A 576,716-nucleotide genomic window follows, 5' to 3' on the forward strand; every position below is an offset into this window, starting at 1 on the left:
GCCCAGCTAAAGGACATCCAGTGGAAGAAGGAGGACCATAAAAATTGGCAGAGGAGGAATAACCTGCGTGTGCTTGGGGTCCCGGAAGGAAGCGAGGGGTCTGATACTCAGACCTATGTAGTGGAGATGTTAAAAACCGCTTTCCTGGAATTGTCTGAGTGGAACTGGTAGCACAAAATACAGCGGGTGCAACGTACCCCCTTTAAGCTAAGGCCCCCAATGAAAGAAGATTCAAAGCCCTTGGCAATTCTTGTCTATTTCAGAAACTTCTTGCTTCGCCAGGTGATCACAGAAAAAGCTAGACCTGAATCTAAGGGTCCTGTGGAGGGGTGTCATTGTTTGTGCACCCCGACTTTTATCATGCCACTGTGGAGAGACGGTGGAGACTGAGACAAATGATTAAGCCCTTCCAGGACAAAAGTATTCAAGTATATTTAATAAACGCGGCACAACTGAAACTTTTCTGGGAAGGACAGACACACCTCTTTTCCACTGAAAATAAGGCAAAAGAATTTCTGGACGGCTTGGATAAAACTAAATGAATCGACTGTAGAATATGATAAAGGCCATAACCGGGGGGGGGTAAATTTAACAGGGGCGAAGTAGATTTGACCATGAATGTATGGAATAAATAACACAGGGAATGGCAAAAGGACAAAATGTTAAAAATGACTAAATATATTTATATATGTGTACATATTACAAAGTGAGGAAGAAATAATGCATGCAATGCTTCCAAATGAAGGAAATAATGATTAATATATTAAGTTACAAGTAATGTATTTACAGTAGCAGGTACCAAAGGGTAGAATTAGATTGTTTATATATATATGCCTGGTCGGGTGTGCTGTAGTCCTCTCACGCACAGACTTAGGTCTGAGTGCTTCACAAGGGTGGTGTTGGGGAAGGGAAGATGGGAGTGGGGTGGGTTGTCTCAGGGAGGGTGGGAGTTAGGGTTAAGGTGGGAGGTGATGGCGATGGGAAGGGGGAAAGGAAAAACAATATATAACCAGAGTTGAATCTAAGGTTTTTGGTGAGACATTACGTTGTGAACTGAATATGGTAGTAAAAGACAAGGAAGGTGTAACAGATTGGTCTGAGAAAACAAATGTAAATGAGTAAGATAAGTATATGCACAATAAATGTGGGTGGTTTAAATGACCGGAATAAAAGATTACGGATGGCCAAGTTTGCTAGATGAAACACTCTGAATGTTGTGTGCATACAAGAAACCCATATCCCATGGGGAAAAAGGAACCTGATGAGTATGATAGGTTATAATATGCTGGCCTGTACATCCCAGACTTCAAGTATTCAGGGAGTAGCGATTTTTGCTAAGGTTGCTATGGGGGAGCTAAATGCAAAGCCACTGTACACATGGGCGTTGGGCGGTGGTTGAGCTTGAGAATTTATGGTTCAATCCAATATGACCTGGAGATCTTTGAGAATCTCGAGGTAGAACTAGCAACTTGGCCCTGTCCTTTAATTATTTGTGGGGATTTTAATATATCTGCCATGCTATGTAGCAACAACAAATACCTGGGGTGGAAGCCTAGAGTATATAGAGCACTGGCCTCCCTTATTAGTAGCCATGGTCTGGTTGACCTAAGGGGGAACATAAAATCTAATAATTCAGGTTACACGTACTATTCTTTTTCACATAAAAATATACTAGATCTCGGATTATAAACAAGCTGGGAAACTGCTGATGTTACGTATTAGGCAGGGAAATGTCAGGAATCAAATAGCTGCAATAAGGAAGGATGGCCAAATCTATATAGAAACCAGTTATATACTCAGGGTATTCCAGGAATACTATCAGCTTTTATATAATGAAGAGGGAGGGACTATTCTACTATAACTACTATAACTACTATAAAGGTCTGCTCCACAAGGATAACATTTCTGATTGAATACTCGGGCCACAGACACGATTCTCCTAATTGCTGGCTTCGATAGTATCAACGCCGTGAGGGGCCTCATATTACGAATGCTTTACCTCACCGCTGCTTACCTGACTGTGGGCCCATTCTCTCCATTGGATGTATATTCACACTACGTATTTCCAGAACATCTAGTAGTTTGGCTCCTATATTACAGCTTCAGAATACCCTTTGAGAAGCTTAGAAGCGCCTTCACACAATATTTACAACATTTTCAACTTAGTCTTGAAAAAGTCGTCCCAAGACGAAACACGTGTCGGCTGTTCTTGTTCTGTCTCTACGTGTCAACATTGGAGAAGACTTAAGAATACAACATTTCTGTTGCATATACAATTGGACTTGTGCTACTATTGTTCTCAGAGCTGAGGACCCACTTGAGTCCCTTTCATAACGTGTTTGGGTTGTGCTCTGTCATTCAGATTACTGTTTTGGCAATATGAAGGTTTTCTGCATATATATTTTAGCACTGTGGATGGCACAGTATGTGGCATTGAGCACGCTGGAGAATATCCTTTTCATCTTTTAAACATTGTGGCAAACTTTTACAGAGCTGCTGGCTGTAGTGTACCGGCAGGAGCGCCTCGTGGTGTGGGTAGGTTTCCGCCCTGGCAGTTCTTCGTTTCAGGTACTTTACCACTTGAACTGCCCCTCGGGAACAGACTGCGGGGCCCTTTAGGGTTGTTTCTAGGGTTCCCCTCCAGAGCAAGACCTGCTGGCTTGCTCCCTGATTGACCCAATGAGGTTGTATTTAGAAACTTTATTAATTTTCATTATTTCTTTTCACTGTGTAGTACCCAACACTTGAGGTCCTGAAGAATTGCCACATAGGCATGAAACATGTCGACCTTCTTAGAGGGTTGAGCAAGTTCACTGTAGCCTATACAGTCCCTTTCTCCCCTCCCACCCCTTTTAAACTAGGGAGCCAGCCACCCCAAATAAAGTTCATTGTGGACTGACTCACCTCCTTTTAACCTCACCTTCTCACTCACGACTACACTTACACCAGACCCCTCACACTCACGCAAAAACTGGCTGGAACAAAAGATCTCCAACAAAGAGCGCCTACGGCGCCCGTCAGACATTGCAGCGCCAGTCTGACGAGGAGCAGGAGACCAATGATGAAGCATGACACCTAGGCTCCCGTCTGGGTGTGTGAGGTCCCCTAGTTCCAACAAGGGAACACCTTGTTCCCTGACTGACTGACTCTCTCCCAGCTCCATACACCTCGTTCCTTCCCTTCCTTTTTCTAGTTTGGGGAACTAAGTATTTATTTGTTTATAAGTTGGTTGGACGCATACTTTGGACCCCGTTAAATATTGTCCACTCCTGGTTCCTATTTTGTAATTTATTTGTAGTGTATCACTGCCATCGGGTGTTTTTGTAAAAAATGACATAAAATATATTCATTTATATGTAGGTAATAATTGTTGATACCTAAGCTTATTTATGCATGTGCTATTTTACATATTATTTAAATTCTATAATGTATTATATTTATTGTGCCCCTCTTCACTTTAATATTTCTGATCAGTCTTTCTGTAAACATGAATGTAACACTTTTTCTCTACTGCATTGTATGCAGGATATTTGTTATCCTCTTTGGGTTACAATATGTATGATAGTTTTTACCCTACATTTTAATCAAAACATCCATGTTACGAGATAGCATATGTATATATTTAAGGACATTTCAATGCACTACCTTACTCTGTATTAATAACGAATTGATGCATCGTATCGCAATTGATTTTACAAATCTATAAAATAATATGTTTTTTTTAAAAGGAAAACACTAAATGCAATATTTAATGCTTTATCTTAACCATTCCTTTTGATGAGATTTCTGGAAACTCATGTGATTTATGGACTAATGGAAATAAAGAAGGAATAAAGAAAAGAACTTTAATAATCTCTTAGTGAGAATAAATGTTTTAAAAAACGAATCCAAACTCTTTTCATTGTCTGAACTTAAAACTGTTAATTTAATTTAAGTTTGAGATGTCTGATTTGCTCATTGACTCCTAATATCACATTTCAAGATCCATCACAAGAAAGAAGAGGAACCTAGCACAGCAAAGGTGGCTTTACCCTGTAGATGATGGAAAAATATGTCATAGTACTTTAATGAGTTACAGAAATAATAATATTGAGGGCCCAGTATGCACTATCACAGACATGGGTACATGTCTGAACAGACACAGAATAATGCAGACATGTATCCATGCAGACATGGATACATGTCTGCACAGAACAACGCAGCAACCCCTGAAATCCTTTTCTGTAAAATGCTATCTAGAAATTATAAATTGCGGCTGGCTACTGAATTGAAATAAACTAATCCGAGACACTTGACTGTTTGTTTGGGGATACTTTGAAAGCCAGCCCCAGACAGCTGCTTCAATCTGTAGAGAGGTAGTGAGCCGTGGTGGAATGCAGTGATGGGAGATCCTTGCATAAGACCTGCACTAGCTCTAGCACCAAGCATGGCAGCAAATGGTAGGCATGATGCAAGGTATGAAAACAACCTGTGCCACTTCACACAAACCATACCCACATCTGATGGCGAGAGCAGGCACTGGAGAGACGAGCTAAGGGGTCTTAACACAAGTAAGTGACCAACACATAATCAGAGCACATGTGTGCACTTATCCCTAGCTTTAAGCAGTGCATGTTGGCAGTGTGGAGGGTTTCACTTCCCGAGGTGTAAGCTTATGAGGAGATGAATTTCTCAGATATGATGATTTCACAACAACGAAGGAACCTTTCAGGCATCCCTTTTCGATAGAGGACTTTTGTACACGATGTGTCATGCAGTACTGCACGATGTTCCCTGCTTTTAAACTATACTGAATCCTCAAGAAGTAAATGACAAGAATCTTGTCTACTGGATGTTAAATATAGGTGCTGCTCCGATTCTCAACATGCCAATGCATGTTACAGCAAAGGGATTGAGGGCAGGGAAGAAGTGGGTGGAATTCAGTGGCCGGAGAGATGAGGAAAAAGTTTTTAAAAACAGTCCCAGGAGCCTGCAGTTGAAGGACAATGGCCACCAGAAGCAGTACTTGGTCCTGGCTCCAGCTCCACAGCCGGTCGAAGATTGGAACATGAAGCCCAGGAGGAAGATGGAGGCAAGGAGGTGCTGACCAATATTAAGAAAGGAAATGTGAGTGACGTGGGAGGCAGTCACTGGTAAGTAAAGGTAAGTTACGGGTGGGCTCTAAGACCCTTTTAAGATATTTGTTTTTAATTCAAGAGAACGGCAAGCAGGTGAAACCTAAAACCAAAATATTATTGAGTTAATTTGCAAGAGCATTTAGTTTGTGGGGAGTTCTGTGCTTAATATAAATGTATAATATTTGTATTAAACAATGGGTGGCCCAGCACTCAAATAGGTTAACTATGATTAAAGGTTGTTAATTAGCCATAATCACAATGCAAGAGAGAGCAGTCTGTCAAGATCTTCCCAATCAAAGATATGCACTGGTAGATTTCGATTGTAGGTACGAAAATTATGTTATTCTTTATTTGAATACAAATTCTTAAAATTCAAGATCACCAACGTCTTTTGTCCTCATACAGACTTCTTCATGGTTAGCTGTAGTCAAGAATCTTTTAGATGTATTATTTATAAAAATTCAATCAGGTGAAATTGCAGAATAAGTTAATATGAGATCATTCTTACAATTACGTACATCAGAATCGTGTCCCCAAATCTGAGGAGACCTGAATAACACGTGTAGTCATTTAACAACAGTGATGTGGAAAATGTATCTCCTGTGCATCTGCAAGGCCGTCTGGTTCAGAAAGAAGATAAATATTTGTATTAGTTATATAAGAAATCCAGCTCCATTGTTTCCAAGCTCCCCTTGCGGGGTGTTGGGAAATCGAGTCCTGAGACAGAGATATACCAGACCTCCGTCATTCTAAACCAAGGTACGGAGCTGATTAGACCCAAAGAGAAATCTTGGATAGATTCTTGGCAAAGAATACTAAACTTATGCTACACCATACTTACTTCTTCCCTCGTACTAGACTTAGGTTAGGTACAGCGGGGTAGGCGTATTTTAGAATCACCAGTTGAGTACTTTTAGTATTTATTTATTTATTTATGTATGTATTTTATGGCTTAGAAACCATACCATGCTTTAACAGTATTAATTTATAATACTCTTCTTGCTGTACGCATTATACTTTATAGCCAGTATTACGATTGTAGCAGTTCATTTCTTCTGCATGAGAAAGAAGACTGTTCAATAAATACTTTTATTGAAAACTCCCGTCTCTCTATTTTCTCTGCACCTCTGATGAAACGAAGCATGCACGATTGACTGAGTAAAATATCTATCTATTGTTGCCACGACTCTGAAGATACGTTTTATCTTGGGGAAACAAAGTTGTCATGTTTATGCGGTTGTCAGAAACTAATCCCTTCTTGTTTACTCGAGAAAGTTTCTAGTGACCTCTAAGCTAGCTGGCACTCACAATTAAGTCTAATATATTCGATAGAGACCTAGTTGACCTAATTCCTACGTCAAATCTATAGGATATATTATTCCAATGCGCAGAGCCTATTGGGAATTTAGGAACTACACTACATGACGCCCAACGTTTGGTAAGGCACTAATTTAACACTAGATACTAGAGTAACTCAGTTGTGCTTTTCCTAGAGACCCCTTTTTTCCCATAAAATACTCCAATGGACGTCTGGAGTGGGTGAAAGGATAAAATCCACCATAAACTGAGTAGGACGAAAATCCTATGTATTAGTTTTAGGTTTTGTTTAACGTTGAAGGATACAGTGTTCCAAAATATTGTGCACCTTATGTTTGTTTCCTTGAAACTTGCTCTGCAAACTTTCAGTCAACAAAATTACTGAAAACGAGAACAGTGGAGCTGCAGCAGCAGCCCGACCAGACGCAGATGCTATAATCATCCCGGAAAATCTAAGGAAAACCATCACTATAAAGCTTATAACAAATGGCCTATCATTGAGAGGTGGTAGGGTGATATTTGTCATAGAGGCACATGAATATCAGCAGACATAGGTATTCTATTCATGGATTATCGTCCCAGAAGCAAATCCAACAACACATGTGTTCCACTTCTACAAGATAGAGGAACCTCCAGTGGAATACACTCCTTTCAAGGATATTGAAATTCCATTAACCTACCAAGAGCATGCGCTCTGGTTTAAAGGCGCCCTACAACATCAAAATCACATTACCAGGCTCGGTCCACTAGGTAGACCAGGAGCAACATGGCCAGTACTAGCCAGCTATACACCACATCCTGACATTGAAAGAATGGCAGATGTAGAACTATTAGCTCAGCTAAAACAATTAATTAAAATACATAGACAATTTGTTCAATATGTCATGCGGACTCTAACAGTCCAACCTGCTATAAGGATTCCACAGCACACCCCTCATTAGGGAAACACAAACAAAATTACACCACAGACTATACAATCGGTTATTGGTAAATTACCCACAAAAAGGGAACAAATTCCAATCTGGTTAGCTCAAAAAATTACTCAAATCGAGGCAGTATTTCACCTCATGAGAAACACAGGATTCTAACAATCTGTTTTCCAATGGGGATTGCACCACACCTGGAGGACTGTGATACTTGGGGTGCAGTCTTCGCTGCAATCTACACAAAAACACATGGTGTTCCATGTATGGCGGTAATACCAGACATCCTGAAACAGATTCAAAATGAATATGGGGCAGAGCCTGCTTTAAATCTCGGTATGAAGTTACTGAAGGATTTCAAACAGGTCTCAGCTATAATATTAGCTAATATTAAAGGTGAAGCAGCATCCGTGGTAATCCACCAAAAACTAAAATAACTTGATGTAGCTGCGCAACAGTATGAACTGGCCAGAATAATAGAAAGATCCTATGAAGAACTAGGTAGAGATCATTTGGGTGGGAAACCAGTGAAACCCCAACTAACAGAAAATCCTGAAAAGGTTTTTATTAAAAACACTCTCACTACTCCTAAAAAGAAGTGGGGAAACACTAAAGAGAAGCGTTCTCAATCCAGAGGTAGGTCTCCTCAAAAGGAGCCCACTGAAAAGGCGTATAACCTCAGAAACAGAGATAATTTGAGAAAACCTGATAGATATAAAGATACTGATACACGTTCCTCTCGTACCTTTCAGACTTCCTCACAGAACTCAGAAAGAAGAGGACGATCAGAACACAAGGACGAACACGTGAAGTCCGAAGACGATCAACACGTTCCAAAAAATAAGAAAACCCAATTCACCAAAAAGAAGGTAGCAGGTCTAAAAATCAGACATGCTGAGGATCTTGAAGACACAACTCAAGAACGGGGAATGGGCTCAAACAAGGCTTGACAGCACAGCAGAAGATCCCATAGCTCGCAAGATCTTGAAGGATCTTCTGGTGACAGTGAACTTGAATGAATACATTCAAGTTGAAACTGCCGATAACAGGGTTAGTGTACCCCATAAGCTATATGAAGTAACGTTCAGGATAGAGGAGGACATAACTAGAAAAATAGGAGCACTCTTTTGGGAGAAACACTCTAAGGGTTATGACATTCTTCTGGCTGAACAAGACTGGCCACCTGAATTTGTCAGGGAGTGCCCACATGGCGAAGAAATCATTATCATAAACAAAACAAGAGTATTCCAAGGAAAAATAGGAGACCATCAATATGGAGCAAGTAACGACTTCACTTAAGGCGTTTTTTTTGGAAGAAAGCCCTCACTCACCACCTAGTGATGACATGCTTCATCATCGGGCCCCACAGAGGGGATCTAGCATCCCCTCTGTGTGCTGCAACGCCAGATCTACTGCGGAGCGGGTAGTGGGTAAGGACAGTGATGTGCAAAGAATATTAAGTGAGTGATGTGAGGTTTAAAAAAGTCTGTAGTGTATCAAAACAATTTTATTAGGATCACTAAGGACTTATCGATAAAATGATGTGTCGGAAATGCGTCCACAATTATTCAAGTGGTAGTTTCCTTAAGTCAGTCGACATGTTTCAGCCACGAAACGGTGTGAATTTACCTGGCATTCTTCAGGACTTAGTGTGAATAAACCCTGGCGGTATGGACTCGCTAAGGTCCACCCTTACCTAGGGACGTGAAAGTGAAAATAAAATAATGAAAAAGTGCAAAAAATTAGAAAGAAAACTGTCTTTCTAATAACTCCTGGTTTAGGAGGCTTCCGATTTTACGGTTTCTGCACTTTGATAGTGTGATAATTTCACACCATGGGTCACAGGAGGGGGGTGGAGGCGTAATCGGCACACCGCCCTCAACGCTCGGCACCCTCGGTATACCTAAGACGACCCTCTGCTGGACCCCGAAGAAATCATTATGCCAGCCTTCTCAAATCATACTCCCATTAAAAAAAAATACACCTATGCCAGAAACTGGGATGTAGCCCAGGCTCCAGCATTATATAAAAATCATGATGAGGATTCTCCTCACCATAAAATCCAGTTAAAAAAATTCACCAACTGCTCAGAGGCAGTATCCAGTTAAGAAAGAAGCTAAAAAACAGGCCAGGGAGATCTTAGATCACCTTGAATACCAAGGGGTGATTGAAACATGCACCTCGTCCATGAACAATCCTTTGTTTCCTGGCTCCAAACCAGTCAATACATATCGTCTAGTTTTGGAACCCAGACATTTAAACTCCTGTTGCAAAACCTTTGCAGTACAAAATGCACACAGCGCAGCACTGATGAATAACATAGTACGCAAACAATATAAAACCACATTAGATATTTTTAACGGTTTGTTCTATCAAAACAGTGCACCCAAAAGCAGGTATTTAACCGCTTTTTCAATTATGGGGACACAGCGTCAGTTCTGTCGTCTCCCCCAGAGATTCAAGAATAGTCCAGGGTTATTTTCAGCAAGAGTAACAGAGTTACTACAAACGTATGATGATGAGGCATTATCTTGTGTCGATGACATCTATTTTACAGTCGATGACTTGGATAGGCACTTGAACAGAGTGAACTCCATAATACTTGGTTTCGCATCTGAAGGGTACAAATTCAACTTTAAAAAATCAAGAATTGCCCACCTCAACGTCCTATTCTTAGGATACAAACTATCAAGTGAAGGCAAAAGCCTGGCAGCAAACTTTTTAGAAAAGTGTGCGCTGCTCCAACCTCCAAAAACGCTGAAAACTTACAGTCAATTCTAGGCTTCCTGAATTTCGGAAGAACTTACATTCCAAATTATGCAGAAAGAGGTAAACCTCTCTACAAACTAATCAAACCTGATTTCAAATCAACTAATTGGACTCAAAAACACACAGAAATGTTACGTTCAGTGCAAACATACATGTTAGCAACAACCCATTTACAGAAACGCGTAAAGGACGCAACCTTGTAATCCGAATCATCCCGGGAAGATGCGGATTCACGTACTTAACCTTTAATGAGGGTGAAAAGGTACCAATAGTTTATAAATCGCACTTGTACACACTTGTATTGTTTAATTTGTACTTACGTCCATTATTATATTCTTCAAAAAACTACAAAGTCACTATTTTTAATTACGCAGACGATCTTCAACTTGTTTTTCCTTTAAATTCCGCAGACTCTGTGACTGAATTTCAGAATACCACGATTCACATTCAGAGGTGGATGAACCTGAACCACCTCAAACTGAACCCGGGGAAGACAGAATTGATCTTGCCTTGGAAAAGTGAACTCAGCTGGGGCATCCACTTCTGGCCACCTGACATGGGGATTCCTCCCACCAAATCCCTCATGGTCAAGAGCCTAGGGGTGACGCTTAGTGAAGATCTGTCACTCAAAGGTCAGGTAGGGGCGGTGGTATCCTCAAGTTTCTTTCAACTTATAAAGATAAAAAAAATAGCTCACCTATCAACATACTCTGCACTCATTCAGGTAATTATTGCCCTGGTTCTGTCCCGACTGGATTTCTCAAACAGTCTTTACTTGGGACTTCCAGCGGGTCAGCTTAAAAGATTGCAACTTTTTCAGAACCAGGCGGCCAGACTTATTTGTAAACAACCTAAATGGCAGTCCATTAGACCTGGCCTACAAAAACTACACTGGCTACCTGTGGCTCAAAGGGTTGCGTTTAAGGCAGGTTGCATTATCTTCAAGGCCCTGCAGAGCAAGGGTCCCAAATTCATCAGGAAAATTGTACTCAAGTATGCCCCCTCACGTAACCTTTGTTCCGTTCACAAAGATCTGTTAGTTGTTCCTCTGTTTAAGAAGAAACGGCAGGGTGGCAACTGTTTCCATTTTCTAGCTGCTACCCTCTGGTACTCTCTACCACTGCCTATAAGACAGTGTGAAGACCTTCTTACTTTTAGACGCTCTCTCAAGACGTGGTTATTCAGACAGGCTTACCCATAGAGCAGTGTGTTGTGTGTCCTATAGAGCATTGTGTTGTGTTTTCCACCCCGATAGCGCCATGAAGCCCACGGGCGTACGAGCGCTTAAGAAATAACTATTAACATAACATAACATAACAAGCTGAAATGAAATTCACTTCAACAGAAAAAATTCTGACAGTGGTTCAAACTGCAGTAGCAAAAGAGAGAGCCCTTGCACAGGGAAAACGCCTAATGGTCGTTACGCCTGTACCTGCCTTAGAGGCAGTGACAAAAGCGAGCATTCCGAATACAAAAGCTTTACATCCAAGGTGGATACAATGGGTTAATTCTCTTGCTGCAACAGACGTTGAATACTTAAAAACTCAAGAATTTCTACAATACGAACAAGAATGTCCTCTTCCCACTGAGATTCTGCCTCTAGAACATTACGGATATATAATTTATACAGACGGATCAGCACAGCCCGCAATTGGGGGTAAACAAGCTTATAGTGCTGCGTGTGCGATTGTTAAAGGTCGCTGGCGCAATGATAAATTCTGACCTCTGGTCACAAACTCAATCTCTAGGAGATTGTACAGCTCAGCGAGCTGAACTACAGGCTTTCAAGATGGTGCTTGAAAATACCGATCGCGAATTCCCCACACTCATAGTGTGCGATTCGTATTACTGCATCCAATCTTACAATGAATACTTGCAGAACTGGGTTCAAAACGGTTTCAAAGATGCAAAAGGTGGCACAATCAAGCATAAATTACTTTGGGAACAAGTAGTACAATTACAGAAAGAACTACAAAAGACTCACGTGATTCTTTCACTGAGTCATCAGCGTGATGGCGTTCACGTTGCAGGCAATTCGTTGGCTGATGAAGCCCCGAAGGCAGCTATGCAAACGGCTTCCATAGCTGCAATCACTCGTTCAAAAACAAAAGGAGACAGAGAAATAATGCAAGCTGTCACTGCTTCAATAAAAGACAGAAGTAAAACACTTCCAAAAGGCTTTCCACTCAAGTACTCATGCATTACTGATGCAAATAATGTTCCTTTTGCTCGAATCCCTGGAGTGGGGTATACAGTAATCCCAAACATGGAACTTAGATTAGGACTAATTTTAGCAGCACATGAAGGACTTGCCTCTGCACAAGCAGGTGTTTCCGCCCCAGTGTCATTATTAAAGCAAAGATCCTAGTGGCTGCGCATGAGGAAACAGACCAGAAACTATGTTTTGGAATGTGAAATCTGCCAGAAAATGAAAGTTTTAACAGTGAAACGCCCAGCGCAGACGCCCCTTTTAATTTCAGATAAACCACTTGCATGTGTTTACCTGGCCCACTGTGGTCCCTTACAAAGGGATGGCAACTATAAATATATCATGGTCGCAGTGGATTCATGCTCAAGGTTCATTTGGATGTGGCCTCAGCGATCGGCTGACGCCCGAACTGTTATAAAAGATTTGCGAGTCTTTATCGGCACATATGCAATCGGCATGCTACATTCTGACCAGGGCCCTGCGTTTAGCTCTCAAGCTTACAAGGAGACCATGGCCAGTTTGGGCATTGCATTGCTGTACTCAAGTCTATTCCATCCTGAGGGAAATTCGGTAGTGGAAAGAAATAACCGGGACATAAAGCAATCTATAACAGCTAGAGTATTAGGCTCTGGTGACGGGTGGGTCAAACATCAAATAAGTGTCCAAAGTAGTTTAAATAATCTTCCCAAAAATTCTCTGGGTGGAATCACTCCATATGAAATCCTTTTTGGTACTAGAATGATTGTCGAAGACCTCGATCGTCATACTTCAGTGGTAGAATAAAAACCCTATGATATCAAAAACCGTTTGGCTGTTTTGCAGGACTTAAATGAAACACGAAGAAGTCTAAGCAACACATTACAGAAGCCAACGACCACTGAAGAAAAACCACCTGTCCAAAGATTCCAAAGATTGGGGAACTGGTCAGAGAAAAAATAGCGGATAAGAAGGAATTTGGGGCTTCTTACAGAAAACCAGTACCTGCGCTAGCAATCCACGGATCAAGAACAGTGTTACTGCCGCCCCTTGCTGGAAGAAAGGAGAACCAGTTTGTGTCCATCGATCTGGTAAAACCACATCATGTGGCCGATAATAAGTAGTAGGCCCAGTGGACTCCAAAGATGTAGCAGACGACCAAATCTTGTTACTCTCCAAGAGGTTCAAACTGAAAGACTTATCACCTTTGAAGAATCTGCAGTAAGAAAAGAAGGACAATGCAACAAAGCCATGGAACTTGTGCCTCTTGAAACCCAAATAACAGTTCATCAAGACACTCCTGTATACAATGATATAGCATCTGACTATACTAATATGACAAGGCTTCAAGTAATCCTGATGCAATACCAACAATTGCCTGAACTGCCTTTGGCTATTTGATCAACTTTGATACGTTTTCTGAGGATCCCAGTGAACCTGAAACAACACAAGCAAATAAAAATTTCAAGGAACAAGTAACAGAAGTCTTTCATCAGCTTGCAAATACTTCTCTGGTTTCGCCATGGGTTGAATTTTGGATTGTGTTAGGTGTACTTTTTTTTCTACTTTGGCTCATTCTTGTTTTAAGTTTGGGAAAGCTGATAGATGGAAAATATAGTAAAATGAACACAGCAAGTAAGAACATCAACTTGCTCCTGAAGCCACACAAATCATCCCATCGTGAACAGAGAGACCTGTCATCAGTGAACATCACAGGCATTCCTCAACCTGGTGGTATAGCATGGGACAGAACAGATTATGACATTTATGGTCCTGTAGAGCTGTTAAAGATTCCACACCAATTTGATGTTTCCTTGAGTGACTTTGTGTCACCCAGCACATTTTCTGATGATTGGGACTTTGAAACTGGTAATAACATGATGGCAGACTTAGAAATGTCAGCAAAATTTACAAAACATGAATACTTAGAAAGTTCTTCAGATTATGAACAAATGTATTGTTTTAATCATTATGGTCAACATTATTTGCACAAATCTGCAAACCCTAGAAATGTTTTAACTTATAATCAATGGAAACATTGTCCAACGCCACCAAAAGGTAGCTCAAAAACATTTTACGAAAAATGTCCATTCTTCTCAGGTTTTAATACCACTAATACAGAAACATTTTACTTTAAAAATGTTAATAAGATAGGAATGAAAAGTATGTTGACTAATACTAAGCAAATTTATTCTGCGGCCTTTTATGCTCAATTGTCCACATTAGGTTTTGACTTTTGGAAAGACAACATTGAGACAAAAACTGTCTGGGGCACAAAAGACTGGCAGGGGCAAGGTTTAGAAGCCTTATTCAGAGCCTGCATCATCCCTGAACAAATAATGTTCTTAAATGACACTTTTCAAAGGACATCTTGTCTTGGCCTGGCTAAGATAAAAGACTTAAACAAACCGTCCATACCTAAACCTACACCTAAAAGTAATGGAACTACAGATGAGGAGGTAGACGTAAAATATATTTTACAACAATACAGAACTAATTCTGATTGGAAAAAATGGTTAATCTGGCCCACAGACACGAATAACTGTCAAGATAGATTCCTGAACAGAGAAGTGTGACTCACTGGTTAGAGGCGGCAGACCCTGAAGCAGAGGTCAGACCCGGGACCAGGGTTCAATTCCCGACGCGGCAGGGTCTTGAGCCCAAATATCCACGGGCTCGATAATTCTCGTTTCGGTGCCTACTCGAATCACAGGTTCACACTCTGCAGCTCTGGGCATTAGCTTGCTTAATCTCCACTACGGCCCCCCCGCGGCGGGATGCCTGGCTTTCACCTTGGGGATGCCCAGTACGGGTAACTCACAGGGAAAAACCAGGACGGGTTGCCAAGGCAAGCGCCGAGATGCCTACGGGTAATCGAGCGCTATATAAGAACGCTTAATAATAATAATAATATTAACAAGACACAATGGTTTACAGTAACTATGCCAGATCCAAGATATGTCCAGAGACAACATCCAGGGATAATAACAACATACAGTGTAGGAAAACTGTGCCTTGAGTGGCTACAAAAATCCGCACTCCCAGATATAAAAAACACTTAACTTTACTTAAAGATGGTGTTGATTTGAGAGACTTCTTACAAGGACCTCGTAAACCACGTCATAAACATTTCATATACACCGGCATTTATGCTACTTACAATGAAGTATGGAAAGTCACACAAATGGAAAATGCAGAACGAATACGAGAAATTGATCTTATTAATTTAGAGAAAGCTCTCTCTGTAGTTGACAATGGGTTAACTACTCTGTCATCCAGAATTTATTCTTTGGACAACATTGTATCCTTTGCCATAGACATAATGGAACAGGACTTGCTCATGTTACAACATGGACAGTCTCAATTGGGTTCTATAATGCTGCTAGGCTGGACGTTACAAAATCTTCGTTCAGGCTATGTGCCTTGGCGTCTAATCAACACCATGTCATTGTTTACTGGATTTAACCTCTTTGGCACAGAGGGTAACAGACTATACAGTGCTGAGCATAGAAAAACCGGAACGATTACCATGAACTATTTCTGAGAAACCGGCCATAGAATGGATAATACATGGCACCATCACAATGCCAGTGACACATTTCCAGTTTCAGTATTGCTTGAAACATATACCAGCAGGCCTGTATGAAAGGTTGGGTAAAGAATACATCAAGATGACCTGGGATTTACCATACACACACAAATGATGGAGTTGGGAAAAGGAGGTATTTCTTAGTGGTAAAAATTGCAAAAGCACACTGAGCGGTACACTTGTGTGTCAGGGTATTAATTTGCATGGAGCCTGCAATGGTTCTTTGACCAACTTATCCTGCCACCTGCAAGGTTCTCCGGCAGCAGTGATAGATCCAATTTTTAGGCAGCTTTCCAATGGGAGCTACATAATGTTGAATGATCACAGCTGTTGTGGAATGATGCCAGGAATAGCCTATCTCATTAGTGTGTCAGCCGGGTCACTAGTTGTATGCAAATATTGTTTCCTTACACTATGACAGATGGGGAGTTGCCGCTATGGCCTTCACTGAACATCTCTTCTATACGAATTGATACTTTAAGCTGAATGAAAGCCATTCTTTTACAAAAAACTGTACCACCGACCTCGTCCAAAGAGACGTATGATCTGCAAGTTGCAAGGTCCTCTGCAGAGATACATGCCCTATTATCAACAAACTGCCCCATACATTTTGCAAAAATGTTAGGTCGTATCTTAAACATGTCTGATACCAGTGGTATTGTACATGTATTTAACACGATTTTTTTGGGACTGTTAGCAACTTTTGAAGCAGTCCTAGGCATTTTTCCAAACTTCCTGCACTCTGTGTTCGGCGGCCTGCCTCTCATTTTGGGACCCATAGCAGGAGTACGATTCTTGTTCCTTCTGCTCCGATATGGCAAGTCCATTCACCAGCGATACCCAGATTACCATGGAGAATACTCTTCTGGCAATGCAGTATCGTGAGCGCATAATACAGATTCTTGGCTTGGCTTGTTTGAGAGATCTGAATACCACGTGGTTCCTATCGTTCAGACCAATCTGGCAAGATTGCATCTTACCTGTTCTACGATGCCTGCTTTGTGGAGAGGAATGCATGTTGGATATTTGTCTGACACTTCCATCAGCACTGCCAACGGATGTTGACACTTTGCTTGGTTTGGTAACAGCTCATGCATTGTGTTGTCCCCAGCGGCTACCAATCCTGATGATGGCATTCATTGAGGTCTCACCAGCAATTCCAGCTGACGGTGAGATATGTGGACCAACAGGCACACAGGTACCATCTACTTCGAAAATTGCTAATGCGACTGAGGCTGGCGGCGATGCTTCTCATCTGTGTATGATTGATGTACTTAATGAAGCGGTTCAACTTTCGCCTATAGTGGTAGACGATTTCTTTGCCAGCTTAGAAGATTTAATGTTTTCTCCTGACACTGAGAATAACTCTTGAAATTAGCACACAGCGGTCTATCAACTTTGAATTCGACCTTCGTTTTTCAAAACAAAGAACTTCTAACTTTGGAATTCTATTTTTCTACGATTTGATTTGACTTTTTTCCAAAATTGAACTTTGGCACAAAGTAATCTGCTTAAAGTAGAACTATTCTTAGAGAACAAGAATGCTTTGAATACTTCCTAGAAACACATTTAATATTGACCTTAACCACAAACCAAACCAGTTTATATATTCTGCTATGGGATGGTCTCTACCTTTTTTTTCTGTATTTAAGAGCCATTTCATAAATGTAATTTTCATGATTCATTCAGATAGCACTGCCAATATCATACTATATGCTTAAAATGAAATCATTCCTTTCAAATGCGTACAGTACAAATGCTCATTTTCGTGTGCAACCATTTCAAATGCATTTTATGTATTTTTGGGTGGGATTGTAAACACATGCTTTAGATATGTTTTAGTGCATAAATTTAGTAATGTCGAACATAATAAAGTGGAGTGGGTGTTGTATAGCATTTTAGGACCCTAGTGTAATTTTCCAGATTCATGCCCTCGTATAGGTATAAATCACCTTGTCCTTATATAGGCATAGAAATCATAACCATATTTAGACATAGCCCATGCAGTCCAAATACAGGCAAGGATACTTCCACTAGTTTCAAAAAGCCACAACGATTTCTTGGAAAACTCGTCTTCAGCATTCAGGGACTTCCCCTTGCTTGAATATTGATTTGTTCAAGAACTCATGGGGTTTTCAAAGAGCTGCGATTCTTTGATGATGTTATTATGTCCAACTTTACGTCAAACTCGGCACCTTCAAGTTATAAATATGTCCACACCTGCCCTAGCAAATACACAGTGGTTTGGAGCAGTTCGACTATCTACTTGCCAGACAGCTCGCTACAGCAAGTGCCGAAGGAAGCCGACCCTCCAGCTGACGCACTGAGAGAGACGCTGTCTTTTCTCTTGCTGAGAAATCCAGCTCCAGTGTTTCCAAGCTCCCCTTGCGGGGTTTTGGGAAATTGAGTCCCGAGACAGGGAGCTACCAGATCTCCTTCATTCTAAACAAAAGGTATGGAGCTGATTAGACTCTAAGAGAAATCTTGGATAGATTCTTGGCAAAGAATACTAAACTTATGCTACACCATACTTACTTCATCCCTTGTACTAGACTTAGGTTAGGTACATCGGGGTAGGCGTATTTTAGAAGCACCAGTTGAGTACTTTTAGTATCTATTTATTTATGTTTGTATTTTATGGCTTAGAAATCATACCATGCTTTTACAGTATTATTTTTTAATAATCTTCTTGCTGTACGCATTATACTTTACAGCCAGTATTACGATTGTAGCAGTTCATTTCTTCTGCATGAGAAAGAAGACTGTTCAATAAATACTTTTCTTGAAAATGCCTGTCTCTCTATTTTCTTTGCACCTCTGATGAAACAAAGCATGCACGATTGACTGAGTAAAATATCTAGCTATTGTTTCCACGACTATGAAGATACGTTTTACCTTGGGGAAACAAATTTGTCAAGTTTATGCGGTTGTCAGAAACTAATCCCTTCCTATTTATTCGAAAAAGTGTCTAGTGACCTCTGAGCTAGCTGGCACTCACAATTAAGTCTAATATATTCAATAGAGACCTAGTTGACCTAAGTCCTACGTCACATCTATAGGATATATTATTCCAATGCGCAGAGCCTATTGGGAATATAGGAACTACACTACACTGGGAGACGTTTGGTGCCCCTAAAACAGAGTGAATGTGTGCACAAGTGGACTTAAAAAAACATCTAACAAAAAATCCTGTCCTTTTTTCCTCCCTACTCACTGCCCCAGACTCACTCCCCTACAGGTGCCCCACACAGTCCTCACCCCTCCATCCATTCATGCCCACATCCATCTTTCCACGCACACACATCCACGGATCATCTGTCCATGCACTCTTATTTATCCAAGCAGAGTCAATCTCATATCCATTTACTCAATCATCTATAAATCAATTAATAAAGCATTGCCTTCACTTATAAGCCAAACCTATTGTATTTGTCATTGCTTTGTTGTTAATGAAAACAAACTTTAGAGATTATTTGCTTGGTCTTTCTCTATAGTAATACTGGAATCTGTTTCAGTTTGGCAATTTCTTCATAATAAACCACACCTCTGCAGTGTTCATTGTAAAGCGTGTGCATTTAGCAATATAGCACTGCCGAAAGCTATTAAATAACTAAATATTAGGATGGCAGTGCACTATGATTAAAGTAATTACTTTTGCATACATCAAATTTAGGAGCACAACAATAGTGCTACGACTTAAATTCCACACTTCCCACAAATCTCAGTCCCTGTTTTCTCTTGGGTAGCGTTTTTCTGCACTTTTTAATTGTCACGGCATTCTGAGCTTCTTTTTTTAGGTCTCGCCTAGGCAGTGCTTGCGCTATCTCTTCAAGCCAAGCTGTATTCAGGATATTGGCACTAGGCTCCACCCATCTTTATAATTGGCTACTGTCACAGTCCTTTGTAAATGGTGGCTTTTCATTGGTCAATAGGCTTAGTAATCCTCCCTTAGTACTGCCTTTTCTCTTCTTGTAACCTTCCATGAGGACACCCCAGGTTACCTGTGTTGGTACTCGGAGCACTATTTTCTTAAATAGCTTTCTCCTGCCTGCTATTGCAGGCAGAACATGCTCTCCCCCAAGGCATGCCTTTTTTCTGTTTATTTTCTTTGGTTACTACGACGGCAGCTGCACTTTAGATTTAAACATCTTTGGTAGCGTAAACGTGTTGGGCCTCATAAATCGTTTTATTTGATTTAGTTTCTCTTACCACAGATTAACCTTAGCTACCATGTCACATCTCCAAAGTCCTCTGATGGATCTTGTTCTATGCTGAAAGGACTGGAATATTTAGGGGATGAGCGATTATCATATGAGGTCCTGGAATAGATAATTGCTAACGTTCAAAATTAGAAGCAGCCTCTCCTGAAAGCCCCACTCTTAATCAGTTGATCATTAAATCAAATTTGAATTTAGCCACAACCAAATAAATGAAGCAGAATTAGCCGAATATTTTATCATAATATATTTCTGTTTAAGTATCAAAGGATTAGCATACAGCCTTAATTTCAAATTATGTCAGATTTAATAAGCATTCACAAATTCTACGGGATTCAGAATTGAGAGAGCTATCTTCCTCAGCCAAGGGGGATTTTATTGACTCTAGAATAGTGAATCAGTCGAATCTCATACTAAGCTTCTAGGAAGGTTCAGCCAATATCAAGTGACCAGTTCCAGTTTATTGACAGAATCGTCTGCTTCTGTCTGCACTGCGGTGCCAATGACACAGCTGCTCTATTATGAATCCTTTCAGCTGAAAAGGTTCCACTATGATAGCATATGATAGCATACCAGCAGGCAGCAAACACAGTGATTCCAATTATTTCAGCAGGATTTATCCCTCTTCTTAAACAAGTGTGTATAAATTTGTTGGTTTCACTAGCTTGTCCCGCATGATACATTTTTGGAAATACTATTCCCATATAGAAGCATCCATACCAGATTCCTGGCGAGGAAGAATATTACACCCAATATTTAAATCAGGAGCTCGTTCAATCCCCTCAAATTATAGGCTAATAGCCCTCATTGATGTTGAGGCAAAAATCTACGCCACAAACTTGCTGAAAGATCTAGCGGATTGGGTCGACAGTACTAAACTGATCCCAACACACAAACAGGCTTCTGAGCTGGAATGGGGACCTTAACAAATAGTTCTGCCTTTACGCTTTTGGCTAACCAAGCCATCGCAAACTCTAAAGTTCTGTATGCATGCTTTGTGGACCTCAAGGTAGCCTTCGACAAGGTCCCCAGACGAGCCCTGTGGGCAAAAATGGAGTCTTGTGGAGTCCCCACCGACCTATTGAACGCAATAATTAACCTTTATTCAAGAACATGGGTTGAAATAAAAATGGGAGACGGTTGAACCTTAACAAACAAAATTACCACTACCAACGGCTTAAAACAGGGGTGCGTTTTAGCCCCCTGTCTATTCAATATATATATAGCTGATCCAGATGATAACTTACGTTCGACATTAGGTGACCCCCCAAAACTGGGGAACATGAGAATAGTAAGTCTGCGATACGCCGACGACATTGTGCTGCTATCTCAAACCCCACGCAGCCTCCAACGACTGATAAACCAACTAGCGGAATATACAGTTTCAAATCAATTAGATATAAACTTCAAAAAAACAAAGGTTATTTGTTTTTCGAGTCCATATAAAAAGATACCAAAATTCACTTGGATGATCAACAGCAACCGCTTGGACCAAGTGGGAACATACCTGTGAGTACCTTTGGATCACCACCTTAATTACAAGCAATACATAGAACAGCGGAAAACAAAAGCAAAACAGCTATTATTTGCATTCAAAATCTTCAAAAAAAAAACTCAGTGACAGTTCGACGACCCATTTACTAAAGGTTGTGGCAGCAAAATACCTACCTTCAATCACGTATGGTTCAGAAGTCTTAAACACAAAGGATGCCATAAGTCTGAACATCGCCCAAACTAATCTCTTCAAAAATGTATTTAAAATTCCGCGCCACATCTCTCAAGCCTGGATCAGATTAGAATTTGGGTTAAAAAAACAGATTCCGTCAAGGCAATGAAAAAGCTGAGCCTTTTGATGAAAACCAAATGTATTTGTGTCTGAGTGCCGTGTTTGACTGGTTTCGTGGCAACCAATTATCTTGTAATTCCGCTAAAACTGAAATTATTTTCTTTGGTCATACCCCAGGGGATGAATGGCGGAAATGGTGGCCATCAGATCAACCGGCTCCTGTCAGTCCTGTCACTACGGTTAAGAACCTGGGAGTGATGATGGACTCAGATCTCTCCATGAAGACACAGGTGCAGTCAGCGGCTGGAATGTGTTTTAGGATGCTAAAAATTATGAGGAATTTCTTACCATTACTGCCATTGGCCCATAGAAAGACAGTGCCTTGATTATGTCTAGGCTGGAATATGCCAATGGACTCTATTTGGGCATGCCTGAGTACTTACTGAACCATCTTCAGGTTGTTCAGAACTAAGCCGCCAGAGCAGTTTCCATGGTTGGGCCTAGAACCCACATGACGAATCATCTGAAAACACTCCACTGGCTATCAGTTAGGAACAGAGTCGCCTTTAAGTGACTTGTGTTGGCCTTTAAGGCTCTGCATAACAGTGGGGCTCAGTATACCAGGAAAAGAATCTTGCCCTATAATCCAGCCAGGGCTCTGAGGTCATCTACCCAACATCTGCTGCGGGTACCTAAATTCTGCTTGGCCAGGAAGGGCGGACGCTCCTTCCAGGTGGTAGTGAGCAGAATGTGGAATAGGCTCCCGCTGTCTTTAAGACAAGAAGCAGGACTCTTGAGCTTCCGACGCCAGTTGAAAACCTGGCTGTTCCATCAATAATTCGAGTTTAGTATGAGTAGGAGTAAACGTTGGTCTCTCTCTTCCGGAGCGTTTGTGTAATCTTTTTTAGCGCCGGGACACTCCTCGGAGTAGCCGTGCGCTTCTATAAATGCCCTATAACATTAACATATAACAAGGCAAGGAGCGCTGTTAAAAAACGACTGGAGAATGCGGGCAGCAGTGGAAGTGTCTCTGGCACATTGCTGCTGGCTAGAGGTTGAAAGGCAATCCAGAATGAGTAACTCAGTTCATACATTCTTAAAGCAATCAATGGAAGCTTTAAAGTTAGAGGAAGCTTGGCACACAACACTATCCTACTCGAAGTTCAAATGAATAGTTAATATAATGATCAATCAAATATCTCAAGAAAAGGATAAAGCCTCATTGACCACGAAAATCAATGCATGGATTGTGTTGCCAGCATACAAAATGTTAAAGCCTCAACCATACCTGTCAGAACATTTTGCAATCGGCATGAAGCAGCAACTGACATTATTGAGACTGGGAGTTTATTCAACCAAAGACCTAACCCCAAAATAGAAACAGACTTGGCCCTCAATAGACTGTCGCCTCTGTGAATAAGGAGACGAATCCTTGCTCCACCTGCTTTGTATTTGTCCGGCATTATTAACCATACGGAAAGAAGATTTTGCGGCTTATAATGAAAAGACAACGAATAAGGACCTGTAGTTCCGCCGTAATAAAATGTTTGGGAGGCTCGACAGTACAATTAACATGTAATGCAATAAAGTTTTTGAGTCTAGCTGCAAACCAACTAGAAAAGAGAGACAGAGAATATGAATCGGTTAAGAATGCAAAGTGATAAATTGTAGTTATTCACCGTGCAGGTCACACAATAACTACGTATCTTATAGCTTGACTCTCTATTACAAGACTGAAGGAACCAGTTTTAAGTGAAAAAAAAAATTCTTTTACATTTTTTAACGAGAATTCATCAATTAATCTGTATTTTGCTTATTAATTTTAGGTGTTTTAGTGGTAATGCCGCTCTTTTTTATGATTTAAACCAAATCAAAAATAAAGTAATTTTTATGTGGTAACCTACAATAGGTATTTTTTCACAGATATAATATACTCCTTCATCTAAGCCAACATCAGTTTTTCCTTCAACCTCTTAAACTTGGAATCCACTTCATCCCCACTATATTTTTCATACCGAAGAATCTTGTCTATGGGCTTACTTTGCCAACAAATCAAATGCTGTTGTATCATTGCACTTATTTCAGGTCTTAATCCATACACAAATCAATACACAAAATGTCCCATATCTTTCCCTGACACATTTTCCATACCACTATTCTGTTTAAATTCCTGGAGAACTCTCACATAATACACATGCACTGTGTCTTTCAGTTCTTTGCCGTCCTGTCAATCTTTACCCAATCAGTTTCCTTTGGAGACATTTTTCCCTTTAAATAAGTAATGACCTGATTGTATTTTTTTTATTACTTAAGGTGATGGTGCAACAGTTTTCGGATCTCTTGCAGGTTCTGTTTCTGGGCAATCTACTGCAATTTTACACTCAGCCCATAAATCACTCAGGACCACAATGTCAAACAATGTATCTAAATCCTTCAACAAAATCTTTGAAACTTCACGTCTCTCTCAACCTGTCCATACCATTCATCTGGTTTATCTCCTAACTTGGGAAATAATTTGTAATGGGCAATATGTCTGGTCTAGTCCAAGGAACATTAACATATCCTCCCCCTGGCACTTCCCTCATTGTAAATATCTTCGTCTGAAAATTTTCAGTTTCCTCTTTGAACATTGGATAAATTTGCATGGTTGCCTTTCAAGTTTCCTTCTTTTTAGCCCATCTGACTTCCCATCTTTTTAACTCACCCCATTTCCTAAGTGTTGACAGGACCTCCTTAATCTGTAATCTTTTTCCTGATGGGTTTAGACTCTCGAGATCTTTATCACTGAAATCCAATTGATATGTTTTTTGTAATGTTTTACATTTCTGAATGTCCAACCTAGCCTGGGCCAATTTGTCATGGGTATTTCTAGCTCTCCTGGAGATATCTTTACATATGAACGATAATTCATCATCTTGATAATTGACAATTGTTCCAGGACTGATAGTTCCCAAAATCATTTCTTCCAATTACACCTTGCGTTTAGCTACATCGAGTGACTTTTCACCTAAATTCCTTACACCTGGAGTTTCTTGCTCTTTTTCACCCTTGTCAAAAGTCGAAGGGGCGATATCCTTATTCCAATATTTGGGTTCTTGTGGGATACGCCCTAGTGTTTCACCCTATGTAATCCTCTACTTACTCCCTCCATCTGTGGTGTGACATGAATTTCAGGACCCTGAGCTCCCTTCGTAAAGTTTTTCCCGCCATAGCCTGTGATTGTCTATTAGGAGTTTCCGTAATCCCTTCTGCAGTATTAAATAATGGAATTAGTCTCACTTGATTATGTGATACAGTAGTTCGAATGGTCCCTGCACTGACTTCTGATTCATTCCCTTTTTGAGAGGTATTTACATTCAGAAATGTCAAATTGTCATTTATTAGATTCTACTCAATTCCAGTGAAATACTATCCATTCCCCCAATTCAGCGGCACAGTTAGTGCATGTATTTGCTGGCCTCCCATACTTGACTGATACAAAGGAACCACAGGTCCTATGGTTACTGGAACTGAAAGAATATCTGGAGCATTCAATATTATGGGGGTTATTAAACCCTACTACTCTAGGTGTCTGCTCTTCAGTTTGGAAAGGATTTATAGAATTTAAACTATTTGGCAATGCAGTTGTATCTTGTTGAATTCCCACCAAGGGATTGGATCCAGTCTGTGACTGTTCTTAATTATATGGTGGAGGTCGATTTATCAATAATTCACTCGGAAGCTCATGGTTGATCTCATCGCCACTCTCATCAATTAACGTGAGAGCTTGACGTTTTTTTTTGCGAAAGGAGTTATCATTCATAAATATAGCTCCTCCTGTCCTTGGTGTTGGACGCTCTGCTGCGTTGGTGGACTACTCTATGGACAGCGAAGGGGAGGAGGAGGGCCATAATGAGGTGGCAGATGGTTTGTTACTACATCATGCTAGGGGTGATATGCAGACGATGGGGGCCACACGTGGTGTGGCTAGTTTTGAGTCTGTATTGGCACCCCGGCCTAGAGCCCCCCCCCAGGTCAAAAGCTACTTTACAGCGTACTCCAGTGGCTTCTACTGTGGATATGGCCTTCTCAGATGCTTTTGTTGAGGGGGATGTTATGTTGGGGCAGGATGAAGAGGTGTGGCCTATAATGGAGCAGGTTCACGAACATGTAGAAGATCGTGGGATATTGGCAGAGATTGTCTCTATTTTTCCAGAATCTCGCCCCCCCCATCACCCTCATGTTGACTTTGATTCTTCGTTTGGGGCTAAATGTGGTCAATGGGTCTGGGTGGAACATTCGGAAATTCGGCGTCGGAGGTTGGAGGTTCCATCCGGGATCCTGGTCTTGGTAAGTTCACAGCGGCTTCTGGCAGGAGCGGTAAGAAGTTTACAGCGAATTCAGTCCCTAGGTCAACGTCTAGTGTCTCCAGTTCGGCGTATGCGAAGCAAAGTGCGGCTTCTGGTAGGTCTCTTTCGTCACGAGGCGGATCAAGTGTGGATTTTGAGTCATCGGCTGGGCTCTCTCTGCGGAGACCTGTGACCTCTTAGACAGATTATGATGGTGGGGTTGGGGATGGTGAGATGCCTAGCACAAGTAATGATGTTTGGGATTTATCCATGGTTCATTATGATCAAGGTTATGGGGATGATAATGCATATGAAGAGGTTTTTATGGAGGGTTTGGGTAATAATAATGCAACTCCTTTGGGTTCTAATCATGAGTTATCTAGAAGGGGTCGGGGTACAATCAATTCTTCTAGTCTGTTACAGAGATCAAGAGCAGATTTCTCGTCAGACCAAGATCGGCACGGCTGATATTGTGGTCGCGATGATTCTCAGGAATTTCAGAAGCGTCCTGCTCAGCTAACGTCAGGTAAGCCGTCAGGTAAGCCTAATTGGTGGGCTGCTTGGTCACGACCTTTGGCGGGCAGCAGTACTGTTGTCTCGGAGGACGTTGATGTTGGGATTACAAATCAACCTTTGGGTGGGGTGAAACAAATGGGTGTAGAGTCTGTTACCGATTTGACACCTTTTCCGCGTAATGTTACAAGGGTAGATAATAATTTGTGTGAAGACAGGCAAATGTCTGAGAAGAACATTTCCAGTAAGAGTCGGGTTTCAAGTCCTATTGTAGTGAACGATATTTCGGTGGATGGTGGTTGGATCTGCTTATGACTGTTGCCCACCACCATCTCAGCACATTGCAGCTCAGTATAGTGACCTCTAGATAGCACTGACTATTGCCTTTGACATGCTTTGCAGTTCACATCATCACACAGCATAGGGATGTGTAGGCCTGAAGTTTTCTTTATGTTTCTGACTTTATCTTGCTTAGTGCCTATTGGCTTTGGCATGATTTTATGCCTTCTTTCTATGGTCTTTGCTCTTTTTCGATCCTACAGGCCTATGCTTGAGAGATGCCATGTTCTTTTCTGACACCATTTTGCTGGGCCTCTGCAGGTGAAAGGCAATGTTTTAGTTTCATGTGTTGTTCGATAGCAGTGAACCAGACAGGGCCGGTTCTTATCGGAGGAATGTCCTTGCCCTGTGGTGTAGACTCAACAACAGACCAGCTGGCTGGGGGTGCGTCTTTGGCACAGGGAGTGGTGCAGGAATCTGATGGAGGGCTGGGCGCTTGCTGGAAGCTTCTCTGGAAAACCTGCATTCTATATTAGCAAGAGAGTTAGAGGGCAGGGTGTTATTTTGCCACTAGTCATTTTGCCACTAGTCATTTTTGCCATTAGTCCTTTGCCAGTTGCCGGTTACAAGTTGGAGAGGCCAGTTGTTGGAGGAGTGTCATGGAGTGAGTTCATTAAGATGGAAGGACCAGTTGCAGATGGGAGTTGCCAGTGGGAGCCAGTTTGTTCAGATGGAGAGGCCATGGGTAACATCAGATGCTGGTAATAACAGAGAATCCTGGTTGAACCTGAGAGATGGGCCCCTTGATAAATATGGTGAGTTGTTCTAAGAATGTTTTTATTATCTCTTTATGTGTTGGTGATTGCTCATTAGTTATTTCTTTCCTTGTCATTCTATCATTGTTTAATAAAGAGCATTAGTTATTTATTTCCTTGTCATTCTATCATTGTGTAATAAAGAGACTCCAATGTGCATTAGTTTCATTTGTCTTTTGTCTCTGAGAGGGAGTGTGGGTTCTTCTTAGCCAGGTGCTGTCGTACAGAAGGATAGTGAAATTCCCTTCTTACAGGTAACTGATGACAGGAAGGTGCGCTGCTTCTAATTAGGGATAACTACAAGTGTTATGTTATGTTATTTATTCTTTTGTATAGCGCAACGGTTACTCAAAAAGAGTGTCCCGGCGCTTTAGGTAAGGAGAACTACTTCACAATAACACAACACAGTAAAAGAAGAGAATACAAAATAGACAGATAAAAAGGGACTGCTGAGAGGCTTACTGGGTGAACAACCAGGTTTTAAGACCTCTCCTAAAGTCAAGAAGACTAGTGGCCCCCCGAAGTGGAAGTGGAAGCGAGTTCCACATCTGTGGAGCCAGCAGGCCGAAAGAGCGGCCACCCAGGCGCGCTCTCTTCACTCGTGGGACAACCGCCAAGAGTAAGGATTCTGACCTCAAAGAGCGAGCCGGATGGTAAAACGCCAGTCTCTTTTGGAGGTACTTTGCTCCCACCGCGTGGAGAGCCTTATAGGCCAAGGTCATGGCCTTAAAGGCGATCCGTTTGCGGATGGGAAGCCAGTGCAGTGTCAGTAAAAGACCTGAGGCGCTGGCGCGTCTATTTAGACCATAGATGGCCCTGGCCGCCGCGTTCTGTGCGACTTGGAGCCGCTGCAACAAGTACTCTGGTAGGCCCAGGTAAAGAATGTTGGCGTAATCTAACCTGGAGCCTATCAGAGCCTGCACAGTCAACTTCCTGTGTTCCTCCGACAACAGAGGTAGGAACCTCCGCAGCATCTTTAGCAGACCGAAACAAGTGCCGGTCACCCCAAGGATCTGGGCTTTCATCGTCAGCCCCTTGTCCATCTTGACCCCCAAGTTCTTAGCCAAAGGGGAAGAGCAGGACGGGGGGAACATATCGATGGGCCACCATGCCTGCCAGCTGGGCTCCGTGTCGCACCCGAAGAAGAGTACCTCGGACTTATCGGAATTGCACTTGAGGCTGTTCAGTTGGAACCATGTGAAAACAGCCCCAAGGCAATCCCGGATACTCTCCCCGTCAAAGTCTGCCCCTCTCTTGCAAGAAAAGAGGAGCTGGGTGTCGTCGGCATAGGATACGATCCGGGCACCAAACGACTCCGCCACCGCCGCCAAAGGGGTCATGAAGATGTTAAAGAGGGTCGGGCTCAATATAGAGCCCTGAGGGACCCCAACTCCCAAAGGCGGCATCACGGCGGTGTCAGGAGATGTCCAGACCGTTTGCCGGCGGCCAGCTAGAAAGGAAGAAAACCAGCTGAGCACCGTCCCCCGAAGACCAATCTCATAGAGTCTTGCGAGAAGGCCCTCATGGGGGACGGTGTCGAAAGCCGCCGACAAGTCCAACAACACCAGCATGAGTTTGCCCCCGGTATCCAACACCCCTTTGATGGTTTCAGAGACCTCCAGGAGCGCGGTCTCGGTGCTGAGATTTGAACGGAAGCCGGACTGGGTGTCATGCAGGATCTCGTGGGTCTCCAAGAAGTTGGAGAGCACCGACTGAACGTGTTTCTCCAGAATTTTTACGAGAGCCGGCAGCAAAGAAATCGGCCTGTAGTTGGCTGGGACCTTCGGGTCAAGACCCGGTTTTTTAAGCAGCGGGATGACCATTGCCTGCTTCCAGGCTGGCGGAACCACTCCCTGACTCAACGAGAGATTCAGAAGAGGGTTCGCCAGTGGATTGATCACTTCCGCAATCTTACCCAAAAGCTTGGCTGGGCAGGGGTCAAGTGGCGACCCCGATTTCAAATTGCCCATAAGCGCTAAGGAGGCAGGGGCTGGCAAGGATGGAAACACCGCCAACGTGGCGCCATGCGAGGCCAGAGGGAACATATCAACCTCAGACTTAAACGGCCTGGCAGATGCTCCAGATGGAAAAGAGTCCTGTATGAGTTTTATCTTGCTTGTGAAAAAACAAGCAAGATCCGCCGCCCAGGATTCTAAGGGCACCTCTTCCGAGGTAATGGTCCGAGGAGAAATAAATTCTCTGACTATGGTGAAAATCTCCTTGCAGGAGTTGGAAGCCGCTTCAATTCTCCCAGCAAGATAGGCTTTTTTTTCAAGGCGGATGTCCCGGTGGTAAGCCTTAACCACTGCCTTGTAGGCCAACCTATCCACGCCATCATAGTGTGCCCGCCAGGCCCTTTTGGCTACCTTACACTGCTGCCGCTTAGCCCACAGTGCAGTGGTAAACCAGGGGGCCGTGACCCGCTTTGATGTCAAGCGGGGGGGCAACACTGGGGCAAGGTCGTTAAGCCTATCAGAAAGCCATCCTTGCAGGGACTCCAAATCTCTCTCCAGCTCACCGGAGAGAAGGCAGGGATGATCCAAGGCAGCCTGAGCCAACATCTCCGGGGTCACTCTGTTGAATTGGTATATTATCCAAATTATAGGTGTTGCTTTGATGAAGCAAAGCTTCGCATATTTTGCGGCTTGCCCAAGTCAAGAACCTCGTTTATGTATAACAAGGTAATCAATGTACGTCTTACTAACATTTATATTAAGTTTGAGTAAAGTTTATGACGCTTGCCTATGTGTATTCCTAACTATTTTAATCCGTGTTTATAAAATGGCCGCTGCTTGTATTTAGTTACTGCGCATGCGTCAGCCACACTCACGTGTCCGGACGCGTCTGCAGAAGTGGAGGGAAAGTTATGCGCATGCGTAATTCATAGCTGTGCTCATCATGTGGTACTGCTCGTGCCACTGCTCTTGTGGTCGTATCAATGTAGCTAACATTTAAATGCATAAGTCTATTTCTTGATGATGAGTTAAAAGTACAAACCCTGTGATGTGTTCTCATGATGACATTATTATGTATTAATTTGTTTTCGCTTACTTTTCATGTATCGCGGGGAATGGGGGTCTGAGTGAGAGGAGAGCCATATTGGAGGTCCCTTCTGCGCCTGCGCCACTTTCGGCAGCACAGTGGACCTTGACTGATGGAACATAGCCAGTTGGCAGCGATGGGCGAGATGCTCCTGAGAAAGTCACCTCTGCCCTGCGAGAACGGCGAATGTTGCTCCTCATATGATACAATGTTAAATTGTCATTGTGTTTCTGCACAGTTTTCCTGGGAACCCCAAACTTACTAGGCGGTACCCTACTATGCAAATGTAGGCTTGAGTTACTATGTTGTGATTGGTGTGTTACCCAAATCCTACCTTAGGACCAATCGAAGTTGAGGGATTCTGACACTTTGCAACATTGGGGGGTGGTACACTGTTCCCAAACTGTATATCTACCCTGGGTTCCCCTAGGGAGCCGTCCGACTTGTCTGGTTTAGCTGACCTGTCACTGACCCAACGCACTCAATAGGTGACTGAAGATACAGAGAGCTGCGGAGCACTCTGTCCGAATTTGACCATAGACTAAGGTTCTACTGAACCTTAAAGTGCTGGCGAAGCACTTAACTGGGAGTTCGCTGACCCAATCGGGGTCTTGATCGATAGCTGCAGAGCGGGTGGAGCGCAGGCGTTGCTTCCGAACTGTGGGTTCCGGTCCTGTCCTGAAGAGGTCCTGTCCTGAGGGTTTGCTGTCCTGTCCTGAGGGTCCTGTCCTGATTCCTATTCCGAGGGTATCCTGTTCTGTCCTGGGTGTCCATTCTGCACCTGCTGTCCTTTGAGGGGTATCCTTCCTTGAGGGTTTCCTGTCCTTAACTGACCCGTGGCCAGGGTTTGGTTTCCACACCATTCTAGGTAAATATTGCTCTGAAACTCTTAAAATCTTGCACCTTCTGAATTTCTAACTTTTGCTTTAATAAAGTTCATCATTGCATATGTTATATTTTCCATGCCTTTCCGCAACTACTGAAAGTCAATTACATATTTTCATAAGTTTGTTCCTATGTCTTCTCACTTGTTAGAGATTATATTTTGCATTGCAGTTTGTAATTTTCTGATATGGTCTAGAACTTCATTACCTAGACTGTTCAAAGGCCCCTTTACTTTAAGTGAAGCGTGTTACTCATTATAGGCCCTCCTATAGTTACCCATACATAGTCTGCCCATGCTTAGATATTACTGAATTGCATAGTATTTTTTCTCTTGCATTTTATATCAGTATTTCAATGATTACTCTGTCATTATTTCTTTATAACTATATAATTTACGTTATCTTGGTTATTGATTGCCTTATTTTACTGTACCTCATGCAAGAAAATAATGAACTTTAGATAAACATTTTAAAACTTCCAGTTGTCCGTGGTCATTTCAACAGTATTTTGAATGTTATTGGTTTGGGTTTGTATTTTGCTGCCTTTCTTTACAGCTAGCTCCCTGATTCATTGTGGTCATTAGGTACCCGCATCGGTGGATGGTAAGTCGGGTGCACTGAAAATAATAGTAGGGAACACACACACACAAATTGGTAGAGCTCGTGAAGTCACCTGGTCAATGTGTATGGTAATTTGAAAATATATGGGCCCTGAAGCCGGAAAACGGCGAAAACTATTGGTCGGGTGGCCTCGCGCGCTCTATCAGTTTTCTGGTAGCTAGAGGATGGTTAGGGACTAGTTGAGAGTAAGGCAGGGATTAGTTGGACTAGTCGAGTCGGAAGCTGCTAGTATATTGATGCTGCTAGAAGAGCGGCTGTTCTAAGAGACCTGATCATTCTCTTGTGAATACGCTGCTGAAACTCATGAATTTTTGCATTGTTATTATTCTTGTTCTTATATTGTTATATGTACTAATCCATGCATTTGTAAACCGTATTGTTTCATGTTGTCCGAACTCCCCGGGGAATTGAAAGGGCAAGTGGTGAATAGAATCCATTGTCCTGAGGTCACAGGCTCGAGGAAAGTTAGGTGCAGGTTAGGATAACCGGGAAGCACTAACTAGGGTTTTCTGAATACATGTGTGAATAAATGTCAGTAACGGGGTTCATTGGCAAAATTCCCATAGTGGCGTAACCTGGTAAGGGTCACATCGGAAGAGTAGCAGGTTCCTCGGAGCTAGCGTGAAAGCAAAGGGGTCCGCTGGGAAACCTTAAACTCGGAATATATCCCGGAAAGAAGTGGATGAGTTTAGGGGAATAACAGGTTCACCGATGCTAAAGTGAAGGGTAGGCGGAAGAGATCTACTCGCAGCGAGTGAAAAGTAAATGGAAGTAGTTTACTTGCAGTAAAATAATTCTTTCTCTATCTAGACACTTGAGCACTGTGGCGAATGTGTATTTGTTGTAAAATAACCAAGCACTGAGCACTTTAAAAGAAAGAAAGTTTCCGTTACCTTGTGAAGGGAGGGAGTCAGTCGCGAAGCGCCTCTGACGTCACTCTGTGCCGCGCTGGGATTGGTAGAAGCAGCGGGCGGGTAACGGAGCTGGAATTGTAAAGGAGGGGTGAGCGCCAGAGCGTGGGAACTGTCTCACGAAGGGGCCGCGCACCCATTGGCGGAGCTTATTCAGAGCCGCGCACCCATTGGTCGCACGGATTTCTGAAGCGCGTTCTGATTGGAGGTAGTTTGTAAACAAAGTTTAGCGTAGAAGTCGTATGTGGCACTCGCAGACTACAGGAACTCGACCTGATCCAAGGCACCTAGGGTTTGAAAGGGATCAGTGGAAAACTAATAGATACGATATTATGTACGGAACCAAGAGAAAATTGTCCCTTGTAAGTAAGGTGAAAAATTATTTCAAAACGGACAAACCAATTAAATCTAGGGAAGGTGTTCTTGTCCCACCACCTAATACTCCTGCCTCATTCATGATGTTTGACCGAGGGTACAATACCTGTGTGTGGTTGGAGAATTGGGTGAAGTACACAAAAGATGACGGAGTATTGGCTTTTCCGTTAGATGGTACTTTCAATGGTAGGATCCTATTTAATTTAAGGACTCTGATGAACGAATTGCATCCCAGACCGAGACTAACGCAGTATGAGGCATTAGAGGAATGGGAGATTGAGGCTTTTGAAAGAGAGAGACCCCGAATGGACAAGGGTTTGACCAAGTGGTACCCCAGGCTGAAACAGGAGTCCAGGGATAAAAGGATGAAACAGTGGAGGCAGAGCATGATTGTTGAGGGTCTGTTTCCCATGATGCCGGCATGTCATAACCCTGCAGCGGGTGAGAAAAGTACTGAAAAGTGTAAGCATTGGGGGGCCCCGGGGGAATCAGATGATGAACTGATAGATGACATCTGTACCAGAAGTCCGCCACCTTATAATGAGGGAACCCGCCCTTCCAGTGTAGGAGATGCTCCCCGACGCCACTTCCTCAAGGAAGAAGACAGATTCTTAGGACTGGGAGGGGGTGGTCAAGTATTGCCCTATCCTGAGAAACCCGAACCGGCGGAAACAAGGGATATATATCCCAAAGTGCCCGCAAGCCAGGAAGAAAAATATTCAAGTACGAAAGTTTTTTTCCCCAGACCCTTGTATGAAAGCGAAGAGAAACCATCGAATTCAGGACTGCCTTTTGTTCAACCTCCATATGGGGAAGAGCGCAGGTCCTTTAACACTGGAACTTTATTTCCGAAACCAAATTATGGTGGGGGACCAAGTGAAACGCATCCTACTGCCCCGAGTTTTACTCCTCCCTTGACCCCACAGATATTACATGACACGACTTTAAGAAGGATACTAGTGGAAAAGGAGCAAGAGGCTCTAGCTAGACAAAGGACAGAAATAATTCAGAAAATCTCCCAGTTAAATACCAGCCCTGAGGCATTGACTATTCCAGTAACTATTGGACCAGTTGTCCCGTTATACGGAAATGGTCAGGGAAATCCGATTACTCCAGTTATGACCCCAGTCATGGCACCCCGGAGACAGGAACCGATAATCATAGATGATCAGTCCAGTGAGTGCGAGTCTGAAGTTGCGTTCTTGGACTTGCCAAACAAACCGACCGGAAAGGGAATGCAGCAGAGGCATAACCCTTTTAATGCGAAAGAGATTAAATTAGAATCCGCAACAGGCACTAGGAATGTCTCTCTGGTAACTCCAGATGAAATTGAAAGTTGGAGTCGTGAATTAGAGAAACAGACTCCGCAAACGAAACCTTTAGACCTTTACAAGCTGAGGGTGGAAATAGAAGAATTAATGGCAGGAAATGTGGGGTTGGATCGATTGAATACCTACTCTGAAGAAGAATTGTCGTTTATATGTAAAAGCTTTACAAGGAACACCAGAGTGCTCCACGAAAAACTGACCGAAACAGCAGTTAGTATGGGGGTAGATATCACAAAATCCAAGCCCTTACAGAAACCGTACAGAGCAGACTTCTCAGACAAAGATATAGAGCACTTGAATGTGGCAGGGAAAAAGCTGCAGATTAAAGAATTATTGGGAGTACTACAGAAATGGGGAGATGTGGAAAGATGGAGAAGCAGGTGGGCGAAAAAGAGGGAAGAGGCTCGCTCCCGACAAGTGACTCCTGAACTCCTGAATTTGCTTTAAGGGAGGTGGAGAAACCTGAACAGTTATGCCCCATGCGCGAAGTACCTGGAGGGAAATATGTGCATGTCCCCTGGTCTAGACAGGATATTGTGTCCTTTACGAACGATTTTCCAAAATTACGAGAGAAACCAGTGGACTGGTACAGGCAGGTGGAAAGGTTCGTGAAGGTACAGAAATGTCTGTGGAAAGACCTGGATGGGTTTTTCGACATTGTGGTTCCGGTGGATTTATGGACCCAGTGTAAAATAGCCATAGACTGGCCCAGTGAGGAGTACCCAAGAAATAAGAAAACAGGGGAGCCATCAAAAGATGTCATGCGAAAATATGAGCAGGTGATTCAGCATTTGAAAGAAAAGGTGCCCGCAAAGGAAACTGATTGGACAAAAATAGATAGAACAACACAGGAAAGGGACGAGACAGTGCACTCCTTCTATGAGAGGTTATTGCAGGTATTTAAAACATACAGTGGTATTGATAACATCGATTTGAAGGACATGACGCATTTTATTTACAGGTTTGTAAATGGTTTAAGACCTGAAATTTGTCAGTGGATAAAAGATAATAAAATCTGCTGGCATACAAAGAAAATGGATGAGGTCCTGCGGTACGCTAAGTACTGCGAGGACGAGATGGCAGAAAAGAAAAAGGCCCTTAAGGAAAAAGTGATGTGGGCTCAGGTGAAGCTCGCAGAACAGCAGGAAAAACAATTGAGTAACATGGTTAAAAATGCTGAGAACAAAAGTCCTGGGGGAGGGGGTGGAGGAAAGCCCCGGCCAAAATTTAGCAGGGAAGAGGCTATGAAGAAATTTCCCTGCCATCAGTGCGGCGAAATTGGACACTGGCGTAACGAGTGTCCTCAATTAATAGATGATAATGCAAACACTCCTGATTTAACTCCACAGACGCAGAAAGAAAGGCCAAGAAAGACTCAACCCCAGGTAAAAACAGTTCAGGTGCCTCGAGCACCCAAGCAGGTATACAGGGGAAAGCAAGCAGAGGGTGAGGAGATAGAAGTTTGGGAAAGCGGTGAGAACAGAAATACAGCAACTTCGCAGTATCTGCTAAATGATACCTTCCTTTGTAATGATCAGGACTGACGGGGTCTGAGAGGGGAGGACGAGGAGTGCGTACTTGGCGCTTCCTTGCCGGTAGACCAGTCTGGACCATACATTGAAGGAAAGGTTGACGGAAATGATGTCACCTTTCTGTTGGACACTGGAGCTACCCGTTCTACTGTAAGAACAGTGGACGTTCCAAACCTACCCCTCTCGGGAGAAAATATCCAAGTAGTGGGTGTATCTAATCAATTGATTAGTACTCCTGTTACCGAACCAATGGAGATTTCAATTGGAAATTTTAAACAAATGCATAGATTTGTCGTCTGTGACACCAGTCCAGTGAATCTACTGGGTCGTGATTTGCTGTGCAAAATGAACTGTACCATCTTTTGCACACCAAAAGGTGTTGAAATACAGACCCCGGATGAAGATGGCATTTATAAATTATTGTTACTTAGACCTGACTCAGAAATTAAAAGATTGACCCTGCAGGACCTGCCCCAAGAACTCCAGGAAGCGGTAAAGCCAGAGGTGTGGGATTTCACTGGAAAGGATGTGGGATTAATGAAAGATGTGGACCCCATTCAGATAGCCATCAAGGACAATGCAGTATATCCTAACACTAAGCCCTACCGAATGAATGCTGAAGTGAAAGCAGGTGTCACTCTGGAAATACAAAAATTATTAGAAGGAGACATCATACAGGAAGTGATGAGCAGCCCATGCAACTCACCGATTATGGGCATCAAGAAGCCTAGTGGCAAGTATAGGGTAGTGCAAGACCTGAGAAAGGTAAACAAAATTGTAGTTCCTTGCTGCCCTATTGTCCCGAACCCTGCAGTGATTCTGTACCAGATTCCTTGGGATGCTGAGTGGTTCACTGTGATTGATTTGTGTCATGCATTCTTTTCGATACCCCCCTGCACCCCGACAGCAAATTTCTTTTCTCATGTGCCTTCGAAGGTCACGTGTATTGCTGGAACAGGGTCCCTCAGGGGTATACAGAGAGCCCCTCTATCTTTAATCAGATCTTGAAAAAATGTCTAGAGACTTTGACCTTACCTGGGAACTCTGTCTTAGTGCAGTACATAGACGACCTTCTACTGGCGTCTAAAAGTCATAGGGACTGTGTAGTTGACACCATTGCCCTCCTAAATCATCTGTGTGAGAAAGGGCATAAAGTGGCCCCTGACAAACTACAGTTCTGTGCAAAATCAGTGAAATATCTAGGACACCAGATAGAAAAGGGTGTTAGAAAAGTCACATCAGAAAGAGTGAGAATAATTCAAAAGATGCAGTTGCCCCGTACTCAAAAAGACGTCAGAATGTTCCTGGGTGTACTAGGCTACTGCAGGCAATGGATTCTGGGATTTGCAGCCTTAGCCAGGCCTTTGATAAAAATGACCACGAGAGGAATGCCAGACATTGTAGAATGGGACGATGAAAGCCTAATGGCTTGCACAAGACTGAAGAACTGTCTGTGTACAGCCCCTGCGCTGGGAATGCCAGATTATTCCAAAGAGTTTGCCCTATTCTGTGACACTCGCGATAATTGCGCATTGTCAGTCCTGACTCAAGAACATGGCACGACCAGAAGGCCTGTGGCCTATTTCTCTGCTACCTTGGACCCAGTAGCTGCTGGGTTACCAGGCTGTCTGAAAGCAGTAGCTGCTACCTGTGCAAGTTTGGAACAGAGTGAGTCCATAGTCATGGGACATCCTGTGACTGTGTATGTTTCACATGGAGTGGTAATTCTATTGACCAGAACTAAAACGCAGTATCTCACCCCTAGTCGGCTGACTAAATACGAGAGGATTCTTGTGGGTGCAGCAAATGTAAGCATTGTCAGGTGCGGTATTCTGAATCCTGCCACCTTACTCCCCGACTCCCTGGAAATGGAAGGTGGGGATGATGATGAACATGATTGCATTGATCTGACAGAGTTCAGCACAAAACCCCGCCCAGACATAAAAGAAACGCCATTGCCTGAGCATGATAAAGAGCTGTTTGTAGATGGTTCCTGTCTAAGACATGAACTAGGAGGCCTGAGTGCTGCCTATGCTGTAGTCTCCTTAACCAAAATTGAAGAAGCAGGTTATCTATATAACATAAAGTCTGCACAAGTAGCCGAATTGATTGCTATGATAAAAGCTTGCAAAATTGGGAAAAACATACGCATAACAGTGTATACTGACAGTCAGTACTGTTATGGAGTTGTGCATGACTTTGGCCAATTGTGGCTACAGAGGGAATTCCTGACTTCCTCAGGTACTCCCATTCGGAATGCAAAGGTTGTGCATGACCTTTTAGAGGCCATCCAGTTACCCAAGGAACTGGCAGTGGTAAAATGTGGTGCTCATAAGAAGAGCATGGACAAAGTATCACTGGGATACGATTATGCTGACCGAGTGGCCCAATGGTGCGCCAAAGATCGGTATATCGTAAATCCAAAACGAGGGGGGCCAGGAACCAGCTGCCAACTTCAGGTGTTTGAAGAAGTGCCTACTTGGGATGAAGTGAGAGAGTGGCAGGAGTCGGCTCCTTGGCAAGAAAGAGAGAAATGGAAGGAGGATGGGTGTAGACCGAGACGTGTGGATGGTGTCATCTTGGGCCCAACTGGTATGCCTGTATTACCCCGACACTTGCTTGGCACAATGGCAAGATTAATACATGAAGGATCACACATTGGTAGGGATGCCATGATTCTGGTATTTCAACAGACTTGGTATAGTAAGAAGTTCAGGAAAGTAGCAGAGTCCCTCTGCCAGAGGTGCCTGTCATGTCAACAGATGAACCCAGGCAAGAGGACAATGGTTGAACTGAGCAAAATTGGGAGATCAGGGGGTCCCTTTGTAAGGATACAGATTGATTTCATCACCATGCCCCGTTGTGAAGGGAAGCGATATGTCCTTGTCATTGTTTGCGTATTTTCAAAATGGGTAGAAGCTTACCCTACTCCCCAAAGTGACGCACTGACAGTAGCGAAGTGTTTACTAAAAGAGCTGATACCTAGATTCGGGGTGCCATTCATTATTGAATCAGATAAGGGTGGACATTTCCAGAATGAAATACTGGCTGAACTCTGTAAGGCCTTTGGAATAAGGCAAAAACTCCATTGTGCATACCACCCAGAGGCTTCTGGAATAGTGGAACAAGTAAATGGAACTATCAAAAACAGACTAGCAAAGCTGACAGATGCTACTGGCATGACCTGGGTGAAGGCCCTGCCCCTGGTCCTGATGGGACTGAGAAGTGTTCCTGACCGCAAGACGGGCCTAAGTCCCCATGAAATCATTATGGGAAGAGTGATGAGACAAGCATGGGTGCCAGGAAGCAAACTGTTGAGTATTACTGATGATTTGGTGCTTGAATACTGCAGAAGATTGTGTGACCAAGTGCGTTCTATCTCTCGCCAGATTGGAGACGACGGCATCCTCAATCCAACGACTCCTCTCCACAGCTTGGTTCCAGGAGACTGGGTCAAAATAAAGAAGCACACTCGATCAAACTGTCTGGCACCAAGGTGGGGAAAGAAACGCCAAGTAATCCTGGTAACAACCACTGCAGTGAAGGTCGCAGGTGTTCCCCAGTGGATCCACGCTGGCCACACCCAGAAGGTATTACCAGACAAAGAATTTGCAGAAGAAGGGCAACCAGCAGAGGACTCTGCAGGAGACAGACCTGAAGTAGCTGACAACGAGCAGCCCAGCACCAGTCAGGCTACAGGAACAGCAGACGTTGGCCCAGGAGTAGTTGACTACGAACTGCCAAGAATCCAGCCTGCTGAAGAGGTCCAGGAAGCTGAGCCAGGAGTAGCTGATGACGAGCTGCCAAGCATATGGCCAGAAGAATGGATACCGATGATTGATCTGACCGAAGATCCTATCAGAACAAGAGAGCGACTTAGTGAAGGTAGAGAGTGGACTAGTCAGGAAAAGCAAGGCACAGGCGAAGAACCTCAGCCGCCTGAGATTCACATCAAAACTGAGGAAGGAGAAGGTCAGACAGGGACAGAACAGGTGTTCGATACACCTCCACTAACTCCTGATGAGGATAAGGGACAGCTTAGACATAGAGTGATAGTTCGAGCAGAAGAAAATCAAGAGATCGAAGTGCTTGAACAGGATCAGATAGGGTTAGAAGAACGGGTTCAGGAAACAGAAACAGAAACAGAGACAGAGACAATCGAAAGCCAAAAACAAAATATTCCTGAACTAGGCCAGATTAGTAACCAGGCAGAAGAAATTGATGATAGCCCTGGAATTAGCGAGATAAGGGAAGAAGAAGAAGACAGTGAAGCAGAATTGCCACAAGCTAAAGAAGATAAGAGGATAAGAGAAGAAGGTGAAGTCCAAGTACCCACTAAGAGACTAAAGAAAAGAAACAACCTTGAGCCTAGGTTCATAAAGAGACTAAGGCTAAGGATAAAGACGGTGGAAGAGAAACGTGCAGAAGCAAGGAGAAGTGCACGGATAGCAGAGCAAGAAGAAAACTCTTCCAAAAGAAGGAGTGAACGATTAAAAAGACAAAACAAGAAATACAAGTCTCCTGAATGGACACTCGTTTTGGAAGAACTTGAAGATCTTGATATAACTGACGTAAGCGACGGAGAGCCCGTCCCTGAGTACTCTGCTGAAGAAGAAGACGAACCACCGTGAATTTGCACAAAGTAAGCTAGCTGTGTAAAGACACAAAGAGGGGTCAAGAAACTTCTTCTGAACCGAAATGTCTGATTCAACTGTGAATGGTAGACCGAGTTGCAGTCGTTGCAAGACGTGCTGCAAGGTGTGTATATGTAGTATAGTAGTACTGATAGTAATTTGGATAGGACTAACAATCTTTATACCCTTCACTGTAAGTAAAGATACTAACATTGTCCCTACTGAAATTGTAAATACCGACAGTGAGGAGTTGACAACACAGAGTGTAGCAAGCCATGAGAGAGCACTGAGACAAACAAAACGAGACTTAGAAGCATCAGATGAGGGAGGACTACATTATCATGGAATTAAGAACAGGACACACTTAAATGTTTTTGCAAACTTGTTAATACACTATGTAGAGACTATGGAAATTGAAGATTGCTATGTCTGCATGAAGCTACCTACCTCTGTGGCTGAAGGCGTGACATACCATCACCTGCCATTGACATATGGAATTTCTTGTAGCATTTTAGCTAGTTTATTTTACAAAAGAGGACCGTTACAGTACTATTACTCTAATAATGACGTAATCTTTTCTGAACTTCCTATACGTGGGAACTTGAATCCTGTACATACCAAAAGTGACACCATAAGATATATGGGAGACTACTTTCTGACTATAGGTAACATGGACATAGCTGATGCACACAGAGATAACTTGACTTGTTCTTTGCGTGAACAGGAAAAGATGTTCCTGAACATGGCAGAGAAAAGAAGAATTAAAATACAAAAGAAGGCTAATGACGAAAGTCAGAAAAAGCCAAAGTGGGCAGAGAACATGGAAGGCACCTCAAATGGTGGGGCGGGACCTGCTCTGTTGCTGGATTTTGAAAAGAAAGGCAAGCTATGTCTTCACCGCGAGAAGACTAGCTATTATAATAATGTTTTCATTGGTTCCAGTGAATGCGAACATAATTACAAGGTAATTGGAGGTTGGGGTTTCAAAAATGGGTCAGAGCCTGTGTTTCCTGGAATTTATTATATTTGTGGGGACAAGGCTTATTTCAAATTGCCGGATCACTGGTATGGAAGCTGCTATTTTGGCATTGTTTTCCCGAAAATATACCATGTGAATGGAAAAGCTGGAAGCAATGAAGATACTAATGGCTTAGTGCGTAGTAAAAGAGAAAGTATAGGTGAAATTATGGGTAGTATTTTCAGTGCACTGATACCTGGAGTGGGAGTGGTTCTGAACACTCACAGAATTTGCAAATTGTCTACTATAGTAGATGTGCTGTCTACTGAAACAGCTCATGGATTTCTGCTGGTCAATACTGAAATGGTTGCGATCAGATCAATGGTTTTACAGAATCGACTTGCTCTTGACACCTTATTAGCGAAAGAGGGCGGAGTCTGCCGGATGTTGAAGGCGCAACATTGTTGCACTTATATTCCGGATAAAAGTGTACAGATCAAAAGATATGTGAAAAACATTACTAATTTGACAAAGGAACTCAAACCACTCGAGGTTGATAGTGCCTGGAAGAGACTGGTAGATGGTCTCTCAAATGTAGGTCATTGGCTTGCTAGTGTAGGTAAAAGCTTGTTGTTCAAGATACTGATGCCAATTGGTATTATAGGTCTTATTATATTTCTCATTTTTATCTGTTGTAAATGCCGCAAGCGCACCAAGAAGTACGAGGTAAATGCAAGAGGGTTGAAACGAAGTGTGGATGAGATTGAATTAGAGGAAGTGAATGACCAGATATACAAAAAGGTGAAGACTTCTCACCCTACTAGAACTGAAAGAGAAAAGTTAGAAAGATTGCTGGAAGAGATAGAGTTGTATAAAGTGTGAAAGAAAGTTGGCATCTGGTTCCATTATATTTTGTGATGATAGTAAATATCATCAAAGAGGGGATTGATGAAGCAAAGCTTCGCATATTTTGCGGCTTGCCGAAGTCAAGAACCTCGTTTATGTATAACAAGGTAATCAATGTACGTCTTACTAACATTTATATTAAGTTTGAGTAAAGTTTATGACGCTTGCCTATGTGTATTCCTAACTATTTTAATCCGTGTTTATAAAATGGCCGCTGCTTGTATTTAGTTACTGCGCATGCGTCAGCCACACTCACGTGTCCGGACGCGTCTGCAGAAGTGGAGGGAAAGTTATGCGCATGCGTAATTCATAGCTGTGCTCATCATGTGGTACTGCTCGTGCCACTGCTCTTGTGGTCATATCAATGTAGCTAACATTTAAATGCATAAGTCTATTTCTTGATGATGAGTTAAAAGTACAAACCCTGTGATGTGTTCTCATGATGACATTATTATGTATTAATTTGTTTTCGCTTACTTTTCATGTATCGCGGGGAATGGGGGTCTGAGTGAGAGGAGAGCCATATTGGAGGTCCCTTCTGCGCCTGCGCCACTTTCGGCAGCACAGTGGACCTTGACTGATGGAACATAGCCAGTTGGCAGCGATGGGCGAGATGCTCCTGAGAAAGTCACCTCTGCCCTGCGAGAACGGCGAATGTTGCTCCTCATATGATACAATGTTAAATTGTCATTGTGTTTCTGCACAGTTTTCCTGGGAACCCCAAACTTACTAGGCGGTACCCTACTATGCAAATGTAGGCTTGAGTTACTATGTTGTGATTGGTGTGTTACCCAAATCCTACCTTAGGACCAATCGAAGTTGAGGGATTCTGACACTTTGCAACATTGGGGGGTGGTACACTGTTCCCAAACTGTATATCTACCCTGGGTTCCCCTAGGGAGCCGTCCGACTTGTCTGGTTTAGCTGACCTGTCACTGACCCAACGCACTCAATAGGTGACTGAAGATACAGAGAGCTGCGGAGCACTCTGTCCGAATTTGACCATAGACTAAGGTTCTACTGAACCTTAAAGTGCTGGCGAAGCACTTAACTGGGAGTTCGCTGACCCAATCGGGGTCTTGATCGATAGCTGCAGAGCGGGTGGAGCGCAGGCGTTGCTTCCGAACTGTGGGTTCCGGTCCTGTCCTGAAGAGGTCCTGTCCTGAGGGTTTGCTGTCCTGTCCTGAGGGTCCTGTCCTGATTCCTATTCCGAGGGTATCCTGTTCTGTCCTGGGTGTCCATTCTGCACCTGCTGTCCTTTGAGGGGTATCCTTCCTTGAGGGTTTCCTGTCCTTAACTGACCCGTGGCCAGGGTTTGGTTTCCACACCATTCTAGGTAAATATTGCTCTGAAACTCTTAAAATCTTGCACCTTCTGAATTTCTAACTTTTGCTTTAATAAAGTTCATCATTGCATATGTTATATTTTCCATGCCTTTCCGCAACTACTGAAAGTCAATTACATATTTTCATAAGTTTGTTCCTATGTCTTCTCACTTGTTAGAGATTATATTTTGCATTGCAGTTTGTAATTTTCTGATATGGTCTAGAACTTCATTACCTAGACTGTTCAAAGGCCCCTTTACTTTAAGTGAAGCGTGTTACTCATTATAGGCCCTCCTATAGTTACCCATACATAGTCTGCCCATGCTTAGATATTACTGAATTGCATAGTATTTTTTCTCTTGCATTTTATATCAGTATTTCAATGATTACTCTGTCATTATTTCTTTATAACTATATAATTTACGTTATCTTGGTTATTGATTGCCTTATTTTACTGTACCTCATGCAAGAAAATAATGAACTTTAGATAAACATTTTAAAACTTCCAGTTGTCCGTGGTCATTTCAACAGTATTTTGAATGTTATTGGTTTGGGTTTGTATTTTGCTGCCTTTCTTTACAGCTAGCTCCCTGATTCATTGTGGTCATTAGGTACCCGCATCGGTGGATGGTAAGTCGGGTGCACTGAAAATAATAGTAGGGAACACACACACACAAATTGGTAGAGCTCGTGAAGTCACCTGGTCAATGTGTATGGTAATTTGAAAGTATATGGGCCCTGAAGCCGGAAAACGGCGAAAACTATTGGTCGGGTGGCCTCGCGCGCTCTATCAGCTTCATTGATCCTGTGCCAGGGCACAGGAAGATATCTACAGAGAGATATTGACCAACAAGGTTGAATAACTGCACCAGGGTGCAGTAGGGAGTCCCAAGGAGAGATTCTCGTCCGACAATGTTGACCCCACACCAGGGTGTGGGGAAGGTGTCTAGAGAGAGAGACATCGCCCGACAAGGTTGATTTGCTCGCAGGATTGCGTTGTTTCTGTCACCAGAAGGTGTTGCTGATCTGATTCACTGGAAGGTGTTGATTTGCTGTTTCTTGCCGTGCAGTGGCGAGTTGCTGTCTGTTTCTTACCCGTGGTAAGTTGTCACCGGAAGGTGTTGGTTCTTGTTGCATTGTTGTATATATCCCCCAAGACTATGACTCTGGATTTTCAGTACTTTTAGTTGTATGTGTGTGGTTATTTGTATTATTCCTTTCTCAGGTTGGTATTTTATATGTTTATGTGTGGTGTTTTTATGAGTCCTGGAAGGGCTGTGGTAAGTAAAGGCTGTGTGATTGGCAGAAGCTCCAAGTTGCGCCAAATCCACATTCATTACATCTATTAATGTCCAGGAAAAACGTCCTTATATGGGTTTAGCTATGCCTCTGGGTATGCATCTCTCTGAGAAAACTAAACAAAAGATTTGGCAACATGAATTTGTCGATGTGTTCAAATTGCTGCATAGAGATATTCAAGTCAGAGAGGGGTCCAAGGAGGAAGAATAGGAACTATCTAGATGCCCCAGAGTACCCAAGAATATTGAAAATTGGACAGCTACCTTTTTAATTTATGCCATCATGTACTGTGAGAGACATCAGGACAGGGCGGTAGCCATGTTTAAATATTTAGATATTATTCGTAGAGCACAGTTACAATTTGGTGGTTACGCTTGGCTCAATTATGATGAGGAATTTAGGGCCAGAGCCAGCATTTTCAAGGACAAACCTTGGGGGGAGGTGGATCAAGAACTTTGGTTACAGTGGATGTCCTCTACTCAGCCGCCTGCAACGATACACACTGCTAGTGGTTTGCCCATAACTTATCGGCCCTTTCTGCATCGTCCCGCCCAAATGGGGGCGGGTGTATTGGGTAGGGGACAATTGCTTGCAGCAGGTGCCTGCTGGAATTTCAACCGAGGCATCTGCACCAGGCAGTTTTGCAGATTTAAACATGAATGCTAGCAATGTGGAGGGAGGCATGCCCTTACCCAGTACTTCACAAACCAGAATGTTGGGGACCAAAGGAGGGGTCAGAGAGGCAGAGGGAACATTCACCAATTTATTCCAAAAGGCTCATTCCCCAGTTAATTTGCAGGCAATGTTAGCATGGTTTGAAAGGTATCCTGATGCGGACGCTGCCTTTAAATGATTTTGGGGTTTTACGGTTGGTTTGAAAATAGGTTATCAAGGGCCGCGCTACCATCATTGGGCTGATAACTTAAAGTCTGCCAAAGAGTTACCTCATATTGTGCAACAGAAACTTGACAAGAAGTTACAAGCTGGAAGGATAGCGGGCCCATTTAGACAGTGTCCTTTACAAAACTTGATAGTGTCTCCTTTGGGCATAGTTCCCAAGAAGGTGGCAGGCGAATTCAGGCTAATACATCATTTATCGTGGCCGGAGGGTCAGTCAGTTAATGATTTCATTTCCCCTACTGACGCTAACGTTTCTTATAATTCTGTGGATGACGCTTTACGTTTGGTGCATTTGGCTGGAACTGGTGCGGAGCTCGCGAAATGTGATGTGCAGTCTGCCTTTCGTTTGTTGCCTATTCACCCATCGGATTTTGAGCTCTTAGGCATGTTCTTTGATGGTGCATTTTATATTGATAGAGTGCTACCTATGGGATGTTCGATATCTTGTGCCTTGTTTGAAACCTTTAGCACTTTCTTACAATGGTGTTTGGTGCAGAAAAGTGGGCACACTTATGTTTGTCATTATCTTGACGATTTAATGTTCATAGGACAGGGAAAGTTGAATCAATGTCGCAGAGTTTTAGACAGTTTCCAGGATATGGCGAAAGAATTTGGTGTGCCATTAGCTCCTCAAAAGACAGAGGGTCCCTCTACCAAGCTTACCGTTTTGGGTATTGAGATTGACACTGAATTTATGATGGCTCGTTTACCAGCTGCTAAGGTGGATGAAATCAGGTCTTTTTTGTTGGAAGTCTAGGCAGAGAAAAAATGTAACTCAGACAGGTGCAACGTTTGCTGGGTTATTTGAATTTTGCCTGTAGGGTGGTTAGGGCTGGCAGAACTTTTTGCAGGAGACTGGGCATGGCAATGTCAGGAGCTTACCTTCCTCACCATAGGATAAGACTTACTAAAGCCATCAAGGATGGTCTTTTGATTTGGCTACAGTTTGTGGACGAATTTAATGGTGTTTCCCTCTTTTTTGTCGAAGATAATAGAATATGGCAGGTCCAAATATTTTCAGATGCGTCTGGGGCTCATGGTTTTGGCCTTTTTTGGGAAGGTCGATGGTGTGCGGAGAGATGGCCTCAGCAGTGGATTCAACAAGGGCGCAGCATTGCTTTTCTTGAATTCTTTCCTCTCATCGTACCCTTACAGGTTTGGGGTGTGGAGTTCAGAGACAGAAGTGTTCTATTTCATATCGATAATTTGTCAGTGGTGGATCTTGTCAATAAACAAAGATTTACGTGTTTTGCACCTTTTGAGATCTTTCATGTTGCAGAGTCTCAGACTAAATATTGTCTTTAGAGCGAGACACATTCCTGGTGTTAATAATACAATCGCAGACGCTTTATCTCGCTTTAATTGGCAGAAATTTCGCTCTTTGGTGCCAGGGGCGGACAGCTGCAAAACTGCGATTCCTCAAGACATCTGGGTACTGGGGGATTGAGGATCATCGAGCTGGTCGAACAATCTATTGCTCCTTCCACCAGGACAAGTTATCTCCAGGCTTGGTCTGAGTTTTTAAGTTATGCTACATCTCAGAATCTTTCAGGTTTATCGGTTGGTAACGAAGCTTTCATCTTACAGTTTATTTTGTCTTTGATGGACAAGGGTTTATCTCATACAACCATTGCTGGTAAACTTTCTGGGATTTCCTTCTATGGTCAATTGTTGTAGGGGCTAGACATAGGGGGTGGGGTTTTGTTACGTCGTATGTTAAACGGTTTCAGTAGGGAGAGGGCTCATTACTTGCCTTTGCGAGAGCCAATTACTTTTACTCTTTTGCAGCAGTTGTTGGTACATTTGCCAAGTTGTTGTTATAATGAGTGGCAGGTGATACGTTTTAGGTTTTGTATGATATGGTTGTTTTTTGGGGCGTTCAGAGTGTCTGAATTGCTGGGTTTGCGGGGTCAATTGGGCATACAGACTAGTGACATTCATTTTCAACAGAGGTCTTTGATGATTTTGTTGGGAAAATCGAAAACTGATGAACTGGGTAAGGGGGCATGGATTCATTTGAGTGGAAGTGGTGTTTTGGGTGGTTGTCCTCTGGGTGAATGGGAGTCTTTCTTGAATTCTCCTGATTTTCGTCATGGGGTGATATTTTGTCATATTAATGGGGACAGTGTTCCCTGTTTTCAGCTGTTAGCTGTGTTAAGGAAAGCTTTGACTCTGGTGGGAAAAAAACCCTTATTGTTTGGGACCCACTCTTTCAGAATTGGGTCTGCTACTGAGGCTTCTAGGTTGGGTTGGGGTTGGGAGAATATCAACAGAATCGGTAGATGGAAATCAGATTGTTGCTCTCGTTATGTCCGGAAATGCCTGAATATGGTATTTTTGTAAGTATGCATGCCTAATTTTGTTTTTTCTCACCTTAGGTCGAGTTAATTCTCTACCAAGGAAAATGCAGACCTGGATTATAGGACACCCGTTTGTAAAATGGTCAGCTACATTTGCAGAGCAGCAGATTTGCGTCAGAGCTCTAGGCCTTCACAGCAAGGGTCATGAAGTTTTGTGGAAGGGAGTTGGTGGGATGAAATGGGGGGATTTATTTCCGTTGCTTTCAAAGTTGTCACGGGAGAGAGGTTTTCCAGATTTATTGATAATTCATTTAGGCGAAAATGATCTTGTTCAGTTATCTGGTTTAACGCTTATAAAACGAATGAAATTGGATTTAGCGGTCATAAAGGACATCTGGGTGAGTACATCGTTGGTTTGAACAGAATTTATTTATCGTCATCACTGGAGGGGGGCTCGCAGCCATGTTGCTATGGAGAAAGCTCGCAGAAAACTAAATTGTGCAATGAAAACTTTTTGTCCTGCTATGTGTATCAAAGTATTGTCTCATGAAAACATCACAGGTGTTGAACAGCATCTCTTTCGGGAGGATGGGGTACATCTGTCCCAGATGGGTCAAGCATACTATCTGATGGATTTGAGAGATTTGCTGGTGGGTTATTGGGGCGAAAACCTATGGTGTGATAGCAATATTAAATAGCTTTATTTTTTCGCAGGTGTGGGTGGGGCCAGGAAAACGCTTTGGTTTTCCTGTGTGGCACTTTTTGTGGGGTCTGGATAGTCTCGAGCGGGCTTATCCTTTCCCTCTAGGGTTGGGGGAGGGTAGACAGAAAGATGGTTATGAAAATATAAAAGAGGAGAGAAAGAAAATGTTGGGATTGTATGGTTTGTGGGTGTTATTGATAAGTATTGTTGGGAATGTTTTGAATATATATTTATGATGAAAACATTTGGGAAATTTGTCAATGTGTTTCTTTCTCTCGTAACAAGTTTTTGCTTCAAGTAAAGGATTATCTGTTTTGCCTCTTAATAAAGTGACCTTTTTTGCTAAGTCTATTAAGGTGTGGATTGTTGTTATTGCGCGATATAATCCTGTACCAGAGGACGAAGCCTTTGCTGTGTCGTTAGCGGTATCTTCTTAGTAAAGTATAGTAATGACACGCTTCTCCTGTGCATGAAATCCAATGTTATTTTTATTGGCCAAAGCGGTGATCTAAATATAATGTCGTCTTTATTGCTTTAGAAACAGGCTTGTTTTTGCACTGCTGGCTGAAGTAGGTTGTTAATGTACAGCGGCTGTGCTAGTGTTTACATTCTTTAACAGGTGATGATTTGGATGATGCGTGGATGTTACTTTTTATGTAGTATGTAGCAACAGTTGGTTCTGTGAGGGAGGTTATATATCTTTTACAAAAACATAACTAATCACACACATTCTTTGTGGCATGGCAAATCAATTGCACCTTGATAAGGACAAAATAATACTTTAAGATACCAACGAGAGAGATTTTAAGAGCGGTATCTTATCAATAATTTATCCTAAGGTGAAGTAAATAATTACAGGTTACAGAATCACACAGGACTGTTAAGAGACATGTAGAATAATGAAAATGAAAAAACAGGAGTTAACAAAAATGAAGACTTAAACACAATCAACACATACAATGATACAAAAATTACATAAATGATTCTTTTTAAGGTGTCCCAAAAAAACAGATGACTGCGTAAGTAGATGTCCTTTTAAATTAGAAATGAAAATAGCTTGACAGGATTATGGAGCACCACCAATTATCATCGACGTTTCGACCCTTTATGTGTGTAATTCAAAAATATCACCCGGGTCTTCATTAGGCAAGAGCCAAGAAAGCAGCCTGTGTGTTAGAAAAATATGTATTTGTGTCAGTTGTCGAAAACCAATCAAAAAAGGAGTTGCTCAAACCGGTATATACCAAGGACTCCATGAGCATCTCACCTGTGATAATGGTGAGAAGTAGCCTCAACTGGAGGTATCTAGATCTGACAAATATTGTCGTTTCGAGAGGTAAAAAAGGGCCCATATTATTCTGACCTAAATGCAGAGAAACAAACGGGGGGGAGGAAAAGGGAATCGATCAATCCCGGTTGATTAAGCAAAATATAATTACAAGTGCCAGGTCTTACTCGGATCTTAACTTAGGCGCATGAGAAACATTCTACCAGGGATGTATAATAACTGAGGTCATGATTTAACTCTTAATATGCATAGATTACAGTGAGATCCGTGTCAGATTGTCTGTTGGAAAATGATTACATAATAATTGTAGTGGCCTTATTGCCCCAAAATTATAAGACGATAGCCAATATTTAAAAACCCACTAATTGTTAGAAAAGTGTGGGCGCACAAGATGCATATACAAGCGTATTTACTATTTAGTGCAACGTTGAAAGAGTATCTAAAATAAATCAAGAAAAGTCAAAATGATGCTCCTTTTGGATGACAGTCTCGCTTTACAAATGCACATTCAAATTCAAATTCAAAAAGAGCTCACCGAGTTGGGAGCGTGTGAATCGCCTCTAATGCACTGCCGGAAAAAATATAAGCCTCTGGGCGGAGGCTACGCATAGTCCCTTAAGGAATGGGCAAGCCTCCAGCATCAGTTATGAGGCAGTCATCTACAGGCAAAAGTTGCCATGGAGCCCACAGTCAAGCTTCAACCACGGAGAAATTTGACGTGTTTAGAGAAGGCGTGATTGTATTGCGCCTATGCCGGTAGAAAGACGTATGGTTTGTAAAAAACAGGGGGTTTTGAGGTAAAGTGTATCCCAAAGAATTTCATGCTCACTGTCAAGTAAAAGTGTGAATGTCAAGTGGATCAACATTGGATAAAAGACATTCAATATATACCCACACCAATTCTATGGTTACTCAATGTGCAAATCAAATGTTCGCAATTATGTAATTAGATAATTAAATATATGATAACACAGATTGTATCATTATGATACTACAGATTGTATCATTATGATACTACGGTTGCTCACAATTTTAACATATCTAAAGGTAAACATCCAGTTAGTATAACAATGTGTGACCTGTACTATCAAAGACATATGTCCTGAGTTGTTTTTAAATACATATTTTGTCCTAGGTCTACATCTATACTGTTATTAGGATAATGCAGTTAGTCACATGCTTAACAAGTTGGATTGTGAATGGTCATTGGTGCCTAATGTGTACCAGCATTTGCACTGCTTTAGTTTTCAACAAATATGTATACAAGCCATATACAGAAGTTAGATTTGGGCAAATGAAGACGCATGGCCAATAATCATCATGTGTATATAAGTTATTTCATCAACCATTTGGTTAGTTTCATTATTCATAGTCCATGGTTACTCTGTAATGCCATATCAAGAGTGTCCATATCAAAATAAGGGCCTGTAATGTGGCTGGTCGAATAGACAATATGCAGTTATGAGCAACAGTCAGAAGAGCAAATTAGTTCATAGAAAACCAACGCTACATCCAATCCACCATGTGTATTGGACCTAACATCTACTAGCTATTATAAAATCAACCCATATTCAGACGAGAAATTTGTCTGGATATTTCCTCAGATTTATTGAGCCCATGGTTCACTGTGTCAAGTAAGTGTATCCACTTACATTCTCTTTTGCTAAGGGTAGCTTACAGGTCGCCACCTCCTGGATTTCGTAGTAACCTCTCCACGACCCACCAACATATACTGTCTGCTGTGTGACTCATTCGGCCAAAATGATCCACCAAGGGTGTTCCCTGTGTATTGCAATGGACTCTGGAGCAATTTTGAAGGATCCTGGCTTTCACCTTCTGATGTGTTTGACCTACGTATAGTTTATCACATAGGTAAGTGATGGCGTAGATCACATCAACTGAATTACAATTAGTGTGGTGCTTCAGAGTATACTTGCGATTAGAGTGTGTAAAGTCTTTTCTCTCAATCGTAAGTGCACACTCTTTACTGACACCACACTTGAAATGACCAGTCAAAGGAGGTAATTTCAGTTGGGCTTTTAGATCAGTGGTAGGGGCTGTTTGAAGATATGACATAACTACAAAGTCCTTGATATTCCTGCCCCTTTTGAAAGCAAAGAGTGGTTTGCCTGACACATCTAACTCATCAGAGATAAGATCCTAGTGGTTGGTAATAATCTTTTTGATCTCATTGTTTCTAGTGTTGAAGGTAGTAACACACACTAATCTGCTATCTGAGGTATTATGGTTTGTTTGACCTCCAGCAAGGTTTCACGAGGACAGTACCAAGCCCTTTTCCTTGATCTTTTGAGTAGTCCTTTCAAGTAGCCGCTCTCCTTTAATAGTGATATTAGAAGGTCAGTTTCTTGGAAATAATCCGCCCTATGAATCATTTTTTATTTCTCCATAATACCCATTGTTCCAGTCTAAACTCATTGCCAAATAAATGTATTTCTTCCCCAACATCTCTTTTCCGATTGTTTGCAGATACTGCCATGTCTCAGCGTGATATGTACATCCGCTGTGTTCGCAGTGTTGGGTGCCTAGTGTGACGCCAGTTATTTTTTCAGGTGTGGCAAGAGAGATGGCAGTGTGGCTTATTTACCCAATGCTTGTATGTTTTTGTACACTTGACTTTTAAGATTCGCGGTTGTTGTTGGATGCAGTAAGCCTAAGGCTCACTGTAGAGAATGTACGGAATTGTGTCTCAATACTACCGATATTTTACACAAAGATGCACCCTTATCCTCACCGTTCAGAAAAAAGTTATTGCGTGACCCATGAAGAAAGAATATAGAATGATTAATGAGGTGTTCCTGTTCCTCCACTGGCCGTTGTTAATGGTGCTTTAGGTTGGGCAGTTTCTGGCTTGCACAAACCTAGCAAAGGAGCACATTATGGTGAGTGCTGGGAGATGATACAGGATCATGCACATCAAGTGATTATTTACATCTTACAGAGCAGCATTAGGATATTGCTGCACATGGCCTTGACCTGTACAAGCACTGAATTTGGGTTTGGCTTCCTAATATCTGTGACAGAGGGGCCCTGGTGAAGGAGCAATGCTCGGGCCTCGTCAAGGAGCTTCCCCTTCACTGCTATCCTACTAAACCTCTCAAAGATATGTAAAATTCTGTTTTGTTACAATCAGCTATCAGATGACACACCACTGGTAAATGCTCTACCAGCAAAGGCAGAAAACATAATCCCCCTCCCTCCACTGCCATTCCCAAACCCGCCACCCCAACTTTACTATTTGTACGGGTGTACCAGCGAGCTAGAGTACCCCTTTAACAGCAAGAAGGGGTTCAGGACCCCCATCAGCTGATTTTCAACCTCCTCCTATTACCACCACCTGAAATATGGCAGAAAAGCCAATCCATTCCGCCAAGTCATACATTCAGAACCTGTGACGAAGTAAAAATAAAGAACTAAAATAAGAAAAGTAGTCACCGTGTCATCATGAATGTAGAAAGAAATAAAGTACTCACGCAATTTCGTGCCATTTTAATATGGAAGATCACATTTACTAAGCAAAAAGCACGAAGAGTTGTTAAAGTGCTCCATAGTTTTTTAACCATATTGAATGTTCAAGAGCGATGGTGCTGGAAAACCACTAGGTGGCATCCTTGAATTAAAACTGCTCTTGAAGAAACTGCGGGGCAGATTTATGTTGGGAATGCGCCGCGTTTGCGTCGCGCTACTGCGGCGTAAACGTGGCGCATCCCAAAGACCCATTTACAACGTGACGCATCTAGGCAGATGCGTCACGTTGTAAAGCCCTGCCCCACTTGTGGGCGTTCCGGCGCAGGGTGGGCGTTCCGGGGCAGGTGCGCCTCACAAAAGTGGCTGAGTGAAATCTATAAGATTTCACTCAGTCACTTTCAGGCCAATGCTGCGTCAAAACCCTGCGCCTTCTTGAAGCAGGCGTAGGTCTTGACGCAGCATTGTAAAGATGGGGCACCCCCGAGCCTTGCTGGAGCTGCGTCGCGCTTATGACGCAACTCCAGCAATGCGCCACCTTTACAGCACAGATGCGTCACGCATCTGTGCCGTTTTTGCCCCATGGTGCGCCGCATTGTAAATGCGGCGCACCATGGGTGGCGGAGCAGCAGCGCAAAATAACTGGCGCATTCCTGGGCATGCGCCAGTTATCATAAATCTGCCCCTACATTTCTCGGACTTGGAAGAAAATACCGAACTAACAGGTAGATGCATCAAGCATTTTTGCGAGCGCAAACGGTGCGAATCGCAAAATTCAGCCGTTTGCGCCCGCAAAAATGGCATTTGAGATGCATCAAGGGTTCATGCACTCGCAATTTAAGAATTCTCAAATAATTGCGAGTTCTCAAATTGCGATTGCATTTAAGGAATCGCAATTTGCGATTCCTTAAATGCAATGCATGAACCATTCCAAGTGTGTTTGAATATATTTTATTAGTTTTCCAGCATTTATTTTCAGTGCACACTTAGGCATTGAGCAAGAGGAAATGATATACATAATCTGCACAACACCATAACGACTATACAACACAATGGTAATACATTTTTTAACACACATCACATTGCTTTGGCAGAATTGATGGAATATATGAAAAGAAATGGTGACTTTTTGTTTCTGCAAACGTGATGCTGCATGACGTTTTGCGCATTGTAGTCTGAGGTACGAGGATGAGATGTGATGTGAGGCGGCATGTTCTCTCGGTCGTGCGCCTTCCCCTGATCTCGTCTATTAGTTAGCTTGTGGTGTATCCCCCATCGTGAAGTCGCAATGTGAATGATCCGGATTAGACAGTCATCTATAACTAATGCTATATTCACAACTTTATAACAAACGTGTCAAAGGGAAACTGTTTTGACACCCGAACTTAACCGAGAGGGAAAGAATAAGGAGAAGAAGATAGCTTAAAGAGGAAGGATGAGGGTGAAGGGCTGGTGCAGTGGGAAGAGTGTCAATGTGTGTCTGCAGAGGTAAACTTTCAATTCTGGGGCAAAGGCGTGGGGTGATCGAGGTCATGTGAGGGGTAGGTCCCTCCCAGGTGAGGGGAGAGAGCGGTTCGGCAGTGCCTGATGGGCACCGGGGCGTCGGTGTCGGGCGGTGGGGGTTCTAAGCAGTTGTCATTTCACTACTCTGCAACAGCGCCTCGTCATACAGGTGCGGGTTGTGTCTTTCACCAAACTGAGCCGGTGGGTTGTCAGTGGGGGCATAATGTTTTCTGTCCCAGCCGTTGCCTAGGGCCGGCCTAGAGAGGGGTGCCACTTAAGTGATCCCCTGGTCCAGGCTCGCCTGCTGGAAGGATTTCAGGGTTTCGTCCCAAAGCTGAGCAATGGGGAATTTCCTCAGCCCCGCCGTCTCCTCCCTGTGCAGTACGACACCTTCTGCTCTTGCCCAGTTGTCAAAGGAAGCGTACCAGTGTTTGGCGTGTGGGGGTTCGGCCTTTTTCCACCGCTTGGTGAGCAAGCGCTTGGCTGTGACGAGTCCCAGGTCCCAAACCTAGCCTGCACCCTGTTGAGTTTGGTCCTCTTGTATAGTCCTAGAATACAAGCCTCCCAAGTGTGTGGCAGGTCTTCGCCAGTACTCTGCTTCAGCAGGGTGGCACTGTGTCCCAATATGGTGATATGATAGGACAGGTCCAGAGCATGTGTAGGAGGTCCGCACCAACCAGGGAGCATCTGGGGCACGCAGTGGTGGTTGCCGAGAAGATGAACCATTCCAAGATTGTGAATTCGCAATCTGGGGCCGCTATTTACCGCGAAGTCTAACTACGTGGTAAATAGCAAAAACTTAGAAATATGCACTTTAGTGCATTGTTCTAAGTTGTATGTAACACACACACATGCCCTTGGGACATGTGTGTGCGCACCACTAGTGAACATTACCATTTCAGGGGTGCAACAGGGTGTCCTTTGGACACCCTGGCACCATTGGAATTGCTTCCTTATTTGCGGTTCGCTAATTGCTAATCGCAAATAAGGAATGACTCCCCATTCATTCCTATGGGCCTAAAGGCCCATAGGAATGAATGGGAAAACCATTCCTTATCTGCGATTCGCAATTAGCGAATCGCAAATAAGGAATCAGTAGAAGTCGCAAAAAATATTGTGATTCCTACATGCATCCCGTTTTGCTAGTCTTTAATAGCGAATCTTTAAAATTCGCTATTAAGGACTCGCAAAACATGACTTTGATTAATCTGGGGGATAGAACGGAAAGATGAAACTTCATCTGAAAAGTGAAATGAATAATGTAGAGGTGAAATGGAGGTTGCACACAACTTCATAGAGGTAAAGCACACGACTTCATTGAGGCAATGCGAAGAAAGAAGGTGGCTGCCGGCAGAGGAATACTTCAAAGGAACAAGAACACAGATATCGAGTGCGCCCCGCCATTTTGGGACCCTCTCCTGTTGTCACTCTTGCCCTGGGTGCATCTTGCCATGTTGAGATGGTTTCCATCGATGCCTATGACCCGGGTCTGCCGTTTTGTTGATTCTTGTCCTTTCCTTTGGTCCCTTGGATTCAATCCTGCTGACCTTCAGACATTTCTCCCACGCTGGACTGCCTTATCTCTTTCTCCCCCTCAGGTCCCCCTCTCTCCTCTCACCAATCTCGGCCTCCAACTCTTCTCCCCCGCATACCGCTCTCTACCCCTTTTTAATTTAATTTAATTTAAAAAAAAATTTTTTATTTTTTTTTATTTCCCTTTTCACTCTGTAAATATGTGATATATACTTGTCCAAGCCGAATGGCTGGTAAAATGGAATTCTGAGAAGATCTACTATTTGTATATATATGTATATAGAGATAACTCTAACCACTAGTATATGTAGTGGACCTTTGTACTCACTACCATTCCTATGTGATTCTTAGAGTTTATCCATTTGTATCTCTTCCTTTAGTAACTTTACTACTTGTACATTTGCAATTTTTTCTATTTGTAGCTCTTCCCTGTGTGACTTTTCAACTTGTACATCTGCAAGTTTTTTTTTCCTGTTTGTATCTTTTATGTAACTCATATAATCCTAAATCCTTATGTATCGCAACTGGTTCTTTTGTAAAGCGCTCTGACACTTTCGGGTAATGTTCGCGCTATGGAAAATCACATTAAATAAATAAAAAAAATTAAAATTGCAATAGTTGACACTACGGTGCATTTCCTGACTGCGCCGCAGGAATACAGGAAATACTTTCAAGGTTAACATTTGCATTTAATTGTGCAAGCGCCTTCTGCTAAGCTGGCGCCTTCCCGCTAAAGTTATTTCACTTCTTCCCTCATATTTACAATTAAAGTGAGACGACAGAGGTGTTTTGAAACATCAAAAGTTCTGTTAAAAGTCCAGCTCGAGTTTTTACATGAGAAGTGGTCTCCAACAATAGCCAAACCATCAGTCCATATAAAAATGAATTCTTTCTTGGTCACGAGTTGTGCCACATTTGTAATTTCTGCCTGCCAAAAATGTGTGCTCCACTCCTAAAAACGGTTACTGCACACCTGCGGGTAATGGAATGTCACCCAACTGCTGTCTTGGCAGCGCACACTGCAATCCAGGGTAGGTGGCTTTCTTGTCACATTGCAGTGCATTCAAGGACCGAGATCAAATGTCTCGCTCTTTTTGGAGGGCGCTTGTTTGCTGTTGTGTCAAAGTGTTGTTTGTTATACATGGGCTCATCACTGCCACGTTGAAAAACACTGCCTAGTCACTTCTTAAACCAGGTTGTTTACGTTTTGTAAGGATATAAGAAATGGGCATTGAAACACGCCCTTCCAGCCAGGTGTACCATCGGTTTTTTGTGTTCTCCAGCGCTACAAGGTAAAATAAATGGCTACAGCGCTATGCATACAAAAAAACATAAGTCAAAAACATCCTCATTTTCAACACCAGGAGCTCTAGCTTTCACAAATTCGAGATCTATTGCATTGCCTATGCTTCATTTTATAGAGGGCGAACTGGACCCGAAGGTATCAAAGCGCTTTCCATGAGCACAGGTTGCATTACAGACGGACACGTTCATTTTTCAGGCACCGGAAGATTAAGTGATTGCCCAGGGTGACAGGATACTTGAGCTTCCGACAACACTAAAAACTGGTTCCCCATCTTCAAGGTGGTGGGCCGCTCTGGCCCTTAGCCACACCCTCTCCCCTCCACCCATCCATTTCTCCCGCCTGCACCCATTCGTTTGGCCTGTTTTTCTTTCAGAAAGAGATCGCCCATCCTGGATCTTTTTGTACCTCCCCAAATTTGAAGTACCAGCCAGGTCGATAACATGGACGCATGGAGCTTTATTTCCGGTCTGTTGCTCACTGTCCTGGCCGTGGCAGCCTTAGTCTTCCTGGTTTTCTGCTGTTATGTGAAATACTCGCACGTGAGGTTTGACCACATTCCAGGACCCCCGAGGGAGAGGTGAGCAAGCCACAGATTTTCTTATCTTTTCTTTCTAGCAAAGGACAGGGACGGGGTTCGAAAGACAAATGCGGAAAACTTACTGCTCAAACCTCCTACCTTCAAAAGGTGGCTCAATCCTTCTCTGGTAAAGTAGCCAGAATCTGGAACTTACTTCCTCCAACCCTCTGAACCACCACCAACTCTTTCGGACTTTCAAAACTGGTCTGAAAACTCTCCTCCTCCAAAGGCACTTCCTGGAACAATTCAACCCATTTCTTGTCCCTTACAGCCATCTAACACTCACATGAGGTCAACTTTATAAATATGTATTTTACTTTTTACTTTAACCTAACGCTGACACCTTTTATTTTTTACAATATAAATATGCAACTTGTTAGCTTCGTAACAGCGTATATGTAACTTGTTAGCATGTTCAACCTATCTTGTGTACCTTGGTAACTGTATATATGCAACTTGTTTGTGCGTTTAGCCTATCTTGTGTACCTTTTGTACCTTACCTGGTTCTTTTGAAAAGCACTCTCACACCTTTGTGTAAAGTGTGTGCTATATAAAACTGCATTAAATAAAAAAATACCAAATAAAAAAAAGTGTGGGGGGTCAGGGGCGGGGCATATTTTTATCATTTTAAAATAACAGACCTCTTACTTTGTGAGGAAAAGACAACCGTGCAGGGGAGTAAATTCCGAGGGTTTTGCTGAAGTGGACGGGAGTGAGTCTTTCTTGTGCTGTGACACCAAGGGAGACGCAGATAGTAAACAAGTCTTTTCAACATGGTGCCTGCTTCTCTGAAAGAATTGTAAATGTGCACAACTGGTCAATCTGCAAATATCAAGACGGCATGGAAGCTGGTATTAGCTTTAATTGATGGGATCACCCCTAATGACAGCATTTGTCCAGTTTGAGAGGTGTCAGGGAGCTACTAGCTAAGCTGTGAACTTTTAAAAGGCAGTTGTAAAAATCAATTGCACTACATATGGTCTGGGGTAGTACTAAAATCTATGGGGCTAATTTACAAGAAATTGACGCTTCTGTAGAGATGCGTTAGTTTCCCTGGCCGCCCTGCGATACCCTTGCGCCACCATGGATGGGCCTTATTTACAATACGGCGCACTACGGCGCAAGGATTAACAGCGGCATCAGAAATTCTGACGCACCTGTTCGCCCAAAAGTCACGCATTGCTGGAGTCGTATCGCAAGCACAAAGCAACTCCAGCAATGCATGTTGAGGCCTATACTCAGCCGCGGTGCGTCCATTGGGGCGTAGGGGCGTAGCCCCACTAAGCCCTGGACACACCGTGGCACTGCTAAGCTAAGCTTAATAAATATAGCTGCAAACGCAGAGCGGGAGTGACACGGATCATGATTCATGTTGTCATGACAATGCCTGGTAATGGTGCGGCCGGAGTGCGCAGGGGGTGGGCGGGGCTGCTTGCCTGCTGCAGCTGCTCGAGTGGCAGTCTGCAGCAGGCCAGCAACTGTGCGCATGAGACTACCGGGCTGATACTTGCCCGCGCATGCGCCGATGCCATCAAAACACTTGAGGCATACAGAAGGGGCCAGGGGTGCGGCTTCAGCCGGGCCGGGTTTGAAAGGCTGCCCAGGGCGAGGACACAGTGTGCCCCCCTAGCCAATCCTGGTGCTGCATGCAGCGCCAGGATTGGCTGCCACCGCGCAACATCCATTATTGGATGCCGCGCGTGGGTGGGCGGGGGCAGAGTGGTGCGACCCTGGGCAGGAGGAGAAGCCCCGGCGAGAGCCCCAAGTGCAAGCGTGAGGACTTTTGGGGCCAAAGGTGGCGCGAGCGCGACAGATGTCTCCGGGTCAACTCATTTACATTGCCAGCACGTGGGCCCGGGTATCGGTTTCCCCTCACTTCTCTATGGTCCTCCCGGCGGGGGAACAACAGGAGGCACTTTGCAGCCGACAATGAAACCTTGGCAGCTAATTGCAGCCGTGGGAGATGCCCTTCAGGTAAGTCAGTCAGGATAAGGAAGCTTTAAACATTGTAATGGAGGGCTGGGACTCGGGAGTAGGGAGGGGAGGGGGGCGCGAGTGATGCAAAGTACATGCAGTGACAGGGATGCTGGGATAGGGGACCGGAGGCAGGGAGGAAATGATATATTTGGCGCCTGTTATTGTGTGCCTGCCTCCAGAGCTGCCCAGCGTTAACGCAGACAGCTCCGTGTTTGTGAGGGGCTTCCGGCTGTGTGATTGGAATAGGGATTGAGCGACTGATGGAGTAATCACCAAAAAGAAACGTTGTTTGCCTCCTGCCGGCACCCTGCTTGAGAAAGGCGCATGGTATGTACGCATGAGGGGGCTCGCTGGGGGAGAAGTCTTTGGATATGATGCGAGACTGTGCACTTTGGGGACGACATTCTTGTGACATTCCGATGTGCCTTGGGACTTGTTTTGCTCTGAGTGTCCTGAATAAACTGTGTGTCCGCTTTAACAAGGTGCTGTAACTTCCGCGTAACATGTCCTTTATTCATTTATGTAAAATACTTCTACAATCTCACGCGCACAGATGCACCGCTCGGTTCCTAGAAGAAATGCTGATTTATATTCTTTCAGAGGTAACTGCTGAAACCCTGCAGTTGGGGTGACAGCCTTGTGTTTTTGAAGTACAAACACCCCCACCCACCCCACAGCCTTAGAGTATGTACTTTCAACTCTTCGGATGCGCATCCATACTGTGCAAACAGACATTTGATTTCTTGAGGAAGAATTAAATTAGAGGGCATTACACTGACGATGCCTGTTATCTGTAATACGGTAACCATAGCAATAATGTAGATACCCATGCATCTGCCTATATTCCTTCACTTGGTAAAACATGTATATACTTTGACATGATGTGGTACATTTGTTTTTGTCTGACTGCAAAACGCTGATACCGAAAATGGAAACTGCAGCTTGCACATTGTGTGGGAAAGCTCTAAAAAGGGTGTTCAACCAAAGTTTTGTGAGAACATAATTTCTATATGGTTTGAGCACATCTACTTATTTGGGTAAACACCAAAGCTAAAAAGAAGTGAAGCATTTTAATATGAGCTCTTACACGTAATATTGTTGTTGTAATTACACTTTGCCCGAATGTACCTATTTTATTGGCCAGTTTTATTTCACTGCCATACATATTGATGATGGGTGTATTTTTTCATGTTGCAGATCACTTGGTGGTTTGCAGTGTGATATTGCCGTGTCCAATAGATGTTTGCTTGGGTTCATTAAATGACTAACTTTTCAGAGTTGAATATCCCAGAGTATGCCCCCCAAATTTTTTCATTTAGTTGCCAAACTATTTCCATTGATGTGCTGAATTTCTTAGGCAGGACCCGCACAGCGCAGTGTTAATGTGTTCACAGTTTCTCCTTTGCTGTCTAGGCATTTCAAACAAATGTGAGTAGGCAGTGTGCACGTTAAGGAATTGAAACTGTTCTCCTTTACTGTTTGAATGAAGTAAGATCTTTCCCAAAATAAAGGTAGCCTACGTGGTTTCCCCCTTTCTCTGCTTTGTGTGATCAATTGCACCTTTTTCCATTAAAACAGCTACTTCTTAGTACCTCGTGCAAACAGGTTGTATTTTTGTAAGAATAATTATACAGGTTAAAATATCCTGGCTAGCTGGTGTGGGTGCTTGTGCAGGTGATCATGGGAAATTCCTTTTCTATTTTATGAACTTTAAAGTATTATTAGGGTTTGGTGTTCCATAAGGACGCACCAGATCGTGATGAAGAATCGTGGAAACTCCTCCAGTGTCATTGGAGTGTTTTTTTTACTTTTCCAAAGACAACTACGAGAGTCCCCCTCCTCATTGGAAGTTGATTGTTTACCGAAGGTTTAGCTTATCCAAATGCTCTGCCATCATACATGGGTTTGAACAAGTTCTGGAAGGTTCTGAGCAGCATTCCTGTTCATTTCAGGTACATCATGGAGCTGGTTATCAGTGTCCAATGGAGGTTTTTGGAGTTATCTAGCATTTCTAACTATTAGCTACATTTATATACAATTACACATAAAAATGTGTATACAGAAACATAACAGATGCAGTTGAAATTGTTATCATGGATTTCACCAGGGTTACAAATTGCCTTAATGTCTCTACTTTGGAGACCCGGAAATGGTTTGTCTCTTAAGTGTAAGAATGGTGTTTAATTCAGTGAACCAGGGCTTTCATTGAGATATGTACCAAATAATGTGCCATATGGACTGAATCATTGGTGGTATGAGGTGTGAGGAGGAATACTAATGCCCAAGCAGTCATTTCACACTTCTCTGAGGTGCACCAAGTCAACGAAAAACACATCACATAAAGGTGTGTCCAATAACCCACTGATTCAAACCTTTGCAACTAGAGGTACAAGGATCTTAATAGTGGCAACGTGTACTATCCAACTGCTGCCCTGTCTGATGTGCTGTTCCAAGCATCACTTTTAATCTGGTAATATCACCTTCGAAAGGAAGCGCTCTAACTAGATATAAAACATGACCTGCCACTATTGATCAGGAACCGGATGGGATCTACACTTTAAAAACAAGTCTGATTATTAAATACAGGAGCCTTCACTATTAATTCCACTGTTCGATTCAGCTTTAGGCATGTCCATGTCTATTTCTGGCAAAAAGACATGCAATATTATGCCGTTTTTTAATTGTACAAGGAAAAGGCATGAAAAATGGAGTCCGGATGCAGTTTGAGGTTGGCTTCCTTTGACAATACAGGAAGAGCAATTCTTTTAACGTTAACTTTTCTCGTCCTAACAACTAATATTATCGTGTAAAAGAGAAGGCGAAGAATACAACGGGGGCACTCAGTATAGGTGTGTAATGCAGAGTTGTTTTGCTTACAAGAACTGTAAATCAGATTAAACTTTGTTATTATCCACTTGCCTATTTTTACAAAGTGGGCAATAAATGATCACATTTAAAACAGCGCACATTCGGTGGTTACTGGGCACTATATGTGGTGGCCACTGCTAAGGACGGCAGGACGGCACTGTTCAGGACGGCATTTGTTTTAGCACTTTGTGAAAGCTGATAATCTAAATCATTGCGACTGACATGCCTTTATTTAATTGCCTCAAGCTGTGCATGGTGCGAGCGTGAGCCACACTGTTAAAACATGGTATTTCAAGCTGGTATTTATTTAAAGTCTTATAGTCTGAATTCAGCACCTGAGCATAATAGGACGGAATGTATGAAGCTCTGTGTTTATACTGAATAAGCAGCTACCTATGTTATGCCATCTATTAATGTAATAACTTCACTTTCACAATTGCTTTATTAACCTTCCTGCTTTCTCAAATTTGCTTGAAAATGCACGATTTTTCTTCTTTTTTTTCAAAATTTTCTTGGGGGGGGTTATCCCCCAAACCCCACTTTTGGGGTTCGGCCTCGCTCGCTGCACTCGCTCGCTATGGTGCTGTATGCAAATCACTTTGCGCCCCACCACTTTCAAATGTCACCCACCGCCCCTGCCTATACTTTTTGCATCGCGCACTCTTTACGCCTGCTGGAAGCAGGCATAAGGTTTTGAAGCAATGGTGTCTAAAAAGTGGCGCAGTGAAATCTTGTAGATTTCACTGTGTCACATTTATGAGGCTTTCTTGCAGGGGGAACGCCCACCCTGTATACATTGTACCTGAAGCAGGTATAATGTGACGCGGGGCTTTATAACGTGACACATCTCCCTAGATGTGTCATGTTGTAATTGGCTGCAATGTTTACACTGCTGCTGCGTCACAAAAGTGATGCAACGGCGGCGCAAAACTGTCACAAGGGGCTTGTAAATCTGCCCCTATATTTTGGAAGCACTTTATCCTAACCCTTTTTGCTAATTTTGTAGCAGCCTTCCTTGTACTTTGTGTAATGCAAATTAAAAAAAAGAAATTTCACAGTACTTTCTGTCACAGTAGGACCTGTAGCACTAAACGTACACAAGTCACTTTTCTCCACTGCACCATCCAGGATTAAATTATGTGCCTCTTTGGTGCAACGCATTAACTAATGGAGGTCTCATAGTGTACACTAGTGTATTTCCCACTGATTACCAACACTTGCATTTAATTTCCATTTAAGCTGTGCGTTGTTTTATATGTGGTTACCTGTAGGCGAAATTCTTCTCTAGATTAATTAGACGATTGTTTCTTTTTAAAGAAATGTAACCCTTAAGGTAACACACTTGGTTCTTCCACAAATTTCTTCTTGAGTCTGGTAACAGCTCCAGGGAATGGATCCCACCCAGCAAACTCAAAAGAAAGGTACCACAGCTTTGGGTAAATTATCACAAATCTGTTGGCCCTTATGGCCGAAGTGACTAAAAAGAGTAGCAGCTTTGCGCTTCAGATCAAACTCTTGAGCGCCAACAGCAATCAAATAATTTTCAAAAGATCTTAGCCACTTGTTCCTTTTGACTGGTGGTTTCTCATGGCTCTGCAGGAATGGGGCAATTTACGCAAAATTTGGTGCAAACACTGTAGCCATAGTTCTAATTAAACATCAGCAAAACTTGCAATTCAATATCAGTAAACCACTAAAAGCTATGTTGCAATAACCTGCAAATATGAATCAAGGTGGTGATACAATTATGAATCCAGGTGTTAACAAGTACAAACATAGGCTGATGCACTTGTAACAAAGCCTTAACAGTCAAATGCACATATTTTGCACTTCTCTCGTCATCCAAAAGTAGTTTCAAAATTGAAGAAGGCAGAATATCTGCCCAAACCAAGATGGTAGCATAGTTAGTAGCACCAATCAATTGAAGATTGCATCCGGGGTATAATGCTTGTAATCATGTGCCTTAATTGATCAAAAAAGTGTTTCAGGAGAAATTGCAAATAAATATGGCTTATGATTATGTTGCAAGAGGAATTCCTCACAAAATACAGGTAGGTTTTCCACTGTATGTTTATTGCAGCAACACGCAGTAATATGGACTGGGCCCACAGTCAGCTCACCCTTCACATCAGCCGCTCATTAGTAACTGCACTAACCAACACCAAGGGCAGCCTGTGCCTTGACATTCACATTAAAACATAGGCAAACTATTTAAATATACAACACATTGAGCATGCGAGGAGTCTTACGCCATAACAAAAGATGTACAACACATTCAAGGAATAACACTCCTTGAAAGAACACAGAGCACCATGAGAGAACACAGAGCGTAGAGAACTCTCTGATCAGAATGCTAAGCCTGAAGGACAGCTCACCCTGCACAGCGATACGTACCTACAGCACAGACCCATATCTGCTAAGACTGGCATGGTGCTGATATCATCCCCTGCACACAAACAGCTGCCTTGTGCCATGCACAGCCTCACACGTTGGCACAGAAGCGAACACACACTATCAAGCATAAGATTTTTACTAAAATTGTAAATTGTAAATGTATTTATTTGGCACTTGAAACCCCTGACAAGGCATTGTGCCCACCAAGCACACAGTCCTTATCATAGACAACTGCAGAAGCGTCAGATGCATTAGATGTGGGCTGTGCAGTACATCACACAAATTATGCGATGGTTTCTGTGGGAAATTGATGCATTCACTCTTGCTTGTGCCAAAGTGTTAGATATTTATGCAAAGTCTGGTCAGGTAACCTTAGTTGAGTGGTGTTTGTGTCCAGCCCCCCAAAACACCCATTATAAGCAATGTGGATCTGCCACTCTGAAAAGGCCACCTACCCAGCTCAAAACACATTTTATGCTGGAAAGTAAATCCTTGCTGCCGTTTTGCTTTGTACTAGCACAAAGCATTCATAAATTTGGCACAGAGAGTGGGCATTGGGTCTGCTCCTTCTGATTTTTAACTTTTGTTAGTCAGCCTCTTTTAGCCATTTTAGGAATTTTCAAAACTGGTGAAGCACTCCAGTCCGCTCCTATCTTGAAAGTCTTGGGGTGATTCGTGATGCGGGGGCTGAGAAAAAAGGGGGTCCCAAACCGTGTTTTCCCCATGCAATTTCCCATAGGTACCATTCATCGCGGCTACCGCCCGAACGGCTGAACGGAATTACACCAAATTTGGCAAAGTGGTAGTCCTTGGTTCAGACTCGTGCCTTTTGCTTATATGGTGTAAATCCATTCAGTAGTTCCTGAGAAAATTACAATTAAATGTACATATATCTATGGCCTCGGTGGATTCGCACGTCTTGCGTGGTTTATAAGCTCACTGTCCCGATCACGCGCTGAATGCTGATTGGCTGTCAAGTGGTTGTCAACATTCGAAACCAGGAAGTGTTGGCACCCATTTTGTGCCTTGGCAGAAGCGAGGATCTAGAAATTAGTGGAACAAGTGTTCAAAACGTTAAAGGGGGCAGGTAAGAAATATTTTGACCCTCTAGACCTGCATAGGGGGTCCTACAAGGACCCCTGGGGCCCATAAAAGAATGTTTTATTTATTTTTTTTAAACTGAGAAATGTGCACTGGGTGCATGGATCCGCCTTAAAAAATGTATAAACGAAGCGCGGGCTCCTGTGCGTGTTAAAAAATTAGCTACGTCTGAAGGAGAAATCTCGGGGTCAAAAAATTGCATGTGAAGCGGGGGCCAAGAAAAGAGGGGGGGTACCAAAATGTGTTTTCCCCATGCAATTTTCCATAGGAAATGTTCATCGCGGATACAGCCCGAATGGCTGAATGGAATGACACCAAATTTGGCAAAGTGGTAGTTCTTGGTTCAGCATCGTGCCTTTTGCTTAAATGGTGTAAATCCGTTCAGTAGTTCCTGAGAAAATTACAATTAAAAGTTCATGTATATCTATGCCTCGGTGGATCCGCGCATCTTGCTCTCATTATAAGTGCACCGTACCGATCACACGCAGAATGCTGATTGGCTGTCAAGTGGTTGTCAACATTCGAAACCAGGAAGTGTTGGCAGCCATTTTGTGCCTTGGTAGAAGCGAAGATCTAGAAATTAGTGGAACAAGTGTTCAAAACGTATAAAGGGGGCAGGTAAGGGGGGCATGGCTTGGCCGAGCAGTAGAATGGCCACCTTACTAAGCGGCTCCGCCAGCCGAGTATATTAATCCGGCAGAAATCCGATCTGAGACCACAAAGAAAAGAAGCTGGGGACCTTCCCGCGAACATTGTGCGAGCACGACGACCATGGGCGATCCTGCGGCGAGGCGAGGCCTTGAAGAGTTACCGCTGGAAGGAGCCTGGGATTAGAGTTAGGATGTATCTGGCGGACGGCACCGAAGGTCCCAGAGTTCACCTGGCTGGCGGCGAGCTGTGAGCTGAGTGAGGGAGGCGTGCTGAAGTGGAGCCTCGTCGGAACTGGATATCGCGTTCGAGGATCCGGTGAAGTAAATACGGCCCACTCCAGAAGAAAAACTGAAGCACGAGCCGCGGCGGGCACAGAGCCGGGACGTGGAAAGCAGCGACCGGGCTGCCTGTGGGGAGAGAGGCTGCCCGAGCGCACTTCAGCATACAAAGCGTGGCGGATTGGTGCGTGGTGCTACAGCGAGACGCTAAGGTGCATCGGAGCGCGGTGGCAGCTGTTTGTGCCCCATGCTGGAAGGAGGCTGCGGCGCATGAGTAAAGAGAGAAATACCCTAGGGAGGACAGAGCGGCCATATTGTGGAGACACCACCTCATTGTAATGGTCACGGGGTGCGCCCTGTACAGCAGGTGTGAGGATCACGGGGACGGCAGGAAAAGCCTGAAAAACTGCCCATTAGCACATTAAACTGCAGGAAGTGCCCTCCTCCACCCCCATTTGCGATAAACTGTAGAGAGTTCCAGTGAGACCCACATGCAGTGAACCCCGGGAAGATATCTATCACCTCAGGCGCTGGCAGAGCACAGTTGATAATTGGAAAGCAGTAAGATCACACATTGCATAACGCAGGGAGATCGCGATGGAGAAGCCGGACACACGGCAACACAAATTGAATTTTGACAAAAAATCAGCCAAAGGTGCTGAGACAGACGCGGGTCGTCAGGATCATGTGGAAGAATGTGATGTGCCACAGACACTGTCCGAAGAAATCAGAGAAAGGTTCAAAGATCTCAAGACAAGCCTACAGGGCCTAGACGCCAAGATGGACACATTGGCTGACAGGATGGACAGGATCACGCAGAGAATCGACAAGCAGGAGGGAAGAGTAAGAGTACTGGTGACAAGAGTGACGGAAACAGAAGAAGGGCAGATGGAAATGGACAAGAAGATATGCAAGATGGACGACGTCCTGTACGCGGTACAACAAAAGAACGAGGATTTGGAAGCTAGGTCGAGATGCAATAACGTATGTATAACGGGAGTTGTGGAATCGACTGATATCCAAAACATGGTGAAGTATATCGAAACCATGATGATGGACCTGTTCGGACAAGACTGGTCAACCATGTTTCTCATCGAACGAGCGCACCGCACATTAGGACCACGACCGAGGCCAGGAGCTCCTGCTAGGCCCAAACTGGCACAAGTGCCAAATTATAGAGATCGGGACACTATACTCCACAAAGCAAAGGAAAGAGGCGAAATACAATACAATCGGAACAACATTGAGATGTACCCGGACTTCACGGTCCCGGTTCAGGCTGCTAGAAGGGATTTAATTCCAGCAAAGAAAATATTCCAACAGATTGGAACACGATATTCTTTGATATATCCCGCCAAGCTGATAGTTCAAGGGCTGGGTAGACCCACTATCTTCACAGACGCAAAAGCGGCATTGACGTATGCCAAGCAATTAACCAAAGTGCACAAATAGCAAGCAGGGATGGATGAAGCACAATCTGAAGCCCGCCTGAGCGACAATGACTGAGCAGAGGCAGAATGGGCACAGGCTATCTAGATAAGTACCATGGTTTGAATGGTGTGTGCAATGTTTTTGCCACTGGAATGTTAGAAATGGGAACGATCATTGGACTATAAAGCTTTGCGGAATAGGACTCTTAATTGCCCTTCTTCATAGAGTTTACAGATAATATGTGGAACGATGTATCTTTATGGTTATCTAAACTCATGAGTAGCATTTGATACTCGGCCACCCTGTCTATAGTAAAGGGGAGTATTGCCAGTAAACCCATGTGCCCCACTGGGATGATTCCCGTGATATCACAACTGTGGGCTGATTGTTTGCAGATTGGGGACTAGAGGGAGGGATGGTTACAACCTGTTTGGGGGGCTGGGTGTGGGTGGAGGGGGGACAGGGCTAAGGTTTCAGTGTTGGACAATGCCTAGCCAAATGTTGTTAATCATAACACTTAATTGTGCATGGATGCTGACAGCCTGCTTTTATACTACTGATCCTTAAAGTGACTGAGTTGAAATGTTTATCTTGGAATGTGAGGGGTCTTAATGATCACAGAAAAGTCAGACTGGTGCACTCATACCTGATACGACATGGAATAGACATTTGCTTACTGCAGGAAACCCATTTAATGAATGCGACAGTTACTGCGCTTACACATTCAAGATGGGGGGAAGTATTAGAAGCATGGTTCTCCAACTATTCGAGGGGAGTGGCAATTTTAATCCGCAGAGGGCTACACTGGAAGACACACCACACTTACATCGACGAGGAGGGATGGTACATCTTGATTCAAGGCACCCTCTATAATAAATCAGTTGTTAACATTAATACATACGGACCTAACATTGACTACCCTAATTTCTTTCAGGGCCTAGGACAGAAAATTAGACTGCTAAGTGAGGCGTCATTCTTCTGGGGCAGGGACTTTAACGTCGTCCTTTCCACGGAGGCTGACAGACAGGGGGCGCCATGAGAATACCATCCACGAGCGACTGCAGTATTGTTAGACCTCATTGAAGAGCTAAATATAGTTGACTCATGAAGAGTACTTCACCCGATAGCCAGGGAAAGAACATGCATGACATATCACCGGAATGCCTAGTCAAGGCTAGATTACTGGCTCGTTTCCAGAGACATACAAGTCTGGGTGACCGGTGCTACACACTGCCCCCGCACCTTATCAGATCACTCACCAGCCCGGCTAACACTACAAATTCCACCTCCATATCGCCAGCCGTTCAGCTGGCGGTTCCCAAAGGGTGCATTACTAGACCAGGTCTTCCAAGAAGAATTGAGGAATAAGGTGACCGAATATTTTGAACTAAACACAGGGACGGTGGACTCCTGGGGGTCTTATGGGAGGCATTCAAAGTAGTCGTAAGATGGAATTGCATGGCTTTGAAGACTTGGGTACTAAGAGACTTACGCAACACATTATACCACCTGGAACAAGAAATAGGTGCATTGGAGAGATCGACACACCAGGCCCCATCCAATACAGTTACAGCCCAGCTACGGTCAAAGTTGACAGAATATCAGGAGGGGGCCGAGCGAGAGACGGCTTACATGTCTAAATACACACAAGAAAGGAGGTATCGGGAGAGGGGGAAAGAGCGGGGAAAACCTTGGCAGGATTGTTGAGATCTCCGAGAGGAACCAGTTATATTATCGAACTTCAGACTGGCAGCTGGGAGACGGTAAGAGCCCCCAAAGACAATCTAAACGAAATGACCCATTTCTATAAAGAACTATACACTTCCCAGGCAAACCCAGAACAGACTGACATCGAAGGCTATATTGATACGGTACCATTAGCATGGTTTAACAGGGGAGCTAGGGAATACATGGACCAGCCAATAACAGTCGAAGATGTAAAACAGGTGATAAACGGTATGCCGGCGGATAAATCCCCAGGGCCTGACGGACTAACAGCGGCCTTTTATAAGGAATATGCTGATATACTCACGCCATATCTGTTCAGGTCTACCAGGAGGCCATAGATACGGAAATATTGCCCCCTACACTCAGAGAAGCCGCCATTATAGCGCTGCTGGAGCCAGATAAAGATTTTACCAAACCAGACTCATATAGACCGCTGTCGCTAATAAATCTAGATGATAAAATATACGCCAAGCTACCGGCAGACAGGCTGCAGCCAATGCTGCCACAGATTGCGCTGCCAGATCAATCCGGATTCATCCCGGGCAGGTCGACAACCCATAACTTGCGGACTATATTGGGTACATTACATTATCTGGCCCCACATGTACAGGCAGCGGCAGCCCTATTGGATACTACTAAGGCATTCGACTCTTTGGAGTGGAAATACCTGTTCACTTTACTGCCCGACTGGGTTTAAGCCCCCTATTCATGCAACAGATACGAATAATCTATAACACCCCAACGGCGAGAGTGAGGATAAATGGGCTAGTATCAAACCCTTTTACTATAACAAAAGGAACGAGGCAGGGGTGTCCTCTATCCCGTTGCTATTTGCAATCGCCACTAAACCACTAGCAGTTAGACTCCGACAGCTTCATACTCAACGGAGCATAGGCTTTACATCACGCGGACTGCTCGTATCCATGTATGCCGATGATACAACAATATACCTGGCAAACCCAAGTGATAACTTTGATATACTGATGAGGGAAACGGTACGTTTTGTAGGAATGACAGGTATTCAAATTAACTGGGAGAAATCAAAATTGATACCACTTACTGATGGTACAACTCAGTGTGAGACGGAATTCCCAATAAAATGGGTGACCACTGCCACGCGATATCTAGGCATGTGGATAAGCAGGTCACTCAGGAACTCTTGTTAGAGAATTATGGAAGGGTAATGCACTGAATTGAGAACAAAGTTCAATGTTGGAAAAAGCTCTTGCTGTTGTTGACCGGCCGTACAGCAATCACTAAGATAATAATACTTCCTAAACTCCTTTATCTGTTTGTCAACATACCGATGCCGCTATATGCACAATTCTTTAAACCCCTACGTACCAATATAATTGAATTGGTTTGGGCTGGTAGGCAACCTTGGGCCTCTTGGAACCTGTTAACATTGCCCTTCACTCAGGGAGGTCTGGCTGCCCCGGATTTTGAGCTGTATGCATACAGTGCGCAGGCACAATTCCTGTACTACTGGCACCGTCCCACTCCTTACCAACCACACGTAGCGATTGCAATTGATAGGGTAGCGCCGACCCCGCTAAACACTGCAGTATATCAACCCTACAAGAGACCGCACATGGAAATTGATACGGTCGAAATGACAAGGCGGGCGTGGAGGAAAATAGCCCAAAGAGCAGGGCAAAGCAAACTCGATGCCACTGGGGAGCAACCCGCTTCTGACACCACTCACCGACCGGGCCACCACCCTTAGGGCTAAAGCACATGACCTGACAAGAGGCAGTGACTTCTATCCAGAAGACACATTTATTACATTACAACAAATGTATAAACAACAGACGCTATCGGCGGCATGAAGAACTTGGTAATTTTTGTTCTCAGGGAATACTTACTAATATAACAAGAACTTGGCACAGACTCTGAAAATATGAAAAGACATCTTTATTAAACTTAACATAGTGAGGCCACGTCAGCCAGAAGCCGTAGCAAGTGGATGAGGTAGTCTGCTGAATGGTCTCAGCACAGACCTTTTATACCATTTATTATGCCCTAGGTACACATTTTCTCTTTGAAGTACATTATTGTTGGTCACTCCCAGGACGTGCACACAAAGCACTGTATGATGACAAACCCACTTTCAAGAGAAGTCCAGGCCATAAACAATGTCCACATAATGCGTACATTCTCTAGCTGACAAGGCCGGATAAACCCAAAACAGTAAGATCACAGCCCATGTCATAAATAGCTCGTGGAGGCAGGAACAGGAACAAATGGAAGTAAGATAGGCAGTGTGTGTGTGCGATGAAAAGGTTTATGGCATGTTGTGCCTTGATGCTATCTCGCTCGGCCACTGGGAAAGGAACTGGTCGGGCAGGTTCGGCCTGCGGCAATAGTTTCAGCTTGCCCAGGTCACAGAGAAGTCAATTAAGGTGCACGTGTCCTTTGGAATCGAATTTGGCTGTAGTTATAAGCCTATGTGAGAGCAACTCACAAAATGGCTGCTGTACACAAAATGGAAGCCAAGGGTCAGGACGAAAATGACGATTTCGAGGTGAAATCGTTACTGGAATATGACGAAAATGCTTGTACATAGTGTACTAGCCATTCTCGGTCTTTTGATATAAAAATCGTCATGTTAGGACAAAGTTTATTACACGGGTCCAGAATTTTCAGTACCACAGGCAGATATGCTACTATGCTACCAAATCAGAGCTGCTAGTAAAGCCAGATACGACAGCTTCCCATGAGTGCCCCCCACTTTGCCAGCGCTGGAAAACATATTAGCATAACCATCACCAAGTAAACTTATCACCCGCATTTACGACATAACGCAAAACACAACACCCATTGTCACCAGTGTATCTAGAACACAATGGGAATGCAATACGGGCTCAGCAATAACTGACAAACAATGGCAATTTTGCTGTACGCAATTAGAACACCTATCGCCAAACTATAGGCTGAGGCTAATACATTTCAAATTCTTACATAAGGTATATCGCACTCCGCTCCAACTCCACCATATGGGACTCCAACCTGATGCGAGATGCTGGCGATGTGGGGCGCAAGATGCAACATTTATCCATCTGGCCTGGCATTGCAGAATTGTGGCACAATTTTGGATTGAAGTGGGCAGACACATAAGGGATATCACAGAGGCCCAGATAACTCTCACTTCATTGTTGGCACTAATGGGATTTGTACTAGAGGTGCCGAAATGTTTGCGCAAATTAACAGCTATGCTACTATTGATGGCAAAACGACAGGTAGCCATACACTGGAAATAACACAGCCCCCCCACAATTGCGGGTTGGTTACAGGCGGTGACATATTGTCGAGATCAACTGTCGAATTACTGGTAATTAATGCCAGAAAGAGCTAGGCCTGTAGACATATGGGAACCTCTGGTACGATGGCTGGGCACAGGTGGCGCTGATTTACAGGTCAGTGACTAAACTATGCCTGGGTGTGAAACGGGTCGATTAGACTTAGTGCGGAGTGTACTGGATGGGATAGAGATGCTGTCTCCTCTAATGGACTCTCTATAAGTTACAACAGGACGGACATGCTGGAAGCTGAAGGATCAAAATAAAAAATAAAAAAACGTAGGAATCAACAGTCATGCATCACGTCATTGATACCATAGGCTAGGCAAGGGTGGAGGGAGGGAAGGTTGTTCAGGTTACAATATATAGGTTTGTATTATTTAAGATATTAACACATTAAGAATGCTTAAATTACTCTGTTACTGTCGCACGGTTCACTGATCTGTGTAGATATATTGCCGCCGGGCCTAAGGGATGTCGGCACAAGGGCTGTGTTCATTAACTCGAAGTGTTATTAACCACTCGGCCGGCCTCTGTGGTTGTAGGCACAAAGCTGTGTAAGCGGTATGTGACTCAATAAACTAATTTTAACAACAAAAAAAAAGGGCAGGTAAGAAATATTTTGACCCTCTAGACCTGCTTAGGGGTCCTACAAGGACCCCTAGGGCAGAAAAAATGAATGTGCGCTGGGTGCTTAGATCCGCCATCATAAAAATAAAAACGAAGCGCGGGCTCCTGTGATTGTTTAAAAATTAGCTACCCGGGAGGGCCAAATCTCGGGGTCTAAAATATTACATTTGATTGCGGTCCAGAGGGGCCCTGTAGCCCAGGGACCACCATTCCTCGGTGCTACAAAATAAGTGGGTGAGGGAGCTCAAAGGTCTGTCTAAGCCCCGAGGATTACCACCCTCCGGGTCTTTTTATATTTTGGGAGGGGGCTGTGTGGTCCCCAGTCTGGAGCAGTCGAAAGCCTTGGGTAACACCACCCCCCAGGAGCGGCTCCTGCTGTGTCTCAGGGTGTATACCCCCGAGATATTGCTGTTTGCTATGGCAGGGCGGGAGTCGAGGTTCCCGCTGTGTCATAGCAACCTTGAGGGCATATTAAGAAGTGCCATTTCACCGCAATTTTAAAAAAAAGCAAAATATGCGGTGAAAATGATATCGCCCTATTTACTAGGCGACGCAAAGAAGCATTAATGCATGTTAGCAGCTGGTTTGCCTAGGGCTTGCCTCGTATCTCCAATGAGTTGCAATGTAGGCGTTCTCAGTGGCAACGTAGGTGTTCCTATGACAATATAAAAAGGTAGAGGGAGGAATGACTACAGCTTTGTATTTACAAGGCGGCCCTGAATTTGAGGACCGATAGCAAAACTCTTGCTAATTGCGGTTTATGTCTTATCCTAACATCTGCTCTGAAGTACACGTAAGCATGTTTAATATGTGAGGTGGATTGTTATGTTAACTCCACTGTCTTATATTAACAAGCTTTTCTCTTGCAAACATGAATAATCGCTGTATTTCTCGCGATATTTTGGGCATATTTACAAGGACATAGTTAAAATTATCATCGCTTTAGTGTTAGGAAACTGCTGTTAAAGTGGCCATATTGGGCTTAATAATATGCTTTTGAGAATTAGTGAGAATTTCAATAGAAGCCCAGGTTGACAGCAGAACATTTTAACGCTGTCCTTGTAAATATGCCCCTTACAGACTCCTAATTTTACCATAAAAAAAATAATATCACCTACTATTAATTTTTATTCTTCCTCGGGATGCCATCCCATGAGATACAACGTTGGGGACTGTGGGTGGAGGCCTAATGTCCCAATGGTCCCAGTCAGCTCCCTGCGTCCTTCGGAAGCCGCCATTACTTTTGTACACGGTGACCTGCTAATATGCAGCTCCCCGTGGGAAAAAGCATTCTGCTTTGCAGTTTAAAAGAGAGAATAGGTTTTCATGTTCTCTCTTTCAAAATGCAAACAAGGGGCATATTATCAAGGAACAGCGTTAAAATTATCACCGCTTTAGCGGCAGAAAACTGCAGCTAAAGCGGCGATAATGGGCTTGATAATATGTCCTTGAGAGTTCCAATAGAAGCCCATGTTCAGGTGTTAACATGGACTTCTATTGGAATTCTCTACAGCATATTATCAAGCCCATCATCGCTGCTTTAGCAGAAGTTTCGTGCCGCTACAGCAGCAATAATTTTAACGCCGTTACTTGATAATATGCCCCCAAGTTTGCTGTGGCAGGGGGCAGGGCCTTGCATAGCAAACAGCAATGTTGAAAAAATCTTCCGGTAAGATAACAAAGGATTTTGAAGTCCATTATTGCCATTTTAGTTGTAGTTTGCTGCCATTAAAGCGGCGATAATTTTAAGGCCCTCTATGTGAATATGCCCCTAGGTTTTGTGATATCTACAATCCCATTTAAATAGGCATGAAGTATTTAGTGAAGGGCATTGCCAATCATAACGCAACACTGTTTAATTAAACACTGTTTAATTGTGATTGATAAAGAATTCGAAGAGTTGTGTACTTCTTTTGCTCGTAATTTATTTAGGGGCAGATTTACAAGTCCCTTGGGCCAGTATTGCATCACTTTTAACATGGGAAAAGTGAGGCGAAAGTGACGCAAGGGGCTTGTAAATCTGCTACACAGTGTTCTGTCGTCTTAGTTTGGTTTCCTCTCTGTCATGTAGAGGTTCCTGGGTCAATATAATGGTTTCTGTACTACCATTACCTTTAATCCCTACCCCCAAAACTGCTTATTGCCTGTTACCATAGTAACAGTTCATGGAACACTTAAGTGAGCACACAGGTCACAAGTTCACCACACAATGTTGCTAATCCAAACAGTTACTGTGCTGGTGTTTTTAAAATTTTCCAAAGGAACCGGTAATTGCAGCTACAGACTCTGGTAAAGAGCTGGTAAAGAGTTAGCCTCAGTATTATGCTTCTAGTTATAAACATTCATTTGTACTTTAATTGTTAAATCTTCTGTAAGCATAATATTATCACACTAAATATTAGTGAAATGTTGTCATAAAAAGAAGACATACATTTTTTTCATTAACTTTTATTACAACAAAAATAAATAACTAGAAACGTAACTTTAAGATAACAATATAATAAATAACTAGAAACTTAACTTTAACATACCACAATATAATAAACAAAATGTGAGATGGACTCCAATGGAAGGAGGGTAGGTAATCGCAAAACAAAAATGAAAATAAGTGTTTAAAATTAGATCGATGTGACTGAATGAGGTCAAAGATCACAAATTAAGTTAACACTTTGCAATATTTGGTTATTTGCATGTCTGCAGTGTGCCTGATACATCCCACCCCTCTTATAGGCCCGTGTTGAAGAGGTGTCTGTAGGGAAGTGCCTACTGCGTCAGATTTACAGTATGGACCAGCAGGTCTTTAAAAATATTCAGAGATAAGACAGAATTAGGTGATAGATCACGTTATTATGCAGGACAATATAGTTTATTTCTAACGCATATATTTGGAGGCATTGTGTATCTAGGCCGCTCTGCTTACCTTGTGCAAACACTGTGGCAAACAGAGTTCACAACTTGAAGTCTGCTTTGTTTCTACACTGTAGACCAGAGGTCTTCAAACTGTGGGGCGCGCACCCCTGGGGGTCCGTGGATGGTTTCCAAGGGGGGTGCGAATGCCTCTACAATAACATGTAAATGAAGATGGCCTGGAACTGCAGCCTTATTTATCTGCTTCATTTCCCGGCTGTCTTCATTTACACGCATACTGAAGTGCTGTGAAGGAGGTCACTGAGTGTCAATAAGTTGCCTAAAGGATAAGAATTAACTAGTCTGAGTATTTAGTTTTTCGCTGTCAGCTAACTTTACATGAAATAATGAGCAAACCGATTTTCTGAAAAATAAAATCAAGTTGCATTACACACAGTCTATCATAGGCCGCTTCAAAATCTTGCAGTGTTTGAAATAAAAAAACAGTTTCCTACAAAATATAGCCTTTAGTCCTAAGTGATCAGACTGCCCCTAATGTAAGCATTTTCTGAAGTATAACACCCTTATCATACCTCTAAAAAAATAATTGTCACGTTGACGCATTAAGCAGGGCCATTGGAATTATGTGGCAAGAGAGGACCAAATTATGCAGGAAGAAAGGGTAAATTATGCAGCATAATCTGTCACATTTTGTGGTTAGCTTTATTTCATTTTTAGTCATGGTAACACTGAGGTGAAATATTATACCTCTTTAGTACCAATTTAAGACCCAAATAATCAATAAGCAACTGCAATCAACTTTTATGAATGGCATTCTACTGCTCTGGAACATGTCAATTGCCACGTTTTAAGTCATTGTTGATCCCTTTTTTTTTTCTTTTTTTTTATTGGGATTTTACAGTGCATTACAGAAAAACATTGAATTCATTTAATCCGGACATTGTTACAAAACTGGGGGATTGGGCACAGTGAATACATACAATCAATGGAAAGACATAAATAGAATTACATAAATAGAATTTATCCAATTCAAAATATCAGAAGATAAAAACCCCATTGTAAGCTAAAATAGCGGATAAAAGCAGATAGAAAAAGCAGATCGAAAAATAAAAGCAGCAAATAAAAGCAGATATTTACAACTTGGCCTCCCGCCATTTTGTAATCGGGGCCCAAATCCCTCTATCGAACTCCCGAGTTTTCACACCCTCTTGTTCGTAGAGGCAGGACTCAATATTGTGTATTCCAAGCAATCTGGAGAGCCACATTTGGAATGACGGGGCCATAGTATCTTTCCACCCTGCAGAAATTAAAATCCTAAGCACAGCCACGGAAATGAAGACCAGGGCTTCCTCTTCTTTTCCCAGCTTCAAGCTTGAATCTGTGCCCAGTATCATCAGGGTAGGGGATAGGACGATCTTATGACCTAGCAGCCCCTCCCATCATTTCTCCATCTCCTTCCTGACTGGGATCAAGTGGCCACAGTCAAAAAACATATGCAGAAGATCTGCTTGCCCAGCCCCACATCTGGGCATCTGTCATCTTCCCTGACCCCCCAGGCGAATAATTTAGCCGGCGTGTGATACAGATTAAACACCGTTTTATAATGCTGGGCCCGCAAGTTTGAGGCCCAGAAGATCTTTTTGTTCAAGAGCAGGGCCAGGTCAACATCCACATCAGGATTTCCCAATTTCCTAGCCCAGGCTACTTCTATCTTATCCAGATCATCTTGAATTCCCCCCAAAAAGATATTATATATTACCTTAATCTTCTTACAGCCCCTGGTCAAGACATCCAACAGAGGGAAGTATTCTGGAGGCGGTGGTTTAGGTCTTAATGCCTTCAGGGACCGTATAATTTGGCCATACACAAACCAGTGATTAGCTGGAATTTCAAACCTACTTTGCAAGACATCAAAACTTGCTACCCCTTCTCCCTCCATAATATCCCGAAATGTCTTGCTACCCATCCCCCTCCAAACCTTCAAAGTACTATCTACCCCCATCTGGGAGAAGAGGCTAGAATTACATATGTGTAGGTAAAAATTAACTTTGGGTATGTTAAAAGCCTTTACACTAGCTTTCCAGACCCACCAGGCCCCATCCAAGATCTTGAATTTGGCCTTCTTGTAAAATCTCCGGTCAACTTCGCACAGCATTAGACCCAAAGCTTTCCTTCCTAACAATAACTCAAAGATAGATGGCGGAGACTGGGGTTCACTGCTTGTTTCGCTTGGACTTGACTCTAACTGAAAGAGCACCGACATTTGTGCCAGAAGGCAGGTCCAATGATATAATCTTAAATTTAGTAAGGCCAGTCCACCGTTTTCCCTTGGAAGAGACATCATATTAGTGGAACGCCTGACCTTCCCAAATTGCCAGATAAATCTAATAAAAACAGATTCCACATTTTTAATTATTTTCTCCTCCAGAAATAAGGGTATGGCCCGAAAGAGGCACAACACCTTAGGAAACATTGACATTTTAACCACGTTCACCCTCCCTATCAGAGAAAGGTGTAGCACATCTATTCTTCTCAAGTCAGCCTCTATAGATCTGATAAGTGGGATATAATTTTCTTCTACTATTTTATAAACAGAAGCATTATTTTCACGCCTAAATAAGTGGCTGCATCCACAAATCTAGCGTCTGATTTAACTAAATTATTGGTGCATATTATCTGCGTCTTAGATTCATTTAATAGGTAACCAGATCGACCACCAAATCGCTTGGCAAGTTCAGACAATGCCAACATTGCCTGCTGAGGGTCGGTAGTAAAGACCGCAAGGTCATCCGCATAGGCCAGCATTTTATTTTCGTAACCATTCATAACCACTGGCCTAATCCTGGGACAGCTTAGTATTACCTTAATAAAAGGGTCTATATAAAGGGAGAATAGGTTCGGGAAGCAGGGGCACCCTTGGCGGGTTCCTCTCTTTAAAGCAAATAATTCTGACTTCTCACCCATAACCGTCACTCTCGCAACAGGATCCGAATACATTGCCTTGAGCGCTCTAATAGTTTTGTCCCCGAAACCTCTCCCTGCCAGGATACCCCAGAGAAAGCTCCAGGCCACACGATCAAAGGCCTTCTCTGCGTCGAGCAGGATCATGGCCATCCCCATCCCGTGGCAGCATGGGCGTCAAAGAGAGCTATAGCCCTGCTAGTATGATCCGTTGTACCACGCCCTGGGATGAACCCATGCTGCCAAGGGGAGATGAGACGCCAATGATCCTGCCCAACCTTATAGCCCAAATCTTTGAATACAGCTTGGTATCTGCATTTATCAGAGAGATTGGTCGATACGACCCTGGATTATCGCTTGGTTTCCCCTTTTTATGAAAAACTATAATATTTGATTCTTTCCATGAATCCGGGCTCAGCCCTGAGCAGAGTATCCTGTTGAAGAGATCCACAAGAAGCATAATAATCTCTGATTCAATACGTTTATACACCTCCAAAGGTAGACCATCGGGTCCGGCTGCCTTCCCCGAGGCTAGCTCCTGTAATGCAAATTTGACCTCAATCTCAGTAATATCCTTGTCCAATTCTCCTCTTGCTAAATTGTCCAAACATGGGCCTGTATCCCCACTGTCTTCCACCTGACCTCCATCACATTCTTCCTCTTCATACAATCTCTGGTAAAAGTTTCTAAAGACCTGTAAAATCTCCTTGGCCTCTGTGTGCACCTTACCACTCTCCACTATCTTTGTGATTGCATTTTTAGATTGTTCCTGCCTTATGCAAAGTGCTAGGGCTCTACCTGCGTGTTCTCCAGTTTCGTATTGTTTCGTATTGTTTTGCTCTGGTAGCTTGAAACTCACCAATTGCCTTCTGGGTAACCATTTTCTGCAATTCTGCCTTAATAGCCTGAAGCGTCGATTGACTATCGCTACCATCCCTTCCAAGGGCAATTACCTTAATGTGTTCTTCTTCCGCGGCAGTTAACTTCTCCGATAGCTGCTCTACCACTTTCCTATCTTCTTTTCTCAGCTTAGCTGAAAAACTAATTGATTCCCCCCTTAAAGATACTTTAAGTGTCTCCCAGACAATATTGCGGGATGAGCTATATCTATTTGCTGCAAAGAACTCTCCAGTCCACTTCGTAATATGAGCTACACATCTTTTATCCTCCAGTAATCTCCTTTCAAATGACCAGGATGTCCTTTGCCATTCAACCAGAACCCTTTCATAAGTGATTACCAACGGATTATGGTCCAAAATCATCCTCGGTAATTTAGATATACCTACTTTATTAATTTCTGATACGGAGATTAAAAAATAATCGAATTTAGTATGCTTCTGAAAGGGGTTAGAGAAGTAAGTTAAACCAGGGTTCTGGGGCTCCTTAGACCCAACATCGTCCTCACCGCAAATTTACTGCACGTTCATCACATGCATAGACTAGGTCTGTGCGCCTCACAGAGTGGAAAGGAGCACAGGAGGGGTCGGGTCAAAGGGGGGTGGGGTGGGGGCTCAGGCGTAGGGGGGGAGAGGGGAGGTGTTGGGCTTGGTTGGGTTAAACAAGAAAATGGGATGAAATGGTGCATTGTTGCTACTGATGGTCAATCCGGACCAAAGATGTGCTTATCAAAAGTCAGGGGAGAGAAGGCTCAGGATACTACTGTCGGTCAAGGCAATTGCCAGGATGGCAAACGTTAGAATATGTATTTGCATTAGGTCCCACTATACACTTGTTGTCAGTGTAGATTTGGGCCTCAGCGCAATAGCCCATAGGAGGGGAAAAATGAATGCAGTGGAGGCACCTTGGTTTGGCCTCAGAGAGATGGCAGAGAAGGGTGTGTGGCTAGATGGGAGTCCATGTTTTTAACAAACAGCAGAGGAGACTGCCCTATTTGCCAGGCAGTAGCTAACATTAGTGAAGCAGGTTCAGCCGCATTGGGGCCCAGGGGTCAGAGGGGCTCACTTAAACACAATTATGACTATTTCACTTTAAAAAAGGTGCATGGGAGTTTATTTTCTAACATTAGGACCAAGGGCACCATTGCAGTTAAAGGAAGACCACATGTGGGAGCTTTTTTTCTGAAAGGACCTGTTTTAAGAATAGAATGATGGTCCGGCATAGTGGCAAAGGGGTATAAGAGTCAGAGGAGATAGCCTGCTACTCAGGACTGAAGTCATCATTTGTGCAGCAAGTGTAGTTGCTTTGAGGTCCAGTAGTGCGAGGGGATCACAATACCTCAATTATAAGGGGCAGTATTTTGGGATCAATAACTGTTTTTGTTTGATTCATTTGCTGTTTTTGAAGTCTCATAATTAGTGTGGTTCATGAGCTATCGAAAATGTACTCCTGAAATGATTTCATAATCCATGGCCCCTACACTCAGCCCTTTCCCTCCCACTCACACAATACTTGCCGTAAAGTTTTGGAGGGGGGCTTGACAGTAAAACATTATGCTTAGGGGGGGCTCAGAGCAAAAAAGTTTGAAGACCTCTGCTGTAGACTGTATTAAATTTAGCCTTGATTTATATATCTGCAGAGTGGACAGCAGCGTCCATAACTTTAAAAGAGAAAGAGAAACAATGTGAGAGAGAGGGAAAGAGAGAAAGAGAGAAAAAATGACATTGAAAGTGTGAGAGTGAGAAAGTAATAGATGGAGCAGGAGAGGTAGTGTTAATACTGGAGAAAATCTTTGTAGCTCACCTTTTTGCCTCCGTTGTGTGTCCAAGCACTTGCCGGTGCATCAGTATATTTCGGCTATATGCCTTTGGACACTCAGGATATTGTATTACATCAACTTCCACTGTAAGGTGGTATCTGTGCGCTCTTTTTCTCCCAGAATACTATAGCCCGTGCACTCCCACTGCTTAGCGGTTAGTTCTCATTACTGCGTACCCATACTGTTGCATCCCATTGACTCCCAGAGCCTGGAGGTGAGTGCCTTTTCTTGTGCACTCAGACTGTTCCAACCTATCCATTCTCACTGCCCAGAGGTAATTCCTATGCAGTCAAGCTGCTGCACAGTACCCACTCTCTCCGCCCACAGTTGACTTTTCGTTGCTTCGGGAACAAGCTTGTTTGCTTACCTTGTGCCATTGCCGTGATTCAAAGAGTGTCCACCACGTCTCGAAGCAACCTTTTCAGGCGTTGTTACGATGGCCACGCATCATCGCAGAGTCCTCAAACATTGAGATTTGGAGTGTTTGGGGGGGATTGCCAACTTGTGAAACACAACCTGTTAGATAAAAAGGAAGATAAGATTGTGCGTCATTTCTTTATCAAAGGAGAGAGGAAGTGAGAGATTGACTGAAAAGAATATTCGCAGCTCACCTTTCTGTCACCGGTGTGTCTTCCACCACGTGCCGGGACATAGTGCACCCTGAAGCTCTATATCTAAAAGATAGTAAAAGAAAGATGTTATGATTGGTAATTGTCACTATCTTAATGTAGAGTAGAATAACACCGCTCTTTCACACACCTTCCCTCCCGCATTAAAAATATAACTATTTGTACAGTTCCAACTTGTTTAATGGGCTTCAATTTATGAAGAATTAGTAGAGTAGTAATGTTTTCCATCCGGTTGTGAAAGCAAGTGGTGTGTAGTGATACACGTGGTTTCAATCATCACGGGTGACGGACATTTGACCAACTATAAAAACGTTCCTGCTATTGGAAAAAAAATACAAATGCAATAATATACGGTACATGGGACTGCGTACGCCTAAATCGGTGTGTCGCCTTTTTGTATCCAGTCTGCTGCACCCCATCTACTCCCTCTGCTGTGCACCCAGGACTCTACTGCTCACCTATTCACGGACAGGGTACGTTCTACATCATGCAGTCCCGCAATGCCACCAAGAAGTCTCACATTTGGTGCTGAGTCTTGATATTGCTATGGCAAAGGACATACTTGTGCACCCATCTTCATCGCAGTTTCCTCAGCCGCTCAGTCGTTGCGGTCCCACTAACTCAGTGACCAAAGAGGCCACGCACGTCGTAGTGGGCCCCCTTGTTCGGTAGTTTAGGCCTACATGAGGCGTCCGAACCTCTAGGACAGGCCATCACAGCGCTTTCGATGGGAGGAACTCTAAAATGGTGTAGAGCATGTGCGCCCCGTCTTTTTTATTAGTAGGGTCACATGTGTAGTGACGCATGTTGTGGATGGGTGTGGTGTGGGTGTATACCAGCCATGAGGGAGTGTGTGTGTGTGTGCCGTTCTGACAACTAGACCTGGAAGTAAGAAATCATTGCAATGGAAATCTGGGCCGTTTAGCATTGTTGTGTTTTCCTGGTAGCGTAAGCGGAATGGGTTGGACTGACGTATGCCAGTGCTGCGCGAGGCTGTGAACGAGGACTCCGGAGCTATGGGCGTGGTTCCGTCATGAGTTATATGAGAAATCAACTGATTCGGGTGTCCGTGTTGTAGTGCTGCCGTCTCCGGGTTTTAAACGCAAATGTATCATTATGTCTGTAAAGTCCCACAACATGGCAACATGGAAGGTACGGGGTATCGTTGACGCTATATTCATCCATAGTTGCACACATAAAAGTTGGTGGACATGACGCATTTCTGCGAATGTAAATAATTGTTGTACATTCAGTGGAGTGTTGTAGCTGTAATAATACAGGGCTGTGAAAGCTTTAGGTTGCAGTTTTTGGCACATGAAGGTCAGTTTATATATATACGTATGTGGTCATTTAGGTATACTGTCGAACTTGGTGCTGGAAATCAGTGTTCGAGGCACGTCCACATCCTGTTATTGTAGAGAAATGACGTGATCTACATGGGCCTGAAAATGTACTGTAAATACAGTGTTCATGTAAATTGCTGATATAGTTTTGGGTCGACTTCGCGCTATATAAATATGCAAAAAAACGAGAAATAGCACACTCCTATAAATTTACTATACACTTTCTTTGCAGTATTGTAATGATCCAGTTTGTACGTTCATATTTGTAGAATGAGTGAGAGAAAGTTGTTTAATCGAAGTTTTTGTTACTGTCAGAGGTAAGATGGTTGCATACGCTGTTTACAGTACAATATAATGTGGTAGGGCACAGGAACAACATTTTACAAACATAAAAAATACTCAGACAGACATAGATAGTTGAAATGGGTACGGGCACGTGTGCTCAACTCCATTTTATTACGTTGCTGTTGGTAACAAGTAAAATAGTAATCATGATATCAAACACAGATATTCAATCCTAAACGGTTTATGACTTCTGATGTACAAAGTTAGGAGCACTATATGTGAAATAATACACAGAAGATTCTATCGTAAAGGGTTCATGAGTTGTGGTGCACTGAGGTAAGGGCAGTTTGTGTGAAGCCTGCGATGATGCGTGGTTCAGGCAGACCTCACTGGTAAGAATGTCTTATGACTACTGATTTTTGCCTCAATAGGGCCACGTGGTGATTATTTACGGTGTACTGAGTCAGTGGTATGTCTGGTGTTTAGTGTGTGCTCACCTGCGATGATGCGTGGTCAGAACAGGCTGCACTTAAAGCATTGACTGTTGCATACTGAACTGCATGAACCTTGAGAGAAAAAAAAAGCTACCATCGATGGTTATCAATTGCTCTGCAAACTAGGTCTACTGATTGCTCCCCATAACAAATTAAATGATTGCACTTCACGCAGTGCATTGCAATTTTCTCAAAATGAGGAGCAAAGTGTGGGGGAAATGTGGAAGGTGATGCCCCAGAGGTACTTGGGGACAGATTTACAAGTCCCTTGACCCACTATTGCATCACTTTTAACATGGGAAAAGTGACACAAAAGTGGCACAAGGGGCTTGTAAATCTGCACTTTGGTATTGCTGCTGGTGCAGGTACATTTTGGCACAGTGTTCTACATTCTTTGTAAGCATAGTTCACAGGATGCAGGGATTGAAGGTGCTTGCACATACTAGCAGTGCCACAGAAGTATTTTTTGTCTCTGCCTTAAATAAATCGAGGCTGAATTCAATGCTGTCTGTAGTATAGATGTAAAGCTAAATTCAAGTTGTGAATCCTAATGTCCACAGTGTACATGGAATGCAAAGGTTAACACAGTTATAGAAGAAAGCTTTTTTTCACTTATTTTAACAAAATCTGAATACATACAGTATAATTGTCTCTGCATTAAGTAAATCAAGGCTGAATTCCCTACTGTCTGTAGTGTAGATGCAAAGCTGAATTCAAGTTGTAAACCCTGCTGTCCGCAGTGTAGATCTTAGACTGCACTGCATCATGTGTAATCACGATGGAAATACCAGATGAAACATGTATGAAATACATTGTCGAAATATGTATGTTTCAGAGACATTATAGTTCAAACTGTGACCTGTGCTGTCCGCAGTGTAGACTGTCATTAAGTGTGCCTTTGCACTTGCAGAGTGAATATTATTATTCAACAAAATCTATAAGTGATATAAAAGAAGTTTTTGAAGGAAGCATACTAAAAGAATATTGTATAGAGTTTGATAGGTGTTATACTTAGTTTGCTTTGCACTGAGTTAGTGGCACCTGAAACAACAAGGTTCTGTGGAGCCTGCGATGATGCGTGGTCCAGGCAGGCCGTACTGATAGTGATGTTTTTTGTCTTCTGAATTCTGCCTTACTAAGGCCACGTGGCAATGATTTTTGGTGCAATGAGTTACTAGTACCTTTGGCGGTTAGCATGTACGTACCCTGGGATGACGCGTGGTCGGGGGGCACAGTCATTGGAGTAATGTCTGTTTTTTGAGTGAATTCTGCATGAATTCCATTTTAAAGTGACAGTATGCCTCACTGTGACATAGAACTCTTCAGTCTTCATTGCAATTATTTTTGGTGCATTGAGTTAGTAGCATCTTTGGCAGTGAGCTTGTACGTACCCTGCGAAAATACGTGGTGCAGGGGGACCGCATTCAGACCAATGTCTTTTGTCTGTTGATTTCTGCCTGTATACAGGCACGTGCCGATGAATTATGGTGCACTGAGTTAGTAGTACCTTTGGTACTGAGCGTGTATGTAACCTGCGATGATGAGGGGTCCAGGCAGGCCGCACTGGGAGCAATGTTTTTTGCCTAGTGAATTGTGCCTTAATAAGGCCACCTGGAGATGCCTTGTGATGCAGTGAGTTAGTGGTACCTGAAGAACTCAGTGTGTGTGCACCCTGCGATGATTTGTGGTTCGGGCGGGTTGCACTGGTACAATGTCTCTTGCCTACTGGAATGCTTCATGTGCAATCGCCATACCACCTGAATCGTGAGGTCTTACAATGTAGATCGAAGGCAGTAGTCAGCACAGACATAAAGAAATAATTTTTGTCATATCCTTTAAAAAAATCTGAGGACATAAAGTACAATTACCTCTACCTTAAAAAAATCAAGGCAACATTTCATGCTGTCTGTAGTATAGATCCAAAGCTAAATTCAAGTTGTAAACCCTGGTCACCGCACTGTAGATCGAAGGCAATAGTCAGCACAGATATCGATGGATGATTTTTGTCACTTATTTTAACAAAATCTGAATGTATGTAGTACAATTATCTATGCATTAAATAAATCAAGGCTGAATTCCCTACTGTCCGTAGTGTAGATGCAAAGCTTAATTCAAGTTGTGAACCCTGCTGTCCGCTGTGTAGATCGGAGGCAATAGTTGACAGACATCGAGGAATGCTTTTTTGTCACATACTTTAGCAAAAACTGAGGACACAGTACAAGTACAATTTTCTTTGCCTTAAATAATTCGAGACTGATTTCAATGTTGTCTGTAGTGCTGATGTGCTTCTGGTATCAAGTAGGGAACTCTGTTGATCGCAGTACACATTTGAAGACAGCACTCAATACAGACATTGAGGAATGTTTTTTGTCACATCATTTAACAAAATTGTCTGTGCCTTACATCAATCAAGGCTAACTTCAATGCTGTCCATAGTGTAGATACAAAGCTGAATTCAAGTTGTCAACCCTGCTATCCACAGTGTAGATGTAAAGCAGTAGTCGACACAAACATCGAGGAATGCTCTTTGTCACATAGTTTAAGAAAATCTGAGGACTGAGTACAATTGTCTCTGCCTTAAATAAATCAAGACTGAATTCAATGTTGTCTGTAGTGCTGATGCGAAACTGGTATCAAGTTGTGAACTCTACTGACTGCACTGTACATCGAAGGCAGTAGTCAGCACAGATATCGACAAAGAATTTTTGTCACTTATTTTAGCAAAGTCTGAGGCCATAGAGTACAATTGTCTTTGCCTTACATAAATCAAGGCTAACTTCAATGCTGTCCGTAGTGTAGATGCAAAGCTGAATTCAAGTTGTGAACCCTGCTGTCCGCAGTGTAGATCGAAGGCAGTAGTTGATACAGACATAAGTCTGCGGTGCTGTGGCACTGAGTTCGCAATGGGCCTGTATCGAGGAGGCACGTGGTCATAGCGGCAGCCACGTGGCAGGGTGAGGACGTTGGCTGTGGCAGAGTCTTTTCTCTTTTCAGAAGTGAACCACGCCCAAGGCGTAGCCTAATTATTTATACTCTTACACTGGAGTTGGGTACGTTGGACCAGTCCACTCCCCTTCTGCTTCAAGGGGGGGTAACAACACAGCTACATGACCTAGATATTCCCCAGAGTCTGAGACAATATGGTTGCGTCCACTGTGCAGTACACTACACGTATCAATAGTATCTCTACACACTGAAGAGTTTTTGGTTTGTATAGTGAGTTGTGTATAGCATATCACCGGTAGTGTTAGCATTGTGTACATTATTGTTGATGTGCAAGTTCCATCCCTTATACGTAGTTGATTGCCTCATCTCTGAACATTGAGCTAGTGTGCTGTTGAGGGGATGTATTATTTTGGGATGGTCCGTTGTCCTGTTTAGCGCTACCTCTGACGTAGTAGAGAGGGAAGGTTCAGGAGGGGTGGTTGTAGTTCTGGTGGCGGTAGGTGTTGTGATTTTGTTGGCTGTTGGAAGTGCATAATTAGTACCTCTATTACATATTTGTCTTTAGATATGGGTGTGAGTTAGATGTAATTCAGGCAGTATATAGTCCATGTCCTTACACTGCATAAATGTTGATATTAATTTGTTAGTGGTGAGTGAAACTATCACCTGTTTTTTTGGTAGCATTGCAGATTTGGCTTCTTGTTGAAAATATGGGGAAGTGGTGTTTTTCTTTTTTTTTTTTTTTTACAAACGGAACGCCTAGTTTGTATATCATTAAGGTTAGTTGTGGTTCTGGTTTGAGACAATTTTCTTGAAAGAAGGAATACATTGAAGAATGGTAATATTTGCAGTTTTTATGACGTTGAGAAAGGGATGATAATTAAATAAGATAGAAAAAACAGATATGCTTAATGAACATTATAATTAGGAATTATCATTTAAAAAACCTTAGAAATTCACTGAAAAAAACATAGGTTATAGTTAGCTGGACATTTCACTCATACAAAACCATTGAAATCCCTCCGTTATAGTTAGTTGTACTTACATGTAACTCTCACGCCGGCAATCCACTGGTGATGATGTCACATATTACATTATTCATGACATGGTCAGTGACATCACTGATGACATCACTGATGATATCTCAAATGACATCACTGATGACATCATCCACGTGACAATCACATACACCTCATAGTACACTAGTATAACCTTTCAACTCTCAGTGTAAAATACAGAGTACCATATTTGAATAAATTGACAAAGCAATACAAGTATCTAAAAATCTACTCAGTGATTCCTAGATCTACACACACATCTAATCAATTACCTATAGATTCACTCATACATGTTGTCAATGATCAATACAACACTATCAAATATATTTATACAGCTATATTGACATTACACACCAGCACACTTCCTGGTCACTTATGCAGTCTTCCTGCTCACTTTTGCAAACAATGTATCATATTTACATTTACTCAGCTACACACTTATACAAATACTACTTCATTTCTTCATATGGATAGTAACTCATACTTAGTGTGTTGTGAAACCACTATTACAAGTATACAGTTATCTAAACAGTCACTCATGCTATCGATGAGACTTATGTATACTTATTTGTATATAGCAACTGTCACATACACTGCCTTTTATTTTTTCAACTTTGTTGGACATGTACCATTGAGAAATATATTTGCTCATCACCACACCCATAAAGATATTCACTCACCCAAACAACTATTATAAGACGTAGTCTTATTGTCATGTATCTACTGAATTAACTAATCACAAATCTTTGGGCAGTCACAGATCCCCCACCAAACCGCACACACATTCACTGTCCCATACAAACAGTCAGTTAACTAATCAATAACTAATATAGACTTGCATATAGCTCGTAACTAACTGATGCAGCAGTTTACACAACAACTGACAAAGTAATACAGATATTCACACAGTTTAGTCACTATCCAATAAACTTAGTGAGACACTATAAATTAGTCAAGTAAACAGTCAATCACACTGCTACTAAATCTTCCATCCAGACACTTATACATCCACTCATTCTTCAATGCAGATTGCTATATATATAATACATATTTAAATATCGAACCAAACCACGTTCACTGGATGATGTCATCAGTGATGTCATTTGAGATGTCATCAGTGATGTCATCAGTGATGTCACTGACCATGTCATGAATGATGTGATATGTGACATCATAGCCAGTGGATTGCGGGTGCGAAAGTTACAGTTAGTACAACTAACTATAACGGAGGAATTTTAATTGTTTTGTATAAGTGAAATTTCCAGCTAACTATAACACCCCTGAAACCTTTGTTTTTTTCAGTAATATATAAATATATATATATTTATATCTATATTTATATATTACATATAATATGTGATATATAAATATAATGTATATATATAATAATAATATATAATGTATAATAATATATATATACATACATATGTAGAAAAACAGCTCCTCACGCTGGGACTCACCTATTGTCCCGAAAGCACTTTTAACTACAGCAATACCCAGATTGATGTTTTCAAGGTCACCCGTAAACTCAAGCTGATCAAATTATTCAAGCTCAAACAAAACAATGCAACTGAGCCTAACACTGCATATGTTGTCCCTATCGCTGAGCAACTTCTCACTCTGGCTGATATCCCTACACTTGGCACCAGGGGGAATTAGCATTGCCCTGCACTCCTACGCCTACACAGCAAGTCCTGGAGGATGAAGGCATCGTGAGTCCAAGCCGTACTCCCAGCCCTTTCAAACCGCACTCCACCTTTACCCCAATAATGCCGAGAGATGCTGTAGACATCTACAGTGATGTCATCACCAATGAACTAAGGGCATTGCACCTGAAAACTAAGAGGCAATCCAGAACAATTGGCAAACGCAATCTGAGCTGATGAAAAAGTTACAAAATAATAACAAAGTCATCATTGCTACAGTGTCTGAATGATGGAGGGATAACAGGAGCTGCACTTGCTTGGATCCAGTCTTTCCTGACTTGGAGAGGCTTTCAGGTTCGCCAGGGAGACTACTATTCAAGGGAGATTGGTTTGGGACAGGGCGTGCCCCAGGGTTCGTCCCTGAGCCCAACCTTATTTAATCTTTATGTCTCCCCGGTGGCACGTATCGCTGAAGGTCATGGCCTACGCATAGTGTCCTATGCCGATGACACGCAGTTGGTCATCTCCCTATCGCGTGTACCCGATCTTACAGTGGACAGGTTCAGGGCCTGCATGCAGGAACTGGCCTCTTGGATGTCCACCAATTGTCTTAAATTAAATGGCAGCAAGACCGAGGTGCTCGTGGTGGGGGGGAGTCCGACTGCCTGGTCATCGGCGTGGTGGCCACCCTGTCTGGGGAATGTCCCCACACCCTGCCAAGAAGCTAAAAACCTAGGAGTGTGGTTCGACGCAGAACTCTCCTTTGGACCTCAGATAGGCCGGGTGGTGGGGGTCTGCTTCGGCGTCCTGAAAAGCTTGCGGAAGGTTTTAGATCTCCTCCCTACGGCAGCTCGCAGGACGCTGGTGCATGCCCTCGTCACATCGCGCCTGGATTATGGCAATCTGCTTTATTTGGGAGCCACCGGGAAGGCCATCAACCGCCTTCAGGTGCTGCAGAATGCTTCGGCCACACCTGATCCTGAAATTCCCTAAGAGATCGGCGTCTAAAGCAGCCCTCCAGGCCCTTCATTGGCTCCCTGTAAGGAGAAGGGTCGAATTTAAGGCCCTCTGCACATGCCATCGCATTTTGGGAGGTAAAGCACCCGCTCCTCTGCAGGGCTTGATCACCCGGTATGTACCAACGCGCGCTCTGCGCTCTTCCTGCGCAAGGCTACTCCAGGTCCCAAGGATAAAGAAGGCACGCATGGGGGGCAGGTCCTTTAGGTATCTGGCCGCGAAAAGCTGGAATGCGTTGCCTGTGGACATTCGCCTGGAGCCATCTGAACTTGGTTTCAGGAAGAAACTAAAAACCCACCTTTACACGCAGTAGATCAGGATGTCCTTGCGGTTGGGATTCTGCTCACTCCACTCACCACAGCGCGGGGACACGCCTTTTGTGCGTAACCAGGCGCTATATAAACTTCCCTTATTATTATTATTATTATTAACAAAACGGATAAGGGAGGGAACATTGTGCTTTGGCCACGTCATCTCTGTCTGGAGGAGGCCAATAGGCACCTCAACGATATCACTTGCTACAAAATCTTCAGTCAAAAAGAAATAGCGAGCAGCAATAAGGACCTCAAGCGCCATCTTAATGACTTCAGAACACAATTAAGTAAGGAAGAGTGTGCTTTCCTCAACATTGAGTCACCGGTTCTACAAATTTTGTATTTTCTGCCAAAGGTGCACACAAATGTGACCCCTATCCCAGGTCGGCCTATCATCTCGGCCAGAAAAAGTATCTGTGAGAATATCTCCAAGTATGTGGACTACTGTCTGTAGAATTTGGTGACGAGAATCCTAAGGGACACCAGCGATTTCCTCCTCAAGGTCAAAGACGTCCCCTGGCATGAGAACTATCTGTTAATTTCAAAGGACATCACATCACTGTACACCAGCATTTAGCACTCAGATGGACTGGCGGCCTGCAAATATTTCCTCAGCAAAAGACCTATTTACTGCCATAGACACAATTAACTCATTCTGTTCCTCATTGATTGGTGCCTGACACATAATTTCTTTATGTTTAATAAAAAGACTTACCAGCAACTAAGAGGTGTGGCCATGGGAGCCTGCTTCTCACCCAGCTACGCATGTTTACATGGTGGCTGGTGGGAGGAGCGGGTTCTCACGGTCAAACACCAGGCAGTCTACATTGCCAACATAGTGTCGTGGCTGAGGTACATAGACAATGTCTTTGTGAATTGGCGAGGGGATGTGAGCAGTGCAGAGAGTGTCATTGAAGAGATCAATAATAACAATCTCAATCTGGAATTTAATGCCAGTATCAGCGCCAGCTCTACTGAATTCCTAGATGTCAGTTTGTATATCACCAATTTCACTCTCCAGAACAAACTCCACCACAAAACCACTGCAGGAAATTCCACTCTACATGCCTTTAGCTTCCACCCTAGACACCTAATCACGAGCATTCCATATGGGGAGATGTTGCGCATGGCCAGAATCTGCAGCACACGTGATGATTTCCTAGTTTGCCAGGTGGAAGCAACCAAAAGATTTAAGGTACGCGGTTTTCCACAGCAGTCCTACGCAAAGCCATCAACAGAGCTAATGTCATACCTAGAGACAAGCTGTTAGTGGGTCCAACAGCAGTTGAGGTTCCCAGTGCTACCACTATTCTCTTAGAGCCCAGTGGCCCGGTCACCCCCGGATTGATCATCACACATAACACCGAGGAGAGAACCATCAGATCAATGATCAATAAAGATTAGGGAATTATAAAATCTGACCCCACAATGGGGAGTTTGTTAGCACAAAAACCAGACATCCCATACATGAGAGCGTTCTCCATGAGAGATGCTCTGGTCAGAAACAGTCCGGAGGTTATCACCACGCAAAACTGGCTAGCTGACGTAAAGGATTTTGCCAAATGTCTGAGTTGCAGAGCGTGTAAGTTTGGCAAGAATTTGACCAGGGTTGAGTCGACCTTCAGGCACACTCCACTTACTATTAAATACAGATTGACATGCAGGACAGAATTTGGTGTCTATATGCTTGAGTGCAAATGTGGACTACGCTACAGTGGGAGCACTAAGATCCAGGTCCACCTCCACATACTCCAACACCTCAGGGCTATAGTGAATAATGACCCAGCTTACCCTGTAGCGAGGCACTTTAAGGGGGTGCACAACAATAACCTAGAGCACCTGCAATATTCTGTCATTGATTGTGTCCCGCCACTTAAGCGGGGTGGCAACAGGGAAAGGCTCTTGAGACAGTTGGAGAGTAGATATATTTTACAATTCAACACCATGGCACCTGCAGGTCTCAACACCACGGAGGATTTACATCACTTCCTATAACCCAGCGCAGGTGGCTGACACGAACATCGCGCACCACACAGCTGAGATTACACGTACACATGACTCTACAATTCATTGTTGCTTTCTCCTGCTGGTTTCTATTTGCATCAGTATTGTACATATTGTATAAATATATTTTCTACTGTAACTGTCGATATCTATGTTTGTACTTAGTTTCCTCACTGTATTTTATCCACATGGATATGTATTATGGTTTGCGTCATTTGAATTATGCCAGAGCTATGAGTCACCTCTGAGTATTTATACCGTTATCTTTGTTGCCATTTGTGGACTGCTAGCTACTCACTACTAGCACATTTGTGAATATTGTGATAAGACATACGTATCTTCGTATTCCTGTCAGGCATCGCGCATCCTCACACAGCCTCAATGCACTTGTTTAGTGTGGCATCAGAGTGGCTCACCAGCAATACTTTTGTTAGTATGGGTAGTCAGCTCATAATTAGGTTGCCATTTTTGTTTTGTTTTAGTTTACCCACTAGGCATTCATGATCTGCTCTAATGCCTGTGAGGTAGGCAGCACATCTATTACACTCACTGTATATTCGTGCATTGAACACCTTCACGCCTACCTCACCTTGTATATACATGCTCATATGGCTCACGTAACCACTGTTACCCCTTCCCTTATAATCACTACTTTCAAATTCAGTGGCAAGCAGCATTCATGCACTTAGTTTCTTTGGCTTGCAACGTTAGTAATGTGCTATTTTTTACTTTACATCATGCACCGAATTACACACACCAGGTGCCATCTGATACACCTAGATCACTTTCTTTATAACTGGAAGTCGCACCTCTACGTGAATTGCATACTTCTATTATATACCACGCCATTTCACAGAGATTGCCTCAGCAGCTGATAGACTCACACTTGTAAACATATGTCGCATTTAACATTTTCATTGGCATAACATGCCACCCTTTAATCATTTACCTTGCTTCTTTAATATGTTTAGCAAAGTCTCGGTGGAGACAGGCATTCACTCGTGGTCTCATGCTGTAACACAGGAAACTGGCAACATTCTTACTTATCTACTAATACTAATTGCTCCCCATCACAAATTAAACTATTCCACTTCATGCAGTGCATTGTAACTTTTAGAAATTGGGTACGTATGTCTGGAGGCGATGTTAAAGGTGATATCCCAGAGGTACTTGGTATTGCCGGTGGTGGAGGTACATTTTGGCTCAATTTTCTACATTCTTTGTTATCATAGTTCACAGAATGCAACAATTGAATGTGCTTGCGCATACTAGCAGTGCAACAGCACTATTTTTTTATCTTCTTTGAATAAATAGAGGCTGAATGTAATGCTGTCTGTGGTGTAGATGAAAAGGTATATTCAAGTTGTGAACTCTACTGTGCACAGAGTACATGGAAGCTAGTAGTCAGTACAGTTATAGAACAATGATTCTTTTCATTTTTTTAACAAAATCTGAATACATACAGTATAATTCTGTCTGCATTACATAAATCAAGGTTGAATTTCCTACTGTCTATAGTGTAGATGCAAAGATGAATTCAAGTTGTAAACCCTGCTGTCCGCGGTGTACATCTTAGGGTGGAGTGCATCATCTGCAATTATAGTGGAAGTGGAAGATCGAACATGTATGCAGCGTGCATTTTATTATTCAACTAAATCTATAAGTGATATAAAAAATTTTTTAAGGAAGCATACTAAAGGGATATTGTGTAGGGTGTTAAGGTGTTATTCTTAGTTTGGTTTCCACTGAGTTAGTGGTAACTGAAACAACAAGGCTCTGTGGAGCCTGCAATGATGTGTGGAGTGGGCAGGACGTACTGATAGTAATGTTTTTCGTCTTGTGAATTCTGTCTTAGTAAGGCCAAGTGGCGATTTTGTGTAGGTTTGAGAGACGTCACTTTATTTGGTACTGCACTTTATACATAATGAAAGAAGAATCGGTTAAATTCTGCCTGAATACGGCCATGTGATGATGAATTATGGTGCACTGAGTTAGTAGTACCTTTGGGACTGAGCGTGTACGAAACCTGCGATGATGCGTGGTCCGGATAGGCCGCACTGGGGATAATGTTTTTTTACTACAAAATGTTGCCTTAATAAATGCTTGTGGTGATTATTTATGGTGTACTGATTTAGTGGTACGTCTGGTGTTTAGCGTGTGCTCACCCTGTGATGATGCGTGCTCAAAAAATGTAATGTTGCATACTGGACTGTATGTACTTTGAGGGGTAAAAAAGTGCTATCGATGGTTATGAATTCTTCAGCAACAAAATTATCATCATCAGATGATTCTTCCAGTGGTGTAGCCATTTTTGTCTCCAAAAAAGAAATTCAGGTTTCCAATGAAGAAAAAGTGAGGTTCAAATTGTGACCTATGCTATCCACAGTGTAGACTATCATTAAGTGTACCTTTGCACTTGCAGCGTGAAATTTATTATTCAAGTAAATCTATAAGTGATATAAAAAAAAGTTGTTAAAGGAAGCATAATAGAGGGATATTGTATAGGTTTTAATAAATGTTATACTTAGTTTGGTATTGTAGTCTGCAAATAATAAATCAACAGTGTAATTAATTGTGAGCTCTGACGACCGCAGTGTAGGCAGGAGGCATCGGTTAGCAAGAGCCCACGACCACGTGGCATTGATTATAGCTGCATAGAATTGGTATTTAGTGTGTGTGCAGGCAGCGAAGATAAGTGGTCCAAAGAGTAAGTGGCACCTGAAGCAACAAAGTTCTGTGGAGCCTGCGATGATGTGTGCTCCGATCAGGACGCACTGGTAGCAAAGTCTTTAAAAACAAGTTTCTAATAAATATTGATTGTCCTTTCATGGGAGTAAGTTGCAGTAGATCTCCCAAAACTATGATATATTTTCTTCTGAATAAGACATCTGACTCAATATGGTCACATGGCGATGATTTTTGGTGCACTGAGTTATTAGTACCTTTGGCGCTGAGCTTGTACGTACCCTATGATAATGAGTGGTAAAGGGGGGGGCTGCATTCGTACCAATGTCTTTTCTCTATTGAATTCTGCTTGAATACGGCCACGTGACAATGAAATAGGGTGAAGGGAGTTACTGGTACCTTTGGCACTGAGCGTGTACGTAACCTGCAATGATGCGTAGTCCGGGTAGATCTAAGGCAGTTGTCAGCACAGATATCGACAAATGATTTTTGTGACTTTTGTAAAAAAAATCTGAACACATACAGTTGAATTGTCTCTGTATTACATAAATCAAGGCTGAATTCCCTACTGTCCGTAGTGTAGATGGAAAGCTGAATTCAAGTTGTGAACTCTGCTGTCCGCAGAGTACATTTATGTCAGTAGTCCACAGAAACATCAACAAATGCTTTTTTGTCACATACGTTAACAAAATCTGATGACACAATAGCATTGCCTCTGTCTTAAATAAATAGAGAATGAATTCAATGTTGTCTGTAGTGCTTCACTCCGGTATCAAGTGGTGAACTCTGTTGATCGCAGTGTACACTTGAAGGTAGTACAGACATTGATGAAAGTTTTTTTGTGGCATCCATTAACAAAATGTATTCTGCCTTACATAAATCAAGGCTATCTTGAATACTGTAATAAATAAATGAAGGCTAAATGTCCTACTGTTCAAACTTTATTAAAATCTGAGGACATAGTACAATTGTCTCTGGTTTAAATACATCGAGACTGAAATCAATGTTTTCTGTAGTGCTGATGCGCAACTGGTATCAAGTTGTCAATTCTATCGACCGCAGAGTAGATTGAAGGCAGTACTCAGCACAGATACCGACAACAAATTTAGATTCAAAGTTGAATTCAAGTTGTGAACCCTGCTGTCCGCAGTGTCGATGGAAAGCACTAGTCTATACAGACATAAGTCTGCGGTGGTGTGGTGCTGAGTTCGCAATGGAACTGTATCGAAGAGGCACGCAGTCATGGTGGCAGCCACGTGGCAGGGTGAGGACCTTCGCTGTGGCAGAGTCTCTTCTCTTTGCAGACGTGAACCACGCCCAAGGCGTAGGCTAATTATTTATAGTCTTACGCTGACGTTGCGTATGTTGGACCAGCCCACTCCACTTCTGCTTCAAGAGGGGGGACAACACAGCGACATGACCGAAATATTCCCAGGTGTCTGAGATAATATGGTTGCGTCCACTATTCGGTGCACTACACGTATCAATGGTATATATCTACACACTGAAACGTTTTTGATTTCTATAGTGAGTTGTGTATAGCATATCACCGGTAGTGTTAGCATTGTGTACATTATTGTTGATGTGCGAGTTCCTTCCCTTATTCGTAGTGACATTTGAGATGTCGTCAGTGATGTCACTGACCATGTCATGAATTATGTAATATGTGACATCATCACCAGGGGATTGCGGGCACGAGAGTTACAGTTAGTACAACTAAATATAATGGAGGAATTTCAATGGTTTTGTATGACTGAAATGTCCAGCTAACTATAACACCCCTAAAACCTATTATTTTTTCCGTAAATTTCTAAGGTTTATTAAAGATAATTCCTAACTATAACCTGCCTGAAACGCATGGTTTTTTCAGTGAATTTCAAAGGTTTTTTAAAGATAATTTCTAACTATAACCTGCCTGAAACCTATGGTTTTTTCAGTGAATTTCAAAGGTTTTTTAAAGATAATTCCTAACTATAACCTGCCTGAAACCCATGTTTTTTTCTGTGAATTTCAAAGGTTTTTTAAAGATAATTCCTAACTATAACCTGCCTGAAACCGATGGTTTTTTCAGGGAATATATATATATATATATTTTTTCGCTCCACTCCTCCAAATTTTCGAAGAATTTTACCTCACTCACGGGGGGAGGCTTTTGCACAGATTCTTTATTTTCTGGCAAACCAGGAAACAAATGTTTCGGCACAAAGCCTTCTTCTGTGTTCATGATTTCTTGCAAGTAGCATGTTTATAAAGCATTGTTCAAAAGGGGCATGGAGATCAAGAAGGGACACATTTCTCTTGTGCATATATACACGCCATTTTGAGAGTACAAACACCTATTGTTTTCAAATGTAAACATCTTTTAGGTGAGTTTTCGGCAGAGAATAAAAAACATTATCGAATTTCATTACCCATATTTTTCTCAAAAATAAGATACATTTCATTAATATTCCTCATGCCATGCATTTTCGATCTAGCCGTGGATTGGCCGGTGTCCCCTCTCATATTGGCTTGATACATAGCCCTCTTATTTATAGCTGAATGCTATAATATAAAAGTAAAGTAAGGCACACCCCAAGTATGACATCAATTCAACATTGATCATTACGTATCATAAGTTGTAGGAACAAATGGAATGCAATGTCATTATTTAAATAATTATAAAGATACTGTCCATTTTAGAATAACGTTCAAGATGCAAAAGTATGGATCCAGAAACAGATGTTGTTCTTCAAATTCTTTATTTCATACACGTTAAAAGTTATTCCAGCTCACACCGCCGACACGTGTTTCGTCTCAACATGAGACTTTCTCAAGGCTGGAAGTATATAAAAAACTACAATGAATATTCATACAAAAATAAGCTATAACCAGACATAAGAACAACATTATTATTTAAAAGACATACACAGTCAATTTCTAGAAAAACCACAAAAAAAAGAGCAGTGTACTGGACATATCATGAATAATACTACTAATACTACTAAGCCACAAATTAATATAATTATACTTTCATACATAATAATTCATCATAAATTCGAACAATGCTCCAAACTCGGTAGGTGATGTCTAGCACAACACAAAAACAGCTTAGTTATATTGCGCAATTATTTACTGCTAGTAAAGATCATGGGACCAGAGCTGTAAGGACCTGGTGTACTCCTATCGTGGATGGGTTGTAACCCTATTGTGGAGTTCCACATGAATAACCCAAACAGGAACCATGTCAAGTACGTACATCCATATTGCATATTGATCCTATATTTTGAGGCAAGATTTGGAATAGTAATATCCCCTCACTAACACCCTTTAGGTATGTTTTTATTGTATTCCTGTTTGGGTTATTGTTCGAATTTATGATGAATTATTATGTATGAAAGTATAATTATATTAATTTGTGGCTTAGTAGTATTAGTAGTATTATTCATGATATGTCCGGTACACTGTTTTTTTTTTTGTGGTTTTTCTAGAAATTGACTGCGTATGTCTTTTAAATAATAATGTTGTTCTTATGTCTGGTTATAGCTTATTTTTGTATGAATATTCATTGTAGTTTTTTATATACTTCCAGCCTTGAGAAAGTCTCATGTTGAGACGAAACACGTGTCGGCGGTGTGAGCTGGAATAACTTTTAAAGTGTATGAAATAAAGAATTTGAAGAACAACATCTGTTTCTGGATCCATACTTTTGCATCTTGAACGTTATTCTAAAATGGACAGTATCTTTATAATTATTTAAATAATGACATTGCATTCCATTTGTTCCTACAACTGATGATACGTAATGATCAATGTTGAATTGATGTCATACTTGGGGTGTGCCTGACTAACCTGTTTCTTTTTCTAAAATTAATTAAGGTTAGCAATTCTTTGCTCACTCAACACCCCTGGTGGTGGGTGTATAACAGGATTTACTGTGCACCTCCGTTCAAATTATTTATCTACAATTGACATTGCACACGCTAGGAATTGTACTTGCTTGACGTGCGGACGTTTTCTCTCAGGAGAAACAATACCACCCAATATTTTGCATAATAAAAGTAAAGTAAGACGAATTCCCAGGGAGACACTTCTTCTTGAGGGTGCGACAAAGAACAAACTGGCCAATAACATCAAAGGCAAATATAGAATGATCACTCCTTATTCTTCTGATGCAAACTATTTAAAGAAAATGCTCAAAAAAAATTGGCACATTTTGAAAACAGACAACATCATAAAGGATGATATTACTAATCGACCGCTGGTGACATTCAGCAAAGAAAGATCGCTGAAAAACATGGTGGTAAAGAGCCACCTAGACACCGGGCTGACACGAGTTAACACACTGAAAGAAATTAAGGGTTTTTTCCCTTGTAGCAAATGCAAGGCTTGTGCGAATAGTAGGAGGGTACTCGCATACACAATACCGGATACAGGTCAAATAAAGGAAATCACAAAGTTTTTGACATGTAGTACCTCATACGCAGTATACTGTCTAGTCTGCCCTTGTGGGCTTAAATATATTGGCAGTACTATTCACCAGCTCAAGATACGAATTTTGGAGCACCAAAGAGCCATAGACAAGGCAGATCCGGCTTATCTGGTGGCTCGCCACTTTGCGGAACATCATGGTAGAAACAGAAATAAACTACAATACTATGGCCTAGATTTTGTTCCAATAAATCCACGTGGAGGTGATAGACTACGTAGTTTGAGACGCTTAGAGTCAAGGTACATCATTGACCTCCTTACTAAATTTCCAAGAGGCATGAATTGTGGGGAAGAACTTGGGGTGCACCTGGGAAAATGAATAGAGAACAATGCTGAAATGATGATCTGGAGTTGGGGAGGGTATGTGTAGAAAGAAAAAAGAAGTAGAAAACACGAAAATATTGAAGTAACTAATTCTTTCCTAATTAATGTAATAGTAAGCTTTGGTTGTTTTAGCTGTTTTTTGACATGTCATTGGATCATGATTTTTTTAGGAGGTGTGAGGGTATATATATATATATATATATATATATATATATGTATGTATTGATAGTAAAATTATAACGTCTTGGCTAACACCAAACCTACAGAAGGGGTAAATCTTCTGGCTGCTTAGCAAAAGACAACTATAATCAGAATCAGCTAGCAGGTAATTTAATTTACGTAGGAGGTGTAGTGGGTTGCACACACGCCGGGTCCGGGTGCCACAGCACCTACTGCACCTGCAATTGCTGTGCGCCTATCTCCACATGACGTTAGGGAACTATAAGGATAGATCCTCTTGTATACAGGAGTCGATCAACTTGGCTTAATGAAGACTTTTGGCTGTCATAAATAAAGTATTCATGTACTCAGGTATTTGTTCATTTTTAACTGATCTGCAATTAATTTTTCTTTGTTGCAGCTTTTTATTTGGGCATATGCCCTTAATCATGCGTATGATGAAGAAAAACGAACTCTTTTATGACCAGGCACTGGAATGGTAAGTAGTGCTTCAGTTGTTTTTACATTGCTTTTTAAAGGTTGGCCGTCTGTTTCCATCCCAATGGCAGGGCAGGAGCAATAGCAGCTCATTGCTTAGACATTTATTCTAGAGACCATTCCCATTTAAAAGTTCAAATTAGTGCTGGAGTGTTGTTAAGAGAGTTACTCTATATGTAGCTTACCATGGAAAGATGCAAGCATCCCTGTTACAATTACATGTGGTTTCATTCCTTTTGTTTATACCTGTGTTAGGCGAATGTGAAAATGTAGGCAATTCTGCCCCTTTCTGTTAGTTTGCATCTGCTTGCCCCGTATAAAAAAGGCATAATGCAGGCAGAATCTCCTGCTGCACAAGTGTTCCTGGTTGCGCGCAGTGAGGAATGGATAGATGGATGAATTCTTGCACCTTTCTGCACTGTCAGAGACTGGACAATATATTTGCCTGAAGTTAACTACATTGCATGGTTCCTGTTAGTGCACAAAAGCAAGTTTCTAAGCACCTATCAACTGGAGCGCCTAGAATCCCAGTGAGGGAGGAACTGCTCACAGCCTTGGCTGCTGGAGAAGTTGTTCTCAAGAGCTGTCAGAATTCCGGGCATTGAATAATTAATCTTTATGAAATTATAATCTCCTGAAAGCATCTGTGTTGGGCTTATGATTTTTTTCTTGCAAACACGAAATGGGTGAATTTCACAGGTTCTGAAATTGGCCAAATATACCAATCACCCCTAGAATGTGTATATTGCAATGAAAACTGAAACCAATCATGTAAACTTCAGAGAGATGCCTGTGACCTGGTTGTGTGCTTTGATTGGAGGTGGTTCTTTTTACTCAGTAGTGCTTCCTTCTTCATTAAAATACTATAATGTATTTGTCTTAATTTACACTGTTTTTTCCTATTACCCCCATTGTAGGGTAGAGAAATATGGCCCCGTTGTACGTCTAAATTTTATTCACAAACCAGTGATCTTCCTTTCAAGTCAAGAAGCAGTCAAAGTAAGTACAACACGCCCAGATGTCACAGTCTTATATCACTGTTGGTTTTCAGCTGTAAAATATGTTTTTGGATATTAATACCCACCTAGACTCGTTGGACACCAGTTATGAGCAACGCAACCATACATTTGATTGTGACCCTATTTGTCATGTTAGATTAATCACTTTTGCATTGCATACTTTTATCAATTGTAGGGCGTTTCAGGGATTTTAGGGTCTGGGTGTCCAGTACCCATGTGGGATTCTCATTAGTCCAATTCACGGTAAAGCTGGTTATTAAAGATATGCCGTTGCAATGTATTGATGAATATTATTTCATAGTGAATGATCGTGCCCATAAGATGCCTTGGGGCCTTCAGGGATCTTTGCAGTGTCCTATATGCCTGGATGTGGCCCAAGGAAGCTGTTCTGTTGATAATTATAATTAGTTTGCTGCTTGGCTTCGATTTAAAGTTTGACATAACCTCGTGTGGCATATTTGAGCTAACTTGTTTATCTTACATATGACATCACAGATCATAATATTGATGTCATCACAGGTGACGTCACATGTGACTTCAACATAAACATCAGGCTGTGGGAGCTGTGACTAGGCTTCACAATCCTGGACTTGAGAGTCAAAAGTTGCCCAACTCAAAGCCTCCTTCGGCTGTGAATAGCATGTTGCAGGCATACAGAGCCTGGGAAGGTCGTGTGCTAAATACCCGCAGCCACAGAGATCAAAGGCATTGACTTTTGTCATGACAAAATGTACTCTAAGTCCTGCAATTTAGTCCTGAATTCAGCTCTTCAAATCCCAACATCAACTGGAGAGTTTGCTGGGTACTTCTCAAGGCAGCACACATTGATCTCTGGGCTCAAGCAAAAACTACATTCCCAGTGTTCCTGATATGTACCTCCACAGCTGATTGTTCTTGTCCTTGGTGATACCCAATGTATTACGGGCATAGAGTTTGGGTCTTCACCTGACCATTTTTTGTGTCCTTGCTACCAGAGCAGCATCATTTATGTTATTGATGATTGCATGTTTAATATTATCCATGATAAAAAATGGGAAGAAATGAGCAGTCAACAGGTGAGGTTATGGTTTTGTTGCTTATCATGATTGCCAAATTGAGTTGTTTTTTTAACATTGCACGTTGTGCAATTGGGTTGTAATGAAGGAACGCCACACACAAGACTGGGAGAAGACGTTAAGTTTATTCGAACACCTCAGCCACTGCAAAGCAATTGTCAAACACAATCAGTCACTGCAGGGAGGCTTCCATGGAACCTTGTGACCTAAAGGTTCTGATGGCAGGAGCCAATCCCCACTCCCTTGGTTTCTGGTCTCGGGCCCATACAGTGACCACAGATCAGCCATTGTGATGTCATCAAAGGCAGAATGCCACACATCTCGCTCCTTTATACAATGGCATGCATAACAATATTACATGTGAGCTAAAAGTAAAACCATACATAACATTTATACTGGGAGGGAAACCGAGCAGGGTGGCGTCAGGGAGGATTTGGCCAGGACTGGAGGAAAAGGGTAAAAGAACAGGTGGCATTGGAAGAAAGAAGAAGAAGAAGAATGGTTTAAGTTGATTACAAAGTCTTTGAGATTAGCTGGGATCCGGGTCGTCTGCCCTCTCATCCTGAAGGATATCTCTGATTTGTCCATGTTAGTCACACTTTATTCTGTCCCCTGTTCAGGTTCCACACAATGGACCACCCTTCCCAGATTCCAAATTCTTCCATTCTGCGTTTTTGCTGCATTGCAAAAGAGTTTGATAAGCTTCCTGGGTTCAGTGAATTTTGACCAATGGGAGCCCTCGCCTTTACCCACTCATCCAGCTTAAACCTGATTATTTTGGCATTGTGTGCCTGGCCATATCGGTCCTTCCTTGCCTTTTGCAATTCTACCTCCCTTCTTCTCCAAGGCTGGTTGGTGTCCACCTTTACCCATCCTTTGTACCACTTCATCCACCCTGGCACTAACCATGAGTTGAGTTTGCGACCTTTCAACAGTTCAAAAGGTATCCTGTCAGTGAACTGATACAGTGAGGCAATAGGCTACAAACCTTTTCATGGTTTCCTCCCTCCAACGTAAACCACTGCTCTTGGCTAGTTGAATACCTTCTTTAGGAGTTTTGTTGAATCTATCCACTACTCCATTTGTTTTTGGATGATATAGGGCACAGAGTTTGTATCTAATCCCATTGCCATCTAGAAACTCCATTTCTCTGGTGGAAAATCGTGTGTCCCATTACCTTCTCTCATGAACACTTCCATCAGAAATGTATTCAACGCACCAGAACTGGTATCGGTCACAATTTTACTTTCTGGCCAACGTGAGAAAAGATCAATCAAGCATTACCTTCACCTGACAAAGGACCTATTATATCCACCTCCACCCATGGCCCATAGGTGGGGTTTTAGTTTTGAGAACCTTGTCACTGGCCGAGCATGATAAACAGTCTCTCATCACACTACAGCATAAACAGCCGGCCACCAACAATCCTGGCACAGTCTCTGCTTAGTTTCAGTGATGCCCAAATGACCCTCATGTGCAATTTCTATTAACCTCTTTCTCAGGGTGCTTTGGGGTATCAACTGTGTGCCTCTGAATCGACTATTCCTCTCTGACAGCTCTACCTTGTCAATCCAATATGGTCTTAACTGTTCCTCCAATTTGTTTTCCATGCCCCACCCCTTTATCAATAACTTTGACACCTTCTCAAGGATGGGATTAGTGATAAATGTATGCTTCCACATGCCTTCTTCTATGGCCCCACTGGTCCTCATCCTGATCTTTGTCCATCACTTTGCCCCAACCACTGTCTGCCTCTCTTACTAAGTGTGACAAACAATCTGCTGTATAGCTCTTGACTCCTGGAAAATATTCCATCTCAAAACTAAATACCTGTAAACTTACCAACCATCTCTTGATCCGGCTGGAGATCTCTACTAAACCTTTTTTTGTGAAAACCACTGTTACCTAAATTTGGTGAGCGCCCATACAGCTAGTGCTTCACATTGAATTAGAGTAGTTAAATTCTGCCTGTCTTAATGGAAGGCAAAGCAATGGCATGTTCCCCAGTACTACCTTCTTGTGATAGCACTGGCCCCAGTTCTTTAGAGCTGGGATCAGTTGCTATGATGTTTTTTTCCCTGGGACTAAGGACTGGAGACTAATAATAATAGGGATACTTATAAAGCGCCTGGTTATGCTCACCGGCGTGTCCCCGCGCTGTGGTAAGTGGAAACGGCATGCCCTCAACTGTGCTCACTGCGCCTCAGCTACCGCGCAAACAGATGAGTCTTGAGTTTACCCCTGAACCTTGCCTCTGATGGTTCCAGGCGAAGCTCCAGCGGGAGTTTATTCCAGCTCCTTGCAGCCAGAAGCCGGAAAGACCTGCCCCCCCAAGGTGTGCTAGACAGTGCTTTCTTGGTATGTAAAAATTCACTTTTACACCCCTCATCCCATGAATAAAGGGTATTCTTTGTGAGCAATTTGCTCATCTGGAACGTGCGGCCAGCACAGTTGTTTACAAATTTGCTATAGAGCTAGACCATCCCCAAGAATGACTTGAGCTCATCCTTATTCTTGGGGGCAGTCAAATTCAAAATTGTGTTTAAAATATTCTCCTTTGGATGCATACCTTCAGCCGAAATTGATTGCCCTCAATAATTAATTTTTGCACACATAATCTTACATTTCACCCTTTTTACTGTGAGCTCAAATTCCATGAATTTTTTAAGCACTAAATGTAACCTTTCATCGTGATTGGTGTCCGCCTCCCCAAAGATTAAAACATTGTCTTGATAAAAGAAAGCCCCTGGGACATCAGCCAGTATAGTTGACATGGTCCTCTGGAAAACTGATGCCGCCGACAACAGGCAGAATGACATTCATTTGAATTTGTATGCACCCATAGGTGTTATAAATGCTGTGAGGTCTTGGGATTCTGCATGAAGGCAAACCTGGCAGTATGCCGATGTGAGATGAAGAGTGAAGAAGTTATTGCCATCCGCTAATATGGTAAAGATTTCCGTGATCTTGGGCAAAGGTAACTTGTCAACTATGACTTCCCTATTGAGGGCTCTCAAGTTGATGCATAGGCGGATTTTTCCATCAGATATTTTTGCAACAACTATTTGGGCCAACCACTGTGTCGCCTCTACATGCCTAATTTGAGCAGGGGGTTTCAGGTGCTCAGCTCCTGCACTTCTTTCACAATTTCTGAACCTGCAGGTGGTGGTCTCAATATTAATTGTTCAAATTCAAAATGAAAAGAATAACATACATTGCATGGTGACTGGCTGGTAAATGTTCATAGGCAGGCGGGCATACGCCTGTCCAGGAAGGCATGATTGTGTATCACCACGTTAGTGATGATGTCATCACGCTGATCACAAATCCAAGAAATCATCGACAAACTAAGGCTTGCATTCTATTCCCCTAGTCTGCTCCACTTTGCCAGTGCCTGAGCCTAAACCTCCCATTGGAGAATTGTAGCTGGTGGCCGTCTCATGACGGAGTTGAGGCAAGGAAGCTGCAAGAGCGCATTTGGAACTTGGGAGTGAGGGCTCTTGAGGAAGAATAAATCAAAGTAAGCATGCCCATTCCACTTGTTCCGTAGTCAGAGTAGCATATCCGGCAGCCCTGCATTGCTGCTATCCTCAATGTGCTCCATGCGGCTTTGGCCGCTGCACCTTAGCAAGGTAATTGCTGAGCGTGAGTGAGTCCAGTAGGCACCACAGCCATACTTACCGGCATTGGCAGCATTACTGCTGGAGACAATACCTGTGCTGTAGCAGGCAGGATCACAGCAAGCTGAGCAGTGGATGTCGATACCGTCGCCATCCCTGGACCTACTAATTGCAGGCAGCACTAGCAGTGACATGACCTGCTGTGCTCAAGCAGTCGCCTGTTCCGCAATAAACCCAGTCATACTACGCTGATTAATATATGCAAAAAATCATTTAAATTTGATGTACATTTTGTTTTTGCACTCGGTGTAGGTAAGAAAGTAAAACACGTCATCTTCTGCTTCTTTAGGAATGACAACAGGAAAACGCAGAGTACAACAGAGCAGGGACATGTACAGGCTGACGACAGGGGTCACAGGCAGCAGCAGTGTTATAGATGAGAGATAGCAAGAGTAAAGAGGAGAAGAAACAACAAGAGAGGAGAGGGATATAACGGGGCAAAGTAGGAGAAAAGGAGGAGAACAAATTCGATACAAAGAGAAAGCAGCGATAATGTGAAGAAAGCATTAAGAAGAGAGAAGATAGAATGAAAGGATGTGGAGGACAGTACAGAGGAAAAAAGCAGACAAATGATAAATTGGAGATACAGCTAATCCCTGTTAGAGAGTGATAGTAAAGAGGCAAGATCGAGGGGAGAGAGATCAGAGCATGGATAAAAGTGAAGAGAAAAAAGGGCAGGGCTAAAATGAATAGAGGGCAAATCAGAAATACAGGGTGTGACAAAGATGATAGAAAACAATTAGAGAGACGAGAGGATAGACTCCTAGAGCAAAGACTTAGGGGACAGACAACAGATCAAGGTTAGAAGATAGAGACTGAGGCAGTGAGAGTGTTGAAAGTGGGGCTCACCGGAGGAGGACGTGAGCGGTGACCTCCTTGGTATAATTTTCAGCACCTGCACTTCTTTTTTTTTTTACAAATTAAGCACTAATGACCCCTAATTTGCACACATTTGCCATCACAGCTTCTTGTACACTAATGTGCAGGCTTCGTACTTTGGCAGAGACTGGAGTGGCATTGTCTTTCATTTTTATTTTATGTACAAAGTTCTTTAGGTACCCAAACTTGTTAATGAAGACTTCAGGGAACTCCTCCTCAGTTTGGAGCCTATTCTTCCCCATTTGTGTAACACTCTGTACCAGGATATGAGGGCTGGAATTCAGATCAAGATATACTCCTAAATCCTTCTGTACCAGCCAACCCAGGATATTGTCCCCATGTTCTGATACATACATCTTACACACTGCTTATCTGTTTTTGTACTCTATTTTTCCCATGAAAAACCCTTTCATTTTTATTAGCTGCCCTCCATATCTCCCAGGAAATATGTCCATATTTCACAGTTTCACCTGACCATTATGAATTCGTTTGAACAATTATCTGACACAATTGTGAGCCTAGAGCAAGAGTCAAACATGACCTCAACCTCTTTGTCATTTATTTTTTACAAAATCTTTAGGATTGCCCAGGTTGAGTCCGATACTTGCAGCACTATTTCATCACAGATTTCTGTTACATTTCTTCTATCTGGTTTCTGAATAAACTTCCCACTCCTAAAATGCCACAGCATGCCTTGTAAAGCCCCCTTTTGCCACATTTGTTACATTGCACATTTATTGCTGGGCAAACTCTGCTGTTGGCCAAATGCCCTTCATGTCCACATCAGAAGCACCTCCCTTTAAAAACCACCCCTTTCTTCTTCTCACTTGGAATCCTTTTCTTCTTTTTTGAGTGTACACTGCAGTCTTCCATGTCCACTTGTTGCACCTCCTCTTTGCCTGTGCCTGTGTTGTCCCTCTTTATCTCGTGTGCACACTTCAACATGTGCTTCTCCGGTTTAGCAACTATTAGCACCTCACTCAACAGCAGATTGTCTTTTAGCCATAACTCTTCCCTAACTTTCTCTACATTGCAATTTAGTAGAAATTGGTCTTGAATGTGCTCATCTGCACTAGCCCCAAAGTTTCATGGGACAGCGAATTTCCTTAGTCCGGATACAGTCTTCCACGCTTTCTCCTTCCTTCTGCGACCTTTTGCCAAAATGGAAGCATTCTAGTATGGTGCTAATAAGGGGTAGAAAGTGATTGTCCAGCATTTTTATGCTTATCTGGTACTCATTCAAACCCCTGGCTGTATTCATCCCTAATTCTGACAGGAGCTCTAATATTTCCTGCCCTTCCGCACCTAAGCAATAGAGCAACAAAGTTGTTTTCCTTTCAAGCCCTAAATTTGGTCTGCAGACAACTGCATACTTGTGGAAGACCTTTTCCCACTTGCTCCACCTCAATGGAGGTTCTCCTGGGCATGATAAAAAAGAAAGGAGGGGGTGTAACACTCTGCATGTTAGCTCTTTGCACCCTTAGACTAGGTGATGTCACTATTCCTTGACTCCTCCAGGAACCCTACCAGATGGCGATTTGCAGAAAAGCTATTCTACACTTGGCAAACAGTGTGCCAATCACTGATGAGGTATGAGGCTGATGCACCAGAGAAGGAAGGCTAAAGATGTGGGCTTAAAAAGGCCAAATTCACAGTGTGCAGATCACTGAAGAGGCACCAACAGAGATCGCTTTGAAACTACTCCTATTTCTTTTTCCCTTTTTGCTTGTGTAAATTCTTTCATTACCAAAATTGTAGTGTGAGGATCACTGAAAAGTTACCAACAGAGACCGTAGAAAAATGTGGGCTTAAAGGGCCAAGTTCACAGAGTGCATATCACTGAAGAGGCACCAGCTGAGACTGTATAGTAATTGCCTTTAATTCTTTTTCCTTTTTTAAATATTCTGTAAAGGCTTAAATTACCGAAATTGCATTGTGCGGATCACTGAAAGGTTACCAGCAGAGACTGTGGAGTAAATGCATCTATTGGTTTTCTAACCAACAAATCTCCACTCTTCAAAAAAAATATGCTTTACCTTTGTAATCACTGGCAAAAGATACACATATTCAGTGTCCGCAATACGACCAACAGATCACTAGGTGGCACTATTAAAGGCAGAGTAGCCTTACAGAGAGGGAAGCCACTTCCTCAGTGACTCATGCTACTCTCACTCCGGTGACGGTCAGGAAACTTCTGCAGGGTTGCTGTGAACCTCGGTGGACAACAGACAGACGAGCATCAGCACCTCCGCCGCCTGCACCCTAGCTGCATTCCACATTTGGAAAAGCCTCCGACCCAGAGCACAATGGAGCACATTGTTTTACACATTTTATGTTAAACCTATGGTGATCTGTTGGAATTTATAACGGACTCAGAAAGTTTAGATTTTACATTTTTTGTTTTACCAATTGTATGACATTAAGTATTTAAAGTGTGTGTTTTATGTATTATGTTGGTATTTATAATGACAGTTGGTAAAATTAATAATTTAACAGACTACTTCGGAAGATAATTGTGTTTCTATATTGAGAGAAAATCAGGACATTTCCCCTTGATAACATAAACTGCGGGACACGTTCTAGTCTGTCAGAATTTGTAACCTACACTATACACCCACCCACCACCAGCGTCACGAGTCAGGTGACCCGGTCAATAAAGGGGGCCGAGCGCACGTGCTCGAGGCCCATTCACCAGCCCACTATCCTGGTGTCCGTGTCTCATTCATTTACATAATGCGGGCCTAGGGCCCAACATTACACACATGACTGCGTCTTGGGAAACAGAACAGTCATGCGTAGGGCACACCGCCTCTAATGTGCACCTCTCACAGAGCATGGACAGGCTGAAAAAACCACAGGCCACCCAGTTAGGTGCCTTCCTCATAAATTCACACCACAGTGAAAGAAGGGTGGGATAACTCATGGTTTGACAATCCCAGCAATTGAGTCAGTGGGTATAAGTGCTTCTGCAACGCAAGGCCAGTCTCTAAATGCGGGCAGGCTTGTAGTTTCAACCACGCTGGTCTTCAGCTTCTTTACAGCCGTAATAGTGCCTGCTGCAAAGTATTCCCTTCGGTGTGTTGAATGATTGATTGTGGGTTTCTAAAGAGGATGTATGACGTTACGACGCGTACTTTGACAACGTGTACCATTACAACGCTACTTTTACAACGCAAGCCGTTACAACGACTTGCGTTGGGGGGCGCTGGATAGTAAATAGTTTTATTTACTATTCCAACTCCAGTCCCCGTGGACTCTAGGGAAGGGGTTGGATAGTAAATTAAACTATTTACTATCCTGGAGCACCCCCCATCGCAAGTCGTTGTAACGACTTGCGTTGTAAAAGTAGCGTGGTAACAGTACCGCGTTGTTAAAGTTTCGTCGTAAAGGATGTTCCCCTTCTAAAGTGCTAGAATCGACTCCCGAAGGAGTATCTCTGCGCTGTAGACCGCTGGGGAACCCGTCCTGGCTTTCCCTGTGAGATGGTCCCTACTGGGTATCTCCAAGGTGAAACCAGGCATCCCCGGCGTATGTGGGGGGCCGTTGTGGAGATGAGGCAAGCTAATGCCCAGAGTTGCAGAGTGTGATCCCTAGTTAGAGTGGGCACTGAGGCGAGAATTATCGAGTCCGTTGACCCTGGTCCAAGACCCTACCGCGTCAGGAATTGAACCCTGGTCCCGGGCCGTCCTCTGCTCCCGGGTCTGCCGCCTCTAACCAGTGAGCCACACCACTCCACTCTGTTAGGGTGTGTTAGAGACAGTTCCTTAACCTGCCGTCTATCGTCGCCAGTGTGACATTGGGCTGTAATTAAGGAATGCCACACACAAGATTGTAAGAAGAAGTTAAGTTTATTCCAACACCTCAGCCACCGCTGAGCAACTGTCAAACACAATCAATCACCTCAGAGAGGCTGCCATGGAACCTTGGTGACCAAAAGTTTCCATTGGCAGGAGCCAATCCCCCACTCCCTTGGTTTCTAGTCTCGTGCCAATACAGTGACTACAGACCAGCTAATGATATGTCATCAAAGGCAGACTGCCACACTCGTCGATTCACCTTACGTAATTAGGAGTATGTTTGTTTTGTAGTAATTAGTGTTTTCTTTTCTGTTTTCTGAGAAAAGAACCATACATTACCTTATAAAAATGTTAGTCAGATTTTTGTCGGGGATTTTTGTAACATACTTGGGTTTCTGCCAAAAGCATGAAGACATGTTATTTGCCAAATGATTTACTCAGCGGTTGGTAGGCACAAGTTGTGACCTCAAGACCACATCTGTGAGCATCTCAAAGGCCTTCACAATCCAATGTGTATGGACTTTGGCCATGCTCTATGTCCTTTTCAACTACTGGACTTCCAATTTTATTTTCTTCTTTTAGACCCATCCTAGAGACTGCTTAGCTGTCTCTACAGCTTTTTGTAATTTTGTAAATTAATGCATCAGAATCTTAGCAATACTACATACAGGATCGGGCTTTGGGTCATCCTCCTTTAGCCATTGCTTTGTTGAAGTGTCAATCCCACTCTAGTATGGCCCCCTAGGGCAGCATAGCTGGAGTGGGAGACTGGGTCTGCTCCCTTCAGTCATTTGTGTGTAGGCAATGCTATCCTCATTATGTATCAGCCCAGAGGAGAAGCATTTGGTGTTTGGCTTGTCATATAGTGGCAGTGTGAATGATGGCATTTTACCTACTTAATGAGTTATTCTGCATCCACAGGGGAAAGCTTTGTACAGGAAAACTGTCAGTTTGTGAACTTCTACTCTACGCCCACCCTCATTCTGAGTACTTAACTGCTCCTCAATATGACCCTGGCTCCTGTTCATCAAATTCCTTCTTGCTACAATTTCTCACAACTGTTTCAGGTCTGCTCTGCCCCACCCGTGCCTCACAGCAACTCATTTCATTACTGTGGGCGTTTTGCATGATAATGTTTATCAATAGGTTATACAGTACCAATGCATAACATTGTGAGATCTTGACAGAGCAGTGCTGTATTACCACCTCCACCACCAATGCTGTTCGACATCATTAACACCACATCAATAATTGCCATAATCACCACCATCAACACTGCTGCTGCTCATGAAAGCAATGCTCTTCATGCATAGCAGTGGAGGCACACATCAGCCCCCAAAAGCCAGTAACTTTAGGGTGAGACAGAACTACTCACCTGGGCTGAGCCAACATGTGATTGACACTGGCTTAAAGAAAGGGCTGAAGGAGGCTAAGTCAGTGCCCCCTAGTGGCAGGAATGACCTTACTGAAAACACCCTACCTCTATATTCTTCATGTTAATAACAAAATACCTTAGCTATTACCAGAACTAACAATGACTTGGGGCCTGATTTAAATCTTGGTGGATGGTAATACTCTACCACAAATGTGACGGATATCCCATCCACCGTATTACAAGAGGCGTAGGATATAATACACTTGTAATATGGCAGACTGGATATCCGTCACGTTTGTGATGCAGTATCCCATCCACCAAGATCTAAATCAAGCCCTGAGACTGAGTAACCTCTGCGTTCATGTAAAATTAAATTCAGTGGTGCTGGACAGTTTTTCTGTAGAAAGAAGCAGCCATTGACATAGGACTTTAAGAGCTAAACACTACTTTTAGCTCACCACAAATAGCTTTGCCCCATACGCTCCTTGAAAAGGACTCGGCTCTGAAGTGACAAACCTGAACTATACATGCCAACTGTATGCAGATTAACATGCAGCTGCATCAAGATGTGCCAATTATATTGCAAACCTAGGGGCATATTAGCAAGGGCAATATCACCGCTTTAGCGGCACTTTTTGCCGCTAAAGCGGTGACATTTTTATCGCCCTATTAGTAGGCTGTCGCTAACAGCAGTTAGTGACAGCTTTTAGGCGATAGCAACCGGTTTGGGGCCCGGTTTGCATGTCAGCGATATTTATCGCTAATGACATGCAAAGTGGGTGTACCCAAGCTGTTAGCGACTGAAAGCAGTCGCTAACACAGCTATCGCCTATTAGCAAGGCAGGCTTAGCATTATAAAAAGTCACGCTAAGCGCGATTATCGCTATAATCTAACGCCTGCTAAAAACATGACTTACCTGTTTATCCAATGGGAGGTGGATTGTCAGGTTAAGTCCCCATTGGTGTTAATGCGTGAATATCGCTGGATTTCCAGCGATATTCATGCATTTCGCCGCTATCGCTGGATAGTTTAGCACAATGGAGAAAAACGTTGCTAATAGCATGTTTTCTCCGCTAACAAATCCAGCAATAAAAAACAATGCGCTAAGCGCATTTTACGATAAATATCGCTATTCCTTGCTAATATACCCCAGCATGTTTTCTCCGCTAACATATCCAGTGATAGGCAGCGATAAAAAAAATGCGCTTAGCACATTTCGCGATAAATATCGCTATTCCTTGCTAATATGCCCCTAAATTTTTTTACTATAGTAGTCTCCGCATAAACATAACTACATCAACACTATCACCGATTCAGTGTTATTAATGTAGTATACATGCTGGTATGCAATGTATAGTACTCTTTCCCACTGTTGTGTGTGGAGATGTGTCACGACTCATGAGAGGAGAATCCCTGAGTGGATCATGATCCATTTTCCCTCCCATAACAATTGCCATTAATAAATAGCTTGTTTCTCTGAGCAATGTGTTCGCATATTTGTATGTGTTTGTGTGAGTGTTTGTTGCCCCTGTGAATGTGTTTGTGTTTGTGTTCGCATGGGTGTAAGATTATGCCCTTCACCACAGTTTCAAAATGAAACAGATATAAAAGATGAAAATCACCTCATTATAATAATGCTTTAATGTGGGTTTTTTTACATTCCAGGAGTTTCTGATGTCACACAAGTACAAAAAAGATAAATTCTATGAAACAGTATTTTCGCTTTTTGGAGTAAGGTAAGGATCATGATATTAAAGAGTTGCCAAAAATGTATGAGATTAAACTGAATTGCATTGTTAGGTTTTACACCATGCAACCTAATTTTATCTCAAACAGTGTATTGCAGCTCAAAAACAGAGTCGGTTTCTTTCATGGCCTTTTTTTGCAGACTACATGCTAAGTACCACATTACAAACTTCAAATCCTACTTTTTACCTTAATGTGTTCTCAAGAAAATGAAAGAGGCTTTATTTTTTGGCGAAAGCTAAAATAATTCCTCAGAAGAAGCTCAAAAGGATATGGGACAGATGTCTGGGCATACCCGTCTCACTTAGTGCATCTACTGCAACAAACAACAAGGTGACGGAAAGAATGGTTGGATTAACCTCAGCCACTGCCGATTGCTCAGGCTGCGTTCCAGTCCATTTGTTTTCACCCACTATGCCACTCCAGACAGAGAGAAATGTGCATATAGCAGGTATACCTAGATGTAGGTCCCATTCTCACTGTGTCATAGGGCTCTAGCTGCACCCGACTAACAAGGCCCAAATTAGCTGACACCTGTCTGGGGTTGCTTGTGTTCCCATTCAAAGGAGAGCTGCCCTGAAAGCTTGGGCTGGGCTGTTCCTCTTAGAGCAAGGCTGATTTGGATAAGGCTAGTTACTATTGAAAGTGGCATGGGGCAAAACAGATTGGACTGGATTAATGCAGCCCAGATTAATTAACAGTGGCTGAGATTAATTCAAGCATTCTGCCCATCACTTTTTGTTTTATGCACAAGTAACTCCCAGGATGGTGGAGTAGAAACATTCAGGAGTGCACTTGATTACACCATTGGAACATTTGTATTGAGTCTCCCTCAACAAAATGGGAGGGACTCTTAGGCAAGCACTTTCAGATGGTTTACAGCAAGTACCCATTATTGATATAAGATGCTCGTCAGTGACCTGCACTGGATGCAGGCAACCACTTAAAGACAACGAAAAAACACTCAGTTCAGGCGCATTTCCAGTAGGTATACATGGGATAAGATAGACATAGTGGGAACTTGGTAGGATCTACCCCGGACTGGTAGATGGTAGTCTGTGAATATGTACTGGTTTTAGGCAGTGAGAGGTATTTTATTACAAATAAAGACTCTAGTCAAACAGTACAAACAAGACCAACAGAAATGGTAGAGCTCCGTGGGTATGGGGTCTGGCTGAAGGATTGAACTTAGACAGCGCATTGTTGGCTAGACTCTCTGGTGCACACACAATGCACACGAGTTGCTGGCAGAGAAGAACAAAGGATTGTGAACCTCTTGGACACAGCATAGGCCCTTAACTCACGGCCTGATGTGTATGCAGTTTGTTCAGTGACATGTTTGATTAGTATTACACTGCACCTGCACCCAGGGCCTGCTGCAAGTAGCTAGTGGTTATGTGAGGGTGGTTCAGTGCCACAAGAGGCTGGCATAGGGCTATAAGTGATAGCAGCTGGATTGGTGGTTTATGGGCTGACTGGCATGGAGCCTAGTGTAGGGTGGTAAACCAGGCAGGGTATATTCATTATTGCCACAGGCCATGCAGTTTACCTGGTGGTGTAGCCCTGCGCCCACAGCCAGCTTCCCCACCTGAAATGAAATTAATTTAAAAACCTAGGCACCTAAATAGGCTCTATGACTGCACATAGATTATGTGCAGCATGATTTGGCTGCATGGTGGGATAACCACTTGGGAGTTTGGGAGCAGGGATTGGCTTCTAAAATTAACACTTTCAAATTATTAATTCCCCAAAAATGCTTTGAAAACAGAGCATCTCCCAAAGTGTTTGTTCCCAAAATATATTGAAGTAAGGATAGTGTGAAAAGAGACAGTTTAATGGTTAGGGTTTAAGGGATTAGGGCATTAGGTATATGGATTAAGGTTAGGCGTTTAAATTGGTATGTTGTCATTAGAAACTGGGCGGACAATAACATGCACTCCTTGTATGCAGGGCTCATGATTTCATTGGTGAAGTTATATATGATCTCATCAATGATATCATCAGTGATGCTATGGATGCTCATGACTAGTCTATTAAATCTGACATATAGTTTGTATAGCTAACAGTAAGCAACACATGCCAGAGATTTTTCCACTGGAATTAATAAATAGAGCTTCACTTTTACTGAGGTGTGTTAGTGAATTTCCAAGGTTTTCATAATATATTTATACTTTTATGAGCAAATAGAATCCTAATCAGTTTCTTTCTCTGCATAGCCAAAGCCGTGCTGGCCTTTGTCCATGTGCAATGGAGATTGCCCACAGGGTCTGGCTACAAGCCAATCCTGTAACCCTGCACCCCACTGTACCTAACCTTCGTCCATTTGCCTAGAAGATTGGAAGCAGGTAGTGGCCCAGAAATTCATTTCTTTTGGCATTCTGCTCCACTCTGCTGGGTTTGCCAAATAGACAGGCCCTGCATCCATCTATGGTGCACGTGCAACACCTTCAGGTGTGCGTACACACAGACCCTGCACAAGCCCCTTTCCCACCCAAACAAGCCATGAATGGTCATATGCCATTCTCAGAAGGTTCTCAATTCAGGAACCGGCCTTCAGCCTGGCCGTCTCCTTAAGTTTTGAAATGATTTATAAATCCGAAGTTAGAAAAACAGTTTAAAAAGAATCATTAAATAATTGCAAATCCACTCATTAATATACAGAGCCATGAACTCTACCCTGCACCTTTTCCGGGGCAGGACCCACCTGACTTTTTGTTTTGGGGCATAGGCTTCAGTGCCTGGTATCCTGCAGTGGCATTCCTAATAAATATTTCATTTCTAACTGTTAGACCTGGCATCCTTGGTGTGATTTCCCCTGACTTTTTTGCCTCTACCTCTTGTATGTTTGATACTGTGCTGGATTTAATTTTTGCTGGCTTAGATGCTTTGGGCACTTTGCCACTGCTGATCAGTGTTAAAGTGCAAGTCCTCCTCTTACAAAATTGGTATAGTGATTGGTTCTCCCTGATTGGCATGTTGGATTCACCAATAAGTCTCTGGTCACATGCACTGAGTGTGCTAGGGTTGGTGATTCAGACGCTACTAGTGGGCCTGATTGTGCCACCCACCTGAGTAGCCTTAAAATGAAGTCTCAGGCCTGGCACCGCAGTGCCTGTGCGCTGTTTAACTGCCATGTTCTTGGCAAGTGCACCCACTTACCAGGCCCTACCCTTCCCTTTTGGTACACACAGGACACCCCTATGGCAGGCCCAAGGTACCCCCTGGGCAGGGTGCTGTGTATGTGAAAGGTAGGACATGAACTAATATGTGTAACATGTCCTGATAATGAAATACTACCAATTTAGGGGCATATTATCAAGAACGGAATTAAAAATATTGCAGCTTTAGCGGCAGGAAACTGCCGCTAAAGCAGCGATAATAGGCTTGATAATATGCCCTTGAGAATTCCAATAGAAGCCCATGTTCACACCACAACATGGGCTTTTATGGGAATTCATAAGGGCATATTATCAAGCCCATTTTCTCCGCTTTAGCGGCAGTTTTCTGCCGCTAAAGCGGCGATAATTTTAACTCCGTTTCTTGATAATATTCCCCTTAGTTTTTCTCTATGGAAAGGCTGCTTTGCCCATAGGACAAAATGGGGAATGCTTTGTAACATCTTACAAGCATATCTTCCCATAGGCACAAAATAGGAAAGTGGAGTTTGGTGTCCCTGAACTCAAAATTTAATAACACATCATTTAATAAGGATTGTTTTTAAATTGTGTGTTTGAAAATAGCACTTTTAGAAAGTGGCTATTTTCTTGTCCAACTATCCTCTGTGTCTCTGCCTGTTTGTGGATTAATTGGCTTCAGTGTGGGAGAGACAGATTATGTGCATTCCCTGTAGACAGCCCCTGGGGGAGGTTGAGGTGTGCCTGGCCCTTCCTGGGTGACGCAGCCCTGAGCTAAATAGACCCTGGCTGGATGTAGAGTGGTGGGAGGAGATTTACCTCACACCTGAATGGAGCCTGGCTCCCTTGCACAATGCTCTCTCCACCCCCTGGGGTCGTGCTAAACCAAGTGAATATAGTACTGGTTTGGACTCGGTTCAGAGAACCTGACTTCAAAGACATCAAAGACATTTTGGGGTATAAGTATGTGCCCCAAAACCCCAGTAATTTATACTACTTTGTGATCAAGAGAAACCTTTGCCTAAGAGAAGAGCTGGGGAGACTGGAGGAGGAACATTGCCCCTTTGCTGTGTGCTGTCTGGGGAGCCCTGCAGTAGCTGATTCTGCTTAGGAGAAGAAAATGGACTGTGCTGTGTGCTGTGTCCATCCCCTGCTTCTAAGAGGAGTCTCCAAGGGCCTGTGTGAGCTTGCCTCCTGTTGCATAAACTCAGGCACATCAAAGTTTCCAAATTTGATTCAACCGAGCTGTGTGCGAGTGTCCTCATACAGCCCTGCCTGCACTACAACCTTCGTGGAGGCAGCAGTGTTAGGGGACGAGGATGCGGAGGGTCTGCCTAGCAATCATTTGCCTCTGGCCTTGCTGTCCCCTGTGAAGCCGAGGGAGCTGTGACTCGCTACCCCAGAAGAGGAGGTCGCTAAAAAATTGTGTTGTGCCCAGTCACCGCCTCTGGCCAAAGTCCGCAACCAAAAATCGCTATCAGAGGAAGAAAAGGCAGCGCTGCAACATAATTAGCTGCGAGGCATTGTCTGGCGACCGGGAATCATCTGAGACGCTCAGCTGCTGCAGAGCAGCCGTCCAGCAGGACGTCAATCCTTGCCGCCGGGTCGCGAGGTCACGCCCCCCACCGGGAAGGAGCTGCCCCGCTCCCACCATGTAGCGTCATTGGGAATCGCCGACCCAGACCCAGAAGGAGGCTCGAGCCGGTGCCTGCCTATCTGTCCTGGAGCTCCCGCCGCTGTCAGTGGGACGCACCAGGCACAGGCGGTAGCGGGAAAGATGCAGTTGAAGTCTGGAGCAGCTCCCGCCAGTGGTGGGGGCATACGCCAGCCGGGATCGCACACTCGCCGAAGACGCAACACCCAGACTACGCAGGTAACGCTCAGACCTGAGTTTGAGCAACCGCATGCTGTGCTCCCTCGGGTGGGTTGCGGGTCTGAGGGGAACTGCTCTTAGCCTAGATCCCTATAACGGGCCCCCTCTCCTGGTGACATAAACAACCCATACCTGCATGCAAGGGAAGTTTGTTTTCCTCATTCTGTTCATATATTGGGGGTGCAGGACCTCTGTGGGCATAATCTCTTAGCAGCTCACTACCGGAGCAGGTATTGACATTTATGAAGGCGTTCAGTGATTACCTGATTACATACCAGAGACAGTATTTCCAAAGATTCAGTGACAGGGGCACTTTTCCCGCCTACTGCTAGAGGAGTTTCCGTTAACAGGGGCCAGGTTACGCCAGCACAAGGGACATGTGTTTACAACAAGGCAGCTACTGAAGTTTGGTGCAATGTTGGGAAATAATTTGCAACCACCCTATGACAAAGTTTATTGCAATTTTTTAAACAACTATCAACAACCCTATGACTTTTTGACCCAATTGCATTTATCTAAAAAATAAGGAATATATATATATATTTTTTACATACCTCAGTGTGGAGTGTCCTTTGTGGTGGGTCTAAGGTGACATTGGTGTGTGCGTGAGTGTGTGGTGCGCAAATGCTTTACACATTGCCTCTGGGATAAGCCTGACTGCTCTGCCAAGATACCAAGGTGGGTAAGCAAGGGTTATCCTTAGAGTGTGACGCCCGTGCCCTGACTAGAGTGGTGATTTCTGCCTGGCTTAGGTCCTTGCCCTTGCCAACCAGAAATCCTACTTCTAACACAAACCCATCAGTAAGATTGTCTGGTTTTGTGGATTCTCAGAGGATCCATGTATCTTGCATTAAACTAGTAGAAAAGCTTCCTCTTGTCTAATTACATGAATGTATTTTTGAAGTTTGGCTCCTTGAATCATCTGCCACTGGAAAGAGAGGAGGGTGTTTGGACTACTAGGCAAGTTTTGGAATGATTGTGTTCTGTACTTGTGGCAGAGAGCAAACATTCCTTGACTATATTAAGGAAACACGTATTTTTCTGACCCCTACCCTATACAAGTTTGGCTTCTCAACCCAGATCTTTCCAAAAATTGACACGCTGAAGCCTAGCCCTTTGTGCAGATTTGTTAAATTGCACCAAAAATGCCCTTTAACTGTACAGTGAGAATTAACTGTGAATATATGTTCATTGCATGTGTTGCTGTAGATACACCTGCCATCTAATGCAAAGCATTGAGTCACAAGATGATGTGTAGCTCCTTCTGTATTCCACAATGTGCATGATCTCTGATTCTACCTGACATTGTTTTTTGCTGCCATTGGGTTTGGATGTGTTCAGCTGTGGCTTCAAGATTGATGGGTTTTTCTTGCCTTTTTAAGGCCAAACTGTAGTACTCCTCGAGACTGACGATATGATCACAGTCACTGGATGTGGATCACTGCTCCTCTTCCTCGAACTCCTCGATGCCAGGTAGACAAAGCAACTGTCCCCAACTAGGTTAAGGCCTCTTTAATCCCTGTGGAGCTCACTGTTATTCCTGCTGCTCAGCCAGTGTGATTGGGTTGATGGAATGTTGGTGTGAGAGGTGGCAGTGGAATGTTGGATGAGTGAGGATGTCAGTTGGAGGATGGGCTGAGCAGCAGGAAGGCTGCTCCTGGTGGGGCTCTATGCTGTAACATATTACTTGGAATAAACTTACATGGAAACTACTTGGACCAGATCTACTTTTATTCACTACATTTTGGCGACTTTATTGGAAAGAACCTGCGTGTGCCACCTGTTTGGACTATAACTTTCGAGCTTGAAGTAACTGGAAATCAACTACGTAATTCTTGACGAAGCTGGTAGCCCTGAGCCCCTCCAGTGACGACTACACTGGTCGGCCCCAACTCGGGCGTGCCAGATCCTGCAATGTTTCCCCCGACTTGATTGGAATGGAGCTGCAGTATTTTAAGCTGACCCTCATTTGTCCATTTATTGGTCTGCTGTAACCTTGGGACATCCTGCTGGGACTGCTCCAGCTCTTTTACTGCCACATCTTATGTTGTGCCTCCAGCACTGTGTATTTGGGCTACTGCGGTGTGACCTGCGTGCTGCCTCTTGAGAGCTATTAGCCTCCATAGCCCCTGTGTGGATTTACTAATGGCAACTGCACGTAGTAACCATTTCATGGGCAGTGGAACCCCTTTGTGCCATCAAGAGGAACATCGCATGATTAGCTCATAGTGCGGGTCATGGAGTTACGTTTGGCTTCAAGTGTTTCTTGTGTCTATGTTAATTGGAGCAACAGCTGTGAGTAGCCCTGGAGTTCGTGTCATTGGCGGCTTCTGAAGAGGAATTTCCACCTGCCGATGACCTAGGCACAATCATAGGAGTTGGACTTGAAACCCAAATGAAGAGGAGACCATTTTTTAGTGTATGTCATTCTTTCTCATACAGCCTTTGTATATTCAAATATAATTCAAAGACACACATGCTATGGTCAAAAAATGTTGTCCTAAACCAGAGAAATCCCAGGGACATGTTAATAAAACAATTTCTGCATTTGTCCGTGACCATGGGATGGACTCTATTTATCTTACTAACATATTTTGTGATATGCCAGGTATCTACAGGCAAGATGGAGTGCACTTCACTACTGAAGGAAACAGGATCTACCTTAATAACATCAAGGAATGCATCCATCTGCACATATAAATGTCCACCACATACTATAAACACAGCTGCTCTTTTAGAGCTACCCTACATCATCATTATCTGATTGTTTTATGTTACAACTCCCTTTAAATTTTTTTTTAACATCTTTGAATTCCCATGAGAGCACCCTCCCCTCTATATTTTTCCAACTCCTTTGAGAGACTCACGCGCTCTTACATGTCCTCTACAATTACTGGCTGAAAACTATGCAGAATACGATGCAGGAAATGACTTGGCTTTCTGCAGAGTCCTCTCTCCAGTGTGAAAGAAATACATAGAAGGACATTGAGAGGGACTATACACATTGCTGAAACCTCTACCCAGGGCACCAAGTGAGCATAGTAGGCTGTTGGGAGGGTCTAGCCTCTTTGATGAGACTTCTCCCCTAAACAAGTGTGCATAGTAAATTGTAAGCACAGATTGGCCTCTCCCCTAACACCTTTGCCCATTGTAACAGGTGAACGTGTTACGATGTGAGAAGAAACTCACCTCTCCACTATAACCTCTTCCCAGGATGACAAGTGTGCATTGTAGGGTGTGAGCAGGGACTAGCCTCTCCTCTGACACTCTCCCCAGAATGATGTGCATGCATAGTTGGGTATGCAGAGGGACTATCCTCTCAACTGAGACTTCTCTCTTGAATGAGGGATGTGGTTAATAGGTTGTACAGAGAGTCTGGCATCTCCAGAGAGATCTCTCTCTTGGATTACAGGTCTGCATAGTAGAGTGTGGAAAGGGACCTAACTCTTGGATGAAAGGTGTGCAAAGTAGGATGTGGAGAGGCACTGGCATTTCTGCTGAGACCCCTCCCAGGATGGCAGGTGTGCATAGTATGGTGTGGGGAGGGACTAGTCTCTCTGCTGAGACCTCTCTTCTAGTCGACAAGTGTGAAGTAGGATGTGGGGAGGGACAGGCCTCTCCACTAAAACTCTTCCACAGGGTGTACTTGTAGGGTGTAATGAAGGACTGCTTCTCCGCTGAGACCTATTTCTTGGATGATAGGTGTGCATAGTGGTGTGTGTAGACAGACTGACCTCTCTGTTGAGATCTTTGTCTGAACGATGTGTATTCATAGTAGGATGGGGGAGGGACAGGCCTCTCAGCAGAGACTCCTCCCCAGGGTGACGGGTGTGCTTAGTAGGGTATAATGAAGGACTGGCCTCTCTGCTGAGACTCCTCCCATTGGTGACGGGTGTGAGGAGGGACTACCTTCTCTGCTTACACCCTTCCCCAAGATGACAAACATGCTTAGTAGGGTGTGGGGGGACTGAACTTCCAAATGACACCTCTTTCCTTGGTGACAGTTGTTCTGAGGAAGGTGTGGGAATAGACTGCTCAGATCCCTCCCGGGGTGGCACTCGAGCATAGTAGGTGCGAGAAAGCCAACATGAAAAAAGCCTTCTTGACCAAGCAGATGGCTCCATTTTTTTTATTTCTGCAAGATATATAGACATGCCTTTTACTGGTGAGCATTTTTGTTGCAGTGCAAGTAGATGATTCATTGAGGCAAATGAAAAAAAAACAATGACAGTGCAAGCGCAGGAGATAAGGGGTGTACAAATGAGAGTATCTTTTAAAAGAGGGACCTATCAGATTGAAAAGGCCTAGAAGGCTGCCTTGTTAAAGAACTTGTAAAGGCAAATCGGTTCATAGCAAAATACGCACACATCAAAAACAACGTTTTTGAGGTTGAGGCAATGGTATCATTAAAGCCCTAACAGGCTTAATATCACCAAAAAATGACACTTTAAGTCTGCCAAATGCAACACCAGTGGGGGACTAATTTTTTTCATCGAAAATGGCAAGCAACAGGCAAGTGGATATTGAATCTACCAAACTATGAAGTAATGCATAAAGAAACAATATACAGTAAAATTAAAAAAACAAATCAAAGGTACAGACCAACTACAAATCCTACAACAAGATGTATACAAGCTACTCCTGAAGGATACCATAGAAAGACTACCATTAAAGGAACAAGACACAGGAGTGGGCTTAGTATCCTTCTTAATTGATAAACAACTTTACTCCAAGACCTATACTAAACCTGTGCTTTTAAAAAAGGTTTATCAAGGCACAGATGTTCCAACTAATGATCCTTCAGGAGGTGACTCCCTTATAGAGAGAGAATGACTGTTTGGCAACAGCAGACCTCAATGATATATATTTTCACACTCCAGTGCATCCAGCGCACACCAGGGGGCATATGTACAAGCCCCTATCTCCACCACAATGTCAACAATAGTGATGTTGCAGTGGTGATAGGGGCTTCGCCATATGTACAAGGCAGCATTAAGCCACTTAATGTGGCTTAACGCTGCCTTGTAAATAAGGCCCCCTTTCATGCTATGGTTAGAGTAAAAGGTGTGGGCAGTGCAGTGGGCGTTCCTCCGCAACACCCATTCATTTTGACGCTTCCCTCTATGTACAAGAGTGGCGTACATAGGAGGCAGCGCCAAAATTAAGACCAGGTAAAAACTGGTCTTAAAATGGCGAAACGAGGAGAAATGCATTATTTCTCCTCGTTTTTGCTTTTTCATGTGTGCTGCCTTGTGCAGAACACATGGAAAAAGCAAAATGGCCTTGTTTGTTTATGTACAGGAAAGTGTTCCTTCCTGTACATGAGCAAACTTTTTTTTTTAAATCCTATTTTGTCACTCATGTGTGCTGCATGAAGCAGCATGCATGAAAGTGACAGAATGGCATTTCTATGATTGTTTATTTGCAGGAAGGGACACCTTCCTACACATAAACAATCCTCCCCTGCACGCAGACACGCTTGCCCTCTGGTGCAAGGGTGCCTGCGTTGGCACAAAGTTGCTAAACCTAGCGCCATCACAGGGGTAAACGCAGGGCTGCCCCACATTCTTGTAAATATGGTGCAGCCTTGTGTTTCAGAAGTGGAGGAGAAAGACATTAAGCCAGGAAGGCTAATGCCTCTCTCCACCACTTCATTGTACATATCCCCCAAAGTACTTAAGGTTAGTAAAGAAAGAGGGATCTTTTTGCCAATTCAAAGTTCCAGCTTTCGGAATCAAGTGTACTCCAGGAGTCTTACCAAAATCACTTTTGGTAGCAGCAGCACACCTGAAATGTCAAACGCTGGTTAGAATTATTTGAATCTCCTTTCCAGCATGCTGGTTAGAATTATTTGAATCTTCTTTCCAGCATTTGGTGGCAAAATATCCGGAAACAGTGATAATAATGGCTGGGGATGTTAATGCCTGTCTCTTCCCTGTGCAGTTAGATCAACACCTGGAAGAAGCATTGGATTCTTATAATATTTCCCCAGTATAGTTTCCCCCTGGTACCAGAAAAAAAGAGGCTAAAGTGTTGAGTCAAAGGCTGGTGAGCCAAGATTTGATTTATTTAAATGGACCATTCAAAAATGACTCACCAGAAGCAGCAACCTTCCAGCAGGGTCAGGCTTTGGTCCCTATTGACTATATATTCACGTTCCTGTGGCATTTTGACCTTTTTAAGAGTTTTGAGGTGGAAAAATATGAGGGTAGTGACAACTGGGCAACTATAGCAGCCTGTGACCTGTGTGAGCCGATAACCCCTGAGAAGGTGCTGCCTTTAGAGATCTCCTACCCCCGTAGGCTCACAACACGCTTAGATCCCATCTATCTTCAGCAACTAGCCTCCCTTCAGCTAGAGGAGATGATTGATATTCACCCTATTTATGTGGATGATGTTATTGTGTGGTACTATAGAATTGTGCAACTAGTTTTGGGCTGTATTTCAGTCAATTTATGTGAAAATGGCATGCAGGCAAAATCCTGTCCGAAGGAATCAGGTGGCTGGTTCGACTCGGATTGCCAAAAGTTGAAACGATTGATGAGACAGAGAGCAAAGAGTGGTAGGCGTCTTAACATCTCCCCAGCCACCCATGAGTTGGCTAAACTTAAACACCACTATAAATCCCTTGTGCAAGCAAAGAAGACAGCTTTTTACCATACTAAGTGAGATGAGATGCAGGAAATCATATCATAAATGACCAGCAAAAATTCTAGAAAAAGGACAATGAGTTTAATGGCCAAAATAGGGGCACACTTGTCTATATGATTCAGGATGCCGAGTGGGCCTCCTATCTGACAGACTTATATAGGGGACCTTCTAGCTCAGACAGACCTCAGAAAACTTATGGACAAACTCTTCCAGTTATATGGTTCTCAGTAAAGGAAGTAACAGCTATCATCGAGAGGTTAAAACTCCCTCGAGCCACTGGCCCCGATAACGTCCCAGCAGTAATAATCAAAAGAAATAGTGACTGGTGGGCTACGATGTATTCCTCTCTTTTCAGTTGGATTGTCATGTCTGGCATTTACCCTTTCTCCTGGAATGGATCCATAGTGAAACCAATTTTAAAAAAGGGAGTGGTACAGACCCTATGCTCTATAGGCTGATAAGCCTCATGGATATTTCATAAAAAATATTTTCCAAGATTATTTTAGCTAAACTCAAAGATTGGGCCACCGAAATTGAGAGAATCCCACTAGAGCAAGAGGGCTTTCGTGAGGGTAATTCCACCATAGATCACTGTTTTGCTCTGTGGGCCATTATTCGAAAAGCTTTGGAGGAAAATCAAAGGCTGTGCTGCTGCTTTGTAGATTTTCGGACAGCCTTTCAATTCTGTGGATAGGGATATTCTGTGAGGAAAACCTGCCTCCTGGAACCTACCACCAAATCTTCTTGGGGCACTCTCATCCATGCACTCTGGCAATTGGGTTCAGGTGGAGTTAGATAAGTCGGGTTGGTTATCTCAAAGAATTTCTATTGACAACAGTCTGCGCCAGGGGTGCGTTTTAGCACCCTTGCTTTTTAGTTTATTCTTGGCCGACCTTCCAAATTTTATTTCCCAATCTGAGTCCTTTTTGCCAAAAATCAGTAACCAGCAAATTGCTTGTCTGCTTTATGCAGACAACTTGGTATTATTGGATTATACTCCAATTGGTTTAAAGAGGAAATTCAACGCCCTGGCAACCTATAGCAAGCGGAACCAGCTCCGTATCAATTTGGAAAAGACCAAGACCATGATCTTTGGAAAAAAGGTACAGAGTTTTTCTTGGTATCTAGGTACGCAGGTGGTGGAGCAAGTTGATCAATACAAATATCTGGGCTTAATCATAATTAGGAGAAATCTGAATTGGGGTGCGCATTGGGATGCTACCAAACAGAAGGCCCTATTGCAGGCCAGCTGCCTGTCAAGATTCAATGGTAGGTTCGGGGGCTATCTCTTATCCCACTATTAAAGGCTTATGAAGGGAAGATACCTCTGCTAGGCCTGTATGGGGGAGAGGTTTTTTCCCTTGATCCAACCTATGATTGGGATAGATTGGAAGGGGTAGTTCTTAAAAGACTTTTATCACTCTCCCAAGGTTCCATGGTTCAGGCCATAAGGAGAGAGTGCAATCTGGTTTCTTGGAACATGGCGGCCTCTAAGATATTTTAACACTTTGTTGGAAGATGATGAGGTGGTTAAAGTTTCCAAGGGGCAGATCTACAAGCCCCTTGAGACACATTTACACCACTGCAGCGTCATAAACAATGCGCCATATTGCAACAAATTTACAACGTGACGCAACTAGGGAGATGCGTCATGTTGTAAAGCCCTGCACTACATTATACCTGCATCAGGTATAATGTATGCAGGGTGGGCGTTCCGTCGCAAGGAAGCCTCGTAAAAGTCACGCAGTGAAATCTGCACGATTTCACGTAGTCACTTTTACAACGACGCTGAGTCATAACCTTCCGCATGCTTGTAGCAGGCATAAGGAGTGACGCAGCACAGCAAGTATAGGCTGCCCTGAGCAGTGTTGGAGTTGCGCCGCATTTGTGGCACGACTATAACACTGCGTCACCTTTACTCATCTGTCTATCCTTGCACCATGATGCGCCACATTGTAAATGCGACGCATCCATGGTGGCGCTAGGATTTTTTGAGCATGTCACATTTTAACTGACACATCCCTGCTAATATGCAGGGATGCGCCAGTTCTCATAAATCTGCCCCCAAATTCTGTTGGGAAGAGATACAAAGCAGTGAAAGAATGTGGGCAAAGGCCGTAAGAACCAGAATGATTGAACATAGGATTATCCATTTGAATAGTGGTACAGTCACATCTTGGCTCCCCTTTACAGGCAAACAAGCACTGAGAGATTCTGCTGCTACGGCGTCTGAATTCATCGACCTAGTGTATCTAAAAAAGAGATCATCTATTAGCCTCTCAATTGCTACATTGGGCCAGGATAGTGTATTTTCTTATCTATCACGGTTACCAGACCTTGGAGCGAGAATGAAATATTATGGTGGTATGTAATCCAATTTACTCATCCCGCCCACATACGATCAGGGCGCAGAATAATAGTGGCCTCTGCCCCTGCCCCTTGAAAGTTAAATGTACCCTTATGCATATTCTTATGGATTGCGTCTTTTATTATGCAAATCGAATTAAGTTTTTTAAGACCCTTGTTTTTTTTAAATATGTTGCTCTCCATAGGAATAAAGCTGTGGAGTTATTGTCCGAAATGCAATATTTTTATGTGGCAGTTGGAATTGCTCGGTTTTTACGGTCTGTCAAACAGAATTTTAACTATGAAATGTAGGGGGGTGTGGAGTAGGGTAGCTAGGAGGGGTCTTTTTAATGATTTAACTGTAAAGTGTGCCTTGTTTTAGAATGTTTTATGGACAAATGTCTAAATAAACTTGTTTTTTAACCTGAACCTGAAATGTCAACCCCTTCACGTGTAGCCCTAACAGGACGACTGGTAAACGCAAGTTCATTTTAGCAATGCCAAACAAACGGACTGACATTTGAAGATACCCTTTTGAATCTGGAATTCGTAGGCAACATAAAGAAATACTCTCCAACTCCAGATAAAATAAATACCTTTCTGGGGGTAAGAGAGGCAACAATGTCTCTAGTAATACCTCTAAGGAGAAGTGTGAATTAATTGCAGGGATTAATTATCCTTTAACACACGTCTCATTATCTGACAGTAAGGAATGCATTGAAACTGTTGGTTCAAAGACTTGATTACATATGGGAGCAAATCAGGAATGATTAAGCAGCCAATGTTTGAAAATACAGGTCCACTGTGAAGATCTAGAGTTCTGAAAGTGATGCCGTGGAGGAGCCCAGACAATATGGCAAATAGGAGACACTCTCACATGCATGCCGTTCAAACCATCATAAGAATGGGGCGGGGTGAGGTACACATATGAACAAACTGAGAATCTTGGGTCAGTGATCAGAAACAGATAAGACACATATTATTTGGGATAAAAAACTGTTCTCCTACCCTTGAAAGCTTTTCCAAAGCAAGCAAAAACAAAGTTGTGCAAACCGTTTTGGAAAAATCAATAGAATTTTATCTCAACAAACAAAGCAGAACAGTATCCTTTCCCCTGTGACAGCTATCTCAAGAAATACAGAAATGAACAATGCAAAGTATATAACATTGATTGCATATTTGGCACCAGGTGTGGGTAGGGTTCAGGTGGGCATGAGAGGATCTGGATTTTTAAACAATCAGAATTGCGATTCTCCTATTTACATGACCAGAGAATCTGGATTTCATTAAAGACACGGAGGCTAACATTATGCATAAAAAAAAAAAAAAAAAAAAAAAAAAAAAACGACACCCCTTACACTAGATCAAGAAAAAATCATAGAAGAAGAAATTTCCTCTGCTAAAAAAAGGAGCAATTCTAGAGGTACCCATGGAATTTATGACATTCATAAGTACTCTCTTCCTTGTGGAAAAGAAAGACAAGGGTTGGAGACCGGTTATAAATCTCATGGAACTCAACAAATTCCTTGTCTACCGTCATTTCAAGATGGAGGGCATCCATCTTCTCAGAGACCTCTTACTAGAAGGAGACTGGCTAGTCAAATTAGATCTGACGGACGCCTACTTTACAATTCCCATGACAAAGGAACACCAACCCTTTCTTCAGTTCATTTGGAAAAACCATCTCTTTCAATTTCAGGCTCTCCCCTTCGGCCTCTCTTCTGCCCCATGGTGTTTCACCAAGGTAATGAGAGCAGTTGCCTCATGTCTAAGAGAAAAAGGGATTTGTCTCATCATTTACTTAGACGACATCCTGATTCTTTCTCAAGACTATGCTCAAATCATCAAAGATCTGAAGACAGTTATAGACCTCTTAGAAAGTCTGGGTTTTATCATAAACTGGGAAAAATCCCTTCTAGTCCCCTCAAAGAAGATGGAGTTCCTGGGCTTCACAGTAGACACAACAGAATGTCTTCTCCTTCTCCCTCCCAAGAAGATTGCCAAAATAATAAAGGAGATAAGACATGTATTGAAACAAGAAAATCTCTCCCTAAGAGAACTAGCAAGACTTCTAGGCCTTCTATCTTCCTCCATTCAGGCCATTTTTCCGGGACCACTGAATTATCGAGCCCTTCAGAGAATAAAAGCAAGAGCTCTCAGGTCAGGTCTTTGGTACGGAGATCGAATTTCCTTAAACCCAGATGCAATCTTAGAACTTAACATGGTGTTTAGACAATCTAGATGCATGGAATGGGAGAGCGATCTTTGGTTCAGCACCAGATTTTATTCTAGAATCGGATGCCAGCCTTCATGGCTGGGGTGCTTGTCTACAGAACCAGAACACTGGAGGAATTTGGTCCCAACAAGAGTCCCTGCACCACATCAATTATCTAGAATTAACTGCAGGACTTTATGCTCTAATAAGCTTCAAACGCTTTCTTCAAGGAAGATCAGTCATATTGAAAATGGACAATATGTCTGCCGTTGCTTACATAAACCGTCTAGGAGGGACCAAGTCAGAAGACCTCTCCATTCTAGCAAAGAAGCTTTGGTTTTTCTGCCTAGAACACAAAATCTCTGAGAGCAGAATACCTTCCAGGGAAATCCAATCTTTGCGCAGATTGGAATTCAAGATTCATCTTGGATTACAGCGACTGGAAGCTCAACACTTCTGTTTTCAACTCCCTCAATCATTTCTGGGGCCCATCCCAAATAGATTTATTTGCGAGCAGATTGACTACCCAATTGATATCTTATTTCAGCTGGATGCCCGATCCTGGTGCTCTAGCAGTGAATGCCTTTCTCCAACCTTGGGTAGGGATCAACGCTTATGCCTTCCCTCCATTTGCAATGATCCAGAGACTCCTTCAGAAAGTGAGACAAGAACGATCCTCAATTGTCCTAGTAACTCCTTTTTGGCCATCCCAAGTCTAACGATCTCGCTAGACTTTCGTCAACAGCTTCAACTCTCCTTGGAGAGTCATGGGCCCCTGGAACACATTACGGGTACAACAACATTTGGAAAGTCTGGTCACGTTGGTGCTTGGAAAGGGACTTGGATCCCGTGGAGGCACCTATTGTTGATATAGTTAATTTTCTTGGAGAACAATTCGATAGAGGTTCAAGTTACAGATCTCTCAATTGTTTAGATCTGCTATTTCTGCAGGACATTCTCTAATTAACAATAAAACGGTAGGTAAAAATCCTAATATTTGTAGAATACTTAAAAGTATCAGACTTAGAAGACCTCCTCAACCTAGCTATCAATCTCTTCGGGATGTTAATTTAATTCTTGACCTTTTTTGTTCTTGGCCAGTTAATTCTCTTCTCAGCAGGAAGAATCTTTCTATCAAATTAGCTACTCTTCTTTGCTTAATTTCATGCATTAGAGTCTCTGATGTTAAAGCTCTAGATATTTCTTTTAGATCTTACGATATGTTTGGAGTCAAATTTGAAATACATAGAAGAACTAAAACCATGTCAGATTCTATTTTCTATCCTCGTTTTGATACTTGCACTAAACTCTGTGTTGTTCAATGTATGAAAGAATATGATGTGAGAATGAACTCTCTTCGTCCTTTGAATGTATCTCAGTTACTCCTCTCTTTTGTTAAACCCCATAAAGGAATTTCTTCTAGCTCTATTGCTGGATGGGTTAAAACAGTCATGAAACTTCCTGGAATCAATCTGAATATTTTTAAACCACATTCTATTAGAGGCTCAATGGCCAGTAAGTCATTCTGCTCAGGTGGTAAGTTAGATGATATTCTAAAGGCTGCTGATTGGTCTAATTCTAGAACCTTTGCTCATCATTATTGCAAACCAGTTTCTCACATGTCTGATGTTGATTTACATGGCTACCAACATGCATAATGGTAGCCTCCGGTCTTGTAATGAAATTGCGATTCTCCTATTTACATGACCAGAGAATCTGGATTTCATTAAAGACACGGAGGCTAACATTATCCCTCCCACCCTTCCCTGGGTGGTTGATTAAATGATATAATATATATATAATATATGTTATGATATGCTTATTTGAATTGATCAGTGATCAGAAACAGATAAGACACATATTATTTGGGATAAAAAACTGTTCTCCTACCCTTGAAAGCTTTTCCAAAGCAAGCAAAAACAAAGTTGTGCAAACCGTTTTGGAAAAATCAATAGAATTTTATCTCAACAAACAAAGCAGAACAGTATCCTTTCCCCTGTGACAGCTATCTCAAGAAATACAGAAATGAACAATGCAAAGTATATAACATTGATTGCATATTTGGCACCAGGTGTGGGTAGGGTTCAGGTGGGCATGAGAGGATCTGGATTTTTAAACAATCAGAATTAGATCACATTTACAACACACAGGGAAACCAGACATAGCCCTATTTGCATCACATGAAAACACAAAATGGCAAAGCATCACAACCACGCATTACCACCAGCAGTCAGAGGGCAATGTGCTGTCAATAACTGGCCCCGGAAATTTGCATACTTATTTCCTCCGATTTTACAGCTACAAAATGTAATAAACTAGTTCAGTACATGAAAGGGTAACATTATTAGCAGTCATGCCCTCACATCCAATGGAGATGTCTCACCAAAACATCTTCAAGTTGCCAACACATAAAATAGACTTACAAAACAGGGCGGCATATTTCATTCTGAACCACAAACTGTGTGACTGGGGCCTTGGCTCCTCGGTTGTAGAGTTTGCACATACATCTACTTCGATATGGCTATCATTAAAGAGGCAAGGAAGCCATCACCAAAGAAGTGATGTGAAGTGAAGTGGCCCTGATACATTATTTGGTGTATGAAGGATGGAGATTTAGAGATATTATCTAGGGAACCAATAATTCCACCCTATTTAACACAGCTGTTCGATCCATTTACAAAAGGTGCACAAAAAACAATTCTGTTTGCCATTCCATTTATATAATGCTTTCTAGAATGGGCTATAGCAGTGTATACCCCACATGGGGTACCACCAACAAAATGCTCATCTAGTATAAGCATGTATAATAAAAGCATCCTTTGAACTTATAAACAGCAATTTTTAAATATCTTATGCTAAAAACAGCCTTCTTAGTAGCTAGTGCAACTATAAGACTGGTTAGTGAACTGCACAAACTAACAGTTTAATATCCCTACCTGAATGTTCATAAGCACAAGGTAATCATGGTAACATATTCAACGTTTTCATGTGAATTAGTACAGTTGAAATGAAAAGACCATTTATAGAGCGCAGTAGCTACCCTCAGGCGTCCTAGCGCTGCAGACATCACGCTTGTTGGTGAGCAGCTAAAGCTATTCTGGTTTGTTAAAAAGCAAAGTTTTTAGGAGTTTGCAAAAGGTGAGCAGTCTAGGCTCTGATCTGAGTTGGAGGGGATGGGAGTTCCAAAGCCTGGTCGAGTTGTGGGAGAACGAACGCCCCCCACATCTGGCTCTCTTGAACCTAGGTATTACGGCCAGGAAGGAAGATCCAGATCTTAGTTGTCTGTTTGGGTGGTAGGTGGTTATCAGAGGTTGGTTAATGATAGCGCCTGTTTCCCAAAAGGCTCGGTGCACGATGCACATTGCCTTAAATTTGACTCTTTCCCTCATTGGGAGCCAGTGGAGGTTCTTCAGTCTGGGTTTGACTGGGAGTCGGCAGGAAATCTGGAGGAGGGTTCTAGCTGCACAATTTTGAATAATCTGCAGCTTGTTTGTTTGTTCTTTCAGAATCCACCTATTGCAGCAGAAAAGTCGTTACTTTCTCTCGACAAGAAGAGCTAATTTGTATTATATTCAAGTTACCAACAACCTTTGCAAAGTTAAAGTTTTTTTGTGAAACATGCTCTATTAATATTAGGACCACCTGTACCATTCCACTATGGTTTGCACAAACAATTCAGTTATGATACTTAAAAAAAGCTATGTATTAAACAAAAGGCACATGCTATAAGAAAGACAGAGGCTACATTAGTATTCTTGGCAATGTATCATTAAAATACATTTTTAATGATGCAACATAGTCCATGAAAATTGGTAGACATGCATGCTCCTTGTAGGTCCAACAATTGTAAAATCGTTAATTGCCACTACACCCTCTTCACATCATCCTCCTTAGGGGGAAAATACAACAACATAATCTTTACACAGCATGTGAATCTATAAGAGATTTCACACCATGAAAGATACCATTTATCTGTAAATATGGTTCTGCAGAATGAAACTTGTCTAGATTTACATGTGGTTCCCCACCAAGCTGGTAAAGGAGAAGAGTTGGTGCAAACAAAATTAAAGTGGAAGTCACATTCAGAGGCATTGTGAGCTTATGGTCATCATTGCAATGAGCTTTAGTGACTCCACTCAAGCCATAGGTAAACAAAAAAGGACTACTAGAAACTGAATTTTAAGCTGCACCACTACAATTACAGATATTTTACCAGAAGTATCAATCAATCAAATGACTTGGAAAGTGCGACTACTCGCCCGTAAGAGTCTCAATTCGCTAGGTGAGGAGGGCTGCTGATCTGTCGAAGGCACTGTGGTTCAGTCGAAGAGTCAGGTCTTGAAGTCCTTCCTAAGTTGCAGCATTAACAGTGTTTGCCTGAGGTAGAAAGGCTAAGTGTTCCAGGTCATTCCTGCAAGGTAGGAGAAGGACCTACCTTCGGCCATGGTCTTGCTGATATGTGGGACGGTGCCAGGGCCAGTTGGGCCGAGCAGTAGATCCTATCATATCTTAAACTTGTTTTGAGGCATAATCAAACAAATACATTGTTCATGTCACAAAACTCTGTGAGCAGTGCAAGGCTGCTGGAGACATTCATTTTGAAAATGTACAGGAGCTGTGTTTTGTTGCTGGCACAACCTCCATTAGAGGGCAGGTGGGTATATTACTGCAAACCCAGATAAAAAAACATTTTACCTCCTGTAAGTTTACTGCCAACCTTGACATGAAACTATTAGCCATATAAGAGCTGAATGAATCAGACTGGTTTAAGTAAAATGAGAGTTTTGTTTAGGCAGCCATTACATTATTTGTAAATTTCATGTCACATATCACAATATGTTTTTGATGCCATTGGGACGAGGAGATGACAATAATTGCACATCAGTTTTTAACTCTGAATAGACCTTGGAAAATCTTGCATAAAGAAGTATGACAATCTTTAAAAAAATCTAACATTTTACACTCCAAGGATATCGGTGATGATGTCACTGGAGATACATTTTGGTGACGTATGTGAGGTGATGACAAGTGCTATAGTGAAATATTGGTGTAACTACATAGCTCACCATATTTTTGTATATTGCAGTTTTTCCATTTTAATGGTGTCCCTTCAACTAAAATTAACTAGGTGAAACTGAATCATCTTTTTTTGTGTAAAACAAGTTATTTTGCGATGTAATATAAAGAACTATAACTTGAAGTTTCTTCAGTTAACTCTTGTTTCTGCAATGCTTTGTCACTAAGATGTCACAACTCACACTTGAAACGCATGTAAGTTTCTTCAGTTGTCGACTTTATTTGTAATGGTGTCTATAACGAGCCACCGAGGACAACAGCCAAGCAGCAACTGACCCAACCGTCAACTTCACATTCTACTAGAGAACATGGAACTGCCACACGTCAAAGTTCCAAGTCCCTAACTATGTCACTAAGTACTACACTGAGTATCGATTGGGCATTCTGCAGATGGCTTGCCTTTGGTTGCACCCTGCAGGCCATGTCCATGCCCCAAATTCCCTTTTGCATTACTATCTTCCATGGCCGAAGGGCTTCTGGCACATGGCATTACTTTTAACAGTTGACTTGTCAATTTGCCATTTGACCACCCTAAATACATATGAGTGGGTTTGAATGTGGAAGAGGTTTGGCGCAGCGGCCAGGGCGTCTGACTCTGGAATCCGGGGGCTCACTCTGGGCACTAGCCTGCTTAATCTTCCCGAGGACCCCCAGTGCCTTGACACCTTCGGGTAATTGTTCGCGCTTTACAAATACTGGACATTTACATTTGAATTGTCATTGCTGTGTATATTTTGGCTGCAGACCTCTGTTCAGGTCTAAGGACATTATGACCAAATTTGTTTTGTAAAGGAAAAAGGCATTTTCACCCAGGGTGACCCCTGCTGTCTCCCTTTAAGCTCCCATGACACTAGTGCATTGTCTCTATGGTGGAATGTGCTTGCCTCTGTCCAGATCTGCAGAACTCGGACATTGCACATGGGGGGCAAAGTGAGTAGTTGTTTGGGGCCACACATTCTTACCTTACATCTGAACTATGCGGTTTGTTAACACATCCATCACTGTATCTCACTCAACACTTTTTTCTTTATTTTATACAATTCTTTCAGACTTCACAGAACAGATTTGCACAAAAATACAAGGTGTATTGTGACAGTTACTACTTTCATGGCAAGTTAGTTATTGGAATGTACAGAGCTTTAATCTAAGCTTGCTAAAATGTTTTCATTTAATTTGAGTGTGAAAAGCAACTTTTGGCATCCTTCTATCTTCAAGCTTTTGGTATCTATACATGAGAGCTGACGGGATTACGTTTGTTATATAAGTTTCCCTAACAGATTTGACCCCTCAAAATTGGGCCAAAATTATTAGCGAAACAAAAGCCACTCTGTTAATGGGAATTTGTCTCATACAACACTACAGAGTGCTGGTAGCTGAAAGTAACATTGTTATAAATAATCTATTTACCTTGGTGACCATGTTGGACCTTGCACTTTATTAGGTTCATTATAATGAATTATTTCAGTAGGATGGGTTTTGAAAGATTGGTCACTTTTTCTTTTACCTCTACACCCTCTTTTTGTAACAGGTTTTTGGGAAATGGTTTGTTGACTTCTCGAGATTATGATCATTGGCACATGCAGAGAAGAATCATGGACCCTGCATTCAATCGAACGTAAGTTACACTTACACGTTTACAGTTTGTGAGCTGTTTGTAGAATGCTCAAAAACTAAGTATGTGCAGATTTTTTTTTAAACGTTTTGTCTCTGAAAACTTTACAAATGATAAATTGTACTGGGAAACAATATCTGTCTTTTCCAATTTTAAATCACACTTTAGGTTATTAGCAAGGGTATGATATTGCCCACATTCTGTCATCTTTTATAATCAAATCTAGGACAATTTCAAAGAAAACGTTCTGTTCTCCTTCCATTTTTGTGCTGAAATTTGCATAAAAAATAAATATATCAGTAGAGATAGGGCACTGTTGGGTTTAAGTTCAGACAGGTACTTTTGAGGCGTGAAGTAGTACTATTAAAAAGTGCCTGTGAAAAAGCCTAAGTAAATTCATAATTATACCACAGAACCCTAAATCAATCCATAATTATAATAAACAAGCCTTTCTCAATGTCTAACTCTTACAGAGGGATAGTATATAACTATCTGAAAATGTTTTCAAATTTATAAAATAACATCTTACCTTTTAAAAACAAGTTTAAGTTGTGAGTGAAAATGATCTTGCAATGTAGATCAGGAAGTAGTAGTCAAAATGGCTGTGTTTCTCTCTCTTTCTTTATATATATTCAGGTACATAACCAATCAAATGTCAGGTAAAAAAAGTAGAAAATGAAAGTAACATTTTAATTGGTTTTCAATTCCAACACTTCAGATGTGTTTTGTGAAGTAATTTACCTCAGGGTATTTAGAGAGGTCTACAGCCTAAATGGCTAAATGGAATTCCAATAAAATTTGTGAAAATGGTAGGGATTGGTATGTAGTATGAGCTAATCTATATTTGGTGAAAGTGTCTCCAGTGGTTTTTCTGTGAATTACTTTCCCACCTTTTTTGAGCGAGCGCTTCCCGGTGCGCGCCCCGGTAGGCGAACCGGCAGCGTTACGGGAGTCCTCCATTTTGTGTTTCGGTAGAATTGAGATACAAGATGGAGGGCAAATAATGTTGAGAATGGGTAGAAGGGGGCACGGTAGACGTATCCTGACCCCCTAGGTTTTCTGAGGGTGGCTGAGGAGGCCCATATGTGCGAAAAAAACCCATTTTTTTTCAAATTTTTGCGCGGTTAGCGTCCGGTGCGCGTACCGGGTAGCGCTCCAGAAAGCGTAAATTGTGAAAATTAGTGAAAAAAGTTAGAGTAAAATAATAATTGTGAGTGATCAGATGTAGGGTAGCTCTGAAAAGAGCTTTTGGGTCCTGTGGCCGATGTAGGTACCTACAAGTAGGTACCAATGCACAGTCTTAAATTGAGGATGAAAATTCTGTTCCCCTCATCTGAGAAGTGAACTCCATCTGCTCTGTAGATATCTTGCATGTAGTAACGCAAGTTATTGTTGTAGATGGAGCCCATTCCATGGTCTCTCATGTAAGCTGAAACAGACTTATTTACATGCTTCCTCAATTTCTCAATTTGTGGACAAAATTGGTTGGACCACCTCCATTTCTGTCTTTGGCATGTATTTGAATATACCAAGGCAGTTTGAGGAAATAGTGCCATCAATTGCTCAAAGGTGTCCTTTAAAAGCATTTCCAGACCCACCCCAGTCAAAGTGCCCAAGTCATTTCCTCCACAGTGCACAATTAACAGGTCAGGTTTTGGCAAATTTCTGTTATCAGCATACCTTTGAGCCCAGTGGATATAACTATGTCCAACAATCCAGACAGAAAACATGGTGAGAGGAGGTTCTGCTGCAGTCAGATGAAGTGTGGTAATGAAATGACAGTTGAAACAGTAGGAGTATGTAATGAAAAAAACTGTGGAGTTTCTGTAGTAATTAATCAGTAGCAGTGATTGGTGGATTTTGATTGCTGAAAACAGAAAGTTAGGGTGCATGGATGAGTTCTTTGAAAGATGTAATTTGAATGGTCAAGAAAAAATCATTTTATGAAAGATTGCACTGGATACGCAGGTGTACTGAGAGTTCAGAGTTCAATTGAAACATTGTTGTGTGAACTTGCAAACATGAGAGGTCTTTCAGGAGGTGGTTGCTATGGAAAAAAGGCAGAAAGGGCAGAGGGGGGAAGGGTGTTGATTTGAAAAAAGTGAGGGAAGAGTTTTGATTGGGTGACATGAGAGATATGTGTGATGAATTACAGCATTTCTGTGCCATTGTTGGTTGCAGCCTCTGGAGTGCATACCTTTTGCTCTGCTGAAGACAAATTGGTGTGTGTCTGAGACTGTTTTGAAACTCAAAAAGTATTTGCTAAGGTGAGAAAAGATTCATTTAATTTAAATAGAGAATAGTATGCTTTAAGGAGAAAATTATGAAGAAAGTTGTGTATTTAAAATGTTGCTTTGTGTCAAGTGTTTTACAAATAGATTTTGTTTCTTTGAGTTACATAGCCATGTTACATAGGCATGTTAAAAGTGACGCAAAAATGGTGCAAGGGCCTTAAAAAAATGCTTTCATGTGTCTTAGGGCATTTTAAGTCACTTCCCCATGAATATAGGTATATAATTACTTTACATGATGTGTTTAAAAACGTTTTTTGAAATCAATTAGGTTTCTTGATATGTGCTGCTAGAGTTTCATAGGTTGCTTGGGGCATATTTAAAAGGCATTTGAGTCCCTTTGATGTTATTTTTCCCATTTTAATTTAAGACATTTCCCCGTGGTGGAAGGTCCTTGTAAATACGCCCCCATGTGTGCTTGGCAAATTTAGATTTGGATTCTTTGAGTTACATAGCCATGTTAAAAGTGACGCAAAAATGGTGCAAGGGCCTTAAAAAAACGCTTTCATGTGTCTTAGAGCATTTTAAGTCACTTCCCCATGAATGTAGGTATATAATTGCTTTACATGATGTGTTTAAAAACGTTTTTTGAAATCAATTAGGTTTCCTGATATGTACTGCTAGAGTTTCATAGGTTGCTTGGGGCATATTTACAAGGCCTTTGAGTTCCTTTGATGTTATTTTCCCATTTTAATTTAAGACATTTCCCCGTGGTGCAAGGTCCTTGTAAATACGCCCCCATGTGTGCTTGGCAAATTTAGATTTTGATTCTTTGAGTAACATAGCCATGTTCCATACAGTGCTCACCTTCTGCGTAGTCTTTGATATGCTAGACTCCATCTGCACAATGAGATATCTAAGCAAAGGAAACACAGGTGATGTGATTGTGAAATGAGCAAAAGAAATTCCACATTTTTCAATTACATCACCTTTGTTTTCTAACATTACGAATCACATTGTGCAGATGAGGTTTAGGCCTGTCCAGGGACACAGAAGAGGTCTGGCCTTTGTTCAAGAGTGCAGTGGACATGACTCACTTCATTGGTAGGCCTGCACATGTATTATCTCCTCTGTACTCTTCAATAAGCCTAAATTTCATCTGCAACCCTGAGTAGGCCTCACCTCAAACAAATCTCTGGATAGGCCTCACCTTATCGTCATCCTGAATCAATCATTTAAAATGTTAGGGGCAGATTTATGATGGCCGTGCGCCTCTTTTGCGCCGCTGTTGCGTCACTTTTGTGATGCAGCAGTGATGCAAAAGATGCACCATGTTGCAAGACAGGCCTCACTTCATCTCCAACAAGATACCTTCAGTTTAAACTGTAAACATTTAGGACTGTGTAGGGGGCATGGAGAAGCTGAATCTTCTGTAAATGTCAAAATTGTTGTATACAGTGCTCAACTTCTGTGTACTCTTTGATATGCTAGACTCCATCTGCACAATGAGATACCTAAGCAAAGGAAACACAGGTGATGTGATTGTGAAATGAGGAAAAGAAATTCCACATTTTTCAATTACATCACCTGTGTTTCCTAACTTTTCGAATCACATTGTGCAGATGAGGTTTAGGCCTGTCCACGGACACAGAAGAGGTCTGGCCTTTGTTCAAGAGTGAAGTGGACATGACTCACTTCATTGGTAGGCCTGCACATGTATTATCTCCTCTGTACTCTTCAACAAGCCTAAATTTCATCTGCAACCCTGAGTAGGCCTCACCTCAAACAAACCTCTGGATAGGCCACACCTTATCGTCATCCTGAATCAATCATTTAAAATGTTAGGGACAGATTTATGATAGCCGTGTGCCTCTTTTGCGCCGCTGTGCGTCACTTTTGTGACGCAGTGGTGGTGCAAAAGATTTGCTATGTTGCGACATATTTACAACTTGATGCATCTAGGCAGATGTCTCATGCTGTAAAGTCCTGTGCCGCATGAAACCAATGCAGCAGTGATGCAAAAGATGCACCATGTTGCAAGACAGGCCTCACTTGATCTCCAACAAGATACCGTCAGTTTAAAATATTAACATTTAGGACTGTGTAGGGGGCATGGAGAAGCTGAATCTTCTGTAAATGTCAAAATTGTTGTATACAGTGCTCAACTTCTGTGTACTCTTTGATATGCTAGACTCCATCTGCACTATGAGATACCTAAGCAAAGGAAACACAGGTGATGTGATTGTGAAATGAGGAAAAGAAATTCCACATTTTTCAATTACATCACCTGTGTTTCCTAACTTTACGAATGACATTGTGCAGATGAGGTTTAGGCCTGTCCACGGACACAGAAGAGGTCAACTTGATGCATCTAGGCAGATGTGTCATCCTGTAAAGTCCTGTGCCACATGAAACCTGCGTCAGATTTCATGTGAGCGTTTTGTTGTAGGGTGGCCAGTCATTTGCATGAAAGCCCTGTAAAACTAACACAGTAAAATTAAGAAGATTTCACTGAGTCACATTTATGGCATTGCTGAATCAAATCCTTACGCCTGATTGAAACAGCATCACTGGACATGGTTAAATAATATCTGCAAAATGTTACTCTTGTTAAACAATTTTACAATTATAGTCTCTGAGATTTGTCTCTTACTCTGCAACATCTCATTGTTGTTCTCTTTCTTTAAAGATAACGACAACATCAAGCATGAGTGATAATGAGCAATCTGTTGATCTCGATATTATCATTAAAATTGTGATTGAAATATCAGTGGAAGTAGATCCCTTGGATGATTTAAATCCTGAGGATGATGAAGAGCATGATGAGGATGCCGATTTGTCAGAATTGTATGACATAGGGTGGGAAGCTGACCTGCTTGAGCCTATGGAACTATAAACATTTATTTTTAAAAGTTACTGGAAATGAAAAGTAAACATGTAAACATGTAAACATGTAAACCGTTTCATTTAAAATTAAACACAACTTCAAAAACAGCTTGTGTGTAGTGTCTTTAATAAAATAGTTAAATATGCTCATAAAATGAGTTCAGATTCACATATAAAACAATACAGGTCAACTGTAGAAGCATTCCATTTCTTTGCTACTATTTGTGACTACTAAATTTGCCAATGCACTAAAAATTATTGTATGTAAAAATGACAAGTAGTGTGTTAAATTTTTGACGACTGTTATTGATTTACTGTTTGGTAATAGTGGTTAATAACATATTTAATTATATTTTACCACAGATTCAACTGCAGATCATTTCAAAAGTACATAATGCCATCTAAAGAACGAAACCGAAAGGCTACAAAACGTCAAAGACAGCAGCTTACTAAATGCTTGCAGCAGTCCTCTACAATAAAAACTCGTCAAGTCACCAAGAAAGCTCCGGGTAAGACAACGAAATCATTCCTAAGAAACATTTGTAGAAAAAAAAGTAGTACTACAGAAAAGGTTTTAGTCCAGAAAAAGAGAACCAATTTAAACGGAAAGGAAAGGCCAATCAAAAATGTTACTGCTAGAGCAGGAGATAACTCTGTGCATGGTAGTAGAAGGAAAAATCAGTTTAGGGACATTCGTAGACGAATGTTCCGCAACAGGATAATTGGCAATTTGTTAAAAAATATTAAGAAAGGTCAACAGAAAGTGGTTTTTTATAAGAGAAAAAATAAGTTGAGAAAATTATTGATCGGGCATTTGAAATTAAGCGAAAGTTATTTATTTTGATAATCAATAAAATTAGGAAGCTAAACAAGGCAATTTATGATTTCAAAAGAAATAGTAGATGGAAGAGAACAGTTAATCGTAGTAATTTTTGTGAAGTTTTTTCAGGAGAATGGATGCATAGTTCAAGTTGTGAGGCATTTTTTAATGAGGAGAGTTATTTCCAGGATAATGATTTGGTGCATGCAGTTGACACCAGTGGTCGAGCTTATGAGGTGAAAGATGGTTGTCCAGTTGAAAAAGAAAAACTTGTGACAACAGAGGCAGAAGAGGTGTTAGGTAATGAGGTTTTAGGAAGACGTCCTAAGGGACCAGTGTATATCTGGAAGTGTAGTAGTATTTGCAGTGTGCGACAGGATTCCATCAATTTGCTTTGTGATTTTGTACGGACATTTAATAAGAAAACTTTAAAACAGAAAATGAAGTTGTTGCAAGAATTAGATCCTTGCAGAGTGAGAGAAGTGACAGGTTTGCATGGTCATTCACTGGCTCGTCTTTCCAGGAGAGTATGCCAGAGTGTTTTTCATCATTTCAGGATGCTAGCAGTGCATCATAATAAAGTGAGGAAATTAGTTAGAATGTTGTATTATGCTAAGAGTCCAGCAATTATGCTTAAACAATTATGCACTGCTCTTTTGCATGATTCTGAAGTAGATGTGAAGAATATTTGTGAAGAAATTGAGTTTTGTTACTTTGCAAGTAAAGAGGAGAATGTTGAAATTGACCCAGAAGAAGAAGGTAATGTGGAAGATAGTGTACAGGTTTCCAGTACAGATAATTTTCAGAAAGAAATTGCCACGTTTCAGGTGAAATCAAGTGAGAGGCCTAATTTTACTTGTGTGTGTTGTCGACGCACTTATTATAAGAATCAGACTAAGTTAGTGGATTTATATGCGAAAAGTGAAAGTGAAAATAATAGTGAATGGAAGGATTTTGCAACATACTTGATGGTAGAAAATTGTTTTGATTTGGGATTGGATCAACGTGTGTGTACTTATTGTTGTAACAAATTAAATCAAAACCGGATGCCTGCTAGAGCGGTTCATAATAATCTGGAATTGGTTGAGATTCCTTCTGAATTGAAGGATTTAAATACTTATGAATCTATTTTGATTCAAAGTATCCACCCCTTTCAGGCTATTGTACGAATGGAGCCAAAGACAGGGAAATTGCCTCCATCAGATTTACAGAGAGGATTAAAGGGAAGAGTTGTTTATTTGCCTCTAGATTTGAAGAAAAACATTAATACAATTGGAGTAGAGAAAGTGGAAGAGGAACCTCTGGTTATCTTAGTTAATGGGGTTCCGACAAAGAGTAAGAAAATCTGGCAAGATTTAGTGGATGTTAGGAAAGTCAAAAAGGCAACATTGTATTTGAAGAAAAACAATAAGTACTACAAGAATGTATATGTTGCAGAAGAGGAAGTAAGTGAAGAAGAGGATAGCGATTTGTGTGCTGGTCAAATTGAGAAAGTAGAAGCCTCTAAAAATGAAGAAATATATGAACATTATAGTGTTCATCCTTTGCATTCCAAGGAAGTCATGGGGAATGCTATTGAGTTGTTTCAAATGAAACAAGCCAAAGGAAGTCCCATTAGTGTTTGGGAGGAAAGTTTGGAAGCTCGGTGTTTCCCACAGCTATTTCCAACAAGTCAAGGAGGAAGATATGATGAGCGACTTGATCAAATTCCTGCTTCTGAATACCGGACTTTACGATTGTATGCAGAAGATCCTAGGTTTCGTCAATGCATTCCCTATTTGTCTCATCTACTGTTTGAAAGCGATCTGTCTGGACTGTCCTATGCAGTGAACCACATCTTGAAAAGTGGTGTACAGATGCAAAATATCTCGGCAAGTGACTTTATGGATAAAGTCAATGTGCAAGACAGTATTTTGGATTCTCACCTGATTAATCTCATGGCGTGTCAGCGTGGTACTAATGAGTACTGGTACCGTCGTCATGGTGATTTAAAATGTATGCTGAGGAACTTAGGAACTCCCACATGGTTCCTCACTCTCAGTTGTGCCGAGTATGGCTGGGAAGATTTACTTGAATTTCTACGAGAGGCAAATGGAAACATTGAAAAAATAGAATTCAAGACACCCGGAGAACTGTGCTCCTTGGATCCAGTGAATGTATGCAGGTACTTCAATCATAGATTTGAAGCTATGATGTCTTTCATCATGAACAAGAAAAAGTACCAAGCAAGGGTGCTCCTCATATACATATGCTGCTGTGGATCAAAGATGCACCCAATTTTGGAACAGATCCGGATGACTTAGTGATGAGTTTCATAGAACAGTATTCTACATGTGCTGTTCCAAAGGCAAAGGAACACAAAAGCCTAAGAGAACAAGTTTTACGCTTCCAAAGCCATCGTTGTGGAAAGTACTGTCGTCGTAAATTCAGAAACAAGGACAAGTTCTACACAAAATGTCGTTTCGCCTTTCCACGACCGGTGATTTCTAAAGGAAGAGTGAACAGTTTGATGTCTTCACTGCGACATAATGTGATGAAGAAATCACCCAAAAATACGTACAATTTGAAAAGGAACGAAGAGTCCAAGTACATCAACGACTACAACTCAGTGATTTTGTCCATGTGGAATGCTAACATGGATATACAGTTTGTGGCTGATAACTGTATGGCTGTGGCTCGGTATGTGACATCTTACATCACCAAAAAAGAAAAGACAGAATTGAAGGATATGTGGGAGGACATTTCCCATGAAAAGAGCCTCAGTAAGAAGTTGTACAGTTTCAGTCTGAAGATGTTGTCGCATCGAGAAATCGGAGCTTATGAATGTTCTGACCGGTTGTCTTCAGCAAGTCTCTATGCCAAATCCAGGAGTATCATTTGGGCGAGTCTTGGTCTTGCTGCAACGCGTAATCGAGTTCTGAAACCTGTACGAGAAATTGAGTATTTGGCGGAAAAGGAGCCAAACAGTACAGATATTTTGAAGACCAACATGTTGGATACATATTATCCAAATAGAAGCAGTCACCTCGAGAATGTTTGTCTGTATGAGGTTCTACAAAATTACATATTCAAGAGGAACATCAAAGAAGATATTGATAAAGGAGTGTATGCTGTAATTGGAAGTGAGGGATGTCTGGTCAAGCAAAGAAAATGCCACTTGGTAAACCATCGAAAATTGAGTGGCGAATCTCCTGAAAGAAAAGAGTTTTTCTATTTAGCACTTTTGCAACTTTTCAAGCCTTGGCGTGCAGAAGAGGAACTGCTTGGAGATTTCCTCTGTTACGAAGACTCTTTCAATGCCGCCAAGGAGACCATAGAATGTTCTGTTTTTCCCAAATATCTAGAAATGTTGAATGCGGAAATCGAGCAGGAAGCAACGATTGCAGCCGAGATTGCTAGAGACAGTTCTCAGGACAGTCAGAGTTCTGTTTCATTGAGTCAGGATCCACTAGGAGGACCAGTTATCAAAAAGGAAGCTGCCACTGCCATGATTGAAGTGGAAAGAGCCATGGCACATGCTGAGGAGGATGCGGTTAACTTAGAAGACTTGGAAAGACAACTCAACGTTGAGCAGAGGAAAATATATGACGAAGTTACCAACCAAATAGATCATGGATTAAGTCATGAGAAGAAAGAGTGCTCATGTACGTCGTTGAAGCCTGTCCGACTGTACGTGAGTGGAGAAGCGGGAACTGGAAAAAGTTTCCTCATTAAAGCAATTTCATGTTATTTGCAGAAAAGGACTGAGTCATCGCTGTCTTGTGTTGTCACCGCTCCAACTGGACTGGCAGCACATAACATTAAAGGTATTACTTTGCATCGTCTGCTGATGCTGCCAGTGGAGCATGATAACAAATTACAATACCACAAGTTATCTGGAGATGCTTGTTGTGAAGTTTCAAGAGTCTTGAAGAAAATGAAACTTCTTATCATTGACGAAGTAAGCATGGTTTCCAATGTCATGCTTGCCTTTGTGCATTTGAGAATGCAAGAAGTTCTCAAAACAGAGTATGATGTGTTATTTGGTGGTGAACACATCATTGTTTTTGGTGATCTTCTGCAGCTGACACCAGTGAAAGGACAACCTGTGTTCAAAATGCTCACGCATGAAGATACCAGGAAGTGCCTAGGGAGTATTGGCAACGTCAATATATGGTTAAACTTCAATTATGCTGAACTGCATGAACATATGTGTCAAGCGAAGGATGAAGATTATAAGAATATTGTACAAGATGTTAGAATTGGAAAAGTGACCGAGCATGGGAAAGAAGCTTTACATGCATGATTACTGTCAAATTTGTATCCAGAAGAAGACGTTGTGCCTGAGAATATTTTTCAGAAAATTACTGAGAAGAAATCTGGAATATGTTTGATGCCAACTCTTGCAGAATGTGCCATCTTCAACAACAAAATGTTGCATTTAGAAAACCAAGAGATTGTGAAACTGGAAGCTATTGACAGAGTAGAGCATATGGGAGCAACAATTATTTTGTCTGAGAATTTGAAATCAAAATTGGATTCATTAGAGAAGACTATATCTAAAACTGCAGGTTTTGAAAAGACTCTGAATGTGTGCTTAAATTGCTGTATCATTTTAAGAAGGAATTTACATGTTGAAAGAGGTCTGGTAAATGGATCAATGGGTAATGTTGTTGATTTTGAGAAATACAGAAATAGAGATGGAATTGAATTTTTAAAAATTAAATTTGATGGCATTGAGGAAGTACAGCTAATTGGTCGTTGCTCTGCTAGGTTTTTGCTTGTAAAAGACTTATATGTTCGCCGTAAGCAGTTTCCTGTTTGCTTGGCATATGGGGTGACAATCCATAAATCGCAAGGTTTAAGTGTAGACAGTGCATTGGTGAATATTGGCAGTTCTGTGTTCAAGGAGGGTATGGCATATGTGGCATTGTCACGAGTCAGAACTTTATCGGGATTGTACTTGATTGAGTGTGATGTCACAAACATTTGTGCGGATCTAGATTGTGTTAAGGAATACAATAGGTTAAGAAGAGAGTATGCGCCACATTTGCCTCAATATCCTTTGTTTGAGAAACGTGTGGTAGGCCGGAAACGAAGAAATGTGACCAATAGTAGAGAGGTTGTAGCAAAAAGACGAAAGGTCGATGAACCAGAAATTATAAGCAGAAAGAAAAAGGATTTTGTTGAAGATGTTGTTCGTTTTCAATTTGAAAACAGTTCTGGTGTCAACTGCTATGCTAATGTAGTGGTTAATGTTTTGTTTTCTCTAGAAAATTTAAAAGAAGAGATTGTGGTCAATTCGGATCAAAGATTTTGCAGTTTGTTGAATTCTGTGTTAGAGAAATGTAGCACTGATAGAACAAAAATAGAAAGTGTGTCTGAAATTCGAAATCTGTTAGACAAATGTTCAGGTCAAACGCAATTCTCTCAAAATATTCAGCAAGATTGTCAGGAGTTTTTAATGTATATGCTTGATGTATTGCAAGATGAAGGTGTAGATGTAGATCACCTGTTTGGCCTTTCTTCTCAATGGCAGCATGACTGCGAGAACTGTAGGGTATCAAGTACTACTAGTGTAGACTCAGAAAAATGTATATATTTAACTTTGCCTGACAGTAAATCAGTGTCCTTTAATAAGCTAGTAAAAGCAGCCGATCACAACATGGAGTGTAGCCAATGTAAGTCTGAAATGTTGTCCACATTATTTATACGAACATATGGCCAGTATGTAATTTTAATGTTCCAACGATGTAGGCCTGATGGAACAAAATTGACAACTTTAATTAAAAATGTTGTGGCTTCGCAGTTGTCAATATCAGGAAGGACTTTTGTAACTGCAGCAATTATATATCATGACGGTCCTTCAACAACATCAGGACATTACACAGCTTATTTGAAGTCTAGAAATGGCTGGTCATTCTGCAATGATTCTGTTTTAACTTTCAAAAAAAAATTGACTTTTGACCTTAAAAATTCTTACCTGGTGTTTTTACAACCAAACTTTTAGGGAAAGAATCTCGGGATTTGCTCTGAGGAATTTCAAGAGGTTCTAATGGCTCCTACACTATTTGGCTTTGAGGATAAGTGTAGTACAGAGTCAAAAGTTATTTTTCAGTTTCAAGTAGTTCCTGAAAAAAAAGAAGGTTTTCTTACAGAAAGTGGTGGGCACGGATTAGTTAAAGGACAACAGAGTATTTCCCAAAGCAAACGGTGTTCTTACCATAACACTTGACGTCATGGAAAAATAACTGCACTTTGAATGAGTTCAGAAAAACTGTTTCTTTTAATAAGCTAATTCAAGCAGCCAATCAAAACATGGAGTAGAGGTAATGTAAGTCTGCAATGCTGTCGACATATTTTGAACAAACTTTTGGTTATAATGTCATTTAAAAATTCCAACTATATAAACCTGATGAAAATAAGTTTTCAACTTTAATTACAAATGTTATGGCTACACAGTCGTTGATTTTAGGAAGAACATTTCTAACTGCAGCTATTATATGACATGATGGTCCTTTGACAACATCCATTTATTACACATCTTATTCAAAATGTAAAAAAAATGATGTTCCGGAAATAATTCACATTGCACTATGAAACAATGTTGCCTTTTTATTTAAAAATATTCTTACTTTCTGTTTTCAGAAGAAAGAATTTAGGGTAGGTAACTGGCCTATAATGATTTTAGGAGTTGATATAATTTTATGTACTGTTTTAAATTGCTTTGTGATTAAAAGTGATGTAGAGAATTAAATAATTGTAGTAGTCATAGAGGTAGTGTAAATCTGCTTCATAGTAAGCAGTATCAGTGTCATAGGAAATGTGGGACATGAGTGAGCAAGAAGGGTGAGATATTACTAGTACAGGATTGTGAAAGTGATCTTGAACGTTTTCTTTCTGAAAGTTGCGGAAAAAGAAAATGACGGGATTTGCTTAGAAGAATTCCAAGAGTTATAAATGGCTCTTACACGATTTGGCCTTGAGGAGAAGTGCGGTAGAGAGCGAGAAGTCATTTATTGTATGTAACATATTTGCCAAAACGATTGAGCTTTTCTTTCAGAAAGTGGCGGGCTGAAAGTAGTAACAGCACAACAGAGTATAAGCTGTTCATAGGACATCCTTCGACGTCATGGAAAGTAAGTTACTTTTGAGGAGTTTTGATTTCTGATTGGTTATGTTATATGGGTTTTTTAAACACAATCATTTTGATTGTGGTTTTTTTTTCCCCGCTGTTATATGATGAATACCTTCAAGTCACTGTTTTTAGTGAAATTTGATATATTCTGAGAACAGCAAAAATAAACCATTTAACATGTATAATTAATTCTGTACTTTTTGTATTTATGATATACATTTAGAACTGTGTAGGAGGCATGGAGAAACTGAGGCTTCTGTAAGTGTCAAGGGAGGTGAGTAATGTACATTGCTCTGTTGCATACAGTCCTCACCTTCTGCGTACTCTTGGATATGCTAGACTACATCTGTACAATGAGATACCTAAGCTGAGGAAATACAGGTGATGTGATTGTTAAATAGCAAAAATATTTGCACGTTTTTCAATTATATCAGCTGTGTTTCCTAACATTACGAATCACATTGTGCAAATGAGGTTTAGGCCTGTCCAGGGAGACAGAGGAGGTCTGGCCTTTGTTCAAGAGTGCAGTGGACATGACTCACTTCGTTGGTAGGCTTGCACATGTATTATCTCCTCTGTACTCTTCAACCAGCCTAAATTTAATCTGTAACTCTGAGTAGACCTCACCTCAAACAAATCTCTGGATAGGCCACACCTTCTCGGCATCCTGAAACAATCATTTAAAATGTTAGGGGCAGTTTTATGATGACCGTGCACCTCTTTTGCGCTGCCGTTGTGTCACTTTTGTGACACAGCAGCAGTGCAAAAGATGCACCATGTTGCAAGATAGGCCTCATTTCATCTGCAACAAGATACTGTTAGTTTAAAATGTATATATTTAGGACTGTGTAGGGGGCATGGAGAAGCAGAGGCTTCTGTAAGTGTCAAAGTTGTTGCATACAGTGGTCACCTTCTGCGTAGTCTTTCATATGCTAGACTACATCTGCACAATGAGATACCTAAGCAAAGGAAACACAAGTGATGTGATTGTGGAATAAACAAAAAAATTGAACGTTTTTCAATTACATTACCTGTGTTTCCTAACATTATGAATCACATTGCATAGATGCCTCACTCAGTCTGTATCTGACACTCTTTCCTTCACTTCCTCTGTCTCCTCTCTCCCTCACTCTCTTTTCCTTATTCACCCTTTCCTTATATAGTTTACCTTACTCAGTTTCTTTTAGTAGCTTTCACAACTTCAATTTAGTTTTCTCTTCTATCCTTCTTTTCTGTCACTGAAAGTATCTTCTTTTTTTTTCTCTTAGTAATTTACTCTATTTCAATTTCTTTTTGTGTCTGACTGTCTATCACCGTTTCTTTCTCTTTTTTTCTGCATGTTTATCTCTAACTTTATTTCTTTGTAAAATTGGATGATTGTCAATCTTTTCCCTTGTCTTTTCTAATTTTTAAATACATGTTTTAATATTTTTCAAATTTTTGTTCTTTTTTTCACAGATTGAAAGTATAAAAATAACAAGTGACTAAGTTAACGACAATTATAAGGTAAATGTTTTGTACTCTTTTCGTTACATTTCTATCACATTTAACTTCAATTAGTTCCACTGCTTCATTTCTTTAACCCTCAGTTTCCTGCCTTTTCTATTTCCCTCATTCCTTTCTCTATTACTTACTTACTCTACTCCTTCTACTCCTTTTCTCAGTCCCTCTGTTCTCATAGTTCCTCACTCCTGTTCTATTACTCTCACTGTCTCTGACTGATCACTCTTTCACTACTTGTTCATTATGCTTTCTCCCTGTAGTTCAAGCACACTAAGGGGCATATTATCAACACAGGCAATAAAATGATCGCTGCTTTTATTGGCAGAAAACTGCCGCAAAAGCAGCTTTAGCGGCAGTTTTCTGCCGATAAAAGCAGCGAAAATGTTATCGTCTGTGTTGATAATATGCCCCTATGTTATTTACATTTCTTTGCTGTTTCAATCATTCCTTTTCTGTCACTTCTTCTTTTCTGCTTTGTTTTTTCTCTCTGTTATTCCACATGTTTTAACCTTAGTCACTATCATACATCTTGTTTTATTCCTATTTACTTTTGCTCACTGTTTTCTTAACACTTTCCCTCAGGATTGTTCTTTTAGTCCGGTTCTATCCCTACCTCTCATTCCACATCCTTTACTATTTTTCTTCTTATTTTGCTCTCCTTCTCTTTTTTTTTTTTTTTTTTTTATTGCGCTAACGGGGCGCTCTCCGGTGCGCGCACCGGGAAGCGCACCAATGAGAAAAATGAAGTCAAGAGTGCTTAAAATTTTAGTAATTTTCTAAAAATGGGAGGTAGTTCTGAAAAGAACTTTTTTAAATGTTTTTGTTGTTTTATATTTTTTTTAAATTTTTCTGAACATTTTTTGTTTTTTTTGTATTTTTTGAACAATTTTATGTTTTTTTTGTTTTTTTGGGGGGGAAACAACGAAAAACAGCCATTATAAAGGGCTCAACAAAAAACAAGAAACAAAAAACTGGGAATTAACAGTGGCTCGAGAGGAGAAAAAAACAAAAAACTACTGCTTTCTTCTCTTGCTGCAGTTGTGGTTGTCGATGGAAGCATTAATAAGGTGAATGCTTAGTTCCCCGTAGCAGAGGGTCTTTCTGCAAAAAATGCAGACCATTTTTATTACACCAAATTTTTCTTGTATATTTGGTACTGTTTCGCGCCCTTCTGGTGCTGCAAATGAAGATTCACCTGAGGAGGTGCTGGCCTGATGGTCTCTTTTTTTCTGAGCCAGATCCCGTACCTCAGCTTGTGCCAGATTGTTAGGGTGCCACCTCTGCATGTGACGTATCATTGTGTAGTTCCCAAATGAATATTTTTTATTTGGGTTGCCCCTGGACATAACCTCTTTGCAAATTAAGCATGTCACCTTCGGGGCATTCACTTTTTTTTGCCCAGCAGGAATGGAAAAATACTGCCATATATAATGAACGTTGACATGGCTTTGTCTTGGTTCTTCAGGCAAGTATGTTATGGTTTGTTGGTCCTCATCATCTTCTTCCTCCTCTTCTTCAACTCCTGGAAGGATCTGTGTTGGTGGACCTTCCTTTCTGGGTGGTGGTGGTGGTGGTGGGGGTGCACTAGCTGCAGCTACTACTGAAGCCATGTCTCACAGATAGCTCTTGCTTTCTCAAAGAAAAAAGTAAGAAGGAGGAAAAGAGGAGGGGGCTTTCATCATTTGTAGAAAAAAAAAGTTGAGAACCAATGAAAAGTGTTATTTTCAGGTCACATGTCCCGACGCGCTTACGCTACGCGCCCCGGCGCGCTTACGTTTCGCGCTCCGGGTCGCGCCACGGAGAGCTTCCGGGTACGTTTACGGAGCGTGCCGAAGAAACGCATCACGCGGTTACGCGATGCGTCACATTTACGCAGCGCATCACGCGACTACGCGAAACGTCATCATGTTGTTTTCGTTCGCGGGAGCAGCGCTCACGGAACGCTCCACGGTACGTTCACCGGTACGTGCCCCGGGAGCCCCCCGGGGCGCGTACCGGGGCACATAATAAAAAAAAAAAATATTTACACATTTTTAAATTTCTAATAAAAATTATTACTTTCATACATATAGATGTTTGCTATTAAAAAACCTATGAAATTCACTGAAAAAACCATAGGTTATAGACCATATATAGTTAGGAATTAGCATTTACAAAACCTTGTAAATTCACTGAAAAAACCATAGGTTATAGACCATATATAGTTAGGAATTAGCATTTACAAAACCATTGAAATTCACTGAAAAAACCATAGGTTATAGACCATATATAGTTAGGAATTAGCATTTACAAAACCTTGAAAATTCACGGAAAAAACCATAGGTTATAGACCATATATAGGGGCCGATTAGGATGGCGGACGGAAATGGGTACTGTCCGCCATGGTGGGGGAAATTTTACTCCCGGCAGCGCCGCGGAGAAACCGCGGTTGGGATTAGGATATTCATGTCACGAAACTCCGACCGCGGCGGACGGAACACAACCAACACCGTCCGCGGTGGACGGAACACAACCAAGTCCGTCCGCGGCGGACGGAGTCCAATGAACAACCACTGCCGCGGACGGAAATGACCGCGGAAAATAAAACATGTACCGCCATCCCTGAGAATACTCCGTGGCCGCAATTAGGATAAATCCGCCCGTACAACGGAACTCACAGCCATCCACGTCCGCGGCGGAAACAATGCAACGAGAACCACAGCATCAGGGCGGAAGGCCAACACGCACAACATCCCTAGCGCCTAACAAATGTATGAAAGTGCACCGCAAGTCCTAAGCAAACATACGAACATTGACAAGGCCCCCCCCCCCAGCACAAGCCACCATGACACGTCCCAATTATCCAATAATGCACACAAGTCAACACGCCCACCTACCACCTGACTGCCAACAACCATCGAGACACGACTATAAAAAGACACCCCCACACAACCACAATCCCTTGCACCACAGCATTGCTGCCAGCAAGAGGGCCATTCGAGACACTGCTAACTCACATAAAATCACATAGAAGACACCCACCCACCACCCTACCACACAAACACCCACCACACAAATCCTACACATCACACACCACACACCTGCACCTCCCAACTCACTCAACTCACACACTGAGCACCACACACCATGGCACCCAAAAAAACCCCCAAATTCACGGAGACAGAGTTGCGGGTAATGGTAGATGAAATTATCCGTGTGGAGCCCAACATCTTTGGGGCCCAAGTCCAGCAGACGACCGTGGCGCAAAAGAACCACATGTGGGACAGGATCGTCACTCGTGTGAATGCGTCGGGGACTGTGCCGAGGACCAAGCACGACATTCAGAGGCGGTGGCATGACCTTAAGACCAGGGTCAAGGGCATCCGAGCGAAAAACCACGCCAGAGCCAATCTTACTGGCGGTGGCACACCCCCGGAGCCCATACCCTACACCGATTGGGAGGAGAAGGTGCTGGTGATACTACACCCAGAGAGCCTAGACGGCCTTGACGAAGGAGAAGAGACTGGTGAGTACAAACCAAGCACCACGATCAGCACGACATGGTCAGGCTCACACAACTGAGAAGAAACATCCCCCACGCCCCAACCCATGCACGTCGGACACCAACACACTAACATGTCCATGGCTCCCAACAGGCCCCCATGTTCACGGGGAGGGTGGTGGTGGTGGTGGCGGTGGTGGAGGGTGGGGTGTGTGAGAGGCCCAAACTACAACTCCCAACAGGCCCCCATGTGCACGGGGAGGGTGGCGGTGGTGGAGGGTGGGGTGTGTGAGAGGCCCAAACTACAACTCCCAACAGGCCCCCATGTGCACGGGGAGGGTGGCGGTGGTGGTGGAGGGTGGGGTGTGTGAGAGGCCCAAACTACAACTCCCAACAGGCCCCCATGTGCACGGGGAGGGTGGCGGTGGTGGTGGAGGGTGGGGTGTGTGAGAGGCCCAAACTACAACTCCCAACAGGCCCCCATGTGCACGGGGAGGGTGGCGGTGGTGGTGGAGGGTGGGGTGTGTGAGAGGCCCAAACTACAACTCCCAACAGGCCCCCATGTGCACGGGGAGGGTGGCGGTGGTGGAGGGTGGGGTGTGTGAGAGGCCCAAACTACAACTCCCAACAGGCCCCCATGTGCACGGGGAGGGTGGCGGTGGTGGTGGAGGGTGGGGTGTGTGAGAGGCCCAAACTACAACTCCCAACAGGCCCCCATGTGCACGGGGAGGGTGGCGGTGGTGGTGGAGGGTGGGGTGTGTGCGACAGGAAACAGAAATGTCTACAAATCAATGTAACCATGTACTGTCCACATTACTGACCTGCTCGATCTTGTCCCTCAGGTGATCGTCAACTGACTGGGGAAAGCAGTACCCGGCCGCCAGCCTCGCCTCCCACACCTACAGGACTCTCTGCCGACGACGACACAGGCAGCTCCGGGGCGGAGGATGGAGCGGGACCAAGCACGCAGCCAGGGCCATCTGGCTCACAGGGACTCCCGGGACCGACCAACGTCGCATGTGTGACTCCCGCGGCACCCGTCTCTGTGATCTGCACAGTCCCCACCACCACCAGTACCACCAGTACCACCAGTACCACCACTACCACCACTACCACGAGCACCACGACTCCTGCCGGTGCCACCCAGCATGACCCAGCGCGCAACGCTGGTCCAACGGCCCCACACACAAGCAGGGTGAGTGGGCCACAAACACAGGCAACGGGACAACTGCCAATCAGGCGACCCACACACCGCCGGTCAGAGGAGGGACAGCTACCCGAGCCAGTGGCACAGTCCCTACAAGCTCTTGCCAGGTGCCAGGCCTCATACGACCGGTCCCAGGCAAACGCTGATCGTGTTCACGAGGACTCAGTGGACAACACCAACAGCCTGCGCGAGATCTCTGGCATCCTTGGCCAGATGTTGGTGATCATGGGCCAGCAGGCAACGATGTGGAGGGAATGGGTTGCCCGGAACAACCCCCCCCCTCCTCCACCATGTGTGTCAGCGCCACCGCCACCGTCACCTCCGCCTCCCCCGTCGCCTCCGCCTCCGCCTCCACCGCCGCCACCACCACCTGAGCCCCTGGCGACGGATGTGGCCCATCACCAACCTGCCCTCCCAGCTGCCTCTGTACCACCTCCGAGACGGAGGGGGCGGCCGAGGCAGGAAGTTGCTGAGAGCAGTGTTGGAGCGCCAGGCACACGCTCCAAGAGGGGACGACCTTGACAATGCCACTGCCTGTGCCAGACATTCACCCTGCAAACCATCCTGTCCCACATAGACAATCATTGCCACTGGTCTGCTGGACTAGCCTGACACCCCCCAATGTGGTGTCAGCACGGACATTTCATCTGCCATTACCTACAACTCCAACTCCCTCCCTCCCACTTACTTGTATATATTCACCAGCACAAAAGCACAACCTGTCAATAAATTGCATTTACTCACACAATGATGTTTTGCCTCCATGTTTATTCACATGATTGCCATCAGATACAGACGTAAACAGGTACAGGGATCATAGTCGCACATGATCATGGCGCTGCGGGAGTGACCTAGAGAAAACCAGAGACAGCAAACACACGTCAGTAAAGAGATTCACACACATCACAACACAATGCACAGCAACATTACACAAACGACAACCATCACACAAGCATGGGATGGGAGCACACACATCATGGACACTCCTATGTCCAAAGACATGAAGACACACATGTGCAACCATCACAAACCACACCCAGCTGAATAACCCCATATCCACACAACACCAGAAAACATACATGAGGCATTGTCAACCGCCACTAGAGGTAGATACTCACATTCAAGGGAAGTAGCGATCAATGAGCTGGCGCCTCTGGTCCACACCTTCCTCCTCACCACTATCCTCATCAGTCGACATGGGTGGGATGGGAGGCCGAGGAACTCCTTCGTCTTCAGGGTCCAACAGCAGTTCAATGTCATTGCGTACTGCCAGGTTGTGGAGCATGCAGCAGGCAATCACGATCTTGCATACTTTTCCTGGTGAGTAAGGCAGTGCCCCTCCGGTCTTATCGAGGCACCGAAACCTAGACTTCAGCAGTCCAAAGGTACGTTCGATGACTCTCCGTGTCCTTCCATGTGCCTCATTGTACCGCATTTCACCCGCCGTCCTCGGATTACGTAGGGGACTGAGGAGCCAGGGCCGGTTTGGGTAAGCCGAGTCGCCTATGTAGGGGGATGACAGAGACAAACATCAGAACAAGATATGGTGGGTACCCCATGCAACACAGAGATCACAAGAGTCCCCACTGCACACTCACCAACAAGCCACGCTTGACCGGGTGGCAGATTTGCCATGAGTCGTGGGACATTGCTGGTTCGCATGATGTGGGCGTCATGTGCGGATCCAGGAAATCTTGCACACACATGGGAGATGATGTTGCTCGCCAGGCACACCACCTGCACGTTCAGCGAATGAAAGTGTTTCCGATTCCTGAACACTTGTTCGCGTGCCCGTGGTGGAATGAGCGCGATGTGCGTGCCATCAATTGAGCCCACAACGTGAGGTATGTGGCCCAGTGCATAGAAACCAGCTTTGACAGCTGGCAACTCTTCCGGACGTGGGAAATGTATGTACTCATCCTTGTACAGCATCATAGCTGTTAACACATCCCGAAGAACCGTGCTGAACATTGCCTGTGACATACCCCCGGCACCTCCAACTGTATACTGAAATGTGCCAGTAGCGAAGAAATGTAGTACCGCCATGACCTTTGCAGTGGGTGTAAACGAGCCAGGATACGTTCTACGTGGCTGCAGATGAGGAGCCAATTGAGCCACAAGCTCCAGCAACCGACGTCGATCCAGCCTGAATTTCCGAATCACCTCCTCGTCTACCATATCCTCCAGCTGAGTGTATGGGCGATGCACATTTGGAGCCCTCCTGTGTGGGAGAGAGATGTAACTTAGGTCAACGTACAAACGACGCATACGTGTACAACTCCATCACATGTGTACCTTACTGACATAACTCCAGTCGTCACCCTAATGTATCGTAGACACATCACAGACACTCATGCAACTGCATGCACACAAACGATAAGTTTACACACGCCATGTCATCAAGCACAAATGCCACCACCAATGATGATGTGCATACGGTAATGACATGCATGGTGACAGAACGTATAAATCACATACACGGAATGCATGTGTACCACCACCACTGTAGTCACCTCGACACAACAATAAACCGACAACAGATGCATGAATTGGCCACACAGCCGTGATGTACTGTGTAGTTGTGAAGATGTAACAACGTCTGTAGGGTCAAACCCGACGTCAACACGTACGAATGCACATCTGTTGGCCATTGTGTGCCGACCGATGTCCATTGTATGGACACACATGCTATATTGTATGACATATGACCTTTCACAATCACGCTCACATCCCTCATGACGCAACTGCACACAACACATCACGGTGCAGCGTCTGACAAGATCACATATTTGGCGCCGCCATGGCGGTGCTCAACTTCCGCTACTTCCCAAAGGCAGAATGCGGCCTGCGTCCCTCTTCCCATTGGCTGCATGTGCAGGGACCGTGACGGGCACACATCGGCAACCGCACGTGCAAGCTTCAGGCACGGATGCTTCAGTTGCAACAATGTACTATCACTGGCGCCTCCATGGCGGGGCACGTACACAGCGGGGGAGGTGCAGGCCTATACACCCTGCAGATGTACTCAATGGACATGCCAGTTCATGACCCCCCTTACAGTCACCTTGCATCATCCACCGTACACCGGCCGGAGCGGCCGGCCCATGAACAACCGCCGTGCACGGCCATGAACACAACCGCCATGGCCGTGCCCGGCCATGAACAACCGCCGTGCCCGGCCATGAACACAACCGCCATGGCCGTGCCCGGCCATGAACAACCGCCGTGCCCGGCCATGAACACAACCGCCATGGCCGTGCCCGGCCATGAACAACCGCCGGTCCCGGCCATGGCGGTTGTGTTCATGGCCGGGCACGGCGGATGTTCATGGGCCGGCCGCTCCGGCCGGTGTACGGTGGATGATGCAAGGTGACTGTAAGGGGGGTCATGAACTGGCATGTCCATTGAGTACATCTGCAGGGTGTATAGGCCTGCACCTCCCCCGCTGTGTACGTGCCCCGCCATGGAGGCGCCAGTGATAGTACATTGTTGCAACTGAAGCATCCGTGCCTGAAGCTTGCACGTGCGGTTGCCGATGTGTGCCCGTCACGGTCCCTGCACATGCAGCCAATGGGAAGAGGGACGCTGGCCGCATACGGCCAATCGCAAGTAGCGGAAGCTGTGCACCGCAACAACAGGGCCAGTCATTGGCCCATTTCACGATCACGCTCCCAGGGCTGACCAATTGCTGGCGACGTATGCCACTGACACGTGCTGAGGGCCCTATATATGTGTCTTGGCCAACATGAAACTTCCTACCCTGGGGACCAGTGCTGCCTGTGACCATCACCTCGACCTGCTGCTGCTGCTGAGCTGACCACCGACTGCTGCCTGTGACCATCACCTCGACCTGCTGCTGCTGCTGAGCTGACCACCGACTGCTGCCTGTGACCATCACCTCGACCTGCTGCTGCTGCTGAGCTGACCACCGACTGCTGCTCTAGTGCCATACTCCGTGATCTTGCCATGTCGAGAGGCAAAGAGATCCGGTCTCGACCCTTCACCGCCGCGGAGCTTGATGTCCTCGTGGACGGTGTACTCCGCAACTATGGACGCCTCTACGGCGCACCGGGACGGGTGGTAAGTGCAGTGTGGGACATGTTGGTGTGCATGAGGGGGCCAAATGATCAGGCCTATTTATATCTTAGCTGTGTAGTGTGGGCTAGACATATGTTCCTGATTGTGCATGGCTGCTGACAGTAACGTCTTGCCCCTATGTGTGTGACAGGCCACCTGTCCACTGACTTAAACCCTTTTGTCTCCCATCATGGTAGGTCAAGCTGCACCTTCGCAAGGACCTGTGGAGGACCATAGCACGGGAAGTACGGGCATTGGGGGTGTGCAACAGACGACATACACACTGCCACAAACGCTGGGACGACATTTCCAGGCTGAGCAAGAATGTAGCGGAAGTAACACTGGGCCTGATTCCAAGGACGCCCCGTCTGGCCCGACGCTCCATGACCCCTCTCATGCACCGTATCATTGCAGTGACGCATCCTGAACTGGCCGAACGTCTGAGGGCCGATCAACAGCAAACTAGCGGTGAGCATACTGTCTGTGTAGGAAACTTGTGAGTGCTATGCATGTATTGGTGCACAGACACACCATTGAGTTCCGTGTTGCGTATGTATGCCTGTGATGGCATTTTGGTCCCATTGGGTGGTACTCATTTGACATCCAGGTCCGCCATGTTGACACGCCACTTGCTTAGTAGTTGAGTGTTAAAGCACATCCCCTAGTGGTCCATGTCCCCATGGCAGAAAATGTGAGGATGACTGGTAGGGGTGGGCCATGTGCAGGCTGAGGGCTCATGAACCTTTGTCTGCTATGTGATTTGGCTATCCTGTTCCTTCTGTACGTGAGTGTGCCCATGACTCACACATCTTTTCTGTGCATTTCAGCTTTGACAGAGGACACTCAGCCACAGACGGTGGAGAGTAGCCGAGGAAATGAGTCCGGCTCAGACTTCGCACACACGCAGACTGACACGGAGGAGGCCAGCGCCGGAGAGGGGGACAGGACCGTCCCTGAGGACTCGCATGTGGAGACACCATCGTCCTCCTCGTCGGACACTCTTGGTGAGCCTGCACTGTTGTCACAGACTGGGAGTGGGCACTCATCACCTTCTGTCGGAAGACAGCACACAGGGCCCACACTTCCGCCAACTGCACCATGTATTGTTCGTGGCCGAAGGAGTAGGGGGAGCAGAGTGGCGTTCGGTGCAGGCACCGCTGCCCCTGCCACGGTGAGCCAAAATGCACTGTGTGCTGAGGCCGTTGATCTGCTGCGACAGCTGTGTGTGGGTCAGACCAATATGACAAATGCTTTCCAGGATCATGATAGGAAGTTGGGGCAGGTGGTGGCATTCATGGAAGGGATGCATGGCGATCTTGCAGGTCTACACAGGACAGTGCAGTCATTGGCAAGCAGTGTGTCGTCTGCAATAGTACAGTCGAATGAACAGGGTGCTACTTCTGTTTCCCCATCTACACCGCTGGATGTCTCAGGGGGTAGTGATTATTCAGAGCAGGACTCAAATACAGGTTATTGCACTAGAAGCAGCGTCAGACAGCACGTCAGGGCACGCAGGGCACAGACCCCATCCCCTAGATCAGCTAAATCTGTTCACGTAGACGACGTCAGATGCACTGGAGTACACACACAGGATCCACAAGTGTTGTTGGGGGACATGCCTTCCGGAGCTACACAGGCATTCAACACGAAAGGTACTCCGAAGGCAAGGGATACTCACATGTCCATGGACTGTTCCTTGGACAAGGCCAGTCAGAAGACAAAGGCACCTACTGAGAGCAGGGAGACTCCCAAGAGCAGGCCCACAGCAGAGGTAAGGGACACTCCCAAGGACAGTGAGAAGACTAAGGCACCTACTAAGAGCAGGGAGACTCCCAAGAGCAGGCCCACATCAGTGGATAGGAACACTCCCAAGGACAGTGAGAAGACTAAGGCACCTACTGAGAGCAGGGAGACCCCCAAGAGCAGGCCCACAGCAGTGGATAGGAACACTCCCAAGGACAGTGAGAAGACTAAGGCACCTACTGAGAGCAGGGAGACCCCCAAGAGCAGGCCCACAGCAGTGGATAGGAACACTCCCAAGGACAGTGAGAAGACTAAGGCACCTACTAAGAGCAGGGAGACTCCCAAGAGCAGGCCCACAGCAGTGGATAGGAACACTCCCAAGGACAGTGAGAAGACTAAGGCACCTACTAAGAGCAGGGAGACTCCCAAGAGCAGGCCCACAGCAGTGGATAGGAACACTCCCAAGGGCAGCGACACACACAGGGAGCAGGTGTCTGCTGGAGGCAGGTGCACCACAGACGACAAGTCTGCTGGCAGGAACAGGGCGGCGAGCAGGGCACAGGCTACATCCAGAGACAACACTCCACCTAAGGATAAGGCACATCCTACGGACAAGGCATCTAGCATGGACAATGGCGCAATCAAGGACAGGCATACTTCACCCCTGGCTGCACTGAGGCTGATGTTTTCTACTAAACGCCAAACTGATGTCTCCGCGGCGGAGTCCCCCCATACCTCCACTCCCATCCAGGCCAGTCAGAAGCAGAGGAGGGTGTCCCCTGTTGTTGCATCCCCCATTACACATCATTCCGAGTCCAGGCGGCAGGCACAGAGCAAACGACAAGCAGGCTCCAGCACGTCCCCCGAAACCAGATCCCCGGCAGCAGTTGCTCCACCTATACTGGGTGGTGATTCTTTGGAGTCCCCACCACTTGGCAGTCCTGTCCTGTCCAGGGTGCACTCACACCTCCCTAAGAAACGCAGACACACACCATTGACACCTGCAAACCCCGATTTGGCTCTAGGTGAGCTATCCCCAGCTCCCAGGCCCACCCTGCCTCCTGGCCCATACAGCCCTGTGGCTCATCATTTCAGTTGTCCCAGTGGCGCCGGTGCAGTTGACTCTCATGTATCAGATGGTGGCACAGTGTCAGTTGTGCCCTCTCCTGTTGCAGGTCCTGGCAGTGTATCTGGGTCTATGGCTCACGTGTCAGTTAGAAGATCTGTGGCTGTGTTGCACACTCCTGTTTCTGGTGCTGGCAGTCTGTCTGGGTCAGTGGCTCACGTGTCAGTGACTACATCTGTGGCTGTGTCTCACACTCCTGTTGCTGGTGCTGCCAGTGTGTCTGGGTCCGTGGCCCATGTGTGTGTCACTCGGGCTGTGGCTGTGTCTCACACTCCTGTTGCTGGTGCTGCCAGTGTGTCTGGGTCCGTGGCCCATGTGTGTGTCACTCGGGCTGTGGCTGTGTCTCACACTCCTGTTGCTGGTGCTGCCAGTGTGTCTGGGTCCGTGGCCCATGTGTGTGTCACTCGGGCTGTGGCTGTGTCTCACACTCCTGTTGCTGGTGCTGCCAGTGTGTCTGGGTCCGTGGCCCATGTGTGTGTCACTCGGGCTGTGGCTGTGTCTCACACTCCTGTTGCTGGTGCTGCCAGTGTGTCCGAGGCAGGTAGTTCACGCAGTCCCCCCTGATTCTGTGATGTGACGTGCTGTACACTTCACTCAAATGTTAATTCACATGGTGTGTCCATTGAGAACTGCGTGGCACTCTTGTGGTCCCTGTGACGGGTTGGTAGGGACACGTAGTTGTGCTGCCTCTGATGTACCTGCTCTGTAATGCACAATGCCCTGTTGATGCTCTGATACTGGCCTCTCGTTACCTGCCTCTGATGTACCTGCTCTGTAATGCACAATGCCCTGTTGATGCTCTGATACTGGCCTCTCGTTACCTGCCTCTGATGTACCTGCTCTGTAATGCACAATGCCCTGTTGATGCTCTGATACTGGCCTCTCGTTACCTGCCTCTGATGTACCTGCTCTGTAATGCACAATGCCCTGTTGATGCTCTGATACTGGCCTCTCGTTACCTGCCTCTGATGTACCTGCTCTGTAATGCACAATGCCCTGTTGATGCTCTGATACTGCATACTGGCCTCTCGTTACCTGCCTCTGATGTACCTGCTCTGTAATGCACAATGCCCTGTTGATGCTCTGATACTGCATACTGGCCTCTCGTTACCTGCCTCTGATGTACCTGCTCTGTAATGCACAATGCCCTGTTGATGCTCTGATACTGCATTCTGCCCTCTCATGTGCTGCCAGTGATGTGACTGTTCTGTGCAATGGACTGTTGATGCACTTGGCCCCTCTCACGTGCTGCCTCTGATGGAGCTGTTCTGTGCAATGGACTGTTGATGCACTTGGCCCCTCTCACGTGCTGCCTCTGATGGAGCTGTTCTGTGCAATGGACTGTTGATGCACTTGGCCCCTCTCACGTGCTGCCTCTGATGGAGCTGTTCTGTGCAATGGACTGTTGATGCACTTGGCCCCTCTCACGTGCTGCCTCTGATGGAGCTGTTCTGTGCAATGGACTGTTGATGCACTTGGCCCCTCTCACGTGCTGCCTCTGATGGAGCTGTTCTGTGCAATGGACTGTTGATGCACTTGGCCCCTCTCACGTGCTGCCTCTGATGGAGCTGTTCTGTGCAATGGACTGTTGATGCACTTAGCCCCTCTCACGTGCTGCCTCTGATGTACCTGCTCTGTTGGCCACACTGCCCTGTTGCTGTTCTGATACTGCATTCTGCCCTCTCATGTGCTGCCAGTGATGTGACTGTTCTGTGCAATGGACTGTTGATGCACTTGGCCCCTCTCACGTGCTGCCTCTGATGGAGCTGTTCTGTGCAATGGACTGTTGATGCACTTGGCCCCTCTCACGTGCTGCCTCTGATGGAGCTGTTCTGTGCAATGGACTGTTGATGCACTTGGCCCCTCTCACGTGCTGCCTCTGATGGAGCTGTTCTGTGCAATGGACTGTTGATGCACTTGGCCCCTCTCACGTGCTGCCTCTGATGGAGCTGTTCTGTGCAATGGACTGTTGATGCACTTGGCCCCTCTCACGTGCTGCCTCTGATGGAGCTGTTCTGTGCAATGGACTGTTGATGCACTTAGCCCCTCTCACGTGCTGCCTCTGATGTACCTGCTCTGTACTCTACAATGCCCTGTTGATGCTCTGATACTGCATACTGCCCTCTCGTTACCTGCCTATGATGTACCTGCTCTGTACTCTACAATGCCCTGTTGATGCTCTGATACTGCATGCTGCCCTCTCGTTACCTGCTATGTTGTACCTGCTCTGGTGCCCACTTTGCCCATGTTCACGCATACACTGTGATTTGACCCCTATTATTTGACAATAAAGGTAGTCTATCAAGTCTCGTGGTCTGTCGTTGTCATTCCTGCTTGCGTCCTGCTAATGTGTATTCGTATATGCTTCTCATCAGTGGTTTCGGTAACATGACACTCCCCCTCCCTACGTCACGTCCCTTGCTGGTATTCCCCTCCAGACAGCCAATGGTTTGTACCTTACCTGCGTCGTCGTCCATAGTAGGCCATGACTAGGACGTGGTGGATCGCGAAGAGCATCGGGAAAGCGTGTAGCGCCGGGTCCATGGTGGTGGTCAGCTTGCGGTGGGTATCTCGGCTGTGTCACCTATGTTCGCTGTGGGGATTCCGCCGTGTTAAGACAGGTTGTTTTTCCGCAGCGGTTTTATGTGTGTTTTCCGCCATCTTGATTTGGGGGACGGTCTTCGACGTCAGTGCGTACGGCGGAGCGTTTGGATGTGTTCCGTCCGCCGCGTGGTCGTGTGTAGTTGGCCGGCGGAGCGTGTTTTTCCGTCGCGGACGGAAATTTGACACGTTTTCCTATCCTGATATGGCGGACGGAGTATCCGCGGCAGGCGGACACGGAAAAGGCTTTTTCCGCCTACTCCAGGGCCGCGGTGGCTCTTCCGTCCGCCATCCTGATCGACCCCATAGTTAGGAATTAGCATTTACAAAACCTTATTTTACTCACACAAAACCATTGAAATTCCATATATAGTTAGTTGCACTAACTATATATCGCGCACCCGCAATCCACTGCTGATCATGTCACATATTACATCATTCATGACATGGTCAGTGACATCACTGCGGACAAGTTGTTTGTAACTGACCCCAACAACGCTGTCGGTGAAACCACAGTATCTACCATCAGCAGTAGAGATACAAGCTTACAAGCGAAACTAGTGACATTGGAGAAACTATATAAAAAGGAATTAGGCAAATGGTGGGAAGCAGAGTCACTACAACGCTACATTGATGTCAAGAGAGTCCCGAGGGGACTGCGTGTATTTACAGTTCCCACATATGAGGACCCGGATTTGGAGATGCTCCAGGAATGGTCGGATAATTCCGCTGCGTGCTCCAGCATAATGATGCGAATCCTGGTTAAATATGCCTTTAAGGATAGGGCGAAAATACTGGCTGAGATAGAAAAGCTAACAGGAGAAATTAGTCAACTTATGACTAAAGAGGCGCTGGAGGAATTTATTAAGAAACTAAACGTAAGAATGGAAAAATTGGAAGAAGAAATTACCGCCAAAAAACAGAGGAAGTTCATAAGAGACTATAGAGATTACCAGGCGGGTAGAACACTAACCTTCCACAAGAAATATGACCATCTATTTGACAAGAAAACAGGAGCAGCAATAACAACAGCTGGTCATACCAGAACCAATCAGGATATAACAGAGAGCGATATCTCCGATGGGAACATCTCGGATGCCTCGACGGTGGAAACCATTCAGGAAGCAATTGAGGGCCCCTCAAAAAACCCCAATTTTTTACTCCAGTTTCAGATGATCAGCAAGACACGAAACAATACATACCAGACCGGAAGTCCAGCAAGAGGTCGAGGTCGCGGGCACAGAGGCGCAACCGGCGGAACAAACAAGCCAAAAAGAGGCGGCGCAAACGGCAACAAAGCTTCCATGGGAATGATGACGAGGAGCGCAAAGAACCAAAAATGAATATGACAGTTGTCAACCTATCACAAAGGCCAATGAGTGAAGAAGAAGAGAAAACTCTGGCCTTAGGATTGTCGTTTTGCCCCTCGAATAACATGAACTTCGCTGAAACTAGGATTGATTTATTCCTGTTCTCACGAAAACTGAAAATTAAGAAATGGTATGCGACCAAACCAAAGACACAAAAAACTGTGAGTGCTTCCACAACTATTTGCAATCTTGATGTGAATGATGCTTCGTTTATTAATGTATTAAGCTCTGATCCCGCCAATATTACAGATCTGGATGTACTGGGGACAGATTTGGGAATCAATCCAGGATCCCATTTCAAACCTAAATCGATCTTCCTACCAAATGTACAATGTGATGCAATCGATGTCTTTGAGAGAGGAGTTGGGAAAGATCTAATTAAAATGAGATATCAAAAAACTGCACAATCCAAGAAAAATTTAACTGCAGACCAAATTGTGGCCCTTGAGCAATTGAAGAAAGATAACACTATTGTTATTAGAGAAAGTGACAAGGGAGGCAACGTGGTCATACTGGATAAACTAAGATATCTAGAGGAAGGCTATCGCCAATTGGGCGATGATAAGTGTTACTGTAAGAGCAACAAGGAGGAATTATTGAGTTCTATCACCAAATATAGGGATTTACTCTTTGATTGGAAGGATAAAGGTTTAATTGAACAAGAGGAATATCAATACCTCTACTGTGCACATCCGAGAACACCAGTACTTTATCTACTTCCAAAGTTGCATAAAGACCCCAAAAATCCCCCGGGTCGTCCAATTGTGTCCTCGATAGGCTCACTGATGGAATGTACCTCGAAATATATTGACTATTTTTTGAGGCCGTACGTGATGGCTCTTCCTTCTTATATTAAGGACACAACCCACTTCCTCACAGCTATTAACGACATCTATTGGGAAAAAGATTTTATGCTTGCTACACTGGATGTTAGCAGCCTATATACTAGCATAGTACACCGGGCTGGATTAGATGCTGTAAGACACTTTTTCAGAACCAGATCTGCCTCCTTTTTTCAACATTCATCAATGTTGGTGGAGATGATCGAGTTCTGTCTTGCCAACAATTTCTTTTATTTTGATGAAGTCTTGTATCGTCAGTCACAGGGCACGGCCATGGGGACCTGCTTCGCCCCCAGCTATGCGAATCTTTTCATGGGCTGGTGGGAGGAGCAGGTCGTCAGGGAAATGGCAGAATTTGATCAAGTGGCCCTGTGGCTGAGATACATAGACGACATCTTTTTTATTTGGCGTGGGGATACTGTCTCATTACTATCTTTCATTGATAAACTAAATGTGAATGATTTGAACCTTGCATTTACTGGTAATTACAGTACCACTGAGGTGGAATTTCTGGATGTGCAGGTGGCGGTGAAGAACAACTTACTGAATACCAAACTATACCGCAAAAAGACAGCAGGTAATAGCATCTTGAATGCAACGAGCTGCCATCCACGCAGTCTAATTAATAGTATACCCTATGGGGAACTACTGCGTGCCAAACGCAACTGCAGTGACAAAGACACATATCAGGAAGAAGAGAACACCATGTGTGAAAGATTTCGTAACAGAGGGTACAGCTCAAAAATAATCAATGCTGCCAGAGACAGAGTAGCCACAAAGAACAGAGAAGAGTTACTGATCCCACAGGCCAATATGGAAGAGACCGATAAAATCAGGTTTATTACCACATATTCAGAACAATCGTACAATGTGCGTAAGATTCTCCAAAAACACTGGCATGTCCTACAAACGGATGATCATTTGAAGAAATACCTCTCTGATAACCCACAAATCACTTTTAGAAAAGGTAAATCGCTCAGAGATGAACTAAGTCACAACAATGTGATTTCTAAAACTGTTCTGAAAAATATGGATGTGGGGTTCAAATGTTGTAGAAAATGTAAGGCTTGTAAGTTCAGCAAAGATGTTAAAACACTTATGGTACCAAATAGCAAAAGGATATTTACTATTCGGAAACATTTAACATGCAATACCACCTACAGCATATACATTTTGATCTGTCCATGTAACAAATGGTATGTGGGCAGTACCAAACATACTGCGAAAAAAAGAGTACTGGAGCACCTACGAGCTATTCACAACAATAACAAACTTTATCCGGTGGCCAGACACTTTTCTGAAATGCACATGCAAAATGAACAATTGGTGCAATTGGTTGTCATTGACAGTGTTGAGTTGGGATCAAGGGGAGGCAACCAAGAATTATCACTCAGAAAACTTGAGTCCAAGTATATTGTGGATTTTGAATGTTTAATTCCCAAAGGATTGAATGTGACTGAAGAATTGGCAATCCACCTGTATGAATAAGTTCTGACAACTTTCCGCAGCTTCTTTGGTTTTAACATTATGTATTTTATTTTCAGGAATTGACACTTCACGTGGGGGCGGACCTGTAAGGATTTGATTCAATATGCACTTTGAACCTATGGAACAATATATTGAACTTTGAATACTGATTGACAGTGAGACTTTAACCACCTCTATCTTCATTGTATTTGAATTGGATTTATGATGACATTGATTGAGATGGGAGTATTCTGCAATAGAGTGCCCACTGGGGCGTCATTTTCCTTTCAGGAGAATATGATAGTAATATTCTCGTCTGGCATAAGGGCAATTTATGACTCTAGACGGGGAGCAATAAAATGCTCAGACAACATTTGGGCGGTTTGTCTAAATTAAGAATCCTTTATTTGCGGGCCCACTGGGGCATTACTGTTAGAAAAATGGCAGATCAGCAAAATAATAATGGGCTCCTTGGCTGCATTAAATGACATTTGTTCGTGATATAGTAAACAAACTATGACGTGTGTATGGGCGGACTTAAGGAGTCCCATGCCGGTTTTGAAATAATTGCCATATGAACATGTTTAAGGATATTAGGTTCTGGACACGCAAACCGCTAATACAATATTTTGCTTAAATGCCAGCTCTATTATGACACCCTGTAAACTTATATTTGTATAAAATGGATTTAGGTGGAGAATGATAATATAATACAATATATGTGTTCCTGCATGATTCACTTTGATTTGCTATAAGTACATTTGATCAAGCAATACTTTAGAGCTGTTTGAATTTAAAAATGACAATGTTATATTGGGTGTTTGCATATTACAAAATGGCCGCCGCCATTTCACGGATATTTTCTATGTGCACTAGGGTGGTGTTTAAATAACGATGCTGAATGCCACTTGACGAGCGTGACAAAGCCGTAATGGCGAAACGCGTCGCTGGATTTTCTTCATCTGCCAAATAAACTCCTTGATGATTGCAGCCCTGGGTGTCTCGTTTTTCATCGGTAATATTACGATGGTATCGGAGTGAATTTATACAGCCAGCTGGTGGCTGCAACGAGACCGCCCATGCCAGTTTACCCCTAACCAGCGGTGGTGGGAAATATATATATATATATATATATATATATATATAACAATCGTCATTGAAAGGTCTGAATGAATGAGGCTTTGTTGAGAAGCCCGCTTCACCCGGAATATAACTTTTGAATTTGCCAGAGTTTGCTGAGGATTTTCCAGAAGCACAGCGCAATGAACTTCTTTGAGGCAAACAAGAACCAGCTGAAAACGGGATGGTTGCGACTTTTTCCACAGTGACTCTGACCATCACGCATAGCCGCAAATTGGTACTTTACCTAAGAAAGGCTTGTGAAGGTGTCGGGGAAACGCTGTGAAAGCCTGCCAAAATCCACATTGGAGTAAGCTTGAGAATCGGAGTATTAACGAGAGGCATTGTGGGACATGAAGTCCAAATACTGTTCAAAGAATGTGTACAGCGGGTTAAGGTGAACCTAAATGTAACTACAGTAAGACTCAAGTATTATACAGCCAAAAGAATAATACAAGTACTATCAAACTTAACGCCACACTTTAATTGAACAATGCTTAAAATAGACTGCCTCTTTAAGCTAATTGACATTTGTCCTACTTCAATGTTTAAAGCTAAGTTTTTAAGAAACTAACGAACCCAACCCCAATGCTGTGCATATGATTAAGAGGCGTGTTGCCTTGAAACGCGTTATGCATTTCTGCCGAAATAAATGGATTTCAAGTACGCTGGTGTGGTCGGTTTCACGCTGCTGAGATCTGCGCGTGGGTTTGGATGGATTTATGAGGTGCTTGACACACCTGTTACCGGCCCCAACTCGCATGGAGGGGCGCTTTAACTGTCAAGACTTTTGGACATTTGTGAGAAACAAATTTAAGCGCCCGCCGGCTGAAAACAATCGTCATTGAAAGGTCTGAATGAATGAGGCTTTGTTGAGAAGCCCGCTTCACCCGGAATATAACTTTTGAATTTGCCAGAGTTTGCTGAGGATTTTCCAGAAGCACAGCGCAATGAACTTCTTTGAGGCAAACAAGAACCAGCTGAAAACGGGATGGTTGCGACTTTTTCCACAGTGACTCTGACCATCACGCATAGCCGCAAATTGGTACTTTACCTAAGAAAGGCTTGTGAAGGTGTCGGGGAAACGCTGTGAAAGCCTGCCAAAATCCACATTGGAGTAAGCTTGAGAATCGGAGTATTAACGAGAGGCATTGTGGGACATGAAGTCCAAATACTGTTCAAAGAATGTGTACAGCGGGTTAAGGTGAACCTAAATGTAACTACAGTAAGACTCAAGTATTATACAGCCAAAAGAATAATACAAGTACTATCAAACTTAACGCCACACTTTAATTGAACAATGCTTAAAATAGACTGCCTCTTTAAGCTAATTGACATTTGTCCTACTTCAATGTTTAAAGCTACGTTTTTAAGAAACTAACGAACCCAACCCCAATGCTGTGCATATGATTAAGAGGCGTGTTGCCTTGAAACGCGTTATGCATTTCTGCCGAAATAAATGGATTTCAAGTACGCTGGTGTGGTCGGTTTCACGCTGCTGAGATCTGCGCGTGGGTTTGGATGGATTTATGAGGTGCTTGACACACCTGTTACCGGCCCCAACTCGCATGGAGGGGCGCTTTAACTGTCAAGACTTTTGGACATTTGTGAGAAACAAATTTAAGCGCCCGCCGGCTGAAAACAATCGTCATTGAAAGGTCTGAATGAATGAGGCTTTGTTGAGAAGCCCGCTTCACCCGGAATATAACTTTTGAATTTGCCAGAGTTTGCTGAGGATTTTCCAGAAGCACAGCGCAATGAACTTCTTTGAGGCAAACAAGAACCAGCTGAAAACGGGATGGTTGCGACTTTTTCCACAGTGACTCTGACCATCACGCATAGCCGCAAATTGGTACTTTACCTAAGAAAGGCTTGTGAAGGTGTCGGGGAAACGCTGTGAAAGCCTGCCAAAATCCACATTGGAGTAAGCTTGAGAATCGGAGTATTAACGAGAGGCATTGTGGGACATGAAGTCCAAATACTGTTCAAAGAATGTGTACAGCGGGTTAAGGTGAACCTAAATGTAACTACAGTAAGACTCAAGTATTATACAGCCAAAAGAATAATACAAGTACTATCAAACTTAACGCCACACTTTAATTGAACAATGCTTAAAATAGACTGCCTCTTTAAGCTAATTGACATTTGTCCTACTTCAATGTTTAAAGCTACGTTTTTAAGAAACTAACGAACCCAACCCCAATGCTGTGCATATGATTAAGAGGCGTGTTGCCTTGAAACGCGTTATGCATTTCTGCCGAAATAAATGGATTTCAAGTACGCTGGTGTGGTCGGTTTCACGCTGCTGAGATCTGCGCGTGGGTTTGGATGGATTTATGAGGTGCTTGACACACCTGTTACCGGCCCCAACTCGCATGGAGGGGCGCTTTAACTGTCAAGACTTTTGGACATTTGTGAGAAACAAATTTAAGCGCCCGCCGGCTGAAAACAATCGTCATTGAAAGGTCTGAATGAATGAGGCTTTGTTGAGAAGCCCGCTTCACCCGGAATATAACTTTTGAATTTGCCAGAGTTTGCTGAGGATTTTCCAGAAGCACAGCGCAATGAACTTCTTTGAGGCAAACAAGAACCAGCTGAAAACGGGATGGTTGCGACTTTTTCCACAGTGACTCTGACCATCACGCATAGCCGCAAATTGGTACTTTACCTAAGAAAGGCTTGTGAAGGTGTCGGGGAAACGCTGTGAAAGCCTGCCAAAATCCACATTGGAGTAAGCTTGAGAATCGGAGTATTAACGAGAGGCATTGTGGGACATGAAGTCCAAATACTGTTCAAAGAATGTGTACAGCGGGTTAAGGTGAACCTAAATGTAACTACAGTAAGACTCAAGTATTATACAGCCAAAAGAATAATACAAGTACTATCAAACTTAACGCCACACTTTAATTGAACAATGCTTAAAATAGACTGCCTCTTTAAGCTAATTGACATTTGTCCTACTTCAATGTTTAAAGCTACGTTTTTAAGAAACTAACGAACCCAACCCCAATGCTGTGCATATGATTAAGAGGCGTGTTGCCTTGAAACGCGTTATGCATTTCTGCCGAAATAAATGGATTTCAAGTACGCTGGTGTGGTCGGTTTCACGCTGCTGAGATCTGCGCGTGGGTTTGGATGGATATATATATATATATATATATATATATATATATGCACAAAGTAGCCAGACTGCAACTCCAGTTCCCAAGAACGGAACAGACGACCAAACGAATCCAATATAAGGCAAGAAAGATTTTATTGAAGCAAACTTAGCAGCAAAGCGAACTGACGCGTTTCGGGCAGCTGCCCTTGATCACAGTCAAATGTTTACCCACAATGCCTGGATTTTTAAAATGCTAGTACACACCATGTGATTGAATTCGACATAGAAGAAATACTACTACGTTTATATGGCACACCAGAGTACAGAGGTAAGTAATAACCACATCCAATGTTGATATCACACGGATACAAATTCTCAACTGAATAAATTCATAGGTTATAGCAAGATTGTTTCTGCATAAATGCTTCAACACGGTCAAAACAGTATAATACTATCGATACACATCTAGTGCAAATCATCGCAGTATGTAAACATAACACTCAGTGCAAAAAGACAATTTGGTTTAAAAGTATAATATAAATACTTAAAACATTTTAAATACAAAACAAATTGTTATTATAAAAACTGTCCTTTAACAATGTAAACTTGACACTGTGCAAAAAATGCTAATAAATATTGTACTGTTAAGACCATAAACACTATTTACAATCCTGCGAGGACATCTAAAATTGATGGCAACACCTTCTGCTAGTAATAATGCTTTGGGGGCATCTACTAATGATGGCAACCCCTCTGTTCTCAGATATCGCGCCTACGTCTAGTAAATATCTACTTTTAAACTACATGTGCCCCTAACACCTATGATAACAAGTGCAAAACTAATATTGTAGACTGGTTAATCAATCCATATTTACATTCTCTACAGGTCAAAGAAAAATAATAGGTGAATGACGGAAAATTTAAAATAAACAGCAAAGGAAATAACTTTTGGGCAATGTAAAAGAATATTACAATGTAAGAGCGGCCTCTTAGGTTGATAGTGTTTCAATTCTGTAGTTGAGGGCTAGGGTGCAAGTTTTTACTACTCATAATTAATTAGTCAACCCTATAGAAAATGATATAAATCTTCTGTGGTGTTGAGCCCATTCGGCACCTTGGTATCCAGTTCAAGTATCATCTTGGACTCCAGTTGACGCAGCATCTTGTCTCTGTCCCCTCCCCTACACGGTTGAGGGACAGACGTCAACACAAAGTAACTGAGACACTCCAAGTTGTTGTTATGCACACTCCTGAAGTGCCTCGCCACTGGATAAGAGTTATCATTATTTACAATCGCCCGAAGATGCTGTAATATCCTGGCGTGCACTGCAAGCCGTGTACTCCCAACGTACCTCAGGCCGCATGTGCACGCCAGGACATAAACAGCATATTCTGTCCTGCAACTGTAATTGCCCTTGATCTGCAAAGGCACCGGACTAAATGGGGTCATGCAGGTGCTGGTGTTAACACCAAATTTACACGCCCGACAACTTGAGCACTTAAAGAACCCAAGTCGTGGTGGAAACCAGGATTTTTTCTTTAGTAGTTCGGGAAATGAATTGGAGACATGAGTACGTAAGGAGGGTCCCCTCCTAAACGTAATTTTGAGATTATCAGGTAGTTCAGTAGCCAGAACACCATCAGTTTGGAGAATAGGCCAACTTTTTGTCAGAATGGACCTAATCTTCCGATCCTGGCAGCTGAACGATGTTACAAACTTGATAGCCGAGTTCTCAGGTTCTTCCCTGTTCCTAGTGGTCTCGCTAGGTTGCTCTAACAGGGAATGCCTGGATCTTTGCTTCATTTTGCTAACTGCCCTTTTGAGAGTTTGATCATTATACCCTCTAGCTTTAAATCTGTTAAGGACTTCTGCTGTACATTTCTCCAATTCCTCTACACTGCTGCAAATTCTTTTTAAGCGGAGCAATTCCCCATAGGGGATATTGTCAATTGTATGTCGCGGGTGAGCACTACTAGCGTGCAAGGTGGAATTACCCGCAGTGTCCTTTCTATAAAGGGTGGTTGCCAAATTGCCAGACCTAGTGTATACCCTGACATCCAAAAAGTCTACTGAGTTCTTACTAATATGATGAGTAAATTTTAAATTGTAATCATTGATGTTGAGTTTTTCAATAAAGTTCACTGCACTGGCTTCATCCCCCCTCCAGATTAAAAACACATCATCAATGAATCGTGCCCACATTTGCACATGCTCTGAGACAATATCATGGTGGTCACCCATGAGGACCTGCTTCTCCCAATAGCCCACGTGCAAGCATGCATATATATATATATATATATATATATATAAATATATATATATTACCTACTGGCGGTCGCCAGTAGGTATATATAGTTAGGATTTTTTCTCTATGGGATTTTTGAAAATTCTATGTCTAATAACTTTGGCGTTTGTGGACGGAATTGGCTGAAATTTTCAGGAAAATGGAACATTGTGTTTCTGAGCAGCCACTGAAAATTTGGGGGGGTTCGTCAAGGGGGGGCCAAGAAAAAAGAGGGGTCCCAAAACGCGTTTTTCCCATGTTAATTTCCATAGGGCGGTTGGCCTTACTTTTAGCCCGAACGGCTGAATGGATTTGCACGAAACTTGGCAAAATTGTAGGGACTGTTAGCCCGATGTGCCTTTGCTAGGTCTCAATATATGTGCTCCAGTGGATTTTGAGAAATTAACGTTCAAAAAAAGATATATATCTGTAACAGCGCTCCGGGTAGCGCTCCGGTTCGCGTACTTGACGCGTAACGGAACTTCGCGAAGCGAAGCTGATTGGCTCTCCGGTGTCTGTCAACATTCTAAACACTCCGGAGCGGCCGCCATCTTGTCTCTCGGTAGGATCGAGAGACAAGAGGAGGCCAAAACAAAGGGGGAAATGACCATAAGGGGGCATAGTAGATCCTCCCTGACCCCCTAGGTTTGATGTGGAGGCTTTGAAAGGGCCCCGCGGGGCAAAAAAAAAAATGTTTTTTTTCGTGGGGTGCGCCCGGTACGCGTAACGGAAAGCGGACTGGGGAGCGTACTACAAGGAAACAAGAATGATTGACTTTTAACTTATTGTATGTTTTTTTTTTCTGCTGAGTGACGTCTCGGCCTATCTCCACGGGATGCAGTCCCTACCATCTCGGCGTTTAAGCCCAGGGGGACCGGTAGTGTGGGAGAGATAACGTCTGTTAACGTTCGATTCGAAGGAAATCAGGAAGTGTTGAAAAACATTGTCTGCGCCATCTTGCCTTTTTTCAAATGCCACACTTTTGTCGTGCACGGCAGCCATTTTAGATGCCTTGACCAGACCCACTCTCTGCACGCTGTCGATCCTTAGCATGGCTCCCCACCCTCGCAAGCATCTCCCCCAGGCACTGGTCACCCCCGCTCTCTGTCTTATGCATGGGCAATAAACCTCCCCCATCTGCGCTGCTCTTCCTTGAGAATCACACCCTGTGCCCGCCCGACACCTCCCTTTCGCCCTATTTACTACCGCACCCTCTGACACTCCTCTTCCTCTGTGTCCGATTGTCCAGGCCGATTGTCCAGGCCGGTCCCAGGCTATCACCTAGCCTTGCAGATGTAGTTTATGGCCCCAGCTGTAAAGAATCACCCCTCTTCAAAGGAGTTACAGTAGATCAAGGCCCCCACCCGATGAGATCCGTCACACCACACGCGTTCCTACTATCTGAAAACCATCCTGTATTGTGATTGGGGAGGGGACCGAGCCTGAAGCGGAAGATTCCAGGGATGCCTCTTTGTACATCAAAGTTTTTACAATTATGTGTCACATTAAAAATATATAGCACTCCAACAAAGTAGTAGGATTAGAAAACTTTAATAACTTATAAATATATACAACGCAACAAAAACAGTAAATACATTTAAACATTTTTTTGAAAAAAGAAGCAACAATGGTCAGTAGCTGTGTTTTGTGCGAATAGTCCCAAGGCAGCACAACGTGCTGAGTTCTGGACGGCACCCAGGTGATGTTACCTGGGTGCCGCACTGGTTTTTGGTATCCTACAATGCAGCTCCAAAAAACGGCATGGGGCGTCCCGGGGGGTGCGGGGGGAGGCCTCGTCAGTAGCGGTCTGTTGTGCGAATAGTCCCAAGGCAGCAGAACGCGCTGAGATGTGGATGGCACCCAGGTGATGTCCAGTAAGTTGCCGCACTGGTTTTGGTATCCTACAATGCTGCTCCGAATAACGGCGTGGGGCGCCCCGGGGGGGGGGTGAGGCGGCGTGAACGGGCCTCCCCAGGTGGAGGCTCGTCTGCTGTAGTGGGGCGCCCCTTTACCGTTTCAGTTGCCATTCCGCCCGCTTTTGGTACACTGTGCCAAAATCCGCCATTCAGCTGAGTTGCGCCCACTCTTGCGGTGCAGCGATAGGCGGCTGCCACAGGACTCTCAAAATGGCGGCAGGCTCTTTCCTTTTTGGGCCTGGTCCACTGAAATGGCCCTGGGACACCTTGGAACTCGGACGCTTGTCTGCTAGGTCTTGGACCCCATTCTCGAAAGCGTCCCCTCAGCCTTGAAGATTCTACAAAAGTCTTGGGGGCCCCTGACTCCTGCAGGCTTCCGGTGGGGAGCGGCTGCCATGATTGCTCGCGGAATGACCACGACGGAGCCACGAGATGGTGGTGCTTTCATGCTGACGCCAGCTTCAGTCTGAAACATCCAGAAACAAGGTGGGGCTTTCATCGTTTGGGAAAAAAAAATGTTTTAATCCAATGAAAAGTGTTATTTTTAGGTCATATGATCAAGCCTTCCATCATTAGGAAACCAAAAGTAAAATGAACCAATGAAAAGTTTTATAAACAAGTCACATGACCTGTTATGCGGCATAGGGCTATAAAAAGCGTAGAAAATCCGTTGGCACGTGAGGCGGCGTCAGTAGCGGACCGATGTGCGAATAGGCCGAAGGTAGCACAACGCGCCAAGATCCGGATGGCACCGAGGTGGTGTCCAGCAAGTTGCTGCACTGGTGTGGCCATCCTACAATGCTGCGCCGAAAGTCGGCGTGGGGCGCCCCGTTGGCCTGTGAGTTCGCGTCAGTCAGTGGGGGCTGTTTGAGGATCTGACTGCATTGGAAAGCAATGTGATGCTGTGCGTCGCCCCCAAGATGGAGGTTCCTCGGCTGCAGTGGGGCGCCCCTTGGTGTTTCACTCGCTATGCAGCTGAGTTGCGTGCGCACTTGCGGCGAATAGGCCGAAGGCAGCACAACGCGCCGAGATCTGGATGGCACTGAGGTGGTGTCCAGCAAGTTGCCGCACTGGTGTGGCCATCCTACAATGCTGCGCCGAAAGTCGGCGTGGGGTGCCCCGTTGGCCTGTGAGGTGGCGTCAGTAGCGGACCGATGTGTGAATAGGCCGGAACCAGCACAAGGCGCCAAGATCCGGATGGCACCGAGGTGGTGTCATAGTTGAGAGTTCTCAGCAGCGCTTGTAACACTGTCTGAAGCTTATTTGCACCTGCTGCAGCTTCACTATTGCCCTGGTGTGGCCTAAGATCGCCCATGACATAGGCGGCCGCCTCCCGGGCTCCGGCGGAACTTTTTTCCTTTTCCTTTGTGCATCTTGTCCCACAATCCGTTTGACCTGAAGACACGACCAGGTCCCTGAATGTGTGCAGGGGGACGCTATTGATTGAATCAAAATGGCGGCTTCACACAAAGCTGACTCAAGCGTTGCTGCTGATGCTATACAGACAAAAACTGGTTTTCAGTTTGTACATTCTTCAGGATTTTTCCATCCAAGGCTGGTTGAGAGTTTGTAGAACAATGGCTTCAGATTTTCAACATACTACTCTTCAACATTCTTCCTAAATGTAACAATGTGAGACTCACTAGGAGAACGGTGTAGTGAGGGCCACAAACGGCTGTTTATCTTTCCTTTCAAAATGCTGCCAACAATATTTTCGGAATGGAAGACACCACAAGGCGCTGAGATTCGGTTGGCACCGAGGTGGTGTCCAGCAAGTTGCCGCACTGGTGTGGCCATCCTACAATGCTGCGCCGAAAGTCGGCGTGGGGTGCCCGAAGGGGGGGGGAGGCGGCGCAAACGAGCCTCTCCCGCTTCTCCATGTGGAGGCACTTCATCTGCAGTGGGGCGCCGAGATCCGGATGGCACCGAGGTGGTGTCTAGCAAGTTGCCGCACTGGTGTGGCCATCCTACAATGCTGCGCCGAAAGACGGCGTGGGGTGCCCGAAGGAGGGGGGGGGGAGTCGGCGCAAACGAGCCTCTCCCGCCTCTCCAGGTTGAGGCACTTCATCTGCAGTGGAGCGCCGTCTAGCTGAGTTTCGCCCGCTCTTGCTGCTACAGCGACAGGCGGCTGCAACAGGACTCTCAAAATGGCGGCCTGTTCTTTGGATTTGGGCCTGGTCCACTAAAATGGACCTGGGACACCTTAGAACTCGGACGCTCGAATTTTTTTTCCTTTCCTCTACATGCAAAAAAGGTAAATGCCCGGTACGTTACCTGCCTCATCTGCCACGATGTACTCTCCAGAAGAACCGAAAAAAAATATAGTTATGGTAATTATACCATGCATCGTCATATGGAGAGGTGGCACCGATTAATTTTAGTGCTGCACAAAAGAGAGATTTGGAGGACAACCCCCGACCTGCCAGTACATTCACCAAAGAAGTGGCACTGACAGCATCAGAGGCAAGGGAAACGGTCCCAAATATTCAGAAGAACTTTGGAAAGATTAAAATGACATGTTTAGATTGTGGCAAATTAATTTCATGTGGACAGATGAGTGTTACTCTAATAAATACAGCATATGAACATCATCATAGTCGATGGTTGGTGGAGACATTTTGACTATATCCTGGACCTGCCCGTCCTCGCCCAAAATGGTGCTGGAATAAATGGGACTCGTAACTCCTTGTTGTGTACTGGTTGCACAACCTTGATATCACGAGATACGTATGCAGTTTTGAAGCACATGGCGGGCGGGGACGAGAATTGATTGAATATTTCGACATCCCTATTGATATTAAGTTCTGATGTGTTATTGATTACTGTACTATTGAAAGTTCGTATTAACGTCACCCATGGTACTTGCCCGCAAATGTATATCTAGATAATTTTATTGTAACTGGCCCTGTCGTATTTTAATTATAAAATGTACGTCCACCGATTCCGCAACTGTTAGACACCTTAGTTCTTGCAACCTAATGGCCCGCCCGTTACGTTCCTCTACAGTGTAAATGTCTCCTCATCATATACGATTACAGTTTGCTCCGTGGCCGGCCCACGTGGTTATAGGCCCGTATTTGTATACTGACATTTTCACAATAAAGGTTTTTAAAAGAAAACATGGTAGTAGTATTTACATTGGTAAAGTTTTTAATAATAGTCACTGTTTTCGAATCAGTAAAAGGAAAGTGAAATAAAGCAGTCCAATTACATGAAGGGTAAAAGGTATAATACGCAGGAACGCAGTAAAGATAAATGGTCAAGGGCTGTTGTGTTTTCTACTCCTGCAACATAAAGTGATCGATAAGAATCTGATATTCAGGCGTATCGGCGACTAAGACAGCAGGCCGAGCCTCTTTTGCTCAACGGCTCCGTCATGGGACGAAGAAACGCCCTTTTTCTCGAAAAAGGAATATATTTTACTTTCAGGACAGTTGTAAATTTTCCGGGAAAGTACATTAGCTTGGAACATTATAACATATATGTTTAAGAAAAAATAATGTTCGAAAGTAATAAAAAGTGTAATTTTTAGGTCATATGACCAAGCCTTTCATCATTAGAATAAGAAAAGTAAAATGAACCAATGAAAAGTTTTATTAACAAGTCACATGACCTGTTATGCTTACGTTACGCGCTGCGCGCCGCGCCCCGGATCGCTTTCCGGGAAGCTGCGCTTCGCGCACCGGAGCACTTCCGGATGCGCTAACGCGGCGCGTCATATGACGCATTACGCGACAACGCAGGTCCAGAATATAGTCAAAATGTCTCCACCAACCAGCGGTCGGAACACAACCCCTTTCATCAGGCTAAATAGTTCTGTTAAATGACAACAGAAGGGACAGGCAACAAGAACCATCAGTCAAAGAGGGGAGGGCAAGTTCTTCTCTACCGGGTCACGTTGGGGCGCTACCGGAACTGATCGAATTGGTAGTCTACAGTGTTTCTGGATGTTTCAGACTGAAGCTGGCGTCAGCATGAGAGCACCACCATCTCGTAGCTCCGTCGTGGCCATTCCACGAGCAATCATGGCAGCCGCTCCCCACCAGAAGCCTGCGGGAGTCGGGGGCCCCCAAGACTTTTGTAGAATCTTCAAGGCTAGGTGTGTGAGTAACTCCATGGATGAGTGACAGTGTGTGAGTGTCTGTATACACTGAGTGTATCTAAGGTTATATTAGAGTCTGAAGAGGTTCATCGTATTAGCACAAGAATGATGTCAAATGAGATGTCATCAGTGATGTCATTTGAGATGTCATCAGTGATGTCATCAGTGATGTCACTGACCATGTCATGAATGATGTAATATGTGACATCATCAGCAGTGGATTGCGGGTGCGCGATATATAGTTAGCGCAACTAACTATATATGCGAATTTCAATGGTTTTGTGCGAGTAAAATAAGGTTTTGTAAATGCTAATCCCTAACTATATATGGTCTATAACCTATGGTTTTTTCAGTGAATTTTCAAGGTTTTGTAAATGCTAATTCCTAACTATATATGGTCTCTAACCTATGGTTTTTTCAGTGAATATATATATATATATATATCCTCAAAGATACCGCTAATACGGGTGCTCTCAGAAATGGATTCTTTGCATGCGGGGGCGCAAGTTATAGTTGGCTCAACTAACTATAACAGCCGAATTTCTCTGGTTTTGTACTAATGAAAGGTCCAACTAACTATAACGTCCCTGAATTCCAAAGGTTTTTTAAATGCTAATTTCTAACTATAACGACCCTGAAACCTATGGTTTTGTCAGAGAATTTCAAAGGTTTTTTAAATGCTGATTTATAACTATAATGTTCATCAAATCTATGTTTTTTTCAGTAAATATCAAAGTACTATTGTGCTAAGCATCATTAAAACTCTTCGGAGTTTACCACTACGTACACTAAAATAAACCAAAAAAATGTATGTAATGTAATGTGTTATACAAATTACACTGTTACTTTTTTAAGACTACAACATAATTTAAGATTTACATAACATTTAATTTGACCTTTTTTGCTGTACTCAAATTCTACTTTACTTCACTATACAGAGTGATGTTGATGTAGCATCATCATGAGACAGCAGGGAAAAAAAACAATCAACAAGATTGTTGAAAAAATAACAATCAGCATTATTTTTAATATCTGTACCTATATGTGTTCCTCTTTACAATTTTTTCCTTTCATTCTTCTACTACAGGATGTCTTTCATTTACCTCAAGAACGTCTTCAAAATATACACTCATTTACATCTCCTAAAATATACAGAACAAATATATAAACTATTTGCATTTCAATGCAGTTTTTCCAAATGCAATACTAATAAGCACAAATAATAGTCCCAACACTAGTTATAATTCATAATTGTTGCCAGTGCTCCATACTATCTATTCACATCTTCCCAATAGGCCAAATAATGTATTCAAAACTTTGGTGTGCACAATATCCAATATGAATTGGTTAAAGCATGTTTACATCTTCCCAATAGGCCTAATGTGTATTCAAAACTTTGGCTTTAAAAATATCAAATATGAATTTGGTAATTCGCAAGGCAATCTGGGTTTTAGTTCCAAGTATGCATCATTGCAATGTGTCCATCCTTTATTACACGTTGAATACACAGTATAGTGTGCAGATGTTGTAGTAGGTCCAGCATGGAAAATAATAGCGACTGTTGTAAAAGTTCTTCCAGAAATAGATATTTGCGTAGCAAAAACATTTTTTATTCTGGTTTCCAGTTTTCTTCCATTTGCTCTACGATGTTGTAGCATTAAAATCAGATATTTTCCATATCTTTCTATGTGTAATGTAGATAACATGTAATGAGAACATTTCAACTCATGATTTGCTGCTTTTACTAATTTGTTAAAAGCTACAGATTTTCAGTCCGGTATTGTTAAGTATATGAAGTTAATGAACACTGTTCACATTTATAATCCCATTTGTAACTTTGTTCAAATAATTTTTCAATCTGTATTCATTCGTCTTTTAACACTCCAGGCATAAGCATTACAAATCCTTGTGCATCTTGTTGTATATTAAGACTGAACGTCAAAGAACCAGTACATATATCCAAGAGATGGCAAATACCACAAGCAGTATGGATTTTACGTCTGTCAGTTGTCAATTGTTGAAATACATAATGTAGCGCAGAACATAATCTTTTTTCTTGATATCCCATGATTTCAAGATGAAGATCTTGTAGATAAAATACAATAGTCAGAACTACATTAGCATAACCGTTGATAACTGAACTATTTTCCAATTGGTATCCCACAACGTCATCAACACTTTCCATTTTACGTCTCTTTACACGCATTCCTTTCTCTTCATTTTTTAAATATTTTTCATCCATAATTGATTCTTTAACATATTTTAGTTTTTAACACACAACATGTTTCTCATAAATGGGATATTCACCTAAATTTGGTGTATAAAGTCTTCTTAAACAATTATATTATTTTACACAATTTACATCAGCACTAATCTTGTTGTCATCGAAATCAAATACAAACCAGACAATGTTCTTACTTGAGATAATGCAACATATGCCATTCCCTCTTTGAACACAGTACTTACAATATTTACCAAAGCACTATCTATACATGAGATTTACGAATAGTTACTGCATATGCTAAAGGCAAAGGAAACTGTTTTATGGGAACATATAAGTCTTTTACAAGCAAAATACATACAGAACAAAGCCCAATCTGTCTTACCTCTGTAATCTCATCAAATTTTATTTTCAAGAATTCTATTCCAACTCTGTTCTGATACTTTACAAAATCAACAACTTTACCATTTACTCCATTAACTAAATCTTCTTCTACATTCAAATTACGCTGCAAAATAACCCCACAGTTTATACATACATCTAAAGCTTTTTCTAAGCCAGCAGTTTTTAGACACAGACTTTTCCAAAGAGTGCAATTTAGTCTGTAGTTTCTCTGAAAAAAGAAGAATGGTCACTCCCTGGTGCTCTATTTCATCAAGCTCACTCCCTGGTGCTCTATTTTATCAATAGCTTCAATGTGAACTATTTCTTGTTTTTCCAATTTCAGAAGCTGTTGATTAAATGTACAACACTCTTGCAGTGTAGGCATTAGGCAAACTATGGACTTCTTTTCTCCGATCTTCTTGTACATTACTTCTGCTGCTGTGTTTTCAGTTGTAAACAAGTTCCTTGGTAGCAGACTTTCTAAAGCTTGTTTACCATGTTTCATTAGGGCACCAACTCTTATATATTTGAGAATATTTCCATAATCTTCATCAGTTGCTTGCTGCATATTCTGTATAAATTCTTTCTATTCAAAATTTAACAGGTGTTAGTTGTAGTAGATCTCCAAACACAATTAAATGTTTTCCTCCAAACAGAACATCCTAATCTGTTTTTAAAATATGTTGCATTCTCAAGTGTACAAAGGCAAGCATTAAGTTTGAACCCATGCTCACCTCATCAATGATTAAACGTTTCATTTTCTTCAGCACTCTTGACACTTCATAAGAAGCATCTCTAGACAGCTTCTGATATTCTAATTTATTATCATGTTCAACTGGTAGCATAAGTAATCTATGTAAATTAATTCCTTTAATATTGTGCACTGCTAATCCAGTCGGAGCTGTTATAACACAAGATAAATGTGAATCTGTAGTTTTTTGTAGATAACTGGTCAAAACAAAAACTTTTACCTGTTCCAGCTTGACTACTGATGTACATAAGAATAGGTTTAAATGATGAATATAGACATTCTTTTTTTTCATGCAACAAACCATGTATCTGTTCTGTCACTTGTAGATATATTTCTTTCTGTTCAATATTTGGTTCTTCTTCTAAGTTTTCCAACTTAGTATTCTTCTGTTGTGCTTCTTGCAATGCAATTTCTACTTCATTCATGGCTTTTGCTGCTTCATTTTCGATTATTGGTTGTCCCAGTGGATCTTGACTAGGTGGGCCAGAACTTTGACTATCTTGAGAACTGTTGTTAGCTATTTCGCTGCAATAGTCTTTTCTTGTTTAATTTCATCATTTAACATTTGTAGATATGCAGGGAAAATAGTACATGCAATGCTATCTTTACACACATTAAAAGAATCTTCATAGCAGTCGAAATCTCCAAGTAATTCAGTTTCGCTACGCCATGGTTTGAACAGTTGCAGAAGTGCTAAATGGAAAAGTTCTCTCTTATATGGAGTTTCGCAACGGAATTTTTTGTGGTTAATAAGATTTCCTTTGGCATGTTTTACTAAACAACTGTCACATCCAATTACTGCATATTTTCCTTGTTTTATATTTGGTGTAACATTTCTTTTAAAGCTCTAATGTTGAAGTATTTTATACAGACATAGCTCTTCTAGATGTGGACTTCTTATGGAATAGTATGTATCCAACAAATTAGTTTAAAGAATTTCTGTACTTTCTGGTTCATTCACTGCTAAGTATTCAATTTCTTCTAATGTTTTCAACATTCTTTTTCGGGTGCAGGCAAGACCTAAACTTACCCAAATGATTCCTCGTAACTTTGAAGATAAACTGGAAGAGCACAATCGATCTGAACATTCATAGGATCCAATTTTGCTGTGGAAAGCATTTAAAACTTAAAGCTGTACACATTTTTGCTAAGGCTCTTCTCTTGTGAAATTTCTTCCCACATTTCTTTAATCTCTGTCTTTTCTGATTTTGTTATATATGACGTAACATAGCGTGCAACTGAAAGTGAGTTATCTGCAACATATTGAATGTCCATGTTTGCATTCTACATTCTCAAAATGACTGGATAGTAGTCATTAATAAACTTTGACAGTTCTGTTCTTTTTAAGTTGTACGCATTCTTTGGAGATTTCCGAGTTAATGGCTGCCTTACAGCAGACAAAATATAATGTACTCTTCCCTTAGAAATTACTGGACGTGGAAATCCAAAGAGACACTTGGTATAACATTTTCCTTTAGACTTGTATTTTCATCAACAGTACTTTCCACAACGGTGACTTTGGGAACATAAAACTTGTTGTCTCAAACTGTTTTCTCCTCCTTCCCTTTGAATCTCACAGGTAACATACTGTCCGATGAAAGACAATACTCTTTCATCAGTATCTGTTCCAAATTTCGAAGCATTCCTTATCCATAATGGCATGGGTATATCTGGAGCACCTCTCGCTTGATACTCTTTTCGCCCAAAAACTTCAAGAGGACATTTATTTTTATTGCAGATAATAGACATCATAGTTTGAAACCTATGATTAAAATACCTGTACACATTTACAAGATCCAATGAACACAGTTCTCCAGGTAAGTACACAACGTTTCCTTTCAGACCTCTTTGTAAATCTGTTGGTGGTAGTTTACCTGTTTTAGGATCCATACAAATTATAGTTCGAAATGGGTGCACAGATTGAAAAAGAACTGACTCATATGTATTCAAATCTGTCAGTTACTCTGGATTAGGTGCTTCTGTAGCTGCCTTTTTGTTCTCTTTGAATTTGTTGTAACAATATTTGCAATTATGTTGATCAGTACCCAATTCAACCTTCCACCAACAAGTAAGCTCCAAATTGCTGGCACCTATCATTGTTCTCCTTTTCACTTTTTAAATATAAATTAACATTCCTAGTTTGACTTTTAAAATGAGTACGTCTACAACAAATACAAACATAGGAGGTCATTAGGATGACGAGTGGACTTTGTCTGCCCGCCATCCTATGGGGAAACGGGATCGCCCGCCATAAGGGCGGGGGTCCTGCGGGGGCAATTAGGATACGCCCACCACAGTGGCGGCCGCATCCTGCATTCCTGTCATTGTGGCGGGCGGTGCACTCAGCACCGCCAGCCACAATGCCAGGAAGGCATGTTGTGCATGGAATTGCAGGGGGTACCATAGTTACCCCCCATGTGAACCCCCCCACCCCCAGAGTCCCTGGGGGGTGTCTATCCCCGCAAGCCTTTCCATGGCGGCAATGCCGCCATGGAAAGGCATGTTACCGCACCCATACTAATATGGATGGCGGTGTCTAGCAGACAACCCACCATATTAAACCCTTTTCCGCCCGGTCAACTCGTTGACCGAGCGGAAAAGCGGCGGAAAGGTCTTTCTGTCCGCTGCGGTCCCCCGCCATAGTAATATGGCAGGGGGGGAATAGGTGGCGGGCAGGGTCGGATCACGGGTGGATCGCCACCGCCATGCGGGCGGTGACGATCCGCCCGTGATCCCAATTGGCCCCTTAGTTTGGTTTTTCAGAAAACACGGTCTTAAACTTTCTAATTTCTTCTACAAAATTGATCAGTGCTAATCTCTTTTCCATGTTCTTCAACATCTGCACTTGTCAAACTTTCACTTTCTGCACACTGCTATTCTGAACCAAAAAAAGAAACTCAATTTCATCACGCATTTATTCTATATCCGATAAACAACTGTGTAAAAGAGCTAATGCTGGAGCTTTTACATAGTACACTTTCCGTATAAACTTCCCCATTCCTGAGTGGTGTACTGCTAACATTCTTAAGTGATGAAAAGTACTTTTACACACTTTTCTTGAAAGACAAGCCACTGAATATCCGTGCTTCTTAGCATATTGTCTTACCTTACATGGATCTAGTCTTTTTAACAACCTAATCTTCTGTTTAACACTTTTGTTTGCATATTGTCGTAAAAAAACTTCACATTATGTCAATAGATTCCTGTTGAATACTACAAATATTTCTACAATCCCACTTATATACAGGAGCTTGTGTGCGATTTCCTTGCACTTCTTCAGCTATTAATTCTTCTGCCCTCCTAACAACTATTTCTTCTTTTGCAATAGGACAACCATCACGAAATTCATAACAGTGACCTCCAGTATCAACTGCAAAGGCCAATGTAGTCTGTTGAAAGTAGCTTTCTTCATTAAAGAAAGGCTCACTAGTAGAAGTGTGTTTCCATTCACCACTGAAACTTTTACAAAAGTTACTCCTATTAAGAAGTCTTTTTCTTTTGCTTTAGTCTCTCAGAAACGTCATTGTTTTGTCCAATGATTTCATTCTCTTTAATATTAAAATTAATAGTTTTCCTTTTGAATTAAAAGCAGTATCCACTACAGTTTCAATCTGCTGTTTCTGCCGATATGCTAGTAATCTTGTTTTAGACTTCTTTCAATCTTTCAATAAATTCTGAATTACCCTACTTCGAAACAGTCATTGTCTAATCTGTTGAAATTGTTTTTGTCTTCGTGTAACATGTGTTGTTTTCCCAAAAACTATATTTTTTTTACTATTGGAACTGCCATTCTCCTTCTCCTTAGTCGAAAAAGTCTTCTTTTTCCTTTCATTCCTATTATCCTCATCTAATTTCTCCACAACTGTTTGAAGAAAATGTTTAGTGCTCTTACCTAAACAAACTTTATCCTTAGTAACATTCTCATTTGTTTGTAACACAGTTTTCTATGTTTTATTTAAGTAGATGTCTTTTTTTGTTTCCTTCTCTTTTCATCTTTTCTTAGCATCTTGAATGTCTGATGCAAACAACAGAAATTCCTGAAATACAAAGAACAGTTTCTTACATCTATTCAATATTTTAAAATAAGTACATATGATTACTGATTTTAACTACCAAGACATTATTTAAATTACTATTTTCTTGATTTCAAATATCAAAACACTACTCATTCCATCTAAATATATAGTATGTACTTCAAGAATTCCTACCTAAACACTCATACAAATTACAAAGTACCATAATCACTCATTCCTTTGCCACCATGTCTTTAACCTCATCCACCTGTTTCTTCTTTACTACTCAGAAACTACTAACAATCTTCGGCCTACCCAAATGCAAACCAGAAACTCTTTACATATTACAGTTGAAAGTCTCACCATTTTACTAAAGGATGCATGGATCTCCTTCTGCCTTGTCCTAGTGCCATCATACTTAACACATACATACAAATATTTCTATACTTGTGTTTTATAGCTATTGAATCTTCCCATACATTACTTGTGTGAAAATACATGTTGAAGTATACACGTACCTTAGCAAAGTTAAACTGTTAAGAGGAATCATCTAACAATGTAAATTTGCGACAATATGTTAGTTGCAACTGTGTGTGGCTTTTTTGTATAACATAGAAGTCGATTATGACTTTCCCTGTGCTTGTCAGATGCCCCCAGTACCCAGTGAGGCTCAACGCAGATGGGCCTCTGTTACCTTCCTTTTAAAAATGGAACCGTTGGAGAGCAGGAGCTCAAGGAACATGTCATTCCCAGTCTCTCGATCTGCACCCCTGTACATTACCACAGGAGGCCTGACAAATACCTTAACTTGTATTCATGTGTGCTTCACCAGTGTTAGCAAACCCGTGCACTAAGTGTGCACGCAACATTTGTTTTCATCTGCCTGAAGTAAATAAAGCATGTCCCTGTTAAAGGTTCGCCCCCTGTATATTCTCACAAGGTTCAATATGCAGAAGGCCATTCCTTTTACATGTCCTTTGCCGATTTTGGACCCCAATTCATCCCTGTACCTTACTCACAACACCATGTAGTCCTTGGAACATAACACACTGCACTCGTGTAGCATTGAAACCAATTACAACTTTCTCTGTGCTCTACAGATGCCACCAACAGGCCAGTTAAGGTCTAAATACTATTTTTCATTGTAGATGGACGTCTGTTACTTTCTTTTTAGAAAGAGGAGAGGGAGGAACCATAGGGGGGCAAGTGGAGTCAAGGAATGTGTCATTCTCAATCTCTTGATTTGCAGGTCCACTAATATATGCACATTCAGCACAGAGACAGAGCCTCACAATTACCTTCACTTATATTCACATGTACTTCACCAGTATAAATAAATTTGTGGACAAAATGTGCATGGAAATGTATTTCGTTCATAAAACATATCTCTTGTAAAGACCCCCCCCCCCACCCCCTCCCCCCGACCCCTGTATTTTCCAACAAGGCACAAACGTGGTCATTTCTTTTATGGTGACCAGGCCGATTTTGGATCTTAAATCAACCCTTTACCTCACTCACAACACCTTGCAACATCAGAAACTGCATTCCTCATTTCACGAAGACACATAAATAATACAGCCCACTTCAACTATACCTTCCCAAAAACTCATACAAACTACCATAACCACTAATCCCTTTCCCAGCATGTGTTTCACCTCATTTCTCATTTGTATCTTCACTACTCAGCAACTACTAACAGTGTTGTACCTAACCAAATACAAAGCAGAAACCCTTTCTATGGCACACTTGAAAATCTCACCATATTACTGACAGCAAGCATGCTTCTCTCTGTGCATTTTCCTAGTGGTATCATACTTAATTGAAACATACAAATAGATGCATACTTGTGTTTTATAAGTTTCACATCCTCTGGTGCATAACACGTATGAAAATGCATGTAGAACCATAGACATACCTCAGCAAAGTCAAAACACCAGAGCAATATCCAATAGGCCACTATGTAATTTGCAACAGTGTTTGGCTTTTATGTATACCACTAAAAGCGATTGTGACTTTTCTCTGCTGGTCAGATACAACCAGCAGCCCAGTGAGGGTCTAAGTGGTATCTTTCAATGCATATGAACCTGTGTTACCTTTTACAAACGAGAGGACAGGAAGTGTTAGGAAGGGGCAGTAGGGGGGTATAGGGGGGTCAGGCGAACTATCATTCCCTCTTTCTCGGTCTGCTGGCCCTGTAAAATATGCAGATTCACCACGAGCAGGAAGCCAGACAGCTATCTTTACTAATATTCACGTGTGCTTCTCGAGTGTGAGCAAACCCGTGCACCAAGTGTCCTGGCAACATTCATTTTTTTCTATCTCCCTGAAATAAATAAAACATATGTCTTCTAAAACTCCCCCCCACCAAAGTATTTCCCAACAAGTAACAATCTGTATACTTGGGCCATTTCCTTTATGTTCCCCAAACTAATTTTGGGCCCCAATTCATCCCAGTACCGCAGACAAAAGACCATAGAGTTCTTTCAACATGACACCCTACAATCATGTATCATTAAAACTTGTATTTGTTCAAATTTACAACTTAAAAACAAATTTGAGAAAAAAATGCTCAACCTGTTTTTTTACTATTTGATCAATCAATCAATCAATCAATCAAGATATTTATATAGTGCGCTACTCACCCGGAGGGTCTCAAGGCGCTTGGGGGAGGGGGGGTGCGCTACTGCTCGAACAGCCAGGTCTTGAGTTGCTTCCTGAAGGAGAGGTGGTCTTGGGTCAGACGGAGGTGGATGGGGAGGGAGTTCCAAATCTTGGCTGCCAGGTAGGAGAAGGATCTTCCTCCCGTGGTAGCTCTTCGGATGCATGGAACGGCGGCGAGGGCGTGGCTGGTCGATCGTAGCTGGCGGGTGGGAGTGTAGAAGGTTAGGCGGTTGTTGAGGTACCTGGGGCCCAGGTCGTGGAGGGTCTTGTGTGCATGGGTGAGGAGTCGGAATGTGATTCTCTTGCTGACGGGGAGCCAGTGCAGGTCTATCAGGTGTCCGGAGATGTGGCTGTGTCGGGGGATGTCCAGGATATGTCGTGCGGAGGCGTTCTGGATGCGTTGGAGTCTTTTCTGTAGTTTGGCTGTGGTTCCGGCATAGAGGGTATTTCCGTGGTCCAGTCGGCTGGTGACGAGTGCCTGGGTGACTGTCTTCCTGGTTTCGGTGGGGATCCATCGGAAGATCTTTCGGAGCATGCGTAGGATGTTGAAACATGACGATGAGACGGCGTTGACTTGTCTGGTCATCGACAGGGAGGAGTCCAGGATAAAGCCCAAGTTGCGTGCGTGGTCCGTTGGTTTGGGCGCGCTGCCCAGGGCAGGGGGCCACCAGGAGTCGTCCCAGGCAGAGGGTGATGATCCAAGGATGAGGACTTCCGTCTTGTCTGAATTCAGTTTCAGGTGGCTGTTCATCATCCACTCGGCTACGTCTTTCATCCCTTTGTGTAGGTTGGTTCTGGCGGTGGCGGGGTCGTTGGTGAGGGAGAGGATCAGCTGGGTGTCGTCGGCGTAGGAGATGATGTTGAGGTTGTGTTGGTGTGCGATGGCCACGAGGGGGCTCATGTAGATGTTGAAGAGGGTGGGGCTGAGTGATGATCCTTGTGGTACGCCGCAGATGACTTCGGTGGCCTCGGATCTGAACGGGGGGAGGCGGATTCTCTGGGTTCTTCGGGTGAGGAACGAGATGATCCACTCCAGTGCCTTCTCTTGGATTCCGATGTTGCTGAGGCGCTGCACTAGGGTGCGGTGGCAGACAGTATCGAATGCTGCGGAGAGGTCCAGGAGGATCAGGGCCGCTGTTTCCCCATTGTCGAGCAGGGCTCGGATGTTGTCAGTGGCTGCGATGAGGGCGGTCTCGGTGCTGTGGTTGGCTCGGAAACCGGACTGCGAGTGGTCGAGGGATCCGTTTGTCTCGAGGAAGGCGGCAAGCTGTCTGTTGACGGTCTTCTCGATGACTTTGGCAGGAAAAGGGAGGAGCGAGATGGGGCGGTAGTTCTTGAGGTCGGTGGGGTCCGCTGATGGTTTCTTCAGGAGGGCGCTGAGTTCGGCATGCTTCCAGCTCTCCGGGAAGGTGGCGGTGTTGAAGGAGCAGTTGATGATGTCCCGGAGTTGGGGTGCGATAACGGAGTCGGCCTTGTTGAAGACGTGGTGGGGGCATGGGTCGGTTGGTAATCCGGATTGGATGGTGTTCATCGTGCGGATGGTGTCTTCGGTGCTGACCGGGGTCCAGGCGTGGAGGGTGGTAGTGGGGGGCGTCGGTTCAGAGGTTGGGTGCGTGGTCTGTGCGCCGAAGCTGTTGTGTATGTCGGCGATCTTGCTGAGGAAGAACGAGGCGAGTGAGTTGCAGAGGTCTTGCGAGGGAGTGATGTTGTTGTTTCCGGCGCTGGGGTTGGAGAGCTCTTTGACGATGCTGAAGAGTTCCTTGCTGTTGTGGGCGTTGTTGTCTAGTCATTCCTTGAATGCTGTCTTCATGGTGGTGTGGATCATCTGGTGGTGTTTGCGGGTGGCGTGCTTGAGGGGGTGAACAACCTTTACAACGAAACTATTACAATGCACTACCATTACAACGCGGTCATTACAACGCAAACCATTACAACGCATTGCGCTGGGGGGCGCTCTAGGATAGGGAATAAGTTTAATTTTCTATCCAACACCTTCCCTAGTGTCCATGGGGACTGGAGTTGGAATAGAAAATTATACTTACCACTATCCAGCACCTCTAAGCGCTCTGCGTTGTAAAGGTTTGCGATGTAAAAACCGCGTTGTAAAGGCAGGCGTTGTAATTGCCTGCGTTGTAACGTCATACATCGCTTGAGGGCGGTCATGTTGTCTGTAGTCGGGTCTTTGCACCAAGCTTTCTCGAGGGTACAGCAGTTCTTCTTGGAGTTCTTGAGATCGTCGTTGAACCAAGAGGCTTTCCTGCTGCCGGGCCTGCTGGGATGGTTTTTCAGTGGTGCGAGGTCATCAGCGCAGTTGGCGATCCACTGTTTGAGGTTGTTGGCTGCTTGGTTGGGGTCCGTTGAGCTGGCGGGAGGGTTCTGGCTCAGGGATGTGGTGAGCTGGTCGGTGGTGATCTAGTTCCAGCTCCTGCTGGGAACCTGTTGCGGGTGGTGGTGGGTCGTGGTTCTTCTGAAGCTGAAGTGGACGCAGCTGTGGTCTGTCCATTGGAGTCCGGTGGAGTGGCTGAAGGAGATGTACTTGCTGGAGGAGAATACTGGGTCAAGCCTGTGTCCAGCGTAGTGTGTGGGGGTGTTCACCAGTTGCTTGAGTCTGAGGTTGGCGAGGTTGGCCAGCAGGGTGGTGGTGTTGCTGTCATTGTTGTTCTCCAGGTGGAAGTTGAAGTCCCCTAGGAGGATTTAGTCAGCGGAGGAGAGGGCGTGCGGGCTGATGAAGTCTGCGTTGTCTTCGCTGAATTGTGTGCGAGGTCCTGGGGGTCTGTAGATGAGGGTGCCTTTGAGTGTGGTCTTGGAGTCGGTGTGTATCTGGAAGTGCAGGTGTTCGGCGGCTGTGAGGGTGTCGTCGGAGTTGGTCGTGACGCGGATGGTGTTCTTGTGGACGATGGCGATGCCTCCTCCAGTCTGGTTGACACGGTCCCTCCGGGTGATCTTGTATCCGTCCGGGATGGCGATGTCGGGCGCTGAGGAGGCGTTCATCCATGTTTCCGTGAGGAAGGCGACGTCTGGAGATGTGGTGTCGAGCAGGTTCCAGAGTTCCACGGCGTGTCTGTGGACGGAGCGGGTGTTGAGCAGGATGCACTTCAGGTGGTTGCTGCTGGTGCTCAGCTTGGCGGGTGCGGTGCAGGTCCGGATGCAGGTGAATTTGCAGGCTTGGCAGGTGAAGGGTCCGTGGGTGCGTCTCGGGGTGGCTCGGTAGCAACTGGGGATCCGGCCGGTGTTGAGTGCGTTGAGGGAGGCGGCGTCATAAGTCCGGCGGGTGGGCTGGCATCTGCGGTGCCAGGGGTTCTGGCGCTGGGCGCGGTCCAGGCACGGACGGGCGTAGACGGACTTGCCTTTGGCGTGCCTTCGGCGCACAATCGGTGCACCCGCTGCGCGTGAACGCTGCGTGTACGCGTGCACTCCGCCATAAATGGCGAAGTGGAAGGGAGAAGCAGCTGCGAGGCGGGAGCAGGGCGGCGAATGGGAAGGGACACAGAGAAAGAAAGGGGCGGGGCCGCAGGGGAGCAGCGGCGGGGAGAGGGCGGGAAACGCGGCAGGGGCTGGGCACAACAAGTGGGGCACAATAACGCTGGAAAACAGAGGCAATTGACGAAAAAACAGAGGCAAAATACAAAATACAAACACAACAGAGGCAAAATACAAAATACAAACGGTCAAGGACCAGGAGCACAGCTGCGGGCAGCGGCGGCACTCGGCGGGATTGAGGGCAGCCTGGACTCACTCACGGGGAGTGTGCGCGGTGCGTGGGGTGACCAGCCCAGAGGGTCATGGGTCACTGCTCACCACCGCGTGCACTCTGCCATAAATGGTCAAGTTTGATAATTACTTTTAAAAATATGAAAGGCAGGTAAGGTGTTATGCACTGATTGCATAAGCTCTTTGGTACTACTGTAAGGCATTCTCTGACTATACTTAAACTGTTTTGTAGATTACTTAAATACATACATACTCCTGTAGTGAAAACAATTACTGTAACAGTACTGCCTCACAGTTTCTATAAGTCGCAGTGTATTGCCAGAATCATTGGAGAAATGCTTCCATTTTACATCACTCAATGGATAAGATCATAGATAGGACTTCAAGAAATTCATCTCTGCCTACATAGTTCCTCAGGGAATGCTTCAGTGCAAAAGTACTCCATCTCTCATTGCATGACTGCATAAGTAATCTATGAATGATTTAATGTGTGTGGTAGTACTGCCTACTTGATTCTTTGAGGCCATGGCTACTCCCTCAGTGACTATATCAGTAAAAAGATCATATTTAGCTGTTTACAACACGGCTTGAAAACCAACTCAGTAAAAGGAGGACTTTGAGAATAATTTTGGGATCATTGTGGGAGTGCATGGATAGTACCTGAGGGAATCCATGACTGCTTTCATACTGCCTGAGTCATTAATTGAGTGCAAGAATACAAACGGGGAGTTTGTATAATTGTGTTGGTAATCTCTGATTGATTCATGTCTGTATAGCAGGGCCTCCATGATTGCATAAAACATTACCCCGTTCATACATTTAACTACCTTGAAACTACTTTTATTCATGTTTTGGATTCCTTGGTTTTACATGTTGCTGTTAGAATGAAGATAAGTAATTTTTCCTAAGAGGGAACCACACTGTTTGTTCCGTTCCGTATTCTTTAGTTTGTACACAAATTTAAATTAAAAAGAAATTATTACTTTCCGCCCCTAATTTAAACAGTTTTTTAAACAAACTCCAGTAGCTGCTGTTATTCCCACGGTCAGTGTGCTTTTCAAAAGCAGTTATCTTATTCCAAATAACGCAAGTCCTATTGCCTACAAGCAGGCATTCTGTACAAACCAACTCTTTCACAACGTGTAACATGTTGCACCAATGTCTTCTATCCTCCCCCTCATGCGTTTGGAGATAGTTTGCTCTGGCCTTCAATTCATACTTTGAAAACAGATTTTAATTTTAAACACTAACACAAACCGCTATTGTTTCAACAACAAGTGTCTCACACATCAGCTTGTGATAGCTTGTGACAACTTCAAATAGCAGGTGGGTAAACCACCAAGTGACATTGAGTCACTGCTCTATGGCAGTATTTCTCTACATTTTGCACAATTTATATGCCAAATATTTAATCACTCTGAAACCGAAGGACTACCACATTTTTTTAAACTAGTTGACTTCCGCCTTGTTATCTCTTTTCAGACTATTTTTATAGTTAAACCGGATTTCATTCATTCAAATTTTGCAAGAGCATTTGGCGGGTTCCCTTGCTGCTCTAGCTGGCTGTGCAGTGCTCGTTCTTCAGCTCCACTATGAAATGGCTGCCCGCCCTGTGCTTCAACCCCACCACATCAGTTGGAGCTGTACCAGTAACGGATGCTACAACATTTTGAATGCTTGCCATTGGCAATATTTGGCATCAGATATAGGCTGAATTTCGGCTATGTGTATTTCACCTGTGTTCAATCTGTGTTCTACTGTCTCTGGAGCCCCTTTGAATGTGACCTGCATATCTGCCGCTCTACTACTTCACACGATCCCCTGGATTATGAACTGTTGCTGCGACCATTGTTGGCTCATGACCAGGACTGTTCCGGAGACACACGCTTGATGAAAACAGCCCAATCCCTCCCTCAGCCCTCCCCTGTCAGACAGGAATATACATTCAAATTCATTATTTATTATTCATTATAACATTATCTATCATTTTATTCCACAATACAGTCCATTACGCATTTCAATAACATTACATACATCATTATCTTTATATAAAATTCTACACATCATTGCGTTATCAGGAACGAATAATAATCTTCCGCTAGTTACAGGCTACTTTGAGATTGAGACCAATCCAGTAGGGGGTCCAGATCTTCATCCCTCTTCTAAGCAATTTCCTACCCTTTCGTTTATATATAGCAACTTCCATATTGGAGATTGCTAACAACCTGGCTAACCATTGCTGGAAGGATGGGGCATTAGGATCCAACCATGCAGAGGCGATACACATCATTCTTAAAACTGCCATGGCAATAAAAATAAATTCATTACCTACTCTTGCATTATTAGAATCTGCCGCCCCTAATAAGATAACATCACTAGACAGTACTATTTCAGTTTGGAGTACTTCGGTCAGGAATTTCCCTATCTCTTTCTTCAATGCTGTTAGTTCGTTACATGCAGAGAAAATATGCATGCTATCGGCATTGTATAACATACACCTTGGACAAAATGTCCCCTTAATACTCCCCCACTCAGCGATTTTATCTGGCATATAATATAAAAAATATATTTTAAAAGACTGTCCTTGTAATTTTGTAGACATGAGGATAGTTTGGGTCATCAAGTAAGCATAATTAAATTCATCATTGGACATTCCTACTTTTTTCTGCCACTTCTGTGAAATGTTATCCATATTCTAAGGAAATACCGCATTAACAAGAGAATATATTTCCCCTATAGCACTTATTTTAACGTGAATTAATTTCTCCACGATTCTGACTTTCTCGAATTGTGCCATTCCCCCAACCTTTCGTGACAAAAAAATCTCTAATTTGGAGGTTTTTAAAAAAGTCCCGCCAGTTCAACTTAAAATCTGTTTTTATTTCTTTAAAGGATTGTATCCCTGTAGAAGAGAGAAGACAGCCTATCTGAACAATTCCTACCTCTTTCCATTTATGCATCCAACTTCCTCTAAAGATCTCTGGGAGGATTGGATTGTCGCTTAAGGGGATATAAAAAGAAATTATTCCTATGCCGAGCATTCTTCCTACTGAATTCCATACCTTAAACCCACTATACAGAGTTTTGTACCTGACTTTTTTATGGTAACTGTGAATTCATGGTAACTGTCATGCAGATGACGCCATAAATATCCTCTACTCTTACTGCCAAGGACCAGTTGGAAAATAGATGGTGTACTGTCCGCTGGTGCCTCCTCACCCACATTCTGTATTAACTCTCTGCTATACAGTAGGACGGGGTCCAATAGTATGCTTTTAAGTTTGGGAGTTCCAACCCTCCCCTATCCTTAGAAAGGGTGAGGAATTTATAGGCCCATCGAAATTGCGAGTAAGCCCAAATAAAACTAGAAAACATGCGCTCTATTGACTTTAACCATTGTGTTGAAAATTCGAAACATATCGATCTGAATAAATATAAAATCTTAGGAAAAAACACCATCTTCACAATGTTAACTCTGCCAATAATAGAAAGATGCACATTATCTAGACGTTGGAGATCTTTCTGCATTATATCCATCATTGGCTTTAGATTTAATATAACCATATTATCAAGTTTGGATGAGATGCCGACCCCTAAATATGTAGCCTTATCTAATACACATTTGTCATTCATATTACCTTTATTATTCAAAACTATCTGAGTCTTCTCTTGGTTCAGAACATACCCAGAGACTTGTCAGAAACTCTTGGCCTTGTTTTCAATGGCTGTCATAGCCGTATTAGGATTGGTAGTTACCACAGCTATATTGTCCGCATAAGCCAGGGATTTGGTGGGATAGAACTGTGACCATATAGGTTTTATTTCCCCTAAAGTCTACAATTGAAGGGATCGACGTAAATCACAAATGTGTGTTTGTGTGTGTGTGTGTGTCTGGACATGGCAGCCCACAGATATTGCCAGGAGACCCTATCAAAGGCCTTCTCGGCATCTAGTAGAACCAATGCCATAGGGTCTCCTGCATCATCCATACTATCAAATAACATGATCATTCTTTAAATATGGTTTATAGTGGATCTCCCCGGCACAAAACCATGTTGGCATTTGGCAATCACTTTATAGATGATGGGTGGAATTCTATTAGCCAGGATTTTCGAGTATATCTTTGAGTCGGCGTTAAGAAGAGTGATAGGTTGATATGATCCTAATTATTCTGGAGGTTTGTTCTTTTTTGGAAAAATAACTATTTTTGACCTAGACCAGGAGCTTGGAGGTTGGCCACCCTTAAAAATGTGTATAATGAAGTATGAAAAAATACTTTTGATTTGATCCATAAAGGAGACGTAGAATTCGGACGGAATACAGTCCATTCTGGTTGCTTTCCCTTTTGCCAAACCTTTAATTGTCCTTAAAATCTCTTCTTTGTCTGGTAGATCCTCTAAGATTGCCTGATCTTCAAAATCACATTTTTCATTTACTACATTAGCTAGATACCCCTCGATATTTAGTTGGCCATCCCCCACCTCTGCAGTATAAAAATCCCAATAAAATCTTTAAAAAGCATCTCTTATGAGTTCAGAGTCAGTTATTTGACCTAACAGAGGATCACATATCTCTTGTATCAGGTTTGAAGAGGTCTGTTGTCTTGTACGCACGGCAAGTTGATGACCAGTTTTCTCGTTTACCCCATAAACCATTTCTCTTTGTGATAAAGCTTTTTTTACAGCTTTATCAGTAAAAGTTTTGGTAATTGCTGCCTTGGCGATTGCAACCTGACTTTGTGTATTTTGTATACCCCGTTATTTGCTTTTGTCGCCCTTACCAATTCCTCTTCAGCCAGCCTTAGATTCTCCTGTAATACCATCAAAGATTCCCTACCTTGTTTATTGGCATTAAATGAGAATCGTAGCGTTTCCTCTCAAACTCCAGCCTTTAGGGCATCCCAAACTATTTCAATTGACGTGCTCCCTAGATTATCTACTAAAAAGTTCGGGATCCACTCCCTCATGTGTGCACAGTATTCATCATCTAAAAGCAGGGACTTCTCGAATGTCCAGGACCTTGTTGGTAAATTACCCATTCCTATTTCTAAAGTGCAGCTTAATGGGTTATGATCCGACAGAACGTGTGGCAGGTTCTCCATTCAGCATTTTGCTTTTAATGAGTTAGAAATAAGTACTTAGTCTATTCTAACGTGAGTGAGATGTGGGCTAGATAAAAAAGTAAACCCTGGGTCATTGGGATTTAAAGTCTGCCAACCATCCACTAAACCATGTGTGTGACACATATTCTTTAATGCCCTAAACACTTTAGGTTTACGGCCTACATATTGCCAGCCATCCTTAATAGACCAATCGTTAGGACGGTTAATGTTAAAATCCCCGCAGATCATTAAATGTAGCGGCCAATGTATAAGTTCATTTGAGGTATCATCAAACACCGTCGGATCATCACTATTCCATATATTGCACAGAGTGTTATTTTTTGCCCACCCCCATTTTGGCATTCAGTAACAGCCCAGCAACCAAATTTGTCTGCTTTAGATCGGCTAAACATAGGCCCACTCCCTTTAGCTAGACTAGCTACCACCCGGACCCTGGCACCCTGTGACGTCGCACATATCAACCTAAACCCTAGAGTTTTAAAAATATTTGTTTGTGAACCTTCTAGATTTGCTTCTTGCAAGCGAACAATATTAGCACCCAATGCTTATAATCCTACCGCCACTTTTTGCCTTTTTTTATATCGTTCAGACCACATATATTCATGGACATAACTTTTAACACCCCCATCTGGTTAAATCTTGCATTCCAGATAAAACTCCATGCTCAATGCTTTGCGTAACCCGTTTGTCACCAGATATCCTGAAATTACCAACATACCAGTTTAAACCAGGATCATTTCTCCTATCCTTTTTAAATGCCTGTCTGACACCCTTCGCCTCCCTCCCTCTCCCACCCCTCCACCCTCCTCCAATTTTAAAGGTTACCTGGCCTAACCAAGACCAGGGAGTTGACATCCGAGGGAACAGAGCCCCACGCGCCCGCCAGAACTTCCCCCAGTGTGAGCCCTTGCATGTCTAAAAAAAACATATTTAAACTATATGAAGTCAAAGTCAAAAACCACTTTATTCGATTTAGTTAAAAATCATAAAAGCATACTACAATCAATATAAAAGGGCAATTCGGTTTCATGGAACAATACATAAAGTATTAACAATAATATATACAATTTAAAAACAGTTATAGCAATAATGTACACAGTTTAAAAACAGTTAAAAGAAAGGGTAATTATCAGCTAAGAAATGCAAATGCAAAGAACATATTTCATCCTCTAAGGCGAACCTCCTTGCTATATTTACAGTCGCCTCCTCCTGATCCTAGCAGCAGCAACAAGATAGTTAGCCACGCTGAACATAACTAGGGGTGAATCCAACATTTGGAGATACAGGAGGGCTGATGCTTTATCCTTCAATAAAGGCACCAGGTACTTCTGTCTTGGCGTGACATAAAAATGGCAGAACAGCATAAGGTGCATATTATCTTGCTGTGAAAAATTGTCACAGTTGCACACAGGTGCATCCTCCTGCTTAAACCAACCTTGGCTGTCACAAAGAACCGTATAAATCTGGTCAAAACAAAATTTTACCAGAAGCCACCTATGAAAAGGGATGTTAACTATGGCAAGATACGGTTGTATAGCCAGGCAGGTGATGGTCAGAAAGTGGGCTCTGACCGTGGGCTTTATGAGTTGGCATTCCTCTCTCTCCAAGCTTTTCAGTTTGGAGAAATTGAGCTTGACCCAATCAAGATCAGATTTTTTTAACCCCGAAGGGGCGGAGAAAATCTCGGGACGACCAAGTTCCAAAGAGCACTTATGAATGTAAGACAGCCAAGGAATGTCTTTAAATCTGTCCAAATGTAGACAATCCATCAGTATTTTGTGATTTAAACCTAGGTTTACATTAGTCCAGGTCCTAATCCATAAGAGAGTAGGCGCCATTGAAAGAATATCGGTAATGTACCCTAGGCCAAGCTCCTGATTCATAGAAAACGTGGCTGTCGATTGAGGGAGCCCTAATATAGATCGGAGGAACTTATTCTCCTCCCTTTGAATGGTTTCACTATTAACATAGCCCCACAGGCCTGAACCATACCTGGCTATTGCCACAGTTTTTGCCCTGTACAGGCTCAATAGTGCACCAGTAGGCTTCCCGCCAAGTCTCCTGGAGAAACTTAAAATTGCGTTTGCCGAGCTCCTAACCGCTTTAGTTTTGGCTGTAATTTGGGGGACCCAGCTGCACTTTGTATCATAAATTACACCAAGATAAGTAAAAATTTTGACATTAGTGATCACTTCACCATTACAGTAGAAAGATTCGGTATTATTTTTCACAGCCCCAAATGCCATAACATGAGATTTGGAATTGATTACTACTAAGTCAAGAGAAGACATAAATTCACTAAAAGCATTTAAAAGTCTCTGTAATCCTAAGTGTGTCCGGGCTATCAAGGCAGCGTCATCCACGTACAGGAGAACAGGAATACGAGTATCCCCTGCACGCGGTGTGTCCAAAGTGGCAGTTAGAAGGTTTTTCTCCAATGAGTTTATATAAAGAGTGAACAGCATGGGAGCAAGGATGCAACCCTGCCAAACACCCCTGCACGATTTAAACCAGGCTGTGCGATTTCCTTCTTGGTCCATTCTGATCGAGGCCTTTAAGTCTTTGTGAAGTTCAGCAAGGTAGTACACAAGAGGAGGATCAAGACTATATGAACAAAGAGAACAAAAATATTGAAATCCATATCTGTGGCAGTGCAGCTACACAAATCTCTTGATCAGACCGGGATACAGAACATTTTGCTACTGCTACCTCTACTTATTCCCAGTAACTTCCTCTAAGTATACTTTGGCCTGGATCTCTGAAACAAAACGGTGTGTGGTCCCATTATATACGATCTTTAATCTAGCAGGGTTCTGAAGATACACATCAGCTCCAAGTTTTTGGAAAGGGGCAAAGAGCTGCCTTAGTCTCCATCTGCGTTCGACTGTGGCATGAGCAAAGTCAGGTCTAGTAAAAAAGGTGATTCCATCAAAGGTCCTTCTACTTCTGGGTCTAGCCAAATCATAGAGAGTTTGAGGGAGGAGACAATTCCCAATGAACAGGAGCATGGCACGGGGGTGTTTCTGAATTGATGAGGAGCGTTTTTCCATGGTCAGCGGGAATCTGTGCACTCGCTGAACTTCTTTATCCCAGTCCCAAGAGTGTAATTCTGGAAAAACCCCTATGAGAAACGTGATCATAAAGCTTCTGGGATCATCCCTTTCCACACCTTCCGGGATCTCTAGGATGGGGAGATTGTTACGCCGCTGCCTATTTTCCTGCTCCTCCATCTTCCACATAAGATCCTTGACTATACTCTTGTGTTCGTCTCTTTGAGTTTTTAGTGTGGCTACACCTTTTTCTAGATGCTCCGTCTGTACTTTCACAGAAGCCAACCGATCTGCAATTTCGGCAGCCCCTTGCATTTTCATGGCAGCCAGACGTGACCTGCGGCTATCTACTTTAGTTTTCTCCTGAAAGCTCTTGATAGATTGTAGAACAACTGCCAGAGCTGGCTCGCTCTTTGTCCCTCCTTGGTCTTCACTTTTGTTGCTGCCTGTAACTGTTTGATTGCCACTTGAGGCACAAATTGAGTCTGATAATATTGTAAGCTGTGTATCAGTATAGTCCCATCTCAAATCTGTGGCACTTCCTCTGTCAGAGATTTTATGTCTTCTCTGGCGACCCCAATTTTTCTTTTTTTGCAATTTTTTAAGGCCATGTTTATTTTTCTGAGGGTCTGTATTAGAGCTACTATACAATTTAGGGTCATCTTCCCCACTTGATACAGAAATGCTTATATCTGATAGCTCTGATTCATCTGTTCACGAGAAGAACTTTTCTTGATTGTCAGGCATTTTGAGTAAGTAGCCTTGGAGCGCATTGCTTGCATCTTGTATTGTTTGAAAAGTTTCTGCATTTCCTACAGTAATATTTACACCATCACTTGATTTGCTGAGTTTGCTGCTGAGTTTTACAGTCTTGTCCACAAAGCTAACCCCATCTGTATGAGTTAAAGTAGTAGAATGTACCTAGGAGCTTGTTTTAACCTCCAGATCTGTAGGAAAGGGAGTGCCTGGAAGCCCCGGCTCATAGAGTGCAGTTGGCAGCTTCAGATTAGACAGTGTTCCTTCAATCAGCTCTACCGCCTCTACTGCAATAATCAAAGATTCTTCTAAAGTCTTGGGCCCAGGTCCGGGCCCACCCGTTGCACCAAAACTGCTGGTGAATAATGGTTGGAAATAACGGGCTTCTTTATAAGATTTAACTTGACCTTTTTTTGTTCTTTCAGTATTTTCTGTATAATTTTCACCCGTGTTTCTATCAGTGCACTCCCCTTCTCTCTCCCATCGCTGCTTTTATACTTAGCGCCCCGGGTGTCCAGCCTTTTCTGTCAGGTGTCTGCTAACGCTGAACTGGGCTGTGAAGATGCATGCGTAAGGCGCATTTTTTCCCTTAACTGCTTTTGCCTCTCTGCCAGCCATCATTACTTGTTTGTGAAGATTTCAACTATTGCAATAAAGTATCTCAGAGATGTAGCCGGTTATCAGGAAAGCGATGTGCTGCCCAAAATGCTGTACTCTCCGAGAAGCTTTCCTCATGTCAGGTGGTGCGCTGTGGATCACCAGTGAGTTTCTGCGTTTTGGCCGTGTTGGTGGATAATCACGCAGGTCGGGGAGAATCCAGGAAGCCCGATCCGTGCAGGCACCCTAAAGGCTGGGGAGAGATGAGAGCATATACCTTGCGTCGGCAGAGCAGATAAGGTATACTTGCAGACGCCCGGGTAAGTTCTTCTGCTGCATTTTCACTCATTTTTCTGCATTCTGTCTATGTAAGCGAATAGAGCAGTCTCTAGGGGTTCCGATCAGCGGAGCATCACGGCAGATATATCACTCGGACGCCATCTTGCCTCCAAGTACAACTTCCCTGATGGATGCGTTTCATAATGCAATAAGGGGAGATAGAGTATATGCATTCCTACGCAGCACCTCTTGCAGCAGACTATCGTTGAATATGATGCAAGTTGTCCTGACATGCTCCTGCTCGCAGAAAATTAGGATGACCATGTCTGTTCTTTCAACTTGCTCAATTGGATGACAACCTTTTTTGCATGGAGAGGTGCAGATGACCTTTTGGAGCTGATTGCATATCACGGTGCTTCTGAGTTCTGAACTTTGATGGATCTCCATAAGTACGCATGGTAACCCGATTTGACGGCCTCTTATTTGAACACTTCAAGAACGCTGTTTTTTTTTCTTTTTCTCATTTCGCTTTTCCTTCTTTTTTGTATTTTCAGCTATTGACTTTCTTTACAAATTCCCCTTAACAGACTTAGTAAAGCTATCTTTTTGTTTGCGCTCTATTTGCCTGGGTGTTCCAGAGCTGGCCGACAAAACGGGCGACCTACCTGTTGAGGACATTATTATCTAAATTAAAAGTTATGTAGTCTACAGACAAACCTCTGAGATGTTCTATTTTATAATAATACTTCTGTTTTGCAGGAAGTAAAGTGTTACTCAAGATATTTCTTCTCTATTCTCTTTTTCTAATGACATTTCCCTTTATCAAATATAGATTCAGTACTATTGTTATTGTTATTGTTATTGTTATTTTTGATTTGTAGCGCGCTCAATCACCTACAGGCCTCTAAGCGCTCGGGAATCGATGGTAAACAACAACTTTGACAGTACAGAGGGCATCCACTGGCCTAGGTGGCTCACAGGGCTCTCCTGAACAACAGCGTTTTCAGCCCCTTTCTGAAACGTAGGAGGTTTCCTTCTTTTCGTAGTGGCTCAGGTAGTGTGTTCCATAAATGCGGAACCAGCACCGAAAAGGCTCTACCGCCCTTGGTGGCAAGTTTGTACCGAGGGCAGACTAATAGCTGAGAGTCTGAGGACCTAAGAGCTCTCTTTGGGCTATACATTACCAGGCGATCTTTGATGTAAACAGGTGCCATGCCATAGATGGCTTTATGGGCGATGCACAGATTTTTAAATTCCACTCGCTCCTTAATAGGGAGCCAGTGGAGGCTTTGTAGCAGGGGGGATGCTTTAGTGTGTCTTGGCTGTCTGAAGATAAGACGAGCGGCATCATTCATCACCACCTGTAGCCTATTTATCAAGATTTTTGGTAGGCCAAGGTAGAGGGCATTTCCATAATCTATGCGTGAAATCACAGTAGCTGCGACGATGGAACGTAGCATAGATTGGGAAATGATAGGCACTAATTTCCGTAGCTGTCGGATGATATTAGTACAGCTGCCCACCACTGAAGAGATTTGGCTGACCATAGAGAGGTCACAATCCAGTTTGATCCCCAGGCTCTTCACGTTCAAACTGGGTTTTGGGGCTGGACCTAACTCTGCGGGCCAGTAGAGGTCACACCATGGTGAGGTGGTAGATGAAATAACCAAGACCTCAGTCTTGTCTGGATTGATTTTTAGGAGGTTTCCTGTCATCCACTGGACCGTGTGTCTCAAAATATTCTGAGTGTGGAGTTGGGCGGTGTTTGTATTGTCAACACTCAGCAGCAGCTGCGTGTCGTCTGCATAGTTGTATACTGTGCAGCCCATACTCGCCAGGGAGGCAATCAGAGGCTGCAGATATAGGTTAAACCAAAAACAAGAGGGGGAGGTAGAGCTAATCGTTGGATTTATGCTCCACTGGGTATTCAAATAAACAAGAGAAATCCAACATTAAGTGGGAAAAGGAGAGTGATCAATGGATATTGAAGCACTCAGTGTTTGTGAAAATACCCCTCACACACCAAAAGGCCCCTTGGTGTCATGCTTCATCATCGGGGTCTTCGCACCCCTCTATCGTGATGCGGCGTGCTGCGACCGACGACTACGAGGGAGCACTTACAAAGTTGGCTATGTGTGGTGTACAGTGTGTGGGTTGTGTTACAAGTGAGTAGGGAGTGTTGTGAAAAGTTTTAAAAGGTACCTGGCACTAGAGCGGAAAAGAAAAAAGTTTTATTCTGTGCTCTGGCTGGTACCGTTAAAAAGAAAGTGCAGGGCGAGGTCAATCTGTTGTATCAATGAACAGGACCTCTGATGTGCTTATGTGTCGACATGTTTCGGAGACAGGCTCCTTCTTCAGGACAGGGGCACAAACTCCCTTCCCTACTCACGTCTTTTGCTACGTAAAACTGTGTATTTACAGAAAAGTGAATTTTACTTTAAATAGGCTAAGTGTGCCTACAGCGGTCTGCTACAAGCACAATGACCTGTAGAAAGACAAAAAAAGAGATTTGCCTAATGGTTACCCATGTAACGGGTAGTTCATGCAGGTGCAGTCACCTGGAACCTCACCATTTGCTTAGCGATAAGCTTCCATAAAAAAGACTCACTACACATACAACATAAAACATATAGAGCACTAGGATTTTTTGTAAACCTGAAATTCGTACTTGTGAAGCTTGGTTGTGGGCTTCATGAGCAAGATAGGAACGTCGGGGTGTTGCTTCAATTATGATTAGTAATGGCCACTTCATCCTCTACTGCAGATTGCCATTGAAGCAACACCCCGACGTTCCTATCTTGCTCATGAAGCCCACAACCAAGCTTCACAAGTACGAATTTCAGGTTTACAAAAAATCCTAGTGCTCTATATGTTTTATGTTGTATGTGTAGTGAGTCTTTTTTATGGAAGCTTATCGCTAAGCAAATGGTGAGGTTCCAGGTGACTGCACCTGCATGAACTACCCGTTACATGGGTAACCATTAGGCAAATCTCTTTTTTTGTCTTTCTACAGGTCATTGTGCTTGTAGCAGACCGCTGTAGGCACACTTAGCCTATTTAAAGTAAAATTCACTTTTCTGTAAATACACAGTTTTACGTAGCAAAAGACGTGAGTAGGGAAGGGAGTTTGTGCCCCTGTCCTGAAGAAGGAGCCTGTCTCCGAAACATGTCGACACATAAGCACATCAGAGGTCCTGTTCATTGATACAACAGATTGACCTCGCCCTGCACTTTCTTTTTAACGGTACCAGCCAGAGCACAGAATAAAACTTTTTTCTTTTCCGCTCTAGTGCCAGGTACCTTTTAAAACTTTTCACAACACTCCCTACTCACTTGTAACACAACCCACACACTGTACACCACACATAGCCAACTTTGTAAGTGCTCCCTCGTAGTCGTCGGTCGCAGCACGCCGCATCACGATAGAGGGGTGCGAAGACCCCGATGATGAAGCATGACACCAAGGGGCCTTTTGGTGTGTGAGGGGTATTTTCACAAACACTGAGTGCTTCAATATCCATTGATCACTCTCCTTTTCCCACTTAATGTTGGATTTCTCTTGTTTATTTGATATAGGTTAAACAGCAGTGGGGATAGGGCCGAGCCCTGAGGTACCCCACATTCTATTTCTCCCACGGCGGAGATTTCTTCTCCGAGTTGTATTCTTTGTGTCCTTCCTGACAGGAAGGACTGCAACCATTCGAAAGCCCGGCCTTTGATGCCAAAGTCACTCAGCCTTTCCAGTAGCAGCGCATGACTGACGGTATCGAACGCCGCTGAAAGGTCTAATAAAATCAGGGCGCTCGGTTTTTTACCGTCAGCCAAGCCTCTCAATTCATCCAGCACCGAGAGCATCACCAGCTCGGTGCTGTGGTGTGCTCGGAACCCTGCTTGTCGTTCGTGAAGCAGGGAGTGGGACTCCAAGTACATGGACAAAGATTTTAATACATGTTGCTCCAGTACTTTAGAGAGAAATGGTAGCTGAGAGATCGGCCTATAGTTTTTTAGTATTGCGGGGTCTGCGCCAGGTTTTTTCAACAGCGGTCTTACCCGCGCTTCCTTAAGTGCTGCTGGTAGTTGTCCTAATTCCAGGGATCTATTTAGGAGATGGATGACTTGCTCCTCCAATAGTGGACGGGCTGCCTGAAAAACTTTAGGTGGACAAGGGTCCGCTGGAGATCCAGATTTGATTCTGGCCATCAACTGCTGCAGGCTCAAGATGTCAATCTCTGGAAACAGTGTGATGGCACAGTCAGTTTGATTTTGGGGGATTATAGGTGTAGCCATTCCATTAAGCGGCCCATTTTTTATGTCCTGGATGATGGTTCTTACTTTCTCCAAGAAAAAATCCTGAAAGCAATTGCAGTTTATGGGAGACTGAACGCTGTCTGGTTTTTTGGTCAACTCCGACAGGATTTTGAAAGTCTCTTTCTGCACGTTGACTGCCTTACTTAGACGGGATTCGTAGTACTCGGCTTTGGCAAGGGTGATATGTTTTTTGTATGCGTTCAAGGAGGCACGGTAGAGGTTCCTGGCTGAGTCCAGTTTAGTTTTCCTCCAGCTTCTTTCTAGGGCTCTAAGTTTCTTTTTATGGTCCCTCAGTGCTGGCGTGAACCAAGGGGCATCCTTACCCGGGCCTTTTAGCGCCTTCATTTTTATTGGCGCTATCTGATCAATAGCTAGTGTCAGGGAACGCATTAAATCCGCGTATTGCTGATCTAGACTATGATCTAAGTTCGGGGGGCAATCTCTGGGCAGGAATACCTCGGTCAGGGTCCTCAAATCGACCTCTGCCCATTTGCGGGTTTTCCTAGCCTCCAATGTTGGTTTGACTATTTGGCCCTTAATACGTAGCTCACAGGAAATTAGGTAGTGATCAGACCAAATACATGGGGCAACTTCTTTCAGCGTTAGTGAGGGGTCTGTAGTCCATACCAGGTCAAGGGTATGACCTTTGGTGTGCGTGGGGACATTCACGATCTGTTTAAAGTTTAGCGCTGACATCAAAGTGTCCAAATGGCGCATAGGAGCGTCCCAGTGAGGTTTATCCCAGTGCAAGTTGAAGTCTCCTGTGACTAAGATTTTCGAGTAGCGAGTACAAAGGTCAGATATGATGGGGGCGAATAAGTCCTGAAAGGTTGGGGTTGCGTTGGGAGGGCGATAGACCGCTAACACCACCCAGCATGAGCTGTTTACTGTGACTTTCACCCCAAGCAGATCAGCCAGGTTGACTGTCTCTGATAGTAGGATTTCTACTGACAGCATCTTTTTGAAAATCACAGCTACCCCTCCTCCCCGTGTGTTTCCTGGGCGGTTTTGCCATAAAGCATCATAGCCGCTGGGGAGGGCGGCCAGGATGTCTGGCATTGAGCTCTCACTCATCCAGGTCTCTGTTAAGGTCAGTATATCAGTGTCGTTGTTTTGCAACAGGTTATAGACCTCGACGTGGTGGCAGTGGAGTGATCTGGTATTTAGATATGCTATTTTCAGGGTGGAGAATGCATCTTGATGTATAATGTTCAATGGTTTGTAGATAGCATGTGTTCTTAGTATCTTCAGGGTGTTGTTATCAAGGCAAGCCTCACCCTTATCCAGATTACGTAGGTCTTCCGAGGTGTAGGAGCGCATTAGTCCAGAGATCCCTGCCCCCGAGCCCGTCCGTGCGTGGACGGGCGCAGACGGGCTGGACTCTGGCGCGACTCCGGCGACGCTCCGGCGAGCCCGCCGCGCGTGCCCGCTGCGCGTCAGCATGGCTGTCTTAAATACTGTTCTAGCGTCCTTCTGACAACTAGAGCATCCAATCCTTGCTTTGGATCCTTGCCCTCACCAAAGATGTCTGCCGTTCAGGCAGTGTGGTGCCCTTCCCTGATAGAAAAGCTCAGCTCTAAACACAGTAATGTGGCAAAAACGGGTGCAGGTATGCAATCACAATGATTTTTAAAAGCAGGGTACAGTGCCTAAATAATACAGCAAAAAACGGACAAAACGGGGATTTTTAAAAATTCAGTATTTCGCTCTCATTAAGTGTACAAGTAATATACATTTAGCGGAAACACCTCTGATCTGTCCAAGAGGCTATTCCCAAGTAGTTGGCCGCCTAATTTGCCTGTCTTAAGTACTGTTCTAGCGTCCTTCTGACAACTAGAGCATCCAATCCTTGCTTTGGATCCTTGCCCTCACCAAAGATGTCTGCCGTTCAGGCAGTGTGGTGCCCTTCCCTGATAGAAAAGCTCAGCTCTAAACACAGTAATGTGGCAAAAACGGGTGCAGGTATGCAATCACAATGATTTTTAAAAGCAGGGTACAGTGCCTAAATAATACAGCAAAAAACGGACAAAACGGGGATTTTTAAAAATTCAGTATTTCGCTCTCATTAAGTGTACAAGTAATATACATTTAGCGGAAACACCTCTGATCTGTCCAAGAGGCTATTCCCAAGTAGTTGGCCGCCTAATTTGCCTGTCTTAAGTACTGTTCTAGCGTCCTTCTGACAACTAGAGCATCCAATCCTTGCTTTGGATCCTTGCCCTCACCAAAGATGTCTGCCGTTCAGGCAGTGTGGTGCCCTTCCCTGATAGAAAAGCTCAGCTCTAAACACAGTAATGTGGCGAAAACGGGTGCAGGTATGCAATCACAATGATTTTTAAAAGCAGGGTACAGTGCCTAAATAATACAGCAAAAAACGGACAAAACGGGGATTTTTAAAAATTCAGTATTTCGCTCTCATTAAGTGTACAAGTAATATACATTTAGCGGAAACACCTCTGATCTGTCCAAGAGGCTATTCCCAAGTAGTTGGCCGCCTAATTTGCCTGTCTTAAGTACTGTTCTAGCGTCCTTCTGACAACTAGAGCATCCAATCCTTGCTTTGGATCCTTGCCCTCACCAAAGATGTCTGCCGTTCAGGCAGTTTGATGCCCTTCCCTGATAGAAAAGCTCAGCTCTAAACACAGTAATGTGGCGAAAACGGGTGCAGGTATGCAATCACAATGATTTTTAAAAGCAGGGTACAGTGCCTAAATAATACAGCAAAAAACGGACAAAACGGGGATTTTTAAAAATTCAGTATTTCGCTCTCATTAAGTGTACAAGTAATATACATTTAGCGGAAACACCTCTGATCTGTCCAAGAGGCTATTCCCCTATACTGATTATAATTCTATCATACAGTTTCATTTTTGTTGTGACACATACTGCACATTACGCCATTTTTTCTGAATTTTTTTTTTTTAAATGTTCATGTCTGTGTCATATGTTACAAATACAATACTAATAGTTAATTCCTTTTCCACCATGTCTTTAACCTCATTTGTCTGTAACATCTTCACTACTCAGCAACTATTAATAATGTTGGGACTCTCAAAATGAAAACCAGAAACCCTTCCCATATCCAGTTGAAAGTGTCAACATATTACTGAAAGAATACATGAATCTCCCTGTCCCTTTTTTCTAGTGGCATCATAATTCAAACAAATCTATAAATATATCTATACCTGTGTTTTATAGGTATCAGATCTTCAGATACATAAATAGTGTGAAAATACATGTTGAACTATAAACATACCTCAGCAAAGTTAAACTGTTAACACGAATCGTTGAGCAATCTAAATTGGGCACTATGTAATTTGCAACTGTGTGCGGCTTTTTCCTATAGCATAAAAGTCGATTACAACTTTCTCTGTGCTTCTAAGATGCCCCCAGCAGCCCGGTGACAGTCAACGCAGATGGACCTCTTTTTCCTTCCTTTTACAAACGAGGGGAGATGAACCATTAGAGAGCGGGAGGAAGGACGGGGGGTCAAGGCACGCGTCGGTCCCAAACTTTCGATCTGCTACCCCTGTGATGTACGCAGCTTCAGCAAGAGCAGCAATCCCGGCAATTACCTCAACTTATATTCACATATGCTTCACGAGTGTGCGCAAACTCGTGCACCAAGTGTGCACCCAACATTTCATTTTTTTCATCTCCCTAAAGTTAATAAAGCATGTCCCTGTTAAAGCCCCCCTGTATTTTCCAGCAAGGTTGAATCTGCAGAAGGCCATTCCTTTTACATTTCCCTGGCCGATTGTCAACCCCAATTCATCCCTGTACCTTAGTCAAAAGACCATGTAGTCCTTCAGCATAACATACTGCACTCCTGTAGCATTCAAACTGATTGTGACTTTGTCTCTGCTCTACAGATGCCACCAACAGGCCAGTGAAGGACTAAGTGCTATTTTTCACGGTAGACGGGCCACTGTTACTTTATTTTTAGAAAGAGAAGAGGGAGGAACTGTTGGGGGTGAGGAACAGGGAGAGGGGGAATAAAAAGACGTGTCCTTCTCAAACTCTTCATCTGTCGACCCTCTAACATACGCAGATTCAGCACAGGGAGAGAGCCTGACAATTACCTTCACTTATATTCAAATGTAATTCACCTGTGTGAACAAATCCGAACACAACTATGCAGGAAACATTTCCATTTATTTTCTATCTCCCAGACATTCATAAAATATATCTCTCTTTAAAAGAAATGCCCCCCTCCCTTTTTACATTCCGATAAGGCACAATCTACAAACTTCCCTATTTCTCTTACATTTACTGGGTCGATTTTCACTCTTAAATTAACCCTGTACCTTAGTCACAACACCATGCAGTCCTTTCAGCATAAGAGACTGCATTCCTAATTTTATGAAGACACTTAAATATATACGCGTAATTCAACAGTACCTCCCCAGAGACTCATACGAAGTACCATAATCACTAATCCCTTTACCAGCATGACTTTGACCACATCAGTCTTTTGCATCTTCACTACTCAGCAACTACTAACAGTGTTCACTCTACCCAAATGCAAAGCAGAAACTCTTTCCATATCACAGTTGAACGTCTCACCACATTATTGAAAGCATGTGTACATCTGGCTGAGCCTTTTCCTAGTAGCACATACTTTAAAAAAACATACAACTAGATATATACCAGTGTTTTATAGGTTTTGGATCTTCCGATGCATAACACGTGTGAAAAAACATGTAGAAAGGGCTGTGTCATTCTTAGTCTCTGCTAATCAAATGGATGGGGGAGAAGGAAAGTACTGATCCCTCAGTTTCCTTAGGTAATTACAAATAATCAAAAGGGAGGGATCACTTGTCCTGCGTGAACCAGGGTATGCAGGAGATCGAACAACGGTGTCTCCAAATTAAACCCTCATGCACGTGTAGGGTAGCGTGGTAAGCGGTATATCTTGATTCTCCGCTTTTCAGACACGTGTGTGTTTTCGGTATGCAGCCTCCACCAGGAGGATCTTACCCTCGGTAAAAACAGTAGTGACCCAGTGATGTGGAGGGAGTGTGGGACAATAAAAATCCCCCGGAGACCCAGTTATAGGAATTTTATTAGGTCTGGGTTCGGGTGGATCCCATTAGGGGAATGCTCCAGTGGCGTGCGCTCTATTGAAAATATTAAGTTCTCAGGACGCACTAGCATTCAAAATGAATAAAATGGCCAACATGTTTCAGCCCTCTATGCCGTGAATCGGACTTTAGGGCTTTCTTCAGGACCCGTGGTGAAAGGTGAAAGTGATACTAGATTACTATATTTATAGCAAGCAGGTGTGTAGAAAAGGGAAATTGTCAACCTGTTTCTTTTTCTCGAGGTCACGATGTACCTATAGTTCGGACATAATAATAAAAGACATACACAAAAGGGAAAACAAGGGTAAGGGAGACACATAATGTAGTGAATTCACTACTAGACAATGCAGATTGTAGCAACTTAAAATGGCAATACTTCATAACCCCCAGTAATTGGCAGTAATAGCCCCCTCGAAGCCCTTGTCACACCCGAAGGAGGTGTAACTAATGTACATCTCAGGTATGATTTTGGCGCACAGAGCACATCGGTATGAAAGATTTTCACTACGCGGGGCAACCATTATCATGCTCAAGACAGTAGAAACTGCACATATATATGAATGAGTTTTTTGCATGTCACGTGATAAACGATTGCCACATATTTGACTCACTATGATAGTCATCTGAGTGGTGGGGTATTATTTGAACCCTACACATTTGCATATAAGTATGATTCATTTGTCTATGAACCACTTTTTGCATGAAATAGCCTGTTGGAGAAAGAGAGAGTTGACACTGCCAATTACTGGGGGTTATGAAGTATTGCCATTTTAAGTTGCTACAATCTGCATTGTCTAGTAGTGAATTCACTACATTATGTGTCTCCCTTACCCTTGTTTTCCCTTTTGTGTATGTCTTTTATTATTATGTCCGAACTATAGGTACATCGTGACCTCGAGAAAAAGAAACAGGTTGACAATTTCCCTTTTCTACACACCTGCTTGCTATAAATATAGTAATCTAGTATCACTTTCACCTTTCACCACGGGTCCTGAAGAAAGCCCTAAAGTCCGATTCACGGCATAGAGGGCTGAAACATGTTGGCCATTTTATTCATTTTGAATGCTAGTGCGTCCTGAGAACTTAATATTTTCAATAGAGCGCACGCCACTGGAGCATTCCCCTAATGGGATCCACCCGAACCCAGACCTAATAAAATTCCTATAACTGGGTCTCCGGGGGATTTTTATTGTCCCACACTCCCTCCACATCACTGGGTCACTACTGTTTTTACCGAGGGTAAGATCCTCCTGGTGGAGGCTGCATACCGAAAACAAACCCGATGATTATGCACACACGTGTCTGAAAAGCGGAGAATCAAGATATACCGCTTACCACGCTACCCTACACGTGCATGAGGGTTTAATTTGGAGACACCGTTGTTCGATCTCCTGCATACCCTGGTTCACGCAGGACAAGTGATCCCTCCCTTTTGATTATTTGTCATTCTTAGTCTCTCCATCTACCGACCTTCTAATGTCTGCACATTCTGCACAGCCAGGGAGTGTGACAGTTCCCTTCACTTATATTCAAATATAGCTCACCAGTGTCAAAAGTCCACGCACAACGTCTGCACGCAACATTTCTATTTTTTTTCCATCTCCCTCAAGTTAAAAAAAACATTTTGGAACCCAAGTTAACCCTGTACCTACTTTCAAAACATACACTCCTTTGAACATGGCAAACAACACTTCTTCTTTCTCGAAGACACCTAAATAGATATGGAGTCCTTGTTCAGCAACTACTCACACTCTATCCACATTTTGTAACAAATGTGAAACTGCACACTTCGGCAACATTATATTATTTTAAAAATAATATTTTCAAACTTAAAAATATTGCCTCAAAGACTTACCCTCTACTACCCAATATTTAACACACCTTTTTAATTTGTAACTCACCTCTGTAGTTCGTATGCTGATTTCAAATTTCACAAACGCATGCAATATTTCCTTTCTCACACATTAAATCAAGAATAGAACCAATAATGGCAAAAATTCCCTCTCTTTCCACACAGAAATAGTTGTAAATAGCAAATCAAAATCCTTCCTTCGTTATTCCACAGTGCAAAAACACATTTCTATTGGTTACTCAAATTAGCCTTCTCTAACTCTCTTCTAAAACGCCCCAAACTTATTCTCTTATTCTGTGGTTTGGACACTCCCCCACACTACCATACAGCCCTGAACCCTTACCACAATTCAGAAGCCTATTTTTAATAATACTGCACATTTTGAACAAAACACTTCTTCTAAACATACTACTTATTTTGATAACCCAACATTAATAGCTTATCAGTTGTAATTAATATTAATTTTGCATTTCATATTTTAATACCACAGTTATTTCTACTCCTCCCCCAATCACCTTATCCCAGTTTCCATACCAACAGTTTCTGCAACATTTAACGGCAGGTGCAGGTCAGAAGGTCAGAAGTTCACCATATTTCATCCCAAAAGTTTCTGCAACATTCAAAGGCATGTGTAGGTCACAATTTCACAATATTTCATCCCAACAGTTTCTGCAACATTGAACGGCACGTGCAGGTCAGAAGTTCACCCATTTTTAAAGTTCAGAACAATACCTTCCAAATGCAAGTAGCAGGTGTGGTTGAGTTCTGCACGTTTGATCATATCCTGTGTAGTGTATGTTTCAAACATTTTTTATTAACCGATCAGAAACATACTTTTTAACGAAACTAACATGCACCCTAAAGGCCACCTCTCTCTGCCCACTCTAACCCTGGTCTGTTGATCTTAGGTATAGGCTTATGCTAGCATGCTGACCATGGCCTTTCTACTGTGCACTGTGCACTGCTGTGCGAACAGGAGAAGAGCAGACAACCCAGTCTAGACTATCTCATGGAGGCCCTACTCTAAATTTCCAAATAACTGAGAACTAACACCCCTGCCCATGACCATTCCCAACATAAACTGGCCCCAGCCCACATTATGCTTTTTAGATGGGTACACCTCATTGCCTGTTGGGAAATCTATGCCTCTGCATGTGTTCTAGTATTTCCAATGGGATAGCCTGCTGTCAGATTGGCTTTCTTGCTGTCCTGGTCCATCTGCTGAAGTGGCGCTTCACCCAGGACAAACCCAGAGAATCCGCCTACAACCCTTGACTTTGTAACCCAAGAGCACCATCTGCTGTGTCCCTCAAGGTTCGTCCTTTGCCCTACCCTGTTCAACACTTACATAATGCCCCTAGCCAACAAAATCAGAACCCATGGCCTCAAAATCCTATCCTACCCAGAACCGCCATATGTTAGTCAAGCTATTTGCACACCTAATTTTGATTCACCTCTGAATATGGATTTGCAAATCACGTTAATGAAAGTATAGCTAGAGAGAGTTTTTCAGAAAAAAGTTAATAACAGTGCATAATTTTCGGATCACCTACCTTTGAAATTAACACCTTTCAGTCCTTATGTTGAGTTTAAATATATCATTATCAGCATAATTTCCTTAATGTATTCATATAAAAAATGCACACCATATACTTATTAATGAGATTACAAACCATTATAATAACTAATATCTGTATTATTTTACATACAGCTACCTTATGAATTTAATGGGACCATTTAATGAAAAAGCTGAGGAACTAATGGAGGTACTTGCAGAAAAAGCAGATGGACACGAAGAAGTCAAAATGCATGATATGATGAGCAGGCTGGCCCTTGATGTCATTGCAAAGGTAACAGTCCTTTTTAATGCTGGGTTATAAACACATTGGAATGTAAAGCAGTACTAAATGAAAGAAGAGTGATGAGTGTTCAGTTTCGATTGAAAAAGACAAACAATGTGAATATCAGTATCACCAAATCCAAGGATACGGATATCAATTCTTTACCTTCTTTTTGCAATATTTTTATATTATATGAAATAACACCTCTTGACTTGCATTACCTTTTAGCCACCCCGAGGAGATGACTATGGGCTGGGCCCACAAGCTGTTGGTCATTTTAATAGCAAATCACTCTGACTGTCTTTTTAGGGTGATCGTCAGGTTCGTGCCTGCTCAGGGTTGTGATGCACTGCTAATCACATTCCTTCACCAGTTATAAGCTGAACGTCAATTAAATTAGAGCTATCACATTAAGGATCAATGGGGAAACCGGGAAGGTAATAGTAAGAGGAGTGGTAGCACCCCCATAGAATGAATCTAACTTTCCGTACTGGTAGGACGGCAATGTAGGGTAGAGCATTAATATTGCTGTTTAACAGAGGGGCACACAATCAAAGTACACTATACTTTACAAAATCAGAAGATTTGGAGGAAGCAGAAAATGGATGGATGGAGGTGTAGCTTGGAGGGTCAAGGTAATCGGTGTGTAGGCAAAATATTGAGTTAGAAACTACAAAAATATCGAGTCCTAAATCTTGTCAGTGAGAAATATTGACTGCATGAATATTGTGGTCAAGAATTTCCATTTGAAAGTAAGAAAATATAGAAGTCAATAATATCGTTACCAAAAATATAGTTGTTTAAAATATCGATTTTTTAATTAGTGTTATGTATTTTAAAAGTATGTGATGTATAAGTATTGTTTATGTTTTTTAATATATGTGTTACATTTTTATATTAATACAATTTTGCATTTTTTTGTTCTGTAGCAGGTTGTGAGTTTATAGGGGAATAGAGCGGGACATAATTTAATTATAATAAATTAATGATTTGTTTTATTTATGAATATTTAATTAATGCAGATGTTATAGTGTTATTTATAGGAAGTAATTTATTTTTAAATAATTATTAATTTGTTGTTATTTCATATTAATTAATTAAAATTAAATATGGAAATTGTGTAATTAATTCTTAGTGCGGGTTGTGGGGTTTATAGGGGTAAAGGGTTGGAAGTCATTTATTTTTTATTGATTAATAATTAGTTGTTAATTATTATTAATTGAAAATTAAATATTGAAATTGTGTAATTATTTTTAGGTGTGGGTTTTGGGATTTATAGGGGTAAAGGATGGGATGCAATTTTTTTATTTAATAATTAGTTAATATTATTTTATTAATTGAAAATTAAATATGGGAATTGCGTAATTAATTTTAGGCGTAGGTTGTGGGGTTTTTAGGGGTAAAGGGTGGGAAGTTAATGATTTTTTAGTGTTTTAATTTGTTCTTTAATTAATAATATGTAATTGATAATTAAATATGTTAATTATAGAAGTATGTTAATGTTAATGAAACTTTGAAACTGCGCGTATACCCTAGGGTGTCTTGGCGCTGAACTGGAGTAAGAACCTTTAGACATGGAAGAGGATGGAATTATTTTGAAAACAACAAAGCTATTAGTTTTTTCCTGATGGAGAAGAGAGAGTTAGCCTCTCATGTCAACAGAAATAGTATTCCATTGTTTAGCTGCACAATAGGCCGTACTCCGACCTCCCCAGCTCGCAGTTCGGATCCTGGGTACCAGCATAAGTCTGGCATTTGTGGACCTTAATTGTCTGCCTGGGTGATACCACGAAAAGAGATGTTTCAGGGGCACCTGTCCTGTCCCATTTAGAGTTTTATAGGCAAGACAGAGTACCTTGAATTTGCAATGTTTCACCACAGGCAACCAGTGGAGCTTCTGGATCTCTTCTTTAACAGATTGATGCTTGGGTATATTCAATACGAGCCTGGCTGCAGCATTCTGCACCATCTGAAGTTTCTTTAGGTGTTGTTTCTGTAATCCAATGTATAAACCATTACAGTAGTCTAACTTAGACAGCACCAAGGTGGTCACAACAGTTTTCCTGAGGTCATAGGGAATGTATGGCAAGATCTTCTTGAGTTTCTTCAGTAGATAGAAAGAGGCTGAAACTATTGCATTAGTTTGTTGTGTGTAAGTAAGATTATTAGCTATCAGAACTCCAAGGTTTTTGGCCTTCCTTACTGGTTCAGGGGTCTGTCCTAATTCGGCTGGCCACCACAGTCCATTCCATTTTGGCTGGAGATTACCGAAGGTCACCACTTCGGTTTTATCTGAATTAAGTTTTAAACAATGTCTTCCCATCCAGAGGCTAATTTCCCTCATGCAGTGCTGAAACTGCAATGCCCGGGAGAGAGTGTTTTTATATGCCGTGACAACAATCTGCGTATCGTCGGCATACGATGTCAAATTCAAGCCAAACTGCTGTATTAATGGTGCAAGTTTAGAAACATAGACATTGAACAATGAGGTACTTAGCAACAAGCCCTGAGAAACCCCACACGGCAGTACGTAGGGAGTTGCATGATAAGGATCAAGGGACACTGTCTGCTTTCTGTTCTTCAGAAATTATGATAGTAAAGCAAGCACATGGTCCTTGATCCCTATGTGTTCAAGGCATATTAGTAATGTGTCATTGTGCACGGTATCAAAGGCCGCTGACAAATCAAGGAGAATGAAAACAGCGGCGCCGCCCTTATCCATCACTTTTCTAATCTCCTCTGTGGCCTTGATAAGAGCTGTCTCGGTGCAATACCCTGAACGAAAGCCAAATTGGGAAGGGTCGAGTAAGTCATTATCCTGAATAAACTGAGTGAGTTGGTTGTTCATTATTTTCTCGACTATTTTGGCGGGGAAAGGGAGCCTTGCAATCGGGCGACAGTTGCTGGTTATGGAGTTATCCAAATTGGCTTTTTTTTAAAAAAAGGAGGATAACTGCATCTTTCCAGGCTGCTTGGAAAGTCCCTGATAAAAACATTTTATTAAAAATGTTGGTTAAAATTGGGCTTACCTCCCCAGCCATGTTTTTAAGAACTGCTGGGGGACAAGGGTCGGAGGGTGACCCAGATTTAGTATCCTGAATGAGTTTTTCCACCAGCTCACTAGATACTTGTGAAAAGGTCAACAGCTCATGTTTTTTGGGCCTTGGTAGTGTAAGGCACTTCAGTTTCCTTGTTAGAGGTAGAGGCGAAGATATTGTATATGTCATTGACTTTATTCCTGAAAGAACAGGCAATGTCATCACATGAAGATTGGCTGCTCACTGACACTGAGCTATTAGGTAGAGTAGTAAGCTTCTTCACAACCTGGAATAGCTGTTTTACTGAATTTTTTGACGATTCTAATTGTTCGGTGAAGAAGGTCCTTTTCTCGGTATCTAGTACATTTTTATAGTTAGCCTCATAGTTCATTCTACAGCGCCTTTCCAATCTGTGACATTTTTGTTTCTCCAGTCACAGAGATTCTGTGAACCAGGGAGCTGAGAGTTGGTTACGATTCCCATTGTTTTTACCATTTGGCACCGTCACCGTGAAGGCATTGTTCAGCCAATCAGTATATTCCTCTACTGCTTGATCCACCTGTTTGCTCAAACTCGGCCGTGTCTGGTTAAGTTGGACATTGTATTTTTTAATTTTGATGTGGGTTGTGAATTGTTTGGTGTAATAAGGTAGGATGTAAATTATATAAATGTATGTAATAATGTTTTTGTTTATAAATAATTTCTATCAAAATATTTGTATGAAAAATATTTTAATTTTTAATTTGAGATAATATTTGTAGATATTTCTGTCTTGTATTTAACATTATGATATTTTTGTATTTCTATATTTGTATTTTAATTTTTAACATATTTCTATATTTTTTTATTTATTTTGTTTTTCGAATATTTTTTGTGTGGTAATATTTAGTTTGTTTTTAATTTTTAATTGACTGTAGTGGGACCCGTAATTATTATCCCTCGGCAATCCAACACTTTCCCTACTGTTACACTCACTGGAGTGGGAATAGTAATTATTACCCCTCCGTTATCCAACTCTTTCCCTACTGTTACGGTAATTTTTACCCCTCCACTATCCAACACTTTCCCTACTGTTACACTTACCGGAGTCAGAATAGTAATTTTTACCTCTCCGCTATCCAACATTTTCCGTACTGTTGCACTGACTTGAGTGGGAACAGTAATTTTTACCCCTCTGTTATCCAACACTTTCCCTACTGTTGTACTGACTGGAGTGGGAATAGTAATTTTTACCCCTCCGCTATCCAACACTTTCCCTACTTTTGCCCTCTTTGGAGTGGGAATAGTAATTATTACCCTTCCGCTATCCAACACTTTACTTACTGTTACAGTAATTTTTAGCTCTCCGCTATCCAACACTTCCCCTACTGTTGCACTAATTGGAGTAGCAATAGTACATTTACCCCTTCGCTAACGAACACGTTGCCTACTTTTGACTCACTGGAGTAGACATAGTAATTTTTACCCCTCTGCTATCCAACACTTTTTCTACTGTTGCTATGATTGGAGTGGGAAATTTAAGTTTAAATATTTTTAAATACTTTAATGTTTTAGGTGTATGCTGTGGGGATTATAGGGGTAATGGGTGGGAAGTAATTTATTTTTAATTAATTAATAATTAGTTAGTTAATATTAATTATTTAATTGAAAATTAAATATGGATATTGTGTAATTATGTTTAGGCATCGGTTATGGGGTTTTTACGGGTAAAGGGTGGGAAATTAATTACTTTTTAGGGTTTTAATTTGTTCTTTAATAATATTTAATTGATCTTTTATTATGATAATTATGGAAGTACAATTTATTTTTAAATTATGTAATGTTTTTGTTTATAAGTAGTTTTTATCTAAAAATATGTTTTATTTAAGATACTATCTGTAGGTAGTTCTGTCATGTATTGAACATTATAATATGATTTGCTTTAAAATTTATATATTTGTATTTTAATTTCTAACATATTTATATATATTTTTTTAATGTATTTTATTTTTTGAATATTAGTTGATAATATTTTGTTTGTTTGTAATTTTGAATTGACTGTAGTGGGAATAGTAATTTGTATCCCTCCGCAATCCAACACTTTCCCTACTGTTACACTCATTGGAGTGGGAATAGCAATTATTACCCCTCCGCTATCCAACACTTTCTCTACTGTTGCATTCATTGGAGTGGCAATAGTACATTTTACCCATCCGCTAACCAACACATTCCCTACTGTTGACTCACTGGACTGGAAATAGTAATGTTTACCCCTCTGCTATCCAACACTTTTTCTACTGTTGCTTTGATTAGAGTGTGAAATTTAAGTTTAAATATTTTTAAATACATTCATTTTTTAATTAATTATAATAGTAGAATGTCTTTTAACATAAATGATATGTTATCAATATATATATATATATATATATATATATATATATATATATATATATATATATATATATATATATATATATATATATATATATATCCTTGCAGAAACACCTCCAGTAACGAAGTTAGAGGCCACATCAGGGGAAGTTCAGAAGACCTTTATTAAGCAGAATCGGGCATAATGCATTTCGGCTGGGTAGCCTTCTTCAGATGCCGCTGCTGACAGGGTTATGTCTCCACCCCCACCTTTAAATTGACTCCAACACTCCTTTTGGCAGGATTCCGCTTCACCAAACTTCACATAGCCATGTGACCTCTGCATCCAGATGGAAACTTCAGCTCCCAGAAGCACTTATTCCCTGGTGAGTATTCCGTTTGGGAAAGCATGGAGTCTAAATACATGATTTTCAGAGTTGTAGCATTTAAAGGCGCGGGTTGTCCAAAGTGGATTGTCCTGTTTGTTTCTGTGCCTGATGGCTTCCTTCAGTCCCCTTTGACGTTCGAGCCCCGGTTAAAGGGGTCCGCTGGGCTGTGAGGCAATGTTGCAGTGATCCTGCCTCCCCGTGAAGTCACGAGCTGCATGGCAGCAGCACATGGCGTAGCCTGCACTTCGAGGTGGGCTGGAGACATTCCAATCACTTGGACATCAAAGAGAGCTGCAGAAGCAGGTGCCAGCGTCGCTCCAGCCGCTTGCAGAACGGGGCCTCTTATCACGCCTCTGGCATGCGTGAATAACATCCTTGCAGAAACCCCTCCAGTAAAGAAGTTAGAGGCCACATCAGGGGAAGTTCAGAAGACCTTTATTAGGCAGAATCGGGCATAATGCATTTCGGCTGGGTAGCCTTCTTCAGATGCCGCTGCTAACTGGGTTATGCCTCCACCCCCACCTTTAAATTGGCTCCAACACTCCTATTGGCAGGAGTCCGCTTCACCAAAATGTAAGTTTAAATATTTTTAAATACATTCATGTTTTAATTAATTATAATAGTAGAATGTCTTTTAACATAAATGTTATGTTATCAGTATATGTATATATATATATATATATATATATATATATATATTCACTGAAAAAACCATAGGTTATAGATCATATATAGTTAGGAATTAGCATTTACAAAACCTTGAAAATTCACTGAAAAAACCATAGGTTATAGACCATATATAGTTAGGAATTAGCATTTAAAAAACCTTATTTTACTCACACAAAACCATTGAAATTCCATATATAGTTAGTTGCACTAACTATATATCGCGCACCCGCAATCCACTGCTGATGATGTCACATATTACATCATTCATGACATGGTCAGTGACATCACTGATGACATCACTGATGACATCTCAAATGACATCACTGATGACATCACTGATGACATCTCATTTGACATCAATGACCACATCACTGATGATATCATTCATGTGACAATACAATGCATCTCCTCATATTTTAATATAACCTCTGTTTCACCCAGTGTTAAATACAGAGTATAATTTTTGAAACCATTGACACACCAATACTAGTTACTACATATGTACTCACTGATTCCTACGTCTACACACACATTCACTCATTCACCCATACAATCATTCATACATACAATCACTCATCTTTACAACACTATCATATGCACTCATACACCTATACAGACACTCACACTCTGCCACTCATCCATGGAGTTACTCACACACCTAGTCAGTCCTGTAAAGAATCAATCACACTTCCATTTTCTTGTCTATATAGTTAAACATAGAGCACCTTATATTTTCAAACATATACTAACACATACTTACCTTGTTATACAATCATTGATATAAGTACACATTGATCTGCACAGAGTCACACACCTCCCAGACAGCCACACACACACTCAGTCTCCCATACAAATACTTGGACAATCAATCAATAACCCATATAGTTACTCATATAGCTACTGATCAACACATGCAGCAGTTTACAGAACAACAGACATAATGATGCACAAATTAAGACAGTTTAGTCACTAACCCATGCACTCAGTGAGACACATTTAATCACTCAGTCATACAGTCAGTCATGCACCTACTAAATCCTTCGTCCAGACACTTACACATCCACTCATTCTTCAATATGTAAGACATATTTAAACTTTACAGAAACAAAAAATCGCTGGATGTTGTTATCAGTCATGTCATCAGTGATGTCATTTGAGATGTCATCAGTGATGTCATCAGTGATGTCACTGACCATGTCATGAATGATGTAATATGTGACATCATCAGCAGTGGATTGCGGGTGCGCGATATATAGTTAGTGCAACTAACTATATATGGAATTTCAATGGTTTTGTGTGAGTAAAATAAGGTTTTTTAAATGCTAATTCCTAACTATATATGGTCTATAACCTATGGTTTTTTCAGTGGATTTTCAAGGTTTTGTAAATGCTAATTCCTAACTATATATGATCTATAACCTATGTTTTTTTCAGTGAATTTCAATGGTTTTTTAATAGCAAATATCATAAGCTGTCGAATGTCAAGTACGTGGTAAGTGAAAACATTTTCGTGTTTATGCACACTGATCTGCTTTGAATGGTGCCCCCCCCCCTCATTTCTATTAGGAGTACTCTCTCTTTGCACATAGTGAAGGGTAGTTAACGCAGGCCTTTGCCCCCGTTGTAATACGTCGTGCCTGCTTCTCTCTCCATTTGATTGATTGTTATCCAAGTATTTACTGTTTTAGAATTGGTTCTCTTTGGTTCATTCTCTATTTACAAACAAACACAGAGTCGCAATACTCTGTTTAGTCTTTGCAGATAACGAAAAATCGTGTAAAAAAAAAAAGAAAAGGAATCGAGCAAAATCAGTAGGCCACTAACGGGATCTCTTTTTGACCTCGCTAAAATAGAAACATTAGGAACAACCCCTCATGACAAATACAAAACTAGTGAAATGAACTGAACTCCACACAATGATGGCTGCAAAACAGCTCGGCTCCGCCACCCACCCCGCCCAAAATAACGATAAAGAGCGGCTGCCATGATTGGTTGCGGAATGGCCACGACGGAGCTACGAAATGGTACTGCTCTCATGCTAACCCCAGCTTCAGTCTGAAACATCCAGAAACACTGTAGACTACCAATTCGATCAGTTCCGGTAGCGCCCCAATGTAACCCGGTAGAGAAGAACTAGCCCTCCCCTCTTTGACTGATGGTTCTTGTTGCCTGTCCCTTCTGTTGTCATTTAACAGAACTATTTAGCCTGCTGAAAGGGGTTGTGTTCCGACCGCTGGTTGGTGGAGACATTTTGACTATATTCTGGACCTGCGTTGTCGCGTAATGCGTCATATGACGCGCCGCGTTAGCGCATCCGTAAGTCATCCGGGGCGCGCAGCGCGTAACGTAAGCATAACAAGTCATGTGACTTGTTAATAAAACTTTTCATTGGTTCATTTTACTTTTCTTATTCTAATGATGAAAGGCTTGGTCATATGACCTAAAAATTACGCTTTTTATCACTTCCGAACATTATTTTTTCTTAAATATATGTTATAATGTTCCAGGCTAATGTACTTTCCCGGAAAATTTACAACTGTCCTGCAAGTAAAATATATTCTTTTTTCGAGAAAAAGAGCGTTTCTTCGTCCCATGACGGAGCCGTTGAGCAAAAGAGGGTCGACCTGCTGTCTTAGTCGCCGATACGCCTGAATATGAGATTCTTATCGATCACTTTATGTTGCAGGAATAGAAAACACAACAGCCCTTGACCATTTATCTTTACTGCGTTCCTTCGTATTATACCTTTTACCCTTCATGTAATTGGTCTGCTTTATTTCACTTGCCTTTTAATGATTCTAAAACAGTGACTATTATTAAAAACTTTACCAATGTATATACTACTACCATGTTTTCTTTTAAAAACCTTTATTGTGAAAATTTCATTATACAAATACGAGCCTATAACCACGTGGGCCTGCCACGGAGCAAACTGTAATCGTATATGATGAGTAGACATTTACACTGTAGAGGAACGTAACGGGCGGGCCATTAGGTTGCAAGAACTAAGGTGTCTAACAGTTACGGAATCGGTGGACGTACATTTTATAATTAAAATACGACAGGGCCAGTTACAATAAAATTATCTAGATATACATTTGCGGGCAAGTACCATGGGTGACGTTAATTCGAACTTTCAATAGTACAGTAATCAATAACACATCAGAACTTAATATCAATAGGGATGTCGAAATATTCAATCAATTCTCGTCCCCGCCCGCCATGTGCTTCAAAACTGCATACGTATCTCGTGATTTCAAGGTTCTGCAACCAGTACACAACAAGGAGTTACGAGTCCCATTTATTCCGGCGCCATTTTGGGCGAGGACGGGCAGGTCCAGGATATAGTCAAAATGTCTCTACCAACCATCGACTATGATGATGTTCATATGCTGTATTTATTAGAGTAACACTCATCTGTCCACATGAAATTAATTTGTCACAATCTAAACATGTCATTTTAATCTTTCCAAAGTTCTTCTAAATATTTGGGACCGTTTCCCTTGCCTCTGATGCTGTCAGTGCCACTTCTTTGATGAATGTACTAGCAGGTCAGGGGTTCTCCTCCAAATCTCTCTTTTATGCAGCACTATAATTAATTGGTGCCACCTCTCCATATGACGATGCATGGTATAGTTACCATAACTATATTTTTTTTCGGTTCCTCTGGAGAGTTCATCGTGGCAGATGAAGCGTGTAACGTACCGGGCATTTACCTTGTTTTGCATGTACAGGAAAGGAAAAAAAAATCGAGCGTCCGAGTTCTAAGGTGTCCCAGGGCCATTTTAGTGGACCAGGCCCAAATCCAAAGAACAGGCCGCCATTTTGAGAGTCCTGTTGCAGCCGCCTGTCGCTGTAGCATCAAGAGCAGCCGAAACTCAGCTGAATGGCAACTGAAACGGTAAAGGGGCGCCCCACTACAGCAGACGAGCCTCCACCTAGGAAGGCCCGTTCACGCCGCCTCCCCCCCCCTTCGGGCACCCCACGCCGTTATTCGGAGCAGTATTGTAGGATGGCCACACCAGTGCGGCAACTTGCTAGACATCACCTCGGTGGTAACCGAATCTCAACGCCTTGTGGTGTCTTCTATTCAGAAAACATTGTTATGCTGCCTTCGACCTATTCGCCGCAAGTGCGCACACAACTCAACTGCATAGCTTGCTAGACACCACCTCGGTGCCATCTGGATCTTGGAATCTCAGCGCCTTTTGGTGTCTTCTCTTCAGAAAATATTGTTGCGCTGCCTTTGGCCCCATTCGCACATCGGTCCGCTACTGATGCCATCTCACAGGCTAATGGGGCGCCCCACGCCGACTTTCAGCATTGTAGGATGACCACACCAGTACAGCAACTTGCTAGACATCACCTCGGTGCCATCCGGATCTCGGCGCCCCACTGCAGATGAAGTGCCTCTCAACTATGAAACCACCACGGTGACATCCGGATCTTGGCGCGTTGTGCTGCCTTCGGCCTATTCGCACATCGGTCCGCTACTGACGCCATCTCACAGGCTAATGGGGCGCCCCACGCCGAGTTTCAGCATTGTAGGATGACCACACCAGTACAGCAACTTGCTAGACATCACCTCGGTGCCATCCGGATCTTGGCATCTCAACGCCTAGTGGTATCTTCCATACAGAAAATATTGTTGCGCTGCCTTTGGCCCCATTCGCACATCGGTCCGCAACTTAGACATCACCTCGGTGCCATCCGGATCTTGGCATCTCAGCGCCTTGTGGTGTCAGTCAGAAAATATTGTTGCGCTGCCTTTGGCCCCATTCGCACATCAGTCCGCTACTGACACCATCTCACAGGCCAACAGGGCGCCCCACGCCGACTTTTACCATTGTAGGATGGCCACACCAGTGCCACAACTTGCTAGACACCACCTCGGTGCCATCCGGATCTTGGCATCTCAGCGCCTTGTGGTGTCTTCTATTCCGAAAATATTGTTGCGCTGCCTTTGGCCCCATTCGCACATCGGTCCGCTACTGCCGCCATCTCACAGGCCAACGGGGCGCCCCACGCCGACTTTCAACATTGTAGGATGGCCACACCAGTGCGGCAACTTACTAGACACCACCTCGGTGCCATCCGGATCTTGGCGCGTTGTGCTGCCTTCGGCCTATTCGCACATCGGTCCGCTACTGACGCAAACTCACAGGCCAACGGGGCGCCCCACGCCGACTTTCAGCATTGTAGGATGGCCACACCAGTGCTGCAACTTGCTGGACACCACCTCGGTGCCATCCGGATCTTGGCGCGTTGTATTGCCTTCGGCCTATTCGCACATCGGTCCGCTACTGACGCCGCCTCACGTGCCAACGTATTTTCTCCGCATGTTATACCCTATGCCGCATAACAGGTCATGTGACTTGTTTATAAAACTTTTCATTGGTTCATTTTACTTTTGGTTTCCTAATGATGGAAGGCTTGATCATATGACCTAAAAACAACACTTTTCATTGGATGAAAACTTTTTTTTTTCCCCAAACGATGAAAGCCCCACCTTGTTTCTGGATGTTTCAGACTGAAGCTGGCGTCAGCATGAGAGCACCACCATCTCGTAGCTCCGTCGTGGTCATTCCGCGAGCAATCATGGCAACCGCTCCCCACCAGAAGCCTACAGGAGTCGGGGCCCCCCAAAACTTTTGATGAATCCTCAAGGCGGAGGGTACGCTTTCGAGAATGGGGTCCAAGACCTAGCAGACAAGCGTCCGATTTCCAAGGTGTCCCAGGGCCATTTCAGTGGACCAGGCCCAAAAAGGAAAGAGCCTGCCGCCATTTTGAGAGTCCTGTGACAGCCGCCTATCGCTGCACCGCAAGAGTGGGCGCAACTCAGCTGAATTGCGGCTTTTGACACAGTGGACCAAAAACGGACGGAATGGCAACTGAAACGGTAAAGGGGCGCCCCACTACAACAGATGACACTCCACCTGGAGAGGCCCGTTCACGCCGCCTCCCCCGGGGCGCCCCACGCCGTTATTCGGAGCAGCATTGTAGGATACCAAAACCAGTGCGGCAACTTACTGGACATCACCTTGGTGCCATCGTTCTGCTGCCTTGGAACTATTCGCACAACAGTTTGCTACTGATGACCCACCCCCCGCGACGCCCCACGCCGGAAATCTGGACGTTGTGCTGCGTTGGGACTATTCGCACAGCCGACCGCTACTTCGTTGTTTTTCCCTAAAAATGTTTATATGTTATTACTATTTTTGTTTTCTTGTATATATTTATAAATTATTAAAGTTTTATAATCTTACTACTTTGTCGGAGTGCTATATATTTTTAATGTGACACATAATTGTAAAAACTTTGATGTACAAAGAGTCATCCCTGGAATCTTCCGCTTCAGGCTCGGTCCCCTCCCCAATCACAATACAGGATGGTTTTCAGATAATAGCAACGCTTCTGCTGTGACGGATCTCATCGAGTGTGGGCCTTGATCTACTATAACTCCTTTGAAGAGGGGTGATTCTTTACAGCTGGGGCCATAAACTACATCTGCAGGGCTAGCTGATACCTTAGGACCAGCCTGGACAATCGGACACAGAGGAAAAGGAGTGTCAGAGGGTGCGGTAGTGAATAGGGCGAAAGGGAGGTGTCGGGCGGGCACAGGGTGTGATTCTCAGGGAAGAGCAGCGCAGATGGGGGGAGGTTTATTACCCATGCATAAGACAGAGAGCAGGGGTGACCACTGCCTGGGGGAGATGCTTGCGAGGGTGGGGAGCCATGCTAAGGATCGACAGCGTGCACAGAGTGGGTCTGGTCAAGGCATCTAAAATGGCTGCCGTGCACGACAAAAGTGTGGCATTTGAAAAAAGACAAGATGGCGCAGACAATGTTTTTCAACACTTCCTGATTTCCTTCGAATCGAACGTTAACAGACGTTGGGGCATATTACCAAAGTTAAGCGATATTTATCCCTAACGATGCTTAGCAACGATTTTTTTACCGCTAAGCATCGTCAGAAATTATCGCAGATAAACCTTGCTATTATCAAGGTTTATCGCAAATACGATAATAAACGACCGCAATGCATTAATATCGCTGAAAACTCAGTGATATTCATGCATTACCGAGCTAATGCTCTTAGCCATGTTATCCACCTCCCATTGGATAACATGGCTAAGAACTGCTCAGGGCAGGTGCTAGCTTTTGGAGATATTCGCGCTTATCTCGAATATTTCCAAAAGTTGATAATAGGAGATAGCGATGTTAGCGACTGTTTCCAGTCGCTAACATCTTGGCATGCCCACTTTGCATGTCATTAGTGATAAATATCACTCACATGCAAAGTGGGGCCCAAGATGGTCGCTATCTCCTACTAGCTGTCGCTAACTGGTGTTAGCAACAGCTAGGTAATACAGATATAATTTTATCTCCGCGAAGCGGAGCGCTGTTACAGATATATATCTTGTTTTTGAACGTTAATTTCTCAAAATCCACTGAAGCACATATATTGAGACCTAGCAAAGGCACATCGAGCTACCAGTCCCTACAATTTTGCCAAGTTTCGTGCAAATCCATTCAGCCGTTCGATTATTATTATTATTTTTTTTTTGCCCCGCGGGGCCCTTTTAAAACCTCCACATCAAACCTAAGAGGTCAAGGAGGATCTACTATGCCCCTTTATGGTCATTTGCCCCTTCGCTTTGGCCTCCTCTTGTCTCTCGATCCTACCGAGAGACAAGATGGCGGCCGCTACGGACTGTTTGCAATGTTTACAGACGCCGGAGAACCAATCAGCTTCGCAAACCTCCGTTACGCGAAGCGGAGCGCTGTTACAGATATATATCTTTTTTTGAACGTTAATTTCTCAAAATCCACTGGAGCACATATATTGAGACCTAGCAAAGGCACATCGGGCTACCAGTCCCTAATATTTTACCAAGTTTCGTGCAAATCCATTCAGCCGTTCGATTATTATTATTATTTTTTTTTTTTGCCCCGCGGGACCCTTTTAAAACCTCCACATCAAACCTAGGGGGTCAGCGAGGATCTACTATGCCCCCTTATGGTCATTTGCCCCTTCGCTTTGGCCTCCTCTTGTCTCTCCATCCTACCGAGAGACAAGATGGCGGCCGCTACGGACTGTTTGGAATGTTCACAGACGCCGGAGAGCCAATCAGCTTCGCTACGCGAAGTTCCGTTACGCGTAAAGTCCGCGAACCGGAGCGCTGCCCGGTCCGCTGTTACAGATATATATCTTTTTTTGAACGTTAATTTCTCAAAATCCACTGGAGCACATATATTGAGACCTAGCAAAGGCACATCGGGCTACCAGTCCCTACAATTTTGCCAAGTTTCGTGCAAATCCATTCAGCCGTTCGGGCTAAAAGTGAGGCCAACCGCCCTATGGAAAACTCAATGTTAAAAACACGTTTTGGGACCCCCCTTTTTTATCGGCCCCCCCTTGACGAACCCTCCCCAAATTTTCAAGGGCTGCTCAGAAACAAAATGTGCCATTTTCCTGAACATTTCAGCCAATTCCGTCCACAAACGCCAAAGTTATTAGACATAGAATTTTCAAAAATCCCATAGAGAAAAAATCCTAAATATATATACCTACTGGCGACCGCCAGTAGGTAATATATATATATATATATATATATATATATTTGTTACATTTTTATATATTTTTAAATGAAAATGAATAGTAAATATATATAATAATAATTATATATATGTGTTCAACTTTTTTAAGTTAATTGTATTTGGTGTTTTTGTTAGATGTATATTAAAACTATTTATTTTTTTAATTAATTTTATTATTTAATATATTTAATATGTATTATTCTATTTTATATTTTTATATTTATATGTTATATCTATAGTTATGTCATCGATATTGTTTCTCTCAATATTTTTGTACTTACCTTTATATTTTTCACATCTATATTTATGACTTGATATTTTGGTACGGAGATGTTTTGGGTTTTGATGTTTTGTCAATGAACCAAAAAGACAGCATGATGAAGTGTCCAACCATGTAAAACGCTGCAGAGAGGTCCAATGTTATGCCCTTCTTTCACCATACCAATTACCTTCCCCATTTTATAATGACATGATAATGAACCAGCTTCTCTATATTCTTTCCACTAAATATGTTTAACAGGGCTAGATATCTACTGGGATTCTCTTAACAATTAAAAGCACATTCCCAATATAAGTTTAAATAAAAACTACACGAAAAATCCCAATCCCTGCCCAAGCCCCACACTATGGGGTCTATTAGGATGGCGGTTGGATGTCCACCGCCGGGCCGGTGGTAGCAACCGACGGACCGGCGGCAGACATCCGCCCCAATCGCAACCCGGAAAACCGCCGGTCCCATTAGCATGGCGGTGACGACCGCGGCTGTGAGATTTTCCGCCGGTTGCAGTCCGCATGCCAGCCTAGCGGGCGGAACTGGACAGCCACAATGGTGCCGGTGCAGGACCAGGCTCCGCTGGCATGATTATGATGCCGACGGTAGCCAGCCTTTCCGCGGTGGCGGGACCGCCATGGACAGGCATGTGAAAAATGTCTCTGGGGGCCATTGTGGGCCCCCAATGTGTTGGGGGGTGTTTAGGTGCACTGGGGGGTACATGGTACCCCGCTACATGTCCCTGTACCAGGTGGCAGGCACTGTGCAGTGCCTGACACGCAGTGCAGGGACATGCAGTACATACTTTTTAGGACATTGCGGCGGTGCTGCTGGCAGCAGCAACTGCCGCAATGTTAAATGCCGTGATCCGACCACCGCGGTCGGATTTCAACTGTGGAGCATACTAATTGGACCGGCGTTTTTCCCGCGGTCCTAGCGTGCAATGTTTTCCCGCTACCATGGCGGTCGGAGTGATTTTCCAACCGCCATCCTAATATACCCCAATAATATTTACATTCAAGAGAACGGTAGGAAAGAACCTGGCTCCACAAAAGTCTCCAGAAAAAGGGGTGAAAGTGAACATAAGAAGGGGGTGCTCTTTTATTTAAAAAAAAGTGATATGTTTTATTTGTGATCCTCACTGTGTTCACAAACCGAAGTTAAGACAAAAAAATCACTTAAAAATAATGCTGTACTGTTAATCCATTTGGCAGAAGAAAAAGGGACCATTGGAAAGGGAGACATAAAGAAAAGTTCACAGTGTATAAAGATACAGAATCATTAAAAAGATAATGTGTCCTTCCTGTATTTCCTTGAACAATTTGATGCGCACTACCGCCCCGTGTGTCTTTGCAGATTTCAAATTCTACGCCCACCTTCAAAGGATTCAGTGCAGACACAAAACTGTATTCAGCAGGATACCTAAGGTACAAATAATTCCTTCTCAAGTGGGGCATAAGCTATTGAAAGATTACCATAAACAACATGCCGAGACTCTGTTGACCCGGCTGGTGATTGTTTTGCTGCTCCCTGCTGGGGTGGGACTACCTCTCGCAGCAGGTTCTGCCCAGGAAGGAGGAGGGAGAAGGTACTCATGCGCTATAGAAGTACAATGCTTGGAACACAGTGCCAGACCCGCTGAGACTCTGTCGGCCCTGCTGGTGATTGTTTTTCTGTCCCTGCTGGGATGAGACTGGGTCCCCCAGCAGGCTCTGCCTAGGAAGGAGGAGGCACTCATGCGCTATAGAAGCGCTCTGTTAGGATCAGGGCTTGGTATGGGCTGAGACTCTGTTGGCCCTGCTGGTGATTGTTTTGCTGCTTCCTGCTGAGGTGGGACACTAAAGAGGCGCCTTGCTTAGACCGCTGCGCGGACACGCTGAGACTCAGTAAGCCCTGCTGGTTATTGTTTTGCTGCTCCCTGCTGTTGTGGAAATATGTCCCCCAGCAGGCTCAACCCAGGAAGGAGGAGGCACTGACACGCTATAGAAGCGCTCTACTTGGACTGCGGCGTGGTACGGGCTAAGACTCTGTTGACAATGCTGGTGATTGTTTTGCTACGTCCCCCAGCACGCTCTGCCCAGAAGGAGGAGGGAGGAAGCACTCACACACTATAGAAGCGCCTTGCTTGGACCGCTGCTCGGACGCGTTGAGACTCTGTTGGCATGCTGGTTGTTGTTTTGCTACTATCTGATCTGCTGGGGTAGCACTACGTCCCTCAGCAGGCTCAACCCAGGAAGGAGGAGACACTCATGCGCTATAGAAGCACACTGCTAGGACTGCGGCGTGGTACGGGCTGAGACTCTGTTGGCCCCTTTGGTGATTGTTTTGCTGCTGACTGCTAGGGTGGGACCACGTCCCCCAACAGAATTTGCCCGGAAGGAGGAGGCACTGGCGCACTATAGAAGCGCCTTGCTTGGACCTCTGCATGGACGCATTGAGACTCTGTTGGCCCTGCTGATGACTGCTTTGATGCTATCTGCTGGGGTGGGACTATGTCCCCCAGGAGGCTCTGCCCAGGAAGGAGACACTTGCGTGCTATAGAAGTGCTATGCTTGGACCGTAGCACAGGACGCGCACTGGAGCATGCTTGGGCAAACACTGGGCCCGTCTTCGCCTGTCAACAGCCAGAGGAGGCCTGGCTAGCCCATCCTTCTTTCACCTATGCCTGAAGGTTCTAAAATAAGCTTTTCTCTGGTTTCTCCATGGGATTGTTTAAGGGGCTGTGGGGCGAAATGGGCAAAAGGAAAGCAACTCAAATAACAGTGCACCTAGTGGGTCCTACCAGCTCCAGTTCCTGCTCCACTCTTGACGGATTCCTTGAATGGGCGGTAGGTGTTTTGAATGAAGAAATAGAATTGGCGGAGAGAAGACTGTCATTGCCCTCACCTCCAGCCCACATAGTGATTCACACGGAAAGAACACAGCCCCACACAGGATGGTCTCAATCTCAGTAACATGCGCTGGATGATCTTGACCTTTTTACAGTGCAGAGAGCCCAAGTAAACTCCCCCTCTCTGTCAGCCATTCAGTCTGTGCAACACGTGAGTCCAAATATCCTCCAGTTACCCCCACAACCCACTCCATATGTTGTGATCTTGAAAGGTGCTCCACCCTTTAAAAAACGGTTTAAGTGAAGGAAGGTCATGACCAATTGAAGAATAAGGTGGTGCATTGGCTAAACAAAAATGTAAGTAATCAGAGAATAATACACAATCCTATTAATCATGTGCAGAGGGTGGATTAGGTAGGGATTATTCCAAAAAAGGATGCCTCTGACTGTGTTGTGGTAAATTTTAGAAGTGAAGATCTGGCAAGACAGAAATTAATCAGTTTATAACAGCCGAGATACTTTCAAAGCCAGATTGAAGCTGTCTGTTAAGCTTTTTCTATAGGCCTACCAGTGCATCTCAACACTCTGCCCTTTCTGTGCATCTTACCTCTTTTGCAGTGTCAATCTTAAATATATTCGAGCCTATTGCCCAGCTGGATCAAATAGACTGACTTACTTCGGCCCCTATTGATGCCCCTTCCTTTCAAATTACTGGGGAAAAAGAAAGTGGCTTTTCAAAGTCTTTAACATGAGTGGGATATAACCTGGTCTCTTAGAATGTTGCTGGACTATGGACCAAGTCAAATAATTCTGATTGGAACAACTTCATAAAAAAGGAATATATTATTTGTCTGCATGAAACTTGAATGGCAAGATGAGGTTTATTTAAATGGTTAACATGTTTCTGGCTGCCTGCACACCCTTCCCCAGCAGGCAGGGCAAAGGGGGGCTTAGTAACTTTGGAATCAGCCTTGATCCCTGCTTCAAAAGGGTCTAAGATTTGGTCTGCTCCATTTTTCTTACCTATTTTACTGTCTGGCTTGCGGGATTTTGATATTATTTTATGGTGGTTAATTTCTAATATAATTATTTAAATTACCTTTTTGTGATGTCTTTCCTTTCGAAGATAAATTGCAAAATAATGTTACTCTAGGCAGGGGATTTTAATTTAAATCTGTGTAAGTTAAATGCAAAAAGAGTTTGTGGTCAAATAAATTCTGAGGAGGAAAATTTTTCTCATTTCTCACATACTTTGTACGAGGATGCCCTAAATAGCCTTATTGTAATACTTTCCTTAGTTTCAGAGAGTGATCTGGTAAAAAATAAAGGAAAGTTTACTCCCCACTTTTACGGGATGTAATGGCAGAAGCACTATTGATTTTATTTTTATGACTCTTGACATGGCCCCCTTACCCAAATTTTATAATCGAACCAAACTGCCTAAGTGATCATAACCCGTTAGTTATGTCTCTGAATCTTGAGGTAAAAGCTGAAAATACAGATAAGCTAAGTGGTGAGATAGTTGCGAGTAGAAGGGGTTCAAAACTGCAATGGGGTTTTGTTTTAAATGATTAGTCTTTGAGCACTCATCCCTTGCCTACACCTGCCTTGCAGAATATTCCCTGGACCAGGACCTACAAGTAGGCTTTGAAAATGTATGTAGTGCCATATCTGGAAACCTCACTATGGATGTACCCCAATGGAAAAAACCTTTATTCAGGTGATTTAATGCCAAATGCACGGCAGCCCATAAAAATTAAAAACCTTCCTGCAAACCTCTCCTCAATCAGTAGCACAAACTAAACTTGCCAGACGGCAATACAAACAAAGGCTAGAAGAGAGGAAAATGGAGATTAGGGCACAAGCATGGGATGACCTACAGAAAGCAATCTTATTATGAAATAACACTTTGTTAGAGCACAGTAAATAGGCCTTACTTTTCAGATTCTAGTGCTCCTAAAAGCCCAAATGGATGGCGCATTTCAAGGTTATTTTCTATCCTGATGCAATTTCTTTACCTACTGTCTACTTAAATACAGATATAATACAGCGCAGAGCTGAAATTTTACCTGATTCTCTATATTTTAACAATAAGGAAGTAGAGGAAGCAATTACAAAAGGCACACTGGGTAAATCGCCAGGTCCGGATGGCATGCCAGCAAATATTTTCAGAAATGTTGTTAGGGTTTATATCCCTGAATCATGGAAATCGACCATTATTGTCCCGATTTTCACAAAAGTGGACAAGTCCTCACCGACATGTATAACATTTCTTTGATTGATTCAAGTATGAAGATTCTTGGTAGAGTCCTATTAGAGCGCGTGGAAAACGGGCAATGGATATCAAAATATTGCCAAATGTGCAATTTGGTTTTAGGCCAGGGGTCAGCACAATTGACCAGTGCCTAAACTTGTACTTAATAGCAAGTATATATGTTTTAACCAAAAAAGGTTGCTCCATATGGCCTTTATCGATTTATCTTCTGCTTTCGACCTAGTAAATCATGCTAAACTTTGGATCTTGATTGGGGAAATGGGAGGGGAGACAGATATCCTGGTGTTACTTAAGTACTTACATCAGGACTTTACTGTGAAAGTGTGCTTTGGACCCCAGTGCGAATTGACCCCGCCTATAAAATCTACGTGAGGAGTTAGGCAAGGGTGCATTCTTGCACCCTTCCAATTTTTTGCTATATACAAATTGCATTGTCACACATCTGGTCAAACTAGGGAAAGACATCCCTCACATGGGGGGGGGGCATCAAATTCCTATCTTGCTATAAGCGGATGATGCATGCTTAAAATTAACTATGGTAAATCGTTTGTTATAACATGTAGACCACGAAATATGAAAATCAAAACTTATTTGATGGCCAGTGCAGTACTGGAAAAAGTACAACATTAGGGTTAATTATTTTACAAGTAACAACAAAGCTATTTTTAGATTTACACAGAAATGAGGCCTAAACCTGTTAAAGATAACTTATCTTTATAAAACGAAATGTGTTTCTGCAGGATCATCAGCACCTGCCTATGGAGCTATATAAATGTAGGCCTTTCACAAAAAGTTTAAAACTCGTTTTTGAGGAGATTATTAGAGGTCACCCAAGGCACGACAAACCTGGTATTTCATGACGAATTTAGCCTTCCGTATTTGGTGGATTCTCTAATCCTCGCCTCTTTATTGTTATGGGTCGAGATATGGTCAATACCTGAGGCTTCTTTGGTCCACGCATGCATATCTGATTGCTTCGGCTTAACCAGGTTGGCTGAGATCCTCTGGCTGCATTATCTAAAGAAGTCTTTTGAATCAATAGGCAGGAAAGAACTGCATGAAATCCGTCCATCATTACTGCAAATGCAAAAGACATAGTAAAACACAACTTTTTAAATTATATGTTCTAGTAGGCTAAGGAAAGCACAAAGTATGCCAATATTGGCAAGATATGTCCCGCTGGTGATAGCCAATGACATAGAACCATACTTGACCTGGAAGACCAACCATCTCTACTGGCGGAATCTATCTCTTTTTAGATTTTCGACGATCCATTTTGTAGTAGCTTTCCCCACTCAACACTGTTGGCCCCACAATTTACCTTCGTGTGGGTGTGACCAACTATCTGCACAAAATATATGCCACTTTTTCTGTTCTGCTCTTTATATGAGGTCTCAAGGCGCTAGTTCTTAACACCTATATTGTGGAAATCGAATTTTAGATCCCATCTGGGTGGCTTACACTACCTACAGCACCTGGAGAATGAAGATGTCTCTCTCTTGGGCAGTTCTTAACTTTTTAAGGAAATCTTTGGCACTTCAAAAGAGATATGAGCAGGTTTCCTTGGGCTAATACCTCAGGTGAGCACCAAACCATTTAAGTTACAGATACGAGTGGATGTTAATCTGGAATTTTAAAACTGTTTCGCTTTTATAAATTGTAGGTTAAGAGTGTAATGTATAAAAAGTAGTCTAAAATGCTCAAGACCCTTAACGATGCTATTGATATCGTCTGTGTATACACTTTTTATTGAAGCATAGTATATATGTAGAGATGTTTTAAATGAAATGTGATTTTGTGTTTTAATTCTATGCTTTTATGGATTAATGCAAATCCGAATAAATGTGTTATGGCTGACTGACTATAAGCAAAATATGCTAACTCATTTTCTAATCTAGAGTATAATGCAGGCACGCTATGAAAAATCATAATTTAAAAAAATAAAAAAAAATCTCCTCAGTAGCTGAGAAACTCAGTTTCATTACACCATCAGGAGATTATTTAGCTTAGATAACCGTTATTTTTTGTTCACAACTATACATAGAAATCAATAGTCTCTCAGGTCAGTGTCTCTTTCACCTGGTTCCGTTTTGTCAAGTCTGCCCATACAGATGCAGTGAAGTTCTTGTTTAGCACTCTTGTTGCTATTCTGATCTTAGGCGCTTCACAGTTTTCTCCACTTGACTTGTTATCAAGCTGATATCTTAAGTCAGGTTTGTCTCATGTTCCTCTGTCTCTTGATTTGCACAATAGCAACTTACACACCATGAACTGCTCTTGGGGTTTTCAGAGTTTAAATTTTTGAGATTAGATTTTCTTGTTGCTCGTTTTGTTGTTATTCTTTTTGTTATTGTTCTTTTTGTTGTGTTACTTGTTCTTCTTGTAGTCTTTTTGTCTATGCTCTCCTGTGCCACCACTTCTTCATCTGCAGTCTTCCCTCTCTTTGTGTAAGATGTATGGATCCACTTTTACAATACTTCACACTTCACAGCGGTATTTGCCATCAAGAGGACTTGGTAAGGCCCTTTCAATCGAGTTTTAAGGCAGTTCTTTAAGACATGGTTCAGCATGCTTCAATACAATCCAGTCCCCAGGCTCTAGGTCGTGGCACGGTTCTTCACTTGCTGAAATTGTAGTCAAATTTACCTGGTGACGGATAGAGCATACCAGATCAGCCATAGTATTGAATTAAACCAGAACTAGAACATTAGCAATATTCACAAGAGCAGCTGATGGAATTCCAGAAAATCTATTGGCTCTGACCATTAGTATGTCATGAAGTTACAAGACCATAGTGTTATTGGGCCTGCTTCTCATTCTCAACAATTCCGAACGGTTAGGGCATCTGTCCGTTTCGATGTCGTAGATGTGCACTTCTTTGCTACTCTTACTTTTAAGGTACCATTTGCTCTCTCCACCACTTCTGATTCTTTTGGGTGATATCTACAATGGATTTTTTGCTCAACCTTCAGTGCCAGGCAAATCGTTCTCAAAATCTCATTGTTAAAATAAGTTCCCCTAACTGTTTCTAAAGAACCAAACCATTTGGCAAAGCAAATGTAGGGATCAACTCCCTTAACAAAAGTTTGGCTATAGTGATCTTGAATTTCCAGAAACCCTTAAACCTTATACATGAATTCCCCCCAAAAAGCTCTGCACAAAAATCACGTTAAATCACAATATTTTTCATCAACACCAAAATTTAGAACAACTTTCGCAAATCGCATAAAACAAGAAATCCACAATTGCACACACCACAGAACAATTAACTCACTCCAAACCGCATGCCATACACCATCACAATCCACAAAACACATGCAAAACAACTCACTTCACAAAGTGCCCTATTTATACTCATGTAATGCAACTCCTGAATGCCTCAACAGGACCTGTACACAAGGATAATCCACATGATTCCAGAACATTAATTATAACAATTTCGAAGCTGCAGATTTTATTAAGATTTGGGATCAAATACGTCCTAATTTGCTAATAACCATCCTCTCCTACCACAATCTGTCAGTACTTTGTATAAATAAATTACAGAAGGGCTCGATTTGCTGGAACAGGGCCATGTGAGTCCCAAAGAACAAGTGCACAAGACAAAAAAAGGAAACCTACGTAAGAAAAGATTCAAAGTCCAAATCATAAAGGTTTATTTAAAATTAAGACTCTTTATAGAAGTAAAGGTGAGGTTAGTTAACAATTTCAAATCAGCATCAATAAAGATCACAAGTCTAGAGAAAAAGTCTAAGTATAGAGTCACATAGCTGACTGCATAGAGTCTACTTTCAGAGAAATGAGCATAAGGTTTTACGATTAAAGATTCTCTAAATACAGAATTGAGTAGCAAAATGACATGGACACTGCTCGATCTGAAAGCAAGGAATGGTAGGCATCCCAGTAGAGCCCCTCACTGAAATGGTGTGAAATGAAGTAATAATGACAACAACCAGTATATTTCTATAAACTCATTAAACATTATTTTTCAACATTGCTTGAGATGCCTTCAGAATGCATAATTAATGCTAACCCTTAACGTAAAAACAAGAAAACACCATTACATCTTTGCACATGTTAAATACAATGGACTCTTTATAGTCCTCTATAGGAAGAGCAAAAGTCCTTTGCTTGTTACACGAGTAGGTACAGTTCGAACACAGCTTCAGAGGTAGTCACACAATAAATTAATATTTGGTTTCAGCACAGCACCACAGAACAGCTTCCATTTCAACTATTTTATGAAAAGAAAGGCACACTAGAAGGGAAAACATGCATCCAGAAAACTCTCCATTACAATTTTACAATTTTAAAAGTCATGTTGTCTTCAGCTGTAATAAAGACAGAACATACCGAGTAGATTTGTTTTTGCCGCCGGGTTATGCTAAGGTCAACACACAAAGTGAACATTGAAAGTTTAATTAATAAATCTGATCTCACAGGAGTAGAGCTGTGGTCTTTATTCTGAACTGCAACGTTAAGAGGCTCAGAGCGCACCAATTCATAATCCCCTGGTTATGCGTTGTGCTTTGTGGTAGCGGATCAATGTGCTCGCATGAAGCAAGGGCAGACACGTTTGCTTTTCAGGAGGGAGAAGCCTCCAGAATCTACTCTTTATTCCAGGAAGAGATGACTCAAACGTCCTTGAGTAGGACCAAGGCACAGAATTTGAAACAATTGATCTATATTTCTAAACGTCACGTGAATCAAAAACTTCATGCGAGCACATTGATCCGCTACCACAAAGCACAACGCATACCCAGGGGATTACGAATTGCCCTCAAGCCATCCCTCTGTAAAAATTCAAAAGCCTTCCAAGACAAGTGGTACGCCATTTTGAATAGATGTTCGTTGGATCTAATCTTATTGATCATAGAAGAGCTTTCACTTATCTTAATACAATTGACGAAAGAGATGGATGAACTTACAGAAGAGCTATCAAAAATGATGACTGCAGATGAACTAGACACAGTCTTAAAGGATGCAAAAGAACAAATAGATCGCCATACCCAAGAAGTGAATGAACGAAAAATAAGAAAATTCTAACGGGATACGCTTGACTACAAGCTTGGGGAGGTGTACACATGGGCAGATGTGTACGCCCAGAGAAGGAGAAACCGCCCCTATACCCCATTCACTGACACCTCTTCATCAGGAAGCAATGCCACGAACAAACCACCACCTAATAATAACTATCCACCGAGAAAGGCACCACAGTCTTTTCAAGCCAAGGTATCAATAGTCACGAAAGAGGGAGCAACAGCGGTAGAAAAACCGACGACTTCAGCAGTTATCAGTACCACAGATGAGCATTTTTTAGAAGTAGGCCCAGACCAACAAGAAGATCCAGGTGGAGAAAAGGAGCCTCCAAATACAAGAAGCGTTACGACAAAGATAAAGGAGAAAGACAAAAAGAAAACTACACCCAAGAACACTTAGTGATTAACATATCCAAGTATAAGCTAACAGCACAAGAACTAGTAGTATTGGAGAAAGGTACCTCCTTCGTTCCGACAACCTTCACTAACTCACTTGAACTTGAGATTAGTCTCTTCAAATTGATGTGCTAATTGAGGTTGCGCTATTTCTTTGATCATGTAGTCGATAAACCCATAATAACGGAACAGGATCAACTCAAAGGATTACGAGCAAAAAGTACTTTTATGGCTCCAATGAGCCATAAGACCTTAGATTTGTTTGAAACTATGGTAAAGCAAGATCTGAGCAGGATCAAATTCGATAAAAAATCAAGAAGAAACCTTACCAACAAGGACATGGACACTCTAAAGAAATTGGCACACAATAAGGATATTGTTTGCACAAAAGCAGATAAGGGCGAGACCTGGTCATAATGGATGCTACCATGTACCAACAGAAGCTAGAAGAACATCTAGCCGATTCTAACACCTATGCAGCGTTAAACTCGAATCCTACTCAAGAATATGCCAAAAAACTGACAGAACTGGTTGGCCGAGCCAGGGAGAACGGTACCATCAATGATAAAATGAAGAATTTTTTGCTCAAAGAGAATCCTAGCAGCCCGACGTTTTACATGATGCCGAAGGTGCATAAAAACCTATGGGATCCCCCATTGCGTCCCATTGTATCCACGAGAAATAGCATTCATGAAGCTACTGGTCAACTTATTGATAAGTGAATGCAACCAACAGTACAAAACATGACTACGTATATCAGGGATTCCACTTATTTTCTAACTAGACTAAATCTTTTGAAAATAGGAGTGAATGAAGAACTACTATTATGTACGGCTGACGTAAAGTCTTTATACACTTCAATACCCCATGGAGCTGGAATCGAAGCGATGGAGGAAGCAATCTTGTCGACAGACTATAATGAATCAATGCAAATTTTCTTGATGGAATTGATAATCTTTACGCTATATCATAGCTATTTTAAGGTCAACAACAGGTGGTACCAACAATTAGTTGGAACTTCAATGGGCAACTGCGCAGCCCCTGTATATGCAAATCTATACATGAAGGCATACGAGGAACAACATATACTGAATAATCCAACATGGACCAATAACTTGAAAATGCTAGTTCGTTACATTGATGACGTATTTATCATATGGAAGAACACTGAAGAATCACTCCAACAGGCGTTAACTGAACTAAATTCTAAGAATGAGAGAATAGAACTTACCTGGGAAATCTCTAAGTCTTCAATCACCTTTTTGGATGTTCGAGTGAATCTGCATCAAGGCAAGATAGAAACGGAGATACATAGGAAACAAATGACAGAAATAATACTGTTCATTTCCAAAGTTTTCATCAGGATTCGTTAAAAACCCACCTACCTACATCCCAGATGATGAGGGCTAAAAGAATCACCTCTAAAACAAACAAAGTTGAAAGTACATTAAAAACTATGGGCGAGAGATTTCGTAAGAGAGGATATCCAGCCACCCTGATTGAACAATCCATTGAGAAGGTCAAATGTATTTCTAGATCAGAACTAATGAAGACACGAGTCAAAACAAAACAGGAAAGAATGACTGTAGTATCCAAATACTCTACGATGAACCATAAATTCAAGAAAATCATACGTACTCATTGGAATATCTTACGAGCAGAAACTGACTTTGATAAAAGTTTTGAGCAGCAGCCTATTTTTGCTTTCACCAGAGGCAAAAATCTTGGTGAACTACTAAAACAAAGAAAACCCAAAGATGAAACATACCGAGGAACCAGACCTTGCCTACAATGTGGGCATTGTAACAATATTATTAGAGGAAATGTAATCACACATCCAATGAAAGGACACATCATCAAACTCCGTGTAAATGCGACCTGCGACACGGCTAATGCCATCTATATGCTGAAATGTCCCTGCGGGAAGGCTTATGTAGGGAAGACCACCCGTAAGTTGAAGACACGATTAAATGAGCACAAATCAAATATCAGGACTGGCAACGTCAAGTCATCTGTAGCAGCACATTTTAAGGAAGAAAAGCACAATGTGTCTCAATTTCAATTCACAGTTCTGGAAGTGATTGAAAAAACTGAAGGACGGGACAATAACAGATTTCTACTTCAGAGGGAAAATGGTTGGATATACTTGTTGAACTCACACAAGCCCTTCGGGCTTAATGATCGCGTTGAATTTACCTGCTACCTATAGACATTTTCAATAATCTTACTTAAGCACATGTGTGCCAAGCCTTACCTACGTTAATGGATGTAGGAGTCATCTGTCCCAAACATCTGATTTGGTTTTATTTATTGTTTCTATAATTGTGTTGTCACGCATTATTATTTTCATTATTTTCATCATAAACACATCTCTTAGGGATAATGCAGTTTAGTTCGAATGCACTGATCTCCGTTTTTTTTTAAACTGTTTACTTTTTATATTTCACCACATTGATATCTTTATTGATTCACTCTTGTGAACTTCCACACAACATCAGAAGATAGAGACTCGCTCCTATTGGCTGTAGTCCCGATCACGTGATCGGAGACACAACCAATGAGAGCGAAGCATAAGAAATAGTTTTTGTAATGTTGAGATAAAGCGCGAGTCATTGGACCGGCATCGCGCTAATGCCGGAATACTTTCGTGGAACAGCAAACAGGATAGAGAAGACGTTTTTGCACGTCTATTAAGTGAGTAATACGGAGATATGAATGGGATGACATATAGACAGGAGCGGAACCCTTTGAAACAGTAGTTTTCTATAATGATTTTTTCGTTTTTTCTTGCCAGTTTTGACATAGTGTTGTGTTCAATGCAAGTAGTGTAAAGAGGAAGTAAAGTGAGTGCCTATTAGGCGTTTTTCTTGTTATATCAGTGCACTAGAGCACGCACACACCTGGGTGTTATCACAGATGGTCACATTTTTGGCACAATGTATAATCAGCATCATGAACATGCATGAATGTTTGTGTTGATATTTTATTACTTTATCACTGATACAGAGTATTGTTATGCCTTGTTTCAGCTCATATGGTCCCAGATGAAGGTCATAGCGACCGAAATGCATTGGACTGACTAAAGAATACACATGTATAAATAAGATGTCTAATCAATGAACATAATCAGTAAAAGAAAGAATTTTTTGAGAAAATAAAGAAATGAACATTTGAAAACTTGTGTGGAGTGAACTTTAGAGGAACTCTGGGTAGTCCCCAGTAGGATCTAACAGCAGTGCATCAAGGGATGCTTTCACTTTTCTAGTGGGAAGCACAACTTTGGAGTCTTTATTCTGAAAACATGCTTTCTCCCTATTGGCCAAAGAGTACATTAATGATATTTACACAGAAAGGCTGCAGGGATAACAGCCTCCCCTAAAGTCCCAATATTGATTTTACCATTCTCCTTGTCTTGTGCATTTTCTCTCTTGTGTTCTCTTTATGTCTGTCTTCTATTTCCTTTTCTCTCTGTCATTCCCACACACTCCTTCTCTTTACTGGCATCTCTCAGTCTCCCCAATCTTTTTTTCACACACTCACCTTCCTTCTACTTTTCCTTCCTTTCATCTCCCACTTTCATCCTTTTCTCTTCTTTCTCTCTGGATCTAATAAGTATATATTTCGTTTTTCTCTCATTTCTAGTTCTTATAATTTTGCTGTTTCCTCATCAAACAATATTATATGTTCCACAATACAATGATGAATACAAGACATAGGCATACATTATTCAAGCGAAATTGCGATCGCAATCGCTGCGAAACAGCGATTGCAATTTCCGCTCCCGCAATTCATCAACTACAAAAGCAGCAAATAGCGAATTCACAAAACAAAGAATCGCAAAACCATTTGGTAACCCCCATTGCGATTCCTTAACAGCGATTCTCCACATCTTCTGCAAAATAAAATGCGAATTCGCAAATATATTGCGAAATCGCAAAACAATCGCTATTCCAATTCATCAAAAATCGCAAATTGAGAAAATACCCAAAATCGCTAAAATCGAGTCACAATTTAAGGAGAAGCTAAACCAGGTGGTAACCATGAAGTCCAATTTGAAGAAAAAAAAATGCAAACAAGAATCAGGTGTAGGGTAAATCAAACACACTTAAGGAGACTCAGTAGGAGCATGAGGAAAGTCACAATGCCAGGTCTCCACATCGTGGCAAGGCGGCTGAGGCTCCAGGCTGCAGCCCAGAACCGACGCAGGATCCAGGAGCGCATCTTCCGGCTGCGGATTACACTCCTGGGCCAGATTTAGGAGGAGATCTACTCCAAATACAGGCTGAATGGGGCAATGATAAATAATCTCATCAGAGACCTTGACCCCTTGATGCAGCACCCAACACGTAGGACCAATGCCGTGCCCACCCATGTCCAGGTCGTGTGCTGCCTGCACCTCCTGGCCTCCGGAAGCTTCCAGGGGATAGTCGCATATGCAGGGGGCATATCACAGAGTACACTGTCATGCTGCCTACAGAGTTTCATGGACACAATGCTGAGCCAGATACACCACTACATCACCTTCCCAACAACCCAACAGGACTTAATGCAAACAAAACTGGACTTCTATCACACCGCCCATTTCCCCCATGTAATTGGCTGCATTGACTGCACCCACATTCACGTCTGTCCACCTGCAGAGACCGAATACATGTACCGGAACCGCAAGTCATACCACTCACTGAACATCCAGATCGTCTGCAATGCGAAGACCATCATCACAGACATTGTGGCCCAATATCCGGGGAGCACGCATGATTCGTTCATCTTCCGGCACAGCGGCATACACACCCGCTTGGCCAGGGGTGAATTTGGCGAAGAACATCTCCTAGGTAAGTACACATGCCCACATACAGAATGTCAAGCCAATGTTGCTGCGCATACCAGGCACTGACCCTCTGCTCCTACCTTCAGGTGACAGCGCCTACAGCCTCCGTGAATACCTCCTCACCCCATACCTCAACCCTGCGACACAACAGGAACGGCGCTACAATGCTGCGCACATACACACCAGAAATGTTATTGAGCGGACATTTGGCATGTTAAAGAGTCGATTCTGCATCCTCCACAAGACTGGCGGGGCCCTCAAATACCGGCCTGAGGTCTGCTGCCGCATCGTGGCCGTGTGTGCCATAATCCACAATATTGCCACCAAGCAGAGAATACCTGTGGAGGTGTCTGGTAGTGAGTCGGAGGGGGACAACCTGCCACCCGCACATGTGCATCATGCACGCGGGGAGAATCCTGCTGAAGGACACAGGCGCCACAACAACATCACACTGAACTATTTCTAGTGCACCAATACCCCGCAAACAACACTGCACTCATGCATGCCACTAGAATTAATGACATGAGGAAGATTTGTGTTCAAAATAAATTCTTATTTTTTTGGTCAACAAGCTCTAGATGTGCTTTAAATCAGCAAAAATGTGTGCAACTGTATTAAGTCATACAGGCTCTTGTATCCAGAGCAGGCGTGCGTGGTTACCACACCATGGCACTGCCAGTAATGTATAGTCAGTCACTGGCGCCTCCTGCCGGACGCACCCTGTCGCCTCTCCAACTCCACGTTGGGAGTGTCCGGCCGTGATGCAGTATTGGGCCTGGAACTGCTGCACCTTTCAGGTAGCACTGGCACAGACAGGCTGCTCAGGCTCGATGTACCCTCACTGGCATCATCACCCCCCCTTGCATGGCCATGGCCACACACCTGTTGGTTCTCCACGGCGGTGGTGACCTGCTCCAGGGCCCTTGCGACATCTTGGCAGCATTGTAAAATCTGTAGCTGCATGGCCAGTGACCTACGCGACAACTGTGAAGTGGAATTCCCAATGAGGTGGTTTGACCGGGTGTAGGCAGATAGCCGTGTCAGCAGCTGGCGGTGGCGTCGGTGGGTGATGTCCTGCTGCGCCACCATTAGTTGGTTACTCTCTTTCACAGCTGCGGTTAGCTCCTGCACACTTTAAGTAAGTTGGTTAATGTTGCGTGCAGTTTTGTACAGCTGCAGCTCCATGGCTGCCATGTGCTGTGCCTGCTTGCGGTGCACAGCAAGCATCCGAGCTTCAATTCCTAGCCCTAGGTTTTGTGTCCGTTGCTCCATGTCTGGTGGTGTGGCCACAGAGCGCTGCTGCCTCATCCTGCCGCTTGCCTGGGACCGCACAGTGGCTGTGCGGCGTGTCAGCCTCCTGGGTGGTGGTGGGATCTGTTCCACTGCCATGCGTGACGCCTGGGGTGGTTGAGCTCCTCCTATAGCTGCAGGGGTGGCCCTGTGCATATGGGAAGATGCTTGTCCAGGTGGTGGTGCAGGTGATGGTCCAGGTGCTGGTGCAGGTTCAGGTGCATGTGATGGTCCAGGTGCTGGTGCTGTTTGGCTCTCTCCCTCTGTCTCATCTGGAGTCTCCACGATGTGGAGTGGCTCGCTATCAGACGTCTCAGCATCTGCAGCACCTGTGATGTGAATGAGTGCATAATTAATTATATGATTCAGGCACCTGGGATGTAGCAACATGCATGCCGGCTTGCATTCCCTGACTGGCTTTAGGGGTATGTTTCACTTGACTATTCTGGCTGTGTGTGGCTATCAGGGCACATTGTCACACTACAGGTCCACAATGCAATTGGGCGTTTGGGATGGGCAGGGACTGCATTACTGGGGTTGCCAATATGGCTTGCTCTGGGGGCATGGGCATTGTTAAGGGAAGGGGTCACAGTTGCATGGCTCTTACCTTGTGATTGGTGTGTGGCACGGGAGCTGTCTAGCTGAGTGACCCCCACGCAGGCTGCAGAGTTGATGGTGTCCTCCACCAAGTCCTCCAGTGGTGTGTTAGCAGGAACTGTGGAGTCTCCTCCTCCCATGGCCAGTCTCTCCGCAATGCGCTCCTTGGCACGGCCTCTGAGGTCGTACCACCTCTTGTTGAGGTCATCAATTGACCGCTGTGTCACTCCAATGGCTTTGACCTTTGCCCTGATGCGCAGCCAGATGCGCCTTTTGGTAGCCTCTGGCACCTTCCGGGACAGCTTACCAAACAGCCGGTCATGGTCCCTGCTGACTCCCTCTATTAAGTACTCCAGCTCTTGTTCAGAGAACTTGATTTTTTGCTTCCTGCCTGTGTCACTGGATCCTGCTGCATCCTGGGACATTCTGGTATAAATGTGTGTCCTGTCTTGGGACTGCAGGGTGTGTCTCCTGGAGCTCAGTGCTGTGCCTCCTCCTCTATCCAGCTCTGTGTTCCAAATGAGGCATGGAGCTGCCTACTTCCTGGTTGTGATGTCATCATTGGGCTCAACATGCGACTTTCCGGTTTTGCGATCTCGCAATCTGCGAGATCGCTATTTGCGATTTCGCTATTTGCGAAATCGCAATTTGGGGTTGAGAAGCAGCAAATTCTGCGATTAAATAGCGATTTTGGGTAATTTGCATACGGCGATTGTGGCAATTTTGATGATACATCCCATTCTGCGAATTCTAGATAGCGATTCGGTATTTTTTCGCTATTTAGAATTCGCACAGTGGGTGCTTGATGCATCTGGGGGATAATGAGTTACTCAATCATTCCTGATTGAGTACAACTGGAGACCTTCGTGCCAGCCATAGTGGATGGCTTTCCATCAGTTGTTGCCCCTCTATTAGCATTAGAATCTGTGGCTTAAATGACATCGGCAAGGGCCACATTAACCCAATGAGCTGTTTCAAAAGAGAGGGTGGAAGAGGAGGAAGGTGACGAGTGACAGAAAACAATATGTGGAGTAGCAAAAGAGGGGAAAAATAACAGCAAAAAAGAGAAAGGAAAAACATGATGCTTGGAAGAGCAGCAAAGAGAAAAAAGCAACATAATATTAGGACAGAACATGGTCATGTGATGAATGAAAATGGTATAGATATCAGCCTAATTTGGTGGCTGATCGCTCTTTTGAAATAACCCCAGAATTTAGGTAGTCAAGGTTAAGTGCTGCCTGAAAGAAAGTCAGCCGTGTGGTCACCTACACATGTACACATGAAAACTGCATACAAATGGTGAACTAGTGGGACTAAGCACTGGCAGCTTGACAGACCAGGCACAAAATGATCTCACCATGATGTTGGTGAATATCAGTAGCTTTGAATCAGCTAGATTTTTTAAATCCTCCAGACACCGCTGGTCATTGTGCTGTTGTCGCTGATATGAAGCTGACATATATATTTCATGAGGACTGCTTTTGTAGTGGAATATTCTCAGATGCATTATAATTTTCTTTATGTGTCAGTGAAGTTAATGAAGTTTCCATTATTTGGCACCACCACATTTCCTAAATCTGGGTTTTGGGAGGACAAGATATAAAAGGGTCAAATGGTTTATTAAGTAGTTTATAGAAAAAGTACCAGTGATAGGAAAAAGAGCAAAGAAAAGAAGGCAAGTGTTGATGGATGCAAAGGACTCTATACGGTCCCCCTACCTAGCCTTCTCCCCTTATATTTCATTCTCAAAGAAATTTACTGCATGAGCCACAAAGTCAATATGATTATCTGTCTACATTGGCATCCTAATTTAGCGATTTGCTGTGATTTGTTCTCCAGTCACCATGGACAACTGCAGATTAGTAACGTGTTTGCATGAATGTCTGCCGGGATTTCTATTATGAAGTAATAAGCAAATGTAGCGGATAGTAATCAGGTCTCTCCATGTCACAGGTGGCGTTTGGCCTGGAACTAGATGCACTGCATGATGACAGTACCCCATTTCCAAGAGCCATTACCATGGTCATGAAAGGAATGATTGAGATCCGCAATCCTATTTCGCAGGTTTGTAGCTTTTTTATTGTATATTACTATTATTTTCTGAAGTGAGAGTCTGCAGTTGGATCTATGAAGGAAATCACTGTGGAGGAATAAAAATAAGAATGAAATATCAAGAAGAGAGGTAGGGAGAATATCTGACACTCTTGTTCCCCGGTCAATAATCAATAAACAAAAGAAGAGTGTCTGGGAGAAAAATAGAGAAGAAGAACTACGCTTGGAGCTCAGTAACAACCACACTAGGATGTTTTGGAAGGCCCTCACTCACCACCTAGTGATGACATGCTTCATCATCGGGCCCCACCAAAGAGACCGAGTGTCTCTTTGGTGTGCTGCAACGCCAGGATTACTGCGGAGCTGGATGGTGAATATAGGGCGTGTTGAGTGAAAATGAAAAAATTAGTGAGTGATGAGGGTATTTATAAAAATTGTCAGTAGTGTATCTGAAGCAATTTTATTAATGATCACTAAAGACAGAAAATTTAAAATGTATTAAAGGATCCAGTCCACTTTTAATTGAATGGTGGGATCCTAAAGAGTAGTCAACATGTTTCTTGCCATCGAAACGGTGTCAATTTACCCGGCAATTCTTCAGGACTGGGTGTGATAAACCCTGGCGGTATGGGCACTCTAAGGCCCACCCTTACCTAGGGACGTGAGATGTGAAAATTATAAAAAATGTGAAAAAGTGCAAAAAAATTAGGAATAAAGGATTAATTCCTAATTTACTCCTGGTTTAGGAGGCTTCAACTGATCGTTTCTGCACCTGAAAGGTAAGGGACAGAGACACAGATAGGACAGGACAAACATTTAGAATTACTCCTTGTTGCCAACACTGGTTTATGGTGAAATTGGTGCTCCAAACGTGAAAGACACTCTAGCTGTGGAAAAATAGCGCTATGTTTAACACCGCCTAGTAGCCACGGGTTCGCAAGGGCTATAAGAGGTGTTGTGTACTATTTGTGGTACGAGCTAGTAGTGACTAAGGGATAAAAACAAGTGAAGATCTTCCAAAAAAGATCGACATTTTTGCGATCAAATTAAAATATGTACACATGATCATCAAGTTAAAAGGGTCTCACTTTTGAGGTGTTAAGAATAAACACCATAGGTCTCAGGAGGGGGGTGGGAGCGTATTTGGCACACCCTATATCATGACATAACACAAGAAAAACAAAAACCGGCATTGGAATCATGATTGCCCCAAATGGTTGGCCGTGCGCGATCAATACTTAGCTCATTGCAGGCAAGTTGTTCCTACTTACGCCCTCGAAGCTCGGCACCCGTAGTGTACCTACGTCGCCCTTCTACCGGACCCCGACGATAAGTGAGTGGGTTCCGTATGTTGTTTTTAATGCAGCGAGGCAGGGCGGCAAATACTTCCGGGTGGGCGTGGCCTGGTGGCGTGGTAAGACGTCACGTAGGCGTCTCTACACGCGGGCGTCCCATTGGTCGTTGTCTCGTGGGTCTGCCCGGTAAGGGTGCCTTTCTGTTGCCTGGGTAGCCGCCGCGGTAACAGTGAAAGGACGCTTCCGGGTGGGTGTGGTCACGTAACCTCATCACGGAGGCGTCGCTAGGCGGCAATAGTCCATTGGTTGGCGGTGACGTGCTGTAAAGCCCTCCTCGTCCGAGGAAAGGCGTCTGTGGTTACCAGGGTAACAGTGCTCCTAGAGATACAGACGTATTACCGGGGTAACAGTGCTCCTAGAGATATAGACGTATTACCGTCATGGTTATTAAGCCTGACTGGTTGTGTAGAGGTAAAAAGAGGGAGGTATAGCTGATAAATAATGACCTTCACATGAGGGTCAGGGGAGTTATTTTTATTTTTAGAGGCTCAGACAAATCAATGAATGAAAAGAGGCTCAGACAAATCAATGAATGAAACACTAATATCACAGGACTCTGATTCATTTGATTACTGTATTCCAAGGAATATCATCATTTAAACCAAGAAGATGGGTGCCCAATCGGTAGACCCATCTCTGTTCTTTTTCAAAAAGAAGGTTTGTGATGTTTTTTGTGCCCCTTACATGCTCAATAATGGTCCACCGCATGTCGTTGGGGGTGTGGTTGTGATCCAGGAAATGGCGACTCAGTTTTGTTGTTAGTTTTTTACACCTGATATTGGAACGGTGTTCTCCTATTCTTTGCTTAACTTTGCGGGTGGTCATTCCTACGTAACGTAGGTCGCAGGAACACGTGATTAGATAGATAACATTATCCGTGTTACAGTTGGTCTGACATCTTTGTGTCCACGTTTTCCCTGGTTCTAGTTCTAGGGTTTTTGTGTGTGTCGTAAGGTGGCACACACTGCAGTTGGCACAAGGGAAGTGTCCAGTGATTTTCGGTAGACCCCATGTTTCTGTGACAGATCTTTCCGAGGTTGGTGTTTCAATCCTGGGTCGCGTATGTACAAGGCTGTCCCTCAGACTGCGCCCTTTTCTGAAAGAGAACAGTGGTTTCTCCCAGTCAGTTTTGATGCTGGATACAATGCGCCAGTTTCTGTTAATTGATTTCTTCATGTAGTTGGACATGGCATTGTATGTCGTTACGCAGGTCAGTGGTATGGTTTCATTGCTGATGATCTTATCTTCCAGGAGGGACTCACGTGGTTGGTTACGTGCCCTCTTGTACCCTTTATTTAGTATCTGGATAGGGTACCCTCGATATTTTAGCTTTTCTGTTAGTTCTGCCGACTGGGTTCTGAAGTCTTGGAGTTCTGAACAGTTCGGGTGGAAGCTTGTGAATTCGAGAAGGTTGTTACGAGCAGTCGGTTTTTGGTAAGTTTTTGTCAATAGTTTGGAGCCAAAAACCTGTGTCTAGCTTCAAAATCAGCGACATATAACCCCGCTACGCTGGGGGCAAATGTACTGCCCATTGAAGCCCCCGTTGTTTGAAGGTAGAGCTTGTTTCCGTAGGCAAAGAAATTTTCTTTGAGAGCTATAGCGTAGCGGGGTTATATGTCGCTGATTTTGAAGCTAGACACATTACACAACCAAACTGCCCCTGGACGGCCTCAATCAAAATATGGAGGCGTTACATTGATGATGTCCTAATGATATGGACAGGCAGTGATGAGCTACTACAAACCTTTCTGGGTTGGATAAATACACTAGACACCAACCTCAAATTCACCTCTGAACAAAGCAAAAATGAGATCACCTTCCTGGACGTCAAGATCCAGGTTTTTGGCACCAAACTATTAACAAAAACTTACCAAAAACCGACTGCTCGTAACAACCTTCTCGAATTCACAAGCTTCCACCCGAGGCCCCTAAAAGAAAACCTCCCATATGGACAATATTTGCGAATCAGACGCAACTGTTCAGAACTCCAAGACTTCAGAACCCAGTCGGCAGAACTAACAGAAAAGCTAAAATATCGAGGGTACCCTATCCAGATACTAAATAAAGGGTACAAGAGGGCACGTAACCAACCACGTGAGTCCCTCCTGGAAGATAAGATCATCAGCAATGAAACCATACCACTGACCTGCGTAACGACATACAATGCCATGTCCAACTACATGAAGAAATCAATTAACAGAAACTGGCGCATTGTATCCAGCATCAAAACTGACTGGGAGAAACCACTGTTCTCTTTCAGAAAAGGGCGCAGTCTGAGGGACAGCCTTGTACATACGCGACCCAGGATTGAAACACCAACCTCGGAAAGATCTGTCACAGAAACATGGGGTCTACCGAAAATCACTGGACACTTCCCTTGTGCCAACTGCAGTGTGTGCCACCTTACGACACACACAAAAACCCTAGAACTAGAACCAGGGAAAACGTGGACACAAAGATGTCAGACCAACTGTAACACGGATAATGTTATCTATCTAATCACGTGTTCCTGCGACCTACGTTACGTAGGAATGACCACCCGCAAAGTTAAGCAAAGAATAGGAGAACACCGTTCCAATATCAGGTGTAAAAAACTAACAACAAAACTGAGTCGCCATTTCCTGGATCACAACCACACCCCCAACGACATGCGGTGGACCATTATTGAGCATGTAAGGGGCACAAAAAACATCACAAACCTTCTTTTTGAAAAAGAACAGAGATGGGTCTACCGATTGGGCACCCATCTTCTTGGTTTAAATGATGATATTCCTTGGAATACAGTAATCAAATGAATCAGAGTCCTGTGATATTAGTGTTTCATTCATTGATTTGTCTGAGCCTCTTTTCATTCATTGATTTGTCTGAGCCTCTAAAAATAAAAATAACTCCCCTGACCCTCATGTGAAGGTCATTATTTATCAGCTATACCTCCCTCTTTTTACCTCTACACAACCAGTCAGGCTTAATAACCATGACGGTAATACGTCTATATCTCTAGGAGCACTGTTACCCCGGTAATACGTCTGTATCTCTAGGAGCACTGTTACCCTGGTAACCACAGACGCCTTTCCTCGGACGAGGAGGGCTTTACAGCACGTCACCGCCAACCAATGGACTATTGCCGCCTAGCGACGCCTCCGTGATGAGGTTACGTGACCACACCCACCCGGAAGCGTCCTTTCACTGTTACCGCGGCGGCTACCCAGGCAACAGAAAGGCACCCTTACCGGGCAGACCCACGAGACAACGACCAATGGGACGCCCGCGTGTAGAGACGCCTACGTGACGTCTTACCATGCCACCAGGCCACGCCCACCCGGAAGTATTTGCCGCCCTGCCTCGCTGCATTAAAAACAACATACGGAACCCACTCACTTATCGTCGGGGTCCGGTAGAAGGGCGACGTAGGTACACTACGGGTGCCGAGCGTCGAGGGCGTAAGTAGGAACAACTTGCCTGCAATGAGCTAAGTATTGATCGCGCACGGCCAACCATTTGGGGCAATCATGATTCCAATGCCGGTTTTTGTTTTTCTTGTGTTATGTCATGATATAGGGTGTGCCAAATATGCTCCCACCCCCCTCCTGAGACCTATGGTGTTTATTCTTAACACCTCAAAAGTGAGACCCTTTTAACTTGATGATCATGTGTACATATTTTAATTTGATCGCAAAAATGTCGATCTTTTTTGGAAGATCTTCACTTGTTTTTATCCCTTAGTCACTACTAGCTCGTACCACAAATAGTACACAACACCTCTTATAGCCCTTGCGAACCCGTGGCTACTAGGCGGTGTTAAACATAGCGCTATTTTTCCACAGCTAGAGTGTCTTTCACGTTTGGAGCACCAATTTCACCATAAACCAGTGTTGGCAACAAGGAGTAATTCTAAATGTTTGTCCTGTCCTATCTGTGTCTCTGTCCCTTACCTTTCAGGTGCAGAAACGATCAGTTGAAGCCTCCTAAACCAGGAGTAAATTAGGAATTAATCCTTTATTCCTAATTTTTTTGCACTTTTTCACATTTTTTATAATTTTCACATCTCACGTCCCTAGGTAAGGGTGGGCCTTAGAGTGCCCATACCGCCAGGGTTTATCACACCCAGTCCTGAAGAATTGCCGGGTAAATTGACACCGTTTCGATGGCAAGAAACATGTTGACTACTCTTTAGGATCCCACCATTCAATTAAAAGTGGACTGGATCCTTTAATACATTTTAAATTTTCTGTCTTTAGTGATCATTAATAAAATTGCTTCAGATACACTACTGACAATTTTTATAAATACCCTCATCACTCACTAATTTTTTCATTTTCACTCAACACGCCCTATATTCACCATCCAGCTCCGCAGTAATCCTGGCGTTGCAGCACACCAAAGAGACACTCGGTCTCTTTGGTGGGGCCCGATGATGAAGCATGTCATCACTAGGTGGTGAGTGAGGGCCTTCCAAAACATCCTAGTGTGGTTGTTACTGAGCTCCAAGCGTAGTTCTTCTTCTCTATTTTTCTCCCAGACACTCTTCTTTTGTTTATTGAGGAATAAAAATAAACAGCTGTATTATCTCATAGTTAGTGAATCAAAAATGGGTAGATTTTGCCAATGTAAATAAAATTGTCAGCAAGTGTCTCCATGTTGGAGATTCATAATATCGCTTCAGTGTGATGATTCATGAACTGCGTTTGACAGGTTTCGTACATGCTTCACGTACATGCTTTCACAAACATGAATGCGTAAATATTCCCATCACGCAATACTGTATGTATTGTAATTCTATTCATATAGTGCGTACTACCCCTAACGAGGCCTTGAGGTGCTTTTGGCCAGTAGCACACTACTCCGGAACCCAAAGGACTAGTGGTGAATTAGCATGGGGAAATATAAGTTATTTTGAGTGGTGAACATGCGAGTCTGTTAATTTGATTGAATAGGATAAAGGAGAGATAGAGGAGGGAAGAGTCTGGATATTGTTAATTGGGAGACTATATTAATATTAGATAAATGAGGTTTGGATTGAGTCAAAGGAGGGATAGAGGAGGAAATAGTCCATAAATGGCTATTAGGCAGATCATAGTAGTAAAATGAGGTTTGGGGTGAGTCAAAGGAGGAATATAGGAGGTAAGAGTCTAGGAAGTGTAATTGTGGAGATCATAGTAGTAAAATGAGGCTTGGGGTGTGTCAAGGAGTGAAGAGTCTAGAAAGGTTTATGTAATGATTCACCATCAGAGACACCTCCTTCTCATTAATATCAAAGATTGCTTTAGAACGTATTCTCCTCCCCTCACAAGCCTCAGCTGCCACAGTGCTACCTTCCTGTTCCATGAGTACTCTGTACTCTGATTTTTTATCTTCTACAACAGCCACTTTCTTACCCACAAACTTGCAACTGCATGCAAAGTGATCCTTCTTGACACATGTGAGGCACTCCTTCCCTACAGCAAAACATAGTATAGAATCTGCCATGTGATAATTGGTCCCACACCTGTGGCAATTTCTAGTTGAAACCCTCCCTTGCCCAGATGCCATCCCTCTTGTGTTATTATTCTAGGTGGAAACCCCTCTAGCAATTAGGAACTTGCTCTTTATAGCATATACTTGATCACTGTCATCATTCAACAAAGCAACATCAGTGGATTTACTGTATAAATGAATGTTCTTCAATTCCCACATACACTTTGCAGACTCCTCCACCATGTTTGCAATTGCAACAGCATACTTCAATGTGGAATGTTTTGCAGCCCACGATCTCTCTTGGATTTGTTTTGCTGTTACACTGCACAGTGAGCTGATCCCTTATCATATCTTCCATCACTATCCCAAATTTGCACTTTGCAGAAAGCTCCCTTAACTGTGCCACAAAATCTTCAATAGACTATTCAGGATGCTGTGGTTGCATGTAACATTTATGGCATCACCTGAACACATTTAGTTGTTTGGCAAACGTAGTAGCAAATGTAGAACAGCTTCCTTATAGACATCTTTCACCACTTCTCCTAGGCCATTCCTGACTGGTGGAAGATATTTGAACAAATGTTGGCCTTCCTTGCCCAAGCCCCCCAATAACAACACTTTCTTCCTTACAGTAGAGAACCTGGATCCATCTAAAGCAAGTAGGTAATTCTCAAAACAATCTATTCAGTCACACCCACTCAATAGGAGGATCACCTGCCATCATTAATAAAGGTGGAGGCACAACAATAGATGTGTTAACACTAATTATCTTCTATGGATGGATGCTTGTACACATTGACTTGTAATAACCACAGATTGGCTTGACTTGTAATAAATAAATATTGGATTGACTTGTAAAAACCACAGGGTGGCAGCACAGAACAAGAGATATGAGTACAAACAAATTCCCAAAAGTGTGCTTGTTGCTGACTACAGCTTGCACAGGACACAACAGGAAAAGGTTGTGTTTGTCTCTGAATGTACAATCATATGAATTTGAACAAACTCCAAAAGTGTGCACTTTACTTACAACAAATGGCCCAGCATATGCCAAAAAGTGAGTGTATTTGTCACTGACATTACAATGATGAGGTTATCGCACCAGTAGCCAGGACCGGCGGCTGAAACCATGCCTCCTCACTCAGGGCCCGATTCACAGAACTAACTTAAGACAAAATCCTAAACTTACTACAATTTTGGTATTCACAGAAGGCACTTACTCATTTTGGTTTTCACAGTAGGCACTTACTCATTTCGGTATTCAAAGAAGTTAGGAGTCCTAACTTTGGGACTCCTAAATGCCTTCTGTGAATACCGAAAGTCTTAAAGTTAGGATTTTTCTCAGTTTAGGAGTCCTAAAGTTAGGAGTCCTAACTTTACTACTCGAATCGGGCCCTACACAAGCAACTCTTGAGCACCCGGAATGTGACTGGCCTTCGAAAGCATGACACTTAATAAAAGTAAGTGATGTAGGTTTTACTGTTTCAACTAGCTGCTTTTATCACTGCATGAAAATGACTTCCACTGCGGCAGGCAGTGGGTGCCCCTCTCCCTAAAGTAGCAGATGAGCGATTCACATTAAAGCCGGTGAGATATAGATCTCGTTGAGCGCGTCTCCTTCATAGCGCCGCAGCTCATTCCTAATACGCCACACATTCGCTAGCGACCCTCGTGTCCTTGAAGGCAGGTTGCAGCAATGGGAGATTATAGTAGTAGACTTAGGTTTGGGCTGAGTGAAGGATGGCCAGAGGAGGGGGAAAGTCAAGAAAGGATCTTAGGGAGATCGTGGTTGTAGAATGAGGTTTGGGTTGAGCCAGAGAGTGGAGGTAGAGGATATATTGAGAGAGGTGTAGGCTGAGACATAGAGTAGTGCATTGGAGGGAGTTGATTTTTATTTCTTCCTTTTTACAGTTCGAGTAAAGTAATAAAATGTATAGATACATAACCACATAGAAAGGGTATACAGGTATAAAGGAAAATAATAATGAGGGGTAAAATCGTATTGCATAAAGTTCCATATTTGCAAGCAGAGATAAATAGTTAGACATTCAGACTTTTAGATGTTGCTGTATGTAAAAGCTAATTTATTTGTGTATTTTTATATATTCCTTTAAAAAACTTATTTTATGTTTTCTTCAATATTTCGGTAGTGAAATACTTACAGATACAATTGTTAAGATCATAATTTACATATTGAGATAGACAAATAAAACAAACTGAGACCCATAACTATCCAATCAAAGAACTTTTATGAAAATGATGCAGTGACCTATATACTGTTAAGCATAAAATAATGTAAATGTGTGTGGGTATATATATGTGATCAAGAGAGCGCTGTCTCCCGAAACGCGTAACATTGGAATAAAGACCTGCTGAAATTGACAACCGAGAGTGCGCCATCATTCTTTGTCTTTATGGAAATAAATATATATTCAGATATTTGTTGTCATATAACTTTGGAATAATGCTGCTACTTCATACAATGAGCAATTTACTTTTAGAATACTTAAAGGGCACAACATAATAATGAGCTGATGCTCATATTGTACATAGATAATATTTATCATCATGTATATATCGTTATGTTGTTTTTTACTATCGTTGGCCCTGTAAATATGCTCCCTTGTCTATGAAATCGGTCTACATGATTTTAATGACTGTGCAATTCTCTTTGAAAAAATTAAGTGCTATATTCTTGCATTCTTTGATTATTTGCACGAGTGCAGCGTTTTACTGCATAGTATTGTTTCCATGTCTATGACAAACCTTATTGCACTGTCACTTTAAATACTTTGCTCACAATGTGCAGCCTGTCATGTGATCAAGCCTCCCTGGAGGCGAAACGCGTCATGGCGGCAGCGCTGGCTTCATGAAAATAAACTATCCTGCACCAGCACTTCTGAGTCGACTCTTTGTTGCTGGATACTTTTGGCGAATTGTTTCTTTCTTTTGCCTAGAAGTGACAATACTCGAAATAGATATATATATATATATATATATATATATATATATATATATATATATATATATTTTCTGAACTCCTGAAGTATAGACACATCCATGGACAACAGGTACAGACCACTCTTTGCGCAATTTCCAGTGAAAAGTGCTTTATTCCTTCTCTGGCAGCATGACGCGTTTCAACCAGGGCAACCCGGTCTTGATCACATGATGCACAGAGAAGCCAACGAGTTTAAATGCAGAATGTCTATACATGCTCCTCCCAACTAAGCATCAACATAGAAGATACATTGTCAATAGCGAGATTTGAAGATCTTCAGTCGCATTGTTTTCCATCAGTAATACAACATGGAAAAAACGTCTTTAAGAAAAAAGGCTATTTACACATGTTTATATATAAAAACATAAATATAAAAGTAAATGCCATAATTAAAGACAACAAATAAAGGGCAAGTGCCCATATCTCATTTGCAATCGACCAATCCATAATATATGCTGGGTTGAGCAAAATGTGCAAACAAGTGCAATCAATACGTGCAAAAGTGCTAATAAAATTAAAAATGAGATCAGAGATACATTTGCTAAAATATCTCAGCAGCTGATGCCTATACCATCATTAAAGTGCAAGTGCAATTTCACAAGTTCAAAAAAAAATTATATAAATAATCCTTAATAAACCCTGGATGATATATAGGGTACACAATAGTAATCCTGGTTGAATGAAACATTGAAAAAGATAAGGAATATATATCTTAATGCATGTATAATGGATATCATACCCAATATTAATTCCTCATCAAAAAAAGGCTCAAATCATCATTTAAATTTCTAAAGTCCCACAGTCAAACATATGTCCAATAAATAGCCACCTAGAACCCAAAAAACCCACATCTCCACCAGATAAAAAACTAGCAAAAGCAGAAACTCGAGAAAAACTAGTTAAAAATCTGATAAAAATATGATAAAAAGGATCCTGATAAAATTCATTGAAACATAATTAGATATAAAAAATTCATATGTCAACTAGCAGCAATGGAAGTCAGAAATAAAAGTAGTTACTAATGAGGAAACAAGCCTGCCCCTCAACAGGAAAGAAGGTCAGTACTGAAATGCAAATGATCAATATAAATATTATAAATATTCATAAAAATATTCATAAAAAATTATACAAATCCTCCCCTGTGTTAAGACCATTCGAAATCTTCGTGTCAAGAAGAAGAATGTAATGGCTCTCCAATTGCCTAAGTTTACGCTCCCTATCACCACCTCTCTTGGAACCTGGGACAGCGTCAATTACAAAATAACTCAAGTCCTTGAGGTTATTTTGGTGGACTAATTTAAAATGACGTGCCACTGGGTAGCTGGGATAAGAGTTGACAATTGCACGTAGGTGTTGTAAGATGCAATTGTAGACCTGGAGCTTAGTGCTCCCAATGTATTGCAAATTGCAGGTACCTCTCAAAACGTAAACAGCGTGATCCGTTTTGCAGGTAAACAAACCTTTAATCTGGTAGCTTCTTGACTGAAGGCATCATGATACTCCCTAGTGTTACTGCCAAACTTACAGGCTCGGCAAGTCCTGCATTTAAAGAAGCCTGTACGATTGGAGAGCCAATTAGTAGTTGGACAACTTCAGGACTGGTCTTCACTAGAGCATCCCTCATAGAGGGTGCCCTCCAAAAAGTAACACAAGGGACCTCGCTCAAAAGTGGTGCCAGAGTAATATCAGTCTTAAGGATGGGCCAGTTAGATATGAGGATATTGCGAATCTTTCTCTCCTGACTACTAAAAGTAATAATCAATGTAACCGTCCTTTCCTCTTTCATGGGGACCACCTTACCCGTAAAAGGTGTAGTTTCAGTATTATCCATTTGTGGCGAGGCCTTAGAGGTTAAAAGCATTTTCTTCATAGCATTCCTGAGATCAATTTCTCTGTACCCACGATTCAAAAATCTTTGGAATGATTCAATTAAACATAATTCCAAATCATTTTCATTGTTGCAAATACGTTGAATTCTTAAAAACTTCCCATAGGGGATGCTTTTAATTAAATGGCGGGGATGGGCACTAGAAGCATGGAGAGTTTAATTGCCGGCTGTGCTCTTCCTATGAAGTTTAGTGTGGATGATGTTATCACAAATATATACTTCCACTCCGAAATTCAACCCTCTCTTTGCTGAAGGTAGCCGTGAATTCTAGATTGAGCATATTGTTGCTGATGTTCTTCACAAATTGCTCTGCAGATTCTTTAGATCCTTGCCAAATTAAAAACACATCATCAATAAAACGCCAAAATTGGATGAGTCCGGTGCCTTGGTTTCCAGCCGCACCCAAGATGCGACCTAGTACATGCTCCTCCCACCAGCCTACGTGTAAACACGCAATCTATTGTCGGTCGCCTGTAGATAGTTATAGTTAGGACCAAGTTTCCATAGGAAAAGCATTTTTTGATGTACTTATAACTTTGGCGTCGTTTGACAAATCTTTACAAAATTTCCCAAAATGTTTCTCTTTTCAGATCAGCTCCTATGTTGAAAGTTTGGGGGTGATTGGTCAAGGGGGGGCTGAGAAAAAAGGGGGGTCCCAAAACGTGTTTTCTCCATGCAATTTCTTTAGGAAACTTTAGACAAGGCTACATGTCAAACTGCTGAACGGAATTACGCCAAATTTGGCAGGGAGAACGGTCTTGATCCAGAAAGCACGATTTCATTTAAATGGGGTATATCCATTCAGTAGTTTTTGGGAAATATCAATTTTTATAGATATCGATATTTGAGAATTGTGACATCTGATTGGCTAAGGCGTACGAGCACGAGCGTGCAGCTTATTGGCTGCGAACTGTTGAAACTAGGAAGTGTTGGCTGCCATTTTGTGACTCAGTCGAAAGGTGTAGGGGGAAAGAGAATAAATGTATAAGAGGGTATAGTAGGAACACTGTGGAGTTTAGTTTAGTTTAAGCAGTCTATACGGTGGAGAGGCAGGGAGTTTGAATGTTGTGTGGGTCGTGGAAATCACGGCCGCAGAACAACGGTGTGCGGTATTACTGCAAGGTTGCGTAGGCTCAGGAAATCCTGTCGGAAAAAGAATGCGCCATATGGCGGCAAGCCGTGTGTTGGGTGCACACACAGGTAGTGTGAGTGTTGCGTAGGCCGTGGAAATCAGGTCTGCAAAACAATGATGCGCGGTATTGCGGCAATGTTCAATAGGCTGTGGAAATCATATCGGGAAAACAACAATGTGCCATATCGCGGCCTTCCTTTAATATAATGGTTAGTATTGTTTACTTCTAATGTGGTGTTCACTTTTATCACGGATAGTGTCACTTTGTTAGAGGAAATGTAATATTATGTAGGAGGAAGTGTTCTTTCCCTGTGCGCGGAACATAATTAACATTTAATTGGCTTAGGTTTTCCAACAAAGAGCTCAATGTTCATTGGATGCGAAGCATTAAAAGTAGAAGTGTTGCCAGCCATACCCTCCCCGTCCGCGGAGTAGCAAGGACATCTGATTGGCTCACATGTTCCAAGCAGGACCTTCCAGAGCTTAATGTTCATTGGCTGCGAACCATTGAAAGTAGAAGTGTTGCCAGCCATTCCCTCCCCCTCCGCGCAGTAGAAGGGACATCTGATTGGTTGACGTGTTCCAAGCAGGACCTTCCCAAGATTAATGTTCTTTGGCTGCGAACTATTAAAAGTAGAACTGTTGGCCCTCATTCCCTCCCCCTCTGCGAGCCAATCTAGCCAGCGAGTTTGAAACTTTTGTATTCGTCAAAGGAAAAGGATAACGCATTTTGACCTCACTCGGTCTGTATCATTTAACTCATAGTGAAACAAACAAAACTCGTTGCTACATTGCATTTCCATTGTAGCTTGTTTTATGCATTCAGCCATTACTATTGTTTATACTTTGTAACCAATATGTTAGGAATTCGTAACAACATCTCATAGGCTCTCAGTAGCCTAATTGTAATGGCATATGTTTGGGGTATAGTGAATAGGCTTCTTATAATGTTTTATTTTAAGCTCCAAAGAGCCTTACAGTACAATTGTGTTGGCTAAAGTAGCCTAATTTCAAACATTGTAAAGCATATATCTCCTACATCAGGATTCTGACTGTATGCAAACTTTAAATAAAGTCCTCAGTTAATTTGGCTATAGTAGCCTATTCTCATCCTATGGGAAGACTCAATTCAACCTTCATAGTCAGACGTAATGCATCTTGTTCAATTTCTAGATGTCCCAATCTCAATCCATAAAATAGTGCATGAAGCCAAAAAATAAATCAAACAATTCAACGGACATAACAATCCTTAATTAAAAATAATTGTATCCATCATGCCTCAGACACTGATAAAAAAATCAGGAAACCTCAACCTCCCCTCAATTATTATACTAATAAGTAAACATGCAGCTCTTCATCAATATTCATCCCAAATGGTGCTTTACATTCTGCTTCCAAAATTAAATCTTGGTTCTAATTTTCTTACGGATGCTACCCTAACACGTCCCCTTGGGTTTTTGAGTACAGTATCAATGCCGAAGAACTTTGCCTTCTTCCAGTCTCGTACATGAATCACATTAAAGTGCTTGGCAGTGCTGTAACTTTGATCATCATTAGTAATGGCTTACCAATGAGCCAAAAGGCATTTTTCAACTGAAAAAATGGTCGAGCCAATATACCATTTTCCAACAGGACATGTACTGCCATATACCACAAACTCTGTCTTGCATGTAATCAGTTTACTGATGTGCCACTTTTTCATGCTAGTGTAATTGCACATTATCACAGAATTTACAGACTTTTCATTTGCTGCACAGTTTAAACCCCTTACCCTGTTGTTAGAAATGGGGTCTCTAGTTGACAGTAGTTTGCACACTGTCCGAGTAGGGAGCCTCACTCTAGTCAGGTTAAGGGAGTCACACAGCTAAGATAAACCCTGCTCACCAAAGCCTTCGAAGCTTGGCATGAGCAGTCAGGCTTATCTCAAAGGCAATGTGTAAAGCACGTGTACATACACACACAGTAACACAGTGACAAAACTACAGAATGAGACTTCACCTGTTTTGAAAAATAGCCAACTTCTTTTTTAACCAACTTTATTAAGACATTATATGCGGCAAAACACAGTATACACAGTGCAAAGAATAGGTTGATGCACATACATAGTAGTACAGCAATCCCAGTCATCAATAATATATAACATTATCCAGTCATATTGAAACCCCATAATAGCTTCACCATTTCCCCTCATACGCTCATGCTTCTTAGGGCAGCCACGAGTCTTGCAGATCGGCTTCTCCTGTTGAGCGCACCAGTCCACTCCTTTACACCAGCTTTTAACAGTCTCGGTGTATGCAGTTTCCATGCACGGGCCATGTCCTGTTGGTGACCAATCTGGCCATCCCTAGAAAAGCACGCTCAGTTCTTGGGCCCCCTACCTCCTCCATCAACCCCAATAGTGCAGTGCAGGGCTTTAGCTCCAGGGTGCAGTCTGGAACAGAGGAAAGTACAGGGCCCACCCCTTTCCAAAAGGCCACAGCACCGGACAAGCAGGCCACGTGGAAAAGATCAGCAGCAGTAAAGTGCACAACGCGCACACACCAGTTGCGCATCGGGGAGCAAGTGCTGTAGACACCGCAGGAGGAGATATGTTGCATGCAAGGAATTAAATTGAATAATACGCAGGAGCAATAAAATCTATAACTTCCGAGGCGCCATACAAGCCTCCCTCCATTCCTCTTCTTCCAAGTCTCTTACCCAGGACATCCATCTTTCTCAGGCACTCTCAAGGCCATAAGGTGCATGGATCACTAATAATCGATACATTGCAGAAGTTGCTCCTTTACCCAGCCGCCCAAGGAAAATATTTGCCTCCAATGGACTGTGTTTGGGTAGCGAGTCATTTGGGAGCTTATGAGCCTGCAAGGCGTGGCGCAACTGAAGGTACCGAAAGAACTGTGAGTTAGACAGAGAATATTTAACCTTTAACTTCTAAAATGACATAATGCCCTCCAGATTCAACAGCTGACCAAGCCACATTCCCTGCCATAAAAGGGGTACCTCTGTGAGATGGTGATGCCAACCATTGAGCCAAAGGGCAGCCCTCCAACAGGTGAGGGACACCGGTGTGCAAATTTGCAGTGTATCAGGCAAACATTCTCCTTACAGAAGATCAAGCAGGCCATCTATACCCAACATGTGCATTTCCAGCTGGTATGCTGGATCATCCCACCCCCGTCAACCAGTCATTAACCAGTACCCAGTGTGCCGTAAGGTACTATAAGTAGATATCCGACCCAGGCCACCATCAAAAGGGGACTTGTCAGCAAGTGAAATGCCACCTTGTGCCTACCGCCAGCCCACTTAAAGTTAGTGATCCTAGCAGTCAAGGAGTGAAACCATTTGTGGGGGATGGGCTAGGGATAGTTACTCAGAATGTACAAATAACGCGGCAGGCATACCATTTTAAAGAGAGCAGTACTCCCCATGGGGTTCAATAGCAGGTTAACCCAGCGACCGAGGTCACGATCAAGCCACAGAGCCAGCCCCCACAAATTGAGAGCCCAGGCCATATCCGGGAGAGGGGACATGTGGACCCCCAGATACTTGAAAGAATTGTGCCAGTAGGAATATTGGGATACCAAACCCGCCCCACCGTGTCCCCCCTTACCTTCACCAGACACGACTTGCCTTCTTTAACCTGGAGCCCAGATGACTCACCATATAGCCGAAGAATAGGCAAACAACGTAGCCCAGAGTGCTGGGGATACTTCAAGAACAGAAGCATATCCTCCGCATATAATGTGATGCAGTCTTCAAGGCCATATCCCCACAGCCAACCCCAAACCTGGGCATTGCATTGTATAAGCCGCACCAGAGGTTCTATCACCAAAGCAAAAAGCAGCATGGACAGTGGACACTCCTGGTGCATACCGCGTTTGATAGGAAATGTAGGGGACAGCATCCCATTTACATGAATCTGAGCAGTTGGAGCATGGTAGAGAAGACAGACTTATTGATTAAACCCCTCTATCACAACCCCGTGAAGGACTCTGTCCATAAAATCTCAGGACACAGTATTGAATGCTTTGATGAAGTCAACTAGCAAGAGGGCCAGCAGCGGTGATTTTTGAACCACAAAGCAGGTGCAGCGTTGATGGGCGCTGAGAGTCGAGGCATGGATTTTCTCACCAGGTTACACTTCTAAGGCCCCAGAACTGAATTTGGCACAGCTTGGCAAGGCAAGATTCTCAGCGGAAAAACCCAGGCACTGGTAGTTTAAGTCTTTGATGGACCTGAGGCTTCTTAACAGGAGGTACACATGAACAAGCCCTCGCAAAACCTTGAAAGTAGGATACAGAAAGCACAGTCCAGTCCTTTCACTCCCAGGACAGAAGCAGCAAGCAGTGGGCCCGCACAACAAAGTAACGGGAGAGTGGCAGTCCCTCCCACAGCATCCAGCTCTTCTTCCTGGCACAATGTCCTTAGTCCAGAAGTGTTTGGATTCTGGGGTGTCAGGGGTCCAATACTTATACCCCTTTCTGCCTTTGAAGTAGGCAAACTTCAAAGGAAAGTCTTTGTTGTGCACAAATCCCTGCCTTTCCTTGACCCAGCTCCAGACACATTACTGGGAGATGGAGACAGCTGTGAGTAAGGGCAGGCCCAGCCATATGCAGGTGTCAGTCACAACTCCTACCACCACTCTAGCTCAGGAAGACCCATCAGCATGGAGAGGGGCCATCAGGATATTGTTCTTTTTGCATTTGTCACCCAATGGATTTAGGCCCAGATCTCTGTACTGGGGTGAATGTATGACATTGTTCTTTATTCTGTCCATAATTGTTCTTTTTGCATTTGTCATCCCGAGTGGGAAGGGTATGCCCAGACGTGGGTCCCGTGCTCCCCATGCCACTGGAGTCAAGCTATCCTGGCTAATGAGGGCTGAAAGCCCGAAACCGGTCCTAGGATGCTTGTTTCCAGTCCAAGGAGGACCTGGCCTGGCAGTTCTGGCTGGACTGTTCCCATTGGATGCAGGGGCAAGACTGATTTGCATATGGCTGGGGCCAAACTGGAATAGCATGGTGAAAAAAACCCATGGATTTAGGCCCAGATCTCTGTACTGGGGTGAATGTATGACATTGTTCTGCATTCTGTCCATCAATTGTTCTTTTTGCATTTGTCATCCCGAGTGGGACGGGTATGCCCAGACGTGGGTCCCGGGCTCTCCATGTCACTGGAGTCAAGCTATCCTAGCTGATGAGGGCTGAAAGCCCGAAACCGGTCCTAGGATACTTGTTTCCAGTCCAAGGAGGACCTGGCCTGGCAGTTCGGGCTGGACTGTTCCCATTGGTGCAGAGTGAAGACTGATTTGCATATGGCTGGGTCCAAACTGGAATAGCATGGTGAAAAATAAAACAATAGATTTAGGCCCAGATCTCTGTACTGGGGTGAATGTATGACATTGTTCTGCATTCTGTCCATCAATTGTTCTTTTTGCATTTATCAGGATATGCAGGGAACACCTCAGCTCCCTTTGTGGGACTGTCTAGATAAATGCCCAAGAGCCCAACTGTCAGTCAGCCCAGACAAGGATTCTACAGACAGATAGAGGCACAGAATGGTTAACCTTTTCGGGGCTCATGACGCTACACGCAGTTATGAGTCACGGGTGGCGTGTGCTCATGACGGCGTGGAGCTGTCATGCTGCAGCCGCTCCACCCACTCGGCACTAATTCCCCCCGCCTGTGCCAGTGAATTAGTGAGTGGGCGGGGTCATGAATGCTCCACGTTGTCATGAGCACACGCTGCCCATGACTCATGATGGCGTAGTACCAAAGGGGATGATGGACGGAGCGCTTGAGCAAATCAAACACTCACCCCCAGTCAACTGATCTGGGTTTAATCCATCACCATTCTTTAGTTCACTCCACCACCCCAGTTCAGACATGGCCATATGCAAATCAGTCTGACCCTGTGCCTCATGGGAACAGTCCAGCCCGAACTGCCTAACCATGTCTTCCCTGGACCGGAAACAAGCATCCTGGGACCATTTTCGGATTCATAATCCTCATCAGCCAGGCTATCTTGAATCCAGTGGTAGAGTGAGCAAGGGACCCACGTCTGGGCATACCCTGCCAATTTAGGGCGAACAAAGCAATCCCAAAGGGGATGAAAGACGGAGCGCTTGAGCAAATCAGACACTCACTTACCATTCTTTAGCTCACTCCACCACCCCAGTTTAGTCATGTCCATATGCAAATCAGTCTGACCATGTGCCTCATGGGAAAAGTCCAGCCCGAACTGCCTACCCATGTCTTCCCTGGACCGGAAACAAGCATCCTGGGACCGGTTTCGGATTCATAATCCTTATCATCCAGGCTATCTTGAATCCAGTTGTAGAGTGAGCAAGGGACCCACATCTGGGCATACCCTGCCAACTTAGGGCGAACAAAGCGATACCAAAGGGGATGATGGACGGAGCACTTGAGCAAATCAAACGCTCACCCCCAGTCAACTGATCTGGGTTTAATCCATCATCATTCTTTAGCTCACTCCACCACCCCAGTTCAGACATGGCCATGTGCAAATCAGTCTGACCCTGTGCCTCATGGGAACAGTCCAGCCCGAACTGCCTAACCATGTCTTCCCTGGACCGGAAACAAGCATCCTGGGACCGGTTTCGGATTTATAATCCTCATCAGCCAGGCTATCTTGAATCCAGTGGTAGAGTGAGCAAGGGACCCACATCTGGGCATACCCTGCCAACTTAGGGCGAACAAAGCGATACCAAAGGGGATGATGGACGGAGCGCTTGAGCAAAACACTCACCCCCAGTCATCCGATCTGGGTTTAATCCACCACCATTCTTTATGATGGCGTGGAGCAGTCATAAGTACAGGAGCGCCACGCCCACCCCCTAGGGCGCCCTGCGCCACAGCGGATTTTGCGGCACAGGGAAGGGGCTAAGCAAGAAATTTTCAAACATGCAATTTAAAAATCAACTCTACCAAAAGATGCTTTTTAAATTGTGAGTTCAAAGACCCCATTCTCCAAATCTCCATCGGTTCTCAATGAAAAATTACACTTAAAAGATATTTCAAGGTTATCCACATGTTACAGAGATAGTCCTTGCAATAGTGAAAAATGAAATATGCAGTATTTCACCATTAGGACATGTAAAACACAACAGCACATGTCCAACCTTTTAATTACAATGCACCCTGCCTGGTAGGGCTGACTTAGGCCTACCCTAGGGGTGACTCACTTGTAGTAAAAGGGAAAGTTTGGGCCTGGCAAGTGGGTCTACTTGCCAGGTTGAAATGGCAGTTCAAAACTGCGCACACAGACACAGCAGTGGCAAGTCTGAGACATATTTGCAGGGCTACACATGTGGGTGGCACAATCAGGGCTGCAGGCCTGGTAGTAGTTTTTGATTTACAGGCCATGGCAACACTTGGTGTACTTTACTAGGAACTTACTAGTAAATCAATACTGCCAATCATGGATAAACCAATCACCAATACATTTTACACAGGGAGCACATGCACTTTAGCACTAGTCAGCAGTGGTAAAGTGCCAAGAGTCCTAAAACCAGCAAAAATGAAGTCAGAAGAATACAGGCGAAAGGGAAAAAGTCTGAGGATAACCCTGCAAAAGGGCCAAGTCCAACAGGTAGCTAAGGACCAAAAAGTCCTTTAGAGATGCATCTCTCCAAAAAGTGACACCTCTTTCTTAATATCTGTTTTAGTTGGTTAGATTTCTGTGTGTATTTAGTGATGAAACGTATTGGCTCATTGGTGTTTCTAGTTTTTTGTTGTTGTGGGCCTAAATAGTGTGTCTTCCCTATTGACTTAATCAGGACGAGTAGCTACTGCCAGCGCTCCATCAGGATACCCTCTCATTTTCAATCTATTCATCATCTCCATCTTGATCTTATAGTACTACAATTCTGCTTAGCTCAAAGAAATTCGCTAAATGTAATACTTCATTTTAAACTTGACTGATGGCAACTCCACGCATGCAAAATCGAGGTTCTTGCTGTCTCTTTTTTAAGGAGTTCTGTTACTAGAGTTTCTACAGACAGTTTGAGATTTAAAAAATCAACAGTCTTTTTGCTGTGGGTCATGGTAAACAGTAAATACAGATTATTATGATAATGAGCCATGCCGAACTGTGCTAATTCATCCTCTTGACCATTCCTGATATAAAATTTGTCAGCCAAATGATAATCTTGTTTTTCCATTGTTCCATATTGGTACCCCAGAGCACCTGCTCCTTCCACTAGCCCATCATCAAATTGGCATAGCTGGGGACAAAGCAGTTGACCATAGCTGTACCCTGAATTTGATTGTAGAAATCCTTTTAAAAAATAAATACATTTTCAGACAAACATATTTTAATCATCTGAAGAAGCATGTAAGTGTGTTCAAGCAAGTTGAACCCTCCGGCTCGTAGAAAGTATTTACATGCCTCAAACCAGTCATTATGTCTAGACTAGTGTAAAGGCTTTCAATATCAAAACAGGCCAAAACAAAAGTGTCTTCCCAGTATAACTTTAGGAGTTTTCTTATAAAATCTTTAATGTCGCTAACAAATGAGATTAGATTCTGCACAAAATGGTCAACATACATAGATGTTTTTTCTACTAAACTGTTCTTTGAGGATGCTATAGGTCGCCCTGGGGTATCAGCCTGATCGTTGTGAATTTCAGGTTGTAGATAGAGTGTGGGTACATCTGGTGAATCATTTCCAAGGAACTGCATCTCTTCCCAATTGATGAACTGATCATTATACCACTCTTTCAGCTGTTCCGCAAACCTAAGTTGTAAATCTGATTAGTATGCTCTTTCAATCTTTTCATAACATGGTCCATTACCTAACTGCATCACTGCATCTTTTACGTACTTCTCCGTAGACATAAGGACCACGTTCCCTCCTTTAGCTGAAGGTTTTATAACCAGGTTATCTTCTTTCTGTAATCTCACCATAGCTTCCCACTGCTCTTTACTTAAGTTGTGTGTCTTGAGTCTCTTGTTACATATTCATAACATATCTGCAGCCACTAGATCACAAAACAAATCAATGTTTCGTTAAGTAGTTGAGGTATATATTTGGATGGTCATTTGAAATCAGTCTTTACAGTCAGATCCTTGTGTATCCCATGTTCTTTACACAAATTCCTAACTTGCATAAGATCAAAGGGATCGGTAACATTTAGGTACATTTACATCAATTGGATTACTCAGATCGTATGACACCCTAAGCATTTCAATATCATCAATCACCAGGTTGGAACATTTGATAATAGGTTTACCCCTCTCTTTGGTATGATGTTCTTTCTTTTTTATAGCATATAATTTATGTAGTTTTAACTTTCACACAAATTTAAACAGGTCCACTTGCATTTCAGCATAGTTATCAGAAATATCAGGGCAGAAAGAAAGTCCCAGTCTCCTGACGCCCCCCTTATTATCAGTCAATTGATGTGGAGAATTATTTAATACCATCAGTTGGTTTGCTGGTTAACTGCCATCCATTATTGCTTCCTGCATGAGCCCATATATATATTTTTTTTACCCATAAGTAATATGTACATTTGTTGAGCAGACCTAAAGAATATATATTTTTAAATAATAAGTAGTATACATTTTTGTATAAAGAAATGCACAAATTTAAATACATAAATGTTATCAGAATATACATATTTACATGCACAGGCACATGACGTACATTTGTGATTGAGTGTGGTGGTCATGTAGGAAGGAGCCAGCTCTTGAGTAGTCTTTTGAAGATAAGATAGTTATCTGTGGCTCTTATGTTTGGGGTTAATGAATTCCATAGTTTGGCTGCTGGAACAGGGAAAGTTGTACCACCAATGTTTTTTTCTTGTATTCTGGGGTTTTGAGGCAAGGTGCGAATCTTGGGCATTAGTTCCTTTGTTCTAAGTATTTGGTGAGTTTATTCCTGAGAAAATGTGGTCCCGTTTCATGTATTGCTTTGTAGGTGATACAAAGCAGCTTGAATGTGGATCTTCTGGCAACCAGCAAGCAATGTAGGGCCCTCTATGCAGGGAAGATGTGGGCTTGTAGCTTTATGTTATGTTATGTTATGTTATGTTAAGTTGGTCTTCTATAGCGCACGGCTACTCCGAAGGAGTGTCCCGGCGCTTTTATTAGTGACCAGAAAAGACAATCGACACACATTACACTTTACATGTAGGAGTAGTCTAGCAGCAGAGTTCTGAACACCTTGTAATTGTTTCATAGTTAATAAAGATGATCCATAGTAGAGGCTGTTGGCATAATCAAGTTTAGACAGTACAAGAGAGATAGTAGCCTGGACCTTGTGTAGTAATCCTAGGTGTGGGAAGATGCATCAAAAAGCTTTCATGATAATGAAGCTTAATCTTACTCACTCGTCCACTTGGGCATTCATTGATAATTTGGAGTTCATGGGAATTACAAGGTTTCTTACTTCCATAGATACTTTAGGAGGTAGTCCCAGATCGCCAGGCCTGGCTCAGAGTGAGTCAGTCACCACATGTGAGTGTTTTAGTTTTAGACGCATTCAATTTGAGGTAGCTCCATATCATCCACTGATCAACGGCTCTGAGGCAACTGAAGATTTTTGAGTTTTCAATGTCTTTGGGGCTTTCCAGTTTAAGAAGTTTATTGTGTGTCATCTGCATAGTTATAGCGTGTGAGCTCAAATTCATTGATCATTGCCAGTAATGTCTTCAGGTAGATGTTGAAAAGCATGGGTGAGATGATAGAACCTTGAGGGACCCTGCTTTTGTGAAGTATGGTTTGGCTGAGAAACGTGGAGTATGGATGAAATGTGTCCTTTATTGAAGGTAGGATGTGATGCAGTCGAGAGCAGTCCCCTCTATGCTGGCTTCGTAGAGTCTTTGGATTAGAGTGCCATGGTCACCTGTGTCAAAGGCAGCTGACAGGTCCAAGAGAAGTAGTGCAGCATCCCCGTTCCAGTCTACTGTGTTTATAAGGTCATCCCACATAGCGATGAGGGCAGATTCTCTGCCTCTTGCTGGACAGAATCCTGTTTGGAAATTGGAAAGTATGGATTTATCTTCAATGATTTGTGACATCTGGGCAAATGCTGTTCTGTCTATCAGTTTGCCCAGGAACGGTCCATTTGTAATCGGCCTGTAGTTGTGTGGGTCATGCAGGTCCAAGTTTGATTTCTTTATTAACTGGCGTATGTATGCCTTTTTTAAGTCTTCTGTAAAGATTCCTATAGATAATAAATTATTTATGAGTTTTCTTACTGGTGTGGCAGTAGAGGTAGTTAAATTGATGTTATTGAAGATTTGTGGTGGACAAGGGTCAAAAGGGTAGGCGGCTGGCCTGCTTGCTTTGACCAAATCCATAAATCCACTTTGTGATAATTGTTTTAAGGAATGCTGAGTCTGGGATAGCCTACTGTTGGAGGGGATTGTTGCAAGTGGGTTGGTTCTGGTGCTTTTCCTTTGTTTTAAATAGGAGTCCAACCTGTCTGCTTTGGTTGTGTAAGGATTTGTCAGTTGTTAGTAAATATTTAAGTCTTGGGATGAGTTATTTCTGTGCAATTTGTGCTTGGCTAGGAATATTGCAATCAATTAAGAGATTATATGGACACTTTTACCAAGCATGATACCTTTAAAAAGGCAATTAACTTTGTAATCCTCGGCTGAAGAGGTAAATTAATGCACACTAAGCATTTAAGAAAATTCAAAAATACATTGCTGCACATTAATAAGCATGCACCTTCATTTACACACTTGTGTGCTCACATTTAATTGTGAAAGTTGGTAATTATTCTGTGCCTACCAGATGGAGAGTTGCAAGCCATTGTAGACATCACATTTTGTGAGGATTCCATTTCCCTATGGTTCCCAAGAACAATTGTCAGTTGAGCTGCACCCAATTATTGTCTCAGCTAAGGTATTGGTCCTCTGTAATTTTAACCCAAACATTAAATGTTCTAGAAAGTTAATGTAATGGCAAGATGTCATGAAGAGGTAAAGCATACACCCTGAGTTAACAGGCAAGCGAAAGTGGGTCTGCAGGTGTGATATTTAATTCTGCTTGCTTAAGATGCATGTGGCACTACTTCAGTGGGGACATATCCTGACAGCTCAGACTGAACAGTTCCTTGGGGGCAGGGGCAGGGACAGGACAGATTGACATATGCTTGTCCCTGTCTGTAATGACATAAGCAAGCCAAAAAATGATGGAATGGAATAATTAATTGAAGTATTCTACTCATCACTTTTTGTGCTGTGTGCATGTATCACTAAGCCATGCCAAGAAGCTCGCTGAGCAGAGGCGCAGTTCTCACTGTTTTCTTCTCAAGCGCATACATACTTTGCCTAGATTGCCAAGTTTGGCAGGGCAAGCCATATTTACATTATCCAAATCTTCCTTCCTGGAGGTCTGTGTCAGCATCTTGGAAATCGTTTGTCACAGCCAAACGTTGGTAATCATGAAGGTGTAAACCTTCCTCTCCCTGATCTAGCCGGTAAGTCATTGAGTGTCTGCAGAGGATGATATGTGCTCCTTCTTGCCTGGGATGCATTTGGCCCTTCTTCAGATCCATTTGACACTTCTTCGGATGAGGCCTGGCCTAGCAGGTGTAATGATTGTAATTTTGAGATGTCTTCCTTGCACCTATCAGATCATACAGAATCTTCCACACGGTAGCCCAAATCCACAAGGCGAAGCAGAAGACATAACACAAAACAAACAACACCTTTAGAAAAGGGTTTTATTTTACAAAATGCAAGAACTCTCTCTCTCTTAGAATAAGGTTCAGGGTTTTATTTTACACAATTCTCTCTAGCAGAAAGGCTATCCCAAATGTCAAATGCACAAGATTCAAATACACAAAGAGATATATATGTTTATATGCAAGCAATAATAACACATTGGTAAATGTAATGCATGAATAATACTGATGAATGAACAAGCAGCAAATAATATGAAATAAGACTCAAGCAAATACACTGGACATCCTGCAAGAGATCAGAAAGATATGTACACTGAATAGATCAAATGAGAAATTTAGAGGTGCACCTTGACTCACTCACACATCACAAAGAAAGCACACTCACTCACACATCACAAAGATAACACATCAAATGATCCCAGCCTCTGGCTCACACCACAATGGCAATAATCAAAACTCAATACATCACCTGGTCCAAACACTGCATCTCACCCACTCCTGACTGGGGAAGTTAAAACAGCCGGGGTTTGAGAGCCTCAGCAACCAGAGTTCCACTCTGAGAAAGACGCGTCTGCCCCCACTCGGATTACAAACTCCCGGTTTTCTGAGTCAGCATCCCTCAGCTTTAAACACACTAGAAGGTTCAAGAAAGACCTCACCCCGGGCCAGAGGAATCTTACCAGAACTGGCCAGGCTCCAAGCAAGCATTCCCATGGCAGGAAGGAGTTGTCACGGCCCCTTTTCCAAATCTCGCATGTTCCAGCCTTTAGGTTGACGCAGCTCACAAAACCTTTCAGAGTACATAAACAATCCCTCACAAAAACAAGAAGACCTTGAACGTGAATAACCCAAGCAACTTGCAAGTGCTGCTGTGCACGCAGAAAAGCTGAAGCAAGGCAAAGTCAAGAAAACAAGATGACATGAGGCCATGTCAAAGCCAATAGTAAGAACTTCAGAATTCTTATCTATGTATAACACAATGCAGAATTGTGCACAACTGCTTATAGATTCACATACTTCATCTCTCAATGTACAACACCGAACACAGGTATGCATGACTGCCCACAAAACTGCACTTCGAAACCAAAGAGTACATTACACACCTCTCTCTCCCTTTCACGCTTTCAAATGCACATCCCACACGTTCTATTCTTGGCAAGGCTGTTCTGCTCCGTGACAGTTCCCACTGAAAGACAGCAAGATTACAAGAAAGAAACTTTTAAGAGAAGCATGTATATGCAGGACCGTCATACATCTAGACTAAGACAAAATAGCACACTAAGTCAGTTAAAATATTGGTAGTCAAAGGTCATCACAGGGTGTCAAATCACAAGAGTGCCTCTAGCACTACAGCAGGTCAGGGTGACCAGTGCTTTTTGAGGTTGTCCAGGACTGATTTACATATAACCAGTCCCAGTCTGTACCTGCACTGATGAAGTGAAAAATGTTAGTATGAATATTACCCATTGCAATTATCTATAGATAAGAACATTTCAGGCATTCCACCCTCAATTTTTGTGCTGTCGACATGTGACATCAAAATATCATAGAGGTGAAGTTTATGAAGCTCAGGTAGTGCATGTCTCAGCTGTCATCTTTTCCACAGAAACCCTCTGCTTCTACAAGAAGTTCTACGCTAATTGCCACTGGTTTGTGGGTCAGTGAAGCATTTGGTGCTATATGACATTTATTTTTGAGTATATGGAAAATATTTAAATCAACAATGTCGTAAGTTGGCCAAGATCCTACAGGCACATTGGCCGGCACTTAAATGTTGACTAAGGGACAGGGAGTTGGATGTTACTGTTTTGGCAACCCTAATTTCAGATTACTATTTTTGGAAGAGTTTATTTCAGATTATTATTAACATTTATTTATTTGTGATGGATACTTATAACAGCAGAGTCCTTACCTTTTGGACTGGACCTGGAAAATAATTCAGCATAGCCCTTGTGCACCTGTAAGTGGTTCTGTGCTTCTCTGCATTGACCCTGATCCTCCCCGAAGTGGAGGCTGGAGCCACATATTAGTGTCACCAACGCACACTAACATCAGTCCTATTCTTTCTGCAGCTTTGTATATGGATCCGGGGCTAGCTCCCAATTTCTTTTCAGTTACTGAGCTTTTTGTACCAAAAATATTTTACAGTGTGCAGGGTAACAGGTTCCCTTCTGAAATTACTGGGACTATCACAAGCAGATTTCTGTGATGGATCTCCATGAGTTATGGCTCTGGTGTTTGGGCCACAAATCCAAGTCATCCGAAGATCTGCTTTTTTCCACCCAAAGGCAATTCAAGATTGTGAAGCCAAGGTGTACCTCACCGAACACCTCAGGAAGTTGCATATGCCCCATCCTGATTGAAATCAAGGGTGGGGATCCTTTCCCTCTCTCGGGCTACTCCTTTGACAAGTCTTCATCGTGGTACAAGTCTTCGAGTAAATCAAACTACTAAAAGAAACACAAGATGGCCAAGTGGTACTCATCCCTGTCTCTTCACTCTCTCTGAGAAGTTGCAAGGATGTTAAGGTGCCCCCGATCCTGCTCCTGGTCACCTATCATGAAGTCAATATCACAGCTGATCCCGATACACACTGAACTTTTGGGCAGTCATCAATGCTGCAATAGATAGAGGCTTTAAGGGATGCCATGATGTGCATCTTTGGCACCCTACAAGATCCCTCTGGTGTACCTTCTGGCCCTAGGGATCCACAGAGACCTCAATTTGGGTTACCACCAGCAGATCCATACTCTGCGATACTTGTCACTCTTGAACCCACTTTGGGTTAAGCTTGGACTTCGGATTGAGCTCAATGTCTGGCACCAAACTCCATGCCAGTTCCTGTCATGCTGATGCTAACCCTGAAGCGAAACCTGCTGTCCTGTCTAACTCCAAGCCGAATTCTTTTGAGCTCAACAATGGGTGTGTCCCGGAACAGTCCTGATGCGACCGGCCACTGTTCACTCTGACTCAAATAAAACAGCACCTTTACCTTGGATTCGGAGTATGACCAAGCCAATGAGCCCTTGGCATCAATGGAGATGATAAGGGTGAATTTCCCTCACAATGTGGTGCAACAATTTCTCTTTGGACCTATAAGAGGCCGGTGAACACAACACGTCCCTTGACTTGGGGCTGGGGTCGCCCCCTTGGTCTCTCAACAGAAGAGACAGCCTCATATGCTGTTGTCATTAGTTGGGTGTGTTGAGTTTAAAACCAATGTCATCACTGAGTGTTGCAGCCTAGACAGACCTCGTACAAACACTGGCTGGAATTCAACAATGCCCCGGCTGACACCGTCATTGGCTCGTGAGCTAAACGTTATTCATTTTTTTTGTTTGAATATGTTTATTGTAGTTTGTCATAGTACAGAATACACATATGCAGTCATTGCGAATAAACGGTGCTGTTACATAAGACAGGAAGTCCCAGGCTTCGCGAATCACCACCCCCCCGTGGAGGTATGACAGCAAAGGGGCAACTTAACAGGAGCACGGGTGAACAGCATGACAGATTCATATAGCTCCAGCACATGCACGATATATTAACATCCAGTAGTGGCAGTGTCCAACGTTGATGCAAAGAACCCCTGTGCAGTAGCAGCATAGTCCAGTCTCATTCCATATAGCACTCAAGGCATACCATGACCGGAAAAGTAGGTCAGTTGTTTACATTGCCAAGTAATTGCACATTCAAAATTGTAATCGAAAACTATCAACCATAAGGAACAATCCTAAACATATAGGAAACCATTAACCAGGCGGTGCTTAACTGTGATCGCGTGTGTGTGTGTGGAGCTTGGGATACTGAGAGGAGTGTGACTAAGTATGACGTAGTGACGGGAACATGGTGAGCTCGGTAGACTTCTTATGTATAGCAGGGCATGTGGGAAATGCCGCGGTGAGAGAGAGGGGGGGGAAGGGAGCAAGGAGGGAGGCAGCATAGGGGGAGGGGGGGCGGGCGCGAGAGCAATGACAACAATGGTGCTGGAGAGCATGGGGAAGTCACTCACGCAATCCCATTCTGCAAACACACTTGGTGATAGGTATGAGCTAAACGTTATTCATGCCCACCTGCAAACAGACAGGTAGCATGACACCACAGCTTTGCTCCAGATTATCGTGCCTTTTTGACACTAGACCATCCTCCAGAGAGCATGGTGGTTTAGGCTTCCACCATCAGGATCAATCCAAACTCATTCCCCATGAGCCACCTCTTCCCAGAAAAAGAGTTGAAGAGAATTGATGCATTTGGCAAACAAGTATTCTCTCAGCTAGCCTCGCCATTAGGTCAGTCAGTGCCATCTGTTTGATGAGTAGGTACCCCCTTCCATTATGGGACATAATCACAGGGATGTTGTTAGCAGTCCCAGAGGAATACGACACCAAACTGGTGCAGACCATTCAGGATGGCCAGGGTGTGGCCAGATATGTCATACAGTCAGACCTGGACACTACCAACTGTTTAGGTAGAGCATTGAGGACTAGTGTGGTGCTCCAGCTGCATGCATGGATGAGATCCATAGGCTTCTCTGGTAATATAAAGGCGTCACTCATAGATATGCCTTTTGACAGATCTCCCCTATTTGTTGAGAACGTGATTTCCCCAAAGAACGTAGGGCCACATTGCACTCCCTCGGTCTCCGACACCTGCAAGGCAGTATCCCCAATGATTTTGCCCCTATTGTGGAATTCCCACAGGTTTCTCCTACAGGCAATGCCAATTCTCACCACCCCAACAACAGGAGCCCATATTTTCAGGGACATGTTAGGGGATCCAGCAGACGACATCAAGGCCTGCAGGAACATTGGGCCCGATTCACAGAACTAACTTACGACAAAATCCTAAACTTACTACCATTTTGGTATTCACAGAAGGCACTTACTCATTTTGGTATTCACAGGAGGCACTCACTCATTGATGAGTAACTTACTCATTGATGAGTAAGTGCACTTACTAATTTTGGTATTCACAGAAGGCACTTACTCATTGATAAGCAACTTACTCATTGATGAGTAAGTGCCTTCTGTGAATACTAAAATGAGTAAGTGCCTTCTGTGAATACCAAAATGGATGAGTGCCTTCTGTGAATACCAAAATGAGTGAGTGCCTTCTGTGTAAACGAAAATGGCAGTAAGTTTAGGATTTTGTTGTAAATTAGTTATGTGAATCAGGCCCATTGAACGTCCCAGTCTCCCAGATGTGAATTTTGCGAGTGCCACCCCAGAACTGCAGGGGTTGGTTTCCTAACCAGCTGGCACAGGATTAGGTTTCGTTTTCCATCATAGAATGAGGAAAACCTGTTGGACCACAGTCCTTACACAAACCCACCTAGCAATCTTTGGCAGGCAGAGTTTTCAGATTACTGTCAGTCCTGTTCAAGTTTCAGGGACACAGTGGCAATCCCAAAAGCGTAGTTTGTGAACAACACAGTCAAAGATAACACTAAGAAACGGACATGTAAGTTAAAATGTTTTTTTGTATTCCTCAGTGTAGATCATAAAATAGGAATAGTAACCAGACAGAATTTCAACACAAGAGCAGTTAGACATGTTATGATCAGTCAATACAAGAACATTCCTAGAATTTTAACCGCTTAACCGCAGTGGCAATTCCGTCGCTGTGCGACGGTTTAGCGGAGTGGGCGGGGCCGCGTCGGCCAATGGACGTGTGCAGCACTATGGAGGTAGTGCTTGTGACGGCCGTTGGCCGACAAACGCAGAGAAGGGGTTAGTGAGCTGTTCCTAACACCCTAACACTATTTCTAGGACAATGCTAAATTCTAGCTACAGCATTAAATAGCAAATTTACCTTCTGAGTTTCTCAAGAAGTATTGCACATCATACCTTTGAACAGTTAGATCAGCTGTTCCCTATCAAAGCTCAGGGAGAGAGTGAGAATGGGTGCTTTCCGCCAAAGCCAGATATCGGCTCTCTGCCTTAGAGTGTCTGGATCCTCAGTGGGTGCAACCTCGGGTGATAATTCTAATGCGAAAACCTCTAATTTACTGTCAAATCCCGGGGTTTAAATAGGGTTCGATCACTGATTCTATCTCATGTTTTTAAAATACAACAGAGCTTGGAGGCACTGTGTCCCTTACCAGACTAATTTAACTTGGCAAAAAGAACATCTGATCTATCTACATGTATAACTCCAAGTAAGGTGCCATGTTGTTAATGACAAAAGTGACTAAACATGCCAGCTTAGCCAATGAGAGCCATGAGAGTTAGTAACTTCACACTTTCTATTACACATAACATCCCGGAGGGAGGACAGGAAACAGAAATAGGCTAATGAAAATAGTGAAAAACATCCCTATAATTGTCTGTTACCCATATATAATTCTATGTGTTATCCCTGTCATTTTAGCAAATAATTTAACCTGTTTTATGATGTTTCTAGATCCTTGCCTTATAGAGATAAGTATTGTTGGTCAAATGTACCAAACATCTGCCTCCCTACATTCGGAGTGAATTTAAGATTTTTGGAAAATTAACCATATGTTTTCAGATTAATTCTGGAAAGCTGTGGCTGTCAGTTTTCCAGCAGTACCCAACATTTACACTTGTGAAAATATACTAGGTGCAGAGTGCAGATTGATGCTTGTTTTCACGTACTTTCTAGTGCATATGCATTACGATTCTCAAAGACCTACTCCCAAGTACTGGGGGATTTGCACACTTATGTGCGAGTAAGTTCACTTTTTGCAAATACAAATTTTACACTCGTCTTTGAGCACGGGGCCCGCTGGGTTCATGGAGTGAAGAATGCATAAATTATTAAACTGTTGTTTCCAAGTATGTTTTTCCTTTTCACCTGCATTTTCAAATGAGTTAAATAGGCTAATGAAGGCTGATGGGAGAAAGATCTAATAATCAATATGTCATCCTGCGTAATACCACTTCAGAATTGTTGTTATCAGCTAAATATTTAGGGGCATATTTACAATAAGTGGCGCATCCCTGCATATCAGCAGGGATGCGCCACTTATTGTGCGCCATGCCTACGCCAACATGGTTGCGCTGCATTTACAATGTGGCGCACCATGGGGCAAAAAAGGCACAGATGCGTCATGCATCTGTGCCGTAAAAGTGTTGCATTGCTGGAGTTGCGTCACAAGCACGACGCAGCTCCAGCAATGCTCGGGGGGCCCTATTATTCCAATGCTACGTCAATCCTCACGCCTGCTTCAAGCAGGCGCAGGGTTTTGACGGAGCATGGGCACCAAAATGACTGAGTGAAATCTTGTAGATTTCACTCAGCCACTTTCAGGAGGCGTTCCTGCGCCGGAACGCCTCCTTCTGACGCAGAGCTTTACAACGTGACGCATCTCCCAGATGCGTCACGTTGTAAATACCCCGCACCTTGGCGCATCTTTTGAGCCGCCGCTGCGTCACAAAAGTGACGCAACAGCGGCGCAACGGCGGCGCAAAAGCGGCGCAAGGGGCTTGTAAATATGCCCCCAAGTCTAGTGTTCCTTTTAACATTTTCATTATAAATACTCCTGCTTGCTTTTACGTTTGGATATCTCTGGCACATGTTCGCTGTTTACCTTCTGTGTAATTTTCCTTCCTAATGATGCTGGTGCAAAAAAACAACATTAAAACAACTTTATACAGTGTTTCCTAATTTATCGTTTAGTACATGCCAGGAAAGCGTGCCTTTGTAAAAGAGGTGCGGGAGAGCGCTCTGTTACTTCGTCGCACAGGAAGGGAATGCATCGAGCGAAGGCAGAAGGCCATTGAGAACGGAGAGGACATCCCAAAGGACATCCTTACACAGATCCTAAAAGGAGCTGGTAACTTGAATATTACTTGACTTCATTTCACCCTCTTTAGCTAAGTCATGCTAAATACTGTTGCTAGCATATATCTATATATATATTTTGCAAATTTCTCACCTAAAATGCCCAAATAAACACTTGATTATCTTTAATTACCATCTCGAACACATTTTCTTTTATATCACATAAATGTGAATGTAAAAGGTACACTACGTCATTGGAAAAGATGCTAAAGCATACAAATGTGATATTAAATATGAAATTCTTGAATTAATCTCAGACACCGGTAATTACTCGGGCTGTATCCCATCCATCGTTATTTTTCACACCTTGCCACCTCAATTTGGACCCAGCCATAGACAAATCAGTCTTGACCCTGCTCTAATGGGAACAGTCCAGCTTGATCTGGCAGACCAGGTCATCCCTGCACCAGAATAGGAGCAACCCAGGCCCGGTTTCGCCCTTGTTACGGCTCATCAGCAACGTATAGCTTGATCCCAGTGACACAGTGTGCACAGTACCCACGTCTGGACATGACCGTCCCACTTAGAGCGACACTAAAGTATATTAAATTGAGTGATGGAATACTTGAATTAATCTCAGTCACTGGTAATTACTTGGGCCACATCCCAGTCCATCGTTATTTATCACCACTTGCCACCTCAGTTTGGACACGGCCACAATCTTGACCCTGCTCCAGTGGGAGCAGTACAGTCTGAACTGCCAGCCACATCCTCAGTGAACCAGCCTACAAGCAATCCGAGAACGGTTTCACCCTAGTTAGGGCTCATCAGCCAGACATTGCTTTATTCCAGTGATTCTCCATAAAAGTGTCAGAGTTGCGGTGCTTTTCGACTGTGCTCTGGGATACACCCTAGAATTCAGTCCCCACACTAACTTTAAGCAGCCCAGACTTTAGAAGTAGTGTTGAGTTGCAGAACATGAACTTTTAGGTAATTGAGAAATTTTCTTTTGTCAGTCATGAAAGGTGAACTACAATTGGATTGCCAGAATGATCGTCTGAGGCATGTAGGCAAAGCAGCAGCTATCTGCTAATCTCCAGTTCACTAGCTCCGGTCTAGAACAGTAAACATGGTGGTACCGCTAGGTAATAACTACGCAGAGGGCTGCTACTCTTCTGTAGCAATCCAAGCTTGGTGCCCACTTATTGTTCTTCATCTGTATTGCTTTTGCTCTGTGGAGCCCCTGAAGATTTAACCACCCCTTTTCATCTAAGCTGGTGGTGGCAGGCATTCCTAAGAGCACTAGGCTCCACGCGCTCATGCAAGCCTTGTGATCCTCTGTCATGGTCACGTCTGAAGGCTCAGCCCTGCATCAACGCTTCTCTGATGGTGAGGATTTCCCGAATAGAACCCTTGAACTGCAATATGTTTCTTTCTTGTGGCTCATTTGCAACAATAATCTCCAGACTAACTATTTCTCCAACGTGTATACCATTTTCACCTGCAAATCTTTCTATCTCCTTGTTACTGAATGATACCCATCTGTATCCGACCCCCTTTCAGTGATCCTGTGGTGCAGACATCTTTGGGACCAACAGGGGCAGTCTGAGTACTTGCCTTTCAAAAGCAGACATCTCTTTAAACAGTTCTCCTATATGGGGGTCGATTCCGATTCGGGGGAAAAAACGTCCGTACGATTTGTATCCGGAGCCCTCTCCGTACGAATCGTACCCGTCCGTCCGAGTCGCCAAGTACGATCCGCATTCCGTGAATCCGTCCGAATCGTCGCGATCCGTACATATTGCAAGGCTGAAACTGTGAACCGTACGACTCGTACACATACCGTACGACTCGTACACATGCCGTACGACCCGACGAGTACGTTCTGGACCGGAGTATGAGGACGCGATTCGTACGGTCCACGTCAGGTAAGGGCGAGTCGTACGGAAAAGCACACAAATATATACACATCGTACGATCCGTACCCCCCATGATCGCAGGGGTACGCACCGTACCCCTGCGATCATGGGGTGTACGAGCCGTACTCCATTGTACGATCGGTGTACGAGCCGTACCCCATTGTACGATCGGTGTACGAGCCGTACCCCATTGTACGATGGGTGTACGAGCCGTACCCCATTGTACGATGGGTGTACGGCTCGTACACCCATCGTACGATGGGTGTACGGCTCGTACACCCATCGTACAATGGGTGTACGGCTCGTACACCCATCGTACAATGGGGCTATGGCTCGTACACCCATCGTACACTGATCGTACAATGGGAGTACGGCACGTACACCGATCGTACAATGGGGGTACGGCTCGTACACCGATCGTACAATGGGGTACGGCTCGTACACCGATCGTACAATGGGTGTATGGCTCGTACACCGATCGTACAATGGGGTACGGCTCGTACACCGATCGTACAATGGGGGTACGGCATGTACACCGATCGTACAATGGGGGTACGGCTCGTACACCCCATGATCGCAGGGGTACGGTGCGTACCCCTGCGATCATGGGGGGTACGAGCCGTACCCGGGGGGCCGTTCCGTACCTGTTTCGGCGCGAACTCTGGTTTTACAGCTGTTTTCAGCTCCCGTAGAAAAAGGGTCGTACGGAGTGTCGTCAACACGGATCGTACTTCCTGGTTCGGAAATGGCTGCCAATTTATGTACGGACGTGGCGTACAGCGTCGGCCGGAGTGAATCCGTATGTACTTTTTATTTGTACGGTGTTTGGTACGAGTCGTACGGAGTGGCGCTTTGGGTTAGGATCGTACTTGCTAGTTCGTACGGGGACATTGTAGGTGTACGATTCGTACGGAAAAAAGGCTGCGTACAGCTAATCGGAGCGCTTTTTACCAGATCGGAATCGACCCCATGGTGTAGCCTTACACCATATAATTGTTTACCAATCCTTACAAACCTACCCATCTCAACATTGTCCTACTGTATAAAAAGAAACAGTTTGGTTATAGGGAAATGATCAAATAATAGTATTAACAACGGAATGAGATGAACAGGTCATTGAGTTCTGAGTGGATAGTGGCTTGAATTTTAGTTGATCAGTCAAAAGCCCCTGCTTTTTGTGGCTCACAAAGGGAGCAATGAAAAGGAAACAAGACGCAAAGTATTGTACCTTCTGGAAATGTGTTTCACAAAGTGTACTATAAGGTTTACTGTGACTAATTCACTCAGTTCTACGGTGGAGAGAGTGCCATTTGGAGAAGGTAAATTTGAAAGAGGTGCAGAGATAAGTTTTACAGCTGGTCCAGTGGAAGGCTGATATCAGTATGCCAAGGGGACAAATAAGGTCATAATTAAGGGAATAAATAAGATACAGAACAACAGTGAATTTTGGAGTTTTTCAAGAGAGTTATAGATGGTGGAGATGAGCATCAGGACGTGAAGCGAGAAATGAAAGATGAGGATAATTGCAGCACAGACAATTCAATCAAGAATTACGTTTACTCATAGACGCACTGATTGGAGAAAGACTAAAGTAATTTAAAAAGGAACATAAACTATCTTTTCAAGCCTATTAGAAAATATATTTTCTGCTTCGCAGTAGAATAGAAAATATTTTTATAAACTGAAAAACCTGGAAGAGGTCTGGGTGACTTATAAAGGAGACAACAACTTCAGCTATAGACTTGTGAAAAAGCAATAAGGCGAGAAGCATTGTAGATTTAGGACTGAGTTTTAAAATTGGTTTAGAAATACAAGATAAAGCAATTTGTATTATCTCAACTGATTACATCGCCAGATTTTCTCCCTGGCCCATATTACATTGTAAATACAAATAAATTAAATTTTGAAATGCTTAAGGTAAAAAAGAATATTAATCAGACTGCTTTTTCTATTTGCAGAATTGGAAGAAGACTATGATTTCGAAAGTATGCTGGACAACTTTGTCACTTTCTTTATTGCTGGTTGGTACTTATAAACTACACTGATTTTACTGTTTTGTATAAGCTCTTTCCCTAATAATGGCTTTTTCAATTACCCAATGTTCTTAAATTATCAACCCGAGATAGATTCAAGGCAAAGTGAGTCTGCCTGAATTAGGACCTGGAACCATTATTTAGTTTCAAGTTAATTAATAAAGTGCTTAGTTAATTAAAACCATTACACATGGAAGTTACACATTGACAGCAAATGTATTCACTTAAAAACGTTTTAGGTCTCGCCTAGGCAGCGCTTGCGCTGTTTCTTTGAGACATGCTGTATTCAGGTATGGACTTTAGGGGCCCGATGTAGGACACCAAATTCCTGTCGGTAACGGCCGATTTCGGCCGTTACCGACCGGTATTTGGTTTTTGAGATGTAGGGGGCCCAAATTTTAACAATTCTGTAAATTTACCGATTTAGTAAATTTACCGATTCAGTAAAATACCGAATCAGTAAATTTACCGAATCGGTAAATCTAGATGTAGGTGGTACTTAAAATAGTGCCACAGGCCCTTAAGAATTTGTTATTTACCATGAAATATTATTTCATGGTAAATAACGAATTCCTGTGTACATGCACATCTGTGCATGTACACCTGTGCCATGTGGCACACGGCATGTATGTGTGTCACATGGCACACAAGCCAGAATCAGGGGTGCAACAGGGTGTCAAAGTGACACCCTGCCCCCCTTGACAATTCGGTAATTTTACCGAATCAGTATTTACCGATTCGGTAATTGACATTGATTCCGATAGGAATCAATAGCAATTACCGAATCAGTAAATACCGATTCGGCAAATACCGAATCCTACCGATTCGGTATTTTTTACCGATTTTTTACCTACATTGGATTTACCGAATCATAAATACCGAATCGGTAAAATTCGGTATTTATGAATCGGTAAATCCAATTTACCTACCTCTAGCCCTAAGCTCCTTCCATTTTCCACTCACCTTTACAATTGACATCTCTTCTTGTCCTTTGTAAATGATGGCTTTTCATTCATGAATAGGCTTAGTAGTCCCTTCTTAGTACGTCCCTGCCTTCTACTGTTGCCTCCCATAAGGACAGCCCCTCTTACAAGTGTCCCTACACTCTAGCTTGATTCATGTCTTGCTGAAACAAGCACAACAGAGTGGAAAGTAATGTCCCCACTTGTTTGTATTTGGAGTGTGCCATGTGCGCTTTCACTTTAATAATGGCTGCCGCTTGTTTGAGCTGCAGCCCCACAAAGCTCTAGTGGGACGCTGGCTTCGGCACTGGCAGACCCTTGATTGAATTGGCAGTACGCCATGCGTGTTTTCACTTTATCAATAGCTGTATCCCCACACAGCACTCGCGTCCTGCGAGTGCTGTGTGGGGGCAGCAGCTATTCTAAAGGCGAAAGCGTACTTCGCGTGCAGAAAATATAAACAAGCAGTCGCCATTGGCGAACAGACGAGGAGCACAAAACATCGGAACACTGGCCTTGGACAATGGCTGCCACTCCACACAGCACTCACAGGATGCCGGCTTCGGCAATGGCTGCCGCTTGTTTGTACTTTCAGCTCTAAGGTCCTGAGTCTGTGTGTCTTAAAAAGTCGGAAGATTCCAATAATAAGACTAATTCATTTTCAGAGTCTTAGTTCATCCCGGCACTTGCATGATTATTTGGCTTTTTCTCGCCATTATAAGCATATCATTTTGCCTCAAATAGGTATTCAAGTTTGACGACCTGTGTGTTCAATCAGGTATGGGCTGAGTAGAGGCCTTGGATGACTGCTTGTCTGCATGTTTTTATTTTGGCTTGTATATAGGGTCCCCTAAGTGTTTTTCTTCTTTTGGACAGTAGCCTTGACAAATGCAGCATATATATTGATCATTGTCTCCTTTCCCATTCCACAGAGCCTACACACTTCTCCTTCTGTTGTTCTGGATCAAGGCACAGTCGCATAAATCCTTGCTTTGAATGAAATGGGGATCCGTGATCAAAATAAGACTAGACTTTTGAATAAATTGTGAGAATGAATAACTTGGCAAGCATAGACTTTCTTAGCCAGCATTGTTTTGTCGTCTTGTAAAGGAAGCGATCTGGTCATTGGTTTGAGACACTTTTAAAATTCTTTAGGTGATACTTGAAGGTTTCATAGGCTTTCTGCATGAAGAGATTGAACTGCGTATTTAAAAAAATCATTCAGTCTGCCCTTCAAGTTCAGATTCTTTATTTCGTGCCAGACCAGAACTGATACAGTGTTGATTTCAGCTAGATGAAAACCATGGCATGTCTTAAGAAAGGCTTTTTTTATAACCCATGTGTGTTTCGTAAGGCCAAACTCTAGACACAGCTGGGCCTGTGAGGTAAAGTTTGAAAGTTTGAATACTAGCCGGTATGTCTTAGCCATCAGTGAGTCTAAAAGTCTTGCCATCTTGCCTGGTGCAATTTCGGTGCCGTATTTTATTATGGGTATATATTTTGCAGCCACGACTTTTAGTAAGGGTCCTAACATAGAAGCTTGAAAGAGCTTAGAAAGCTGACCGAATCTTAACATTAGGGAGGCAGGATAACGGATCCTCTGTAATCAAAAAACAATCCGAAGTACTTGTACTGTGAGGTACATGCATCCCGGAGACTACCAATATTCCATGTAACAGGTGCTCTTAGTCTCTTTGTGAATTTGACCGCTTTGGTTTTAGTGAGGCTTACTTCTACTTTGTTCAAGCTGTGAGATTGTGAAGAGACCATTTAGAAGGCACTGCAGCCCTACAGGTGTAAATTTCAATATCATCAGGTCGTCCACGTGTAACATGTGTATCATTGGAAAAACACAGAGTTTTGGAGAGTGTGTCTTTAAACAGTTTAAATCATGTGTCAGGACTGAGATATATATATTGAACAGCAGCTTGGCAATAAAGCACCCCATCTACAGTCCTGTTGTGGTATAAATCTTCAGAGAGACTGGTGAGCCCACTCCCAGTTTTAAACAGAGGCATGTTTCAATATGCAGAAGTTGAATTGCTCTCAGTATGGGGCTTGGGATCCCGGAATATGTTAATTTCCGCCATAATAGTTTCCATAGGAGCCTATCAAAGGCTTCCTTGAAGGCAACAAAACAGGAAAAAGCCTGGTTGATTGCATGGTATAAAGACCATAGAGTTTGCCCATGCTGCAAGGTCTTACAAGACAAGGGTTGCTAAGTATTTGGAGTCCATGCCTAATAATGCGATCAATCAATAGTTGCCTTGATTACTCCTAATTATCGCCTTCGTAAAGTAGGTGTATTATGGATCCATGTCATGAATCAAGTACTATCTGATTCTGAAGCACTCATTTATATAATAACAGCTTTCTTGCCCAATATTCAATGTTAGACCTAAAAATGGTGGACCAATGGTTTTGTCTTCTTTGTTCTTTCTTATAATCGCTTCTAGGGTGTTCAGATTTTGATCAGGATTCCGTGGTGAGCAGATGTTTTGTGCAGCCCCCCTATTTGGCATCGCCTGGGAGAAAATCCTGACTGTCAGGCTTTGAGCTTCCTGTTTGCACCTATTGTACAATGGCACTGTGGTGAATTTCCGTGCCTGCCGGGCAGCTTATAACCTTGATGTACTACTCACAATCGTGTAGTGAGCAAATTTACCTCCAAGTCATCAAGCTAGCATTGTTTGAAGTGCAGTTGATTGTTTAATATGAACAGCTTTAGAGGAGCCTAACACTCTACAGCCTAGTAGCACCTATATTGTACTTTACATTAGTTGTTGCTGCAAAATTATTTTTACAGCTAAATTCATGATTTACCATGCAAAAAGTTGAAATAGGGGTGGGAAGGAACTCAGCGTACAGAAAATTGATAAATCAGTTTATTTAACAGTAGTTTCAGGTTAACAAGCCGTATCCAGATTTCAAAATATGTATATTCAACTTGTTTTCCAATTAAACCCCTCCCCAAAAAACAAAAATTAAAAATGTAACAAAAAATGTATATGGCTATTTATTTATTTATTTTGAAAGTTTTATATAGCGCGAACAAGGTCTTTGCAGATATCAGAGCGCTTTACAGACGAAAAGAACAACGTGTGAGCATATAGTATTGGGGTGGGGAAGGTACATGTGGGAGCATAGACCACCAGCTACATCAATACTGATAAAAGTACAAATACAAGTACAAATAATTGATAGCGTAAACACTCAGGCAGGTCATCAACAAGAGTCATGCAAAAATGCAAAAAAGGTCAGTAAAACTGAATGAAACAGCGTCTGTAAATAACATTCCCAGTAATATTTCAAGTGTATTTCGCCATGAGGATAGCTTTTACTTCTTTCTTAAAAAGTATGGCAGAGGAGATGAGCCTGATTTCAGGGGGGAGTGAGTTCCAGATCCTGGGTGCCATTCCAGAGAAGGAGCGTTTATACGTTTTTTCCTTACGGAATCTTTGGGGCTTTAGCAGGAGATTGTTTGTGCCTCTAGTGATTCTAGAGCCTCCGTAAATCGACAGCTTTTGGGCGAGGTATCCGGGTGAGCTCATGTGGACAGCCTTGTGCGTGATGCAGGCGATTTTCAAATGAATTCTGGCTTCAAAAGGTAGACAGTTCAGGGCTCTCAGGTCAGGGGAAATGTGTGAGTGTTTTCTTGATCCGGTGATGAGTCTCGCTGCAGCGTTTAGAGAAGCTCTTATGGGTGCCGTGGTAGTTAGGGGGAGATCGCAGAGGGCGATGCTGCCGTAATCTATTCGAGGGATGACTAGAGCTTGTACCGCAGTTTGGAAATCTTTGGCTGGAAGGAAGGGTTTGAGTTTCCTTAAGGTATTGATCTGGTAGTTCACCCCTTTAGTTGCTTTGTTGATGTGTTCCTGCATGTTGAGGTTGGTGTCAAGTGTTATGCTTAGAGATTTTGCTGAGTCTACAATGGTGGGATGAACATTGAGTGCGGTTAAGTGTTTAAGCCAGATTTGAGTGGTAGTGATCTTCGCAGGAGGTGAGATCAAGAGGAACTCTGTTTTAAGAGCATTGAGCTTGAGATGATTAGCGACCAACCATGCTTGGGTGCTTCTGATCGTTGAATTCAAGAGCATAATGTCTTTGGGTGATTGTACTTTGAGATAAAGTTGGGTGTCATCGGCATACATGTGGAATTGCACATTGGATGCTTGTAGCAAGGTGGTGAGAGGTTCCATGACTAGGTTAAACAAAGTTGGGGATAGGGAGGATCCTTGTGGGACGCCTAGCGATACCGGTATTGGAGAAGACATCAAGTTGTTACTCTTGAATTTCTGCGTTCTGTTGTGTAGAAAGGACGTGAACCACTTGAGCACAGTTCCAGATATACCCATTCTTGTGTTTAATAGATCAAGTAGGTTCTCATGTTTGACGGTGTCGAAATACATATCCAAACTCGACACACCTCCTCTGCAGTAAAACACTGACTAACTAGAATCTGGTGAAAATGTATTTTATTAGAAGTGACAATAAAACAGACTCGACACATATCAGCTCAGCAGTAAGAGCCCTGTTCACTGATAAAAGCCCGGCATATAGGCATATGTGCAATAGACAGTAAAGACAGATTTCATCGTCTTTTTCGAATTATATAACTAATAATTTGGCCATAATTACATATTTGGGTCGGTGTTATCAAAATGTGTATTTTTGTGAGTCTCCATACTCTCATTTGTTAGTAGTTCAAAAGCGCTTTTCGTTCAAGTCCAAATAATATTATGCTTGAATTAATCCATTCATAATGCACATTTTATAGTCACTTATAAAGGCAATGTCCTACTCATCCACTGTATCTAACTCCATTGCCCAAACGGTCGTGTCTTGTTTGTCGCCTTAGTTTACTATTGTCCATTGTGTAGAAATGTGCTGTGTAATCCACAATCGGATGTGAATGCGGTAAAGACAATCTTCATATGTTTCTAATTAAAAACATTTCTATTTAAGAGCAATGCAACTGCAGCTACTGTTACTAAATCACAACAGTTAGATTTTTCTTTTCGTGTTGGTAAGTCTAACTTTTCACTTTTCTTCAGACCATAAGGTTCTCATATATCCAGATTTATTATATAACAAGATTCAAGTTTGTGCAATTAATTTCTGTGATTTCTTTCTTTTTGTTGTCTTAATGTACTATCTAGTGCAAATTAGACTTTTCTGTCAAATCCTCATGATGTTTTATAGTGTCTAGCTTCTGGATATTTCTGATCATGATTGGCGATAGCCCGAATGTGCTCCAGAATGCACTTCTTAACCTGGAAAATGGTGCTTCATACATATCAACAAGGGCAATATACCATGAAAGCTGGCCTGCAGCTTCTGTATTTCATTATTGTACATGTTTTGCTCTATGGGGTGTCATAGTCTATGACACATGCCTATGTTTACATCCCTTGCAGTTATTGCATATAAAGCATCCTGATGGGTCATTATCTAACCATATTGTATGTGAGGGTGTTGATAGATGACTTCTTAACATCATACCTCTGAGATTTTTACATCTTCTGCAGGTCATATGGAAGGAATCTTTATGTATTTAGAAATAGTCCTTTCATTCTACAATACATCCCAGTTTTTGGACAAGATATTTTTCACCCTGTGTGCCTCATTCCTACACTGTTGACGAATTTGATTCTATGTGTTTCTTTTGTTGATAGCATAGGTTTATGTGATGTTTATACTGTAAGTCTTCCCTTGTGATTGTGTTTATTTTTTCTACTAAGGTTCAGAGTATTCTCTGTGGATAACATCTAACATATCTTCTTCCATTTTTTTTAATTATCTGTACTGCAGTGTCTTCTCAGTCAAACAAATTTTCCATATGGAATGTTCCATTTGACTTGTATTGGATGGCTGTAGGAGGTTTGTAAGATAGTGTTGCCTGGTCTCTTCTTTCTATAGAGCAATGTTTGGGACAGGATCCAGGAGCTCCATCAAAGGTGGACTGTGTGTAATTGTGAAAGCGATATTAAATGTATTATTATTCCAAATTCTGTTAAATTCTAATAGATGTTGTACTGAACCATTCCAAATTAGAAATAGGTCTTTAGTATCCCTATGGTCCATGTCATCTATGCGTACAACATCAACATCCTTTCCTATGCCGATGACATGCAATTCCTACTCTTCCTCTTGGACAAGACCCCCATCACAGGAACAAGTTCAGTTTGCCGACTGCAAGACCAATGTCACTAACTGGATGAAGGCCCACTGTGTCAAGCTCAACACTGACAAGAAAGAAATAGGGAGATTCTCCAAGATCACTTTACCATGATGCTCCAGATGGTGGGTGGTCAAATGTGGACCCCCACCCAGCATTCACAACAGGAACCTCAGAATCATCATCAACAGCAAACTGGATGTGATTGAACAAGTCAACACCGTGTATGCATCCTGCTTCCATACCCTGAAGATTTTAAGGAAGATCTTCAAATGGCTCCCAAGCAACACCAGAAAATTGTTACACATGCCATAGCCACAAGCAAGTTGGGCTACTGGAAAACCATCTATGCCATGATCACCAAGCAACTTATCAGAAGACTACAAACCATCCAGAACATGGTAACCAGAATCATTATCAATCTCCCAAACAGAACTCACATCACATCACACCTCAGGGAGCTCCACTGGCTCCCGTTACACAAACACACTCATTTCATACTCCTCACAGAGACTTGCAAGACTCTGCGCAACTTATGTGCCACCTACCTAACCAGTTACATCTCCTTCCACTGACTATCTAGACACATCTGCTGGACTCCTACTTACACATATCCCATGCATACACAGAACCAGATCATTTGGACGGGTGTTCTCTCACATCACTCCCAAAGCGTGGAACCATCTTCTACTCAACATTAGAGCTTTTTCCTTCTTGAATTCCATAAGAAAGCGAAAACCTGACTTTTTAGGTAACAGGTTATCCTAGGCACAGCTAGGCGCACACACCTGCTCAGTGGCAGGATACACTCAGGATACGCTCAGGGGAGATTGTAGGAAATTGGGTTACTAGTTGAAGAGGGAGTTAAACCCTACTCAAGCAGCAACCTCAGTTATTGTCAGGGTGAAGCTCAACCCTCTGGTAGTTTGGCACAAAGCAGTCAGGCTGAACTTAGAGGCAATATGTGAAGTATTCATGCAGCAATTCAAACAGTAATAAAGTGAAAACACAGTGCAAGAAACATTCCACACAAATTAGAAAAATAGAGTCAACTTTAATAAGTTATTTGACACCATAACAGCCCAAATCCATGTATTAGAATCGGAGATATGCAATTTAAAAAATGTAGGTAAAAATAGTACCTAAAAGCACAAAACGCCAGCTGTGGTTATCAGGTCACACCAGATCAGGACAAAGTCACAAGTGAAAGCCAGCCGTGATGGAGCATGGGTCGGATATTAGGACCAAATTAGGCCCACTGAACAAAGTTCCCTAAATCCTGGTTGCAGAACATTGCTGTATCTCATGTCGACAAAGCATCACACAGCAGCAGGTGCGATGTCCTGTCTTGAGTATGTATCCCGCAGTGATGATTCAGGAATGCTGCGTGGCTGTGATGCGAGGTCCTGCACCAAGGATGCTTCTTGCAGTGGTGGTTCTGAGGAGCTACAGAGCTGCGATGCGAGGTCCTGTGTCAAGGGTGCGTCAACCAGCAGCGGTTGCGAGGAGCTGCAAGATCCTGTGTCGGGAATGCGTCACGCAGTGGCGGTTTCAATGCAGAGCTGCGATGAGGTGAGCTGCATCGGTTCTGATAGGACCACAGATGGGCTGGCAGAGAACTTCTAGGCCCACGTCTAAGGGTTTACAACTCTAGTGGCACCACTTGGGTGATAGGACATACAGCAGGAAAAATCGTGGTGCAGGGATCAATGATCAATGTAGTTGGAACCTTTTATGTCCTTGAGGCTTTGATCATAAGTCCAGCCAACTAGCCCTTGGAGTCTCTCTGGTGGACCTGGGTTCAAGATGCAGGTCCAGTCCTTATTACTCAGGCAGCAGCAGAGCAGTCCTTCTGAGTCTTACACAGGTCCAGAGGTGTACTAAAGAGCTGGGTCAGAGGGTCCACTATTTATCCTTGGTGCCAGCTTTGAAGAAGGGGAAGGTTCTAGAGGGTACCACCCCAGAGCTGTTTGGAATTTCCTTTCAACCCTGCTCCCAGCTTGTCTAGGGCACAAAAGGCTAGTGTAAAACCCTTTCTGAGTTTGCTGAGCCAGAGTCTTTGTGATGTGCAAGTGTGGTAGGTGACAGCCCCAACCCCATCAAGTCTGAGATGGTCCATCCTGCCAAAACCTATTCCCCACTTGTCTCACTGTCTGGGAGCAATGCACAAAGACAAACTGCCAGGTACACCTAGGCATGTCACACACGGTACAAGCTGCCGGCACCTAATTATTGGGACAAAAACGTGGCAACTTTCTATAAGTGACATTTTCAGAAACTTAAAATCCAACTGTGCCATTAAAGAGTGTTTTAAATTACAGTTCTTTAGAGACAAAACTCAACATTCCTACTTGCTCCCAATTGAAAGTTATGACTTATTAAATGTAATAGGGTAACCAATATCATCCTTTTGGAGAGACAGGTCTGCAATAGTAAAAAACAATTCTGAGTTTTCACTACCAGGACATGTAAAAACCAAAGGTATATTTCCAATTTTTTGAATATCATGTACACTGCCCTCGGGCTGTTTAGGGCCTACCTTATGTATTGAAAACTGCACACACAAGCTGCAGTGGCAGGCCTGGGCATTTTTTTTAAATGGCTACATAAGCGGTTGTGCAATAAGTGATGCTGGTACCACATTTAATGTATAGGCTCTGGGCACCTGTAGTACCACTTTATTGAGTATTTGCAAGTAAATTAAATGTGCCAATTGGGTGTAAGCCAATTGCACTATGTTTAAATTAAAATAGCACAAGCACTTTAGCACTGGTTAGCAGTGGTAAAATGTGCAGAGTCCTAAAAGCCAACAAAAACGGGTTCAGAAATATGAGGGTGAAATCAAAAAGATTTGTAGGGGGACCTGACAGTAATAATGACCTTTACAAATAATTATTACATACCATAATATAACATAACAAAGCCATATAACAACATATTGTATATACATTTTCATTCTTCTGTCTGTGCGTACCTGCTCCTCCCACCACCAGCCGTGGCCGGTAGTAGATGTAACTGCAGGGCTGTGACGTGGGGAGGGGGGTAGTAATGTATGGATTACGGACTTTAACAGGTAAGTAAACATATAAATAAATAAAACGAATTTCGTTGTGTGCACTGCATTACCAAATGCGATGCAGTGCGCGCAACAAAATTTGTTTTATTTATTTATATGTTTACTTACCTGTTAAAGTCCGTAATCCATACATTACTACCCCCTTCCCCTCCCCACGTCACCGCCCTGCAGTTACTCCTACAACCGGCCGTGTCTGCCCACCAGCCCATCAATTGCCATAGGCGGGGACAAAGCAGGTCCCATTGTGTTACCCTGGACTTGCTTGTACAGACATTGCTCAAACAGAAATACAAATCATGAGAACAAAATATTTTTTAAATTACATGACGTATAACAACTCAGTCCGCAGGTGGGTAACGTCCTAGAACAACTCCAGGTTTCATTGACAGTACTCAATCGAATAGCTGAAGATTAAGCATGCATTAACCATTTCAAGATTTCATCGTGGCTTTGTCAGGTCCAAAGGAGAAATACTCATGCAACTAAGCTCACAGCAACCCCCTATAGTTCTTTCATGGACCCCACACTTTCTCTAAATTATGTGGGCAGCCTCTCCCCTCATAGACACACCCTCGACACCAATCCACACTCCATTGCTCCAGATGAGGCATTGGCGGTGACCCCACAGGTGTCCAATATTCCGTCGGGCTACTATCATACCTAAAATACAAAATAAACATTGATATCTGGTGCCTGCTTAGCCCCCTTCGGCCCAGGATGCAGTGTTTCTTAGCTACAAAAGTCCTGCAGCTTCCGTTAGGACCCCCAGTATTCCCACCCACTACAGCTGTAGTGCTGGGCACTTCGACAGGGAATGCAGAAACATGCCACTCTGGCCACATCCCCGGAGAAAAATATCAATGTCAGCTCTACTGATCTTTATCATAAACCTTCTAGTGTAATACACTCTATGTAGGATATTTAATTGAATTAGGCAGAACCCTACTCTAAATGTTTCCTTCCTGGCCATTCAGGAGCGTCTCTGTCTACTCCTCATCCGATTGCTCCCAAAGGTCCTGCTCCTACACCGCCCTCAAGGCATCCAAGGTATTAGGTAGATTATTCATACTTTTCCTGTATATAAGAGAGATTCCCTTGTGCCTTAAGGGTTCATCTAGCATGCCATCCACCATTTGTGTTCCATTCAGCATGTCTTTATAAAAAAATATACCTAAGTCATAGGTGGCAAAAACCCTCTCCCACTGGCATCATGTAGTCATCTTAGAGGGCCTGAAACGTCCTCATGTCTGCACCTACCCATATATCTTCCAATTTACTGATCTCTATAAGATCCCAACTCTCGAATCCGGATAGGCGTTGCACTTCACCCTGTCTCCAGGAGTCCCACATTGGTATGTCCCCTGTTAGGGTTGAGAACCACCCCATCTGTGTTGCCTGTAGCATCACCTTAGTATATGTCAACCAGTTAGCTGATCCTTTTTTCCTTATATGGCTGTCATGTAACCTTTCAGCCCCATTAATGCTCTGTCATGCTGCACAGAGGGCTCATCTTTTTCAGCGAAGACCCAGTTGTTATCTAAAACTAATTGTGTAGCCCAGTAGTATCTCCTAAGATGCAGAAGACCATACCACCAGGATACACTCCCCGGACTAATTTATGTATTGCTATGCTTGGGACGCTGTTATTCCACAGTATGTGCCTCAGTTCCCGGTATACACTCTGGAAGAAACTCTCTGTTATGACTTAAGGTGTATTTTGTGAGGCATAAAGAAATATGGGCAGCCCATAAGTGTTATACATAGCTGCCCTGCCTAGCAAGGAGAGCAGGAGTGTTCTCCAGTGTACAGCAGAAGCAATCTTAAATTTCTCCTGTAACTATAGAGGTTCCTCTGAGCACATCCTCAGGGATCAGGTAACTCAAATTTCCAAATATCGCTGACAGATCTGTAGATTTCTCTTTATCGATGCTACTGGCTCCCAAGTACACAGTGGTCTAAGAGCCGACGTTGGCCAATTAATGTGAAACCCACTACATCTCCTAATGATTTGCTCTACCTGCATTACTATATTGATGGAGAGCACAGGGTCTGAATTATACAGTACAATGTAAACAGCACTTGTTTATTTGTAACTGCTTCCTAATGTGTTTCTGTAGGTGAATGGGCCTTTCTCTTAAAAATGTTTACATGGCTTGAATTTTGCACATGCACAGATAGTCACACAGTCAATGTATTCTGTATATGTTTGTGGGCCCTTCGCTTCCTACTTTGTTTTGTAAAATAGCTGTTTATAGAGTAATTTGACACGTAGTAGGTTGGATGATATCATCAGTGATGTTATCAATCATTTTAGTTTAAATGTCATCAGTGAAGTCATCAATTATGTCATTTAACATCTCATTGTGAGTCTATTTAGGTAATTCATGTTCTGCATGTTTTGGATGCTGCTGACCACTAGAGTGCTAGACTGTATTGGGCGAGCAAAGACATAATATTTCTTATTATCATTAAGGATGACTTCTTTCACCATGACCAGGTCATTAGAAGACTCACAAGTACTAGCTGCTGATTATTAGTCATAGTTTACAGGCCTTTTGACCTGCACCCAAGTTGGGATTCTTCCTCCTCGCACTCTCACTGTAAATCAGTGTAGCAAATGACATCAACAGTATTTATTTATTCTTAGTTTTGTAAATTGTGTATTGTTCCAGAAAGATGTAAGACAACTTTATATATGAACAGCTACAATACAAATAGCACTTTATCTTTATTATACAACATTTTGAAGAGAAGAAGGTTTGTGGGTTATATGTTATCATCACGAAAAATCAGCATCTTTGTCAGTCTGGTGCAATCACAACACAGTCCAGGATGGGAAAATGGTTAGAGCCCACCAGAACCTAGGATGCATGCATTCCAACGTATAGTCTACCCATCTAGACCTTCTATGCAGTAATGCCTGTCACTAGAAAGCTGCTGCCAGACTTGCCCAGGCAAGCCTGCTACTAGTGCTGATGGTAGCGAGGTGTAATAGACAGGGACCCAGCAATGTTGTATACATCTTCATAGTTTCCGTCATACTCTATAAGGCAAGATTTGCAATTTGTTCATTGTTATTAGCTATAACTATTGTGTTATGTTGTTAGGGACCTAAGGTAGTTGAGGTAGAATGGTGACTTTGTTTACAATCAGCATGGCCAATATTCTCTAGTACTACTGTGCCTGATGTGAATTTGCAGTATATTTTGTTTTTAAAGTTTTCTGTAGTACATAGCGGTCTACAGGGGCTTGGGCAAGGCAGAAACCAAGATGGAGGCTCTCTGTGAGAATATTTCAGCTGCCGACTCATGATCCAACATGATGATCAACTTCAACGAGATGGAGCCACCTTGGCCTGCCACCCCACTAGTCAGCCAACAATAACCAGCTACACCATCAGTATCCACAATTGTCTGGAGCAGCATAATCTTTGGCAGATCCAGGGTTGCAGGGTGGCGGCGAGGAGGAGGGAGTTGGAGTGAGAAGTTCCGAGTGTTCGGTGCTGTCCAGTTTGATAGGGCCATAATGAGACAGCCTTTATGAGGATGATGGCTCTATCACCATATATCTAGGTCTGTTATGCCTACCGCCACCAGCTTTGGGGATCCTTTGAGGGGAAGGGAGTCAGTGCAAACCACCTATACGTGCCGGCGGACTGATTGTGATTTCCAACAAATGGGTATCCCAGGCACCTCATGAAGTTGGGCTGTTGTTCGGAATGGCATGTCCTGGGTGCAAAGAGGGTATCCAGAGATTGGATGTAAAAATAAAAGTTAGCCATCTTATGTTAGGACAACATTGTGCATTTTAAAGCACTTTTGGAGACTAAAAAACCTTTTTGGGACATATCATGTAATTTATATAATTAAAGTGCCTTTCATGCCCTTTTACATTCTGTGCGGATGCCTTACAGTGACCCATGGCCCTGTTGCCTTTCTTCTCAGTCTAAAACAACTCCTTTGTCATCTAGTAATGGTCAGAGGTACTACTGCCTTGCTATTCTGTCTAAATCAGGTGCATCTAGTAATGGCCATGGCTACTGCTGTTTTGTTTCTCTGTATTAAACAAATTATCTTTAGGACATTTCTAATGGTTAGTGATGGTGAAACCTGTTGTCTAGGTAGACAAGTATTGATTGTTATTTCACGACTACTGTACGTGTAGAAGGTCATCTACTAACGGTAGACATTTTATCTACATTATCTTTTAAAACATCTGGTCTGGACTTCAATGTGTTAATTATGTGTAATATCCTGTAGTGTCATGTGTATGGTCATGTGCAGTGCATTTGAGGGTGGTAGCATGGTAGCATATCTCATCAGTGTTAGTTATGCTTTAGAGTTACCAATAACTTCACTTCAACTGATGTTTTTTGGAGGGATTTTTTATGTATTATTGAGAAATTACTGATCTTGGGCCTGATTTAAATTTTTGGGAGAGGGTACACTAGCACCTGCCACAAAGTACCTCTGCCACCAAACAAAAGGTGTGCCTGCCTGATTTACAGGCAGGCAGACTTTAAGTATGTTGACGATGAAGCCTACTCCGACTCCTTCTCTGACATATTGCTCTGACAGAATATTGGCCATCGTAGGTTTACATATCGTGAGATTGTGAAGATCTTTGCAAACTTTCCTGAAAATAATGGCAGACCTAGTGCTCCTGGGATGGCAGAATCTAAGAATAGGTCTAATACTTCATGTAGGGAAGAGTTTACTCTGGGACAGCCTACTCATAGCTGTCTAGCCAGGTTCTACCCGTTTCCGGTGGCTACAATTAAAACTCTTAGGACAAATCACCTCGGGCTCGCCGGATGATCTTTGCCAGCCCAGGGCACCTCAGTTGGCCCGGACGAAATTTTGGATGTCTTGGAGAAGGTTTATTCACAGGTTTTGGAGACTTGTGTGTACCTGTAGTGTTGGAAGGAGGTGATCATCATTCCTCTTAAGGAAAAGCTGAATGGGGATTTGAAAAATCTGCAACCTATTTCTCTGCTGTCTGTTACAGCTAAAATCCTGGAGAAGCACATCAACCGGGAATTGGCCCAGTACCTCACCAACCAAGAACTCCTTGACCCCTCTCAAAATGGGTTTAGGAGGAATTACAGCATTAAATTAATTGGCACTTCTAGCGGCCATGGACTCCATTTTCAGGCAAGTCGATCAGGGTGGTGTGGCTATTCTGGTGTTGCTAGACCAATCAGCTGCCTTTGACACCATATCTCCATCTCTGTTGGTGCAAAGACTGCACCAGGCCAGTCTGAAAGATGTCGCTCTCAACATGCTGAAGTCCTTCCTATGGGATAGTACCCTTACAGTTAGCTGTGGAGATTTTAGAGCAAAACCTTTTCAGCCTCCCTGCGGGGTCCCACTGGGGTCCTCCCTCAGACCTACTTTATTTAACCTCTACATTGCCCCATTGGCTTTGTTGGTACAATCCTTCGGCTTCCAGGTGTTGTTGTATGAGGATGACACCCAGATCATTGTTATCATCTCTCATGACTGGGAAGGGGTGGCTTGCATGACAGAAATCTACACATGGACAAGTGAGAACAGGCTCAAAATTAATGGAGTGTACCCTGAAATTGTAGATTTTGGTACTGAAAATTCGATCTGGACCAACTGTTGATGGCCAGAAACTTGTGGCACTTTGCCGGTTCCAGTGGCAGCGGACAAAAACCTGGGTGTGATGTTTGATAACACCTTGTCTTTTGACACCCATGTCAATAGAACACTGAGCTCCTGCTTTTGGATTATTAAGACTCTGAAGAAAAGTCTTCCTTATCTTCTGAGAGAGCTTAAGGTATCAGTGGTCATCATCCTCATTACGTCTCACCTGGACTACTGCAACACCCTATATTCAAATGCTAATCAGTACTCCATGAATAAGCTTGAAATGATCCAAAATGCAGCTTCTCGATTTGTCCTGGACCTACCAAAACACACTCAGTTAGGGAGGTTTTGAGTACCCTCCACTGGCAGCCAGTGCAGAAGCTGTTGTCCTTTAAAGCCCTTTGCTTGGCTTACAAGGCTCTTCATGGGCAGGGACCAAGATATCTGAGAACCGCTTTCAATATGTATGCCCCTAGCAGACCTCTGGGATCTGCTTGATGAAGCAAGGTCATTGTTCTCAGGTGTTGGAAAGTTAGATGGGGTGGTGGGGGCCAGGTTGCGGAATTTCCTTCCAGAACACATTAGGAGTTTAAACTCGCACCTGTCTTTTCGGAGGCAGGTGAGAACGTGGTTGTTCTCTAACTAGACCTCCCTTCAGATTGGTGGCTGCTGTTTGTCTGTCTGGCTGGTTACATAGGATATGGTTCTGCTCAGGGTTCCTCCCCCTTCCCATGGAGTATTCCCTGGGTTAGTGCTTTGATGCCTCTTAGTTGAATGCACTCTATCAAATCCTAATTATAATAATTACATATAGCTCCATCTGCCCCATTTAGATTTGTGGGTGTTATATTTGTTTGTTCTGCTATTTTACACCACTAGGTAAACCCTCGTGGTGAGTAACAGTAAAAAAATTATTATTGGCTCCGTACTTTCATCCTGAAATCAAAGTCAAAACCTCCCCCAACACTTAAGTCACAGACGGGTCAATTCTTGAAAGAGTTGCAGATGTTTCTAATAAAAGACAAAGAAAAGCCCTATTCTTCTCTACACAGGGAAGATTGTTGCCAAGCATTCTGCTCCAAGCATCCTCACACCACTGAAGCAAAGAGCTCTGGCTGTTGAGGAAGAGCCCCACTCACTTCCTCATGTACCACCACCTACCCCCAAAGGCACATAGAAACTAGCCCCTGTGCTTTCCCCACTCCCAAACATGCATCACTGTCCCCGCCCCTACCATCAGTCACTCCACCACCTGACAATTACGGCACTGATTCTGATCACAGGATCTCTTATTATCCTAAGCCATTTAAGCCACTGAGATACCAACATCACAAAGTTGATGGGGGACTTAAAATCCCCTTTGGTAAAACCTCCTTTTCGTAGAATATACACCAGAGGTGGTTAATACAAGAGGGCCCCATCCAAAGATCACCATTCCAGCAATATCAGCCGTAATGTCAGGAGTCTCAGCAGGAGAAAAGCTTCAGTGGTGATTCCTACAGAGGCAATAGCAGAGACAAAGGTAGAGTTGACCTCCCCAACGCTGCCTCTGCTAACAAGCAGCGACTCCATCAGTGGGGATGCCTATAGAGGCAATGGCAAAGGCAAAAGTAGAGTTGTCTCTGCTAACAAGCAGTGGCTGCATTTCTCTTTGCCCCAACACACTACACCTATCAGGAAAGAAGTGCAACTTCCTGCCCCAATAGGAAAATATTACATCAGATCAACGGGGCCTCTCCATTGTTAAGGAATTTTACTGCCTTGAATTCCGCACAGCTCCTTCCATAATCCCTGCTCATCATTCTGTACTGAGTTCAAACCATCTGCAACTTGTGGAGGAAGATGTACAAGCCCTTCTATTTAAGAGCACCATAGAACTCGTACCCACACACCAACAAGGCCAAGGGGTCTACTCCTTCTACTTCCTCATTCCCAAGAAGGATGACACCCTAAGGTCCATCCTTAGTCTATGGTCATTGAACAAGTTCATTCAATCAGAACATTTTTGCATGGTCACCTTACAAGACGCCACTCCATTGCTACAGAAATGCAACTCATGGCTGTGCTTGATCTCAAGGATGCCTATTTTCACATACTTGTGCATGCAGCCCACTATGGTTACCTGTGCTTCAGTGGTATGTGGACAACATTACCAATTCAAAGTGCTCCCTTTCAGGCTAACCACAGCCCATAGGGTATTTACCAAGTGTTTGGCAGTTGTCACATCTCATGTACACAGACATGTCATCCTCATGTTTCCAAATCTAGGCGATTGACTGATAAAGAATAGCAGCAAAGAACAATATCAAGGAAACACTGAACAAGCAGTGTTGTTACTGCACAAACCCAGTTTTACAAACAATATGAAAAAGTCACATTTCCAACCCCAGCAAATTCAGCCCTTCTTAGGGTCAATAATAAATGCTCAAACATGCAAAGCCTACCCAAATCCACAGATGGTGATGGCATTCTAGCAGATGCTGCCTCTCTTTCGGACACAATGTCCCATTAGTGTAAGAAATGTAATGAATCTTTAGAGCATGATGGCTTCCCGCATAACAATAGTACCCTATGCCAAGATACATATGGGCTTTTTACATGAATGTTTGGCAAAACAGTGAGCACTAGGAGAATGCCATTGTGAAGATCTATTGTTGATAATGACAAGGGCTACCTGGTAGAACATCAACAACCTATTAATCTGCAGGCAATTTCTAGACCCCCTTCTGCAGGTGATCATCACCAAAGATGCCTCTATAATCAAGTGGGGAGCCTACCTTCATCACATGATACTTCAGGTACTTGGCCTTTACAGTACTAGCGTTGTCACATCAACTATTGCTCAAACCAACAAGCTAGCACTGAAATCCTTTCTCCCAATGCTTCAGAACAACACTGTACTCATAAAAATGTACAACATGATGGCCATGTTTGGCAATCAGGAGCCTTGAGGGACACACTCCCCCCCTGCTCTGACAGCTGGCACAAGAGATTTGGCATTGGGCACTTTCCAGGAGTGGACAAAAAAACTTTGCAAACCTGCTCAGCAGAACACATCAACATGTTCATGAGTGGGAAATCCTCCCACAAGTCCTCCACAAGTACTTACAACACTAGGGGACTTCCACAATAGATCTGTTAGTCAATCCTGAAGAGACAAACATCAAAACTCAGTCGCCATTTACCCACATACTCAAACCAAGGGCAACACACTGTGGATCAGTTGGTCGGGATATTTGCATATGCTTTTCCACATCTTCCCACAATACTGTATGTAGTCAGGATGATGCAGTATGCCTCAAGGACTCTTATCCTAGTTGCACCACAAGGGCAAGGCAACCATGTTTATCAATCCTTTTAGAAATGTTACTCAACTCTTACAAGAACTGCCCGTATGCCCGGACCTTCCCACACAACACCAGTGTCAATTAAGACACCCAGACCCCAAACAGCTGAATCTAGTGTTTCGTATTTGGGTACCTTAATCTTCCACAAGAATGTATGGTTATTTTATGCGCTAGGAAACCAACTAATCATGCATGCTACACTGCTAAGTGGAAAACATTTTGAGCACATTTGTTTGTCTAAACAGATAGACCCATTTGCGATGATAGTATAAGTAGTCACTTCTTATCTTCTCCATCTTTATAATGCAAGACTAGTGTATACTTCATTTGTATCCCACTGCAATTGGAACACAGCCGAAAAATAGACAGAATTAATCAACTTTTCAAGTGCCTGCCGTTAAATCATTCATGGAAGGTCTAAAAAGGATTACCCCTCCCAAAAAAGAAATCCGGCACCCACATGGATCTTGCATGTTGTACTGACATGACTCAGTGGGGGCACCCATTTGAACACCTTATCTCATGTCCATCACAATATCAATCCTGGAAAATGGACGCTCCATAATCTCAATGTTTAAAGGGCGCTAATGTACTACATTACTAAAGCTTTTAGAAAGTCCAAACCACATTTTGCTCCTTTTGCAAAGCCTGATAAGGGCTCTCCTATTTCCAAAGCAGGTATTGCAGAAGGGTGACTAAATGTGTGCAAACCTGCTATCATAAAGAAAAACACACAATCCCAGTGCCCCCAAGAGCTTACTCTGCATGTGATGTGATCAAGGGGCCATACTATGTTTCTTAGGAAATATCCCTATCATGGACATTTGTATGGCTGTTACTTGGTCTACATCTCACACTTTCACTAGACATTACTGTAGAGGTGTGCTTGCATGTCAGCAAGACTTAGTAGGCCATGCCATTTTAAGGGCATTGTTTCAAAAATCTGCATCATCTGCTACCTAGCCACCACTTTCTTGAGGGACTGCTTTACAATCTAAGTAGAGCACGTCTATCTCCCGCCACTCATAAATGAAAAATGCTACTTACTATGTACCATCTGTTTGTAGCATGTAGACCTGTAGATTTACAAGTGCTCTCCCTGGAAGATAGCATTGATTACAAATGTTAACACATATTGACCACATATCATCAGCACACTCAGTATAACTTAAATCACTCCACCTACACTACTTGCCCTTTTGTCTGAAAAATAGTCTAAGGTGCAGCCCTTGTGCTGTTGCACTCTAGAACAAAACAAGGGAGGAGTTACAACAGCACTACACGCTACAGTTGGCTCCAGGGTATGTAGCTATGTATATAAGCTAATTGTGAAAAAGTACACATTGAAGAAGTTGTGAAATAGTGAGAGTCAAGAAAAGAAAATAATTTGAAATTGGGAAGAAATATAGTAAGCTTGGGAGAAACGATGAAGAAAGCAAGGTACTAAGAATTTAAAAAAGGAAGGAATTACAAGATCAAATACTTGATATAGAGATGAAGAAATCATTAATGGACTGATTTCAAGTTTAAGATAGCCAACATTGGGTCTGCAAGTCTGGTGAGGTGCTATCCCTATTGCTGCTTGTAATTCAGACTATTGTTAACTATATCCATAACGATATCCTTAACACTCCCCTGTATCTACAAACTGCATGAAGATTCTCAAACTTTTTAGTGCAACATTGGTGTTTTGCTAATCTAAATTCTGCACCAGTCATGATTTTAGAGCCTTAAGCTACATGTGTAATGATAGAAAATCAAGAAATATTGTAGATGTTTCACTGTGGTAAGGTTACTGTTATGGTAACAATATGGTTGTTCCCAGCAGATAGACAATTTAAACTGCTATAATGCCAACAAACCCAGTAAGCTTTCCACCACGTTTACACACCTAAACTATTCCTGAAAATAGTAGAGGCAAGCATAAAAACCTGGTGAATATATTCTCTGGGGTGCCTGAATTACTAAAAATTTAAAAAATACACTCCAAATGAAGGGTGAAATACACCAAAGTAAATTCCTGACTTTTGGAAGAAGGTGTTTGAGCATTGGGTTCTCAGTATTTATTTATAGCAAACTGAAAGTTGACATGTTTGCATTCTACTTTTTTTTTATTCATTTTTTATTAATGTTTTATGACAAATGAAACAGAATTAAAATTAAACATTACAGTTACCATGCTTAGCTGGATCATTTTATATTAAAATACGGTACAGCGTGTAGCCTGCATAGTTTTCAAGTTGCATAAACAAGTCTCGCCGTGACTCTAGCAATAATGATCACGTTCAGTGTGCAATCCCTGGGGCCCATAGCGACAACCTCCCTCAGCCTTCCTCCAGTTAGCATATATGTAGTTTCTCTGTCTTTTTCAGTTCTCTTGCCTGTTGTGTAGAGCAATGTAGGTGCTAGAGGGCCTCCAGATATCGTTGAGGTGAGGCTTTGCTGGCATTAGCTCACCGTAGTCTTCCAGTCTCTCCTGACAGAAAGTTACATCAGCCAGCTAGTCTTTCAACTGTGGGCTAGTGGTGTATCCTCAGTGCATGCCACCTTTCTTTTGGCTAGCAGCAGCATTGTTGCCGATGGGTGCTAGTAGGAATATCCTTAACATGTCCCAGCAATGCCACCAGCAGCTATCTAGGCACAAGGTGACCAATTATGTCTTCAACACAAGTGAAAACCTTCGTTCAAAAATCTGCTATTTTTGTGCAGCACCAGCTAGATGTAGAAAGTCCATGCTAATATGGCCACATCGCAGGAATTGAGGGTCAGGTCAGAGGCCCATCTTGAGTAGACCAAAGAGAGTATGATATATACAGTGGAGGAATTTTACGTGTACGAGTCCCAGTTTGTAGTTTGGTGAAAGCACAATATCTGCATTGCTCTTCATTTAAGCCCTCACCGGGGTCAGCCTGCCATCACTCCAATTCCTTAGTCTTGACTTATCTTGCATTGTGGTGCATAGCTTGAGATCAGCCTACTATGGGAGGGGGACCCAAGAACACAGTGAAGAGCGGGAAGTGTGTCCAGCTCTTAGGGAAAGCGCTATCCACAGCCTTGCAGGCACTTCAAAGTCAGTGATAAAGGGACATGTTTAGTGGTGTCCAGTTCTTGCTGCCCTACACTTCCTGTAGAGAGAGGAACGTGCCCCCTGGGTACATGTTCCCCATTCTCCGCAGCCCGAAAGTTCCTGTTGGCCTATGCCCCCTCTTCATTTGTGGGGGGTAGCACTCTAGATTATTAGCGAGCAGCGTTTCCGCAGAGTAGAGGCAGTCCAGTCGAGCTCTGTTCCGTATTTGACTCCACATCTATAATGTGCATCAAACAGTTTTGATCATGTCTCTAGGGTGGGTTGGTCCATTGCAAATAGCAGTTGAGTGTGGGCACAGGTGGGGATTGTCTTCCTCTATGGCAATGTGGAGCAGGTGCAGCTTGGGATGGAACCAGTGCTAGGCGTTTAAGGCTTGGGCACAGTAATAAATCCGTTCTACATCTGGAACGCTCAACTCTCCCTGTCTGAAGGGCAGGGTCAAAACCTCTCAGCCTAGCTGCATCTGCCAGCCAGCCTAAGTCAATCATTTAAAGAGGGAGCAGGCTCGAATGAATGAAAGAGGCCCTAGTAAGCAGCATGTGGAGATTGGTGAACAAGTAGAGAAACCTGGGCAGGACCACCATTTTGGAAATGGCTAGTCTCGCAATAAGGGACAGGCGCAAGCCAATCCGTACTGGAATTCACTCCTCTACACATCCCACAGCCCTACTGTAATTCTCATACAAGAGCTGGGACATGTTTCTGCTAAACCAAATACCTATGTATCTAATTGCTTTGTCCACCCACTACGGGGGTACTCCATGGGAAATGTTGCCATAGTGTCAGTCAGAGGTAAAAACACAGATTTAGACCAGTTGATCATAATTTCAGTGAGGGCACGAATAATATAAATTTACATAGCTTAGGCGCCAAGTTCTGGGAAGGGTTCATCACATAAATTGTGACAGCATCTGCATACATTAATACAACAAGCCTTTAAGCCATATAGTTAAGGCCTCGATCAGAATGATGCTGTGTCAAGCATGCAGCGAGAGGCTCCATAGCTATTGCATATAACATTTGGGAGAGCGGGCATCCCTGCGAGTGCCTCTGTTGATCATTATTGAGTCAGAGACTATACCATTTATCCAAAGCTTAACAGTAGGAGATGCGTACAGGAGCGGATCCATTAAAGGAAGGAGGGGCTGAATTTAATTTCAATAGAGTGAAAAGGAACGGCCATTCAAGGGAACCAAAGGCCTTTGTAGCAACTAGGAAGACCTCTCCAGCTGAAAGTTGTAAATGGAAAGTATGAAGCAAGGCAAAGAGAATGCGGAGTTTGTGTGCATCGGAATGCTCCGGTACAAAGCCTGACTGATCTGGTCTACCAATGGTGGGGAGAAGGGGGAGTATTCTAGTCACAAGCATGCGTGACAGGATTTTATTATCCATGTTTATCATGGAAAGCTGCCTGCAGGAGTCACAAAGTTTAGTCCAGTTGTTGAAGTTTAATATTGGTACAATTAGGGCCTCTTGGACCAAGAGGGTAGGTGGCCAGTCATCCTGGCCTCCTCATACACTGTCAGTAAATGTGGGGCTAATTTCTCTGCATATTCCTTGGAAAATTGTGCTGGCAACCCATCCAGCCAGGGGCTTTGTCTCCTGGCATGGTGCTGATTGAAGTAAATCATCAAGTAGTGAATGGGTTGTCTAGAAATGATGTGCCCATTGTCTAACCGGGGTGGTTGAATAAAATCAAAATATTTGGTGAGCCCGTTTGGGGGCACCAGGGCACCATGCAATACCAGGGCACCATGCCAGTAAAGGTATTGTTTGAAAGGCATCGGCCAAAGAACAACTTGGTTTCCCGGTGGGATTTAGTAGTTCAGTGATGTGGAACCTGTTCCACTTTTTCTTAGGTATGGCTACCAGGGTCTTGCTCACTCTGTCGCTTTCAATATAGTGAGGGCAACAGCCTCTTTATGCAGGAAGCGGGCTTAGCTTTCAGCTCATTCTTCTTATTCTGACAGCTTGTCTAAAAATGTTACTAAGTGTTGCATGTTTGCCAATTCTCCATAGCAAAGTTTTAGCTATGAAATTTGCCTTCCAGAGCCTGCAGCTACTTGTCGAGCACTCCTGACTTCTTTGTAATTAGCCCCAGCCTTAAAGGCACCCAAAGTAGTCCAAGGGAGGTCACAGAGCCTAGGTTGGCAATGGCGCACCTCTTACCTCCTTGTTCAAAAGAGGATTCCTGAGTGCATTTGACAGTAATCTCTATGTGAAGCTGCGGTCCACTGAGTTGAACCATGAGAATGTTAGGGCCAGCGGTGCAGTTAGTCACACATGTGCCCTCGTTTGTCAGGGGGTGTCTGGCATGCCAGATATTGTGCAAGTCCTGGTCAGTCAGGAGGGACTGCAAAAAGACAGCAGCTCAAGAATGCGTCCTCCAATTACATTGGGATTTATCTGTGTGGGGATCAAGGATCACATTAAAGTTGCCCCCTAGATCACTGTTGAGTGACTAACGCCACTATTGTGCACCAAACTGTCTTAAAGAAATCTAGGGAGTCAACATCAGGGCCAAATATGCTGGAAATGGTGACTTCATATCTAAGAGTATGCCCTGCAGGAGTATGTACCAGCCCTCCGTCTCACAGGTCAAACTAAGGGGTTGCCACTGCAGCATTCTATGAAAGAGGATGGCCAATCCCTGCGCATAAGCCAAGTAAGTGGATACATAGGCCTCTCCCACCCATCCCACTCATAGTAGCACGTGATCCGGTGCTCTCTGTTAGGTGGAGCTCCTATAATACTGCTGCCTACGCCAACATTGTGTGTCCAGAGGGACAATTCAGGACATGAATGTAACCTTTCTCATTGCTGTTCAGGGAATGCTACACCTGAGGGGTCAGGCTCACGAAGGGCATCGACCCAAGAAGCTGCAGTCGGAAGATCAAAACATGGTCCATAAGTACGGGGGCAGATACATGCGCTATGCAGATTATCATGGGAACTGCTCTAAATCAAAAGTCTTAATAACCCCCCAATCTGAACAACCCCAGCCAGGTAAAGAGCAATCCCACCCCCAAAACAGCAAAGTCAAACACCAATTGGGAGTCATCCTGTGGGCGACACCGTGAGGAAGGTAATTTCCCTATCCAATAAAGGGGACAGGTGACCTGGAGTTGGTGGATAAATAACTGAGCAAAGTCTATTTCAATTATGGTTGCAAGGGGACAGTTTAGGTCATTCTCAGCCTTTGAGCTTGAGTTTTCCAGTTTGCTGTCATGTTTCTGGCAGAATTCTATGACCAGTTGAGGATCCGTGAAGAAGTGGGCCTTCCCGTGAAGAACGATTCCGAGCTTAGCCGGGGGGAGTATGGTAGATCTGTCTTCATCAGCAGGTTCTTGGCGGACAGAAGCTCCCTTTGATTTTCTGACCAGCCGCAGTGAAGCCAGGATAGATGGATAGTTTGTTACCTTGGTACTGAACCTCCCTCTTTTTTGCTTGTAAGGCACAGGATAGTATCTATATGCCTGTAATGCAGCAATCGAGCAATAATCCAGCAATTGAGAAATAATGGGGCGGGCATGGGTTCCATTTTAGGTAGACATTCATTGTTCGCTGCTGCCACATCCTCCAAACTGGACATTTGTTAATCGAACTTGGACTGTTGATTGTCATATTTGTCAAGATGATTGGTCATGCGATCCAGCCTATTGGTGAGTGTGTCAATCTTGGAGTCAGTAGTTTTGAGGCTGCTGTGGACATTAGCAAGGATTTCTTTGATAGTAATTTGCTCAACTCGATCACTGTACCCCCCATCCCCATCAGACGGCTGCTCCCCCACCGTGTACCTCAGGCAGCTTTGAGTGGGGTCCCTTGTTGTCAAACTTTTGTTTGGTTTGGTGTTTATCCACTTTCCCCATAGTTGTGGCGTGGGGTCTGTACCACCTGAAGATTTGGAATTCCAGTTGCAGTGTCTCTAAGTGCCTAGATGGTCCAGTTGTGCAGGACCAGCCATGGCTCCCCTCTCTCCAGAACCCCGGGCAGTAGAGGTGGGCTGGTAGAGCAAGTGGTGCTCCCACCGCCAGCCAATCCTAAGGGCAGCCCAAGGCTCTCTTCATCTTGGCCACAGCACATCAGGTTTGGTCTCTGCTGGAACAGTTGGGAGGTCCAAATGCCCCCACCGCTCAGGTGCAGAGATGCCTGGCCTCCCCAGTCCGATCAGACCTGTGCCTCTGGGTCGCCCATCAGTCATTACTTCTCTGTGGATGCCAGCTCCTCAGGCCTCAAAGTATCTCACTGGGAACTTTGTCTTTCAGATGGATAGGTCCTGCAGTGCGGGGGTCAGGTGGCAGCCCAATGGCATAGAAATGAACGGATAATGCGGCAGGCCCGGCTTTCTGGTGCCCCCTGTTTGCATTCTACTTAGCGTGTGAAGTAAGCAATTTGCATGTACTCATATTGAAGTATCTTCTCTATCTTCCTCAACATTGAAAAATGTAATGATTTGCTTCTAGAGGCATTTTGTGCTTCTTTGAAAATGTTAGTAATACCAATTACTTTGTTTTGTAGTAAACAGCCGGTATATCCCACATGTCAATATAGAGACACAAAATACATTGAGATAATACTTTTAAATGCATACTTAAGACACTGCAACTTTTTATTAGATTTTCAGCAATTTGTTGATCTTCAGGAGAGGGATATTAACAATGTTCAGTCAGCATACACAGGAGAAAATGCAATAGTAGGAGATGAATGGAATGTTAAAATCAAAAGCTCTTGTTTGGGTACAGGAGACTGTATCGATCTTAAAAAAGATTGAACCATCCTACATGCTAAGCTAAACCTACAAACTCATAGTACAAACGGTGCTGTTTTAGCTTGGTGAATCTCATTTGTTTTTTTAAATGGATGGATTAAAGATGATTTCTCTGCATGCCTTACTTGTATTCAAGGTGTTTTTGATCCTCTCATTTACTTTTCTGTGATTATTGATTGTTTTACTTTTTGCCATAACTTCAGAGTTTTTGACCATGAAGATAGTACGCGTTTACCCATAGAGTTTAGCATGGAAATTGCTGAAGCAGGGGCTGCTAAAACACCCACATCTGAGGATAATGTATGTACAATAAGGAAATCTCTGATACATTTTGCATTGATCTACCACAAAACGTCCTCTCCCTTCCCAGGGTTGCCGCTACAGGGCTTCAGTGTTTCCTAGTATCTTTGAGAGTTTACTAGTTATTGCTTCTTGCAGTTCTCTCTGGGGATATCAACTTTTCTACCCTCTTCTTTTTTTTTTCTTCTGTTTTTTAGTACGTTGGAACATATCACCTTGTCTCTATTTATACACGTGTAAAAGAATATAGAGCTGACCCTGTTTCATACAGATTTATTTCTGTGCTAGATGTGTGGGGAAAGAGCTTTTAAAATAAATTCTCCTTTTTCGAAGACCAAATGACAGTGAACTGTTACCCTGGGAACAAGATGGTTTAATATTTGGCCCTCGCACTCAATATCATGGATTTGCATCATGGTACCATGCCCGTACATCCACCCTAGCTGGAAAGCGGAAACGTTCTAGATATTTTGTGGACTTACAGGCAGCTTTTGATACAGTAGATGTAAACTGAGTATGGTACAACTGCATCTTTTTTTGTTAAAGCAACTTAATGACTCAACATGGACTTGTGTCCAGTTAAATAATTTGGACAACATGTTGGTACTAATCCCTGTAGAGAATGGTCTCAAACAGGTGTGTGTGCTGTCTCAATAGTTTTTTCATAATTTATCTCCTCCCCAGCACTTTAGTTAATATATGTAGTTGTTGCACAAAACTTGGTCTAAACCAATAACAGTATTAGTGTATGCTGATGGCCTTGTGGTCCTAGACAGGACTAAAATAGGTCTACAACGTCAGTTTGGTATCGTATTCCCGTAATGGTGTGCTAAGAAGTTGAAAATCAACAGACATAAAACTCAAACTCTCACTTAAGGACACTTGAAAACCCAAGGGGCATTGTACCTAGACACTGAATTATTTGGGAGTCACTTTTACTATATCACTTACACAGAAGTTGCAAAGGGAAGCAACTTCAAGTACAGTGTTAATGAATTTTTGAGGCCTGTTAGGTTTTGATCTATTATGGTAGGGATGCTAGGTGAATGCATTTTTATGGGCATACACTGCAAAAATAGCTCCTGCAATGCTGTATTGCCAACCTATATCTGCATTAGATCCACCTCAGAAGTGTGAAAGATTGAATAGATAGATAAAAAAGGGTATTTTGGCTCTATATATGTGCCATAGTACAAGCTTTAACTGTTGAGTTAGAGCTGCAATCACCTAAAGTTAAAGCTGGCACACAACCCATTCTTTTTTATGAACTAGACTAGAGGTGGTACGAACTCAGTTAGGGATGACTCTTCTTTTGAAATCTGAAGAAGTTGGATGTTTAGCGGTCGGCTTAGGACCGCGAGGCTGCCCTGCCGCATACGAAGCGGATCTGCAGCGCCTCTGAACCGTGAGCATTGTGATTACAGAGTGCCCAGTTCGGCGGACAGATAAAAGGTGAACTTTCTGTTGTTGGGACACTAAGCCACCCACTGGGTGTAATAGCTGCAATATTTCCTGAGACTTTGATGGCACCAACTATGGTTATATTTTCGGTGTTACTACCATTACCCGAATGCTTTGCACCACTAAGCGGAGTAATATAAAGTGCATAGGTGCAAACAAGTGAAGCCATTTTGAACCTCGGGAGCCCGCCAGTGAACAAGGGTGAACAATTACCTGAAACGCGTATGGCAGGAAGGGTTAAGATGATAGACTGCTGGTGAAATGATGCAGGATTACTTCACAGTCTGTTGAATAAATGGATAAGTGTAAACACTCTGTGTGGGCGCCTCAATTACTGGAGCAAATTTCTGTTGGATATATATATATATATATATATATATATATATATATATATATATATATATATATATTACATTTGTTTAACACCAATGCTTTTCACTCTGTTAAAGCAGCAGTGCACTTTTTATGTGTTCTGTATTTCTGTATGATGCTCAGGAGGCAAATTCATTAGCTCTGTATTTGAAGAATTTGACTATTTATAATTATTGCTGTTGTTGTTGGTATTGTTAATAATAAGGATGATATAATTGCATAATATAAGTATATATATAGAGATATAGATATAAATATATATATGCATATAGATATGTAGGTGCTATATAGTAATATATAATAATAGTAGTAATATTGTTGATGCATTTCATAGGAAACCTGAAGTGTACATCTTGGTGCAGAACTGAGAAGAAATATTGATTAACTTCATGCTGTATTTGTTTAACCGCAACCAGTAGCAGGGAAGGGCTACTACTACAGTCACACATTCTGGTTAAAGCCCAGTAGTTGTTCTGCCGTCAGACATGTGTTTCTAAAAGCATGGACCTAAACACTGAGTGATAGATAACATTGCAATTGTTCAAACCTTAAAAAAATGTATGTATTAATAAAATTGCAAATCCTCTTTTGCACCTTTATTGACTTCTCAACTGCATTTGGTAAAGGGACAGGTCAATTTTATGTAAGTAATTACTTACACTTGGTATCCCCACAAACCTACTAAGTCTGCTTATTGCCCTCCATTCTTTTACATAGTGTGGAATTTTGATGGGAGTGAACAAGGGCCTAACACCAAAAATACAGGAAGAGAATGGAAGTTTGTTGGACCCTCTTCTTTGCTCTTTACATCTTTATGATCTTCCTGTCCAATTTGTTAATATCAAGAACTTTCCGACATGTGTTGCATGTTATGATTTACATGTGTTAGTGTATGGAGAGGATGTGGTTTTGTTTGATCTTATCCCAGTAGGTTTATAACATGATTTCAAAGCTTTGAATATGTATGCCAAGAAAAACTTTAAAAAAAAAATTAACATCTCTCAAATTAAAGTAATGGCTTTTACAGGAAGAAAACACTGTTGCCCCATTTGTTGAAATTTAGGCGGAATGGCACCAAGATGCTAAATTCTTACACATATCTTGGTAAAGCATTCTCTCAAAGTCTAGACAATAAACCACAGTTCTTGCACATAGGGAATAAGGCTTTAGGACAAGCTGGTGTTTTACATAGGTTTTATAAATCCTATGGAAGGAGACATTTCAAATATTTTATAAACAATATACAGAGCAAAAATGCCTCAGATTCTCACATATGCACTTGAGAATGCACTTATTAGTAAATGGTATTTTACAATCAAAATGAAGGAAACATCCTCTGTAAATTAGCTACGGTAAGTCAAATAGTCCCTGTCCAGGCACTGTGGTTAGAATTTGCACTCTGCAGGGTCTTGTGCTAAAGCAATGGCAAGTGTAGTCCATTGGGCCTATAGCTTACCACATGAAGTAGAAGGCACTCACTGTGATATATTGATACAATAAGGCCCACATGCATCAAGCATTTTTGCAGTCGCAAACGGTGCGATTCCTTAAAATCGGCCGTTTGCGAATGCAAAAGTGCTTTTTGGGATGCATGAAGCAATTTTAGAATTCGTAACATGTGTGCGAATTCTAAAATTGCGGGTGCTTTTAAGAAGTCGCAGATGTGCGATTTCTTAAAAGCAATGCATAATTTTTTTAAAAAGTGAAAATTCGCAAATAGGGTGCCAAATTTACCGAGTGATTGAACCACTCGGTAAATTTGGAAAAAGTGTGTAAAATGTTGAAAATGTTTTTTTTGCAACATTCATGTTACGGACACACATGTCCTCAGGACATGTGTGTGTGCAACATGATGCGAAAAATACATTTCAGGGGTGCATGGGGGGGTCCATGAAATTTTCTAAGTGCCACTCGCAATTTCCATTGACTCCTATGGGCCTTTTGGCCCATAGGAATCAATGGGAATTGCGAAAATTAAGTTAAGAAATCGGTATTTCTTTGGGATTCGGTAAAAATTGCGATTTTTACCGAATCCCACAAGAATACCGAAAATATTGATGCATATCATTTTGCATTTCTTAATTTGCGATTCCTTATTTTTCGCAAATTAAGAAATGCAAAAAGACACAATGATGCATGTGGGCCTAAATCTCTTGCAACTCTCAAGAAAGATTACACTTTTATTGAAAACCTTAAATTGGTTCTCAGAAAAATTGGAATGCAAGATAGAGCACTTGCATTCATGGACCCCTGCGTAAATGTAATGTTTCCTAAAAACATCCATTCCAAGATGAAGCCATTCTTGTGACATCAGTCATTGTCATTGAAATTAAACCTATACAAATCATTCCCAGATATTATAGATGATAAGAAACCTCAGAAATAGAAATATGTATCCCTTACTTTAGATATTGTGTTAGGTGGGCAACACCATCACGCAAGTTGGGATGTTACTATGCAAGGCTGGTCTGATTCTAAATATGAGACAAGCTTGTATGAACAGTGTCACGGAAGGATCTAGATTTAAGACATATACTTTACGCCTGCCGTGCAGTTTCAACTATTTTTTTCCTTTATATTTAACATTTTGTATAACAAGAACTGATGACCTGAATAATACTGTCTCCTACAAATGAATACGTATGTTACAATGTTTTTCGATTTCTCAAGTCTTTTTTTAAACTGTTCAAACAATTTATGCATGTGTAGTAACAGAATCATGTCACAGTTGGGAACTTAATCAATAAAATATCTGTTTTATCTCTGAATTGACTCATCTATCGGGTGCAATCAGGATGGGGGACAATCGAGAGATCCGGACAAGTAGAGCTGCCTACAGGAAGGAATTAAAGCAGGCGAAAAGAGATTGGGAGGATCAAAAGTGGCGTGAGCTACTCAAAGCTGTAAGATCGAATAACCAGAAAGGATTCTGGCAGATTGTTAGCAGTTGCACCAGGAACTCTCTCTCTCTCCCGCGGGGTCCTCAATACATTTGTCTGGATGAGTTGCCAATTTAAGCAGGGCTGGACTGGCCATAGCGGGCATTTGGCATTTGCCTGGGAGGCTGGAATGGTGAAGGCCAGTTTTGGAGAAGTGGGGGCCTTTTTGTTACTGGGGACTGGTTTTGCAGCAATGCTGTAATATTGACCCTCAGTAACAAAAGGAGCAGTGTTGGAGGCCGGTTGTGTTTAGCAGTAGTGCTAAAAGTTCCTGGGCTGTTCTATGCTGATGACACCCTCCTCTTAGCCAAAAACGGGATGGGCTTGCAAAATCTGGTGAACAGCTTTGGTTAATTTTGTAAGGACTTTTGTCTGGAAGTTAACGCCGCCAAGACCAAGTTGATTGTACACCAAAAGGGAGAGGCTGCGAGGTGCGGTTTCTCTGAACTGTGTGGTATTGGAGATAGTAACCAAGATTGATTATTTGGGGATTAGATTGGCGGCCATTAAATCCCTTCCCCCCCAGATAACCAAGAGTTCCCAAATAATAAGCCACAGAGCAGGTGCCATTATTAGAATGGCAAGAAAGGTTCAGTGGTCCCCAATAAATCCAGCGGTTGAAGTTTATAAAATGCAGGCAAGGGGTGCAGCCCTGTATGGGCCATAACTTTGGTATCAGTGTAACCTGAGCATTAAAGAGAACAACTTTCTCAGAGCCATTACAGGGTTGGGTAAAGGGACTCCTCTGCTTCCCCTAACTTTGGATCTGGGAATACATTCAGTTGCCGAACTTGCAGGACTGAGACCGTTGGTATATTGGGTCTGTGTATGGATGACAAGAGAACTCCATCACTATAGGTCTGGCCTTAGCGATGTAATGTTATGTAAAAAAGCAACCCAGCGGCTCCAAGTGGCTAAAGAATTTGGGAGAGGCACGGATTAAGCTAGGACTAACAGGATTTTGGGATGATCCAGGGTCCATCCCCACCAATGATGCTGTATTTGTAAATTAGAAATATTGGGAAATGGCCAGCCTACGACCAGTTATTGGACAGTAGTAGAGACACACTGACTAATCATTTTTTAATGTATAAAGATGTCCCCAAAGCTGAGGAGTTCTTCGACTACATAAGACTTACATTAGCATGTATGGTACCCTTCCTATAGCTGGTTTTATCAACAGCTCGGCCCCTAATGCGATGGCACAAGTTCTGTACGATTATTGATTAAAAAAAGGGGAACGTCTGCTTTTCTTTTGCCCCAAATACACAGTGCCTAGAAGAAGGTAGATCACTCCCCTATGCAAAAGCCTGACAATCCTAATTAGGGCTAAAGCCCTCACGATTTTCAAGACTAAGTCCACCTCAGTGGTAGTGGTACACGCAGCATAGGCTATTAGAGGTAATGAACCCTTGAAACTTTAATCATTTTTGTCTAAGATTTCTTTAATTGTTGCTGCTAACATTTGCATAGTTTTACTGGTTTTAATGTTTTAATGATTTTTTTTCTTCTTCTTTGTAATAACCCACATGCTATCTTCAATTATGTACTATGTAAATGTATTCAATCATTTAAATTGTGCAATTGTATTCTTTTTTAATGGATGTGTGATGATTAAATATTTTTATTTCGATCTTTTAATAAACTTTGAAACTTTGACTCAGTTTGCAGTGGTAGTGCACAACATTTTTCACTATAAAATGTTGATCATCAGACCAGCTAGGCAGTTCTGGCTCCTCTGCTAAGGCTGAGAAGCATCTCCCCACTGCTCTTTGAGCAATGCAAAAATTAAAATGATAGTAACATGACGTTATTATCATTTTATTCTTTAGTGCGGACTTCGAGGCAGGTTAGGGCGGGCGGGGCTGAGCTGGCTAGAGCAGTGGGAGGAGTGGTTTTCACTCTCTAAGGGCACATGACGGTTTGGCTGGCCCTCTTGGGCTGGCCAAACAGTTATGGCACTTTGCATGTTCTCCACTACGCTGTAATGCACAGCCTAGGTGGAGAACATGCACAGCCTCCCAGCCCTTGTCTGAGTGCCGAACCAAGGTGCTCAGACCATTACGGGTATGCTGTCATGGTGACAGCAGCGTCGGGATAGGCTGGGAGGGTCTGGTACTCTGGGTGCTTCCGTTCCGTGCTGCCAGTGCAGAGAGAAGAAGATGGAGGAGAGGCAGCGGTGACGTTCACAGGTAAGTTTCTCTTCTTTTTTTTTCAGCCCGACTACCTCATCCTGAGGCAGCCACCACTGCAGCTAGGTGTTAGGTTTTGGACTAGTAAATTTACCATAAATTGGGAATAACTGGGAAAATGGGCTGCAGATCCATTTTTATGATCCAGCTTGCTATTTTGCCTAATCGATACCTGTTATGAATGCACGCTAATGAGCCAAGGTGGGACCATCTATTTATTTCATTCTATGCTTTATATTCTAGGTCATGAGACAACAGCTAACCAGCTATCATTCCTAATCCTTGAATTGACCCGTCATCCAGACATTTTGAAAAAGTAAGTATAGAACACCGCTTATTCCTTCTGTATATGCCTTACAGCTTAATAGAGTGGTGGATGGATATGTGAAAGTCAGAGAACTGTTTCCATTTATTGAAAGATGACAAGTATCCATAATGCTTCATTGCTGTTCATTATAAATCTGGGTTAGAGTCTGGATGCGAAATTTTTTGCATTATCCATTATCCACACTTTACTTTATAAAGCGTGGATTTACACACGAAAGAGGAACATTGTACATTGCTCCCAATTACGTAGTTTAGCGGAAGAAATGACATGTGTGATGTGATTTTGTCACATTGGAGCAACAGTGAAACCAAATAGCAGTATGGTAAAGTCCTGAGCCAGTACAACCAGCAAAACATTGCTGCTAACTGTGTTCTACTACATAAGGATAGGTGGATAATAATAACACCAACATGTCTTATTATTTCTTGCACATTACCACAATGTTACTACAGATAAAGGTGTCTGCTTAACAATTCAGTTCTGTGTTCTAAATGAGCACCTTAGTATTTGACTTTATCTGCTGGCTAGTTAGCGTGTGGTTGAGAACTTATTGCGGGATGTGATAAGGTTTGCACTCAAGGATTCTTAGTACCGTAGTCTCAGAAAGTATGAAAGTGTCACCACCTTAGGAGCTACTACCTGTTCATCTGTGTTGCACACCCCTACCTCAGCTACTACTGTCTTCATCAAGCTGGACTACTAAAACAGTTTCCTCCAAAAAGGCTTTCAGCTCACCTCTTTCTAACTGCTTGAAAAATTCATGAATCTTTTATACCGAAGCCAGTTCAACCTTGTCAGATCAACCTCTGTTTCCTCCTACAAGCCGTTAGGCTTGTTAGGTAGCACAGGTCCCTATAAAGTACATTTAGTTGCCCTCCCCACAAACCTTCTCCACATCCTCAAGATTTAGGTTCTTTCCTTCTTGGCACACCACCACATTTTTTTCCACTTGACCTAAGATCAGCCACTTCCTTGAAGATCTTAAAAATAATAGTCTGCGAGATCCACCTCCTTCAACCGAACCTATCTGCTCTTCTCACCCAACTCCCCTGTCAGTGTTATTCACATATAATAGATCCTGAGCAATCCCTTCATTTTGAAGTATAATAAATAATTTTCCTGCTGTAATTAGCTTGTAATGACTTATGCACCTCCCAAACTATTTCCTCCATTTACCTTACACAGCAAATTTCAGTATATTAGCCAAAACATATCAACCGATATTATCTCCGAATTACTCAAACCATGAAGAGATACAAATTTCTTTATTCTCTTAATTTTTAGCTGCTGGGGTTGCTAGGAATGTGTTGCCTCAGCTTCTAACTTCTAATTTGTCTGGCGTGTGTTACAGTGCATACAGATGTTGTTGTTTATTTTAGCCACGATCCTGGCAGTGTTCTATTGATGTTCTATTGGTGTTCGTGGTTTACATTGGATTTCTTCACAGACACAAATGTAATATTCCTTGACTACAGTACCTCTAAAATTGGGGCTGCAGAGACAGGTCTGTGTCAGGCTGGCAACCAAAGATTTTAACTTTGTCTAGATCTTAAATAAGGTGTTGTATACAGTTTAGGAAGTATTTAGAGCTTGGTGGATGGAATAGTCTCTCAACATATGGCAGATAACCCAGGGTGGTGTGGAGTGGAAAAACGATGGATTTGGGCCCAGATCTTTGGACTGGGGTGAATGTGTGACATTGATCCACATTCTGTCCATCATTGTTGTGTTTGCAGGTACCGCTCTAAGTGTACTGGGGATGCTCAGACGTGAGTCCCAGGCACTCCACACCACTGGAATCAAGCTAGCCGGGCTGATGAGAGGTGTTACCTCGAAACCGGGCCGGTCCTCGGATGCTTGTTTCCGTTCTGGGAAGGACATGGCTTTTGTAGTTCGGACTGGACTGTTCCCATGGGGCACAGGGTCAGCGCTGATTTGCATATCGCCATTGTCTAACCCAGGGTGGTGTGGAGCGGAAAAACGATGGATTTGGGCCCAGATCTTTGGACTGGGGTGAATGTGTGACATTGATCCACATTCTGTCCATCATTGTTGTGTTTGCAGGTACCGCTCTAAGTGTACTGGGGATGCTCAGACGTGAGTCCCAGGCACTCCACACCACTGGAATCAAGCTAGCCGGGCTGATGAGAGGTGTTACCTCGAAACCGGGCCGGTCCTCGGATGCTTGTTTCCGTTCTGGGAAGGACATGGCTTTTGTAGTTCGGACTGGACTGTTCCCATGGGGCACAGGGTCAGCGCTGATTTGCATATCGCCATTGTCTAACCCAGGGTGGTGTGGAGTGGAAAAACGATGGATTTGGGCCCAGATCTTTGGACTGGGGTGAATGTGTGACATTGATCCACATTCTGTCCATCATTGTTGTGTTTGCAGGTACCGCTCTAAGTGTACTGGGGATGCTCAGACGTGAGTCCCAGGCACTCCACACCACTGGAATCAAGCTAGCCGGGCTGATGAGAGGTGTTACCTCGAAACCGGGCCGGTCCTCGGATGCTTGTTTCCGTTCTGGGAAGGACATGGCTTTTGTAGTTCGGACTGGACTGTTCCCATGGGGCACAGGGTCAGCGCTGATTTGCATATCGCCATTGTCTAACCCAGGGTGGTGTGGAGTGGAAAAACGATGGATTTGGGCCCAGATCTTTGGACTGGGGTGAATGTGTGACATTGATCCACATTCTGTCCATCATTGTTGTGTTTGCAGGTATCGCTCTAAGTGTACTGGGGATGCTCAGACGTGAGTCCCAGGCACTCCACACCACTGGAATCAAGCTAGCCGGGCTGATGAGAGGTGTTATCTCGAAACCGGGCCGGTCCTCGGATGCTTGTTTCCGTTCTGGGAAGGACATGGCTTTTGTAGTTCGGACTGGACTGTTCCCATGGGGCACAGGGTCAGCGCTGATTTGCATATCGCCATTGTCTAACCCAGGGTGGTGTGGAGTGGAAAAACGATGGATTTGGGCCCAGATCTTTGGACTGGGGTGAATGTGTGACATTGATCCACATTCTGTCCATCATTGTTGTGTTTGCAGGTACCGCTCTAAGTGTACTGGGGATGCTCAGACGTGAGTCTCAGGCACTCCACACCACTGGAATCAAGCTAGCCGGGCTGATGAGAGGTGTTACCTCGAAACCGGGCCGGTCCTCGGATGCTTGTTTCCGTTCTGGGAAGGACATGGCTTTTGTAGTTCGGACTGGACTGTTCCCATGGGGCACAGGGTTCAGCGCTGATTTGCATATCGCCATTGTCTAACCCAGGGTGGTGTGGAGTGGAAAAACTATGGATTTGGGCCCAGATCTTTGGACTGGGGTGAATGTGTGACATTGATCCACATTCTGTCCATCATTGTTGTGTTTGCAGGTACCGCTCTAAGTGTACTGGGGATGCTCAGACGTGAGTCCCAGGCACTCCACACCACTGGAATCAAGCTAGCCGGGCTGATGAGAGGTGTTACCTCGAAACCGGGCCGGTCCTCGGATGCTTGTTTCCGTTCTGGGAAGGACATGGCTTTTGTAGTTCGGACTGGACTGTTCCCATGGGGCACAGGGTCAGCGCTGATTTGCATATCGCCATTGTCTAACCCAGGGTGGTGTGGAGTGGAAAAACGATGGATTTGGGCCCAGATCTTTGGACTGGGGTGAATGTGTGACATTGATCCACATTCTGTCCATCATTGTTGTGTTTGCAGGTACCGCTCTAAGTGTACTGGGGATGCTCAGACGTGAGTCCCAGGCACTCCACACCACTGGAATCAAGCTAGCCGGGCTGATGAGAGGTGTTACCTCGAAACCGGGCCGGTCCTCGGATGCTTGTTTCCGTTCTGGGAAGGACATGGCTTTTGTAGTTCGGACTGGACTGTTCCCATGGGGCACAGGGTCAGCGCTGATTTGCATATCGCCATTGTCTAACCCAGGGTGGTGTGGAGTGGAAAAACGATGGATTTGGGCCCAGATCTTTGGACTGGGGTGAATGTGTGACAATGATCCACATTCTGTCCATCATTGTTGTGTTTGCAGGTACCGCTCTAAGTGTACTGGGGATGCTCAGACGTGAGTCCCAGGCACTCCACACCACTGGAATCAAGCTAGCCGGGCTGATGAGAGGTGTTACCTCGAAACCGGGCCGGTCCTCGGATGCTTGTTTCCGTTCTGGGAAGGACATGGCTTTTGTAGTTCGGACTGGACTGTTCCCATGGGGCACAGGGTCAGCGCTGATTTGCATATCGCCATTGTCTAACCCAGGGTGGTGTGGAGTGGAAAAACGATGGATTTGGGCCCAGATCTTTGGACTGGGGTGAATGTGTGACATTGATCCACATTCTGTCCATCATTGTTGTGTTTGCAGGTACCGCTCTAAGTGTACTGGGGATGCTCAGACGTGAGTCCCAGGCACTCCACACCACTGGAATCAAGCTAGCCGGGCTGATGAGAGGTGTTACCTCGAAACCGGGCCGGTCCTCGGATGCTTGTTTCCGTTCTGGGAAGGACATGGCTTTTGTAGTTCGGACTGGACTGTTCCCATGGGGCACAGGGTCAGCGCTGATTTGCATATCGCCATTGTCTAACCCAGGGTGGTGTGGAGTGGAAAAACGATGGATTTGGGCCCAGATCTTTGGACTGGGGTGAATGTGTGACATTGATCCACATTCTGTCCATCATTGTTGTGTTTGCAGGTACCGCTCTAAGTGTACTGGGGATGCTCAGACGTGAGTCCCAGGCACTCCACACCACTGGAATCAAGCTAGCCGGGCTGATGAGAGGTGTTACCTCGAAACCGGGCCGGTCCTCGGATGCTTGTTTCCGTTCTGGGAAGGACATGGCTTTTGTAGTTCGGACTGGACTGTTCCCATGGGGCACAGGGTCAGCGCTGATTTGCATATCGCCATTGTCTAACCCAGGGTGGTGTGGAGTGGAAAAACGATGGATTTGGGCCCAGATCTTTGGACTGGGGTGAATGTGTGACATTGATCCACATTCTGTCCATCATTGTTGTGTTTGCAGATATCCCATCTGCTGCATTACAAGTGACATAGGCTATGGTAAACTTGTAATATGGCAGACAAGACATATTTGTAACATAGCATCCCGTCCACCAAATTTTAAATTAGTCCCTATCATGTAAAGACATGTTAACTCCTCACAACGGCGGTAGCGTTCATTGCTTAACTTCCATAATTCCTACAAGTGGTCTCCAACATTTTTAAAATGCATTGTCTGCAACAAGATTTTGGAAACTTTTAAAACTATGCAAAAGTTGTTACAATGTGGTTTGAGTGAAATGAGTTCTGTTAAAATCTGTAAATTAAATTTCGATTTTCCTTAATATCAGACTTCAAGCAGAAGTTGATGAAGTAATTGGATCAAAGATCAACGTTGATTACAGTGATCTCGGCAAGCTACAATACTTATCACAGGTACAGCAGGCACTATAGTCAATAGAATATGCAGAAAATGGTAAATATAGTCATATCCAGACGTCGAAAGGAATAATCTGTGGGGAAATAGAATCTGAAAGCACAGCACAGGACCCACTCTCAGATCTTGGTTGCGAGGGGCCGTGCCGTGCAATCTTGATGAGTAGAACACTAGTCCCTTTGTCTATTGTGCCATGCATAGCTGTAGCAACTACGTGCACAAGGCCAGAAATGGAATAGACAAACATTACTAAATCAGTCACTCCAACTATGGTATTGACTAAGAAACTCTTTCGCTCTATTGTGTAAGTCACTATGGCGTGTTTGTCATGGAATGGGAGAATATACAACTCAAAAAATAGACAAACAAAGCCTTCAGTGGCTCTGTGCTCGACCTCTCCTCAGGCACATAATTCACATATTATGTATCTGTGAGATACTACGCCCCTTGGAAATGTATTGGCTCCACCCCATCTGGCGTATTCTAAATCTTCAGACCTGTCAGGCTGCCCTGGTAGAGTGTATGAAAGGCCACTCAGCACAGCTGGCAGCACGCTTTATGAAATTTCTGATGACTGTAAAAGTCATGCTGACTTCTGCCAATCCAATAGAACAATAACGTTCAATGCTGCATTCATTGTTTTAATCCTTTATGCTTCTATCGCCGACAATGTGAAGTTTAAATGTATAATTTTTTAGAATATTAGGATGCCATACTGTCTCATTTTACTTTTAACATTGGAAATTATGCACTTTATCCCTAATCTAATCAAGCTCGATTGCAATGATTTTAATTAAATGTGCAATAAAAATGATCTATCTATCTATCTATCTATCTATCTATCTATCTATCTATCTATCTATCTATCTATCTATCTATCTATCTATCTATCTATCTATCTATCTATCTATCTATCTATCTATCTATCTATCTATCTATCTATCTATCTCATCATGTACAATCACTGCTTTTTCTCTAAATTTGTTTTATGCCATAAGGATATGGTTGGTAAATGCATCTTGTTCACATATGGGTGAGTGACTTGTATCAAGGTGATGGTGGAGCATTACATGGAGGGAAAACAAAACAAAAAAAAATATGATAGCTGAGAAAACTGTAATTTATGGATCCCGTGTAATTGGTAAACTAAAAGCTTCACAATGGTTTCCTTGAAATCTGGAGTTTTATCTCAATATTTTCTCTTTCAGTGTGTTTTATGACTATTAATTGTACTTACCTAACAAGATGAAAGTTCTGTTGCATTCTTGTGTCATACTATAACCACATACAGACTAAATTTCTTTCGTCTCCTCTTAGTTACAAAGTATTCTTCTTATTTCAAATGTAACTCTACATGTGTTCTATTGTTATTGTTACATGTATTAATTTAAATTGTTTTCTTAATTAATTACAATGTAAACATTTCAATCAGAATAGTATACCAGTCTCACCTGATTCAAAGTGCAGCTGTTGCCAGATCGTATGTGATCAACAAAAAATAGCTTTTAGAAGCATAACTGTAATTGTAAATGTAATTCTGAAACCTAGGAGCTCGTATCGCACCAGCCAGTGCTTTACCTGGTCTATCCCCCTCTCCATATACCCGGGCCACTTGGTGTTTCCCCCGGAATTTACATTCTCTGCTCGCTGCCTCCTCATATTCCGAGATCTTCTCCCTCAGTCGAACGCGCAGTACCCCGAGGTCCCCCCGCACACTTTTATCCTGTTCTATTGCTTTCAATTCCTGTTCCAGCTTGTGCAGCTCCTGTCTAAGGTCACGGAGTATGCCTCCTCCTTTAGCGATGCACCAACCCCTCACTGTCACCTTAAATGCTTCCCAAACAGTGGTGAGGCTCCCCACACAGTCAACATTCCTATCAAAAAAGTCGTGAATATCTAGTTCTATCTCTGTTTTAAACACCATGTCGTGTAAATGTCGTGGGTTCAGCCGCCACCCCGGGTAGGGGGGAAGGTCCACGGGAGGGTTAAGAGATACAAGTACTGGGGAGTGGTCCGAGTAAGTGCGAGCCAGATGAGTAGCTTTACCTATCCAGTGCGCCATTCCCAATGTCACCAGCACATAATCTAGTCTGGCCCATGTGTTATGCACTGCTGAGTGATGTGTCCCTTCCCTCCCGGAGGGGTGTAGGTGACGCCATGTATCTAAAAAGTAGTCCGCCTGTAAGATGTCTCGTAGTGTGCGATGTGTAGTGGTGTAATGCGAAGCCACATCATGGGAGCGTTCAAGGTTAAGATCTATAACAGTGTTAAAATCCACCCCCCCATATGACATGGGCAATCCCTAGCGTATTGAGTTTACCACGGAGGACCAGAAGGGGATGTGAGTCATCTATGTTAGGCCCATAGTAATTCGCGATCACAACTGCCTGCGAATTCAGCTTCCCCCACATCAGGCAGAATATTCCTTCTTGGTCTATTTCTATGCCCCCCTGTACAAATCGCACCCCTCTTCTGATGAGGATGGCAGCACCCCTGTAGTAACTGGAATAGGAGGCAAAGCAGTGGTGAGACGCCCAGCGTGAGGCAAATGGAGGTGATCCGCCTCCTGGGAGATGCGTCTCCTGTAACAGGGCAATATGGATTTGATGGGGATCCAAATATCCTAATACCTGCCGGGCTTATGCGGGTCATTCAGGCCCCTTACATTCCAGGTCAATACATCCATAGTCAAGGAAGTGTCATTACAACTGGCCATGAGACATACCTACTACAATTACTGTATAGCCGTAAACACTCTCCTCGTGCCCTTCACTATAGTGTGCCAAAACCCTCCCCTCCCGCCCATTCCCTCCCACACCGGCTGCCCCAACTCGCCAGGAACAAACTCCCCACCCCCCACAGCCGCTCGCCCCAACAATCATCATACATACTTCCCAAAAACTCCACATACCCCAAAAAAATTTAGGTAAGGGGAATGCCCTCAATGGGGGACCGCTAAAGGCCACCGACTCGCCCACTCCGCCTCCTTGTTTCACCCATCGCCAGCCACCTGAGCCCAGGTGTCCGGTATGACGGGACGGAGGCGGGTGCCCTGGCGGCCATGAATAGATAGGCAAATCAAAATGTGGTTATACATCACCAATCTGCAATGCGTCTATAAGGTCCATATCAGCAGAAGCACCAGGCATCGGGATTCATGCAGCTGACCTTCATCAGCCTGGGTCGGACAGTGGTGAGTGGGACCTGGATCTCCTCCTCTCTGCTCCCTCTCGCGACGTCAAACGGCGTTCCTGTTTAAGAAATTCCTCCGCTTGCTGTGGGGTGCCGAAGATGTGTGGTTTCCCGCGATGGTGGATCCGCAGCCGCGCAGGATATAGCACGGCGTATTGAATGCCTTGCATTTGCATTTTCTTTTTCACGACCGCGAACTTGCGGCGGGCTTCCTGCACATGTTAGGTGAAGTCTGGATAGAATGACAGGTTGGTATTTTCGTACCGTACTTCACCTTACTCACGAGCTAGGCGTAATACCGTGTCTCTATCGCGGTAGTTTAGGAACCGCATAATGACCTGGCGCGATGGGGCTCCAGGAGGGGGTCGGGCGCCCTCTCAATAATCATGTGGGGTGAGAAGGATTCCTTCCCAAACAGGTCAGCTAGTAGGTGCTCCATGAAGTCTTCCAGCGTCCCGGTGTTGGTGGTTTCCGCCAGCCCCAGCATGCGTACGTTATTGTGCCGCGAACGGGCCTCCAACTCCTCGTTCTTGTCAGCTATAACTTTCAATAGCTTATCCATTTGCTGCAGATGTTGTTGCCTAGTGCCCGCGCCATCCTCCAAGGCCGACACCCTGTGTTCCACCTCTTTCAGTCTTTCATCGTGCTTGTCTAATTTCACCACCACTGCTTCCAGCCTGTTATTCATGGCATCCATCTTTGAGTTGATAGAGGTCAGACTCTGCTGCATCCCAACTAACAGAGCTTTCCACCCTTCGTCCCTGGTCTCAGGCGGATCTTCATCTTCACACTCTCGGGAGTGGGAGCTAGGGGCTTTGCGGGCGTCGAAAGTTAGCTTTGCCTGCCTGGGCTCCGTTCTGCCCATAGTTGCTCCGACAGTATAGCCTGAGTCGCAGCCTGCAGTGCGGGGCCCTCTTCGAGAGCCCTCGAGCGTCCCGAGTGTTAGCAACCTCCTCTCCCGCACTGCAACCAGGCAGGCGGCAATTTCAGCAAGCGGGAGTGCCCCCTCCTCATATATTCCAGTCGACTTTCAGCTCTCCCGAGTCTCGGTGAAGGGGGGTTGGCTATGTGTCCCAAGCTCCTCCCGTAATGTTCCACAGTAGGGTTCTGGCGTCAGCAGTTACGCCGGCCCTAAGTCGCTCCATTGATAGCTTCACAGCTCCAGGGTAGCCCTCGTCGCCATTCAATGCAACATAGGGCCTCATTCAGCAAACACACAAATAATGGCGGCAGCAGTCTCAATGTTCAGGCCCACACTTCTCCCGCTTCCTGCTGAGGTATCTCGCCACCATACAGCCAGTCACTCACCACAGTGATATGGGTGCCTCCATCAGCATTGTCTGCGGGGCCGTTAAATGCGCCCGCGCTCCCCCTCCAAGCGAGCGGGGGGGTACATAGGCTGTACCAGGAGGAACTCACCCTCTTCTCGCGCCACGCTTCAAGGGAGTACCGCAGCTGGGTTGTGCAGTCCTCACGATATTCACCCGGGCCGGTCCAGCAGTATCAGGCCTTCCAATTTTTCCAAACGCTACACTCAAGCGCAAGATGGCAGCTCCCCCGTGCTCTCATGCATCGCGTTCACTCAGCAGGGTGAGCCTTCTGGCATGTCCACCTCTTATTCCCTGACAGGTCAGGCTAGCCACGAGCTCCGTCGTCCTCCCACTGCTCACGACTTCACCAACGGCCCTTCTCGCTGCGTTTCAGCGACGTGGGTGCCAGTTCCAACTCCCCTCAGTACCCACGGGAGGATCTCTCAGCGCCAGGTCCCTTTCTTTCTGGACTCTCGTAATCTCCCCCCAGCCGACTGTAATGCGTGACTGCAGTTCCGACAGGCTCCAATGCCAGATGTCCAGTGGCGGCTGGTGACATTTGAACGTGGTGAGGCGGAAAATGATTTCTGCACTGTAGCTCACAAGCGCAGCGCGCATGCCCGAACACCCTTGAGAAAAAATGTGAAAATCGAGTGGTTCATCACAGTACCCTCTGGTTCACCACTGCCACCCTCTGGTTCATCACAGCACCTCTGGTTCATCACAGCACCCTCTGGTTCATCACTGCCACCCCCTGGTTCATCACTGTCGCCCTCTGGTTCATCACTGCCACCCTCTGGTTCATCACTTCCACCCTCTGGTTCATCACTGCCACCCTCTGGTTCATCACTGCCACCCTCTGGTTCATCACTGCCACCCTCTGGTTCATCACTGCCACCCTCTGGTTCATCACAGCACCTCTGGTTCATCACAGCACCCTCTGGTTCATCACTGCCACCCCCTGGTTCATCACTGTCGCCCTCTGGTTCATCACTGCCACCCTCTGGTTCATCACTTCCACCCTCTGGTTCATCACTGCCACCCTCTGGTTCATCACTGCCACCCTCTGGTTCATCACTGCCACCCTCTGGTTCATCACTGCCACCCTCTGGTTCATCACAGCACCCTCTGGTTCACCACTGCTTCACCATTGCCACCCTCTGGTTCATCACTGTCACCTTCTGGTTCACCATTGCCACCCTCTGGTTCTTTACTGCCACTCTCTGGTTCATCACAGCACCCTCTGGTTCATCACTGCCACTCTCTGGTTCATCACTGCCACCCTCTGGTTCATTACTGCCACCTTCTGGTTCACCACTGCCACCCTCTGGTTCATCACAGCACCCTCTGTTCACCACTGCTTCACCATTGCCACCCTCTGGTTCATCACTGTCACCCTCTGGTAAACCATTGCCACCCTCTGGTTCTTTACTGCCACTCTCTGGTTCATCACAGCACCCTCTGGTTCATCACTGCCACCCTCTGGTTCATCACTGTCACCCTCTAGTTCATCACTGCCACCCTCTGGTTCATGTCCCAAGGGGTTCAACTCTGGCACAATTATGTCCACTGATGACATACTGGCACAGTAATGGTCAATCTTGGCATATATAGGGCATCCTTGGGTGAATCATAGCATAAGGGTCGCACGGCTATCCTCATCAGAGCATGAGCACGAGGGGCTAATTGTTGCCTTTATGTCACATAACAGTGGCTGTCATTAGAATATTAACGTCCGTGACTGACACTGTGTGGTGTTTATGCACGAGGGTAGGCAGCCGCTGCACACTTGTGGTGCTGGTACAATGTTGACATCCTTGGCACGTCCTGGTAACACCTGTTCTGATGGCGCAGAATCAGACAATGTGATGCAATTGTCTATGGAAATTGAAAGCTGACATTTGGGGGAAAATAGATGAAATCGGATTTTTGAAACAAAAATGTACTTTTCTTTAGAAAAAGGAAAGATTTTTTTTTGTGCGTTCACCAAAAATGGAAAGTGCATAGTGGATAGAGCACGTGTATTTTGAGAATCTGTCATGCTGGTGTTTGAAAACAGAATGATAAATGAGCAATCCCCATTTACAGCTGCTCTTTGAAGGGTAGTTGGGGGGGATTTACAGCTGCTCGTGTTTCCTCTGTGCCAGGGGGCACTTGCTGCTGTCGTTGTTATTACCTTGGTCGTGTGGGCGCATCCTATCCCCGCCCCATTAGGAGACCGGGGGCTGCGGCATGAGGCAACCCCCAGTCTCCCAAGGGGGAGGCTAGTGCGCATGTCCGCGCCGGGCAGGAAAATGACCTGTCCGAAAGAGGACACGGCACTAGCGTGTCTGCACAGCCCCGCCTCCCCCTTTTCCTGATGGTTTCTGGTCCGGCCCCAATGGGGCGTTGGGGCGTTGCCCTCCCAATGCAAACCGCCGCCATCCGGACTGCCAATGTGTGCCTAACTCACACATTCAGGAACGAGTTTCTGGCCGGCTGGTTACTGTGCCGGACCAGAAACCATCAGGAAAAGGGGGAGGCGGGGCTGTGCAGACACGCTAGTGCCGTGTCCTCTTTCGGACAGGTCATTTTCCTGCCCGGCGCGGACATGCGCACTAGCCTCCCCCTTGGGAGACTGGGGGTTGCCTCATGCCGCAGCCCCCGGTCTCCTAATGGGGCGGGGATAGGATGCGCCCACACGACCAAGGCAATAACAACGACAGCAGCAAGTGCCCCCTGGCACAGAGGAAACACGAGCAGCTGTAAATCCCCCCCAACTACCCTTCAAAGAGCAGCTGTAAATGGGGATTGCTCATTTATCATTCTGTTTTCAAACACCAGCATGACAGATTCTCAAAATACACGTGCTCTATCCACTATGCACTTTCCATTTTTGGTGAACGCACAAAAAAAAATCTTTCCTTTTTCTAAAGAAAAGTACATTTTTGTTTCAAAAATCCGATTTCATCTATTTTCCCCCCAAATGTCAGCTTTCAATTTCCATAGACAATTGCATCACATTGTCTGATTCTGCGCCGTCAGAACAGGTGTTACCAGGACGTGCCAAGGATGTCAACATTGTACCAGCGCCACAAGTGTGCAGCGGCTGCCTACCCTCGTGCATAAACACCACACAGTGTCAGTGACGGACGTTAATATTCTAATGACAGCCACTGTTATGTGACATAAAGGCCACAATTAGCCCCGCGTGCTCATGCTCTGATGAGGATAGCCGTGCGACCCTTATGCTATGATTCACCCAAGGATGCCCTATATATGCCAAGATTGACCATTACTGTGCCAGTATGTCATCAGTGGACATAATTGTGCCAGAGTTGAACCCCTTGGGACATGAACCAGAGGGTGGCAGTGATGAACTAGAGGGTGACAGTGATGAACCAGAGGGTGGCAGTAATGAACCAGAGGGTGGCAGTGATGAACCAGAGAGTGGCAGTGATGAACCAGAGGGTGCTGTGATGAACCAGAGAGTGGCAGTAAAGAACCAGAGGGTGGCAATGGTGAACCAGAGGGTGACAGTGATGAACCAGAGGGTGGCAATGGTGAAGCAGTGGTGAACAGAGGGTGCTGTGATGAACCAGAGGTTGGCAGTGGTGAACCGGAGGGTGGCAGTAATGAACCAGAGGGTGGCAGTGATGAACCAGAGAGTGGCAGTGATGAACCAGAGGGTGCTGTGACGAACCAGCGAGTGGCAGTAAAGAACCAGAGGGTGGCAATGGTGAACCAGAGGGTGACAGTGATGAACCAGAGGGTGGCAATGGTGAAGCAGTGGTGAACCAGAGGGTGCTGTGATGAACCAGAGGGTGGCAGTGATGAACCAGAGGGTGGCAGTGATGAACCAGAGGGTGGCAGTGGTGAACCAGAGGGTACTGTGATGAACCACTCGATTTTCACATTTTTTCTCAAGGGTGTTCGGGCATGCGCGCTGCACTTGTGAGCTACAGTGCAGAAATCAGTTTCCGCCCCACCACGTTCAAATGTCACCAGCCGCCACTGCCAAGTACAGTGACCGTTACCTCCTGAAACATGTGGTTCTTTTTAATTTCAAACATGCTTAAACATCTCCTGCTCGAAAACTGCATGCCTATCATGCCTACTCCGCATGCCCGCTATGGCTTATGCCATCTCTTGTATTGTGCAGGCACGGTTTCTGCTCCCTCGTATGCCTGCTCATGTTTACCAAGATATAGATACGCTGTTGTCACTACCACACTTTATTCCCTCTTTCCCAGAATGCAGGCACAGCTTGTGCACTCCCATTGTACGTTCCATTACATTGGAATGCAGGCATTATTTTAGCACCCTTACATTGCCTCCCTACACTCCCAGGGAACTGGTTCAGGCATTGATCCGTCCCATGGGGACCCACTTTGCTTTGATGTTTGCAGTTACATGACCCTCTTTTGCAACCTTCATCCTGAGCACCCTTTCTGCCCCATGTCCCACTTCCCAGTCCCTGCCCTCCCTTCCAGGGTGCTTATTCACTCTTTGTCCCTCGTCCTATGAGGCTGGCCAAGTACCCCCCTGACCTCCACACATGTCCAGGGACTGGCTAAGTACCACCACACTCCACCCCATGAACAACCAGCCTGTCCTTACATACAAAGGCACCCCGCCCTGTGCACCACCCGGCAATACCAGTGGGCCCATGTCAGGCATTGGGAAGAGGAGTCATTACCTCTCATCTTTGAGATAGGCCTCTGGCCTTACCATCACACAACCTCCTCTCACAGGAGTAGTCTGGTAATATTAGATTATTATATTGAGTACTAGCGAAGGCATGCGCACAAGTCTTCACACAAAGCTACCTAAAATGTCCCACACATTCTGGCACCCTTTCGCACACTATGGCACCCTTTCGCACACACTTCCCTCCATGAGTGCCCTAGTCAGTACCTCATGTTGTAGTAAAATACTCTAATACCTGCTTGTGCACTGAGCTTTGTGTGTTGAAAGCCCCACTGCACAGTTGCCAAGTTTCCAGGTTAATTTATCATTTATGACTTCTGGCCCTGCCCATGTTTTTTCTCCTTTGCACTCTGACACTGACAAACAAGAATACAAATCCCAAATGCTAATCTAAAGACTGGAATGGAACATCTATTCACACACTGACCTATGAAAGCCTTGCATTACCAGGCATCTTCTCTTTAAAGCCAGACTTATTGGCATTGCCATTTTTGTTATTTATTTTTAAGAACTTTTTCATGCATTTTCAAAGCTAAAAAAAGTAAAACTATTTGGTCCTGGACTAAGGCAAATAGAGATTGCCACTCAAAACAGAACCAATCACAAACCATTACCATGTGAAAATATCTCTGCCAGAACTTCACATTTAAAAAACATATGCTACAGATTGAGAAGGGGTACTAAATTGCCCATGAATATAAAGCAGTGTGCTCCACATTTCCTTACATCAGCATCACACACAGCTATGTTATTTTTATACATGGCCAGAAATGTTGACACACTTATCTTCAAGGAATCAAAGCCTGTGTCTCCAGACATTACCTAATCTGGGACATATTTTGGGAACTTGGTAATACCAGCTTTGAGAATACCTGAGCATTACATTAGAAATGTGGAAAAAAGACTTCTGTATCTCTGTACATCCCCTTGCACTACCAATTGGGGTTTCTGTTTCCTTTTGGGGGGAAATTCTGGGGAGTTGTATGAAATACATTTGACTAAAACTCTGGCCTGGCAATAAAAATAAGTAGCCTAATTTAGAGTTTGGCAGATGGAGGCCCCGTCCACCTTTTTACAAGTGCATTGTATCTAATGCACTTGTAATAAGACAGACAACATATTTGTATCATCTGTGAGGAAGTACCCATCATCAAAACTCTAAATCATGCTTACAGATAAATGAATGAAATAAGGACAAAAATGTAGTTTTTGAAACTAAAATAATGTAGGATTAAAAAAGCAACACAATATAACAATGGTATGTACAACATGTACAACATGTACATAAAATTGGGGTAGGATCACATTAAGTAGAACAAGAGTGGATGAGATCTGTAGGATCAGCAGACTTCAAAATGTTTGGGAGAAGTGTCCCTCCTAGGTACACAGGGCAATCATACACAACAGAGAGAAGCAGCATTTCCCTATGGGTGTTGCTCCCTTTTTTGCCTGCCTCAGCCTGTCCTGCACCTTCAATTACTTTGCATTGAACTAGAAAAAAACAGACCACAAATTGTCTCAATCGACATTTGACTACATATCCCTTCTCACAACCTTTGTACACTGGCTACCTTTGGAGGCTTCAACCATATCCAAGACAATCTTTCTCACCTAATGATACTCACCATTTCAGGTGGCATATGCTCGCAGCATAGGAGAGACGTTTTGCATTTAGAATTTCTAACTCTTAATGAAAAAAAACACAGAAACAATAATTCTTGCAACGTTCTCTCAAAATTTACAACTTACTATCATCTGATTTAGAAGAACTGCTCATAAACTTCTGAATGAAGACCACCACATACCTTTTTAGGCCTTGTCTACATACATCATTAGCTGTGTTGTTGAAGAAGTAGGATGTGCTTGAAAGAGGGATACGGATCCCCACACAAAAAGAGTAAGCCCATTTCTAATCACAACCCCTCTATAGTCACACAGCCAAAAAGGAAGAAAACAGTCAGAAACGTACTCCAGCTCAGAGCTTTAGTAAGTACAGCACCACCCATGGGTACTCACAATACCTCAGAATATAATGGCAGGACAGACTTAAATGGAAATATTGTTTAAAAGAAATTCATTTAGTTATACTTATTAAAAATATATGTACATATATTTTAATTTAAAAAAATATAAATTATAGATCAATATTACTTTATTCTACCTAGATATAAATGTAATTTAAAAAAATCAGAAATTAATCCTATACTAAGGGGCTCATTACGATGTCGGGCGGAATCACTTCTGCCTGACACTGCAGCTGTCATGGGATTGACCAACACCCGGTCTGCGGCCCGACTGCCCCATTACAATGCGACCAAACACTGTTCGGTCGTATTACTATATTCTTAAATGGGAGCATGCATTATGGCCGTAAACCGCCCGTAATGTATGCTCCCAAAGTACAATGGGAGGTGCAGTTCATCCTAGCTCCCCGTGGCAAGGTGCCTACCACAAGGTGCAGGGATCAACAGGGGGCACCATAGGTGCCCGCATGGACTCCAAAAGGAGGCTGTACACTAAAGGGGTCCCTACTGGGGGCCCCAAAGTCGGGTCGGACGGACTGGCATGGAAACCATGGCAAAAACCATCATCTTAATCTCAAGGGCAGAAAAACCCGCTCTTGAGATTACTTGCCGCATTCCGACTGGCGGAAGTCAGCCAGAATGAGCTGTCAGATTCCTTTCTGACTGCCTCAATCAAAATGAGGCAGTCAGAAAAGAATCTGACCTGCATCTTATGATGTGGTTAAAGACTTCAACCATCAGTCGGAGCATTCCGAGTCGTATCGTAATCTGCCCCATAATCTTTAGTAACTTTAAATACATAATACATAAATATAAACATTTTACTTTAGGTGGGCAAAAAAAATATTTTTTGTTTAATTTACTTAAAATAATTACATTTTTAATTTAAAATGTAGTTAATAGTGCTGTTGTATTTTAAGATCATTCGACATTTAGAATTCATGTATAAAGTCAATTTGTGTTAACATTTAAAGTACAAAAATTATAGTTATTTTTTTTCTTGAATATTTTCAATAATTTACCATAGGGAATTCTCCACCCTGGCTGTGGTGGTCTTCAACAAGGGCGCGGAACATCACATACTGTTGTAGTCACCACTAGTAATAACTTTGCAGTCAAATATGACCTTTTTACTGACTCCTCCCCTTGTTTCAGGGGGGTTGGGGAATGTACATCTACACTTTTCAGTAAGTACCCAATAGTAAATCGTGAATGACAAAAAGTAGTAAAGTTATTAAAAAGTGTAAGAGTTAACTTGCAAAAGTAGCTTTACTCACGTGTAAGTTTACCTTTGTGTATAGAGTCCTTATTGTCTACAACCTAATACATAGAGTGGTTTTTGAGTTAGACAATTGCTGATGATTCAATAGTTTTCTTTTTATTCTCAGTTCCCTTCTTATTTAGTGAGTTTTCTCCATATTCTTGTGTTTTTCCTGCCTTTAGAGCATAGCTGATTTGCCAAGTGGATCACTTATATCATTCCACTGCTGACATCAAACAAGTATTTCTAATATTTTTGTTTTAGAATTCCATAAGAGTGCATATCTTTCCAGGCTCTCTCTTCCCTGTCTGTTCTTTTCCCCTCACATCCAAGCATACACACCCTCTATTCTTGCTTTTCCCCGCTTCCCCCATTTATTTGTTGCCCCTCTCCTATTCTTACTTTTTTTAGTCTTAGTTTATTTTATTGTAAACAGAATTTAAGGGACTTGCAGGTGCACACTCCTAAAGGAAGTGTGCTTCTTTCTGTTTGCTCTCCTGCACATATATTTGTTTTTAATTTACTGTTCAAAAATGGTCGTCAGCCACCTTACATTTTAGTTTAAAAAAGAAACAACATTTCAAATAACGTCCAGAGTCAAGTCAATGCTGTATTAGTGTGTTAGTAGCCTGGATGGAGAAATAATCTTTGAACTCACTAAATTCCCAATTTCTCTCGTACAAGTGTATGTAGTGTGTGTAGAACATAGCTGCACCAGCTAGCACTGTACTTGCTTGTTATGAGCGAAGCTTAGAATGCAGCATGGCTGGTAGCCCCTTCATCCTTGCTGGCTTCTTTCACTTGATATAGGCTTTAGCCCTTTGTCTTTCTGAGCCCCTTCAAGTGCTCATACTTCTGTTGCTGAGATTGATGTGGTGAAATGTTGGAGTGATGGTGTGCAGCCCTGGTGATGCTGGATGCCTGTTTGGCCAACAGAAAGCAAGCCAGCAGGGCAGGCAGGATGAGCTCCTGCAAAAACTAAAGGTCTGACTGTGTGTTTTGTTCTGTCGATTTTGATTTTAACAGTCCTCTATAAGATAACAGCCAAATCATCACAGTGGCACTCAGATCTAAGTTGTTGTTCCTGTAACTGAATTTCTAAAGATGCCTGGTTACTCTAATGTACCTGGTCACCTGACAGTAAGTTATACCCTGATCTGGCTGTTGAGGCTTTGTACCAGCCTCAAGTAGAGAACAGCACCTCCAGATTGTACCACCCTAGTCTCATACTCACTATGACTACTGCACAAGAGAAGGGATGTGAGGTATGTGTTGTTTCTAAAGACCCATGCTTATTTGCGGCCAGCTTGCCTTTCACTGGTTCCGGAGAGCTTTATTTGGCCTCAGCCTCAACCTAGGTTCCTCTGCAGAAAAAGTCATGAAATGCTCTATCAAACACTAACCTCCACCACCAACTACCTACCTAATTAGGCTTGTATTTTGAATTCATGTTTTATGGATTCAGGGTAAGTCTCCAATCCTGAGATGGATATTCATTCCATGTTCCATACCAAGAGTATCAATCCCAGTTTGATCTTTGACCCTGATCATGTGCGACATCTTGTCAATTACGTTATCCTAGCCATGCTATTCTCCCAGGCTGTGTGTAAACTGATGAGTGTTTATCAGTTTATTAGTGTTTATTAACAATCAACACAGTAGGTATGGCCAAAAATATAGAGCCACACAATGACGTGATTGGAATGGCTAATACCAAACCTGCCCTAGAAAGGCGACCTAGCTGTAAGACTTGTCTAACTGAGCATCCAGCTCCCACTATTATTATCCTATGTAAATCCAGCTCTCAAGTGGAAAAGATATTCCGGTTATGGGCTGTTGATGGCAGCAGCCCTATTATCACAAAGGATAGGACTAAACGTATTCTTTTTTTTGTGTTCAAAATGTTTTATTAAAGTTTGCAAACAGAGATAGACAGTGGTAAAAGACATACATATACAGTTAGAGAGGCGGGTTACATTGAGGGGGAGAGGGAAAGGCTGTGCATAAGTTGATTCATTTTACAACAATTGATAAAGACGACTTCTTTCCGTGTGAATAAATACAGATACAATTAGGCATAAATATCACAGTGAGTCGGTAGTATCTGAACAGCAAGGGAACAAACATACATTTTCATAAAGGACTTTACATTTTCGAATGAGTCCTCCATCGGCGATACATATGCATATAAAACATTTTTGGTACTGCTGATCAAAAAATGTAACCTAATCATACACCTTGATGTCTATGAAACGCCGAGGATCTTATCCCTGTTTAGACATTCTTGCCGCTTAAAACAGATTGCATACAATGTGGTTATTCGGTGTTATAATTCTAGAGGGATCCCAGTGTATACATAAGATGCGCACAGGTTTGAATAAAAAGTGATTGTCTCACGTGAATGAGGGAAGATGGCGGCAAGGATGACCTTGGGGATTAGTATAATACTAGCGGAAGTGTGTTACGTCAGACGTGAAAGGAGAATATTTGAAGGAGAAGTGACCTTCTTTGAGGAGGATTCATGGAGGCTTGTGGATGAAGGCTCTTGCATCTAGCGAGTTCCATATTGAACATCGGGAAGCGCGCCATGGGGATAGCTGTAGCGTAATGCTATTGTCTCCTCTGAGTAAAATGACCCAGTTGTTCAGTATAAGCATACAAGCCAAAGTGACCATTAGATCTAGTAAATAACGGTCATTGTCATTCTTAAGTTGGGAGTCCAAAGAGCCCAGAATAATGTATGAGAATTATTTTGTGGGAAGAATATTTAGGGTATGTTTGATGCAGTCTAATAATTTGTTCAAGAAGTTCTGGAGGAGAGGGCATTCTAATAGCCTGTGTGCTAGGGAGCCCTCTTGTTTATAACAGCACCAGGAGATGGGGTTGTGTCTGAGTCGAACCATAAAGAGTCTGGCGGGAGTCCAGTATGTCCTATTTACTAACATATATTTCGTTTGTGATAAAATAGGTGAGATTTTGTGAGAGAAGGGAGATTTGTTGATGGTGATCCAGTCAAAGGCAATATCTTTCGTATTCGATTCACCTTTACATTTTTGCTGATTACGTGTTAGACTTTAATTTTGGTTCGGTAGGAAAATGTTGGATATGTTGGTGACCTAGTGTCATTCCTTGAGTAGGCGACCCAGAAGGGTAGTGAGAGATGGGGTGGCTTCCGAGATATTCTTTTTAGTAAGCCTTACTTTATGCTGTAAGAATTTATAAAAATCAGAATTTTCGAGATAGAACTGATTTTTCAAAGACGAGAATGATAGAGGAGAAGTACCTTTGAAGATGTCCCAGGTGGTCCCAGACAGAACTCTGGGCAGTGACAGGCCAACAATATTCAAATAAATCAAAATTGGACCGTAAGCCTATATATTTGTTTTCTTGGTTAGTCTCTTTGATTCACAGACCAAACTCATTCCTGCTCTTAATTAGATGCTTAAATCAAGCTGCAGTTTGTTGTGATCTTTCTGCTACTGTGCTATGTATGTGAACAGTTATTCCTGAGCAGAATGATCCCATTGATGACCATGAATGTAAAACATGAGGTTGCTAGTGAGGGGGGTGCTCCTGAAGAATGGCCAAACATCTTGTAGTTCTCCCACATCACCTTTGCCATCTGACAATGAACCATTTAGTAGGGGCTCGCTTAAACAAGTATTAGCGGTGGCAAATCATAATGTAATTAAAAAGAACCTAATATGTAGGGTCCATTGAGTATATATGGCCAAAACTAATATTGGCAATTTCACCTCAAATATTTTCTGTTGCATGTCGCTAAAGGTGACATTTTTTTAAGGTGTGACATCCAAGCTGGTCCCTTTTCTACTTCATCTCAGTACAAGGTTTCTGTTGAATTAGTACTGGAAGTAAAATGTTTCCTAAAGTGTTACGATGCACCACAAAGGTCTGACTGTGTTCAGGGAAGTGTGTTTCTCATCCTGGTGTGGATGCACACAGTGTTTGCTTAAATACCCCTCACACACCAAAAGGGACGGGGCGTGCTACGACCTACGACTACATTGGCACACTGTTTTAACAAAACTATGTGTAGTGATGGGGTAGTGAGAGGAAGGGTCTGGAGTGAATACAAGTAGGTGAATTAAAAAGGACCTGGCTCATGGACTTAAAAAACTTTAATAGGGCGTCGAGGCTGTACTTGTTAAAAAAGTAATGTGGGGATGTCCTGCCTTTAATGTGCGGTACTCCTATAAATTCAACATGTTTTGAAGCAAAGGCTTCTTCATCAGGACTGAAAAGATCCCCTCAGTACTCACTATGTTGAAAATACCAAATAGGTGTACTATATATAAAAGTGAAAAAATGAGAAAAATGCAAGAATTTCATGCACTTAATATGATACTAAATAGTACCACTAATGTGTTAATCTGAAAGCGAAAGTACAATTAATAGCGCTTTCCAATGCGCAAATACTCAAAATCTGTGAAAGGAGAATGGTTCAAAAAAGTGAAAAATCCACAAGGTGACTGTAGCGTGTTCTCAGTGCTAATAATATCGTGGTCTATCAGTGCAAAGACCTGTGGAGAAAAGGGACAAACAAGACACACACACACACGGAACAGAAATCACACACTCTATTTATGTGGCTAGAGCAATTGTGGAAAGGTACGTATGGTCTGATGCCCGATTGTGTCCGGTATCGGCTCCATACTTGAGCCTCTCTTCAAACTTCAAGAAGAAAAATAAGCCTGAACTTAGTCCATCGTCGTATAGGCCAATTTCTCTTATTAACACAGATAGTAAGGTTTATTCTAAAATATTAGCTTCTAGACTAGCTAAATCATTACCCCTCTGGTGTCTATCCACCAGCATGGGTTCATCCCCGGGAGAGATTCAACTGATCAAGTAAGACACGTAATTGCACTTCGTGACTGGGCTAAAGCTTGGGGATCTTCGCTGGGGTGGCCCTGTTGGACGCAGAGAAAGCGTTCGACAGGGTCTCCTGGCGATTCATGTCGTTTGTACTGCAGTGAAAGGGGTTTTGCCCTGAATTTATTTAAACAGTGCAGACACTCTATGTATCACCTGTAGCAGAGATCCGTATATCAGGGCAGGAATCAGGAATTGTGTTCTTCCACCAAGATTCAGGAATTTGCCCTTTTTGGGCCAGCTGAAATACCGAAACCATATCCTGTCGAAGTGCTGATCTAAATGTCCCGAAGAACTGTAAAGGGATGCTGTCTGGGCCAACCGCCTTACCGGCTGAGAGAGAAACTATCAGCCTGATTCATCAAGCCGAAATCGGCTCGCAAAGGGCCAGATTCTGAGAATCTGGCCCTTTGCGAGCGCTATTTTTGCATTTGGGATTCATCATCCCAAATGCAAAAACGGTAATAGCGATTTCACTATTTTGCGAGGATTTACATTTAAGGAATCTCTATTTGAGATTCCTTAAATGCAATTCATCATCCATTTAATAATTGCGAATTCGCAATTTCGGCCCGCTATTTACCGCGAGGTCAAACCTCGTGGTAAATAGCGAAAACTTAGAAAAAAGCTTTTAAAAGCATTTTTCTAAGTTGCATGTTGCACACACACATGTCCTTTGGACATGTGTGTGCGCAACATCTGTTTCAATTTGCATTTAAGGGGTGCTACAGGGTGTCCTTTGGACACCCCTGGCACCCTTTAAATCGCTATCTTATTTGCGAGTAGCAAATTGCTAATCGCAAATAAGGAATAACTCCCCATGCATTCCTATGGGCCAAAGTTGCTACTCGCAAATAAGGATTGTGTAGGAATCGCTACTTATTTAGCAATTCCTACATGAATCCCGTTTTGCAAGTCCTTAATAGCGATTCCTTATGAATCGCTATTAGAGGCTCGCAAAACGGGAGATTGATGAATCAGGCTGTATGACACTTTCTATCTCTCCCCATGTGATTGGGGCACCAAGAATCTTATTTTGTTCAGGAGTAACCTTCCTTGTTTTAAGATCTTCAAAGTACTCAAGGTATACCTTTAGACCCGCTGCCTCACCCGCACCTGTCTCCCCAGTATATAATTGCTGATAAAAATTCTGCAATACCTATAAATTTTTAATTTGAGAATCTTGAATTTGGCCAAGATGATCTTTAATCTTACATATTCCGCTGGCCACTTCCCTCTCTCTCAGGCTCTTTGCCAGGACCCTTCCAGTATTTTCCCCAAATTCGTATGTTTCCGCCCTGAACTGTGTATATTTAATAGCAATTACTTCCCCAAAGTACTGCTGCATTTTAGATTTCAATAGAGCTATTCTCTGAAGATATTCTTCATTGTCCTGACCATCCCCTATTTTATTCATCAGCTCAATTTCAATCATCCTAAGCTGATTCACCCATCCACTGATCTTTTTCTGTTTGGCCTTCTGCCGATATATAGAAAAGCTAAGAGTCTCCCTACGCAAGGCTGCTTTGAACGCGTCCCAAACAATAGTTTGAGAGGAAGTGCTCCTATTAATACTAAAGAATTCCTTTATCCATTTGGACATATACTCACAGTATGCCAGCTCAAGGAGCAGCTTTCTTTCGAAAGACCACTTCCTCTGGACCCTAGAGATGCCACTTAGTGGCAGCTCAGCGACCAGTGGGTTGTGGTCCGAAATGGTCCTAGGGGAAATATCAATACTGACCCTCTCCGCAATCTGAAAGGATATAAAAAAATAGTCCAGACGGACAGATTTGTTATGAAGGGCTGAGTAAAAGGTGTGCCCTGGGACCCCCAGGACCCCCAGTCTGTGTCTGACCCAGAGATCAACTAATCCATGTTCCCTTACTACTCTCTTCAGAGCTTTAAACGTCCTAACTTTCCTTCCTTGATATGGAGCATTGCCAAAAAAATAAAAATTACTGTCCAAATGGATATTAGAATCTCCACAGAGAACTACCGGATACTACCATAAAGCCAAGTTGATGTTGAGATGGTCTAAGATCTCTGGGTCATCCAGATTAGATCCATACAGTGAGCAAATTGTCAATGGGGTTTCGGTAATTACAAACTCCAAAATCACCCACCTTCCCCATTTATCCTCCTTACATTTTTGACACAAACCAATACCTTTCTTAGCTAGGATGGCCGCACCCCTAGTAGTAGTACCTTGATGAGTACAAGCCAATAAATCTAGGCCCAAGCCTCTCAAGTACCCCCGTTTGACCCATGCTATGTGGGTCTCTTGTATACATAAGATATCTATTTGCATACATTGTATAATTTTAGCCAATACATCTCTTTTCTTTCTATCATTCAGGCTGCATATGTTCAAAGAGCAAATGCAAATTTGATCCTTTCCACCCATCATTCTTATTGACAATTGATTCTCCCCTCAGCCTAAAGAAATAGTTCAGACAATGCAAGTAGACTCCACAAGTCCTATCAAAAAATATTCTCATATTGAAACAAAAGAAAATGCCATGACTATAAGTGACAAACCCTAGCTGTACAGCCCTCCTAACTACCCTTAACCCACCACCACCCCTTCCCCCACCCTCTCCTCCCTCTCCACCCTGTCTCCCCACCCCTCCCCCTACTACCTATCTTATGATGCTTAGGGACCAACAGTCCCTGGTGATGGAAAATTGAGTCATTGGCCCCCTCCTCAAGACCGCCCCCCCCCCCACTATGATATCATCAAAAATTCCAAGAGAAAAGAAAAAAAAGGGCACAGGGTATCAGAGGAATCCTCCAAAGGAATTAAACATAAAAGAAAGAAATAGCAGAACAGAGCGATAAGAAGAATAGGAGGAACTCCTGAATCAGGCGTTACACCATCCACTGGAATTAATCCCCCTATTCATCACAACATTACTAAGAACTTTTTATCCCCCGGTGCATTTTAGATCGTTTGTAAATATTCTTTTGCTAAAGTCTCAGATAGAAAAAATTGTGTCTGCCCCTGAAAGACTACTTTCAACTTTGCGGGATTATCCAAAAAACCCTGTGCCCCTTTTGCTTGGAATAATGGGATTAATTGGCGAAGCTGCCATCTTTTCTCAACTGTTGCAGGGCAGAAGTCTGGCCTTACAAAGCCCTAACTTAGCTCAACTTTTTTCCGTATATCTAATCTTTTTTAATATAGTTTTGGGGATCCCGCTTGCAATAACACCAGAATTGGTAATCCTGGGCCCTGAGTGCAATGGGGGAGGAAATATAAGAGCAAGATCTGAGACTAGATTCGTATTTATCGCCATGGCCAATATACGATTGTGTATTACTTCCCAATGGATTAGCCCTGATTCTACAACTTTTATAATTTGGAGATCAAGGATTTTAGCAAGCTATAATATGGAGTCCTCTGTAAATAGATTGAAAGGACGTAAAAGACAGAAACTTGGGCAAAAAACCTGGGCTCCTATTTCCGAGTAGATTGACTAAAATATGTTGTTTGTCTTGTTATGTCAATTTGTTATGGCTGTTACTTTTTTTTTCTCGATAATGAATTTGCCATGACTTGTAACTGCAATATGGAGATTTAAAAATTTTAATAAAAAATAATAAAATCCCCTCCTCCCATTATAATTGGTTCTTTAAAGTCCAAGAGATAAGAAAAGACCTCCTTCGCGAGGCCAGGATCATAAATATTGGTACTGTAGACACCAACACAAACCATGTGCTTCTTCCCTTCTCTCAGCTTCACTATTACCCAGCTGCCCCTACATCTTCCCTTAATTCCAACACTTCCACTGACTAATATTGCCCACTCCCTTTGTACATCCCGTCTGTGTAGTGCATAAAGTCTGAGCCAGCCATTTTTGTTTATGAAAGAGGGCCAAGCATCCCGAACTTTTAAGATGTTTCTTGTAAAACCATAATCTTCGCCTTGTGATCTCTCAAGTACTAAATCACTAGGGGCCAGATGTAGGTAGCCAAATACCGGTCGGTAACGGCCGATTTTGGCCGTTACCGACCGGTATTTGGCTTTTGACATGTAGGTGGGTCGGAATTTACAGAATCAGTATATTTACAGATTCGGTAAATTTACCACTTCGGTATTTTTCCGAATCGGTAAATATACCGATTCTGTAAATCCATATGTAGGTGGCACCGTTTGCAGTGCCACAGGCCCTTAGGATTTCTTATTTTACCACTCAATCCTATTGGGTGGTAAAATACCGAATTCCAGTGTACATGCACTGTGCATGTACACCTATGCCATGTGGCACACAGACATGCCCTTAGGGCATGTCTGTGTGCCACATGGCACACAAGCCTGCATTTTGGGTGCTACAGGGTGTCAAAGTGACACCCCGTTCCTCCTGCCAGGATTCGGTATTTACCGATTCTGTAAATACCGAATCGGTATTTACCATTGATTCCTATGGGCTTGAAGGCCCATAGGAATCATTGGGAAATACCGATTCGGTATTTACAGATTCGGTAAATACCGACTCTTACAGAATCGGTAATTGTAAAATTAAAATGACCTACATCTGCCTCCTTCCAATTTACCTACTCTTAAATACCGATTCGGTATGATTCGGTATTTAAGAGTAGGTAAATCGGAATTACCTACATCTGGCCCTAGGTCTTAGTTTCTTTTCATTCCCAAACTCTTTACATTCCTTGATAGGATTGACAATGACTGGCTCCATCTATTATCTAGTCTACTCATCCAAAACACTCACACCTAGACGTCCCTTTATAATGCCCAATGTTCCGTGTTTGATTGAGGACCTATATTTTTTCATTATTTCTCATATGCTCCACACCCTGTGCCTCCCCCCACAGGGAACCTTCACCTCCATCTTATACGCCATTAATCTTATGTTGTGATTCGAGCTAGCATGCAAAGCTAACTGAGCCTTTTAACCTGAATATTTTACAAATTGGTCTTTCTTACACTGCATTGACCAGACTCATTTATGCTTATTCATCCTAATTTACAGAATAAACTGATCCACTTCCTCCGATGCATCTGGTTATCATACATAACTTTGAACAGAGCAGGGTATTTGCCCTGAGCTTTGGCCCCAAGGCCGTTCAACTCATCTATGCGCATCTCCAGCTCCCACTGTCTGCCTGCTGTTACGCTAGAAATGTCAGAGCATATCTGGAAGGTGACGCCTTTGGCCTGGAGAGACCCTTCTTTGAGAGCAAACCCCAAAGTCTTCTCTTTTTCAGAGTATGATAAAAAGTTCACAAGAATCTTTATAGGTTAATTGCTCCCAGGTGCTAATCTAAACCGGTTCCGATGCACTCTCTGGAGTTGCTGCAACATCTGGCAATCAGCTGGTGAAACCACCTCCTTCACTAAATTCATCACAAAAAGTTTCAGATCATCATGCTTTCCCCCCTCGGGAACATTCAAGAATTATAAGTTATTTCTTCTGGCATTATTCTCCAATCACTTCATTCTGTCCAGAAACTCCTTACTCTTTTACCTCAAACAATTTCTACTGCGTTAGCCTCCTCTGTAACACCTAGCTTCTCAACAGCCTTTTACAGAAACTCCGTACGGGCTGTTAAGCAATCCAACTTCTTCTCAAAGTTCGACACATGTACATTGAATCGCTTTTTGGTTAGATTCTGAGACCTCAAATCCTTTTCTCATCTCTGCCGATAAAACCAATACGTTTTGTGTATGCTGATCTCCTCACTGTCAGCCTGCCATGCTTGAACTTCCTCATACCCCTTTTGACACTGGTCTTGAAGCAGGGGATGATCTGTCAACTCTCTGCCTTTTGGGTCGGAATATTGTCACTATAACTGTCCCCCTCTCTCCTCACAGTGTCCTGCGGTGCCTAACTCTGAAGAGGTTCGAACCTGTTGGTGGTGGCCACCCCCAGAGTCAGTACTTGATCCGTAACAAGTTCTATGGAATCAGACCTAGGGTCATTTAGCCCCCGTTCCTTACTTCCTTCTTCCTGGAGTTTACTCTTTCACCTCTCCTTGCTTCTGCTACATTGTCCTTCATCATGCTATGTGTCATTGTTACTTTAAAGAAGGACCTGAGGGAAAGGGGTTACGTTTAGGGCAGATTTTGTCTTCTACAGCTGTTAACCTCTGTAGTCTCTTCCTGAACATTCACTGCTTTTCCCGCTTATCTTACTTGACCCGAGAGTGCCCAGGAGTTTGCAGTGAGTGTCCTTGAGTTTTCCCGCTTGTTCTAAGTAAGCAGTGCAACTCAATCTCCACCCTTCAACAACACCTTCCTTCGTAGAAATATTGATTGCTTTCCCAGATCTAAGGCTATACCATGCATGCGTCAAACAAAGGTCAATGGGAGTCTTGTGGAGCTACTCTCATAGACCACACTAGTGAGGTAGCATTTTTATTAGGACAAGTGGATTAACGCTGGGTGGTTGATATTGTGTGGATACCTGAGTTTCCCAGACATTTGCGTCACAGAAATGCAAATGTGATATTTTAGCCAAGGTTTGAGATTGGCACAGATTTGTGGGTAAGAAAATATTGTGGGATCCACATGAGGCACACCATCCTGGTCTCCCCCGGATATCTAGTTTTCAGAAATGTTTGGGTTTGGTAGCTTTGCTTGTGTGGCCACCAAGCCCGGATTTAAACACTGGAGCTACCCAATTGTTGATTTCTCCACATTGCGTTTTGAATCATTTGGTATCATGGACCCTGGGCTCAGCCACACAAGTGGGGTAACATTTTTATCAAGACAAGTGGGGGAAGGTAGGGTGGTTGGCATTTCGTGGCTCTTGGCGGTTTCTGGACGTTTATGTTACAGGCGCATGGTGGGATGCCTGGGTGAGCTGCCCCCACTCTTCCTTTTTTTTGGGGGTGGGGGGAATATTTGTTTTATGGGTCTAGTGGCCTTTGTGTCTGCCTGCCCCTGGGGGACAAAAAGGTGACTACACCAGGAGAAAAATATTCTCTTTTCTTTTTTTTTTTATTAAAATTTTTATTAGAAAAATACACAAACAGCAAGGCTTGGATTACATTACACGAAGCACCAGTTCCAGACGGGGAAGGAAAAGAAAAACAATACAATGAAATCAACAGTGATGTTAGGGAAGGGAAGGGGGGAGGGCAAGGGCAAATGAGATGTTCATACAATAGAATCATCAGAATGCAGGGTCAGGGGGAAAGCGATGGGTCAGGGTTGTCAATAATAGGTGGTGTACATATATCTCCACGGTAGCTGTTCCAAAGACCCCACACTCTACACCATTTCCAGGGACGGCCCGGGCCAAATATACAGTTTTTTCTCTAAACATGCACCAGTCCATGTTCTCTTTCCACCCTTCCACTGTAGGTGACCTTTGGGAGCCCCACAATTGAGCAATGTCTTGTTTGGCAATCATGTTCCCCAGGGTCGCCCACTGAGTCTGAGCTGCATTGTAATCTGTGGGCTCCCAGACATTCAGTAGGCATCGTCTGGCCTCCGGCAAAAGGACAATCCCCGTAACATCCTTCATTATATCATGTACTCCACCCCAGAAAGCAGCCACCTCTCGACACTCCCAAATAATATGTAGAAATGTCCCTATCTGCCCACAACCTCGCTTACACAACCCCTCCTAGGAAAAGCCCATATGAACCAAATGTGGGCCCGTGACGTATATCCTATGGAGGATCTTTAGTTGAACAAGTCGGAGTCGAGCTGGAATTGCTACCTCCTTTGGAGAGGAGATTGCCGACTGCCAGTCCTCGTCATCCAGCTCCAGGCCGTCACGGGTCCACAAATCACGAAGACGTGATAGGAGGCCTGATCTATCATTTATTAATTTCTTGTAGACTAGAGAGATTGTGCTGTCCGGCACATGGCCGTCCAGCAACCTATCTTCTAGCGGGGACGATCCGGGGACCATATCCCCTTCCGGGAAAACAGATCGCAGTGCGTGACGAACCTGGAGGTACCGGAAGTATTCCGATGCACCTAACTCAAACTCTGACTGCAACTCGAACAATTTAACCTGGCCCTTGACCCAGAGGTCTCCCACCTTACTAATACCAATAAGGTTCCATTTATCGAACCCCTTGGTATTCCACAGCTTACCGAGTTTATCAGATTCAAAAAGAGGGGTTACTCGAGTCAAGCGATCTTTCCACCCCATGGAACTATTCGCGTCCCGCCACAGGCGTACAACTGTCCTGGTGGGTCCCGACAGTTCCTTAATTACCAAGTGAGAATACAGCGCTCTATAATAATTACCCCCAGGTAACAACCACCTATCCATGGCAAAGGCAGGATTCAATTCTGGACCATGTAGACTATGGTTTATAGCACTTGAGACGCTCAATAGTAACGTTTTATATCGGGGAGAGCGATATCTCCGTCGTACCACGGGAGTGTTAATTTAGCTAGTGCAATACGTGGTTTCCCGTCCCATATCAACTTCCTCTGAAGATCTTCAATGACCCGGAAATAGTTAGCCGGTACTACATCAAGAGTGTTTTGGAGAGCATAAAGAAAACGAGGCAGCGGCATCATTTTGAAGAGAGCCGCACGACCAAGCGGGGACAGCGGCAGCTTATGCCACCCCGCGACATCTTGCTTTAATCGAGACAGCGGTGGAAGGAGATCTTGCTCATATCGAAGTATGGGGTCCAATGTTATGTAAATACCGAGGTATTTAAACCCCGATTGTGCGATCTGGATGGGACAGGTTTTCGGAAGATGAGGAACGTTGCCGGAAAGGACATACAGATAGGATTCCGACCAATTGATAATGAGACCAGAATTCCTACCAAATGAGGTCAAGACATCACACAAAACCATCAGTGATTTCCGGGGCGACGTCAAATACAATAAGATATCATCCGCATAAAGCGAGATGCGATCTTCAAACTCCGAGGACCACCGAATGCCCTTCATCGAGGGTTCCCTTTGAATCCACGCTGCAAGGGGCTCAAGGGCCAGGGCGAACAGGAGGGGCGACAAAGGACATCCCTGACGAGTTCCTCTCCCAAGACTAAACGGAGCAGAGACTCGGCCGTTAACAACAATCTGTGCGAGGGGGTCCTCATAGAGGAGTCTCACCCAACTGATAAAGCCAGGACCGAACCCAAATTTAGCCAAAGCAGCCCACAAATAGGGCCACTCCACTGTATCGAATGCCATCGTGGCATCCAGCGACGCCAAGATGGCCGGCTCACGCAACGTTGCAGCTCTCGCGAGAACCCCGTTCACACGTCGGAGATTAAGGGCAGTATTCCTGTGCGGGATGAAGCCAGATTGATCCGATGTATCAGCTCACTTATAACAGTGATCAATCGGTTAGCCAACACTTTCGCAAGAATCTTAGGTTCGGCATTGAGAAGAGAAATAGGTCGGTACGACGCACATCGATCACGCAGTTTCCCCTCCTTGTGAATCACCACAATAGCCACCAAACGCTGATCGCGGGGAAGAGAACCACACTCCCGAGACTCCAAGAACATGTCTTGTAGATAGGGCGCCATCTTGTCTGGCCGTAGCTTATATAGCTCAATAGGCAAGCCATTGGGACCCATCGCTTTCCCCGAACGCAGGGAACGGATAGCAATAGCCACCTTGTCAGTAGTTATTGCAGCGTCCATATGTTCCCTGTCAATATCAGAGAGACGTGGTAAAGCGATATCTCGCAATAATAGTTGGGAGTCCTCCTCTGGTCTGTCCGACGCGGAGGAGTACACTGTCCGGAAGTGCTCCGCAAAACACCGAGCAATCACCCCAGGATCCGAGACCCGAGTGCTATCAGCCAGCTCGATCACAGGCACCACTCGATTAGCTCAATCTTTCTTGTCCAGCCATGCAATCAATTTACCAGCCTTATCACCCACATCATACAAACGTCCCTGCTGCTCCATACTCATGACCTTAGCCACGTCGGTAAACAAAGCCCTGTATTCAAGTTGTTTAAGCATTAGCATATGCGTCGCAATACGGGTGACCCCCCCCCCCCCGTTCCAGGCCAAGCTCCAAGTCCGTTATCTCCGTCTCGATCCTAACGACCATCTCATCACGTCGTTTCTTAACGTCCGCTATCAACGATAGGGCCTGACCCCTGAGGACGGTCTTAAAAGCCTCCCAAAGCGACACGGTAGACGAAACTGAACCCACATTTTCCAAAATATACAGGTCTAGAACTTTTATCAGGGCAACACAAGTTTTAGGGTTACGGAGATACCAAGGGTTAATCGGGGCAACCCATCCCTCGGATCCCGGGCCCAACTCCACACGGAGCCACAGTGGGGAGTGGTCTGAAATTCCCTGAGCCAAATGCCTGGCATCAGTGATGGTGAGGGCCTGTTCAGACGGCACCAATTCATAGTCAATCCTAGAGAGACTACCGTGAGCGCCCGATAGAAACGTATACTGCTTCTGAGTGGGGTGCAACAACCTCCAACAATCAACCAGTCCCAGAGTGTCAAGGAAATCACAAAGCCAGTTCTGCGCTCCCCTCGGGTCCCCGTGAGGGTGTCGATCTTCCAGACCGTAAACGACTGCATTAAAATCACCTCCTAATATGAGAGACCCCTCGGGGAGAGCGAGAATAACTCTTCCCAAGTCTGAAAAGGTGATGGATTGCAAGCCAGGGGGGACATACACGGAGACCAGGGAAAGAGTCCGGCCCTCCCACCTACCCGTGAGAGCGACATAGCGCCCCCGATCATTTAAGACTGTAGAGTCAATCTCAAACGGGAGAGAGCTTTTAATGAGGACACCGACTCCCCTGGAACCAGAAGAAAACACGGAGTGGGCGACCAAACGGTAACCCCTCCTGTTGAGAGCATGACAAGTATTACCAATCAAGTGCGTCTCTTGAAGAAGGACTACATCTGGAGAGAAACGCTTCAACATTTGCAACACCACCCCACGTTTTATCCTATCCCCGAGCCCATTCACATTCCAACTTATCAATTTCAGCCCTCTACCCCCCCTCCATAAAAAGAAAGAGGATCCAACCCCTAACAGAACCCGGCACTTCGATCAAACAATATAAGGATACATAGCCTTGCAAAAGAACAAACACACACCCCAACAAACTCCCCGGCCCCTCCCCCCAGCATCCCGTTACAAACCCCCCCACCCTGCACCCCTGCTCAAGACTAAATAGCCACCCCAACTTGCAGTGTGCCTGTCGCCCCCACATCTAACTAAGCTACAAAAAGAAAACTCAGAGGAGGAAAAGGACCCCACCAATGACCCCACAACCCCCCAATGTCCCATTGTGCAATTGTCAGGATTATCGAACCACAATTTGTGGCCAACAACAGACCTCCGAATACCAAGCAGCCGGAGTTTATTCCTGTTCCGTAGGTCCACCTTCTGCCCCGCCAGACTGCCCCTCCGGTAGACATTGCTTCGGCAGAGCGTTCACCCAGTCAGACACCACTTCCGGATTGTCGAAAAAATAAGTCCGTTCTGAATGATCGATTCGTAGTTTGGCTGGGAAAAGCATGGCGTACTTGAGACCCATGTCACGCAGTCGCCTCTTCACCCCCAGAAATCCAAGTCTTTGCTTCTAGACCGATTGAGTGAAGTCCGGGTAAAAACTGATAGTAGCATTCTCGAACTTTGTGGGGCCATTCATCCGGGAGGCCTGCAGGATAGCGTCTCTATCCCAAAAATTGAAAAGTCTCGCAATGATAGGCCTCGGTGGCGCACCCAGATTCGGCCTGCCGCCCGGAACTTGATGAGCTTGTTCAACCATAAAGAACTTACTCAGTCCCTTAGGTGCAAGGTGGTTAATGATGAGATCCTCCACAAATAGTTCCACCGATGGTTCCGTGGCTTTCTCCGGAACCCCAATAATATGAACATTGTTCCGCCTGGCCCTCCCTTCATAATCATCCAGACGACGTGTGAGGGTGGCACTGGCGGTTCTCAAGCGCCCGACTTCAGTTTGTAGATCAGCGACATCACCCGTCAGGCTGGATGTCTTAAGATCCAGAGACTTGACTTTTTCATTAGTCTTCGCCAACTCTGTACGGATCAAATTGACGTCAATCGCCACAGTATCCAATTTATGATCGAGAGTCGCTATTTGTTGTCCCAATGTGGACTTGATCCCCTCGATCGCCACCATTACATACTGTAAGGTCAGCTCCGCCGCCGTAGTCGGAGGGTCTTTCAAGTCTTCCTGTGACCTACCCGATCCACCGGGGGAACCCTTAACTTGGGCACAGCGGTCCATACTATTAGTCTGTGTATAGCCACCTCGCCTAGTGGTCTTAAGTTTCTGTGTGGCCCCCTCCAGTTTCCCGGTCATATCGGGCGAAAGTCGGATCTGGGTCGATAAGGCAATGTAGAAAGATGGCAGTCCTAGTCCCACCTCGGGCCGAAGGGTTCGCAACTGGAGGGCACAGGCCAGATGGTCTCACAGAGCAGCACGGTGATGAAGGGTAACACTCGTGGGCAACACAGGGCGGTAATACTAGGAGATTGGGGTGGTCCCCTCACCGGTCACAGGTCTTCCCTGGAACAAAATCGAAAGTGAAAGTAGCCGGACAGGACGTCCCAGCCTCCGCCAGCCGATGTTATTCAATTACTGCTCGGGCACCGTGCCAACTCCACAGCCGGGCTTCACGCCAACGTAGGCCTCAATCTTTGAAGCTCCGTTACACCGGTTCTCGGGGTCCGATTCAGGATCTGAAAGCGAAGTTCGCCTCACTCGCGGTTCGCCTTCACGGAAACGTCAATGAGGAACAGGATAATTGACAGGATAAATACGGGAGGTTACGAGGGTCTCTGGAGCCCTAAGCTCACGTGGCCATCTTGGTTGCGCGCTAAGCTCCTCCTCCTCCGAGAAAAATATTCTCAAAAATGAAGAGGGGGTGGGAGCGGCTCACCCAGGCATTGTGCTGTTCTTCCATCCTAGAATAGGTGCATCAGTCTTCCTGCTCCCCTGGACTGGATTGAGGGTTTTTACCCAAAATATTCCTTCATGGGGCAATATGGCCACTAGACACCAGGGGTAGAAATAGTCTCATAAAAGAAAAAGGAGTGGGGCAGCTCACCCATGCATGATGCCTTACCCCCAGGCGTGGCCAATGCTGGTAAGAGCATTGGGGCGGGGCCAGCCGGTAAGAGCGGTGGGGTGGGGAGGGGGGAGTAAGTCAACACATGACGGAATGGGGAAAGAAAAGAAAAAAATTATAAAAACCACTTACCTTACGCGCGCGATGCAGCGAGCTCAAGGTAAGTGTTTGTTGTAAATGTTTTTATTTTGTTTCCCTATTCCATCATCTGTCAACTTAACAATGCCCTCACCCTGCCCCACCGCTTTTATCTGCCCTGGCCTCGCCTGCTTGCCCCTAGTCCAAAACGGGCACAACAGTTTTTCTGAACCCCTCGGGCAGATTGTAGGTGAACATACTCCAACCCCTTTTTACAGAAAAAAGTCTTTGGAGTCTATTGGGCTTTCTGCCACCAAAGCAGGGCATATTGGTGTTAAAGGCTTCCTATCTGCCTCCACCGAGAAAAGAAAGACTGTTGGGATCATATTGGAGGTGGAGACAGGCCACTCTCACACCTTGTAGTAATGAAAAAACTCCCTGGTGTCTAGAAGGCTTTTGGACCACCATTGTGGTGGATTGGAGTTAAAGACCTCTTATCTGCCTCCTGGGAGGAGGCAGAAAGTCTGTTCTGGCCATTTTAGGGGTGGGTTCCAGGCTGGATGCCTGGGTAGGCCTCCCCCACCCATTTCTGTACCAAAACAAAATCTCTGAGGGTAATTTGGATTTGGAGAGAACAAACTTGCTCCGGGGGATGGTGGGTGGGGCCAGTAGGCCACTGCGAGGGGGGCACTCCCCTCTCCCCTTCAAATGCACACCCTGGTGGTCAAGTGGGCTTTCTGCCTTGTCCAGGGGGCAGAAGGGAGGAAAACACCTCCTATCTGCCCCAGTGGGGGCAGAAAGGCTGTTAGGGGTTATTTGAGGAGGGTGGCGGCTAGGCCCGATACATAGGAGGGCCACACCACCCATTTGTTGATGTAAAAAACATCCCTGGTTTCTGGGCTTTTTGCCCTGGAGTGCTGGCGGCAGAAAGGCTTTTGTGCTTGGGGGAGCCCTAGTCCATGGCGAGGGAGCAGCTCCTCCTTCAAAAAATAGTCCCTGGTGTCTAGTGAGTTGAGCCCTGCTTGGGGGTCGGCCTCCTGAGGCTTACCCCAAGCAAGGATCCACTTGAGCAAGGTACCATTAGAAAGGGGTGATTCTTCCCTTTCCAATGACACCTCCCCCGTCTGAATCAGTGCTTGGGGGCTGAGATAAGCCCATGAGCACCAATGCAGTTCATTTTCTCTGAAATTATGTTTGCTTGCTTTGCGTGCCGATCATCATTTCAACAAAAACAAAACGGCCTTGGTTGCTGGAGAAGCTCTTCCCCAGATCCCGAGGCTAAAAGGAATATAAGGAAATCCTTCTGGCACTCACACAAGAAGGATTTTCCACTGCAAGTGCTAGGACCTGCTAGAGTCGTCCATTGCACCTAAGCGGTTAATGAAGAGTGGCCATTCATTAGGAGCAGCCAACTGCCCTTAGTGAAGTGGTCAAAGATATGCTAAGAATGGACAGTGCCAGAGTAGCGACATATGTTAAAGACTTGTACAGATCCTCAAAGCTGCAGAAGATACTGAACACTTGTGTGAGTTCGTTGGTATGCCCCCAGATGCACTCCCACCAAAATATATGCATGGCTCTGTTCAGGATAATACAGTACTTAATGATCATTTTAATGGCTATTCAAAATGGTTGGTGTTGATTGCTTTTCCTGTAGCATGCTTTTCCTTCCTAGAGCACCAAATGTTTCTATAGCAATTGTCTGTTGATTCTTCCTTTGGCTGTGTGAATAGCAGTAACGTTTCATAAATGAGTGCACTTGACATATTTTGCAAAATAGATATTGGTTAGACATTTAAATAAGCTGTATGGAGACCTCAGCTTTGTTCAAAGGCATGTTCATAGCACTATACCACTGCAGCATTTTTTTGCAATATGTGGTTCAGAAGGAGAGGTAGAAGGAAACAAAGGAGTAGGAGAAGTAAAGGGTTGACCGTGGGGAGAAACAGACAAAAGAGGTTGTAAAGAAGTAGGTGAAAATAGAAAAGGGAAGGTACCAGAGGTGTTTTTGATTGAGATGTGTCGAGGGAGAGGAGAGCTGAGAAGGAGGGGCTAGATTGAAAAGATAAGGTAGGCTAGAGGGAGAGAAGAGTTTGGGATAGAGATAGATTGGTAGAATAAGAAAGAAAAGGAAATGTGTTGCAATGGTTAAGAATCAAACTAAGAAACCAAGAAACTTGAATGATCTCAGATTTGACCCTTAATTCAGTCATGTGATATGGGCAAATCATGTTTCTCCTATAGCCTTAGCTTCCTAATGTCTCAGCATTCACAGAACGTTGCAAGTTTTCAACATTTACTATATAAATAAATAATTCAAGCATTCCATTTATCACTTGTTTGTTCTCCCGAGTGAAATACCCTAAGTATGACAATTATGCCCAGATGTGGGTCCCATACTCACTATGCATGGGACTCATGCTACACCACACTGATGAGGTTGAAATGGGCTGGAACCAATCTGATGCGGCCTGTGTTCCTGTTTGTAGGAGACCTGGTCTGACAGAATGGTGTGGACTATTCATATTAGATGATGATGAATGCTGATTTACATATTGTTGGTTCCTGTCTGAGAAGGGACACTGGTCAAAACAGCTATTGACTGCATTTCTTCCAAGAGTATTTACCAGTGGCTAAGATTAATTCAAGCAACCCACCCTCACTTTTGTTGTTTATTTCTTTAGGGAAAGAATGTTTATTACACTCATTAGAGTGCCTTTCCTATTCTGAATTTGCACCCATGTGCCCGGAGTACTTTAGTTGCCAGAATACTGGAAGATGAGCCTTTTCCTGTTGGCATAAAGTGTCAGAGAAGTCTTAAGTTGGTTGTTCTTTGCAGTATGAAATGGGATTTACATAAAAAAGGGTAATTATATGTTTGGAGCAGCCTTGGAAGCACTTAAAGGAAATGCTGATAATCTGTATGCATCTGCAGGCAACAGTAACAAAGAGATAATTTTCTGAAGATGTATATATAATGCATTTTGTTGCATTAAATGCATTGAAGTATTGTAATATATCTTTGTTTCTACCTTCACAGACTCTCAAAGAAGTGCTGAGGTTGTACCCAACAGCTCCTGGCACTTCACGCTGGTTAGAAGATGAACTAGTCATTGAAGGAATAAGAATCCCTGCTGATGTTCCAATCGTTGTAAGTCCCATCACTCTGTCTTCCCAACAGGAGCACTAAACTATGCCATGTTATTGAATTTCAAAATTTTCAATGTATTCCCTTTAAAGATTTTAAGGCCCTTTGGACACACAATTTTACGTTTTACAGAAGGTCCTTTTTTTTAAAATGTACAGTAAATGGTGTTATTGATGGATAATACATGTCTTAAATATTTTGTGGTGTTCCTTTTAAACACTATGGTCATCAGTTTTAATCAGACAAGGATCCCAGCAACACATCTTAGTTTTCTTAATTATTTTAAATCACTTTCTACTTAATAGAGTCTCTCTGATCATGACACAGTTCACAAATTTGGCAGACACTGGTCTGACTGTTGAAAATGATAGTTGGTTCCTGATGGATTTCTCATATGCACAGATGTATCCTGGAAGCGATAAAAGTGTGTTAGTTAAAAGCCCTCTAACATACACTCACTTTAGCGTCCTACCCCTTAGATGTCTGGTGTAACTGTGAGACATATGGGTTTACAATTGCACACTAATTCACCTTTTGTTTCAAAAGGTGTATTTCACAGCTGCCCTGAGCAATACATGTTGAGACTTTCTGCATTGTATTTTGTTTAGAGGTCATTTTCCTTCTTGCCCTGACCAAGTACTTTAACGGTCTGCTTGCTGAAAGTTGTGACCTTCTCATTCGAATTATGAATTATACAACATTCCTCAAACTGGGCAGTTGCTTATATTGTTAGACTGCAAATTCATACATTTACAGCATCTGTCTGTTACCCATCCCCTGGGCATATTCCTCTGTGATCCCTCATTCAACAACCCTATTCAAAAAACTAAGGGGCATATTTGCAAGAACCTCCTTAAAATGATTGGCGTTTTTGCGGCAGTAACCTGCCGCTAAAACGGTGATAATGGGCTTGCTAATATGTGTTATGGACTTCCAATAGAAGCCCAGGTTAGATGTGCAGGACATCTAACCTGGGCTTCTATTGGAATTCTATAACGCATATTAGCAAGCCCATTATCACCGTTTTAGCGACAATTTCCTGCCGCTAAAACAGCGATAATTTTAACGAGGTTCTTGCTAATATACCCCTAAATCCCATCCAAAGTATAAAATTGAACTAGATGACTTTGAAGACCTTTCTCCCAGCAAAGACCTTCTATCCCAAACCCAAAACCGTAATCCTATACCTTAACCAAACTCTAAAATATAACGTTGAACTATTTGCTTCACTTCTATTAAAACCATAATATCATTGCTGTAAACACGGGAGTTGAAAAATAATCAGATACCCACAAACATGAGAAATTTAGCAAAAGGGTTACTCACCAACTGATCTTGCAACCATGAAAGCATGTGTTGTAGTTAAATGAAACAAATAACTCTCAACAAATCAAACGTCAGTCTGTACACTACCTGCCAGGCAAAATGCAATGATTGCAGGACTGTCTAAAAAACAGTGCACATATCACCTGCTTTTTCAAAAACAAATATATTGCACAGAGGCAGGCTTCAATATGTTTTGGGTTTTGACAAATCACTTTGAAATGCACTTCAGGACCAAAACAATTCCCTTTATTCCTCATTAATGCCTAGAAAGCTCATGGACCTTAATTACTTATAAGCATTGCTTAGAAGAATGATACCCTCCCCTCCTCTAGAGTCTCTCACCAGCGAAACACTCACTCCCATATTCAAGTTTTTCTAAAAGTTTCAATGACCAGAGGTAGTCAGTGACCCAGTGCCACCCTTCTCTAAACCTGGATATCTACTTTCTTCCTGCAGCTTAACCTCCTGCCAAGAAATTGTGTGGACCTAATTAACAAACTGAGGGGGATATTCACAAAGACGGGCAATAACTATCGACATCGTCAGTCATTGCAAGGAAAGTTAGCGCTGCCTAACCCTGATTAATATCGCCATGTTAGCGGGGTATTTTCAAGCCCGCGGTACATGGCGATAGTAACAGGGAAAGGGTGTCAAAACCCACATACTAATCATCGCGATGGCGATTTAAAATCCTGCGTTAGCCGGCGATACGTTGTGAATGGACGATAATCTGCTGAAAAGTCCCATCATCGGTATTTTTAGCTCCTGGCCCAACACTGTCCCTTCTGGAAGCCAGGTGTCACTGTGAGACTGGCAGCATGGTGACCGCAGCAATCAGCTTCCTCGAAGTCTGACCATTTGTTTTATCCAAAATTACTGTCATTTTAGTGGTGCTAACTTAGGCAGACACCTTGCATCTGGAATACCTGCATCTTAAAAGGCTCCTGGCTGTGTTCCCTTCCATGCTGCAGGTAGTCATCCTGCTTAACACCAGCAGCAACAGGCAGGTGTAAAATCCCTGGTGCTAACACAGGTTATCCCCTGTTTCTGCTTCGCTTCGCAGATCTGGCAGTTCATTGTGAATGTGGTAATGTGATATTCTGATGTGTTTTTGCACGGGAAAGGCTACTCTGCATCTCATTAGTGTTAGTTGGTGGTGTCCACTGTGAAGATAAATTTGGAGGCAGTTATTGCTGGAATACTGGTGTCTGAAGTTTGTGAATGGCGTGTTAATTCTATCGCCACTTTTGATGCGTTAAAGTGGGGTTAATTCAGAGATAAATCCTTGTGAATATGCCCCTGAATGTTCTAGTATGTAAACTAAACTGCAGCAGTAATACTTACTTCAAAATGTAATTTGCTGACATTTGGTAGGAGATCTCCACCTCTCTTATCTTTTCTATGGAATGATATCCACAAAGGTAAAATTACTACTTAGTGATAAATGTAGGAGGGGCCAGAGGGTTGGTATAAATAGATGTAAGAGGAACCAGTGTGAGTGATGGGTAAAGGGAGAATATCAACTACAAAATGGGAGAGTTTTAGGGAAAAGTAAGAAAGGGTTTAGGGAAGAACATTTAGGGAAGAACCAGCTACCACAAATTTCCACCTACAAAAGATTAATCCCACAGCTATTGACAAACTACTCTTCTAAAATAACTATGGAACTAAAGGTAGACAAATACATACATGTACACCAACCCTCACGATCACTTAGGAGCACATCAGCTCACTTCCATCGAAAATAAAGGAGGCAACTACAAGTACTTAAAATATCTCCCAATGGGAAATACTTTTAAATAAGATGAAGTCGACTTTTAAAACAAGCACACACACAATATATAATCATAATTGGTGATTTAGCAAGTATATTTTACTCCAATACATATTTCATGAAGTTATTTTGTACAAGGAAAATTGAAGGATACTGATAGCGGACTGCTGCATTTGCTCCAGTCTTTATTATGTATACACAGCAACATTTGTGAAATAGCTGCTTGCACTAGCGCAGTGATTTAGTTTGGAATAAATCTTTTTGGCTCTATTCCCTGATAAGCAAGTAGGAAACATGGCACAGAAAGTTGCTGCACCTGTGCAAAATTGGGTGTAATGCAACTGATGGCAAAAATACAGTACAAGGCAGGGTGTACATCTCCCTCTATGTGATGATGTCAGACTATTTTAAAAATATTATTTAGCCTGTTTAAGTTCAACCCCACATCACTCCGTCACAAATTGACTCTCCCACTAGAATGGTAGATTTACAACTATCAATACACAGTTTTGATGAAGGTAGTACATCCCATTTGAGTAGACAAGCTCTTGGTGGGTTGAATCCTCCTACAAGTCACTTCACCACTGATTCTAGCGATATTAATAAACTGACAATTCTGCCTTCCATTGAACATGCCCTGTCCTCTGCAGATTCTGGCATGGACTGAACCAGTACCATCTATTATGCCTAAAAAGGGTATATATAATATCCTGGAATATTGCAGGCCTCAAATCGAAAATTGCTATCCCTGATTGAAATTCTTTTATCACGATACATGATGTATGCCTTTACCAACAAACTTGGAGTATGGAGCCCATTTTAAACTGGGCTATTTGAACTTTTCCATCCCCGCTACTCATGGTCCTGTTGGAAGACCAGCTTGTGGGCTAAACATAAGGGTAAGATTGGACCTTGACTGTTCCATCCAAATGTAGCACCTTGACTCACTCAATATCTTTGAAAATTCAAGTTAAGTTATCTAGGGAGAAGACTCACAATATAGACATTTTTAACGTTTATGCAAGAGTGGTATGGAGAGGACTGAGATCTCAACCCATCTCATTTCTAGAAGTCTATTTGACTGCACATCACTCTAAGTGAGGAATAATATTAGGGGGTGATTTTAACACCACATACAATCCCCTGGACCAGAAACCAGAAACAGGGATGAAGACCAGATCCGGGGAATTCCACAGCTTGATTTCCCTCCCATGCAAAGGTGGACAGAGGTGGCTTTACAGCTGAAGGCTTTTACATTGGATTTTTCCCTTCGAGCCACAAATGGCAGAGTCCTCTCTGATAGGCAGGGAGAAAATACCTTCAGTAATTCCACCCACATGAACTGTATAGATTATTTCCGTCTAGATCTTTGCTTATGGCACAGCCTTGTGGACATGAAGGTCACAAATAGAAATTAAAGCAGTCACGAGTCGCTATGCCTTCATATGGCCTCCCTCTGCACTAGGTTAAGAATCTTGACCTTGGTATGTATATGACCAACATCCATATCAGTCTTTTCAAAATAATCTTGTCTTATTTTTAGTCCCCATCAAGGACCATAAAAAGAGCAAATTCAAAAATACTAACTGGTTTAATAAAGAGTACAGATTAGCTCATAGGCAATTGGGCAAGTCATTTTGCACTAAAGATATTAAGCAAATAATTTTAGCTAGGGAGACATATAAAAGGACTCAAATCCAGGCAAAGAAAGGCTGAGGCGAAGAAAGATGGCAAGAACTTAAAGGGTCTTGCGCCCTGAAGGATTCCGCTAGGCTCTGGTACACTTGTAAAACAGAGGAAACAGGTTATGGCATCACATCTCCAGAACAACATCGTCCCCCAGTATTGGGTTGACCATTTCTCTAGCTCATATTCTTCGAATGACTCGGATACCATCCTTGGGATTTAACTCATAAATGGTGACCCAGTTGACGCCGACCTGCATATTGATCCAGCTGATGTGGCCCTAGCTTTGGATGCCATGAATAGAGGAAAAGTGCTACATAAACAAATGATGGACGGAATATTGAATAATTCATACATTCACCCCATTCAAGAGATCTGTGTTAAATCCATCGTTCTTTTGCTCACCATGCTACACCAGTTTAGACCCAGCCATATGCAAATCAGTCTTGACCCTCTGCGTCATGAGACCAGACCAGACTGAACTGCGAAGCCAGGTCCTCCCTGGACCGAAAACAAGCATCCTGGGACCGGTTTCTGGGTATTACCCTTCATCAGCCAGGCTAGCTTTAATCTTGTTGCACAGTGAGCAAGGGAACTACGTCTGGGCATACCCATCCCACTTAGATTGAAAGTGCTATGCAAACAAATGATGGACCGAATACTGAATTAACCATACATTCACCCCAAGTCAAGAGATCTGGGGTAAATCCATCATTCTTTTGCTCACCATGCCACCCCAGTTTAGACCTAGCCATATGCAAATCAGTCTTGACCCTGTGCATCATGGTAACAGCCCAGACCAAACTGTCAAGGCAGGTCTTCCCTGGACCGTTAACAAGCATCCTGGGACTGGTTTCTGGGTATTACGCTTCATCAGCCAGGCTAACTTGAATCTAGTGGCACAGTGAGCAAGGGATCCATGTCTGGGCATACCCATCCAACTTAGGGTGAAAAGTGCTACATAAACAAATGATGGACGGAATGATGAATAAATCATATATTCACCCCAGTTAAGAGATCTGGGTTAAATCAATCATTCTTTTGCTCACCATGCCACCCCAGTTTAGACCCAGCCACATGCAAATCAGTCTTGACCCTGTGCCTCATAGGAACAGTCCATACCGAACTGCCAAGTCAGGTCCTCCCTGGACCGGAAACACGCATCCTGGGTTTCTCGGTATTACCCTTCATCAGCCAGGATAGCTTGAATTCAGTGGCACAGTGAGCAAGAAACCCACACCTGGGCATACCCATCCCACCTAGGGTGAAAAGTGCTACGCAAATCTATGATGGACGGAATGCTGAGTAAATCATACATTCACCCCCAGTCAAGAGATCTGGGTAAATGTTGTTCTTTTGCTCACCATTCCACACCAGTTTAGACCCAGCCATATGCAAATCAGTCTTGACCCTCTGTGCCTCATGGGAACAGTTCACACTCTCTCTTTCATGAAGTTATTGTGTACAAGGAAAAATGAAGGAAACTGATAGCAGACTGTTGCATTTGCTCCAATCTTTATTATGTATACACAGCAGAATTTGCAAAATAGCTGCTTGCACTAGCGCAGTGATTTAGTTTGGAATACATCTTTTTGACTCTATTCCCTGATAAGCAAGTAGCAAACATGGCACAGAAAGTTGCTGCACCTGTGCAAAATTGGGTGCAATGCAACTGATGGCATAAATACAGTACAAGGCAGGCTATACATTTCCCTCTATGTGATGATGTCAGGCTATTTTAAAAATAATAGTTAGCCTGTTTATGTTCAACTCCACATAACTCAGTCACAAATTGAATCTACCACTAGAATGGTATATTTACAACTATCAATTAGCACTTTTGATGAAGGCAGTACATCCCATTTGAGTAGCCAAGCGCTTGGTGGACTGAATCCTCCTACAATTCACTTCACCCCTGATTCTAGCGATGTTAATAAACTGACATTTCTGCCCTTTATTGAACATGCCCTGTCCTATAGAGATTCTGGCATGGACCAAACCAGTTCAGTTCAGTTCAAAAATAAGTTTATTTAGACCATTTTGTCTTTAAACAACAACTCATACATTAATATTTAAAATAATCTACACATAAAACATCGTAGTCATAAAATCATGATGTCCTTAAAAGTTAATTCCTAACAATTTAAACATCAATAAAATTTCTTTTTAGATTGTGACACACCTTGCTGCGCTTAAACCTCTAATGCAGTCGAGAACTTGTATACGCCCTGCATACATTTCACAATGGCTATCGCAATATCTAAATTTTCATTTTCGGCAAGAAGCTCCCATGCTTGTAAACGCGCCCTTACATTATACTTTCAAAAGATCGGACAAAGGATTAATTTACGTAACTTTAAAAAAAATTCACAATCCAATAAAATGTTTAAAATATTACATTTCATCCCTAACTTACATATACATTTACCATCTGGTTGCATTATTCTGTATTTTATAGCACTATTTATCACAGCCGGGTCAATACCAATTCTTATCCTAAGCACTTCCATTCTTAGCCAACGATTCGCTAATGTGTCTAGGTAAGGATAACTTATATCTTTCTCCCACCTACTGCACATCCATTTTACAGAATCTTTTTTACTTAAATACGCCTGGTCTGATGCTCTAAACAATTCGTTCCCCTGTATTTTAAGTACGCTCTTTGTTATTTTAAATTGCAATGTCTTCGGGTTTATTTTCACATTCAGGTGATCACAAATGGTCTAAAGATTACTCCTTGTGGCTTTAGCCCATTTTAGCTCACTAGATTGAATTTCTTTCACACACCATTGCGACACCTTTGTGACCTCATGGAGACCCAAGCAATTCCAAAATCTGAGTAGGCTTAACATTCCACGCAGTCAGGCCTAGTTCCAATCTAATTGCCTGGACCATTGCCGAGCTAGGGAGGGACAATAAAGATTTTAAACATTTCCCTTCTTCCTTATCCCAGGAGTTTTTACCATCAATGCAAAACATTTCTGAGCCATATTGGAGTTGCGGGGGAATCACTGCTTTATAGGCTGTCAATCATGGTTTATGGGACATATCACCATAACTTTGATTAAATCTTTTCAGCCCACATACCGCCATATGTTCTTTTATTTTCTGTGCCTCTAAATGCAACCCCCTCTTCAAAGAGAGTGTGAACCATATTCCAAGGTATTTGCATTAATTTACTACATCAAGTTTGGTTTGGCCCAAATACCAGTTAAACTTCGTATTCCTTTTCCCGAAGCACAAATTTCTTGTTTTGTCCATGTCTACTGTTAGTCGTTTTTCTGAGCAGTATGCATTGAATGTATTCAGCTTTCTTTGTAGACCCACCTCAGTTTGATCCAAAATTACTAGGTCATCGGCATACAGTAAACAGGACAGATGCCTTCCATTTAATTTTGGGCTTGCGCCTCTAGCTTACTTATAATTAGATGCATTACTCGCGCGAAGGCATATAACGTAGACATGTTGTAACCGAACAATATTGGAACACGACAATGTCCGAGTGTCAGTGCCTTCTATATTAAATGTGAAATCTTCTTCATGTACATACATTTTTAGCATAGCCCTAGCAACCGGCCCCCGGGCAGCCACACGAAGCAGCTGCACCTTGTATGCGCGTTTCCTAATGATGTTTAGCGCATTCCTGACTGACACGGGTCAGCGTGCACATCCTAGGCACGCCAAGAATGCTATTAATCACCCACTTCCGTCCCCGGCCTCACTCTTCCAAATAAACGAGAGCCGGATGGACGCGTACTGCCAGATCACGGTAAGAACCAAACTGAGAACACTTTTAGAAGTGCGTCTTCATGTGTAAAGTGCCCTTTAATTTCAGTGACAACGCTTCCCTCTTCTTAATGTCTTTCAGTAAATCGTCTGAATGGCCACAATCACAGACTCCAACCGATGGGTGGAAGTCTTTAAATAATGAAATCTGTAAAGAAATACTTTGAGGTATGTCTTAACTCGAACAGACTCTTCTCTGTTTTAATCCTTTATTTAATAACACTGTGAGTGACTAAATGAATAGTGTCATTCTCTTAGGCTACCACTGGCTGAAATATACGGACCATTACCTGATTCATATGCCATTCACATTCGCAGATATATTAGAGAATCTGCATTTTGGTAAGCCTTACTCCTTCATTAGAACAGTCAAATGTTGTTCTATTTTATAACACAGACCTACAATTAAACCCATAGGCTGCATATCCTCCCTTCCTGTCCTGAAGAAGACCCCCCTTGACGCTTCTTATAAATTTGCGCAACTTACGGGGTCGAAACGTCGACGCACCATATATGTCTGCAGAACGCTTATGATCATAGTTTAACCCTTCAATGGATCCTGAAGCATATGTGCAAAAATCATAAATGTAAATGTTTTATTTATTCATATGAATGTCCTTTTTTATTATGCAAATAAATAACGACTAATAGTACTGTTTTTCCTTGTAAGTGTTTTACGTAATGATGTGGTGTTCTCGAGTCTGACTGATTGAATGGAATAATTGTATTGGAATTATTTAGACCTCCCCAGAAGGAAAGCCTTTTTTACTTCACAGTATTTGGTGCTCTATTTCCTTTTGGTTATATTGAGCCCCTATCTTTTGTTTAAGACAAAAAATCATAAGGACAAACAGAAATTCCCCTTTCCTTTTTTGATTGCACTGTCATTTTTGTTTTGTATATAGTGTACTGTCTATATCACTAATCTCCACATGTCACTTCTTCACCACAGTCACTCAAACCCTTTTTGAAATTGAATTTGTATATTGTGACAGCCTTGAATATTTGATATTCCTTAAATATATTATTGAAATCTCACCTTGGGGTATTTTATACTCCTTTTCTTAAATCGTTGATATGTGTTACAAGTAAACTGTATGCTTCTTGAACATTTAAAAGCAATTGAAAATCCCGACACTTATACCCAGGTTCTGAGGGACACCGGGTCGCCCCATTATTATTTCTAATGAATAGAGGAAGGGCACAGAGATTGGATGGCATCTTGGCTGATAACCTTTTGTCTGACAGAGATAACTGAAAAAAGTATGTCCTTCTTTTATCCAATGGCATTGTTTGTGGGTCCCCTGTACCGGATTCTTGGAAGGGTGCAGAGTTTATTCCCCCATATAGATAGGGGGATAGAGGTCTCCCACTAAATTATAGACCGATCATTTTGATAGACTGTACACTAAAAAATGTTGCTCGTTTAGTTCTGGGCTGGATAGAGGAGTGGATTACTGATAAGGCCATTATGACTCCTTTTCAGGCAGGCTTTAGAAAAAAGTTATGCACGTTAGACCAAGCCTTTAGTCTTCTCCTAATTTACTGGAAGACTGTTGTGGTCGGAGGAGGCAACTCATATGTTACCTTTGTCAACCTCAAATCTGCCTTTGATCTACTTCTGCGCAACAGGTTATTGAAGGTTCTGGATGATATGGGCATTCCTAGAACATTTCTGAGTCTGTTTGACCGTCTTCATGAGGGGAACTTTGCCAAGGGTCATTGGGGAACTCAGGACCAGGTGACCTAACGATTTTTATTCAATTAAGGTGTTTACCAAGGATGTGTGTTGGCACCTACATTATTTTCAGTATATATTAGTGATGTCAACCGGCGTCTTTCCTCCTATTCAACTGATGCACCATGCCTGGCTGGGGAAGAAAACCCTATATTACTTTTCAGGGATGATACTCTGCTGATATCCAAACCTTCTTTTGGTTTCCAACAAGCGTTAATTTACTTTGAGGATTTTTGTTCTGCCCGGGGTCTTGAAATAAACACAGCAAAGACAAAGCTCATGGTCTTCAACACACATAGATTGTTTAAAGGCAGGTTATCACTGGTGTTGTACTACTCAAAATGGTTGAGGTCTTTAGTCATCTGGGTATTACCATTGCTTCTAATTTGGCATGGAAACCCCAGATAGAACTAATGTGTCACAGGTAGTTAACAGGAGTCTTTGCAAGATAGCATAGCAGATCCTTTTCTAAAATATTTGCTCCGGTATTACAGATATATGACAGCAAGGCTGTCAGTTCTGTTCTTTACTCACTGAGTAGTGGGGGCTCTCTAAACTAGACTCGTTGTCTATCTCATATTCTGATCAAGTGACCCCAATGTCCTCCAATTAAACTCCTATTAGTGGATATGGGCAAGCGTAACCTGGCACACAGAGCAAGACTTTTTCCCCTAATGGTAGGTGGGAGATTGTAGCAACAACCAGAGATATCTCAGTATGCCCTTGCTCTCAGGGACGTGATGGAGGCAGACAGATTCCATAAAATACCCTGGCTAAAGCAAGTCCAAATGCAATTGCTGCCAATAGGCCTTGGGGAGTTGTTGTGATAATATTTGCTCCACACCATTGCTGATGGCTGTTTTGATAAAGAAACTATACTGGCATTCAGTTGTCGACAACGCTGTAAGTGCAAGTCTTGGTCACTCCTTGGTTAGATCACTTTTTGATTTTAAATCCAACACTATTCTGGAACCTAATTGGGATGCCATTACAGCACCCTTTGACCAGAAACTGTATTTTCAATTTAGGGTTGGTACGCTACCCCTTAAAATGTTTACCACAAGCTAGGCTTTGGGCAATGATTCTTTATGCTCCGTTTGTAACACCTCCCCTGAAACACTAGGTCATGTCTTGTTTGCCGTTAAATGCCAGACATGAATTAAAGCAGTTTGTAGGCTACTGGCCACAAGAAGATGCCTAGTTGCTTTAAGAATCCTAAGATCAGATCCAAATTTGTTTTATGCCAGTGCAGTTGCTAAGTTTCTGGGAAAAATGTAAGTTATCAGAGCCAAAGTTATGACATCTGGTGTTCACTCCTGATCTCTGTTTGTGTCAAAATATTATTAGATATGAGCAACATTCTGCTGGCTCTAAATTCTATCATGCAAGCCTGATCAATATGCATGTTTACCCCTCTCTAGAAGTGATTGAGGAGTGCCATCAGGAGGGCAGCTGTGTGTGTACTTAGTACTGCACACAGGAGCCAGTGTGGCCTGCTACTGGCATATTGGGTAGATGTAAAGGAGTTTGCAGGGATGAATGCTTCAAACATTATTTTTGACTCATTATTAAGCCTGAAGGTAGGCTGGACAGTTTACACCCAAGGTATCAAGAATTTCGATGGGTGGCGGTTGTGGAACAGAAAGCTAAGGAGCAACAACCCTGCGGCTTGTTTTTTGGTCAGTGGTGGAAATCCAGCTGACAAAAGTAAGGTGAAGAACTGAGCAATGGATTTTGAGGGATGAATGTTGCTGCATTCTGGAGGCAAGGGGGATGTCGTTCTGGATCATTGAATCTAACCTGCTAACCTATTGACTCCTATGTCACATGACCACTATCCTACCCTGTTCTGCTCTGCTAGAAATGGGATTCCTGGTTGGCTGAGGTATACACCCAGTCCAGACAGGAACCACCACTCTAGTCAGGGTAAGCTCAGTTCACACTAAGAGGTAGTCTGTGCACGCCCTCTGATAGCTTAACACAAAGCCGTCAGGCTTCTCTAAAGAGGCAATGTGTAAAGTATTTATGCAAAGAAAAGTTCAGTCAAGTGCACTCCTGTGTGTTTTAAATTATTCGAATTCATCCATACTTCAAAGGTAATGGCGTGCAGCCCGACCGTGGCCTGCCCTGTTGCCACGTGCTAACGAAACGTAAGAAAGTTGAAGCGTAAGTACACTCCATACTCGGACGCACTGCAAAGGCTGCCTGTAGCGTATCACAAATACACCAAGTTACTCCGATTTTAGATCCAATTTATTCCAGGTAATCCACATTGTCATCTTGATTCATCATGTTACATGGTAAACGGTAGTATGAATTGCTTCTAAAGCGGCAGATGTGCCACTGGCTTCCTTCTGTCGCATGCCCCATACATTAATAATATCCTTAGTGGTTCTTTTCCCAATGCATTTCTCGCTTATCTCAGTGCCCTTCTTCAGGGGTTCACTAGAAATTTAGGAAAATACATTTCAAAAACACTTCATATCAAATTACATCAACTTTTTGCTTAACGTTATTCCCGCTATGCCCGATGTAATGCGCTATGACCATTGTTCTAACAAAACTAGCCTCGAGTTAAACTTAGATTGTTTTACCCCTTCCCTTTAAACATTTCAATTGCAACGCCACGGTTTTCTGTCTTAAATATGAACAGTCATCAAGAACCATCTTCCCTTCATACCTTTTGATCTATGGTGTGCTAATCTCTCGTTTGTCACAAACCGATATTCATTAAGCGTCTAACGTTCACAAATTTAAACTGGTTCTATCCAAACTCCTCCCCTCATTACTACTCAATAGCGTTCACCAAACATTACGTCTCGCTTCACGCATAACTACAAGTCCCATGGTGCAATATGTCAATCAACATATATTCCAGTGCATTTGAAATCTTTCTATCATTCTACCTTTAGGCCCCTGTTTAAACTTTTCACCCATGTGCCCCGCCCTCCCTTAGTTGTGTGTTTTTAACATTAATTCAAAAATTGAAAACGAACTCCGATATGGGTCAAAAACGGAATTACACGTGTTTTAATGCTGCTGAAGTCCAACTTGCTTTCATCAAATTTCTTAAACTGCCGTTGCGGAAGGATAGACGGTGGTAGAGACGACCACTTCATGTAACATTGTAACATAATTTCATTTCAGGTAATCATGGGTGCTCACTTGTGTAGGGCAGAATTATATAAGAAAAGTTCAGTCAAGTGCACTCCTGTGTGTTTTAAATTTACTCGAATTCATCCATACTTCAAAGGTTATGGCGTGCAGCCTGACCGTGGCCTGCCCTGTTGCCACGTGCTAACGAAACGTAAGAAAGTTGAAGCATAAGTACACTCCATACTCGGACGCACTGCAAAGGCTGCCAGTAGCGTATCACAAATACACCAAGTTACTCCGATTTTAGATCCCATTTATTCCAGGTAATCCCCATTTTCATCTTGATTCATCATGTTACATGGTAAACGGTAGTATGATTAGCTTCTAAAGCGGCAGATGTACAACTGGCTTCTTTCTGTCGCATGCCCCATACATTAATAATATCCTTAGTGGTTCTTTTCCCAATGCATTTTGGGCTTATCTCAGAGCCCTTCTTCAGGGGTTCACTAGAAATTTAAGAAAATACATTTCAAAAACACTTCATATCAAATTACATCAACTTTTTGCTTAACGTTATTCCCGCCATGCGCGATGTAATGCGCTATGACCATTGTTCAAACAAAACTAGCCTCGAGTTAAACTTAGATTGTTTTACCCCTTCCCTTTAAACATTTCAATTGCAACGCCACGGTTTTCTGTCTTAAATATGAACAGTCATCAAGAACCATCTTCCCTTCATACCTTTTGATCTATGGTGTGCTGATCTCTCGTTAGTCACAAACCGATATTCATTAAGCGTCTAACGTTCACAATTTTAACTGGTTCTATCCAAACTCCTCCCCTCATTATTACCCAATAGCGTTCACCAAACATTACGTCTCGCTTCACGCATAACTACAAGTCCCATGGTGCAATATGTCAATCAACGTATATTCCCGTGCATTTGAAATCTTTCTATCATTGTACCTTTAGGCTCTTGTTTAAACTTTTCACTCATGTGCCCCGCCCTCCCTTAGTTGTGTGTTTTTAACATTAATTCAAAAATTGAAAACGAACTCCGATATGGGTCGAATACGGAATTACACGTGTTTTAATGCTGCGGAAGTCCAACTTGCTATCATCATATTTCTTAAACTGCTGTTGTGGAACGATAGACAGTGGTAGAGACGTTCACTTCATGTAACATTGTAACAACAATGTGTAAAGTAGTTATGCAACACACACACAATAACACAGTGAATACATCACAAAAAGACTCCACACAGGTTGTTAAAAATAGATTAATATATATAATAAGATAAACAAGACCAAAACGATAGAAATCCAATAAGCAAAGATATGCCTTTTAAAACAATAAAAATAGTTTGAGCGCTTAGAAGCAATAAGCACCGGTGGAGGTTATCTCATTGTGCCAGACCAGGACAAAGTTACGAGTTCAGGCTGACCACGATGGAGCATGGGCCAGCCACATGAACCCTCTAGGGCACACTGACCTTGGTAGCGTGGATCCTGGGGTGCAGTCTGCACTGTGAGGGAGTGTGGGTCTTCGCATCATCAGGCTTCGGTTCCGAGGAGCTCTCAGCTGTGCGGCGAGGCTTTGCGTCATCCTGCACCAAATTCCGAGAGGCTGTGCAGCAAGGCTTTGCATTGTATGCATCTGTTCCATTGATACAAGTATCTGGGTCCACTTTCAGTGAACCAGGCACAGGAACAGGGGTAGAGACTTTGATATCCATGAAACTCACGCAATAGGAGGCAAGCCAGCAAGTCCTTGGAGCACACTTGGAGAAAAGAAGGCAGAGTCCGACTCTCCCTCAGCAAACTCACAGAGTTGTTGGCAGCAGGGCAACAAACAGAAAAGCAGGCCTTATAGATCAGCAGTCCAGTTGGGTCCCTTTAGCAGCAAGCAGTTATTCTGTCAGAGCTTCAGTAACAAGTCCAGTAGTGTCTGTTTTAGGGGGTCATAGACCCAGTACTTATATGCAAAAGTGCCCGTGATGTGGAGGTGACTTCAAAGCAGCTCTCTGAAGTGCACAAGTATCCCTTTCAACCAAGTCCTCCCTGGGTAGCTATCTGTGGAGGGTTATCTGTCCTTTGTGTGGGGACAGGACACTGCCTTTTCAAGTGAAATGTTAGCCCCTCCATCCATCCTGCCGAGGCAAGGCCATCAGAATGCAGACACACCTACCCTTCCTGTGTTGTGGCTGTCTTGAGGGAATGCACAAAGTGTAGCTATCACCCAGCCCAGACGTCTATTGGAGACAGGCTGCAAAGCAGGCAGACTTATAAGCACAGAGAAATTAAATTTTGGTAAAAGTGACATTTCTAAACTAGTAATGCCAAATCCAACTTTACCAAGGAGGATTTGTCATTACTATTCCATACATATGAAACATGAAAAAGCTACTCAACTCCAATCGGGAATTACAGCCTAAAAGTGTATTAAGGAATTCCCAATTCTAACCTATGAGTGGAATAGGCCTCACAGTAGTGAAAATGAAATAGGCCGTTTGTCACTACCAGAACATGCAAAACATACCAGTACATGCTCTGCCTTTCATTTACACAGCACCCTGCACTTAGGACTACCTAAGGAGGGACGTATGTGTAATAAAAGGGGAGTTTCAAGCTTGAAAAGTAATTTTATATGCCAGGTAGAAGTGGCAGTAAACTGCACACCCATGCCCTGCAGTGGCAGGCCTGAGACAGGCTTGAAAGACTTCCTCTGTGGTTGCCACAATCAGTATAGCAGGCCCACTTACAGGAACTGGGTATATGGTATACCTCTTTAGAAGGGACTTATACGTACCTCAAATATGCCAAACAGGTGTGAACCAACTATACTATATTTAAAGGAGAGCACGCACAGGTTAGCAGTGGTAAAGTTCCTAGAGTCCTAAAGCACAAAAAAAAAGTTTTGTAAACATGCCCCTGTAACTTCCATTACTTAAGGCAACTTTACCCTGTTGATGTGTGGTTCTGTGAGGTTTATCTTAGGGCTTTTACAATATGATTGCTGCTCTTCTTTACACAGAATACTGTCATTGTCTCATTTAAATCATGTAATGCATTAAAGAGCAGGTAAAATGTATTCCGTGTGACTGCTAAGGAAGTTGTATTCTATATCAGAATGTGGCAGGGAGTCCATTAGTTTCAACCAACCGATCCCTGTCTGTGATTCTATTACTTGTGTTATAAGGGTCCACAATGTCCTTAGCAAATTGTGATCCATTGTTGCACAAGTGATAGGGAAGAAATTAGTTTTCCATTTAGTGCCTCAGGTCTAAAGCTAAAATGTCCTTCTCCTCCAAAAAGGACCACTTACTCCTCTCAGATGCAAAATTGTATCCCTTAACAATTTGTGCAGGACATAGGGGAGGCCAGAAGGGAAAAACAGAACAAAAAATGGGGTATATATGGTGCTTTATATCAGCTATCTCATATAACACCAAACGTACCAAACCTCAATAATATAGAGAATTAAATTCAGGTCTAACACAGTATCACAGGAAAGCCAAATCTTCTGTAAGATTACAGGTCCCATAGGCCCCTAAGAGACCCAGACTTGCAGGTGCTGTTGACTGTTCAAATGTTTCAGCTTCTCCAGCAAGGGCTAGCCTCAAGAAGACTGTCCTATCTATCCTTGAGAGGACTTAAAGACTGAGAAGAATATTAGCAATTGAGAGAAAGGTGGAGAGGGCAAGGAAAGTTGAATCCAAGCACAGGCACACTGACCAGAAATAAATTCATACCTAGCCTCTGTAGGGAAGGATCCCCAAGAGCAGACAATGCAGATAGTCATGCCACTCCAGGAAAATGAAGACACATTCTAACAAACTTTTTCTAAGGGACTTCTCCCACAAGGGCTGTTCTTACGGGAATGTTTTAAAACTGATGTCTGCCCACAAACATACAATAGCGGCATCAAGAAGGGTCAAGATCAGTGAGAGAGTTCGGTATTGTTCAAACCACAGACAAAGGACCACTGGAGACAAAGGTTAACCTTCCAATGCAGACTGTGCTGAGCCAGACTTAATACGTAAAAAAAGGGAAATGTCCTGATCAACCCATGCAGCCTCTTCGAGTAGGAGTGCATACTCAACCATTAGTTATCTGCAGCAACGTCCACTCTTAAAAACAAATGGGTAACCATGACCAAAGGGGATATTTTTCATGTGGCAGTTCTGAGAGTGAGAAATATCCATGGTAATCACAGTTACCCATCCATACTTTTGTGTTTTAAATTGATGACCCAATGTGTTGGATCAAGAACAGCAAGTTTTAATAGTTATTCACATTCATACATTTCAATCTATGCACTCATGATCTGTAATAAGATACCAGTGTCCCAACGCTGCTTCAATGTAGAAAAGGGTTCAACTCTCACCTCTTTCATGAACACTACATAACAGTGCATTAACCGTCCTCGACTCAGCTTTCTCTCCTGTTACTCACTGACTGTAAACTTTCCTTGACCATGTACAGAGCTCAACTGCTTATAGAAATACCATATGCATACAAATAAATAACATTTATTTTCTTCACCAGGCAAGTTGGCCCAAGCCCTTGTAGGGCAAACTCTTTGGCTGTCATTTTAGACCAGAGCATGAATCTGTGAAAGAGGATTGTCTGCCTTTAAAGCAACATTTGTATCCATATTTATATGTTGTTCAAATAGATATATATGATCTATTATTGTAAAGTCTTTACTATTAGGGTGAACGTTCTAAGGAAATGAAGGGAGCTCAACTTGCATTACTGATTACTGGTTCGATTATGAAAACGGGTATAAATATTTCAAAATGTAACAGTTTGGGGCTGTTTGCTATTCTCCCAGATGCCCCTGATTAGATGCAAATACATACAGAAGCCCGAATGTAAGGCTAGTGATTATTTGCTTTCAAATTTTACTGTTCACGCAAAAAATTGCAACTTGAAAAAAACGTTGTGCTAATGTGTTGTGTAAATCTGGACACATTTCTCTGAGGCATGATTTAGTAAAACATGGTTGATTCTTAATTTAGTTTAATATGTTTTGTGCATATCAATATTTAAAAACAGATTAGCAATGGAGAATAAGCGGAAATGCCATTATGGGCAACACGATAACAAGTCAGGAGACCGATTTTTAAAGTAATTCAAAAAAGTGCACCCCGCAGGTATATGCTTGTATTGGTGGAGATTTATGCCTTTGAGGAATTCACAAAAAGTTACAGAAGTAGTCCTGGAAATGGTACTCTCAGCAAACGTATGTGAATTCCATTAACTCAAGATACATGTTTATATTTGTTCATAACAAAATCTGTCAAGTGATTGCAAATTCAGTTTCTCTACAACCTCTTTTTTTCTCACCCTGGAAAATTATTTACACTTGCCCATGTCAGGAGTAAGTTTCCAACCTTTTGCAATGAGGTAAGAGATTGGAGAAGAGTTGGTGAACACCATCAAACATGTAGGTTTCTGGTTGTGCACAAAGTCATAGGGCACTCCAGTGCTTGAACTACTGCTTCCTTTCTATTTACAGCCCATGCATGTTGAGTTGCGGAATGGTGGCAAAATCAGTTCTTGTATGCAAACCTACTAAATGAACCCTGGCATAATCGATGACGTTATTATCAGACATCGGATATAATAGGAACGCTGCCATAGATTGTCCCTTCACAACAAAGCTTGAAAGGGGTCAACTGCATTTATTTTACAAGAGAAGAAAGTTTCTGAAGCACCGAGTTTCTTGGACAAGTAATTATTTTAGAAATGTCCACATTCCTGCTATTTTATGTTATGTTAATTATTGTTAGTTTCATTATGTTATGGTGGTTGCTTGTAAAGTGTAAAAGAAGGTCTGGTCAAGAAAAGGTTTATTGAGCCGGCTTACCAATAATAATTAAATATGAAATGATTTTCATGCATTTATTTATAGTTCAATGCGTACATCATGGGCCGGCTGGACAAGTATTTCAAGGACCCACTCACCTTCGACCCAGATCGATTTCATCCAGACGCCCCAAAGTAAGTATTTCGCCAAACATTGACAACTGATTCCCATGTTGTACTGCCTGTTTTGATATTATAAAAACATATATACATTTCTAAGAGGCAATAATAATCATGTAGGCCCCAAGATACCTTTATTGATATATTTTTATATATTTGTATTTTTATCTAATTATTTGTATACATTAGATATTTTATTATGCTATTTAGACATGAGCAGCAAAGTTAACACCCACTTAATTTTGTTTGAAAAAAGTGTTGAATAATGCGCTGTTCTTCCAAGTTCTAGTGTTTTTTTTCCAAATAATATAAACACTGTGAGATTAATATTGAAATGGAGATTAAAGGCTTTCTGTTAAATTCACCTTTTATATTGGTACTTTTAGATGTGGAAAAAGGTTTTGATCATCTATACTAGAAATATACTGTGATTGTGACTTTGTGGTTTTAGTTTTCATTCATTTGACTCGCTCTTCGAGTCAGTTTGTCTCTCTGCTGGGGGCAGCTCAAATAATTGCAGACACGCTGTGGGGCTCGTTTTTAGTCTTACCTGACAGTTGCTGTGTGTTGTGGTGAGCCTACCCGACCCCGTTCCATCGCGGCTGTGTGCCGTTTGTGTGGAGGGCGGGCGGCCATCTTACCAGGAGTCCTCTCCCAGGCTGAACCTGTGGCAGCGGTCTAGCTGGGGGAGTGACGCGCTCCTATAAATTACCATGCCTTTTCTGACGTGCAGCGGTCGCGCGTGGTGGGCGCGCCTTAGGCGCTCCGAAGGTAAGCCAAAGGTCAGCCCGTCTGCGCCCGTCCGCGCCTCGGCCGCGACGGACGCAGGGCGGGCTGCCCTACAGCCTCGGATTGTGCAGGACTCTACAGTGAGGTATACTAGGGAGCAGTTGTTGTCTCTATGTTCTGCAGGGTGCTTGAATGTGGGTGGCGTAGTGGGGAACTGCCCATGGCTTAACCCGTGTTCGATCTGTGGTTTCTGCTGTATGGATACTCTCTCCACCCCTTCTACCCGGGAGCCAGTCCCCCATGTTTTCTCGGCCGCCCTAGTTAACGCGCGTTCGATGTATAAACATGCTGCAGATATTTTCGAGCTTCTTGCTGACAGCTCGCTCGATTTTCTGTTTGTGACGGAAACCTGGCTTACTGAGGCCAGTGCCCCAGATGTCGAGCTTGCTGTTCCTCGCGGCTACAAAATTTATAGGAGGGACAGAGCGCTGGGAAGAGGGGGAGGTGTTGCTATTATCCTTAGAGATTCACTGACTCTTCATTTGGACCCCCCGATAACCCTTGAAGGGGGCGAAGCATTTAATTTTTCTGTGGTTCTTTCCCCTCATTTTACTCTCGGGGGCTCCCTAATATATCGGCCTCCAGGACCAGCGGGGGCGTTTCTTACGGCTCTGACTGATCTTTGTATCCCCCGAGCCCTCAGATTTCCGAGCTTTTTGCTTCTGGGCGATTTCAACATCCATGTTGAGGTGGTGGGTCTACCAGAGAGCAAAAGCTTGCACGATTTCCTGGACTTGGCGCACTTGTCTCAGCGGGTTTCCCTACCCACGCATTCGGGTGGGCACATCCTGGATGTGATCTGCTCTAATTTTTCCCTCCAGGTCGACGCGCCCGAACCTCTGACGTGGTACGACCATCAGCTAATTAGATTTGCTTGGTCTTCTCCGGGCTCTTCCACTGCGAGGGCCAAAACATGGTGTGCTAATAAAATCAATAATGAAACTCTGGCGGCCACCCTGGTTGAGAATCGGCCGGTGCTGGGTAGCGACCTCACCACAGCTGTGTCGGCTTTCAATGAGTGGATGGTCGCGGGGGTTTCGGTCTCCTCTAAAGGGAGGGGAGGTAAACTGCGCTCCACCGCCTCTAAACCTTGGTTTTCCCAGGAGCTACGTGTCCATAAACAGTCCTGTAAAAAACTAGAGCGGGATTGGCGTCAATTCTATTGCCCTCTGGCCAAGGAAATACTGCGTAAAGAACAGAGAAACTATTATGCCAGTATTAAAAAGGCCAAAGGTGTTTATTACGCCAATCGAATCGATAAAGCTAATAATAACAGCCGAGAGATTTTTTCAATTGTGAATAGCTTTCTGGCCCCCTGCGCGGAGCAGCGGATAGTTCCAGCTTCGAAAGACTGGTGTGAGAGTCTGTCTGGGTTTTTTGAAGACAAGATAGCGGCTATTCAGTCAAACTTCGCTGCCACTAGTTCTTCAATTGCCTCGCAGGACCTTTCTCTCCCTCTGAAGGTTCCTTTGGCCAGGATGTCGGAGTTTGTCCCACCCTCAACCACTGACACTCTTGCTGTGATTAAATCTTTGAAATCTGGGTCCCCCTCTGACCCCTGTCCAGCAAGAGTGCTGGCTGCTGTTGCCGACGTGGTTGTTGAGGAGGTGACACACTTAGTTGGCCTCTCCTTTAAATCAGCCAGTTTGCCTTCAGAGTGGAAACAAGCTAAGCTCCTGCCTCTGCTTAAAAAGGCCGGAGCTGACCCGGCGGTACTGACCAATTACCGGCCTATATCGCTGCTTCCTGCTCTGGCTAAAATCGGCGAGAAGCTGGCCTTCCAGCAGCTTAATGAGTTTGTGGAAAAATCCGGAGCTCTCCATGAGGCCCAATCCGGGTTCCGCACTGCTCACAGTACGGAGTCGGCCCTGGTGGAAATCTCTGAGGCTGTCAGGGAATGTCTGGATGCTGGCGGCAGAGCGGCTCTAATTTTATTGGACCTCTCTGCCGCGTTTGACACGGTTCCCCACCAACGCCTCCTGACCAGACTTGCCGACATCGGCATCTGTGACCTTGCATTAGATTGGCTGAGACCCTTGTTGTTTGCTGCCTGTTGCTGCTTTCCACGGACACTCTTTTTGGACCCTGTCAGCCCTTCACGACTTGCGGAGCCCGCTTCGCGGGTCCCGCTGCGCCCCAGAGGTCGAGGGTAATTTGTAACACACCTGCGTGGGAGGACCAGGGCTGCGAGCGTGCGGGGCAGGACTTCCAATCCCAGAAGCCCCTGCACACCGCGCCTCTGACCAGCTGGCCGCTCTCCCTGGCCATCACCACGCCCCGCCTTCAATCCTTCAAAGGGCGGTAATTGACTTCCCGACGTGGGAGACCCTTGTTGTTTGCTGCCTGTTGCTGCTTTCCACGGACACTCTTTTTGGACCCTGTCAGCCCTTCACGACTTGCGGAACCCGCTTCGCGGGTCCCGCTGCGCCCCAGAGGTCGAGGGTAATTTGTAACACACCTGCGTGGGAGGACCAGGGCTGCGAGCGTGCGGGGCAGGACTTCCAATCCCAGAAGCCCCTGCACACCGCGCCTCTGACCAGCTGGCCGCTCTCCCTGGCCATCACCACGCCCCGCCTTCAATCCTTCAAAGGGCGGTAATTGACTTCCCGACGTGGGAGACCCTTGTTGTTTGCTGCCTGTTGCTGCTTTCCACGGACACTCTTTTTGGACCCTGTCAGCCCTTCACGACTTGCGGAACCCGCTTCGCGGGTCCCGCTGCGCCCCAGAGGTCGAGGGTAATTTGTAACACACCTGCGTGGGAGGACCAGGGCTGCGAGCGTGCGGGGCAGGACTTCCAATCCCAGAAGCCCCTGCACACCGCGCCTCTGACCAGCTGGCCGCTCTCTCTGGCCATCACCACGCCCCGCCTTCAATCCTTCAAAGGGCGGTAATTGACTTCCCGACGTGGGAGACCCTTGTTGTTTGCTGCCTGTTGCTGCTTTCCACGGACACTCTTTTTGGACCCTGTCAGCCCTTCACGACTTGCGGAACCCGCTTCGCGGGTCCCGCTGCGCCCCAGAGGTCGAGGGTAATTTGTAACACACCTGCGTGGGAGGACCAGGGCTGCGAGCGTGCGGGGCAGGACTTCCAATCCCAGAAGCCCCTGCACACCGCGCCTCTGACCAGCTGGCCGCTCTCCCTGGCCATCACCACGCCCCGCCTTCAATCCTTCAAAGGGCGGTAATTGACTTCCCGACGTGGGAGACCCTTGTTGTTTGCTGCCTGTTGCTGCTTTCCATGGACACTCTTTTTGGACCCTGTCAGCCCTTCACGACTTGCGGAACCCGCTTCGCGGGTCCCGCTGCGCCCCAGAGGTCGAGGGTAATTTGTAACACACCTGCGTGGGAGGACCAGGGCTGCGAGCGTGCGGGGCAGGACTTCCAATCCCAGAAGCCCCTGCACACCGCGCCTCTGACCAGCTGGCCGCTCTCCCTGGCCATCACCACGCCCCGCCTTCAATCCTTCAAAGGGCGGTAATTGACTTCCCGACGTGGGAGACCCTTGTTGTTTGCTGCCTGTTGCTGCTTTCCACGGACACTCTTTTTGGACCCTGTCAGCCCTTCACGACTTGCGGAACCCGCTTCGCGGGTCCCGCTGCGCCCCAGAGGTCGAGGGTAATTTGTAACACACCTGCGTGGGAGGACCAGGGCTGCGAGCGTGCGGGGCAGGACTTCCAATCCCAGAAGCCCCTGCACACCGCGCCTCTGACCAGCTGGCCGCTCTCCCTGGCCATCACCACGCCCCGCCTTCAATCCTTCAAAGGGCGGTAATTGACTTCCCGACGTGGGAGACCCTTGTTGTTTGCTGCCTGTTGCTGCTTTCCACGGACACTCTTTTTGGACCCTGTCAGCCCTTCACGACTTGCGGAACCCGCTTCGCGGGTCCCGCTGCGCCCCAGAGGTCGAGGGTAATTTGTAACACACCTGCGTGGGAGGACCAGGGCTGCGAGCGTGCGGGGCAGGACTTCCAATCCCAGAAGCCCCTGCACACCGCGCCTCTGACCAGCTGGCCGCTCTCCCTGGCCATCACCACGCCCCGCCTTCAATCCTTCAAAGGGCGGTAATTGACTTCCCGACGTGGGAGACCCTTGTTGTTTGCTGCCTGTTGCTGCTTTCCACGGACACTCTTTTTGGACCCTGTCAGCCCTTCACGACTTGCGGAGCCCGCTTCGCGGGTCCCGCTGCGCCCCAGAGGTCGAGGGTAATTTGTAACACACCTGCGTGGGAGGACCAGGGCTGCGAGCGTGCGGGGCAGGACTTCCAATCCCAGAAGCCCCTGCACACCGCGCCTCTGACCAGCTGGCCGCTCTCCCTGGCCATCACCACGCCCCGCCTTCAATCCTTCAAAGGGCGGTAATTGACTTCCTGACGTGGGAGACCCTTGTTGTTTGCTGCCTGTTGCTGCTTTCCACGGACACTCTTTTTGGACCCTGTCAGCCCTTCACGACTTGCGGAACCCGCTTCGCGGGTCCCGCTGCGCCCCAGAGGTCGAGGGTAATTTGTAACACACCTGCGTGGGAGGACCAGGGCTGCGAGCGTGCGGGGCAGGACTTCCAATCCCAGAAGCCCCTGCACACCGCGCCTCTGACCAGCTGGCCGCTCTCCCTGGCCATCACCACGCCCCGCCTTCAATCCTTCAAAGGGCGGTAATTGACTTCCCGACGTGGGAGACCCTTGTTGTTTGCTGCCTGTTGCTGCTTTCCACGGACACTCTTTTTGGACCCTGTCAGCCCTTCACGACTTGCGGAACCCGCTTCGCGGGTCCCGCTGCGCCCCAGAGGTCGAGGGTAATTTGTAACACACCTGCGTGGGAGGACCAGGGCTGCGAGCGTGCGGGGCAGGACTTCCAATCCCAGAAGCCCCTGCACACCGCGCCTCTGACCAGCTGGCCGCTCTCTCTGGCCATCACCACGCCCCGCCTTCAATCCTTCAAAGGGCGGTAATTGACTTCCCGACGTGGGAGACCCTTGTTGTTTGCTGCCTGTTGCTGCTTTCCACGGACACTCTTTTTGGACCCTGTCAGCCCTTCACGACTTGCGGAACCCGCTTCGCGGGTCCCGCTGCGCCCCAGAGGTCGAGGGTAATTTGTAACACACCTGCGTGGGAGGACCAGGGCTGCGAGCGTGCGGGGCAGGACTTCCAATCCCAGAAGCCCCTGCACACCGCGCCTCTGACCAGCTGGCCGCTCTCCCTGGCCATCACCACGCCCCGCCTTCAATCCTTCAAAGGGCGGTAATTGACTTCCCGACGTGGGAGACCCTTGTTGTTTGCTGCCTGTTGCTGCTTTCCATGGACACTCTTTTTGGACCCTGTCAGCCCTTCACGACTTGCGGAACCCGCTTCGCGGGTCCCGCTGCGCCCCAGAGGTCGAGGGTAATTTGTAACACACCTGCGTGGGAGGACCAGGGCTGCGAGCGTGCGGGGCAGGACTTCCAATCCCAGAAGCCCCTGCACACCGCGCCTCTGACCAGCTGGCCGCTCTCCCTGGCCATCACCATGCCCCGCCTTCAATCCTTCAAAGGGCGGTAATTGACTTCCCGACGTGGGAGACCCTTGTTGTTTGCTGCCTGTTGCTGCTTTCCACGGACACTCTTTTTGGACCCTGTCAGCCCTTCACGACTTGCGGAACCCGCTTCGCGGGTCCCGCTGCGCCCCAGAGGTCGAGGGTAATTTGTAACACACCTGCGTGGGAGGACCAGGGCTGCGAGCGTGCGGGGCAGGACTTCCAATCCCAGAAGCCCCTGCACACCGCGCCTCTGACCAGCTGGCCGCTCTCCCTGGCCATCACCACGCCCCGCCTTCAATCCTTCAAAGGGCGGTAATTGACTTCCCGACGTGGGAGACCCTTGTTGTTTGCTGCCTGTTGCTGCTTTCCACGGACACTCTTTTTGGACCCTGTCAGCCCTTCACGACTTGCGGAACCCGCTTCGCGGGTCCCGCTGCGCCCCAGAGGTCGAGGGTAATTTGTAACACACCTGCGTGGGAGGACCAGGGCTGCGAGCGTGCGGGGCAGGACTTCCAATCCCAGAAGCCCCTGCACACCGCGCCTCTGACCAGCTGGCCGCTCTCCCTGGCCATCACCACGCCCCGCCTTCAATCCTTCAAAGGGCGGTAATTGACTTCCCGACGTGGGAGACCCTTGTTGTTTGCTGCCTGTTGCTGCTTTCCACGGACACTCTTTTTGGACCCTGTCAGCCCTTCACGACTTGCGGAACCCGCTTCGCGGGTCCCGCTGCGCCCCAGAGGTCGAGGGTAATTTGTAACACACCTGCGTGGGAGGACCAGGGCTGCGAGCGTGCGGGGCAGGACTTCCAATCCCAGAAGCCCCTGCACACCGCGCCTCTGACCAGCTGGCCGCTCTCCCTGGCCATCACCACGCCCCGCCTTCAATCCTATGGACTTCCTATTTAAGTGAAGGCTATTACCCGCTACGCGGGAGCGTGCGGGAGCGTCCCGGGAGAAGCCCGGGACAAGGGCGGGACCGTCTGTGGCCGTCCGGGGCCGAAGGAGGCCGGGCTGGGCCTACTCTCTTGGATTGTGTCCACAGCTTTTGAGCTCAACTATTGGTTGAGATCCCCCGGCAGAGTTTAACTCACTACGGACATCATGCCGTCCCCGGTAAGAGAGAGTACTCCATCTAAACCGGGCGTGGTTAAAAACCGGACTCTTGAAAACTATTTTTCCCGGGCAGTAGGGGAGGGGGATAAAGAGTGTAACCTGTCCAGGTTAAGGGCAGAACGGAGACGCTCAATTGATAACATGAAAAATACTCTCCTTGGAGATCACGTTATTACACCCAGGGAAGAGTTGTCTAGAATTGATGATGTCCCATTACTGCTGAGGGATTGCACTAATGTTTCGCCAGGGGCAGTTATGAGTATAGCACCAGCCAATAGTCCTAGTCCAACTAGGGCGACAATTGATTTAGTGTCCCAATTCCCCCCAGCGCCCAAACCTAGGAAAGCCACATCTAAGCCATCTAACACCCAAGTAGTTTTCGGACCCCCTCCCAACAAACGTAGGAGGAAATCCAAGGGTAATCAAGGAAAGAACCAACCCAAGGTTCTACATTCGGACTTTGGTAAGTCCTTAAAAACCCCAGTGTTAGTAGAAAAACCCCCGGAGGATTCACACCCAAAACCCATTGCTTATAAGGATCCAGCTCCTGGCACAATAAAAGAAACAGGAGCTGTTATTGCTAATATCCCCTTGTCTGTTGTCCCGCTTGGAAATGTAGAATTCCTGCTAAGGTCCCTGCTATTGCCGATCAGCGAGAGTATTAAAAAGATAGAGATCAGACTAACTATTTTGGAGGCGACATTAGGTAGTCTGAAAATTCAAGCTGGCCGACAAGGAGGGCAATCAGATCCCATTCTCCCTACCATAGTGCCCCAACCGACGGCAAATAGTGTTGCCAATCCAGTCCCCTCACAAGCCGCGAATGTGGCACCCTCACAACAACTTTTAAGGCCAGAGCCTGTCATATCTAAACCCCTCCCTGCGAATACGCACAACCAACCGCCAGGACCTGTACCCCCGGCACAGCTGGGAGGTAATACCATCCCGACCCCTTTAATGAAGCTCACCCTGAGACCACGAAGACCTAACTTACCCCCAGAAACTAACGCTTTTACGCTAGTCATGGCGGGTGTCCCCCCACTTGAGGCAGGCGAAATGGAGGACTTTTGTGCCCTGAAAAGTAGGGTAATTAAGTGGTTAAATATAAACAGACCCCTTCCGACACACTTCAATAGTGAGATTATAATGGTAAGAAGGGTGCCATGGGTGGGGAGAACACAAAAATCCATAAAAGGGGACTGTATACTAGTGAGTTTCAGGGATACAGGTACGGTGGCATACATATGTCAGGGAAAAAATAGCTCTAGGGAATCCACCATCCAAACCCTTCATGTGTCTTTCTTTTTTCCAATTAGCCCGGTTCCATTTCAACAACCCCAAACTCATGACACTTGGGAGAGGGTTGGGAGGAGGGGGAGACACCAGGCCTTACATCCCAGACCGAGAGCTGGTCGACTGGAACAACCATTTTATTCCCACAATCAGTTCAATTGCTTGTACGGACTAGAGGGGGTCGATTGACATAAAGATAACACCCCCCAGGGCTGTATTGAAAAGGGCGACCTGGCTGAAATATTGGAGGGGCAAAGTTTTAAGGCTCCACCAACCCCGGTGATTGGCGTGGGGGATTCAATGTGCGCAGAACTTGAGGCAATAGTTAAAAATAATAATGAAGGAGGGGTACATGAACAGGCAACGCAAAGGCCAATGTTGGAAATAAGATCAAGGGACCCGGGGGGTGCAGAATGGAGTGGAGAGGGGGTGAGATTTATCTCATGGAATATAGCTGGTATAGCGGGCAAATTTCATAATAAGGAATGGGTTGACTACATTAGAAAATTTAATATCATATGTGTACAGGAGACATGGGCTGTGGAGAATAAGTATCATCTGCAGGGGTACAAGTGCTTTTTTGTTCCCGCCCGAAAATCTAGTTCTGGGAGAGCAATGGGTGGTTTGTCCCTCTATGTAGATCTAGTTCTCCCAGGCACCTGGTCCTTCCCAGATTGGTCCTCACATGGGATCCAGGCAGTTCGGTTCCATGGAAAGGGGCTACGATTTTCTGTTTTTAACGTGTATAACTCCGAGTCAGCAAATAACCTTACCCCGGTATTGACTGAACTCGACCAAAGGCTGGGTCAAGAAATCGTATCTCAGAATAAGGGCCCATCCCATGGGTTGCTTGTGGTGGGGGATTTTAACTGTCATCTCTGTCCGGCACTAATTAAAGCAAATACAGATTGGGCGCAATGCCCAATTGAGAAGGGGCCTCATTTTTCTCATTCATCTACCGGGGATGCTCTTAGGTTGCTTCGGCTTAAGTATGACCTAGAGCATACCATCAATATGATAGGCCCACAGTCGGACGGCACACTCCCACCGACTTTTAAAGGCAGGGGTTGTTCATCTATTATAGATTACATTTTGGTCTCGAGATCCCTGGTCAATAAAGTAACTAGTGTAGGGATAGACTGGAACAGCTTCAGTGACCATAACCCGCTTGTTTTAATGCTTACATATAGGGCGGGCCCAGGACCTAATGTCCACTGTCTAATAGGGGAGAGGGTCACTGATCAAGGCAGGAGATTGAAGTGGTCTAGAATAGATGGGGTAAAATTTTATAAAAACTTGAGCAATAAGGGTCTGCGGGCCATAAACGACTGCCTGGACCTGGAAGTACAGGGCACAAGATTATTAGAAACGTTTGACCATATTGTAAATCTAATAGATGGGCTATTAAGGACCAATGCGCCCACACGCAACCTGGTCAATCCCCGGTGGTTTGATCAGAATTGTTCTAAAGCACTGAGGGAACTGAAATGCTCTCTTAAGTCAAAACCACGGGATCCACAAAAAATCAGGGCAAGTAGAGAGAAATACAGAAAAGAGACCAAAAGGAGGAAACTCGCCTTGCAGGCAGAAGCTTGGGCAGATCTGAGAGAGGCAGGGGAAAGAAGGGATCTAGCGGGGTTCTGGAGTATCATTAATAAACCGACCTTTTTAGAAAATGATTCTCCGGAAATAGGGGCCAATATCCTACCGGAGCAGTGGGTTACCCACTTTAGGAGTTTATATAACCATGAACCGGGTATCCTTGTAGAGCCATCAGTAAATCAAAGTCAGGCTCCCCCGGTAGCATTCACTCTTAAAGAGATTATTGTAGGGATGGAAAGCCTAACTAAGAACAAAGCCCCGGGCCCGGACGGAATTCCCCCTGACCTCTTCCTTAGTAATATAGACCTATGGGCCCCCCTGATGACTAGGGTCTTAAACACCGCTATCTCCTGTGGTCTCCCCCCATCATGGTCTAAAGCGATTATAGTGCCAATTTTTTAAAAGGGCAATAAGGATGACCCTAGGTGTTATCGGCCTATTTCCCTGATTGACGTTTCGGCCAAACTTTTGGGAAGGGCAATTCAGAATAGATTGTCAGATTGGACCGAAGAGAATAACATCCTCTCGGATACCCAATATGGGTTTAGGGCAGGGAGGTCCACTAGCGATCAATGCCTGAACCTATATATGCTGACTGCCAAATACACTCTGGCCAGTGATGAACCCATTTATATGGGATTCATGGACCTGGCAGCAGCATTTGACCACGTCAATAGAGGGAAGCTGTGGGACATGATGGCAGGCTTGGGGATCGAGAGTGGTCTAATCACCATATTAAGAGAGCTGCACAGTGACACCACGGCCAAAGTAAGATTTAACAGGGAGGGGGGATTGTCTGACTCCTTTTCATGTAAAAGTGGAGTCAGACAGGGTTGTATCCTTGCCCCTTTTTTGTTCTCCCTTTACATTAATAATTTGGAACAGTCTCTCTTTGGTTTAAAAACAGATTCTCCAAGGGTCGGGTCGCGGCATATCCCTGTCCTGCTCTATGCAGACGACGCGGTTTTGCTTGCGCGTACACCCCGAAGCTTGCAAACTTTGATAGATGGGTTCGTTAAGTTTATGAGTGATCTGGACCTATCTGTCAACTTAAGTAAGTCTTATGTGCTCGTGGCAGGCAAAAAATCTTCTTCTAAATCCTTTTACACAATAGGTACCCATCGTTTAGAGGAGGTTAAAACGTTCTCCTATCTCGGAGTAACCTTTGATGGTGCCCTCCAATTTAACCCCTTGGTGGCAGAACGCTGCAGTAAAATGATCGCCTCCAATGGGGCTATAGCTGGTTATGGCAGGAGGCTGGGCAGGTGGAGCCCTGAACAGGTGATGATCCTGTACAGCTCCATAACATGTTCTAAAGTAAGCTACGGGGCAGAAGTTTGGGGCTTTGTGAACACTGCTAGAATTGAACAGGAAGAAAATAGACACATGAAATCTATCCTGAGGGTACCACCTAGTACTGCTGGACATATAGCTCATAGGGAGCTAGGGAGGCCACACCTGGTTGACTCATTAAAACTTAGGCCAATTGTGGCGTGGCTTAAAATTTGGGCAAACCCAGATGCATATTTAAGCAGAGAAATTCTATTGGACTGCTTGGGCAGGACTCACTGCATGCGCATCCCTTGGCTCAAATATGTGAGAAACACTCTTGAAGAGTTAGGGTTTGGAAATCTCTTCAGGAACCCCACAACCATCTTAGCACAGCACAAGAAACAAGTAGGGGAAATTTTCCTAGAGCGGAAAACCCAATGTCGTGCGGAGGCTGAAGGAGAGAAAAAGTCCGTGAGGGCTTATAACTTGGTGAAGAGTGTGGAGGGTATGGAGCCTTATCTGTATCTTGTACATAACGCACAGGACAGATTTCTTATGTGTCGTTTCAGATTGAATTTGCTTCCTTTTATGTTGGCTACTCCGGCAGGTTTTACTATGTCAATCGAGCAGAAGGGACCCTGCGGCTGCGACAATTTGTCTCCGCAGGATTCCCTTCATTTTATTTTGCTTTGCCCCTATTTTTCTATGCCCAGGCGTAGATTTCTAGTAGACATATTAAAAAAAGCCAAATTGGAACATGCCAGGGATGCTTTAGTCTATCTGCAACAAGCTGCCGACCCGCTAACCTTATGCTGTGTCATGAACTTTATCAAGGTGGCGGTTCGATTAAGGATGACGAGGGGAGAGGAATGAATGACCTGGGATTTTATGTTTTAAATTTATGGCCCTGTATGTTGGGATTTTATCGTATTATTCATGTACAAGGATCTTGACTAAGATTTAATGTTTTCTTATCTATGTATATATATGTGTGCTTTTATGGTGTTTTTTAATCACCGAATAAAGATTCTTGAAATGAAATGATTGGCTGAGTTCATTCCTGTTGGCTAGATCTCAACAGGTTTGGCTCTCTCCCTATTCATCATCGGCTAGACCACTTCTGACAGGGGTCCCTCAGGGCTCGACATTGAGCCCCCTGCTCTTTAATATATATCTAACCCCCCTGATTGAATTAGCCGTACATTTGGGAGCCAAAATTATAGCATACGCGGACGACACGCAGTTGTTGTTCACTTGGCCAGGCGAGGCTCTGGACACAGAGCAGATTCAGAACTGTCTGTCCTCAGTCTTCAATTGGTTAGCGTCATCCCAATTGAAGTGCAACGAGGACAAGACGGAAATTCTGCTCTATGGCCAATTTCCTCCTGACTTTAGGTCACTACTGTGGCCAGATGGTTTCCCCATTCCAGGTGCCTCAAACACCTTGGCCAAGAACCTCGGGGTCTGGTTTGGGGAAGACCTTCGTTTTGAGGGGCACATTAAGAGGCTTACTGGAGGCTGCTTCGGGACCTTGAAGTCTCTCAGAAAGTTTTTTCCGTTTCTACCGGCCTCTGCTCGCGAGTCATTCGCGAGAGCTTTAATTCTCTCGCGCCTGGACTACGCCAACGCTCTGTTTAGTGGCTCTCCGGCCTACTTGATAGGGCGGCTCCAGATTATTCAGAACGCTACCGCCAGATTACTAGGGAATATCTCCAGGCGGATTAGCGTTAGGAGTTACCTGGAGAGTCTGCACTGGCTGCCGGTGCCGCATCGGATCACTTTCAAAATTCTGACTCTGGCCCACAAGGCCATCAATGGGCGGGGACCCGCTTATTTGATGAAACGATTCCTGCGGTACACCCCCAACCGAGATTTGCGCTCAGCAGCTCAACATCTCATGCAGGTCCCTCGTTTTCGGCGCGTCCGGTTGGGCGGACACTCTGTGGCAGTGAGGGCTGCGCGAGCATGGAATGCGCTCCCTGCCTCTCTGCGCAGTACTGTTGACTTCACGGCTTTTAAGAAAGCGCTAAAAACTCATTTGTTTAGATTAGCTGTTTAGTTTGTTATGTTGGTTCAGGGCTCTGCTGTTTCATTTCTTTTCTTTTTCTTCGCGCCAGGATACTCCGGCAGTAGTTGTGCGCGCTATAAAACAGCTTAACATAACATAACATAACATAACATATATGATGTTAGTATTAAAATGGGTTTGGATTACTTTTTGTACAGCAACATTTTCAATGATATGGTGACCCAAAAGTTCACTGTATGTTAACGCTAATCTTTCAGCTCATTTTGATCTTCACAGAGTTACCTGTTAGTACTGCTCCTTTTTTTGTAATAAAGCCGTAAGCATTTTTATTTGGATTTTTTATAAAGCTAGAGACTTGCAAATATAATTAGAATCTTATTGGGGACAAATCAGATATTTTAAATTTGAATAAGTAATTTGTTAAAGTTATGTGTGATGGATTTAATGTTGTTTGGAGCAGTTTCAAGATTAGGTATTATGGTTTTTGGTTTTCCACTTCAGTTAAGGATAAACTCCAAAACTAATTTGATAATATTAAGAAAAAGATTTGCAATCTTTTTGAGAGATGGTCGCCTTTATTTCCTTATTGGTGGACATATCAGACAATATCAAAATTAAATTTGTAACTACCATTTTATACCCTATCTCAGTATTTCCTTTGGACTTAACCTGATCCTTTTTTTAAGTATTTGTTTCAAAATTCCCTTTTTAAATATGCTTATTTTATAGTATATAAACAATGAGCTATGGCCAAGATCCTTACACACCAAACGTTGCCACATGTATCATTTGTCAGTATGGTGCAAGACACCTACTGCGTAACTTTATGCTGCTAAAAAAATCAAATTGGGTAAAGGAAAAAAGGAGGAGGAATTAAATCCCGCTAAAATGCACTCAACATGAAATATTTTATTGGGGTATATTGGTATTGGCAAATAAAAAAGAGATTTTAGTAATGCCAGAATAGATTTCTCTGATATATACTCTACTCTACACACAAAAAATATAAATTTACAGACATTCTAATAGCAAACAGTCTTTAACCTTGATTATTATGTTGATTGCTTCTGTTAATTCCATATTTATATTGTTTCCAAAATCCTCATCAGTTGATCAGCCTTGATAAACTAAGTTTCATCAAAAAGGATAGGACACTTGTAACCACTTACTCCAAGAGATATATTGAAATATGATGAAAAACCCTCATAAACGTTGTGTTTTACGAGAAGCGGTATATGTTGTTCTCCGCCCCACACAAACGTTATGGCAACAGTCATTGGGTTTTTGCATTCAGTATCTTGCCAGCCTCACCCGAGGCGATCTCTGGTTTTATCGTGGCAGTGTCCAGAGAAAGTTTGAGTGACCCCACTGAAGCTGAAAAAGTGAATAAAATAGTTTCCAGGCGATACTGTATTTTATTCAAATCGCTGGTCCACTAATTAAAATGTAAGGGTATGCTCTGGGGATAATTAGGAATCCTTAGCATAGGTCATTAGGACAGAAAAAACGTCAACATGTTTCTGCTCTCTTGGCCCGTGGGTCTAAGAGCATTCGTCAGGACAACAATAAACACACACAGTTAAAAGTATATTGTCACTATTTTGTGACAATAGTGGGTCTATACAACATAATAGTCTTACCCATGTAGGTTCTGAATAGTCACCTAGAGGATTAGAAAGGAAAAAGGGGGGTGACAGGTGGCATTTTAACAGTTTTCTGTTAAAAAACGTGGTCATTAAGAACATGCATTGTGTTTTTTCAAAAGTTATACGCTCATGTTAGAGACATATGCAAGTTTTAGGAAACAAAACAACATAAATGACATCATGGCGAGTTAAATCAAGGAGTGGTGTATCAGCGGTACGTAGTGCACAAAAAGCTAAATCATTTGTGACATTGTATAACTATTTTTAAATCATACCTCTATTTAGGGTGTACACAGAATGAACCTGGATAGGGAAAACGGAAGTATTATGAAAATACTACTCGTACCGAGTGTTTGGTGCTCAATTACCTCATGTGAGGTCTTACCTTTAGGTAATTGTTACCAGGTCCCGTCAGGAGGTACGGACTTTAAGTCCCAGGCTATAAAGATACCAAGAGGGGGGTAATTGTGAGGTTGCTGTCTGCCGGTGGCATTGGGGCAGCGAGCGGTAGGGGAAACACTCACCCGCGTTGGAAGCGTGTTCCGCGTCTTGTGCTGGCTCTGCCTCCTGGACGCTGGGAGCACGCTTCCGATGGCGTTTTCTTCGTTATCGGCCATTGCGCTAGAAAGAGGACTGCTTTGCAAATGATCGAGTGACCTGATTAAACTCAAAATTAAGCGGTTTAACTTTCTTCAAGTGCAATAATTTTCATTTTAGCGTTAATAGGGGAAAGTGTTTGTAATTACCATAACGCTAGATGGGAAGCACAAAATTTGAAATTTTTTTTGAAAAAATGTGCAACTAATGTAAAGAAACGTTATCTCGTGTTGGACTTGCACTTAGATGTTGTATTTCAACGTGCAAAGTGGTGCCATGAGATTTCATCATTTAAACCATACTGATTCGTTTTCAGACGGTCAACCCAACGTTGTTCCTTTTCATACAGTACCTTTTCAACATTGGGTGTCCCTTCTGGTATTTTTTCGATGACAGTCCATCTCAAGTCCTCAATGCTCTGATTTTGCTCAACGAAATGGGAACAGAGTTTAGTGGTGTTCTTTTTTAGGCGAATATTACTTTTATGTTCCCCTATTCGTAATTTCACCTTCCTGCAAGTCATCCCGATGTATTTCTTTTCACATGGACAGGTGACCATATAGATCACATGGGATGAATTGCAGTTGCTATGTTGTCTCTGTGTCCAATTCAATGTGGGGGAAAGTTGTAATGTTTTTGAGCTGGTGGTTGATTTGCAGGCCAAACATGAACCACATGGGTAATGTCCTATTACAGGGGCCATGTGGGCATTCCTAATTGGTTTGGTTAGGATGGCTTGTCTGGGGCGAGTATGGACCAACATATCACGTAAGTTCTTGGTTCGTTTATTGGCAAAGCGTGGTTTTGGCCAGTTGTATTGTCCTGTATTTACAATGTGCCAGTTCTTCTGAATGAGTTTGTTTACTTGGTATGATGCTGGACCAAACGTAGTCACACAGGTCATGAGGTCCGCATTTTCTCTTTTTTCAAATGTAGTCAGTAGATTTTCTCTCGTTTGGTTCAGGGCTCTTTTTTGGCACTTTTTTATGGTTGATGTTTTATACTCCCTTTGTTGTAATCTGATGCTGAGATCCTTTGACTGGACAAGATAGTCAGTTTTTTGGCTACAATTTCTTTTGAGACGTAAAAACTGGCTGTATGGTAAATTGTCCCTTAATGGTTGGGGATGGTAACTTTTATAAGACAATAAACTGTTCTTGGCCGTTGGTTTTCTGAATGTTTTTGTCTCAATTTTGTTATCCTTTGAGTATATAGTCAGATCTAAAAAGTCAATGCTTTCTTTATCAGCTATATATGTAAATCGAAGCCAAGGATCGCGTGTGTTCAGCCACTCCACAAATAGTTTCAGGTCGTGGTTATTGTGCCAGATCAAAAGAACGTCATCGATATAACGTTTCCAGTAGAGTATACTGGAAACGTAAGGGTTGGTTTGTGTCAGTACGTGATTAGTTTCAAAGTTGCTCACGTAGAGTCCTGCCACCGAGGGGGCAAAAGCATTCCCCATTGAAGTCCCGTGACTCTGTAAGAACAGCTGTTCTTCAAATTCAAAGTAGTTCTCAGTGAGTGCCATCCGGCAACACTCTAGGACAAAGTGTCTAGGTGTCCTAAAATCCCAAGTTTCCATGAAGAGAACATCCTCTAACATTTCCAGTGTCTCTTTTTGGGGCAGACTAGTGTAAAGGGAATCAATATCTAATCCCACTAGAAGCATCGTAGTGGGGTCAAAAGGTTGGTCTTTAAGTTGATTTAACAAATCTCTAGTATCTTGTAAATACGTAGGAGTTTTTTTGACCAGAGGCTGGAGGAATTGGTCTGCAAATTTGGAGAGGGGTTCTAGTACTGATCCTATGCCGCTAACTATCGGGCGGCCTGGTGGTGGTGTTCTGTTTTTGTGTGTTTTGGGAAGCGAGTAAAAGTATGGAGTTTTTGGATTGTCTGTCAGTAAGAAATCCGCTTCTTTCTTGCTTACCCAGCCATTTGTTTCGGCTTCATACACCATCATAGCGATAGTCGTTTTCAATCTAGGTGTAGGATCCGTGTCAATTCTAGTATAGAATTTATCATCCGCCAGTAGTTCAAGGCATTGGGTTCTGTAGCCTGCTTTTCCAAGAATAACTACTCCTCCACCCTTAACTGCGGGTTTGATCACAATGTTTGTGTTTGACTGTAGTTCTTCCAAAGCTTCTCTTTCCAACCTGGTTAGGTTTTGAAAGGGTCTTTTAACATTGTTAGCCATATTATCAATGCCTGTAAAGAGGGCCTTTTCGAAGGTCAATATCTCTACTGGTACCGTGTTGTTCGGTGGAGTGAAATTCGACTTTTTTCGGAGGGTAGTGTCTCCGAGATTAGTAGAAGGTGTAGAATCAGAAAAATGTGCTTTAAGTTTGAGTGTGCGACAGAATTCTGATAGTTCACATTTGAGTTTAAAGAGGTCGAGGTTAGGAGTAGGGACATAACCGAGCCCTTTGTTAAGGACCTTTTCTTGTTCCTTTGTTAGAGTGACTGAACTCAAGTTCACTATTAATGGCTCGTTTTGCTGGTTCCTGGTTTGGATGATGTCATGCTCCTGGTTTGGACATTCGGCTGTTGGTCTTGCCATGACACAGTTCTTCTTCTTCCTCTTTGGTTCTGGCCCCTCAATAAAAAAGGATCCTGATTTTGATTATTGATCCCCTGTGGTGGTATGCCCATAAAGTTCTGCATTTGCTGTGACCCTTGGTTATACGGGTCCATCCATCCGGCATACGGTTGCATAAAGGGTTGGAAGAATGGCATGGGTGGGCCCATGAAGTGTTGTCTTGGCCATCTATTGCCTCTTCTCTGTGGTCGAGAACGGAAGTGTCCTCTGCTTCGTCTGTGGTTCGAATCTTCAGATCCTGTGTCTGAGCTTGCAGAAGAGTCCCAACCATCGGAATCGTTATCTGTTTTTGAATCCATTGATTTGTAATCAGTTTTAGTGTAGGGATGCATTTTTTCGTGACTGAACTTTTTTATGTCTTTGCTTAATTTTTGTAGTTTATTTTGCATCAGGAAATCTTCGCTCTCCGAAATTTCTTTGTTTAAATCCTCTAGTCTTTTTTTGTAGACTGCTGGTTGTATGCCTTTTTTCAGTTCGGCTTCACAGGCTTGAATTTCTGTTAATAGGGCTTCTGATAATCTCTTTGCAGTTTTCACTATTAACACCAAATAGTCAAGGGTGCATTTCCAAGAGATTGCGGACCAGTCGCGTCTGAAAGCCAAATCATGGAGAAAAATTTGTGGTGCATTGGCAATCCAAAGACCTCGAGGCGCTATTTTTGCACGTAAGTATTCTGTCATGATTATTCCGTGGATGGCGACCCTTACCTAGTTATGGGGAACAGATAGGACACCTATTCCTCTTCCCTCATTTTGATGAAATACTCATATTAAGCAGCGTACAGCTGCGGGAAAATAGTCTCTGACTTTTCCGTCAAGAAAATCAAGACATCCTTCTGGAAAGTCAACATGGAAGATATGAGTGGCTTGAGTTTTACGGGGAGCGACATCAGCGAGATTCTAGCAGCACAATCCTTAATTCAAAACACAGACTTTGTTCAAGTACTAGCTCAGACTGATGATTGGGACACTCTTACAACAAAAAAGCAAGAACAAATAAGGGTCGCCATCCACGGAATAATCATGACAGAATACTTACGTGCAAAAATAGCACCTCGAGGTCTTTGGATTGCCAATGCACCACGAATTTTTCTCCATGATTTGGCTTTCAGACGCGACTGGTCCGCAATCTCTTGGAAATGCACCCTTGACTATTTGGTGTTAATAGTGAAAACTGCAAAGAGATTATCAGAAGCCCTATTAACAGAAATTCAAGCCTGTGAAGCCGAACTGAAAAAAGGCATACAACCAGCAGTCTACAAAAAAAGACTAGAGGATTTAAACAAAGAAATTTCGGAGAGCGAAGATTTCCTGATGCAAAATAAACTACAAAAATTAAGCAAAGACATAAAAAAGTTCAGTCACGAAAAAATGCATCCCTACACTAAAACTGATTACAAATCAATGGATTCAAAAACAGATAACGATTCCGATGGTTGGGACTCTTCTGCAAGCTCAGACACAGGATCTGAAGATTCGAACCACAGAATTTTTCTCCATGATTTGGCTTTCAGACGCGACTGGTCCGCAATCTCTTGGAAATGCACCCTTGACTATTTGGTGTTAATAGTGAAAACTGCAAAGAGATTATCAGAAGCCCTATTAACAGAAATTCAAGCCTGTGAAGCCGAACTGAAAAAAGGCATACAACCAGCAGTCTACAAAAAAAGACTAGAGGATTTAAACAAAGAAATTTCGGAGAGCGAAGATTTCCTGATGCAAAATAAACTACAAAAATTAAGCAAAGACATAAAAAAGTTCAGTCACGAAAAAATGCATCCCTACACTAAAACTGATTACAAATCAATGGATTCAAAAACAGATAACGATTCCGATGGTTGGGACTCTTCTGCAAGCTCAGACACAGGATCTGAAGATTCGAACCACAGACGAAGCAGAGGACACTTCCGTTCTCGACCACAGAGAAGAGGCAATAGATGGCCAAGACAACACTTCATGGGCCCACCCATGCCATTCTTCCAACCCTTTATGCAACCGTATACCGGATGGATGGACCCGTATAACCAAGGGTCACAGCAAATGCAGAACTTTATGGGCATACCACCACAGGGGATCAATAATCAAAATCAGGATCCTTTTTTATTGAGGGGCCAGAACCAAAGAGGAAGAAGAAGAACTGTGTCATGGCAAGACCAACAGCCGAATGTCCAAACCAGGAGCATGACATCATCCAAACCAGGAACCAGCAAAACGAGCCATTAATAGTGAACTTGAGTTCAGTCACTCTAACAAAGGAACAAGAAAAGGTCCTTAACAAAGGGCTCGGTTATGTCCCTACTCCTAACCTCGACCTCTTTAAACTCAAATGTGAACTATCAGAATTCTGTCGCACACTCAAACTTAAAGCACATTTTTCTGATTCTACACCTTCTACTAATCTCGGAGACACTACCCTCCGAAAAAAGTCGAATTTCACTCCACCGAACAACACGGTACCAGTAGAGATATTGACCTTCGAAAAGGCCCTCTTTACAGGCATTGATAATATGGCTAACAATGTTAAAAGACCCTTTCAAAACCTAACCAGGTTGGAAAGAGAAGCTTTGGAAGAACTACAGTCAAACACAAACATTGTGATCAAACCCGCAGATAAGGGTGGAGGAGTAGTTATTCTTGGAAAAGAAGGCTACAGAACCCAATGCCTTGAACTACTGGCGGATGATAAATTCTATACTAGAATTGACACGGATCCTACACCTAGATTGAAAACGACTATCGCTATGATGGTGTATGAAGCCGAAACAAATGGCTGGGTAAGCAAGAAAGAAGCGGATTTCTTACTGACAGACAATCCAAAAACTCCATACTTTTACTCGCTTCCCAAAACACACAAAAACAGAACACCACCACCAGGCCGCCCGATAGTTAGCGGCATAGGATCAGTACTAGAACCCCTCTCCAAATTTGCAGACCAATTCCTCCAGCCTCTGGTCAAAAAAACTCCTACGTATTTACAAGATACTAGAGATTTGTTAAATCAACTTAAAGACCAACCTTTTGACCCCACTACGATGCTTCTAGTGGGATTAGATATTGAATCCCTTTACACTAGTCTGCCCCAAAAAGAGACACTGGAAATGTTAGAGGATGTTCTCTTCATGGAAACTTGGGATTTTAGGACACCTAGACACTTTGTCCTAGAGTGTTGCCGGATGGCACTCACTGAGAACTACTTTGAATTTGAAGAACAGCTGTTCTTACAGAGTCACGGGACTTCAATGGGGAGTGCTTTTGCCCCCTCGGTGGCAGGACTCTACGTGAGCAACTTTGAAACTAATCACGTACTGACACAAACCAACCCTTACGTTTCCAGTATACTCTACTGGAAACGTTATATCGATGACGTTCTTTTGATCTGGCACAATAACCACGACCTGAAACTATTTGTGGAGTGGCTGAACACACGCGATCCTTGGCTTCGATTTACATATATAGCTGATAAAGAAAGCATTGACTTTTTAGATCTGACTATATACTCAAAGGATAACAAAATTGAGACAAAAACATTCAGAAAACCAACGGCCAAGAACAGTTTATTGTCTTATAAAAGTTACCATCCCCAACCATTAAGGGACAATTTACCATACAGCCAGTTTTTACGTCTCAAAAGAAATTGTAGCCAAAAAACTGACTATCTTGTCCAGTCAAAGGATCTCAGCATCAGATTACAACAAAGGGAGTATAAAACATCAACCATAAAAAAGTGCCAAAAAAGAGCCCTGAACCAACCGAGAGAAAATCTACTGACTACATTTGAAAAAAGAGAAAATGCGGACCTCATGACCTGTGTGACTACGTTTGGTCCAGCATCATACCAAGTAAACAAACTCATTCAGAAGAACTGGCACATTGTAAATACAGGACAATACAACTGGCCAAAACCACGCTTTGCCAATAAACGAACCAAGAACTTACGTGATATGTTGGTCCATACTCGCCCCAGACAAGCCATCCTAACCAAACCAATTAGGAATGCCCACATGGCCCCTGTAATAGGACATTACCCATGTGGTTCATGTTTGGCCTGCAAATCAACCACCAGCTCAAAAACATTACAACTTTCCCCCACATTGAATTGGACACAGAGACAACATAGCAACTGCAATTCATCCCATGTGATCTATATGGTCACCTGTCCATGTGAAAAGAAATACATCGGGATGACTTGCAGGAAGGTGAAATTACGAATAGGGGAACATAAAAGTAATATTCGCCTAAAAAAGAACACCACTAAACTCTGTTCCCATTTCGTTGAGCAAAATCACAGCATTGAGGACTTGAGATGGACTGTCATCGAAAAAATACCAGAAGGGACACCCAATGTTGAAAAGGTACTGTATGAAAAGGAACAACGTTGGGTTGACCGTCTGAAAACGAATCAGTATGGTTTAAATGATGAAATCTCATGGCACCACTTTGCACGTTGATGCCTGTTGGCATGTTGCTATGACTCAGAAAGTTGGTTATGGTTGTATTGACTATTAGTTTACCACTGTCTTACTGACATTTGTCCTACTTAATTAAATATTGCTTGTTTTTCCAATTAGGCCCTACTTCACCTATTTCCCTTTTTCTTTGGGACCACGTGCGTGCATTGGACAAGTTTTTTCACAGGTGAGAAAATACATATGGGATTCGAGCTTTATATTCAAAGTGGATTCCACGTGTGTGTATTTATTTTAGCATTAGACAGGGGTAATTTGTTGTGTAGTAATCTCTCCAATATGAGTAGTTTGTTGATTTTTTTAAAGGATTATTGCATAACTATTAAAAGCAACCTGTAATTGATATTACTCATCAGTTCATTGCAGTGGGGAGCACTGCAATTATGTCATTATGTGGCTGTCAATTTTCCACATTATTGTGGGTTTACATTGCTTGAACGTACCCAAAAAATATTTGCCGCTCAAACTGATCAAAAGGTGCTGAAAATGGGCCACTCGTGCTGCTGCGCGTTAGCGGACCCATGGCAATGTTTAGCTTGTCACCTTTCAGTTGTTAATTGCTGCATTTGGGTGGTTAACTTGCAGTAATTAAGTGACTTAATGAAACCTTTTCCCATATAATATTAATGTAATACTAATATAAATAGAAACACAATACTGGCACAGAATGGGCCACATAATTTGCCGTTTCTTGACAGATAATTGTGTCAATTCATACATGAGCATGACAGCGGACCCACTAGCAAGAATCGCACCTAACCTGTATATCCCCAGATAATCAAACATCAAACATATACCGGATATGTGCACTCAATGACAACAACTGCTGTGAAGGTGCGGTCCAAAAGGAGGACTGTGCAAATGCAAACACACAGTAAGGTGCACCAAATTACTTTTATTGTGTAAATTGTTTAAACATTCATGTGTTAAAGATATATGTGACAGCTAACAGTTACCACATAATTTGGTCCTCCATTGTCGCAGAATTCCATTTGCCCATATCACAGTGTAGTTGTGAGGGACACCATTTTAGCTACTGCTTGTTCATGCTTTTTTTTCTTCAAGTAGAATATGAAGAGAAATATTTCTAAGAATTGTTTGACTGACAAACATAGAGTATGATTATCTTGTGAGGCCAGCCCTCTCCAAAAGGGTTGAAGGTTTTGGATGGGGGGTTGGACTCCAACAAGGTGTGAACTAAATAAGGGCAAAATTTGCATTTTACAGCACGGACATAATGGCTCGTAGTCCCCATGTCTTACAGGCAGGTTGGATAGTGGGGGTAATGTCATGGTCCATTGCTTCTTATATAGTAAAAGTATTTTGTGTTGCAGCAAACTATGTAGTTGCCTATTAAAAGTGAATGCTTAATTAAAAAAACATTTGAAACATAGATTTTAAATATAGTCAGAAGACAATGCCTATGTTCCTTTACCAGATAGGAGCTTGTACAATAAAATATTAATGATATACACACACACGCATACATACATACATACATACATATATATATATTCACTGAAAAAAACATAGGTTTTACAGACGTTATAGTTAGGAATTAGCATTTAAAAAACCTTAGAAATTATCTGAAAAAACATAGGTTTCAGGTACGTTATAGTTAGTTGGACATTTGACTCATATAATACCAGAAAAATTTGCCAGTTATAGTTAGTTGAGCTAACTATAACTTGCGCCCCCGCAATGCACTGCTGATGACTTCACATATTACATCACTCATGACATGGTCAATGACATCACTGATGACATCACTGACCACATCTCAAATCACATCACTGTTGACATCACTGATGACATCATCCATGTGATAATCTGATGCACCACCTCACACCCTAATATAACCTTTGATACACCCACTCTAAATGACAGACTACCATCCTCAAAACCATAGACTCTCCAAAACCAATAACTACATCCCCACTCACTGATTCTTAGGTTTACACACACGTCCACTCACTCACCTGTACAGTCACTCATACTTATGGTCACTCAGTACAGGACTATCATATTCACTCGTACACCTATAGAGACACTCACACACTGCCACTCATCCATAGAGATACTCACACACCTAGTCAGTCATGCAAATAATTAGTCACACTGCCATTTACTCACCTATACAGTTATACACACACCCGCTAAATTACTCATACAAATACTAGCACATTCTTATGCTCTTATACAATCACTGATACAAGCACATACTCATTCATACAGCCACTCTCACAATCATTGTTATCGTTACGTTGACATATTACTCATACAAAACATAGTTATTCAGCAGTTATAGTTATACTTATGTAAAGAAACTATGACTCTTTGCCTTAATTTACTTAATGGCACGAGTTATATAGTTTCTTTAGATAACTATAACTGCTGAATTTCTATGGTTATGTATGAGTAAAAAGTCAGCGTAACTATGATGACCCTGTAACCTTTGGATTTCAATGGTTTTGTTTTTTTCTGCTGGGGCCAAAATTTGTGGATGATCCGTGGCTAGTAAATTGTGGCAATAACAAAAAACACCATTTTAGTGTCCTAAGGGTCACCTCAGTGATCCCTCTATGCGTCCTCTGGAGTCAGGATACCTGTATCATGCCCCCTTCTATCTGTTTTACAGTGCATTTTCAGTGCACCAAGCCACTGAGAGGAAACAAATGGTGGGTACAACTTTTCTTTCAACCTACAACCAGCTAATCAGGGTCTTCCTTTCACCTCCAGATTTGCGGATAACTCCCGGGTAGATTCTGAATCACCCACATCCCCAGATATACACATTTGTTTTTCACTTAATATCTCTCAAACTACTGAACCGATTTACACCAAATCAGAAAATGCACAATGTGCGTACCAAAATCTAGCTTCCTGCCAAATTTGGTGTAATTCTGTCCAGCGGTTCGGGCTGTTGACTTGTTCAAAGGTGCTATAGGAATTAACATGGGGAAGATGTGTTTTGGGCACCCCCCTTTTTTTCAGCCCCTGCTTGAAGGATCCCCCCAACACTTTCATGGAGATTCATCCAGTAGCGCCAAAGATATAGGCACCTGAAAATGACCGCTTCCTATGGAAACTAGGTTGTAACTATAACTATCTACTGGCGACCCCCAGAAGGTAATATATGTATTTGTTTTTTTGTCTTTGTGCAGAGAGATTGCTCTCAGGAAACACTGATATTAAGACATTCTTTTATTCTTTAGCTCATGATACAAAATGAGAAATGAGCTGATCTCCAGTCTTAAGAGTGCCCTGCTCTCATTTTAAGGTCTTTTACCAATAACCAGAATTAAAGAACATTAAGCTTTGTTATTTTTCTGACAAACAGTCTTCAGTGTGGTAGAGTTATTAAAATTAATAATACAACTCAAAACACAAGGAGACCCTGCAAAAGTTTGTAAAGGTATCTTTTGTTGGGACAGGTGTGCCCCCTACACCATCCACACAAATAAAGAAGCTGCATGCCGTGCATTGTTTGTTTTGTGTCATTAAACAGAAACTGTCTTCCTGCAGGAGCTAAGGGTACTATGTGGCAAAATACACCATGGTGGGCGCATATGCCACGTTGTGCGACAGCCTTTGCTATCATTCTGCCGTTATTAGCATCATGTGTGCATTTAGTACCAACAAATGCACACATGAAGATAGACTCAGAACTTCCACTTCTACATCAGAGCAAGGGGTCACTAGGCCAGCCTTGCCGGGGGTGGCTGAGTATGCTGCACTGACAGTGTGCAGGGGGGCATGGCATGGAATGTGTGTGGTATGACCATGACATGAGCAGGAGATGGGGCACCATGAGTGCCTGCAAAAAATGTATACAGCAATAGTAGGTTTTTCCTACAAGGAACAATAATAACTAAACCATTCAGAAGTCTTGCAAGCTTCAGGGCACCCAATGTCCAATCACTCTACACTCCGGTCAGATGACACTGAGGCAGGGCTAAAAGGGAATGTTTAGTGAGATTTAGCTGAGGTGTGTCAACAGCAAGGAGGCATGGGACAACGGGTCACGCTGGGGTTGGCTGGTATGCAAGTCTGGTATGGAAGCAGCAATAGGTGTAATTGACTACAAACTTCTCCAAACAGGCAAATTATCTGCCGCTGCCTGCATTCCCACAGTGTTAGTGTAGTTGTTCCATGGCTTGTCCTCAGCACTTAAAATCACATGTGAAAATCAGCCTATGCCTTGAACCTCATTGGGCCTCTGTCGGCTGAAAGGAAACACTGCTTTTATGGGGGAGAGCAGTGACGGCTCCTCCGCTAAGGTGGGGAAGCATCATCCCACTGAACAAAAAGAAAAATTAAATGATAATAAATATTGTTATGATCATTTTAGTTTTCCTGTATACTTCAGTGGCTCTCAGGCAAGGCAGGGCTGGCAGAGTAGGGAGAGGAGTAGTTTATACTCCTGAAGTGCGCACAACTGCTTGACTGGCCCACTTGGTCCGGCCAAACAGTTCTGCGCACTTTTTATCTTTCCCCACCAGGCTGCATTACACAGCCTGGTGAGGAACATGCAAACCCTCCCAGTCCCCATCATAAGCGCCGATCCACGGCGCTATTGGTTATGAGGCGGCTAGGAGGGCAGGTGCTTCCTGCTCCTGGCTGGGAGTGCATTAAGATGTCGGAAGGGAAGGAGTACAAAGGAGAGGTGGCGACCATTTCAGGTAAATAGTTTCTTTTTTTTTCTTTTTTGTCCCCACCACCCAGGTCCAGTAGCAGCAGCTACTGGAGAGGAGGACAGCTAATGTAGCCCATAGAGTCGCCTACAGAGACGTGCATCCTACTCAGGGAATCTCCTGGCGTCCTTGAGGGCCAGTCCACCAGAGGGTGCTACCTAGCGAGGGTTTTCAAACACACGTCGCTGACTGAATGGTTTTTTAATCTCTTTGTGGAAATCTACATTTGGGCTATGCAGTGTGTGCGTATTTGTTCATGGAAAGTTATCTTTTTGATAATGTGTGGTGCCTTTTTTTCTGATAGTTTTACCCTAGATATATAACTATCAACTGCAAAGTCTTCATCACAGCTCATGTGCTTCTGAATATTGTCCATGTGTCTTCACAGATGGAGGCCAAAGTGGTGATGGTGAAACTGTTACAAAGGTTTGAGTTTCAACTGGTGCCAGGACAGAGCTTTAAGATTGTGGACAACGCAACACTGAGGACGCTGGATGGTGTAATCTGCACATTGAGACCCTGCAAAAGCAGAAACGGATCAGAATGATTTAGTTTCTTTGATGTTCTTTTTAAGTTTTAAAAAGAGTAGATTACAAATCTTAATGATTTTAATAGCTGCTTCTTTAATGGTTGAGTCATAATAATAAGTGTATATGAAATAAATTACCTCCTATCATGCGTTACAAAGAGATTGGAAGTTACAGAATACTTCAATAATCATATAGAAGAACAAGGCCAAAGTTGAGTTCCTTTATGAGTTAACATTACACCTGAGGTGACATGCAATAGCTTGTACATGTTTACTTAGGTGTACTGTATTCCTTACAATCAGGTCAGCTGGAATCATGTGAATTAGATGCCATTGCATTTTTTGAATAATTATGGAATTACAGCACTTGGCAGGTAATCCCAAAATGTTGCTTTATTTGCAGTTTTAAAATAAAATTATTAAATCCACACAGAAGGAGCGTACAGTTATTATGAATTCATCCGCCTCACCGCTCTTTAGCGTTGGTTTGATTAACATAAAAATAGTTTATAGCTAAAAAAAACTCCACGCATGGTGCAGCACGGTGCCAGAGGTTTCCCAGTCGCCTTTCTGTTGCTGATTGCTATTTTGACGTTTTAATCGAGTGGGGCAAATCTTTGGCCCACTTAGTATTGGCGTGTGTTAAGATGTCGAAATGGTTTCACAGAATATGCCACATTATGTCTCATAATTTTCTATTTCTGTGTGCATTATCTATATATATATATATATCCAAAGTTCTCGCCAAAAACACCTCCTTGTTGAGAAAAATTAGTTTGGACCACAATTGTTTGCATAAATTCTTATTTTTTATTGAATTCCGTCCGCCATAGCGCGTTTCAACCTTGATCACATGACAACGCTTGAACTACTGATCGGCTCTTTTAAAGAGACAAGTGCTCAACATTTAATTCATGGATGTGGAAAACAGACTACCCAAATTTACGTGTAAGCCATTGTATGTGTATAAATACTGTATCGCACAAGTATGACCCCGCGCTTTTACTCGTCATTTATACTTATATACTTATATTTATAAATACCTGATTATTCATGAAGACTACTATATAGTACAAATGCTATTTTTGTTACTGTCCATTTTGTACACAATCCACTATAATTTTGTCCAAATTAAATTAAGTGAATAAAATTACTGAATGATCACAAACCCTACCCAGCTATGACTTGTTCAATGATCAAATCTTTTCAAGTGACAAGTGCTTAAAACATGACGGATGGACTTTTTTTTGACAGGCCAAAATACTTGTATAAATACGGTTTTTGTATATACATACACTTACTCATTCATGTTGATATATGCACACTTACATGCACAGTTATGTATATACACCTAAATATGGCTTGTGATTCCAACGATATATTCAACAATCTTTGAATATAAAACCATATAATGGTCCCATATTAAGATTATATTAATTACAATACAATACCATTCCTGTCACATTTGTTATATATCTCGTCCTATCTTATGTGCGAATAACAACTACATGATAAAGTGACTTTGTGCTCGCAAATCCTTCCCAGACAGGATTTGTTTACTAAAGTCCCTAGTGCATAAAGTGCTTATTTGCCTAATATATATTAATAAATTTAGCTGCAGATAACCCCTTGGGGAAGAGGCAAGATGGCGACTGCTTGATTCAGTCACACAGCAGCTCCCTGGTCATCGATCATATCATGTTGGAGGATATCAGGGCAGCATGACGGCGTGACATTGTTACAAAATATTGTTTGGAGCCTAAATGAGGAGATAATTGGTGGAAAATAAAAAAGACTGAATGGAAACTGTGCCTTCCTACCTCCAGCTTTGCCCCACTCTCAGAAACTGCGGGGTTGCCATCTGCCACGCAGAGCTCATCAAGGCATTGCTCTGCCTCTGGACCGCATTGACACGCAACGAGGAGCAAGGAGGTTGCCCGGAGTGTCTGGGACAGTCCCGGACAGATTATCAGGAAACAATGGTACCAAAGGTCCTGGTCGGAGGAGGAGCGAAGGGGAAGGTGTGCCCGGGTGTGGGTGCTGGCTCCTCTCTGAAGTCTGCAACATCATCGGACCCTCGTGGTACCAGGGAGGTAGGAAGCCAACAGTGTGTATGGAGCTCCGCAACCCGGATGGAGAAGGCGGATGACAGGACGCAAAGGCGGAGCTCCGCCTCAGCGACACTTGAGCAAGCTCTCTGTCTTGGAGCTGTTGAGAGCTGCACCAAGAGCAAAGCATGCCCCCATTCAGCAATCACAACGGCAAGGCACACAAACAAGTACTATCGCACATGATGCACGATTAACTGACGTAAAATTGCAAGCTAGAAAACCAAGAAAAACGGCAATTCCGAAATAATCTATGGGTACTAGGTGTACCGGTGGGAAAGGAAGGGTCGGATACCCAGTCATACATGGTTGATATGCTATCAAAAGCATTTCCGGACTTAGATGGATGGAACTGGGCTCTGGAAGTGCAGAGGACACACCGGGTCCCATTTAACCTCAAACAACCATTGAGATTGGATGCGAAACCCCGTGCCTATTTGGTTTACTTTGGCAACTTTCTCCTCCGTCAGTCTATCTATGACAAAGCCAGTCCAACAAAAAAGCTCAGTGGGGAGGAATATTTTTTCTTTGTTCAGCCTGACTTCTGCCATTTCACGGTAGAGCAACAATGGCATTTACGTCAGATGATTAAGCCATTTCAAGATTTGGGGGGGGGCAAGTTTTTTTGCTGTATCCTGCTCGCCTGAAAGTATTCAAGGGCGACCACACTTGGTTTTTCACCTCCGAGGTGAAGGCTAAAGAATATCTGCAGAGCTGGGATCTGAAAACGTAGATCGATAAATATAACAATTGGGGTACACATGCAACTTTAAACCCCAAGGGGAAAGAAGATTAATCTGCTCGCCTCACAAATATAGATTTATCTTTAAGCCAGTATTTATCATGGGCTCCTTTTCTCTTATACTTTTCTTTTGTTTGTAAAGATTAAAATAGTTTTTTTCCCCCTAATGCAGCCATGCAATAAGATATATTGACCAGGGAGCAGCAACCATCGCAACAGACTGATCTCAGTCTGGATGCCTTTCAACATGGGATGGGGTGGTGGAGGGTACCAAGGGCACGGGGTCAGGGTGGGATGCAAGGGGGGTAGGAGGGGTAGAGGTTTTAAGGGTGTTTGGCACAGGGTGGAGGGAGAGCAAAAAAAATTGGAGAGGGCATAAATCAAAGGTTTGAGAGAGCAAAGATGATCAATCAAGTACACCCAAAGCTGAGAAAATCATATAATGTAAAATCATCATTTGCTCATTAATTATGGGGGCCCTAATGACAAAGTAAAACGTATTTGGTTCGCAGAAGCTCTAAAAACGTTAAAAGCTGACATAATATGGCAACAAGAAATGCACATTCCCTGGGGCAAGCGAGACATTCTAACTATAAAAGGTTATTCCCTCGTAGCATGCTCCACTCAAACCACGACTATTAGAGGGGTAACGATTCACGCAAGGAATAGTATTGGCCCAGCGAAAAGTGTCCTGGAGGATAAATGGGGGAAGTGGGCTATTGCACTACTTCCCATTGGATTGACAGTGTGCATGATATACGGATGGAATCAGGACAATCCGCAAATCTATAATGATTTAGAAATTGAGCTAGCAATGTGATCAGGCCCACTAATAATATGTGGAGATATGAGCATGAATTATGAAGTAAGCAGCGCCAGAGCTCAAACATATCTGGGAAGAAAACCACATGTTCGTAAGGCTCTATTGGCCCTGAGGACTAGTCATGATTTGATGTATGTGTGGAGGGCAAAACATCCAACCAACTTATTTTTCAAGCCCCCATAAGAAGTATGCTATATTAGACTACTTTTTGTTTTCTTCATCTCTGCTTACAGCTGTAGGGATAAAGAAATTACCGAAATGCTATCTGATCATAATCCACTAATTATGGATTTAGTATTTCAAACTAGGGACCAGTCACAGAGTAAATTTTACATTTGATAGAATATTATTAACTAATGAGTGGTATCTGAAATATATCAGACAGTGGGTGATAGAATATTACGAGATGAACCGTTATAGCTCATCACGGTGAACAGTCTGGGATAGCTTTAAGGCGGGCCTGCGGGGAGAAACAGTTAGTTTTGTTGGTAAGGCCAGGAAAAAAGAGAAAGAAATAATCCAAGCTTTAATCGAAGGCTTGGGAGAATTAGAAAACCAACACACCTGTTCTATTAGGCAAAAGCAGGAGGCTATGGAGGTATCATTGCAGCAGGAAATAGTGGTAGCAAAAGCGGAAATAAATAGTTATTATAGCAAGAAAGGGGCGGCAGCATTTCAGGCACATAAAAACGAGAGCTATGAATACGGGGAATCCGTGGGCAAGATGCTGGCTCTAGGGACTAAGCAGAGAGGTGCTAGGAATAATATAACCAAAATTAAAGGACAGGATGGTACACCCCACAGATATAAAGGACATCATCACGGCTTTTGAGAAGTTTTAGCAAGATCTATATTGCCAAGATAATCTTGATCCTTTTTTACCTAAGGGAAATGAAATAGTTTTGGGACATCAGCACAGGGTTGGCAAAGAAATTAAGCAGGAGATGGAAAAAGAGATCACAATAGAAGAGGTATTATTAGTCCTATAGTCTATGGCCCCAGAAAAAGCGTCTGGTCCAGTTTGGAATTTTATAAAGCAGTTCAAGAGGAAATACCTCTGCTACTTTTGGATTTGTTTCTTGGAGTACAATACAGAAGGGTTCCGCTTGAATCCTGGCAAGGAGCAGACATTGTGGTCTTTTTAAGAAAAAAGGAAGGCACCCTGACAATCCTGCATCTTACAGACCTATATCCCTCATGAACGTGGATACTAAACTTTATTCTAAAATTCTCGTGACTCGACCAGGGAGGATCATAGCTCATCTAGTCTCACCATGGCAACACAGCTTTATACCGGGAAGAGGCACAACAGATCACATCAGATGTGCTATTGCCCTGTTTGATATAACTCAGATAACAGGAGAGAAGATGGCTATGAGCCTCCTAGATGCATAGAAGGCATTTGACCGAGTCTCATGGCAATATCTATGGGCTACTATGGTACAGAGAGGGTTTGGGACTGGCTTTATAACAGCTATACAGGCAATGTACTGTAGACCATATGCAAGACTACAAATAATGGGTCAAGAATCAAGCCGTATTGATGTCTCAAGGGGGACAAGATGGCTGCCCTTGCTCTCCCATACTATTTGCCCTATACATTGAAATTTTTATTCAACAAATTCTTCAAGACCAGACAATTACACCAGTCTGCTGCAATGGCTATGAATCAAAGATAATGGCTTATGCCGACGATCTTGCGGTAGTGACCACCGATCCAAAAAAAGCAATTATTAAAATTCAGAAACTGGCAAGCAATTATGGTCAGAAATCTGGCTATTTATTAAACACAGGAAACACACAGATTATTTGCAACTCTAAAACTCCCTGTAATGATCCTCGAAGGAAGGATAAGGTAATCTATCTTGGGATGAAGATTAGTAGCAATGTAGATACTATCTGGAAAATAAATATGTTGCCCATGATAAATAAAATCAGCACGGGACTATGATCTCTAGATAGACTCCATCTTTCACTTATAGAAAGATGAATCGTACTCAAAATGGCCATGTTTCCTAAGATTTTATATATGTTTAGATCCATCCCGTCTATTTTTAAAGAAGTTGAACGGTATCTTTAGCAATTTCATTTGTAAATATACGAAAATTCAACGATCCCTCAATTTTTAACACTACCGCAAGATCGAGGTGGCTGGTCAGCCCCTAATCTTAGATTTTATTACTTCGCAACTTTTTTACAACAGATGACCTTTGTGACCTCATCAGGAAACGGATATAGAACAGATAAACACCAGGAGGCAAATATGGGCCGCCCCTCTATATATGAGCTGGCCATAGGCAAGGCAGTGCAGGGAGTACTTCTCCGACAAGCAGATCCCAGCTACTACAAGAAGACTAGGTTTAAGGTGGTAATAGCAATTTAAAAAATCTGGAGTAAAATGGTAGGGCGCATGCAAATACAGAAGTACAATAGATATACACCTTTGTGGCGATCTCCCCTATTTCCCACAATAATGTATGACAACTTAGGTAGGCAATGGGAGGAAAATGGGATCTCTAAAATCGGGGATTTATTCTCAACTGATCAGAGGTTTTCATTAATTGAATTGCAGCAAAAATATGGCATAACAGCTGGGACGTATTTTAAATATAAGCAAATTACCAGTTGTCAAAATCAAATAAACAGACAAAAGATCTCCACGAATATGATTCTTTTTATGGAGGCTATGTCTCATTCCTAGATAAGAATTTAAAATATATATAAAATATTAATAGACACACTCCCTGATGATCTGGAAATAGAAGAAACTAAGTGGGCTATTAAATTAGGAGACCCTGAAGTTGATCTTTGCCAATCACTAGCATTAGGTAAGGGGACATTTCTCGCAGTTAACCTAAAAGCTCAATATTATTATACCCTTTATGATCTCTATTTCACTCTTGCAAAGCTCTACCATTAAGGAAAAAGAGAGGATGACAAATGTGCTCAATGTGATCAAGGGCCAGCGAACATAATTCATATGTTTTATGGTTGTGCGAAATTAGGACCTCCTACAAAGGGAATGGACTAATTTCTATTAGCAGCACTAGGAAATGTAATTAGCATAACCCCTACATTAATGCTGTTAGGATATGATGAAAAGACACAATATGATTCACAGAAGAATAAGTTTGTCTTTGTCTTAGTAGCTGTGGCCAAATTGCTTATCGCCACACAATGGAAGGATGTCTGTTGGCCATATATAATCTTGAAAGGTCATTGTATAACTGTAAAGGCCGAGGTGCTAGTAGAAGAGGCAGGAAAATCTGGACTCCAATGAATAAATGGATTACAAGGCAAAACGCAGGGAGGGATTGGTTGGCTTAGGTTTAAGATTTTATGAGGTCAGGCAGTATGAAACATAACGCAAACAAATAAAATTATATTCAGCAGTCTGTCTCCCTTTTCAACATATATGAGTTACTTAATGTAATATTCTTTTTGCTTTTTGCTCTGTCATGATCAATTTGAACCTTCTATGTCTATGAAATGTTTGGTTGCCCAGGCAACCAAAGGGGAAATGGTGGGTGTTTATTTAAATGAGTCACTTACAGAACTGTACATACAGTGATCAAGGTGGTCCTGCCACTGAAATGCGTCTGTCTTTGTTGAAATAAATCACCTTTTATGCCAAATTACTCACGGAGTCGGTGCCTGCTTGCCGAGAAACAGTCAGGATGGAAATAAATATATATAAATATATATAAATATATATATATATATTCACTGAAAAAACCATAGGTTTTACACACGTTATAGTTAGGAAGTAGCATTTAAAAAACCTATGAAATTCACTGAAAAAACCATAGGTTTTACACCAGTTATAGTTAGCTGAAAGTTTTACTCACATAAAACCATTGAAATTCCCACGTTATAGTTAGTTGGACTCACTATAACTTGCGCGTGCAATGCACTGCTGATGACGTCACATATTACATCACTCATGACATGGTCAGTGACATCACGCATTAAAATTTGTCTGTAAATAAAAATAACCTTTCTAAACTTTCGTGCGCGACCCGGTGTGCGCACTCTCGGCAACAGTTCTCAATAAAATGGATAGCGCATTTCCAGGCTTTCGTGCGCGACCGACTGCGCGCACCCGCCTATATATTTGGTGAAAACTTTGCAATTTGAACTTATTGAATTTCTTCATAGACCCATCAAAGAACTTATAGTACGTCAAAGAGACTAAACCTAGGCTTCTTTTTTATTATTATGAACATTTTCATTAAATGGAGCCGAATGTCTTTTTAAACTTTCGTGCGTGACCGAATGTACACACCATGGTATTTTAAAAAAAAATATAAAAGGTTTTATACTTTAACAATTGTATGCTTGAATCGAGCTCAGAAGATATATTAAATCCGGATGTGTTTGGATTTACTCCTTTTCACGTTTTGAAACTTCGCTGAATTAGACCGTTACTTCCAAATGACGTACGTGACCAGATACTGTCTAGGCCTGGGCGAAGCACTACGCTCCGCTCGCGGAGTTTGCGAAGTTTTTGCAACTTCGCACTACGCGAGCGGCACGTAGCACAGTGCGAACATGCGTAGTGCAGCATAGCGTAGTGCAACGCTCATTTTTTGCTTGTTCGCGGTCCTGAACGTCATGTTCGCGACCGCGAGCAAGCAAAATGACATCCCGGCGAGATTATCAACGCGAGGAGGTCAGGTTTCTCATTGTGAGTGGTTGCGCATGCTCGCGACCGCTCTCAATGAGAAACTACCTGTTCGCGTTGAGAAAGCTGCCGCTCGAGTAATAATCTCCTCGAGCAGCAGAAAACTACAGCTCGCACTGTGCAAGATGCCGTTTTCAATGCTTGCACAGTGCCGGATGCCTGTCCACACTGTGCCATCATTGAAAACGCATCTTGCACAGTGCGAACATGCTACTACGCAGCTCGCGTAGTGCTACGTGAAGTTCGCATAGTGCGAAGTGCACTTCGCGTAGCTTCGCGTAGCGCTACTTCGCGAACTACGCCCACCCTTAATACTGTCACCGCGTACACGTCCTGAGACGCGCATGTGAAGTCATGTGACTTGAAAACAACACTTCCAATGGGTTCTTAGTAGTTTCTATTCTGCAATTTACACGGAGCACTCCACCCACTTCCCTCACTATCTTTTGTACTCTCAAAAGAGAACAACGTTCAACATCTTTCGGAAAACTTTGCTGAAATGGCTGCCGTTCCGCATTCATCTTCCGAATCTGAAGGAAATGAGCGACTACCTTTAAAAAGAAAAAAGGAATCTTTTATTTGGCAATTTTTCACTTATCCTGAAGAACAAAAGAAAGTGAATGCGCCAAAAGTTACCTGCACGATATGCAAATCGGTTCTCTCAAGAGGAAATCCAACAAAAAAATATTCCTTTTCCATACATACCATGGTGCAGCATGTCAAACAAGTGCACCCTGTGGAATTTGCACAGGCATCGACAAGAGACCTGGCCACGCTATTACCATCAGAGGTGGCCAGCACATCTTCTGGTGGACGACCTGTATCTCCATTGAGTGCTGTGATGGACTTGAGACCATATCTTGCAAAGGTGCACATGAAATGCAACGAGTGTGGAGAAATTCTTCTGTACGAAGAGCAGAGCCTCATTCTTACTAAACTAAAAATTGAGAGTCATAAATGCCCCGAGAAAAGATACATTTCTTCATTTCATTTTGATCCTGTGTCACACATGAAAATGTTGTTGCAAGTTTAAAAAAAAAAAAAAAAAAAAAAACACTTGTTTTACAAAAAAAAAAAGAAAAAAAAAAAAGGTTTTTTCAGAACTAACTTATTGTACCAAAAAGAGCTCCCGGAGCATATTATAAAGGGGGGTTATCTCCGCTTTTTTGGCTTTCGTTCGTGCGCGACCGTGTGCGCGCACCCGCCTATATATTTCGTGAAAACTTTGCAATTGCAACTTATTAAATTTCTTCATAGACCCATCAAAGAACTTATACTACGTCAAAGACACTAAACGTAGGCTTCTTTTTTATTATTATGAAAATTTTCATTAAATGGAGCCGAATGTCTTTCTAAACTTTCGCGCGTGACCGAATGTACACACCTTGGTATTTTTAAAAAAAATATAAAAGGTGTTATACTTTAACAATTGTATGCTTGAATCGAGCTCAGAAGATATATTAAATCCGGATGTGTTTGGATTTACTCCTTTTCACGTTTTGAAACTTTGCTGAATTAGACCGCTACTTCCAAATGACGTATGTGACCAGATACTGTCACCGCGTACACGTCCTGAGACGCGCATGTGAAGTCATGTGACTTGAAAACAACACTTCCAATTGGTTCTTAGTAGTTTCTATTCTGCAATTTACACGGAGCACTCCACCCACTTCCCTCACTATCTTTTGTACTCTCAAAAGAGAACAACGTTCAACATCTTTCGGAAAACTTTGCTGAAATGGCTGCCGTTCCGCATTCATCTTCCGAATCTGAAGGAAATGAGCAACTACCTTTAAAAAAAAAAAGGAATCTTTTATTTGGCAATTTTTCACTTATCCTGAAGAACAAAAGAAAGTGAATGCGCCAAAGGTTACCTGCACGATATGCAAATCGGTTCTCTCAAGAGGAAATCCAACAAAAAAATATTCCTTTTCCATACATACCATGGTGCGGCATGTCAAACAAGTGCACCCTGTGGAATTTGCACAGGCATCGACAAGAGCCCTGGCCACGCTATTACCATCAGAGGTGGCCAGCACATCTTCTGGTGGACGACCTGTATCTCCATCGAGTGCTGTGATGGACTTGAGACCATATCTTGCAAAGGTGCACATGAAATGCAACGTGTGTGGAGAAATTCTTCTGTACGGAGAGCAGAGCCTCATTCTTACTAAACTAAAAATTGAGAGTCATAAATGCCCAGAGAAAAGATAAATTTCTTCATTTCATTTTGATCCTGTGTCACACATGAAAATGTTGTTGCAAGTTTAAAAAATCAAAAACAACATAAAACTTGTTTTAAAAAAAAACAAAAAAAAAAAAAAAAAAACGTTTTTTTCAGAACTAACTCATTGTACCAAAAAGAGCTCCCGGAGCATATTATAAAGGGGGCTTATCTCCGCTTTTTTAGCTTTCGTTCGTGCGCGACCGTGTGCGCGCACCCACCTATATATTTCGTGAAAACTTTGCAATTGCAACTTATTAAATTTCTTCATAGACCCATCAAAGAACTTATACTACGTCAAAGACACTAAACCTAGGCTTCTTTTTTATTATTATGAAAATTTTCATTAAATGGAGCCGAATGTCTTTTTAAACTTTCGTGCGTGACCGAATGTACACACCTTGGTATTTTAAAAAAAAATATAAAAGGTTTTATACTTTAGCAATTGTATGCTTGAATCGAGCTCAGAAGATATATTAAATCCGGATGTGTTTGGATTTACTCCTTTTCGCGTTTTGAAACTTCGCTGAATTAGACCGCTACTTCCAAATAACGTACGTGACCAGATACTGTCACCGCGTACACGTCCTGAGACGCGCATGTGAAGTCATGTGACTTGAAAACAACACTTCCAATTGGTTCTTAGTAGTTTCTATTCTGCAATTTACACGGAGCACTCCACCCACTTCCCTCACTATGTTTTCTACTCTCAAAAGAGAACAACGTTCAACATCTTTCGGAAGACTTTCTTTTCACGCGATAATGTGAAATACTGAGATTGTTACAGGATTTTCTATCAGATATGTGTTCCCATTGCTGTTGAAGCACTAACACCGTGGAAAATTCCACCGATAGCAGTGATATTTTTAACGCCGAGCACCGGCGATTTTTATCGCTTAGAAGCCTTCCTATTATGAAGGTTTATCTCCTAAGTCTCTGATTCTCAAACTGTGCAACGTGGCTCCCCTGTGTGCCGTAATGAGGTTCTAGGGGCGCCGCGCACACTCTAGTGTGACTAACCATCCATAAATTCCACGGACATCTCTACCCTGTTATCTGCAATTGTGAACATCAAAAGGAGCTGCGGTACGCCCCTGTGAGAGGCCTCACTCCCACTGCTGCAACGGCTTGGCAGTCCTCCAGATGCACAGGAACAGCCCCTCCGATCCATTGAAGTTCTGTGTCGGTCTCAATACCACTTACGAAATGAAAATAAGCACTGAAGAATATTCAAGTATGTACTACTCCTCCTGCTACAGCATACAGAATGCATTCTATTACCTATAAAAAAGTGAAACACCCACGCTACAATCATATAGAACACTTCCTCTAAAGAAGCCTGTGAATAACTTTAAAACATCAGGTTAACCTTTTTTTACTCTCTCATCATTGTTAAAGATAAGTATTTACAATACTATATTAAACAATGCCATGGTTGTTGCTTTTTAATTTTAAAAATCTTGCAATCTTTCACAAACCCAATACTCATGGCTTCTTTTTCGTGACAAAAATCTTGCAATATTACATACCTACATAGAATAACAGAAAAAACATAACACTACAAAGGCCGAACACTCTACTAAACGCGGATTTGTAACCTATGGGGCAGATTTATGTTAACTACTTCATACCCAGATATGCACCAGTTAATGTGCACCACAGTATGCTAGTGCTCCGTTACCCATGGTGTGCCACATTTGAAATGTGGCGCACCATGGTACAAAAACACCATACATGCGTAACACATCTGTGCTGAAAAAGTAATACATTGCTAGAGTTGCATCGCAAGTGTGATGCAGCTCCAGCAAGGCTCACCAATGCACTATATTCACAATGCTGCGTCAATACCTACGCCTGCTTCAAGCACATGCACAGTTTTGAAACAGCATGGGCCTGAAAGTCACTGAGTGAAATATCATGCATTACAGTCAGCCACTTTCAAAACGCATTCCTTCAGAGGAACACTTACCGTTTATTAGAGGTAGATCGTCCGACTCCACCGGAGGACACCCCTAATAAAAAGGACATATATATAAAATGCGGACTAGCCGCTGTATCGTGCTAGCAAACTTTAACTTAAAAATCGTTAGAAAAAACAAAAGGAATCGAGCAAAATCAGTAGGCCACTGATGGGATCTCTTTTTGACCTCGCTAAAATAGAAACATTAGGAACAACCCCTCATGAGAAATATGAAACTAGTGAGAGAAACCGAGCTCGACGCCATGATGGCTGCAAGACAGCTCGGCTCCGCCGCCCACCCCGCCCAAAATAACGACAAACCCTATGCAAATATTATAAATATATACAACACACCAGCAAAGTAACAGGGTAAAACGTTTTATTAAATAACTATTTACATGGCAGCCTGCTGCAACATCGATCCAAATGCATGACGCTGTTCCTGTCGAGGTAGCATAGCTGGCGGCCTAGGGGTGGAGAACCGTTGTGCAAATACCCCGGGGACGACACCATGCGCCAAGGCTCGTCCCCAGTACATCCAGAGGTGATGTCCGACAAGTTGTATGGGGGGATGCCTTGCTGATGCCGCCACCCCCACCACCTTCTTGTTGCCTGATCCGGCCAGCTCAATCGATTGAGCATGAGTCATGCACTCTGATCTCCTTGGCCTCAGTCAAGCATCAATAGTAAGATTTTCATAGGTGAGTGTAGGTTCATAGTTTTCCATCCACAGACTAAAAGCCTGGAGTGGGAGTGAAAAAACCAAAACTAGGTAAGAAGGAAGGCAGAGACTGTAGGAAGGACTCTGGATATGCTTGGTCCCTGACATGCTTCGATGTCACTGCCTTGCACAAATGGCATAAGTCCTGGATGTTGGGTGCCATAGTTGAGGGTTTGACCTAAAGACACGTCCTGCGGTGCCCTGGTCCAACCATCACATATACCTGCGCCAGGAGATGGCGTGGGGTGCACTGGAAGGGAGAGGCAGCGCGAACGAGCCTCCCCTACTTCCCCAGGTGGAGATTTCTCAGCTACACCCCAGCGCTTCACTCGACAAGCTGAGTTGCGCCCGCTCCTGCGGCACATTGCCTCGCTCGGCCAGCTGAATTACGCCTGCTCTTGCTATTACAGCGTCTCACCCGCCATCCGGCTGAATTGCACCCACTCTTGCGATACAGCGACAGGCGGCTGCCACGGAGCTCAGGAAATGGCGGTCGGCTCCACAGACTTGGGCCTGGCCTGCAAGGATGGCTCTCGGCAACCCTGGAACTCGGACGCTTGACTGCTGGGGCATGGGCCCCATTCCCAAAAGCGTCCCATCAGCCTTGAAGATTCTACAAGAGTCACCGGGGGCCCCCGACTCCCGCAGAGTTCCGGTGGGGAGCGACTGCCATGATTGCTCGCGGAATGGCCATGACGTAGCCACGGGGTGCTCTCATGCTGACGCCAGCTTCAGTCTGAAACATCCAGAAACACTGTAGACTACCAATTCGATCAGTTCCGGTGGAGCCCCAACGACGTATCGCGTTGTTGCATAATGCGTCATATGACACGCCGCGTTAGCGCACCCGGAAGTGCTCCGGTGCGCAAGGCGCGAAGCGCAGCTTCCCGGAAGCAATCCGGGGCGCGGCGCGGAGCGCGTAACGTAAGCATAACAGGTCATGTGACTTGTTAATAAAACTTTTCATTGGTTTAGAACTATTTTTTGTCCCAAATGATGAAAACCCCTCCTTGTTTCCTCTTGGCTCCTGCCCCCTTCCCAAGTCTCGCTCGGCCAGCTGAGTTTCGCCCACTCTTACGGCCTACGACATGGATAGGCCGGGGCGTTATGGATCAGTATGGGCAAATATACACTTGGGGATTCACAAGCAACAACAAGCCTTTGTATTTGGGGCTCTAAATCAACAACAGTGACAGAGAACAGAACCGAACTAAGCACTCAGGGGCTACGTTTAAACGTAACATCATCTCCCCAGAGATACATCACCTTACACAGACATGCACTCTGATCTCCTTGGCCTCAGTCAAGCATCAATAGTAAGATTTTCATAGGTGAGTCTAGGTTCATGGTTTTCCATCCACAGACTAAAAGCCTGGAGTGGGAGTGAAAAAACCATAACTAGGTAAGAAGGAAGGCAGAAACAGAATCTTCCTCTGCAACATCAGGCTCTGCATCGCTACTTACTTATAAATGCAGAAAAAACTCAATTAAAACAAGGGCTCTTTTCAGAGCCACCTTATATCAAAGCACTCAAACTTCTGATTTATCTCCATTTTCACACTCTTGTTAATAGGTGTGCGCGCCCGAGTGCACGCACCTCGCAACTTTTTTTTTTTTAAAATATATATTTTCGCCTTTAAGGGCCTTACTGCACACCCTGAGAAAACCTACGCAGCAAAACAATCTCTACCTTCTCCCCTTTCCATGTTCCAACGCTTTGAAATGAACAATATATTTACTCGCAGTGACAAAATGGCGGTCAACACTTCCTGATTTCCTTCAAATCGAACGTTAACAGACGTCACGCAGCAAAAAAATATATATATTTTCGCCTTTAAGGGCCTTACTGCACACCCTGAGAAAACCTACGCAGCAAAACAATCTCTACCTTCTCCCCTTTCCATGTTCCAACGCTTTGAAATGAACAATATATTTACTCGCAGTGACAAAATGGCAGTCAACACTTCCTGATTTCCTTCGAATCGAACGTTAACAGACGTCACGCAGCAAAAAAATATATATATTTTCGCCTTTAAGGGCCTTACTGCACACCCTAAGAAAACCTACGCAGCAAACCAATCTCTACCTTCTCCCCTTTCCATGTTCCAACGCTTTGAAATGAACAATATATTTACTCGCAGTGACAAAATGGCGGTCAACACTTCCTGATTTCCTTCGAATCGAACGTTAACAGACGTCACGCAGCAAAAAAATATATATATTTTCGCCTTTAAGGGCCTTACTGCACACCCTGAGAAAACCTACGCAGCAAACCAATCTCTACCTTCTCCCCTTTCCATGTTCCAACGCTTTGAAATGAACAATATATTTACTCGCAGTGACAAAATGGCGGTCAACACTTCCTGATTTCCTTCGAATCGAACGTTAACAGACGTCACGCAGCAAAAAAATATATATATTTTCGCCTTTAAGGGCCTTACTGCACACCCTGAGAAAACCTACGCAGCAAACCAATCTCTACCTTCTCCCCTTTCCATGTTCCAACGCTTTGAAATGAACAATATATTTACTCGCAGTGACAAAATGGCGGTCAACACTTCCTGATTTCCTTCGAATCGAACGTTAACAGACGTCACGCAGCAAAAAAAAAATTCCGCTCACGCACAGCCGCTTGAGTGCGCGCACCCGTGCGCGCGTATAGATATATAATTGACTTTAACTTTTATTTTCTCAGCAACTACTGAACGGATTTACACCATTCCAATAAAAGCGTAATCTGCGAGCCGGACTCTACAGTTTTGCCAAATTTCTTATAAATCCATTCAGCCGTTCGACCTGTAGCCGTGTCTAAACGTCCTATGGAAAATAACATGGAGAAAACACGTTTTGGGACCCCCCTTTTTTCTCAGCCCCCACTTCACCAATCCCCCCCCAAACTTTCAGGGAAGGAGCGCAGCGGACCGAGCCATCTTCTTTGAGAAATTTGCAAAGATTCATCCACCAGGGCCAAAGTTAATCCAAATAGAATGTTGAGGATTTCCAATGGAAACTAGGTCCTAACTATAACTACCTACTGGTGACCGCCAGTAGGTAATATATATATATATATATATATATATATATATATATATATATATATTACCTACTGGCGGTCACCAGTAGGTAGCTACCTACTGGCGACCGCCAGTAGGTAATATGTATATATATATATATATATATATATATTACCTACTGGCGGTCGCCAGTAGGTATATATAGTTAGGATTTTTTCCCTATGGGATTTTTGAAAATTCTATGTCTAATAACTTTGGCGTTTGTGGACGGAATTGGCTGAAATTTTCTGGAAAATGGAACATTTTGTTTCTGAGCAGCCCCTGAAAATTTGGGGGGGGTTCGTCCAGGGGGGGCCGAGAAAAAAGGGGGGTCCCAAAACGTGTTTTTAACATTGAGTTTTCCATAGGGCGGTTAGCCTCACTTTTAGCCCGAACGGCTGAATGGATTTGCACGAAACTTGGCTAAATTGTAGGGACTGGTAGCCCGATGTGCCTTTTGTAGGTCTCAATATATGTGCTGCAGTGGATTTTGAGAAATTAACGTTCAAAAAAAGATATATATCTGTAAGCGCGGACCGGGCAGCGCCCCGGTTCGCGGACCTTAAGCGTACCAAAACTTCGCGTAGCGAAGCTGATTGGCTCTCCGGTGTCTGTCAACATTCTAAACAGTCCGGAGCGGCCGCCATCTTGTCTCTCGGTAGGATCGAGAGACAAGAGGAGGCCAAAACAAAGGGGGAAATGACCATAAGGGGGCATAGTAGATCCTCGCTGACCCCCTAGGTTTAATGTGGAGGTTTTAAAAGGGCCCCGCGTGGCAAAAAAAAAAATTTTTTTTTTTTGTTTTTTTGCGTGGGTAGCGCCCGGTACGCGAACCGGGAAGCGTTCTGGGGAGCGTACTACAATGAAAAATGAATGATAGACTTTTCAAATGCTGTATGTTAATTGATTGTTGGATTTGTTGATTATTTTTTATTTTCTTTATCTTCCCAGGGAGCGACCCGGTACGCGAACCGTTGAGCGCCTCGGTTCGCGGACCTTAAGCGTTCCGGGAGTCCACCATTTTGTGTTTCAGTCGAATTAAGATACAAGATGGAGGGCAAATAATGTTCAGAATGGGTAGAAGGGGGCACGGTAGAGTTATCTTGACCCCCTAGGTTTTCTGAGGGTGGCTGAGGAGGCTTATATGTGCGAAAAAAAAACATTTTTTAAAAAAAAATTCGCGAGGTTAGCTCCCGGTACGCGTACCGGGTAGCGCCCCAGGGAGCGTATTTTGTTGAAAATTAGTGAAAATGTTAGAGTTAAATAATAATTGTGAGTGATTAGATGTAGGGTAGCTCTGAGAAGAGCTTTTGGGTTTATGGTACATTTAGGTACTTATAAGTAGGTACCAATGCACATTCTTAAATTCAGAGTGAAAACTCTGTTGCCCTCATCTGAGAAGTGAACTCCATCTCCTCTGTAGATATCTTGCATGTAGTAACGCAAGTTATTGTTGTACAGGGAGCCCATTCCATGGTCTCTCATGTAAGCTGAAACAGATTTGTTTACATGCTTCCTCGACTTCTCAATTTGTGGACAAAATTGGTTTGACCACCTCCATTTCTGTCTTTGGCATATATTTGAATATACCAAGGCAGTCTGAGGAAAAAGTGCCATTAATTGCTCAAAGGTGTCCTTTAAAAGCATTTCCAGACCTACCCCAGTCAAAGTGCCCAAATCATTACCTCCACAGTGCACAATTAACAGGTCAGGTTTTGGCAAATTCATAAAGGTTTTCACCAATGGTATCAATTGGTGACATTTTAATCCTCTGTGGCCAAACCACTTAATTTCCACATCTTGTAAATTGAGGTTAGGTAAATTCCTGCTTTCAACGTACCTTTGAGCCCAGTGAATATAACTATGACCAACAATCCGGGAGCGAAACAAAAAAAATATTTAAAAAAAATTATTAATAAACATATAAAATATATTTTTGGATTTAAAGAAGAATACATTTTACAGCTATAGATATTAGCTTTTAAAAAAACAATGAAATTCACTGAAAAAACCATAGGTTATAGACCATATATAGTTAGGAATTAGCATTTACAAAACCTTGAAAATTCACTGAAAAAACCATAGGTTATAGACCATATATAGTTAGGAATTAGCATTTAAAAAACCTTATTTTACTCACACAAAACCAATGAAATTCCATATATAGTTAGTTGTACTAACTATATATCGCGCACCCGCAATCCACTGCTGATCATGTCACATATTACATCATTCATGACATGGTCAGTGACATCACTGATGACATCACTGATGACATCTCAAATGACATCACTGATGACATCACTGATGACATCTCAAATGACATCACTGATGACCTCACTGATGACATCTCAAATGACATCACTGATGACATCACTGATGACATCTCAAATGACATCACTAATGACATCACTGATGGCATCACTGATGACATCTCAAATGACATCTCAAATGACATCACTGATGACATCTCATTTGACATTACTGATCACATCACTGATGACATAATTCATGTGATAATACGATGAACCTCTTCAGACTCTAATATAACCTTAGATACACTCAGTGTAAACACAGACTCGCAGATTGTCACTCATCCATGAAGTTACACACACACCTAGTCAGTCATGCAAACAATCAATCACACCTCCATTTCCTTAACTATACAGTTAAACACACCTTACTTATTCAAACATATACTAAACATATTTACTCACTTATACAATCCTGGATACAAGAGCACAATGATCCATACAGCCACTCACACATTCACTGGCTCTTATGCACAGTTATTTATATATGTCAACTCTCACATGTACTGTGTTTTACATATGTACTTACTTTGACATGTAGCACTGAGATATCCATTCACTCACCAATACAGTCATGCACACAGTCAACCACCCATACAGCTGTTTCCACATGCACTTTTGAACCCATACATTATGCACAGAGTCATACACCTTCCCAGCCACCCACACACACTCTCAGTTTCCCATACAAATGCTTGGGCAACCAATCAATAACCCATATAGTTACTAATATAGCTACTGATCAACACATGCAGCAGTTTACAGAACAACAGACATAATGATGCACAAATTAAGACAGTTTAGTCACTAACCCATGCACTCAATGAGACACATTTAACCACTCACTCATACAGTCAGTCATGCACCTACTAAATCCTTCATCCAGACACTTATACATCCACTCATTCTTCAATATGTAAGACATATTTTAACTTTACAGAAAAATACAGTCACTGGATGTTGTCATCAGTGATGTAATCAGTGATGTCATTTGAGATGTCATCAGTGATGTCATCAGTGATGTCATTTGAGATGTCATCAGTGATGTCATTTGAGATGTCATCAGTGATGTCATCAGTGATGTCACTGACCATGTCATGAATGATGTAATATGTGACATGATCAGCAGTGGATTGCGGGTGCGCGATATATAGTTAGTACAACTAACTATATATGGAATTTCATTGGTTTTGTGTGAGTAAAATAAGGTTTTTTAAATGCTAATTCCTAACTATATATGGTCTATAACCTATGGTTTTTTCAGTGAATATATATATATATATATATATATTACCTACTGGCGGTCGCCAGTAGGTAGTTATAGTTAGGACCTAGTTTTCATAGGAAATCCGCAACATTCTATTGGGAATAACTTTGGCACCGGTTGATCAATCTATGTGAATTTCTCAAAGAAGATGGCGTGTTACGCACCGCTCTTCCCATGAAAGTTTCGGGGGGATTCGTGAAGCGGGGGCCAAGAAAAAAGGGGGGTCCCAAAACATGTTTTCCCCATGCAATTTTCCATAGGACCTTTAGACACGGCTACAGCCCGAACGGCTGAACGGAATTACAAGAAATTTGGCAAAATGATAGAGTCTGATTCGCAGATCACGCTTTTGCTTAAATGGTGTAAATCCCTCCAGAAGTTGCTGAGAAAATTCAAGTTGAAATCAATTATATATCTATAAGCGCGCACAGTGCGAGCACCGTGCGCGCACCGTGCGAGCACCCCGCGATTTAAAAAAACCAATAAAAATGTTTAGGAGCCTTGGGGGTCCTTGTGGGACCCCCTGAGCAGGCCTAGAGGGTCAGGGTGCTTCTACCCTGCCCCCTTTTTGAGTTCTACACATTTGTTTTTCTGCTTTCCTGTGCCTTAGTCTACTGAGGCACAAGATGGCTGCCAACTGTTTCTGTTTTGGAGTGTTGATAGACAGTAACAGCCAATCAGCATGCCTTCCAGAGAAAGCTGCATGCTCATTGGCTGTCAACACTTCAAACCAGGAAGTGTTGGCATCCATCTTGTGCTAGGTAGACCGAGGCACAAAAGAAGCAGAGCTCACAGCCCACACAGCTCTCACAGCCCACACAGCTCTCACAGCCCACACAGCTCTCACAGCCAACACAGCTCTCACAGCCTACACAGCCCTCACAGCCCACACAGCCCACACATCCCTCACAGCCCACACATCCCTCACAGCCCACACAGCTCTCACAGCCAACACAGCCCATACAGCTCTCACAGCCCACACAGCTCTCACAGCTCACACAGCTCTCACAGCCCACATAGCTCACACTCTCACAGCCCAAACAGCTCTCACAGCCCACACAGCTCTCACAGCCCACACAGCCCTCACAGCCCACACAGCTCTCACATCCCACACAGCTCTCACAGCCCACCTAGGTAGACCGAGGCACAAAAGAAGCAGAGCTCACAGCCCACACAGCTCTCACAGCCCACACAGCTCTCACAGCCCACACAGCCCTCATAGCCCACACAGCCCTCATAGCCCACACAGCTCTCACAGCCCACACAGCTCTGGCAAAGATAATACCAGCAGCGAACAAGCACTGGCAAAGACAATAACGGCAGCAAACAAACACTGGCAAAGACAATAACGGCAGAAAAAATTACTGGCAAAGACAATAACGGCAGCAAAAAAAAACACGGACAAAGGCAAAACCAGCAGCGAACCAACACTGGCAAAGATAATACAATCAGGGGGGCAGGGGCACGAAAATCGGCACAATCAGGGGACAGAAGGCAAGAAAAAACGGCACAATTATTGGGCAGAAGGCAACAAATACGGCACAATCAGGGAGCAGAAGGCAAAAAATACGGCACAATCAGGGTGCAGAAGGCAAGAAATATGGCACAATCAGGGTGCAGAAGGCAAGAAATACGGCACAATCAGGGGGACAGAAGCCAAGAAATACGGCACAATCAGGGGGGCAGAAGGCAAGAAATACGGCCCAATCAGAGAGCATCTTGCTCTGGTCCAAAATTCGGATCCCTTCAGGCTGCTCAGGTTGTCCCACAAAGATATTAACATATGTAAACGTTATCCGCTAATAGAATTCGCATTTAAAAAACCTTGCAAAATCACTGAAAAAACCATAGGTTTCAGGCCTTATATAGTTAGGAATTAGCATTTAAAAAACCTTGCAAATTCACTGAAAAAACCATAGGTTTCAGGCCTTATATAGTTAGGAATTAGCATTTAAAAAACCTTTGAAATTCACTGAAAAAACCATAGGTTTGAGGCCTTATATAGTTAGGAATTAGCTTTGAAAAAACAATTGAAATTCACTCAAAAAACTATAAGTTTAAGGGGTGTTATAGTTAGCTGGACATTTCACTCATACAAATCCATTGAAATTGCACCTATATAGTTAGTTAGACTAACTATATTTTGCGCACCCGCAATCCACTCCTGATGATGTCACATATTACATCATTCATGACATGGTCAGTGACATCACTGATGACATTACTGATGACATCTCAAATGACATCACTGATGACATCACTGATGACATCTCAATTGACATCACTGATCACATCACTGATGATATCATTCATGTGATAATACGATGCACCTCTTCACACTCTAATATAACCTTTAATACACCCAGTGTTAAACACAGACTACCATTCTTGAAACCATTGACACACCAATACCAGTTACTACAAACGCACACACTGATTCCTAGGTCTATACTCACATCCACTCATTTACCCATAGAATGACTCATACATACAGTCACTCATCAATACAACACTATCATCTGCATACAAACACCTATACAGACACTCACATTCTGCCACTCATCCATGGAGTTACTCACACATCTAATCAGTCATGCAAATAATCTATCACACTGCCATTTCCTCAACTATACAATTATACACACAACACCTTACATATTCAAACATATATTAACACATACTTACTTTGTTATACAATTACTGAAACAAGTACACAATGATCCATACAGTCACTCGCACAATCAGTGGCTCTTATGTATAGTCATTTATATATGCCAGCTACCCACACACACACTCAGTCTCCCATACAAATACTCGGGCAACCAATCAATAACACATATAGCCACTCATATAGCTACTGATCAACACATGCAGTAGCTTACACAACAACAGACATACTAATGCACACATTAAAACAGTTTAGTCACTAACCCATGCATTCAGTAAGACACATTTAATCACTCACTCATACATTCAGTCATGTACCTAATAAATATTTCATCCAGACACTTATACATCCACTCATTCTTCAATATGTAAAACATATTTAAACTTTACAGAAACACACAGTCACTGGTTGATGTCATCAGTGATGTCATCAGTGATGTCATTTGAGATGTCATCAGTAATGTCATCAGTGATGTCACTGACCATGTCATGAATGATGTAATATGTGACATCAGCAGTGGATTGCGGGTGCGCAAAATATAGTTAGTCTAACTAACTATATAGGTGCAATTTCAATGGATTTGTATGAGTGAAATGTCCAGCTAACTATAACACCCCTTAAACTTATAGTTTTTTGAGTGAATTTCAATTGTTTTTTCAAAGCTAATTCCTAACTATATAAGGCCTCAAACCTATGGTTTTTTCAGTGAATATATATATATATATATATATATATATATATATATATATATATATATATATATTACCTACTGGCGGTCACCAGTAGGTAGTTATAGTTAGGACCTAGTTTCCATTGGAAATCCTCAACATTCTATTTGGATTAACTTTGGCCCTGGTGGATGAATCTTTGCAAATTTCTCAAAGAAGATGGCTCGGTCCGCTGCGCTCCTTCCCTGAAAGTTTGGGGGGGATTGGTGAAGTGGGGGCTGAGAAAAAAGGGGGGTCCCAAAACGTGTTTTCTCCATGTTATTTTCCATAGGACGTTTAGACACGGCTACAGGTCGAACGGCTGAATGGATTTATAAGAAATTTGGCAAAACTGTAGAGTCCGGCTCGCAGATTACGCTTTTTTTGGAATGGTGTAAATCTGTTCAGTAGTTGCTGAGAAAATTAAAGTTAAAGTCAATTATATATCTATAAGCGCGCACGGGTGCACGCACTCAAGCGGCTTCGCGCGAGCGGAATTTTTTTTGCTGCGTGACGTCTGTTAACGTTCAATTCGAAGGAAATCAGGAAGTGTTGACCGCCATTTTGTCACTGCGAGTAAATATATTGTCATTTCAAAGCATTGGAACATGGAAAGGGGAGAAGGTAGAGATTGTTTTGCTGCGTAGGTTCTCTCAGGGTGTGCAGTAAGGCCCTTAAACGCGAAAATATATATATATTTTTTTTTTTTAAAGCTGCGGGGTGCGCGCACTCGGACGCGCACACCTATTTACAAGAGTGTGAAAATGGAGATAAATCAGAAGTTTGAGTGCTTTGATATAAGGTGGCTCTGAAAAGAGCCCTTGTGTTAATTGAGTTTTTTCTGTATTTATAAGTAAGTACCGATGCAGAGTCTGATGTTGCAGAGGAAGATTCTGTTTCCCTCATCCGTGAAATGAACACCATCTGTCCTATAGATGTCTTGCATGTGGTAACGCAAGTTGTTGTGGTAAATAGAACCCATGCTATAATCTCTGAGGAAAGCAGAAACAGATTTATTAACATGTCTCCTTGCTTTCTCAATTTGTGCACAATGTTGATTGGACCAATTCCATTTCTGTCTTTGGCATATATTGGAATATACCAAGGCAGTTCGAGGAAAAAGTGTCATCAATTGTCGAAAGGTGTCTTTTAGAAGCATTTCCAGACCTACCCCAGTCAATGTGCCTAGATCGTTCCCACCACAGTGCACAATTATAAGGTCTGGTTCTGGGAGATGCATAAAAGTTTTCACCAATGGTATTAATTGGTGACATCTTAATCCTCTTTTCCCAATCCAAGTTATCTGCACATTTGGTAAATCAAGGTTGGAAATTCGTCTGCTTGCTGCATATTTTCCACTCCAGTGAATATAGCTGTGTCCTAAAAGCCAAACCTTCATTTTCAAGGCAGATGCACTCGTACTCCGATGGGTTCTGGAAGTGAAATGGCAGTTAGAAGCTGAAAGTCAGGATAAAAAAATGGATGAAGCTTGGTGTGGTTGAAAAACGAAAAATGATTGGTTGATTCTAATACGTGAAGATTGAAGACTACGTTGCATGTTAATGTTATGTAAAAGAAAAAGTAGTATTGGGTGTGAAAAAAATGACATGTAACAGAGCTGTGGATAGGCAGGTGTTTCTGGAGGGAAAACAGTGTTGTTAGTTTGCTGTAGAACGTTGAGATATGAACTTTTGACCTGTGCCTTCAGCCAGGTGCAGAATGAGGTGTTACCATGGAAACAGCCAGAGATGGCAGTGGGTGATGGGTGACTTTTATGTGACATTGAAAATATTGTGAGGGACAACCAACTGAAATGTAAATTTGAATACAAAATTTTGCGGGAGGAAATATGATTGGCTGAAGAGACATATATGAGTCTGTATTGACTGGATATCTGTGCCATTGAATTTTGGTTGCAGTGATAGCAGCATAATTGAGACTTCCGTCAAACGAATATCTATTTTGTGACTGTCACTGTTGTACATCGTACAAAGCATTGGTAAAGGTAAGTCTGTAACTGTTTGTTCTGTCATGTACCGTAAAATATGGTTTACTCACAAACAATGATTGATTTTCCTCATAGTTTGAAACTAAACTCATTTTTGGCTGTCATAATGTGTTGTATTTCTAAAACAATTTTTAATTTAAATGTGAAATATGAAGTTTAAAATATGTTTAATATAAAGAGTAATTATTTGTGTGATTTTGAAGCCTTTATATATAATGAGAGAGGTTGTTTATGAAGTGAAAAAATTATATTAGCAGAGAGACTGATAATGCAGATAGAGAGAGAAATAGTAAATTACATGTGATACCGTCGTGAAAAAATGTTAATGGTTAATGAATTCGTAAACTTTCTGTCACACGACAAAATCAGAGTGCGGTTTCTGGACGCGGCCTGCATTGGTGGGTGTAGGGTGAGAGGGGCAGGTGGTTGAGTGAAATAAAATGAAAAGTTGGTATATTACATGTGATACCGTGTTGAAAAAGTGGTAATGTTTAATGAATTCTTAAAGTTTGTGTCAGACGACAAAATTATAGTGCGGTTTGTGGCCGCGGCCTGCGATGGTGGGCGTAGGGTGAGAAGGGCAGGTGGTCGAGTAAAATAAAATGAAAAGTTGGTACATTACATGTGATATCGTCTTGAAAAAGTGGTAATGCTTAATGAATTCTTAAACTTTCTGACAGACGACAAAATTACATTGTAGTTTGTGGCTGCGGCTTGCACTGCTGGTTTGAGAGGGGGAGGTGGTCGAGTAAAATAAAATGAAAAGTTCTGACCATGAGGTTGTACACAGATTTGTGCAGTAAATGTGTTCGTAAATTGAGGTACCAAACGGAGTATAAAAATATCTCTCTCACTCCTGCTGTTTGACTGCATCTTCATCTCCCTTCTGTTTTACGTCTCCGTTGCCCTGTGTTATCTTATTGTGTGTGTGTCTGTCTGTGTCTGCCTTCAGTCCGGGTTGAGGAACTTTGCTGTGGAGGCACACACAGATAGTCTCATCAAAGTAGTTGGAACGTTTTGAAAAAACTATTTATATAATTGAAATGCTTTTTTGAAGCGCTAGTGAATGTTTTCTTTCACAATTACCGCTCGGTTGTTTCCATAGAGCAGAGGGTATGTTGTATTTCACTACTTAGTGCCTCTGCATCTGCACTCTGTTCTCTGGCGGCTGGCGGAGAAGTGTTTGTTATTGTGGAGATTAAAGCGTGATAAGGAGTGAAATACGACATAGCGTCTGGTCTGTAGAAGCGTGAGAGCAGTGATTAACACTGAGAGAAGCGGAACTGCGGTAGTGCTTGGTAAGAGTAATACATTATTTTTTTACAGAGGTACAACTGTCTGCATGGTGCGCGGCCTACTAAGAAAGGGTTCACGGGCTGTTATAGGCCTGTGGGTTCTAGTATGAGTAAATCAGGTCGACAAAAGAAAATATTAAGTTAGTACAGCTGAAGTTACGTGCAACACATGAATACTGTTTCAATATACAATCATTTTAGTTGAGATTATGGATTAAAAGAGAGAACGTGTATATTTGAAATGTTTATTCAGAAATGCACTGTTTTCAAGGCAAGTTTCTTATCGAATACGAGTACAGACATTGCAAAAAACAAAGTAATCGGTATAGCCACTAGTACATAAAATACAAACGGTATAGTTGATGAAAAATGAATATGGTTTAGCAAAATTAATTATACACTCTTATGAGGAAGTATATTGGGGCAGATTTATGAAGGCCTTGCGCCGCCGGTGCGTCACTTTTAACATGGGAAAAAGTGACACACCGGCGGCGCAAGGCCTTCATAAATAAGTCTCATTATATGTTAATAAATGGAAGAAGGTCTCTGGCCTTTCAGTTTAGGAACGATACATGAAAATGCTAGTGGTTAGACAATATGTCTTTATCAATGAGCTCTCTGCATGCGAAGCACTATCACGTTTCTGTTATGCTATTGTGTAAGGGAAAAAAAACGCGCCAAAACCGACAAAATGGCGAGAGGTGCATGTATGTAATGTGTTGGATCGTTCGCAAATCAGTGTTGAGAAGAACTACTGTATGAGATATCTTTTGAAGGTTGCAGTATTGCATTTGAAGTACAGTACGAAAAACATATTTTTCTCTTATGTATTAAAAAATATTTTAGTTTATGGAAAATTAAAGTAGCAGAGGTGTGTGAGGTGGAAATAAGCAGTTCAAATACGAAATGGCGTTTACAGTTATAAAAAACTCATTCTATATTTACACATTAATTAGGGCACATGTAGCATATATTACCGAGTTTTGCTTCGAGTACGTTTGAAAGAACATAAGATAAAATATACAATAGAATTGTTGAGATTAGACTTTAATAAAAAATAAAGTTCAAAATCGAGTAGCTGAAGAAAAAAATTTTGTCCACAGAAAAGATCAAAATTTAACCAGCAGGAAATCATAATGTCCACTGTTAGTAAAGCCAATAGGTCTGTTCATGTTAAGAAAATATCCAAGAAAACGTGAAAAAGATAGGGAGGCAAAACGAAATGTGGACGTCAATGGCTTGTATAACAGTCATCCAAGTATTGTATAGGCGAAGTAGGCAGCAACTGCTTCTAACAGGAAGTCACTGTTATGATCCGAAAACATGTCAGCCATCCAATTGAAAAGAGGAAAGCAGCATTCATGATCTGTTATTATCGGAGCCTCTAGTACCATCAGAGGACAGCTCGGTGGGTTTTCAATGTAGCTGTCTGTCAGGAAATCTTGCGCCGCTGCGAATATATTCCAATGACCTAGAACTCCTTGTATCGCTGCAAAGGCCATAATCCCTCCGTTGCAACATAGCTGTTCATGATCAATTAACGGATTCATGAGATGATTGTAATTCACTTCAGGAGGTACCAAGTTGCAGAGACATAAGTCCAGGGCCCACATGAAATCACAGCTGAGGCAATGAAATACAGGCTGTACACAGGTGAAATAGAAATATCGAAATGATAATCGATATGAAGTATTCAGAGTCGAGAGTGCTAAGATGCCGTAGTAGTCAAGCATCTTCTGGCGAAATAGTTCTAAGTGTTCCGGCTTGTTTGTGAAGACAGGAGGGACATCCATTTTGAAATAAACGAGATGGGAACACAAACGTCGCAGCACTGGCAGTTCAACAGGAAGTCCACAGAAATAGGTCGCAGAGCATGGAGTGAAGAGTAGCAGAATGACTTGATATAATTTTTGGCAGTCCGGTCACTAAACCATTGCTTAGTAGTTATAAAAAAAATAGCCTGTCTTGAAGTGGAGGATGCGTTTAAAATTAAGGGAGTCACCTCAGTAAATTGTAAAGGAAGGCCACTCTTTTATAAGGAATGGTGTTGTCTGTGAATATTAGCTAAGTGAAAGATATGTTCGCGAACAGATGCTACGCTAACTTCTTTTTGTGACAATAAGGCTGTTGTTCATGTCTTGTGATTCAAGGCCGGAATTCGCTGCCAGATGGAAACATCAAGGTTCAAATGCGTGGGGTAGATAAACTACATTCTTAAAGGGAAGCAAATGCAGAGTGATTTTTACCGCGTAAGCTTTGTCGTTTAAAAAGTCATAGTGATTTTCATTATATGTAAAAAATAATATCACTGATGAAGAATGAAAAAAAATCATTATAATAATAGGTACTGGTATATTTTTGGAAAGATATGCAACATTACAGGGATTCCACTTAAATAAGTCATGTAATTGAAAGTGCCTCCATGTGGACGACTAAATACATGTTTAGGCGTTTAATATGCAGCTTTGAAAAAAAACGTGTGTATGGTTTAAAAATGAAATGTAAAGGTTTAAAGCAGGAGTTTCCAAAGCGGTCGTGGAGGGCCAGATGTATGGTAGATAAAAAAAATTACTACATGTTTTTCAATGGGGTTATCTTAAACATATGTTTCTTTATCTACTGTGCAGGTTTTCTGCATGTTGCCTATTCTTTGATTTTTACTGTTGCTGTGTCTTATACATTTTCCAGGGGCGGGTATAGGGTCATGGCAGCCCTGGGCAGGGAGCGTAGGTAGGGGGCTCTGTAACAGGGGGTTTGGGCGGGGCAGAGCGTGCAGCCCACTGAATAGGGGGGGGTGGATCAAGGTGTTTGGAAGTGGAACAGAGCCAGAGCACGCCAAATTCCTGCCATGGGCCGCTACGCAAATATGTATGCATCCTTAGAGGATTATTATATTAAGGATATATATTAATATGGTGGCTCCTGGGGTTTGGTGGTCCTGTGCAGGTGTACTGCTTGCATATGCCCAAGGTTGGCCCTGTATTTTCTGTCTATGCACTTGTTCTCCGTCACATGGGCTTTTAGTTATGAAGGCCTTGTGTCGCTGGTGCATCAGTTTTAACATGGGAAAAAGTGACATATCTGTGGCGCAATGGTTTCATAAATGAGACATTTTGTATCTTATTGTAATCATAGAGAATCTTGGGGAACTTATCTGTTATGCTTGTTCTTTGCTATAATGGCTCTATGTTGTGTAAGAAATAAGTCTGTAATAAGTTAATTAAATTTTATTATTTTCTTTTTTACAGTGTTTGGTGGTGAAAAGCAACAACCTGCCTTCTGAATTACACAATTTGAGGAATTATATTCTTTTTTTCAGGTGAGTTGGTATTTTTGCATAGGCAATTTTTTTGGGTGCACATGAAAATAATGAAGAAGATTTTTTTAAATGTTTGTAAAATTTCATTGTGAAATATGATTTTATTTTGAATTATTCACATGGGTTCTATCTGCTTATACTAGATATGTATTTTGAGATATTCTCCACTGACAGTTGAAATTATCTTTTAATGGGCTTGGTGCATGTGTTGTTTTTGATGGAGTTCAGATTTATGGATCATTGGGGTATAATTCTTTCATGTTTCCATTACTTAAATCTTGTGAAGTGCTCATGATTTTTGAAATCTTGTTGCATTATGTTTGGCAGTCTTTCTCCTTTATTTACAGAGAGGTATTATGATATGGTTCTCGGTGTGATGGGTATCTTTCCTGCATATCTGTGATTATACTATGTATAGGTATTGTTTTACATATTCATGCAGAGGTTTATTATGAGGTTGTTCTTCATGCTTAGTATGACATTTTGTATATGCTATGACATTTACATGGTGAGTATGCTGTTGAAACATAAAAGGAACTGTCTCTGTGGGAAGTAGTAATCTGTTAAGTGAATGCTATGGTTTGTATAGTGTGAGCCTTCTCTTCAGAGTGCATATAGTTTACATAGCTCTTTGTACTGGTGAACTGAAAAAATGGGTCTCTAAAAATTTATTCTACAGTTAATCAATATTTGTGATATCTAGAAAATCTAAAAAGAAATTTTACCGTAAAATGTCTTTTAAGAACAGTAATTATTTAATGGAAAAAAAAGATCAGTGTTAATGTTTAGGGTTATATTGCCAATTTCTTTTCAAAACAAGCGGAACGTGGTACCTTAATATATATACAGTTAATAAGTTAGAAATTATAAAAATATATGTAGTTTAAAAATTAGTAAAGGTACTTTTAAGTTATACATTTATGAAAAAAGATATAATTTAGTCTGTATATTTTTTTAAAAGGATACAGAAGAATAAACTGAGTCTAGTTATGGAGAATTCCTCAGAAGAGAAACAAATTCATTTTGAAATCATTAACGAAGTGATGGAGGAAATTTTAGATGCAGTCTTTGAAGAGGAAATAGATGAAAATAATAATTTTATGGACATGTCTTTAGACTCAGCTTACTTAGAGATGGTAGAAGGAGATGAGGACTTTGGACTTGAAGAAGTTACTGATGACATAATGCTGGAAGTTCTACTAGATTATGAACTTTTCAATGAATACAATTTTTTTTGATAGTAAAGCATTCTTGAAGACAGTTTTCTTGTCCTATTCGTCGATGATGTGCTTTATGAGAGTGATAAGACAGGTTCTCATGAAGTGTAAAAGAGATTGTAGTAAAAAAGGTTAAAACATCTACGATGACCCATAGTTCTTGAAAAAAGTGTACTGTTTGTATGCTTTAAAAATTAGAATTAAAAACTGTCTATAATGTTAAAACAGATATGGAGTGTGATAAAATTAAGAACCAACATTTACTACAGGATTTCCTACTCTGTTCAGAGACTTTCTGTTATTTTCTTTATTCTACTTAGAAAATGAATCTGTGGTTTAAATTTGTACGTTATATGCTAGTAGTCAACTATAATATTTGTTATGTTTGTGTTTTACAGATTGAGAATTTCATCAAAATCTTAAATTAAGATGCCGACCAGAACTGAAAAAAGAAAGCTCTATAAACGGACTTACAATTTGAAGAAGAAAGGAATTGAAGAAGTATCAAAAGAACATAGGACGGATAAAAAGAAGAGTGCTTCTGGTAAGCAAACCAAAATGTTTTTGAGAGCAATATGTGGAAGGAAAAATGTTAGTATTGAAGTCCACAAGGAAAAAAGTATACCAGTATCGAGAAGGAGACATGGAACCAAAGATAAAAATGTTTCTGGAACCAGCAGACAGGAAAATCTGTACAGTAAAACTCGGAAGAATCAATTTAGCCAAATCAGGAAGCGTATGTTTTACAACAGAGTAGTTTCGAATTTATTACAAAAGGAGAAAGTTTCTAAAAGAAGATCTGCTTTTCTTAAGAAGAAACAATATATAGAGGGTATTGTTGAGCGCGCGTTTGAGACAAAAAGAAAATTATTTATTTTAGTACTTAATAGAATAAATACGCTAAATAAGGCAATACGAGTTTTAAAAGCTAAAAGTAAATGGAAGAGACACATAAATAGGAGCAATTTTTGTAAAGTGTTTTCTGGGAAGTGGATGCACACTTCAACTTCTGAACCATTTTTTAATGAAGAGAGTTACTTTCAAAGTAATGATTTGTTGCATGCAGTTGACATCAGTGGTCGAGGATATGAGGTGAAGGAGGGATGTGTAATTGAGAAAGAGAAAATTGTGGTTAGAAATGCAGAAGAGGTGATGGCTGGAGAAGCTTCAGGGGGACGTCCTAATGTTCCTGTTTACAGTTGGAATTGTAGTAGCATTTGTAGTGTACGACAGGATTCAATTGATTTATTTCGCAATTTCTTACGTAAGTACACTAAAGAAAGTCTTAGAAAAAAAATTGTTATGTTGCAAGAATTAGATCATTGCAGAGTGCGAGAAAAAATAGGTCTGCAAGGTCATTCTCTGGCTTGTCTTTCTAAAAAAATATGCCAGAGTGTGTTTCATCACTTCAGGATGTTAGCAGTGCATCATACTAAAATGAGAAAATTAGTGAGAAAGTTGTATTATGCAAAAAGTCCAGCACTTAAACTTAAACAGTTAAATAGTGCTCTTTTGCATGGATGTGAATTAGATGTTAAGAAGATTTGTGCAGAAATTGAGGTAAGTTATTTCGGTCCAGAGGAAGATAATGCAGAAACTGATATAATTATAGAAGGAAATGTGTTAGAAAATGTTGGACATGTTAATATTGAAAATTTTGAACAGGAAATAATAAAGTTTGAGGTAATTGCAGGTGAGAAACCACATTTTTCTTGTGTCTGTTGTCGACGCATTCATTACAAAAGTCAAACTAGGTTAGTTGATTTATATTTAAAAAGTGAAGATGAAAGTAATGGTCAATGGAAAGATTTTGCAACTTATTTGTTGGTGGAAAATTATTTTGATTTGGGTTTTGAGCAACGTATTTGTAAATATTGTTATAATAAATTAAATTAAAATAAAATGCCTGCTAGAGCTGTTCATAATAATCTAAAGTTGATAAATATTCCATCAGAATTGATGGATTTAAATACTTATGAGACTATTCTGATCCAATGTGTACATCCTTTTCAGGCTATTGTTCGTATGGAGCCTAAGACTGGTAAATTAAATCCTTCAGATTTACAAAGAGGATTAAAGGGTAGAGTTCTATATTTGCCACTTGATTTAAAAAAAAATATGGAAACAATTGGTGTTGAAAATGTAGAAGAGGAACCTCTAGTTATTCTAGTTAATGGTGTACCTACAAAGAGTAAGAAAATCTGGCAAGATTTAGTGGATGTTAGAAAAGTCAAAAAGGCAACATTGTATTTAGTTCAAAACAATAAGTACTATAAAGATGTATACGTAGAAGAAGAAGATGTAAGTGAAGAAGAGGAGAGTGATTTGTCTATTGGACAAATTGAAAAAGTTGACCTATCCAGAAGTGAAGAAATTTATGAACATTACAGTGTTCATCCACTGCATTCCAAAGAAGCAATAGGGAATGCTATTGAATTATTTCAGATGAAAAAGGCGAAAGGAAATCCTATTAGTGTGTGGGAAGAAAGTTTGGAAGGTCGTTGTTTCCCACAGTTATTCCCTACAGGTGAAGGTACACGATATGATGATCGACCTATGCAGATTCCTGCATCTGAATACCGGACAACAAGATTATATGCAGAAGATCCGAGGTTTCGCCAATGCATTCCATATTTGTTTCATCTTCTGTTTGAGAGTGACTTATCTGGTCTCTCTTATGCAGTAAACCATATCTTAAAAAGTGGAGTTCATCTGCATAATATTTCAGCACAGGAATTTATGGATAAAGTGCAACAGAAAGATAGTGTTTTGGATTCACATCTAATTAATTTAATGGCTTGTCAGCGTGGTACTAATGAGTATTGGTACCGTCGTCATGGAGATTTGAAGTGCATGCTTAGAAACTTAGGAGCACCAACATGGTTTTTAACTCTAAGCTGTGCAGAGTATGCTTGGGAAGATTTACTTGAATTTCTTCAGGAGGCGAATGCAAACATAGAAAATATAAACTACAAGACACCCGGAGAACTGTGTTCGTTAGATCCGGTTAATGTTTGCAGATATTTTAATCATAGATTTGAAGCTATGATGTCTTTTATTACAAACAAGAAAAATCCGCCTCTTGGTGAAGTACTGGATTTCTTTTGGAGAAAAGAATACCAAGCAAGAGGTGCTCCTCATATTCATATGCTGTTATGGGTCAAGGATGCTCCTAAATTTGGAAGAGACTCGGATGAGACTGTACTGTCTTTTATTGAACAGTATGCCACTTGTGACATACCTAATAGTACAACTGATAAGGACTTAAGAGGAAAAGTGTTACACTTTCAAAGTCATCGTTGTGGAAAATATTGTCGGCGAAAATTCAAATCAAAGAGTAAATTCTACACCAAATGTTGTTTTGGATTTGCACGACCGGTACTTTCAAAAGGAAGAGTCAACAATTCGATGTCATCTTTGCGACATAACATCAGAAGAAGGTCACCTAAAAATACGTACAATTTAAGAAGAGGTGAAGAATCCAAATATATAAATGACTATAACCCAGTCATTTTGTCCATGTGGAATGCTAACATGGACATACAATATGTTGCAGACAACTCTATTGCTGTGGCTCGATATGTAACGTCTTACATCACAAAATCTGAAAAGACGGAACTGAAGGAGATGTGGGAAGACATTTCTCATGAAAAGAGCCTAAGCAAGAAATTGTATACGTACAGTTTGAAGATGTTGTCTCATCGGGAAATTGGAGCATATGAATGTTGTGACCGATTATCATCAGCAAGTCTTTATGCTAAATCAAGGACTATTCTCTGGGTGAGTTTTGGTCTTGCAGAAACACGAAACCGTGTTCTAAAACCTGTGCAAGAAATTGAATATTTAGCCCAGAAAGAACCAAACAGTACAGACATTCTGAAAACAAATATGTTGGATACATACTATCCAAATAGAAGTACTCTTCTAGAAAACATTTGTCTGTATGAAATACTTCAAAACTACACTTTTAAAAGGAACGTTACAGAGAACATTGATAAAGGTGTATACGCTGTAATTGGACAAGAAGGATGTCTGGTGAAACAAAGAAAAGGACACTTGATTAATCATCGGAAACTGAGTTGCGAAACACCTGACAAAAGAGAAGTTTACTATTTTGCTCTTTTGCAACTCTTTAAACCATGGCGTAGAGAAGAGGAACTACTTGGGGAGTATGATAGTTATGAAGATTCATTCAACGCTTCTAAAAGTAGTATTGAATGTCCTGTTTTTAGTAATTATCTCCAAATGTTGAATGATGAAATAGAGCAAGAAGCGACAATTGCAGCGGAGATTGCTAGAGATAGTTCACAAGATAGTCAAAGTTCGACTTCATTAAGTCAAGATCCACTGGGACAACCAATTATCCAAAATGAAGCAGCCACCGCCATGGATGAGGTGGAAAGAGCAATGCAGCAAGGTCAAGAGGAAGCAATCAACTTAGAAGAATTAAAGAAGCAATTTAATGTTGAGCAAAGACAGATATATGATGAAGTGACAGAGCACATTGAGCATGGCTTTCGTCGTGAGAGAAAAGATTGCTCATGTATGTCATTTCAACCTATTCGATTATATGTAAGTGGAGAAGCTGGAACTGGTAAAAGTTTCCTAATTAAAGGAATTACTACATATTTACAGCAAAGAACTCAGTCAACACTGTTGTGTGTTGTTACTGCTCCAACTGGATTGGCAGCACATAATATTAAAGGTATTACTTTACATCGTTTACTGATGCTGCCAGTTGAACATGAAAATAAATTACAATATCACAAGCTATCTGGAGAAGCTTGTTTTGAAGTTTCTAGAGTGCTTAAAAAAATGAAACTTCTTATTATTGATGACGTTAGCATGGTATCTAATTTAATGCTTGCTTTTGTGCATTTAAGAATGCAACAGATACTTAAGACAGAGTATGATGTGTTATTTGGAGGTAAACATGTCATAGTTTTTGGAGATCTACTCCAACTAACTCCAGTGAAAGGACAACCTGTATTTGAAACTGTTACGCATGAGGAGACTAGAAAGTGCCTGGGCAGTATTGTAAATGTTAATATATGGTCACATTTCAAATATATTGAACTGATTCAAAATATGCGACAGGCAAAGGATACTAAATATGGAAATATTCTTCAAGATATAAGGATTGGAAAACTAACTGAAGATGCGAAACACACTCTACGAACACGATTACTTTCCAAGCTGTTTCCTAATGAAGATAATGTACCTGAGAAAATATATAGTAAAGAGGTAGCAGATAAATCAGTGATATGCTTGATGCCAACTGTGAAAGAATGTTCAGTTTTTAATGAGAAAATGTTGAATTTAGAAAATCAAGAAATTAGGAAACTGGAAGCTAAAGATAGAATAGAGCATGAATTTAGTACTATTGTTTTGTCTGAAAAGTTGAAGTTAAAATTGGATTCTCTTCAAAAAAGTATATCTAAAACTGCTGGTTTAGAGAAAAATCTGTATGTATGTTTAAATTGTCGGATAATTTTAAGGAGAAATTTACATGTAGAAAGAGGATTGGTAAATGGAGCAATGGGTAATGTTGTTGGTTTTGTCAATTATACAAATAGAGATGAGATTGAATTTTTAAGAATAAAATTTGATGGAATTGAGGAAGTTCAGAAAATGAGTCGCTGTTCAAATCGTTTTTTGCTTGTGAAAGACTTATATGTCCGTCGGAAGCAATTTCCAATTTGTTTGGCATATGCAGTGACTATTCACAAATCTCAAGGTTTAAGTGTAGATTGTGCTTTGGTAAATATTGGAAGCACTGTATTCAAAGAGGGTATGGCATATGTTGCTTTTGTCAGGTTTCGCCGTTCTGTCCCCAGGATGGTATTGATGCTCAAAAGGGGCCCACCTCTAGATCATCCCTAGTCTGGCTATGGGTCACAGACTCTAAAGGAGATCAAGCGGGGGAAAATGGGAGGTGCGGAGGGGAACAGCTGGGCTGATGGAAGTGGAGACCTGCAAGACACACAAAGCACGAAATAAATGGTATATCCCCGGTGATACAGACTCCCTATATTAGGAATGCTTAAGAATAACACCTCACCTGTAATACTAACAGGAAAGACCGCAACAAGAGTGAAGTAGAGCGGGCTTCTTCTCATTCCCTAGGGATGCCTATATTCATAAAGAAAAGAAGACATTGGAATTACCGGCTTCTCTTCTTTACCCAGAACCGTTAATGAAGGTGAGCTGGATTAACCTACCCTAAATCAGGATTGAGGATGACTTTGACGCCCAAAGAAACAGCATAGCCTACTACTTCACTCCACTCCAAATAAACAGAAGAAAGTCAAAAGAGGAACCCACAGGTTCGTTTCCCAATTATAGTCTTGGTACTCCCTCCTAGGTGTGTATCTATGGTTAGAATCAGGAGTCCTGAGAATGGCATATGATAAGTCTCACACACCCTTATGGCTCATGCACACCATACCTTGAGAAAACAATGTTATGCTCAAATGCCAGAGCACAATTGCAGCCCAGAACAGTACAAAAGAAACAATGGCCGTTGCAGATCCTTCTCTGCAAAGGGGCCGTTGCAGATCCTTCTCTGCAAAGGCAGCACAACGAAAACACTGTCAGTACGAGGAATTGTCAATAAACGTCTTGAAACAAATGACAGAAACAACCCCCCCACAACGAGACCTGAACCAGGGGATGCGGAGAACAGATGCGGGCGCTTCCTAAGCCCCACCGAGGAATCCGAAGAGGATCATAGACAGCGGGAACTGACGAGCAGCGGGATTCCAGCTCGCACCCGAATGACAAAACGAGAGACGGGCAATGCACGCCGCTTCAGGCGCTTCAAAGCCCCGCCAAGTAAATCCAAGGGATATCACACCAGGAACGCGAAAACAACTCTGGCAAGCCAAGTACTCTGAATAATCGGTGCCGCGTCCTCAGGTGACGCCGTATATGTCTGTTTGCCTGTCGCCTAACGCCATACTGCCGCGCCTTCTCAGGCATCATGGGAGTTGTAGTTTTTTGCCTTGCAAGTCCGAAACTACCGCAGGCAGTGATCTACCAGCGGCCGGGGAATCCTGACAGAGCGCCCCTCCCCACCACAAGGTTCACTGACTGCCACCAGGTTTGCTAGGATGCGTTCTGTGGAATTCGCGCACCAGTCTGGGGGCATGCACAGCAGCCACAGGCTCCCAGGAGTCCTCCTCAGGCCCATATCCCTTCCAGGACACCAGATATTGGAGCCTCCCACGCACAATTCGGGAGTCCAGGATGCGTCTCACCTCATATTCCACATCACCACACACACTCACAGGGGGAACAGTACGCCCACTAGGACGCCCAGCAGGTTTGAGTAGGGACACATGGAATACCGGGTGTACCCTGAAATGTGCAGGAAGGCGCAGCTTCACAGCTACAGGGTTGATGTGTCTGATCACCTGATAAGGGCCAATAAACCGGGGGTTGAATACGCTGTACTTACGGAAACGGATGTTGCGAGTGGATAACCACACCCAGTCCCCTTTGCTGTACTCTGGACATGACCGGCGATGTTTATCAGCCTGAGCCTTGTATTTCTGTTTCGCTCTTACCAGGTTATTTCGTGCTTGTATCAATGTCTTCCGCAGGTGCACCAATCTGGACCGCAACTGAGGAATTTTAATCCCAGTGGAAGGGGCAATCAAAGGGGCAAACCGTGGGTGAAAACCATATGTGCAAAAGAACGGGGTGTACGAGGTAGAAGAATGGATCGCATCGTTATACGCTACCTCCGCTGTCCACAGCCTATCAACCCATGCCTCGGTGGTGGTGTCTACAAAACAACGCAGATATTGTTTGAGCGTCTGGTTTAACCTCTCGGTTTGGCCATCCGTTTGGGGATGAAAGTTGGTGGACAAAGAAGAGATAATACCGAGCTTTTCACACCATGCCTTCCAAAACCGAGCAGTAAACTGAGCCCCCCTGTCGGACACAATAACCCTGGGGAGCCCATGCAACCTGACCACATGTATGAGCAACAGAAGGGCTAGTTGGCAGGCCGTAGGTACCCCTTTACTAGCGATGAAATGGCCCATCTTAGTTAGATAGTCTATGACTACGATGATTGTGGTCATGCCTTGGTCTTTGGGGAGTCCCACCACGAAGTCTACGGAGAAGCTTTCCCAGGGACTCACAGGAGTTGGCAAGGTCTGCAGCAGTCCTTGTGTGGGACGATGATCGCTCTTGGCCTGAGAACAGATAGTACACTTTTTTACCCATGCAAGCACGTCAGGGCGGATGGTTGGCCACCAGAAAGTTCGAAGCATTTTCTCCAGCGTCGTCGCTCCTCCCGTATGACCGGCACAAGGAAGATCGTGACACCACTGGAAGGCCTGTTTCCGTAACGCGAGCGTAGGAAGGAGCAGTTGAGGGCCTTTCCTTGGCAACCCCTGCCGTAATCTCCACTCAGGATGTAGTCTAATCCATGTTTTCCAGGCAAAGGTTTGTATGCCTCTCCTTATCCTGTGCAGGAACTCCTCTGTCTGTACCGCTCCTACCACCTTTATGGGTTCAATAATGCTTTTTTCGGGTGTGAAGCGCACCACCTGGTTGTTCTCCTGACGAGTCAGCGCATCCGCCTTCCTATTTTCACTACCTGGACGAAAAGTGACCAGAAAATTGAATTCAGAAAAGAATAACATCCAGCGTAGTTGTCTGGGGGTTAGATGACGAGTTGCCCTCATAAATTGCAGGTTCCGGTGGTCGGTATACACGGTAATCTGGTGAGAAGCCCCCAGTAACCAATGCCTCCATTCGACGAATGCATCCTTTATGGCTAGGAGTTCTTTCTCCGCTATGGTGTAATTGCCCTCGGCAGCGTTTAGTTTGCGGGACATGAAAGCAATGGGGTGCATATGGCCTGTATGCAGATTACGTTGTGAGAGTACTGCCCCGATTGCATGTTCCGAGGCGTCGGCTTCTACTACGAAGGGGAGCTGTGGATCCGCATGTATTAACACGGGTGCTGAGGTAAACGCTGCTTTTAATTGATCAAAGGCTTTTTGTTCGATTCTTCCCCACTCGAAAGGCGTGTTTTTTCTGGTCAACCTAGTAAGCGGAGTCACCTTTTCCGAGAAGTGGGAGATGAATCTTCTGTAAAAATTTGCAAACCCTAGGAGGCTTTGAATGTCCTTGACGCTAGTAGGGGTAGGCCACTCCACAATAGCTCGAACCTTTCTCTCTGCCATCACCTGTCCCGTAGGAGTGAGCATAACCCCTAGGAATTCAACGGTTGTCACATGGAATTCGCACTTCGTCAGTTTGCAGTACAGATGATGTTGTTGTAATGCTTGGAGAACCTGACACACATGTCCTTGGTGTTCTTGATCGTTGTTAGAATAAATGAGTATGTCGTCTATATAGACGACTACGAATACGTCCAGGAATTCCCTTAAAACCTTGTTCAGGAAAAACTGGAAGGAGGCCGGAGCGTTACAAAGCCCAAAGGGCATCACGAGGTACTCAAAAAGCCCATACCGCGTCTTAAAAGCTGTTTTCCACTCGTCGCCTTGTCGCATGCGTACCAAGTGATAGGCTCCTCTGAGGTCCAGTTTTGTGTAGATGTTAGCTGCTCGTACTTGCTCCAAAAGCACAGGTATCAGAGGAAGCGGGTACTGGTTTTTGATGGTTATGGCATTCAACGCCCTGTAGTCAATGCAACAGCGTAGTTCCCCGTTAGCTTTGGGTATAAAGAAGAGTGGGGAGGCCGCAGGGGACCTTGACGGTCGGATGAATCCCAACTTAAGGAGAGTGTCCAAATATTCCCGCAGATGCGCCGTTTCCGGTTGAGAGAGAGCATATATTCTCCCGCAAGGGATCACTGATCCAGGCACCAACTCGATCCGGCAGTCGTATTCCCGATGTGGTGGGAGCACCTCGGCCTTGCTCTTGCTGAAGACATCCTCGAACTCCTGGTAACACCTGGGTAGCGTCACTTCTTTTTCAGCGGCAGTGGATACACAATGGGTGAGAGCCAGGACCTCAGCGGGTCGGATGTTGTCCCCAATGCATTGTTCTTGACAGTACCTTGAGAGGAACTCCAAAGACCTTTCCGTCCACCGAATGGTGGGTTCATGTTTCTTTAACCAGGGGAGTCCCAATATCACCCCGTATTGAGGTGCAGAAATAAGGTTAAACGATAGTCTCTCCCTGTGGTAACCCCCATACCATAACTCATACTCCGGAGTGTGGTGCGTGATTGGACCAGATTCTAGGACATGTCCGTCCACAGCGAACACAGCTTCCGGGACTAGTTTCGTAACAGGAATTATTCCCAGTCTTCGAGCTTCCTTGATATCCATGAAGCATCCGGTAGCTCCCGAATCGACCATAGCTTGGATGTCTTTTGGGGTTTGATCGATCCAGATTTCCATTTCCAAAAACAAAAGGTGGTTCTCCTTGGGTATGTTTTCTGTTACTGAAGGGATATGCTGGATGCTTGAGTCGCTCCCTTCCACGGAACTCAAGCTTTGGAGTTTTCCGACTCCTTTTCCACGGAAGACACCGCCATTTGCCCAGTACGATAACGACCTCCTTTGGGTTTAACAGGGCATTCGCGCAAGAAATGCCCTTTTTTGCCACAGTAAAGACAAAGACCATTCTTGCGCCGATAGTCTCTTTCATTGGGCGTCAGGGACGCTCTGAATGCCCCTATTTCCATCGGTTCCGTCTTCCCTTCTGTCTTTTCGCCACAGGCCGGTTTCTCTCCCAGGGCCAACGGTCGGTCTCTTCTTCCGTGTTCTCCCTTCCGTTCTCTTAACCGGTGATCCAATCTCATGGCCAAATTGATAAGGGCAGCACACGTGGTGGGTTGAGGGTCAACCTGTGCAATAACATCCTTCAGGTTCTCTGTGAGTCCCTGGTAAAACAAAACCGCTTGCTTCTCTTCGGGCCAATCGGTTTCTGACACTAATCTTCGAAAATGGTTTAGATATGTAACTAGATCTGACGACCCCTGTTTGAGTACGAGCAGTTCTTTATCTGCTGAAAATGTTTCCGCTCTCCTATCGAACGTCTGTTCGAATTCAGCTCGAAACAAATCCCAATCGTACAGGATGGGGTTATTAGTTCTAACAATAGGGACAGCCCACTGTGCTGCTTCTCCACCCAAGTAAGAAATCAAAAATGAGACCCTTGCTTGATTGGTCAAGAAACTTTTAGGTTTACATGTGAAGTGTAACATAACCTGGGTCATAAAGACCTGTACCTTTTTTCTATCCCCGAAGAAACGTTCAGGGGGGGCCAACGGGACTGGAGAAGGCATTTCCACCACTACCGAAGCAGGCTGAGGGCTACCTGCATCAAATGGGTTTCTCTGTAAGGCATCGACCCTAGCTTGCAGGGCAGCCGTTTCTTGCCGAGAAGCAGCGAGCTCTGTTTGTACCCGGCCTAAAGCCTCTAACACGTCGTCTAGTGAGGCCATCCCAACCTCAATACAATCAGGGGGACAAAATGTCGTGGGCCGATTATTCTGTCAGGTTTCGCCGCTCTGTCCCCAGGATGGTATTGATGCTCAAAAGGGGCCCACCTCTAGATCATCCCTAGTCTGGCTATGGGTCACAGACTCTAAAGGAGATCAAGCGGGGGAAAATGGGAGGTCCGGAGGGGAACAGCTGGGCTGATGGAAGTGGAGACCTGCAAGACACACAAAGCACGAAATAAATGGTATATCCCCGGTGATACAGACTCCCTATATTAGGATTGCTTAAGAATAACACCTCACCTGTAATACTAACAGGAAAGACCGCAACAAGAGTGAAGTAGAGCGGGCTTCTCATTCCCTAGGGATGCCTATATTCATAAAGAAAAGAAGACATTGGAATTACCGGCTTCTCTTCTTTACCCAGAACCGTTAATGAAGGTGAGCTGGATTAACCTACCCTAAATCAGAATTGAGGATGACTTTGACGCCCAAAGAAACAGCATAGCCTACTACTTCACTCCACTCCAAATAAACAGAAGAAAGTCAAAAGAGGAACCCACAGGTTCGTTTCCCAATTATAGTCTTGGTACTCCCTCCTAGGTGTGTATCTATGGTTAGAATCAGGAGTCCTGAGAATGGCATATGATAAGTCTCACACACCCTTATGGCTCATGCACACCATACCTTGAGAAAACAATGTTATGCTCAAATGCCAGAGCACAATTGCAGCCCAGAACAGTACAAAAGAAACAATGGCTGTTGCAGATCCTTCTCTGCAAAGGGGCCGTTGCAGATCCTTCTCTGCAAAGGCAGCACAACGAAAACACTGTCAGTACGAGGAATTGTCAATAAACGTCTTGAAACAAATGACAGAAACAACCCCCCCACAACGAGACCTGAACCAGGGGATGCGGAGAACAGATGCGGGCGCTTCCTAAGCCCCACCGAGGAATCCGAAGAGGATCATAGACAGCGGGAACTGACGAGCAGCGGGATTCCAGCTCGCACCCGAATGACAAAACGAGAGACGGGCAATGCACGCCGCTTCAGGCGCTTCAAAGCCCCGCCAAGTAAATCCAAGGGATATCACACCAGGAACGCGAAAACAACTCTGGCAAGCCAAGTACTCTGAATAATCGGCGCCGCGTCCTCAGGTGACGCCGTATATGTCTGTTTGCCTGTCGCCTAACGTCATACTGCCGCGCCTTCTCAGGCATCATGGGAGTTGTAGTTTTTTGCCTTGCAAGTCCGAAACTACCGCAGGCAGTGATCTACCAGCGGCCGGGGAATCCTGACAGCTTTATCGCGAGTTAGAACTTTATGTGGACTTTATTTAATTGATTATGATGAGACAAAGATTAGTGCAGATTTAAATTGTGTGAAGGAGTATAATAGGTTAAGAAGAGAATATGCTCCAAGTTTACCTCAATATCCTTTATTTGAAAGGCGTATGGTTGGTCAGAAAAGGAAAAATGAGGAGAAATGTGCTGAAGTAGTTGAGAAACGACGAAAAAAAGATGTAGCTGTTGTTGGTAGGCATAAGAAAACGGTTAGTATTGAAGAGATTGTTGGATTTAAGTTTGAAAACAGGTCTGGTGTCAACTGTTATGCAAATGTAGTAGTTAATGTTGGGTTTTTTCTAAAAAAATGTTAAGGAACAGATTGTAGAAAATCAAGAGCAAACATTTTGCTATTCCTTAAATTCTATATTTGAAAAATGTAGTAGTGGTGAAAGTGAAGTAGGAAGTGTTTCAGAACTAAGGAATGTTTTAGACATATGTGCAGGAGTAAATCAATTTTCACAGAATATTCAGCAAGATTGTCAGGAATTTATTATGTATATGTTTACAGTTTTGGAAGATGAAGGTGTAGATATTGATAATCTTTTTGGCCTTTCTTATAAATGGGAACATAAGTGTGATAATTGCTCATTTTTAAGTAGTACTGATATACACAGTGAAAGATTTATATATTTAACATTACCAGACTGTAAAGAAGTGTCTTTTAATAAACTAGTAAAAGATGCGTATCAGAACATGGTCTGTTCTCAATGTAAGTCTGAAATGTTATCAACTTTATTTATCCATAGATATGGACAATATGTAATATTAATGTTTCAACGATGCAGAGCTGATGGGAGTAAATTGTCAACTTTAATTAAAAAATTTGTGGCTACTCAACTATCTATTTCTAGAAGAACATTTGTAACTGTAGCCATCATTTTTCATGAAGGGCCTTCCACATCATCAGGACATTATACAGCTTATTTGAAGTGTGGAAGTGGCTGGACGCTTTGCAATGATACCCAATTGACTTTTAAGAAACGTTTGCTTTTTGCCTTAACTAACTCCTATCTGCTATTTTTGGAACCCAAATTTCAGTAGAATCACTTGCTGTAGGAAGATTAATACTGTAAAGATATGAAACTTTCTTGTTTACAAATATCATGTGACTGAGGGTCTACAAATCTATAAATGAAATTTGTGTTTGGTATAGTGATAACATCAGGTAGAAATTTAGTTAATGTTTGATGGTATAAAACATGTTACACATTGTTACTGTAAAGGTTCACAAAAGAATAGATAAGATTAAGATTAAGAAATTTCAGAAAAAAACTACTTAACTCATAGTATTTGGCCATGTGGAAAAATATGAGAGAAGAAAATGAGTACTTTAGATAATTATTTTAGAACATATATGGACGCAAGTTTTTGGGAGAGGTATTTAAAAGATAACGAGTTAACTTATACAATTTGGCCACGCGGAAAGGTATGAGAGAAGAAAATGTATAGTTAAGATAGATTTTTATAGGAGATACTTGCACGGTGTTTTTTTGAGATATATTTAAAAATAGGTCGTATAGTTTAATTAGTTTGTAACTGTGGAAGATGTAGTGTGCTTACTCAAGAAATTGCGAATTTGAGAAAAACATTTAAGATATGTTTTTTTCAGGTATTTATAATATGTATGGAGATTTTGGATGGGTTTTTTAAACACAATCATTTTGATTGTGTTTTTTTTTCCCCGCTGTTATATGATGATTAATATTGAAATCACTGCTTGTAGTGAAAATCAATGTATTCTGAGGACAGCAAAAATAAACCATTTAATATGTTGTTTGAGTTATTTTGTTACATTGAATTTAGAAATATGTATTAAAACATATTTTTTTACTGTCTTCCACAGATATTATATTTATAAGGTAAGTACAACTAATAACACCCGAGAGTTTTCTCTGCCTCTCTCTTATTGACTCCTACTTTTATTTATTTTATGAAATGTACATTATAATCTTATTTTTACTTTTCTTCCACAGGTACTACGTTTTTAAAAGAAATTTACTTTACTTTTTTACTATTTTTTAGGTAAGTATAAAAAATAAAGAAACTTTTACATCACTGTGTCATTTCTTTGTCTATCCTGCTTAAAGCAATGTCATGTTTAATATAAGCACTTCCACATAGGATTGGGTGCATTGTTATAAGGCATGCTTTAAAAGTGATTTAATGAAATGAGCGACATTTTACTGAGTGAGTTCAGCAACACTGATATATGAAAACATTGGTGGGAAATGATATTAAATGTTACATGTTGTTCTTTCCAGGAGTTTAAGTCCTTTGCTGCAGTGGCAATTCTGCCTCAGCATTAGGGGGCCGGGGGGCTGAGTGGTACTTCTATGCTCATGATAGAGGTACTCCTTCATGAGCCACGGTTGAGATCTGTTCATGATACAGTGGTTCTGTCATGGCTCTGCTTAGTCAATAGAACGTGTCATGGAGGTACAATATTAGTGCTGTGCAAGCACAGCGGCAAGCCCATGACAAAACTGGTCTATTCTGAGGACAGCTGAGGCAATGCTCGTGATGGAGCGGCTCTGTCATGAGCATGGAAGGACTTAACAGGTGTTAAAAAAACATGAGGGGTCTCTTCAAAGAGAGTGTTGGTTGTAATTTAAAGGGCACTTTAAAACACATTGTAGCAGCTTTATGTTGACGTTGCGTCTCTTTGCACCACAATTTCGTCAGTTTATTTAATACAATGACAGTGGAAATAATGTACCATATTTACAACGTTATGGATCTAGGAGATATGTCACATTCTAAAGCCCTGCACCATAAGTAAGTGTTCCTCTGAAGGAATGCGTCTTGAAAGTGGCTGACTGTAATGCATGATATTTCACTCAGTGACTTTCAGACCTATGCTGTTTCAAAACTGTGCATGTGCTTGAAGCAGGCGTAGGTATTGACGCAGTATTGTGAATATAGTGCATTGGTGAGCCTTGCTGGAGCTGCATCACACTTGCGATGCAACTCTAGCAATGTATTACTTTTTGAGCACAGATGTGTTACGCTTGTATGGTGTTTTTGTACCATGGTGCGCCACATTTCAAATGTGGCACACCATGGGTAACGGAGCACTAGCATACTGTGGTGCACATTAACTGGTGCATATCTGAGTATGAAGTAGTTAACATAAATCTGCCCCATAGGTTACAAATCCGCATTTAGTAGAGTGTTCGGCCTTTGTAGTGTTATGTTTTTTCTGTTATTCTATGTAGGTATGTAATATTGCAAGATTTTTGTCACGAAAAAGAAGCCATGAGTATTGGGTTTGTGAAAGATTGCAAGATTTTTAAAATTAAAAAGCAAGAACCATGGCATTGTTTAATATAGCATTGTAAATACTTATCTTTAATAATGATGAGAGAGTAAAAAAAGGTTAACCTGATGTTTTAAAGTTATTCACAGGCTTCTTTAGAGGAAGTGTTCTATATGATTGTAGCGTGGGTGTTTGACTTTTTTATAGGTAATAGAATGCATTTTGTATGCTGTAGCAGGAGGAGTACTACATACTTGAATATTCTTCAGTGCTTATTTTCATTTTGTAAGTGGTATTGAGACCGACACAGAACTTCAATGGATCGGAGGGGCTGTTCCTGTGCATCTGGAGGACTGCCAAGCCGTTGCAGCAGTGGGAGTGAGGCCTCTCACAGGGGCGAAGCGCAGCTCCTTTTGATGCTCACAATTGCAGATAACAGGGTAGAGATGTCCGTGGAATTTTCCACGGTGTTAGTGCTTCAACATCAATGGGAACACATATCTGTTAGAAAATCCTGTAATAATCTCAGTATTTCACATTATCGCGTGAAAAGAAAATCTTCCGAAAGATGTTGAACGTTGTTCTCTTTTGAGAGTAGAAAAGATAGTGAGGGAAGTGGGTGGAGTGCTCCGTGTAAATTGCAGAATAGAAACTACTAAGAACGAATTGGAAGTGTTGTTTTCAAGTCACATGACTTCACATGCGCGTCTCAGGACGTGTACGCGGTGACAGTATCTGGTCACGTACGTCATTTGGAAGTAGAGGTCTAAATCAGCGAAGTTTCAAAACGTGAAAAGGAGTAAATCTAAACACATCCGGATTTTATATATCTTCTGAGCTCGATTCAAGCATACAATTGTTAAAGTATAAAACCTTTAATATTTTTTTTAAAAATACCAAGGTGTGTACATTCGGTCACGCAGGAAAGTTTAAAAAGACATTGGACTCCATTTAATGAAAATGTTCATAATAATAAAAAAGAAGCCTAGGTTTAGTCTCCTTGATGTAGTATAAGTTCATTGATGGGTCTATGAAGAAATTTAATAAGTTGCAATTGCAAAGTTTTCACGAAATATATAGGCGGGTGCGCGCACACGGTCGCGCACGAACGAAAGCCAAAAAGGCGTAGATAAACCCACTTTATAATATGCTCCTGGAGCTCTTTTTGGTACAATGAGTTAGTTCTGAAGAGAACTTTTATTTATTTTTTTAAAACAAGTGTTATGTTGTTTTTGATTTTGGACCAGGGCACCGCAGGACGTGTCTTTAGGTCAAACCCTCAAGTATGGCACCGAACATCCAGGACTTATGCCATTTGTGGAAGGCAGTGACATCGAAGAATCTCAGGGACCAAGCATATCCAGAGTCCTCCCCGGGGTATTTGCACAACGGTCCTCCACCCCTAGGCCGCCAGCTATGCTACCTTGACAGGAACAGTGTCATGCAGTTTTTGATTTTTTAAACTTGCAACAACATTTTCATGTGTGACACAGGATCAAAATGAAATGAAGAAATGTATCTTTTCTCGGGGCATTTATGACTCTCAATTTTTAGTTTAGTAAGAATGAGGCTCTGCTCTCCGTACAGAAGAATTTCTCCACACTCGTTGCATTTCATGTGCACCTTTGCAAGATATGGTCTCAAGTCCATCACAGCACTCGATGGAGATACAGGTCGTCCACCAGAAGATGTGCTGGCCACCTCTGATGGTAATAGCGTGGCCAGAGCTCTTGTCGATGCCTGTGCAAATTCCACAGGGTGCACTTGTTTGACATGCCGCACCATGCTATGTATGGAAAAGGAATATTTTTTTCTTGGATTTCCTCTTGAGAGAACCGAATTGCATATCGTGCAGGTAACTTTTGGCGCATTTACTTTCTTTTGTTCTTCAGGATAAGTGAAAAATTGCCAAATAAAAGATTCCTTTTTTCTTTTTAAAGGTAGTCGCTCATTTCCTTCAGATTCGGAAAATGAATGCGGGGCGGCAGCCATTTCAGCAAAGTCTTCCGAAGGGTGTTGAACGTTGTTCTCTTTTGAGAGTAGAAAAGATAGTGAGAGAAGTGGGTGGAGTGCTCCGTGTAAATTGCAGAATAGAAACTACTAAGAACCAATTGGAAGTGTTGTTTTCAAGTCACATGACTTCACATGCGCGTCTCAGTACGTGTACGCGGTGATAGTATCTGGTCACGTACGCCATTTGGAAGTAGCGGTCTAATTCAGCGAAGTTTCAAAACGTGAAAAGGAGTAAATCCAAACACATCCGGATTTAATATATCTTCTGAGCTCGATTCAAGCATACAATTGTTAAAGTATAAAACCTTTTATATATTTTTTTTAAAATACCAAGGTGTGTACATTCGGTCACGCACGAAAGTTTAAAAAGACATTCGGCTCCATTTAATGAAAATTTTCATAATAATAAAAAAGAAGCCTAGGTTTAGTGTCTTTGACGTAGTATAAGTTCTTTGATGGTCTATGAAGAAATTTAATAAGTTGCAATTGCAAAGTTTTCACGAAATATATATGCGGGTGCGCGCACACGGTCGCGCACGAACGAAAGCCAAAAAAGCGGAGATAAACCCCCTTTATATTATGCTCCTGGAGCTCTTTTTGGTAGAATGAGTTAGTTCTGAAAAGAACTTTTATTTATTTTTTTTTTTTTTTAAAACAAGTGTTATGTTGTTTTTGATTTTTTAAACTTGCAACAACATTTTCATGTGTGACACAGGATCAAAATGAAATGAAGAAATTTATCTTTTCTTGGGGCATTTATGACTCTCAATTTTTAGTTTAGTAAGAATAGGCTCTGCTCTCCGTACAGAAGAATTTCTCCACACTCGTTGCATTTCATGTGCACCTTTGCAAGATATGGTCTCAAGTCCATCACAGCACTCGATGGAGATACAGGTCGTCGATCAGAAGATGTGCTGGCCACCTCTGATGGTAATAGCGTGGCCAGGGCTCTTGTCGATGCCTGTGCGAATTCCACAGGGTGCACTTGTTTGACATGCCGCACCATGGTATGTATAGAAAAGGAATATTTTTTTCATGGATTTCCTCTTGAGAGAACCAAATTGCATATCATGCAGGTAACTTTTGGCGCATTCACTTTCTTTTGTTCTTCAGGATAAGTGAAAAATTGCCAAATAAAAGATTCCTTTTTTCTTTTTAAAGATAGTCGCTCATTTCCTTCAGATTCGGAAGATGAATGCGGGGCGGCAGCCATTTCAACAAAGTCTTCCGAAGGATGTTGAACGTTGTTCTCTTTTGAGAGTACAAAAGATAGTGAGGGAAGTGGGTGGAGTCCTCCGTGTAAATTGCAGAATAGAAACTACTAAGAACCAATTGGAAGTGTTCTTTTCGAGTCACATGACTTCACATGCGCGTCTCGGGACGTGTAGGCGGTGACAGTATCTGGTCACGTACGCCATTTGGAAGTAGCGGTCTAATTCAGCGAAGTTTCAAAACGTGAAAAGGAGTAAATCCAAACACATCCAGATTTAATATATCTTCTGAGCTCGATTCAAGCATACAATTGTTAAAGTATAAAACCTTTTATATATTTTTTAAAAATACCAAGGTGTGTACATTCGGTCACGCACGAAAGTTTAAAAAGACATTCGGCTCCATTTAATGTAAATTTTCATAATAATAAAAAAGAAGCCTAGGTTTAGTGTCTTTGACGTAGTATAAGTTCTTTGATGGGTCTATGAAGAAATTCAATAAGTTCAGATTGCAAAGTTTTCATGAAATATATAGGCGGGTGTGCGCAGTCGGTCGCGCACGAAAGCCTGGAAATGCGCTATCCATTTTATTGAGAACTGTTGCCGAGTGTCAGATTAGTACCTGTAATTTCCTGATGTCCGCAGGGATGCCCGGCTGAATAGGATGAGAGCTCCCAACTCCCTCACACCACTGTGCCAGATTACTCTTGCCCCAGTGACGCGGGGGAAAGGGGAAGTGGAAGAGACAAACAGAGAGACTGCCCACACTAGATTCTTCACCTCGATTGTTCTGCTGAGGGAAATGTTCTTCCTACAACATTTAACAAAACATTACTAAGTTCATGCACATGGAAAAAGAACAATACTACTAAAATATTCCTGCCTCCCTTTTCTTTTACCTGACTTAGTGTGGGGGTTAGCCCTTCTCTAGTAAATCTCTAAATAGTACGTTTCTGCAAAGTTCTTGAGCCACAAAGGAATACGTGGAGGAAGAGGATGGCTGAAGATAAAGGTAGTACACAAGAATATATATATATATATTATTATTTACTTGTAGAATTCTCTGGTCGCTGTACTCCACACAATATTCCAGGAGGCAATGACTAAAGTTCTGTTCCAAAAGATGGCGCCTTTACTCAGTCAGCAGAGGGCGCTCTAAGTCAACAAGTCACTGCTTAAACTACAATTAAGCAAATGCTGCTAGTTCATTGAAGCGGAGGACTTCTCAATTACTCATTACTCCATGAGCGTATTTATCAACTCGACTGAAGCCCATGTATAAATCAGAGTCATTAACTGAAGAACAAATAACTAAATAGGAACTCGAAATAAATGTCTCTGGACTAACTGCAGGTAAAGGCTGAAGTACTTTGAAATATGAACACTCAAGCAAGGAAAGATCTCACCAAATATTTGGCGAGTGCTGCCTCTGGAACATGGAGCTGGCGTGGCTGGCTGTCACTGCTGCGTGGCTCACTAGGCGAGAATAACTGCCTCAGGAACTCGGAAGGACTGAAGCAGAACACGACGAGAGTGAAACGTCTGTTCTGAGAATTTCTGAGCCGGACTGAAAACTGCTGCAGGCACCGCGGAGATGCCGACACAGAAGCTCGGAGTCGACGATACTAAGAAAGCCAGATACCAAACGTGGTATTAGTCCTCTGGCCTCACAAGAGCTGGAGTGCGCGAACTAGCTACCGCCTCTCGAGAAATAACGGTTGAAGTGCGACGTTATTAGAACGCTCGCGCTTCATATTCAGCTGTGCTCGTTTTTACAGGAACAGCTAGAGCGCTAACCCCTGGAGCAAAACGTGGCAACTGGGAAATGCCTGACCAACCTCCAGCGGTATTTTGAAACCAGAGCGCTCCAATTAATTAAGGGACAAGGACACTTTGCCACCCCAGGGACCTTACAGATTGGGGAAACTATGTGTGCCTGCCTACACGAAAAGACCTTCCTGACAGTACCCCCCACCAAAACCCCCTCCTTAGGTTTTTGTGGATAAGTCTTGTGAAATTCCCTCACTAATCTTGGAGCATGGATATTAGAACTAGGTTCCCAAGATCGATCTTCAGGACCATAACCCTTCCAGTCAACCAAGTAGAAAACTTGACCCTTCCTAACTTTGGAGTCCAGAATTCTTTTGACTTCAAATTCCTCAACTGAATCTACTAGCACAGGTGCTGGTGGAAGTACCTTACGAAGATTAGGAGGATGCTTCCTGATTAACGAGACATGGAAAGTTGGGTGAATCTTTAAGGTTTGAGGCAAAAGTAATCTCACACTCACTGGATTTACCATTCTGACCACAGGAAAAGGACCCACAAACCTTGGTTGGAACTTTCGATTTCCGCGCAAACGCATATGACGCGTGGAAACCCAAACTTGATCCCCAGGTTCAAAAACTGGACTCTCCTTACGACCCTTATCAGCCTGTCTCTTGAAGGCTGCCTTAGCCTTTACCAAATTAGAAGAGGCAGCCTGATAAGCCAATTGCAACTTCTGAAGAACCTCTTCGACTGCAGGGACGTCCACATCTTCTCTGCCCACCAACATATTGGGATGCCTACCAGAGTTCAAGAAGAACGGGGAAAATCCTGTGGCAGAATGGACTGAGTTATTGTACGCAAATTCTGCTGGGTGAAGCAATGAAGGCCAATCTCCCTCCTGTTCCATAAGATATAACCGAAGGTACTGTTCTAGATCCTGATTAACTCTCTCCGTCTGTCCGTCGGTTTCTGGGTGATAACCGGTGGACAAACGAGAATCAACCCCCAAACCTTTAAGGAAGGATCGCCAGAATCGAGACACAAATTGAGGGCCTCTATCGGAAATGACAACCTTTGGGATTCCATGCAGTTTAACTACATGTTGCACAAACAAAGAGGCCAATTCTGTAGCATTAGGAAGATTTTTTAGTGGAACAAAATGACTCATCTTGGAAAATTGGTCAACCACCACCCAAATGACCGAATTCCCCTGACAAGATGGTAACTCAACTATGAAATCCATCGACACAGTGTGCCAAGGATAGGGAGGTACTGGTAATGGCATAAGTAGGCCCTGAGGAGATTGTCTGAGACTTTTCCCTTTCAAACACTGTTCACAAGTGGCAACATACTGTCGAACCTGAGCTTCCATGCCGGGCCAAAGAAAATTCCGCTTCACCAACTCCAAAGTCTTTACCACTCCCTTGTGTCCGGCCAAAGGCAGATCATGGAACCTTTGAATGGTTTCTACTTCAAGCTTTTCTCCAGGAACGAATCTCTTGTCTTGAAAAAACGGTCTCCCATCTTTCACTGAACGATTTGGACCTTCAGATTCCCAATTCTGATATTCTTCTTTCTGAAATTCCAGCACAATTTTCTCTTCCAACTCATCCACCACTGAGACGGCCACAATCTTCTCCTTAGGAATGAGGTATTCCTCCTGTCTGGCTTTTTGATTTTCTCCCACATTCAAACGAGAAAGAGCGTCAGCTTTCCCATTCATCACTCCAGGTTTATAAGTGAGTACAAAATCAAAATCAGCAAAAAACAATGACCACCGAAGTTGTCGCGGTGTCAAAGTCCGAGCTGATTTAAGGAATTGCAAATTTCTGTGGTCAGTAAACACTGTAACCACATGTCTGGCCCCCAGTAAATAATGTCGCCACTCCAGGAACGCATCCTTGACTGCCAACAATTCCTTGTCAGCAATGGCATAGTTGAGCTCTGCTGAAGACAATTTTCGGGAATAATAAGCAACGGGATGAAGCTGCCCAGTTTTCTTATTGCGTTGAGACAAAACTCCTCCAATAGCCAAATTGGAAGCATCTGCTTCCACAAAAAATGGTTCCAAAGGGTCAGGGTGTTGCAGAATTGGCGCTGAGATGAAAGATTCTTTGAGAAATTGGAAAGCCCCCTCTGCCTCAGACCCCCACACAAACTTTTCATTTTTTTCGAAGCAAACGGGTGATTGGACTCACCTTCTCAGAAAAATTCTGGATGAAACGCCGATAAAAATTGGCGAACCCCAAAAAACTTTGGATTTCTTTTACTGTACTTGGAGCTGGCCAATCACGAATTGCTTTAAGCTTCGATTCATCCATAGACACACCATCCGGGGAAAGGATGAATCCCAAAAATTCGACCTTAGTGGTATGAAACACACATTTTTCCAATTTTACGTAGAGTTGATTTTTTAAGAGACATTCCAAAATGGTTCGGACATGCGAGACATGCTCCTCCATATTCTTGGAAAAAATAAGAATGTCATCTATATAGACGACTGCAAATCTATCCAAAAACTCCCGAAGGATATCATTTACAAAATGCTGAAAAGCCGCAGGAGCATTGCACAACCCAAAGGGCATCACCTGGTACTCAAAAAGCCCGAATCGGGTCCGAAACGCCATCTTCCACTCATCACCCTCCGCCATCCGAACCAGGTGATAAGCCCCCCTTAGATCTAATTTGGTGTAGACATGGGCCTCTTTCACCTGGTCCAAAAGTTCAGAGATGAGTGGCAACGGGTACCGATTTTTTCTAGTCACCAAGTTTAAAGCCCTATAGTCAATGCAAGTCCTCAAGCTCTTGTCCTTCTTGGGAATAAAAAAAAGAGGGGAGGAAACTGGAGACTGAGATGGTCTTATGAATCCGTTTGCCAAGTTCTTATCCAAGTACTCTTTTAAATGCAAATTTTCTGATTCGGAAAGAGCATAAATGCGACTGCAAGGTAGGGAGGCACCAGGCTCCAATTCAATTGTACAATCATACTCCCGATGGGGAGGAAGTTTTTGCGCTTCTTGTTCATCAAAAACAGATTTCAAGTCTTGGTATTGAGCAGGAATTTCCGGAAGTTCCACCAAACAAATCATCTGCGGTTGGTTAGCCAAACAGTACGATTCACCTAATTCCTTCTCCTGTGGAGGAGAATGAAAACAATGTTCCAAGCAATACTCAGAATTCAAATCTACAGTTCTCTTGGCCCAATCAATCTTCGGATTGTGTTCGGTTAACCAGGGCAAACCCAGAATTAACTGAAATTGCGGGGCGTCAATTAGACTGAAGCAAATGACACTGCAATGTTTCCCAGGACCCAAAACCGATATTACTTCGGTATCAAATGTTATCGGGCCGGAGGATAGTGGAGTACCATCCACTGCTCGCACAGGCTCTGGTTTGATTTTTCTCACCAAATTAATTCCTAGTCTTTTTGCAAATAGGATATCGCAAAAATTTCCAGTGGCTCCAGAGTCTATCATTATTGATACAGTTGCTCGTTGATCTTTTCCAAAATGAATTTGACAAGAGAGAATGAGATGTGGTGCGGAGAACTGCATTGTGTTAGACAATGACTGCACAAAGGGAGTTGACTTAGATTCGGCATCCACCAGAGCAACTCCGTCTACTGGTGGAGCTTCTCTTTTACCCATGTCGACATCTTCGGTTTTCGGGGACACTCCTTGACAAAATGGCCTGATCCACCACAATACATACATAATTTTCCGACTCTTCTCTTTTCACGTTCTTCCTTACTCAAAGGTCCTCGAACCGTTCCTATTTGCATCGGTTCTTCAACGATAGCTTCTTCCTTAGGTTTAGTCCCTTCAGAGCGAATCCGATCAAATCTGGGAGGAAACGGTCTATTTTCTTTACGCCGCTCTGAACGTCTCTCAGATTGTCTCTGGTCAATTTGAAGAACCAAGTCAATCAATTCAGAAACATCTGTGGGTCTTTGGGGAATCTGAGCTAAGCCATCCTTAAGTTCTTCTCTCAGACCTCTGTAGAATATCGCTGCTCTTTTTTCAGATGGCCACTTAGTCTCCACAATAAGTTTGTTGAACTGTGCTAAGTATGCCACTAACTCGCGATTCCCCTGTTTCAAATCTAGAAGCTCATTATCTGTAGTTTGAGAAATTGCTCTGCGATCAAATATTCGTAAAAATTCAGTCTTAAACTCTTCAAAATTGTATAACTTGGGATCATTGGTAGACATCAGTGGCAAAGACCATGCCGCAGCATCCCCACTCAGGTACGACAGCATGAACGCCACTTTGGATTGATCTTCCTTAAATATGATAGGTTTGCACAAGAAATGCAACGAACACTGGGAGACAAATACCTGTGCCTTATTTGGATCTCCCATAAATCTTTCTGGTGGAGCAAGCGGGATAGTAGGGGACATGGCATGCACCACCTGAGTTGTAAGCTCAGAGGAAGATGGAGATGGATTAAAGGTTTGAGATCTCTGACCCCCAAAATCTGGTCTAGGACTAACTGTGAGTTCATTGGAGAAGTGTGGCTCAATGGTTAGAGCAGGCAGACCTTGATGCAGAGCTCTGGCCAGGGACCAGGGTTCGATTCCTGCCTCGGCGGGTATCCGGCTCATTAATTCCCCTGACTGGATATTCTCGCCTCAGTGCCTGTTCTGATCATGGGTCCCACGCTGCAACTCTGGGCAATAGCTTGCTTAGTCTCCACAACGGCCCCAAAAGCGCTGGGATGCCTGGCCGCACCTGGAGGGTGCCCAGGAGTGGACATTTCCCAGGGAAGCCAGGAAGGGTTCCTAAGCGGTATATGGACAGCGCCGGGACACCTCCGGTGGAGGTAGCTGTGCGCTTTACAAAATTCCGACATTTACATTTACATTTACATTTAAACGTTGACGAAGGAAACTAGTCTCTTGATTTGATTTTCTAACTTCTTCCCTAGTCTCAATCAACTGCTTCTGCAAGCCTTCCAAAATGGACCCCAAGGCTTTTACATCTAGTCCCTCAGCCATGACACCCAGGCGGAAGGCAACTGCGGGCACTTCAATCTGTCAGATTAGTACCTGTAATTTCCTGATGTCCGCAGGGATGCCCGGCTGAATAGGATGAGAGCTCCCAACTCCCTCACACCACTGTGCCAGATTACTCTTGCCCCAGTGACGCGGGGGAAAGGGGAAGTGGAAGAGACAAACAGAGAGACTGCCCACACTAGATTCTTCACCTCGATTGTTCTGCTGAGGGAAATGTTCTTCCTACAAAATTTAACAAAACATTACTAAGTTCATGCACATGGAAAAAGAACAATACTACTAAAATATTCCTGCCTCCCTTTTCTTTTACCTGACTTAGTGTGGGGGTTAGCCCTTCTCTAGTAAATCTCTAAATAGTACGCTTCTGCAAAGTTCTTGAGCCACAAAGGAATACGTGGAGGAAGAGGATGGCTGAAGATAAAGGTGGTACACAAGAATATATATATATATTATTATTTACTTGTAGAATTCTCTGGTCGCTGTACTCCACACAATATTTCAGGAGGCAATGACTAAAGTTCTGTTCCAAAAGATGGCGCCTTTACTCATTCAGCAGAGGGCGCTCTAAGTCAACAAGTCACTGCTTAAACTACAATTAAGCAAATGCTACTAGTTCATTGAAGCGGAGGACTTCTCAATTACTCATTACTCCATGAGCGTATTTATCAACTCGACTGAAGCCCATGTATAAATCAGAGTCATTAACTGAAGAACAAATAACTAAATAGAAACTCGAAATAAATGTCTCTGGACTAACTGCAGGTAAAGGCTGAAGTACTTTGAAATATGAACACTCAAGCAAGGAAAGATCTCACCAAATATTTGGCGAGTGCTGCCTCTGGAACATGGAGCTGGCGTGGCTGGCTGTCACTGCTGCGTGGCTCACTAGGCGAGAATAACTGCCTCAGGAACTCGGAAGGACTGAAGCAGAACACGACGAGAGTGAAACGTCTGTTCTGAGAATTTCTGAGCCGGACTGAAAACTGCTGCAGGCACCGCGGAGATGCCGACACAGAAGCTCGGAGTCACTTATAGAAACACATACTAATTTAAACAGGAACTCTTACAATCCCTCACTCTCACATATAGTCACTTATATACATCAATATTCACATATACTACATTAAAACATATGTAGTTACTGATAAAGACACTAATAAGACAGTCATTCACTCACTAACACAGACATATACACACTAATCCACCCATACAGTCCTTCACATATGCTGTCTTCAAAACACATACAAACAGAGACTCAGTCATTCTTGCATCTATGTACTAAGTAATACCTCCACCAAACCATGCAAACACTCATACTGATACTAAGAAAAACATCTAAAAACCTATATACATACACATGTACCTACTCATCAACCCATGCAGCCACTTATACACAAAGTGAAACACTAATACATATATTTAAATATTTAAGCATTACTCAGTAATATATGTATTCACTAAGATATTCAATAATATATACATATATAACACATATTTATTTTTCAGAAAAACACACATTCACTGGATGGTGTCATCAGTGATGTCATGAGTGATGTAATATGTGACGTCATCAGCAGTGCATTACACGCGCAAGTTATAGTGAGTCCAACTAACTATAACGTGGAATTTCATTGGTTTTATATCAGTAAAATTTCCACCTAACTACAACTGGTGTCAAACCTATGGTTTTTTCAGTGAATTTCATAGGTTTTGTAAATGCTACTTCCTAACTATAACGTGTGTAAAACCTATGGTTTTTTCAGTGAATTTCATAGGTTTTGTAAATGCTACTTCCTAACTATAACGTGTGTAAAACCTATGGTTTTTTCAGTGAATATATATATATATATATATATGTATATATATATATATATATATATTCACTGAAAAAACCATAGGTTATAGACCATATATAGTTAGGAATTAGCATTTAAAAAACCTTATTTTACTCACACAAAACCATTGAAATTCCATATATAGTTAGTTGCACTAACTATATATCGCGCACCCGCAATCCACTGCTGATGATGTCACATATTACATCATTCATGACATGGTCAGTGACATCACTGATGACATCACTGATGACATCTCAAATGACATCACTGATGACATCACTGATGACATCTCATTTGACATCAATGGTCACATCAATGATGATATCATTAATGTGACAATACAATGCATCTCCTCACACTTTAATATAACCTCTGTTACACCCAGTGTTAAATACAGAGTATACTTTTTGAAACCATTGACACACCAATACTAGTTACTACATACGCACTCACTGATTCCTACGTCTACACACACATTCACTCATTCACCCATACAATCATTCATACATACAATCACTCATCTTTACAACACTATCATATGCACTCATACACCTATACAGACACTCACACTCCGCCACTCATCCATGGAGTTACTCACACACCTAGTCAGTCCTGTAAAGAATCAATCACACTTCCATTTTCTAATCTACACAGTTAAACATAGAGTACCTTACATTTTCAAACATATACTAACACATACTTACTCTCTTATAGAATCACTGATACAAGTACACATTGATCTGCACAGAGTCACACACCTCCCAGCCAGCCATACACACACTCAGTCTCCCATACAAATACTTGTGCAACCAATCAATAACCCATATAGCTACTTATATAGCTACTGATCAACACATGCAGCAGCTTGCACAACAACAGACATACTGATGCACACTTTCAGACAGTTTAGTCACTAACCCGTGCATTTAGTAAGACGCATTTAATCACTCACTCATACAGTCAATCACGCACCTACTAAAACCTTCATTCAGACACTTATACATCCACTCATTCTTCAATATGTAAAACATATTTAAACTTTACAGAAACACATAATCACTGGATGTTGTCATCAGTGATGTCATTTGAGATGTCATCAGTGATGTCATCAGTGATGTCACTGACCATGTCATGAATGATGTAATATGTGACATCATCAGCAGTGGATTGCGGGTGCGCGATATATAGTTAGTGCAACTAACTATATATGGAATTTCAATGGTTTTGTGTGAGTAAAATAAGGTTTTTTAAATGCTAATTCCTAACTATATATGGTCTATAACCTATGGTTTTTTCAGTGAATTTCAATGGTTTTTTAATAGCAAATATCATAAGCTGTCGAATGTCAAGTACGTGGTAAGTAAAAACATTTTCGTGTTTATGCACACTGATCTGCTTTGAATGCTGCCCCCCACCCCTCATTTCTATTAGGAGTACTCTCTCTTTGCAGATAGTGAAGGGTAGTTAACGCAGGCCTTTGCCCCCGTTGTAATCCGTCGTGCCTGCTTCTCTCTCCATTTGATTGATTGTTCTCTTTGGTTCATTCTCTATTTACAAACAAGCACAGAGTCGCAATACTCTGTTTAGTCTTTGCAGATAGCGAAAAATCGTGTAAAAAAAGAAAAGGAATCGAGCAAAATCAGTAGGCCACTAATGGGATCTCTTTTTGACCTCCCTAAAATAGAAACATTAGGAACAACCTGTTGATAATACCAATGTGTATGTACATAAGCGGCGTTCATTTGTGTTCACAGTACCCCTTCTTGATTGTTTGAATCGAGCATTGAATTGTTCGAAGTTGGTTCTCTTAAGAATCTTCTCTGCCTGCAAACGAGGAAGAATAGGAATATTCTCTCTCCCTTTGCAGATAGTGAAGGGTAGGTAACGCAAACCTTTAACACGTCGTGCCTATTTCGTTCCTCATTGATTGATTGTTTCCCCAAACATTGACTGTTTGGGAATTGGTTCTTTTTGGAGGTATTCCCTGTTTGCAAATATACGTAGGAAAATCTTTGCAAATAGTGAAAGGGTACGTAATGCGGACCTTTCTCCCCCGTTGTAATCTGTCATGCCTATCTACTCCCCACTGATTGATGCACCTGTTTCACCCGGACCATTTACTAGAGATACGTCATCTGGCCCGACCAGAGAGCACCCCTAGTGAAAAGGACATATGCAATAATAACGAAGTGATCACTGTATCCTGTTAACAGAAACTTTAGCATGAAACAACCTGGAAAGAAAAGAATAGGAAAACGAAAATCAGTAGGCCACTGATGAACATAAACTTTTATTAAACAACGAACAAAGAAACGATAACATAACGTAATGATAAAACCTATTAATGTCCTAGAAACAAGAAAACGTTAGAAATATGCCAGTGGTGAGAGACCAGAAAAACAGTAAGAGAAACCAAATCAGCCCTCGCAGTCCCACCGCCTGCCACGCCAAAAAAATCGATAGACTAGGGAAAATGCAAGTCAGTAGAACATCCGCCCCCACTCTGGAAACTTCCAAGGTGGGGCAGGGTTGCGGCTACGCCCAGCCGGGAGCAGCCCATATAAGGCGGATCCTGCTGCCACGCCTCGGCCAGGAGATCCTAACGTAGGGTGTGGCCGGAGGAGAGGCCGAGGCCAGCGGGACCCGGCCAGGGGATTGCCTTTACAACGCTGAAGAGTTTCAGGGGCGGGGAATGTCTCCTCGACCCTCCCCTCTCTCTCCCAGTCCGGCCGCGGTGGCCCTTGAGAGTTGCAGGTAGTCCCGCCACATGCTCTTCCGGTCCGGCCACCAACGGTCGGGGGGCCGAGGCCGACGAGATCCGGCTGCAGCCGATAAACCAAGAAACCCGTTCATGGGGCCAGAGCCAGGGGCGTCCGGCCGACATCCACCGGAAGCCCGGCCCAAAGACGGACGGGACACTTCTTCTCTCTTGAATAATGGCTGCGACAACACTGGGGGGGATGTCTTGCACATGCCTCCGACCCCCCCCTCGTCCTCATCGCCTGGTCCGGCCATAACAAATCTCAAGCGAGACGCCGTGGGGTGCACTGGGAGGGAGAGACGATGCGAACAGGCCTCTCCCGCCTCCCCAGTGGAGGTTTCCCACCTGCACCCTCGGCGCTCCAAGCGCCCGGAAAAGGGTTCTTCCACTGTGGCGATGCTGCAACGTCTCGCCCGGCAGGGTGGAGCCCGTCCGCTCATTTGACCCCGCGATCGCCAGTAGCTACCGAACTCTCAAAATGGCAGTCGACCTGGCAAGAGCGGGCCCAGCATAAAGAAATGGCCCGGTCACTGGTTGACTCCACCACCGTAGTCCTCCACGACCTTGAAGATTCTACAGGAGCCGCGGGAGTCTCCGACCCCCGCAGACACCCCCGATGGGGAATGACTGCCATAATCGCCCGTGGAGTGACGAAACTGTATCCGCGGGACGTCGGCGCTCCCATGCTGGCGCCAGCCTCACTTTGAATTACTAGAATCCTGCAGACCTCAGTTCCGGTGAAAGCACAGTGTGACCCGGTAGGAAAAATTGTTGCACCCCCTCCCCTTTTTGACTGATAGTTCAAACCACCGATCCTTTCCTTTGCCCTTTTAACGGAACTTTGGACTGCCTCCCCCTCTTTTACATTTTCTAGAGAAAACAAAACATTAACCACTACATTAGCATAGCAGTTGACACCAGAACTGTTTTCAAATTGAAAACCAACAACATCTTCAACAGAATCCTTTTTGTTTCTGCTGTGACCCTGCTACAGCACAGGCATTGTCCCCAGCAGTAATTCTGCAATGCCGGTAAGAATAGCTGTGGTGCCTACTGGACTCACTCACCCCCGCGGCGCCCCACGCCGTTATTTGCTGGGCGGCAACTTACTAGACATCACTTTCGTGCCATCTAGATTTCAGCGCGTTCTGCTGCCTTGGAACTATTCGCACAACAGACTGCTACTGACGACCCACCCCCAGGCAACATCTTCTGAATTTTCATAATTTGAAAGAACTAGTAACATGTCCTCATCAGGAATTCAAAAGAAATTGCCACGGTCTCTTCGTTGTTTAAATGTTTTTACTGTTTTTGTTTTGTTGTATATATTTATATGTTATTAAAGTTTTATATTCCTACTACTTTGTTGGAGTGCTATATATTTTTAATGTGACACATAATTGTAAAAACTTTGATGTACAAAGAGTCATTCCTGGAATCTTCCGCTTCAGGCTCGGTCCCCTCCACAATCACAATACAGGATGGTTTTCAGATAGTAGGAACACGTGTGGTGTGACGGATCTCATCGGGTGTGGGCCTTGATCTACTATAACTCCTTTAAAGAGGGGTGATTCTTTACAGCTGGAGCCATAAACTACATCTGCAGGGCTAGCTGATAGCCTGGACAATCGGACACAGAGGAAGAGGAGTGTCAGAGGGTGCGGTAGTGAATAGGGCGAAAGGGAGGTGTCGGGCGGGCACAGAGTGTGATTCTCAGGGAAGAGCAGCGCAGATGGGGGGAGGTTTATTGCCCATGCATAAGACAGAGAGCGGGGGTGACCAGTGCCTGGGGAAGATGCTTGCGAGGGTGGGGAGCCATGCTACGAATCGACAGCGTGCAGAGAGTGGGTCTGGTCAAGGCATCTAAAATGGCTGCCGTGCACGACAAAAGTGTGGCATTTCAAAAAAGGCAAGATGGCGCAAACAATGTTTTTCAACACTTCCTCATTTCCTTCGAATCGAACGTTAACAGACGTTGGTGCATATTACCAAAGTTAAGCGATATTTATCGCTAACGATGCTTACCAACGAATTTTTTACCGCTAAGCATCGTCAGAAATTATCGAAGATAAACCTTGCTATTATCAAGGTTTATCGCAAATGCGATAAAAAACGGCCGCAATGCATGAATATCGCTAAAAAGTCAGCGATATTCATGCATTACCGAGCTAATGCTCTTAGCCATGTTATCCACCTCCCATTGGATAACATGGCTAAGAACTGCTCAGGGCAGGTATAACTTTTTTGAGATATTCGCGCTTAGCGCGAATATCTCCAAAAGTTGGTAATAGGAGATAGATATCTTGCATGTTGTAATGCAAATTATTGTGGTATATGGAACTCATACCATAATCTCTCAGGAAAGCAGAAACTGATCCTTTTGGGACCGCCTGAAAAGGCCTACGGGGTGAGGGGTACTCTACTTTGCCCCCTTTTCACGTTCCGAACTATTTTATTTTACTCTCTTCTGTAATTACACAAAATAGCAGCGATAAGATGCATCGGAGACACACAGTGAGAGAAAGGAGGCCGGAGATGAAGAAGAGATGTCAAATACACATTGGAGATAATATAGTGGCAGAAGGGAAGTAAATATGAGTAAACTTACCATGTAACATAAAAATGTTGCACTCTATACTATAAGTCTCATTTTATACTACAATCACTTCGCTACAACCTCATAAATTAAAAATAAAAATGAATAATGTCTCAAACAATTTTTGATTTCTAAATATAAATTTATTCTTCAGAATTTTCTAAATTTGAAAGAACTAGTAACATGTCCTCATCAGCAATTTCCTCATGAAAAGTCTGCAATGATGATTCTTGTAACTCTATGGTCTCCAAACATTCGATAAATTCGCCATCAACAGATTGATCAAAAAAATCATTCAAGTCATCTCCTCCTTGTGACAATATTTCATTATTGGTGCTGTCAATTTCAATCAATGTAGTGGAATCATTCAAGTCATCTCCTCCTTGTGACAATATTTCATTATTGGTGCTCTCAATTTCAATCAATGTAGTGGAATCATTCAAGTCATCTCCTCGTGACAATATTTCATTATTGGTGCTCTCAATTTCAATCAATGTAGTGGAATCATTCAAGTCATCTCCTCCTTGTGACAATATTTCATTATTGGTGTTGTCCATTTCAATCAATCTAATGGAATCATACAAGTCATCTCCTCCTTGTGACAATATTTCATTATTGGTGCTCTCAATTTCAATCAATGTAGTGGAATCATTCAAGTCATCTCCTCCTTGTGACAATATTTCATTATTGGTGCTGTCCATTTCAATCTAATGGAATCATACAAGTCATCTCCTCCATGTGACAATATTTCATTATTGGTGCTCTCAATTTCAATCAATGTAGTGGACAATTCAAAAGAAATTGCCACGGTCTCTTCATTGTGAGCCATTTTATTTTGAAATTGCTTGCTGTAAATTGCAGAAAAAAATAATCACTTTCATTTATCGTTTTTAGTAATACATAATATAAAACTAACTTTATCAAGTATTTAGTATAACAGAAAGGACTGCAAATAAATAACAGAAAACATTTTTCAAATTATCTTCAAGTGTACAACATACTTCCCCTTACAAATTAACAACTCACCTTTTTAAAAGTAGGAGAAGTGTTAGTACTGTGTAAATCAAACACCAGAAATTCACCACCAAAAATTCCTCACAAATGTACCTCAGACAGTAGTATCACAAAATGGCTGTGGTTTCCTCTCATTTGACATATATACATAACCAATTAACTTTCATCACACACAAATACAAAACCAAAGTAACATTTTAATTGGTTCTAAATTTCAACACTTTCAAATGTGTTTTCCCCATGCAATTTTCCATAGGACATTTACATACGTCTACAGCCTGAATGGCTAAACGGAATTACACCAAACTTGGCAAAATGGTACATCAAACCTAAGAGGTCAGGAAGGATCTACTATGCCCCCTTATGGTCATTTCCCCCTTCGCTTTGGCCTCCTCTTGTCTCTCGATCCTACCGAGAGACAAGATGGCGGCCGCTACGGACTGTTTGGAATGTTGACAGACGCCGGAGAACCAATCAGCTTCGCAAAGCTCCGTAACGCGAAAAGTACGCGAAGCGGAGCGCTGTTACAGATATATATCTTTTTTTGAACGTTAATTTCTCAAAATCCACTGGAGCACATATATTGAGACCTAGCAAAGGCACATCGGGCTACCAGTCCCTAATATTTTGCCAAGTTTCGTGCAAATCCATTCAGCCGTTCGATTATTGACATTTAGATACGTCTACAGCCTGAATGGCTGAACGGAATTACACCAAACTTGGCAAAATGGTACATCAAACCTAAGAGGTCAGGGAGGATCTACTATGCCCCCTTATCGTCATTTGCCCCTTCCCTTTCGCCTCCTCTTGTCTCTCGATCCTACCGAGAGACAAGATGGCGGCCGCTACGGACTGTTTGGAATGTTGACAGACGCCGGAGAACCAATCAGCTTCGCTTCACAAAGCTCCGTTGCGCGAAAAGTACGCGAACTGGAGCGCTGCCCGGTCCGCTGTTACAGATATATATCTTTTTTTAAACGTTAATTTCTCAAAATCCACTGGAGCACATATATTGAGACCTACAAAAGGCACATCGGGCTACCAGTCCCTACAATTTTGCCAAGTTTCGTGCAAATCCATTCAGCCGTTCGGGCTAAAAGTGAGGCCAACCGCCCTATGGAAAACTCAATGTTAAAAACACGTTTTGGGACCCCCCTTTTTTCTCGACCCCCCCTGGACGAACCCCCCCCCCCCAATTTTCAGGGGCTGCTCAGAAACAAAATGTGCCATTTTCCTGAAAATTTCAGCCAATTCCGTCCACAAACGCCAAAGTTATTAGACATAGAATTTTCAAAAAACCCATAGAGAAAAAATCCTAACTATATATACCTACTGGCGACCGCCAGTAGGTAATATATATATATATATATATATATATATATATGCGCACAAAACTCCTTCCACAAGAAAAGAAGAAACAGATTCCCAGGAGGACCAGGTAGGAGACGCCTCTTTATTGTAAACTTTGCGAATGCATTTCGGCAGCTTAACTGCCTTCCTCAGCGCCCAAAGCGTCCCGTGAATGAAGCAACACGCTGTGTGTGAATTCCTCTCAGTTATGCTGATTGATGCATGACAGCTCCGCCCTTCCACTGAAGTCCCCACACCTGTGAGCAGTTTCAAGTGTGGCTCGGAACTGCAGGTCCCAGAATGCAGCATGAATGCTGTTTGGACCCACTGTGCAGGGAAATGACTGGATAGCACAAAGTCATTGCGGGCTGGCAAGAGAGGCTCGTGAAGTCTTTAGGAAAGATGAAAGTTCGTCTTGCTTTGGAGTTTTCCAACTAGTAGGTGCCTCCTCCGGTCCCCCTTAGACCACCGCAACCACATCGACCTGAGAGTCTTTGAAGCAGGGGACGAGCCGCAGTGAGCCCTACCCAGCATGGGATTAATAATCCCAAAACCACTCGCAATCCTCCTTGGCTTCCATGGCGGGTTACCAGCCTGTCCAGCCAACGCTGGTGAAAATACACGAACTCGGAGAGTCCAAAGTCCCAGTGAGGCTGGCTTCCCTGATGCGCGATGGGGGTCTCTGTAAAGCACCCCTGGGTGGCGCTGAATTGATGCGCACAAAACTCCTTCCACAAGAAAAGAAGAAACAGATTCCCAGGAGGACCAGGTAGGAGACGCCTCTTTATTGTAAACTTTGTGAATGCATTTCGGCAGCTTAACTGCCTTCCTCAGCGCCCAAAGCGTCCCGTGAATGAAGCAACACGCTGTGTGTGAATTCCTCTCAGTTATGCTGATTGATGCATGACAGCTCCGCCCTTCCACTGAAGTCCCCACACCTGTGAGCAGTTTCAAGTGTGGCTCGGAACTGCAGGTCCCAGAATGCAGCATGAATGCTGTTTGGACCCACTGTGCAGGGAAATGACTGTATAGCACAAAGTCATTGCGGGCTGGCAAGAGAGGCTCGTGAAGTCTTTAGGAAAGATGAAAGTTCGTCTTGCTTTGGAGTTTTCCAACTAGTAGGTGCCTCCTCCGGTCCCCCTTAGACCACCGCAACCACATCGACCTGAGAGTCTTTGAAGCAGGGGACGAGCCGCAGTGAGCCCTACCCAGCATGGGATTAATAATCCCAAAACCACTCGCAATCCTCCTTGGCTTCCATGGCGGGTTACCAGCCTGTCCAGCCAACGCTGGTGAAAATACACGAACTCGGAGAGTCCAAAGTCCCAGTGAGGCTGGCTTCCCTGATGCGCGATGGGGGTCTCTGTAAAGCGCCCCTGGGTGGCGCTGAATTGATGCGCACAAAACTCCTTCCACAAGAAAAGAAGAAACAGATTCCCAGGAGGACCAGGTAGGAGACGCCTCTTTATTGTAAACTTTGCGAATGCATTTCGGCAGCTTAACTGCCTTCCTCAGCGCCCAAAGCGTCCCGTGAATGAAGCAACACGCTGTGTGTGAATTCCTCTCAGTTATGCTGATTGATGCATGACAGCTCCGCCCTTCCACTGAAGTCCCCACACCTGTGAGCAGTTTCAAGTGTGGCTCGGAACTGCAGGTCCCAGAATGCAGCATGAATGCTGTTTGGACCCACTGTGCAGGGAAATGACTGGATAGCACAAAGTCATTGCGGGCTGGCAAGAGAGGCTCGTGAAGTCTTTAGGAAAGATGAAAGTTCGTCTTGCTTTGGAGTTTTCCAACTAGTAGGTGCCTCCTCCGGTCCCCCTTAGACCACCGCAACCACATCGACCTGAGAGTCTTTGAAGCAGGGGACGAGCCGCAGTGAGCCCTACCCACTATATATATATATATATCCTTGAAACTCCAACCTTCCCCTGAACTTCACAGGAGCACGGATCACAAAGTAGGTGCAGGTTTTTAATTTATTTTATCACCAAATTCACCATCAGCATATATGTGTGTATATATTTATATATATTTTATCACCAAAACAGCAAAACAAAACAGCCTTGAATCTCTTGTCATTTAAATATTGCCCTGCCTCTTGGTTGGACTGCTCAGGTAAATTGCATTGTGGAACATGGTGTTCCCAGGCTTCAATCACACCTTCCAGTGGGTTTTGTTTGCTGTTTGAATTTTCGTCAGTATTGCCTTTAGTGGGCCTCAGAACATTCCTGCTGGTGAAAATCGTGCTGCCTGTTATCCCGCAATAGAGTTTAGAAAAGTTCCAGCCTCTGCGGTCCTCATTTTCCAGGCAATGCCACTTCCACAACAGGACTGCCGTTAAAATATTTTATCACCAAAATGCCCAAAGCTTTCGGAAATGCACACGATACCAGACGAACTTGCCAAAGTTCATTTAATTGCAATGCACCAGCATTTTGACATTCTGAAATAATTTATCTTCTCCTTACGCGTTTCAGGCTTCATTGCCCTTGTTCACAGGATTGACAAACAGCAAAACAAAACAGCCTTGAATCTCTGTGCATTTAAATAATGTCCTGACTCTTGATTGGACTGCTCAGGTAAGTTTGAGTATATTCCATTGTGGAACATGGTGTTCCCAGGCTTCAATCACACCTTCCAGTGGGTTTTGTTTGCTGTTCGAATTTTCGTCAGTATTGCCTTTGGTGGGCCTCAGAACATTCCTGCTGGTGAAAATCGTGTTGCCTGTTATCCCGCAATAGAGTTTAGAAAAGTTCCAGCCTCTGCGGTGCTCATTTTCCAGGCGGTGCCACTTCAACGACAGGACTGCCGTTAAAATATTTTATCACCAAAATGCCCAAAGCTTTCGGAAATGCACACGATAACAGACGAACTTGCCAAAGTTCATTTAATTGCAATGCACCAGCATTTTGACATTCTGAAATAATTTATCTTCTCCTTACGCATTTCAGGCTTCTTTGCCCTTGTTCACAGGATTGACAAACAGCAAAACAAAACAGCCTTGAATCTCTGTGCATTTAAATAATGTCCTGACTCTTGATTGGACTGCTCAGGTAAGTTCGAGTATATTGCATTGTGGAACATGGTGTTCCCAGGCTTCAATCACACCTTCCAGTGGGTTTTGTTTGCTGTTCGAATTTTCGTCAGTATTGCCTTTAGTGGGCCTCAGAACATTCCTGCTGGTGAAAATTGTGCTGCCTGTTATCCCGCAATAGAGTTTAGAAAAGTTCCAGCCTCTGCGGTCCTCATTTTCCAGGCGGTGCCACTTCCACGACAGGACTCCCGTTAAAATATTTTATCACCAAAATGCCCAAAGCTTTCGGAAATGCACACGATACCAGACACACTTGCCAAAGTTCATTTAATTGCAATGTACAAGCATTTTGACATTCTGAAATAATTTATTTTCTCCTTACGCATTTCAGGCTTCATTGCCCTTGTTCACAGGATTGACAAACAGCAAAAAAAAACTTCCTTGAATCTCTGTGCATGTCAGGTCCCCCACTAGACGTGTCCCTAAAGCAGCGCAAAGAGGCAATAAAAACAAGGGGGTAGTGTTAGCAGCAATCACACAATTGCAGAAACTACATAAGAAGCAAGACAAGAAGCAACATGGATGCCAGCGATCCTTTAAGCTTAGTGAGGTTAGCGTTCTAGCTGATTTACCGAGTTGGACTCAAGCAGGTGAAGCGCGTGTGGAACTACGCACTTCACCTGAGCCTTTGGAGTAGCAGGACGTGTATCCTTGTGCGGCGCGTAGTCAGGGAAATTATCGCGTCACGTGTATCCAGAGTTTGTTGCAGCAGTCACTAGAAGAATCTCCGATAAGTAAGACTGTTCCGAATTAATTACGAACTAACCGTGTTGTGATTTGACTAATGTGCGCACGCTCCTTGGAAGTTTTCTCTTCTCTTGAGCCTGCACAGTTGGTAGCAAATTTCAAACGAGGGAAAAAACAAGACCTAACAAGTGTTTTCAGAAGTTGTATAGCGTATTTCCAACTGTGTTAAATTGGTCTTATTTTGCGCACACTCCTTAGAAGCTCCGCCTCACTTGAGTTTGCGCAGTTCAAAACTGTGGCGTTTTTCTGAGAATAAATTCAGAGACAGAACAAGCATTCTTGATTCGAGTGTCGTAGTGACACTTGCGATAACGATACATAACATTTTCCAGTAAAGGGAGTTTGGTAGCTGTGAAGTTAACAGCAGTCGGCTCCAGCAATAAGCTACAGCTTAGGTGAAATAAAGGACTTACCTCAGCAGCGGCTTCTTGGTAAAACATAGGTGAGAGTAGAATACAGTAGGAAAGAAGACAAGACACATGTAAGAGAAGAATACATTATAGAAATAAATTGCACTTGTCATTAAAGCCAGGAAAGAGCTAAAAGAAAAGATAATAAAAAAGAGAGGAAAAGGCACACAGAATACTGGGTATGTGTAAGAATAGATATAAATGATTAAGGAGAATAGAATTGTAAGTAGGTCAATGCAAGTGTAACTTTTATCTTACAGCAATATTCAGCCAGAGAGAAGAAGATACAGAATACTTCTCAGAGAGGAAGAGGAATTCAGACACAGAATCCTCCCTTAGAAGAAAGAATACATTTGTGTGCATTCTCTTCTCTGTCCAATTCCCCTTTCCCCATGAGGGCTCTGCTGGCAACTCATATATTATCTTAAGTGAGTGGCTGGGGAGTTCTTTTGCGGAATAGGGAGCTAGCGTCATTCTGCTCCTGTGTCGAGTGCCAGCGGGAAGAGCAGCTGGTTCTGACAGTGCATTTAAATAATGTCCTGCCTCTTGATTGGACTGCTCAGGTAAGTTCGAGTATATTGCATTGTGGAACATGGTGTTCCCAGGCTTCAATCACACCTTCCAGTGGGTTTTGTTTGCTGTTCGAATTTTCGGCAGTATTGCCTTTAGTGGGCCTCAGAACATTCCTGCTGGTGAAAATCGTGCTGCCTGTTATCCCACAATAGAGTTTGGAAAAGTTCCAACCTCTGCGGTCCTCATTTTCCAGGCGGTGCCACTTCCACGACAGGACTGCCGTTAAAATATTTTATCACCAAAATGCCCAAAGCTTTCGGAAATGCACACGATAACAGACAAACTTGCCAAAGTTCATTTAATTGCAATGCACCAGCATTTTGACATTCTGAAATAATTTATCCTCTCCTTACGCGTTTCAGGCTTCATTGCCCTTGTTCACAGGATTGACAAACAGCAAAACAAAACAGCCTTGAATCTCTGTGCATTTAAATAATGTCCTGCCTCTTGATTGGACTGCTCAGGTAAGTTCGAGTATATTGCATTGTGGAACATGGTGTTCCCAGGCTTCAATCACACTTTCCAGTGGGTTTTGTTTGATGTTCGAATTTTCATCAGTATTGCCTTTAGTGGGCCTCAGAACATTCCTGCTGGTGAAAATCGTGCTGCCTGTTATCCCGCAATAGAGTTTAGAAAAGTTCCAGCCTCTGCGGTCCTCATTTTCCAGGCGGTGCCACTTCCACGACAGGACTGCCATTAAAATGTTTATCACCAAAATGCCCAAAGCTTTCGGAAATGCACACGATAACAGACGAACTTGCCAAAGTTCATTTAATTGCAATGCACCAGCATTTTGACATTCTGAAATAATTTATCTTTTCCTTACGCGTTTCAGGCTTCATTGCCCTTGTTCACAGGATTGACAAACAGCAAAACAAAACAGCCTTGAATCTCTGTGCATTTAAATAATGTCCTGCCTCTTGATTGGACTGCTCAGGTAAGTTCGAGTATATTGTATTGTGGAACATGGTGTTCCCAGACTTCAATCACACCTTCCAGTGGGTTTTGTTTGCTGTTCGAATTTTCGTCAGTATTGTCTTTAGTGGGCCTCAGAACATTCCTGCTGGTGAAAATCGTGCTGCCTGTTATCCCGCAATAGAGTTTAGAAAAGTTCCAGCCTCTGCGGTCCTCAATTTCCAGGCGGTGCCACTTCCACGACAGGACTGCCGTTAAAATATTTTATCACCAAAATGCCCAAAGCTTTCGGAAATGCACACGATAACAGACGAACTTGCCAAAGTTCATTTAATTGCAATGCACCAGCATTTTGACATTCTTAAATAATTTATCTTCTCCTTACGCATTTCAGGCTTCATTGCCCTTGTTCACAGGATTGACAAACAGCAAAACAAAACAGCCTTGAATCTCTGTGCAGCCCTGCCGTGGAAAGCTGCACCATGCCTCTACTTTCGGGAGGCTGGAATCGGAGCTATGCCGAATTCATCAGCACTTCAGGAGTGATTAATCCGAACTGGCGTCAGCTTCAAAGCCCACTGGAGGGCAACAAAGGATTAAATCTAAGCATGTAACAGCGGAGCCCACTGGGGGTCTCAGACCTACAAATGACTGATTTTGGACTACAAGTCCCAGCATTACAAGGAAAATACTAACTCACTGCGCAAAGCCCACTGGGGGTATTTAAATCAAGTATGCTGTGAAAAGAATTATCGGAGCCATCTGCTGGGCATGCTAATCACCCATGATTAAGAGGCAGGAAGCCTCGAAACACGTCGGGACAAGTAAAGATTGTAAGCTGATGCCTGTTCTTCATGAAAATAAAACCGGAAGGTTTTCTTCTGCAAGTCGTGTGCGCTTTCAATGCTCTGGGGCACTTTGGTTAAAAATTATTCACACGGCAGCCCTGCCGTGGAAAGCTGCACCATCCCTCTACTTTCGGGAGGCTGGAATCGGAACTATGCCTGATTCATCAGCACTTCAGGAGTGATTAATCCGAACTGGCGTCAGCTTCAAAGCCCACTGGAGGGCAACAAAGGATTAAATCTAAGCATGTAACAGCGGAGCCCACTGGGGGTCTCAGACCTACAAATGACTGATTTTGGACTACAAGTCCCAGCATTACAAGGAAAATACTAACTCACTGCGCAAAGCCCACTGGGGGTATTTAAATCAAGTATGCTGTGAAAAGAATTATCGGAGCCATCTGCTGGGCATGCTAATCACCCATGATTAAGAGGCAGGAAGCCTCGAAACACGTCGGGACAAGTAAAGATTGTAAGCTGATGCCTGTTCTTCATGAAAATAAAACCGGAAGGTTTTCTTCTGCAAGTCGTGTGCGCTTTCAATGCTCTGGGGCACTTTGGTTAAAAATTATTCACACGGCAGCCCTGCCGTGGAAAGCTGCACCATCCCTCTACTTTCGGGAGGCTGGAATCGGAACTATGCCTGATTCATCAGCACTTCAGGAGTGATTAATCCGAACTGGCGTCAGCTTCAAAGCCCACTGGAGGGCAACAAAGGATTAAATCTAAGCATGTAACAGCGGAGCCCACTGGGGGTCTCAGACCTACAAATGACTGATTTTGGACTACAAGTCCCAGCATTACAAGGAAAATACTAACTCACTGCGCAAAGCCCACTGGGGGTATTTAAATCAAGTATGCTGTGAAAAGAATTATCGGAGCCATCTGCTGGGCATGCTAATCACCCATGATTAAGAGGCAGGAAGCCTCGAAACACGTCGGGACAAGTAAAGATTGTAAGCTGATGCCTGTTCTTCATGAAAATAAAACCGGAAGGTTTTCTTCTGCAAGTCGTGTGCGCTTTCAATGCTCTGGGGCACTTTGGTTAAAAATTATTCACACGGCAGCCCTGCCGTGGAAAGCTGCACCATCCCTCTACTTTCGGGAGGCTGGAATCGGAACTATGCCTGATTCATCAGCACTTCAGGAGTGATTAATCCGCACTGGCGTCAGCTTCAAAGCCCACTGGAGGGCAACAAAGGATTAAATCTAAGCATGTAACAGCAGAGCCCACTGGGGGTCTCAAACCTACAAATGACGATTTTGGACTACAAATCCCAGCATTACAAGGAAAATACCAACGCCCTGCGCAAAGCCCACTGGGGGTATTTAAATCAAGTATGCTGTGAAAAGAATTATCGGAGGCATCTGCTGGGCATGCTAATCACCCATGATTAAGAGGCAGGAAGCCTCAAAACGCGTCGGGACAAGTAAAGTTTGTAAGCTGATGCCTGTTCTTCATGAAAATAAAACCGGAAGGTTTTCTTCTGCAAGTCGTGTGCGCTTTCAATGCTCTGGGGCACTTTGGTTAAAAATTATTCACACTGCAGCCCTGCCGTGGAAAGCTGCACCATCTCTCTACTTTCAGGAGGCTGGAATCGGAACTATGCCTGATTCATCAGCACTTCAGGAGTGATTAATCCGAACTGGCGTCAGCTTCAAAGCCCACTGGAGGGCAACAAAGGATTACATCTAAGCATGTAATAGCGGAGCCCACTGGGGGTCTCAAACCTACAAATGACTCTGATTTTGGACTACAAGTCCCAGCATTACAAGGAAAATACTAACGCACTGCGCAAATCCCACTGGGGGTATTTAAATCAAGTATGCTGTGAAAAGAATTATCGTAGCCATTTTCGGGCATGCTAATCACCCATGATTAAGAGGCAGGAAGCCTCGAAACGCGTCGGGACAAGTAAAGATTGTAAGCTGATGCCTGTTCTTCATGAAAATAAAACAGGAAGGTTTTCTTCTGCAAGTCGTGTGCGCTCTGGGGCACTTTGGTTAAAAATTGTTCACACGGCAGCCCTGCCGTGGAAAGCTGCACCATCCTTCTACTTTCGGGAGGCTGGAATCGGAACTATGCCTGATTCATCAGCACTTAATGAGTGATTAATCTGAACTGGCGTCAGCTTCAAAGCCCACTGGAGGGCAACAAAGGATTAAATCTAAGCATGTAACAGCGGAGCCCACTGGGGGTCTCAAACCTACAAATGACTCTGATTTTGGACTACAAGTCCCAGCATTACAAGGAAAATACTAACGCACTGCGCAAAGCCTACTGGGGGTATTTAAATCAAGTATGCTGTGAAAAGAATTATCGGAGCCATCTGCTGGGCATGCTAATCACCCATTATTAAGAGGCAGGAAGCCTTGAAACGAGTCGGGACAAGTAAAGATTGTAAGCTGATGCCTGTTCTTCATGAAAATAAAACCGGAATGTTTTCTTCTGCATGTCGTGTGCACTTTCAATGTTCTGGGGCACTTTGGTTAAAAAAAAAATATATATATATATATAAAACCATATATATCCAAAACACGGCCCCTCGTTCCGGCCTGTGGGCGCTCGTCGGTGGTGCGAAAGGAAAACGGCAGAGCCTCGCCAATAATATTTCCCCAACACTCCTTTTCCAAGCAGTAATTTCCTCGCACTTGCAGCATGAATGACGCTTACTCCAAAACCGCTTTTCACTTCTGATTTATTTTCAGCATTTTCAGCATACCAGCTACCCCTACGCTTTTCGAGGCAACAAGCCTCTTGATCACAGGGATCACAAGAAAATGCCTTTAGCGGCAATACGATTATGTATCCACCATTTCCTCTAATCTGCCGCTGGCATTCTAGTAATGGCAGTTTTAAGCTTTTCTTAAAGAAAAACATTCAAATTTTCATTTTCAATTACATTTAAATTGTCACAGTTCTTTTAGTGTATTTCATCATTATAATTGTTAGTTCATCACAATTATAGTTATATTTTTTTCCCACAATTACAGTCCATGGAAATTATTTGCTGTATGTCCTATACTTGCGCAATATTTATATCAATCTAGCCCTCCGGTGGGCGAAGAAGTGAACATTTTTCTTATCACTTTACAAATACATGTTTCAAAGTATCATTCTCCTTATTCATGCCCTCCAGTGGGCAATTAATAGCTTCACTTCCTGAAAATTATCAATTTTTTCTTCTTCATTTTTTTGCATTCTTTCATGTTAAGTCTTAATCACTGTCCAGCTAATCCAGCTCATTTATACATACTTTTTCAGTATTGACCTCAAACTCATAATACAAAACTTCCAAAGGCAAATTATAAGGTTTTAAAGCATAGTATTCTATCGGGAAAGCTAATTTGAACTCATTTTATCATGGTTTGAATTTTTGGCACATTTCCACATCAATATTAACTTTGAACTTCCATAAATCAAATTGATTTTCTTTCTCAAAAGCAGTTTACTATTTAAAAAGATCTGGGTTCTAACAACATTATTTTATAAATGTGAATGTAGTTCTTCCTCCTGATTCAGCCCCATTGGGGTCAGTGTTCTGAAGTTTAAGATATACTTGGATTCCTTTTGTCTTAATATCTTTTCTCGATCACCACCCCTCACATTCATTGGCACTTCTTCCACAGCATAACATTTCAGATCCCGCCAATTGCTTGTGTGATATTTCTCCATATGTTTTGCAATGGCGTTGCAATGGCGTTGCTTCTGTCATTATTAGTTGTTGCTCTGACATGTTCTAGAATGCGCTTTTTTACCTCGCAAATAGTACTGCCCACTTATTTTAGGGCACATGGTCATTCCACAATATAGATTACAAACTGGCTCTTACGTGTTATGAGTTGGTGGATTTTCCATTTTTTCTTGTTCGCCATCTCTACTTCTTTCATGTTTTTTGCAATTGCGCAAACTTTGAAATTTGAACATTTTACAAACTCAACTGTTTTCAACCATGTTTTTGGGGGCGCATTTGTGAAATGACTGTGAACTACTTGGTCCTTCAAATTTGTTGCTCATCTATATGTTATTTTTGGGAAATCTCCAACTATTTAAGCCACCGTTGAATCCAATCGTAGTATATTCCAGTTTTGTTTAATATTTTATTGATCTGTTTATTTTCTGTGGAAAATGTTATCAGGTGAATTTCTTTGTCTTCAGTTGTCTGATTGATCTTTGGTTCAATTAGTTCCGTTCTTTTAATTTTTTCAGTTTTCTGGTGGCTTGTACATATCACTTGAGTGTTATATTTCCGTTTCTTGAATCTTGAAGGGGTAGCTTGTATGCTGAAAATGCTGAAAATAAATAAGAAATGAAAAGCGGTTTTGGAGTAAGCGTCATTCATGCTGCAAGTACGAGGAAATTACTGCTTGGAAAAGGAGTGTTGGGGAATATATATATATATATATATATATATGTATATATATATATATATATATCCAACAGCTGCAGTATCTCAAAACGCCGATTACCACGACAGAGACACCACGCAAGTCCAACGTTCCTTTAGGCACAAAGTTTATTTAGGTAGGGTTTCCAAAATCTGACGCGTTTCGGGCATCCGCCCTTGCTCACAGACAGTCAGTAAATGAAATGGCTCTCACTTAAATAATACTTGTTCCACAGTTTTTTTCGCAAAGGCATTGTTTTTCGTACTTGCATTTCAACCACGTGTAAAATAGAAAGTGAGGACACACTACTCAGAGAAAGACCATATTGAGTACCTCTTCCAAACAATTTAATGGGCATAATGCAGACACAGAATAAAAGTCAACATTATTAAAATTCTGGTGTGCGCGAGGTAAAGCAAATGAATATACATTGAAAACGTTCAAACAATGCATATTGAAAAAGGGGCCAAGACCTTTTTATATAGCAGCATAAAATGCATTTAATCAACCAAACTGTTTTTTTTTTAAATTTTGATTATAGTCCATATTAATTGATACCTGTGCAAAATAAGCAAATCGACCAGTTGTGCAAATAACGCACCATTTTCTGGTGTGCAAAATATCGCTCAAAAAGTGCCATTAGGGGACAATTTTGTGCAAAACCATGCTTATCAAAGTGCAAACATCGCAAGATATAGACAATTAAATAGTTTCCAGCATCTATATTAACGTTTCTTTAGACCTCAAAGTGCAAAAGACACATAGGGTATATGGACCGAAAAGTATATATATAAATATATAAATAAATATATTTCAATTGATGAAAGTGGTTAAAATAGCATTAAAATTTTGAATATCTGCATAAAATGCAATAATGCAATGCTAGTTGCTCACAAACACTTATGTTGGCCTGATACACAACAAAACAGATGACAGAGGAAACCCAAATGTATATACTGTTTATGTCTTTGTCCTCATAAAATTAAATAAGGGATTTCCAAAATAGGAAATAATAAAGTTTGTGGAGAAGAAAAAAAGGCATCCAATCACCATGAAACAAAAATTAAAAATAACTGTTTGTTTATAGAGATTCAGGAATCAGAAATTCATATCATATAATCTAACCGAACTAAAGAGTGGACATTATCGATTTAAAGAAAAACATAAAGATTAAGCATGGGCGGATCTAGCGGATCTCGCGTACGCGAAATTGCGGATTTACGGATTCGCAATCCGCGAAGATCCGCGAACTCTAGCGGATTTGCGGATTTTTCCGTTTTTTGTGTTGGCGCGTGTTCGCGCCGATTTTGGGACAAGTTCGCAATTGCGAACTTACTTTTCGGCTTGCAACGGCCGCGACTATGTTGTTTCTACGTCTGGTTTATCATCACAGGTTCACAGCACCCTCTGTTTCACCACTGCCACCCTCTGGGACACCCATGCCACCCTCTAGTACATCCTCACTGGCACCTATTAGGTTTATTTATCACTGTAGATTATGGTGGTTGAAAAAAGCAAGCACACCTGCCCTTCTTCAACTGCCATCAATTAATTTGTGTTTCATTAATGTGTCAGTAATTTTGAAAGTTCCAGTCTGGCTGGCACCTGCTTCCTTCCTTATCTGTAATTTGCTTTTTGTTGCAGTGAAATTTTTTTTTTACAGGACCTTTATGGTGCTATTCTATGAGCCTGCTGTTTGGGTCATAGCAGGGTCATAGAATTGTTGCAAACTCTGGAGGGGCCCATCAGGAAGCACTACCTTGAATGTTACTAATGTTAAGTTTGAACTTTTGCACCTGCTCATTGCTTTCATTTTAGGTAAAATAGTTTTTTTTGCAATTTCGCGCGTTATTTGGGGCGCGAATCCGTGCGAGATCGATTTCGGAAGCCGCGAATACGTGCAAATACAAAATTGTTTTTGTTGCGACGTGTATGTTCGCGTGATCTTGCGCGTGTTCGCGAGGCGCTTCTAGCTATTCGTTTGCCAAGTTACCCTATCGGTCGTACACGGGCGCGGCCATCTTGTTGGCGTGACGTAATTCCGTTTCCGCCCGCTATGTGTAATCTCGCAAAGTGTGCTGCTCGCTAGTACAATTTCGCGCGTACTCGCAAGGAAAATCTCGCGCGAACTTACCCACGCGGTCGTGAACGGGCGCGGCCATCTTGTTTCTCATTCATTGCTATGGTTCTGGGCATGCTTTTTGTATCCTCTCTCAATCTCTGCCATCCTTTGCTTGTTTGAAGTTTTTTTGATCTAATTTTACTTATTATCTAACCCTCTATTTTTCTAGCTCTATATTTTTGTGTTTTCTGCAGCTTTTATTTACTTTTAAACTACTTTTTTAAACTCTTTTCTTTTCTTCTTCACTATTCTATTTCTTCTTTATCATTTAAGTTTATTTCTGCCCAGACCATGGTAAAGGGAGCCGGGAAGCACCCTGAGAAGGGGAAGGGTCCCGCACCCCGTGCCCGGCTCCCGTGCGGGCGTTTAAGGGGGGAGCAAGTGGTCCCGAGGGAGATCTTCAGCGCGGAGGAAGTGGCGGCACTGATCTTCCACGTCCAGCGCCGCCTCCCCAAGACGATCCTGGGAGGCGGCAAGATCGCGACCGGCTATGGCATCCGGGAGCGCCGCCAGCGGTGGGGGAAGGTGTGCCGGGCCATGTACAAGATCTCTGGGGTCCGGCGCACATATAACCAGGCCACCCACCGCTGGACCGATGTCATGGACCGGGAGCGGGACTTGCTGGACGCGCTCGGCGTAGAGGTCCCCGGGCTTGGTGAGTAGTAGTAGTAGTACATTTACTACTCTGTTTTATCCTGCTCTGTTATTTGCAAATCTTTGTTCTTTACCAAGAGCAATAATGCTGCCGATTACATTGAGGTAAATTATATTTCAAAATCTTCTATGCATTTCATTTTCAGGTGCACTGCTCTCCTTCTCAGTAGCCTTGCTTGCTACTATGATTCTTTGTTTTGTATGTTGTGTTCAGAAGCATTTCATTGGCCTGAGAAATTATGTATGAGTGTACTGTAAAGAAAAGAACTGCGTAATGCTAGACAGTAAGGGTCATATTTTCAATTACCGGCGCATCCCTGCAAAGTAGCAGGGATGCGGCAGTAATTGTGTGCCATGCCACCACCACCCATTGGCCCAAAACGTCACAGAAGCCTTACGCATCTGTGCCGTAAAGGCAGCGCATTGCTGGAGTTGCGTGCCAACGATGGCGCAGCTCCAGCAATGCTCTGGGGTACCCTATCTCCCCAATGCTGCATCAAGCCGTACGTCGGCTTCAAGCGCGCAGGGTTTGAGTCATGCATCATTGTCCTAAAAATGACTGATTGACATCTTGTAGATTTCCCTCAGCCACTTTTAGGATTCGTTCCTGCGCAGGTACGCCCTCCCTTGCGCCGGAACGCCCCCTGATGGCGCAGGGCTTTACAACGTGATGCATCGCCCATATGCCCATATGTGTTTTTTTTTTTAATATATACGCCGCACCAACACCATGGCGAGTCTTTTGTTCTGCCGCTGCGTCAGAAAAGGCACGCAACAATGGAGGAAAATCAGCCGCAACTTCCGCAAGGGACTTATAAATCAGCCCCAACAGACTGAAGTCCAGTCCTTCCTTTAGACAGTCACATGGCTATCAGAAGAAATAGTGGCGGTGGTGGCGGGTGGATTGATAGTTTGAGTATTCACTGATCTGCAAGCAGGATGGACTTTGTCTGTCACGTGTTGCGCACTGCTGCCTGCAGTGCCAGGCCTAGGCAAACCTCTTTAGTAGTCTGTTTATTGAGTTACATAGGAACTTTCTAAGTCAACGTTCCGCAAATCAGGCAATACGAATAACGTAGTATACCACATGAGATAGATCCCGTGGAATAGTTGTCTATCTATTTGCTATTTTTCCAAAATATGTTGTTATTGTTCTTTTGAAATGTTTGATTTGGTTGAAAAATCTCATCCATGTTTTCTGGTTTTTCTTTCTTTCATGTTGTACATCAGCTCCCCCCAAGGGCAAGAGGACACAGGAGGAGGGTGCTGAGGATGCAGGCCAGGATCGGGCAGGCGAGGGCTCCTTTGCTGGCCCCAGTAAGTTTACATTTTAATAAACAGTACCTATTTTTTCCTAGCGTTCCTCATTCGATTTTTTCTAAATCGTCTTTGATCTTCTTGTAGACTGGATATAAATTCTTATCCTGCCTCGAATATGACTCCCTGTGGTATTACTAGACTATTCTTATTAGTCTGTCTGTGTAGCTAACTAAGATTGGACATTTGGCAATTCCATTGGACTCCCATTATATTCAGCAATACCTCTATGCACTGTCTCCTTACTGACTAGATAGTGTGGCAGAGTCAATCAGCTCCCGAAGTCACCGATTATAGATCCCCAATGATCTCTAGATTATCGTACGCAGGACAAGAGAGTAGTACGGAGTCACAGCACAGTCAAGAAGTGTCAGAGGCACTCATGCTTGCAAAAATTCCAAAACCTTTAGCTCATCCACTCTAGTCTAGAGGAACAAAAACCACAGAGTCTATTTAAGTGTAAAAGCTTTATTAAAAGTAAACACATTTATTAAAATCTACTTTGTCATAAAACTATTTAACTGTAAACGGAAAAGTGGTTAGTGCTGACGATTAATTGGACACATTTCTTGTGGTCGAGCCGAACTCTCACCTAGTTTGAACTTGATCCTGGCCGTGTTCTTAGGACTCAGGAGTCAAGCTTCTGTCTGTTAGGAGAAAAAGTGGTGCGTGTTAAAAATCAAAAGCAAGCATTCATCAGTTGTGCATAAAAGTGCAGCAAGACAACAGCCTTCCCTGGAAAATGGGACATTTTTACTATGGAGTAGACAGTCACAAATTATTACATTGTATTCTGTTTTTTTAACATTTCTCCTAGACCAAATATTATATAGTAGTGAGTGGTGTATTCTAACATTCTTAAATGTACTTTGTAGGTGTAACATCTGGTGACGGGGCCAGCGCGGAGGTGGCTGTGTTGGACTTGGACTCGGAGGCCTCTGGGGAGGAGGCGGCGTTAGAAGAGCTGGTGGCCGTTCCTGTGGGGGATCAAACGGTGGTGGCGGAAACAGGTAAGCTATATATTCCTTACTTATTGAGATTGAAGACTGCATAGTGTGCTTTCTGCACGGGTGTATTACAATTACAAATCAACCAGGTAGTAGCCTCCTCGAAATGTACTTCGACTTAGCTGTGAAGGTTTTGGTGAGAAGAATCCCAATAAGTTCTTAGACGAACGTGATGGATGGGATGAACGAAAAGCGAAAGAAGGGTGTAAGTAAGTGGGACGCGAACTTGTATGATGGCTGGCAAAGAAGAACGATATGTGTTTGCTTGGACCCAGAGGTGGCTGGGAAGGAAAGAATATGGTATGGTGCATGGCTGGGTCAATGATGAAGCAAGGATGGGTGGAAGGACAGCAGCCTGGGTGGGTGAAACAGAAACTGTATGTGTGCGTATACTTTGACTGAATGGATGCCTGGAGCATGGTATTCTCTGACTCTTACATAGCACATGTGTATCTAGAGAGAGTAGATGGTCGCCAGGTGAAGTAAGTGTTACCTTGAAGAGCATGTACCACCGCACCCGCACGTCCGTCCCAGTGCAGGGAAGGCAAGGAAAAGAAATTGTAAATGTGTCCAATACTACCATGAATAGTAGCAGTACTTTGTATTGCGTTTGCATTCACAGCATATATCTGGTTATTACGGTGGACACTCCGTACCTCTCTTAATAACTTTAGTTTACTTGTAGTACGTCATTCATGTGTGGGTGTATCACTGTTCACTCAATATTAAGCAAAGCACCTAAAGTCATCTCATCTGTCATTAAATACGTCCCATGTGAAGTGATAGATAATCAAATTAGTTAGCTTCTTCAGTTTCCTTTTCTAGTACTCATTTGCACTGTAGGGTGAAAGGTAAATTAATTAAGCAGTAGCCCTTGTAACAGAGTATTCTCAGTGCCACCCGTAATAGAAAAGTAATAGCTTCACCACCTGCATGTACTGGACCGGTACAGTAACGCAAGTCTGTCTCCATCATCATGGTGTGCAACTTTTTTTCTCGGGTGCAACTTCACTGTGCTGTGTCCATGTCATTCTGCCGGCTTGCATAAGATAACGTACCCATTTCCCTAAACAAGAGAGAAGAAGAAGAATAAGACTGGTGTACTGTCATAGTCGACTGTAATGGAAGTCCATAGTGGTCGTAGAATTAGTTCATTAAACTACCACTACTGTTAGAGCAAGGATGCAGAAGTGGGAGGTTACATAGATACTGTCCTCAATAGTTATGTACTGTGCTTTCAATTTGCTACTTGTACTCTGTGACCCAACTTTCGGCTCAATCACTTTGTGTTATTAATAAGGAGCATTGGTTACAGACTATGTCTTTCTTTCTTCATATAGTTGCTCCTTCCAAATCAACAACAAGGAGGGAGCAGGCTAGATTGGCCCGGCAACGGAGGCTGGAGGCCACAGTCGCCGAGTATCGGCGGCTGGTGGCCCTGGAGGAGGAGGAGGACACGCAGTCGAGCGGGGCAACATCTTCGACTGTGACCACTGCATCCTCCTCCGTGACTAAGCCAGCGGGACCGAGCCGGGCTAAGAAAGCCGACCGCCACCGCCAAGCAACCGAAATACCAGCTGCCCCCCACAGGAGCTGCAAGGAACGCCAACGCCACCTACGAGTCCGCATGTCCAACCTGGAGCAGGAGGTCCTGAGGTATAAGACCTTGGTTAAGGGCCTCCGCTCCGAGCTTGCCACCCTCCGCAAGGAGTATGATGCCCATGCCGCATCATGCACCAGCACCAGCACCCTCCAGTAGTGGAGTGTCCCTTGCCCTTTTTTTATAGACTTTTGGGGGGTGGGATTTGGGAGTTGGGATCGTTTTGGGACGTTTCAGAGACAATCGTTGGGGTTAGGGTGGGTGAGGGAGATTATTTTGTTAGGGATAAATAAATATATTTTTCAACTTTATCTGACCATACCTGTTTTTTACTGCTTTTCAGTCTGGTGGGTGGGGGGCGGGGGTGTAACAGTAACTTTGTTTTCCTGAACAGTCGTAGGACTTTAGTAGTACAACCGTCAATCTCTTGTCTACTCCGAAATAATACTCCATTATACTACCTCCCACCAAACGCTTATCTTACCTGTAATTTGTGTTAGAAATTAGGGCTAGGCCCAGGGCTGGCTCCAGGTGAAATGGGGATTAACGTTGTCATTCCTGGGCGGGTGACATTTCCTCATTGCGGTGGTACTAGTGGTGTGACACAGTGGCAGTTGCATGCCTATGGAAAAAAAGAAAACGAAACCTTGTTTGTACTCCTTACTGTAGCATTACAACGGCTACGGTACGATCGAGAAAATAGCAGGTGACAGTACACTAGAACAGTGCCATAATGTAGCCTAACAAATGGTAAAGTATTGCAAGTATAACTAGTACTTGCGTTGAATTTATTTGACATTGGCTACTACTACTAGAAGATATAGTACTGAAGCTGAGTAAGTCTAGAAGATATCCTCGTATTCCTTCACCAGCCTGTTGCTGCTATCACCTTATCCTCCCCAGCAAGTGTGTGGAATTATTGATGTCATTTTAGTCAGACATCAAGCAAAACAACACAGCCCGGGGGAAGAGGGTTAGGGTTTGTAAAATGGATGGGAATGGGGGTTTCTTTTTGGGTAGGTTTTGTTGAGAGAAGAAAAAAAAAGCAGAGCATGGACAAACAATAATTGAAGATACAGAGTTTACAGACAATCTTTGGTTACAAACTAAAGGTAAGCACATGCAGTCACACTCATAGAATAAAAGACAACAATGGATACTGTATCTGTATTGCGTATGTTGTTGGAGTTGTCCTGTTGAAATTGGTAAGTAAGTTGCATGCAGCAAACAATTCCTCTTATTGGCGGCACTCCTCCATTCCAGCTGACGCTTCGTCCACCAATGTGGTGGTGACCACTGACAGAAGAGACACCCTGTCCACTGCCTGCCTGGCGGATGTTGACTGAAACCCGGCCTGTAATTATTGAACGGAAAACAGGAAGTGCTATTACAATACCACTGATAAATAAATAAAAGGTATGTACGCTGTGTGGTTCAAAAAGTGACACTTTGATTTCCCTAATAGACAGTACAATATTTTTGAAATTGCGTGCTCTGTCTGAGTCACCTTTTTAAGGATCAATAAGTATGGCCAAAATATTATAGCGGATCTTTCCCCTCAAGGTGGGTGTACTACTGTGTTTTAGAACAAAATTTGACCTTCCCAGCAATGCTCCCACCAAGACCCTTACTAAAGCCAGTCGCAAAAATGTAGAAGAACCCAATCATATCTCCAAAAACGATGCCTAGCAGAAAAATGGTTACAAAACGTACTTTGAAAGTAACAGTAGACCCAAATACAGACCGTGGATTGTATTCAAACCACTTGCCTGCAAGCAAAAGTATCCATAGCCAGCATCGCTCCAACAGTGCTCTACAACAACAGAACCGCGTTGCAATAGAACCCCCCTAAACACATGCAATCCTGCTGCTAGGGCTAACCCTAACGAACCCTAACTTACAAAAAGTGCCAAAACTGGTGTTTCCTTATGGATTTTGTCCAACAAACTTCTAGCCGGTATTAGACCTTCCCAGGAATGCCCCAGGCAAGACCCGCCAACCCACCCGCAAAAAAACACGCGACAACACCCCCAAACAGCGAAAAAGCTAAATCTCATACTTACAATATCTCTCGGCCTTCGGTCCAAAGTAACGCGCTGTGCAGCTAGGTCATCATCAATCATCATAACTCCTGTTTTCCACCACGGATTTCCTGAAAAGCAAATGCAATCAAGATTAGACTGTCGCAGCAGTGCTTCGACAGAGACCCCGGCCGCAACCCACCCACGAACAGCAGGAAGCCCCCCAAAACGCTACATTGAGCAAGATGTCTGAAGAAATGGCAAAAAAAAGGCTGTTCCTTATGGATTTTGTCCAAAACACTTGTATCCGGTATTAGACCTTCCCAGGAATGCCCCAGGCAAGACCCGCCAACCCACCCGCAAAAAAACACCCGACACAACACCCCCAAACAGCGGAAAAGCTAAATCTCATACTTACAATGTCTCTCGGCCTTCGGTCCAAACGCGGCGCTGTGCAGCTAGGTCGTCATCATCATCAATCATCATAACTCCTGTTTTCCACCACGGATTTCCTGAAAAGCAAATGCAATCAAGATTAGACTGTCGCAGCAGTGCTTCGACAGACACCAAAAATTACACACAAACCCCCGGAACCCCGCCAAAGAGCACCTCAAAGGCAAGCAAGTCAGCAAAAACGGCAAGAAATTTCCACCTCATATTTGGTCCAAAACACTTTTGTCCATTATTAGAGCTTCACAGCAATGGGCCCAAAACCGTCAACTCACCCGCAAAGAAGTACAACACCCCCACAAGTGCTGAGTCTTTCTTCATTGTGCGTAATCCAGCACTCTGCTTGGAGGGAAATCGCAGTCTGGAGGAGGAGGATAGAGGAGCATGTTCTTCAGAACTTGTGAACCTGAGGAATGTAGACTGCGGCACCTTCAAATCAATAAGCAAACAAGTGAAGACAGTTCTGATGATGGTCTTGTTTTTGGGATTAGGTGATTAAAGTTTGAATTAAATTAACTGTGCAAAACAAAGAAAGAGAGACACAAAGCACACAGGAATAAAAGTGAATAAGGACGAAAAAGAAAGTTCTTGATTGATTGTCTCATTTTCAGGGCTCGGTGTCAGGGAATAAGAACAAGATTTCGTCATCATACTCTGCGAATTCAGGCTGGATGAGGTCAGTGGCACCGAACAGAGAAAAAATCCCCTCATCTACGTTGCTGTCCTCCTCGTCTTCATGCGGCGTGCTTTCTCGTACTTTGTAATCTGGTGGTATGAGGTGCTGATTCATCTTGATCATTGTCAGCCGCTCCACATTTTTGGGCGAGAGGCGGCTCCGTTTGGGAGTTACAATGCCACCAGCAGCACTGAAAACACGTTCAGAAGACACACTTGCGAGTGGGCAAGACAAATAGTTTATAGCCAGGTTGTAGAGCTGTGGCCACAATTGTTTTTTGCCATGCCAATACTGCAATGGCTCCTCATTAAGAAAGACCACTGTTGAGTCATTCAGATAGTCCTGCACCATCGACTCAAGGTCATCAACTGTTCCTCCACTTTGCTTACTTTTTGCTGTGCTGGCTGTGACATTTTTTCGAGAACCATACCCCATCAAACTTAGCCAATCCTCCTCCCCAGCCACTGTTAGTGTTGTCATTGTGTGTGGTGCAGATGATCCAGTTGCCGGTGTCTTTAACGGCTGAGAGGTCACTTGTGCCCCAGCCACAGGTGCAGAAGTGGATTCTTGTGACTGCGGATGGCCTGCTGATGCTGATGCTGATGTACTGGCTTCTCCTTCAATAACCTGCCGTTCTTTTTCAAACCTCTTGGCTGACCAGGCTAACCAATGTTTGTACTTTTGAACATCTGCATCAGCGAAAGGAAAGAATGCGTTGTCTGCCAGCGCCTTTTTGTAGCGTGGATCCAGAATAGTAGCACAAATGTAATGCTGATCTGAGTTGATGTTTTTAAGACGTTCATCACCACGTAGGCGATGTAATAATTTCTCAGACAAAATGAAATGTTTTTTTTTTTTTTCATCTTTTTGAAACTCAGAAGAAACCGCCATCAGTTGGTGCTCCAGTATGCACAACAATGGGATAGCTTTTCCCAAATTACAGTCCTCCTGGCTGACTGCACGCGTGAAGAACTCAAAAGGACGAAGCATGTCTGTCAGGCTTTTAACTATGGCCCATTGCGCCTTACTCATCCGCAGGTCCTCCTTCTGAGATGTAGCCTCTGTCAAGAAATAGTGATCGAGTACCGTATACTGCTCATACAGACGCTCAAGCATGTAGAAGGTTGAGTTCCAACGTGTTGCCACCTCCTGGATGAGTGCTTTCACTGGCATTCCACGTTCAAGTAGCAGTCTCCGCAGATGCTTCCGGGCCTTAAAAGAATGGCTGAAATGGTTGCACATTTTGCGGCAGGTGGCCATTACCTCGAACGCTGGACTCTCTTTATCACTCAAGAATTTTTGAACTACCAGGTTGATACAGTGCGCCAAACACGGCACTCTAACATGGTCACCCTTCAACATGGCCTTAACTACATTGGCGCCATTATCCGTGGAAACATAACCAATCTTGCGTTTTAGGGGGGATAGCATTGTCAAGACCTTTTTGTCAAACTCTTCCAAAAGGTTTTCTGCTGTGTGACTTTTCTCCAAGCCAAACATGGCTAGTGTTGCATGTTTCCGAGCAGCTTTGAAAACTTGGTCCGGGTCAACACCTGCGTTTAGCTTTGCTATAACACCTGAAAAAGAGACCCAGTGTGCAGTGATGCACATGTAATCATCGCCTGGGCCACTGGTCCACATGTCTGTTGTCAGATGTATTGTGTGAACAGCACTCTTCTGCAAAGCTGCCCCAATCGCCTGCAGCACATCTTCATGTAGTGCTGGAACCGCAACTCTGGCAAAATAGAACCGGCTCGGAACCTTCCATTTAGGGCAGAGCGTTGCCACTAATTCAAGAAAACCTACCGCTTCTACAAAAGAAAAAGGTAGAAGGTCCACAGCTAGCATTTTAGCCAGCTTAGTGTTATACAGACGCGTCAGTGGGTGGTTGCGTTCATATGGCACGTCTGAAGTAAGCATTGTTCTAATGTTGCCCTGGACCAAGCATTTACGGGCTGATAATGACTTCGTTGACCCAATTTTGCTCGCTGGTGAACTTTTGTGCGTTGGTGTCTCACTCGCTCCAACACTCTTAGTGTGCCTCACATTGGGTGTGCTGCTGACAGGGGTACTGGGTGTAAGGGAAGTGTTTGACACGTCTTCTTCCTGCTCGTCATCATCAGATGAAACATCAACGTTTCCTTGAATTTGGCCTTTCTTGATCGCATCTAGGTGCGCAAACCATTTGACAGTGTGCTGTCTCCTAAGATGACCTCTCTGGCCTCCGGTACCATAGTTGGTACCTGGCTTACCACGACTAACTGCTTGCTTACAAATGGTACAAATGGCAAACTTTGGATTTTTTGGACAAACAGTAAAGAAGTCCCAAACTGGGGACTTGAAGTGTCTGTGGGACATGGAGGAGGCGGCGATACTGGTGGTGGTGGTCATGAAGCTAATGCCAGATGAAGTGGAGGATGTGGATTGCCCAACTTTTGTACGTTTTGCACTTTCACCGCCACTAATTAAGGTCGAGATTGACGGAGGTCTCTTCTTGCCAGAAAGAAATATGGAAGCGGGACGAGTTGGTGTACTACTTAACTCCAATGATTGTGGTGTTTCCACTGCCTCCTCATCGACAACATCATCATCACGCTCAGCAGCTCTTCGGGCTAGGGTCAAAATGTCTGTTTGCTGCATGCCCGCTGGGGCTGCAGTGACCTTTATGATGACTGGGTCGTCGTTGGCAGAGTCTTCATCAGCAGCAGTATCCGCCACTTCTTGTTGAGACTCATCACACTCCATAACTCTGAGACTTTGGACGAGCTTCCTTTTACGCTTAACTACCTTTGTTTGTTCCCAAGTTTGATCCGTATCATCAGAAGGAGGTGTGCTTGAAGAGGATGTAGACACCACCCTTGATCTCTTCCTTGCTAGGGGTGTGGAAGACAATGAAGGATCATCAGGAGGAGTGGCTTCCTCAAATGATACCTCGCCTTGATTGTCGATTTCCTGATGTGCCCCTACTTCGGGAGGAACAACTATTGTGGGCACTTGTTGTGACCCTCCATGCACCTCTGCTTGCGCATCTCCTTGCGCTGCCTCTCCTTCCACATGTACTTGGGCTTGTACTTGCACATGTGATTGTTGTTGCCGCTGTGGTTGTTCAACACTCGTCAGATGAGCTACAACAACCTGTGTTGATTGAGGGACATTGCTGCTGCTTTCTTGCGATGAGCCAACATCACTGGTCGATGGTGATTGAAGAAGTATACTGGCTGCCTCTGCAGCACTCAAGGGCTTGGACTTAAGTTGGCGTGGTGGTGGTGGTGGCACTGAGCCCAATGGAGCGGGGGTGCTGCTGCCAGCTTGGTCCCCAGCAGATCCCGCTGCAGCTGCTGCAGGCATACTTTTTTTTTTACTCACAAAAAAAGGGGCGGGCGGCACACCAGTGTCCTTGGTAACTTGCTTCTTCTGCTCCTTACTGGCACCTTTCTTGCTAGAGGAGCTACGGGTTACTTTTTTTGGGGCCATCTTCTTCAGAGCAGGTCAGCAGGCAGCAGTTGCACGAGTTGCAGAGGGTTCTGTGTCCAGACGTGACGTCGCGTGACGTTATGCTGCACACACCGCTGCAGGACTTCTTCCTGGCACTGGTGGTTCTATTGAGTCTTCTTGTGCACCTAAAAGCAATGGAAGACAGAGGAACATCAGTTCAGTTATACACCCCAAAAAATCGACAAAACACAGAAAAATGAGCACAATCCCATGCCATCCATGATGTTTACATTGAAGACACCCCACAGAAAGACTAGGGACATGCAAGTATGCAACACTCACTACCCCTGGGCATAAGGGATGAAAAGTAGGCAAAATAAGTGCAGGCCTCAGACACTGCCTCTCCTCAAAATGGCCCCCTTACACCCCAAGCACATGTTGCCTGTACCAGCCAGCACTCAAGATGGCCACCACCACCACCCACATGGCCAGTCCACATCAACAGTACACCCCCAAAAAACAGAAAAACAGCCAGAAATCACCACAATCCAATGCCATCCATGATGTTTACATCAAAGAGAGTGAGACAACACCACAGGCACACTCAGTCCATGCACCACCACCACCCCTGGGCAAGCAAAAGGCCACACCAGCAGCCCCCCAAAAACGACAAAAAACAATAAAATAAGCACAATCCCAGCCCATCCATGGCCTCAATTATGTTTAAATTCAAGAAGACATCCCACAGAAAGACTAGGCCCATGCAACACTCACCACCCCTGGGCAAAGGGCCACACCAGCAGGCCCAAAAAAACGACAAAAACCAATAAAATCTGCACAATCCCAGCCCATCCATGGCCTCAATGGTGTTTAAATTCAAGAAGACACCCCACAGAAAGACTAGGCCCATGCAACACTCACCACCCCTGGGCAAAGGGCCACACCAGCAGGCCCAAAAAAACGACAAAAAACAATAAAATCTGCACAATCCCAGCCCATCCATGGCCTCAATGGTGTTTAAATTCAAGAAGACACCCCTCAGAAACACTAGGCCCATGCAACACTCACTACCCCTGGGCATAAGGGATGAAAAGTAGGCAAAATAAGTGCAGGCCTCAGACACTGCCTCTCCTCAAAATGGCCCCCTTACACCCCAAGCACATGTTGCCTGTACCAGCCAGCACTCAAGATGGCCACCACCACCACCCACATGGCCAGTCCACATCAACAGTACACCCCCAAAAAACAGAAAAACAGCCAGAAATCACCACAATCCAATGCCATCCATGATGTTTACATCAAAGAGAGTGAGACCACACCACAGGCACACTCAGTCCATGCACCCCACCCCTGGGCAAGCAAAAGGCCACACCAGCAGCCCCCCAAAAACGACAAAAAACAATAAAATAAGCACAATCCCAACCCATCCATGGCCTCAATTATGTTTAAATTCAAGAAGACACCCCACAGAAAGACTAGGCCCATGCAACACTCACCACCCCTGGGCAAAGGGCCACACCAGCAGGCCCAGAAAAACGACTAAAAACAATAAAATCTGCAAAATCCCAGCCCATCCATGGCCTCAATGGTGTTTAAATTCAAGAAGACACCCCTCAGAAACACTAGGCCCATGCAACACTCACTACCCCTGGGCATAAGGGATGAAAAGTAGGCAAAATAAGTGCAGGCCTCAGACACTGCCTCTCCTCAAAATGGCCCCCTTACACCCCAAGCACATGTTGCCTGTACCAGCCAGCACTCAAGATGGCCACCACCACCACCCACATGGCCAGTCCACATCAACAGTACACCCCCAAAAAACAGAAAAACAGCCAGAAATCACCACAATCCAATGCCATCCATGATGTTTACATCAAAGAGAGTGAGACCACACCACAGGCACACTCAGTCCATGCACCACCACCACCCCTGGGCAAGCAAAAGGCCACACCAGCAGCCCCCCAAAAACGACAAAAAACAATAAAATAAGCACAATCCCAGCCCATCCATGGCCTCAATTATGTTTAAATTCAAGAAGACACCCCACAGAAAGACTAGGCCCATGCAACACTCACCACCCCTGGGCAAAGGGCCACACCAGCAGGCCCAAAAAAACGACAAAAACCAATAAAATCTGCACAATCCCAGCCCATCCATGGCCTCAATGGTGTTTAAATTCAAGAAGACACCCCACAGAAAGACTAGGCCCATGCAACACTCACCACCCCTGGGCAAAGGGCCACACCAGCAGGCCCAAAAAAACGACAAAAAACAATAAAATCTGCACAATCCCAGCCCATCCATGGCCTCAATGGTGTTTAAATTCAAGAAGACACCCCTCAGAAACACTAGGCCCATGCAACACTCACTACCCCTGGGCATAAGGGATGAAAAGTAGGCAAAATAAGTGCAGGCCTCAGACACTGCCTCTCCTCAAAATGGCCCCCTTACACCCCAAGCACATGTTGCCTGTACCAGCCAGCACTCAAGATGGCCACCACCACCACCCACATGGCCAGACCACATCAACAGTACACCCCCAAAAAACAGAAAAACAGCCAGAAATCACCACAATCCAATGCCATCCATGATGTTTACATCAAAGAGAGTGAGACAACACCACAGGCACACTCAGTCCATGCACCACCACCACCCCTGGGCAAGCAAAAGGCCACACCAGCAGCCCCCCAAAAACGACAAAAAACAATAAAATAAGCACAATCCCAGCCCATCCATGGCCTCAATTATGTTTAAATTCAAGAAGACACCCCACAGAAAGACTAGGCCCATGCAACACTCACCACCCCTGGGCAAAGGGCCACACCAGCAGGCCCAAAAAAACGACAAAAAACAATAAAATCTGCACAATCCCAGCCCATCCATGGCCTCAATGGTGTTTAAATTCAACAAAACAGTTGTATCATGCACCCATAACCAACCCTGGTCCTACTGGATACTGTGGCTACCCACAATATAATTTATTTAATTTTCTGAAAAAGTTCCAAAATTGTACTTGCAGCAACTGTAATGCCCCAAACAAACTTACTTGTGAAAGTTGATTTCTAATCCAAAAGTGATCCAAAGACAGTCAAAAAGGCCTCAAATCCAAATATCCAGCAGCACCCACAAAAAGTAATCCTTCCAGCTCCAGATCCAAATGAAAGTGACCAGGAGATGGACAAAGCACTGGGAGGAGCCTGCTGGACAGGAACAGGAAGTTGGAGACTGTGGGGCACTTCCTTCCTCCCCCCCCCCCAAAATGGACTCCTTGCAAAAAAAAAGGCCATGCAAATGTCAACCTGAGGAGTGATTCTGATAAAAATCATAATTTTCTGAAGGTTTATCCTGTTTGCTGGTGATTTTCTTGTGCGAAATTGCAAAATCTCTATTTCGCAAGTGCGAGATTGTTCCTTTCCGCCGCAACTACGTGTTCGCAATTGCGAACTCTCGCGAGGTGTGCTGTGCAAGGTGGCAAGCCACGAGTACGTATTCGCGGGCAACAAACTCCCGCGGGAACACGCAGCAAGATCTAAAATGGCGCGTCACTCGCAAAGAAAAACAACTCGGCAAACGCTAAAATGACGGAAAGTGAACGCCGTGCACCACGCCGCGCGCCGCAACCAAGCAAAAAATCCGCCGCGAGCGGATTCACGGATTTTCGACAAATTCGCGAGAGTTCGCGGATTGCGAATTTGCCGAAAATCCGAAAAATCCGCGATCGGAGCGGATTTTACGCCCATGCTTAATAAAGATCTTCAGTGGTGTTAAGCCCATTAGGGAATTTGCTATCTAGTTCCAAGATAAAGTGTGACTCCAGCCTCCTCAAGATGTTATCTCTGTCCCCTCCTCTTCGTAACTTGGGGACTGAGGCAATGACATAATAGGTCAGGCACTGCAAGTTGTTATTATGCATGGCTTTGAAGTGCCTGGCCACTGGATATGCCCCATCATTGTTAACGATGGCGCGTAGGTGCTGGAGAATCCTGACATGCACCTGCAGTCGAGTACTGCCAACGTATCTCAAACCCCAGGTGCATGTCAGGACATAAACTGCAAATTCCGTTTTACAATTGAAAGATCCCACTATGTTGGACATGGTAGGGCTAAAAGGTGTGGAATATTTGGTGGTATTTATACCAAATTTACAAGCTCTACAAGTAGAGCATCGTTTGAATCCCGGCCGGGATTTCAACCATTCCTCCTTCTTGCCCAATTCTGGGAAGTCATGACAGATCTGGGTCCTAAGAGAAGGGCCCCTTCGATAGGTTATAGTAGGACCCTCAGGTAACCTAGGAGCTAGAACCAAATCTGTTTTCAGGATAGGCCACCGTTGTTTAATAATGGACCTGATTTGTCTTGCCTGTTTACTGTAAGAGGTTATCAACCTGGGAGCCAGTTCAATATCTGAAGGAATAGTATTAGGGGGAGAGATGGCAATAGGTGCCAATAGTGACTCTCGACTCCTAGTCTCCACTTTCTGTACAGCTGACTTTAAAACTGACTCCCTGTAGCCTCTGCGTCTAAATCTATCCAGGGCGTCATTAGTGCAATTGGCGAGGTCCGTGTCAGTACTACAAATTCTCTTGAGTCTGAGTAACTCACCAAACGGGATGTTATCTATCACATGTTTAGGATGTGCACTGCTGGCATGAAGGGTGTTATTGCCAGCAGTATCCTTCCTATGTAGTTTGGTTGCCAGATGACCTTCATGTACAAATACTTTAATGTCCAAAAATTCAACCTCATGTCTGTTAATATTTGAGGTGAACTTGAGATTGATGTCATTATCATTTATGGACCTAATGAAGTTATTGGCACTGTCTGAGTCACCTCTCCACAAAATAAATACATCATCTATATATCGCACCCATAGTGCGACATGTTTGTTAAAAAGAGTACCAAGCGTACCTCTGAGGACCCACTCCTCCCACCAGCCAACGTGTAAGCACGCATAGCTAGGGGAGAAGCAGGCCCCCATCGCCATGAGTGATGTCACTGACCATGTCATGAGTGATGTAATATGTGACGTCATCAGCAGTGCATTGCACGCGCAAGTTATAGTGAGTCCAACTAACTATAACATGTGAATTTCAATGGTTTTATGCGAGTAAAATTTCCAGCTAACTATAACTGGTTTGAAACCTATGGTTTTTTCAGTGAATTTAATAGGTTTTTTTAAACGCTAATTCCTAACTATAACTGTTGTGAAACCTATGGTTTTTTCAGTGAATTTCATAGGTTTTTTAAATGCTAATTCCTAACTATATATAGGGCCTCAAACCTATGTTTTTTTCAGTGAATGTCAAAAGTGTTTTAATAGCAAATCTCTATAGGTATGAAATATAATATTTTTATAACGAATTTTATATTGTATATTTATGTAATACTATTTTTTATGTATATTTTTCACTTTTTTATATTTTTTTTTTGCCTTGGTGCGCTCCCGGTGCGCGTACCGGTGAGCGCACCGGTAAGCGCAGTCTTGCGGCGCGCACCCGGTGTGCGTACCGGTGAGCGTCCCATTAGCGCTATTGCCGCGAACGAAAACATCATCGTGACGTATCGCGTAGTCGCGTGATGCGTCTTATGACGCACGGCGTAAGCGCACCCGGAAGCGCCCGAGCGCATACGATCGTGCAACGTAAGCGCCCCCGGGCGTGCCCCGGGGCGCGTCCCCGGGCGCGTAGCATAAGCGCGTCGGGTCATGTGACCTGAAAATAACACTTTTCATTTGTTCAGAACACTTTTGGTTTCCAAATGATGAAAGCCTGGGTCATGTGACCTGAAAAAACACTTTTCATTGGTTCAGAAAAGTTTTGTTTTCCAAATGATGAAAGCCCCCACCTTTTTTCTTCATTCTCACTTTGTTCTTTGAGTGAGGAAGACCTGTTTCCATTCATTGAAAAATGGCTACAGTAGCAGCAGCAGCTGGAGCATCAGCACCACCACCACCACCACCACCACCACAAGGACCACCACAACACCACATTGGTGGCGAATAAGAAGAGGAGGAGGAGGAAGAGGAGGAGGAGAGAAGGCACTTCCTACCTGAAGACAATCCCCCTTATAAACCAAGAGAGCACATTGTGTGGAAGTTTTTTAAATTCCCAAGAGGCCAAAAGAAGTCAATGCGGCAAAAGTGACTTGTCTAATCTGTGGCACTGAACTTTCCAAGGGGAACCCTACAAAAAAATATTCTTTTGGAAATTACACCATGATTCGCCACATGCAACGCAGGCATTCCAACAACTATTCTGCGGCAGAGGTGAGAGAACTGTCCAGAAACCTTCCCCAATCTTCTTCCAGAACCTCCCAAAGTAAACAACCCACTCCATCGGGTCCAGAGACAAGGGAGATGGTCCCAAACATTCAAACCAAGTTTGGTGGATACAAAATCGTTTGTATATTTTGTGGAAAAACAATTACCTATGGTGAGCAAAGTATTACACTCATCAACCATGCTGGTGATAACCACAAGTGCCCAAAGAAACCTTAATTTCTTCCTGGTTTTTTTTGCTCCAGTTGAGCTGTTTACAATTCCCTGTTTTTTGTTTCTCCCCATAAAAATTACAAAAAAAATATAAAATTGTTCATAAAAGCCAAAAAAGTAAAAAAAATCAAAAAAACAATAAAAAAATATAAAACAACAAAAAGAATAAAAAAAACAGTTATTTTTAGAACTACCTCCAATTTATAAAAAAATGCTACATCTTTTTTCTCCAGGGTACGCGTACCGGTACGCGCACCGGGGCGCGCACCCAAAAAAAAAGAAAGAAAAATAATAAAGGAGTGAGCATGAGGGAAGGGGACAGAGAGAGTGATGTTAAGAGAAAGAAAGCTAGAGGGAGCAACACAGAGGGACTGTGTATTAGATAGTAAGACAGAGAAAAAGTGTAATAGGGTGTAAGTGAGAAAAGGAAAATGAATAAGGGAGCGAAAGAAGGGAAGAGAGAGGAAGAAGACTAAAGCAGAGGTACTGGGAGAATGTGAGTGGGTGTTGAAAGTAAAGGGAAAGACAGTAAAGGATGGGGAATGAGGGGTAGTGACGGAACCGGAGTAAAGGAACAGCGGTGAGGGAGGGTGAGAAAAGAGAAGTGAGTGTAAGTAAAGAGGAGTGAAAGAGGGTGGATAAAAGTGAATAAGGGTAAGACAAGGGGAGTGACAGAGAGAAAGGAGAGAGAGAGTAAAGGAAGGAGTGACTGAAAGGGACTGAGTGAAGCAACAAAGAAAGGTAAGTGAGGGAGTGTGGATGAGTTATAGGGAGCGAGTATGACGAAAGAGTAGTGACAGAGTTAGGGGACAGAGACAGTGAGGGTAAGAGAGACAGAGTGAGGGAACGGGAGTGAGGAACTGTGAGGACAGACGGACTGAGAGAAGGAGTGAGAGGAGTGGAGTAAGTGAGGAAGGGAAAGGGATTGAGTAAGGGACCGAAGGAAGGGAACAGAGGGTAAAGGAAGTAAAGCAAGGGGACTGAAAGAAGTTGAATGTGGTAGAAGAGTAAGGGAAAGAGGAGTAAACATGGAGGATAAGAATAAGTGAGGGAAGCAGAGTAAGGAAACAGGAGTGAGGTAGGGTGAGAGAATAGTAGTGAGGTTAAAGCAAAGGGTGATGACAAACTACATTTTTTTAGTCACACTTACCATATAATTAATGTAAATTTAATTACATGTTTATAGTACACTTTGTATCTGTGAAAGAGAGAAGAAAATATAAGTTATAATTAGTAAAACATATATTTTAAAATAGAAGAGACTAGTCAAGAGGTTAAAAATCATAAAAGTGTACTAAGAAATAAAGTAAGAGTGAAGGACACAGAAAGGGAAATAAAGTAATGTAGAAGGATCAAAAGAGGGAAAAAGAAATAGAAGGAGAGCAAATTACGAAGAGTAAGGCAGATACATTCAGTGACAGAGAGGAAGAGAAGAAGAGAGAAATGAACTGAAGGTAAGAAAGATACTAAAAGAATGTGAGTTGGCAAAACTAAATCAGGAAATAGGAGTAAGTAAAAAGAGAATGACTGAAAGAGAAAGGAGTCTGATTGAGGATGCATTTACAAGAATGAGGAATGGAAGATGACTGAGAGTGAGTGAAGGGGAGTCACAGAGTGAAGGGATGAAGGGAGAGAGGATAATATAGAAGGATTGAGGGAAAAGGAGTGAGGAAGTTAGTAGACAGAGGGACTAAGGGAAGGACTAAGTGAAGTGGAGTACAATGAGTGAGGAAAGGAGAATGAGTAAGGGAGCAAAAGAAGGAAAGATAGGGGAAGAGGACTAAAGCAGTGGTACTGAGAGAATGTGATTCGGTGATGAAAGTAAAGAGAAGGACACTGAAAGATAGGAACTGAGGGATAGTAATGGAACCGGACTAAAAGAAATGGGGTGAAGAACGATGAGAGAGGAGCAGTGAAGTTGTTGTAAGAGAAATGATAGAAGGTAGATAAACACAAGTGAGCATAACACAAGGAGACTGAGGGACTGAGGACATAGAGGTAGTAAACGGAAAATAAAGAGAAGAGGTCAAAAGAAAGGAGCAAAGAAAGATAAGTGAGGGAGAGTGGGTGAGTTATAGTGACAGAGTGCGACAAAAGAGGTGAGTGAGTAAAGAGGAATTACTAAAAGAGCAAAGGAGGAAAAGACGGAAAAGGGAAGTAAAGCAGAGAGACTGAAAGCCGATAAGTGGTGCAAGGGAGAGAGGGGATGCAGATAGTTGAAATGGAAATGAGGGGTTGTGAAAGAAGTAAACGAATGAGGTTGAAACAGAGTGAGAGAAAGGCAGTGTGAGTAAGTAAAGAGAGCTGAAAGAGAGTGGAAAAAGGAAAGTGAGACAATGGGAATACAATTTAAATTACACAATACAAACTATAGAATAACTTGTACAACATGTTAGATAGTTTATTTTTGCTGTTCTCAGAATATATTGAATTTCACTAAAAACAGTGAGTTCAAACTACTCATCATATGACAGCGGGGAAAAAAACTTAAAAATCACATATGTACACTAATCTTTGATTCACTTACTTTTCTTTTGAGCCAAATAGTACATCATGAAGATCCTTTTCGTTGGAAAATACTCTGTTGTTCTCTAAAACTTCCATTTCATCAACTTTCTATAAGAAAAGCTCCAAGAACATCTGAAATATTTTTCAATGTTTTCATTTCCTCCTTGTGTTCAGTCATGACTCTTTGCTCAATCCTTCACTTTTCCTTAAGGCCAAATAGTGTCAGATGCATCAGTATGTTTTCAAATTACTCAAAACAAACTCTGAAATAACCGTTTTCCCGACGTTCTGAAAGAAAAGCTCATAGAACATTTTCACAATGTTTAAATATTCATATTTCCATCTCTGGCTTACTCATAGTCAACATTTCTTATAATACTGATATCACTTACTATGAGATCCAGGTTCAGGTTTTAAAGTCTTTATTTCGATATCAAAATCATAAAAGACAATATTTAAACACATTTCATTATGATTACATTATTCCTTTAAAACAGCAACACCATTATCTTTAAAAAGTTATTAAACATACAGAAATACAAGACAAACCTGACCCTAACATATTAAAATTTGTGAGACAGACAAAAGATGCGGGAAACATACCTCATGCTATATACAATTTTTCCAACATTTAGTTTAAGAATGGTGTGGGGAGGCCTTTATGAAGAAATTAAGAGGCCTTAACAGATTGTCTGCTTCTTACCCTAATGGCCCAGGCCCACCCTAGGAATTTGGCTGTACTCACCACAATCAACTCTGAGGTATTGGTTTTTAAAACCTGAATAGCCTCCGAGGACCTTCTGAAAGGGAGGTGCTGGAACAAGGGTTTTAGCCATTTTGTGCGGGGTGCAGAATAAATCGGACAGGCAAACAGGAAATGACCCTCAGTTTCTTTATAACTTGTGCAACAACTACAGAATTCAGATACTCCTTTAGCCCATTTTTTTATAAAGGAATTCAAAGGCAGTGATCCCACACAAAACTGATGGTAAAGCTTCTTGTCCAACGGTTTAACAATGATGTCCCAGTAGGTCTCACGTGAGGGATCCAACTTAATGGTCAAGAACCTCCCCGTGAGACCATCAGAGCTGGAAGCCGTTATTAACAATGAACGGACCGAAGCCCAGTACAATGCCTTAAAATCCTGCTTGGATGGAAAAGCGTTGGTGCTTGGAGAGATCCACAGATGTTCAAGTCCCATTTCAGTCAGGATGGATTTTACACTTTTTAACCAGGGGATTCTCCCAGATCCCCCAATTGACCTAACTTCGACCAGTTCCCTGGCAAAAAGGGAAAGATCAGGGGATGTCCATAAACGCCTCCAGAAGGCCACCAGTCTAAATCTAGCCATCTTATTGATAGGGTTGCATCCCATGTCCAAACATAGTGGTATAGAAGGTGACGATTGGGGTAGCCCAATCAAGCCCCTCAGGAACTTGCACTGGGTTCTGAATAGGCTGGAGAGATCAGTATAACCCCAGAGATCAGCACCATACAGGATTTTAGGTGTTGATCTTGGTGTCGTAGATTTTTAGCGCTGGGGAAACCCGTTTGGTAATTGATCTCCTTTGCTCACCCAGAAGGCAACCAGTGAGTCGGGCAAGTTTAAGCTGTTGGGCACCAACCTGATCCCTCCAACCCAGGCGACGGTCCAAGGTAACCCCCAAGTACGTCATGGTTTCGACTTGTTCCAAGACGACTCCACTCAAACTTACGGAGCTACGAACAAGATGCCTCCTGCTAAAAACCATAAACTTGGTTTTTCCAACGTTTACCTTAAGATCATTGATGGCACAGAACTCCTCAAAGCGGTCCAGCGCCCGCTGCAGACCGCTACGTGTTTTTGAGAGGAGCAGAGTGTCATCGGCAAAGATAAGCATTGGAAACCTCGTCCCTGCCAACAAGGGAGCATCAGTGGGAGTGTCCGCGAAAAATGTGACTACTTGATCGATGAATAGCAGGAAGAGTGTTGGGGCCAGGACACAACCCTGACGAACGCCACGGGTCACGGCGAAAGATTTTGATACTTGTCCCTGGCCTCCCCACCTCACCCTAGCATAATTATCCTCATGCATTTTAACTATCAGGTCAAGAAGTTCCCTTGGTAAGCCCAAGTCCCTCAGGACGCACCACAATTTTGCCCTCGGCACGAGATCGAAAGCGGACTTCAGATCGATAAAAGCGGCAAAGATGGTACCGCCGCTGAGCAAAACCACCTTCCAGTAGATCAGACAAAATCTGAACACCTGATCGATGGTGCTCATTCCGGATCTGAAGCCCGCTTGCATGGGAGATAGAATATCCTCTAGTTCAATCCAGCCTTGAACTCTGCTCAAAACCATGCGTGCAATAATTTTTTGGAGGGAGTCGATAAGGCTAATCGGGCGATAGTTGCCCGGGTTAGACCTATCGCCTTTTTTGTGGATAGGGAGTATCTCCGCACCCTTCCACGACCTAGGGATTCTTGCCCCACTAGCTATTGCATTAGCGATCTTTGTTATGTAGGGAACCCAAAGAGCTGGGTTGGCTTTAAACAGGTCAACAGGGTTTAGGTCCATACCTGGTGCTTTGCCCCGCTGGGACAGACCAAGTGCTAGCTCCACCTCAGTTTCTGTGAATACGAGTTTCTCCCCTCTAATGAGTGGCAGAAATACCTCATCCAATTCAAATGGAGGTTCGGATGTTTCGGCATAAAATTGGGCTGAGTAATGGGTCACCCAAACTTCAGGGGATACATAATTTGTGGGGGTGCGTGAGTCAGAATCCCTGCCCCATTTCACTAAATTCCAGAACTTAAGCTGGTTATTTGAGGTGGAGGCGTCCAGAAGATCAGACCAGTGCATGTCCTCCCACTCCCGTTTGGCTTCCCACTGAGCTTTCTTATATTGCTCCCTGGCTGCCTTAACCGCACACATGTTCCGGGACTTAACCTCTTTAACAAGATGTCTGTGGGCCTCCCTGCACTTTTTGTTGTACCATTTCTGGCGAATTGCATTCTGTTTAACAATACCCTTCTGACCTGGTAGGGAGAGAAGGAATTTGAGCTCATTAAAACAACGCTCATGAAGGTCAATAACCGTATTTACAGATCCACCCCCCTGCAATTCCTCGCGCATAATTTCGCTGGACGTGTTGGAAACCACGATCTCAACGCTCTCATGGAGGGTCTCATCCCCCGCTAGCCTAGACCATTTTAACCTTCTAAGGTCATTAGTCAGGAAAACATCCCCTGTCCGGGTGATATTGGGTTCTTTTAATCTCTTCATACCTGGCAACCTCAATTTAAGTGCGAGGGGGTTGTGGTCGCTTTCTGGGCGAGGTACAACTTCCATATCAACCAGCTGCGGCCAATATTCCAACTTCAGCAGGATATAATCAATCCTGCTTTTCCTCATACCATTATCAAAGGTGTAGTTGGCACCCAAGTCTGATCTTGACCGACCATTTATTGCCCTGAGCCCCTGAGTAAGACACAAAGCCATCCAGTTCAACGCGGCCTCAGTAGCTTTAACAGTTTTATTTAACACTAAGTCTGGAATGCCAGGAGGATAAAGTCTTCTCTGGCCAGACTTGTGAGAAGGTGATCCAATACAGCAGGGCAGCGGCCCCCTGGAAGCCCTCTTGCATATACATTAATAATAATCATATCCCGATAACCCTCTTTGCTCAGTTTGATTGTCAGGAGGTCCGGGTTGTCTACAGGTATCTCAGATGGGTGATATCCTGATGACTGTTTCACCCAGATCAGGAGACCCCGGAGGCACGCCCTTTGGCGCCCTTAATAGCTGGTTTGAAGAAATTTACAAAACCTACTCTATGGACTGGGTCGGGTGCCCAAGTTTCCTGTAACAGGATGATATCAAAACTGTCCACAAACTCCAACCAGTCTTCTGATTTCATGCTTCCCCTGACCCCTGCAACATTCCAAGACATTATATTAAATGTATCCAGTGTTGGAACTACAGGAGGGATCGTTCGTGCTGGCGCAACAGGGGACAGTACCATACCTCCCCTTGGCCCGACTGTGTTACAGGAAGCCACCCTTGGCGGACTCACTAGAACTCTAAGAGGTGTGACCTCAGATAAACCTGCCTCTTCAACCCTGATCTTAATAAAGCCAATTACAGGTTTTGAAACAGATTGTGGGCTTTCCAAGGGTATGTCAATAGCCACATGTGTTTCAGATGGATTAGAAATGGAAAGCCTAATTGCAGGTCTTGGTGCTGGCCCTGCTACTTCAGTAGGAACAACATTTTCTGCATAAACTTCTAGTGGGGTAGGGACAGAAAACACAGGGATGGAGATGGATTCAGAATTGTGAGCTAATACTTTGGCCCTCCGAAGTCAATCGACCTCGTCAAGGCAACCAAACCTGTTCGAAGTAGGGACCCCTTCCCACCAGCCATTTTGACCCTGCCAACCTACCCTACGTCCACCCCACGTAGTAATATGAACTGTAGACCAATTCCCTCCTAGGTTTGTGTGTGGTCGTGGGGGGGGTAAAAGAAGGTAAGTGGCTTAACAGTAATACCAGAATTATCGCCACATACATCCCATGAACATAGATGGTGAGCAGTCTTTGGGTCTGCAAAAGAAATAACAATACAATCACCCGGGATTGACTTGGGTGAAGGGCCTACCCATGGAACCCTGCGAACCATTAGGATGTTACTTCTAAGATTGTTCGGTAGTTGTCTATTAGCATTAAGCCAATGAATAGCCTTGTTCTGTAATGAACAGTGATCCTCATGAGACCATGGCTCCAGAACAGGCACACCTGCCAATACTACAACATAAGACCTGGCATCTGGTGGTAAATCAATATAGCCTCCACGAAAATTGTGTCTATTTCGGTTTCTAAATCCCTTGGAGTGGGTGCGTGGATTAACACTCTTAATTATTTGTTGGGCACTAGCCTGAGGGCCCATTTTTGGGGGTGCTTTATCTTGTAATGGGCAAGGGATTGGGGCAATAGGATGGGGGTTAATAGCTAGGGGGTTACAGTCCTTATTGCGAGGTTTTGGTATGGGTTTGGGGTTAGACAAGGGTGGGGCCGGTATAAGTGCAACTGGGGCCTGTGGGATGCTCTCTACACCCAATAGGGTATTTGCCTCCATCTGCTTTAGGCCAAGACTAGCTAGAGTGACAATTGTCTTGTCCATTTCTAACAAATTGTTTTCAATTCGTGAGAGTCGAAGTTCCAGGGGGGAAAGAAGCCTCCTCAAAGTGTCCCATACAATTTTGATGAAATCTTCATCACCCCCTGTAACTTGCTAAACTCACCTTGCGGACCCTTGGGGGCTCCCTCAACAAGATTCGGGAGTAATTTCCCCGTTTTTGGATCTGGGTCTGTGCTATCTATACTGTCTATACTGATACCAGTGTCCACACCAGAAGGGCGAGTATTGGTCAGCGGGACACTAGGACCTGCTCTATTTAAGGCCAGGAGACGACGATTATTAAAAAAATGTGCCCTCGCAATTTTGGCCTTTTTCCGAGCATAAGCTGACCTGGCAAGACGTTTTTTTAAGTTTGCGGCATCCCTTTTATTAGCCAAGGTTGGCTGCTTTAACATGTCAAATTGTTTGGAGGTATCCAAAGTTGAACTTAGGGTTTTTAACATCAGAGGGAGGGTGAGCTTAGGGGATATGGACAAAGGAGTGGGTTGTAACTCAGGTGGAGGGAATGGTGGGGGATGATGGATGTCCACCTGAACTATCAGGGGCTGGGGGCCGGACAGGCCTTCGGGAGTTTTAGCCGAGGCAATATTGCCTAAGGATGATTTTTTAGAAAATGCTAAATCCTGTGATAGTCTTCGCGCTGCCTCTAGCTCCAGTGACACTCTATGTTGCATTTTAGAGATTTCATTGTCAATGGCTATGTTGGTCTTGACAATGAAATCATTGAGTGTCCCATTAGCTTTTAGCCCTCCCTTGGCAGTTTTGCTACGAGTACCCCGTGAGCACATGTTAAATATAAAACAAGTATGAAATAGTTAAAACCTGCACATGTGATCACAATTTGGTCAGGGGGGTGGCCCAGTCCAGTCCTTTCCGTCCTCGAATGGCCTCAAACGGCCCGCTATTTGCCCGGTCTTTGCCCCGAGCTGCGTCCCGCGCTGCGGGAGAACAGACCAAGGATATAGGGAACTTGCTGTGGCGTGGGGGCGGGGCAGCAGGGAGAGCGGACCGGAAGGTGTTAGACGGTCACGCAGGGACTCCTGGAATCTGGAGTCCCCGCCACGCTCGCAGCCCTGCTGCTTTCCTCAGCCAAAGACCTTATCAGCACCCACTCCGACACAAGAGCAGCCCCTCACGCTGTTAGCGCTGCGGCACCCGCGAAGCGGGTGCGGCGAGGTCGGAAGGGTTCAGGTGCACAAAGGGTGAGCTCTCCTCCAGCCAAGACTCCTCACGGTAAAAGTTCGTCGGAATGGCGGTCCCACAGAAGGCAAGGTGAGAAGGGATTAAGAAGCCTGTGATGGGCGGGGGGCGGGGCAGCAGGGAGAGCAAACCGGAAGGTGTTAGATGGTCACGCAGGGACTCCTGGAATCTGGAGTCCCCGCCACGCTCGCAGCCCTGCTGCTTTCCTCAGCCAAAGACCTTATCAGCACCCACTCCGACACAAGAGCAGCCCCTCACGCTGTTAGCGCTGCGGCACCCGCAAAGCGGGTGCGGCGAGGTCGGAAGGGTTCAGGTGCACAAAGGGTGGGCTCTCCTCCAGCCAAGACTCCTCACGGTAAAAGTTCGTCGGAATGACGGTCCCACAGAAGGCAAGGTGAGAAGGGATTAAGAAGCCTGTGATGGGCGGGGGGCGGGGCAGCAGGAGAGCGGACCGGAAGGTGTTAGACGGTCACGCAGGGACTCCTGGAATCTGGAGTCCCCGCCACGCTCGCAGCCCTGCTGCTTTCCTCAGCCAAAGACCTTATCAGCACCCACTCCGACACAAGAGCAGCCCCTCACGCTGTTAGCGCGGTGCGGCGAGGTCGGAAGGGTTCAGGTGCACAAAGGGTGGGCTCTCCTCCAGCCAAGACTCCTCACGGTAAAAGTTCGTCGGAATGACGGTCCCACAGAAGGCAAGGTGAGAAGGGATTAAGAAGCCTGTGATGGGCGGGGGGCGGGGCAGCAGGAGAGCGGACCGGAAGGTGTTAGACGGTCACGCAGGGACTCCTGGAATCTGGAGTCCCCGCCACGCTCGCAGCCCTGCTGCTTTCCTCAGCCAAAGACCTTATCAGCACCCACTCCGACACAAGAGCAGCCCCTCACGCTGTTAGCGCTGCGGCACCCGCGAAGCGGGTGCGGCGAGGTCGGAAGGGTTCAGGTGCACAAAGGGTGGGCTCTCCTCCAGCCAAGACTCCTCACGGTAAAAGTTCGTCGGAATGAGATCCACTTATAGTACCTATATGACAACTCAATTTTTTATATTATCTTGAGCACTTTTACTCAGAATATAATTTTAAACAGTAAACTAACTTTTATTAACTGCTCCCGTCTTCATAGGCCAATTACCTTTACTTAAATTTTGGTTCTAAAAACACTAGGTATGAATTTTTTAAGTCAAAGGGCAAACATTGTTTGAAATTCAAATGAGTATCATTACACAGCTTCCACCCTTTTTGACATTTTAAATAGCATGTGTAATGCCCTGATGTTGTCGAAGGACCATCATGATAAATAATAGCTACAGTTGCAAAGGTTCTTCCTGAAATTGATAACTGAGAAGCCACGAAGTTTTTAATAGAAGTTGTCAATTTAGTTCCATCAGGTCTACATCGTTGGAACATTAAAATGACATACTGACCATAAGTTTGTATAAATAATGTGGACAGCATTGCACACTTACATTGGGTACACACCATATTGTGATCAGCTGCTTTAACTATATTATTAAAAGACACTGATTTGCCGTCTGGTAAAGTCAAATATATAAATCTTTCAGTGTCTATTCTAGTACTACTTGATAAACTACAATTGTCACAGTCATGCTGCCATTGATAAGAAAGGCCAAAAAGATTTTCTACATCTACATCTTCATCTTCCAATACACCAAACATATACATTAAAAATTCCTGACAATCCTGATGAATATTCTGTGAAAATTGATTTTGACCAGGACATATGTCTAATAGATTTCGAATTTCTGAAACACTTTCTATTTTTGCTCTATCGCTGCTACATTTCTCAAACACAGAATTCAATAAACAGCAGAATGTTTGATCCCGATTTTCAACAATCTGTTCTTGTAAATTTTGAAGAAAAAAAACAACATTAACCACTACATTAGCATAGCAGTTGACACCAGAACTGTTTTCAAACTGAAATCCAACAACATCTTCAACAGAATCCTTTTTCTTTCTGCTTACAATTACAGTTTCATCTACTTTTTGTCTTTTTGCTACTACCTCACTGCAATTATTCTCATTTCTTCTTTTTCGGCCTACCACACGTTTTTCAAACAGAGGATATTGAGGCAAATGTGGAGCATACTCTCTCCTTAACCTATTGTATTCTTTAACACAATCTAGATCTGCACAAATCTTTGTCTCATCACACTCAACCAAGTAAAATCCTGATAAAGTTCTGACTCGTGATAATGCCACATATGCCATACCCTCTTTAAATACAGAACTTCCAATGTTCACCAAAGCACTATCTACACTTAAACCTTGAGATTTATGAATTGTCACCGCATATGCCAAACAAACAGGAAACTGTTTTCGGCGAACATATAAGTCTTTTACAAGCAAAAATCTAGCAGAACAACGACTGATTTGTTGTACTTCCTCAATGCCATCAAATTTAATTTTTAAAAATTCAATTCCATCTCTATTTCTGTAATTCAAAAATTCAACCACATGACCCATTGATCCATTTATTAGACTTCTATCAACATTTAAATTCCTTCTCAAAATGATACGACAATTTAAACACACATTCAGAGTCTTTTCAAAACCAGCAGTTTTAGATATACTCTTCTCTAATGAATCCAATTTTGATTTCAAATTTTCTGACAAAATAATTGTTGGTGCTCCCATATGCTCTATTTTATCTATAGCTTCCAGTTTCACAATCTCTTCATTTTCTAACTTTAACATTTTGTTGTTGAAGATGGAACATTCTTGCAGAGATGGCATCAAACATATCCCAGATTTGTTCTCAGTAATTTTCTTAAAAATATTCTCTGGAAGAATGTTTTCATTTGGATACAAATTTGAAATTAATCGTGCATGTAATGCTTCTTTCCCATGCTCACTTACTTTTCCGATTCTTACATCTTGTAGAATATTTTTATAATCTTCATCCTTTGCCTGTCGCATATTTTGAAGTAGTTCTGCATATTTGAAATTTAACCATATATTAACGTTTCCAATGCTTCCTATGCACTTCCTGGTATCTTCATGCATGAGCATTTTAAACACTAGTTGTCCTTTCACTGGAGTCAACTGCAGTAGATCTCCAAAAACAATAATGTGTTTCCCTCCAAATAAAACATCATACTCTGTTCTAAGGATTTCTTGCATTCTCAAATGCACAAAAGCAAGCATTAGATTTGAGACCATGCTTACTTCATCAATGATAAGAAATTTCATTTTCTTCAGGACTCTGGAAACTTCAGAACAAGCATCTCCAGATAGCTTGTGGTATTGCAATTTATTATCATGCTCAACTGGTAGCATCAGTAAACGATGTAAAGTAATCCCTTTAATGTTATTTGCTGCCAGCCCAGTTGGAGCGGTAACAACACAAGACAGCGGTGATTCAGTCCTTTTCTGCAGATAAGTTGCAATTGCTTTAATCAGAATACTTTTTCCAGTTCGCACTTCTCCACTCACGTACAGTCGGACAGGCTTAAATGATGTACATGAGCACTCTTTTTTCTCATGACTGAATCCATGTTCAACCTGTTCTGTGACTTCGTCATATATCTGTTTCTGCTCAACGTTTAGTTGTTTCACCAAATCTTCTAAGTTAACTACATCCTCTTGAGCTGGTTCCATAGCTCTTTCCACCTCATCCATGGCAGTGGCAGCTTCATTTTCGATAATTGGTCCTCCTAGTGGATCTTGACTCAATGAAGTAGAACTCTGACTGTCTTGAGAACTGTCTCTAGCAATCTCTACAGTAATTGTGGCTTCTTGCTCTATTTCTTCGTTCAACATTTGCAGATAATTTGGAAAAACAGGACATTCTATGGTATCCTTGGTTGCATTAAAAGAATCTTCATAACAGAGAAAATCTCCAAGTAGTTCCTCTTCTGTACGCCATGGCTTAAAGAGTTGCAAAAGAGCTAAATAGTAAAATTCCCTTTTGTCTGGAGATTCGCAACTCAATTTTCAATGATTAATCAAATGGCCTTTTCTCTGCTTCACTAGACATCCTTCACACCCAATGACAGCATATATTCCATTATTCATATCTTCTGTGATGTTCCTCTTATAACTATAGTTTTGCAGAACTTCATACAAACAACTGTTCTCAAGATGACTACTTCTATTTGGATAGTATGTATCCAACATGTTTGTCTTCAAAATATCTGTACTGTCTGGTTCTTTCTCCGCCAAATACTCAATTTCTTGTACAGATTTCAAAACTCGGTTTCGTGTTGCAGCAAGACCTAGACTCGCCCAAATGATTGTTTGAGATTTGGCATAGAGACTTGCTGATGATAACCGATCAGAACATTCATATGCTCCAATTTCTCAATGCGACAACATCTTCAGACCGAAACTGTATAATTTTTTTTACTTATACTTTTTTACTTATACTCTTTTCATGTGAAATGTCCTCCCACATTTCCTTCAGTTCTGTCTTTTCTTTTTTTGTGATGTAAGACGTCACATATTGAGCCACAGCAATAGAGTTGTCAGCAACAAACTGAATATCCATGTTAGCATTCCACATGGACAAAATCACTGGGTTGTAGTCGTTGATGTACTTGGACTCTTCGTTTCTTTTTAAATTGTATGTATTTTTTGGTGATTTCCCCGTCACAGTATGTCGCAGAGAAGACATCAAATTATTTACTCTTCCTTTAGAAATCACTGGTCGTGGAAACCCGAAACGACATTTTGTGTAGAACTTGTCCTTGTTTCTGAATTTTCGACGACAGTACTTTCCACAACGATGGGATTGAAAACGTAAAACTTGTTGCCTTAAACTGTTTTCTTCGGTAGTTTTCGGATTAGCACATGTTGAATACTCTTCAATGAAGCTCATCACTGTGTTATCCGAATCTGTTCCAAATTTGGGTGCATCTTTAAACCATAACAACATATGTATGTGAGGAGCACCTCTCGCTTGATACTCCTTTCTCCAAAAGAAATCCAAAACCTCCCCAAGGGGAGGATTTTTTTTGTTGGTAAATAAAGACATCATAGCTTCAAATCTATGATTGAAATATCTGCATACATTCACTGGATCCAAAGAACACAGTTCTCCAGGTGTTTTGAATTCTATATTTTGTATGTTTGCGTTTGCCTCTTGTAGAAATTGAAGTAAGTTGTCCCATGCATACTCAGCACAGCTAAGAGTGAGGAACTATGTAGGAGTTCCTACGTTTCTTAGCATACATTTCAATTCCCCATGACGACGGAACCAATACTCGTTTGTACCACGTTGACATGCCATGAGATTGATTAGCTGAGATTCCAAAATACTGTCTTGCAGATTGACTTTCTCCATGAAGTCCCTCGCCGAAACATTTTGCAGATGTGGTCCACTTTTCAGTATATGGTTCACTGCATAAGAAAGCCCAGACAAGTCACTTTCATACAGTAGATGAAACAAATACGGAATGCATTGATGAAACCTTGGATCTTCAGCATATAATCTTAAAGTCCGGTATTCAGATGCAGGAATTTGAAGTGGTCGATCGTCATATCGTCCACCTTGACCTGTTGGAAATAACTGTGGAAAACAACGAGCTTCCAAACTTTCTTCCCATACACTAATGGGACTTCCTTTTGCTGCTTTCATTTGAAACAAGTCAATTGCATTCCCCATTACTTCTTTGGAATGCAAAGGATGAACAGTATAATGTTCATATATTTCTTCACTTCTAGACACATCAACTTTTTCAATTTGGCCGGCTGAACAATCACTGTCTTCTTCTGCAACTGTTTCCTCTGCTCCAACACATACATGTTTGTAGTACTCATTGTTTTTGACCAAATACAACGTTGCCTTTTTGACTTTTCTAACATCCACTAAATCTTGCCAGATTTTCTTACTCTTTGTTGGAACCCCATTAACTAGAATAACCAAAGGTTCCTCTTCCACTTTTTCTACACCAATTGTATCAATATTTTTCTTGAAATCTAGAGGCAAATAAACAACTCTTCCCTTTAATCTTCTCTGTAAATCTGAAGGAGGCAATTTCCCTATCTTAGGCTCCATGCGAACAATAGCCTGAAAAGGATGCACACATTGAATCAGAATAGACTCATAGGTATTTAAATCCATCAATTCAGAAGGAATGTCTACCAACACCAGATTATTATGAACTGCTCTAGCAGGCATTCTGTTTTCATTTAATTTATTATAACAATATTTACAAATACGTTGATCGGAACCCAAATCAAAACAATTTTCTACCAACAAATAAGTTGCAAAATCCTTCCACTCATTATTATTTACCTTTTCGCTTTTTACATATAAATCAACTAATCTAGTCTGATCCTTATAATGAGTTCGTCGACAACACACACAACTAAAATTTGGCCTTTCACTTGATTTCACCTTAAACTTGGAAATGTCCTGGTCAAACTTTTCTGTACTTGAAATCTGTACATTGTCTTCCACATTACCTTCTATTACTGTGTCAATTTCTACACTGTCCTCCTTTTCAACAAAGTAACTTATCTCAATTTCTTCACAAATGTTTTTCACATCTAATTCAGTTCCATGCAAAAGAGCACTGTTGAACTGTTTAAGCTTAAGTGCTGGACTTTTTGCATAATACAACATTCTCACTAATTTCCTCATTTTAGTATGATGCACTGCTAACATCCTAAAATGATGAAAAACACTCTGACATACTTTTCTAGAAAGACAAGCCAGTGAATGCCCATGCAAACCTGTGTTTTCTCTCACTCTGCAAGGATCTAAGTCTTGCAACATCTTCATTTTCTGTTTTAGACTTTTCTTACTATATGTCCGTAAGAAATTACGAAGCAAATCGATTGAATCCTGTCGCACACTACAAATACTACTATACTTCCAAGTGTAAACAGGACCCTTAGTACGTCTCCCTAAAACTTCATCAGCTAACACCTCCTCTGCATCTCTAGACACAAGTTTCTCTTTTTCAATCGGACAACCGTCTTTCACCTCATATGCTCGACCACTGGTGTCAACTGCATGCACCAAAACATTCTCCTGGAAATAACTCTCCTCATTAAAAAATGGCTCACAACTTGAAATATGCATCCATTCTCCAGAAAAAACTTTACAAAAATTAGTCCGATTAATTATTCTTTTGCATCTACTGTTTGATTTGAAAACATCAATTGCCTTGTTAAGTATCCTAATTCTATTGATTACTAAAATAAATAATTTTTTCTTAACTTCAAACAATTTTCTCTACACTTTTCTTTTTCTTGTAAAAAGCAGCTCTCTGTTTACCTTTCTTAATATTTTTTAACAAATTTAAAACTACCCTATTGCGAAACATTCGTCTACGAATGTCCTTAAATTGGTTTTGCCTTCTATTCCTATACATACTGTTCTCTCCTGCTCCAGTTTTAACATTTTGGGGGCCTCTCCTTCTTTTTCAAATTTGCTCTTTCCTTCTGTATATTCACATTTCCATTAACATTTTTTTTTATCTACATATGTTCCGAAAAAAAGACTTAGTTGTCTTACCAGGAGCTTTTCTTGTGTTTTTTGAAGTATTTGTTGTAGGGGAGTGCTTTAATTCCGTTGCTGTTTTTGATTTTTTCCGCTTGGCATCTTTCCTTCTCCTCTGCCTTGAGGGCATATTTCCTTACTATTGAAATCTTGATTTCAATCTGTGGTAAAGATTAAAAAAAACACATTATAGACCACTATTACCAAACAACAAAGCAATGACAATAAGTAAACGATATAAACACTAGTTTTGAACATATCTAAGTTTATACCACATCAACTATGTAACTAGCAGTAAGACAGAGAAAAAGAGCTAGAGTGAGTAACACAAAAAGACAGAGAGAATCAGACAAAGAAACAGGTAGAGGGAGTAAAACATAGAGAAGGAGTAAGACAGAGAGAGTGTATAATATGTTGTAAGACAGAGAAAGGATGTAATAGGGAGAGGGAGTAAGTCAAAGAAAGGGAGAAAGGGAGTAAGTCAGAAAAAGGGTGTAATAGGGTGGAAGACAGGGAAAGGGTGTAAGAGGATGTAAGACAGAGAGAGGGTGTTAGAAGGGGAGAGGATGTAAAAGACACTAAAACAGAGAGAGGCTGTAAAAGGGAGAGAGAGAGAGTAAGTTTGAGAGAGGGTGTAAGAAGAAGTAAATCAGAGAGAGGATGTAACAAGGAGTAAGTCAGACAGAGGAAGAGAATAAAAAAAGTCAGAAAGAGGGAGAGAGGGTGTAAAACAGACAAAAGGTGTAATAGGGAGTAAGTCTGGGAGAGAATGTTACAAAGAGAAAGGTTGTAAGACGGAGTAAATCAGGAAGAGGATGTAAGGGAAAGTATGACTTACAAATTGCTGTAAAAAAGAGAGAGAGGGAATAAATTAGAGACAGGGTGTAAGAGAAAGTAAGTCAAAGAGAGAGTGTAAGAGAGTGTAACACAGAGTCAGGATGTAAAAAGGAAAAAGTCAGAGAGAGGGTATTAGAAGGGGACAGGTGGAAAAATACAGTAAGTCAGGACGAGAATATAATAGAGACTAATACATTGTTGATAATGCTTGGTAAAGAAATGTTGGTGCATAAAGGAATTGTATTTTCTAAATGAGTGAGGTTTCAGTAGTGTAATGAAATGCTTATACATATGACCTGTGCTCTGTTTTGTAAAGTTATTTAAAAAAAGATTTCGGGCACATGAATTGGTTTTACATTATTGACAAGGATTAGATAGTATCTGCATGATTAAAAAAAATATATTAGCACATTTCACAATCATGTCACCTGTGTTTCCTCAGATTAGTAAGCAGATTGTGCAGATGAGGTGAGGCCTGTCCAGGGGTGCAGAGGAGGTAAGTCCTGTGTCCAAAAGTGCTGTGGACAGGACTCACCTCCTCTGACCCCTATACAAGCCTCACCCCCTTCGTGCCCCCTGGACAGGCCTCAATCTATTTGGTAAAATAGATAGTAACAGGATGCAGATGAGGTGAGACCTGACCAGGAGTACAGATGAGGTCAGGCCTGTCCTGGGGAGCAGAGGTGTTGAGGCCTGTGTCTAAGAGGGCATTGGAATGGACTTCATGAAGCCTCTCCCCCACTGCACTCTTAGACACAGGCCTCACCTCCTTTGCACCCCTGGACAGGCCTCTCTCCCACTACACTCTTGAACACAGGCCTCATCTCCTCTGCACCCGTGGACAAGCCTCACCTCATCTGCAACCCTGAACAGGCCTCACCTCATCTGCACCCCTGGACAGGCCTCACTTCATCTACACCCTTAGACGGGCCTCACCTCATCTGCACCCTGTTACCATCTATAATACCCAATAGATTGAGGCCTATCCAGGGGGCACAGAGGAGGTGAGGCTTGCCCAAGTGTCAGAGGAGGTGAGTCCTGTCCACAGCACTCTTGGATACAGGCCTCACCTCCTCTGCACCCCTGGACATGCCTCACCTCATCTGCACAATCTACTTCCTAATCTGAGGAAACACAGGTGACATGATTGTGAAAAGTTCAAATATATCTATTTAATCTTGCAGACACTATTTATTCCTTCTCAAAAATGTAAAAGCTATTCATTTGCCCCAAAATTGTTTTTCCACTAACATTTAAGAAACAGAGCACTCGTCCTATGTACAAGCATTCAATTTCACTACTGAAACATCACTATTTTACAAAATGCAATTCCTCTTGATACCAAGCATTATCAAAAAACATGACACAAACCAACAAGAAAGAATCTCAATCTGCTTCCTAATCTGATTTTTTTTTTGGCCTATATGGGCCTCCTAATCCCCCCTCAGAAAACCTAGGGGGTCAGGGAGTGTCTACCGTGCCCCCTTTTACCCATTCCCAACGTTGTTTATCCTCCATCTTGTGTCTCAATTCTTCCGAAACACAAGATGGAGGACTCCCGTAGCGCTGCCGGTGCGCGTACCGGGGCGCGCACCGGTAAGCGCTCCCCAAAAAATTTTGAAAGTTAATTTACATAAAAACCACTCGAGAGACTTTCACCAAATATAGAATAGGCCCTACTACATACCAGTCCCTACTATTTTCCCAAATTTGGTGGAATTCCATTGAGCCATTTAGGCTGTAGCCCTGTCTAAATATCCTGAGGTAAATTACATGACAAAAACACATATGAAAGTGTTAGAATTTACAAGCAATTAAAATGTTACTTTCGTTTTGTGTTTTTATGTGCTGACATTTGATTGGTTATGTACATGAATATATATGAAAAATTAGAGGGAAACACGGCCATTTTGACTAGTATTACCTGAGGTACATTTCTAAAGGATTTTTCACTGAAAACTTCAACTGCTTTCTGAAAGGTAAGTTGTTAATTTGTAAGGGGAACTATGTTGTGCACTTTAAGTTAATTTAGAAAAACGTTTTCTGTTAGTTATTTACTGTCCCTCTGTTATAGTTATATATTGAGATAGGCTTCTTTGTTATAGTTATGGATTGAGTTAGGCTTCTCTGGTATAATTATGAATTTACTTAGGCTTCATCACATGCACTTTTTTATATTTCTACTTCCTGCCTGATACCATACACTGCCGAAAGATAACTTCACTGTTAAAAACTCAGAAGTACGTCTCTGAACTTAAACCCAACAGTGCCCTAACTCTACTGATATAGTTATTTTTTATGCAATTTACAGCAAGAAAATGGAAGGTAAGCAAGAAAACATCAATATTTCTTTCGAAATTACCGATGAGGAGATTCTTCAAGAAGATTTTGTTGACGAGGATTTTATGGATGAGTCTCTGGACCAACAATTTATTGACTGTTTACAAAATATTGAATCATGCAATTTTGAGGAGATTCCAGATCATCTAATGCTGGAAGTTTTATTAAACTATGAAAATTCAAAACAATACATTTTTATTTAATAATTAAAAATTGTTTGAGACATTATTCATTTTTATATATAATTCATGAAGTAGTACCAAAATGATTATAATGTAAAGTGAGACTTAGAGTATACTGTGCAATTTGAAAACATCATAAGGGAGCAGGGTAGACTACCCATGATCCCCTAGGCCTTCTCAGGGAGTGCTTAAAGGATCTGTTTCTGCTTTCCTGACAGACTATGGTATGGATTCCATATACCACAATAACTTCTGTAACAACATGCAAGATATCTACAGAAAAGACGGTGTACATTGAATTTAAGACTCTGCATTGGTACCTACATGTTGGTACTTAAATCACCCACACAACACAACAACTCTATTCAGAGCTACCCTACCTCTAAGCACTTTAAATTATTATTTTACTGTTTCACTTGGTTTTCCTCATGGTATGCTCCCCGGTGCGCGTACCGGGCGCTCCCCCCACGAAAATCGAAAAAAAAAAAATATCAAACCTAGGGATCAGGGGGGTCTACTCTGCCCCCTTTTGGTAATTTCCCCCTTTGTTTTTGCCACCTCTTGTGTCTCGATCCTACCGACACACAAGATGGCGGCCGTTCCGGACTGTTTGGAATGTTGACAGACACCCGAGAGCCAATCAGCTTTCCGCTCGCGAACTCGCGTTGCGCGCTGTTGCGCGCCCCGGTGCGCGTACCGGGGCGCGCTTATATATATATTTTTTTTTAACCTAAATTACTCAAAATCCACTGGAGCACTTATCTTGAGACATAGCAAAGGCACATCGGGCTACCAGTCCCTACAATTTTGCCAAGTTTGGTGGAAATCCATTCAGCCGTTCGGGCTAAAAGTGAGTCCAACCGCCCTATGGAAATTAACATGGGAAAAACACGTTTTGGGACCCCCCTTTTATCTCAGCCCCCGCTTGACAAATCCCCCCCAAACTTTCAGGGAAGGAGCAGAGCGGAGCGGGCCATCTTCTTTGAGAAATTTGCGCACATTCGTCCACCGGCGCCAAAGTTATTCCCAATAGAATGTTGCAGATTTCCTATGGAAACTAGGTCCTAACTATAACTACCTACTGGTGACCGCCAGTAGGTAATATATATATATATATGTTATGTTATGTTATAAAAGCTCTTCTATAGCGCACCGCTACTCCATGGAGTGTCCCGGCGCTTTGGCAAAGAGAGGTGAAAGAGAAGTACACAACATAACGTCCTCCGCAGGTCGGCGCAAAGTTTACTGAGAGAAGAACCAAGTCTTCAATTCCTTTCTAAAAACCAGCAGACTAGTTGCTGTCCTCAAAGAAAAAGGGAGATCGTTCCAGCAAAGGGGTTCTAGGTACCAGAAAGAGCGACCTCGAGTACGGGCACGCCTGATAGTGGGAACAGCGGCCTTGGCTTGGAAAGCAGACCTTAGAGTCCTCCTGGGGGCGTAGAAGGCAATCCGCTTCCCTTGGTAACTTGGGCCCATCCCGTGGAGAGCTTTAAAGGTCAAGGTCAAGATCTTAAAAATGACTCTCTTAGCGATCGGAAGCCAGGGAAGTCTCTCGAGAAGCTCCGAGGCTCAAGCCCTTCGCGGTAGTCCAAAGATGGCTCTAGCAGCCGAGTTCTGCTCGACCTGCAAACGTGCCATCAAATATTTAGTAAGGCCCAAATAGAGGGCATTCGCGTAATCGAGACGCGTGCCTATCAAGGCCTGTGCAGTAATTTTTTTGTGCTGAAGAGATAATAAGGGGAGAAACTTCCGCAACATTCTCAGGATGCCGAAGCACTTCCCTGTCAGCCCAATGATCTGGGGTCTAAAAGAGAGGTCGACATCACACAGAACACCCAGATTTTTAGCTTTTAGCGAAACGGCGACGGGCGGAGACATGTCGCGAGGCCACCATGTCGTCCAGCCGGGATCCGGTGGGCATCCAAAGAAGAGCAGCTCCGACTTGTCTGAGTTACACTTCAGACTATGCCTCTGAAACCAGTCAAACACGGCTTCCAGACATTCCCGGATCCGACCGCTGTCAAATATATATATATATATATAAGGCACACAATGTCTTCAAAATGCAATCCTGCAGAGACAAGACGAACCCAGGACTGGTGCAAATAATTCTTTATTGGAGCCCAAACACCAAGTCGACCATGATGCGTTTCAGCCCGCGAAGGGCCTTGATCACATGACAAACGCTAAGAAGGTAAGGTGACCTTTTTAAAGTGACAGCGTGCTGATAGGTAAACATAAACATAGAGGACAGACTGTTGTCTCCCTACTTTCGTTCAAAAAACATCCATAGTTAAGAATGCAGTACAAATGGATTTCATTATACATGTAAAATACAATGATAAATAGAGCTAAGATGCACGATTGAAGAAGCAGTACAAAATGTAAAAGCATGTTAAAATGTAATTCCTGAATAAATTCTAAAAACTGGAATACTAACAAATTCTATGTAAATGCCAGATCAAATCGCACCGGTTATCTGTTGACCATACGCCTTGCTCTACTAGGAGATTGGTAAAAGACCGAGGACCAATTTGAAGGGACCCATTTTGATTTTCTTACCCTACAACAATCGTTAAGTCCTAACCATCCACGTTACTGCAATTACTAGGATAATAAAGCCCAAGTGGGCTTAATTCAATGTGCAAATAGCAATTTAAATACAATTGACTGTGCAAACTCCACAAATAAATACATACCAGCACACTATATCAAACCAAGTGTATACATTGTTACAATAAAAGTGTCAAAAAATCTTAATACCTAAATATATATAAAAAAGTTAAAAAAAACATTAAATAGGTTGGAAGAGCAGCAATATAATGATATGTTACAGATAGCAGAAATAACTACAAACAGGTAAAAAAATCTTCACTAGAATTCATACCATTGGGGATCTTGCAATCGAACAGTATTATGTGTTTTGTCTCCAGTTTTCATAGGAGTGCCTCGCGGTCACCCCCTCTCCTAAGATGAGGAACTGTATCGATCGCAAAATACCTCAGGCCCTCGGGATTCTGGTTGTGAACTTCCTCGAAGTGTCTTGCCACTGGGTACGCAGTGTCGCCGTTGGTAATGGCCCTTAGGTGCTGGAGTATCCTCTTATGTACTGGTAATTTCGTGCTACCAACATAACGTAGGCCACACGGACACTCCAGCATATACACCGCGTACTCAGTTTTGCAAGTTAGTTTGGTTTGGATGCGGACCGGTGTATCACTAAAGGGAATCAAATACTCACTTTTGTTAATACCATTCTTACACGCCTTGCAAACAGAGCACTTAAGAAACCCTTTACTGCCAGATAGCCAGTTTCCTGCTACTCTGACTTCAGGACTACTAGAAACCAAACTGTCACTCATGGACCTAGATTTTCTGAAGGTGATACAAGGAGGGTTACGCAGTTGCGGTCCCAAGACTTGATCACTAGAAATCAAGGACCAATTCCTACGTATAATTCTACGAATATCTAGATGTTGATTGCTATACGTTAGTATCAGTCTAGTTTCATCAGGTAGGATGGAAGATATTGGCTCAGATGGTTTTTCCGTTCTTCCTCCTCCAACCACATTAGCTCTGTTCATAGCTTTGTCTAGTATTTCAGACCGATATCCCCTCCTCAAGAATCTAGCCCTACACTTATTCTGAGCTAATTTGCAGTCCAAATCTGAGCTGTAAATTCTTCTAATACGAAGCATCTCACCATATGGGATGCTGCGTATTAGATGGGCTGGGTGATGGCTAGATGCATGTAGCACGGCATTGCCGGCTGTAGGTTTCCTAAAAAGTCTAGTTTCTAGTTTAGAGTCCTGAATATAAATCTCCACATCCAAAAAACATATTGAGGTACGACTCATTTGTCTAGTGAATCCCAAATTCAAGGTATTGCAATTCAAATCATTGATAAACCTGTATGCTTCATCCTCAGAACCTTTACAAATTATCAGGAGGTCGTTAATATAGCAAAGCCACTTGACGACATTGTTGGAAACTATTACGGGGAGGGATGGCAAGAGGACCCGCTCCTCCCAGTAACCCATGTGTAGACAGGCATAACTGGGAGAAAAGCAGACCCCCATTGCCACCCCCTTACCTGATGGACTACCTGATTGGAAAAGAGGAAAAAGTTGTTATGTAGGCACAGATCTATCATATCCAACAACATTACACTATGGTCTTTGAGGCAGGATGGTCTGCCATTCAGGTAATGCTGAACAGCTTTAAGTCCGTCCCTATGATGTATAGATGTATAAAGGGAAGATACATCAATTGAGATCAGTAGAAAATCCGGTTGCCATAGAACATCCCCCAATTTCTTGAGTAACTCTCCAGTGTCAAGCACAAAAGATGGTAAGTTCCTGACATAATCCTGGAGAAAAAAATCCACGTATTTACTCACATTCTCCAGGATACTTTTGCGTGCCGATATTATCGGGCGTCCTGGAGGCTTGATGTTGTCTTTATGTATTTTCGGGATGAAATAAGCAACCAGCATCACTGGATTTGTCACTTTTAGAAACTTTTAGAAACTTGAACTCATCCATCGATAACAGACCCAAACTTCTCCAAGCCATGAGCTTACTGGTCACCGTGTTCCAAGCTTGTTTGACAATACTCATGTTAGCTCTTTTGTAACAGTCTCTATCATTGAGCTGACCCCAGGCCTCATCCATGTAAATATTCCTAGGCCACAACATCACATTGCCACCCTTATCCGACTGGTGGATAATGATGTTAGTAGTGCCCTGTAGTTTTTTGATTAACTGGTGGTATGCAGCATCACGGTAGCGGTGTTGGTTCTTGGTTTTCATCTGTTTAATAAACAGTTGCTTCAGCTCGAGAGAGACTTTATCTTGGAATAGATCAATGTTATCTTTCAACATCAGGGGGCAAAATGTCGACCTCGGTTTAAATGGTGTCGGGGCTGTAACAATGTTAAGTCCCGTATCGGAACACAATGATGGTGTGGCTGCCCCTATCTGTATTTGATGAACGATCTGTGACAAATCAGAGCTGCCTACAGGTGGTGTGGATGATACAATAGAGAGACCAGAGTCCACAGGCAAAGCACTTTTTGATGATTTATTGGAAGCATGATATTTGCGTAGCTTTAACTTCCTAGCAAATTTGAAGAGGTCAATCTTTGTATTTGCATAGTCGAAATTACTAGGTGGACTGAATGAGAGACTCAGAGCCAAAATTTCCGTTTCCTTACTGGAGAGCTCGATGTCAGACAGATTGATCACGGTGTTGCTATCGGCGTATACTGATTGCTATGTATACTAGCTTATCCGTCGCACGTTGCTGCGATCTCCGAAGAAAGGAAATTCAAGGAAACTCGTCATGATAACATTCAATTTACATTGTGTAATTTTTATTGAAACTTATTCATTTTAATATGGAAAACATTTCAAAGTGTCGTTTTAATTCTATTTATTTATTCGAGTGCTTGTGGATACACAATTTTTTGTTTTTCCGTCTGGTGCGTACATCAGTATTCGAAATATTATGAGGGCCCTGGGGGGCAGTATTTTAAAAAAATGTATGCCAGAAATCTTCGCGGGAGTGTACTCAACAACTTTACAAACTTTACAAAGTTTCCTGCTGATCGGATGAATGGTGAATGGTGTTTTAATTCTATTTATTTATTTATTTATTCGAGTGCTTGTGGATACACGATTTTTTGTTTTTCCGTCTTGAGCGTATATCAGTATTCAAAAGATTATGAGGGCCCTGGGGGGCCGATATTTAAAAAAATTTATGGCAGAAACCTTTGCGGGAGTGTACTCAACAACTTCCCAAAGTTTCATGGCGATCGGATGAATGGTGTTTTAACTCTTTTTATTTATTGGAGTGCTTGTGGATACTCAATTTGTTGTTTTTCCGTCTGGTGCGTACATCAGTATTCGAAAGATTATGAGGGCCCTGGGGGGCCGATCTTTAAAAAAAATGTATGCCAGAAACCTTCCCGGGAGTGTACTCAACAACTTCCCAAAGTTTCATGGCAATCGGATGAATGGTGTAGCAGTGAAAATGCCAGAAACCTTCGCGGGAGTGTATTTAACTTCCCAAAGTTTCATGGCGATCGGATGAATGGTGTAGTAATGCATAAAGGACAAGCAGACAGACAGACAGACATACATTCGTTTTTATATATATGTATTTATATATATATTACCTACTGGCGGTCGCCAGTAGGTAGTTATAGTTAGGACCTAGTTTCCATTGGAAATCCTCAACATTCTATTTGGATTAACTTTGGCCCTGGTGGATGAATCTTTGCGAATTTTAAAAGGGGGGTCCCAAAACGTGTTTTCTCCATGTTATTTTCCATAGGACGTTTAGACACGGCTACAGGTCGAACGGCTGAATGGATTTATAAGAAATTTGGCAAAACTGTAGAGTCCGGCTCGCAGATTCTGCGTTTTTTGGAATGGTGTAAATCCGTTCAGTAGTTGCTGAGAAAATTAAAGTTAAAGTCAATTATATATCTATACGCGCGCACGGGTGCGCGCACTCAAGCGGCTGCGCGTGAGCGGATTTTTTTTTTTGCTGTGTGACGTCTGTTAACGTTCGATTCGAAGGAAATCAGGAAGTGTTGACCGCCATTTTGTCACTGCAATTAAATATATTGTTCATTTCAAAGCGTTGGAACATGGAAAGGGGAGAAGGTAGAGATTGCTTTGCTGCGTAGGGTTTCTCAGGGTGTGCAGTAAGGCCCTTAAAGGCGAATTTTTTTTTGCTGCGTGACGTCTGTTAACGTTCGATTCGAAGGAAATCAGGAAGTGTTGACCGCCATTTTGTCACTGCGAGTAAATATATTGTTCATTTCAAAGCGTTGGAACATGGAAAGGGGAGAAGGTAGAGATTGTTTTGCTGCGTAGGTTTTCTCAGGGTGTGCAGTAAGGCCCTTAAAGGCGAAAATATTTTTTTTTTTGCTGCGTGACGTCTGTTAACGTTCGATTTGAAGGAAATCAGGAAGTGTTGACCGCCATTTTGGTACTGCGAGTAAATATATTGTTCATTTCAAAGCGTTGGAACATGGAAAGGGGAGAAGGTAGAGATTGTTTTGCTGCGTAGGTTTTCTCAGGGTGTGCAGTAAGGCCCTTAAAGGCGAAAATATTATTTTTTTTGCTGCATGACGTCTGTTAACGTTCGATTTGAAGGAAATCAGGAAGTGTTGACCGCCATTTTGGTACTGCGAGTAAATATATTGTTCATTTCAAAGCGTTGGAACATGGAAATGGGAGAAGGTAGAGATTGTTTTGCTGCGTAGGTTTTCTCAGGGTGTGCAGTAAGGCCCTTAAAGGCGAAAAGATTTTTTTTTTTTGCTGCGTGACGTCTGTTAACGTTTGATTCGAAGGAAATCAGGAAGTGTTGACCGCCATTTTGTCACTGCGAGTAAATATATTGTTCATTTCAAAGCGTTGGAACATGGAAAGGGGAGAAGGTAGAGATTGTTTTGCTGCGTAGGTTTTCTCAGGGTGTGCAGTAAGGCCCTTAAAGGCGAAAATATATATATTTCTTTTTTTTTTAAGTTGCGGGGTGCGCGCACTCGGGCGCGCACACCTATTAACAAGAGTGTGAAAATGGAGATAAATCAGAAGTTTGAGTGCTTTGATATAAGGTGGCTCTGAAAAGAACCCTTGTGTTAATTAACTTTTTTCTGCATTTATAAGTAAGTAGCGATGCAGAGCCTGATGTTGCAGAGGAAGATTCTGTTTCTGCCTTCCTTCTTACCTAGTTATGGTTTTTTCACTCCCACTCCAGGCTTTTAGTCTGTGGATGGAAAACCATGAACCTAGACTCACCTATGAAAATCTTACTATTGATGCTTGACTGAGGCCAAGGAGATCAGAGTGCATGTCTGTGTAAGGTGATGTACCTCTGGGGAGATGATGTTACGTTTAAACGTAGCCCCTGAGTGCTTAGTTCGGTTCTGTTCTCTGTCACTGTTGTTGATTTAGAGCCCCAAATACAAAGGCTTGTTGTTGCTTGTGAATCCCCAAGTGTATATTTGCCCATACTGATCCATAACGCCCCGGCCTATTTATTTTATTTATTTGCGGGTTTGTATCGCGCTTGAATCGACTCCCTAGGGAGTATCTCTGCGCCCAAGAAACATAGCAGACACAGTTAGAGATGGGACCGGACGGAGCTAATTTTGAAACAGGAAGGTTTTAAGTTTCTTCCTGAACATAAGATGTTCCGAACACTGTCTGAGGTCTAGAGGGAGTTTGTTCCATAGCGATGGACCGGCCACGGAAAGTGCTCTACCTCCGTGCCTGGCCTTCCTTGCGCGGGGCACAACCAGTAGGGATTGGTTGCTTGACCTGAGGGAACGTGAAGGGGTGTAGGCTATAAATTTATTTTTGAGGTATGCAGGACCTAGTCCGTTTAAGCTTTTGTGGATTAGGCAACAGATCTTAAACTTAGTCCTCTGCCGGACTGATAACCAATGTAGTCTGTCTAAAAGAGGTTTAGAAGCAGACCGTGGGGGGGCGTTTAAGACCAGGCGGGCAGCAGTATTTTGCACCACTTGGAGTTTTGCCAATACTCCCTCATTTACGGATAGTAACAGGCCGTTACAGTAATCAATGCGGCTCAGAATCAGGGCCTGTACTAGCGTTTTCCTGACTGAGTCTGGGAGAATGGGGAATATTTTCCGTAGTAAACTAATTACATGGAAACATGATCCCACGACGTTGTTGGTATGTTGTTTTAGCGAGAGTTCCTGGTGTAGGCGGATTCCTAAGTTTTTTACAATTTGTTTGGGTTCGGGGACTGGACCCAGATCATGTGGCCACCAATCTGGGGTCCAGAGAATCTTAGCCTCCCCGAACAGCATAACTTCGGTCTTGCTCACGTTACACTACAAGCAGTTAGATGACATCCACTGTGCCACTGCTCTCATGCCTTGTGAGAAGGAATCCTTTACCTTGTCGGTCAAGGATTTAAAGGGAAAAAGGAGCTGTGTGTCGTCCGCATAGGATACGGGGACGAAACCATATGCTCGCATAATTCCAGCCAGGGGTGCCACATAGACGTTAAAAAGGGTTGGGCTCAGGCAAGAGCCCTGTGGCACCCCTTTGGAGATCTCCACCTCCGCCGAGCGGTAGGCACCCATGGTGACAGTTTGGGTGCGGTTGGATAGGAAGCTTCTGAGCCATGTCAGGGCTTTGTCTGTTAGACCGATGTTTTCCATTCGGCTAGTCAGGATGCTGTGTGACACCGTATCAAATGCTGCTGATAGGTCCAACAGCACCATGATAACAGACAGGCCCCTATCTTGATACATGTGCAGGTCGTCCATGACTGATATCAGGGCTGACTCCGTACTATGTTTAGGCCTAAAGCCGGATTGTGAATAGTCCAGTCCTCCTGTTTGTTCGATGTACATGGATAGATGGTAATTCACATGTTTTTCAAGGAGTTTTCCTAGAAATGGAAGCAGGGATATAGGCCTAAGGTTGGACAGATCTGTCCAAGGGATAGTTGTATTTTTCCTAATTGGTCTGACCAGAGCCCTTTTCCACCCTCTGGGGACCACACCGGTATTCAGGGAAAGATTCACCAGTGTCTGAATCGCGGGCCCTATTTCGGAAGCAATCATAGGCATGATTCTTGCTGGGATGGTGTCATCTGGGCAACCACTCTTTATTTGGGATATGATAGATGTTACCTCCTCAAGAGTGATTGCGGGAAATATGGCCAAGGGGTGTGGGGTGGAGGCCGGATATTCCATACTTAGTGGAGGAGAGTTGTTTCCTCCGAAGGACAGGTTTGCGTTAGTGATTTTTTCATAGATGTTATCTATTTTTGTAGTAAAGAAGTGTGAGATGTCGTCGCACAGTTGCTGAGATTCGCACTCCGAGCTCTCGCAGGCCACTAGTTTAGTAAAGGATTGTAGGATTTGGTATAATACCCTTGGGGTGTTTCCCGCAGCTTCAATTTGGGATGCAATATGAGTTTTGCGAGCCCTACGAATGGCTTTGTGGTATATGGAGAGGGATTCCCAGAAGCGACTTCTGTCATCATTCTGGTGAGACGATCTCCATTTCTTCTCAAGTTTTCTGGCCGTTCTTTTTAGGGATCTTAAGTGTTCAGAAAACCAGACCTCTTGTTTGCGAGCCGGACGTGGTTTGAACAGTTTAAGGGGGGCAATTTGATTTACTGCGGTTACCAACGCACCTTCAAATTTCGTTAGGGCTTCCTCAATGTCCTCTGTGGGCCTAGGGGAAGGTTCAACAAATCTATTTTTAAAAGAGTTTTGGGTGATTTTATGCCATTGTCTACGTTTACTTGGCAGGGCTATAACACTTGAGGGGGGAGTGCAAAGGTAGGGGGTATAGAACTCTATAATAAAATGATCTGTCCATTTTACTTGCGTTGGAGGGAGACATTTGATTTCTGCTAGGTTGGACATGATTAAATCCAGAGTGTGTCCTGCCTGGTGTGTGGGACCACTGTTGGCTTGTTTGAAGCCTAGTAGAGACAAATCTGTCAACAGGGTTTGTGCTTCAGTACACTCTTGTAGTTCGCTATGGATGTTGAAATCTCCCACGAGCAAAAAATTTCTTTCTTTACTTACGTGGGGAGCTAGGGCTTCTAATAGTGTGGTGGAAAAGTTGGCACAGGGTCCAGGAGGTCGATAGATCAGAGCTCCTTTTTGACAGCATTTGGGTGAGGTGCTGATTTTAAAGATTAGTAGTTCCAGTTCTGGGATGCATAATTCATCTAGGATGGAGACATTTATTTCTTGTTTGTAGACTATTGCAATTCCGCCCCCAATTTTAATAGGGCGGTCTAGTCTGACCATTTTGTATCCTATTGGGATTCCTAGTGTTATGGCCGGGACCGAGTGGGGTTTCAGCCATGTTTCCGTCAGGAAGCATAGGTCGGGTTCTGTTGATGAAATTAGGTCCCATACTTCGGTGGAGTGTTTAGATAGTGAGCGAATATTACATAGGAGGTTCTTATTCCCAAGCGATGCATTGATACCCACCCCGTCAGCAATGGTGGGGCTGTTCTCTACAAGGTAGCTTGACTTAGTAATCGCACTGCGGGATTCAACAGCAGGGTATGTGTTAGTTTCGACCTCCAATGCCGTATGGAACTGGGATTTGCAGTGCCGGCAAGTGAAAGGCCCCTCCAAGCTGGTGTAAACCCCCATGGAGCATGAGTCAGGGAATGAGCAGCGTAGGGCCGTGAGAGTCTGAGGGGAGTATGAGATAATAGACGCGGACCGACGATCTGCATTGGTCGTAATCGGTGCCATTGCCCCTGGCCCCGTCCTGTCGCGGACGGGCGCAGACGGGCTGGTCTTTGGCTCGTCTTAGGCGCAGAGTTAGGCGCCACCCTGCGCGTCAACGCTGCGCGCTGGGAGCCGACGAGGGCTAAATAGCCTTTGAAAATCGGATGTCTAGAGCGCTACCCGCTCTACTCTCCGTGTGGTCTGTCTCTGCCCCGCCCTCCACACACCGCGATAGGCTGAAGTGCTGCAGTACCGGTTCAGGGGTCAGGAGGTAGACTGAAGATCCCTAGTTGTATGCAGGTGAGTGAATTTCAATATACAGCGTGCCTCTAGTTATCTAGCCAGGAGCGATACACATTTAAAACAATATTAGGATATGTGGCAAGTTATTACGAAGTGCAAGGAAATTTTTTTAAAAAACGATCATTAAAACATTTTTCGAGCTCCCTAGACAGTATTACAAGTAGCCCAGCGTGTCTGTGCAGTGTCAGCGCCAAGCGGAGTTAGAGTAGCTGCCACCAACTCCTTACCGCAAATGTGCCTGCCTCCTCGCTGCCTAAATAGCCTTTGAAAATCGGATGTCTAGAGCCCTACCCGCTCTACTCTCCGTGTGGTCTGTCTCTGCCCCGCCCTCCACACACCGCGATAGGCTGAAGTGCTGCAGTACCGGTTCAGGGGTCAGGAGGTAGACTGAAGATCCCTAGTTGTATGCAGGTGAGTGAATTTCAATATACAGCGTGCCTCTAGTTATCTAGCCAGGAGCGATACACATTTAAAACAATATTAGGATATGTGGCAAGTTATTACGAAGTGCAAGGAAATTTTTTTTAAAAACGATCATTAAAACATTTTTGAGCTCCCTAGACAGTATTACAAGTAGCCCAGCGTGTCTGTGCAGTGTCAGCGCCAAGCGGAGTTAGAGTAGCTGCCACCAACTCCTTCCCGCAAATGTGCCTGCCTCCTCGCTGCCTAAATAGCCTTTGAAAATCGGATGTCTAGAGCGCTACCCGCTCTACTCTCCGTGTGGTCTGTCTCTGCCCCGCCCTCCACACACCGCGATAGGCTGAAGTGCTGCAGTACCGGTTCAGGGGTCAGGAGGTAGACTGAAGATCCCTAGTTGTATGCAGGTGAGTGAATTTCAATATACAGCGTGCCTCTAGTTATCTAGCCAGGAGCGATACACATTTAAAACAATATTAGGATATGTGGCAAGTTATTACGAAGTGCAAGGAAATTTTTTTTTAAAACGATCATTAAAACATTTTTCGAGCTCCCTAGACAGTATTACAAGTAGCCCAGCGTGTCTGTGCAGTGTCAGCGCCAAGCGGAGTTAGAGTAGGTGCCACCAACTCCTTACCGCAAATGTTCCTGCCTCCTCGCTGCCTAAATAGCCTTTGAAAATCGGATGTCTAGAGCGCTACCCGCTGTACTCTCCGTGTGGTCTGTCTCTGCCCCGCCCTCCACACACCGCGATAGGCTGAAGTGCTGCAGTACCGGTTCAGGGGTCAGGAGGTAGACTGAAGATCCCTAGTTGTATGCAGGTGAGTGAATTTCAATATACAGCGTGCCTCTAGTTATCTAGCCAGGAGCGATACACATTTAAAACAATATTAGGATATGTGGCAAGTTATTACGAAGTGCAAGGAATTTTTTTTTAAAAACGATCATTAAAACATTTTTCGAGCTCCCTAGACAGTATTACAAGTAGCCCAGCGTGTCTGTGCAGTGTCAGCGCCAAGCGGAGTTAGAGTAGCTGCCACCAACTCCTTACCGCCTATCCATGTCGTAGGCCGTAAGAGTGGGCGAAACTCAGCTGGCCGAGCGAGACTTGGGGAGGGGGCAGGAGCCAAGAGGAAACAAGGAGGGGTTTTCATCATTTGGGACAAAAAATAGTTCTAAACCAATGAAAAGTTTTATTAACAAGTCACATGACCTGTTATGCTTACGTTACGCACTCCGCGCCGCGCCCCGCCCCGGATTGCTTCCGGGAAGCTGCGCTTCGCGCCTCGCGCCTCGCGCACCAGAGCACTTCCGGGTGCGCTAACGCGGCGTGTCATATGACGCATTATGCAACAACGCGATACGTCGTTGGGGCTCCACCGGAACTTATCGAATTGGTAGTCTACAGTGTTTCTGGATGTTTCAGACTGAAGCTGGCGTCAGCATGAGAGCACCCCGTGGCTACGTCGTGGCCATTCCGCGAGCAATCATGGCAGTCGCTCCCCACCGGGACTCTGCGGGAGTCGGGGGCCCCGGTGACTCTTGTAGAATCTTCAAGGCTGATGGGATGCTTTTGGGAATGGGGCCCATGCCCCAGCAGTCAAGCGTCCGAGTTCCAGGGTTGCCGAGAGCCATCCTTGCAGGCTAGGCCCAAGTCTGTGGAGCCGACCGCCATTTCCTGAGCTCCGTGGCAGCCGCCTGTCGCTGTATCGCAAGAGTGGGTGCAATTCAGCCGGATGGCGGGTGAGACGCTGTAATAGCAAGAGCAGGCGTAATTCAGCTGGCAGAGCGAGGCAATGTGCCGCAGGAGCGGGCGCAACTCAGCTTGTCGAGTGAAGCGCTGGGGTGTAGCTGAGAAACCTCCACCTGGGGAGGTGGGGGAGGCTCGTTCGCGCCGCCTCTCCCTTCCAGTGCACCCCACGCCGTCTCCTGGCACAGGTATATGTGATGGTTGGACCAGGGCACCTCAGGACGTGTCTTTAGGTCAAACCCTCAACTATGGCACCCAACATCCAGGACTTATGCCATTTGTGCAAGGCAGTGACATCGAAGCATGTCAGGGACCAAGCATATCCAGAGTCCTTCCTACAGTCTCTGCCTTCCTTCTTACCTAGTTTTGGTTTTTTCACTCCCACTCCAGGCTTTTAGTCTGTGGATGGAAAACTATGAACCTACACTCACCTATGAAAATCTTACTATTGATGCTTGACTGAGGCCAAGGAGATCAGAGTGCATGACTCATGCTCGATCGATTGAGCTGGCCGGATCAGGCAACAAGAAGGTGGTGGGGGTGGCGGCATCAGCAAGGCATCCCCCCATACAACTTGTCGGACATCACCTCTGGATGTACTGGGGACGAGCCTTGGCGCATGGTGTCGTCCCCGGGGTATTTGCACAACGGTCCTCCACCCCTAGGCCGCCAGCTATGCTACCTCGACAGGAACAGCGTCATGCATTTGGATCGATGTTGCAGCAGGCTGCCATGTAAATAGTTATTTAATAAAATGTTTTACCCTGTTACTTTGCTGGTGTGTTGTATATATTTATAATATTTGCATAGGGTTTGTCGTTATTTTGGGCGGGGTGGGCGGCGGAGCCGAGCTGTCTTGCAGCCATCATGGCGTCGAGCTCGGTTTCTCTCACTAGTTTCATATTTCTCATGAGGGGTTGTTCCTAATGTTTCTATTTTAGCGAGGTCAAAAAGAGATCCCATCAGTGGCCTACTGATTTTGCTCGATTCCTTTTGTTTTTTCTAACGATTTTTAAGTTAAAGTTTGCTAGCACGATACAGCGGCTAGTCCGCATTTTATATATATGTCCTTTTTATTAGGGGTGTCCTCCGGTGGAGTCGGATGATCTACCTCTAATAAACGGTAAGTGTTCCTCTGAAGGAATGCGTTTTGAAAGTGGCTGACTGTAATGCATGATATTTCACTCAGTGACTTTCAGGCCCATGCTGTTTCAAAACTGTGCATGTGCTTGAAGCAGGCGTAGGTATTGATGCAGCATTGTGAATATAGTGCATTGGTGAGCCTTGCTGGAGCTGCATCACACTTGCGATGCAACTCTAGCAATGTATTACTTTTTCAGCACAGATGTGTTACGCATGTATGGTGTTTTTGTACCATAGTGCGCCACATTTCAAATGTGGCACACCATGGGTAACGGAGAACTAGCATACTGTGGTGCACATTAACTGGTGCATATCTGGGTATGAAGTAGTTAACATAAATCTGCCCCATAGGTTACAAATCCGCGTTTAGTAGAGTGTTCGGCCTTTGTAGTGTTATGTTTTTTCTGTTATTCTATGTAGGTATGTAATATTGCAAGATTTTTGTCACGAAAAAGAAGCCATGAGTATTGGGTTTGTGAAAGATTGCAAGATTTTTTAAAATTAAAAAGCAACAACCATGGCATTGTTTAATATAGTATTGTAAATACTAATCTTTAACAATGATGAGAGAGTAAAAAAAGGTTAACCTGATGTTTTAAAGTTATTCACAGGCTTCTTTAGAGGAAGTGTTCTATATGATTGTAGCGTGGGTGTTTCACTTTTTTATAGGTAATAGAATGCATTCTGTATGCTGTAGCAGGAGGAGTAGTACATACTTGAATATTCTTCAGTGCTTATTTTCATTTCGTAAGTGGTATTGAGACCGACACAGAACTTCAATGGATCGGAGGGGCTGTTCCTGTGCATCTGGAGGACTGCCAAGCCGTTGCAGCAGTGGGAGTGAGGCCTCTCACAGGGGCGTAGCGCAGCTCCTTTTGATGTTCACAATTGCAGATAACAGGGTAGAGATGTCCGTGGAATTTATGGATGGTTAGTCACACTAGAGTGTGCGCGGCGCCCCTAGCACCTCATTACGGCACACAGGGGAGCCGCGTTGCACAGTTTGAGAATCAGAGACTTAGGAGATAAACCTTCATAATGGGAAGGCTTCTAAGCGATAAAAATCGCCGGTGCTCGGCGTTAAAAATATCACTGCTATCGGTGGAATTTTCCACGGTGTTAGTGCTTCAACAGCAATGGGAACACATATCTGATAGAAAATCCTGTAACAATCTCAGTATTTCACATTATCGCGTGAAAAGAAAGTCTTCCGAAAGATGTTGAACGTTGTTCTCTTTTGAGAGTAGAAAACATAGTGAGGGAAGTGGGTGGAGTGCTCCGTGTAAATTGCAGAATAGAAACTACTAAGAACCAATTGGAAGTGTTGTTTTCAAGTCACATGACTTCACATGCGCGTCTCAGGACGTGTACGCGGTGACAGTATCTGGTCACGTACGTTATTTGGAAGTAGCGGTCTAATTCAGTGAAGTTTCAAAACGTGAAAAGGAGTAAATCCAAACACATCCGGATTTAATATATCTTCTGAGCTCGATTCAAGCATACAATTGTTAAAGTATAAAACCTTTTATATTTTTTTTAAAAATACCAAGGTGTGTACATTCGGTCACGCACGAAAGTTTAAAAAGACATTCGGCTCCATTTAATGAAAATTTTCATAATAATAAAAAAGCCTAGGTTTAGTGTCTTTGACGTAGTATAAGTTCTTTGATGGGTCTATGAAGAAATTTAATAAGTTGCAATTGCAAAGTTTTCACGAAATATATAGGCGGGTGCGCGCACACTGTCGCGCACGAACGAAAGCCAAAAAAGCGGAGATAAACCCCCTTTATAATATGCTCCTGGAGCTCTTTTTGGTTAGTTCTGAAAATAACTTTTTTTTTATTTTTTTTTTAAAACAAGTGTTATGTTGTTTTTCATTTTTTAAACTTGCAACAACATTTTCATGTGTGACACAGGATCAAAATGAAATGAAGAAATTTATCTTTTCTCGGGGCATTTATGACTCTCAATTTTTAGTTTAGTAAGAATGAGGCTCTGCTCTCCGTACAGAAGAATTTCTCCACACTCGTTGCATTTCATGTGCACCTTTGCAAGATATGGTCTCAAGTCCATCACAGCACTCGATGGAGATACAGGTCGTCCACCAGAAGATGTGCTGGCCACCTCTGATGGTAATAGCGTGGCCAGGGCTCTTGTCGATGCCTGTGCAAATTCCACAGGGTGCACTTGTTTGACATGCCGCACCATGTTATGTATGGAAAAGGAATATTTTTTTGTTGGATTTCCTCTTGAGAGAACCGATTTGCATATCGTGCAGGTAACTTTTGGCGCATTCACTTTCTTTTGTTCTTCAGGATAAGTGAAAAATTGCCAAATAAAAGATTCCTTTTTTTTTTAAAGGTAGTCGCTCATTTCCTTCAGATTCGGAAGATGAATGCGGAACGGCAGCCATTTCAGCAAAGTTTTCCGAAAGATGTTGAACGTTGTTCTCTTTTGAGATTACAAAAGATAGTGAGGGAAGTGGGTGGAGTGCTCCGTGTAAATTGCAGAATAGAAACTACTAAGAACCAATTGGAAGTGTTGTTTTCAAGTCACATGACTTCACATGCGCGTCTCAGGACGTGTACGCGGTGACAGTATCTGGTCACGTACGTCATTTGGAAGTAGCGGTCTAATTCAGCGAAGTTTCAAAACGTGAAAAGGAGTAAATCCAAACACATCCGGATTTAATATATCTTCTGAGCTCGATTCAAGCATACAATTGTTAAAGTCTAAAACCTTTTATATTTTTTTTTAAAATACCAAGGTGTGTACATTCGGTCACGCACCAAAGTTTAAAAAGACATTCGGCTCCATTTAATGAAAACTTTCATAATAATAAAAAAGAAGCCTAGGTTTAGTGTCTTTGACGTAGTATAAGTTCTTTGATGGGTCTATGAAGAAATTTAATAAGTTGCAATTGCAAGATTTTAACGAAATATATAGGCGTGTGCGCGCACACGGTCACGCACGAACGAAAGCCAAAAAAGCGGAGATAAACCCCCTTTATAATATGCTCCGGGAGCTCTTTTTGGTACAATGAGTTAGTTCTGAAAATAACTTTTTTTTTTTTTTTTAAAACAAGTGTTATGTTGTTTTTGATTTTTTAAACTTGCAACAACATTTTCATGTGTGACACAGGATCAAAATGAAATGAAGAAATTTATCTTTTCTCGGGGCATTTATGACTCTCAATTTTTAGTTTAGTAAGAATGAGGCTCTGCTCTCCATACAGAAGAATTTCGTCACACTCGTTGCATTTCATGTGCACCTTTGCAAGATATGGTCTCAAGTCCATCACAGCACTCGATGGAGATACAGGTCGTCCACCAGAAGATGTGCTGGCCACCTCTGATGGTAATAGCGTGGCCAGGGCTCTTGTCGATGCCTGTGCAAATTCCACAGGGTGCACTTGTTTGACATGCCGCACCATGGTATGTATGGAAAAGGAATATTTTTTTGTTGGATTTCCTCTTGAGAGAACCGATTTGCATATCGTGCAGGTAACTTTTGGCGCATTCACTTTCTTTTGTTCTTCAGGATAAGTGAAAAATTGCCAAATAAAAGATTCCTTTTTTCTTTTTAAAGGTAGTCGCTCATTTCCTTCAGATTCGGAAGATGAATGCGGAACGGCAGCCATTTCAGCAAAGTTTTACGAAAGATGTTGAACGTTGTTCTCTTTTGAGAGTACAAAAGATAGTGAGGGAAGTGGGTGGAGTGCTCCGTGTAAATTGCAGAATAGAAACTACTAAGAACCAATTGGAAGTGTTGTTTTCAAGTCACATGACTTCACATGCGCGTCTCAGGACGTGTACGCGGTTACAGTATCTGGTCACGTACGTCATTTGGAAGTAGCGGTCTAATTCAGCGAAGTTTCAAAACGTGAAAAGGAGTAAATCCAAACACATCCGGATTTAATATATCTTCTGAGCTCGATTCAAGCATACAATTGTTAAAGTATAAAACCTTTTATATTTTTTTTTAAAATACGAAGGTGTGTACATTCGTCACGCACGAAAGTTTAAAAAGACATTCGGCTCCATTTAATGAAAATTTTCATAATAATAAAAAAGAAGCCTAGGTTTAGTCTCTTTGACGTACTATAAGTTCTTTGATGGGTCTATGAAGAAATTCAATAAGTTCAAATTGCAAAGTTTTCACCAAATATATAGGCGGGTGCGCGCAGTCGGTCGCGCACGAAAGCCTGGAAATGCGCTATCCATTTTATTGAGAACTGTTGCCGAGAGTGCGCAAACCGGGTCGCACACGAAAGTTTAGAAAGGTTATTTTTATTTACAGACAAATTTTAATGCGTTCAAAAAAAGGCAAGGTACAGACTTTCTAATTCTGTATCGCTTTACAAGGAGTCTCTATGCAACTTGAACAGTGAAGAAAACGGCTTGTTTCCGAAAAAAATATTGCCAGAACTTTATTGACAAAAGTATAGGTTGCATACACGAGATATTTCTGAATTAGCATTTTAAAAACCAATGAAATACACTGAAAAAACCATAGGTTTTACACACGTTATAGTTAGGAAGTAGCATTTAAAAAACCTATGAAATTCACTGAAAAAACCATAGGTTTTACACCAGTTATAGTTAGCTGAAAGTTTTACTCACATAAAACCATTGAAATTCCCACGTTATAGTTAGTTGGACTCACTATAACTTGCGCGTGCAATGCACTGCTGATGACGTCACATATTACATCACTCATGACATGGTCAGTGACATCACTCATGACATCACTGATGACACCATCCAGTGAATGTGTGTCTTTTTGATAAATAAATATTAGTGAGTAATGTTTAAATATTTAAATATATGTATTAGTGTTTCACTTTGAGTATAAGTGGCTGCATGGGTTGGTTGAGTAGCTACATGTGTATGTATATGGGTTATTAGATGTTTTTTTAGTATCAGTATGAGTGTCTGTATGGTTTGGTGGGGGTATTACTTAACACATAAATGCATGAATGACTAACTCTCTCTTTGTATCTGTTTTGAAGACAGCATATGTGCAGGACTGTATGGGTGGATGAGTGTGTATATGTGTGTGTAAGTGAGTGAATGACTGTCTCACTAGTGTCTTTGTCAATAACTACATATGTTTTAATTTAATTTAATCTAGTATATGTGAATATTGATGTATATAAGTGAGTATATGTGAGAGTGAGGGATTGTAAGAGTTCCTGTTTAACTTAGTATGTGTTTCTATAAGTGATTATTTAAGAGAGTAAGTATGTGTAAGTTTCCTCAGAAGAAAAGTGGTAGTATGTGTATAGCTGTATATGCAAATAAATGGATGTTCAATAGTTTATTTGCATGTGTGAGTATGTGTGTCTATAACTTTTGAATGACTGTCGGTGTGTAACAGGATGTATAGATATATCACTACATATGATGAGTAAGTATATGTATGAGTGACTGTATAGAACTGTTGGTGAATGAGTGGATGTGTATATTGATGGTGGTATTACTGAATTGGTTGTTGTAACTGGTATGGGTATCTTTATTTTTTTGAAAATTTTAACTTCTATTTTTGAATATGTGTTTCAAGGGTTACATTACAGTGAAAGGAGGTCTCTCACTCTGTCACAATGATGATGTCATCAGTGATGTCATGAGTGATGTCACTGACCATGTCATGAGTGATGTAATATGTGACGTCATCAGCAGTGCATTGCACGCGCAAGTTATAGTGAGTCCAACTAACTATAACGTGAGAATTTCAATGGTTTTATGTGAGTAAAACTTTCAGCTAACTATAACTGGTGTAAAACCTATGTTTTTTTCAGTGAATTTCATAGGTTTTTTAAATGCTACTTCCTAACTATAACGTGTGTAAAACCTATGGTATATGTATATATATATATATGTAGTTATAGTTAGAACCTAGTTACCATCGGAAAATGTCAACACTCTATTCCCAATAACTTTGGCGCCGATTGATGAATCTTCGCAATATTTTCTAAACTAAGTTTTTGTTGAGATCAGCTCCTATGTTGAAAGTTTGGGGGTGATTCGTCAAGGGGGGGCCGAGACAAAAGGGGGGGTCTCAAAATGTGTTTTTTCGATGTTAATTTCCATAGGAAACTTTAGACAAGGCTACAGGTCGAACGGGTGAATGAAATTACCCCAAATTTGGCATTGAGAAGGGTCTTGGTCTAGAAAGCATGGTTTTGTTTATTTTGTGTAAATCCGTTCAGTAGTTTTTGAGAAATATTGAAATTTACAGATATCGATATTTGGGAATTCTGCCATCTGATTGGCTGAGGCGTTACGAGCACGAGCTTGCTGCTGATTGGCTGCGAGCGCTACAAACGTTTACAACTAGGAAGTGTTGCCCACCATTTTGTGATTCCGTTGGAGCGAGTAAGGGAAAAAAGGAGGGAAAAAAGGGTGGAAAAAGTGGGAAAGGAGATGGTAGGAGTACTGTAACCTATGTGGGGGGATTAGGGTGTGCTATAGAGTGCAAGGTGAAGTATTCACCCCTAGCGGTGTGAAAGTGCTGGGCTACGGAAATTAAGTGAGGTATTGGTAGTGTGTGATGTTGCTAAGGTGAGCTGGTGCGGGACTCAGGGATTAAAGCGTGAACCCAAACTGTGTGTCTTATGCTGTGAAGTCATGTGCCCTGGCAGCTGAAATAGAGTTGTGGAAGTAGAGTCAGCATGTGTTTATACCTAGTAGGATGAACTACTGACCCGTACTGGTGTGAAAGACCTGTGGTATGGAAAATATGTGAGGTATTGTCTAGAGTCTCATGGAACTAGGAAGTGTTGGCCGCCATTTTGTGATTTCGTTGAAGCGAGTAAGGGGGAAAAAGTGCAAAATACGTAGGAAAGAGGAGGGTAGGAGCACTGTAACCTCTGTGGGATGTTTAGGGTGTGATATACATGGTGTGCGAAGCAAACTACTCATATCTACCGGTCTGAAAGTGCTGGGCTACGGAAATAAAGTGAGGTATTGCGTAGAGTTTGATGCTGCTAAGGTGAGGTGGTGCGGGACTTGGGGATTAAAGCGTGAGCCCAAATTGTGTGCCTTATGCTTTGAAGTGATGGAGCAAGGTTTTGTGCGTGAAGAGACTTGCTCAGATTAAACCTCTCAAAATAATGTATGATGTATTAATCAACATGTTTCATTTACTAATAATTGCACCACACAACATTTCTAGTATCTTGGGGAAGCTTGACAATGTGCTTTTACAAACAGTAACTCATATGCATTAAAACGGCCGCCAGAATGCGGGAATTTCACTGCGCATGCGTCTGCCACACTCACGTGGTGTGACGTCTTTTCTGCTTTGGTGGGAATTCTTTGCGTATGCGTACTAGTGCCAGAAATGGCCGCTTCAAACCTAACATGTTAATGCTTAGGCTGCTGCTTGTACTAAACATTGTTCGTTCTGCTTATCTATTAATGCTGTAGTTAAAATAAATTAATGTGAATAGAATAGAGATATGTGGTATACAGTGCATTCATTTATTCTTTGTTCTAAAACTGTTTCTCTTTAACTTTGCTGCTGGCTCGCATTTGGGCCTGATGTGTCATTGCTGAACTCCATATTGAAACCTTCATTGCGCATGTGCTGAATTTTCAAGAGTCCACAAGCCATGGGATTGAAACCCTGCCAACGACCGTCTTGCCCGAGATGTGCCTGGGAAGTTCACCTTATGAACTCTCCAGAGGAAGAAGAAAATACAAATGTTATAAAATTGTATATCTTTTGCTACAATAATTCTGGGTGGAATAAAAGTGCATAGGAAAATAAAAGTATAGGCGGGAATGAAAATTTGCATTAATTTGCATTAATGAATGAAATGATCTCATACTGGTATGGTGTGATGAACTATCCTCGCTTTTTGACCAATCAAATTGAGGGAATACACAAATTTGCAACACTGGGGGGTGGTACATTGCCCTGGAAAATGGTATAACTGAGGTAGGCTTAGCTAGTTAGATTGTCTGACTTGTCCGAATAGCTGACCTGTCACTGACCCAATGACCTCAATAGGAGATTGAGAGCAGAGGTGCTAACCGAGCACTCTGTCAGAAGAATCGATAACCCAATCGGGGTTCTGAAGGAGGAGAATCGATAACCCAATCGGGGTTCTGAGGGAGGAGAATCGATAACCCAATCGGGGTCCGACTGTTAGCCGCAGAGAGGGGTGAGACGCTGGCGTTGCACTTTAGATGAGGGTACATGTCCTGACCTGCATCTGTCCTGTCCTGATCCATATTGGTCCGCATCTATCTTGGTTCTGGCCTGCACCTGTTTACCCTGTTGGCACCTGAACTATCGGGAGTTCCTGTTTCCTTTGTCCTAGTCCGTCGCCAGGGTTGGTCTTCACACCATGCTAGGTAAATATAAATCTGTCATTATATTGATTGAGGTATGTCATTGTATTGATTCCCTTTTTCTACCCTTCCTATGTTTCAATGCCTAAAGAAATCTCGTACTATTTCTATATATCATTGCTTTAATCATTATTTTTCTAAGTGAAAAGTCTTTAATTGCTTCTGTATGGACTGTGACTTTTAAGATTTTGCATAGATAAAGTGTTTAAACTCTTCCAGTTTCTGTGGTTATTTTATGAAGGTAAATCAAATGTTATTTTTCTACCTATTGTTCTAACACCTTTGATCTCTTAGGACTTAAATATGGGTGACAAGGATTGGTAAGTCAAAGTGTATAGGTACAAGTACTAAAGTATAAAATAAACCTGATTGGCAATTTAGTAGAAACCCGGATTTACCTGTTCAAGGTGTGTATGTTTATGGGCCCAGGTGAGTATGGCAATTGAGTAGGTAACTCTGCGCACCATCAGTATTTCTTTGGTAGCAGAGAAGTGGTTAGGGTTTAGTTAAGATAGGTAGTTAATTGTGTATTGATTATCGATTATTGATTATTGATTTTTATTGATTTCATGTATTAACCAAAACCCGTTCGTATTGTTTTATGTTTGTTTGGAATCCCCAGGGGCAGAATAGCGGGTGGTAAATGGAAGCCACACTGCAGTAAGGTCACTTGCCGATAAAGTAAGTGCGTAAAATTAAGCAGAACTTGAAGCACTAATTAGGGATTTCTGTATAAATGTGTGAATAAGTGATCGCAAAGGAGTTTGCTGGTGAAAAATTGGTCTTATATCACCTAGAAAGGGTAAGCCTGAGGGAGTAACAGGTTCTCTGATGCTTGTGTGAAGAGTAAGCAGAAGGGATTTACTCATAGTGAGTGAAGGGTAAACGGAAGGGATTTACTCGCAGAAAAAGAAAACTATCTTTTCTTTGAATCCAGTCAATAGTGCACAGTAGCGAATGTTTTTACGTTGTTAATTAATGAAAATTGCACTTAAAAGTGAAAAGAATTAAGTTTTCATATTACCTTGCAAAGGAGGGAGTCAGTCGCAGTGCTGCGCTGACGTCACAAAGAGCCGCGCTGGTATTCGATGAGACAGCGGGTGTGTAGCTGAGGTAATATTGTAAAGGAGGGGTGAGTGCAAGAGCGTGAGAACCTGTCTCACAGGAAAAGCCGCACAACTATTGGTTGAAATTATTTGAAATCTAATTGTTGATTGGTTATTGAAGATAAGAAACACACTGGTATTGGAAAGCATTTAAGTAAACAGTTAGGTATAACTGTAAAGTCAATTTATCGATTCACATTATATGTGGAATTTAGTTCCAGCGGGTATAGAGAATTGTCCTGATAGAAAATATCTAGGTTTTGCTAGAGAACAACAGATTAGAGGAAGACCTTATATCATGTACGGAGAGAAGAGAAAAATTTCATTTTTCAAGAAAATAAAGAATTATTTCAAAAAGAATAAAAACACCATAGAAGGGATTATTATTCCATCGCCAAATACGCCCGCATCATACATGATGGTAGAAAGGGGCTATCACACTTGTGTGTGGTTAGAAAACTGGATGGAGTACACTAAGGAAGATTTTGGCATTTCCAAAATTTTTTAACTTTAATGGTAGAATTTTGTACAAATTAAAAACTCGCTTTAGAGTAATGGGAAACAGAGGCTTTTGAGAGAGACAGACCCAGCAGTGTCAGAAATTGGAGCAAATTCTATACCAGATTCCCTAAAGAGACAAGAGATAAGCAAATGAAAAAATTGAGACAATCTATGTTAGTGGAAGGATTGTACCTTGTACTATCCCTAGAAGAACCATCAGGAAGCAAATGTACAGAAAAGACGAGAAATGTAATGACTAGTGGTGATTCAGAAGATGATTACCTTGAGGATTTGTGAATGAAAAATCCGCCACCTTATCATGAGGAAACAGTTAGAGTTAACCCTAGTGCCCCGTTCTTGAAACCACGTTTGATTCCGCAAATTGCACATGAAACCTCATTAGAAAAAGTATTACAGGAAAGGGAAAGAGAAGCAATAAATAAACAGAGAAGTGAATTAATTCAGAAAATTACCCAATTAAATACGAGTCCTGATGCCCTGACAATTCCGGTAACCATAGGTCCTGTTGTTCCATTGTATGGAGATAAACAGCCCTGTCCTAAAACCCCTGTTCTGACTACACCTGTAGTGCAACCTAGAAAAGAACCCTTGATAATTGATGACCAGGCAAGTGAGTGCGAGTCAGTGATTTCCCTGATGGATCTACCTATAAGAGAACATGTGGGTGGTTCAATCAGGAAAAGCACTTCCGGAAACTTTAGAGAGATACAGATGGAAACATCTACAGGAACGAGAAGTGCCACAGTGGTAACCCCAGAAGAAATAGAGAGGTGGACCGGAGAAATTGAAAAGCCGAAAGCACAGCCAAAGGTATTAGACATTTTCAAATTAAGAGTTGAATTAGAGGAAATGATTGCTGGAAATGTGGGATTGGAAAGGTTAAACACTTTCAGTGAAATTAAATGAAAGAATGAAAAAGGGTTTTTATAAAGGGCGTGTATGCCAATGGCGTCTTAGCGCTGGACTATCAAGAGTACCGGGAATAAAGTGGGGGGGATGAAACAGAATAGTGCAGCTGGGTATTAGAACAACCAGGTTTTAAGATCCCGCCTAAATTGGGCTAGGTTATTTTGAGTTCTAAGATGTATGGGCATGGAATTCCATAACTTTGGGGCTAGGTATTGGAAACTTCTACCACCCCATTTTAACGTCCTTATCCTAGGGACTCTTAACAAGGATGCTGAGGCAGAACGAAGATTTCTTGGTGGGACATACCACTCAACGTATTGTCTAATTTGTCCTGGTCCATTACTGTGTAAAGCCTTGTGTAGAATACACATCGACTTGAATTTAATCCTAGCAGTAATCGGGAGCCAGTGAAGTTGCTCTCGAATTGCCAGGCTGATGGAACTGAATTTAGGTAGGTTCAACAGTAGACGCGCCGCTGTGTTCTGTAGAATCTGTAGTTTGTGTGTAACACTTTGTTTGGCCCCAAGGTATAATGAGTTACAGTAGTTGATTTTCGACAGGATCAGCGCAGTGACTACCCTCTTCCTGAGAGACATCGGAAGAAAGGGAAGAATTTTCCTAAGAATCTTAATCGTATAAAAACAGGAAGACGTAATATTATTGACCTGGTCAGATAGAAAAAGCTGGTCATCTACTATAATCCCCAGGTTCTTTACCTTTTTTACGGGACTAGGGCAAACTCCTGTGGTATCGGGCCACCAAGTTGTGTTCCAGAGAGAAGTATCCCCTCCAAAGGTCAAAACCTCCGTCTTTCCAGTGTTAAGCTTTAAGCAGTTACTCTGCATCCAGTTTATAATATGGGCCATGCATGAGTTGAAACAAGCTGCTACATCCTCCAATGGGTCAACCAAGGAGACGGCAATTTGTGTGTCGTCTGCATAGCAAATTGTTGTAAAGCCAAAGGAGCGAATACATTTTGCCAGTGGGGCTACATATATATTGAACAGGGTGGGCGAAAGTGCCGAACCCTGAGGTACTCCACACGGTATTAGGAAGGAAGGGGATTTGTGTTCATCTAGTATCACAGTTTGTTGTCTGTCTGCCAAATATGTTTTGATGTATCTGCTGCCCTATCTATAATGCCTATTTCTGCCAACCGTTGAAGAAGTATCTGGTGGTCAACCGTATCAAATACGGCAGATAAATCAAGCAATATCAGAATTGCCTTCCTGCCCTGGTCCAATTGGACACGTATACTTTCAGTAGCTGCAATAAATGCAGGCTCAGTACTATGGTGTGGTCTAAAGCTGTGTTGTGCTTGATCTAGTATGTCATGTGTATCTATAAATGTTACTAACTCTTCATTTATTGCTTTTTCCAGCACTTTCGAGGGAAACTGCAATGAGGTGATGGGACGATAGTTTGCGACTTCAGTTGGGTCCAGGGTGGGCTTCTTCAGGATAGGTTTTATGAGTGATTTTTTCCAATGCATCGGAAAATGTCCTTGTTCTCGAAAATGATTTAAGAGTGGTGTCAAAACCTTAGCAATAGCTTCTGGGGCCATGTGGAAAACTGTAGCTGGACAGGGATCCAGAGGCAATCCTGAGTGGGTTGTCAAGATGAGATTTTCCACTTTCTCCTGAGTGAGATGACTGAACTTTTCTAAAACTGTCAGGTTGTTAGGAACAGCCAGATTGCGTTCAATTAATCCCGGCTCCCTTTCGTTAGTGGAAAATTCCTCATAAACTTTTACAACTTTTTCTCGAAAGAAGTTGGCTAGTTGGACACAGAACTTTTTAGTAGATTTATGAGGTGTGGTGTTAGTAAACTCGGAAAGCTTGTGGACTGTCTTGAACAGTTCTCGGGAGGTATTTTTAGGAGCCATAATTTTATCCGTAAAAAACTTCGATTTTGTCGCATTTATGGCTTCCTTATGTTTGGCCATGGCTGCCCCATAGATCTTTTTGTCTTTCTCCGAGTATTCTTTCCTCCAAAGCCTTTGTTTGGCTCTACAGATTTTATTTGAAGCGTTTAGCTCAGTACTATACCAGGGGGCTGAGGACAGTCTATTTTTGTTCCGGGGCTAGATTTGCTGAGGCCTGTTCCAACAAACGGTTGAGGCTTATCGCGGCTAGGTCGGGATTGGTGTCTAGAGTGACAAGGTGTAATTGTAACATCCTTTGAAGATCCATGGGATTAATATGAGACCAGGAGCGTTGAGTCACCAGAGTATTGGTGTTTAGACTTCTGTTTAATAAGTCTGTTGGGTGGATCGAAAAGAATATCGCATTATGATCAGTCCATGGTAAGGATAGTGTCCTAGTAAAATGTAGTTGAGGATGATTTGTAAATATGCCATCCAAGGTATGTTTGCCAATGTGTGTAGGCGTTGTTATTATTTGAGTAAGGTCTAAGCTTAAAAATAGATCTGTAAGTTGTTTAGTGTCTCTGTTATCAACATCTTCAAGATGGTAATTAAAGTCCCCTAATACGGTGAAGTTTGCATTTGCCATACAGGATTCCATAATAGTTGAGATGGATTCAATAAAGGTATTTCTGGGACCCGGTGGTATGTATACTAGGAGTCCATTAAAATATTCGGTATTGGTGACTTTAAGAGAAAACAGAATAGCCTTGTCTTTGGCATGGGAGGTTTCAGAGAAGGTTGCTTTAATGGAGGATCGATAGACAATTGCAACTCCACCCCCTCTTTGTCCAGTTCTGTCAATTTTATATAGAGCAAATCCCGGTGGTATTGCAAAATTAAGATCTGGTTCCGAAGCAGAGTGAGTCCAGGTCTCCGTAAGGAACAATATATCCGGCGAGTATTGCTCTATAAAGTCAGCAAGTTCATGCCTATATTTAGGGAGCGTTCGAGTATTCAGCAAGGCAGCAGTCAAGGTACGCTCATTACCGAGACGTATATCATTCCGAAAAGCATCATCGCTCTCCAAAGATGGTAGCATAATATGACCCTTGTTAGTGGTAAAACCACATGTATGACAGACTGATGATGAAGCATCGTTTCCAAAGCAAAAGGATTGACAGTTCTTACCCTTGGATAAGTTTTGCAAGTTGAATAAGGTCGACTTGGAATATACTTTTTTCACAGTTTGGCCAGGGGTTTTGGCGCATGGCGCGGATCTGTCGCGGACGGGCGCAGACGGGCTTGCCTTTGGCACGCCTTAGGCGCGCCCACGGCGCAGTCGTGAGACCATTTGATTTTATGGGCTAAGGTGTAAGGAGAGTACTCAGCAACTAGAGTGCTGACCTCCCCAAAGATGGCGGCTCGCCCAGCAACAAGTGGGACCGTCAGGAAGTGAGGATGAAATTCGGCGTGTTTAGAGCACCAAGTAACAGATTATAATTCAATTTTTTAAAAAACCTTTGAGTATTCAAGTTTAAAATATTTTCACTTTGGGCATCAGATTTTAAACATTCCCCACCACCGTTCTAATTCACAATTCCCCAGACTGCTCCCAGGTTCTAAATAGCAGTGAAGACGAATTGTTATTTATATGCAGAAGCATCACTCGAAATACAAAAATTTTCATGAAAAGTTAATGAGTTTAGCTTCCGACATGGGAATTGACATTGGTAAATCTAAAGTGTTACAGAAACCTTACCGAGCTGAATTTTCTGACAAAGACTTAGAAAATATGAATGTGTCAGGACATAAAATGCAAATAAAAGGATTATTGTCATTTTTACAAAAATGGGGTGATTTAAACAGATGTAAATCTAGATGGACAAAAAAAATGGAGGAAGCTCAGGCAAATGGTAGGACATCTGAATATTTACTAAAAGAACCAGAAAAGGTAGAAAGGCTGTGTCCCATGAGAGAAGTGCCAGGAGGAGGGTATGTGCATGTCCCATGGTCCGGACAGTATATTTTGTCATTATTTATTTTATATAGTGTATTTTATATAGCGCGCAGCTACCCCAACGGGGTGTCCCGGCGCTCCTGCACTTTAGCTGAGTCTTACACAGATGAGTTTAGCAGAAAATAAATGTTTTCAGTGCCTTGCGAAAAGGTAGCTCCTCCTAAATCATCCGGATGGAGATGGGAAGTTGTTTCATTGAGAGGAGGCACATACCTGGAAGGTTTTTCCCGCAGAGCGTGCTTTTTTAGATCTAGGGGTAGACAGCAAGCTTTTTGAATTAGATCGAAGGTATCTAGCATTGCTGTATGGGTGAAGACAGGAAGAGAGATATGCAGAGCCCTTTCCTTTAATAGCACGATGAGCTAAGGTAAGAGCTTTAAATTCTGTTCTCTTATGAACTGGTAACCAGTGTAGCCTGCGTTGATGTGGCGAGATGTGCTCACGAAGAGAGATGCCACAGACCAGCCGGACTGCTGCATTCTGGACTATCTGTAACCGGTGACAGAGGCCAGTAGAAAATCCAAGATACAGGCCGTTAGCATAATCTAAATGGGATGTTATTAATGCTTGGACAATGGTTTTCCTGGTGTTACTCGAGAGAAAATTGATAGATTTTTTGATCATCCTAATTTTTGAGAAGCATGCAGCAGATACAGTCTGGACTTGGTTACGGAATCCCATCTAACCCCCAGGTTTTTACTGATTCCTTGGGGGAGGGGGCTCAAGTCAAGTGGCCACCAAAGGTTCTAGTCCAAAGGAGAAGATTGATGGAAAAAGAGAACCTCAGTTTTTCCTGCATTCAGCCGAAGGAAATTATTGTCCATCCAGCAGGCGATGTTACGAAGGCAGTCTTTCAGAGGGTCAAAAGTGGTCTTAGTGGGAGCATCATAAGAAAACAAGAGCTGAATATCGTCAGCATACAAGGTTACCTTAATTCCTGACTGAGCGATAAGCTCAGCCAGGGGGGAAAAATAGACATTAAACAAAAGGGGGCTCAGTGAGGAGCCCTGAGGGACTCCCCACTTTAGCGGACAGCTATCGGAGGAGTAGGGAGGAGTAAACACCGCCTGTGTCCGATTGGATAAAAAAGAGGAGAGCCAGTCCAAGGCCCTACCTGGAATACCTTTAGACCGAAGGCGGTCAAGCAGGACGGGGTGAGAGACGGTGTTGAATGATGCAGAGAGATCAAGCAGCACCAACACCGCTCTTGAGCCCCCGTCCAGCTTCCATCGCACGGAATCAGCCATCTCTATGAAGGCAGACTCGGTGCTATTTACAAATGATTTCCCAAAACTTCAAGAGAAACCTGTTGGTACAGGCAAGTCGAAAGGTTTGTAAAGGTCTCGAAAGTGTTGTTAAAATTTTTATTCTACATTGTAGTTCCTGCAGATTTGTGGACCGAATGTAAAATTACTGTAGATTGGCCCAATGATGAGTACCCCAGAGACCCGAAGACAGGAGCCCAGTCCGATGATGTTATGAAAAAATATCATCAAGTAATAACCTATTTGAAAGGCAAGGTACCTCCAAAAGAGACAGACTCGACAAGGATTTACAGAACAACCCAAAACGAAGATGAATCAGTACATGCATATTATGAACGCCTTTTACGGCTATTCACAGTGAGTTGGAAAACATTGATACGAAAGATATGACCCATTTCATGTATCGTTTTGTGTCAGGGTTAAGGCCAGAAATTCCACAAATGATTAAGGATCATAAAATATGCTGGCAGGCAAAGCCTGTCGACGAGATTCTCAAATATGCAAAATATTATGGAGATAAAATTGACAATAGACGAAAGAAGAGAAAGTAATGTGGGCACAGGCGAAATTAGCAGAGCAACAAGAACTCCAACTGAATCAATTAAAAAATAATTAGAGTCAAGGAGAAGGAAGTGGGGGTAAACCAAGAGGAAGAATGAACAGAGATGAGGCAAAGAAAAAAATTTCCCTGTCACGGGTGCGGAAAATGGAGGCATTCGAAGAACAAGTGTAAGGCTGTACAAAGTAATAATGCCCAAAATGACCATTTGAATCCACAGACGCAGAATGGGGTGTCAAGGAAGCAACAACAATAGGTAATACAAAACCAGTTGCCACTTGCACCTATGCCAGATTCTGGGAGTCAAGCTAAATACAGTGTGGATACCACTAATTGGGAGGGAAGTAACAGGAGAGACTCAGTGACACCACAATTTCTTTAGCATGACACATTTTTCAAAGAAGATAGTTTCTGACGGTGCCTGAGAGGGGAGGAAGAGGAATGCATACTCAGCGCATCCTTACCGGTAGATCTGTCAGGTCCATACATTGAGGGAAAAGTTGAGGAAAATTATGTTACCTTTTTGTTAGACACTGGTGCTACCCATTCTACTGTGAGAACAGCAGACGTTCCAAACCAACTCCTCTCGGGAGAAGCGATTCAAGTAGTGGGCTTTTCTAATAAACAAATTAGGACCCCTTTTACAGAACCCATGGACGTCAGAAAAGGCAACTTTAAAGAAATGCACACATTTTTTGTGTGCGGTTCCAGTCCAGTGAACCTGTTAAGCAGGGACTTACTGATCAAAATGAATTGCACCATCTTTTGCACCCCAAGTGGAGTTGAAATTCAGACCCCAGATGAAGATGGAATCTATAAATTAATGTTAGCCAAAAAGGAAACTGAAATTAAAAAGATGACCATAGAAGATTTACCAAGAGAACTGCAAAAAACTGTAAATCATGATGTGTGGGATTTCACGGGAAAAGAAGTAGGATTAATGGCAAATGTCGTTCCAATAAAAGTGACAGTGAAAGAAGTTGCAGTTTGCCCAAATATTCGACAGTACAAAATGAGCCCAGAAATAAAAGCAGGAGTTGCAGCAGAAACAGAGCGTTTGGTTGAGCAAGGCATTTTACAATAAATAATGATGCAATTCACCAATAATTGGTATAAAGAATACAAGCGGAAAATACAGGGTAGTGCAAGACCTTCGTAAAATTAATAAAATTGTTGTCCCATGTTGTCCAGTTGTGCTAAATCATGCAGTAATTCTGTATCAGATACCGGGGGAGACGGATGGTTCACCGTAATTGATTTATGCCATGCCTTTTTCTCTATTCCATTGTACCCAGATAGCAAATTTTGGTTCTCGTTCAAGTTTGACGAGCATGTGTATATCTAGAATCGTGTTCCTCAGGGGTACACTGAAAGTCCATCGATTTTTTTTATCAGATTATAAAAAAAAATCTTGAATCTGGTACTGCCCGGACAATCTGCCCTGGTGCAGTATACAGACGACCTATTGGTGGCGTCCAAGACTCGAAATGACTGCATTGTTGACACGATTGCATTGCTGAATCATTTGTCCAAAGGTGGACATAAAGTGTCACCTGAGAAGTTACAATTTTGCACCACTTCTTTAAAATATCTGGGGCACCAGATAGAGAGAGGTGTCAGGAAAGTTACTTCAGAAACGATCAAAATAATCAGAGATATGAATCTACCTCAAAACCAGAAAGAAATAAGAATGGTTCTAGGGGTTGTAGGTAACTGTACAGAGTGGATTGTGGGATTTGCAGTCCTAGCTAAAACCTTGTTACAGATGACAAAGAAAAGAGCAAAAGACCCAGTGGAGTGGGATGAAGAAAGCATGTCAGCTTTCTTAAAGTTACGAGAATGTTTGTGTTCAGCTCCAGCATTGGGGATGCCTGATTATTCTAAAGAATTTGCACTGTTCTGGTAGTTCAAGAATGCACTTTCAGTACTGACCCAAACTCATGGTCTGATGAGATGTCCTGCGGCATATTTTTCTGCTACACTGGATCCAGTGGCATCTGCATTGCCAGGATGTCTGAAAGCAGTAGCTGCAACTTGCATGAGTTTAGAACAGAGTGAGTCCATCATTATGGGACATCCTGTAACTTTGTATGTTCCACATGCAGTTGTGATTTTATTGACAAGAACACGCACTCTTTACCTAACTCCTAGTCGGCTGACTAAGTATGAACGAATCATTCTAGGTGCAGAAAATATGACAATTGCCAGATGTACTGTCTTAAACCCGGGAACACTATTACCTGATTCACATTTTGAAGAGGTAAAGGAAGAAGTCGAAAATAATTGTGTCTACCTCACAGAATACTGTACAAAACCATGCCCAGACATACAGGAAGAACCATTAAAAGATTCAGAGTATGAGCTATTTGTAGATGGCTTGTGCATGAGACATGAAGAAGGAGGATTAAGTGCTTCTTATGCTGTGTGTAAATTGGGGGGTCCAGTCGAAGCATCCTATTTACCTGGAGTCAAGTCTGCACAAGTAGCCGAATTGATTGCCTTAATAAAAGCTTGCAAAATTGGGAAAAACTGGAAAGTTATCATATACACTGATAGTCAGTATGGTTACGGGGCTGTGCATGTCTTTGCCCAACTTTGGATGCAAAGGGAGTTCATGACTTCTTCAGGTACTCCTATTAAAAATGGACATTATGTGAAAGAATTACTTGAAACAATTCAATTGTCAAAAGCAGTGGCTATGGTCTAGTGTGCTGCTCACTAATCTGAAAATGACAAAGTGACAGCAGGTAATCGTTATGCTGACCAGGGAGCCCAACATTGTGCCAAACACAAAATGGCTATAAACAAGAAAATCGAAGCATATGGAAAGAGCTGCCAACTTATGTTGCTTGAAGGTGTGAGAACATGGGAGGAAGTGAGAGACTTACAAAATGAAGCAGAACCAAAAGAAAAGGAAGAGTGGGAGAAAATAGGCTGTCAAAGGAGGGTTGGAGGCAGTGTTATTGTTTACTTGGATGGCAGACCTGTGTTACCAGACTGTATGCTCACTCCTATGGCTAGGATGTACCACGGAGACTCTGACATAGGTAGTGACGCGATAATAAGACTGTTCAGTCAAACTTGGTTTAATGCGAAATTCAGGAATGTAGGAGAGAGTCTTTGTCAGGGGTGCTTAATTTGTCAATGAATGAATCCTGGTAGGAAACTGTAGTTTGCCCTGGGAAGATTGGGAAGGAAGAAGATCCTTTCATACAACTCCAGATTGATTTCATAATGTTGCCCCCTTGTCGAGGAGTAAAGTATGTCCTTGTCATTGTCTGACTGTTTTCAAAATGGGTGGAAGCTTACCCTATTCGCAGAAATTATAGCATAACTGTAGCAAAACTGTTATTAAGAGAGCTCATACCTAGGTTTCGGTTTTCCAGTAACAATTGAATCAGACCGAGGGTCTCACCTTAATAGTGAAATAATTTGTCTAATCTGTGAAGCATTAAAAATTGAGCAAAGTTTGCACTATGCATACCACCCAGAGGCTTCTGGAGTGGTAGAAAACCAAAATGGCACAATCAATCAATCAATCAATCATAGTATTTGTATAGCGCGCTACTCACCCGGAAGGGTCTCAAGGTGCTTGGGGGAGGGGTCCGCTACTGCTCGAACAGCCAGGTCTTGAGTTGTTTCCTGAAGGCGAGATGGTCCTGTGTCAGCCGGAGGTGGATGGGGAGGGAGTTCCATGTCTTGGCTGCCAGGTAGGAGAAGGATCTTCCTCCGGCGGTGGCTCTTCGGATGCGTGGTACGGCGGCGAGGGCGAGGCTTGTAGAACGTAGCTGGCGGTGGGCGTTTAGAAGGTCAGGCCGTCGTTGAGGTACTTGGGGCCCATGTCGTGGAGAGACTTGTGTGCGTGGGTAAGGAGCCTGAATGTGATCCTTTTGCTGACGGGGAGCCAGTGCAGGTCCCTCAGGTGGCCAGAGATGTGGCTGCGTCGGGGGATGTCCAAGATGAGTCGGGCGGAGGCGTTCTGTATGCGCTGGAGTCTTTTCTGTAGCTTGGCTGTGGTTCCCGCGTAGAGGGTGTTCCCGTAGTCCAGTCGGCTGGTGACGAGTGCCTGGGTGACCGTCTTCCTGGTTTTGGTCGGGATCCAGCGGAAGATCTTTCGGAGCATACGCAGGGTGTTGAAGCACGATGAGGAGACGGCGTTGACTTGTCTGGTCATCGAGAGGGAAGAGTCCAGGATGAAGCCCAGGTTGCGTGCGTGGTCTGTTGGCTTGGGAGCGGTGCCCAGGGAGGGAGGCCACCAGGAGTCGTCCCAGGCGGAGGGCGATGGTCCCATGATGAGGACTTCCGTCTTGTCTGAGTTCAGTTTCAGGCGGCTGTTCTTCATCCACTCGGCGACGTCTTTCATCCCTTCGTGTAGACTCGTTCTAGCGGTGGCGGGGTCTCTGGTGAGGGAGAGGATCAGTTGGGTGTCGTCGGCGTAGGAGATGATGTTGAGGTTGTGTTGGCGTGCGATGGCTGCAAGAGGTCTCATGTAGACGTTGAAGAGGGTTGGGCTGAGCGATGATCCTTGCGGTACGCCGCAGATGACTTCGGTGGCCTCGGATCGGAACGGGGGGAGGCGGACTCTTTGTGTTCTTCCGGCGAGGAACGAGATGATCCACTTCAGTGCCTTTTCTTGGATACCGATGTTGCTGAGGCGTTGAACTAGGGTGCGGTGGTAGACGGTGTCGAACGCTGCAGAGAGGTCCAGGAGGATGAGGGCCGCTGTTTCCCCGTTGTCGAGCAGGGCTCGGATGTCGTCGGTGGCTGCGATGAGGGCGGTCTCGGTGCTGTGGTTGGCTCGGAAGCCGGACTGCGAGGGGTCGAGGGATCCGTTCGTCTCAAGGAAGGCTGCAAGCTGTCTGTTGACGGTCTTCTCGATGACTTTGGCAGGAAAAGGGAGGAGCGAGATGGGGCGGAAGTTCTTGAGGTCGGTGGGGTCCGCTGTTGGTTTCTTCAGTAGCGCGTTGAGCTCGGCATGCTTCCAGCTCCCCGGGAAGGTGGCGGTGTTGAAGGAGGAGTTGATGACGTCCCGGAGTTGGGGTGCGATGATGGAGTCGGCCTTGTTGAAGACGTGGTGGGGCCAGGGGTCGGTTGGAGATCCGGAGTGGATGGTGTTCATCGTGCGGGCTGTGTCTTCGGTGGTCACCGTGGTCCAGGTGCGGAGGGTGGCGGTTCGGGGCGTTGGTTCGACGGTTGGGTGCGTGGAAGGTGCGCCGAAGCTGTCGTGGATGTCGGCGATCTTGCGGTGGAAGTACGAGGCGAGAGAGTCGCAGAGATCTTGTGAAGGAGTGATGTCGTTGTTGCCGGTGCTGGGATTGGAGAACTCCTTGACGATGCTGAAGAATTCCTTGCTTTCGTGGGCGTTGTTGTCCAGTCGTTCCTTCAGTGATTTCTTCTTGGTGGTGCGGATGAGCTGGTGGTGCTTGCGGGTGGCGTGTTTGAGGGCGGTCATGTTGTCTGTGGTCTGGTCCCGGAGCCAGGCTTTCTCGAGGGTGCGGCAGTTCTTCTTGGAGTCCTTGAGTTTGTTGGTGAACCAGGAGGCCTTCTTGCTTCTGGGTCTGCTGGGAGGGTTCTTCAGTGGCGCGAGGTCATCGGCGCAGGCGGTCAGCCACTGCGTGAAGTTGCGGGCTGCTTCGTTGGGGACCGTTGTGCTGGCGGGTGGGTTCTGGCTGAGGGAGGTTGTGAGCTGGTCGGCGGTGATCTTGCTCCAGCTTCTGTGAGGAACCTGTTGTGGGTGGTGGTGGGTCGTGGTTCTTCTGAAGCTGAAGTGGACGCAGCTGTGGTCGGTCCAGTGGAGTCCGGTGGAGTGGCTGAAGGAGATGTGCTTGCTGGAGGAGAAGACGGGATCAAGCGTGTGGCCGGCGTAGTGGGTGGGGGTGTTGACCAGTTGCTTGAGTCCGAGGTTGGAGAGGTTGTCCAGCAGGGCGGCGGTGTTGCGGTCCTTGTTGTTCTCCAGGTGGAAGTTGAGGTCCCCTAGGAGGATGTAGTCGGCAGAGGGGAGGGCGTGCGGGCTGATGAAGTCCGTGATGTCTTCGCTGAATTGTGTGCGTGGTCCCGGGGGTCTGTAGACGAGGGTGCCTCTGAGGGTCGTCTTGGGGTCAGTGTGTATCTGGAAGTGGAGGTGCTCAGTGGCGGCGAAGCTGTCGTTGGAGTTGGTCGTGATGCGGTTGGTGTTCTTGTGTACGATGGCGATGCCTCCTCCAATCTGGTTGACGCGGTCTCTCCGGATGATCTTGTATCCGTCTGGGATGGCGATGGCGATGTCGGGTGCTGAGGAGGCGTTCATCCAGGTTTCTGTGAGGAAGGCGACGTCTGGTGAGGTTGTGTCGAGCAGGTTCCAAAGTTCGATGGCGTGTCTGTGGATGGAGCGGGTGTTGAGCAGGATGTCAAGATTGGGAAAGATGTATGAATCTACCCGATTGGAGTGGCCTGATGCTTTACCTCTTGTTCTGATGGGACTCAGAAGCATTCCAGACAAGAACACAGGCTTGAGCCCCCATCAGATACTCATGGGAAGAGCAATGAGGAAAGCGTGGGTACCAGGACACAAGCTGATAAATATAACTGATGATTTGGTACTAGAGTACTGCAAAGAACTGGCTGATCAAGTGCGTTCTATCTCTCACCAGGTTGGGGAAGACACTGTCGCCAGACAATCAACTCCAGCACATGACCTGAATCCAGGTGACTGGGTAGTGATAAAAGAACATACCCAAGCATCTTGCCTAGCACCACGGTGGGGAGACCCACATCAAGTAATATTGGTTACCACCACGGCTGCGGAGTGCAAAGGAATTACAAACTGGATCCATGCAAGTCACACCAAAACAGTGACAGAACCTGATGAAATAGGAGCTGAAGGTTGTACAGCTGATGGGTCCCAAGAAATCGATCCTGAAGTAGCTGATGAGGAACAACCGAGCACCAGTCAGGATGAATGGATCCCAGTAGTCGACATACCTGCAGACATTGTGTGAACCAGAAGTCAAACCTATCTAGATAGTGAGAGTGATAGTGAGGACGAGTCAGGAATAGAAGATTGTACTCAGAAATCAAAGCCAATAGAAATTCTGAGGAGGATCAGATAAGGAAAGATCAATATACTCAGACATCTGAAACACTAACCAGAACTCCTGAGTCTGATGAGGGACAGATAGGTATTAGGACGAAAGCTCAGGCAGAAGACAATCGAGAAAGCAAAAGACTTGAGCAGGACCAGATAGGTGTAGAAAAACGTGTTCAAGAAGAAGGCGAACAAAACAAAAATCAAAGTCAAACTCAGCAAACTCCTGAACGAGGTCAGATTAGACTTGAAGAACGCATCCAGGCAGAACTGACAAAAATAAGCCCCGTACAAAGTCAGATAGAGAGGAATTCAAAAGATGACATCGAGCAAGATGCGCCACAACTGAATGAAAATAAAAGAGCATCTGAAGAAAGTCAAAGCACAGTGCCAGCTAAAAGACTCAGAAATTGAGATAAGTGGTCTGGTTTCATCAAAAGATTGAAATTTCGCCTTAAACCAATAAATGAAGAACCAGAACAAGTAAACGAAATATCAAGCCAAGCTGGACCTTCCACTGAAAAGCCAAGAAGGCGGAGTCCATGATTGAAAAGACTGAATAATAAACTCAAAGGCCCTGAATGGACCTACGTCATCCTTGAAGATTTCGAAAACTTGGAATTAAATGTTGAAAGTGATGACGAATTGATTGTTGATCAGATTGATGAAGAAGTGAGACCAACCTGAAAGAGAATTTACACAGGTTAAATGTCTGTGTAAAAGTTACTGGGGTTAGGAATCCTTAATCAAAATGGCTGATTATAATGATAGTGGAAAACCATAATAAAATTGTGTAAAGATATGCTGTCGAATATGCACATGTAGTGTATTAATAGTACTCATCGTATGGTTAGGACTGGCAGTAGCTATACCATATATAATGAGTAAGAATAAACAAAATGACACTATTTCACATGAAGGGGTAGATAGCCTTAAACAAAACAAAGTAGATTTAGAAGCACCAGAAAAGGTAGAACTACACTATAGTAGAACTAAAAACAGAACTGATCTGAATGTATCTGCTAATTTGTTAGTACACTATGTAGAAGCTATGGAAATTAGAAATTGTTACGTGTGCATGAAATTGCCCACATCAGTAGCGGAAGGGGTTACCTATCATCACTTACCCCTGAAATATGGTATATCATGTAGTATTTTAGCTAGTTTATTTTACAGAACTGAGAAAATGCAGTATTTCTATTCTAATTTTGATGTCATTTTCTCTGAAGTCCCTTTACGTAGAAATCTAAAGCCTGTCCTGACTCAACACATTTTATGGGTGAACATTTTCTAACAATGAAAACAATAGATATAGCTGAAGCACATAGAGATAACTTAACATGCACATTATACAAGAAAGAAAAGGTATTTTTATATTTAGTAGAGAAAAGGAGACATGATTTCATAGAAAAGCCACTGGACAGAAACGTAAAATTCCCTAATGGGCTGAAAGTAAAGAGTTTACCTCACATGGCAAGACTCAAGCTGCTATGTCGCTGGATTTTGAAAAGAAAGGGAAACTCTGTCTCCATAGAGAGAAAACATATTATAATAATATATTCATTGGTTTCAGTGAATGTGAACACAATTTCATACCCACACAGTAATTGGGGGTTGGGGTATCAAAGATGGAACTGAGCCAGTATTTCCTGGAATTTATTACATGTGTGGGAAAAAAGCATATTTTAAACTGCCTGATCATTGGTACTGATACCTTCAGTGGGAGTGGTTCTGAATACTCAAAGAATTAGCAAATTGTCAACAGTGGTGGATCACTTATCGACTGACACTGCTGGAGGTTTTCTGATGATCAATACCGAATTAGTTGCGGTAAGATCAATGGTTTTACAAAATCGACTTGCTTTTGATATAACATTGGCAAAAGAGGGCGGAGTCTGCAGAATGCTGAAAACGCAACATTGTTGCATATACATATCTGACGATAGTGTCAAAATTGGGAAATATGCAATAAACATTACACATTTGAAAAAAGAACTGAAACCACTGGAAGTTGATAATGCATGGAAGAGACTAGTTAATGGCCTCTCCTCTGTAGGTAGTTGGTTTTCTAAAGTTGTAGATAGAATACTGATGCCATTAACGAGAGTACCCTTACTGATTTTAGGGATAATGATTTGGTGTAAATGCTGCAAACACAAAAAGACATATACAGTAAATAAGAAAGAAAAGAAAAGAAATTTCGATGAAATTGAGCTTGAAGAGTTGAATGGTGATTTATATAAAAACATGAAAACCTTCCAAAGGAATAATGAGAAGACCTAACAGAATGTTTGAAGAAAATGAAATGGGAAATGTTAGAATTGGGCATCTTTCTGTAATTTGTGATGATATAAAATAGCATCAAAGAGGGGATTGATGGAGCAAGGTTTCGTGCGTAAAGAGACTTGCTCGGATTAAACCTCTCAAAATAATGTATAATCTATTGATCAACATGTTTCGTTTACTAATAATTGCACCACACAACATTTCTAGTATCTAGGGGAAGCTTGACAATGTCCTTTTACTAACAGTAACTTGTATGCATTAAAATGGGCACCAGAACACAGGAATTTCACTGCGCATGATTCTACCACACTCACGTGGTGTGACGTCTTTTTTGCTTTGGTAGGAAATCTTTGCTTCTGCGCACTAGTGCCAGAAATGGCTGCTTCAAACCTCACATGCTAATGCTTATGCTGCTGCTTGTACTAAACATTGTTCGTTCAGCTTAACTATTAATGCTGTAGCTAAAATAAAGTAATGGGAATAGAGTAGAGATAAGTGGTATACAATGCATTTATTTATTCTTTGTTCTAAAACTGTTTCTCTTTAACTTTACTATTAGCTCGTATTTGGGCCTGATGTGTCATTGCTGAACTCCATATTGAAACCCTCATCGCGCATGTGCTGAATTTTCAAGAGTCCACAAGCCATGGTATTGAAACCCTGCCAACGACCGTCTTGCCCGAGATGTGCCTGGGAAATTCACCTTATGAACTCTCCAGAGGAAGAAGAAAATACAACTGTTATAAAATTGTATATCTTTTGCTACAATAATGCTGGGTGGAATAAAAGTGCATGGGAAAATAAAAGTATGGGCGGGAATGAAAATTTGCTTTAATGAATCAAATGATCTCATACTGGTATGGTGTGATGACCTCGCCTCGCTTTTTGACCAATCAAATTAATGGAATACACAAATTTGCAACTCTGGGGGGTGGTACATTGCTCTGGAAAATGGTATAACTAAGGTAGGCTTAGCTAGTTAGATTGTCCGACTTGTCCGAATAGCTGACCTGTCACTGACCCAACGACCTCAATAGGAGATCGAGAGCAGAGGTGCTGGCGGAGCACTCTGTCAGAAGAATAGATAACCCAATTGGGGTTCTGAAGGAGGAGAATCGATAACCCAATCGGGGTTCTGAGGGAGGAGAATCGATAACCCAATCGGGGTTCTGAGGGAGGAGAATCGATAATCCAATCGGGGTCCAACTGTTAGCCGCAGAGAGGGGTGTGACACTGGCGTTGCACTTTAGCTGAGGGTACCTGTGCTGACCTGCATCTGTCCTGTCCTGATTCATATCGGTCCGCATCTATCTTGGTTCTGGTCTCCACTTGTTTACCGCCTTGACACCTGAACTATCGGGAGTCCTGTTTCCTTTGTCCCAGCCCGTGGCCAGGGTTGGTCTTCACACAATTCTAGGTAAATATAAATCAGTGTGGGTATGTCATTGTATTGTTTCCCTTTTTCTACCCTTCCTATATTTCAATGCCTAAAGAAATCTCGTAATATTTCTATATATGAAAAGGCTTTAATTGCTTCTGTATGGACTGTGACTTTTAAGATTTTGCATAGATATAGTGTTTAAACTTTTCCCGAGTCTGTGGTTATTTTATGAAGGTAAATGAAATGTTATTTTTCTACCTATTATTCTAACACTTTTGATCTCTTAGGACCAAAATACAGGTGACAAGGATTGGTAAGTCAAAGTGCATAGGTACAAGTCCTAAAGTATAAAATAAACCTGATTGGCAATTTAGTAGAAACCCAGATGTACCTGTTCAAGGTGTGTATGTTAATGGGCCCAGGTGAGTATGGTAATTGAGCAGGTAACTCCGCGCGCCATCAGAAGTCATGTGCAGTGGCTGCTGCACTATACCTGTGGAGGTAGTGTCAGCATGTGTTATACCTACTAGGATGAACTACTGGCCCAAACTGGTCTGAAATTCCTGCGGTATGGAAAATATGTGAGTTATTGTGTAGAGTCTCATCTGAGCTGCTGCCGGACTCGGGGATGAAAGCGTGAGCCCAGACTGTGCGTCATGTGCTGTGAAGTTATGTGCTCTGGCTGCTTAGCCACATCTGTCCAAGTAGTGTCAGCATGTAGTTATAGCTACTCGGAGGAACTTTTGTTTTGTATATTGTAGCTTGTGTTTGGTGTTTAGGGGGTGTTATAGAGGGAGTGTGAAGGTAAATTTGCAAGTATCAAATCAATTTGGTATTTGTGAAGTGCTAAGTACTTACTCCTACGGGTCTGATGGTGCTGGGTGAGTATACCGAGTTGCTGACGGACTCTGGGTAAAGCTGTTGAACTACTGACTCCTACTGGTCTGAAAGTGCGGGGTACAGAAATTAAGTGAGGTATTTTGCGTAGAGTGTGATGCTGTTAAATTGAGCTGCTGTTGGAGTCGGGGATGAAACCGTGAGCCTAAACTGTGTGTGCTATGCTATGAAGTCATGTGCTCTGGGCACTGTGTCACACCTGTCCAACTTGTATATGGTGCTTAGGTAGTTTTGTAAAGGGAGTGCGAAGGTAAATCAATACGGTATTTGTAAAGCGCAAACTACTCACCGCTATGGGTAAGTAGAGCCGGGGATTAAAGCGAGAGCTGTGTGGAGAAAAAATGTTGGCGAGGGTCTGGGAGTTGCCAGTCCTAAAATAAGTGGTCCTAAAATAAGGGGCCTAAGTTGTAAGTTATAGGGTGGCTCTAAAAAGAGACCTTGTGTTCATTAGTTGGAGCTACATATAAGTGTGGATGCACAGCTTCAAGTTATTCAGGAAAACTCAATTTCCCTGATCTGTGAAGTGTACTCCATCACTTCTGTACATATCCGCCATATCAAAACGTATGTTGTTGTTGTATATGGACGGCATTTTGTGGTGTTTGAGGTATGCAGACAGAGCTTTGTTCATTTTCTTCCGAGATTTTTCAATCTGAGGACAAAATTGTTTGGACCATTTCCACTTTTGTCTTTGGGATAAAATGGAATATACAAAGACAGTTTGATGCAGAAGTAATAAACATTTCCAAACCTATCCCCGTCAATGTGCCTAGGTCGTTTACACCACAATGCACAATGATGAGGTCAGGGTGTTGGATATGCAAACAGGTTTTAACCAAAGGCAACAATTGATGCCACTTCAATCCTCTCTGTGTAAACCATTGAATGTTCACATTTTGTAAATCTAGGTCTTAGTCAATAGGTCTCTGTTCTGCATACCTCTTGCACCAGAAAACATAGCTATGTCCCATGATGCACACTAGCATTTTGAAGGTATGGCTGGAAGGTATGGACAGATGTCTGTAGGTCATGCAGTTTCTTCATAGAATAAGAGATATGTTTAAAGATGGGGTACTAATTTCTTTTCGTATACAAAACGGTACCTGATTGGGAGATGAAAAGGATTGTTTTTTAAAAGTAGGGTGCACATTTTTTTTTTGGAAAAGCATCTTTGTGATTGGTTAATAAAAAGCAGTTTGAACGTGAAGCACATATTATAGGATAAAATTTGCTCAACTCAACCACACCTGATACTTGCATTTGAAAGGCACTGTTCGAACTTAAAACAATCGTGAACTTTTAACC

General features: G+C 43.1%; 2 protein-coding genes across 2 annotated transcripts; one reads left to right on the forward strand and one right to left on the reverse strand.

Moving 5' to 3' along the window:
* The first annotated feature begins 59,109 nt into the window (after positions 1-59,109).
* Positions 59,110-415,160, forward strand: LOC144782767 (cholesterol 24-hydroxylase-like). The gene is made up of 15 exons (XM_078662068.1): positions 59,110-59,246; positions 103,944-104,021; positions 104,938-105,019; positions 117,492-117,562; positions 140,396-140,482; positions 221,976-222,114; positions 256,631-256,741; positions 289,864-290,020; positions 293,846-293,908; positions 328,459-328,531; positions 333,889-333,973; positions 367,503-367,613; positions 386,937-387,025; positions 410,022-410,088; positions 415,002-415,160. The coding sequence occupies exons 1-15, from the start codon at positions 59,110-59,112 to the stop codon at positions 415,158-415,160; spliced, it is 1,509 nt and encodes a 502-aa protein (XP_078518194.1).
* Positions 415,161-466,746: 51,586 nt separating this feature from the next.
* Positions 466,747-470,834, reverse strand: RTL1 (retrotransposon Gag like 1). The gene is given in 5 exon segments (XM_078662297.1): positions 466,747-466,806; positions 466,917-467,135; positions 467,537-467,732; positions 467,841-469,444; positions 469,446-470,834. Coding segments are annotated over 5 exon segments (3,468 nt in total).
* Between the last annotated feature and the right edge of the window lie 105,882 nt (positions 470,835-576,716).

Source organism: Lissotriton helveticus, chromosome 9 (assembly GCF_964261635.1).
Source record: "Lissotriton helveticus chromosome 9, aLisHel1.1, whole genome shotgun sequence".
Taxonomy (NCBI): domain Eukaryota; kingdom Metazoa; phylum Chordata; class Amphibia; order Caudata; family Salamandridae; genus Lissotriton; species Lissotriton helveticus.

What these genes read in the sequence shown, in the direction of transcription:
- LOC144782767 (XM_078662068.1), top strand. Translation starts at nt 59,110, where the DNA reads ATGGACGCATGGAGCTTTATTTCCGGTCTGTTGCTCACTGTCCTGGCC. An exon ending in CCAGGACCCCCGAGGGAGAG is followed by an intron (nt 59,247 to 103,943) that starts GTGAGCAAGCCA and finishes TCTTTGTTGCAG; the next exon opens with CTTTTTATTTGGGCATATGC. An exon ending in ACAGATCCTAAAAGGAGCTG is followed by an intron (nt 290,021 to 293,845) that starts GTAACTTGAATA and finishes TTCTATTTGCAG; the next exon opens with AATTGGAAGAAGACTATGAT.